Source organism: Opisthocomus hoazin, chromosome 5 (genome assembly GCF_030867145.1).
Source record: "Opisthocomus hoazin isolate bOpiHoa1 chromosome 5, bOpiHoa1.hap1, whole genome shotgun sequence".
Taxonomy (NCBI): domain Eukaryota; kingdom Metazoa; phylum Chordata; class Aves; order Opisthocomiformes; family Opisthocomidae; genus Opisthocomus; species Opisthocomus hoazin.
In genome coordinates this window covers 43,081,056-43,657,771 of record NC_134418.1, presented here as the reverse complement: position 1 = coordinate 43,657,771, position 576,716 = coordinate 43,081,056, and the positions used below count along the sequence as shown (strand labels likewise).

Sequence of the window (576,716 nt, the reverse complement as noted above, 5' to 3'; positions counted from 1 at the left end):
AAGTTTGAGGTGGCAAGACAAGCAAGCAGCCCCAGTCTCTGTGCCTCTGTGCGAGCGGTGCCATGGACAGATGAGGCTGAGCAACAGCTTTCCAGGCTAGCTCTTTCTGGCTGTGAGCTATCTGCAGACGTTTGCATTTTCAGAGCAGGGCTGCTGGAGGCCCCCTTGACAGACCGCCAAATCTATGTTTGAAGTTTGACGGGGGCAAGACAAGCAAGCAGCCCCAGTCTCTATGCCTCTGTACGAGCAGTGCCATGGGCAGATGAGGCTGAGAAACAGCTTTCCAGGCTAGCCCTTTGTGCCTGCAATCTTTCTGCAACGTTTGCATTTTGCGAGCAGGGCTGTCGGTGGCGCCCGGCACGGACCACCTAAGCTACGTTTGAAGTTTGACGGGGGCAAGACAAGCAATCAGCCCCAGTCTCTATGCCTCTGTGCGAGCAGTGCCTTGGGCAGATGAGGCTGAGCAACAGCTTTCCAGGCTAGCTCTTTCTGCCTGCGAGCTATCTGCAGACGTTCGCATTTTCAGAGCAAGGCTTCCGCAGCACCCCGGCATGGAGCACCTAAGCTACTTTTGAAGTTTGAAGTTGCAAGACAAGCAAGCAGCCCCAGTCTCTGTGCCTCTGTGCGAGTAGGGCCATGGGCAGATGAGGCTGAGCAACAGCTTTCCAGGCTAGCCCTTTCTGCCTGCGAGCTATCTGCAGACGTTCGCATTTTCGCAGCAGGGCTGCCAGAAGCAACCTGCACAGACCCACAAAGCTACATTTGAAGTTTGAGGGTGTAAGACAAGCAAGAAGCCCCAGTCTCTGTGCCTCTGTGCGAGCAGTGCCATGGGCAGATGAGGCTGAGCAACAGCTTTCCAGGCTAGCTCTTTCTGGCTGCGAGCTATCTGCAGACGTTCGACTTTTCAGAGCAGGGCTGCTGGAGGCCCACTGCACAGACCGCCAAATCTATGTTTGAAGTTTGACGGGGGAAAGACAAGCAAGCAGCCCCAGTCTCTGTGCCTCTGTGCGAGCAGTGCCATGGGCAGATGAGGCTGAGCAACAGCTTTCCAGGATAGCTCTTTCTGGCTGTGATCTATCTGCAGACGTTTGCATTTTCGGAGCAGGTCTGCCGGAGGCGCCGTGCACACACCGCCAAATCTATGTTTGAAGTTTGACGGGGGCAAGACAAGCAAGCAGCCCCATTCTCTGTGCTTTGGTGCGAGCAGTGCTATGGCCAGATGAGGCTGAGCAACAGCTTTCCAGGCTAGCTCTTTCTGCCTGCGAGCTATCTGCAGACGTTCGCATTTTCAGAGCAGTGCTGTCGGAGGCGCCCGTCATGGACCACCGAAGCTACGTTTGAAGTTTGACGGCTTCAAGACAAGCAAGCAGCCCCAGTCTCTGTGCCTCTGTGCGAGCAGTGCCATGGGCAGATGAGGCTGAGCAACAGCTTTCCAGGCTAGCACTTTCTGCCTGGGAGCTATCTGCAGACGTTCTCATTTTGGGAGCAGGGCTGTCTGTGGGGCCCGGGACGGACCACCTAAGCTACGTTTGAAGTTTGAGGGGGGCAAGACAAGCAAGCAGCCCCAGTCTCTGTGCCTCTCTGCGAACAGTGCCATGGGCAGATGAGGCTGAGCAACAGCTTTCCAGGCTAGCTCCTTCTGCCTGCGATCTATCTGCAGACTTTCGCATTTTCAGAGCAGGGCTGTCGGAGGCGCCCGGCACGGACCACCGAAGCTACGTTTGAAGTTTGAGGTGGCAAGACAAGCAAGCAGCCCCAGTCTCTGTGCCTCTGTGCGAGCAGTGCCATGGGCAGATTAGGCTGAGCAACAGCTGTCCAGGCTAGCTCTTTCTGTCTGCGAGCTATCTGCAGACATTCGCATTTTGGGAGCAGGGCTGCAGGAACCAACCGACAAAGACCCCCAAAGCTACGTTTGAAGTTTGAGGCTGTAAGAAGAGCAAGCAGCCCCAGTCTCTGTGCCTCTCTGCGAGCAGTGCCATGGGCAGATGACGCTGACCAACAGCTTTCCAGGCTAGCTCTTTCTGCCTGCGAGCTATCTGCAGACGTTCGTATTTTCAGAGCAGGGCTGAGGGAAGCAATCTGAACAGACCCCTCAAAGGTAGGTTTGAAGTTTGAAGTTGCAAGACAAGCAAGCAGCCCCAGTCTCTGTGCCTCTGTGCGAGCAGTGCCATGGGCAGATGAGGCTGAGCAACAGCTTTCCAGGCTAGCCCTTTCTGCCTGCGAGCTATCTGCAGACGTTTGCATTTTCAGTGCAGGGCTGTCGGAGGCGCCCGGCACGGACCACCGAAGCTACGTTTGGAGTTTGAGATGGCAAGACATGCAAGCAGCCCCAGTCTCTGTGTCTCTGTGCTAGCAGTGCCATGGGCAGATGAGGCTGAGCAACACATTTCCAGGCTAGCTCTTTCTGCCTGCGAGCTATCTGCAGACATTTGCATTTTGGGAGCAGGGCTGCCGGTACCAACTGGCACAAACTCCCCAAATGTAAGTTTGAAGTTTGAGGTGGCAAGACAAGCAAGCAGCCCCAGTCTCTGTGCCTCTGTGCGAGCGGTGCCATGGACAGATGAGGCTGAGCAACAGCTTTCCAGGCTAGCTCTTTCTGGCTGTGAGCTATCTGCACACGTTTGCATTTTCAGAGCAGGGCTGCTGGAGGCCCCCTTGACAGACCGCCAAATCTATGTTTGAAGTTTGACGGGGGCAAGACAAGCAAGCAGCCCCAGTCTCTGTGCCTCTGTGCGAGCAGTGCCATGGGCAGATGAGGCTGAGCAACAGCTTTCCAGGCTAGCTCTTTCTGCCTGCGAGCTATCTGCAGACTTTCGCATTTTCAGAGCAGGGCTGTCGGAGGTGCCCGGCACGAACCACCGAAGCAAAGTTTTAAGTTTGAGAGGAGCAAGACAAGCAAGCAGCCCCAGTCTCTATGCCTCTGTACGAGCAGTGCCATGGGCAGATGAGGCTGAGCAACAGCTTTCCAGGCTAGCCCTTTGTGCCTGCGATCTTTCTGCAGACGTTTACATTTTGGGAGCAGGGCTGTCGGTGGCGCCCGGCACGGACCACCTAAGCTACGTTTGAAGTTTGACGGGGGCAAGACAAGCAATCAGCCCCAGTCTCTATGCCTCTGTGCGAGCAGTGCCTTGGGCAGATGAGGCTGAGCAACAGCTTTCCAGGCTAGCTCTTTCTGCCTGCGATCTATCTGCAGACGTTCGCATTTTCAGAGCAAGGCTTCCGCAGCACCCCGGCATGGAGCACCTAAGCTACTTTTGAAGTTTGAAGTTGCAAGACAAGCAAGCAGCTCCAGTCTCTTTCCCTCTGTGCGAGTAGGGCCATGGGCAGATGAGTCTGAGCAACAGCTTTCCAGGCTAGCCCTTTCTGCCTGCGAGCTATCTGCAGACGTTCGCATTTTCGCAGCAGGGCTGCCAGAAGCAACCTGCACAGACCCCCAAAGCTACATTTGAAGTTTGAGGGTGTAAGACAAGCAAGAAGCCCCAGTCTCTGTGCCTCTGTGCGAGCAGTGCCATGGGCTGATGAGGCTGAGCAACAGCTTTCCAGGCTAGCTCTTTCTGGCTGTGAGCTATCTGCAGACGTTCGACTTTTCAGAGCAGGGCTGCTGGAGGCCCACTGCACAGACCGCCAAATCTATGTTTGAAGTTTGACGGGGGAAAGACAAGCAAGCAGCCCCAGTCTCTGTGCCTCTGTGCGAGCAGTGCCATGGGCAGATGAGGCTGAGCAACAGCTTTCCAGGATAGCTCTTTCTGGCTTCGAGCTATCTGCAGACGTTCGCATTTTCAGAGCAGGGCTGCCGGAGGCGCCCGTCATGGACCACAGAAGCTACTTTTGAAGTTGTAGGTGGCAAGACAAGCAAGCAGCCCCAATCTCTGTGCCTCTGTGCGAGCAATGCCATGGGCAGATGGCGCTGAGCAACAGCTTACCAGGCTAGCTTTTTCTGGCTGTGAGCTATCTGCAGACGTTTGCATTTTTGGAGTAGGGCTGCCGGAGGCCCCCTGAACAGACCGCCAATCTATGTTTGAAGTTTGAGGTGGCAAGACAAGCAAGCAGCCCCAGTCTCTGTGCCTCTGAGCGAGCAGTTCCATGGGCAGATGATGTTGAGCAACCGCTTTCCAGGCTAGTTCCTTCTGCCTGCGATCTATCTGCAGACTTTCGCATTTTCAGAGCAGGGCTGTCGGAGGCGCCCGGCACGGACCACCGAAGATACTTTTGAAGTTTGAGGTGGCAAGACAAGCAAGCAGTCCCAGTCTCTGTGCCTCTGTGCGAGCAGTGCCATGGGCAGATGAGGCTGAGCAACAGCTTTCCAGGCTAGCTCTTTCTGCCTGCGCGCTATCTGCAGACGTTCGCAATTTCAGAGCAGGGCTGACGGAAGCAACCTGCACAGACCCCCCCCAAAGGCAAGTTTGAAGTTTGAAGTTGCAAGACAAGCAAACAGCCCCAGTCTCTGTGCCTCTGTGCGAGCAGTACCATGGGCAGATGAGGCTGAGCAACAGCTTTCCAGGCAAGCACTTTCTGCCTGCGAGCTATCTGCAGACGTTCGCATTTTCAGAGCAGTGCTGCCGGAGGCGCCCGTCATGGACCACCGAAGCTACGTTTGAAGTTTGAGGTGACAAGACAAGCAAGCAGCCCCAGTCTCTGTGCCTCTGTGCGAGCAATGCCATGGGCAGATGACGCTGAGCAACAGCTTTCCAGGCTAGCTCTTTCTGGCTGTGAGCTATCTGCAGACGTTCGCATTTTTGGAGCAGGGCTGCCAGAGGCCCCCTGCTCAGACAGCCAAATCTATGTTTGAAGTTTGAGGGGGCAAGACAAGCAAGCAGCACCAGTCTCTGTGTCTCTGTGCAAGCAGTGCCATGGGCAGATGAGGCTGAGCAACAGCTTTCCAGGCTCGCTCTTTCTGCCTGCGAGCTATCTGCAGACGTTCGCATTTTCAGAGCAGGGCTGTCGGAGGAGCACGGCACGGACCACTTAAGCTACGTTTGAAGATTGAGGGGGCAAGACAAGCAAGCAGCCCCAGTCTCTGTGCCTCTGTGCGAGCAGTGCCATGGGCAGATGAGGCTGAGCAACAGCTTTCCAGGCTAGTTCTTTCTGCCTGAGATCTATCTGCAGACGTTCGCATTTTGGGAGCAGGGCTGCAGGAACCAACCGACACAGACCCCCAAAGCTACATTTGAAGTTTGAGGCTGTAAGAAGAGCAAGCAGCCCCAGTCTCTGTGCCTCTGTGCGAGCAGTGCCATGGGCAGATGAGGCTGAGCAACAGCTTTCCAGGCTAGCTCTTTCTGGCTGCGAGCTATCTGCAGACGTTTGCATTTTCGGAGCAGGGCTGACGGAGGCGCCGTGCACACACCGCCAAATCTATGTTTGAAGTTTGACGGGGGCAAGACAAGCAAGCAGTCCCATTCTCTGTGCTTTGGTGCGAGCAGTGCCTTGTACAGATGAGGCTGAGCAACAGCTTTCCAGGCTAGCTCTTTGTGCCTGCGAGCTATCTGCAGACGTTCGCATTTTCAGAGCAGGGCTGTCGGAGGCGCCCGTCATGGACCACCGAAGCTACGTTTGAAGTTTCACGGCGGCAAGACAAGCAAGCAGCCCTAGTCTCTGTGCCTCTATGCGAGCAGTGCCATGGGCAGATGAGGCTGAGCAACAGCTTTCCAGGCTAGCTCTTTCTGCCTGCGAGCTATCTGCAGACGTTCGCATTTTGGGAGCAGGGCTGTCGGAGGCGCCCGGCACGGACCACCGAAGCTACGTTTGAAGTTTGAGGTGGCAAGACAAGCAAGCAGCCCCAGTCTCTGTGCCTCTGTGCGAGCAGTGCCATGGGCAGATGAGGCTGAGCAACAGCTTTCCAGGCTAGACCTTTCTGCCTGCGAGCTATCTGCAGACGTTCGCATTTTCAGAGCAGGGCTGTCGGAGGCGCCCGGCACGAACCACCGAAGCTACGTTTGAAGTTTGACGGGGGCAAGACAAGCAAGCAGCACCAGTCTCTATGCATCTTTGCGAGCAGTGCCATGTGCAGATGAGGCTGAGCAACAGCTTTCCAGGCTAGCTCTTTGTGCCTCCGATCTATCTGCAGACTTTCGCATTTTCAGAGCAGGGCTGTCGGAGGCGCCCGGCACGGACCACCGAATCTACGTTTGAAGTTTGAAGTTGCAAGACAAGCAAGCAGCCCCAGTCTCTGTGCCTCTGTGCGAGCAGTGCCATGGGCAGATGAGGCTGAGCAACAGCTTTCCAGGCTAGCTCTTTCTGCCTGCGAGCTATCTGCAGACGTTCGCATTTTCAGAGCAGGGCTTCCGCAGCACCCCGGCATGGAGCACCGAAGCTACGTTTGAAGTTTGAAGTTGCAAGACAAGCAAGCAGCCCCAGTCTCTTTGCCTCTGTGCGAGCAGTGCCATGGGCAGATGAGGCTGAGCAACAGCTTTCCAGGATAGCTCTTTCTGGCTGCGAGCTATCTGCAGACGTTCGCTTTTGAGAGCAGGGCTGCTGGAGGTGCCCGTCATGGTCCACCTAAGCTACGTTTGAAGTTGTAGGTGGCAAGACAAGCAAGCAGTCCCAGTCTCTGTGCCTCTGTGCGAGCAGTGCCATGGGCAGATGATGTTGAGCAACAGCTTTCCAAGTTAGTTCCTTCTGCCTGCGATCTATCTGCAGAAGTTGGCATTTTCAGAGCAGGGCTGAAGGAAGCAACCTGCACAGACCCCACCAAAGGTAAGTTCGAAGTTTGAAGATGCAAGACAAGCAAGCAGCCCCAGTCTCTGTGCCTCTGTGCGAGCACTGCCATGGGCAGATGAGGCTGAGCAAGAGTTTTCCAGGCTAGCTCTTTCTGGCTGCGAGCTATCTGCAGTCGTTCGCATTTTCGCAGCAGGGCTGCCGGAGGCACCTGGCACGGACCACACGAAGATACGTTTGAAGTTTGAGTGGGTAAGACAAGCAAGCAGCCCCAGTCTCTGTGCCTCTGTGCGAGCAGTGCCATGGGCAGATGAGGCTGAGCAACAGCTTGCCAGGCTAGCTCTTTCTGGCTGCGAGCTATCTGCAGACTTTCGCATTTTCAGAGCAGGGCTGTCGGAGGTGCCCGGCACAGACCACCGAAGCTACGTTTGAAGTTTGAGGTGGGAAGACAAGCAAGCAGCCCCAGTCTCTGTGCCTCTGTGCGAGCAGTGCCATGGGCAGATGAGGCTGAGCAACAGCTTTCCAGGCTAGCAATTTCTGGCTGTAAGCTATCTGCAGAATTTCGCATTATCAGAGCAGGGCTGTCGGAGGTGCCCGGCACGAACCACCGAAGCAAAGTTTTAAGTTTGAGAGGAGCAAGACAAGCAAGCAGCCCCAGTCTCTATGCCTCTGTACGAGCAGTGCCATGGGCAGATGAGGCTGAGCAACAGCTTTCCAGGCTAGCCCTTTGTGCCTGCGATCTTTCTGCAGACGTTTACATTTTGGGAGCAGGGCTGTCGGTGGCGCCCGGCACGGACCACCTAAGCTACGTTTGAAGTTTGACGGGGGCAAGACAAGCAATCAGCCCCAGTCTCTATGCCTCTGTGCGAGCAGTGCCTTGGGCAGATGAGGCTGAGCAACAGCTTTCCAGGCTAGCTCTTTCTGCCTGCGATCTATCTGCAGACGTTCGCATTTTCAGAGCAAGGCTTCCGCAGCACCCCGGCATGGAGCACCTAAGCTACTTTTGAAGTTTGAAGTTGCAAGACAAGCAAGCAGCTCCAGTCTCTTTCCCTCTGTGCGAGTAGGGCCATGGGCAGATGAGTCTGAGCAACAGCTTTCCAGGCTAGCCCTTTCTGCCTGCGAGCTATCTGCAGACGTTCGCATTTTCGCAGCAGGGCTGCCAGAAGCAACCTGCACAGACCCCCAAAGCTACATTTGAAGTTTGAGGGTGTAAGACAAGCAAGAAGCCCCAGTCTCTGTGCCTCTGTGCGAGCAGTGCCATGGGCTGATGAGGCTGAGCAACAGCTTTCCAGGCTAGCTCTTTCTGGCTGTGAGCTATCTGCAGACGTTCGACTTTTCAGAGCAGGGCTGCTGGAGGCCCACTGCACAGACCGCCAAATCTATGTTTGAAGTTTGACGGGGGAAAGACAAGCAAGCAGCCCCAGTCTCTGTGCCTCTGTGCGAGCAGTGCCATGGGCAGATGAGGCTGAGCAACAGCTTTCCAGGATAGCTCTTTCTGGCTTCGAGCTATCTGCAGACGTTCGCATTTTCAGAGCAGGGCTGCCGGAGGCGCCCGTCATGGACCACAGAAGCTACTTTTGAAGTTGTAGGTGGCAAGACAAGCAAGCAGCCCCAATCTCTGTGCCTCTGTGCGAGCAATGCCATGGGCAGATGGCGCTGAGCAACAGCTTACCAGGCTAGCTTTTTCTGGCTGTGAGCTATCTGCAGACGTTTGCATTTTTGGAGTAGGGCTGCCGGAGGCCCCCTGAACAGACCGCCAATCTATGTTTGAAGTTTGAGGTGGCAAGACAAGCAAGCAGCCCCAGTCTCTGTGCCTCTGAGCGAGCAGTTCCATGGGCAGATGATGTTGAGCAACCGCTTTCCAGGCTAGTTCCTTCTGCCTGCGATCTATCTGCAGACTTTCGCATTTTCAGAGCAGGGCTGTCGGAGGCGCCCGGCACGGACCACCGAAGATACTTTTGAAGTTTGAGGTGGCAAGACAAGCAAGCAGTCCCAGTCTCTGTGCCTCTGTGCGAGCAGTGCCATGGGCAGATGAGGCTGAGCAACAGCTTTCCAGGCTAGCTCTTTCTGCCTGCGCGCTATCTGCAGACGTTCGCAATTTCAGAGCAGGGCTGACGGAAGCAACCTGCACAGACCCCCCCCAAAGGCAAGTTTGAAGTTTGAAGTTGCAAGACAAGCAAACAGCCCCAGTCTCTGTGCCTCTGTGCGAGCAGTACCATGGGCAGATGAGGCTGAGCAACAGCTTTCCAGGCAAGCACTTTCTGCCTGCGAGCTATCTGCAGACGTTCGCATTTTCAGAGCAGTGCTGCCGGAGGCGCCCGTCATGGACCACCGAAGCTACGTTTGAAGTTTGAGGTGACAAGACAAGCAAGCAGCCCCAGTCTCTGTGCCTCTGTGCGAGCAATGCCATGGGCAGATGACGCTGAGCAACAGCTTTCCAGGCTAGCTCTTTCTGGCTGTGAGCTATCTGCAGACGTTCGCATTTTTGGAGCAGGGCTGCCAGAGGCCCCCTGCTCAGACAGCCAAATCTATGTTTGAAGTTTGAGGGGGCAAGACAAGCAAGCAGCACCAGTCTCTGTGTCTCTGTGCAAGCAGTGCCATGGGCAGATGAGGCTGAGCAACAGCTTTCCAGGCTCGCTCTTTCTGCCTGCGAGCTATCTGCAGACGTTCGCATTTTCAGAGCAGGGCTGTCGGAGGAGCACGGCACGGACCACTTAAGCTACGTTTGAAGATTGAGGGGGCAAGACAAGCAAGCAGCCCCAGTCTCTGTGCCTCTGTGCGAGCAGTGCCATGGGCAGATGAGGCTGAGCAACAGCTTTCCAGGCTAGTTCTTTCTGCCTGAGATCTATCTGCAGACGTTCGCATTTTGGGAGCAGGGCTGCAGGAACCAACCGACACAGACCCCCAAAGCTACATTTGAAGTTTGAGGCTGTAAGAAGAGCAAGCAGCCCCAGTCTCTGTGCCTCTGTGCGAGCAGTGCCATGGGCAGATGAGGCTGAGCAACAGCTTTCCAGGCTAGCTCTTTCTGGCTGCGAGCTATCTGCAGACGTTTGCATTTTCGGAGCAGGGCTGACGGAGGCGCCGTGCACACACCGCCAAATCTATGTTTGAAGTTTGACGGGGGCAAGACAAGCAAGCAGTCCCATTCTCTGTGCTTTGGTGCGAGCAGTGCCTTGTACAGATGAGGCTGAGCAACAGCTTTCCAGGCTAGCTCTTTGTGCCTGCGAGCTATCTGCAGACGTTCGCATTTTCAGAGCAGGGCTGTCGGAGGCGCCCGTCATGGACCACCGAAGCTACGTTTGAAGTTTCACGGCGGCAAGACAAGCAAGCAGCCCTAGTCTCTGTGCCTCTATGCGAGCAGTGCCATGGGCAGATGAGGCTGAGCAACAGCTTTCCAGGCTAGCTCTTTCTGCCTGCGAGCTATCTGCAGACGTTCGCATTTTGGGAGCAGGGCTGTCGGAGGCGCCCGGCACGGACCACCGAAGCTACGTTTGAAGTTTGAGGTGGCAAGACAAGCAAGCAGCCCCAGTCTCTGTGCCTCTGTGCGAGCAGTGCCATGGGCAGATGAGGCTGAGCAACAGCTTTCCAGGCTAGACCTTTCTGCCTGCGAGCTATCTGCAGACGTTCGCATTTTCAGAGCAGGGCTGTCGGAGGCGCCCGGCACGAACCACCGAAGCTACGTTTGAAGTTTGACGGGGGCAAGACAAGCAAGCAGCACCAGTCTCTATGCATCTTTGCGAGCAGTGCCATGTGCAGATGAGGCTGAGCAACAGCTTTCCAGGCTAGCTCTTTGTGCCTCCGATCTATCTGCAGACTTTCGCATTTTCAGAGCAGGGCTGTCGGAGGCGCCCGGCACGGACCACCGAATCTACGTTTGAAGTTTGAAGTTGCAAGACAAGCAAGCAGCCCCAGTCTCTGTGCCTCTGTGCGAGCAGTGCCATGGGCAGATGAGGCTGAGCAACAGCTTTCCAGGCTAGCTCTTTCTGCCTGCGAGCTATCTGCAGACGTTCGCATTTTCAGAGCAGGGCTTCCGCAGCACCCCGGCATGGAGCACCGAAGCTACGTTTGAAGTTTGAAGTTGCAAGACAAGCAAGCAGCCCCAGTCTCTTTGCCTCTGTGCGAGCAGTGCCATGGGCAGATGAGGCTGAGCAACAGCTTTCCAGGATAGCTCTTTCTGGCTGCGAGCTATCTGCAGACGTTCGCTTTTGAGAGCAGGGCTGCTGGAGGTGCCCGTCATGGTCCACCTAAGCTACGTTTGAAGTTGTAGGTGGCAAGACAAGCAAGCAGTCCCAGTCTCTGTGCCTCTGTGCGAGCAGTGCCATGGGCAGATGATGTTGAGCAACAGCTTTCCAAGTTAGTTCCTTCTGCCTGCGATCTATCTGCAGAAGTTGGCATTTTCAGAGCAGGGCTGAAGGAAGCAACCTGCACAGACCCCACCAAAGGTAAGTTCGAAGTTTGAAGATGCAAGACAAGCAAGCAGCCCCAGTCTCTGTGCCTCTGTGCGAGCACTGCCATGGGCAGATGAGGCTGAGCAAGAGTTTTCCAGGCTAGCTCTTTCTGGCTGCGAGCTATCTGCAGTCGTTCGCATTTTCGCAGCAGGGCTGCCGGAGGCACCTGGCACGGACCACACGAAGATACGTTTGAAGTTTGAGTGGGTAAGACAAGCAAGCAGCCCCAGTCTCTGTGCCTCTGTGCGAGCAGTGCCATGGGCAGATGAGGCTGAGCAACAGCTTGCCAGGCTAGCTCTTTCTGGCTGCGAGCTATCTGCAGACTTTCGCATTTTCAGAGCAGGGCTGTCGGAGGTGCCCGGCACAGACCACCGAAGCTACGTTTGAAGTTTGAGGTGGGAAGACAAGCAAGCAGCCCCAGTCTCTGTGCCTCTGTGCGAGCAGTGCCATGGGCAGATGAGGCTGAGCAACAGCTTTCCAGGCTAGCAATTTCTGGCTGTAAGCTATCTGCAGAATTTCGCATTATCAGAGCAGGGCTGTCCGAGGAGCCTGGCACGAACCACCGAAGCTACGTTTGAAGTTTGACGGCGGCAAGACAAGCAAGCAGCCCCAGTCTCTATGCCTCTGTGCGAGCAGTGCCATGGGCAGATGAGGCTGAGAAACAGCTTTCAAGGCTAGACCTTTGTGCCTGCGAGCTATCTGCAGACGTTTGCATTTTTTGAGCAGGGCTGTCGGTGGAGCCCGGCACGGACCACCGAAGCTACTTTTGAAGTCTGACGGGGGAAGACAAGCAAGGAGCCCCAGTCTCTGTGCCTCTGTGCGAGCAGTGCCTTGGGCAGATGAGGCTGAGCAACAGCTTTCCAGGCTAGCTCTTTCTGCCTGCGAGCTATCCGAAGACGTTCGCATTTTGGGAGCAGGGCTGCTGGAGGCGCCCGTCATGGACCACCGAAGCTACTTTTGAATTTTGAGGTGGCAAGACAAGCAAGCAGCCCCAGTCTCTGCGCCTCTGTGCGAGCAGTGCCATGGGCAGATGAGGCTGAGCAAAAGCTTTCCAGGCTAACTCTTTCTGGATGCGAGCTATCTGCAGACGTTCGCATTTTTGGAGCAGGGCTGCCGTAGGCCCCCTGCGCAGACAGCCAAATCTATGTTTGAAGTTTGAGGGGGCAAGACAAGCCAGCAGTCCCAGTCTCTGTGCCTCTTTGCGAGCAGTGCCATGGGCAGATGAGGCCAAGCAACATCATTCCAGGCTAGCTCTTTGTGCCTGCGAGCTATCTGCAGACGTTCGCATTTTCAAAGAAGGGCTGCAGGAGGCCCCTTGCACAGTCCGCCAAATCTATGTATAGAAGTTTGAGGGGGCAAGACAAGCAAGCAGCCCCAGTCTCTGTGCCTCTGTGCGAGCAGTGCCATGGCCAGATGAGGCTGAGCAACAGCTTTCCAGGCTAGCTCTTTCTGGCTGTGAGCTATCTGCCGACGTTCGCATTTTCAGAGCAGGGCTGCCAGAAGCAACCTGCACAGACCCCCAAAGACACGTTTGAAGTTTGAGGGTGTAAGACAAGCAAGCAGCCCCAGTCTCTGTGCCTCTGTGCGAGCAGTGCCATGGGCAGATGAGGCTGAGCAACAGCTTTCCAGGCTAGCTCTTTCTGCCTGCGCGCTATCTGCAGACGTTCGCAATTTCAGAGCAGGGCTGACGAAAGCAACCTGCACAGACCCACCTCAAAGGTAAGTTTGAAGTTTGAAGTTGCAAGACAAGCAAGCAGCCCCAGTCTCTGTGCCTCTGTGCGAGCAGTGCCATGGGCAGATGACGCTGAGTAACAGCTTTCCAGGATAGCTCTTTCTTGCTGCGAGCTATCTGCAGACGTTCGCATTTTGGGAGCAGGGCTGCCGGAGGCGCCTGGAATGGACCACAGAAGCTACGTTTGAAGTTGTAGGTGGCAAGACAAGCAAGCAGCCCCAGTCTCTGTGCCTCTGTGCGAGCAATGCCATGGGCAGATGAGGCTGAGCAACAGCTTTCCAGGCTAGCTCTTTCTGGCTGCGAGCTATCTGCAGACGTTCGCATTTTCAGAGCAGGGCTTCCGCAGCACCCCGGCATGGAGCACCGAAGCTACGTTTGAAGTTTGAAGTTGCAAGACAAGCAAGCAGCCCCAGTCTCTTTGCCTCTGTGCGAGCAGTGCCATGGGCAGATGAGGCTGAGCAACAGCTTTCCAGGCTAGCTCTTTCTGGCTGCGAGCTATCTGCAGACGTTCGCTTTTGGGAGCAGGGCTGCTGGAGGTGCCCGTCATGGTCCACCTAAGCTACGTTTGAAGTTGTAGGTGGCAAGACAAGCAAGCAGTCCCAGTGTCTGTGCCTCTGTGCGAGCAGTGCCATGGGCAGATGATGTTGAGCAACAGCTTTCCAGGCTAGTTCCTTCTGCCTGCGATCTATCTGCAGAAGTTGGCATTTTCAGAGCAGGGCTTAAGGAAGCAACCTGCACAGACCCCACCAAAGGTAAGTTCGAAGTTTGAAGTTGCAAGACAAGCAAGCAGCCCCAGTCTCTGTGCCTCTGTGCGAGCACTGCCATGGGCAGATGAGGCTGAGCAAGAGTTTTCCAGGCTAGCTCTTTCTGCCTGCGAGCTATCTGCAGACGTTCGCATTTTCGCAGCAGGGCTGCCGGAGGCACCTGGCACGGACCACCGAAGATACGTTTGAAGTTTGAGTGGGTAAGACAAGCAAGCAGCCCCAGTCTCTGTGCCTCTGTGCGAGAAGTGCCATGGGCAGATGAGGCTGAGCAACAGCTTTCCAGGCTAGCTCTTTCTGGCTGCGAGCTATCTGCAGACTTTCGCATTTTCAGAGCAGGGCTGTCGGAGGCGCCCGGCACAGACCACCGAAGCTACGTTTGAAGTTTGAGGTGGGAAGACAAGCAAGCAGCCCCAGTCTCTGTGCCTCTGTGCGAGCAGTGCCATGGGCAGATGAGGCTGAGCAACAGCTTTCCAGGCTAGCCATTTCTGGCTGTAAGCTATCTGCAGAATTTCGCATTATCAGAGCAGGGCTGTCGGAGGAGCGCGGCACGAACCACCGAAGCTACGTTTGAAGTTTGACGGGGGCAAGACAAGCAAGTAGCCCCAGTATCTATGCCTCTGTGCGAGCAGTGCCATGGGCAGATGAGGCTGAGAAACAGCTTTCCAGGCTAGCCCTTTGTGCCTGCGAGCTATCTGCAGACGTTTGCATTTTTTGAGCAGGGCTGTCGGTGGAGCCCGGCACGGACCACCGAAGCTACTTTTGAAGTCTGACGGGGGAAGACAAGCAAGGAGCCCCAGTCTCTGTGCCTCTGTGCGAGCAGTGCCTTGGGCAGATGAGGCTGAGCAACAGCTTTCCAGGCTAGCTCTTTCTGCCTGCGAGCTATCCGCAGACGTTCGCATTTTGGGAGCAGGGTGCTGGAGGCGCCCGTCATGGACCACCGAAGCTACTTTTGAAGTTTGAGGTGGCAAGACAAGCAAGCAGCCCCAGTCTCTGTGCCTCTGTGCGAGCAGTGCCATGGGCAGATGAGGCTGAGCAAAAGCTTTCCAGGCTAACTCTTTCTGGATGTGAGCTATCTGCAGACGTTTGCATTTTTGGAGCAGGGCTGCCGTAGGCCCCCTGCGCAGACAGCCAAATCTATGTTTGAAGTTTGAGGGGGCAAGACAAACCAGCAGCCCCAGTCTCTGTGCCTCTTTGCGAGCAGTGCCATGGGCAGATGAGGCCAAGCAACATCATTCCAGGCTAGCTCTTTGTGCCTGCGAGCTATCTGCAGACGTTCGCATTTTCAAAGAAGGGCTGCAGGAGGCCCCTTGCACAGTCCGCCAAATCTATGTATAGAAGTTTGAGGGGGCAAGACAAGCAAGCAGCCCCAGTCTCTGTGCCTCTGTGCGAGCAGTGCCATGGCCAGATGAGGCTGAGCAACAGCTTTCCAGGCTAGCTCTTTCTGGCTGCGAGCTATCTGCCGACGTTCGCATTTTCAGAGCAGGGCTGCCAGAAGCAACCTGCACAGACCCCCAAAGACACGTTTGAAGTTTGAGGGTGTAAGACAAGCAAGCAGCCCCAGTCTCTGTGCCTCTGTGCGAGCAGTGCCATGGGCAGATGAGGCTGAGCAACAGCTTTCCAGGCTAGCTCTTTCTGCCTGCACGCTATCTGCAGACGTTCGCAATTTCAGAGCAGGGCTGACGGAAGCAACCTGCACAGACCCACCCCAAAGGTAAGTTTGAAGTTTGAAGTTGCAAGACAAGCAAGCAGCCCCAGTCTCTGTGCCTCTGTGCGAGCAGTGCCATGGGCAGATGAGGCTGAACAACAGCTTTCCAGGCTAGCTCTTTCTGCCTGCGATCTATCTGCAGACATTCTCATTTTCAGAGCAGGGCTGAAGGAAGCAACCTGCACAGACCACCCCAAAGGTAAGTTTGAAGTTTGAAGTTGCAAGACAAGCAAGCAGCCCCAGTCTCTGTGCCTCTGTGCGAGCAGTGCCATGGGCAGATGAGGCTGAGCAACAGCTTTCCAGGCTAGCTCTTTCTGGCTGCGAGCTATCTGCAGACATTAACAATTTGGGAGGAAGGTTACTGGAGGCGCCCGGCACGGACCACCTAAGCTACGTTTGAAGTTTGAAATTGCAAGACAATCAAGCAGCCCCAGTCTCTGTGCCTCTGTGCGAGCAGTGCCATGGGCAGATGAGGCTGAGCAACAGCTTTCCAGGATAGCTCTTTCTTGCTGCGAGCTATCTGCAGACGTTCGCATTTTGGGAGCAGGGCTGCTGGAGGCGCCCGTCATGGACCACCTAAGCTACGTTTGAAGTTGGAGGTGGCAAGACAAGCAAGCAACCCCAGTCTCTGTGCCTTTGTGCGAGCAATGCCATGGGCAGATGACGCTGAGCAACAGCTTTCCAGGCTAGCTCTTTCTGTCTGTGAGCTATCTGCAGACGTTCGCATTTTCAAAGCAGGGCTGCCGGAGGCCCCCTGCAGAGACCGCAAAACCTTTGTTTGAAGTTTGTTGGGGGCAAGACAAGCAAGCAGCCCCAGTCTCTGTGCCTCTGTGCGAGCAGTGCCATGGGCAGATGAGGCTGAGCAACAGCTTTCCAGGCTAGCTCTTTCTGGCTGCGAGCTATCTGCAGACGTTCGCATTTTGGGAGCAGGGCTGTTGGAGGCGCCCGTCATGGTCCACCTAAGCTACGTTTGAAGTTGTAGGAGGCAAGACAAGCAAGCAGCCCCAGTCTCTGTGCCTCTGTGCGAGCAGTGCCATGGTCAGATGATGTTGAGCAACAGCTTTCCAGGCTAGTTCCTTCTGCCTGCGATCTATCTGCAGAAGTTCGCATTTTCAGAGCAGGGCTGAAGGAAGCAACCTACACAGACCCCACCAAAGGTAAGTTCGAAGTTTGAAGTTACAAGACAAGCAAGCAGCCCCAGTCTCTGTGCCTCTGTGTGAGCACTGCCATGGGCAGATGAGGCTGAGCAAGAGTTTTCCAGGCTAGCTCTTTCTGGCTGCGAGCTATCTGCAGACGTTCGCATTTTCAGTGCTGGGCTACCGGAGGCCTACTGCACAGACCGCCAAATAAATGTTTGAAGTTTGAGGTGGCAAGACAAGCAAGCAGCCCCAGTCTCTGTGCCTCTGTGCGAGCAGTGCCATGGGCAGATGATGTTGAGCAACAGCTTTCCAGGCTAGTTCCTTCTGCCTGCGATCTATCTGCAGACGTTCGCATTTTCGCAGCAGGGCTGCCGGAGGCACATGGCACGGACCACCGAAGCTACGTTTGAAGTTTGAGTGGGTAAGACAAGCAAGCAGCCCCAGTCTCTGTGCCTCTGTGCGAGCAGTGCCATGGGCAGATGAGGCTGAGCAACAGCTTTCCAGGCTAGATCTTTCTGGCTGCGAGCTAGCTGCAGACTTTCGCATTTTCAGAGCAGGGCTGTCGGAGGTGCCCGGCACAGACCACCGAAGCTACGTTTGAAGTTTGAGGTGGCAAGACAAGCAAGCAGCCCCAGTCTCTGTGCCTCTGTGCGAGCAGTGCCATGGGCAGATGAGGCTGAGAAACAGCTTTCCAGGCTAGCCCTTTCTGGCTGTAAGCTATCTGCAGAATTTCGCATTATCAGAGCAGGGCTGTCGGAGGAGCCCGGCACGAACCACCGAAGCTACGTTTGAAGTTTGACGGAGGCAAGACAAGCAAGCAGCCCCAGTCTATATGCCTCTGTGCGAGCAGTGCCATGGGCAGATGAGGCTGAGAAACAGCTTTCCAGGCTAGCCCTTTGTGCCTGCGAGCTATCTGCAGACGATTGCATTTTTTGAGCAGGGCTGTCGGTGGAGCCCGGCACGGACCACCGAAGCTACTTTTGAAGTTTGAGGTGGCAAGACAAGCAAGCAGCCCCAGTCTCTGTGCCTCTGTGCGAGCAGTGCCATGGGCAGATGAGGCTGAGCAACAGCTTTCCAGGATAGCTCTTTCTTGCTGCGAGCTATCTGCAGACATTCGCATTTTCGGAGCAGGGCTTCCGCAGCACCCCGGCATGAAGCACCTAAGCTACGTTTGAAGTTTGAAGTTGCAAGACAAGCAAGCAGCCCCAGTCTCTGTGCCTCTGTGCGAGCAGTGCCATGGGCAGATGGGGCTGAGCAACAGCTTTCCAGGCTAGCTGTTTCTGGCTGCGAGCTATCTGCAGACATTCGCTTTTTCAAAGCAGGGCTGCAGGAGACCCGTTGCACAGTCCGCCAAATCAATGTTTGAAGTTTGACGGGGGCAAGACAAGCAAGCAGCCCCAGTCTCTTTGCCTCTGTGTGAGCAGTGCCATCGGCAGATGAGGCCAAGCAACATCATTCCAGGCTAGCTCTTCCTGGCTGCGAGCTACCTGCAGACGTTTGCATTTTCGGAGCAAGGGTGCCGGAGGCCCGCTGCACAGACCACCTAAGCTACTTTTGAAGTTTGAGGGTGTAAGACAAGCAAGCACGCCCAGTCTCTGTGCCTCTGTGCGCGCAGTGCCATGGGAAAATGATGCTGAGCAACAGCTTTCCAGGCTAGCTCTTTCTGGGTGCGAGCTAGCTGCAGACGTTCGCATTTTCAGAGCAGGGCTGCCAGAAGCAACCGCACAGACCCCCAAAGCTACGTTTGAAGTTTGAGGGTATAAGACAAGCAAGCAGCCCCAGTCTCTGTGCCTCTGTGCGAGCAATGCCATGGGCAGATGATGTTGAGCAACAGCTTTCCAGGCTAGCTCTTTCTGGCTGCGAGCTAGCTGCAGACGTTCGCATTTTCAGAGCAGGGCTGCCAGAAGCAACCGCAGAGACCCCCAAAGCTACGTTTGAAGTTGAAGGTGGCAAGACAAGCAAGCAGCCCCAGTCTCTGTCCCTCTGTGAGAGCAATGCCATGGGCAGATAAGTTTGAGCAACACCTTTCTAGGCTTGCTCTCTCTGGCTGCGAGCTATCTGTAGACGTTGGCATTTTTGAAGCAGTGCTGTCGGAGGCAACCTGCACAGACAGACAAATATATGTTTGAAGTTTGAGGGGGCAAGACAAGCAAGCAGCCCCAGTCTCTGTGCCTCTGTGCGAGCAGTGCCATGGGCAGATGAGGCTGAGCAACAGCTTTCCAGGCTAGCTCTTTCTGCCTGCGAGCTATCTGCAGACGTTCGCATTTTCAGAGCAGGGCTGTCAAAGGAGCCCGGCACGTACCACCTAAGCTACGTTTGAAGTTTGAGGTGGCAAGACAAGCAAGCAGCCCCAGTCTCTGTGCCTCTGTGCGAGCAGTGCCATGGGCAGATGACTCTGAGCAACAGCTTTCCAGGCTAGCTCTTTCTGGCTGCGAGCTATCTGCAGACGTTCGAATTTTGGGAGCAGGGCTGACGGAAGCAACCTGCACAGACCCCCAAAAAGGTAAGTTTGCAGTTTGAAGTTGCAAGACAAGCAAGCAGCACCAGTCTCTGTGTCTCTGTGCGAGCAGTGCCATGGGCAGATGAGGCTGAGCAACAGCTTTCCAGGCTAGCTCTTTCTGGCTGCAAGCTATTTGCAGACGTTCGCATTTTCAGAGCAGGGCTGCCGGTACCAAACGGCACAGACCCCCACAGTTACGTTTGAAGTTTGAGGGTGTAAGAAGAGCAAGCAGCCCCAGTCTCTGTGCCTCTGTGCGAGCAGTGCCATGGGCAGATGAGGCTGAGCAACAGCTTTCCAGGCTAGATATTTCTGGCTGCGAGCTAGCTGCAGACATTAGAATATTCAGAGCAGGACCGCCGGAGGCGCCTGGCACGGACCAGCTAATCTACGTTTGAAGTTGGAGGTGGCAAGACAAGCAAGCAGCCCCAGTCTCTGTGCCTCTGTGCGAGCAGTGCCATGGGCAGATGAGGCTGAGCAACACCTTTCCAGGCTAGCTCGTTCTGCCTGCGAGCTATCTGCAAACTTTCGCATTATCAGAGCAGGGCTGTCGGAGGAGCCAGGCACGAACCACCGAAGCTACTTTTGAAGTTTGACGGGGGCAAGACAAGCAAGCAGCCCCAGTCTCTATGCTTCCGTGCGAGCAGTGCCATGGGCAGATGAGGCTGAGAAACAGCTTTCCAGGCTAGCCCTTTGTGCATGCGAGCTATCTGAAGACGTTTGCATTTTTTGAGCAGGGCTGTCGGTGGCGCCCGGCACGGACCACCGAAGCTACGTTTGAAGTTTGACGGGGGCAAGACAAGCAAGCAGCCCCAGTCTCTGTGCCTCTGTGCGAGCAGTGCCATGGGCAGATGAGGCTGAGCAACAGCTTTCCAGGCTAGCTCTTTCTGCCTGCGAGCTATCTGCAGACGTTCGCATTTTCAGAGCAGGGCTTCCGCAGCACCCCGGCATGGAGCACCTAAGCTACGTTTGAAGTTTGAAGTTGCAAGACAAGCAAGCAGCCCCAGTCTCTGTGCCTCTGTGCGAGCAGTGCCATGGGCAGATGAGGCTGAGCAACAGCTTTCCAGGCTAGCTCTTTCTGGGTGCGAGCTAGCTGCAGACGTTCGCATTTTTGGAGCATAGCTGACGGAGGCGCCCTGCGCAGACAGCCAAATCTATGTTTGAAGTTTGAGGGGGAAAGACAAGCAAGCAGCCCCAGTCTCTGTGCCTCTTTGCGAGCAGTGCCATGGGCAGATGAGGCCAAGCAACTGCTTTCCAGGCTAGCTCTTGCTGGCTGTGAGCTATCTGCAGACGTTCGCATTTTCAAAGCAGGGCTGCAGGAGGCCCCTTGCACAGTCCGCCAAATCTATGTTAGAAGTTTGAGGGGGCAAGACAAGCAAGCAGCCCCAGTCTCTGTGCCTCTGTGCGAGCAGTGCCATGGGCAGATGAGGCTGAGCAACAGCTTTCCAGGCTAGCTCTTTCTGGCTGCGAGCTATCTGCAGACGTTCGCATTTTCAGAGCAGGGCTGCCAGAAGCAACCTGCACAGACCACCTAAGCTACGTTTGAAGTTTGAGGGTGTAAGACAAGCAAGCAGCCCCAGTCTCTGTGCCTCTGTGCGAGCAATGCCAGGGGCAGATGTCGCTGAGCAACAGCTTTCCAGGCTAGCTCTTTCTGGCTGTGAGCTATCTGCAGACGTTCGCATTTTTGGAGTAGGGCTGCCGGAGGCCCCCTGCACAGACCGCCAAATCTATGTTTGAAGTTTGAGGGGGCAAGACAAGCAAGCAGCCCCAGTCTCTGTGCCTCTGTGCGAGCAGTGCCATGGGCAGATGAGGCTGAGCAACAGCTTTCCAGGCTAGCTCTTTCTGCCTCCGATCTATCTGCAGACATTCGCATTTTCGGAGCAGGGCTGCTGGAGGCGCCCGTCATGGACCACCGAAGCTACGTTTGAAGTTTGAGGTGGCAAGACAAGCAAGCAGCCCCAGTCTCTGTGCCTCTGTGCGAGCAGTGCCATGGGCAGATGGGGCTGAGCAACAGCTTTCCAGGCTAGCCCTTTCTGCCTGTGAGCTATCTGCAGACGTTCGCATATTTGGAGCAGGGGTGCCGGAGGCGCCCTGCGCAGACAGCCAAATCTATGTTTGAAGTTAGAGGGGGCAAGACAATCAAGCAGTCCCAGTCTCTGTGCCTCTGTGCGAGCAGTGCCATGGGCAGATGAGGCCAAGCAACATCATTCCAGGCTAGCTCTTTCTGGCTGCGAGCTATCTGCAGACGTTCGCATTTTCAAAGCAGGGCTGCAGGAGGCCCCTTGCACAGTCCGCCAAATCTATGTTAGAAGTTTGAGGGGGCAAGACAAGCAAGCAGCCCCAGTCTGTGTGCCTCTCTGCGAGCAGTGCCATGGGCAGATGAGGCTGAGCAACAGCTTTCCAGGCTAGCTCTTTCTGCCTGCGCGCTAGCTGCAGACGTTCGCATTTTCAGAGCAGGGCTGTCGGAGGCGCCCGGCACGGACCACCGAAAATACGTTTTAAGTTTGAGGTGGCAAGACAAGCAAGCAGCCCCAGTCTCTGTGCCTCTGTGCGAGCAGTGCCATGGGCAGATGAGGCTGAGCAACAGCTTTCCAGGCTAGCTCTTTCTGCCTGCGCCCTATCTGCAGACTTTCGCAATTTCAGAGCAGGGCTGACGGAAGCAACCTGCACAGACCCACCCCAAAGGTAAGTCTGAAGTTTGAAGTTGCAAGACAAGCAAGCAGCCCCAGTCTCTGTGCCTCTGTGCGAGCAGTGCCATGGGCAGAAGAGGCAGAGCAACAGCTTTCCAGGCTAGCTACTTCTGCCTGCGAGCTATCTGGAGACGTTCGCATTTTCAGAGCAGGGCTTTCGCAGCACGCTGGCATGGAGCCCCTAAGCTACGTTTGAAGTTTGAAGTTGCAAAACAAGCAAGCAGCCCCAGGCTCTGTGCCTCTGTGCGAGCAGTGCCATGGGCAGATGATGTAGAGCAAAGGCTTTCCAGGCTAGTTCCTTCTGTCTGCGATCTATCTGCAGACGTTCGCATTTTCAGAGCAGGGCTGAAGGACGCAACCTGCACAGACCCCACCAAAGGTAAGTTTGAAGTTTGAAGTTCCAAGACAAGCAAGCAGTCCCAGTCTCTGTGCCTCTGTGCGAGCAATGACATGGGCAGATGTGGCTGAGCAAGAGTTTTCCAGGCTAGCTCTTTCTGGCTGCGAGCTATCTGCAGACGTTCGCATTTTCAGAGCAGTGCTGCCGGAGGCGCCCGTCATGGACCACCGAAGCTACGTTTGAAGTTTGAGGTGACAAGACAAGCAAGCAGCCCCAGTCTCTGTGCCTCTGTGCGAGCAGTGCCATGGGCAGATGAGGCTGAGCAACAGCATTCCAGGCTAGTTCCTTCTGCCTGCGATCTATCTGCAGACGTTCGCATTTTCGCAGCAGGGCTGTCGGAGGCGCCCGGCACGGACCACCGAAGCTACGTTTGGAGTTTGAGTGGGTAAGACAAGCAAGCAGCCCCAGTCTCTGTGCCTCTGTGCGAGCAGTGCCATGGGCAGATGAGGCTGAGCAACAGCTTTACAGGCTAGCTCTTTCTGCCTGCGCGCTATCTGCAGACGTTCGCAATTTCAGAGCAGGGCTGACGGAAGCAACCTGCAGAGACCCCCCTCAAAGGTAAGTTTGAAGTTTGCAGTTGCAAGACAAGCAAGCAGCCACAGTCTCTGTGCCTCTGTGCGAGCAGTGCCATGAACAGATGAGGGTGAGCAACAGCTTTCCAGGCTAGCTCTTTCTGTCTGCGAGCTATCTGGAGACGTTCGCATTTTCAGAGCAGGACTTCCGGAGGCCCACTGCACAGACCGCCAAGTCTACGTTTGAAGTTCGACGGGGGCAAGACAAGAAAGCAGCCCCAGTCTCTGTGCCTCTGTGCGAGCAGTGCCATGGGCAGATGAGGCCAAGCAACATCATTCCAGGCTAGCTCTTTCTGGCTGCGAGCTATCTGCAGACGTTCGCATTTTCAAAGCAGGACTGCAGGAGGCCCCTTGCAGAGTCCGCCAAATCTATGTTAGAAGTTTGAGGGGGCAAGACAAGCAAGCAGCTCCAGTCTGTGTGCCTCTCTGCGAGCAGTGCCATGGGCAGATGAGGCTGAGCAACAGCTTTCCAGGCTAGCTCTTTCTGCCTGCGCGCTATCTGCAGACGTTCGCATTTTCAGAGCAGGGCTGTCGGAGGCGCCCGGCACGGACCACCGAAACTACGTTTGAAGTTTGAGGTGGCAAGACAAGCAAGCAGCCCCAGTCTCTGTGCCTCTGTGCGAGCAGTGCCATGGGCAGATGAGGCTGAGCAACAGCTTTCCAGGCTAGCTCTTTCTGCCTGCGGCCTATCTGCAGACGTTCGCAATTTCAGAGCAGGGCTGACGGAAGCAACCTGCACAGACATACCCCAAAGGTAAGTCTGAAGTTTGAAGTTGCAAGACAAGCAAGCAGCCCCAGTCTCTGTGCCTCTGTGCGAGCAGTGCCATGGGCAGAAGAGGCTGAGCAACAGCTTTCCAGGCTAGCTCCTTCTGCCTGCGAGCTATCTGGAGACGTTCGCATTTTCAGAGCAGGGCTTTCGCAGCACGCTGGCATGGAGCCCCTAAGCTACGTTTGAAGTTTGAAGTTGCAAGACAAGCAAGCAGCCCCAGTCTCTGTGCCTCTGTGCGAGCAGTGCCATGGGCAGATGATGTAGAGCAACAGCTTTCCAGGCTAGTTCCTTCTGTCTGCGATCTATCTGCAGACGTTCGCATTTTCAGAGCAGGGCTGAAGTAAGCAACCTGCACAGACCCCACTGAAGGTAAGTTTGAAGTTTGAAGTTGCAAGACAAGCAAGCAGCCCCAGTCTCTGTGCCTCTGTGCGAGCAATGCCATGGGCAGATGAGGCTGAGCAACAGCTTTCCAGGCTAGCTCTTTCTGGCTGCGAGCTATCTGCAGACGTTCGCATTTTCAGTGCTGGGCTGCCGCAGGCCTACTGCACAGACCGCCAAATCAATGTTTGAAGTTTGAGGTGCCAAGACAAGCAAGCAGTCCCAGTCTCTGTGCCTCTGTGCGAGCAGTGCCATGGGCAGATGAGGCTGAGCAACAGCATTCCAAGCTAGTTCCTTCTGCCTGCGAGTTATCTGCAGACTTTCGCATTTTGGGAGCAGGGCTGCCGGAGGCGCCCGGCATGGACCACCGAAGCTACGTTTGGAGTTTGAGTGGGTAAGACAAGCAAGCAGCACCAGTCTCTGTGCCTCTGTGCGAGCAGTGCCATGGGCAGATGAGGCTGAGCAACAGCTTTACAGGCTAGCTCTTTCTGCCTGCGCGCTATCTGCAGACGTTCGCAATTTCAGAGCAGGGCTGACGGAAGCAACCTGCAGAGACCCCCCTCAAAGGTAAGTTTGAAGTTTGCAGTTGCAAGACAAGCAAGCAGCCCCAGTCTCTGTGCCTCTGTGCGACCAGTGCCATGAACAGATGAGGGTGAGCAACAGCTTTCCAGGCTAGCTCTTTCTGTCTGCGAGCTATCTGGAGACGTTCGCATTTTCAGAGCAGGACTTCCGGAGGCCCACTGCACAGACCGCCAAATCTACGTTTGAAGTTTGACGGGGGCAAGACAAGAAAGCAGCCCCAGTCTCTGTGCCTCTGTGCGAGCAGTGCCATGGGCAGATGATGTTGAGCAACAGCTTTCCAGGCTAGTTCCTTCTGCCTGCGAGCTATCTGCAGACTTTCGCATTTTGGGAGCAGGGCTGCCGGAGGCGCGCGGCACGGACCACCGAAGCTACGTTTGAAGTTTGAGGTGGCAAGACAAGCAAGCAGCCCCAGTCTCTGTGCCTCTGTGCAAGCAGTGCCATGGGCAGATGAGGCTGAGCAACAGCTTTCCAGGCTAGCTCTTTCTGCCTGCGATCTATCTCCAGACGTTCGCATTTTCAGAGCAGGGCTGAAGGACGCAACCTGCACAGACCAGGCGGCCGGCACGGACCACCGAAGCTACGTTTGAAGTTTGAGGTGGCAAGACAAGCAAGCAGCCCCAGTCTCTGTGCCTCTGTGCGAGCAGTGCCATGGGCAGATGTGGCTGAGCAAGAGTTTTCCAGGCTAGCTCTTTCTGGCTGCGAGCTATCTGCAGACGTTCGCATTTTCAGAGCAGTGCTACCGGAGGCGCCCGTCATGGACCACCGAAGCTACGTTTGAAGTTTGAGGTGACAAGACAAGCAAGCAGCCCCAGTCTCTGTGCCTCTGTGCGAGCAGTGCCATGGGCAGATGAGGCTGAGCAACAGCATTCCAGGCTAGTTCCTTCTGCCTGCGATCTATCTGCAGACGTTCGCATTTTCGCAGCAGGGCTGTCGGAGGCGCCCGGCACGGACCACCGAAGCTACGTTTGGAGTTTGAGTGGGTAAGACAAGCAAGCAGCCCCAGTCTCTGTGCCTCTGTGCGAGCAGTGCCATGGGCAGATGAGGCTGAGCAACAGCTTTACAGGCTAGCTCTTTCTGCCTGCGCGCTATCTGCAGACGTTCGCAATTTCAGAGCAGGGCTGACGGAAGCAACCTGCAGAGACCCCCCTCAAAGGTAAGTTTGAAGTTTGCAGTTGCAAGACAAGCAAGCAGCCACAGTCTCTGTGCCTCTGTGCGAGCAGTGCCATGAACAGATGAGGGTGAGCAACAGCTTTCCAGGCTAGCTCTTTCTGTCTGCGAGCTATTTGGAGACGTTCGCATTTTCAGAGCAGGACTTCCGGAGGCCCACTGCACAGACCGCCAAGTCTACGTTTGAAGTTCGACGGGGGCAAGACAAGAAAGCAGCCCCAGTCTCTGTGCCTCTGTGCGAGCAGTGCCATGGGCAGATGAGGCCAAGCAACATCATTCCAGGCTAGCTCTTTCTGGCTGCGAGCTATCTGCAGACGTTCGCATTTTCAAAGCAGGACTGCAGGAGGCCCCTTGCAGAGTCCGCCAAATCTATGTTAGAAGTTTGAGGGGGCAAGACAAGCAAGCAGCCCCAGTCTGTGTGCCTCTCTGCGAGCAGTGCCATGGGCAGATGAGGCTGAGCAACAGCTTGCCAGGCTAGCTCTTTCTGCCTGCGCGCTATCTGCAGACGTTCGCATTTTGAGAGCAGGGCTGTCGGAGGCGCCCGGCACGGACCACCAAAACTACGTTTGAAGTTTGAGGTGGCAAGACAAGCAAGCAGCCCCAGTCTCTGTGCCTCTGTGCGAGCAGTGCCATGGGCAGATGAGGCTGAGCAACAGCTTTCCAGGCTAGCTCTTTCTGCCTGCGGCCTATCTGCAGACGTTCGCAATTTCAGAGCAGGGCTGACGGAAGCAACCTGCACAGACATACCCCAAAGGTAAGTCTGAAGTTTGAAGTTGCAAGACAAGCAAGCAGCCCCAGTCTCTGTGCCTCTGTGCGAGCAGTGCCATGGGCAGAAGAGGCTGAGCAACAGCTTTCCAGGCTAGCTCCTTCTGCCTGCGAGCTATCTGGAGACGTTCGCATTTTCAGAGCAGGGCTTTCGCAGCACGCTGGCATGGAGCCCCTAAGCTACGTTTGAAGTTTGAAGTTGCAAGACAAGCAAGCACCCCCAGGCTCTGTGCCTCTGTGCGAGCAGTGCCATGGGCAGATGATGTAGAGCAACAGCTTTCCAGGCTAGTTCCTTCTGTCTGCGATCTATCTGCAGACGTTCGCATTTTCAGAGCAGGGCTGAAGTAAGCAACCTGCACAGACCCCACTGAAGGTAAGTTTGAAGTTTGAAGTTGCAAGACAAGCAAGCAGCCCCAGTCTCTGTGCCTCTGTGCGAGCAATGCCATGGGCAGATGAGGCTGAGCAACAGCTTTCCAGGCTAGCTCTTTCTGGCTGCGAGCTATCTGCAGACGTTCGCATTTTCAGTGCTGGGCTGCCGCAGGCCTACTGCACAGACCGCCAAATCAATGTTTGAAGTTTGAGGTGCCAAGACAAGCAAGCAGTCCCAGTCTCTGTGCCTCTGTGCGAGCAGTGCCATGGGCAGATGAGGCTGAGCAACAGCATTCCAAGCTAGTTCCTTCTGCCTGCGAGCTATCTGCAGACTTTCGCATTTTGGGAGCAGGGCTGCCGGAGGCGCCCGGCATGGACCACCGAAGCTACGTTTGGAGTTTGAGTGGGTAAGACAAGCAAGCAGCCCCAGTCTCTGTGCCTCTGTGCGAGCAGTGCCATGGGCAGATGAGGCTGAGCAACAGCTTTACAGGCTAGCTCTTTCTGCCTGCGCGCTATCTGCAGACGTTCGCAATTTCAGAGCAGGGCTGACGGAAGCAACCTGCAGAGACCCCCCTCAAAGGTAAGTTTGAAGTTTGCAGTTGCAAGACAAGCAAGCAGCCCCAGTCTCTGTGCCTCTGTGCGACCAGTGCCATGAACAGATGAGGGTGAGCAACAGCTTTCCAGGCTAGCTCTTTCTGTCTGCGAGCTATCTGGAGACGTTCGCATTTTCAGAGCAGGACTTCCGGAGGCCCACTGCACAGACCGCCAAATCTACGTTTGAAGTTTGACGGGGGCAAGACAAGAAAGCAGCCCCAGTCTCTGTGCCTCTGTGCGAGCAGTGCCATGGGCAGATGATGTTGAGCAACAGCTTTCCAGGCTAGTTCCTTCTGCCTGCGAGCTATCTGCAGACTTTCGCATTTTGGGAGCAGGGCTGCCGGAGGCGCGCGGCACGGACCACCGAAGCTACGTTTGAAGTTTGAGGTGGCAAGACAAGCAAGCAGCCCCAGTCTCTGTGCCTCTGTGCAAGCAGTGCCATGGGCAGATGAGGCTGAGCAACAGCTTTCCAGGCTAGCTCTTTCTGCCTGCGATCTATCTCCAGACGTTCGCATTTTCAGAGCAGGGCTGAAGGACGCAACCTGCACAGACCAGGCGGCCGGCACGGACCACCGAAGCTACGTTTGAAGTTTGAGGTGGCAAGACAAGCAAGCAGCCCCAGTCTCTGTGCCTCTGTGCGAGCAGTGCCATGGGCAGATGAGGCTGAGCAGCAGCTTTCCAGGCTAGCTTTTTCTGGCTGCGAGCTATCTGCAGACATTCGCATTTTCGGAGCAGGGCTGCCGGAGGCCCCCTGCACGAACCCCCAAAGATACGTTTGAAGTTTGAAGTTGCAAGACAAGCAAGCAGCCCCAGTCTCTGTGCCTCTGTGCGAGCAGTGCCATGGGCAGATGAGGCTGAGCAACAGCTTTCCAGGCTAGCTCTTTCTGCCTGCGAGCTATCTGCAGACGTTCGCATTTTGGGAGCAGGGCTGCCGGAAGCAACCGGCACATACCCCCAAAGGTATGTTTGAAGTTTGAGGGTGTAAGAAGAGCAAGAAGCCCCAGTCTCTGTGCCTCTGTGCGAGCAGTGCCATGGGCAGATGAGGCTGAGCAACAGCTTTCCAGGCTAGCTCTTTCTGCCTGTGAGCTATCTGCAGACTTTCGCATTTTCTGAGCAGTGCTGCCGGAAAGAAACCGGCATATACCCCCAAAGCTACGTTCGAAATTTGAGGGTGTAAGAAGAGCAAGCAGCCCCAGTCTCTGTGCCTCTGTGCGAGCAGTGCCATGGGCAGATGAGGCTGAGCAACAGCTTTCCAGGCTAGCTCTTTCTGGCTGTGAGCTATCTGCAGATGTTTGCATTTTCGGAGCAGGGCTGCCAGAGGCCCCCTGCACGAACCCCCAAAAGTTCTTTTCAAGTTTGAGGTGACAAGACAAGCAAGCAGCCCCAGTCTCTGTGCCTCTATGCGAGCAGTGCTATGGGCAGATGAGGTTGAGCAACAGCTTTCCAGGCTACCCCTTTCTGCCTGTGAGCTATCTGCAGACGTTCGCATTTTGGGAGCAGGGCTTCCGGAGGCGCCGGGCACGGACCACCAAAACTACGTTTGAAGTTTGACGTGGGCAAGACAAGCAAGCAGCCCCAGTCTCTGTACCTCTGTGCGAGCAGTGCCATGGGCAGATGAGGCTGAGCAACAGCTTTCCAGGCTAGCTCTTTCTGCCTGCGAGCTATCTGCAGACATTTGCATTTTCGGAGCAGGACTGCCGGAGGCCCCCTGCACAGACCGCCAAATGTATGTTTCAAGTTTGACGGGGCAAGACAAGCAAGCAGCCCCAGTCTCTGTGCCTCTGTGCAAGCAGTGCCATGGGCAGATGAGGCCGAGCAACATCTTTCCAGGATAGCTCTTTCTGCCTGCGAGCTATCTGCAGACGTTCACATTTTCAGAGCAGGGCTGCCGGAGGACCCCCGTCATGGACCACCGAAGCTACGTTTGAAGTTTGACGGGGGCAAGACAAGCAAGCAGCCCCAGTCTCTGTGCCTCTGTGCGAGCAGTGCCATGGGCAGATGAGGCTGAGCAACAGCTTTCCGGGCTAGCTCTTTCTGGCTGCGAGCTATCTGCAGACGTTCGAATATTCACAGCAGGGCTGCCGGAGGACCCCCGGCATGGACCACCAAAGCTACGTTTGAAGTTTGAGGTGGCAAGACAAGCAAGCACCCCCAGTCTCTGTGCCTCTATGCGAGCAGTGCCATGGGCAGATGAGGCTGAGCAACAGCTTTCCAGGCTAGCTCTTTCTGAGTGCGAGATATCTGCAGACGTTTGCATTTTCGTAGTAGGGCTGCCAGAGGCCCCCTGCACGAACCCCCAAAGGTTCGTTTCAAGTCTGAGGTGAAAAGACAAGCAAGCAGCCCCAGTCTCTGTGCCTCTATGCGAGCAGTGCCATGGGCAGATGAGGCTGAGCAACAGCTTTCTAGGCTAGCACTTTCTGCCTGCGAGCTATCTGCAGACGTTCGCATTTTCAGAGCAAGGCTGCCGGAAGCAACCTGCACAGAACCTCCAAAGCTACGTTTGAAGTTTGAAGTTGCAAGACAAGCAAGTTCCCCCAGTCTCTTCGCCTCTGTGCGAGCAGTGCCATGGGCAGATGAGGCTGAGCAACAGCTTTCCAGGCTAGCTCTTTCTGCCTGCGAGATATCTGCAGACGTTTGCATTTTTGAAGCAGGGCTGCCGGACGCCCCCTGCACAGACCGCCAAATCTACGTTTGAAGTTTGAGGGGGCAAGACAAGCAAGCAGCCCCAGTCTCTGTGCCTCTGTGCGAGCAGTGCCATGGGCAGATGAGGCTGAGCAACAGCTTTCCAGGCTAGCTCTTTCTGCCTGCGAACTATCTGCAGACGTTCGCATTTTCGGAGCAGGGCTGCTGGAGGCCCCCTGCACGAACCCCCAAAGATACGTTTGAAGTTTGAAGTCGCAAGACAAGCAAGCAGCCCCAGTCTCTGTGCCTCTGTGCGAGCAGTGCCATGGGCAGATGAGGCTGAGCAACAGCTTTCCAGGCTAGCTCTTTCTGGCTGCGAGCTATCTGCAGACGTTCGCATTTTGGGAGCAGGGCTGTCGGAAGCAACCGGCACATACCCCCAAAGGTACGTTTGAAGTTTGAGGGTGTAAGAAGAGCAAGCAGCCCCAGTCTCTGTGCCTCTGTGCGAGCAGTGCCATGGGCAGATGAGGCTGAGCAACAGCTTTCCAGGCTAGCTCTTTGTGCCTGCGAGCTATCTGCAGACTTTCACATTTTCAGAGCAGGGCTGCCGGAAAGAAACCGGCATATACCCCCAAAGCTACGTTCGAAGTTTGAGGGTGTAAGAAGAGCAAGCAGCCCCAGTCTCTGTGCCTCTGTGCGAGCAGTGCCATGGGCAGATGAGGCTGAGCAACAGCTTTCCAGGCTAGCTCTTTCTGGCTGTGAGCTATCTGCAGACATTCGCATTTTCGGAGCAGGGCTGCCAGAGGCCCCCTGCACGAACCCCCAAAGGTTCTTTTCAAGTTTGAGGTGACAAGACAAGCAAGCAGCCCCAGTCTCTGTGCCTCTATGCGAGCAGTGCTATGGGCAGATGAGGTTGAGCAACAGCTTTCCAGGCTAGCCCTTTCTGCCTGCGAGCTATCTGCAGACGTTCGCATTTTGGGAGCAGGGCTTCCGGAGGCGCCCGGCACGGACCACCGAAACTACGTTTGAAGTTTGACGTGGGCAAGACAAGCAAGCAGCCCCAGTCTCTGTACCTCTGTGCGAGCAGTGCCATGGGCAGATGAGGCTGAGCAACAGCTTTTCAGGCTAGCTCTTTCTGCCTGCGAGCTATCTGCAGACGTTTGCATTTTCACAGCAGGGCTGCCGGCGGAGTCCGGCACGGACCACCTAAGCTATATTTGAAGTTTGAGGGTGCAAGACAAGCAAGCAGCCCCAGTCTCTGTGCCTCTATGCGAGCAGTGCCATGGGCAGATGAGGCTGAGCAACAGCTTTCCAGGCTAGCTCTTTCTGCCTGCGAGCTATCTGCAGACATTTGCATTTTCGGAGCAGTGCTGCCGGAGGCCCCCTGCAGAGAATGCCAAATGTATGTTTCAAGTTTGAGGGGGCAAGACAAGCAAGCAGCCCAAGTGTCTGTGCCTCTGTGCAAGCAGTGCCATGGGCAGATGAGGCCGAGCAACATCTTTCCAGGATAGCTCTTTCTGGCTGCGAGCTATCTGCAGACGTTCACATTTTCAGAGCAGGGCTGCCGGAGGCGCCCGTCACGGACCACCTAAGCTACGTTTGAAGTTTGAGGGGGCAAGAAAAGCAAGCAGCCCCAGTCTCTGTGCCTCTGTGCGAGCAGTGCCATGTGCAGATGAGGCTGAGCAACAGCTTTCCAGGCTAATTATTTCTGCCTGCGAGCTATCTGCAGACGTTCGAATATTCACAGCAGGGCTGCCGGAGGACCCCCGGCATGGACCACCGAATCTACGTTTGAAGTTTGAGGTGGCAAGACAAGCAAGAACCCCCAGTCTCTGTGCCTCTATGCGAGCAGTGGCATGGGCAGATGAGGCTGAGCAACAGCTTTCCAGGCTAGCTCTTTCTGGCTGCGAGATATCTGCAGACGTTTGCATTTTCGTAGCAGGGCTGCCAGAGGCCCCCTGCACGAACCCCCAAAGGTTCGTTTCAAGTCTGAGGTGAAAAGACAAGCAAGCAGCCCCAGTCTCTGTGCCTCTGTGCGAGCAGTGCCATGGGCAGATGAGGCTGAACAACAGCTTTCTAGGCTAGCACTTTCTGCCTGCGAGCTATCTGCAGACATTCGCATTTTCAGAGCAAGGCTGCCGGAAGCAACCTGCACAGACCCTCCAAAGCTACTTTTGAAGTTTGAAGTTGCAAGACAAGCAAGTTCCCCCAGTCTCTGTGCCTCTGTGCGAGCAGTGCCATGGGCAGATGAGGCTGAGCAACAGCTTTCCAGGCTAGCTCTTTCTGCCTGCGAGCTATCTGCAGACGTTTGCATTTTTGAAGCAGGGCTGCCGGACGCCCCCTGCACAGACCGCCAAATCTACGTTTGAAGTTTGAGGGGGCAAGACAAGCAAGCAGCCCCAGTCTCTGTGCCTCTGTGCGAGCAGTGCCATGGGCAGATCAGGCTGAGCAACAGCTTTCCAGGATAGCTCTTTCTGGCTGCGAGCTATCTGCAGACGTTCGCATTTTGGGAGCAGGGCTGCCGGAGGCTCCCTGCACGAACACCCAACTGTACGTTTGAAGTTTGAGGTGACAAGACAAGCAAGCAGCCCCAGTCTCTGTGCCTCTGTGCGAGCAGTGCCATGCGCAGATGAGGCTGAGCAACAGCTTTCCAGGCTAGCTCTTTCTGCCTGCGAGCTATCTGCAGACGTTCGCATATTCAGAGCAGGGCTGCCTGAAGCAACCTGCACAGACCGTCCAACGCTACGTTTGAAGTTTGAAGTTGCAAGACAAGCAAGCACCCCCAGTCTCTGTGCCTCTGTGCGAGCAGTGCCATGGGCAGATGAGGCTGAGCAACAGCTTTCCAGGCTAGCTCTTTCTGCCTCCGATCTATCTGCAGACATTCACATTTTCAGAGCAGGGCTGCCGGAGGCGCCCGTCACGGACCACCTAAGCTACGTCTGAAGTTTGAGGGGGCAAGACAAGCAAGCAGCCCCAGCCTCTGTGCCTCTGTGCGAGCAGTGCCATGGGCAGATGAGGCTGAGCAACAGCTTTCCACGCTAGCTCTTTCTGACTGTGAGCTATTTGCAGACGTTTGCATTTTCGGAGCATGTTGCCACAGGCCCCTGCACAGACCGCCAAATCTATGTTTGAGGTTTGAGTGGGCAAGACAAGAAAGCAGCACCAGTCTCTGTACCTCTGTGCGAGCAGTGCCATGGGCAGATGAGGCTGAGCAACAGCTTTCCAGGCTAGCTCTTTCTGCCTGCGAGCTATCTGCAGACGTTCGCATTTTCACAGCACGGCTGCCGGAGGCATCCGGCATTGACCACCTAAGCTACGTTTGAAGTTGGAGAGGGCAAGACAATCAAGCAGTCCCAGTCTCTGTGCCTCTGTGCGAGCAGTGCCATGGGCAGATGAGGTTTTGCAACAGCTTTCCAGGCTAGCTCTTTCTGGCTGCGAGCTATCTGCAGACGTTCGCATTTTCAGAGCAGGGCTGCCGGAGGCCCCGTGCACAGACCTCTAAATCTATGTTTGAAGTTTGTGGGGGCAAGACAAGCAAGCAGCCTCAGTTTCTGTGCCTCTGTGCGAGCAGTGCCATGGGCAGATGAGGCTGAGCAACAGCTTTCCAGGCCAGCTCTTTCTGCCTGCGAGCTATCTGCAGACGTTCGCATATTCACAGCAGGGCTGCCGGAGGACCCCCGGCATGGACCACCGAAGCTACGTTTGAAGTTGGAGGGTGCAAGACAAGCAAGCAGCCCCAGTCTCTGTGCCTCTATGCGAGCAGTGCCATGGGCAGATGAGGCTGAGCAACAGCTTTCCAGGCTAGCTCTTTCTGCCTGCGAGCTATCTGCAGACGTTCGCATTTTGGGAGCAGGGCTGCCGGAGGCCCCTTGCAAGAACCCCCAAAGATTCTTTTGAAGTTTGAGGTGACAAGACAAGCAAGCAGCCCCAGTCTCTGTACCTCTGTGCGAGCAGTGCCATGGGCAGATGAGGCTGAGCAACAGCTTTCCAGGCTAGCTCTTTCTGCCTGCGAGCTATCTGCAGACGTTCGCATTTTGGGAGCAGGGCTGCCGGAGGCCCCCTGCAAGAACCCCCAAAGGTTCGTTTGAAGTTTGAGGTGACAAGACAAGCAAGCAGCCCCAGTCTCTGTGCCTCTATGCGAGCAGTGCCATGGGCAGATGAGGCTGAGCAACAGCTTTCCAGGCTAGCTCTTTCTGAGTGCGAGATATCTGCAGACGTTTGCATTTTCGTAGTAGGGCTGCCAGAGGCCCCCTGCACGAACCCCCAAAGGTTCGTTTCAAGTCTGAGGTGAAAAGACAAGCAAGCAGCCCCAGTCTCTGTGCCTCTATGCGAGCAGTGCCATGGGCAGATGAGGCTGAGCAACAGCTTTCTAGGCTAGCACTTTCTGCCTGCGAGCTATCTGCAGACGTTCGCATTTTCAGAGCAAGGCTGCCGGAAGCAACCTGCACAGAACCTCCAAAGCTACGTTTGAAGTTTGAAGTTGCAAGACAAGCAAGTTCCCCCAGTCTCTTCGCCTCTGTGCGAGCAGTGCCATGGGCAGATGAGGCTGAACAACAGCTTTCTAGGCTAGCACTTTCTGCCTGCGAGCTATCTGCAGACATTCGCATTTTCAGAGCAAGGCTGCCGGAAGCAACCTGCACAGACCCTCCAAAGCTACTTTTGAAGTTTGAAGTTGCAAGACAAGCAAGTTCCCCCAGTCTCTGTGCCTCTGTGCGAGCGGTGCCATGGGCAGATGAGGCTGAGCAACAGCTTTCCAGGCTAGCTCTTTCTGCCTGCGAGCTATCTGCAGACGTTTGCATTTTTGAAGCAGGGCTGCCGGACGCCCCCTGCACAGACCGCCAAATCTACGTTTGAAGTTTGAGGGGGCAAGACAAGCAAGCAGCCCCAGTCTCTGTGCCTCTGTGCGAGCAGTGCCATGGGCAGATCAGGCTGAGCAACAGCTTTCCAGGATAGCTCTTTCTGGCTGCGAGCTATCTGCAGACGTTCGCATTTTGGGAGCAGGGCTGCCGGAGGCTCCCTGCACGAACACCCAACTGTACGTTTGAAGTTTGAGGTGACAAGACAAGCAAGCAGCCCCAGTCTCTGTGCCTCTGTGCGAGCAGTGCCATGCGCAGATGAGGCTGAGCAACAGCTTTCCAGGCTAGCTCTTTCTGCCTGCGAGCTATCTGCAGACGTTCGCATATTCAGAGCAGGGCTGCCTGAAGCAACCTGCACAGACCGTCCAACGCTACGTTTGAAGTTTGAAGTTGCAAGACAAGCAAGCACCCCCAGTCTCTGTGCCTCTGTGCGAGCAGTGCCATGGGCAGATGAGGCTGAGCAACAGCTTTCCAGGCTAGCTCTTTCTGCCTCCGATCTATCTGCAGACATTCACATTTTCAGAGCAGGGCTGCCGGAGGCGCCCGTCACGGACCACCTAAGCTACGTCTGAAGTTTGAGGGGGCAAGACAAGCAAGCAGCCCCAGCCTCTGTGCCTCTGTGCGAGCAGTGCCATGGGCAGATGAGGCTGAGCAACAGCTTTCCACGCTAGCTCTTTCTGACTGTGAGCTATTTGCAGACGTTTGCATTTTCGGAGCATGTTGCCACAGGCCCCTGCACAGACCGCCAAATCTATGTTTGAGGTTTGAGTGGGCAAGACAAGAAAGCAGCACCAGTCTCTGTACCTCTGTGCGAGCAGTGCCATGGGCAGATGAGGCTGAGCAACAGCTTTCCAGGCTAGCTCTTTCTGCCTGCGAGCTATCTGCAGACGTTCGCATTTTCACAGCACGGCTGCCGGAGGCATCCGGCATTGACCACCTAAGCTACGTTTGAAGTTGGAGAGCGCAAGACAATCAAGCAGTCCCAGTCTCTGTGCCTCTGTGCGAGCAGTGCCATGGGCAGATGAGGTTTTGCAACAGCTTTCCAGGCTAGCTCTTTCTGGCTGCGAGCTATCTGCAGACGTTCGCATTTTCAGAGCAGGGCTGCCGGAGGCCCCGTGCACAGACCTCTAAATCTATGTTTGAAGTTTGTGGGGGCAAGACAAGCAAGCAGCCTCAGTTTCTGTGCCTCTGTGCGAGCAGTGCCATGGGCAGATGAGGCTGAGCAACAGCTTTCCAGGCCAGCTCTTTCTGCCTGCGAGCTATCTGCAGACGTTCGCATATTCACAGCAGGGCTGCCGGAGGACCCCCGGCATGGACCACCGAAGCTACGTTTGAAGTTGGAGGGTGCAAGACAAGCAAGCAGCCCCAGTCTCTGTGCCTCTATGCGAGCAGTGCCATGGGCAGATGAGGCTGAGCAACAGCTTTCCAGGCTAGCTCTTTCTGCCTGCGAGCTATCTGCAGACGTTCGCATTTTGGGAGCAGGGCTGCCGGAGGCCCCTTGCAAGAACCCCCAAAGATTCTTTTGAAGTTTGAGGTGACAAGACAAGCAAGCAGCCCCAGTCTCTGTACCTCTGTGCGAGCAGTGCCATGGGCAGATGAGGCTGAGCAACAGCTTTCCAGGCTAGCTCTTTCTGCCTGCGAGCTATCTGCAGACGTTCGCATTTTGGGAGCAGGGCTGCCGGAGGCCCCCTGCAAGAACCCCCAAAGGTTCGTTTGAAGTTTGAGGTGACAAGACAAGCAAGCAGCCCCAGTCTCTGTGCCTCTATGCGAGCAGTGCCATGGGCAGATGAGGCTGAGCAACAGCTTTCCAGGCTAGCTCTTTCTGAGTGCGAGATATCTGCAGACGTTTGCATTTTCGTAGTAGGGCTGCCAGAGGCCCCCTGCACGAACCCCCAAAGGTTCGTTTCAAGTCTGAGGTGAAAAGACAAGCAAGCAGCCCCAGTCTCTGTGCCTCTATGCGAGCAGTGCCATGGGCAGATGAGGCTGAGCAACAGCTTTCTAGGCTAGCACTTTCTGCCTGCGAGCTATCTGCAGACGTTCGCATTTTCAGAGCAAGGCTGCCGGAAGCAACCTGCACAGAACCTCCAAAGCTACGTTTGAAGTTTGAAGTTGCAAGACAAGCAAGTTCCCCCAGTCTCTTCGCCTCTGTGCGAGCAGTGCCATGGGCAGATGAGGCTGAGCAACAGCTTTCCAGGCTAGCTCTTTCTGCCTGCGAGCTATCTGCAGACATTCGCTTTTTCAAAGCAGGGCTGCAGGAGACCCGTTGCACAGTCCGCCAAATCAATGTTTGAAGTTTGACGGGGGCAAGACAAGCAAGCAGCCCCAGTCTCTTTGCCTCTGTGTGAGCAGTGCCATCGGCAGATGAGGCCAAGCAACATCATTCCAGGCTAGCTCTTCCTGGCTGCGAGCTACCTGCAGACGTTTGCATTTTCGGAGCAAGGGTGCCGGAGGCCCGCTGCACAGACCACCTAAGCTACTTTTGAAGTTTGAGGGTGTAAGACAAGCAAGCACGCCCAGTCTCTGTGCCTCTGTGCGCGCAGTGCCATGGGAAAATGATGCTGAGCAACAGCTTTCCAGGCTAGCTCTTTCTGGGTGCGAGCTAGCTGCAGACGTTCGCATTTTCAGAGCAGGGCTGCCAGAAGCAACCGCACAGACCCCCAAAGCTACGTTTGAAGTTTGAGGGTATAAGACAAGCAAGCAGCCCCAGTCTCTGTGCCTCTGTGCGAGCAATGCCATGGGCAGATGATGTTGAGCAACAGCTTTCCAGGCTAGCTCTTTCTGGCTGCGAGCTAGCTGCAGACGTTCGCATTTTCAGAGCAGGGCTGCCAGAAGCAACCGCAGAGACCCCCAAAGCTACGTTTGAAGTTGAAGGTGGCAAGACAAGCAAGCAGCCCCAGTCTCTGTCCCTCTGTGAGAGCAACGCCATGGGCAGATAAGTTTGAGCAACACCTTTCTAGGCTTGCTCTCTCTGGCTGCGAGCTATCTGTAGACGTTGGCATTTTTGAAGCAGTGCTGTCGGAGGCAACCTGCACAGACAGACAAATATATGTTTGAAGTTTGAGGGGGCAAGACAAGCAAGCAGCCCCAGTCTCTGTGCCTCTGTGCGAGCAGTGCCATGGGCAGATGAGGCTGAGCAACAGCTTTCCAGGCTAGCTCTTTCTGCCTGCGAGCTATCTGCAGACGTTCGCATTTTCAGAGCAGGGCTGTCAAAGGAGCCCGGCACGTACCACCTAAGCTACGTTTGAAGTTTGAGGTGGCAAGACAAGCAAGCAGCCCCAGTCTCTGTGCCTCTGTGCGAGCAGTGCCATGGGCAGATGACTCTGAGCAACAGCTTTCCAGGCTAGCTCTTTCTGGCTGCGAGCTATCTGCAGACGTTCGAATTTTGGGAGCAGGGCTGACGGAAGCAACCTGCACAGACCCCCAAAAAGGTAAGTTTGCAGTTTGAAGTTGCAAGACAAGCAAGCAGCACCAGTCTCTGTGTCTCTGTGCGAGCAGTGCCATGGGCAGATGAGGCTGAGCAACAGCTTTCCAGGCTAGCTCTTTCTGGCTGCAAGCTATTTGCAGACGTTCGCATTTTCAGAGCAGGGCTGCCGGTACCAAACGGCACAGACCCCCACAGTTACGTTTGAAGTTTGAGGGTGTAAGAAGAGCAAGCAGCCCCAGTCTCTGTGCCTCTGTGCGAGCAGTGCCATGGGCAGATGAGGCTGAGCAACAGCTTTCCAGGCTAGATATTTCTGGCTGCGAGCTAGCTGCAGACATTAGAATATTCAGAGCAGGACCGCCGGAGGCGCCTGGCACGGACCAGCTAATCTACGTTTGAAGTTGGAGGTGGCAAGACAAGCAAGCAGCCCCAGTCTCTGTGCCTCTGTGCGAGCAGTGCCATGGGCAGATGAGGCTGAGCAACACCTTTCCAGGCTAGCTCGTTCTGCCTGCGAGCTATCTGCAAACTTTCGCATTATCAGAGCAGGGCTGTCGGAGGAGCCAGGCACGAACCACCGAAGCTACTTTTGAAGTTTGACGGGGGCAAGACAAGCAAGCAGCCCCAGTCTCTATGCTTCCGTGCGAGCAGTGCCATGGGCAGATGAGGCTGAGAAACAGCTTTCCAGGCTAGCCCTTTGTGCATGCGAGCTATCTGAAGACGTTTGCATTTTTTGAGCAGGGCTGTCGGTGGCGCCCGGCACGGACCACCGAAGCTACGTTTGAAGTTTGACGGGGGCAAGACAAGCAAGCAGCCCCAGTCTCTGTGCCTCTGTGCGAGCAGTGCCATGGGCAGATGAGGCTGAGCAACAGCTTTCCAGGCTAGCTCTTTCTGCCTGCGAGCTATCTGCAGACGTTCGCATTTTCAGAGCAGGGCTTCCGCAGCACCCCGGCATGGAGCACCTAAGCTACGTTTGAAGTTTGAAGTTGCAAGACAAGCAAGCAGCCCCAGTCTCTGTGCCTCTGTGCGAGCAGTGCCATGGGCAGATGAGGCTGAGCAACAGCTTTCCAGGCTAGCTCTTTCTGGGTGCGAGCTAGCTGCAGACGTTCGCATTTTTGGAGCATAGCTGACGGAGGCGCCCTGCGCAGACAGCCAAATCTATGTTTGAAGTTTGAGGGGGAAAGACAAGCAAGCAGCCCCAGTCTCTGTGCCTCTTTGCGAGCAGTGCCATGGGCAGATGAGGCCAAGCAACTGCTTTCCAGGCTAGCTCTTGCTGGCTGTGAGCTATCTGCAGACGTTCGCATTTTCAAAGCAGGGCTGCAGGAGGCCCCTTGCACAGTCCGCCAAATCTATGTTAGAAGTTTGAGGGGGCAAGACAAGCAAGCAGCCCCAGTCTCTGTGCCTCTGTGCGAGCAGTGCCATGGGCAGATGAGGCTGAGCAACAGCTTTCCAGGCTAGCTCTTTCTGGCTGCGAGCTATCTGCAGACGTTCGCATTTTCAGAGCAGGGCTGCCAGAAGCAACCTGCACAGACCACCTAAGCTACGTTTGAAGTTTGAGGGTGTAAGACAAGCAAGCAGCCCCAGTCTCTGTGCCTCTGTGCGAGCAATGCCAGGGGCAGATGTCGCTGAGCAACAGCTTTCCAGGCTAGCTCTTTCTGGCTGTGAGCTATCTGCAGACGTTCGCATTTTTGGAGTAGGGCTGCCGGAGGCCCCCTGCACAGACCGCCAAATCTATGTTTGAAGTTTGAGGGGGCAAGACAAGCAAGCAGCCCCAGTCTCTGTGCCTCTGTGCGAGCAGTGCCATGGGCAGATGAGGCTGAGCAACAGCTTTCCAGGCTAGCTCTTTCTGCCTCCGATCTATCTGCAGACATTCGCATTTTCGGAGCAGGGCTGCTGGAGGCGCCCGTCATGGACCACCGAAGCTACGTTTGAAGTTTGAGGTGGCAAGACAAGCAAGCAGCCCCAGTCTCTGTGCCTCTGTGCGAGCAGTGCCATGGGCAGATGGGGCTGAGCAACAGCTTTCCAGGCTAGCCCTTTCTGCCTGTGAGCTATCTGCAGACGTTCGCATATTTGGAGCAGGGGTGCCGGAGGCGCCCTGCGCAGACAGCCAAATCTATGTTTGAAGTTAGAGGGGGCAAGACAATCAAGCAGTCCCAGTCTCTGTGCCTCTGTGCGAGCAGTGCCATGGGCAGATGAGGCCAAGCAACATCATTCCAGGCTAGCTCTTTCTGGCTGCGAGCTATCTGCAGACGTTCGCATTTTCAAAGCAGGGCTGCAGGAGGCCCCTTGCACAGTCCGCCAAATCTATGTTAGAAGTTTGAGGGGGCAAGACAAGCAAGCAGCCCCAGTCTGTGTGCCTCTCTGCGAGCAGTGCCATGGGCAGATGAGGCTGAGCAACAGCTTTCCAGGCTAGCTCTTTCTGCCTGCGCGCTAGCTGCAGACGTTCGCATTTTCAGAGCAGGGCTGTCGGAGGCGCCCGGCACGGACCACCGAAAATACGTTTTAAGTTTGAGGTGGCAAGACAAGCAAGCAGCCCCAGTCTCTGTGCCTCTGTGCGAGCAGTGCCATGGGCAGATGAGGCTGAGCAACAGCTTTCCAGGCTAGCTCTTTCTGCCTGCGCCCTATCTGCAGACTTTCGCAATTTCAGAGCAGGGCTGACGGAAGCAACCTGCACAGACCCACCCCAAAGGTAAGTCTGAAGTTTGAAGTTGCAAGACAAGCAAGCAGCCCCAGTCTCTGTGCCTCTGTGCGAGCAGTGCCATGGGCAGAAGAGGCAGAGCAACAGCTTTCCAGGCTAGCTACTTCTGCCTGCGAGCTATCTGGAGACGTTCGCATTTTCAGAGCAGGGCTTTCGCAGCACGCTGGCATGGAGCCCCTAAGCTACGTTTGAAGTTTGAAGTTGCAAAACAAGCAAGCAGCCCCAGGCTCTGTGCCTCTGTGCGAGCAGTGCCATGGGCAGATGATGTAGAGCAAAGGCTTTCCAGGCTAGTTCCTTCTGTCTGCGATCTATCTGCAGACGTTCGCATTTTCAGAGCAGGGCTGAAGGACGCAACCTGCACAGACCCCACCAAAGGTAAGTTTGAAGTTTGAAGTTCCAAGACAAGCAAGCAGTCCCAGTCTCTGTGCCTCTGTGCGAGCAATGACATGGGCAGATGTGGCTGAGCAAGAGTTTTCCAGGCTAGCTCTTTCTGGCTGCGAGCTATCTGCAGACGTTCGCATTTTCAGAGCAGTGCTGCCGGAGGCGCCCGTCATGGACCACCGAAGCTACGTTTGAAGTTTGAGGTGACAAGACAAGCAAGCAGCCCCAGTCTCTGTGCCTCTGTGCGAGCAGTGCCATGGGCAGATGAGGCTGAGCAACAGCATTCCAGGCTAGTTCCTTCTGCCTGCGATCTATCTGCAGACGTTCGCATTTTCGCAGCAGGGCTGTCGGAGGCGCCCGGCACGGACCACCGAAGCTACGTTTGGAGTTTGAGTGGGTAAGACAAGCAAGCAGCCCCAGTCTCTGTGCCTCTGTGCGAGCAGTGCCATGGGCAGATGAGGCTGAGCAACAGCTTTACAGGCTAGCTCTTTCTGCCTGCGCGCTATCTGCAGACGTTCGCAATTTCAGAGCAGGGCTGACGGAAGCAACCTGCAGAGACCCCCCTCAAAGGTAAGTTTGAAGTTTGCAGTTGCAAGACAAGCAAGCAGCCACAGTCTCTGTGCCTCTGTGCGAGCAGTGCCATGAACAGATGAGGGTGAGCAACAGCTTTCCAGGCTAGCTCTTTCTGTCTGCGAGCTATCTGGAGACGTTCGCATTTTCAGAGCAGGACTTCCGGAGGCCCACTGCACAGACCGCCAAGTCTACGTTTGAAGTTCGACGGGGGCAAGACAAGAAAGCAGCCCCAGTCTCTGTGCCTCTGTGCGAGCAGTGCCATGGGCAGATGAGGCCAAGCAACATCATTCCAGGCTAGCTCTTTCTGGCTGCGAGCTATCTGCAGACGTTCGCATTTTCAAAGCAGGACTGCAGGAGGCCCCTTGCAGAGTCCGCCAAATCTATGTTAGAAGTTTGAGGGGGCAAGACAAGCAAGCAGCTCCAGTCTGTGTGCCTCTCTGCGAGCAGTGCCATGGGCAGATGAGGCTGAGCAACAGCTTTCCAGGCTAGCTCTTTCTGCCTGCGCGCTATCTGCAGACGTTCGCATTTTCAGAGCAGGGCTGTCGGAGGCGCCCGGCACGGACCACCGAAACTACGTTTGAAGTTTGAGGTGGCAAGACAAGCAAGCAGCCCCAGTCTCTGTGCCTCTGTGCGAGCAGTGCCATGGGCAGATGAGGCTGAGCAACAGCTTTCCAGGCTAGCTCTTTCTACCTGCGGCCTATCTGCAGACGTTCGCAATTTCAGAGCAGGGCTGACGGAAGCAACCTGCACAGACATACCCCAAAGGTAAGTCTGAAGTTTGAAGTTGCAAGACAAGCAAGCAGCCCCAGTCTCTGTGCCTCTGTGCGAGCAGTGCCATGGGCAGAAGAGGCTGAGCAACAGCTTTCCAGGCTAGCTCCTTCTGCCTGCGAGCTATCTGGAGACGTTCGCATTTTCAGAGCAGGGCTTTCGCAGCACGCTGGCATGGAGCCCCTAAGCTACGTTTGAAGTTTGAAGTTGCAAGACAAGCAAGCAGCCCCAGTCTCTGTGCCTCTGTGCGAGCAGTGCCATGGGCAGATGATGTAGAGCAACAGCTTTCCAGGCTAGTTCCTTCTGTCTGCGATCTATCTGCAGACGTTCGCATTTTCAGAGCAGGGCTGAAGTAAGCAACCTGCACAGACCCCACTGAAGGTAAGTTTGAAGTTTGAAGTTGCAAGACAAGCAAGCAGCCCCAGTCTCTGTGCCTCTGTGCGAGCAATGCCATGGGCAGATGAGGCTGAGCAACAGCTTTCCAGGCTAGCTCTTTCTGGCTGCGAGCTATCTGCAGACGTTCGCATTTTCAGTGCTGGGCTGCCGCAGGCCTACTGCACAGACCGCCAAATCAATGTTTGAAGTTTGAGGTGCCAAGACAAGCAAGCAGTCCCAGTCTCTGTGCCTCTGTGCGAGCAGTGCCATGGGCAGATGAGGCTGAGCAACAGCATTCCAAGCTAGTTCCTTCTGCCTGCGAGTTATCTGCAGACTTTCGCATTTTGGGAGCAGGGCTGCCGGAGGCGCCCGGCATGGACCACCGAAGCTACGTTTGGAGTTTGAGTGGGTAAGACAAGCAAGCAGCACCAGTCTCTGTGCCTCTGTGCGAGCAGTGCCATGGGCAGATGAGGCTGAGCAACAGCTTTACAGGCTAGCTCTTTCTGCCTGCGCGCTATCTGCAGACGTTCGCAATTTCAGAGCAGGGCTGACGGAAGCAACCTGCAGAGACCCCCCTCAAAGGTAAGTTTGAAGTTTGCAGTTGCAAGACAAGCAAGCAGCCCCAGTCTCTGTGCCTCTGTGCGACCAGTGCCATGAACAGATGAGGGTGAGCAACAGCTTTCCAGGCTAGCTCTTTCTGTCTGCGAGCTATCTGGAGACGTTCGCATTTTCAGAGCAGGACTTCCGGAGGCCCACTGCACAGACCGCCAAATCTACGTTTGAAGTTTGACGGGGGCAAGACAAGAAAGCAGCCCCAGTCTCTGTGCCTCTGTGCGAGCAGTGCCATGGGCAGATGATGTTGAGCAACAGCTTTCCAGGCTAGTTCCTTCTGCCTGCGAGCTATCTGCAGACTTTCGCATTTTGGGAGCAGGGCTGCCGGAGGCGCGCGGCACGGACCACCGAAGCTACGTTTGAAGTTTGAGGTGGCAAGACAAGCAAGCAGCCCCAGTCTCTGTGCCTCTGTGCAAGCAGTGCCATGGGCAGATGAGGCTGAGCAACAGCTTTCCAGGCTAGCTCTTTCTGCCTGCGATCTATCTCCAGACGTTCGCATTTTCAGAGCAGGGCTGAAGGACGCAACCTGCACAGACCAGGCGGCCGGCACGGACCACCGAAGCTACGTTTGAAGTTTGAGGTGGCAAGACAAGCAAGCAGCCCCAGTCTCTGTGCCTCTGTGCGAGCAGTGCCATGGGCAGATGTGGCTGAGCAAGAGTTTTCCAGGCTAGCTCTTTCTGGCTGCGAGCTATCTGCAGACGTTCGCATTTTCAGAGCAGTGCTACCGGAGGCGCCCGTCATGGACCACCGAAGCTACGTTTGAAGTTTGAGGTGACAAGACAAGCAAGCAGCCCCAGTCTCTGTGCCTCTGTGCGAGCAGTGCCATGGGCAGATGAGGCTGAGCAACAGCATTCCAGGCTAGTTCCTTCTGCCTGCGATCTATCTGCAGACGTTCGCATTTTCGCAGCAGGGCTGTCGGAGGCGCCCGGCACGGACCACCGAAGCTACGTTTGGAGTTTGAGTGGGTAAGACAAGCAAGCAGCCCCAGTCTCTGTGCCTCTGTGCGAGCAGTGCCATGGGCAGATGAGGCTGAGCAACAGCTTTACAGGCTAGCTCTTTCTGCCTGCGCGCTATCTGCAGACGTTCGCAATTTCAGAGCAGGGCTGACGGAAGCAACCTGCAGAGACCCCCCTCAAAGGTAAGTTTGAAGTTTGCAGTTGCAAGACAAGCAAGCAGCCACAGTCTCTGTGCCTCTGTGCGAGCAGTGCCATGAACAGATGAGGGTGAGCAACAGCTTTCCAGGCTAGCTCTTTCTGTCTGCGAGCTATCTGGAGACGTTCGCATTTTCAGAGCAGGACTTCCGGAGGCCCACTGCACAGACCGCCAAGTCTACGTTTGAAGTTCGACGGGGGCAAGACAAGAAAGCAGCCCCAGTCTCTGTGCCTCTGTGCGAGCAGTGCCATGGGCAGATGAGGCCAAGCAACATCATTCCAGGCTAGCTCTTTCTGGCTGCGAGCTATCTGCAGACGTTCGCATTTTCAAAGCAGGACTGCAGGAGGCCCCTTGCAGAGTCCGCCAAATCTATGTTAGAAGTTTGAGGGGGCAAGACAAGCAAGCAGCCCCAGTCTGTGTGCCTCTCTGCGAGCAGTGCCATGGGCAGATGAGGCTGAGCAACAGCTTGCCAGGCTAGCTCTTTCTGCCTGCGCGCTATCTGCAGACGTTCGCATTTTCAGAGCAGGGCTGTCGGAGGCGCCCGGCACGGACCACCAAAACTACGTTTGAAGTTTGAGGTGGCAAGACAAGCAAGCAGCCCCAGTCTCTGTGCCTCTGTGCGAGCAGTGCCATGGGCAGATGAGGCTGAGCAACAGCTTTCCAGGCTAGCTCTTTCTGCCTGCGGCCTATCTGCAGACGTTCGCAATTTCAGAGCAGGGCTGACGGAAGCAACCTGCACAGACATACCCCAAAGGTAAGTCTGAAGTTTGAAGTTGCAAGACAAGCAAGCAGCCCCAGTCTCTGTGCCTCTGTGCGAGCAGTGCCATGGGCAGAAGAGGCTGAGCAACAGCTTTCCAGGCTAGCTCCTTCTGCCTGCGAGCTATCTGGAGACGTTCGCATTTTCAGAGCAGGGCTTTCGCAGCACGCTGGCATGGAGCCCCTAAGCTACGTTTGAAGTTTGAAGTTGCAAGACAAGCAAGCACCCCCAGGCTCTGTGCCTCTGTGCGAGCAGTGCCATGGGCAGATGATGTAGAGCAACAGCTTTCCAGGCTAGTTCCTTCTGTCTGCGATCTATCTGCAGACGTTCGCATTTTCAGAGCAGGGCTGAAGTAAGCAACCTGCACAGACCCCACTGAAGGTAAGTTTGAAGTTTGAAGTTGCAAGACAAGCAAGCAGCCCCAGTCTCTGTGCCTCTGTGCGAGCAATGCCATGGGCAGATGAGGCTGAGCAACAGCTTTCCAGGCTAGCTCTTTCTGGCTGCGAGCTATCTGCAGACGTTCGCATTTTCAGTGCTGGGCTGCCGCAGGCCTACTGCACAGACCGCCAAATCAATGTTTGAAGTTTGAGGTGCCAAGACAAGCAAGCAGTCCCAGTCTCTGTGCCTCTGTGCGAGCAGTGCCATGGGCAGATGAGGCTGAGCAACAGCATTCCAAGCTAGTTCCTTCTGCCTGCGAGCTATCTGCAGACTTTCGCATTTTGGGAGCAGGGCTGCCGGAGGCGCCCGGCATGGACCACCGAAGCTACGTTTGGAGTTTGAGTGGGTAAGACAAGCAAGCAGCCCCAGTCTCTGTGCCTCTGTGCGAGCAGTGCCATGGGCAGATGAGGCTGAGCAACAGCTTTACAGGCTAGCTCTTTCTGCCTGCGCGCTATCTGCAGACGTTCGCAATTTCAGAGCAGGGCTGACGGAAGCAACCTGCAGAGACCCCCCTCAAAGGTAAGTTTGAAGTTTGCAGTTGCAAGACAAGCAAGCAGCCCCAGTCTCTGTGCCTCTGTGCGACCAGTGCCATGAACAGATGAGGGTGAGCAACAGCTTTCCAGGCTAGCTCTTTCTGTCTGCGAGCTATCTGGAGACGTTCGCATTTTCAGAGCAGGACTTCCGGAGGCCCACTGCACAGACCGCCAAATCTACGTTTGAAGTTTGACGGGGGCAAGACAAGAAAGCAGCCCCAGTCTCTGTGCCTCTGTGCGAGCAGTGCCATGGGCAGATGATGTTGAGCAACAGCTTTCCAGGCTAGTTCCTTCTGCCTGCGAGCTATCTGCAGACTTTCGCATTTTGGGAGCAGGGCTGCCGGAGGCGCGCGGCACGGACCACCGAAGCTACGTTTGAAGTTTGAGGTGGCAAGACAAGCAAGCAGCCCCAGTCTCTGTGCCTCTGTGCAAGCAGTGCCATGGGCAGATGAGGCTGAGCAACAGCTTTCCAGGCTAGCTCTTTCTGCCTGCGATCTATCTCCAGACGTTCGCATTTTCAGAGCAGGGCTGAAGGACGCAACCTGCACAGACCAGGCGGCCGGCACGGACCACCGAAGCTACGTTTGAAGTTTGAGGTGGCAAGACAAGCAAGCAGCCCCAGTCTCTGTGCCTCTGTGCGAGCAGTGCCATGGGCAGATGAGGCTGAGCAACAGCTTTCCAGGCTAGCTTTTTCTGGCTGCGAGCTATCTGCAGACATTCGCATTTTCGGAGCAGGGCTGCCGGAGGCCCCCTGCACGAACCCCCAAAGATACGTTTGAAGTTTGAAGTTGCAAGACAAGCAAGCAGCCCCAGTCTCTGTGCCTCTGTGCGAGCAGTGCCATGGGCAGATGAGGCTGAGCAACAGCTTTCCAGGCTAGCTCTTTCTGCCTGCGAGCTATCTGCAGACGTTCGCATTTTGGGAGCAGGGCTGCCGGAAGCAACCGGCACATACCCCCAAAGGTATGTTTGAAGTTTGAGGGTGTAAGAAGAGCAAGAAGCCCCAGTCTCTGTGCCTCTGTGCGAGCAGTGCCATGGGCAGATGAGGCTGAGCAACAGCTTTCCAGGCTAGCTCTTTCTGCCTGTGAGCTATCTGCAGACTTTCGCATTTTCTGAGCAGTGCTGCCGGAAAGAAACCGGCATATACCCCCAAAGCTACGTTCGAAATTTGAGGGTGTAAGAAGAGCAAGCAGCCCCAGTCTCTGTGCCTCTGTGCGAGCAGTGCCATGGGCAGATGAGGCTGAGCAACAGCTTTCCAGGCTAGCTCTTTCTGGCTGTGAGCTATCTGCAGATGTTCGCATTTTCGGAGCAGGGCTGCCAGAGGCCCCCTGCACGAACCCCCAAAAGTTCTTTTCAAGTTTGAGGTGACAAGACAAGCAAGCAGCCCCAGTCTCTGTGCCTCTATGCGAGCAGTGCTATGGGCAGATGAGGTTGAGCAACAGCTTTCCAGGCTACCCCTTTCTGCCTGTGAGCTATCTGCAGACGTTCGCATTTTGGGAGCAGGGCTTCCGGAGGCGCCGGGCACGGACCACCAAAACTACGTTTGAAGTTTGACGTGGGCAAGACAAGCAAGCAGCCCCAGTCTCTGTACCTCTGTGCGAGCAGTGCCATGGGCAGATGAGGCTGAGCAACAGCTTTCCAGGCTAGCTCTTTCTGCCTGCGAGCTATCTGCAGACATTTGCATTTTCGGAGCAGGACTGCCGGAGGCCCCCTGCACAGACCGCCAAATGTATGTTTCAAGTTTGACGGGGCAAGACAAGCAAGCAGCCCCAGTCTCTGTGCCTCTGTGCAAGCAGTGCCATGGGCAGATGAGGCCGAGCAACATCTTTCCAGGATAGCTCTTTCTGTCTGCGAGCTATCTGCAGACGTTCACATTTTCAGAGCAGGGCTGCCGGAGGACCCCCGTCATGGACCACCGAAGCTACGTTTGAAGTTTGACGGGGGCAAGACAAGCAAGCAGCCCCAGTCTCTGTGCCTCTGTGCGAGCAGTGCCATGGGCAGATGAGGCTGAGCAACAGCTTTCCGGGCTAGCTCTTTCTGGCTGCGAGCTATCTGCAGACGTTCGAATATTCACAGCAGGGCTGCCGGAGGACCCCCGGCATGGACCACCAAAGCTACGTTTGAAGTTTGAGGTGGCAAGACAAGCAAGCACCCCCAGTCTCTGTGCCTCTATGCGAGCAGTGCCATGGGCAGATGAGGCTGAGCAACAGCTTTCCAGGCTAGCTCTTTCTGAGTGCGAGATATCTGCAGACGTTTGCATTTTCGTAGTAGGGCTGCCAGAGGCCCCCTGCACGAACCCCCAAAGGTTCGTTTCAAGTCTGAGGTGAAAAGACAAGCAAGCAGCCCCAGTCTCTGTGCCTCTATGCGAGCAGTGCCATGGGCAGATGAGGCTGAGCAACAGCTTTCTAGGCTAGCACTTTCTGCCTGCGAGCTATCTGCAGACGTTCGCATTTTCAGAGCAAGGCTGCCGGAAGCAACCTGCACAGAACCTCCAAAGCTACGTTTGAAGTTTGAAGTTGCAAGACAAGCAAGTTCCCCCAGTCTCTTCGCCTCTGTGCGAGCAGTGCCATGGGCAGATGAGGCTGAGCAACAGCTTTCCAGGCTAGCTCTTTCTGCCTGCGAGCTATCTGCAGACGTTTGCATTTTTGAAGCAGGGCTGCCGGACGCCCCCTGCACAGACCGCCAAATCTACGTTTGAAGTTTGAGGGGGCAAGACAAGCAAGCAGCCCCAGTCTCTGTGCCTCTGTGCGAGCAGTGCCATGGGCAGATGAGGCTGAGCAACAGCTTTCCAGGCTAGCTCTTTCTGCCTGCGAACTATCTGCAGACGTTCGCATTTTCGGAGCAGGGCTGCTGGAGGCCCCCTGCACGAACCCCCAAAGATACGTTTGAAGTTTGAAGTCGCAAGACAAGCAAGCAGCCCCAGTCTCTGTGCCTCTGTGCGAGCAGTGCCATGGGCAGATGAGGCTGAGCAACAGCTTTCCAGGCTAGCTCTTTCTGGCTGCGAGCTATCTGCAGACGTTCGCATTTTGGGAGCAGGGCTGTCGGAAGCAACCGGCACATACCCCCAAAGGTACGTTTGAAGTTTGAGGGTGTAAGAAGAGCAAGCAGCCCCAGTCTCTGTGCCTCTGTGCGAGCAGTGCCATGGGCAGATGAGGCTGAGCAACAGCTTTCCAGGCTAGCTCTTTGTGCCTGCGAGCTATCTGCAGACTTTCACATTTTCAGAGCAGGGCTGCCGGAAAGAAACCGGCATATACCCCCAAAGCTACGTTCGAAGTTTGAGGGTGTAAGAAGAGCAAGCAGCCCCAGTCTCTGTGCCTCTGTGCGAGCAGTGCCATGGGCAGATGAGGCTGAGCAACAGCTTTCCAGGCTAGCTCTTTCTGGCTGTGAGCTATCTGCAGACATTCGCATTTTCGGAGCAGGGCTGCCAGAGGCCCCCTGCACGAACCCCCAAAGGTTCTTTTCAAGTTTGAGGTGACAAGACAAGCAAGCAGCCCCAGTCTCTGTGCCTCTATGCGAGCAGTGCTATGGGCAGATGAGGTTGAGCAACAGCTTTCCAGGCTAGCCCTTTCTGCCTGCGAGCTATCTGCAGACGTTCGCATTTTGGGAGCAGGGCTTCCGGAGGCGCCCGGCACGGACCACCGAAACTACGTTTGAAGTTTGACGTGGGCAAGACAAGCAAGCAGCCCCAGTCTCTGTACCTCTGTGCGAGCAGTGCCATGGGCAGATGAGGCTGAGCAACAGCTTTTCAGGCTAGCTCTTTCTGCCTGCGAGCTATCTGCAGACGTTTGCATTTTCACAGCAGGGCTGCCGGCGGAGTCCGGCACGGACCACCTAAGCTATATTTGAAGTTTGAGGGTGCAAGACAAGCAAGCAGCCCCAGTCTCTGTGCCTCTATGCGAGCAGTGCCATGGGCAGATGAGGCTGAGCAACAGCTTTCCAGGCTAGCTCTTTCTGCCTGCGAGCTATCTGCAGACATTTGCATTTTCGGAGCAGTGCTGCCGGAGGCCCCCTGCAGAGAATGCCAAATGTATGTTTCAAGTTTGAGGGGGCAAGACAAGCAAGCAGCCCAAGTGTCTGTGCCTCTGTGCAAGCAGTGCCATGGGCAGATGAGGCCGAGCAACATCTTTCCAGGATAGCTCTTTCTGGCTGCGAGCTATCTGCAGACGTTCACATTTTCAGAGCAGGGCTGCCGGAGGCGCCCGTCACGGACCACCTAAGCTACGTTTGAAGTTTGAGGGGGCAAGAAAAGCAAGCAGCCCCAGTCTCTGTGCCTCTGTGCGAGCAGTGCCATGTGCAGATGAGGCTGAGCAACAGCTTTCCAGGCTAATTATTTCTGCCTGCGAGCTATCTGCAGACGTTCGAATATTCACAGCAGGGCTGCCGGAGGACCCCCGGCATGGACCACCGAATCTACGTTTGAAGTTTGAGGTGGCAAGACAAGCAAGAACCCCCAGTCTCTGTGCCTCTATGCGAGCAGTGGCATGGGCAGATGAGGCTGAGCAACAGCTTTCCAGGCTAGCTCTTTCTGGCTGCGAGATATCTGCAGACGTTTGCATTTTCGTAGCAGGGCTGCCAGAGGCCCCCTGCACGAACCCCCAAAGGTTCGTTTCAAGTCTGAGGTGAAAAGACAAGCAAGCAGCCCCAGTCTCTGTGCCTCTGTGCGAGCAGTGCCATGGGCAGATGAGGCTGAACAACAGCTTTCTAGGCTAGCACTTTCTGCCTGCGAGCTATCTGCAGACATTCGCATTTTCAGAGCAAGGCTGCCGGAAGCAACCTGCACAGACCCTCCAAAGCTACTTTTGAAGTTTGAAGTTGCAAGACAAGCAAGTTCCCCCAGTCTCTGTGCCTCTGTGCGAGCAGTGCCATGGGCAGATGAGGCTGAGCAACAGCTTTCCAGGCTAGCTCTTTCTGCCTGCGAGCTATCTGCAGACGTTTGCATTTTTGAAGCAGGGCTGCCGGACGCCCCCTGCACAGACCGCCAAATCTACGTTTGAAGTTTGAGGGGGCAAGACAAGCAAGCAGCCCCAGTCTCTGTGCCTCTGTGCGAGCAGTGCCATGGGCAGATCAGGCTGAGCAACAGCTTTCCAGGATAGCTCTTTCTGGCTGCGAGCTATCTGCAGACGTTCGCATTTTGGGAGCAGGGCTGCCGGAGGCTCCCTGCACGAACACCCAACTGTACGTTTGAAGTTTGAGGTGACAAGACAAGCAAGCAGCCCCAGTCTCTGTGCCTCTGTGCGAGCAGTGCCATGCGCAGATGAGGCTGAGCAACAGCTTTCCAGGCTAGCTCTTTCTGCCTGCGAGCTATCTGCAGACGTTCGCATATTCAGAGCAGGGCTGCCTGAAGCAACCTGCACAGACCGTCCAACGCTACGTTTGAAGTTTGAAGTTGCAAGACAAGCAAGCACCCCCAGTCTCTGTGCCTCTGTGCGAGCAGTGCCATGGGCAGATGAGGCTGAGCAACAGCTTTCCAGGCTAGCTCTTTCTGCCTCCGATCTATCTGCAGACATTCACATTTTCAGAGCAGGGCTGCCGGAGGCGCCCGTCACGGACCACCTAAGCTACGTCTGAAGTTTGAGGGGGCAAGACAAGCAAGCAGCCCCAGCCTCTGTGCCTCTGTGCGAGCAGTGCCATGGGCAGATGAGGCTGAGCAACAGCTTTCCACGCTAGCTCTTTCTGACTGTGAGCTATTTGCAGACGTTTGCATTTTCGGAGCATGTTGCCACAGGCCCCTGCACAGACCGCCAAATCTATGTTTGAGGTTTGAGTGGGCAAGACAAGAAAGCAGCACCAGTCTCTGTACCTCTGTGCGAGCAGTGCCATGGGCAGATGAGGCTGAGCAACAGCTTTCCAGGCTAGCTCTTTCTGCCTGCGAGCTATCTGCAGACGTTCGCATTTTCACAGCACGGCTGCCGGAGGCATCCGGCATTGACCACCTAAGCTACGTTTGAAGTTGGAGAGGGCAAGACAATCAAGCAGTCCCAGTCTCTGTGCCTCTGTGCGAGCAGTGCCATGGGCAGATGAGGTTTTGCAACAGCTTTCCAGGCTAGCTCTTTCTGGCTGCGAGCTATCTGCAGACGTTCGCATTTTCAGAGCAGGGCTGCCGGAGGCCCCGTGCACAGACCTCTAAATCTATGTTTGAAGTTTGTGGGGGCAAGACAAGCAAGCAGCCTCAGTTTCTGTGCCTCTGTGCGAGCAGTGCCATGGGCAGATGAGGCTGAGCAACAGCTTTCCAGGCCAGCTCTTTCTGCCTGCGAGCTATCTGCAGACGTTCGCATATTCACAGCAGGGCTGCCGGAGGACCCCCGGCATGGACCACCGAAGCTACGTTTGAAGTTGGAGGGTGCAAGACAAGCAAGCAGCCCCAGTCTCTGTGCCTCTATGCGAGCAGTGCCATGGGCAGATGAGGCTGAGCAACAGCTTTCCAGGCTAGCTCTTTCTGCCTGCGAGCTATCTGCAGACGTTCGCATTTTGGGAGCAGGGCTGCCGGAGGCCCCTTGCAAGAACCCCCAAAGATTCTTTTGAAGTTTGAGGTGACAAGACAAGCAAGCAGCCCCAGTCTCTGTACCTCTGTGCGAGCAGTGCCATGGGCAGATGAGGCTGAGCAACAGCTTTCCAGGCTAGCTCTTTCTGCCTGCGAGCTATCTGCAGACGTTCGCATTTTGGGAGCAGGGCTGCCGGAGGCCCCCTGCAAGAACCCCCAAAGGTTCGTTTGAAGTTTGAGGTGACAAGACAAGCAAGCAGCCCCAGTCTCTGTGCCTCTATGCGAGCAGTGCCATGGGCAGATGAGGCTGAGCAACAGCTTTCCAGGCTAGCTCTTTCTGCCTGCGAGCTATCTGCAGACGTTCGCATTTTCACAGCACGGCTGCCGGAGGCGTCCGGCACGGACCACCTAAGCTACGTTTGAAGTTGGAGAGGGCAAGACAATCAAGCAGTCCCAGTCTCTGTGCCTCTGTGCGAGCAGTGCCATGGGCAGATGAGGTTTTGCAACAGCTTTCCAGGCTAGCTCTTTCTGGCTGCGAGCTATCTGCAGACGTTCGCATTTTCAGAGCAGGGCTGCCGGAGGCCCCGTGCACAGACCTCTTAATCTATGTTTGAAGTTTGAGGGGGCAAGACAAGCAAGCAGCCCCAGTCTCTGTGCCTCTGTGCGAGCAGTGTCATGGGCAGATGAGGCTGAGCAACAGCTCTCCAGGCTAGCTCTTTCTGGCTGCGAGCTATCTGCAGACGTTCGCATTTTGGGAGCAGGGCTGCCGGAGGCGCCCGGCATGGACCACCGAAGTTACGTTTGAAGTTTGACGGGGGCAAGACAAGCAAGCAGCCCCAGTCTCTGTACCTCTGTGCGAGCAGTGCCATGGGCAGATGAGGCTGAGCAACAGCTTTCCAGGCTAGCTTTTTCTGCCTGCGAGCTATCTGCAGACGTTCGCAATTTCACAGCAGGGCTGCCGGAGGCGTCCGGCACGGACCACCGAAGCTACGTTTGAAGTTGGAGGGTGCAAGACAAGCAAGCAGCCCCAGTCTCTGTGCCTCTGTGCGAGCAGTGCCATGGGCAGATGAGGCTGAGCAACAGCTTTCCAGGCTAGCTCTTTCTGCCTGCGAGCTATCTGCAGACGTTCGCATTTTGGGAGCAGGGCTGCCGGAGGCCCCCTGCAAGAACCCCCAAAGGTTCGTTTGAAGTTTGAGGTGACAAGACAAGCAAGCAGCCCCAGTCTCTGTGCCTCTATGCGAGCAGTGCCATGGGCAGATGAGGCTGAGCAACAGCTTTTCAGACTAGCTTTTTCTGGCTGCGAGCTATCTGCAGACGTTCGCATTTTCACAGCAGGGCTGCCGGCGGAGTCCGGCACGGACCACCGAAGCTATATTTGAAGTTTGAGGTGGCAAGACAAGCAAGCAGCCCCAGTCTCTGTGCCTCTATGCGAGCAGTGCCATGGGCAGATGAGGCTGAGCAACAGCTTTCCAGGCTAGCTCTTTCTGCCTGCGAGCTATCTGCAGACGTTCGCATTTTCACAGCACGGCTAAAGGAAGCGTCCGGCACGGACCACCTAAGCTACGTTTGAAGTTGGAGAGGGCAAGACAATCAAGCAGTCCCAGTCTCTGTGCCTCTGTGCGAGCAGTGCCATGGGCAGATGAGGTTTTGCAACAGCTTTCCAGGCTAGCTCTTTCTGGCTGCGAGCTATCTGCAGACGTTCGCATTTTCAGAGCAGGGCTGCCGGAGGCCCCGTGCACAGACCTCTAAATCTATGTTTGAAGTTTGTGGAGGCAAGACAAGCAAGCAGCCTCAGTTTCTGTGCCTCTGTGCGAGCAGTGCCATGGGCAGATGAGGCTGAGCAACAGCTTTCCAGGCTAGCTCTTTCTGGCTGTGAGCTATCTGCAGACGTTTGCATATTCACAGCAGGGCTGCCGGAGGACCCCCGGCATGGACCACCGAAGATAAGTTTGAAGTTTGAGGGGGCCAGACAAGCAAGCAGCCCCAGTCTCTGTGCCTCTATGCGAGCAGTGGCATGGGCAGATGAGGCTGAGCAACAGCTTTCCAGGCTAGCTCTTTCTGGCTGCGAGCTATCTGCAGACGTTCTCATTTTCACAGCAGGGCTGACGGAGGCGCCCTGCACAAACCCCCAAAGGTACGTTTGAAGTTTGACGGGGGCAAGACAAGCAAGCAGCCCCAGTCTCTGTGCCTCTGTGCGAGCAGTGCCATGGGCAGATGAGGCTGAGCAACAGCTTTCCAGGCTAGCTCTTTCTGCCTGCGAGCTATCTGAAGACGTTCGCATATTCACAGCAGGGCTGCCGGAGGACCCCCGGCATGGACCACCGAAGATAAGTTTGAAGTTTGAGGGGGCCAGACAAGCAAGCAGCCCCAGTCTCTGTGCCTCTGTGCGAGCAGTGCCATGGGCAGATGAGGCTGAGCAACAGCTTTCCAGGCTAGTCCCTTATGGCTGTGAGCTATCTGCAGACGTTCGCATTTTCGGAGCAGGGCTGCCAGAGGCCCCCTGCACGAACCCCCAAAGGTTCTTTTCAAGTTTGAGGTGACAAGACAAGCAAGCAGCCCCAGTCTCTGTGCCTCTATGCGAGCAGTGCTATGGGCAGATGAGGCTGAGCAACAGCTTTCCAGGCTAATTCTTTCTGCCTGCGAGCTATCTGCAGACGTTCGCATTTTCACAGCAGGGCTGCCAGAGGCGCCCTGCACAAACCCCCAAAGGTACGTTTGAAGTTTGAGGTGACAAGACAAGCAAGCAGTCCCAGTCTCTGTGCCTCTGTGCGAGCAGTGCCATGGGCAGATGAGGCTGAGCAACAGCTTTCCAGGCTAGCTCTTTCTGCCTGCGAGCTATCTGAAGACGTTCGCATATTCACAGCAGGGCTGCCGGAGGACCCCCGGCATGGACCACCGAAGATAAGTTTGAAGTTTGAGGGGGCCAGACAAGCAAGCAGCCCCAGTCTCTGTGCCTCTGTGCGAGCAGTGCCATGGGCAGATGAGGCTGAGCAACAGCTTTCCAGGCTAGTCCCTTATGGCTGTGAGCTATCTGCAGACGTTCGCATTTTCGGAGCAGGGCTGCCAGAGGCCCCCTGCACGAACCACCAAAGGTTCTTTTCAAGTTTGAGGTGACAAGACAAGCAAGCAGCCCCAGTCTCTGTGCCTCTATGCGAGCAGTGCTATGGGCAGATGAGGTTGAGCAACAGATTTCCAGGCTAGCTCTTTCTGCCTGCGAGCTATCTGCAGACGTTCGCATTTTGAGAGCAGGGCTTCCGGAGGCGCTTGGCACTGACCACGGAAACTACGTTTGAAGTTTGACGTGGGCAAGACAAGCAAGCAGCCCCAGTCTCTGTACCTCTGTGCGAGCAGTGCCATGGGCAGATGAGGCTGAGCAACAGCTTTTCAGGCTAGCTCTTTCTACCTGCGAGCTATCTGCAGACGTTCGCATTTTCACAGCAGGGCTGCCGGCGGAGTCCGGCACGGACCACCTAAGCTATATTTGAAGTTTGAGAGGGGAAGACAAGCAAGCAGCCCCAGTCTCTGTGCCTCTATGCGAGCAGTGCCATGGGCAGATGAGGCTGAGAAACAGCTTTCCAGGCTAGCTCTTTCTGCCTGCGAGCTATCTGCAGACGTTCACATTTTCAGAGCAGGGCTGCCGGAGGCGCCCGTCACGGACCACCTAAGCTACGTCTGAAGTTTGAGGGGGCAAGACAAGCAAGCAGCCCCAGCCTCTGTGCCTCTGTGCGAGCAGTGCCATGGGCAGATGAGGCTGAGCAACAGCTTTCCAGGCTAGCTCTTTCTGCCTGCGAGCTATCTGCAGACGTTCGCATTTTCGGAGCAGGGCTGCCGGAGGCCCCCTGCAAGAACCCCGAAAGGTTCGTTTGAAGTTTGAGGTGACAAGACAAGCAAGCAGCCCCAGTCTCTGTGCCTCTATGCGAGCAGTGCCATGGGCAGATGAGGCTGAGCAACAGCTTTCCAGGCTAGCTCTTTCTGCCTGCGAGCTATCTGCAGACGTTCTCATTTTGGGAGCAGGGCTGCCGGAGGCGCCCGGCATGGACCACCGAAGTTACGTTTGAAGTTTGACGGGGGCAAGACAAGCAAGCAGCCCCAGTCTCTGTACCTCTGTGCGAGCAGTGCCATGGGCAGATGAGGCTGAGCAACAGCTTTCCAGGCTTGCTTTTTCTGGCTGCGAGCTATCTGCAGACGTTCGCAATTTCACAGTAGGGCTGCCGGAGGCGTCCGGCACGGACCACCGAAGCTACGTTTGAAGTTGGAGGGTGCAAGACAAGCAAGCAGCCCCAGTGTCTGTGCCTCTATGCGAGCAGTGCCATGGGCAGATGAGGCTGAGCAACAGCTTTCCAGGCTAGCTCTTTCTGCCTGCGAGCTATCTGCAGACGTTCACATTTTCAGAGCAGGGCTGCCGGAGGCGCCCGTCACGGACCACCTAAGCTACGTCTGAAGTTTGAGGGAGCTAGACAAGCCAGCAGCCCCAGCCTCTGTGCCTCTGTGCGAGCAGTGCCATGGGCAGATGAGGCTGAGCAACAGCTTTCCAGGCTAGCCCCTTATGGCTGTGAGCTATCTGCAGACGTTCGCATTTTCGGAGCAGGGCTGCCAGAGGCCCCCTGCACGAACCCCCAAAGGTTCTTTTCAAGTTTGAGGTGACAAGACAAGCAAGCAGCCCCAGTCTCTGTGCCTCTATGCGAGCAGTGCTATGGCCAGATGAGGTTGAGCAACAGCTTTCCAGGCTAGCTCTTTCTGCCTGCGAGCTATCTGCAGACGTTCGCATTTTGGGAGTAGGGCTTCCGGAGGCGCCCGGCACGGACCACGGAAACTACGTTTGAAGTTTGACGTGGGCAAGACAAGCAAGCAGCCCCAGTCTCTGTACCTCTGTGCGAGCAGTGCCATGGGCAGATGAGGCTGAGCAACAGCTTTCCAGGCTAGCTCTTTCTGCCTGCGAGCTATCTGCAGACGTTCACATTTTCAGAGCAGGGCTGCCGGAGGCGCCCGTCACGGACCACCTAAGCTACGTCTGAAGTTTGAGGGGGCAAGACAAGCAAGCAGCCCCAGTCTCTGTGCCTCTATGCGAGCAGGGCCATGGGCAGATGAGGCTGAGCAACAGCTTTCCAGGCTAGCTCTTTCTGGCTGCGAGCTATCTGCAGACGTTTGCATTTTCGGAGCAGGTGTGCCAGAGGCCCCTGCACAGACCGCCAAATCTATGTTTGAGGTTTGAGTGGGCAAGACAAGAAAGCAGCACCAGTCTCTGTACCTCTGTGCGAGCAGTGCCATGGGCAGATGAGGCTGAGCAACAGCTTTCCAGGCTAGCTCTTTCTGCCTGCGAGCTATCTGCAGACGTTCGCATTTTGGGAGCAGGGCTGCCGGAGGCCCCCTGCAAGAACCCCCAAAGGTTCGTTTGAAGTTTGAGGTGACAATACAAGCAAGCAGCCCCAGTCTCTGTGCCTCTATGCGAGCAGTGCCATGGGCAGATGAGGCTGAGCAACAGCTTTTCAGACTAGCTTTTTCTGGCTGCGAGCTATCTGCAGACGTTCGCATTTTCAGAGCAGGGTTGCCGGCGGAGTCCGGCACGGACCACCGAAGCTATATTTGAAGTTTGAGGTGGCAAGACAAGCAAGCAGCCCCAGTCTCTGTGCCTCTATGCGAGCAGTGCCATGGGCAGATGAGGCTGAGCAACAGCTTTCCAGGCTAGCTCTTTCTTTCTGCGAGCTATCTGCAGACGTTCACATTTTCAGAGCAGGGCTGCCGGAGGCGCCCGTCATGGACCACCTAAGCTACGTCTGAAGTTTGAGGGGGCAAGAGAAGCAAGCAGCCCCGGTCTGTGTGCCTCTGTGCGAGCAGTGCCATGGGCAGATGAGGCTGAGCAACAGCTTTCCAGGCTAGCTCTTTCTGACTGTGAGCTATCTGCAGACGTTTGCATTTTCGGAGCATGTTGCCAGAGGCCCCTGCACAGACCGCCAAATCTATTTTTGAGGTTTGAGTGGGCAAGACAAGCAAGCAGCCCCGGTCTGTGTGCCTCTGTGCGAGCAGTGCCATGGGCAGATGAGGCTGAGCAACAGCTTTCCAGGCTAGCTCTTTCTGGCTGCGAGCTGTCTGCAGACGTTCGCATTTTCAGACCAGGGCTTCCGCAGCACGCCGGTCATGGACCACCTAAGCTACGTTTGAAGTTTGAAGTTGCAAGACAAGAAAGCAGCCCCAGGCTCTGTGCCTCTGTGCGAGCAGTGCCATGGGCAGATGATGTAGAGCAACAGCTTTCCAGGCTAGTTCCTTCTGTCTGCGATCTATCTGCAGACGTTCGCATTTTCAGAGCAGGGCTGAAGTAAGTAACCTGCACAGACCCCACCAAAGGTAAGTTTGAAGTTTGAAGTTGCAAGACAAGCAAGCAGCCCCAGTCTCTGTGCCTCTGTGCGAGCACTGCCATGGGCAGATGAGGCTGAGCAAGAGTTTTCCAGGCTAGCTCTTTCTGGCTGCGAGCTATCTGCAGACGTTCGCATTTTCAGTGCTGGGCTGCCGGAGGCCTATTGCACAGACCGCCAAATCAATGTTTGAAGTTTGAGGTGCCAAGACAAGCAAGCAGCCCCAGTCTCTGTGCCTCTGTGCGAACAGTGCCATGGGCAGATGAGGCTGAGCAACAGCTTTACAGGCTAGCTCTTTCTGCCTGCGCGCTATCTGCAGACGTTCGCAATTTCAGAGCAGGACTTCCGGAGGCCCACTGCACAGACCGCCAAATCTACGTTTGAAGTTTGACGGGGGCAAGACAAGAAAGCAGTCCCAGTCTCTGTGCCTCTGTGCGAGCAGTGCCATGGGCAGATGATGTTGAGCAACAGCTTTCCAGGCTAGTTCCTTCTGCCTGCGAGCTATCTGCAGACTTTCGCATTTTGGGAGCAGGGCTGCCGGAGGCGCGCGGCACGGACCACCGAAGCTACGTTTGAAGTTTGAGGTGGCAAGACAAGCAAGCAGCCCCAGTCTCTGTGCCTCTGTGCAAGCAGTGCCATGGGCAGATGAGGCTGAGCAACAGCTTTCCAGGCTAGCTCTTTCTGCCTGCGATCTATCTCCAGACGTTCGCATTTTCAGAGCAGGGCTGAAGGAAGCAACCTGCACAGACCAGGCGCCCGGCACGGACCACCTAAGCTACGTTTGAAGTTTGAGGTGGCAAGACAAGCAAGCAGCCCCAGTCTCTGTGCCTCTGTGCAAGCAGTGCCATGGGCAGATGAGGCTGAGCAACAGCTTTCCAGGATAGCTCTTTCTTGCTGCGAGCTATCTGCAGACATTCGCATTTTCGGAGCAGGGCTTCCGCAGCACCCCGGCATGGAGCACCTAAGCTACGTTTGAAGTTTGAAGTTGCAAGACAAGCAAGCAGCCCCAGTCTCTGTGCCTCTATGCGAGCAGTGCCATGGGCAGATGAGGCTGAGCAACAGCTTTCCAGGCTAGCTCTTTCTGCCTGCGAGCTATCTGCAGACGTTCGCAATTTCACAGCAGGGCTGCCGGAGGCGCCCGGCACGGACCACCGAAGCTACGTTTGAAGTTGGAGGGTGCAAGACAAGCAAGCAGCCCCAGTCTCTGTGCCTCTATGCGAGCAGTGCCATGGGCAGATGAGGCTGAGAAACAGCTTTCCAGGCTAGCTCTTTCTGCCTGCGAGCTATCTGCAGACGTTCACATTTTCAGAGCAGGGCTGCCGGAGGCGCCCGTCACGGACCACCTAAGCTATGTCTGAAGTTTGAGGGGGCAAGACAAGCAAGCAGCCCCAGCCTCTGTGCCTCTGTGCGAGCAGTGCCATGGGCAGATGAGGCTGAGCAACAGCTTTCCAGGCTAGCTCTTTCTGGCTGCGAGCTATCTGCAGACGTTCGCATTTTGGGAGCAGGGCTGCCGGAGGCCCCCTGCAAGAACCCCGAAAGGTTCGTTTGAAGTTTGAGGTGACAAGACAAGCAAGCAGCCCCAGTCTCTGTGCCTCTATGCGAGCAGTGCCATGGGCAGATGAGGCTGAGCAACAGCTTTCCAGGCTAGCTCTTTCTGCCTGCGAGCTATCTGCAGACGTTCTCATTTTGGGAGCAGGGCTGCCGGAGGCGCCCAGCATGGACCACCGAAGTTACGTTTGAAGTTTGACGGGGGCAAGACAAGCAAGCAGCCCCAGTCTCTGTACCTCTGTGCGAGCAGTGCCATGGGCAGATGAGGCTGAGCAACAGCTTTCCAGGCTTGCTTTTTCTGGCTGCGAGCTATCTGCAGACGTTCGCAATTTCACAGCAGGGCTGCCGGAGGCGTCCGGCACGGACCACCGAAGCTACGTTTGAAGTTGGAGGGTGCAAGACAAGCAAGCAGCCCCAGTGTCTGTGCCTCTATGCGAGCAGTGCCATGGGCAGATGAGGCTGAGCAACAGCTTTCCAGGCTAGCTCTTTCTGCCTGCGAGCTATCTGCAGACGTTCACATTTTCAGAGCAGGGCTGCCGGAGGCGCCCGTCACGGACCACCTAAGCTACGTCTGAAGTTTGAGGGAGCTAGACAAGCAAGCAGCCCCAGCCTCTGTGCCTCTGTGCGAGCAGTGCCATGGGCAGATGAGGCTGAGCAACAGCTTTCCAGGCTAGCCCCTTATGGCTGTGAGCTATCTGCAGACGTTCGCATTTTCGGAGCAGGGCTGCCAGAGGCCCCCTGCACGAACCCCCAAAGGTTCTTTTCAAGTTTGAGGTGACAAGACAAGCAAGCAGCCCCAGTCTCTGTGCCTCTATGCGAGCAGTGCTATGGCCAGATGAGGTTGAGCAACAGCTTTCCAGGCTAGCCATTTCTGCCTGCGAGCTATCTGCAGACGTTCGCATTTTGGGAGTAGGGCTTCCGGAGGCGCCCGGCACGGACCACGGAAACTACGTTTGAAGTTTGACGTGGGCAAGACAAGCAAGCAGCCCCAGTCTCTGTACCTCTGTGCGAGCAGTGCCATGGGCAGATGAGGCTGAGCAACAGCTTTCCAGGCTAGCTCTTTCTGCCTGCGAGCTATCTGCAGACGTTCACATTTTCAGAGCAGGGCTGCCGGAGGCGCCCGTCACGGACCACCTAAGCTACGTCTGAAGTTTGAGGGGGCAAGACAAGCAAGCAGCCCCAGTCTCTGTGCCTCTATGCGAGCAGGGCCATGGGCAGATGAGGCTGAGCAACAGCTTTCCAGGCTAGCTCTTTCTGGCTGCGAGCTATCTGCAGACGTTTGCATTTTCGGAGCAGGTGTGCCAGAGGCCCCTGCACAGACCGCCAAATCTATGTTTGAGGTTTGAGTGGGCAAGACAAGAAAGCAGCACCAGTCTCTGTACCTCTGTGCGAGCAGTGCCATGGGCAGATGAGGCTGAGCAACAGCTTTCCAGGCTAGCTCTTTCTGCCTGCGAGCTATCTGCAGACGTTCGCATTTTGGGAGCAGGGCTGCCGGAGGCCCCCTGCAAGAACCCCCAAAGGTTCGTTTGAAGTTTGAGGTGACAATACAAGCAAGCAGCCCCAGTCTCTGTGCCTCTATGCGAGCAGTGCCATGGGCAGATGAGGCTGAGCAACAGCTTTTCAGACTAGCTTTTTCTGGCTGCGAGCTATCTGCAGACGTTCGCATTTTCAGAGCAGGGTTGCCGGCGGAGTCCGGCACGGACCACCGAAGCTATATTTGAAGTTTGAGGTGGCAAGACAAGCAAGCAGCCCCAGTCTCTGTGCCTCTATGCGAGCAGTGCCATGGGCAGATGAGGCTGAGCAACAGCTTTCCAGGCTAGCTCTTTCTGGCTGCGAGCTATCTGCAGACGTTCACATTTTCAGAGCAGGGCTGCCGGAGGCGCCCGTCATGGACCACCTAAGCTACGTCTGAAGTTTGAGGGGGAAAGAGAAGCAAGCAGCCCCGGTCTGTGTGCCTCTGTGCGAGCAGTGCCATGGGCAGATGAGGCTGAGCAACAGCTTTCCAGGCTAGCTCTTTCTGACTGTGAGCTATCTGCAGACGTTTGCATTTTCGGAGCATGTTGCCAGAGGCCCCTGCAGAGACCGCCAAATCTATTTTTGAGGTTTGAGTGGGCAAGACAAGCAAGCAGCCCCGGTCTGTGTGCCTCTGTGCGAGCAGTGCCATGGGCAGATGAGGCTGAGCAACAGCTTTCCAGGCTAGCTCTTTCTGGCTGCGAGCTATCTGCAGACGTTCGCATTTTCAGACCAGGGCTTCCGCAGCACGCCGGTCATGGACCACCTAAGCTACGTTTGAAGTTTGAAGTTGCAAGACAAGAAAGCAGCCCCAGGCTCTGTGCCTCTGTGCGAGCAGTGCCATGGGCAGATGATGTAGAGCAACAGCTTTCCAGGCTAGTTCCTTCTGTCTGCGATCTATCTGCAGACGTTCGCATTTTCAGAGCAGGGCTGAAGTAAGTAACCTGCACAGACCCCACCAAAGGTAAGTTTGAAGTTTGAAGTTGCAAGACAAGCAAGCAGCCCCAGTCTCTGTGCCTCTGTGCGAGCACTGCCATGGGCAGATGAGGCTGAGCAAGAGTTTTCCAGGCTAGCTCTTTCTGGCTGCGAGCTATCTGCAGACGTTCGCATTTTCAGTGCTGGGCTGCCGGAGGCCTATTGCACAGACCGCCAAATCAATGTTTGAAGTTTGAGGTGCCAAGACAAGCAAGCAGCCCCAGTCTCTGTGCCTCTGTGCGAACAGTGCCATGGGCAGATGAGGCTGAGCAACAGCTTTACAGGCTAGCTCTTTCTGCCTGCGCGCTATCTGCAGACGTTCGCAATTTCAGAGCAGGACTTCCGGAGGCCCACTGCACAGACCGCCAAATCTACGTTTGAAGTTTGACGGGGGCAAGACAAGAAAGCAGTCCCAGTCTCTGTGCCTCTGTGCGAGCAGTGCCATGGGCAGATGATGTTGAGCAACAGCTTTCCAGGCTAGTTCCTTCTGCCTGCGAGCTATCTGCAGACTTTCGCATTTTGGGAGCACGGCTGCCGGAGGCGCGCGGCACGGACCACCGAAGCTACGTTTGAAGTTTGAGGTGGCAAGACAAGCAAGCAGCCCCAGTCTCTGTGCCTCTGTGCAAGCAGTGCCATGGGCAGATGAGGCTGAGCAACAGCTTTCCAGGCTAGCTCTTTCTGCCTGCGATCTATCTCCAGACGTTCGCATTTTCAGAGCAGGGCTGAAGGAAGCAACCTGCACAGACCAGGCGCCCGGCACGGACCACCTAAGCTACGTTTGAAGTTTGAGGTGGCAAGACAAGCAAGCAGCCCCAGTCTCTGTGCCTCTGTGCAAGCAGTGCCATGGGCAGATGAGGCTGAGCAACAGCTTTCCAGGATAGCTCTTTCTTGCTGCGAGCTATCTGCAGACATTCGCATTTTCGGAGCAGGGCTTCCGCAGCACCCCGGCATGGAGCACCTAAGCTACGTTTGAAGTTTGAAGTTGCAAGACAAGCAAGCAGCCCCAGTCTCTGTGCCTCTATGCGAGCAGTGCCATGGGCAGATGAGGCTGAGCAACAGCTTTCCAGGCTAGCTCTTTCTGCCTGCGAGCTATCTGCAGACGTTCGCAATTTCACAGCAGGGCTGCCGGAGGCGCCCGGCACGGACCACCGAAGCTACGTTTGAAGTTGGAGGGTGCAAGACAAGCAAGCAGCCCCAGTGTCTGTGCCTCTATGCGAGCAGTGCCATGGGCAGATGAGGCTGAGCAACAGCTTTCCAGGCTAGCTCTTTCTGCCTGCGAGCTATCTGCAGACGTTCACATTTTCAGAGCAGGGCTGCCGGAGGCGCCCGTCACGGACCACCTAAGCTACGTCTGAAGTTTGAGGGAGCTAGACAAGCAAGCAGCCCCAGCCTCTGTGCCTCTGTGCGAGCAGTGCCATGGGCAGATGAGGCTGAGCAACAGCTTTCCAGGCTAGCCCCTTATGGCTGTGAGCTATCTGCAGACGTTCGCATTTTCGGAGCAGGGCTGCCAGAGGCCCCCTGCACGAACCCCCAAAGGTTCTTTTCAAGTTTGAGGTGACAAGACAAGCAAGCAGCCCCAGTCTCTGTGCCTCTATGCGAGCAGTGCTATGGCCAGATGAGGTTGAGCAACAGCTTTCCAGGCTAGCCCTTTCTGCCTGCGAGCTATCTGCAGACGTTCGCATTTTGGGAGCAGGGCTTCCGGAGGCGCCCGGCACGGACCACGGAAACTACGTTTGAAGTTTGACGTGGGTAAGACAAGCAAGCAGCCCCAGTCTCTGTACCTCTGTGCGAGCAGTGCCATGGGCAGATGAGGCTGAGCAACAGCTTTCCAGGCTAGATCTTTCTGCCTGCGAGCTATCTGCAGACGTTCACATTTTCAGAGCAGGGCTGCCGGAGGCGCCCGTCACGGACCACCTAAGCTACGTCTGAAGTTTGAGGGGGCAAGACAAGCAAGCAGCCCCAGTCTCTGTGCCTCTATGCGAGCAGTGCCATGGGCAGATGAGGCTGAGCAACAGCTTTCCAGGCTAGCTCTTTCTGGCTGCGAGCTATCTGCAGACGTTTGCATTTTCGGAGCAGGTGTGCCAGAGGCCCCTGCACAGACCGCCAAATCTATGTTTGAGGTTTGAGTGGGCAAGACAAGAAAGCAGCACCAGTCTCTGTACCTCTGTGCAAGCAGTGCCATGGGCAGATGAGGCTGAGCAACAGCTTTCCAGGCTAGCTCTTTCTGCCTGCGAGCTATCTGCAGACGTTCGCATTTTGGGAGCAGGGCTGCCGGAGGCCCCCTGCAAGAACCCCCAAAGGTTCGTTTGAAGTTTGAGGTGACAAGACAAGCAAGCAGCCCCAGTCTCTGTGCCTCTATGCGAGCAGTGCCATGGGCAGATGAGGCTGAGCAACAGCTTTTCAGACTAGCTTTTTCTGGCTGCGAGCTATCTGCAGACGTTCGCATTTTCAGAGCAGGATTGCCGGCGGAGTCCGGCACGGACCACCGAAGCTATATTTGAAGTTTGAGGTGGCAAGACAAGCAAGCAGCCCCAGTCTCTGTGCCTCTATGCGAGCAGTGCCATGGGCAGATGAGGCTGAGCAACAGCTTTCCAGGCTAGCTCTTTCTGGCTGCGAGCTATCTGCAGACGTTCACATTTTCAGAGCAGGGCTGCCGGAGGCGCCCGTCATGGACCACCTAAGCTACGTCTGAAGTTTGAGGGGGCAAGAGAAGCAAGCAGCCCCGGTCTGTGTGCCTCTGTGCGAGCAGTGCCATGGGCAGATGAGGCTGAGCAACAGCTTTCCAGGCTAGCTCTTTCTGCCTGCGAGCTATCTGCAGACGTTTGCATTTTCGGAGCATGTTGCCAGAGGCCCCTGCACAGACCGCCAAATCTATGTTTGAGGTTTGAGTGGGCAAGACAAGCAAGCAGCCCCGGTCTGTGTGCCTCTGTGCGAGCAGTGCCATGGGCAGATGAGGCTGAGCAACAGCTTTCCAGGCTAGCTCTTTCTGGCTGCGAGCTATCTGCAGACGTTCGCATTTTCAGACCAGGGCTTCCGCAGCACGCCGGTCATGGACCACCTAAGCTACGTTTGAAGTTTGAAGTTGCAAGACAAGAAAGCAGCCCCAGGCTCTGTGCCTCTGTGCGAGCAGTGCCATGGGCAGATGATGTAGAGCAACAGCTTTCCAGGCTAGTTCCTTCTGTCTGCGATCTATCTGCAGACGTTCGCATTTTCAGAGCAGGGCTGAAGTAAGTAACCTGCACAGACCCCACCAAAGGTAAGTTTGAAGTTTGAAGTTGCAAGACAAGCAAGCAGCCCCAGTCTCTGTGCCTCTGTGCGAGCACTGCCATGGGCAGATGAGGCTGAGCAAGAGTTTTCCAGGCTAGCTCTTTCTGGCTGCGAGCTATCTGCAGACGTTCGCATTTTCAGTGCTGGGCTGCCGGAGGCCTATTACACAGACCGCCAAATCAATGTTTGAAGTTTGAGGTGCCAAGACAAGCAAGCAGCCCCAGTCTCTGTGCCTCTGTGCGAACAGTGCCATGGGCAGATGAGGCTGAGCAACAGCTTTACAGGCTAGCTCTTTCTGCCTGCGCGCTATCTGCAGACGTTCGCAATTTCAGAGCAGGGCTGACGGAAGCAACCTGCAGAGACCCCCCTCAAAGGTAAGTTTGAAGTTTGCAGTTGCAAGACAAGCAAGCAGCCCCAGTCTCTGTGCCTCTGTGCGAGCAGTGCCATGAACAGATGAGGGTGAGCAACAGCTTTCCAGGCTAGCTCTTTCTGGCTGCGAGCTATCTGGAGACGTTCGCATTTTCAGAGCAGGACTTCCGGAGGCCCACTGCACAGACCGCCAAATCTACGTTTGAAGTTTGACGGGGGCAAGACAAGAAAGCAGTCCCAGTCTCTGTGCCTCTGTGCGAGCAGTGCCATGGGCAGATGATGTTGAGCAACAGCTTTCCAGGCTAGTTCCTTCTGCCTGCGAGCTATCTGCAGACTTTCGCATTTTGGGAGCAGGGCTGCCGGAGGCGCGCGGCACGGACCACCGAAGCTACGTTTGAAGTTTGAGGTGGCAAGACAAGCAAGCAGCCCCAGTCTCTGTGCCTCTGTGCAAGCAGTGCCATGGGCAGATGAGGCTGAGCAACAGCTTTCCAGGCTAGCTCTTTCTTCCTGCGATCTATCTCCAGACGTTCGCATTTTCAGAGCAGGGCTGAAGGAAGCAACCTGCACAGACCAGGCGCCCGGCACGGACCACCTAAGCTACGTTTGAAGTTTGAGGTGGCAAGACAAGCAAGCAGCCCCAGTCTCTGTGCCTCTGTGCAAGCAGTGCCATGGGCAGATGAGGCTGAGCAACTGCTTTCCAGGCTAGCTTTTTCTGGCTGCGAGCTATCTGCAGACTTTCGCATTTTCAGAGCAGGGCTGCCGGAAAGAAACCGGCACATACCCCCAAAGCTACGTTCGAAGTTTGAGGGTGTAAGAAGAGCAAGCAGCCCCAGTCTCTGTGCCTCTGTGCGAGCAGTGCCATGGGCAGATGAGGCTGAGCAACAGCTTTCCAGGCTAGCTCTTTCTGGCTGTGAGCTATCTGCAGACGTTCACATTTTCGGAGCAGGGCTACCAGAGGCCCCCTGCACGAACCCCCAAAAGTTCTTTTCAAGTTTGAGGTGACAAGACAAGCAAGCAGCCCCAGTCTCTGTGCCTCTATGCGAGCAGTGCCATGGGCAGATGAGGCTGAGGAACAGCTTTCCAGGCTAGCCCTTTCTGCCTGCGAGCTATCTGCAGACGTTCGCATTTTGGGAGCAGGGCTTCCGGAGGCGCACGGCACGGACCACCGAAACTACGTTTGAAGTTTGACGGGGGCAAGACAAGCAAGCAGCCCCAGTCTCTGTACCTCTGTGCGAGCAGTGCCATGGGCAGCTGAGGCTGAGCAACAGCTTTTCAGGCTAGCTCTTTCTGCCTGCGAGCTATCTGCAGACGTTTGCATTTTCACAGCAGGGCTGCCGGCGGAGTCCGGCACGGACCACCGAAGCTACGTTTGAAGTTTGAGGTGGCAAGACAAGCAAGCAGCCCCAGTCTCTGTGCCTCTGTGCGAGCAGTGCCATGGGCAGATGAGGCTGAGCAACAGCTTTCCAGGCTAGCTCTTTCTGCCTGCGATCTATCTCCAGACGTTCGCATTTTCAGAGCAGGGCTGAAGGAAGCAACCTGCACAGACCAGGCGCCCGGCACGGACCACCTAAGCTACGTTTGAAGTTTGAGGTGGCAAGACAAGCAAGCAGCCCCAGTCTCTGTGCTTCTGTGCGAGCAGTGCCATGGGCAGATGAGGCTGAGCAATAGCTTTCCAGGCTAGCTTTTTCTGGCTGCGAGCTATCTGCAGACTTTCGCATTTTCAGAGCAGGGCTGCCAGAAAGAAACCGGCACATACCCCCAAAGCTACGTTCGAAGTTTGAGGGTGTAAGAAGAGCAAGCAGCCCCAGTCTCTGTGCCTCTGTGCGAGCAGTGCCATGGGCAGATGAGGCTGAGCAACAGCTTTCCAGGCTAGCTCTTTCTGGCTGTGAGCTATCTGCAGACGTTCGCATTTTCGAAGCAGGGCTACCAGAGGCCCCCTGCACGAACCCCCAAAAGTTCTTTTCAAGTTTGAGGTGACAAGACAAGCAAGCAGCCCCAGTCTCTGTGCCTCTATGCGAGCAGTGCCATGGGCAGATGAGGCTGAGGAACAGCTTTCCAGGCTAGACCTTTCTGCCTGCGAGCTATCTGCAGACGTTCGCATTTTGGGAGCAGGGCTTCCGGAGGCGCAAGGCAGGGACCACCGAAACTACGTTTGAAGTTTGACGTGGGCAAGACAAGCAAGCAGCCCCAGTCTCTGTACCTCTGTGCGAGCAGTGCCATGGGCAGATGAGGCTGAGCAACAGCTTTTCAGGCTAGCCCTTTCTGCCTGCGAGCTATCTGCAGACGTTTGCATTTTCACAGCAGGGCTGCCGGCGGAGTCCGGCACGGATCACCTAAGCTATATTTGAAGTTTGAGGGTGCAAGACAAGCAAGCAGCCCCAGTCTCTGTGCCTCTACGCGAGCAGTGCCATGGGCAGATGAGGCTGAGCAACAGTTTTCCATGCTAGCTCTTTCTGGCTGCGAGCTATCTGCAGACATTTGCATTTTCGGAGCAGGGCTGCCGGAGGCCCCCTGCACAGACCGCCAAATGTGTGTTTCAAGTTTGAGGGAGCAAGACAAGCAAGCAGCCCAAGTGTCTGTGCCTCTATGCGAGCAGTGCCATGGGCAGATGAGGCTGAGCAACAGCTTTCCAGGCTAGCTCTTTCTGCCTGCGAGCTATCTGCAGACCTTCACATTTTCAGAGCAGGGCTGCCGGAGGCGCCCGTCACGGACCACCTAAGCTACGTCTGAAGTTTGAGGGTGCAAGACAAGCAAGCAGCCCCAGCCTCTGTGCCTCTGTGCGAGCAGTGCCATGGGCAGATGAGGCTGAGCAACAGCTCTCCAGGCTAGCTCTTTCTGACTGTGAGCTATCTGCAGACGTTTGCATTTTCGGAGCAGGTGTGCCAGAGGCCCCTGCACAGACCGCCAAATATATGTTTGAGGTTTGAGTGGGCAAGACAAGAAAGCAGCCCCAGTCTCTGTACCTCTGTGCGAGCACTGCCATGGGCAGATGAGGCTGAGCAACAGCTTTCCAGGCTAGCTCTTTCTGCCTGCGATCTATATCCAGACGTTCGCATTTTCAGAGCAGGGCTGAAGGAAGCAACCTGCACAGACCAGGCGCCCGGCACGGACCACCTAAGCTACGTTTGAAGTTTGAGGTGGCAAGACAAGCAAGCAGCCCCAGTCTCTGTGCCTCTGTGCGAGCAGTGCCATGGGCAGATGAGGCTGAGCAACAGCTTTCCAGGCTAGCTTTTCCGGCTGTGAGCTATCTGCAGACTTTCGCATTTTCAGAGCAGGACTGCCGGAAAGAAACCGGCACATACCCCCAAAGCTACGTTCGAAGTTTGAGGGTGTAAGAAGAGCAAGCATCCCCAGTCTCTGTGCCTCTGTGCGAGCAGTGCCATGGGCAGATGAGGCTGAGCAACAGCTTTCCAGGCTAGCTCTTTCTGGCTGTGAGCTATCTGCAGACGTTCACATTTTCGGAGCAGGGCTACCAGAGGCCCCCTGCACGAACCCCCAAAAGTTCTTTTCAAGTTTGAGGTGACAAGACAAGCAAGCAGCCCCAGTCTCTGTGCCTCTATGCGAGCAGTGCCATGGGCAGATGAGGCTGAGGAACAGCTTTCCAGGCTAGACCTTTCTGCCTGCGAGCTATCTGCAGACGTTCGCATTTTGGGAGCAGGGCTTCCGGAGGCGCACGGCACGGACCACCGAAACTACGTTTGAAGTTTGACGGGGGCAAGACAAGCAAGCAGCCCCAGTCTCTGTACCTCTGTGCGAGCAGTGCCATGGGCAGATGAGGCTGAGCAACAGCTTTTCAGGCTAGCCCTTTCTGCCTGCGAGCTATCTGCAGACGTTTGCATTTTCACAGCAGGGCTGCCGGCGGAGTCCGGCACGGACCACCTAAGCTATATTTGAAGTTTGAGGGTGCAAGACAAGCAAGCAGCCCCAGTCTCTGTGCCTCTATGCGAGCAGTGCCATGGGCAGATGAGGCTGAGCAACAGTTTTCCATGCTAGCTCTTTCTGGCTGCGAGCTATCTGCAGACATTTGCATTTTCGGAGCAGGGCTGCCGGAGGCCCCCTGCACAGACCGCCAAATGTATGTTTCAAGTTTGAGGGGGCAAGACAAGCAAGCAGCCCAAGTGTCTGTGCCTCTGTGCAAGCAGTGCCATGGGCAGATGAGGCCGAGCAACATCTTTCCAGGATAGCTCTTTCTGGCTGCGAGCTATCTGCAGACGTTCACATTTTCAGAGCAGGGCTGCCGGAGGCGCCCGTCACGGACCACCTAAGCTACGTTTGAAGTTTGAGGGGGCAAGACAAGCAAGCAGCCCCAGTCTCTGTGCCTCTGTGCGAGCAGTGCCATGTGCAGATGAGGCTGAGCAACAGCTTTCCAGGCTAATTCTTTCTGCCTGCGAGCTATCTGCAGACGTTCGCATATTCACAGCAGGGCTGCCGGAGGACCCCCGGCATGGACCACCGAAGCTACGTTTAAAGTTTGAGGTGGCAAGACAAGCAAGCAGCCCCAGTCTCTGTGCCTCTGTGCGAGCAGTGCCATGGGCAGATGAGGCTGAGCAACAGCTTTCCAGGCTAGCTCTTTCTGGCTGCGAGCTATCTGCAGACGTTTGCATTTTTGAAGCAGGGCTGCCGGACGCCCCCTGCACAGACCGCCAAATCTACGTTTGAAGTTTGAGGGGGCAAGACAAGCAAGCAGCCCCAGTCTCTGTGCCTCTGTGCGAGCAGTGCCATGGGCAGATGATGTTGAGCAACAGCTTTCCAGGCTAGTTCCTTCTGCCTGCGAGCTATCTGCAGACTTTCGCATTTTGGGAGCAGGGCTGCCGGAGGCGCGCGGCACGGACCACCGAAGCTACGTTTGAAGTTTGAGGTGGCAAGACAAGCAAGCAGCCCCAGTCTCTGTGCCTCTGTGCAAGCAGTGCCATGGGCAGATGAGGCTGAGCAACAGCTTTCCAGGCTAGCTCTTTCTTCCTGCGATCTATCTCCAGACGTTCGCATTTTTAGAGCAGGGCTGAAGGAAGCAACCTGCACAGACCAGGCGCCCGGCACGGACCACCTAAGCTACGTTTGAAGTTTGAGGTGGCAAGACAAGCAAGCAGCCCCAGTCTCTGTGCCTCTGTGCAAGCAGTGCCATGGGCAGATGAGGCTGAGCAACTGCTTTCCAGGCTAGCTTTTTCTGGCTGCGAGCTATCTGCAGACTTTCGCATTTTCAGAGCAGGGTTGCCGGAAAGAAACCGGCACATACCCCCAAAGCTACGTTCGAAGTTTGAGGGTGTAAGAAGAGCAAGCAGCCCCAGTCTCTGTGCCTCTGTGCGAGCAGTGCCATGGGCAGATGAGGCTGAGCAACAGCTTTCCAGGCTAGCTCTTTCTGGCTGTGAGCTATCTGCAGACGTTCACATTTTCGGAGCAGGGCTACCAGAGGCCCCCTGCACGAACCCCCAAAAGTTCTTTTCAAGTTTGAGGTGACAAGACAAGCAAGCAGCCCCAGTCTCTGTGCCTCTATGCGAGCAGTGCCATGGGCAGATGAGGCTGAGGAACAGCTTTCCAGGCTAGCCCTTTCTGCCTGCGAGCTATCTGCAGACGTTCGCATTTTGGGAGCAGGGCTTCCGGAGGCGCACGGCACGGACCACCGAAACTACGTTTGAAGTTTGACGGGGGCAAGACAAGCAAGCAGCCCCAGTCTCTGTACCTCTGTGCGAGCAGTGCCATGGGCAGCTGAGGCTGAGCAACAGCTTTTCAGGCTAGCTCTTTCTGCCTGCGAGCTATCTGCAGACGTTTGCATTTTCACAGCAGGGCTGCCGGCGGAGTCCGGCACGGACCACCTAAGCTATATTTGAAGTTTGAGGGTGCAAGACAAGCAAGCAGCCCCAGTCTCTGTGCCTCTATGCGAGCAGTGCCATGGGCAGATGAGGCTGAGCAACAGCTTTCCAGGCTAGCTCTTTCTGCCTGCGAGCTATCTGGAGACGTTCGCATTTTCAGAGCAGGACTTCCGGAGGCCCACTGCACAGACCGCCAAATCTACGTTTGAAGTTTGACGGGGGCAAGACAAGAAAGCATTCCCAGTCTCTGTGCCTCTGTGCGAGCAGTGCCATGGGCAGATGAGGCTGAGCAACAGCTTTCCAGGCTAGTTCCTTCTGCCTGCGAGCTATCTGCAGACTTTCGCATTTTGGGAGCAGGGCTGCCGGAGGCGCGCGGCACGGACCACCGAAGCTACGTTTGAAGTTTGAGGTGGCAAGACAAGCAAGCAGCCCCAGTCTCTGTGCCTCTGTGCGAGCAGTGCCATGGGCAGATGAGGCTGAGCAACAGCTCTCCAGGCTAGCTCTTTCTGACTGTGAGCTATCTGCAGACGTTTGCATTTTCGGAGCAGGTGTGCCAGAGGCCCCTGCACAGACCGCCAAATATATGTTTGAGGTTTGAGTGGGCAAGACAAGAAAGCAGCCCCAGTCTCTGTACCTCTGTGCGAGCACTGCCATGGGCAGATGAGGCTGAGCAACAGCTTTCCAGGCTAGCTCTTTCTGCCTGCGATCTATATCCAGACGTTCGCATTTTCAGAGCAGGGCTGAAGGAAGCAACCTGCACAGACCAGGCGCCCGGCACGGACCACCTAAGCTACGTTTGAAGTTTGAGGTGGCAAGACAAGCAAGCAGCCCCAGTCTCTGTGCCTCTGTGCGAGCAGTGCCATGGGCAGATGAGGCTGAGCAACAGCTTTCCAGGCTAGCTTTTCCGGCTGTGAGCTATCTGCAGACTTTCGCATTTTCAGAGCAGGACTGCCGGAAAGAAACCGGCACATACCCCCAAAGCTACGTTCGAAGTTTGAGGGTGTAAGAAGAGCAAGCATCCCCAGTCTCTGTGCCTCTGTGCGAGCAGTGCCATGGGCAGATGAGGCTGAGCAACAGCTTTCCAGGCTAGCTCTTTCTGGCTGTGAGCTATCTGCAGACGTTCACATTTTCGGAGCAGGGCTACCAGAGGCCCCCTGCACGAACCCCCAAAAGTTCTTTTCAAGTTTGAGGTGACAAGACAAGCAAGCAGCCCCAGTCTCTGTGCCTCTATGCGAGCAGTGCCATGGGCAGATGAGGCTGAGGAACAGCTTTCCAGGCTAGACCTTTCTGCCTGCGAGCTATCTGCAGACGTTCGCATTTTGGGAGCAGGGCTTCCGGAGGCGCACAGCACGGACCACCGAAACTACGTTTGAAGTTTGACGTGGGCAAGACAAGCAAGCAGCCCCAGTCTCTGTACCTCTGTGCGAGCAGTGCCATGGGCAGATGAGGCTGAGCAACAGCTTTTCAGGCTAGCCCTTTCTGCCTGCGAGCTATCTGCAGACGTTTGCATTTTCACAGCAGGGCTGCCGGCGGAGTCCGGCACGGACCACCTAAGCTATATTTGAAGTTTGAGGGTGCAAGACAAGCAAGCAGCCCCAGTCTCTGTGCCTCTATGCGAGCAGTGCCATGGGCAGATGAGGCTGAGCAACAGTTTTCCATGCTAGCTCTTTCTGGCTGCGAGCTATCTGCAGACATTTGCATTTTCGGAGCAGGGCTGCCGGAGGCCCCCTGCACAGACCGCCAAATGTATGTTTCAAGTTTGAGGGGGCAAGACAAGCAAGCAGCCCAAGTGTCTGTGCCTCTGTGCAAGCAGTGCCATGGGCAGATGAGGCCGAGCAACATCTTTCCAGGATAGCTCTTTCTGGCTGCGAGCTATCTGCAGACGTTCACATTTTCAGAGCAGGGCTGCCGGAGGCGCCCGTCACGGACCACCTAAGCTACGTTTGAAGTTTGAGGGGGCAAGACAAGCAAGCAGCCCCAGTCTCTGTGCCTCTGTGCGAGCAGTGCCATGTGCAGATGAGGCTGAGCAACAGCTTTCCAGGCTAATTCTTTCTGCCTGCGAGCTATCTGCAGACGTTCGCATATTCACAGCAGGGCTGCCGGAGGACCCCCGGCATGGACCACCGAAGCTACGTTTAAAGTTTGAGGTGGCAAGACAAGCAAGCAGCCCCAGTCTCTGTGCCTCTGTGCGAGCAGTGCCATGGGCAGATGAGGCTGAGCAACAGCTTTCCAGGCTAGCTCTTTCTGGCTGCGAGCTATCTGCAGACGTTTGCATTTTTGAAGCAGGGCTGCCGGACGCCCCCTGCACAGACCGCCAAATCTACGTTTGAAGTTTGAGGGGGCAAGACAAGCAAGCAGCCCCAGTCTCTGTGCCTCTGTGCGAGCAGTGCCATGGGCAGATGATGTTGAGCAACAGCTTTCCAGGCTAGTTCCTTCTGCCTGCGAGCTATCTGCAGACTTTCGCATTTTGGGAGCAGGGCTGCCGGAGGCGCGCGGCACGGACCACCGAAGCTACGTTTGAAGTTTGAGGTGGCAAGACAAGCAAGCAGCCCCAGTCTCTGTGCCTCTGTGCGAGCAGTGCCATGGGCAGATGAGGCTGAGCAATAGCTTTCCAGGCTAGCTTTTTCTGGCTGCGAGCTATCTTCAGACTTTCGCATTTTCAGAGCAGGGCTGCCGGAAAGAAACCGGCACATACCCCCAAAGCTACGTTCAAAGTTTGAGGGTGTAAGAAGAGCAAGCAGCCCCAGTCTCTGTGCCTCTGTGCGAGCAGTGCCATGGGCAGATGAGGCTGAGCAACAGCTTTCCAGGCTAGCTCTTTCTGGCTGTGAGCTATCTGCAGACGTTCGCATTTTCAGAGCAGGGCTACCAGAGGCCCCCTGCACGAACCCCCAAAAGTTCTTTTCAAGTTTGAGGTGACAAGACAAGCAAGCAGCCCCAGTCTCTGTGCCTCTATGCGAGCAGTGCCATGGGCAGATGAGGCTGAGGAACAGCTTTCCAGGCTAGACCTTTCTGCCTGCGTGCTATCTGCAGACGTTCGCATTTTGGGAGCAGGGCTTCCGGAGGCGCAAGGCAGGGACCACCGAAACTACGTTTGAAGTTTGACGTGGGCAAGACAAGCAAGCAGCCCCAGTCTCTGTACCTCTGTGCGAGCAGTGCCATGGGCAGATGAGGCTGAGCAACAGCTTTTCAGGCTAGCCCTTTCTGCCTGCGAGCTATCTGCAGACGTTTGCATTTTCACAGCAGGGCTGCCGGCGGAGTCCGGCACGGATCACCTAAGCTATATTTGAAGTTTGAGGGTGCAAGACAAGCAAGCAGCCCCAGTCTCTGTGCCTCTATGCGAGCAGTGCCATGGGCAGATGAGGCTGAGCAACAGTTTTCCATGCTAGCTCTTTCTGGCTGCGAGCTATCTGCAGACATTTGCATTTTCGGAGCAGGGCTGCCGGAGGCCCCCTGCACAGACCGCCAAATGTGTGTTTCAAGTTTGAGGGAGCAAGACAAGCAAGCAGCCCAAGTGTCTGTGCCTCTATGCGAGCAGTGCCATGGGCAGATGAGGCTGAGCAACAGCTTTCCAGGCTAGCTCTTTCTGCCTGCGAGCTATCTGCAGACCTTCACATTTTCAGAGCAGGGCTGCCGGAGGCGCCCGTCACGGACCACCTAAGCTACGTCTGAAGTTTGAGGGTGCAAGACAAGCAAGCAGCCCCAGCCTCTGTGCCTCTGTGCGAGCAGTGCCATGTGCAGATGAGGCTGAGCAACAGCTCTCCAGGCTAGCTCTTTCTGACTGTGAGCTATCTGCAGACGTTTGCATTTTCGGAGCAGGTGTGCCAGAGGCCCCTGCACAGACCGCCAAATATATGTTTGAGGTTTGAGTGGGCAAGACAAGAAAGCAGCCCCAGTCTCTGTACCTCTGTGCGAGCACTGCCATGGGCAGATGAGGCTGAGCAACAGCTTTCCAGGCTAGCTCTTTCTGCCTGCGATCTATATCCAGACGTTCGCATTTTCAGAGCAGGGCTGAAGGAAGCAACCTGCACAGACCAGGCGCCCGGCACGGACCACCTAAGCTACGTTTGAAGTTTGAGGTGGCAAGACAAGCAAGCAGCCCCAGTCTCTGTGCCTCTGTGCGAGCAGTGCCATGGGCAGATGAGGCTGAGCAACAGCTTTCCAGGCTAGCTTTTCCGGCTGTGAGCTATCTGCAGACTTTCGCATTTTCAGAGCAGGACTGCCGGAAAGAAACCGGCACATACCCCCAAAGCTACGTTCGAAGTTTGAGGGTGTAAGAAGAACAAGCATCCCCAGTCTCTGTGCCTCTGTGCGAGCAGTGCCATGGGCAGATGAGGCTGAGCAACAGCTTTCCAGGCTAGCTTTTCCGGCTGTGAGCTATCTGCAGACTTTCGCATTTTCAGAGCAGGACTGCCGGAAAGAAACCGGCACATACCCCCAAAGCTACGTTCGAAGTTTGAGGGTGTAAGAAGAACAAGCATCCCCAGTCTCTGTGCCTCTGTGCGAGCAGTGCCATGGGCAGATGAGGCTGAGCAACAGCTTTCCAGGCTAGCTCTTTCTGGCTGTGAGCTATCTGCAGACGTTCACATTTTCGGAGCAGGGCTACCAGAGGCCCCCTGCACGAACCCCCAAAAGTTCTTTTCAAGTTTGAGGTGACAAGACAAGCAAGCAGCCCCAGTCTCTGTGCCTCTATGCGAGCAGTGCCATGGGCAGATGAGGCTGAGCAACAGTTTTCCATGCTAGCTCTTTCTGGCTGCGAGCTATCTGCAGACATTTGCATTTTCGGAGCAGGGCTGCCGGAGGCCCCCTGCACAGACCGCCAAATGTATGTTTCAAGTTTGAGGGGGCAAGACAAGCAAGCAGCCCAAGTGTCTGTGCCTCTGTGCGAGCAGTGCCATGGGCAGATGAGGCTGAGCAACAGCTTTTCAGGCTAATTCTTTCTGCCTGCGAGCTATCTGCAGACGTTCGCATATTCACAGCAGGGCTGCCGGAGGACCCCCGGCATGGACCACCGAAGCTACGTTTAAAGTTTGAGGGTGCAAGACAAGCAAGCAGCCCCAGTCTCTGTGCCTCTATGCGAGCAGTGCCATGGGCAGATGAGGCTGAGCAACAGCTTTCCAGGCTAGCTCTTTCTGGCTGCGAGCTATCTGCAGACGTTTGCATTTTTGAAGCAGGGCTGCCGGACGCCCCCTGCACAGACCGCCAAATCTACGTTTGAAGTTTGAGGGGGCAAGACAAGCAAGCAGCCCCAGTCTCTGTGCCTCTGTGCGAGCAGTGCCATGGGCAGATGATGTTGAGCAACAGCTTTCCAGGCTAGTTCCTTCTGCCTGCGAGCTATCTGCAGACTTTCGCATTTTGGGAGCAGGGCTGCCGGAGGCGCGCGGCACGGACCACCGAAGCTACGTTTGAAGTTTGAGGTGGCAAGACAAGCAAGCAGCCCCAGTCTCTGTGCCTCTGTGCGAGCAGTGCCATGGGCAGATGAGGCTGAGCAATAGCTTTCCAGGCTAGCTTTTTCTGGCTGCGAGCTATCTTCAGACTTTCGCATTTTCAGAGCAGGACTGCCGGAAAGAAACCGGCACATACCCCCAAAGCTACGTTCAAAGTTTGAGGGTGTAAGAAGAGCAAGCAGCCCCAGTCTCTGTGCCTCTGTGCGAGCAGTGCCATGGGCAGATGAGGCTGAGCAACAGCTTTCCAGGCTAGCTCTTTCTGGCTGTGAGCTATCTGCAGACGTTCGCATTTTCGGAGCAGGGCTACCAGAGGCCCCCTGCACGAACCCCCAAAAGTTCTTTTCAAGTTTGAGGTGACAAGACAAGCAAGCAGCCCCAGTCTCTGTGCCTCTATGCGAGCAGTGCCATGGGCAGATGAGGCTGAGGAACAGCTTTCCAGGCTAGACCTTTCTGCCTGCGTGCTATCTGCAGACGTTCGCATTTTGGGAGCAGGGCTTCCGGAGGCGCACAGCACGGACCACCGAAACTACGTTTGAAGTTTGACGTGGGCAAGACAAGCAAGCAGCCCCAGTCTCTGTACCTCTGTGCGAGCAGTGCCATGGGCAGATGAGGCTGAGCAACAGCTTTTCAGGCTAGCCCTTTCTGCCTGCGAGCTATCTGCAGACGTTTGCATTTTCACAGCAGGGCTGCCGGCGGAGTCCGGCACGGATCACCTAAGCTATATTTGAAGTTTGAGGGTGCAAGACAAGCAAGCAGCCCCAGTCTCTGTGCCTCTATGCGAGCAGTGCCATGGGCAGATGAGGCTGAGCAACAGTTTTCCATGCTAGCTCTTTCTGGCTGCGAGCTATCTGCAGACATTTGCATTTTCGGAGCAGGGCTGCCGGAGGCCCCCTGCACAGACCGCCAAATGTATGTTTCAAGTTTGAGGGAGCAAGACAAGCAAGCAGCCCAAGTGTCTGTGCCTCTATGCGAGCAGTGCCATGGGCAGATGAGGCTGAGCAACAGCTTTCCAGGCTAGCTCTTTCTGGCTGCGAGCTATCTGCAGACGTTCACATTTTCAGAGCAGGGCTGCCGGAGGCGCCCGTCACGGACCACCTAAGCTACGTCTGAAGTTTGAGGGTGCAAGACAAGCAAGCAGCCCCAGCCTCTGTGCCTCTGTGCGAGCAGTGCCATGTGCAGATGAGGCTGAGCAACAGCTCTCCAGGCTAGCTCTTTCTGACTGTGAGCTATCTGCAGACGTTTGCATTTTCGGAGCAGGTGTGCCAGAGGCCCCTGCACAGACCGCCAAATATATGTTTGAGGTTTGAGTGGGCAAGACAAGAAAGCAGCCCCAGTCTCTGTACCTCTGTGCGAGCACTGCCATGGGCAGATGAGGCTGAGCAACAGCTTTCCAGGCTAGCTCTTTCTGCCTGCGATCTATATCCAGACGTTCGCATTTTCAGAGCAGGGCTGAAGGAAGCAACCTGCACAGACCAGGCGCCCGGCACGGACCACCTAAGCTACGTTTGAAGTTTGAGGTGGCAAGACAAGCAAGCAGCCCCAGTCTCTGTGCCTCTGTGCGAGCAGTGCCATGGGCAGATGAGGCTGAGCAACAGCTTTCCAGGCTAGCTTTTCCGGCTGTGAGCTATCTGCAGACTTTCGCATTTTCAGAGCAGGACTGCCGGAAAGAAACCGGCACATACCCCCAAAGCTACGTTCGAAGTTTGAGGGTGTAAGAAGAACAAGCATCCCCAGTCTCTGTGCCTCTGTGCGAGCAGTGCCATGGGCAGATGAGGCTGAGCAACAGCTTTCCAGGCTAGCTTTTCCGGCTGTGAGCTATCTGCAGACTTTCGCATTTTCAGAGCAGGACTGCCGGAAAGAAACCGGCACATACCCCCAAAGCTACGTTCGAAGTTTGAGGGTGTAAGAAGAACAAGCATCCCCAGTCTCTGTGCCTCTGTGCGAGCAGTGCCATGGGCAGATGAGGCTGAGCAACAGCTTTCCAGGCTAGCTCTTTCTGGCTGTGAGCTATCTGCAGACGTTCACATTTTCGGAGCAGGGCTACCAGAGGCCCCCTGCACGAACCCCCAAAAGTTCTTTTCAAGTTTGAGGTGACAAGACAAGCAAGCAGCCCCAGTCTCTGTGCCTCTATGCGAGCAGTGCCATGGGCAGATGAGGCTGAGGAACAGCTTTCCAGGCTAGACCTTTCTGCCTGCGAGCTATCTGCAGACGTTTGCATTTTCGGAGCAGGTGTGCCAGAGGCCCCTGCACAGACCGCCAAATATATGTTTGAGGTTTGAGTGGGCAAGACAAGAAAGCAGCCCCAGTCTCTGTACCTCTGTGCGAGCACTGCCATGGGCAGATGAGGCTGAGCAACAGCTTTCCAGGCTAGCTCTTTCTGCCTGCGATCTATATCCAGACGTTCGCATTTTCAGAGCAGGGCTGAAGGAAGCAACCTGCACAGACCAGGCGCCCGGCACGGACCACCTAAGCTACGTTTGAAGTTTGAGGTGGCAAGACAAGCAAGCAGCCCCAGTCTCTGTGCCTCTGTGCGAGCAGTGCCATGGGCAGATGAGGCTGAGCAACAGCTTTCCAGGCTAGCTTTTCCGGCTGTGAGCTATCTGCAGACTTTCGCATTTTCAGAGCAGGACTGCCGGAAAGAAACCGGCACATACCCCCAAAGCTACGTTCGAAGTTTGAGGGTGTAAGAAGAACAAGCATCCCCAGTCTCTGTGCCTCTGTGCGAGCAGTGCCATGGGCAGATGAGGCTGAGCAACAGCTTTCCAGGCTAGCTTTTCCGGCTGTGAGCTATCTGCAGACTTTCGCATTTTCAGAGCAGGACTGCCGGAAAGAAACCGGCACATACCCCCAAAGCTACGTTCGAAGTTTGAGGGTGTAAGAAGAACAAGCATCCCCAGTCTCTGTGCCTCTGTGCGAGCAGTGCCATGGGCAGATGAGGCTGAGCAACAGCTTTCCAGGCTAGCTCTTTCTGGCTGTGAGCTATCTGCAGACGTTCACATTTTCGGAGCAGGGCTACCAGAGGCCCCCTGCACGAACCCCCAAAAGTTCTTTTCAAGTTTGAGGTGACAAGACAAGCAAGCAGCCCCAGTCTCTGTGCCTCTATGCGAGCAGTGCCATGGGCAGATGAGGCTGAGGAACAGCTTTCCAGGCTAGACCTTTCTGCCTGCGAGCTATCTGCAGACGTTCGCATTTTGGGAGCAGGGCTTCCGGAGGCGCACAGCACGGACCACCGAAACTACGTTTGAAGTTTGACGTGGGCAAGACAAGCAAGCAGCCCCAGTCTCTGTACCTCTGTGCGAGCAGTGCCATGGGCAGATGAGGCTGAGCAACAGCTTTTCAGGCTAGCCCTTTCTGCCTGCGAGCTATCTGCAGACGTTTGCATTTTCACAGCAGGGCTGCCGGCGGAGTCCGGCACGGACCACCTAAGCTATATTTGAAGTTTGAGGGTGCAAGACAAGCAAGCAGCCCCAGTCTCTGTGCCTCTATGCGAGCAGTGCCATGGGCAGATGAGGCTGAGCAACAGTTTTGCATGCTAGCTCTTTCTGGCTGCGAGCTATCTGCAGACATTTGCATTTTCGGAGCAGGGCTGCCGGAGGCCCCCTGCACAGACCGCCAAATGTATGTTTCAAGTTTGAGGGGGCAAGACAAGCAAGCAGCCCAAGTGTCTGTGCCTCTGTGCAAGCAGTGCCATGGGCAGATGAGGCCGAGCAACATCTTTCCAGGATAGCTCTTTCTGGCTGCGAGCTATCTGCAGACGTTCACATTTTCAGAGCAGGGCTGCCGGAGGCGCCCGTCACGGACCACCTAAGCTACGTTTGAAGTTTGAGGGGGCAAGACAAGCAAGCAGCCCCAGTCTCTGTGCCTCTGTGCGAGCAGTGCCATGTGCAGATGAGGCTGAGCAACAGCTTTCCAGGCTAATTCTTTCTACCTGCGAGCTATCTGCAGACGTTCGCATATTCACAGCAGGGCTGCCGGAGGACCCCCGGCACGGACCACCGAAGCTACGTTTAAAGTTTGAGGTGGCAAGACAAGCAAGCAGCCCCAGTCTCTGTGCCTCTGTGCGAGCAGTGCCATGGGCAGATGAGGCTGAGCAACAGCTTTCCAGGCTAGCTCTTTCTGGCTGCGAGCTATCTGCAGACGTTCGCATTTTGGGAGCAGGGCTGCCGGAGGCCCCCTGCACAGACCACCAAATTTATGTTTGAAGTTTGAGGAGGCCAGACAAGCAAGCAGCCCCAGTCTCTGTGCCTCTGTGCGAGCAGTGCCATGGGCAGATGAGGCTGAGCAACAGCTTTCCAGGCTAGCCCCTTATGGCTGTGAGCTATCTGCAGACGTTCGCATTTTGGGAGCAGGGCTGCCAGAGGCCCCCTGCACGAACCCCCAAAGGTTCTTTTCAAGTTTGAGGTGACAAGACAAGCAAGCAGCCCCAGTCTCTGTGCCTCTATGCGAGCAGTGCTATGGGCAGATGAGGTTGAGCAACAGCTTTCCAGGCTAGCCCTTTCTGCCTGCGAGCTATCTGCAGACGTTCGCATTTTGGGAGCAGGGCTTCCGGAGGCGCCCGGCACGGACCACGGAAACTACGTTTGAAGTTTGACGTGGGCAAGACAAGCAAGCAGCCCCAGTCTCTGTACCTCTGTGCGAGCAGTGCCATGGGCAGATGAGGCTGAGCAACAGCTTTTCAGGCTAGCTCTTTCTGCCTGCGAGCTATCTGCAGACGTTCGCATTTTCACAGCAGGGCTGCCGGCGGAGTCCGGCACGGACCACCTAAGCTATATTTGAAGTTTGAGGGTGCAAGACAAGCAAGCAGCCCCAGTCTCTGTGCCTCTATGCGAGCAGTGCCATGGGCAGATGAGGCTGAGCAACAGCTTTCCAGGCTAGCTCTTTCTGCCTGCGAGCTATCTGGAGACGTTCGCATTTTCAGAGCAGGACTTCCGGAGGCCCACTGCACAGACCGCCAAATCTACGTTTGAAGTTTGACGGGGGCAAGACAAGAAAGCATTCCCAGTCTCTGTGCCTCTGTGCGAGCAGTGCCATGGGCAGATGAGGCTGAGCAACAGCTTTCCAGGCTAGTTCCTTCTGCCTGCGAGCTATCTGCAGACTTTCGCATTTTGGGAGCAGGGCTGCCGGAGGCGCGCGGCACGGACCACCGAAGCTACGTTTGAAGTTTGAGGTGGCAAGACAAGCAAGCAGCCCCAGCCTCTGTGCCTCTGTGCGAGCAGTGCCATGGGCAGATGAGGCTGAGCAACAGCTTTCCAGGCTAGCTCTTTCTGCCTGCGATCTATCTCCAGACGTTCGCATTTTCAGAGCAGGGCTGAAGGAAGCAACCTGCACAGACCAGGCGCCCGGCACGGACCACCTAAGCTACGTTTGAAGTTTGAGGTGGCAAGACAAGCAAGCAGCCCCAGTCTCTGTGCTTCTGTGCGAGCAGTGCCATGGGCAGATGAGGCTGAGCAATAGCTTTCCAGGCTAGCTTTTTCTGGCTGCGAGCTATCTGCAGACTTTCGCATTTTCAGAGCAGGGCTGCCGGAAAGAAACCGGCACATACCCCCAAAGCTACGTTCAAAGTTTGAGGGTGTAAGAAGAGCAAGCAGCCCCAGTCTCTGTGCCTCTGTGCGAGCAGTGCCATGGGCAGATGAGGCTGAGCAACAGCTTTCCAGGCTAGCTCTTTCTGGCTGTGAGCTATATGCAGACGTTCGCATTTTCAGAGCAGGGCTACCAGAGGCCCCCTGCACGAACCCCCAAAAGTTCTTTTCAAGTTTGAGGTGACAAGACAAGCAAGCAGCCCCAGTCTCTGTGCCTCTATGCGAGCAGTGCCATGGGCAGATGAGGCTGAGGAACAGCTTTCCAGGCTAGACCTTTCTGCCTGCGAGCTATCTGCAGACGTTCGCATTTTGGGAGCAGGGCTTCCGGAGGCGCAAGGCAGGGACCACCGAAACTACGTTTGAAGTTTGACGTGGGCAAGACAAGCAAGCAGCCCCAGTCTCTGTACCTCTGTGCGAGCAGTGCCATGGGCAGATGAGGCTGAGCAACAGCTTTTCAGGCTAGCCCTTTCTGCCTGCGAGCTATCTGCAGACGTTTGCATTTTCACAGCAGGGCTGCCGGCGGAGTCCGGCACGGATCACCTAAGCTATATTTGAAGTTTGAGGGTGCAAGACAAGCAAGCAGCCCCAGTCTCTGTGCCTCTATGCGAGCAGTGCCATGGGCAGATGAGGCTGAGCAACAGTTTTCCATGCTAGCTCTTTCTGGCTGCGAGCTATCTGCAGACATTTGCATTTTCGGAGCAGGGCTGCCGGAGGCCCCCTGCACAGACCGCCAAATGTGTGTTTCAAGTTTGAGGGAGCAAGACAAGCAAGCAGCCCAAGTGTCTGTGCCTCTATGCGAGCAGTGCCATGGGCAGATGAGGCTGAGCAACAGCTTTCCAGGCTAGCTCTTTCTGCCTGCGAGCTATCTGCAGACCTTCACATTTTCAGAGCAGGGCTGCCGGAGGCGCCCGTCACGGACCACCTAAGCTACGTCTGAAGTTTGAGGGTGCAAGACAAGCAAGCAGCCCCAGCCTCTGTGCCTCTGTGCGAGCAGTGCCATGTGCAGATGAGGCTGAGCAACAGCTCTCCAGGCTAGCTCTTTCTGACTGTGAGCTATCTGCAGACGTTTGCATTTTCGGAGCAGGTGTGCCAGAGGCCCCTGCACAGACCGCCAAATATATGTTTGAGGTTTGAGTGGGCAAGACAAGAAAGCAGCCCCAGTCTCTGTACCTCTGTGCGAGCACTGCCATGGGCAGATGAGGCTGAGCAACAGCTTTCCAGGCTAGCTCTTTCTGCCTGCGATCTATATCCAGACGTTCGCATTTTCAGAGCAGGGCTGAAGGAAGCAACCTGCACAGACCAGGCGCCCGGCACGGACCACCTAAGCTACGTTTGAAGTTTGAGGTGGCAAGACAAGCAAGCAGCCCCAGTCTCTGTGCCTCTGTGCGAGCAGTGCCATGGGCAGATGAGGCTGAGCAACAGCTTTCCAGGCTAGCTTTTCCGGCTGTGAGCTATCTGCAGACTTTCGCATTTTCAGAGCAGGACTGCCGGAAAGAAACCGGCACATACCCCCAAAGCTACGTTCGAAGTTTGAGGGTGTAAGAAGAACAAGCATCCCCAGTCTCTGTGCCTCTGTGCGAGCAGTGCCATGGGCAGATGAGGCTGAGCAACAGCTTTCCAGGCTAGCTCTTTCTGGCTGTGAGCTATCTGCAGACGTTCACATTTTCGGAGCAGGGCTACCAGAGGCCCCCTGCACGAACCCCCAAAAGTTCTTTTCAAGTTTGAGGTGACAAGACAAGCAAGCAGCCCCAGTCTCTGTGCCTCTATGCGAGCAGTGCCATGGGCAGATGAGGCTGAGGAACAGCTTTCCAGGCTAGACCTTTCTGCCTGCGAGCTATCTGCAGACGTTCGCATTTTGGGAGCAGGGCTTCCGGAGGCGCACAGCACGGACCACCGAAACTACGTTTGAAGTTTGACGTGGGCAAGACAAGCAAGCAGCCCCAGTCTCTGTACCTCTGTGCGAGCAGTGCCATGGGCAGATGAGGCTGAGCAACAGCTTTTCAGGCTAGCTCTTTCTGCCTGCGAGCTATCTGCAGACGTTCGCATTTTCACAGCAGGGCTGCCGGCGGAGTCCGGCACGGACCACCTAAGCTATATTTGAAGTTTGAGAGGGGAAGACAAGCAAGCAGCCCCAGTCTCTGTGCCTCTATGCGAGCAGTGCCATGGGCAGATGAGGCTGAGCAACAGCTTTCCAGGCTAGCTCTTTCTGCCTGCGAGCTATCTGCAGACGTTCACATTTTCAGAGCAGGGCTGCCGGAGGCGCCCGTCACGGACCACCTAAGCTACGTCTGAAGTTTGAGGGTGCAAGACAAGCAAGCAGCCCCAGCCTCTGTGCCTCTGTGCGAGCAGTGCCATGGGCAGATGAGGCTGAGCAACAGCTCTCCAGGCTAGCTCTTTCTGACTGTGAGCTATCTGCAGACGTTTGCATTTTCGGAGCAGGTGTGCCAGAGGCCCCTGCACAGACCGCCAAATATATGTTTGAGGTTTGAGTGGGCAAGACAAGAAAGCAGCCCCAGTCTGTGTGCCTCTGTGCGAGCAGTGCCATGGGCAGATGAGGCTGAGCAACAGCTTTCCAGGCTAGCTCTTTCTGCCTGCGATCTATATCCAGACGTTCGCATTTTCAGAGCAGGGCTGAAGGAAGCAACCTGCACAGACCAGGCGCCCGGCACGGACCACCTAAGCTACGTTTGAAGTTTGAGGTGGCAAGACAAGCAAGCAGCCCCAGTCTCTGTGCCTCTGTGCGAGCAGTGCCATGGGCAGATGAGGCTGAGCAACAGCTTTCCAGGCTAGCTTTTTCTGGCTGCGAGCTATCTGCAGACTTTCGCATTTTCAGAGCAGGACTGCCGGAAAGAAACCGGCACATACCCCCAAAGCTACGTTCGAAGTTTGAGGGTGTAAGAAGAGCAAGCATCCCCAGTCTCTGTGCCTCTGTGCGAGCAGTGCCATGGGCAGATGAGGCTGAGCAACAGCTTTCCAGGCTAGCTCTTTCTGGCTGCGAGCTATCTGAAGACGTTCACATTTTCGGAGCAGGGCTACCAGAGGCCCCCTGCACGAACCCCCAAAAGTTCTTTTCAAGTTTGAGGTGACAAGACAAGCAAGCAGCCCCAGTCTCTGTGCCTCTATGCGAGCAGTGCCATGGGCAGATGAGGCTGAGGAACAGCTTTCCAGGCTAGACCTTTCTGCCTGCGAGCTATCTGCAGACGTTCGCATTTTGGGAGCAGGGTTTCCGGAGGCGCACAGCACGGACCACCGAAACTACGTTTGAAGTTTGACGTGGGCAAGACAAGCAAGCAGCCCCAGTCTCTGTACCTCTGTGCGAGCAGTGCCATGGGCAGATGAGGCTGAGCAACAGCTTTTCAGGCTAGCCCTTTCTGCCTGCGAGCTATCTGCAGACGTTTGCATTTTCACAGCAGGGCTGCCGGCGGAGTCCGGCACGGACCACCTAAGCTATATTTGAAGTTTGAGGGTGCAAGACAAGCAAGCAGCCCCAGTCTCTGTGCCTCTATGCGAGCAGTGCCATGGGCAGATGAGGCTGAGCAACAGTTTTCCATGCTAGCTCTTTCTGGCTGCGAGCTATCTGCAGACATTTGCATTTTCGGAGCAGGGCTGCCGGAGGCCCCCTGCACAGACCGCCAAATGTATGTTTCAAGTTTGAGGGGGCAAGACAAGCAAGCAGCCCAAGTGTCTGTGCCTCTGTGCAAGCAGTGCCATGGGCAGATGAGGCCGAGCAACATCTTTCCAGGATAGCTCTTTCTGGCTGCGAGCTATCTGCAGACGTTCGCATTTTCAGAGCAGGGCTGCCGGAGGCGCCCGTCACGGACCACCTAAGCTACGTTTGAAGTTTGAGGGGGCAAGACAAGCAAGCAGCCCCAGTCTCTGTGTCTCTGTGCGAGCAGTGCCATGTGCAGATGAGGCTGAGCAACAGCTTTCCAGGCTAATTCTTTCTGCCTGCGAGCTATCTGCAGACGTTCGCATATTCACAGCAGGGCTGCCGGAGGACCCCCGGCATGGACCACCGAAGCTACGTTTGAAGTTTGAGGTGGCAAGACAAGCAAGCAGCCCCAGTCTCTGTACCTCTGTGCGAGCAGTGCCATGGGCAGATGAGGCTGAGCAACAGCTTTCCAGGCTAGCTCTTTCTGGCTGCGAGCTATCTGCAGACGTTTGCATTTTTGAAGCAGGGCTGCCGGACGCCCCCTGCACAGACCGCCAAATCTACGTTTGAAGTTTGAGGGGGCAAGACAAGCAAGCAGCCCCAGTCTCTGTGCCTCTGTGCGAGCAGTGCCATGGGCAGATCAGGCCGAGCAACATCTTTCCAGGCTAGCTCTTTCTGCCTGCGAGCTATCTGCAGACGTTCGCATTTTGGGAGCAGGACTGCCGGAGGCTCCCTGCACGAACACCCAACTGTACGTTTGAAGTTTGAGGTGACAAGACAAGCAAGCAGCCCCAGTCTCTGTGCCTCTGTGCGAGCAGTGCCATGGGCAGATGAGGCTGAGAAACATCTTTCCAGGATAGCTCTTTCTGCCTGCGAGCTATCTGCAGACGTTCACATTTTCAGAGCAGGGCTGCCGGAGGCGCCCGTCACGGACCACCTAAGCTACGTCTGAAGTTTGAGGGGGCAAGACAAGCAAGCAGCCCCAGCCTCTGTGCCTCTGTGCGAGCAGTGCCATGGGCAGATGAGGCTGAGCAACAGCTTTCCAGGCTAGCTCTTTCTGACTGTGAGCTATCTGCAGACGTTTGCATTTTCGGAGCAGGTGTGTCAGAGGCCCCTGCACAGACTGCCAAATCTATGTTTGAGGTTTGAGTGGGCAAGACAAGAAAGCAGCACCAGTCTCTGTACCTCTGTGCGAGCAGTGCCATGGGCAGATGAGGCTGAGCAACAGCTTTCCAGGCTACCTCTTTCTGGCTGCGAGCTATCTGGAGACGTTCGCATTTTGGGAGCAGGGCTGCCGGAGGCCCCCTGCAAGAACCCCCAAAGGTTCGTTTGAAGTTTGAGGTGACAAGACAAGCAAGCAGCCCCAGTCTCTGTGCCTCTATGCGAGCAGTGCCATGGGCAGATGAGGCTGAGCAACAGCTTTTCAGACTAGCTTTTTCTGGCTGCGAGCTATCTGCAGACGTTCGCATTTTCACAGCAGGGCTGCCGGCGGAGTCCGGCACGGACCACCGAAGCTATATTTGAAGTTTGAGGTGGCAAGACAAGCAAGCAGCCCCAGTCTCTGTGCCTCTATGCGAGCAGTGCCATGGGCAGATGAGGCTGAGCAACAGCTTTCCAGGCTAGCTCTTTCTGCCTGCGAGCTATCTGCAGACGTTCACATTTTCAGAGCAGGGCTGCCGGAGGCGCCCGTCACGGACCACCGAAGCTACGTTTGAAGTTGGAGGGTGCAAGACAAGCAAGCAGCCCCAGTCTCTGTGCCTCTATGCGAGCAGTGCCATGGGCAGATGAGGCTGAGCAACAGCTTTCCAGGCTAGCTTTTTCTGCCTGCGAGCTATCTGCAGACGTTCGCAATTTCACAGCAGGGCTGCCGGAGGCGTCCGGCACGGACCACCGAAGCTACGTTTGAAGTTGGAGGGTGCAAGACAAGCAAGCAGCCCCAGTCTCTGTGCCTCTATGCGAGCAGTGCCATGGGCAGATGAGGCTGAGCAACAGCTTTCCAGGCTAGCTCTTTCTGGCTGCGAGCTATCTGCAGACATTCGCATTTTGGGAGCAGGGCTGCCGGAGGCCCCCTGCACAGACCGCCAAATTTATGTTTGAAGTTTGAGGAGGCCAGACAAGCAAGCAGCCCCAGTCTCTGTGCCTCTGTGCGAGCAGTGCCATGGGCAGATGAGGCTGAGCAACAGCTTTCCAGGCTAGCCCCTTATGGCTGTGAGCTATCTGCAGACGTTCGCATTTTCGGAGCAGGGCTGCCAGAGGACCCCTGCACGAACCCCCAAAGGATCTTTTCAAGCTGGAGGTGACAAGACAAGCAAGCAGCCCCAGTCTCTGTGCCTCTATGCGAGCAGTGCTATGGGCAGATGAGGTTGAGCAACAGCTTTCCAGGCTAGCCCTTTCTGCCTGCGAGCTATCTGCAGACGTTCGCATTTTGGGAGCAGGGCTTCCGGAGGCGCCCGGCACGGACCACGGAAACTACGTTTGAAGTTTGACGTGGGCAAGACAAGCAAGCAGCCCCAGTCTCTGTACCTCTGTGCGAGCAGTGCCATGGGCAGATGAGGCTGAGCAACAGCTTTTCAGGCTAGCCCTTTCTGCCTGCGAGCTATCTGCAGACGTTCGCATTTTCACAGCAGGGCTGCCGGCGGAGTCCGGCACGGACCACCTAAGCTATATTTGAAGTTTGAGAGGGGAAGACAAGCAAGCAGCCCCAGTCTCTGTGCCTCTATGCGAGCAGTGCCATGGGCAGATGAGGCTGAGCAACAGCTTTCCAGGCTAGCTCTTTCTGCCTGCGAGCTATCTGCAGACGTTCACATTTTCAGAGCAGGGCTGCCGGAGGCGCCCGTCACGGACCACCTAAGCTACGTCTGAAGTTTGAGGGTGCAAGACAAGCAAGCAGCCCCTGCCTCTGTGCCTCTGTGCGAGCAGTGCCATGGGCAGATGAGGCTGAGCAACAGCTCTCCAGGCTAGCTCTTTCTGACTGTGAGCTATCTGCAGACGTTTGCATTTTCGGAGCAGGTGTGCCAGAGGCCCCTGCACAGACCGCCAAATCTATGTTTGAGGTTTGAGTGGGCAAGACAAGAAAGCAGCACCAGTCTCTGTACCTCTGTGCGAGCAGTGCCATGGGCAGATGAGGCTGAGCAACAGCTTTCCAGGCTAGCTCTTTCTGCCTGCGAGCTATCTGCAGACGTTCGCATTTTGGGAGCAGGGCTGCCGGAGGCCCCCTGCAAGAACCCCCAAAGGTTCGTTTGAAGTTTGAGGTGACAAGACAAGCAAGCAGCCCCAGTCTCTGTACCTCTATGCGAGCAGTGCCATGGGCAGATGAGGCTGAGCAACAGCTTTTCAGACTAGCTTTTTCTGGCTGCGAGCTATCTGCAGACGTTCGCATATTCACAGCAGGGCTGCCGGCGGAGTCCGGCACAGACCACCGAAGGTATATTTGAAGTTTGAGGTGACAAGACAAGCAAGCAGCCCCAGTCTCTGTGCCTCTATGCGAGCAGTGCCATGGGCAGATGAGGCTGAGCAACAGCTTTCCAGGCTAGGTCTTTCTGGATGCGAGCTATCTGCAGACGTTCACATTTTCAGAGCAGGGCTGCCGGAGGCGCCCGTCATGGACCACCTAAGCTACGTCTGAAGTTTGAGGGGGCAAGACAAGCAAGCAGCCCGGGTCTGTGTGCCTCTGTGCGAGCAGTGCCATGGGCAGATGAGGCTGAGCAACAGCTTTCCAGGCTAGCTCTTTCTGACTGTGAGCTATCTGCAGACGTTTGCATTTTCGGAGCATGTTGCCAGAGGCCCCTGCACAGACCGCCAAATCTATGTTTGAGGTTTGAGTGGGCAAGACAAGAAAGCAGCACCAGTCTCTGTACCTCTGTGCGAGCAGTGCCATGGGCAGATGAGGCTGAGCAACAGCTTTCCAGGCTAGCTCTTTCTGGCTGCGAGCTATCTGGAGACGTTCGCATTTTGGGAGCAGGGCTGCCGGAGGCCCCCTGCAAGAACCCCCAAAGGTTCGTTTGAAGTTTGAGGTGACAAGACAAGCAAGCAGCCCCAGTCTCTGTGCCTCTGTGCGAGCAGTGCCATGGGCAGATGAGGCTGAGCAACAGCTTTCCAGGCTAGCTCTTTCTGGCTGCGAGCTATCTGCAGACGTTCACATTTTCAGAGCAGGGCTGCCGGAGGCGCCCGTCACGGACCACCGAAGCTACGTCTGAAGTTTGAGGGGGCAAGACAAGCAAGCAGCCCCGGTCTGTGTGCCTCTGTGCGAGCAGTGCCATGGGCAGATGAGGCTGAGCAACAGCTTTCCAGGCTAGCTCTTTCTGACTGTGAGCTATCTGCAGACGTTTGCATTTTCGGAGCATGTTGCCAGAGGCCCCTGCACAGACCGCCAAATCTATGTTTGAGGTTTGAGTGGGCAAGACAAGAAAGCAGCACCAGTCTCTGTACCTCTGTGCGAGCAGTGCCATGGGCAGATGAGGCTGAGCAACAGCTTTCCAGGCTAGCTCTTTCTGGCTGCGAGCTATCTGCAGACGTTCGCATTTTCACAGCACGGCTGCCGGAGGCGTCTGGCACGGACCACCTAAGCTACGTTTGAAGTTGGAGAGGGCAAGACAATCAAGCAGTCCCAGTCTCTGTGCCTCTGTGCGAGCAGTGCCATGGGCAGATGAGGTTTTGCAACAGCTTTCCAGGCTAGCTCTTTCTGGCTGCGAGCTATCTGCAGACGTTCGCATTTTCATAGCAGTTCTGCCGGAGGCCCCGTGCACAGACCTCTAAATCTATGTTTGAAGTTTGTGGGGGCAAGACAAGCAAGCAGCCTCAGTTTCTGTGCCTCTGTGCGAGCAGTGCCATGGGCAGACGAGGCTGAGCAGCAGCTTTCCAGGCTAGCTCTTTCTGCCTGCGATCTATCTGCAGACGTTCGCATATTCACAGCAGGGCTGCCGGAGAACCAACGGCATGGACCACCGAAGATAAGTTTGAAGTTTGAGGTGACAAGACAAGGAAGTAGCCCCAGTCTCTGTGCCTCTATGCGAGCAGTGCCATGGGCAGATGAGGCTGAGCAACAGCTTTCCAGGCTAGCTCTTTCTGGCTGCGAGCTATCTGCAGACGTTCGCATTTTCACAGCAGGGTTGCAGGAGGCGCCCTGCACAAACCCCCAAAGGTACGTTTGAAGTTTGAGGTGACAAGACAAGACAGCAGTCCCAGTCTCTGTGCCTCTGTGCGAGCAGTGCCATGGGCAGATGAGGCTGAGCAACAGCTTTCCAGGCTAGCTCTTTCTGCCTGCGAGCTATCTGAAGACGTTCGCATATTCACAGCAGGGCTGCCGGAGGACCCCCGGCATGGACCACCTAAGATAAGTTTGAAGTTTGAGGGGGCAAGACAAGCAAGCAGCCCCAGTCTCTGTGCCTCTATGCGAGCAGTGCCATGGGCAGATGAGGCTGAGCAACAGCTTTCCAGGCTAGCTCTTTCTGCCTGCGAGCTATCTGCAGACGTTCGCATTTTGGGAGCAGGGCTGCCGGAGGCGCCCGGCATGGACCACGGAATTTACGTTTGAAGTTTGACGGGGGCAAGACAAGCAAGCAGCCCCAGTCTCTGTACCTCTGTGCGAGCAGTGCCATGGGCAGATGAGGCTGAGCAACAGCTTTCCAGGCTAGCTTTTTCTGCCTGCGAGCTATCTGCAGACGTTCGCAATTTCACAGCAGGGCTGCCGGAGGCGTCCGGCACGGACCACCGAAGCTACGTTTGAAGTTGGAGGGTGCAAGACAAGCAAGCAGCCCCAGTCTCTGTGCCTCTATGCGAGCAGTGCCATGGGCAGATGAGGCTGAGCAACAGCTTTCCAGGCTAGCTCTTTCTGGCTGCGAGCTATCTGCAGACGTTCGCATTTTGGGAGCAGGGCTGCCGGAGGCCCCCTGCACAGACCGCCAAATTTATGTTTGAAGTTTGAGGAGGCCAGACAAGCAAGCAGCCCCAGTCTCTGTGCCTCTGTGCGAGCAGTGCCATGGGCAGATGAGGCTGAGCAACAGCTTTCCAGGCTAGCCCCTTATGGCTGTGAGCTATCTGCAGACGTTCGCATTTTCGGAGCAGGGCTGCCAGAGGACCCCTGCACGAACCCCCAAAAGTTCTTTTCAAGTTTGAGGTGACAAGACAAGCAAGCAGCCCCAGTCTCTGTGCCTCTATGCGAGCAGTGCTATGGGCAGATGAGGTTGAGCAACAGCTTTCCAGGCTAGCCCTTTCTGCCTGCGAGCTATCTGCAGACGTTCGCATTTTGGGAGCAGGGCTTCCGGAGGCGCCCGGCACGGACCACGGAAACTACGTTTGAAGTTTGACGTGGGCAAGACAAGCAAGCAGCCCCAGTCTCTGTACCTCTGTGCGAGCAGTGCCATGGGCAGATGAGGCTGAGCAACAGCTTTTCAGGCTAGCCCTTTCTGCCTGCGAGCTATCTGCAGACGTTTGCATTTTCACAGCAGGGCTGCCGGCGGAGTCCGGCACGGACCACCTAAGCTATATTTGAAGTTTGAGAGGGGAAGACAAGCAAGCAGCCCCAGTCTCTGTGCCTCTATGCGAGCAGTGCCATGGGCAGATGAGGCTGAGCAACAGCTTTCCAGGCTAGCTCTTTCTGCCTGCGAGCTATCTGCAGACGTTCACATTTTCAGAGCAGGGCTGCCGGAGGCGCCCGTCACGGACCACCTAAGCTACGTCTGAAGTTTGAGGGGGCAAGACAAGCAAGCAGCCCCAGCCTCTGTGCCTCTGTGCGAGCAGTGCCATGGGCAGATGAGGCTGAGCAACAGCTCTCCAGGCTAGCTCTTTCTGACTGTGAGCTATCTGCAGACGTTTGCATTTTCGGAGCAGGTGTGCCAGAGGCCCCTGCACAGACCGCCAAATCTATGTTTGAGGTTTGAGTGGGCAAGACAAGAAAGCAGCACCAGTCTCTGTACCTCTGTGCGAGCAGTGCCATGGGCAGATGAGGCTGAGCAACAGCTTTCCAGGCTAGCTCTTTCTGCCTGCGAGCTATCTGGAGACGTTCGCATTTTGGGAGCAGGGCTGCCGGAGGCCCCCTGCAAGAACCCCCAAAGGTTCGTTTGAAGTTTGAGGTGACAAGACAAGCAAGCAGCCCCAGTCTCTGTGCCTCTGTGCGAGCAGTGCCATGGGCAGACGAGGCTGAGCAACAGCTTTTCAGACTAGCTTTTTCTGGCTGCGAGCTATCTGCAGACGTTCGCATATTCACAGCAGGGCTGCCGGCGGAGTCCGGCACGGACCACCGAAGCTATATTTGAAGTTTGAGGTGACAAGACAAGCAAGCAGCCCCAGTCTCTGTGCCTCTATGCGAGCAGTGCCATGGGCAGATGAGGCTGAGCAACAGCTTTCCAGGCTAGGTCTTTCTGGATGCGAGCTATCTGCAGACGTTCGCATTTTGGGAGCAGGGCTGCCGGAGGCGCCCGTCATGGACCACCTAAGCTACGTCTGAAGTTTGAGGGGGCAAGACAAGCAAGCAGCCCCGGTCTGTGTGCCTCTGTGCGAGCAGTGCCATGGGCAGATGAGGCTGAGCAACAGCTTTCCAGGCTAGCTCTTTCTGGCTGCGAGCTATCTGCAGACGTTCGCATTTTGGGAGCAGGGCTGCCAGAGGACCCCTGCACGAACCCCCAAAGGTTCTTTTCAAGTTTGAGGTGACAAGACAAGCAAGCAGCCCCAGTCTCTGTGCCTCTATGCGAGCAGTGCTATGGGCAGATGAGGTTGAGCAACAGCTTTCCAGGCTAGCCCTTTCTGCCTGCGAGCTATCTGCAGACGTTCGCATTTTGAGAGCAGGGCTTCCGGAGGCACCCGGCACGGACCACGGAAACTACGTTTGAAGTTTGACGTGGGCAAGACAAGCAAGCAGCCCCAGTCTCTGTACCTCTCTGCGAGCAGTGCCATGGGCAGATGAGGCTGAGCAACAGCTTTTCAGGCTAGCCCTTTCTGCCTGCGAGCTATCTGCAGACGTTCGCATTTTCACAGCAGGGCTGCCGGCGGAGTGCGGCACGGACCACCTAAGCTATATTTGAAGTTTGAGAGGGGAAGACAAGCAAGCAGCCCCAGTCTCTGTGCCTCTATGCGAGCAGTGCCATGGGCAGATGAGGCTGAGCAACAGCTTTCCAGGCTAGCTCTTTCTGCCTGCGAGCTATCTGCAGACGTTCACATTTTCAGAGCAGGGCTGCCGGAGGCGCCCGTCACGGACCACCTAAGCTACGTCTGAAGTTTGAGGGGGCAAGACAAGCAAGCAGCCCCAGCCTCTGTGCCTCTGTGCGAGCAGTGCCATGGGCAGATGAGGCTGAGCAACAGCTCTCCAGGCTAGCTCTTTCTGACTGTGAGCTATCTGCAGACGTTTGCATTTTCGGAGCATGTTGCCAGAGGCCCCTGCACAGACGGCCAAATCTATGTTTGAGGTATGAGTGGGCAAGACAAGAAAGCAGCACCAGTCTCTGTACCTCTGTGCGAGCAGTGCCATGGGCAGATGAGGCTGAGCAACAGCTTTCCAGGCTAGCTCTTTCTGCCTGCGAGCTATCTGGAGACGTTCGCATTTTGGGAGCAGGGCTGCCGGAGGCCCCCTGCAAGAACCCCCAAAGGTTCGTTTGAAGTTTGAGGTGACAAGACAAGCAAGCAGCCCCAGTCTCTGTACCTCTGTGCGAGCAGTGCCATGGGCAGATGAGGCTGAGCAACAGCTTTCCAGGCTAGCTCTTTCTGCCTGCGAGCTATCTGCAGACTTTCGCATTTTGGGAGCAGGGCTGCCGGAGGCCCCCTGCAAGAACCCCCAAAGGTTCGTTTGAAGTTTGAGGTGACAAGACAAGCAAGCAGCCCCAGTCTCTGTGCCTCTATGCGAGCAGTGCCATGGGCAGATGAGGCTGAGCAACAGCTTTCCAGGCTAGCTCTTTCTGGCTGCGAGCTATCTGCAGACGTTCGCATTTTCACAGCACGGCTGCCGGAGGCGTCCGGCACGGACCACCTAAGCTACGTTTGAAGTTGGAGAAGGCAAGACAATCAAGCAGTCCCAGTCTCTGTGCCTCTGTGCGAGCAGTGCCATGGGCAGATGAGGTTTTGCAACAGCTTTCCAGGCTAGCTCTTTCTGGCTGCGAGCTATCTGCAGACGTTCGCATTTTCAGAGCAGGGCTGCCGGAGGCCCCGTGCACAGACCTCTAAATCTATGTTTGAAGTTTGAGGGGGCAAGACAAGCAAGCAGCCTCAGTTTCTGTGCCTCTGTGCGAGCAGTGCCATGGGCAGATGAGGCTGAGCAACAGCTTTCCAGGCTAGCTCTTTCTGCCTGCGAGCTATCTGCAGACGTTCGCATATTCACAGCAGGGCTGCCGGAGGACCCCCGGCATGGACCACCGAAGGTACGTTTGAAGTTTGAGGTGACAAGACAAGCAAGCAGTCCCAGTCTCTGTGCCTCTATGCGAGCAGTGCCATGGGCAGATGAGGCTGAGCAACAGCTTTCCAGGCTAGCTCTTTCTGGCTGCGAGCTATCTGCAGACGTTTGCATTTTGGGAGCAGGGCTGCCGGAGGCGCCCGGCATGGACCACCGAAGATAAGTTTGAAGTTTGAGGGGGCAAGACAAGCAAGCAGCCCCAGTCTCTGTGCCTCTATGCGAGCAGTGCCATGGGCAGATGAGGCTGAGCAACAGCTTTCAATGCTAGCCCCTTCTGGCCGCGAGCTATCTGGAGACGTTCGCGTTGTCAGAGTAAGTCTACTGGAGGACACCGGCAGGTACCACCCATTCCCGGGTTATGTTTGAGCAACACAAGCAAGCAGCCCCAGTCTCTCTACCTCTGTGCAATCAGTGCCATGGGCAGATAAGGCTCAGCAACAGCTTTCCAGGCTAGCCCCTTCTGGCTGCGAGCTATTTCGAGACGTTCGCATTTTCTGAGCAGGGCTGCGAAAGGAGCCCGGCAGGGACTCCCATCCCCTGGATACGTTTGAATTTTGAGGTGGTAAGACAAGCAAGCAGCCCCAGTCTCTGTGCCTCTGTGCAAGCATTGCCATGGGCAGACGAGGCTGAGCAACAGCTTTCCAGGCTAGCCCCTTCTGGCTGCGAGATATATGGAGACGTTCGCATTTTTGGATCGGGCCTACTAGAGGATGTCGTCAGGGAACCCATTCCGCGGGCTACGTTTGAAGTTTGAGGTGGCAAGACAAGCAAGCAGCCCCACTCTCTGTGCCTCTGTGCAAGCATTGCCATGGGCAGACGAGGCTGAGCAACAGCTTTCCAGGATAGCCACTTCTGGCTGCGAGCTATCAGCAGACGTTTGCATTTTCGGAGCACGGCTGCGAAACGAGACCGGCAACATCCCTCCATCCCCGAGGTATATTTGAAGTTTAAGGTGGCAAGATAAGCAAGCATCATAAGTGTCCGTGCCTCTGTGCGAGCAGTGCCATGGGCAGATATGGCGAAGCAACAGCTTTCCAGGCTAGCCGCTTCTGGCTGCGAGCTATGTGTAGACGTTCGCATTTTCGGCGCAGGGCTGCTAGAGGCGCCCGACAGGGTCCCCATCCCCTGAAAACGTTTGAAGTTTGAGGTGCCAAGAGAAGCCAAAAGCCCCAGTCTCTGTGCCTCTGTACGAGCAGTGCCATGGGCAGATGAGGCTGAGCAACAACTTTCCATGTTAGCCCCTTCTGGCTGCGAGTTATCTGCAGACGTTCGCATTGTTGGATCAGGGATATGAAACGAGCCGGGCAAGGACCATTCATCCCCTGGGTATATTTGAAGTTTGAGGTGGCAAGACAAGCAAGCAGCCTGAGTCTCTGTGCCTCTGTGCGAGCAGTGCCATGTGCAGATGAGGCGGAGCAACAGCTTTCCTGGCTAGCCCTTTCTGGCTGCAAGATATCTAGAGACCTTCGCATTTTCGGAGCAGGGCTACTAGAGGAAACCGACAGGGTTTCCCATCCCCTAGCTATGTTTGAAGTTTGAGGTGGCAAGACAAGCAAGCAGCCTGAGTCTCTGTGCCTCTGTGCGAGCAGTGCCATGTGCAGATGAGGCGGAGCAAGAGCTTTCCTGGCTAGCCCTTTCTGGCTGCAAGATATCTAGAGACCTTCGCATTTTCGGAGCAGGGCTGCTAGAGGAAACCGACAGGGTTTCCCATCCCCTAGCTATGTTTGAAGTTTGAGGTGGCAAGACAAGCAAGCAGCCCCAGTCTCTGTGTCTCTGTGCAAGCAGTGCCATGGGCACATGAGGCTGAGCAACAGCTTTCCATGCTAGCCCCTTCTGGCTGTGAGTTACCTCGAGACGTTCGCATTTTTCGAGCAGGGTTGCGAAAGAAGCCCGGCAGGGATTCCCATCCCCTGGATAGGTATGAATTTTGACCTGGCAAGACAACCAAGAAGCCCCAGTCTCTGTGCCTCTGTGCAAGCAGTTCCATGGACAGAGGAGGCTGAGCAACAGCTTTCCAGGCTAGCCACTTCTGCCTGCGAGATATCTCGAGACATTCGCATTTTCAGAGCAGGACTGCGAAAGGAGCGCAGCAGAGACTCTCCATCCACGAGCTACATTTGAAGTTTGAGGTGGCAAGACAAGCAAGCAGCCCCAGTCTCTGTGCCTCTGTGCAAGCAGTGCCATGGGCAGATGAGGCGGAGCAACAGCTTTACAGGCTAGCCACATCTGGCCACGAGCTATCTGCACACGTTCGCATTTTCGATGCAGGGCTGTGAAAGGAGCCCGGCAGAGAACGCCATGCCCTGGTTACATTTGAAGTTTGAGGTGGCAAGACAACCAAGAAGCCCCAGTCTCTGTGCCACTGTGCGAGCAGTGCCATGGGCAGATGAGGATGAGCAACAGCTTTCCAGGCTAGCCCCTTCTGGCTTTGAGATATCTGCAGACATTCGCATTTTCGGAGCAGGGCTGCTAGAGGCACCCGACAGGGTCTCCCATCGCCTTGCTATGTTTGAAGTTTGAGATGGCAAGACAAGCAAGCAGCCCCAGTCTCTGTGCCTCTGTGCGAGCAGTGCTATGGGCAGATGAGGCTGAGCAACATCTTTCCAGGATAGCTCTTTCTGCCTGCGAGCTATCTGCAGACGTTCACATTTTCAGAGCAGGGCTGCCGGAGGCGCCCGTCACGGACCACCTAAGCTACGTCTGAAGTTTGAGGGGGCAAGACAAGCAAGCAGCCCCAGCCTCTGTGCCTCTGTGCGAGCAGTGCCATGGGCAGATGAGGCTGAGCAACAGCTTTCCAGGCTAGCTCTTTCTGACTGTGAGCTATCTGCAGACGTTTGCATTTTCGGAGCAGGTGTGTCAGAGGCCCCTGCACAGACTGACAAATCTATGTTTGAGGTTTGAGTGGGCAAGACAAGAAAGCAGCACCAGTCTCTGTACCTCTGTGCGAGCAGTGCCATGGGCAGATGAGGCTGAGCAACAGCTTTCCAGGCTAGCTCTTTCTGGCTGCGAGCTATCTGGAGACGTTCGCATTTTGGGAGCAGGGCTGCCGGAGGCCCCCTGCAAGAACCCCCAAAGGTTCGTTTGAAGTTTGAGGTGACAAGACAAGCAAGCAGCCCCAGTCTCTGTGCCTCTATGCGAGCAGTGCCATGGGCAGATGAGGCTGAGCAACAGCTTTTCAGACTAGCTTTTTCTGGCTGCGAGCTATCTGCAGACGTTCGCATTTTCACAGCAGGGCTGCCGGCGGAGTCCGGCACGGACCACCGAAGCTATATTTGAAGTTTGAGGTGGCAAGACAAGCAAGCAGCCCCAGTCTCTGTGCCTCTATGCGAGCAGTGCCATGGGCAGATGAGGCTGAGCAACAGCTTTCCAGGCTAGCTCTTTCTGGCTGCGAGCTATCTGCAGACGTTCACATTTTCAGAGCAGGGCTGCCGGAGGCGCCCGTCACGGACCACCGAAGCTACGTTTGAAGTTGGAGGGTGCAAGACAAGCAAGCAGCCCCAGTCTCTGTGCCTCTATGTGAGCAGTGCCATGGGCAGATGAGGCTGAGCAACAGCTTTCCAGGCTAGCTTTTTCTGCCTGCGAGCTATCTGCAGACGTTCGCAATTTCACAGCAGGGCTGCCGGAGGCGTCCGGCACGGACCACCGAAGCTACGTTTGAAGTTGGAGGGTGCAAGACAAGAGGCAAGCCCCAGTCTCTGTGCCTCTATGCGAGCAGTGCCATGGGCAGATGAGGCTGAGCAACAGCTTTCCAGGCTAGCTCTTTCTGGCTGCGAGCTATCTGCAGACGTTCGCATTTTGGGAGCAGGGCTGCCGGAGGCCCCCTGCACAGACCACCAAATTTATGTTTGAAGTTTGAGGAGGCCAGACAAGCAAGCAGCCCCAGTCTCTGTGCCTCTGTGCGAGCAGTGCCATGGGCAGATGAGGCTGAGCAACAGCTTTCCAGGCTAGCCCCTTATGGCTGTGAGCTATCTGCAGACGTTCGCATTTTGGGAGCAGGGCTGCCAGAGGCCCCCTGCACGAACCCCCAAAGGTTCTTTTCAAGTTTGAGGTGACAAGACAAGCAAGCAGCCCCAGTCTCTGTGCCTCTATGCGAGCAGTGCTATGGGCAGATGAGGTTGAGCAACAGCTTTCCAGGCTAGCCCTTTCTGCCTGCGAGCTATCTGCAGACGTTCGCATTTTGGGAGCAGGGCTTCCGGAGGCGCCCGGCACGGACCACGGAAACTACGTTTGAAGTTTGACGTGGGCAAGACAAGCAAGCAGCCCCAGTCTCTGTACCTCTGTGCGAGCAGTGCCATGGGCAGATGAGGCTGAGCAACAGCTTTTCAGGCTAGCTCTTTCTGCCTGCGAGCTATCTGCAGACGTTCGCATTTTCACAGCAGGGCTGCCGGCGGAGTCCGGCACGGACCACCTAAGCTATATTTGAAGTTTGAGAGGGGAAGACAAGCAAGCAGCCCCAGTCTCTGTGCCTCTATGCGAGCAGTGCCATGGGCAGATGAGGCTGAGCAACAGCTTTCCAGGCTAGCTCTTTCTGCCTGCGAGCTATCTGCAGACCTTCACATTTTCAGAGCAGGGCTGCCGGAGGCGCCCGTCACGGACCACCTAAGCTACGTCTGAAGTTTGAGGGTGCAAGACAAGCAAGCAGCCCCAGCCTCTGTGCCTCTGTGCGAGCAGTGCCATGGGCAGATGAGGCTGAGCAACAGCTCTCCAGGCTAGCTCTTTCTGACTGTGAGCTATCTGCAGACGTTTGCATTTTCGGAGCAGGTGTGCCAGAGGCCCCTGCACAGACCGCCAAATCTATGTTTGAGGTTTGAGTGGGCAAGACAAGAAAGCAGCCCCAGTCTGTGTGCCTCTGTGCGAGCAGTGCCATGGGCAGATGAGGCTGAGCAACAGCTTTCCAGGCTAGCTCTTTCTGCCTGCGATCTATATCCAGACGTTCGCATTTTCAGAGCAGGGCTGAAGGAAGCAACCTGCACAGACCAGGCGCCCGGCACGGATCACCTAAGCTACGTTTGAAGTTTGAGGTGGCAAGACAAGCAAGCAGCCCCAGTCTCTGTGCCTCTGTGCGAGCAGTGCCATGGGCAGATGAGGCTGAGCAACAGCTTTCCAGGCTAGCTTTTTCTGGCTGCGAGCTATCTGCAGACTTTCGCATTTTCAGAGCAGGACTGCCGGAAAGAAACCGGCACATACCCCCAAAGCTACGTTCGAAGTTTGAGGGTGTAAGAAGAGCAAGCATCCCCAGTCTCTGTGCCTCTGTGCGAGCAGTGCCATGGGCAGATGAGGCTGAGCAACAGCTTTCCAGGCTAGCTCTTTCTGGCTGCGAGCTATCTGCAGACGTTCACATTTTCGGAGCAGGGCTACCAGAGGCCCCCTGCACGAACCCCCAAAAGTTCTTTTCAAGTTTGAGGTGACAAGACAAGCAAGCAGCCCCAGTCTCTGTGCCTCTATGCGAGCAGTGCCATGGGCAGATGAGGCTGAGGAACAGCTTTCCAGGCTAGACCTTTCTGCCTGCGAGCTATCTGCAGACGTTCGCATTTTGGGAGCAGGGTTTCCGGAGGCGCACAGCACGGACCACCGAAACTACGTTTGAAGTTTGACGTGGGCAAGACAAGCAAGCAGCCCCAGTCTCTGTACCTCTGTGCGAGCAGTGCCATGGGCAGATGAGGCTGAGCAACAGCTTTTCAGGCTAGCCCTTTCTGCCTGCGAGCTATCTGCAGACGTTTGCATTTTCACAGCAGGGCTGCCGGCGGAGTCCGGCACGGACCACCTAAGCTATATTTGAAGTTTGAGGGTGCAAGACAAGCAAGCAGCCCCAGTCTCTGTGCCTCTATGCGAGCAGTGCCATGGGCAGATGAGGCTGAGCAACAGTTTTCCATGCTAGCTCTTTCTGGCTGCGAGCTATCTGCAGACATTTGCATTTTCGGAGCAGGGCTGCCGGAGGCCCCCTGCACAGACCGCCAAATGTATGTTTCAAGTTTGAGGGGGCAAGACAAGCAAGCAGCCCAAGTGTCTGTGCCTCTGTGCAAGCAGTGCCATGGGCAGATGAGGCCGAGCAACATCTTTCCAGGATAGCTCTTTCTGGCTGCGAGCTATCTGCAGACGTTCACAATTTCAGAGCAGGGCTGCCGGAGGCGCCCGTCACGGACCACCTAAGCTACGTTTGAAGTTTGAGGGGGCAAGACAAGCAAGCAGCCCCAGTCTCTGTGTCTCTGTGCGAGCAGTGCCATGTGCAGATGAGGCTGAGCAACAGCTTTCCAGGCTAATTCTTTCTGCCTGCGAGCTATCTGCAGACGTTCGCATATTCACAGCAGGGCTGCCGGAGGACCCCCGGCATGGACCACCGAAGCTACGTTTGAAGTTTGAGGTGGCAAGACAAGCAAGCAGCCCCAGTCTCTGTGCCTCTGTGCGAGCAGTGCCATGGGCAGATGAGGCTGAGCAACAGCTTTCCAGGCTAGCTCTTTCTGGCTGCGAGCTATCTGCAGACGTTTGCATTTTTGAAGCAGGGCTGCCGGACGCCCCCTGCACAGACCGCCAAATCTACGTTTGAAGTTTGAGGGGGCAAGACAAGCAAGCAGCCCCAGTCTCTGTGCCTCTGTGCGAGCAGTGCCATGGGCAGATCAGGCCGAGCAACATCTTTCCAGGCTAGCTCTTTCTGCCTGCGAGCTATCTGCAGACGTTCGCATTTTGGGAGCAGGACTGCCGGAGGCTCCCTGCACGAACACCCAACTGTACGTTTGAAGTTTGAGGTGACAAGACAAGCAAGCAGCCCCAGTCTCTGTGCCTCTGTGCGAGCAGTGCTATGGGCAGATGAGGCTGAGCAACATCTTTCCAGGATAGCTCTTTCTGCCTGCGAGCTATCTGCAGACGTTCACATTTTCAGAGCAGGGCTGCCGGAGGCGCCCGTCACGGACCACCTAAGCTACGTCTGAAGTTTGAGGGGGCAAGACAAGCAAGCAGCCCCAGCCTCTGTGCCTCTGTGCGAGCAGTGCCATGGGCAGATGAGGCTGAGCAACAGCTCTCCAGGCTAGCTCTTTCTGACTGTGAGCTATCTGCAGACGTTTGCATTTTCGGAGCAGGTGTGTCAGAGGCCCCTGCACAGACTGCCAAATCTATGTTTGAGGTTTGAGTGGGCAAGACAAGAAAGCAGCACCAGTCTCTGTACCTCTGTGCGAGCAGTGCCATGGGCAGATGAGGCTGAGCAACAGCTTTCCAGGCTAGCTCTTTCTGGCTGCGAGCTATCTGGAGACGTTCGCATTTTGGGAGCAGGGCTGCCGGAGGCCCCCTGCAAGAACCCCCAAAGGTTCGTTTGAAGTTTGAGGTGACAAGACAAGCAAGCAGCCCCAGTCTCTGTGCCTCTATGCGAGCAGTGCCATGGGCAGATGAGGCTGAGCGACAGCTTTTCAGGCTAGCCCTTTCTGACTGCGAGCTATCTGCAGACGTTCGCATTTTCACAGCAGGGCTGCCGGCGGAGTCCGGCACGGACCACCGAAGCTATATTTGAAGTTTGAGGTGGCAAGACAAGCAAGCAGCCCCAGTCTCTGTGCCTCTATGCGAGCAGTGCCATGGGCAGATGAGGCTGAGCAACAGCTTTCCAGGCTAGCTCTTTCTGGCTGCGAGCTATCTGCAGACGTTCACATTTTCAGAGCAGGGATGCCGGAGGCGCCCGTCATGGACCACCGAAGCTACGTTTGAAGTTGGAGGGTGCAAGACAAGCAAGCAGCCCCAGTCTCTGTGCCTCTATGCGAGCAGTGCCATGGGCAGATGAGGCTGAGCAACAGCTTTCCAGGCTAGCTCTTTCTGGCTGCGAGCTATCTGCAGACGTTCGCATTTTGGGAGCAGGGCTGCCGGAGGCCCCCTGCACAGACCGCCAAATTTATGTTTGAAGCTTGAGGAGGCCAGACAAGCAAGCAGCCCCAGTCTCTGTGCCTCTGTGCGAGCAGTGCCATGGGCAGATGAGGCTGAGCAACAGCTTTCCAGGCTAGCCTGTTATGGCTGTGAGCTATCTGCAGACGTTCGCATTTTCGGAGCAGGGCTGCCAGAGGACCCCTGCACGAACCCCCAAAGGATCTTTTCAAGTTTGAGGTGACAAGACAAGCAAGCAGCCCCAGTCTCTGTGCCTCTATGCGAGCAGTGCTATGGGCAGATGAGGTTGAGCAACAGCTTTCCAGGCTAGCCCTTTCTGCCTGCGAGCTATCTGCAGACGTTCGCATTTTGGGAGCAGGGCTTCCGGAGGCGCCCGGCACGGACCACGGAAACTACGTTTGAAGTTTGACGTGGGCAAGACAAGCAAGCAGCCCCAGTCTCTGTACCTCTGTGCGAGCAGTGCCATGGGCAGATGAGGCTGAGCAACAGCTTTTCAGGCTAGCCCTTTCTGCCTGCGAGCTATCTGCAGACGTTCGCATTTTCACAGCAGGGCTGCCGGCGGAGTGCGGCACGGACCACCTAAGCTATATTTGAAGTTTGAGAGGGGAAGACAAGCAAGCAGCCCCAGTCTCTGTGCCTCTATGCGAGCAGTGCCATGGGCAGATGAGGCTGAGCAACAGCTTTCCAGGCTAGCTCTTTCTGCCTGCGAGCTATCTGCAGACGTTCACATTTTCAGAGCAGGGCTGCCGGAGGCGCCCGTCACGGACCACCTAAGCTACGTCTGAAGTTTGAGGGGGCAAGACAAGCAAGCAGCCCCAGCCTCTGTGCCTCTGTGCGAGCAGTGCCATGGGCAGATGAGGCTGAGCAACAGCTCTCCAGGCTAGCTCTTTCTGACTGTGAGCTATCTGCAGACGTTTGCATTTTTGGAGCAGGTGTGCCAGAGGCCCCTGCACAGACCGCCAAATCTATGTTTGAGGTTTGAGTGGGCAAGACAAGAAAGCAGCCTCAGTTTCTGTACCTCTGTGCGAGCAGTGCCATGGGCAGATGAGGCTGAGCAACAGCTTTCCAGGCTAGCTCTTTCTGCCTGCGAGCTATCTGCAGACGTTCGCATTTTGGGAGCAGGGCTGCCGGAGGCCCCCTGCAAGAACCCCCAAAGGTTCGTTTGAAGTTTGAGGTGACAAGACAAGCAAGCAGCCCCAGTCTCTGTACCTCTATGCGAGCAGTGCCATGGGCAGATGAGGCTGAGCAACAGCTTTTCAGACTAGCTTTTTCTGGCTGCGAGCTATCTGCAGACGTTCGCATATTCACAGCAGGGCTGCCGGCGGAGTCCGGCACAGACCACCGAAGGTATATTTGAAGTTTGAGGTGACAAGACAAGCAAGCAGCCCCAGTCTCTGTGCCTCTATGCGAGCAGTGCCATGGGCAGATGAGGCTGAGCAACAGCTTTCCAGGCTAGGTCTTTCTGGATGCGAGCTATCTGCAGACGTTCACATTTTCAGAGCAGGGCTGCCGGAGGCGCCCGTCATGGACCACCTAAGCTACGTCTGAAGTTTGAGGGGGCAAGACAAGCAAGCAGCCCGGGTCTGTGTGCCTCTGTGCGAGCAGTGCCATGGGCAGATGAGGCTGAGCAACAGCTTTCCAGGCTAGCTCTTTCTGACTGTGAGCTATCTGCAGACGTTTGCATTTTCGGAGCATGTTGCCAGAGGCCCCTGCACAGACCGCCAAATCTATGTTTGAGGTTTGAGTGGGCAAGACAAGAAAGCAGCCCCAGTCTCTGTGCCTCTATGCGAGCAGTGCCATGGGCAGATGAGGCTGAGCGACAGCTTTTCAGGCTAGCCCTTTCTGACTGCGAGCTATCTGCAGACGTTCGCATTTTCACAGCAGGGCTGCCGGCGGAGTCCGGCACGGACCACCGAAGCTATATTTGAAGTTTGAGGTGGCAAGACAAGCAAGCAGCCCCAGTCTCTGTGCCTCTATGCGAGCAGTGCCATGGGCAGATGAGGCTGAGCAACAGCTTTCCAGGCTAGCTCTTTCTGGCTGCGAGCTATCTGCAGACGTTCACATTTTCAGAGCAGGGATGCCGGAGGCGCCCGTCATGGACCACCGAAGCTACGTTTGAAGTTGGAGGGTGCAAGACAAGCAAGCAGCCCCAGTCTCTGTGCCTCTATGCGAGCAGTGCCATGGGCAGATGAGGCTGAGCAACAGCTTTCCAGGCTAGCTCTTTCTGGCTGCGAGCTATCTGCAGACGTTCGCATTTTGGGAGCAGGGCTGCCGGAGGCCCCCTGCACAGACCGCCAAATTTATGTTTGAAGCTTGAGGAGGCCAGACAAGCAAGCAGCCCCAGTCTCTGTGCCTCTGTGCGAGCAGTGCCATGGGCAGATGAGGCTGAGCAACAGCTTTCCAGGCTAGCCTGTTATGGCTGTGAGCTATCTGCAGACGTTCGCATTTTCGGAGCAGGGCTGCCAGAGGACCCCTGCACGAACCCCCAAAGGATCTTTTCAAGTTTGAGGTGACAAGACAAGCAAGCAGCCCCAGTCTCTGTGCCTCTATGCGAGCAGTGCTATGGGCAGATGAGGTTGAGCAACAGCTTTCCAGGCTAGCCCTTTCTGCCTGCGAGCTATCTGCAGACGTTCGCATTTTGGGAGCAGGGCTTCCGGAGGCGCCCGGCACGGACCACGGAAACTACGTTTGAAGTTTGACGTGGGCAAGACAAGCAAGCAGCCCCAGTCTCTGTACCTCTGTGCGAGCAGTGCCATGGGCAGATGAGGCTGAGCAACAGCTTTTCAGGCTAGCCCTTTCTGCCTGCGAGCTATCTGCAGACGTTCGCATTTTCACAGCAGGGCTGCCGGCGGAGTGCGGCACGGACCACCTAAGCTATATTTGAAGTTTGAGAGGGGAAGACAAGCAAGCAGCCCCAGTCTCTGTGCCTCTATGCGAGCAGTGCCATGGGCAGATGAGGCTGAGCAACAGCTTTCCAGGCTAGCTCTTTCTGCCTGCGAGCTATCTGCAGACGTTCACATTTTCAGAGCAGGGCTGCCGGAGGCGCCCGTCACGGACCACCTAAGCTACGTCTGAAGTTTGAGGGGGCAAGACAAGCAAGCAGCCCCAGCCTCTGTGCCTCTGTGCGAGCAGTGCCATGGGCAGATGAGGCTGAGCAACAGCTCTCCAGGCTAGCTCTTTCTGACTGTGAGCTATCTGCAGACGTTTGCATTTTTGGAGCAGGTGTGCCAGAGGCCCCAACACAGACCGCCAAATCTATGTTTGAGGTTTGAGTGGGCAAGACAAGAAAGCAGCCTCAGTTTCTGTACCTCTGTGCGAGCAGTGCCATGGGCAGATGAGGCTGAGCAACAGCTTTCCAGGCTAGCTCTTTCTGCCTGCGAGCTATCTGCAGACGTTCGCATTTTGGGAGCAGGGCTGCCGGAGGCCCCCTGCAAGAACCCCCAAAGGTTCGTTTGAAGTTTGAGGTGACAAGACAAGCAAGCAGCCCCAGTCTCTGTACCTCTATGCGAGCAGTGCCATGGGCAGATGAGGCTGAGCAACAGCTTTTCAGACTAGCTTTTTCTGGCTGCGAGCTATCTGCAGACGTTCGCATATTCACAGCAGGGCTGCCGGCGGAGTCCGGCACAGACCACCGAAGGTATATTTGAAGTTTGAGGTGACAAGACAAGCAAGCAGCCCCAGTCTCTGTGCCTCTATGCGAGCAGTGCCATGGGCAGATGAGGCTGAGCAACAGCTTTCCAGGCTAGGTCTTTCTGGATGCGAGCTATCTGCAGACGTTCACATTTTCAGAGCAGGGCTGCCGGAGGCGCCCGTCATGGACCACCTAAGCTACGTCTGAAGTTTGAGGGGGCAAGACAAGCAAGCAGCCCGGGTCTGTGTGCCTCTGTGCGAGCAGTGCCATGGGCAGATGAGGCTGAGCAACAGCTTTCCAGGCTAGCTCTTTCTGACTGTGAGCTATCTGCAGACGTTTGCATTTTCGGAGCATGTTGCCAGAGGCCCCTGCACAGACCGCCAAATCTATGTTTGAGGTTTGAGTGGGCAAGACAAGAAAGCAGCACCAGTCTCTGTACCTCTGTGCGAGCAGTGCCATGGGCAGATGAGGCTGAGCAACAGCTTTCCAGGCTAGCTCTTTCTGGCTGCGAGCTATCTGCAGACTTTCGCATTTTGGGAGCAGGGCTGCCGGAGGCCCCCTGCAAGAACCCCCAAAGGTTCGTTTGAAGTTTGAGGTGACAAGACAAGCAAGCAGCCCCAGTCTCTGTGCCTCTGTGCGAGCAGTGCCATGGGCAGATGAGGCTGAGCAACAGCTTTCCAGACTAGCTTTTTCTGGCTGCGAGCTATCTGCAGACGTTCGCATTTTCACAGCACGGCTGCCGGAGGCGTCTGGCACGGACCACCTAAGCTACGTTTGAAGTTGGAGAGGGCAAGACAATCAAGCAGTCCCAGTCTCTGTGCCTCTTTGCGAGCAGTGCCATGGGCAGATGAGGTTTTGCAACAGCTTTCCAGGCTAGCTCTTTCTGGCTGCGAGCTATCTGCAGACGTTCGCATTTTCATAGCAGTTCTGCCGGAGGCCCCGTGCACAGACCTCTAAATCTATGTTTGAAGTTTGTGGGGGCAAGACAAGCAAGCAGCCTCAGTTTCTGTGCCTCTGTGCGAGCAGTGCCATGGGCAGACGAGGCTGAGCAGCAGCTTTCCAGGCTAGCTGTTTCTGCCTGCGATCTATCTGCAGACGTTCGCATATTCACAGCAGGGCTGCCGGAGGACCAACGGCATGGACCACCGAAGACAAGTTTGAAGTTTGAGGGGGCAAGACAAGGAAGTAGCCCCAGTCTCTGTGCCTCTATGCGAGCAGTGCCATGGGCAGATGAGGCTGAGCAACAGCTTTCCAGGCTAGCTCTTTCTGGCTGCGAGCTATCTGCAGACGTTCGCATTTTCACAGCAGGGTTGCAGGAGGCGCCCTGCACAAACCCCCAAATGTACGTTTGAAGTTTGAGGTGACAAGACAAGACAGCAGTCCCAGTCTCTGTGCCTCTGTGCGAGCAGTGCCATGGGCAGATGAGGCTGAGCAACAGCTTTCCAGGCTAGCTCTTTCTGCCTGCGAGCTATCTGAAGACGTTCGCATATTCACAGCAGGGCTGCCGGAGGACCCCCGGCATGGACCACCTAAGATAAGTTTGAAGTTTGAGGGGGCAAGACAAGCAAGCAGCCCCAGTCTCTGTGCCTCTATGCGAGCAGTGCCATGGGCAGATGAGGCTGAGCAACAGCTTTCCAGGCTAGCTCTTTCTGGCTGCGAGCTATCTGCAGACGTTCGCATTTTGGGAGCAGGGCTGCCGGAGGCGCCCGGCATGGACCACCGAATTTACGTTTGAAGTTTGACGGGGGCAAGACAAGCAAGCAGCCCCAGTCTCTGTACCTCTGTGCGAGCAGTGCCATGGGCAGATGAGGCTGAGCAACAGCTTTCCAGGCTAGCTTTTTCTGCCTGCGAGCTATCTGCAGACGTTCGCAATTTCACAGCAGGGCTGCCGGAGGCGTCCGGCACGGACCACCGAAGCTACGTTTGAAGTTGGAGGGTGCAAGACAAGCAAGCAGCCCCAGTCTCTGTGCCTCTATGCGAGCAGTGCCATGGGCAGATGAGGCTGAGCAACAGCTTTCCAGGCTAGCTCTTTCTGGCTGCGAGCTATCTGCAGACGTTCGCATTTTGGGAGCAGGGCTGCCGGAGGAGCACGGCACAGACCGCCAAATTTATGTTTGAAGTTTGAGGAGGCCAGACAAGCAAGCAGCCCCAGTCTCTGTGCCTCTGTGCGAGCAGTGCCATGGGCAGATGAGGCTGAGCAACAGCTTTCCAGGCTAGCCCCTTATGGCTGTGAGCTATCTGCAGACGTTCGCATTTTGGGAGCAGGGCTGCCAGAGGACCCCTGCACGAACCCCCAAAGGTTCTTTTCAAGTTTGAGGTGACAAGACAAGCAAGCAGCCCCAGTCTCTGTGCCTCTATGCGAGCAGTGCTATGGGCAGATGAGGTTGAGCAACAGCTTTCCAGGCTAGCCCTTTCTGCCTGCGAGCTATCTGCAGACGTTCGCATTTTGGGAGCAGGGCTTCCGGAGGCGCCCGGCACGGACCACGGAAACTACGTTTGAAGTTTGACGTGGGCAAGACAAGCAAGCAGCCCCAGTCTCTGTACCTCTGTGCGAGCAGTGCCATGGGCAGATGAGGCTGAGCAACAGCTTTTCAGGCTAGCCCTTTCTGCCTGCGAGCTATCTGCAGACGTTTGCATTTTCACAGCAGGGCTGCCGGCGGAGTCCGGCACGGACCACCTAAGCTATATTTGAAGTTTGAGAGGGGAAGACAAGCAAGCAGCCCCAGTCTCTGTGCCTCTATGCGAGCAGTACCATGGGCAGATGAGGCTGAGCAACAGCTTTCCAGGCTAGCTCTTTCTGCCTGCGAGCTATCTGCAGACGTTCACATTTTCAGAGCAGGGCTGCCGGAGGCGCCCGTCACGGACCACCTAAGCTACGTCTGAAGTTTGACGGGGGCAAGACAAGCAAGCAGCCCCAGCCTCTGTGCCTCTGTGCGAGCAGTGCCATGGGCAGATGAGGCTGAGCAACAGCTCTCCAGGCTAGCTCTTTCTGACTGTGAGCTATCTGCAGACGTTTGCATTTTCGGAGCAGGTGTGCCAGAGGCCCCTGCACAGACCGCCAAATCTATGTTTGAGGTTTGAGTGGGCAAGACAAGAAAGCAGCACCAGTCTCTGTACCTCTGTGCGAGCAGTGCCATGGGCAGATGAGGCTGAGCAACAGCTTTCCAGGCTAGCTCTTTCTGCCTGCGAGCTATCTGGAGACGTTCGCATTTTGGGAGCAGGGCTGCCGGAGGCCCCCTGCAAGAACCCCCAAAGGTTCGTTTGAAGTTTGAGGTGACAAGACAAGCAAGCAGCCCCAGTCTCTGTGCCTCTGTGCGAGCAGTGCCATGGGCAGACGAGGCTGAGCAACAGCTTTCCAGGCTAGCCCCTTCTGGCTGCGAGCTATCTCGAGACTTTCGCATTTTCGGAGCAGGGCTTCGAAAGGAGCCCGGCACGCAATCCCATCCCCTCGTTACGTATGAAGTTTGAGGTGGCAAGACAAGCAAGCAGCCTCAGTCTCTGTGTCTCCGTGCGAGCAGTGCCATGGGCAGATGAGGCTGAGCAATAACTTTCAAGGTTAGCCCCTTCTGGCTGCGAGCTATGTGGAGACGTTCTCATTTTCGGAGCAGGGCTGCTAGAGGTGCTTGACAGGGATCACCAACCCCTGCCTACATTTGAATTTTCAGTTGGGAAGACAAGCAAGCAGCCCCAGTCTCTGTGTTTCTGTGCGAGCAGTGCCATGGACAGATGACGCTGAGCAAGAGTTTTCCAGGCTAGCCCCTTCTGGCTGCCAACTATCTCGAGATGTTCGCATTTTCAGAGCAGGGCTGCTGGAGGAGCTCTTCAGGGAATCCCTTCCCTGGGCTACGTTTGAAGTTTGAGGTGGCGAGACAAGCAAGCAGCCCCACTCTCTGTGCCTCTGTGCAAGCAGTGCCATGTGCAGATGAGGCTGAGCAACAGCTTTAAAGGCTAGCCCCTTCTGGCTGCGAGGTATCTGGAGACATTCGCATATTAGGATCAGCACTGCTGGACAAGCCCGGCAGGGATCCCATCGCCTGGACAAGTTTGAAGTTTGAGGTGGCAAGACAAACAAGCAGCCCCAGTCTTTGTGCTTTTGTGCTGCAGTGCCAGGGGCTGATGACGTGGAGCAACAGCTTTCTAGGCTAGCTCCTTCTGACTGCGAGATATCTGGAGACTTTCGCATTTTCGGAGCAGTGTCGCTGGAGGCGCCCGACAGGATCTCCCATCCCCTGGCTACGTTTGAAGTTTGAGGTGCCAAGAGAAGCCAAAAGCCCCAGTCTCTGTGCCTCTGTGCGAGCAGTGCCATGGGAAGATGAGGCTGAGCAACAGCTTTCCAGGCTAGCCCCTTCTGGCTGCGAGCTATCTTGAGACGTTCGCATTTTTGGAGTAGGGCTGCTGCACCAGCTCGTCAGGGAAACCCTTCCCCAGGTTACGTTTGAAGTTTGAGGTGGCAAGACAAGCAAGCAGCCCCAGTCTCTGTGCCTGTGTGCGTGCAGTGCCATGGGCAGATGAGGCGCAGAAAGACCTTTCCAGGCTAGTCCATTCTGGCTGTGAACTATCTCGAGACGTTCGCATTTTCCAGAGCAGGGCTGCTGTAGGAGCTCGTCAAAGAACCACTTCCCCGGGCTAACTTTGAACTTTCACGTGGCAAGACAAGCAAGCAGCCCCAGTCTCTGTACCTCTGTGCGACCAGTGCCATGGGCAGATGAGGCAGAGAAACAGCTTTCCAGGCTAGCCCCTTCTGTCTGCGAGATATCTGGAGACTTCCGCATTTTCAGAGCAGGACTGCTATAGGTGTCCGACAGGGTCCCCCATCCCCTGGATACGTTTGAAATTTGAGGTGGCAAGACAAGCAAGCAGCCCCAGTCTCTGTGCGTCTGTGCGCGTAGTGCCATGGGAAGATGAGGCTGAGCAACAGCTTTCCAGACTAGCCCCTTCTGACTGCCAGGTATCTGGAGACGTTCGCATTTTCGGAGCAGGGCTGCGAAACGAGCCCGGCAGGGATCATCCATCCCCTGGCTACATTTGAAGTTTGAGGTGGCAAGACAAGCAAGGAGCCCCAGTCTCTGTGCCTCTGTGCGTGCAGTGCCTTGGACAGATGAGGCTGAGCAACAGCTTTCCAGGCTAGCCCCTTCTGGCTGCGAGCTATCTGGAGACGTTTGCATTTTCGGAGCAGGGCTGTGAAATGAGCCCAGCAAGGACCCTTCATCCCCCGGGTAATGTTGGAAGTTTGAGGTGGCAAGACAAGGAAGCAGCCCCAGTCTCTGTGCCTCTGTGTGAGCAGTGCCATGGGCAGATGAGGCGGAGCAACAGCTTTCCAGGCTAGCCCCTTCTGGCTGCGAGCTATGTGGAGAAGTTGGCATTTTCGGAGCAGGGCTGATGGAGGCGCCCGACAGGGTCCCCCATCAACTGGCTACATTTGAAATTTGAGGTGGCAAGACAAGCAAGCAGGCCCAGTCTCTCTGCCTCTGTGCGAGCAGTGCCATGGGCAGATGAGGCGGAGCAACAGCTTTCCAGGCTAGCCCCTTCTGGCTGCGAGATATCTCGAGACGTTTGCATTTTCAGAGCAGGACTGCAAAAGGAGCCCGGCAGGGACTCCCGTCCCCTGGTTACGTTTGAAGTTTGAGGTGGCAAGACAAGCAAGCAGCCCTAGTCTCTGTGCCTCTGTGCGACCAGTGCCTTGGACAGATGAGGCTGAGCAACAGCTTTCCTGGCTATCCCCTTCTGGCTGCGAACTATCTCGAGACGTTCGCATTTTTGAGATTAGGGCTGCTGTAGGAACTCGTCAGGGAACCACTTGCCCGGGCTACCTTTGAAGTTTCACGTGGCAAGACAAGCAAGCAGTCCCAGTCTCTGTACCTCTGTGCGACCAGTGCCATGGGCAGATGAGGCAGAGCAACAGCTTTCCAGGCTAGCCCCTTCTCGCTGCCAGCTATCTGGAGACTTTCGCATTTTCGGAGCAGTGCTGCTAGAGGCGCCCGACAGGATCTCCCATCCCCTGGCTACGTTTGAAGTTTGGGGTGCCAAGAGAAGCCAAAAGCCCCAGTCTCTGTGCCTCTGTGCGAGCAGTGCCATGGGCAGATAAGGCTGAGCAACAGCTTTCCAGGCTAGCCCCTTCTGGCTGCGAGCTATCTTGAGACGTTCGCATTTTTGGAGTAGGGCTGCTGCACCAGCTCGTCAGGGAAACCCTTCCCCAGGTTACGTTTGAAGTTTGAGGTGGCAAGACAAGCAAGCAGCCCCAGTCTCTGTGCCTCTGTGCGAGCAGTGCCATGGGCAGATGAGGCTGAGCAACAGCTTTCCAGGCTAGCCCCTTCTGGCTGCGAGCTATGTGGAGACGTTTGCATTTTCGGAGCAGGGCTGTGAAATGAGCCCGGCAAGGACCCTCCATCCCCCGGGTAATGTTGGAAGTTTGAGGTGGCAAGACAAGCAAGCAGCCCCAGTCTCTGTGCCTCTGTGTGAGCAGTGCCATGGGCAGATGAGGCGGAGCAACACCTTTCCAGGCTAGCCCCTTCTGGCTGCGAGCTATGTGGAGAAGTTGGCATTTTCGGAGCAGGGCTGATGGAGGCGCCCGACAGGGTCCCCCATCAACTGGCTACATTTGAAATTTGAGGTGGCAAGACACGCAAGCAGGCCCAGTCTCTCTGCCTCTGTGCGAGCAGTGCCATGGGCAGATGAGGCGGAGCAACAGCTTTCCAGGCTAGCCCCTTCTGGCTGCGAGATATTTCGAGACGTTTGCATTTTCAGAGCAGGACTGCAAAAGGAGCCCGGCAGGGACTCCCATCCCCTAGTTACGTTTGAAGTTTGAGGTGGCAAGACAAGCAAGCAGCCCTAGTCTCTGTGCCTCTGTGCGACCAGTGCCTTGGACAGATGAGGCTGAGCAACAGCTTTCCTGGCTATCCCCTTCTGGCTGCGAACTATCTCGAGACGTTCGCATTTTTGAGATTAGGGCTGCTGTAGGAACTCGTCAGGGAACCACTTGCCCGGGCTACCTTTGAAGTTTCACGTGGCAAGACAAGCAAGCAGCCCCAGTCTCTGTACCTCTGTGCGACCAGTGCCATGGGCAGATGACGTGGAGCAACAGCTTTCCAGTCTAGCCCCTTCTCGCTGCCAGCTATCTGGAGACTTTCGCATTTTCCCAGCAGTGTCGCTAGAGGCGCCCGACAGGATCTCCCATCCCCTGGCTACGTTTGAAGTTTGAGGTGCCAAGAGAAGCCAAAAGCTCCAGTCTCTGTGCCTCTGTGCGAGCAGTGCCATGGGAAGATGAGGCTGAGCAACAGCTTTCCAGACTAGCCCCTTCTGGCTGCGAGCTATCTGGAGACGTTCGCATTTTTGGAGTAGGGCTGCTGCACCAGCTCGTCAGGGAAACCCTTCCCCAGGTTACATTTGAAGTTTGAGGTGGCAAGACAAGCAAGCAGCCCCAGTCTCTGTGCCTCTGTGCGAGCAGTGCCATGGGCTGATCAGGCGGAGCAACAGCTTTCTAGGCTAGCCCCTTCTTTCTGCGAGCTATCTTGAGACGTTCGCATTTTTCGAGTACGGCTGCTGCACCAGCTCGTCAGGGAAACCCTTCCCCAGGATACATTTGGAGTTTGAGGTGGCAAGACAAGCAAGCAGCCCCAGTCTCTGTGCTTCTGTGCGAGCAGTGCCATGGGCACATGTGGCCGAGAAAAAAATTTCCAGGCTAGTCTCTTGTGGCTGTGAGCTATCTGTAGACATTTGCATTTTTTACAGGGCTGCTGAAGACTCCCGTCAGGGACCCCATCCCCGGGAGAGGTTTGAAGTTTCTGGTGGCAAGACAACCAAGCAGCCTCAGTCTCTGTGCCTCTACGCGAGCAGTGCCATGAGCAGATGAGGCTGAGCAACAGCTTTCCATGTTAGCCACTTCTGGCTGCGAGTTATCTGCAGACGTTCGCATTGTTGGATCAGGGATATGAAACGAGCCGGGGAAGGACCATTCATCCCCTGGGTATACTTGAAGTTTGAGGTGGCAAGACAAGCAAGCAGCCTGAGTCTCTGTGCCTCTGTGTGAGCAGTGCCATGGGCAGATGAGGCGGAGCAACAGCTTTCCTGGCTAGCCCTTTCTGGCTGCAAGATATCTAGAGACGTTCGCATTTTTGGAGCAGGGCTGCGAAAGAAGCCCGGCAGGGATTCCCATCCCCTGGATACGTATGAATTTTGAGCTGGCAAGACAACCAAGAAGCCCCAGTCTCTGTGACTCTGTGCCAGCAGTGCCATGGGCAGAGGAGGATGAGCAACAGCTTTCCAGGCTAGCCACTTCTGGCTGCGAGATATCTCGAGACATTCGCATTTTCAGAGCAGGGCTGTGAAAGGAGCCCGGCAGAGAACCCCATCCCCTGGCTACGTTTGAAGTTTGAGGTGGTAAGACAAGTAAGAAGCCCCAGTCTCTGTGCCACTGTGCGAGCAGGGCCATGGGCAGATGAGGATGAGCAACAGCTTTCCAGGCTAGCCACTTCTGGCTGCGAGATATCTCGAGACTTTCGCATTTTCGGAGCAGGGCTTCGAAAGGAGCCCATCACGCAATCCCATCCCCTGGTTACGTTTGAAGTTTGAGGTGGCAAGACAAGCAAGGAGCCCCAGTCTCTGTGCCTCTGTGCGTGCAGTGCCATGGGCAGATGAGGCGGAGAAAAAACTTCCTAGGCTAGTCCCTTCCCGCTGTGAGCTCTCTGTAGACTTTTGCATTCTCGGACAGGGCTGCTGGAGGTTTCCGTACGGGAGTTCATTCCCGCGCTACGTTTGAAGTTTGAGGTCGCAAGACAAACAAGAACCCCCAGTCTCTGTGCCTCTGTGCAAGCAGTGCCATGAGCAGATGAGGCTGAGAAACAGCTTTCCAGGTTAGCCTCTTCTGGCTGCCAGCTGTCTGGAGACATTCGCATTTTCAGGGCAGGGCTGTGAAAGGAGCCCGGTAGGGTCTCCCATCGCCGGGATGCGTTTGAAGTTTGAGGTGGCAAGACAAGCAAGCAGCCCCAATCTCTGTGCCTCAGTGCGAGCAGTGCCATGAGCAGATGAATCTGAGCAACAGCTTTCCAGGCTAGCCCCTTCTGGCTGCGAGCTATCTGGAGACGTTCGCACTTTTGAAGCAGGGATGCTGGACGAGCCCGGCAGGGACCCCTTCCCCGGGCTACCTTTGAAGTTTGCGGTTGCAAGACAAGCAAGCAGCCCCAGTCTCTGTGCCTCTGTGTGAGCAGTGCCATGGGCAGATGAGGCTGAGCAACAGCTTTCCAGGCTAGCCCCTTCTGGCTGCGAGCTATCTGGAGACGTTTGCATTTTCGGAGCAGGGCTGTGAAATGAGCCCGGCAAGGACCCTCCATCCCCCGGGTAATGTTGGAAGTTTGAGGTGGCAAGACAAGCAAGCAGCCTCAGTCTCTGTGTCTCCGTGCGAGCAGTGCCATGGGCAGATGAGGCTGAGCAATAGCTTTCCATGCTAGCCGCTTCTGGCTGCGAAATATCTCGAGACTTTCGCATTTTCAGAGGAGGGCTGATGCAGGAGCTCGTCAGGGAATCCCTTCCCCTGGCTACAATTGAAGTCTGAGGTGGCAAGACAGGCAAGCAGCCCCAGTCTCTGCCTCTGTGCAAGCAGTGCCATGGGCAGATGACGCTGAGCAACAGCTTTCCAGGCTAGCCCCTTCTGGTCGCGAGCTATCTGCACACGTTCGCATTTTCGGAGCAGGGCTGTGAAAAGAGCCCGGCAAGGACCCTCCATCCCCGGCGTAAGTTTGAACTTTGAGTTGGCAAGGCAAGCATGCAGCCTCAGTCTCTGTGCCTCCGTGCGAACAGTGCCTTGGTCAGATGAGGCTGAGCAACAGCTTTCCAGGCTGGCCCCTTCTGGCTTCGAGATATTAGCAGACTTTCGCATTTTCAGAGCAGGGCTGCGCAAGAAGCCTGGCAGGGAACCCAGGCTAGCCCTTTCTGGCTGCGACCTATCTGGAGACGTTCGCATTTTTGGAGAGGGGCTGTGAAAGAAGCCCGGCAGTCTCTCGAGACGTTCTCATTTTCAGAGCAAGGCTTCTGCAGGAGCTCGTCAGGAAACCCCTTCCCCGCGCTACGTTTGAAGTTTGAGTTGGTAAGACAGGCAAGCAGCCTAAGTCTCTGTGCCTCTGTGCAAGCAGTTCCATGGACAGAGGAGGCTGAGCAACAGCTTTACAGGCTAGACCTTTCTGGCTGTGAGCTATCTCGAGACGTTCGCATTTTCAGAGCAGGACTGCGAAAGGAGCGCAGCAGAGACTCTCCATCCACGAGCTACATTTGAAGTTTGAGGTGGCAAGACAAGCAAGCAGCCCCAGTCTCTGTGCCTCCGTGCGAGCGGTGCCATGGGCAGATGAGGCGGAGCAACAGCTTTCCTGGCTAGCCCTTTCTGGCTGCAAGATATCTAGAGACGTTCGCATTTTTGGAGCAGGGCTGCGAAAGAAGCCAGGCAGGGATTCCCATCCCCTGGATACGTATGAATTTTGAGCTGGCAAGACAACCAAGAAGCCCCAGTCTCTGTGACTCTGTGCCAGCAGTGCCATGGGCAGAGGAGGATGAGCAACAGCTTTCCAGGCTAGCCACTTCTGGCTGCGAGATATCTTGAGACTTTCGCATTTTCGGAGCAGGGCTTCGAAAGGAGCCCATCACGCAATCCCATCCCCTGGTTACGTTTGAAGTTTGAGGTGGCAAGACAAGCAAGGAGCCCCAGTCTCTGTGCCTCTGTGCGTGCAGTGCCATGGGCAGATGAGGCGGAGAAAAAACTTCCTAGGCTAGTCCCTTCCCGCTGTGAGCTCTCTATAGACTTTTGCATTCTCGGACAGGGCTGATGGAGGTTTCCGTACGGGAGTTCATTCCCGCGCTACGTTTGAAGTTTGAGGTCGCAAGACAAACAAGAACCCCCAGTCTCTGTGCCTCTGTGCAAGCAGTGCCATGAGCAGATGAGGCTGAGAAACAGCTTTCCAGGTTAGCCTCTTCTGGCTGCCAGCTGTCTGGAGACATTCGCATTTTCAGGGCAGGGCTGTGAAAGGAGCCCGGTAGGGTCTCCCATCGCCGGGATGCGTTTGAAGTTTGAGGTGGCAAGACAAGCAAGCAGCCCCAATCTCTGTGCCTCAGTGCGAGCAGTGCCATGAGCAGATGAATCTGAGCAACAGCTTTCCAGGCTAGCCCCTTCTGGCTGCGAGCTATCTGGAGACGTTCGCACTTTTGAAGCAGGGATGCTGGACGAGCCCGGCAGGGACCCCTTCCCCGGGCTACCTTTGAAGTTTGCGGTTGCAAGACAAGCAAGCAGCCCCAGTCTCTGTGCCTCTGTGTGAGCAGTGCCATGGGCAGATGAGGCTGAGCAACAGCTTTCCAGGCTAGCCCCTTCTGGCTGCGAGCTATGTGGAGACGTTTGCATTTTCGGAGCAGGGCTGTGAAATGAGCCCGGCAAGGACCCTCCATCCCCCGGGTAATGTTGGAAGTTTGAGGTGGCAAGACAAGCAAGCAGCCTCAGTCTCTGTGTCTCCGTGCGAGCAGTGCCATGGGCAGATGAGGCTGAGCAATAGCTTTCCATGCTAGCCGCTTCTGGCTGCGAAATATCTCGAGACTTTCGCATTTTCAGAGGAGGGCTGATGCAGGAGCTCGTCAGGGAATCCCTTCCCCTGGCTACAATTGAAGTCTGAGGTGGCAAGACAGGCAAGCAGCCCCAGTCTCTGCCTCTGTGCAAGCAGTGCCATGGGCAGATGACGCTGAGCAACAGCTTTCCAGGCTAGCCCCTTCTGGTCGCGAGCTATCTGCACACGTTCGCATTTTCGGAGCAGGGCTGTGAAAAGAGCCCGGCAAGGACCCTCCATCCCCGGCGTAAGTTTGAACTTTGAGTTGGCAAGGCAAGCATGCAGCCTCAGTCTCTGTGCCTCCGTGCGAACAGTGCCTTGGGCAGATGAGGCTGAGCAACAGCTTTCCAGGCTGGCCCCTTCTGGCTTCGAGATATTAGCAGACTTTCGCATTTTCAGAGCAGGGCTGCGCAAGAAGCCTGGCAGGGAACCCAGGCTAGCCCTTTCTGGCTGCGACCTATCTGGAGACGTTCGCATTTTTGGAGAGGGGCTGTGAAAGAAGCCCGGCAGTCTCTCGAGACGTTCTCATTTTCAGAGCAAGGCTTCTGCAGGAGCTCGTCAGGAAACCCCTTCCCCGCGCTACGTTTGAAGTTTGAGTTGGTAAGACAGGCAAGCAGCCTAAGTCTCTGTGCCTCTGTGCAAGCAGTGCCATGGCCAAATGAGGCTAAGCAACAGCTTCACAGGCTAGACCTTTCTGGCTGTGAGCTATCTCGAGACGTTCGCATTTTCAGAGCAGCACTGCGAAAGGAGCCCGGCAGGAACCGCCTTCCTGGCTACGTTTGAAGTTTGAGGTGGCAAGACAAGCAAGCAGCCCCAGTCTCTGTGCCTCCGTGCGAGCGGTGCTATGGGCAGATGAGGCCGTGCAACAGCTTTCCAGGCTAGCCTCTTCTGGCTGCGAACTATCTCAAGAGGTTCTCATTTTCCAAGCAGGGCTTCTGCAGGAGCTTGTCAGGGAACCCCTTCCCCTGGCTACGTCTGAAGTTTGAGGGGGCAAGACAAGCAAGCAGCCCCAATATCTGTGCCTCTGTGCGAGCAGTGCCATGGGCAGATGAGGCTGAGCAACACCTTTCCAGGCTAGCTTTTTTTGGCTGCGAGCTATCTGCAGACGTTCGCAATTTCACAGCAGGACTGCAGGAGGCGCCTGGCACGGACCACGTAAGCTACGTTTGAAGTTGAAGGGGGCAAGACAAGCAAGCAGCCCCAGTCTCTGTGCCTCTGTGCAAGCAGTGCCATGGGCAGATGAGGTGGAGCAACAGCCTTCAAGGCTAGCCCCTTCTGGCTGCGAGCTATCTGGAGACGTTCGCGTTGTCAGAGTAAGTCTACTGGAGGACACCGGCAGGTACCACCCATTCCCGGGTTATGTTTGAGCAACACAAGCAAGCAGCCCCAGTCTCTCTGCCTCTGTGCAAGCTGTGCCATGGGCAGATAAGGCTGAGCAACAGCTTTCCAGGCTAGCCCCTTCTGGCTGCGAGCTATTTCGAGACGTTCGCATTTTCTGAGCAGGGCTGCGAAAGGAGCCCAGCAGGGACTCCCATCTCCTGGCTACGTTTGAAGTTTGAGGTGGCAAGACAAGCAAGCAGCCTGAGTCTCTGTGCCTCTGTGCGAGCAGTGCCATGTGCAGATGAGGCGGAGCAACAGCTTTCCGGGCTAGCCCCTTCTGGCTGCGAGATATCTGGAGACGTTCGCATTTTTGGAGCGGGCCTACTAGAGGAAACCGACAGGGTTTCCCATCCCCTAGCTATGTTTGAAGTTTGAGGTGGCAAGACAAGCAAGCAGCCCCAGTCTCTGTGCCTCTGTGCAAGCAGTGCCATGGGCACATGAGGCTGAGCAACAGCTTTCCATGCTAGCCCCTTCTGGCTGTGAGTTACCTCGAGACGTTCGCATTTTTCGAGCAGGGCTGCGAAAGAAGCCCGGCAGGGATTCCCATCCCCTGGATAGGTATGAATTTTGACATGGCAAGACAACCAAGAAGCCCCAGTCTCTGTGCCTCTGTGCAAGCAGTTCCATGGACAGAGGAGGCTGAGCAACAGCTTTCCAGGCTAGCCACTTCTGCCTGCGAGATATCTCGAGACATTCGCATTTTCAGAGCAGGACTGCGAAAGGAGCGCAGCAGAGACTCTCCATCCACGAGCTACATTTGAAGTTTGAGGTGGCAAGACAAGCAAGCAGCCCCAGTCTCTGTGCCTCTGTGCAAGCAGTGCCATGGGCAGATGATGTTCAGAAAGAGCTTTACAGGCTACCCACATCTGGCCACGAGCTATCTGCACACGTTCGCATTTTCGAGGCAGGGCTGTGAAAGGAGCCCGGCAGAGAACGCCATCCCCTGGCTACGTTTGAAGTTTGAGGTGGCAAGACAACCAAGAAGCCCCAGTCTCTGTGCCACTGTGCGAGCAGTGCCATGGGCAGATGAGGCTGAGCAACAGCTTTCCAGGCTGGCCCCTTCTGGCTTCGAGATATTAGCAGACTTTCGCATTTTCAGAGCAGGGCTGCGCAAGAAGCCTGGCAGGGAACCCAGGCTAGCCCTTTCTGGCTGCGACCTATCTGGAGACGTTCGCATTTTTGGAGAGGGGCTGTGAAAGAAGCCCGGCAGTCTCTCGAGACGTTCTCATTTTCAGAGCAAGGCTTCTGCAGGAGCTCGTCAGGAAACCCCTTCCTCGCGCTACGTTTGAAGTTTGAGTTGGTAAGACAAGCAAGCAGCCTAAGTCTCTGTGCCTCTGTGCAAGCAGTGCCATGGCCAAATGAGGCTAAGCAACAGCTTCACAGGCTAGACCTTTCTGGCTGTGAGCTATCTCGAGACGTTCGCATTTTCAGAGCAGCACTGCGAAAGGAGCCCGGCAGGAACCGCCTTCCTGGCTACGTTTGAAGTTTGAGGTGGCAAGACAAGCAAGCAGCCCCAGTCTCTGTGCCTCCGTGCGAGCGGTGCTATGGGCAGATGAGGCCGTGCAACAGCTTTCCAGGCTAGCCTCTTCTGGCTGCGAACTATCTCAAGAGGTTCTCATTTTCCAAGCAGGGCTTCTGCAGGAGCTTGTCAGGGAACCCCTTCCCCTGACTACGTCTGAAGTTTGAGGGGGCAAGACAAGCAAGCAGCCCCAATCTCTGTGCCTCTGTGCGAGCAGTGCCATGGGAAGGTGAGGCGGAGCAACAGCTTTCCAGTCTAGCCCCTTCTGCCTGCGAGCTATGTGGAGACGATCGCATTTTCAGAGCAGGGCTGTGAAATGAGCACACCAAGGACACTACATCCATGGGATACGTTTGAAGTTTGAGGTGGCAAGACAAGCAAGCAGCCCCACTCTCTGTGCCTCTGTGCGAGCAGTGCCATGGGCAGAAGAGGCTGAGCAACAGCTTTCCAGGCTACCCTCTTCTGGCTGCGAGATATCTGGAGACATTCGCATTTTCATACTAGCACTGCTGGCCAAGCCCAGCAGGGATCCCATCGCATGGACAAGTTTGAGGTTTGAGGTGGCAAGACAAATAAGCAGCCCCAATCTCTGTGCCTCTGTGAGAGCAGTGCCATGTGCAGATTAGGCGGAGAAAAAAATTTCCAGGCAAGTCCCTTCTGGCTGCGAGCTATCTGTAGATATTTGCATTTTTAGACAGGGGTGCTGGAGAAGCTCGTCAGGGAACCCATGCCCTCGCTACGTTTGAAGTTTGAGGTGGCAAGGCAAGCAAGCAGCCCCAGTCTCTGTGCCTCTGTGCGAGCAGTGCCATGGGCACATGAGGCTGAGCAACAGCTTTCAAGGCTAGCCCCTTCTGGCTGCGAGCTATGTGGAGACGTTCTCATTTTCGGAGCAGGGCTGCTAGAGGTGCTTGACAGGGATCACCATCCCCTGCCTACATTTGAATTTTCAGTTGGGAAGACAAGCATGCAGCCCCAGTCTCTGTGTTTCTGTGCGAGCAGTGCCATGGACAGATGACGCCGAGCAAGAGTTTTCCAGGCTAGCCCCTTCTGGCTGCCAACTATCTCGAGATGTTCGCATTTTCAGAGCAGGGCTGCTGGAGGAGCTCTTCAGGGAATCCCTTCCCTGGGCTACGTTTGAAGTTTGAGGTGGCGAGACAAGCAAGCAGCCCCACTCTCTGTGCCTCTGTGCAAGCAGTGCCATGTGCAGATGAGGCTGAGCAACAGCTTTAAAGGCTAGCCCCTTCTGGCTGCGAGTTATCTGCAGACGTTCGCATTGTTGGATCAGGGATATGAAACGAGCCGGGCAAGGACCATTCATCCCCTGGGTATATTTGAAGTTTGAGGGGGCAAGACAAGCAAGCAGCCTGAGTCTCTGTGCCTCTGTGCGAGCAGTGCCATGTGCAGATGAGGCGGAGCAACAGCTTTCCTGGCTAGCCCTTTCTGGCTGCAAGATATCTAGAGACGTTCGCATTTTCGGAGCAGGGCTGCTAGAGGCACCCGACAGGGTTTCCCATCCCCTAGCTATGTTTGAAGTTTGAGGTGGCAAGACAAGCAAGCAGCCCCAGTCTCTGTGCCTCTGTGCAAGCAGTGCCATGGGCACATGAGGCTGAGCAACAGCTTTCCATGCTAGCCCCTTCTGGCTGTGAGTTACCTCGAGACGTTCGCGTTTTTGGAGCAGGGCTGCGAAAGAAGCCCGGCAGGGATTCCCATCCCCTGGATAGGTATGAATTTTGACATGGCAAGACAACCAAGAAGCCCCAGTCTCTGTGCCTCTGTGCAAGCAGTTCCATGGACAGAGGAGGCTGAGCAACAGCTTTACAGGCTAGACCTTTCTGGCTGTGAGCTATCTCGAGACATTCGCATTTTCAGAGCAGCACTGCGAAAGGAGCGCAGCAGAGACTCTCCATCCACGAGCTACATTTGAAGTTTGAGGTGGCAAGACAAGCAAGCAGCCCCAGTCTCTGTGCCTCCGTGCGAGCGGTGCCATGGGAAGATGAGGCCGTGCAACAGCTTTCCAGGCTAGCCTCTTCTGGCTGCGAACTATCTCAAGAGGTTCTCATTTTCCAAGCAGGGCTTCTGCAGGAGCTTGTCAGGGAACCCCTTCCCCTGGCTACGTCTGAAGTTTGAGGGGGCAAGACAAGCAAGCAGCCCCAATCTCTGTGCCTCTGTGCGAGCAGTGCCATGGGAAGGTGAGGCTGAGCAACAGCTTTCCAGTCTAGCCCCTTCTGCCTGCGAGCTATGTGGAGACGATCGCATTTTCAGAGCAGGGCTGTGAAATGAGCACGCCAAGGACACTACATCCATGGGATACGTTTGAAGTTTGAGGTGGCAAGACAAGCAAGCAGCCCCAGTCTCTGTGCCTCTGTGCAAGCAGTGCCATGGGCAGATGAGGCGGAGCAACAGCTTTACAGGCTAGCCACATCTGGCCACGAGCTATCTGCACACGTTCGCATTTTCGAGGCAGGGCTGTGAAAGGAGCCCGGCAGAGAACGCCATCCCCTGGCTACATTTGAAGTTTGAGGTGGCAAGACAAGCAAGCAGCCCCAGTCTCTGTGCCTCTGTGCAAGCAGTTCCATGGACAGAGGAGGCTGAGCAACAGCTTTCCAGGCTAGCCACTTCTGGCTGCGAGATATCTCGAGACATTCGCATTTTCAGAGCAGGACTGCGAAAGGAGCGCAGCAGACACTCTCCATCCACGAGCTACGTTTGAAGTTTGAGGTGGCAAGACAACCAAGAAGCCCCAGTCTCTGTGCCACTATGCGAGCAGTGCCATGGGCAGATGAGGATGAGCAACAGCTTTCCAGGCTAGTCCCTTCTGGCTTTGAGATATCTGGAGACATTCGCATTTTCGGAGCAGGGCTGCTAGAGGCACCCGACAGGGTCTCCCATCCCCTTGCTATGTTTGAAGTTTGAGATGGCAAGACAAGCAAGCAGCCCCAGTCTCTGTCCCTCTGTGCAAGGAGTGCCATGGGCAGATGAGGCTGAGCAACAGCTTTCCAGGCTAGCCCCTTCTGGCTGCGAGCTATCTCGAGACTTTCGCATTTTCGGAGCAGGGCTTCGAAAGGAGCCCGTCACGCAATCCCATCCCCTGGTTACGTTTGAAGTTTGAGGTGGCAAGACAAGCAAGCAGCCTCAGTCTCTGTGTCTCCGTGCGAGCAGTGCCATGGGCAGATCAGTCTGAGCAATAGCTTTCCATGTTAGCCGCTTCTGGCTGCGAAATATCTCGAGACTTTCGCATTTTCAGAGGAGGGCTGATGCAGGAGCTCGTCAGGGAATCCCTTCCCCTGGCTACAACTGAAGTCTGAGGTTGCAAGACAGGCAAGCAGCCCCAGTCTCTGTGCCTCTGTGCAAGCAGTGCCATGGGCAGAGGACGCTGAGCAACAGCTTTCCAGGCTAGCCCCTTCTGGCTGCGAGCTATCTGGAGACGATCTCACTTTTGAAGCAGGGATGCTGGATGAGCCCGGCAGGGACCCCCTATCCCTGGGGTACCTTTGAAGTTTGAGGTTGCAAGACAAGCAAGCAGCCACAGACTCTGTGCCTCTGTGCGAGCAGTGCCATGGGCAGATGAGGCTGAGCACCAGCTTTCCAGGCTAGACCCTTTTGAATGCGAGCCATCTGAACACGTTCGCATTCTCAGAGCACGGCTGTGAAACGAGCATGGAAGGGAATACCCGGGCTACGTTTGAAGTTTGAGGTGGCAAGACAAGCAAGCAGGCCCCGTCTCTGTGCCTCTGTGCGAGCAGTAACATGGGCTGATGAGGCTGAGCAACACCTTTCCAGGATCGCCCCTTGTAGATGCGAGCTATCATCAGATGTTCACATTTTCAGAGCAGGGCTGCGAAACGACCTCAGCAAGGACAACCCATCCCCTGGCTACGTTTCAAGTTTGAGGTGGCAAGACAAACAAGCAGCCCCACTCCCTGTGCCTCTGTGCGAGCAGTGCTATGGGCAGATGAGGCTGAGCAACACCTTTCCAGGCTAGCCCCTTCTCGCTGCGAGCTATCTGGAGAAGTTTTCATTTATTGAGAAGGGGTTCTGGAGGCGCTGGGCAGGGACACCCCATCCCCGGGCTACGTTTGAAGTTTGAGGTGGCAAGACAAGCAAGCAGCCCCAGTCTCTGTGCCTCTGTGCGAGCAGTGCCATGGGCAGATGAGGCTGAGTGACAGCTTTCCAGGCTAGCTCCTTCTGGCTGCGAGTTATCTGAACATATTCGCATTCTCAGAGCACGGCTGCGAAGCGAGCTCTCCAGGGACCCCTAAGCCCTGCCTATGTTTGAAGTTTGAGGTGGCAAGACAAGCAAGCAGCCACAGTCCCTGTGCCTCTTTGTGAGCAGTGCCACGGGCAGATGAGGCTGAGCATCAGCTTTCCAGGATAGCCCCTTCTGGCTGCGAGCTGTCTGAACACGTTCGTATTCTCAGAGCACGGCCGTGAAACGATCATGGAAGGGCATCCTCAGGATACGCTGGAAGATTGAGGCGGCAAGACAAGCAAGCAGGTCCCGTCTCTGTGCCTCTGTGCGAGCAGTAACATGGGCTGATGAGACTGAGCAACAGCTTTCCAGGCTAGCCCCTTCTGGCTGCCAGATATCTGGAGACATTCGCATTTTCGGAGAGGGGGTGCGAGGCGAGCCCGCCAGCGAAAACTCATCCCCGAGCTATGTTTAAACTTTTTGGTGGCAAGACAAGCAAGTATACCCAGTCTCTGTGCCTCTGTGCGAGCAGTGCCATGGGGAGATGAGGCTGAGCAACAGTTTTCCCGGCTAGCACCTTCTAGCTGCCAGCTATCTGGGGACGTTTGCATTTTCGGAGCAGGGCTGAGGAAGAAGCCCATCAGGGACCCCTGATCCCCGGTCTACGTTTGAAGTTTGAGGTGGCAAGACAAGAAGGCAGCCCCACTCTCTGTGCCTCAGTGCGAGCAGTGCCATGGGCAGATGAGGCTGAGCAACAGCTTTCCATGCTAGTCCCTTCTGACTGCGAGCTATCTGCAGACGTTCACATTCTCAGAGCAGGGATGTGAAACGATCATGGATGGGAATCCCCAGGCTATGTTTGAAGTTTGAGGTGGCAAGACAAGCAAGCAGCCCCAGTCTCTGTGCCTCTGTGCGAAGAAAGCCATGGACAGATGAGGCTGAGCAACAGCTTTCCAAACTAGTCGCTTCTGGATGCGAGCTATATGGAGACATTCACATTTTCGAAGAAGGGGTGCGAAGGGAGCCTGCCAGGGAACCCCGATCCTCGGTATACGTTTGAAGTTTGAGGTGGCAAGACAAGCAAGCAGCCACAGTCTCTGTGCCTCTGTGCGAGCAGTGCCATGGGCAGATGAGGCAGAGCAACAGCTTTCCACGCTAGACCCTTTTGGATGCGAGCTATCTGAACACGTTCGCATTCTCAGAGCACGGCTGTGAAACAAACATGCAAGGGAAACCCCGGGCTACGTTTGAAGTTTGAGGTGGCAAGACAAGAAAGCAGGTCCCGTCTCTGTGCCTCTCTGCGAGCAGTGCCATGCGCAGATGAGGCTGAGCAACAGCTTTCCAGGATAGACCCTTCTGGCTACTTGCTATCTGCAGACGTTAGCATTTTCGGAGCAGGGCTGTGAAACGAGCCCATCAGGGACCCCACATCTCTGGGTTACTGTTGAAGTTTGAGGTGGCAAGACAAGCAAGCAGCCCCACTCTCTGTGCCTCTGTGCCAGCAGTGCCATGGGCAGATCAGGCGGAGCAACAGCTTACCAGGCTAGCCCCTTCAAACTGCGAGCTGTCGGGAGACGTTCGGATTTTCACTATACGGCTGCAAGATGAGCCTGGCAGGAACCCCCATCCTGGGAATACGTTAGAAATTTGAGGTAGCAAGACAAGCAAGCAGCCCCAGTCTCCGTGCCTCTGTGCGAGCAGTGCCATGTGCTGATGAGGCGGAGCAACAACTTTCCAGGTTAGCCTCTTCTGGCTGTGAGCTATCTGGACACCTTCAGATTTTTGAATCAGGGGTGCAAAATTTGCCCAGCAGGGACCCACCATCCCCGGGCTACGTTTGAAGTTAAAGGTGGCAAGACAAGCAAGCAGCCCCAGTCTCTGTGCCTCTGTGTGAGCAGTGCTATGGGCAGATGACGCTGAGCAACAGCTTTCCATGCCAGCCCCTTCTGGATGCCATCTATCTGGAGACGTTCGCATTTTCGGAGCAGGGCTGCGAAACGAGTCCAGCACGGACCCCCTGTCTCTGGGTTACGTTTGAAGTTCGAGGTGGCAAAACAAGCAAGCAGCCCCAGTGTCTGTGCCTCTGTGCGAGCAGTGCCATGGGCAGATGATGGTCAGGAACAGCTTTCCAGGCTGGACCCTTCTAGATGCGAGCTATCATCAAATGTTCACGTTTTCAGAGCAGGGCTGCGAAACGACCTAGGCACAGACAACCCATCCCCTGGCTATGTTTCAAGTTTGAGGTGGCAAGACAAGCAAGCAGCCCCACTCTCTGTGCCTCTGTGCAAGGAGTGCCATGGGCAGATGAGGCTGAGCAACACCTTTCCAGGCTAGCTTTTGTGCATGCGAGCTATCATCAGACAACCGCATTTTTGAAGAAGGGCTGAGAAAGGAGCTCGGCAGGGACACCCCATTCTCAGGTTACATTTGAAGTTTAAGGTGGCAAGACAAGCAAGTAGCCCCAGTCTCTGTGCCTCCGTGCGAGCAGTGCCATGAGCACATGAGGCTGAGCAACTGCTTTCCATGCCAGCCCCTTCTGGCTGCGAGCTATCTGCAGACGTTCGCATTTTGGGAGCAGGGCTGCAGGAACCAACTGGCACAGACCCCCAAATCTACGTTTGAAGTTTGAGGGTGTAAGAAGAGCAAGCAGCCCCAGTCTCTGTGCCTCTGTGCGAGCAGCGCCATGGGCAGATGAGGCTGAGCAACAGCTTTCCAGGCTAGCCCCTTCTGGCTTCAGGCTATCATCAGACGTTTGCATTTTTGAAGCAGGGATGCGAAACGAGCTCGGCAGGGATACCCCATTCCCTGGATACGTTTAAAGTTTGAGGTAGCAAGACAAGAAGGCAGCCCCACTCTCTGTGCCTCTGTACAAGCAGTGCTATGGGCAGATGAGGCTGAGCAACAGCTTTCCATGCTAGTCCCTTCTGGCTGCGAGCTATCTGCAAACTTTTGCATTTTCGGAGAAGGGGTTTTGGAGGCGCCCGGCAGGGACCCCCCATCCCCGGGCTACGTTTGAAGTTTGAGTTGGCAAGACAAGCAAGCAGCCCCAGTCTCTGCGCCTCTGTGTGAGCAGAGCCATGGACAGAATATGCGCAGAAACAGCTTTCCAGGCTAGCCCCTTCTGGCTGCCAACTATCTGGAGACGTTCTCATTTTCCGAGTAGGCTTGCAAAAGGAGCTCGGAAGGGACCACCCATCCCCGGTGTATGTTTGACGTTTGAGGTGGCAAGACCAGCAAGCAGCCCCAGTCTCTCTGCCTCTGTGCGACCAGTGCCATGGGCAGATAAGGCTGAGCAACAGCTTTCCAGGCTAGGCCCTTCTGGCTGCGAGCTATCTGCAGACGTTCACATTCTCAGAGCAGGGATGTGAAACGATCATGGATGGGAATCCCCAGGCTATGTTTGAAGTTTGAGGTGGCAAGACAAGCAAGCAGCCCCAGTCTCTGGGCCTCTGTGCGAAGAAAGCCATGGACAGATGAGGCTGAGAAACAGCTTTCCAAACTAGTCGCTTCTGGATGCGAGCTATATGGAGACATTCACATTTTCGAAGAAGGGGTGCGAAGGGAGCCTGCCAGGGAACCCCGATCCCCGGTCTACGTTTGAAGTTTGAGGTGGCAAGACAAGCAAGCAGCCACAGACTCTGTGCCTCTGTGCGAGCAGTGCCATGGGCAGATGAGGCTGAGCACCAGCTTTCCAGGCTAGACCCTTTTGAATGCGAGCTATCTGAACACGTTCGCATTCTCAGAGCACGGCTGTGAAACGAGCATGGAAGGGAATACCCGGGCTACGTTTGAAGTTTGAGGTGGCAAGACAAGCAAGCAGGCCCCGTCTCTGTGCCTCTGTGCGAGCAGTAACATGGGCTGATGAGGCTGAGCAACACCTTTCCAGGATCGCCCCTTGTAGATGCGAGCTATCATCAGATGTTCACATTTTCAGAGCAGGGCTGCGAAATGACCTCAGCAAGGACAACCCATCCCCTGGCTACGTTTCAAGTTTGAGGTGGCAAGACAAACAAGCAGCCCCACTCTCTGTGCCTCTGTGCGAGCAGTGCTATGGGCAGATGAGGCTGAGCAACACCTTTCCAGGCTAGCCCCTTCTCGCTGCGAGCTATCTGGAGAAGTTTTCATTTATTGAGAAGGGGTTCTGGAGGCGCTGGGCAGGGACACCCCATCCCCGGGCTACGTTTGAAGTTTGAGGTGGCAAGACAAGCAAGCAGCCCCAGTCTCTGTGCCTCTGTGCGAGCAGTGCTATGTGCAGATGAGGCTGAGCAACACCTTTCCAGGCTAGCCCCTTCTCGCTGCGAGCTATCTGGAGAAGTTTTCATTTATTGAGAAGGGGTTCTGGAGGCGCTGGGCAGGGACACCCCATCCCCGGCTACGTTTGAAGTTTGAGGTGGCAAGACAAGCAAGCAGCCCCACTCTCTGTGCCTCTGTGTGAGCAGTGCCATGGGCACATAAGGCTGAGCAAGAGCTTTCCAGGCTAGCCTCTTCTGGCTGCGAGCTATCTGCAAACGTTCGCATTTTTGATGCAGGGCTGCTGGAGGCGCCCGGCAGGGACTCCCCATCCCTGGTTTACCTTTGAAGTTTGAGGTGGCAAGACAAGTAAGCAGCCCCACTCTCTGTGCCTCTGTGTGAGCAGTGCCATGGGCAGATGATGTTCAGAAACAGCTTTCCAGTCTAGCCCATTTGGGCTGCCAACTCTCTGGAGACGTTCGCATTTTCCGAGTAGGAGTGCGAAAGGAGCCCGGCAGGGACCCCCCATCCCCGGTCTACGTTTGAAGTTTCACGTGGCAGGAAAAGCAAGCAACCCCAGTCTCTGTGCCTCTGTGCCAGCAGTGCCATGGGCAGATGAGGCTGAGCAACAGCTTTCCAGGCTAGCACCTTCTGGCTGCGAGCTGTCTGAACACGTTCGCATTCTCAGAGCAGGGATGTGAAACGAGCATGGATGGGAATTCCCAGTCTACGTTTGAAGTTTGAGGTGAGAAGACAAGCAAGCAGCCACAGTCTCTGTGCCTCTGTGCGAGCAGTGCCATGGGCAGATGAGGCTGAGCAACAGCTTTACAGGCTATCCCCTTCTGGCTGCGAGCTATCATCAGACGTTCACATTTTCGGAGCACGGCTGAGAATCGAGCTCGGCAGGCACACCCCATTCCCTGACTACGTTTGAAGTTTGACGTGGCAAGACAAGCAAGCAGCCCCAGTCTGTGCCTCTGTGCAAGCAGTGCCATGGGCAGATGAGGCTGAGTGACAGCTTTCCAGGCTAGCTCCTTCTGGCTGCGAGTTATCTGAACATATTCGCATTCTCAGAGCACGGCTGCGAAGCGAGCTCTCCAGGGACCCCTAAGCCCTGCCTATGTTTGAAGTTTGAGGTGGCAAGACAAGCAAGCAGCCACAGTCCCTGTGCCTCTTTGTGAGCAGTGCCACGGGCAGATGAGGCTGAGCATCAGCTTTCCAGGATAGCCCCTTCTGGCTGCGAGCTGTCTGAACACGTTCGTATTCTCAGAGCACGGCCGTGAAACGATCATGGAAGGGCATCCTCAGGATACGCTGGAAGATTGAGGCGGCAAGACAAGCAAGCAGGTCCCGTCTCTGTGCCTCTGTGCGAGCAGTAACATGGGCTGATGAGACTGAGCAACAGCTTTCCAGGCTAGCCCCTTCTGGCTGCCAGATATCTGGAGACATTCGCATTTTCAGAGACGGGGTGCGAGGCGAGCCCGCCAGCGAAAACTCATCCCCGAGCTATGTTTAAACTTTTTGGTGGCAAGACAAGCAAGTATACCCAGTCTCTGTGCCTCTGTGCGAGCAGTGCCATGGGGAGATGAGGCTGAGCAACAGTTTTCCCGGCTAGCACCTTCTAGCTGCCAGCTATCTGGGGACGTTTGCATTTTTGGAGCAGGGCTGAGGAAGAAGCCCATCAGGGACCCCTGATCCCCGGTCTACGTTTGAAGTTTGAGGTGGCAAGACAAGAAGGCAGCCCCACTCTCTGTGCCTCAGTGCGAGCAGTGCCATGGGCAGATGAGGCTGAGCAACAGCTTTCCAGGGTAGTCACTTCTGGATGCGAGCTATCATCAGACGTTCACATTTTCAGAGCAGGGCTGAGAAAAGATCCTGGGAGGGACACCCTATTGTCGGGTTACGTCTGAAGTCTGAGGTGGCAAGACAAACTAGCAGCCCTACTCTGTGCCTCTGTGCAAGCAGTGCTATGGGCAGATGAGGCTGAGCAACAGCTTTCCAGGCTAGCTCCTTCTGGCTGCGAGCTATCTGGAGACGTTCGCATTTTTGAAGCTGGGCTGCTGGAGGCTCCCGGCAGGGACCCCCCATATCCGGTGTACCTTTGAAGTTTGAGGTGGTAAGACAAGCAAGCAGCCCCAGTCTCTCTGCCTCTGTGCGACCAGTGCCATGGGCAGATGAGGCTGAGCAACAGTTTTCCCGGCTAGCCCCTTCTGGCTGCCGTCTATCTGGAAAAGTTTGCATTTTCGGAGCGGGGTTGCAAAGGGAGCCCGGCAGGGAACCATCATCCCCGGGCTGCGTTTGAAGTTTGAGGTGGCAAGACAAGCAAGCAGCCCCAGTCTCTGTGCCTCTGTGCGAGCAGTGCCATGGGCAGATGAGGCTGAGCAACAGCTTTCCAGGCTAGCTCTTTCTGCCTGCGAGCTATCTGCAGACGTTTGCATTTTCGGAGCAGGGCTGCCGGAGGCCCCCTGCACAGACCGCCAAATCTATGTTTGAAGTTTGACGGGGGCAAGACAAGCAAGCAGCCCCAGTCTCTGTGCCTCTGTGCGAGCAGTGCCATGGGCTGATGAGGCTGAGCAGAAGCTTTCCAGGCTAGCCCCTTCTGGCTGCAAGCTATCTGGAGACTTTCGCATTTTCGGAGAGGGGGTGCGAAGGGAGCCCGCCGGGAACCTCTTCCCTGGGCTATGTTTGGAGTTTGAGGTGGTAAGACGAGCATGCAGCCCCACTCTCTGTGCCTCTGTGCGAGCAATGCCATGGACAGATGAGGCTGAGCAACAGCTTTCCAGGCTAGCCCCTTCTGGATGGGAGCTATCTGAACACTTTCGCATTCTCAAAGCACGGCTGTGAAACGAGCATGGAAGTGAATCCCTGGGATACGTTTGAAGTTTCAGTTTGCAAGACAAGCAAGCAGCCTCAGTCTCTGTGCCTCTTCGAGTGCAGTGCCATGGGCAGATGAGGCTGAGCAACAGCTTTCCAGGCTAGCCCCTTCTGGCTGCGAGCTATCAGGAAACGTTCACGTTTTCGGATCAGGGCTGCGAAGGGAGCTCTCCAGGGACTCCCATCCCCTGCCTACGTTTCAAGTTTGAGGTGGCAAGACAAGCAAGCAGCCCCAGTCTCTGTGCCTCTGTGCGAGCAGTGCCATGGGCTGATGAGGTTGAGCAACACCTTTCCAGGCTAGCCCTTTCTGCCTGCGAGCTATCTGGAGACGTTCTCTTTTTCGGAGCGGGAGTGCGAAGGGAGACCGGCAGGGACCTTCATCCCCAGGCTATGTTTGAATTTTATGTTGCAACACATGCAAGCAGCCCCAGTCTCTGTGCCTCTGTGCGAGCAGTGCCATGGGCAGATGAGGCTGAGCAACAGCTTTCCAGCCTAGCCCCTTCTGACTGCCATCTATCTGGAGACGTTTGCATTTTCGGAGCAGGGCTGCGGAAGGAGACCATAAGGGACCCCCCATCCCCGAACTACGTTTAAGTTTGAGGTGGCAAGACAAGCAAGCAGCCCCAGTCTCTGTGCCTCTGTGTGAGAAGTGCCATGGGCAGATGAGGCTGAGCAACAGATTTCCAGGCTAGCCCCTTCTGGCTGCGAGCTATCTGGAGACGTTCACATTTTTGGAGCAGGGGTGCTGGACTCACCTGGCAGGGGCCCCCTAAGACATATTTGAAGTTTGAGGTGGCAAGTCAAGCAAGCAGCCACAGTCTCTGTCCCTCTGTGCGAGCAGTGCCATGGGCAGATGAGGCTGAGCAACAGCTTTCCAGGCTAGCCCCTTCGGGCTGCCATCTATCTGGAGACGTTCGCATTTTCAGATTAGGGCTGCTGTTGGTAACTGCAGGGACCCCCTAAGATAGATTTCAAGTTTGTGGTTGCAAAACAAGCAAGCAGCCCCAGTCTCTGTGCCTCTGTGCGAGCAGTGCCATGGGCAGATGAGGCCGAGCAACAGCTTTCCAGGCTAGCCCCTTCTGGCTGCGAGCTATCTGGAGACGTTTGCTTTTTTGAAGCAGGGCTGCTGGAGGCACCCGGCAGGTACCCCCCAGGCAACAGTTAGAGTCTCATATACTTGGGGAATAATATTTGAGGAGCTATACTGAAAACTTTATGAGAGGAGAGCCAAATGAATTTTGAACCCAATCTTGTCTTGTTTTGTCCTTCAGTTAAGGCCTCTACATAAGGGTATTTTTCCACAAGAAACTCACAGGTAGGGAGAAAGCAGAGATTGCAGTAAAAAGAAAGAAGAATGTATTAAGAGGTAATTAAATATATGGATAAAATAACAATCTTTTCCCTTTGAACCTTCCACCAAATCCTCTGATCTGTTTTTGGTGTTGTGGTCTCTCTGCTGCAGAAGATGAAGCAATGTCCCTTACAGATCTTTGAAGAGGTATATGTTGCTTGATTTACTTATACTAGACAGCCAAATTCATGATCTCTTTTTTCTCTGTCAGTATACTATACCTGGGGAGGAAGGGATAGACTAGCAGTCATTATTCTCATACAGCTTGATTAGCGTATGAAACCAAAGCTCTAACTCAAAAGCATCCTATCATTTTGACAGTTCGCCCAGTTCCTGTAATGAAATCTTTTTTTCTGCTTTACGTCATGATGTTAAAAATATTGTCAATTGCTTAGATTTCAGCTCAGGATTACGTTTTCATTCCTATTTATGTGATAGCTCTTAAACAATGTTATGAGATTTTACAAGGACCAAATCCTCCACACGAGTAACCTCACTGAGCTGGATTTCAGCTCAGTAATACAGGGATAAATGCAGATCAGCTCCTTCAAAGGCAACAGAATAAATCCAGATTTATGGTGGTGTAACCAGGTCACTAACATTATTATGACTATTTCGGGCGGGGGGGGGGGGGGGCGGCGAAGGCAACCAGACATATGCTTATACTCTCCTGAGACAGTCTGGAAGAAATTTTGTTCGGGTTTTTAGACGTGATGGTTCAGGAGGTACAAAAAATTAACTGCGAAGGTTTTGAACCAAAAGTTAATAATGAAGCAAAATTTCCAGAGCCCCCAAGGGAGTCTGGTGAAGAGTGAAGAATCTCAGTACTGTACATAGGTCTGTTGTCAGAACACTAACAGAGTAATTGCACAGGGAAACAGCGTGACTGCTGTGAGAAAATTCACAAATTGTTTAGGAGAAAGAGTACACTTAATAGGTAGGAAACGCTGACTTTAAAGCACTGTTTTTAACGTTGCATTTTAAGTTAGTTTACAACCCAGCCTAGCACTTAGATCACAACATACTAGCCTGAGAAACTACTGCCTGGGAAGACAGCCAAAAACTAAGAAAATTAGCGAAGAGAGAAAACGTGTTCTGTAAATGTTGAGCTTCAAAGAAGGTATGCTCTAGCCTGATATTTTTACAGTTTCCTTGGGACTGATATTCATATCTTTAAAGCAATATGCTTTTATGTGAACAACAGTTACCTCTTTTTGATGAGAAGTGAAAGGTTTTGCACCTCTGGTTCCTTTTGCTTTATTTCCTCCTGTGCTCACTTCTCCTCTCCCCATCCCAGTAACAGGTTATTGCCAACTGTTTTACAGCAGTCTAAGACTACTGAATTCAAGTAAAAGTGACAAGTCCTTCCTTCTATTTCGTCACTGACTGCGCCTTTAAATAGGAAATGTAGACTTGGTAGTCTGCAGTACTGTTTATTACTAAGCTATTCTCTAATTGCAGAGAATACCATACAATTAGCTTAGCAATAAACAGAACTGTAGTCCACTAAATGCTGTAAAATTAAAAAAATCTAGAAGGTTTTAGTTCTGCACCTTATTAGCCCACCAAGATGAATAGTTATATGCATTTTTAAAATAACAGCACGTGCCATTACAAGAGTAGAGCTTGGAAAGAAAAAAATCCCTTCAACTATATTGCATAAAAATGACTCAGAAGGGTGTAGTGTCCTCTGAAGATGCAATGCTGTATTTCACGGAGCTTATGCGGATGGCTACAGGAGAATTCCACTTTGGATAGCAAATATATTTTTAGGAGTGGAGTTACAGGAGAAAGCATAGGGCTGCTAATGCTTTGCATTGTCTAGTATCTTGTAATAAAGTAGGGGAAATAAAGTGGAATAACATAGTTGATCTGATTTCAACGTACTGCCCAGAGATGTTCATAGATCGTTTCTGTAATGTAAATCAAATAATGCTGTAAATCAAGGACTATGAAAGGTGAGTAAAAGGAGCCTAGGTCACACATCAGTGTTTTGTGAAGTGTGTGAGCTCCAAGTAGCTTCTTGAAGAGAAACATCTGAAATACTACCTCAGTTGAATTAATTGAAAGTCTCTCTAATGCAGTGTAGCATTAAATCTGTTTTTACTTTCCTAAATTGTGTGTTTTGTGCATTTTTACATTTGAGGACATCCCAAGAGTTCGGCCAATGAAGTAGTCCTGAGGTATTAGGAAACTGAGATATTTTACAGCCAAAGGAAGGTGTATGCAAAATGCCTGAAACTTCAGAATGTAAAAGGGAAGGGATAACTCTCACAAACTCACCAGAACTGGCAAATTACTTTACCAATGGCACTGAAAGATTGTGCTAGTATGACCACTGATGAGTAAAGCTTTCTGAAATTGAAAATAATAAAACCTATTCCCATTCCTGCATGGGTCGCAAGAAGTTGAATGCATTAGATGCTTAAACACAGCAGAAAGTTGTCTTTTCTGAAATGGTAAATTGCTTTGCAGCAAAGAAACCTCACACAGAGTAATTTTATGCTCCTATTTTCTATAAAATATGTGATTGGTCTTATGATCATTTTACTTTATTTTATTGCTTTCATATGGCTTCTTGTAATAAATTTTCAGCATTATTTTTACCAGTAGAGTAGTAAAAAACGGTAATAGAGTTATATAGATGCTGAAATTATTTATGTTTGCATATGTATAAATATTATGTATTTTGTCACTCAAAATCATTATTAATGTATTACTTTAGATAGAAGCTGGCTGAAACAATAAGTAGAAACCCTATCTGAATGGCTTTAGCAATTTTTAAAAAGCCCTGAACACAAAAATTACCCATCAAGGACATTTACAGAAACATACTCTTTCTCCAATAAGAACAATTTAAAAAAATAAGAAAATATTACAATTATAATACAATTACTGTAAAGAGATAACTGTAATAATTACTATAATAATTATATTTTTATATAAATGCTAACAACAATAGTATAAGAAAATGCATCTGGAAAAGTAGACAGCACTGTTTTTTCTGGCTGACTGTCATTCATTCTGTCCACAGGACTAGTTTCAGGCATAAAACAGAAACAATTCTGCTCATATCTGATGCTAGTGCCATCCTCCTGGTATGCAGCACAGCCCCATCCCACTTTTCCCTGCCTTCGGTACAGATATTGTGCTGTAGGTAAGCCACAGTACCTTTATGCCTACTGGAGGCTGCCTGTGGTGAGATTCTTCTCTGGAGAAGTTGGTCCATTTTTCAGCGTCTGTTCTTTGCAGGAGCCCAAAGGGGAGAGAGCAGGCCAGAGTCTGGATTATAATGTCGGACACTTCAGTAAGAAAGAGGTGCATAAAGTCCTGCTACGATATACAGCAGTGATCCCAGATTTAATTGGCCAGATGTTTTGACAGCTGTGATAAGGTTACAATTAAAACCTGGTTCTTTTACCTATGCACCACCTCAGGAGCCAGAGACAAGGGAAGAGCTTTCCCCACATGTGAAACCTTGCTGTGCAGTTAGGCGGGCACCTTTCCCAGAGCTTCTCCGCTGCCTGTGGTGGGCTCTGACCCTCCACCCTGACCACACACTTCTGAGGAACAACCTGGTTTTGCACGTGCTGTTAGAAACATAGCCCTGTACTGACCACCCACCTAAGGTTTTCTTCTGATTGGTTGTCTTATGCACCAAACCCATGGGAAAAAAACCAAGGCTTGGGTATAGAGGCTGGCTATATATGTCCAGTGGTGTCATTTTAGTGGACTAGGGGACACAGCTGTGGCAAAGGAGCCTCTGTTCTCAGTCTCTCCCCATTCCCTAGCAATCTCTGTGGCCAGCTGCCTTTTATCTAGCTTAGATGCAAACGTTGTTGGCTTGTAGCACAATGTCTGCAGGAAAGAAGTGTTACTATGAAAGTGATATTCCATTACATTACACAAGCTACCATTTTTCTTCTTCTTCTTTGCTATATCCCACAGGGGAAACCATCTACTACGAATTTGTTACAGAATTCAAAATCTTATTCCTAACCAGAATCCTGGCTTATTGTGTAGGAATGAGAGCAGAGAGGAACCGGTTGCAAACCACTGTCAGGGATGGGGTGTCTATTTTTGCCGGTTTTGGCCAACATACCATGCATATTTGACATGTTACCAGTCACATTTGACATGACAATCTTCTTCAGATAAATCTCTCTTTCCTACACAGGAAGGTTTTTTGTACCTTCAGACATGAAGGTTTTTTGTCCTTCACAGAAGACATTTAAGAATTCACAGCTTCAGGTAATGGCATAAGAGTCTACCCTAAGAGTCTAGTAGATATTAAGATGCGTGCCCTTTGCCTTCAACCACTTTTTTCTACATTAAAATGAAAACTGTATTACTACTGTGTGCTCTTGTAATTCTTTTTTTTTTTTTTTTTTTTTTTAATATGCTGTGCATTTTCCAGTCTCTGTAATATTCATTGTACCTTGCAGAGCCCAGAAAATCAGCTGTTTCATGCTCAGGTAATCACTTCTGTGGTAGAGGTAGATCTAAATAAAGACTTATACCTGATTTACACACACTTATACTGTCTTCTTCTTGCATACTGGTCAAATTTGATTGCATTTTAACTTAGTTGCTGATGACTGTTGTCAGAATGGGCAAAACAAACCCTCTGGCACCTGACTTGCTCTGCTGCACTGGCTGGAGGAACCTGTGCTCTCTTACAGTAACTGAACTCCAGCGAGGGGAAAGCCATTCGCTATAGAGAAGTGTAGAAAGCCCCCCTTGTCATCATTGGTCCTTTGCACCTCAAAAGCTCAAGCCTGAAAGGATACTTTTTTCTTTTCTTAGAAACTGAGCCCAGTACAAGACAAGCACCTGATTGTTTGGAAAGTACGCCAGCTGTGCAGGTATCTGGCACTAATGTGTGTGTCAGAACTTGTTAAACAGTTCACCCACTTAATACAGAAAGAAAATCCCCTAAGGAAAATGTCTTAGTTTTTACCTGTGATTTGAATTACTGTTGAGTTCAGTCCTATTGTCTTTTCCTTCTTTGCTGAGGAGAAACTCATGTTTAATTCCCACTTAATTTGATGGGCATTTGATCTGTTTAATCAATCTGAATAAGCAAGGCAGGATTTGGTCCAGTGACTTTAAAGGATAAAAGACTCCTAAAATCTGTAAGCAATTTTGGAAACCAATTCCCCCTAGATCTTAGAATAGACCAACAAGTATGATACTTTGTTTCAACTTTTAGGTATCAGTGAGTTTTCTTACTTTGTGAAAGTAAGGGTTAGAGCATCTGAAGTAAAATGGTGCAAAGTAGCAGTGCTGTTCTTCATAGCCACAGTACAACTATTGCATTAGCAAACTTTCCAATTAACCTACGACCACAGCTTGATGATGGAGTGATCACTCAAAGCTGTTGCAGCTGTCCCAGAGGAATCTAAAGTGTCTAAAGTGTTAGATGCATTTATCACAGAGTCTACTTTCTACCATGCCAGATACTGCCGTAAGTTCATTCTCCATCTGCATTAATGGCTGGTTTAACTAAAATACATGCTCAGGCTGAGTGGCCTCTGGAAAATCTGACAATAAGTGAAGACAGCCTCTGTGGTGTGGGGTGCAAATGCACACATCGTAGCCGCTTTAGTTCAGAAATAGCTCAGGCAGGAATCAGTGTAAAGTGAGGCAGCAGGTAGGTGTCAGACAAGATGAATAATCTTGTTCACCTGCCTATACCTCAACCCAAAATCACTAACACACTTGGCTGCCAATCTTGCATCTGTTTTTAAAAGATTTTGATGCATCATTAAGCAAACCTCATGTGTGAGCTACCAGCTTAAACCAGCCTTTGCTTAGACAAAAACAGGCTGCTAGGCTCCATTTAGGCATTTTTGTACTCCAGAGACTGCAGCGAACACGGGTAAACCCCAAAATTTGTGTCTTGAATCCTAGGTTGCTCTTAAAGGAAGCACAGGATGAATGATGAACAGCACAGGAAAACGAGATGCTCCCATTTGGCGCTGCTGGGCCGGGTCGGGAGCAGAGGCAGCCCACAGTAGCCCTCTTCTATCTGTAACTGCTGCCGACGGCCAGCCGGCGTGATGGCAGGGTAGAGCAACCAGCCCCTGTTGCACCCACCAGTGTCTCAGACAGAGCTGAAGCAGTGCTGGGTGTGCGGGGTCCCCATCCACCAAATGATGGCAGGGACAGGTTTGTGCCCACAAGCAAGCAGCCCAGCTTCTCAGTTTTAGCTGAGAAGCCACCTAGTGCCCTCGAGTGAAACAAAGGAAACACTTCTAGACCAGATAGTCTCTGACACTGGATAACAGACAAGCAGTAATATACAACTTCAATAAAGAAATAAGCTGATTTTTTTTTTCTAAAATCCTTAGCAGTGTAACAGTATATCAGATCTGGGATGTTCTGTTCTCCTTAAATTTTTGTTTAAACCTTACCTTCTGTCTAAACCATTGGAATAAAACCAGAAAAATTTGAAATATTCAGGATTAACATCCTTTTTTTTTTTTTTTTTTGGTGGTAAAGCAGACACAGTCAGTCATTACCATGTTAAAAACTGCTGTTTCTCTAATATTTCGTAATCAATCCTTGAATCATCTGATCTGCCCATGAAAATTCCAGTATTTAAAATCTAACATTGCAAATGTATCAGGTCACAAAGATAACAGCCATCCTAACTGGAAATCACCTTTTATATTAATTTTTTTAGTAGGGCTCAGATTATATCAGCTTCTTCATAAGAAATTTAAGGAGTATTATTCTCAGACCGGCAAGTTGCACATTGAGTAACATTTATAAATAATTTTACCTTGTTCCCTTTTTGAAATTGAATTCCACTGTTCAGAAGTACCAGGCACATTTTTTTAATAGGTCTAGCCTTATGCAGTGTTTTTTAGAATTAAGAACCTAGAAACTGCAGAATACTATGAGCCCAGTTATCCCTGATGCAATTCAACTGAAGTAATCAGAACTACACTGGAGATTAACTTGGAGTTTGTTTTTACATTACATATTTCTGCAACAAAAGGTAACCTATTTGGATATTTTTAAATTACTGAGGTTACTATAAAGCATGTGTTAAAGATGATTTTTCTTTTTGTTATTATATTCTTTGTACAAATGCTATAAGTACTGTTGTTTTCTTACTAACACTTATAGCATACAAGGAAGTCGTATTCACTGTGAAACTGCATTGGGTGAATTTTGGACCTTAAAGACAGAACTTTGAAAACATAATGTAGTTGAGCAATTCTATGATACTAAAGACTTGAACTTTGAAGACTTAAAGCTAAAATAGCAATATGTGATGATGCATTCTTAATTCTCCCCAAGAACACCAGCCACTTTTTGCCTTCTTGAAATTCAGCATCTTTTTGTCAAAGAAGCTAAGAGGAGAAACTAACCAAATATCTTGGAATTCATTGAGTATTTTAAAGTCCTTCAGGTTTTCTCCAGAAAAAAATATTTCCTTACTTCACTGGAGAGTTTACAAGCAGCTAAAAGGTAAGTCTTTTTGAGTTCAATGTCAAAGCTCATAAGACACTACAGAGAACAGAGAAACATCTATTAAATTGTGAAAAAAATTAGTTTGCCTTTTCTGTTTTGAATATGATGACATAGTAGAAACAGCTATAAACTAGAAGTTGTGAGGTGAGCATGGACGTCATAGGAGCATGGACAAGGTACTGAGACCCTTGTAGCTCTGGTCAGTGTCTGTTCCATTAATTCTCATACAATAATTTGTCATTTAGTTTTAAAGCAACACTTCTTCTGTCTAGATGCCTAGATCTAACAAATAGGACAAAGCTCATGAGTGAGCTAGGAGATTACATAAATGTAGGGTATACTTGTAAAGTATAACTGCCCTCCATTAAATAATTTCATTGTTCTTAACTGATAAGTTGTGTGCTCCTCTCTGGAAGCCCCTGTGTGGCATGGAGGAAGGAGATGAAGTAGGATCCAAGGTGAGAACAGTGACTTCTCTGAGCACTGAAAATAATGAAGTCTGGTTTTCAATTGTAATTGGTTGATTTTAGCATAGATTTTAGGTGTAAATTTAATGGGGTGTTTTCCCCACTGTAGTGTCTTTTGAAGTATCTCTGTCTCTGTCCCCCACGTAGATTCTTCAGGGTCTAATAATTGAGCAAGCACATGTTTTTTCCCTTCCCTCAGTCCAGGCTCTGAGTAGGGTTTCTTTTCTACTTGGCTCCCTATATTAACAAAACTTGTAGAAAACAAATTATTTGGGGGATTCCTTACTCAGATTAAATGTAGCCAGGATATGAAAACAGTGTTGAAGGAAGGGAATGAAAAATACACACAGAAGTACATACACAGAGCTTGAGCTTCAAGGCTAGTTTCCACATAAACCAGTGTGACATACAAACAATGTAAATAAAATATAAGTTTCAGCCTATGGGTTGCGTAGAGTGGAGGGTACAAGGAAGCAAGAAAGAGTAATGTCCATAGTTCGTGCACCACAGGGCGTCTGCACAGACTACAGCCAAAACCTGGTACGTGTGGTGGGATCTTGTGATACAAACTTCAGCTTTATCAAGACTGCGAGAATTATGCACATTGAGAACTCCCGATGGCTTGCCTAAATGAGGGATGTAGCTAAAGTCTAACAGTTCTAACAGTTCTTGTCTTTGGAGCAGGTGCCTAAGTTTCATTCCCCAAAACGCTGGACACAACAAGGGATCTAGGGCTGAATGGAGCCACAGCCCAACAAAGAGGAATCAGGAAGTGGCTGGGGCATGGAGGCACATCCAAATCCTCAGCTTAGACATAGTTTAGCAGCACATTTTCCCTGTAAAAATGGAACAATCGCAAAAGGAACACATACATCACAGTAGGATAGGAAACCAATCGCATGTTTTTTTGTATTATGAAAAATACATAAAAGTTGCCAGACTACTGTAAGTTGAACTTTAGCTGCTGTTGGCTTACTAAAAACTCTTTTTGGCCTGACTTGGAAAGAGATCTCCAGCTTGCTTTTTTACATTTTAAAGCAATAGTGGGTTTGGGTTTTTTTTGAGCTAGTTATTTTACAGTCTAAGTTAATGATGATTCATTCAGTTTGCATTTCTAGAGCATTTTGTGCTGAAACTATCAGCAAGGCAATTAAATGTTTGTTATCTGGCAATAATAAAACAGAATAACCTCTAGCAATTATGGAGGCCTTAGAACTCGAAGTTGAGATCAGCTAGGAAAATAAAAGGTTCACTTTAAAGAGCAACATATTTTCTTGAAATACATTCTTGCCTCTATGCCCTATTTTAGTAATTACGTTTTCACTAAAACTTCTTTTTCATGACAGCAATATTGTCAATATTTTTAGGTTGAGTCTCTTTACTATAAATTTAATAACTTATTTAATATTCCAGCTTCGCTACATTTGAATTGTTTTATTGTATATTGTATTGCAAGCTTTAGAGAGATTTCTGTGGCTGTTATGATAGATCTGCTTTAAAAGATCAATGATTCTTCTACGATTCTACAGAAAGCACAATGTTCCATGTTTATGCTTTGCCAAATATTTCTATCCATTTAAAGAATGAATCCTCTTAACAGATGGTATGTACAGTATATACAAGAAATTTTGAAGTATTATATTTACATAAAATTTAATTCTAAATAATTGTGTTAACTATATATACTATATATAGTTTTACATGTTACATATAGTATATACTGTATATAAAGACAGAATATATAGTATACTATAACATACGAGAAGATACTATAAATGGTGTGTGTATATACATACACTATATAACTACCTAAATAGTTAACAGAAGTATCTACAATTGAAAGTTAGTATATCTTTTAGTACGCATGTTAATTTGAATTGGAACTGAATTTTTCTTGTCAAAGGGAGCACTGGCAGACAAGCATGTTTTCATATGATGTTCCCAATTTTTTAGTAAAAATTTAGTAAGTTTAGTAAATGGGAAAAATTGAGAGTATGTTAGATAACTGGGTAATATATTTCCTTCAGGGCAACCAGGTGGATTTCAGCAAAAGATTGGATACAATTCGGGATGATGCAATGTTTTGCTGGTCCTACCTGAAGGCCAGCAAGTGCTGACAGAGTCTTGCTTCTGGACTGCGGTGAAAGGGGGCATCTGCCTGTGTGCTCAAACTGACTTAGTCCACCACCAACTCATTTAGGCTGTGCTGAGAGCTAAAAGGTCTATCTTTTGAACTGGGCCTCCACTGATGGCAATCTGTTCAACCTTTCAGTATACGCTGGATGCATATTTGGCAAGGATGAGAGCATATAGGATCTTTCCTAAACAACAGGCTGGTTCTGCTGCTGCTGGCAAAGGGAGGTGGTGGTCTGTCTCAGCACCAGAGACACCTGAGGTGCCTCTCAAGGAAGTCCCTGAGCTTTAAGTCCCTCCAGACTGCCCCGGGGCCCTCCCGACACAGGCTGCCGTAGTGATCGACTGTCTCCTGTCCACACCCAGTCCCACCAGCACTAACCTCGGCACTGCACCTTCTGCCACAGGCAGCGAGCAGCACCAGTTAATGTCGCAGTTCTCATGGTAAAGGTGCAGCTAAGGCTGAAGTTGTTCTGGTTCGTATTTGACTGCAGTTTGACTCAGAAACTGGTTCCGACTCGTTCCGATTTTGAGGCAAAAAAAGACTGTCCACAGCATTTTGAGGCTTGGGCTTCATTCAATTCCCTTATCAGAGACTCTCCAACAGTTTCTGCCATCTCCAAGTAGGGAATGAATCTGATCTAATTTCTCTGGCATTGCTGTATCAACATCTGATCCTCTGCTGGGAAAAATTGAAGCCCATGGAGCTATGACACTTTGCATTAGCAGGTAATCTTAATTCTTCTCCTTCAGCTACAAGGAAGGAGGTGGAAAACCCCATAGTGAAAAAGGGAGACTGAACCAATTCATTTGTGGGGCTTGGCATATGGTTGGGAGAAGGACTGCTGGGGACGCTGGGAAGATACTGATTTCAGATGCCTTGCTCAGCCCCCTCTGCATGCCAGCAGCAATTGAAGGGCTACTTTGGACTAATCTAAACTTCTGGGTTTTTTTCACCGTGTAATGGATATTTTCTTCCAGTCAGGAGTCCTACTTCTCACAAGGGCCCTAGCTGCAGAGACCACATTTCACACCGCCTGCCTGCTGTGTACTCCAGCAGAAAGCCCTTGCCCCTGCCCCTGCCTGCGCAGACAGGCTGCTCCCTCCCAGCAGTCCCCGTTCCCGTGGCCTGCGGCACTGCAGTGTGAGTGCTGGCGGATCCAGGAGAAAGCCCCCATAACAGCCCCTCTCAAGCATGAACTGCAACAACTCTTACTCTTCAAAGTCAGTGTGACTCCCGTAATTTATTCATCCCAAGATGTATTCATCCATCCATTATTTATTTGCATTTGTTTTACTACTATCATTACAATTTCATAATTGTAATGCTCAGAGACAGGGATGGGAAGCTAAAGACAGAGGTAGCCGCTGGACAAAGGCCCTGGGCTTGCTTGTTCCCAGCTGCTGACTGCTTCCAGGTTTTGTGTAAAGGCATAGCAGAGAACAAGCAAAACTCCTCTCTCCGTTCCCTTTGCTAGGTCGGTGGAAATCCTCTGTTCCACCTAGATTCCTCTCCATAGTCGTTTATATTCTGTTAGTGTGATGAGGAAACTGAAGTGCACCAAAGTGGTGCTGAATGCTGCCATGTGCAAAGGCCGAGAGGAAGGCAGGGGTAGATGAGGAAAGGGAGTCGATGCTGCAGGTCCACTGTCTCCTCTTCTTGGTGCATTCTGGGGGTGCAGATTTCTGTGAGCAGGAGGAATGAACTCGTTTAAGGTCTGCTTGTAGAGTGAATAGATTTAGATTTACTGTTTCCAGCTGCGATCTGGTGTGGGGATTACAAGGGAAATGGGAGATGATTGTCTTGAAAGGAATGGGAGACAAATACTGTGCAGAATGTCACCTCCCCAGCATCCTTCCTCCACAGGCTCGATTGCCTGTGCTGTGGAGAGATGATTCGGAGTTATCGGTTTCCCCTGGCTCAGCCGTGGCAGTTGACTGTCCCTACATGTTCCTCACTAATCAAATGCAAGGTAATAAGTCTTGGCTTAAACCGCCTTCATGATTACGGTGTGCAGAAAGATGTTCAAATATCAGGTGCATTAAGGCACAAGATTGAAGGCCACTGGGTTTCCCATTAGGGAACTCAAGCCGTTCTGTAGTACAGGGCTTTTTGCAATGTGTTATTGACTTTATAAAAGCCACAGCAGCTTTGTTGTGAGTACTGCCCTCTAGACCTCCTTCTTTCAAACAATATACAGCTCTATTGTAAATCAATGTCCAAAACCACTGCAGCAATATTACTTTAATCTGGAGGGACCATTTGGTAGAAAAGAGACGTTTCTTTAAAAAAAAAAGAAAAGTATACAGAATTTCCTAAGGAATCATTTTGAGCCTTTTCAATCATCCAGATTATTCACTTCACAGTACAAAAACACAGATTTGTTATTCAATTTAAAAAAAAAAAAAAAAAAAGGAAAGAAAAAGATTGATACTTTACTCCTATATAGAAGGAAAAATAAATTACCACAGACTTAGATGGTGGCATATAAATCTTTTATGTAAATCAGGAGAAGAAGTTAAGTAGTTGTAAAAAGGCCGTTAGCCCTGGGAAGCATGAAAAGTGGACTGTTTCAGATTGTATGTGCTCTGGATTTTTAGAAGGACAATTTACCTGTAGCTTTGTTTGAAACATCTAGGGGTTTTGAAATACATGAAAACAGCAAAATGAAATAAGGGTCTTAGAGATGAAAATTAATTCAGGGAACAAAAACCCTAAATAATACATGGAAATGTCATGGATATTTGAACATTTTTTTGAACAACATGCGGTGCATAGGGCTGTTTCTTACAACACAAAAAGGTTGTATTCTGGGGTTTTTTTCTGAGCATAAGCACAGATGAGAAGAACAGCTGTGAGATGGAGGAGCAGAATTTAGAATCCCCTTTTCTCCCCTCAGTAACTGTAGAAACCGTGTTTTGCTGATTGTCCTTGCTGGGCATGAATGAACACATAAGCTCTAGGTCCAGCAGATCTGGGGCATGGTCTGTGTATTTGAATGTGTAAGCAATGAACAAAAGGAGTTTTTAGACACTATTCTCTTACTAATATCATTTTCACTAGATTTGAAGGGGTCTCTGGCTAGCTCTGACTGCAATAATCAGCTTATTTCCCCATTATTTTCAAACAAAAATGTTAAAAACATCTCTCAAGTTGAGCTAAAAGCTATGGCCAAGGATGTATCATTAGATAGCAAGACTAGCAAGTGTCAACAGTTTCCTTATTTTTGTACTTGGAGGATGCAGAAGAAATGTACACATTTGCCATTTGGTTTAGAAATGTTGTCCCGAAATAATGTTCTCTCTGGGTATTACGCATGTATTGGAACTGTACAGTATTTGTTAAGCACTGCATCACATAATTATTCATTAAAACAGTGTAAATTTGGGTCAGTTTCACTCGCACATACATCATAACACAGACTGTAGAGTGACTTAAAATATTTATAGTACTGTGCTGTATGATATCTTACTGAAATCCCTGCATTTACATTTCATTTAGCTGATATCCTGCCCTTAGGGAAATCTCTTTTGCCCAAGAATGTACACTCTCAGTAACAAACAGGATCAGAAAAAATTGAACAGTGATAATATTTCTAGAAGGAGGAAATATCTGTCAGATCACCACTGTCAAGAATGTTGACCTAGAGAAGCATTTTCACACCCAATTAAAACAGTTACTAAGCACTTAGATTCTGCATACGGTACCAAAACTTTTAAGGAAAAATGAACAGAATAGCTATTACACAGTGTGATCCATTGTTGAAACTTTCTACAAATCAAAGGTCTATAACAACATTGCAAGGCACCTGATCCCCTGTGGTTTAGATCCCCATTACAAGTTCTCTGATCATCTCCTGTGCAGAAACACTCAAACGGTTAAGGGAATCCAGACCATTTTATGATTCTTCACTAACCTCAGAAGGTGAATCGTAGTTTCCGGTGGTCTAGAAAAAACAAACCAAAATAAACTCTAGGGAAATCAGTGTTTCTTATAGACTCGCTGTTAAAAATGAGGGGAAATATTGTCCAAAATTGAAGTTCAGCAGAAACTCCAAGCCACGTGACTTAAAGGCAATTCAAAGGTGGAAGAATAGTCTTTTGATCAAGGCACTGACCTGAGAGCAAGCACAGGTTCATGTCTTTGCTCTGCCACAGACCTCCTCCCGCCTTTATGTGTGCTATCTCTGTGCTGTGCGCTGTTTTCTGCGTACTGAGACTGACAACATCTAAACCGCACGCTGCTTGGGATGGGGCTGTCTTTGTCTTCTGCAGAGAAGTGCCTCGTTCAGCGAAGGCTCGACCCTGTGGTATTGTGGCACAATGGTAACACTGCGCAGGTCGACAGGAGCACATCTCAAGCAGAATGTTTCTGAATTCGGCATGTCATTACAACGGTGAGCCACAGTTCCACTGCACAATACAACTGCTCAGAAGTTTTTCAGACAAAGATTTCTCCATTGGAAAGAGATGACTGAACTCAATTGAAACATTTCAGGAGAATATATCAGCCTCATCACACTCTTTAAAGTGCTTTACGAAAACATTTTGCTGCGGGAGGGACAAAAGGATTTTCTTCAAATTTACCGTTTACTCTTTTGCACCCTTAAAAAGAATTTTGAGCCTTATCAGCTCTAAAAGTATTTTATAATATGTTGATTCATGAAAAATTGGGAGTTTTTTGAAATCTTGCCTTGACTTGCAATTAAAAAAAATGTAAAAAATCTTTAAATTTCCTCTCCAACATATGTCCTACTTTTCAACCAGCTCTACTGCATAGTGTCCACCGAGATCTCCATTTTAATAAAAATGCCTTCAAAGTATTAATTCCACTGTTATTAATTCAAAAAACTCTCAGAAGTTCAGTATTCATAAAAGAAAAGTCTTCTTTGGCTCACCATTATATAAATGTAATCCTTCTAATAAGGCAGAACTGAATAAGGAGCCAAAAGCTACAGATCTAATTACTGGGCTTCGCTGGCTCAACAGTCATAAAAACCTTGACTCTGGATAAACAACCCAGTCTTCTATTATTAAAGTATAACAATTACTTTTTGTAGCAAACAAGCCCTGTATCTTCTTATGATAAAGAAATGCATCTTTATGAAAAGATTAAATCATCTGATTATGTAACAGCATATTTATGGCCTAAATATGTCCAACCAGCACCAGTCCTGCTATCACTAACCTTTACGCTGAATTCTAATCAGGGTGTGGTAATGAGAAAAGCAGAAGAGAGCTGTCCCTCAATGCAGCTGGAGAGACAGGGCTCACTGATTTTCCTCCAGGGAAAGGAAATTTCTGAAATTTTAAGCCCAGGTCCACCACTTTATGTCTGAGAGGAAGATGGGCAGGGCAGTGTTTCCAAAAGTGCTCATCAGCTGGCTGGTTTTAGTAGGGGCAGACTCAGCTCGTTCAGTGGGAACTGAGCTGTGACACTCACAAGAGCTTTCTGAAGTCCTTCCCTCCCCTGCTGTCTGTGGACCAAATCAGTCCTTCCCATGGCAGAATGAAAAACGAAACTGTTACAGGAAGAAAATCTCTAGATCGCTCCTTTGCATTGGTTGTTTTTTTCGTTTTTGTTGTTTTCCCAGCTGTAACATTCAGGAAAAGAGTTTGCATCATTGACCTAAGGAGCCAATGACTGAAGTTGTGTTTTCACTCAAAACCAGTGGTGGAGATGGGTGAGTAGGGTGAAAGCACAGACCAAAAGTGGAGCATGTTGAAGGCTTACCATTGCCCTGGGGACCCTTGTTCAAGTGCCTGGCACCACAGCTGGCCTTGGAGCTCTCTAAAGGGGTTTCCTAGCCTCCAAGGAGCACCACAGGCGAGGTAAAGGGCATTTGATCTTACTAGTTTTTCTGGTCCTCTCTGTTCCTAGGCAGCTTCCTTTTTCCGAATGCATTCCTGGATTTTCACAAAGCCTAACATTGATTAATGAGAAGATAGCAAGACAACTATGGGAATAGCTTCCCTTGAGGTGGTGCACAGAGCAACAGCTTTCCGTGCCTGCACACTGTTACGCACATTTGTTTGAGGGGCTTGAGCAGGTTCTGTGTAAATCCTTAGACTTCTGTCGTGTGAAATCAGATGAACACCTTTTACCTGTTTCTCAAAGAGAAAGCTGATTTCATAATTATGGAGATCTCTGTCACTGAAATATTAAAAAAAAAGGAAATAAACCTACTAAAAATGAGAGTAGTCATTTCCAGGCTCTCTCTTGTTTGAGAATTTATGAACATTGGGTCCGTGCAGAAGAAATACCAGTTGTAATACAAACACAGGCACACTGGAATCAGAAGACTGTAGACATCAGAAGAACAGAGAGTCAGGATTGCAGCATGTGCTGATTTAAGTGTTGTAGAAGAGAACAGTCAAGTAGGTATGGATGTGGCGAGACAGGATTTCAGATGAATGAGGCTATGCATCAGGACTGCAGGAGATAAAACATAAGGAGTGAGTAAGTTAGATACACCTAAAGTTAACGCTGTTTTCCATTCAGATTGAATGAACCCACTAGTAGTTGCACAAAGCGATAAAAATTATAATCAAAACATATAAAGAGCACTCAGCCTTTGTGATAATATGAGGCAAAAATGAATTTGGTCCTTTGTATATCAAATCTGGTGGCTAAGATTGCCTTTACTTCAATGGTGTTGAATTCAGCCCAACATGAACAACAGGCTGAAGTTATGGCAGGATATTCAAAGCACCCTAATCTTGTAAGCACGTCTGAATAACCTACCATTACAGCAGAGGAGACTTAAAGAAGAAATAGGCAATAGAAGACTAATAATTAAAATGTAGCCATTCCATTGTATTTGTAATGCGAAAAATTTAAACCTTCCAGTCTGGATTTGAGGACCTAGTGACTAGTGGGGAGCTGTAAGAGAAATGGTGGAGAAAGATAGTACCCTGGTGAGGAGCTGAATCCCTCTTGTAAGGAGAAGCCATGTCTCACAAGCCTGTTGGAGTTGTCTAAACATTCAGTTTAGGGTGACTGAGTTGATGTAGTCCACCTGGATTTCCAGAAGGTTTCTAATGAAACCTTACAACAATGGCATAAGGGCAAAGCTCTCTGAGCAGATTAAAAAATATTAAATGACTGTTATCAGAGGATAGGAGTAAGTGAACGGTTTGGCAGTGGAGAGAGACAGTGGGGAGTTCTGCAGGATCAATGCTAGTATCTATGCTGTGCAATATATTCATAAACAATCTGGGGAAGCTGATGAGCAGTGAGATGAAAAACTTTGCTGATAATACTAACTGATGTGGGAGACTAAAAAAAGCCTAGTTAAGAAATACTGACGAAAGATGCCATGATATTAATGATAACACAACGGCAATTTAATGTAACTCAAGTGTGAAAGGGAAAAAAAACCCCTTAGTTTACATGAACTAGCAACACTAGAGAGGCAGATCTGGAGTTTATAACAGTTCATCCTGGTTTTGGCTGGGATGGAGTTAATTTTCCTCCCAGTACCTTCTGTGTTTTGGATTTAGTAAGAGAAGAATGTTGACAATACTGATGTTTTCAGTTGCTGCTAAGAAATCAAGGAGTTTCTTCAGTTTCCTGTGTTTGGCTAATGAGCAGGTGTGCAGGAGCTGGAAGGGAGCACAGCCAGGCAGCTAGCCCCAGCTGGTCGATGGAAATATTCCATACCATTGACGTCATGCTCGGTTTATGAATGGTGGTTGGTCAAGGGGCAGAAACTCTCTTCTCTGTGAGTTGGACCCTCTTCCCATGAGTTCAGACTTTTCTGTAAGTTCGGTCTTTTTCCGTGAGTTTGGCAAATTCTGTGAAATTCACGAGTTTGGTGAAATCTGTGAAATCCATAAGTTCCATGAAATCCATGAGTTCCACAATCGCTGCTTGGGAACTGGCTACGCAATTGGTTGGCAAGTGGTGAGAAAAATTGTATTCTGTATAGCTCATTTTGCATATTCTTTTTCATTGCTGTTACTATTACTATTACTATTACTATTACTATTACTATTACTATTACTATTACTATTACTATTACTATTATTCCTTTCTTTGTTATCTTAGTAAACTATTTTCATCTCAACCCACAAGTGTTACTTTTTGTCCATTCTCCTCCCTATACCATTGCCGGGGAGAGGAGCAAATGAGAGTCTGCACAGTCCTAGTCACCAGCTGCCAGGTTAAACCACAACACAGTTTCATGAATGTTTCTGATCAGTGTCCAACTGGAGTCAAAAAGAAGTTAATCTACCATTAGAAATTGTGAGGAAAATGACAGACGACACAACAAAGAACCAATTCCCATCTCTGAATACTGCACACTGTTCTGGTCACTGCATTTTAAGGAATGTAGGAGAACTGGAAAGGTTCAGAAAACGGTAACAGGCTCGTCAAAATTGTTGGAACTGGCTGCAGTTGAAGGCAGGACTAAATAGATAGGAATCCTTCAGACTGGAAAAAGAGATGCCTGAGGGATGTAAACCAATCAGTGACATGGCAGAGTGGATAGCTATTGATTGTTCACAGTTTCTTCCACTACAAAAACAAAAAAACATCAAATAGAGCTAAGTGAAGCCAAATTCAAAATAAAGGAGATGGTTTTCATGCAATCGATAACAGACCTGATGAAAGCCTTGCCACAGTTTGTTGTGAGCATTGATGGTTTACAGGCATTTCAGTGAAGATGGCATCAACTTACGTAAGGGAAACCTGTGGAAGGTTGCTCCATGCCCAGAAACCAAGTCTGGTTCAGGAATCCCCTCAAATACAAAAGGCTGAAGGGTGGGAGAGACTCAGGGGAGGACCACGTATGTTCATCCTATTCTTCAGGCATCTGCCTTTGACCATTAGTGGAAACAGAATACTAGGTTAACTGGATCTTTTGTCCAATCCTGTATGGTTTGCTTATGTTCTTCTGGAACATTCTATCAGTAACAGGGCAAAGCAATTTCTAGTTGCAGGCCATGCTATGTTTGGGGGTTCAAGGTAAACCTATATTGAGAACAATATCAATCTCAAAGTCTTTGTGAAGATCCTCTGGCTAAAATATATATCCAGAGCAGTTCACAGAGAAATCCTTGTCTAGCAAACAAAGCAAATAAACCCTGGCATCTCATCTTGTGCCCTGGAGAGTTGTCTGACAGACCGACACTGAATAAAACGTAAATTGGTCTTAGAGTAGTGAGCAGCAGGCTGTTGTAGTTTAAATCTGCCTTTTTTTGAGAGATAGTCCCTGCCCATTTTACTTCAGGCAGGAAAAAAGTGTGAGGGAAATGGTAGGAGAATAAACTTGTCACTGATGTGGCCCATAAATGCATGCTGCAGAGCTAGTTCCTTGATTTTAGGTGACAAAGAAGAACAAGTTGAAACAAATGACACAGAAAAAAGTTCTTTACTTTTGAGCTATTTCAACAATAATTTGTTGTCCATCAGACTCATGAGGCTTAACTAATGCTTTGTGAGCTATATCAACTAGGATATCCTTTTTCTTCAAATAACTTTTCCAGTTGATTAGCCTGTAACTAAAATGTCTGTTGGGTAAGCTACAAATTCTAGAAGCCCTAATAAACTGACTAACCAGTTATCTGTTCCCACTGCCATGCTGCTTTCACTTTTGTAATCTGAGGGGGTTACTCCTGTCAGTATAATTTTTCTATAAAAAGAGTTGATTATTCCCCACCAGCTCTGTATCTGACCTCACCCTTCCTGATGCAAATTTTAAAATTAGTGTGGTACTACATGTATCAGCTGAATTCTTCCTTTAAAGCCAGGCCTCCCCTTTTAATGACTCCACCAGGCCAGCACTGTAGAGGAAACCAGTAAAGTTGCTTTTTACAGATTTTGACTGGTTTTAATTTTTAGATATATGTTGTTAAAATATATCCATTAGCTGAGAAATATAAAAACATCTTTTTTGCTATGACATAGGCATGCAGTACCATTTTTTTGTGGGCTTGTGGGAAAGCAAATATCAAGAACTCGCCTCTAACTACACTAGACTATCAACATAAAAATGAAGCTTTGCCTTAGCAGCTCTTCATCCTAGCATGGTGTGCAACAATAGACAAAGCTTTTAGTCTGCAGAGATGAAGGGGGAAGTAATTCTAATATATAAGACACAGGCACTTTCATTATCATTAGCAAGCATGCTGGATTATTCATGAAAGCCCCACTTACAGATATAAGGAGGCATTTACATAATTCCTTAGTGTAATTTAACTCAACACATCACTTTTCATGTTAACCTTGTGGAAGGTATTTTGATCTTAATTGGGTTTTTTATTAACACATTACTAAAACCCCGTATCCATTTGCACCTACCCATCTAGCGCTGAGTTGCAGAGCCATCCATCAGGGACAGTATATCTGCCTGTGTTATGGCAAATCTGGAAAGGATTACCTAAAGGAGGAGTCTGGATTAGCTGGAAGTGTGTTGGGAGGACAGGCTCTATAGGACCACCCCCCTTCAGCAGAATGTAGGGAGACCGTGACACCCAGCTTGCAAACGTTGCTCCAGACATAAGAGCTGAACTGGCTGAAAAAGAGTGTTTCATAGGAAAGGAAGTGTTGCTGTCAGACTCCATTCCTTCCCAGGCTCCACCTTCCACAGAGCTCCTCTCCCTTCTTCCTTGGGACTCCTCAGGAAGTCGCAGAGCAGAAGAGCTGTGTCCTGCCACTGCTGCTCCTGGTCACTGCTCCTCTGTACCATGCCACTGATCCCCTGCACGTCCAGGGCAGGATGAGCAAGGTGAGGCGTCACTTATCATGGCAAAGGATGGCAAAATGTTCCTGTCCGTGCTGTGATCTCATCTCCAAAGACAAGGTTGAACAAACTGGTCTCTATGTAGTCATTTATATGTTTTTGATTAGGCATGCAACATATTGGTATGTGTTTAGCTGAAGAACAAATAAAGGTAGTACTTCATAGCAAACATACCTTGTTTATTTGGATGGGACCAGGAAGGAACAGAGATATTAGAGGAAAATGATTTGCCTAGTTTTTTATGCTAAAGAGGCAAAAATATATTTACATACGGCTACTTCTTCAAATTATGGCCAGTGAGGTACTGGTAAAATGAAGTGTTGTCTATACTTGAAATCTGGTGTTTTATGGTAGGGCAAGCAGAAGTGGGTAATTTCTACTTTGCCAAATTAGTGGAAGGCTAACTCCATTGACTTGCATTTTTCCTTGACTACACAACTGCGTGTAGTTATATGTCTGTTTTTTTCATAGTCATAACATGTAACGGTATCTCAAATCGAACAAAATGCACTAAAAAGTTTACACTATTAAAGTGATAACAATCAACTAAAAATGGTCTGCTTAGCACTGGTCTACTCAGCACCTTAAACAGGTATATACTTCAAGATGGTTGACTATATTTTTTTCAGTTTTATTTCTTCATTACTGAAAAATAACTTCATTTCTAAAGAAATTAATTAAAATGCCCTAGAAATTGCTCTAACAAAACATTTATTCCCACAAAGAAGTAATGTTATTTCTATGAGATTTTTGACTTGAACTATACACTACAATTCTCTATTAAACTGTAAAGTATATATAAAAATAACACCCATGGGAAGTTTTTAACAGTTTATTATTCCATGGACCTTTTCCATAAAATGCTTCATTTTTCACACACTTCCTCTCACCTCTCCTCTGCTTGATTGTTCTGCTTACTCCCGTATCTCTTCACTATGCTAGTAAACGACAGTCATATCAAAAAGCCAGATAAATCAATGAAATCATCGATTTAGAGCAGAACGAAAAATGGTGCTGTAGAAATACCCCTCAAAAGGCAGTGGAGGTTTGACTAGGTTGTTGCAAAGGAAAAAGCAGCTTCTTGGAGGTGGATCTTCATCTGTTAACTAGAACGATCTCTGTATAATAGCCTGATTTTCTTCAGTTCCTACTCTTCCTTGTCTTGGCTCCTACGCTGGAACAGTTATTGTGGCAATAACAGACATTTATGCTGTTTATACTATCATCCAATTGTGCAACATGATTACCATGCTTGCAACATGACAATATTACAATGTTTTTTATGGCAAGTACTGGCTGGGAAAGTGTGTAAGAGGGAGGGACACCCCACACTACACTGCAGCTCACACTGAAGCTGAATAAGCTGCTGTGTTCCTCCTTCATGGGGAACAGAAGATCAGTCGCTTTCTCTCTCAGCTTGTAAGTCTCTGAGCTTCTTTTTGGATTTTGTTCGAAAATCCAGTGAGGAGAAAATAAGAACAGTTGAAGTGGCATATATAATCTCTGCATTTCATCTGAAAATGGTAAATTCTGCCTGCTTAACTGTGAAGCAATAACTAGGCCCAGGCTGAACATTTTGATAGACCCTCATCACACAGTGATGAAGGGAAACCAAGACAAGTTTCACGTTATTTCAGATTTTCGAAAGGAATTATAGATATTTCCTACATCCGTTATTCTATCATTTTATATGGGCCCACACTGGGCCATCATCAAATGTAGCATTTCTGCTCAGTTATGGGTATTTTAAATACCTGCCAATATTTCTGCACACCCACAAATATAATTAAAGTATGCATTTCAGTCCAGCCACCAGGTGCAGGAGATGACAATTGTGTTTTTCCTAAATCCTCCATTCTCAAAAATGACAAAAAATTGTCTTTCTTTACAAGCTGGTCTTGCTTTTACACTGCCTATCAGAGATTTCAGCCTACTGCTCTGTCTGGAGATGGTCTGGTTTTCTTTCATTTTTAGGAGTTTTGCTTGATCAGTAAATACAGGGACTTCAGGAATGTATTTATTTTACTGAAATGTACACACAGAGATTTGAGTCCCTGTATGTATTGCACAGAACGCAATAAATATTTTTCATATGCATACTACCTGATCTCACAGACTGCAAAATGGCATAACAAAACGTCAGGTGAGAAAAATGCTGGACTCTGTGTACCCGATCAGCAACTACAGATTTAACTTTAAAGAAACATTTTGACATATTTCCTGACATTTGAACCCTTTTACTATTTCACTATTACCTTTGTTCACAGCACTGTAGTGGCGTGTGGATTTATCCGAGTACCATTTCCAAACAGCAGACTTGTTTACTGCTCCGGTATACACCACTTCTTCTAGAAATCTCAAAGTAAGGGGAATAAATGCCTCAGTGCTGATCAGAGTAGATTACACCTGTGTAGAAATGCGTAAACTTGGTATCTAAATCAACACTACCCCGTTTTGATAGCATTTCATGTTACGATAGCTTTTTGTGTTCTCTTTTCCAACAATCATATTCACAGAAATTGTACGCGGAGCTTTAAAGAATTCTGTTACATTTTCTACAAAGTATAACAGCACAGTAGCTATCAGCCTATAGTCTGAGGGAGGAATTCCTTGATAGGACCATGGTCATTGATTTAATCTTGCATCTCCTTTGTTTATAACAAGTTTTGTCACAAGGAAAACACCATGCACCAGAATGCATCTGGCAAGAAAGTGAAGATACTATTGCCAATAGCTGTTGAGGTAATTAATGTCAGTGCTACATGAAGGACTGCAACACGTTGAAGAGCATCAGATCTTATTGTGCTTCTCAGTCCTTGCTCAGATTTTGGCTGGATTATCTCTGTAGTCATATCACTTTCCCAAATTGTGATGATTGTCTTAATGTCAGTTATATAAAGAAAGGTTTCAATGTACAAGAAAAATAAACATCTGAACAGTGAATGGCAAGATGCCCCGACATAATTCTACCTTTCTTCGTGAAATCTGTTGTCTTATACTTCAGCTCCCCTTGCTTTCTAAGATTTAATATGAAAATGAGTATGAAAAGAAATCCATTTCTGCGGGTGTGATCAAGAGAGATTGCATTTGGCAATTTCTTCAGAAAGTAAAGTGCTAGTGAAAGCACTCTATAGACTGAAGTTCTTGGAGGCTCATTACCAGTAGCAATTTCACAGGCTTTTTGCTTGAACGCTGCCATCCTACTCTCACCTCTAATTGTGAAATGCCTGTTCATTCTCCATGTTTTAACCCCTGCCCTCATTAAGGAGAGGAAAATGAATGGCTAACTTAGAAGCAGTGTTGTGACATAAACCTTATCCAGTATGTATGCTTCCTCTCCAGCCAGTTTCACATGCAGGTTATTTTTGTTCTTCAAGCCACAAGGAACATATGTTCACCCTGTCTTTTGCAGGCAAGATGGAGCTCATTCTGCATATCCTCAGAGCACAACAGAGGTGAACCAAGACTCAAGGACTCTGTTTAATCTATACTCATTACTTCTTACATCCAACAAATGTTTGGAAAAACCTTCTCCTCTGGGGGGATTATTTCTCCCGAAAAGAGAATTTGTCTCCAAAAAGGTAATATACAAACCCAGAATTCCATAGTTCCTGCACAGTTTTTTATTTGCCATTGTTTCTTCTCTGTTTGTTTTTTTTTTTCTTTCTTCATGTAAACTAAATTGCAAGCAACGTCCTCAGACAGACCACTATTTAGACACAAAAGGCAGGAAAGGTAAAACATATGTATAATCTGGAATGAGATTTTTGGAAAAATCCCAAAGAAAATTAGTATTTGCCCCAATATACATTGCAATAGGAATATAACATTTCTACGAGAACCTGAATTTCTTCCCACAGCAGAATGAAATGTCCCTCAGATTCCCTTGCAAATGTTGCTGGACAATAACCCTGTGGAAGCCAGCATTTGTTTCACCTCTTCTACACTCACCTTTCATTCCTCACAAAACATTTTGACTTTGGTTTGAAGGACTATTCTCCTTCCACAAAACAGCCCCTGGGCCACGTACAGCACAGGCTTTTCTCCTCCCTTGTCCCAACTTCCTAGCAACATCAAAACCTCTAATGGTGGCTGCTCGTATGAGCTCCGAGTAACACTAGAGAAAAGACAAGGTAGCCTCAATGCATGTCATCGCACCGGCCCGAGGGTAGAGAAGCGTCAAAGTGCAACTGAAGCATTTGCCTCTGACTTACGGTCCACCCCCATCCTTCCTCCTCAGCTCATCTCTCGCTCTCTCCACAGCCCACACCACAGTGAGGCCACTTGGTTCATGTTTTCTAAGGTGCTGCTCTGTAATTTTAACAAGAAATGTTTCAGGTGCAAGGTAAATCCTACCTGCGGTTGATTGGCAGGCAGTCACATACACAGCTCTTCTAAAGCGGGTGAATCCAGTTCCGAGTCAGATGCTGTTCAGCTGGATTCAACAGAATTTCTCCGAATTTGTCACAGAAAAGAAAAAGCAAACAGACTCTGACCCAATATATGAAAGGTAGATAACTTAAAACTTCTATAAGAAGCTGTATTTTGTATTTCTTTTCTTGCTTGACTTACAAGCAATATATGTGTACACCAGTTGATCTCACTTTGTCCCTAAAAAGAACAGGGAGGAAGTGGTTACAGAGTAGTTTTACATATTAACACCTGTTGGCGTGGGTTACGGATCCGTTGTAACTATGTGACCCCAATACGAGTATGATCGTTCACCTTTATTAGTCAGCAAAAACAAGGTTTATATAGCAAAACTGTTACAGCATCTGAATGGTTAAACCCCCAATCCATATATAGGCAAAACTACTGCAACTCGTTGCGATTGGTGCAGAGCTGCATCTCAAAGTGAAAACAGTACGGTGGCAGGAAACAACAACGTGGCAGGAAGGAAGTGACAGTGTGGCAGGAAACGGTGACGTTCCCCCTGCTCCAGTGTCCCAAGCTCGTCGCTCTGCCTTCCCAGCAGGGTTCCGTGTCAGCCGCTCCCAAGGCTCACTTCCGGATCGGAACCTGGGTTGCTCAACACACCAAACTATGTCCCCTCTCGTCCAGCCAGGACTCCACAACCAACCATCTACACTTGCTAAAATATTTTTCCCTGAACATGTGTTTTTATAACTCTGAAGTTAACATCTGCTTAGCAACTAATGTTAGTTAACTAGTAAAAGAGACAAAAAAAAGCATGAATGCAAACATATTGTAATGGATTTATACTTTGAATGTGGAAGTAAGTTACCTTTTATTAAGTAGTCTTCACAAAAATAGTGGCAGTCACATAGGTTAATTAACCCTGAAACAGCTGAAATATTAGTATTTACTTTGAAGACATTATCTATAGACAGTCAACCAAGCAAATTAACACACTCTGGAGTTACTGCTACAAACCTATCAAATATATATTTTTTTGAGAATGAACAAAAAAAAATGTTTCTCTCTAACTAGATGTGCTATAGTTATATAGCTATCTGCTCTATGTGGTTCTGCTCCAGGACACAGAATCTTTTATATTTTTCATGATAGCAGCAAGATATTAGAATATTTGCAGACAAATATGTAAAATATAGAGCCAAATATTCTTACTGTTGAGCTGCAGAAAGAGGCCCTAAAGCTTCATGAGAGTAACTCTGCTGAATTCAGTGGAATATTTGCATGTATCAGGATGACCTAGATAAAATCCAGGAAGGAGCAGGGGATAGCTCTTGAAACCAATCTACTGCTAACCAGAGAAGCTGAGAGATATTAATTCCTGATAAAAATGGGCTTGACTTCTCATATGACCTGACACATGACTTAAATTACTTTAAATATGTTCCTCTTAAAATGAATAATACTACTTTGCTCTTGTGTAGTCTGTTGGTTGAGGATTTTAACTTGTGTTAAATGCCTCAATTAATTAAAGGCCAGTCTGTCCTAGACATGGAAAGTGAAGCAGGAAATAGTCCGACAAAGACTCAAAGAAAACATGGTTCCTTCCTAAGCTCTGTGACCCTTTTTAGGCCAACATTTTCATATAATTCCACTTTTTCCCAAGCTTTTTGAGGCAATCTACTGCCATGTGGCACACAAAAGAAGGAGTTTTCCCTCACGCTTCTCCAAAAAAGTAATGAATTTTTCTTGGTCAAAATAAGGCACATAAGGCAAAATTCTTTTTTACACCCTGAATGGCACACAAGGGCTGAAAGGCCAGTTATAGCCAGGGCCCAAAGCTAACAGGATATTATGAGGTCAGTGAGGGAGATTATAGCTATTTTACAAGTGGGTCAGATCCATTCAAAGTAAGTGAAACTCTCAAAATTATGCAACTGGTCAGTGACAAAGCTGGAACTAAAGCCCACTGTCCTCACCATCAATCCTCACGTACTAATTATTTCCATTTATTTCATTTACTTTACAATGCAAGGCAGATACTCTTTCTAAACACAGCGGAAGAAACAGACCTCGGGCAGCAGAACGTACAGCCCACTTCAAGCAGTGAACATCATTAGCTCTTAGCTAGTCGATTCATGTTACATACAAGTTTCTACAGGACAGACAGGGTCAAAATTAAAAATATATCAAAGATCAGGAGATGAGAAGTGAGTGACATAATCAGCTAGGCATATATCGAACTCTCCAAAATATTCTTTGTATTACTGTTTTAAATTGCTGTACAGGGAAAAGAATACACCATTAAGTGGTGATGATTTTAGACTAAGCATTTACCCTAAGACAGGCTGCAATATCATGGACAAGAGACTGCTATTTTTGAATGGCATGAAATTTTGAATTGAAGCACAGTAGGTAGGAGAATGCTGCAAAGGGTTTTGAAAGTGATTGCTCATCTGTGTAGGAAAATATATCCTTTTTAAAGCCCTGCTGTGACCAGTATAAAAAGATTAGGGGTGCGAGTCTGCATGTGGTCTGCCGACACGTAGGAAACAGAAGGAAAAGCATCGTCCAACATAGGCCTGGGTACCTGACAGGTACATGAATAAGCCGATACAAAATGGTGATAGAAAGTTATCCCACAAGTAAAACTTCTCTGAAATCAAGGCAGCTGTGATTTAAAGTGTTAGCTGATTAGAACAGAGGTTAGCAGATTTTCAAACGAGCGGTGCCAGAACTGTATTTTTCTGTCTTAAATTAGAGGAAAGGTGTGACAGCAGGAGCTCAGCAGAACTTCAGTAAGAGCAAGAAGAAGTTTCCCTTTCATGAGATGAGATGTTGGCAATTAGCTGACTGGTGGCATCTTACCTCTGTGGCAGGCAGACAGGAGCTTTCTGCTTCTGCTGCTTCTGGTGTTGGCATGAAGCTGTGAGCCAGCGGCTCCCTCAGACATCTCCTGTGAGGTGCTGTACCTGCAACAGCCCACCACCGGCTATTCAGACCTGCTTGCTAGCTGACTAGAGCACTGGCTGTATCTGACGTGGTTAATCTACTTCTGTTGTCGAGGACATTCCCTCTGATGCATGGATGAAATAAGGTGAGAGAAAAATGCATGCGGAAGTTTTACGTTAGCTTATCTGAGTGCGTTCCCAGTGGTTACTCTGCAGGGACATCAGCGGGTTGGAGCGTCACGGCACAGGGCACCAGGTTTGTCCCCAGCTCTAAGGTTTCCTTAGCGTACATGTTCAGAAATCTACCAGCGGCTGTGAAATCTGCTCTCAACAGAGTAATGGACTTGCACAAAGCACTCCCTGAATTACCAGCTCTACCTGTCACACAGGCCTGGACCCTCTTCCAGTGCAAGAGGGATTGTCCAGTAAATGGAAGAAAATGCAACTTCTAAACATTCTTTTTCTATTTGTATTCACACCATATTTCTGAACATTCTTTTCAAGCTCTAAAAACCTACATTTATATGGAAGAGAGTATCTGTTAAAGCTTCAGCTTAAATTATTTTCTTTAGTTTTGAAGTGTTTAGTTTTCTTCAGACAAGTGTGGTATCTTGTTGGGCTCCTCCTGCTATGAATTCTCAGGGTATGCATTAGAGGATATATGTATGCAGCTGTAAAAAGAAATACATATTAATGAGAATTGACTTCACATAATCATTTTATCAAGCTACCAATGATACGGGATCCTATCATCTTGCTACTTCAATCTAGAAGGCATTTGTGAATTTTCAATTTTTTAGATGTTGCTCATCTTCAACCAGCTGCCACAAATGGAACCAAAATCTATTTCAAAGGAGGGTGTGAACTACTGTGTGAACTACTCCACCAAAAGCACTGGAAAGCGCTGAGGTCTTGGTTTTCTCTTGCCTCAAACATTTTAATTTTCACCATGCAAAGTAAAAAATTAAAAAAAAAATAAAAAGGCCATCATGGTTTGAGAGAAAGTTGTCTTCAATATAATGTGATATAAATAATTACACCAGTGGAGGGCAATGCAAATTCTTTCTGCCAGTTCGTCCCTTTGGAACATGAGAGAATCAGGAATAGGTGGCCATTGGCAGGGACGCTCTTTTCGTAGGCATTGCTATCCGAGGGGACAGTTTTGTCTCTGAATGGTGAGGCAAAGGGAACATGGGATTAAATTTAGGACAAAACCAGATTCTCTTGAGTTTTTTGCAGAGTTTCAAAGGGAGAAGATTAATAATATTCTTTTTGTAAGTAGGGAATGGTTACAGTTCTAACTTCTGAGAATGAAACTGGAAATCTGAACTCTAATTGGACGGGGTGGTTGTGGGGGAATAAAAAGTGCCATGAAACTGCACTTAAAGCTGTAAGAATGGGGTTGGATTTTGGTTTTTGAGTTTGAGGTTTTTTTGAGACATTTACTGGACAGTTTTTGTTTGTTGGTTTTTTTTTTTTTCTGGTGGACATAAACACAACACTTTAAAACAGGTCTGTTCTGGCATCGTACAAACCTTCCTTGAAATTCAGCCTAAATAGGGAATGTCAAAAAAGCAATGGCAAGATCTTGTCAGAAGGTAAGGAATCATGTATTTCTTCCATTTTAGCTTGTCTGATGACTTTATTGTTTTAGACAGTAAACTGGCTGCTGGCTTGGCCTTTCACCTTCTGTCCCAAACAATTATTGCCAAAAGATAGTGAAGTACTTTTGCCTTCTGATATAAAATAGAGCAGTGTGATTTTTTTGGCAGAGGTGAAGTGTCCAACATCCAGAAACAGGGCATTTGGCATACAATACTAGTAGACCTTATAAAAACCATGGCTTCTACCCTCTGAAAAGGTCAGTAAAAAGACCCCTAAAGTCTACAGAGTTGTACTAATGGAACTGGACCAGTAATTTAATCACTGATCTTGATTCTTTAAAGCCTTGCATGCTGTATAAGTCTTTTATGCTGGTGCAAAGTGAGCAGAAAATGAAATTAAAACTCTGTCTCTTTTTTTTTTGTCCCCAAGGCTGCAGCCCCAACAGTCTTTAATACAAGATCTGCATGTGTCTGTCCTGCCTGTCAAATCTAATCCAGATTAGGCCTGGTCATACACTGCAGTATTGTCAAAGTGGCCAAAGCACATGATACAGTGGTTATGCAAGCTTCATGAGAGGCTACCTGATATAGAGGCTATTACAATAAAGTCACTCCATTATGATGTTTTGAACAGTAGAACAGGCTTATGCTGTTCAGCATTTGGTGTCACATGAATATGATATTTCCAAGGTCTTATTAGTGATAAAATCACATTTGCTGTCCTTCAGAATTTTGCTTGTTGTTCTTTGGTTTTATACAAAACTTTGCACAGCAACAAACGACAAAACTCAGAGAAACTGCTATTGAAAAAGAGAACAATAATAGTGCAAGAGTCCCTGGTCTGGGATTTCTAAGACTGACTTTTTTCTGGCAGTGGGACAAGAAGTGAAATTACTGCTCAGACTGGTGGCGATGATAAATATTTGCACGATGTATCCAATTCCCAGAAAAACATTTGAGTTGGTCACTTTGTTACAATCATTCCCTACTTGTACAACAAACACAATGAATATTGCCAAAGTGTGAAGGAAGCATATCTATCTGTCTTTCAGCAGGAGGTGCAATCTACTCAGGACAGACTTCATTTTGGTTTGTTTTTTTTTACTATTTGCACCACCACCCATCTCTCATTCGGTACACAGTATGATACTATCTCTGCAGTTTTCTCCAGCAGTTCTGTATTGGTTTTCCTCATCGTCTTCTGATGAAAAGTCTGTGATCATTTCCGATAGCTGAGGAAATATTTCCCTTTGACGTTGCTTTCTTCGATCTTCTGCAGTATGGTACTTTGTCTCAATTTCAGTTTCACCTCCGTTACATTAGTCACACAGCTCTTCCTCTGGTGGGTGTTGATCCTGCAAGTTGTTTTATGTTGGCAGTGGCCTGCACAGGCCTCACTGGAGCCATGGCACAATCGATCGCCCGCGCAGAACAACCTGTAAAGCCAAGACCTTGATTTGTTTGGTAACGTGTGGTTTTCAGTTCCCTTGAAGAACCTAGTTCACCATCCTCGTGCTTCTTTTGCATCATTCTGGAGCTGCACTGTAATTTGTATATTGGGTATAAATCGTGATTAGATTAGCAGGGTAACTTTTTGCACACCTTCATCGTTAGTGTAAGTAACAAGGTGTGAGGCACTGTGATCCAAACTGTAGTTCACGGTCACCAATTCTGTTTGTTAAGAGCCTGACATAGTTCACAGACTTCAATTTTGTGCAGTAATCTATAGTGACACTGTTATGCAGGAAGCTGTACCAGTCAAGTTCAGTCCTGCTTAGGATGTGTTTTTGCTGATTTTCGTTTGGTGCTTCAGGTTGTGGCTCAGTGCCAAAGCATCGTGTGCTTTCAGGCAGGGTTGTGGTTCCACCATGAGCAGCACAGTGGCTTTCAGGTGCAGGAGTGATCAGCCATTGATACAGGAATGGTTTATGCTTCCATTAGGGTTTAATTTTGGATTCCCTAGTTCTTTGCTGTTAAAAAGCAGGTATACATTCAATATTCTTTGCTGTATTGTGGTTAGTATGGAGAAGCAATGCCATTATGCTATTCAGTCGTTCTTACTAACTGTCCTGAGAACAAGCAGCCCTGGATCTTTACCCTCACTGTGCCTTCAAAGATGTTTCAGTGCTCAGGAACACAGAATGCTTTAGGTTCTCTTCAGTCCCCCTTTGATACTGAGCCTAAATTGAACTACTCTGGCTGACACAGCCCTGCTTCTAACAAGGTTAGCATGACAGACCCAATTGTGTTTGGTGTACATTAACTCCTTTCCCTTGGTAAACTCTTATACAGAACACTGATCAAAGATAACACAACAAGAGTCTCACAAAAACAAACCATTTTTATCCATTGAAATGTACTCTGAGCAAAGGCCTGTAACAATAAAGATTTGCATTTCCTCTTGCTTAGACCTTTGCCCTTCCTTGAAAGTTTAGTAAATTCCTATCAACGCTGTTATTTCTCCCTGTGCCCCGGGAGACTCGGATTGCTTGCTAGAGCTTCTCTAGCAGAGAGGCTCTGCTCCAGCTGCTGACAGGCCATTAAATCCTACTTCTTTTTCTCATCCTGAAGTTCTTTAACGATTTAATGTTCTCTTTGGTCTTGGCCTGGAAACAGTAAACCTTGCTAGCAGATTGGATCTGGCTACCAGAGCAGGGAGATTTTCCGTTAGCTCCATGTGCTGTTCCTTTAGGAAGTCTTAAGTCAGTTGCAGTTTTATTTCTTGTTTGCTCCCTCCCTTACCTACTTATCCTCACGTTTTTCACTATGTAAGAGACTCTCGATTTGACTCGACGGTCAAGCAGAATAGTATCAGACCAGCAAGCTTAGATATACTTAATATTTATCAGGTAGAACAAATATAGGAGGTCATATACGGGAGTTGCGGAGATAGCAGAAAGGGAGACATTAAAGAAAGAAACATGTTGATTTGGAAAATGTTGGGAAAACCAGTAAGTAAGTAACAAGAAAGAACTGCCCCAGTAGGTGTTTCATTTTAATTTTTCTCCTGCTACTACAGTTGTCTGTTAAAGCTTGGGCTTCAGATGCTATACTTTCCATATACCAGAATGAGTTGAACTCTACAGCCAAGTACTTTGTCAGGTTGGTGTCTCATCTTCTAACGGCTCAAGTCTGCACTGCTTTTCTGAGAATGCTTTTATAGCTTGTCTGAAGCTTTCTGATACATTTATTATGAAGCACAGGTATATGTAGGCTAAAATTTTCAAGACTGAGTGGATACAGTTAGACACCCTAAATCCATATCTAGGCACTTAAATAAATGTGATTTTCAGAGGTAGGGAGCATTGAAACACATTTGAAATAATTTTTGAGCTCAGTTGACATTTTTTATGCTTAAGTGTAATTTCAAGCTCTGAAAATTTTGGCTGTGTGATGAAAGAGAGTTTTAGACTATATATCCATTTTAAAACATTTCAGAGGGGGATAAAACTCTGATTATCTTATCTTTTTTCCATACTAAAAATATGACAGGTTTCTGAACAGGCATCCTCCAGTAACATCTTGCATCTTAACATAAAAGTAATCTAAATATCAGTCTTTTTCCTTCCTGTGGTCTGCAGTACAACTGGCTGTACAACAAAGCCTTGCCCAAGAAAAAGTGTACTTCATACTTTTGGTAACTGCTCCTTGTATGTTCAGTGCTGTATGTATTTAAGGTTTATTCATTTTCGTTACTGAAATACACAAGCAGGCCTCTCATAGCAATTCCTTCCAAATCTAATGGGACATCGATTTTATAGACTTTATCCTCGGTCCTAAGCACATCTAAGAACTTGGGATTGCTTCCATTTGAAAAGTACCCGCAGACTAAACCTGAGTAGTGGTCAGTTCTTATGGGAGCACAGAGACAGGAACAGCCTAGGCCGCTGAATTACACCTCGCTAAGTTTTGCAGGTTTCCTGTTCACAAGCGGCATTTTCATGGGTGGCACTCGGAGTCTGCTGGTATCGATTACTGTGCTGGCAGGATCTTCTCTGCTGTGTGTTATGCGATGGAACAGTAAAAATTGAACACAAAGGAAGATTATGAAGAAATTCATAACAGTGAGAAGCATAACATTGTTCGTGAGAGATACTCGAGAGACTCATCTAGGAATTTAAAAGGCAGTTTCAGTTCGTTGCAATGGTTTGTTCAATATGAGCCTGATTCTGCAAACATTTATGCATGAGTAGCTTTACACAAATGGGCAGTTCCATCAAGCCAGGTTTTTGTGTACTACTTACGTTTAAGTGTTTGGAGAAGGCCAAATCTCTCTCTCTCTCTGGTGCCTTCTCAAGGTTTTCCTTTCAATTTTTATGTAGCTTATAATGCAAGTATTTGGTTAGCCACTGCCCGCCACTTTGTCTCTCTGTATAGTGTTTTTTTGACTTCTAGCTCTTGAAGCTAAATCAATCTTGCTTTGCACAACTCGTTGTCGGGCTTTCTCCTGGTACCTCGTAGATGATGGCAGCTATTACAACACAGGAAACCCTAAAATCCAACCCTGTAACAAATGCTATTGAGCAGGCTAAAGTAGCTATCTAATCTGCGTCAACTCCAGTTGTTTCGTGTATGATGGTGTAGGAGTTGGTTACGCAGCTCAAATCCCAGGCGGTGCCCTGCTACAACGCACAAGAGGTCTCAACAGGATTAAGTGAAGTTTGAAATACCGGAATTTATCTAACTAGAAGAGAAATAAAAAAACCCTGGATCATATGACGACCATTACCAACTGAGTAAGATGCGTTAGAAATTACTTTCCTTAATTCCTCTGTTGCCTTAGATGCTAAACCAGGGATTTTTTGGCTTTACGGCGGCCATCAGCGCTTTCTGGAGCGGGAGGCTAGGTGAAGCCCTCCCACCCCCCTCGCTGGCAGGAAGGGGCTTCCCTCATCGCCCACCCCCCAAACTTCTGAAGCTCGAAGGAAGCCGGCCCGGCGGCCCACGGAAGTCTCTCGCTTGCCTCCGAGGGAGTCCCCACGTCCAGCTCCGAGAGGGGGAAGGGACTGACGTTTCCCCCCGGTCACGCTGCGCTCCCCTGAGTGACCGTATCCCGGGCAGGAGCTTGTCAGCCCGGGCCCAGCGCTGGCGGGAGGAACCCCCGCCTCAACCGACCGTCCCCTCGGGCCGGGCGGGCTCCCGCCACCGCCTCTCAGCCCGCCGGCACTCGGCAGAGGCGGCCGCGGAGGCCGGGCTCCCTCTGGGCGGCGGGAAGTGAACGGCAAGCGGCGGCTTCTCCCTCCCACACCCCAGTGTCGGTCTCGCCTCCTCCAGCAGCAGCGGCGGCGGCAGCGGGTCACCTCTGCGCGGCTGAGCCGCGCCGCGCCGGCCGCAGGGCTGCGAGCCAGGCGGGGGGAGGCAGCTCGCGGCCCCGCCTGGTCGCCGCGGGGCGCTACCTGCGGGGCCGCCGCCGAGCCGGGGAGCCGCCGCCGGGCCGCGGTGACATTGGGAGGAGACTCGCCCGAGGGCGGCGCCGGGGGCAGGAGCGCCCGTGCCCGCGGCAGCGCCAGCCGCAGCTCGCCCTCCCGGTGGCGGCGGCGCTGAGAGGGGCCGCGGGCGGACTTGGCTCCGGCTGCCCGGCTCCGGCTGCCGGGGCGCTCAGCCCTTCATTTCCTCTCGCCGTCGCGCCGCTGGAGGCTCCGGACTATAAATAGCAGGCTCGCCGGCCGCCCAGCCGCACACGCACGCACGCACCGGAGGAAAGTGCCGCGCCGGTCGCCCCGCCGCCAGCCAGGTAACGGCCGCCCGGGGCGCGGCGGGGCGCGGGGGCTCGTTCCGCTGGCGAGGGTTCTGTTTCCTTGTGTCCCCGCTGGCTCCGGCGCGTCAGGAGAGATCAAAAGCCGGGGATCGGCTCCGCCGAAGTCCCTCCCTTTGATTCCCTGATCAAGTTTCTTAAGGTTGCAGCCCGCGAGGCGTGCGCGGCCCCGGCGGAAGGGAAAGGCGCTCCCGTCGGGGGCCGCCGCAGCAGCCCGGCGGGGCGGCGATCCGGCCGGGGGTGCGCCGAGGGCGGCTGCCGCTCTCCCACCTCCGGGGCGGCCGCCGCGTCCCCGTCCCGTCCCCCGCCTCCCCCAGGGCCGGGGCTGAAGGAAGGGAGGCGGCCCGGCCGCCCCGGGGACCCCCGCCTGGCCCGCCGCTGCCGCTCTCCGGGGATAACCGCGGGCGCGGAGGGGCCCCGGCTGCCGGGGCAACTTGCAGCCGAACTCCGCTGGGGATTCCTCCTGCTCTCTCCCGCCGGCGGCGTTGCCTGCCGGGGAGCGCCGGGGACGCGGCGCGGTGCCTGGCCCCCCCCCGCGCAGCCGCCGCCGCGGCCCTTCCGAAGGGGCGCTGGGGAGGGGGGGGGGACGACTTTGTCTGCAAGGGTTTTCTGTCGGGTGTGGAAGCTGGGGGTGCTTGGGCGGTGGGGCGGGTGGCAGGCTCCGTCGGTGCCGCTGAGGGGGTGGGCTCGGTGGAGGGGCTGAGCTGTAGGACACCCGTCCCCATCTTGCAGATGACAGCGTCTGCGGGCAATGTGATGGAAACCACAAGAAAGGTATTCCGTGCAGAGAAGTTGAGCGGAGTTGCAACTTGAAATTGTATCAGCCAGGAAAGGGGGGGATGGGCAATGAGATTTAATTTCTGAACTGTGACCCAGTGGAGCTCTGCTTTCTTTCCCCCGGAATGACATACAGATTTTGAAGCATGGATGGCAGAGCTCGTGCTGTCTGCTTGCCTGCTCCCCAAAGCTCGCCCGGTCCTTACCCGAAATAAAAAGAAGGTGAAGTCTTTGCGGAGCTATGTTTTCATCCGATGTGCAATTATGTTTCCATTTCTCTTCCTCCCCAGAAGAAATTTACTTGTTTATTTACCCGTTAACGATGTGTTAAAATAGATACACTAAAATCAGGCCATATATATGCATTTAAATCTGGCTTTGAATCTCAAGAACGAAACTGATTTTCAGTCTCCACTGGTTTACAGGCACCTTCTGTCTATATTTAAAGGATGTCTACATGGCAAGAATGATGGGGGAAAATGTCTGTTTCTCGGTCTGTATCAAAGCGAGAGCTCACATAAATAATTGGTTACTAACAAAACTTACATTCAGATAAGTATTTACAAGTGTGATAGCACTCTTTAAAAAGGCAGTGTACCAGTCATTTGATTTTTTTTTAATGTTATTTTTATTTTACGTGATTAAATTTGAACTAGCTTTAAAGCCCTGCAATATCTTAGGTTTTTTTGTCCTGTGAACATGTATATTGGATGGGGTTTGTGCGCATAAGTCCTCGTTACTGTAACTATCCATGCAGGACTGAACGCTGTTTACTTCACACATTTTGATAATTCCACTAAAATTAAGGTACAATTCACAAAATTAATACAACCAGAAACTAGTCGTGTGAGATTTTTGCAGCCCTGATGACATTAGAGGGAGCATGTGGCAGTGTTATTACTTCAGAGCCGTATTTTTGCTTTTTTTTTTCTTCTACTTTCTGCCAGAGTTTCTATAGTCCTCAAGATAAGATTAAATCTTTCTTTAAAAATAAAACTTTTCTTTTACTGGCTTTCTCGGACTACTTAAAGCTTCAAGTTCCAGTTTCCATGGGTTCCTCAAACCTTGCAAGTGCTGCTGATCTCTCTTTTGCTCTGGTTTCTTTGGAGAGAGTTATCTGTGAGGCTGCCTGAGTTCCTTTTGATCAAAGAATTCTGTCTTCCTCAGGCTAAGGTATATCACTTTGAGCAGGTGTACCCAGGTGCCTCCTACAGATCCTCCTTTATGACTACCTCCTTATCTTCTGATCTGACCTGAAGATTTCACAACCTTAGGTGAAGGTTTTGTGAATCAAAATGCATGATTAATGCTGTGCTTAATACCTGGAAGTCTATAGCACTGCAAGAAGACCAAAAAGCAAATAAACAAAACCCAAGAAAAAAAAGCTCAGGAGCAGAAGTTCTGCCTGGAGCATCGAAGTCAGCCTGTGGAGGACAGTGCTGCTAGCTGACAGGAAAGAGTGGAGGCTGTGAGACAGTCTGCAGGTGAAGCAATTGTTCAAATAGGCCTAGGCTTAAATTCACTATGAATTTTGAGGAAAAGTAGTGGGATTGATATCAGTCTGCTGAATTATTTAGCTTGTTACAGATATATCTTTTCTGCAGAGAAATATGATAACAGTATTTTCTGGATTTATGTAACATTTACAGGAGAAAGTGAGATAGTTTGCTAAGAGAGGCAAACTGAAAGGCGGACAATTACTCCCAATGCTAACGTTTCTTCAAAATTTATGATAACTTGAACTAGCATTCTTACACACTTGGGCAGTTAGCTACGTTTCTCTCCCTAATTTATATTTTCGTAACCTTTCCTGTATGCCAAATACTCTGACTGATGGAAATTTTTAGGAAGAGGTAGTTTTGTTTGACTTATTAAATCTTTTGTATTACATTAATATTTTATTGTTACCATTGATGAATGGTGAATGTTATTTATCACACTTTTGAGGAAGCATTCCTTCTTCCAAAGTAATCTGCACTGATACGAATCAAATTCTATGAAATACTTTTCCTTGGCTTTTTAAAATAACTTGGAAATCTAACTTCACATGTCAAAAGGCGAGGTGGATGGAAGGCAGAATTGTGATTTGGGAAGAGCTGGCAGTCCTGGCCTCACCAAGCCTTCAGTCTTGCCTACTATTTACCCTGGCTTTAGGAGCCCTCCCCACACTGCTTGACTTCACCAGCAAACCTGTCAGTCTCCCTACAGCTTTGTCCTAGGTTCTACATCTTGTTCTTTAGGAGCAGTCACAGTTGATTTTGCTCTTGCAGCCCTTAAGATTTTTTTTTTTTCCCTAAATGAATGCAAATTTCTTCCTTGACTCTGCCAGATAAGGATCTGGTCAGTTAGCTTAACAGGCTCTCCTGTGGTGGACAGCTGATCTGTTACGGAAAACCTGAGACAAACTTGGAAAGGCCGTCTGGATTGCACAAGGTTAGAGTACGGTGCTGGACTTTAGCTCATAGATGTCTTCACCGTGATAGAGGATTTTAATTAAAAAGACTGTCTCATCTTGATGCAAAATCCACACTGGCAATTCTAAAAAGGAGTTTGTGAATTTCTGTTTCCTGCTGTTTGGAAGACTGTGTTAACTGCTTGCCAGCTGAATATTAAGAAGAGATAAAACTATATATTAATTACGGAGGATTCTTTAGTTTATTTTCCCTATAACCTGCAAAGGTAGATTGGGTTGATTTGTCCAGGTCAGCAGCAAATCTTTTCAGGGAAGAGGTTTTTTTCCCATTTCTTCTGTCATCAGAAGTTGACTAAAGAGGGTCAGAATCTCGAACAGCGAATCAGATTTATATGATGCATTCTACTACGAAAATTGCTGTTAGGAGACTAGATACATTGTCTGTCTTACAAGTCTTGTGTACCTTTTGGGCAAGGTATACTCTCCTACTGGAGAGAGTCCAGCAGAGGGCTGCAAGGATGGTGAGGGGACTGGAACATCTCCCCTACGAGGAGAGGCTGAGGGAGCTGGGCTTGTTCAGCCTGAAGAAGAGAAGGCTGCGAGGGGACCTAGTATATACTTACAAATATCTGAAGGGTGGGTGTCAGGAGGATGGGGCCAGACTCTTTTCAGTGGTGCCCAGTGACAGGGCAAGGGGCAATGGACACAAACTGAAGCATAGGAAGTTCCGTCTGAACATGAGGAAGATCTTCTTCCCTCTGAGGGTGACAGTGCACTGGAACAGGCTGCCCAGGGAGGTTGTGGAGTCTCCTTCTCTGGAGATATTCAAGACCTGCCTGGACAAGGTCCTGTGCAGCCTGCTGTACGTGACCCTGCTTCGGCAGGAGGGTTGGACTAGATGACCCACAGAGGTCCCTTCCAACCCCTACCGCTCTGTGATTCTGTGATTCTGTGATACTGAGATAACGTACTGAAAAGTGAAGTGTCCATCTTACACTGTACAAAGTACATTTGTTAATCTGTCTTTTAAGAGGAGATGAGTAGAACGAATTGTATTCGCGTAGTCGGTAAATTTTTCAAGTTTACAATGATGAACTTTGCTTACATGTTTCAGCAATGGGCTTTAAAATTGTTTGATGTCAGTATCTTTAGTGGGACTATTTAAAAACTTAGAATTATTTCTGCTTCTAAGAGGTTTAGATCCAAATTTTACAGAATTTACCACCCTTCTGAGGGTACCCTTGAGACCAGGCAGGACAGTTCTGTTTACAATAGTTTCAACTCTGTAGCTGCACGGGAGGTTTAATACAGATTTCCATAGGTTAGGATGCTAATAGGCTTTTTGCCTCAGCCTGACAAACTAAGCCACCTCTTTCTGTTTGTCAGTGAATTTGCTCCATAGGTTCCTTTAGATTGTTTTTAATGTTGAAGAAGACTGTGTGTAATGAAAATACAGAAGACAACACAAGATAAAGGTGCTTAGTTGACATAGTACGGTGTCAAAGTTGTTTAGTGTGATGGTGTTTATCAAGTTCATTTCTTTGTCAGGCTGAGTTTGTGGTCTGTTACTATGTGCTGTGGCATTAAAAATCAAATCCATCTGTGTTTTTTTAGTGGATGTTTTTTGTTTTGTTGTATATCCTGTTTCTATGAAATTTCACCCTATGCTGTGACCTCAGTGAAAATTCATCCTGAGTGCAGTAGTAAAGTCAATCTGGGCTAAGTCTGTCTGGGGAGCATTTTCTCTTAAATTTACCACATATACGTAACTTTCATTTGTGTCAATTTCTTTAATTCTGTTAGCTGTACGTTTGTCAATAGGAGTTTCTTGCTTGCTGCAAAAACACTAATTTGGCAAATAGAGTGATATCTCTTAATATGAGGCACTAAAAAGACTCCGTTTTTTATGGTAATTGTAAGAGGTGGATGTGTAATAGACAATTAAGAAGGAGAAAGTCTTGTGGGAAATAAGCTTCTATTGTATCTTGAGAGTTTTTCATGTACCATCAGGTTTTTGTATTGTTTGTTTATTTATAAACTATGGTCTTAGCATATTATAGCAAGGCTAGTAAGATGCACTGAACTTATAGTGCATATTTTTATTACGAAAATGACTCAAAAATGTGAAAATGGCTATAAAAGTCTAGGCGCTAAATGTGACTAGGTACCTTGTGTATTTACTGCTGTGTAAATGGAGCGTTAAGCAGAACGCATCAACACTTGGGTATTGTACGGTGTTTCTATTACAGCAGTATCATCGCTGCTCTGCCTGGATTTTGTTTGCTTTGTATATGTGTAAATGGCTAAAGAAGATGGGTATCAGTAGAACTGAGTTTTGTAGGATGAAATTATTTTCTCTGCTGTAGCGACATAATTTTGGAATAAATCCCTTTAATGGGTTATTCCAGTTTATACTGTAAATGAGAACAGAATTTGGTACACAGAGTAGGAGATACTGCATTTGACGTTCAGAATAACGTCAGTCTGCTATTTTTATAGTTTTAAAAATATACTTTGAGTTGATGAGAAAGTCTTTAATTTTTCAAATTAATAATCTAAAAATTGAAGTATGCATTAAAAGTGCTTTTTTGCTTTAGCCAAGTAAGCGTGTGGGTTGAGTTTTCCCTTCCCCCCCCCCCCCCCCAAAGGCAGCTACAAAGCTACACTATATCTGGAATTTCTGTGTTACTGTCTATCATGACAATTCGTATGGCTTTTGTAGAACGGCCATGTGGCGTAGTCTCTCTGTGGTAGCTGGAAATGATAACGATGGCAATGTTGCCTCTCGGGGGGAAGTTGGTCATAAAGCAAACTTTCCTGCAGACCTGCACAACAGCTCTTTCCACAGGAGCAGAGGGATCAGGCTCAGTAGGCGTTGACTTAGTGATTAAACCTTGGAATAAAGATAGAGCATGTGTAAATGATGAAGAAACACCTGGTTTAAAAATAAATACATTGAAATAAGCATTCTCAGTTTAGGCTTGCTATTGAGAAATACTGTTTAATTTGATCTGGAGTTTCTATCCAAGCACAGATGCTTCACCTGCATTAATTAAGTTTTCCCTTGGTGAATCGACATTAAACATTTTTCCAAATGACTCATATTTGATGATTGTTTAACCACCGAGTTAAAAATGTATGTATATCATTCTCAATTGTTGTATGTCTAGGAATTTTTTTTGGCTTTCCTACTGGCAGTATCAGATAGCTTGAAGTTTTGTTGTTTTGTTTCAGCTGGCTGGTGTAGTCTCTTCCTTCTAGGAGTTGATAGTTTCCAAGTAATACAAACAACAGCAGTGGCTGCTGTTTTTATGGAAGTTTTTTTCGTTTTGGATACCTCAGGTGGTGGTAGTTGGACGCTCGAACATCTGAATATAGCCTACACTAGATGGCAGTGTAAAATATGAAGAAGCCTTGAGACATTCGGCATTCTTAACAAACCCAGTAGCGGCTGCCACACTTATGGCTCAGTTCGTAGATAAGCATATTTTTACTGCATGTACTCCTGTTAAATATGACGTCAGTCGTTTTTCATGGTCAAAATTTGTCTTGAATTTACCTTGTTTGAGTAAGAAGATATGTTTGGGCAGTTACTGTAAGATAGCTGGCATACTGTAAATTCAGTGTACAGTTTAATCTTGGTTAGCTTGCTTGTGTTTGTAGTTATTTATTGGTTAGGAAAACCACATGTATTTTTGAAACTGTTATTTGAGATATGTATTTTAAAACTGTAGGAAAAAAGCTATCAACTGATAAAACAATGATGAATGAGACTTCATTTTAATATTTTGTAGCTGTATTATGGCCATTTATCATTTACCTAGGATGATCTGGTATGTATGTGTAGTTTTTTTTAAAATAAAATAAATCAAATTGTACATAATCTCCAGGGAAAATTTCTGATGTCAAATTGCATGTCCTGTTACATTTTGTTGTCTTTCCCTTACAGAAAGTGTCTGTGTGTGTGAAGCGATATATACAAAAGCAGTTGCTGTGATGTCAGTCTTCTTAAAAATGGTATGATATATGAGCCTCAGAAAGTCCAGATGCATCTCAGTATCACTCAAGCATTGCAAGGGGGCTTCAGTTACAATGGGAGTTAGGACAGTTGTTCGTGAGCAAAGTACATCCTTTGTTAGCGTACCTTGGACTGCTTTCAAAGTTTTCCTTTAGTAGTGTCTGATTACACACAAATTCTGATCAAGGCAGAGAAAATAACATTTACAAGAAACCTTTAAATCAGTTTCTGTACCATCAAGATGTGATAGCCTAGAGATAGATTTCCCTCCTAAAATCATAAAAGCAAGAGGGATTAGAGGACTCAGCCTATAAAGGTTGTGTGCGTAGTTGTTGAACTGCTTTGTAATATATTTGCAAGTGAAATTAGAAAGCATTTTGATGTAACACCATGAAAGCTTTACATTTTTATAAATTGTATTTTTTTTCTCTGACAAAAATGAAAAGCTGGTCACAATAGCTTCTTTGGAACTGTGTATCGGAGAAAGCAAAGCTATCCACATGCTGGGATTATCAAATGTACGCAGGCTGTCAAAATATACATGTAAATATTTGTAGTACTTTGCACTAAAATTGATCAGTAGTCAATCTGGTGGTAAATTAGGAAGACTGTGCATGCTTAAGATATGTCATGACATGCTGAACGTGTTTGAGGAAAGAATATTGTATAAAATCCCAACTTCTGATAATGACTCCTTTTAAGTAGAAGATAGAAAAGTAGTAGAAAACAGTAGGAGTGTTTAGTGAGGAAATAACACTCCCCTTTCCTGCTTTTCTTCTACTACTATATTAGTTTTCACAGAAGAAAATGTTAGCTACCATTGCTACCTGTAATATCAGTATTTTGAAGATAATGTGAGAGATTTGCCAGCAGAAAGATGTAGATGTTCCAGTAAACATGTACTTGGAGACATACTGCATGTGTGTATAGGGGTGTTTGAGGGACACAAACCTAAGTTTCCCTCTGCATTTAAGTAGCAATTTGAAAATTCAGCTTTAACTTTTATCATTCATAGACTGCAGCAAATGAAACCTTGTGTAAATTCTTCTTGACAGCTCAGAATCTTAGTTGTTACTTGAACTTCAAGTGTAAATTGAGATACCACGTCTCAGTTTGGATTTTTTTGGCTTGGCATTTACAGATAATTTTTTTGTTTGCTTGTTTTGTTTAGCGTTCTTATTGAATGGCAAACTGTGGTAACCTTGCACAAAAGAAAAAGCATGTTAAACACCAGTTTATTCCAAAACAAGGCTGTGGATATCCATATTAATGTGAATAGGAGTTGTCCTACAATTTGCAGCTGAAGACTGAGCTAAAGATGTGTGGGAACCGGACAGAGCAGATCCCTGACAAAAGCGTACTGTGAGAAGTCACCAACTGACTCACAGGCTGAAAGGAATACAGACACTGAAGGAAGATTAAATGGCAGTTTATTTTAGACCTGTATAAAAAGTATTCTAGAAATAAACTGTCTGATCTGGTGTCCAATGCTCTCACCTCCAACCATGATCATGGCAAAACTGAAATCCTTTTATCCAGTTTGGGACTGTGTTTCATAAAGGCCGAGGAGGCTTGATCTGTACAGGTGTGATGGTATCGGTCGTGTGTGTGTGTGTTGTGTCCATGCCGTGTCCAATGTCCTTGCATTTTTGTTCTGGGCTAGCACTTGGCTATCATTTGAAGTCCACCAGCTTGTTCTCTAAAACTTTACTCCTGAGAATGGGTCTCGTGGCTGTCTAAGTGTTTGGGATGTTCCTGAGTGTATCATGGCCGTGGCATGCTGTGTGATCAAAGATGCATTAGACTACCAAAGTAAACCTCTAAGCTTACTGTTCTTGGTAATATGATGTTACAAGGAAGGTAAAAACTTTTTATTTTACTTTTTTTTGCGTGTGTAGGAGAAAATTCCTCTGTTTCTGTTACCAGAGTTGGTTCAGTCACCAGTTGCAGACAGAGCTTTCTTGTCTGTTACCTGTGGTCATGGATGCAAGTTGGAGGAATTACTGACGCTTATCTTGGAAATAAGGGGATGCGTCCCAGATTAAGGAAAGCAAGCAGAGCCTCTAGAGTTCCTGGGAACAAGTCACTTCTTACCTGAGCAGTGGGGACAAAGGGAGGCTAACTCTTCTGGAGTCATCCATATATTTTTCTGGTACAGCCAAACCCCGCAGTCTTCTTCCAGGTGGTAGCATTTGTTGGCTATCATGTTTAAATAAATCTGATGTTCCACTAAGAAACATGCTACAGTTGTTTCCATATTACTATGAGAAGATACATTTATAATAATTATTTACAGTACTTAATACAGCACTTGGTCAACTTGTTGAACAGCTTGCTAATGAGGTGTCCTAGGGTTACCTATGAATATTTATTAAGATTTATATCAACAAGACAACATAGAAAAACTACTCTTTTTCAGACAAGAAGTTATGGTTACTCATTTTCAGTGTGTTGAAATTACCTTAACAATCAATTTTGCTATGTTACAATAGAATGACATACTTGGGCATTTTGCCTGAAGCAGTGATCTATTTTTTTTTTCTTCTCTGACTGATCTAGTTCATCAAAACAACACAGTGCAGGTAAAGTGGAATTTTACCTGAGGTTTGCATCTACCTCTCTTTGTAAATACAAAAATAATTAATAGCTTTGTTGTCATGAACTGTTCCAGTTGGGGAAAACAAATAAACCAAAACACCCAAAAACATAAGCACCATTGTGCCTATTTTAAATAAAATATCAATGAAGATCTAGCCCACATCTGTGGGAACTTGTGTTCTTGTCAGATGCTTCCTAAGTTCTGAAAAACATCAGCTTTGAGAATCTATTTTTGTGTTCTGAAAGAGCGATGTCTCCCACTGTAGTTTGAAGGTTAAGGTAGAAATATTTTCATGAAAATTGAATTATGACGTGCAAGAATACTGGAAACATAGCAGAAGATGTATTTTAAAGCAATTTTAAAAGACAATACCAGCCTGTCAATTACGACCCTAGCTTTTATTTTCTGTATTTGGAGCAGTGTTGCAGCTTTACATCCAGATGATTTGTTAGTTCTGCTGTAGTAAATAATTCAAATGAGCCTTTGTCGTATAGTCAGCAATGTCACGTATCTCTCACCTACCCTAAGTGTTGGGAGAAGATTCTGACCCCATTCGCAGTGCTGTAAGTTTACTGAAGCTCAAGGAAGTACTCTGTAAGTTCTTGGCTTTTGGTTTTTATTTTCTAAAAAAATTTGCTTAGCTTAATTTAAAAATTTAATTTTAAAAATTGTTAGTGCTATAGCCCCTCTTGTGTTGATTCTAGAAATGTACAGAAGGGACAGGATATTTGGAGAGACACAGAAGTGCTGCTATCTTGGGGGGAAGTATAGGTCCCTTCTTGAAAACACTCATTGGGCTGAGGCTCAGACTCGCATTTCAGTCAAGTGCACTGATACCTTGAACAGGCAGGGTCAGATGTGCCTCTGTTAAAATGGCAGTGAGAAACTGGAGGAGAGCTAGTGTCTGCAGAGGCAACCTCTGGGGAGTGGTAAAAACATCAGGGCTAGTAGAAATTTTCCTACCAGGTGGGAAATGAAGGGATATGCCACGAGCAGTCTCAGTGTTGCAGGTTTCCTGAATCCTTAACAACAAAGTTAAGTCTTTGTGTGCTTGGCTACTTTCCATCTTACCTTGTTGTCCCTGTTTGTGTTTAAATAACTTCTGTGTATATGAGGAGATGATGAGCTGGCTGCCTCCTTCATGTTCACGTGTGAGGCTGATTATGAGGCGGAAATTCAACAGGGTGCATTTGGGTCATGGAGAGCATCAGAATCTTCAGTGTCTTTAATTTGGATTTGTGAGTATCTTGATGAAACTTTTCTGGTTCTCTTTTACTATTTGTTAGCATGATAATGTGTCCTGTTCTTTGGTTTTTGTGTTGTTCATACAATGCGAAGAACAGAAATCAGATTTTCCTATCTATTTCCTGGTTTCCTTTTCTTTTGCCTGCCTGGCATGATGTCCTGGCCTCTCAAGGTCTCTAATGCCTCCTTTCTGGACACCCTGTGGTCAGCTTTTACCATCCAGAGGGACCTTGTCAGGCTTGAGAAAAGTGGGCCAGTGTGAATCTCATGGAGTTCAAAAAGACCAACTGCAGGATCCTGCACCTGAGTCAGGGCAATCACCAATGTCAGTACAGACTGGGTGATGAGCAGATTGAGAGCAGCCCTGCAGAGAAGAACATGGGGGTACTGGTGGATGAAAAATTAGATATGAGCTGGGGATGAGTGCTTGCATCCCAGAAAGCAGACTGTATTCTGGTCCATATAAAAAGAAGCATGGCCAGCAGGTCAAGGGAGGTGATTCTCTCTACTCCACTCTCATGAGACCTGACCTGGAGTCCTGCATCCAGTTCTGGGGTCCCCAGTACAAGAAGGGCATAGACCTGTTAGAGCAGGTGCAGAGGATCACAAAAATGATCAGAGGGCTGGAACACCTCCTCTGTGAATAAAGGCTGAGAGTGTTGGCGTTGTTCAGCCTGGAGAAGGCTCCAAGGAGACTGTATTGTGGCCTTTCAATACTTATAAGAAGGGGGCTTATGATGAAGATGGAGAAAGACTTTTTACCAGAGCCTGTAGTGACAGGACAAGGAGTAATGGTTTTAAACTGAAAGAGGGTAGATTTAGATTAGACACAAGGAAGAAATTATTTACAATGAGGGTGGTGAGACATTGGGACAGGTTGCCCAGAGAAATTGTCTGGATGCCTCATCACTGAAGTGTTCAAGATCAGGTTGGACAGGACTTTGAGCAACCTGATCTAGTGAAATGTTGTCCCTGCCCATGGCTAGGGGTTAGGAATTAGATGAGCTTTCAAGGTCCCTTCCAACCCAAACCATTTGGTAATTCAGTGATCAAGATTTGCCTTTCAAATTTTCCAATAGTTTTAGTCTTGGTAGTTATTTGGGAGATAAGAAGATTTTAATTTGTTCTAATTTGTTTTTAGTAACAAGTTTAGTTTGTTTCAATTCTTAATGAAGATGTAATTTAAGTTTTATATGTAGAACTATTGTTGATCAAGCAGACCTGGAGCTAAAGTAAATTGTATTCTCACATACTGTTAAGCAGTCAGTTTTTTATTTGTTTGTTTTTGTTTAATTGAAAGTTGCATATAGTTATTTTTTTGACACTTAATAAGAAGTGCTCAGTATGCCTGTGTTCATTACTAAAGAAAACTTGTAAATGTAAAGTCTCTGACATACTACAGTTAACTTGTCCCCTTATGACAGTCAGCAATACTGTTTTTTGCTCTTTCTTCATATGTGGTTATCTTTCAGCTTGCTCTATTTCTGTCCAAATAGCGTTGTTCCCATCCTAGTCCAGTGAAGGATATTCATAGCTTTCAGACCTAGTTCTTGTCATATCCAGACTACTAACAGAATCAGACAGTGGGAGTCAGGACCTAGTCTAGTGTTGAGGTGGGAGATGCATGTAGCTTGTCATGCTCTTCTCAGTAGAATTTTCTGCATCTGACAGATGATGCAACCAAACGAGTAAACAAAATTCAAATCTGGCAATACCTGTAGGTAGCAGGTGTCCGTATAGACCATGGACTGCAGTGGCTCAGGTAACTGAAAATAAGTAAAATAATTTATACTAGTTTTAAAATAAACACTGCGTTAGTCCATCAGCTTAAAAGTCATCATATGTGAAGAAGGGAACACAAAGTGTAAGTAAGGTTGTGAGATTGAACAGAGACAGACAGACAGGTAATTCTTTGTTTGCTATGCCACACACAAAAAAAAGAAATGCCTTAGAAGAATTATCAGGCAAGGAGGAGATAATTAAACCGTCAAACACAGGGAATTTCATGGCCACTGTGGGTAAACAACTTTGGCTGCTTCAGGCAAGGAACCAGCTTAATTAAAAAAAAAAAGCCTAATTCAGTTAACCCATTTATCAAAGAAATATGTTGGAAAACCTTTAGTCTTTCTACAGACATTAACACTTTGCCTAGAAGTGCAACATTTTAGAAATAGAACTTTCTGAACTTTCTTTGGCATTACTTTTAAAACGTACCAACAGCGTGGTGCACCAAAGTTGTGGGGTTTTTTATGCTAACTACCAGATACATAATTCATTTTTTTGTCACAAAATATTTAATTTTCTTTGTCTAAATGAGGGGAAAGCTGAGATCTGTAGCAGGAATTGAATTTTCTGCTGTTTATTGGAAGATAAATACCTTATGTCCTTTTTATTAGTATTTACTGTATTCCACAGATATAAAACTACTTCTTCGTTGGTCTTGATGATACATAGCTAATTAAAGTTTGTTTTTGCTAACTTCTACCAATGAGTCTGATAAGGCTTTTTCTTCAAGAAAAATGTATTTTATCTCATTTATGAAGAATGGTAGTTTTAATGAGATAGTAACTGTTAGAAAATATGCTTGGGTATTTAAAAATTAAGGAAAAAAAAATCCAAGACAAAACTATTTTGTATTAATTTTTTTATCTAGTTACAGCGGGTAGCGTAGACTTTTTAATAATTTTTTAATTGGGCTAGGAAAGAATGAATAATAAACAAGCTGACATACAGTCTGGAAAAGTATTAAGGAAAAAAAAAAGTATTGGTCCATGGTAACAATATAAATAACTTTACTATTGACAAGAGTAAGGGCAGACAGACATTTGAGAATCACCACGTTAACTTATATTAGCATATCAGAGAACAAATTCCAAATCACACAGAAAATGCGTTGTTGTTCAGGAAGCATTACATAAGCTGCATCGCCGTGTTGGAGTAGGGCATGGATTTAGACAACCATGAGGCCAACAATTTTGAAACTTGAAGAAGCCTTGGTCTCTATTCCATGTGATTTGGAATGAATGGCTCTTCAGTATTGGGCAATGTGAGAAGGAAAAGGCCAATTATTTTTTGAAGGGAGGAAAAGTAGAAAGTTTTTTTAAATCCACAGTACAAAAATCTGAGAATATTTTTTGCCACATTTCCCTTCAGTTACTGTGTTGAGACTTCTTGCTCCCAAAGGCAAAAGTGTTACAAAATAAAGATGAATCCATTTTTTTTCCACTAACTCCTCTGGTATCTGGTCTCATCAAAACTTTGCTAGCAATAGCAGTTTTAATCGGCAGACAAGTTAACCTGGACAGCATTACTGTGATTTTTATTCCACAGTTTATCCAGGGATTTGGCTAGGGGATTCTGAATGGTCTGTTAGGTATCTGTCATCCCTGTCCTTACCAGTTTGCATGTCATAAACAGGTAAAATAATACTATATGTTGTTGGGGTAATAGTATCAAGCCAGACATCCTCCTCCCGTAGTTCAATATTCAACATAAGTAAGGCTGCGGAACAAGAAGTGAGTGGATGAGAGCATCAGCTGGGAAATTTGCTGCTCATGTGTTTTTTAAGGGCAGGAAAGAAGATCAGGGAGAAGAGGCAGGTGAGATCTCGAAGCTCTGTATACAGATTATAGTGTTAGTAGATGTGATTCCAGGTCCAGGAATTCAATGTTTTCTAAATATTCAAAGAAATTAATAAAAACCTATTTAAAATAGTGTTTTGGTCTGGCCAGTCATCACTTGTCTCTGAGTGAGCTTGAGCAGTACATCATCTGTGCCATCAAGCACACACTGTTTGCACGCTGTTATGCAGCTTGTGGTGGTGTGGATGCCGTCTTGGCCTGCAAGCCTTGTCTTGTCTGTCCGTGCACCGTTGTGGCTACAGCATTACCAGCTGACCAAACTCATTAGCAGATGGGAAGTGTGTGGAAATAGTAATGGCTGGATTGCCCAGGGAAGCACTCAATTGCTCAAGTAAAGATGAGTGTGTGTGTGAGCCTGAGGCTGGACTGTAACTACAGCTGCCAAATCTAAAACTTAAAAATCACCATTAGTCTAAAAATCAGAATGAACCAATGTAATACTTTCAGCCTTCAGTTGAGATAACATTTTCACTTGTACTTGGTTTCCTAAATTGTTATAGAATATGTGATGTGGTATTGGCAAATAGCAGCATTACTTCATAAATTACTGGCATTCTTACTCTCACTGACTGTTTTGCTGTAGTTGGACAAAAAGCTAGAACTGAGTGCTGATGTATAAATGAGCAATGCTCCGTGTCACAAGGGCAGCAAGGGAGAAAACAGGCATGCCGGAGGTACCTGTGAAGCCAAAAGGAAGAAATCAGAATTCTCATAAGAAGCTTGTGCTACTGTACTTACACTGAATTAATAGTATGTAACAGATTTTCCTGTTGTGTCTAGTTGTGCTTCACTGACGTAATTTTGGAAATTTTTTGAGTCAGAGCATGTGCGTGTGTATCTCTGCTAGCTCAGCGGGGCAGTGATTCTTGGTAATAGCAACTAGGTTCAACTTCAAATTCATGTTATTACAGGACATAGTTATCAAACACATTTTTTACAAGTAATTTTCCAATCTTTTAATTGTGGATTTAATATTTTAAATGTGAGGATTCTTAATATTAAGGGAAATATTAAGGAACATTAATATTTAATTCAGTGTCATAAGAAATAGCTTGCAGTCATTTTGGAACTAAATAAACACTAAATTTGAAGGAATTTAGATGAAGATCCGTATTTGTAGATTTTTAAATTACTTTAATCCTGAAAAACAGAGCTGAAAGTTCTCATCTGTGTCAGCACTACAGTAAACTCTGGGCTGGCACAGTTCATGCTTCTGTGCTGCTCTGTCCCTGGCACTTGATATTTTACAGCTCTGTTCTTCATTCACGTAAGCGCATAAGTGGAAGTAGGATGTAGTGGAAAAGTTGTCTCCTTGGATGTATGCTCGTAAGAATTTCACTCTGTAGGGCAGTTTGCTGGTCATAGTTGATGACTTACTGGAACAGAAGGTTCAGATCAGACCAGGAAATTAACCTTGATTAAGGTCTTCTGTTTTAAACTTATATCCTTATTAAATCCAGAACACACTGATGGTTTTATTAAATGTCTTGCTGTGAGTTATGGTTTGAATATTGTTTTTGAAGATTTTTTTGCAAGTTTTATTCTGGTTCCCCTGTGCCTCTGCCCCCTGAGGTGCAGGGGCACTTTTGTTTGTGCTCTTAGCTGCTTACCAGCCCAGTTTCCTATTCTTCAGCTTAGTTGTAACACAATAACATTAAGAATTGTTTAATGATCTGGTTAGAACTATGTATTACTGTATACTGAAATGATATGTTCAACATTTCTTCTCTTTGTTCTTTGTGTCTTTAGAAGTGGTAGTTTTCTTTCTTAATCTAAAATTTAACGTTATTCTTCACACTGAATGCAGGAGGTTTAATTCTTTTCAACACAAAAGTATAGAGTCTCTGGATGGAAAATGTCTTTTTTTAGTGGAATACATAAAGCTGTTCAAGAGCATTTTAGGTACAGACTTGTAGAGAATTTCTGCCTCTATATGAAAAAAACCTGGCATATTTATCTGGGAAAGATTTGGCTTATGTTGGAAATGGTGGAAATCTAACTTTGTGGGAAGAAAGACTTGGTAGTTCCTTTAGTGAGAGTCAGGGATAATTGAAGCAAGAGCTCAGTATGAAGGATCAGGATAAGAACATTTTAGTAAAGATGAAAAGGATGGGCACTAGTAGCCTGGAAAGCTGGAGGTGAAGTGACAGTCCCTTTGTTCATTTTGCTGTCTTCATTGCTTTCTTCCTCAGTTTTTGAGGCTGTTTTCCTGACAAGTTCTATTAATTCAGTGATGAGAGAAAGAAGGTGAAAGTTTGAAGTGTTGTTGCATGTGTTGTTTTAGACTAAGGAAATCAAATTAGAAGTAACAAAGTTTAGATAAACTGTCTCATTATGTGTCTTGTCTCCCTGTTTTGGTGGTGATAGCAAGGCAGCTGCAAATAAGTTAATTGCACAAACCTTTGGGCAGTTTGAGAAACTCTTTGACCAGAAAAATGAGAAATGACAGAAATGCTGGAAGAACAAGTGGAAAAATGATATTTCTGTATTTCTCCTAGTTCCTGCCTTTGTTTTTCTTTATAAAACTTAAGTGCAGTTTACTTCATGGTACGACAGATAGCTGTTGACTTTTCTTTTTCTAGAAAAAAAGAAAAGCCCCCCAAAAAACCCTCTCAATCGTATGTCAAAAGTAGTCCTTTGTTTTCAAATTACATTCCTATGCCTATGTAGATATGACACTCAAATGTAAAATAAAACTTTAAAAAATTTTAATATAGTTTATCAAATAAATAATTTTGGATAGTTTACAAATAAATTGCCGTGGGACTATAAAAAATCTTGTGCAAGCCACAATCAAAATGCTAATTAAAACGAAAAAAATCCAGTCACCCTTTTCCATTTGAAGAGAAAGAGGAATGATTGTAAATTTTTGATCCAACACAGGAATAAGTAATTTTACTTATGAAATATTAATCTGTAAAATAAAGCCTGATTTCTTATCCTACTGGGACAGGATGACTGGTTACAAGGTACGTGGATAGTAGTAACATTTAGTAGTATATAATTTGTTGGATGGAGAGAAAGCTTTATTCTACGAACAGCTGAAAATTTGATTGTGAGAGAATATCAGAAGACTTGGAAATGTATGTTGTAGATAGGCATGAAATAAAAAATAATCTAATGGTAGTCACTAGCTTGCACTTTTTTTACTGAAGTTAGTGTCTTCTTAAATGAAGGTTGGTTGCTGTGTTTTCCCCTACTCTAGGTGGACCATACTGGAAGGTGTACTATACTGGATCCACCTAGTCTGGGTCCAGTACTGCATGGCATGAGAAGGCGATAAAAGTTTTTATCTGTAATAGTTACTCTTCTTTTGTCACTTCTTACCACTGACAGAAGGACAGAAGAGCATGCAAAGCTTCTCCAGGTAGTATTGAGTTCTACCATACAAAATAAGAGTGACAGGAGTATTCTGTAATCAGTTGATACAGGACAGCAGTGTATTTATTCTACTGGATGACTTGTTGCTCAATAAAGTTTCCTGAATGCTGTAACTGAAATGCATTATTTAGTAAAAAAAAAGTTAATTTTGTATCAAGTGCAGTGCTGAGTTGGAGTCTGTATGTGTCTGCCAGCAGGCGCTAGTGGTGTGGTACTCTTTACTCACTGCAGCATTATTTAGCAGACCCAACGAAGGAAGAGGGCAGAATTTGTCCCGTGGAATTGAGTCCCCTGATGACATAAAAAGAGGCAAATTATACTTCTCTGGGCCAATAATCTAGGGACAAAAACTTACTGTTGTATTTTTTTTTTTTACTATTTTTTACTGTGGTTCTCTTCCTTTGGTTTTAATGTGCAAATTACAAGTGAGATCTATTAATTGTTTTATCAGCATCCATGGAAATGAAATGAAATGAAATGAAATGAAATGAAATGAAATGAAATGAAATGAAATGGGAGAGAATGCAGCTGTCAGTGGGAGCTGTGCTCATTTAATGATTGTAAAATTTGACCTCAAGCTATGCCTCCTTTTATTTCCTTTCCTGTGGATAAGGGATTTGATGGAAGCATTTTGGTATGAGAACATTTCAGAATTTTGACATGTATTTAAATAGATGCAGAGTGCATGCTTGAATCTGTACTTAGCTTTTCACTTAACCTGAAGACTTATAAATGCAAACAAAATAAATGAACAAAGCATTCAGTAAAATAATCTTGAGTGATGCCTGCCATGTAAGAAAACCAGCAAACTGCTTGCTGTAACTGTGGCAGACAGTATCAGACCTGCAGGAGACAACTTCAGCTCTGGCCAGATATGGCAAAGAGTTGTAGTAAAACATGCTTACTGCTAAGTAGGTATTAGGAGGAGAGCTATCCTTTCTGTATTTTTGTATTTTAAATGCTGTGGTTTAGAGTAAATAGACAGCATAAATGCTGCTGATATGTCTTAAGATGTATGAAAAGTCCTAAGAGAATGTTCCCCCACCTCTGACGTGTGGCAGCTGGTGACACAGCTGTCTTCTGTGACAAGGCAGTCTGGCAGTGCTGTCGGCAGTGCTGAGAAAACTGAGGTAGGTTTTGTTTCAGGGCTCTCTTTCTGTTAACTAGACCAATGTCCCAGCACTGATCATCATCTCCAGAGTGCCAGATCTGAAGTACAGTACTGGATTTTGGGACAGTGGAAGATTAAACTGTTACGTTTCTCTCTGCAGGGTCAATTGGGATTGCTCTAATTTATGTCAGTTTTGAGCTGATGTCTCGGCGTGTCTGTGCTGCTCAGATTAGCCCAAGCATAAGGTGCTTTGGGTAAATTGCTTCTCTCATGCTCAGATTAGCTTCCAGCACCTCTCTCCCTGGGATGAAGGGAGATGTAGGAGCATTTTGTTGCTGAAGAGATGAGGTTTTAGTTTACTACCAGCCACATTACAGCTTCTTTTAAGGATTAGCCCAGAATAGGGAAGTAAAATATTTAGTCTAGATGCTGCTCCCCTCTTTCTCCTTCTTCTCTTCAAAATGGTTCCAAACACTGTGCATCCAGATACTTGAAGTGTACGTGGGCAGGCATCAATTTTTCTGTTGCTGGATTTTTGCTTATTTATCATTACTGTGTTGGGGTGAAATGTGGCAGCCATTTAACAGAACTCAGTAGTCACCATTAAGGACAAAGGGAAGAATAGTATCTGTCTGACATTGCTTAGGAAATTCTAGGTATGTATCTTGGAGTTAGTCAGATTTTGCCCAGGATGCCGTAATTAATGCCCATAATGAAAGGCAAGTCTTCATTGCTTAGACTCTTAACACCAGCTGTCATATGTATGTGTATCCTGGTGTCACAGGGTGCTGTGCCACTATGTAACTATCAGTTTTTCATCTTTTCATTCAAGCTGTAGGTATTGAGAAGCCATTTCTGTCTTGGCACAGTGATGATTCCGTGAAAGCTCTTAGACTGCTCACATTGTGTGTGTGTATTTTAGCACTCAGTCTCCTTAGTGCTGAGAATACATAATACACAATTCAATACACTCCCCAGATTTTGCTGCAGCAGTGGAAGAATACTTCACTCACAATTGTAGTTTAAATTATTTTTTCAAATGTAAGAGAAATTGTAGCTCACCTCAGCATAAAGTATTCTGTTGAGAATGTGAATTTAACTAGGAAACTTTCTCAAAATTAAACTTCCAGTTTTTCTTTAGATGGAATCTTTTAGTAAAATTTGACTGATTCTCTACAGTGGTTTTTTTGTGTTCTCTATCAATAATACTTAGATATAAACTTGTTTTCTGAAGAAAATTTCAGCAAGTTGATCAGTTGTTGCTCCATTATCCATTCAGCTCAGCTTGATTTGTGTTGGTAGCAGCAATGGAATGTAAGGAGATGAAAAATAAATTGCTGGTTCTGCATGTCTCCTGACCAGAAGTGCTTGGTAGTTAGCTATTCCATTCTTCTTATCCTTCCAGTCAGAGCAGTCTGTACAGAAATTATCTTCTTCATCAAAGTGAGAGAACATATCACTTATAGTGCCATTTTCATTCTGGAAATGGAAAATTACTTTTTCTCTGGAAGGCACGAGCATTCAGAGGCATCTAATGTCGTTGCAACTCTTTAGGAAAATAAATAAATCAAGCCGTCAAGCCTGTAATCTCTGTCCAAGAACTCTGTGATTCTTCCAAGGCTCAACATGTAGAAACAGAATTTTGTCCCTTTGCAGTGAAAGTCCTGTGAGTAAGCAGAGGTCACTGTTTCACAATTCGTTAAGTATATCGTTGACCTTTCTAATATGTCTGAAATATTTTCTCCACAAATATACCATGCATTGGCTGATGGAGTGAGAAGACTGACGTAGGATTTAGGTTTTTTCTTTCTTTTCCGAGATAACCAAAATCTGTATGGTGGAAAACAATGGTGTCAGAGAAGCAAAAGTGGGTTGAGGTTGTACAGTCGTTGATCAAGTGATCAGTCACTGAAAGGCAAAACATTTGCAGGATCACAGCACTAACATCCATCTATGTGTGATTTCCAGGGCTTGTTTTATCTACCAAGGTTTTGAGGAATACAGAGCCACCTTGTAAACACTGCTGCTGAGGAACGAATTATTTTATTGCCAACAGGATGACACCAGTCTATAGTTAGCCATGTCTAGTCTGTAGTCAGACTCAGTGGGGCAGATTAGGAGCTTTCATAAAGGGAACATGACTGGAGAAGATTGGCAGCAGAAAACAACATATATACTGAAGCAACTGGGGACTTAGATAATCAGTACTCAACGTGGGCAGAGATTTGTTTGTTTCTGAATGATTTGCTTAAATTTTAGGCTAAGAAATAAAACTGTGCCATCCTCTAGACATAGCACTACATCCTTTTAGGTCTTAGGAAATTGTTTATTTGCATACATTTATCTGCTTGATTGTGTGGGGTTTTTATTTGCTTAATGGTGGTGATCAGCTATGCTATTACAAGAATTAATCCCATCAGGAGCGGTCTTGCAAGTATGGAAAACCATAACCTTCAGGGGTTATGATTCATGCATGTTTGAAAAGAACATTCAGGCATTAAACCCAAGTGTTTTTACTGAACATCCTGAGATCCCTGCCCCTTGGCTTAGTACAGGGGAATTGGAAAAAAAGAGTAGAAAGCAGGTGATGAGCTCTGTTGTGTCTTGCTGAAGTGTCTGGGGAAGTTACTGCCCTTTCTGGCTTGTTGTGTTGTAGTGCTGGGCAGCAGGAGCAAATGAGGTTCTGGCTTTTCAGCTGTCACTGGTCTCAGTCAGGTGCTCTAGTTTGTGTTGATACCAGTGCTCATTTGTATTGAATAGCAGGTGTTGAGGATTAGCATATCTTAATTTTTTGTTTCCCTTGCTAGGGGGGGTGTGGGTGGTGATGTCTTCTGTAAGTAGGGAGGAGTGGTAACCAGGACTACTACAATTCCCTGTTGCTGCCGAATTCAACAAAGCTTGTCTGAAAGGGAGAGAGTAAGCTTTGTAGAAAATAGAAGTCTCAGGGAAGAGGGGAAAAAGCAGAAGCCATCAGCACTAGTTTCTTGAAGTCCATGTCTTGACACACTAAGCCCAGGTAAAGTAGTTGGGTGTAATTGTTTTTCCTTTAGATGTAATTCTTGACTATAACATGTTGAGTCTTGCTACTGTTCTTTCTGTTTCTATGCTTGGGCTGGTCCTGGCTCATAAATGGGAAGCTTTGAGAGGTATCTAAAAGTGGTTTGGCCTTCTGGAGCAATCATCATTGGAATATAGGCTTTATATTATGCAGCAGCCTAAAGACAACTATGGAAAATAAGTGCTGTCTGCATCAGTGTGGCCTCCTATTGTATGAAAAATCTGCTAGTTTAGTTGAAGCTAGTTCTAAAAAGACTGTTAATAGTGTTAATGTTCATCAAGACAAATCCTGTGAAAATAACTGTAGGACTCTTTTGCAGCATAATGTTAGATTTATTTGTTAGGTGTTTCTGGTCAGTGCCTGGTAGCTTTCTGTTCTCCCCCTTCACACCCCTCACCCCCCCCTCTTTTTTTCCTTACTCTGCACAAAACAAAAAAGCTCAACGACAACAAACCCCACAATATGCAGGTTTTAGTCCTGCCTGCATCTACAGAGATCTGCTGTGAAGGAAATCTTGAGCTATCTGTACCTTACTTACGATGAGTCTTGTAAGTTAGAAAGTATGGATTTGTACTTTGTATATTTGTAAAAACACTGCTGTTATACCTTTTTTTATATATTTCCTAGAAGTTCTTTGGTTTTGTGTCCCTATGAGAGCACTGAATAAATATCTTTCCTTATCTCTTCTTTTATTTTGGGACTAGCTTGTCTTTTTCTTCTCTTCAACAGCAGAACTTGATGCCTTAGTATTTCCTGTCCTCTGAGTTTATACTATTCTCTTATCCTCTATAGCCTGTGGTAGAAATTGTTGTAATACATACAAAACCTGCTAAAGTGATTAGGAAGTCTAAAGGTTTTACCAGTAATCCTCATCAGTTTCCATTTAAGGATACACATCTAGACTCCAGACTTTCTCCCTTTGGCACAAGGGCCATTTGCAGTTGTTCAGTGTTTTTAAAAACTTATGGAATTCATAGTAAGCAAGTTGTGGGTTGGTGCAAGTTGTTTCTTATTGTGTCTGAGAAAATCCAGATGCAGTCAAGCATGCTGAGAGTTACCTGCTGTTTAATCCCAGGCTAAATCCGGAATGGTTTTTCAGTCATTCATCTAACACTACACACAAGTCCTATCAGTGGGTTGGTCTTTTAATCCCAGATAGATTAATTTAGGTATCACATGTGCTTATATATCCTGCTAATCCTTATATGATCAGTCCTACTTTAGGTTTTCAGTAAATCATTTTTCCTTTAACCCTATTAGTTCATGTATGCAGCTTCTTTACTGGCTGTCATTTGATTGTCTTGTACCTGCATGAGTGAACTAGGTCTGAGTAGGTAACAGTTCTGAACAGAGAACTGGTAGCAGTTTGAGCATAACACCTGGGTGGAGCTTTGGTCTTTTTATCATTTTTGTGAAGTACAGGCTGCGAAGTTTGTCTTCAAAGTAATCCCAAAGTTGCAACTAGATTAGAAAAAAAAAGTTAATTGAATATTAAAAAAAAAAAAGGAATCAATAATAAAGGAAAGATAGTCAAAGACAGACCGACCAGAAGTTGCTGACCTGTGTGTTACAAATGAAGCCAGTATGTGGGATATGAAGATGCATTTAAAATAATAAGATGCTTAAAACTGATAAGAAGCAAGGTTGCTAGCAAGATGTTAGGTAAGTATATATACATATGTGTTCAAGCAGATATGGTAAGTCTAACCAAGCTCTGTCATTTGCTGAAAAATATTTTGAAAAACAAATGTGAACTACTTACAGTAGAGTTGTTATTTAGCTTTAAATAAAGTTTAGTGTGTGTTAAAGCAGCTTTTCTTGTTTTACTAGACTTGTCTGATTATATGTTATAGGCAAGTTGTTCAGACTTTGTCAGGGTGAAGTACCTATGCCTTACATTCTGCCTGGAGTTAAATAACTGCTAGAAAAGTGAGGTCGAGTAGATGAGGAATAGGGTTAGGTTAATGCTTGCAGTTGGGGCCAGACTTCCTTGAAGGTGTGGGTTAATGGGCATGAAATGCCTTGGGAGAATTTATGTTGTACCATTTCAGCAGGTATGGTAGAAGCTGTGTTCCCTCTTGTGTTTCTAGCAGTTACTGCATTTCTGTGTTGCTGATGAGTGAAATGGTGACAGTTGCATTTCAAATTTATAAAGATGACTGTTTTTTTTCTTTGTCCTTCTGTAAAATGGATGAGACCCTGTTCTGTGAATAGATGGATAGCTCTTAGATGCTATGAAATAAGTGGAGATAATGGATGCTGTCACTTTCTTGTACTTCAAAAGATGGAATTGTAACTTTGGTTTCAGGATTTTAAGCTTCTGTAATAGTCTGGACCCAGAGAGCCGGCTCAGTAATTCAAATAACATGGATCAAAGCTTTTTGATAAAGTTGTCCACATATATTTAGCTTTCCAGTAAATATATGGGGCTTAATCTGGGGGAATGCTGAAGTAATTCAGTGTCCGTAAACTTTGGATTCAGTACCAAAATACACTTGGTATTGAATCCATGTAGTGTTTTGGTAGTGTTCCTGTTTGCATCTTTTCTGTATATAAATCCAAGTGCTGGTAAAGCAGACTTCTATTGTTGTGGTTACATGCAACTGCTTCTGCCTCTCCCATTTTTTTTTAACAAATCATATAATAGTAGAAAGAAGAAAAGTATACCAGCTGCTGCTCTGTTATTCCATGGTGATAATACAGTAAGGAGTTTAAGGGGAGAGATGCCATTTTTCTTGAAAAGTCATATATTGTTCTTACAAACTATGTTACTGAGATTGAGGCATGTAAAATGAGGAAAAACATTCATATTTAGTTCAAATATGTGTGAATAACATTTGTTCTTCCTAATGAAAATGTGAAAACCGACGATCTTCAGAAAATACATTCTAAAACTATTTGCTGTTCTTTTCATAGAAGAAAGTACTATGACTTCAGAAATACACCCAATAAAATTAGTGTTCCATCATAACTTTCTGAACTTTTAAAAAAGTCTTGTAAATAGTATAATCTCAAAGAATTTTGTTACATGGACTGGTTAGAAATCTGCGTTAAGGATGCAAAAGAGAGTTGTTATATTAACTTTTTCTGTTCTGTGCCAAGAGAAACTGGAACTTTTTGTCTTTGCTTATATTCTGCACATTTTTTCATTTCGTATTCTGTTTTAGTAAGTAGAGCTTGTTTTCCTCTCAATATCTCCTAGTGACAGAGTAGTGCTATCTGTTGTTTCTTATTCTAAACTGCTTCTGACTTCATTTTACATGTGGGCAGTGTGGAATTACATATTTGTGGCTGCTGCTTTCATGCGTTGTCATGATTTTCTTTATTGTTGCTTGAGACGTGACAAGCCATCATTTGAGATTCAGAGCTTTCTTACTATGGCAGGACCACTGCAGCTCTGTAAGTTAAGGCTCTTGCTGTGAATATAGTAACTCAAGTGTCTCATACTTTTCAGTGACTAAAGCTCACTTCCAGTTTGAATGTTTTCTGACTTGTTTCTAGTAGGATACTTGGATTTTTGATGTCTAGAGGAGTATGTTTCATAACTTTTTAAAGGAGAGACTATTTAGACATGAACCTGCTTTGTATTTTACTGTAAGACTTCCTCCCCCCATCCCCCCCCCCCCCCTTATTTATGGTTAGAAAATTAGTCATTAGAAGCTCCAGGTAACCCATGGCAGTGAAGGTAATAACTGATTTTACTTCAGGAGGTGGGGAAGGTGAAAGAACTGTTAAATTGCAATGAGCCTCTTTTCCAACCCTGCTAACCTGTTTTTGTTTAATGTGTTTCTTTGTCATGGGTAAGCCAAAAGCCTACAGGCTGGAGGTAACATAAGACTTTGACATATCAGAGGAATGGAGAGATGGGGGTAAGTACAAGTGTAAGTTTGCAGATGTGCTGGAGAAAATGGTAAGTCCACTTCAATATAACATGTCTATTTGGTATACCAGTAGAAGCTTGTGGCTCTAATTACCCTCTGTTAACCAGATTTCTCTTCACCCTTGTTTTTGAGTTGTGTATTTATGACTCTGCAGATAGTAGAAATATTGAAGGTTTCTTCTGGAAGAGTCCAGGGGGCTGTGGAGGCTGTGTGGAGGCTCATTTGATGCAGAATTCTCCCAGACCTTGGAAGAAAGAGATGTAGTAGGATAACAAAGTCATGGATTACTTAGACCTGGTTCTACAGAAGAGATTTGGAAATTTTGACCATTTAAAATGCATCTACTGGAAGAAGAGTCTTTTAAAAGATGAACTCAAACTGTAATCCCTGGAGAGGAAGCTTGCTGGCATTTTGAATTTGTGCTATTGCTGAAGAAGAACTTCAAACTGAGAAATGTGATAGATTTGCATAATGCCTATGATTTTTTTTTTTCTTTAAAGTATGCATGAAAAGAGGTAGGAAACTCAGGATAGCACAGCAGATAAAGCGGTGTAGCTGTACAGAACAGTGGACAATTATTAGAATAAAAGTTAGGTGCAATAAATATTTCTGAGAATAGTGGTTAGGTAGTAGAACTAGTGGTGATGACTATGCCAGCTTTGGCTGCAGTTAGGGTTGTATTAGCTGAAGTGCAAACAAAGCTGAAACACTTTCGTGCAAATACAAGGAGCATGGGGTATAAAATGGAATAATTTGAATTGCAGAATATTAAACTGGATATCACAGCCATAAGATAGTAGCTTGGCAGTCATGACAGAACATGAATATTGAAGGATACAACCTTTTCAGGAAAGCTAGAAACAGAGGTTATTGAATAGCACTATAATACTTGATGTCTTGCTCTAATAATTTAGAGACAATGTAAAATGAAACAGAAGCTGCCTAGATTGATGTCAGTTTAGTTAAAGGTGGTAAGAGACTCTGCTGGGGTGCTGGTAGATTTCTGAAGTAGATGCAGTGCTGGATCTGGAAACAGGTAATTGTAATGGTGTAAAGGTTAAAATTATTGGACACATTGTGAGAGACTACCTTCATGCACATCAACTGGAGAACAAATGTTTCTGATAATGGTAGGTAGGGCCAAGATAATGTGGTTGAGAAGTCTAACAATTGTTTTAATTTGAAAATAAATCGTGGGGCCAAGAACAGGTGAGGCTGGTGTTTTGAGTACTGTAGTTTCAGCTCAGACTTTGTGTAGCTTGAGTATTTATATGATTTTGGCCCTGTATGTTTTCCTGAGAGATGGATTCAGGGAAGGATTATGAGGACTGGTAAGCATTCCCTACAGGGGAAGAATTAAAAAAAAACCCAAAACTTGGCTTGTTTTAACACTTCCAGTAAGGGAAAGGTCAGTATTGGCATAATAATGTGGATAATTTGGACATTAAGTCATTTAATCTGGAAATTATAGAAGGTTCTTGCCATTAAACCAGACAGGTGCTGGAACAACATTCCTTTGGTGATATGGAGACAAAACGATGTAGCTGCTTTTTAGATTTGAGCTCAATAATATATGTTGTGAAAAGGATTAGATTCTGATTTTGCATGTAATGGTAGGTGTGATAATTCAGAGGTCTCTTTCTGTTCAATTTTTAATGCAGTTGGATTAATCCTGTGTGTCCAGTGTGTGCTTTCTGGGTCCCATTGACTGGTGTCTGGTAGAAACAGTAAGTAACTGGCTGTAGTCAGTTTGTCTCTTTGTATTATCTCTACACGTTTTAAAAGGAGTAACTTTTTTGTTACAGTCTCTTTTGAGGAATAAATCCAATTAAGTTGAAATGCCACTACAACACTTCCACAAAGAGTTACCCTAAACCTTTCATTTCCATGTCAAGAGAAATATTTTGTAGGACTTGAGGCTTTTACAACAGATGATGTAACCAACACATTTCTGATCCTTGGTAATTTTTTGTGCTTGAAAGGTAGTCATAGGAACAGTCTTCCATTCTTACACACTTCAAAAGCAGTAGCACAAAAAAAGGGAGACAACAATAATAACACCCCTCCTGTACCTGCTGCCCCTTCAGATTTCACACCTCTTCCATCCACCTGCAGAAAGAGTCTGACGTGACTGGTCTTGATGCTTGTGCTAATGGCAAGAGAATTGCCTGTGCACCTCCCTACATAGTTATTGTAAGTTAATGTTACAGTTTTTTGCTAGAGCAAAATACAGGTTGAATCTTAGTATTCTGGTGGAGCGGGACAAATCAGATGATGTATCCACAGGCTAATTAAATTTAGCAAAATGTGTTTTTGGGGAAGCAAATAAACAGTAAATGGCTTAAAAAAGGAGTCTTGTGGGTTTTTGTTACTGCTTGGGTAGGGGGGATAATATTTTAAAACCAGAGAGAAATGTTGGGCAGAAGTTAAAGCTTTGGTCATATTTACCTAGAATGTACAAAGAAAGTGCAAACTTAGTGGCATTCTAAACAAAATGCAAAATTTCAGTCTTCCTTATTTATTAAAATCTGTATGCTGGGAAGGAGACAGTTAAGTATGAGGAAACAACCAGAGAAATTTAGCACTGTGCGTAACCTCCAACTAACATATTCCTAATTGCCTGACTGCCTTGAGGAAATTAAGGAAGAGAGCAGTTTTTGAGTCATTGATGAATATGTTTGTCTCCCTTGTAAGGTACTGATACCCAATGAACCATAGTGAACTGGTGTGTATGTGGGGAACAGCAACAACCTATGCTGGATAAATTGGGTGGAACACTTTTGTAAAGTACAGTTTGTGTGCATGCTTGCAGTCTGCAATTTTAAGATGCTCTCAGGCAAAGACAACAGCTATTTACCAGCAGAATTTATGTTTCTTAAACTTCTTTGGCTAAACTCCTGCACAAGTTGCTTTTCTGCCTTGAAGCAAGGTGGACAAAATAGTTTAGACTGAAATCTGGAAATTAAAGAACAGGGGACAAAAAATCCTGAAGCCACTGATGTTCTATTTGAAATAACAGTTTTAAGGCTGTTATGCATCAGTTGTGGGAAGTACTCCCCTTCACCAGCTGCAGCAAAGCTGTTGGTCCACAGAGCAGCTGCCTTACCTGGCTTTGTTTAGAGAGTTGGAAGAAGCTGTGGGTGGTTTGTAACACTGACTCTTGCCGTGTGGACCCCGAGGTTTGAGTCTGCTGCCTTCTTACTTCTCTGTCACCCTTCTAGATCTGTCAGCAGCTCCCACGCGGGGCTCTCCTTCCACAGTCCTTCGCATACGTCCTATCCTTCCTGTGCCTACCAATGCCAATTACTCTGCCGAGGCCAGACCCAGGCACTATTTCAGCTCGGAACATCAATCCTAGTATTTCTCCTGCTTGTCACCTTTGAAGTGCGTTGGCATATTTGGTCCTTTCTTTCTCTGTCCCTAAACATAACTTCTTTCTGTGGTGTCCCAGTCTAGTTGTTGCTCTCTGGTGGCTTTTTCCATGAAGTCTGCAGTCTTGAAGCAGGTTTTGAGAAGTATGTACTTGAACTTCATTTCATAGGAAATGTTTTTGCCTCACTTTCTTGAGGAACATTGTTGTTTCATAAGTTACCTAATACTCCTGACTATTTAATAAAGAAGAAAGCATTCTTTCTGAAAGATTTGAAACTTAAGATGTTCATATCCATTAACATATACAGATAGAGTTAAGATCAAAATAACTTCGTCTGCAGTGATGCAATGCAATTGGAATGCTGCAGTGATGAGTGCTGAATTAATTGTGGTTATATAGTCGCTTTATCTGTATGGGTATGTTCTTCTCCAATATCTGGCTGTATGTCACTAGTAAGCGTTAACTGCTTCAGTGCTGACTGGGACTGGGTTTAGTCCAGCCGCTATTTTCACTTGGAAGGTATCTTCCTCAGACTGTGCTTATTGTGTGAAGTCCCTCTCCAAGGGCTGTGAGACCTTACTGCTGGATCAATGCCTGCTGCAAACATGTTGTCAAAAGCTTACTGTTACCCAGGTCCGGTGAGAGGAGCGTACTCAAAGCTCTGGCCAGGCTGTAGGTGTTTTGCTTTGCCTCTGTGATGGGATGACAGGAAAGCAAAGAATGCAAGTGTGACACAGGAACAGGCTGTTGGTAACCACCACTGCAGAGCTTTGCAAGCTGAAGCTCGGAGGGATATTTCTTTTTTTTATTTTTTAGCTCATGCAAAATCAGATTTTTTTTTCGTGCTTTGGGTTTGTTGGTCCCCTTCTAAGTTATGTTTCTCTGGTTCAGGCTGGTTTCCCTATTTATTCTTGCCCAGAGGGTCTTTTAGAAGTTGAGAATCCTTCAAAGTATATAGGTCTGATTAAAATGTAGATGATAATCCTTCAGCTGGATGTTGAACAGCTTTTCCAGGCTGGGCAGTCGGGTGCGGTTTTACTAGGGATGGAAAAGAGGCTGTTACCAACTGTTCACGTCCTGAGGCAAGCTCAGTTTCTGTGTCAAGGGGCTTGGCTTGTACTATTGTGCGCCTCTAGTTTTTATCATAGAAGCATCCAGCCCTGGAGTGCCTCTACATTTCATGTCTAATACAAAGCTATTCATGCAATTCAGACATACCTGTTTTGTAATAATTGTATCATATGATGGAAGTCATGGGCTCTTTACCCAAATAATTCTGTATCTAAGGAGCATGAAAATGTTATGAAACCAACTCTTGGATTTTATGTTTTGCATATAACTGCAACAGCCTTATTTTTCTTTAAGTTATTGCTGTGAACTTTTTATCTTTGCATGAGGTGTTTAATCTGAAAAACATGTGGTTTTGGTGGATTTTATGTAGCTGGGCTATTTGTCAGTTTCAACTTCTTAGACTAAGATTGTTTAAAAAAAAAAAAAAAGGTTTTGCAAAACGTTTGTCCGTGACTGCTTATAGCTGAAGAGACTAGGGTGTCGTATGTTATAGAGTAGATAACTGCATGCAAAAATCCAGTTAAATATATGGCTCTATTGCCTAATTAGTAATTTATGAAATAAGATTTATTTTCCAGATATTTTTATTCTCTCAGTGTTTCCAGCTAGTGTAAAGTTGCATATTACCGAAAACATGTAGTGTAATGATGGTTATTCAATAATAGGAAGTTTAAATTTACTAGAGTGAAGTGTTACACTTTCCAAATGGCCTGTCTGTGTGGGAAGGCGTTAGTAGGTTTTGACTTTCCACACATGGTGTCTGTGTTGCTTACAGGTTGTAATAGTGAGGAATTCTGCAGCCACAAAATCAGCAGTCACACAGGTCACTGTGGAATAAGCAAAGAGAGCTCTTGTACTTGCAAATATGCAGCTTGAGCAGTCCAAATCTTAATTGAAATAGTTATGTGGGTAGAGCTTGATGGTCATTTGTATCATCCTTTGGCCTTAGATTCAAGTTGTGGTTCTGAAGTATCACCACTGATTTTCTTCTAATCTTTTTTTCGCTTTGGATGAATTTAGGGAGATTTCATCAGCAGCTTGGTTTAAAAAAATTGTGAAGCTTGCAAGTCTTCTTGATATGTCATTCATTCTTTAAAATACGTAAAGTTCATTCCTGTCTGCTAACTGAGGATATGCTGTTGATCTTAAGGCAAAAGGTCAATAAATGAGTTGTTATTGCTGTAGCTGCCAGATCAGTATAAAAGCTGTAACATTTTCAGTGATATTCATGTTGAATGAGTTTTTGTATTTCTTTCTGCTGTAATTTTGTTTTACATCTATTGCTGAATAATCTCTTCCCCAGATAACATAATAGATTATGCTGAACTGAGACTCCCATTGCATATAGAAATTGAATCATTATTATGGAGACACAGTTAAAATGATTTATTGCTCTTCCTTAATATAACATCACCAAGTCACAATTTCCTTGATTTATTTGTTCAACAATTATGTTCTCAACAGTGATAGTAGCTTTTTAATTAGAAATGTAGGTAACCAGATACTTGTGAACTTTCAGGAGCAGTATATTTAAGTAGCATGTACTTCACAGAAAGATCCCTCCCTGGTATTTTGGTTGCCTTTTAATTATTTAAATTAAATATCATCGAATATTAACTCCCTTACTTTTCCATGCTTGCCTTCTGTCAGTTTAGTGCTAATTGAGGGAAATCCAGTAACCTCTTTCCCTTGGAAAGTGCCGGAGCAGGAGAGCTCATGATCTCTCCGTAACTGTGGGACAGTAAAATTGAAGCCTCTGCTGGGTTTTCACAGGTGTGTTAAAGAGTTCCTGTAAGCAAAAACACTTCTGTTATTTTCCTGAAGACTGTGTGGGGAAAAGACAGCCAAAGCAGAATTGATACTATTAAGAAAAGTGGGAGGGCCTCCCTCCTGTTAACACCAAAAGAAAAATGGTGGTGGACTCCAGTGCAGTCTGAAACTTAGCGAAGGGATTTTGGTCCAAATTTGCTGTTAGATTAATTTTAGTGTTTATAGCCACGGTAAACCTCAGATATCACAAATCTGCGGGGTGGGGAGAAATAGAGAGAAACTCACATCTCTCTGTTTTCTCAGAAATGTGTTAATTTTTTTTTTTTTCTGTCAATATAGATGCCAAGGCTGTCGAAGTTCTGTTTGGTTCTAGATTATGATGCAAAGCAAAAAATGTCAAGAAATTTAAAGTTGTTTAGGGACTGTGAGCTTTTCAAGATTAAAAAAAATCTGTATCTTACTGAGTACAAGCTGGAGTCTTAGTACAGTAATTTGTCTGTTATAGTAAAAATGACCAGTAAAATTGATGTCATAGCAATGTTGTATTTTAGGTTTGCATCTACCTTTTGCATCTTTATAGTTACTGGAAGAGAGCAGAAATAAGTCTTCTAGAGGCAAAAGTTCCAGTTATTGCCACTCAAATACTGTATCTTGCAGAATGGAGCATGCTGCTGTTTAATGTAGTGCAATATTTTTTTGAAACGGGTTACTGTGTCCTCCCCTCGTCCCTTTCTTACGGGATCAGTGGTCCCAGCACACTACCTCCTCCAGACTGGTTGGCCTACTCTCGGGTGTGAAGGAGCTACTAGTGATTTGAGCTATACTAAGGTTTGATTTGGGGTTTGGTTTTGTTGTATTTGAAAGGGCAGGTTACAAAAGGTTTGTGTGTTTGTATTCCTGGAGACTAGAGAAAGGAATCTGCTGCGTAAACAAAATTGTAACTACATAGTGACTGAAATGCTAATATTTAGCTGGACACCACCTGCTCTGAAGCCAGGGTGTTAAAATAGTGGCTGAACTCATATTAATAGTGTCATTTGTGTGTAGCTGATATCTTTGAAACATTAATTGATGCAGTCACCTTTGAATAGGGTTTTTGAAGACTAACCTCATCTTCTGGTACTTGTTTTTGAAGTGGATAGCTTCCATAATCAAGTGTTCTTGCTGGGAAAAAGCTGCAGAAGGTGCAGTTGTGCTCTTCGGGGGTGGCAGGGAGGCTGTGTGGCTGGGCAGGCACTCACCTCAGTGGGTGCTGGGGAGAGAGCAATTTGAGATAGTGTTGCTATAGAAAGTATAGTTGCAGATTTGAGAAAAGCTCATGGATTAATTTGGATTTGTCAGGAATCTTGTTGAGTAAGAACTGTGTTTGAAGTCCTTTATATGTGAATTTTGCCCTAAGGCTGCAGTTATCCCATCATACTAAGCTGACACATCTGTGGTCATCTGCAGAAAGATTACCTGTGGGAGCACATTTTTGTCCTCTGTGTTGGGCTGGCAGTGGCATTTCTGCAGCCAGGTAGCCAGCTGGATTAGGAAATAGCTTCATTAGGCTAGTTTTCACCGAAATGAGTTCCTTAAGCTGTCTGCGTGGCTACACCAGCACTAGTGCTGCCATGGGGAAGAAGCAGGGGTCCCTTTGCCTGAAAGCCTGCCCCTGAGTCAGGCTGGTGGCTGCTCATGCACAGCCCGAGGGAGGCTGCAGTGGGACGCTTTGAGTTGCGGTAGGGTGGCCGTGCCGGTGAAAGCGGCATTCCCGCTCGTGTTCAGTCCTCTGCCTTGCCTGCTGCGGCTCGTTAGGCTGTGAACCGCGTGGGGCACCTCCTGCAACCGGTAAGTGACTTATTTTTCCCAGAGCTGGTTTTCAGTTGGATCCTGATCAGTAGCTACAAGTACATCATTCATTGGGTGTGCCAGGTCATACCTCTTTGAAGTAAGGGTTTGTCTGTGTTATCATTTTTAGGGGAAGCGAAATGCCAGGATAACTTTTTTTTCTGAAAGGTCACATCGGAACTGTGAGAAACTACATGAATCATTTAGGAAGTTGCTTGACTGGGGAATCTGTCAGCTGAAGGGAAGACAAAGCTGTTCTGTGTGGTTCCTTTTTTTTCAGCTGAAGGGAATACCTTCAAGCCAATCCAGCATTTTATTTTTTCATTATGTCTCCAAACAGAATAGCTCACTTCTTGCAGCTTTTTTCGATAGGTACTTTGCTTTTAAAGTCATGTTAGTTTTAAGACTTTAGAAGGGACGTGCGGACAGTAGTGGTACTGGCACAAGGGTGCTGGGTGCCCTGTGTGACACTGCATTATGCCGTTATGCAGGGTCATGCCTCCCTTGGAAGAAGGCTGGCTCTGGTTAGGGAGAGTCTTGCTGGCTGGAGCTCCTGTCTTACTGTTTCAGGCACTGTGAGGAAAGGGTGACGGATCTGAGAACTTAGGATAAAGGCGTGGAAGTTATTACAATGTGCTCTGTGTGTGTTTCAGCATAAAATACAGCTGAAATGACCGCTGGTACTATTGGGAAAAACAGATAACTATTTAATGTTTCTGTCATCTTCCCTCTATACACTAAAAAACCCATTCAAAATTATTGTTCTTGTAAAAAACCCATTCAAAATTATTGTTCTTGGTTACTGTTGTTTTATGCAAACTAAGAAAGCTCGGTAAAGGCTGTCCTAGGAAGTGACATCACTTGCTAACTTTCTGAATATTGCAGGCCTCATGTTTTTTTTTTTATTATTCTAATTTTTTTTGAAAGGCCACAATGGCTGATAAATGGTAGGAAGTAACACTTGAACTAGTTCAAGGTGACAATCTGTTCAAATAAATTACAGTAGTACTGGCAGACTACCAAAGTATAAGTGAAAATTACAAACAATATATGATCAGCCTAGCTTTGATCTTGCTCGTAGGAAAGAAGATAGCCGGGAGACAAAAGTGAAGAGATCAAAAAGCTAGAAATAAACTGAAATTTTCCATGGGTGCAGTCTGCTAGCTTGACTGCATGCAGCCAACTGATAAGCATCTTTAGCTTCATGTAGGAAGAAATAACTTTGTATTGCTAATAGACGCTGTCTATAGGTAACTTAGCATTTAGTGATACTTGGTATATGGATCTTGCCTATCTTACCTCAGTGGGGGAAAAAGAATACTAAAAGGAGGATTCTATTATAAAACAAATGTTCCCCTACTGTTTTATCCCTCTGTATTAAGGTCGCCACCTGTAGATCCCCTGAAACCTTTGGAATAGTGTCTGAATTTGTGTACACCAGTACAGTTTTCTTCCCTAATCAGCTGATCACCTGTTAATGATTTTCAGTGTAAAATGTAAATACAGTTTAGATTTTCAAACTTCATTTAGATATAACAATATGTCTGCATAATTTGAAACTCCTATCATATGTTGATTCTTTTTGCTGACTCTGCATTCTACTCTTATTCCCTCAGTCCAAGACAGAAAATGGTGTTTTACTTGACTATGCAGGGATCAGTGATAGAATGGAGAATTTTAATGGAGGGGCATAATGTGTCTTATTTTATGGTGTAATAATTACTTTATGGATGAAATAGAGACATGCAGAACTAGCAAATAACTCTTTGCTTAAAAAGAATATCATTCTTGAAAACAAAATTGGGGACTAATTTTGCAGCTTTCCTTTTGAAGGCTGTTTCTTGCGCTGTGTGTGTTCCAAAGATTAAAGAAGTTCTGAATACAAAATGATGTGGACCAAAAATATTGTACCTTTTCAAAGGAAGTGAAAGGAAATTTAGAATATATTTTGCAGGGTCTCTGAGGACTGGCAGACATGAGTTCTAGTGGTTTTCTTTTTAGAAATTGCTGAACTAGTGAAATTGGGCAGCCGATTTTATTGACTTTGTTTTAGAGGTTTAGGAGATCGCACCATTGGAAAGCTTGAGTTTTAACACTTTACCAAAATATCTAGAATTAAATGCAGCACTAATGAAGGCTGCAAGGTAATATATGTTAATTGTTTTAACATTAAAACTGCATTTAAGATACATAAGAGAACGTGGACCCTAAAACAGTGCTGAAAGTGTTCTTTCAGGGAAGTGTATGCAGCCATGGTGGTGGCTACTCTTTCATATTGGCACTAGTGATCTCCTGCACTTAACTGCTGTGAACAGCTACAGCTTGGTGGTTATCTGAAACTAATAAAATACATCTTAGTAGCTGTCTAGCAGGGTGCAAGAGCTGGAGATTATTTCAACATGTAGCTAGTTTTATGGGCTGAAGTCAATTTTGTGCAGGCCTTGCATGATAAAACTTCTTTGTAACTTAAGAGTACTTGAATACGCTACTATTTTGGATTGACTTCTAACATTTATGTATAGGGTAAGAGATGGGTTTACATCTCTTCAGGTGATCAAAAATGTACGTTTCTCTCATTGGATAATCAAAAATGTACAACTATATGGCTGGTGCTTAACAGTTACAATACATCTCATCTCTTTGTCTGTATCATGTGAATCAAATAGATCAGATTGTTCCATGTCCATAGAAAGTGATCATAAAAACTATAATTGCAAATGCAGAGGGACAAGGGACATCCAACAGAGACTTTGTAAATTTTGTCGTCCATGAGCTGTCAAAACCGTCATCTGTTATAAAATTATTGCTTCCAAGTACGTAGACTCGTCCACCTCTTTTTCTCCTGGCCACTCACAAAGTAATAGACTGGTCTGGTTTCCTTATAAATTATGGTTGTGGTGATTGTGTGGGGAGAAATGTTGAGAGGGACTTTAGATTCAGCCTGCCTCTCTCTAACCGCGAGTATTAAATAATGCCTGTCTCTTGAACCACCAGTATTAAATAACTGAAGATAACATCTTTCCTATCTGAACTCATGCTAGGAAAGAGATTAGCTAGAAGAAACATTTAAAGGCACTGTATGACTAAGTAGTTTCCCTGAGTGACAGCTTTATTCCGAAATGTAGCCAGAAGGGAAGCTGATTATTGAGCTAAAAAGTCTTTCTGCTCCTTCAAGGAGACCCAGTGCTGCAGCTGAAGATAGACACTTCTATTGGGGTTTTTTTTGCCTTTAGTTTTATTGTTGTGTCAGCACTGGCTGTGATTGCCTTTGGATGGTCATCGAGTTTCTAAGTTAAACCCAAGTTTGAATCTCACAATCTTTTATGCCTTCTAAGTCTGAATAATATTCAGATGTTTTCAGATTAGTTTAGCTTCTCTGTCAAACTTCCAGGGAGCAAGCACCTTGATGGCCCAGCTGCCTTGCACTTCAAGACTGGTATTGGCTTATATGTACTGAAGCATGCTGTCTCCAGGGTTTTAACTGCCGTGTACCGCTCTTAATGTCCCACATGATTTGTGTGGTGTGGCTGATGTGGAGCAAGTGATGCACATATACGATAAAATTAATTTCTAGACCATTACCGCTTCACTGATAGATGAGTACAGGAAATATACCATCTCCCTTGGCGGGGGGGAATAACAAAATCAATATGCACATCTCCTGGAATTTCTTCATTCCTTTTAATAGCCTTGCCAGAAACCCCAAATGTTCTACTTACCTGGCTCTGTTTTTAACTTTGCTGGAAAGCAAAAGCTTTCTTAAATAGCAGTTTACAGCTTGTCTCATCCCCTGGTTGTCTGTGTTTTGCAGTTCTATGTGGAGTACAGATGTCCATGCATTACAGTAATTACTGCATTTAAACATAAGTAGAGTTTAGCCAGTAACTTTCATTGCTTTGACATAGTTTTTGTTCAGTTATTGATGGTTTTCAATGACTCTTCCATCTGGGACCAGACTCATAGGGCCTGACTTCCTCCATGCTGCTTGAAAAGATTGAAGCGATCTAAAGTAACTGTATGTAGCTGAAGATGCTGTTTAGGGTAGATTTATAAGGTGTTTATAAAATGGACTGCAACTGAATAGGTCACGAACCAATAACTAAGTAGGTTGCAGCTGAATTGCTAGAACTGTGTTCTCTGAAACAAGAAGGCTACCAGAGTGCTATGTGAAAGGTGTGCAAGATACCTGCCTGAGAGAGGACCAGCCTATAACAAAACAACGCACAGCTGGAGATCACAAAAATTATTTACCTTGCCAAGACAATGTTTGGTTTTTTTTTTAAAACAAATAGGTCTATTGCAAACACTGTGCTCTGTGACAAAACCAACAATTCATTCTACTCAGCATATAGAGGCTAGTAGGAATATATGCATTGCTAGTCCCAAAGTCCCTGTATGCCCTACTAAGCCTTTTGCAAGGTTCATTGTGGCTGGATTTCATACATCGTGTGGCCAAGCCAGCATCTTCCTCTGCCTACCCAATGGTTTTGGTTTTTGATGCTGAATATATTTGTAGTGTTAGATTATAGTCTATGATAAATATACTTTTTGTAAGTGCTGTATGAACTCATCTTTCCCCAGTTGTAGTCTGTCAGTTTATAAAACACAGGCAGCCAGCTGCACCTGTGTGGAGCCTCCTTGGAGTCAGCAGCTCATTTTGGGCACAGCAGCATCCTTATATGTTGTAAATTGCAGGTTAGACTATGTGATGACCGTAAGGTTATGAGGTTATAATTCAGCAGTGGAGTCAAAGGCATGAAGATGGGCTTAAGAAAAAGAAGTATAGCTACTGATGCAAAAGGGAAAATGAGAAAGAAGTTGTATGTGTGGGAATGAATGGAAAAGTTGAAGCTGCAACCTTCTACTGCTTAGATATGTGGTGGGAATGCTTGCACGTATTCTGTTTCTTGCTTGTGAGGGTATTTGATAGTGAGAGGGAACTTAAAAGAGCTTTTAGCTTTATGGCAGTTCTCCATAGAATTGTAGAACCTAATGAGGAGGAAAACATTGCTCAGATTTGTCTTCTGAACGTCGTATTTACAGCTTGTCCATATTTCATGTGTACAAAGTAGTAGTTAAGCTTGGTCTGCTCTCACTGTTGTAGTGCTATTGGAATTGGCTGTTTGGCGTTTGGAAATTAAAGGACACAGCAGCAGTCATTGATTTTAGGAATAAACTTGACCAAAGAAAGTGAATATAAAGAGAGGAGTGAAAAGGCTCACAGAAAGATGCAACTTGTCCTTCAGCTCAGCAGTTGAGAGGAACTCGATCGGAAATTGTTAAGCATTGTAGTTCTCCATCAGACAAAGATGCCAGTCCTGTCCTCTGAAGATCAACGGCTTCTGATCTGGAGACAGAAACTGGCTTCTGAGCCCCACGTGCTGTGGATTGGGTGCTTTTTTTTTAAGTTTATAGGGGTATTAAAAGCCATCTGACAAACTTCTGTTACTTGATTGTATAAGGGAGATATCAAGAATTCTTTTTTGAGCAAAGGCTTTACAAAAGGGTTGACTATGAAGAGCATAGAACATTTTGGGGATTAAAAGGAAGATCTTTTCAGAACTACTTTTCTGGCTGTGTTTCTTCTCCTTTGAAGCACTGTGAAATGGTGCTGTGTTTAGTGCAGTTTGGACAAAAGCATTTGTTTCCAAACTTCCACTGGTCAAAACTATAGCTACTGAACCTAATATTAAAATAATTTCAGATAAACAGAGGAGGAGTTCTGAGAGGAGAAACAAAGATCTCATATATGTGTCAAGTATAATTTTTCACTAAGTTAAGTAGATGTAGTTCTAATAAAAGAAAACTGTTTGTTTTTTTGGGGGGAGGACAACTTGTTTTCTGAAAATACAGAAGAAAACATTCCAGAAGAATTTAAAACTGTTAGAATATACCATGAACAAAAGGGAAGCACTCAGTGTCAGTATAGCAAAACATGAATACTTGAGTATGTGGTGAAATTTCATAGTTAACACTTTGTGTTTTATTAGTTAATGTTCCTGTGAAGGTGATGGAAGTACAGGGCAATCATCCCCTCTCCCCTTGCCCTGTAAATGCATATTTCAGCTTTCTAGTTATTTATATGCCTATAACAAAAACATATTTTTAGCAGTATTGATAAACTGTGGAAATACTGTATAAAGTTACAGCTTCTGCATGAGGTTATAGAGACACTGGAAAGCAAAACTACATTTTTCTTTCTTAAAACGTGTGTGGGGAGATGTCACCTATGTAACCTTGAGAGTTTTTTTCCCCCCCTCTTACACTGCTCCCATACTATAAATGAAAGTACAGTGTTTGGAATGCACAACAGAGTGGAAATCACAATAAACAGCAGCATCTCTTGTTTTCTCTTTTGTTCTGTTTTTAAGATTTCAGTTGATCTTCATATCTGCTGCCTAGATTTTGCTCAGCTTCAACAAGCTAACTGACATCATCATTGTTCTCCTCCATCTCTTACTCCTCTTCGTCCTCTTCCCTGGCAACACCATGAGATTCAATGTTAAAGATCTGGCTTCGCTGGCCAGGCGACCATCAGGTTGTTTTGACAAGGAAGGAAAACTGAAGATTTGCAGAGTGGTCAGGGATGAAAAATTGATAGGTAGAAATGACTTGTACTGACAACTACCTGTGGTTGATGCGCATGTTTTCTGCAGTTGTCAGCTTACAGTTTCGCTAATCACACACCTCAGAGTTTTCAGTTTTCTTCGTTACTGATGCTTGAGTGGTGCTAAATACCCTTCTAATTAAAGAAGTTTAAAGCCAACTCTTTAGTTTGCTCAAGTTTTCAAGTTTCCTTTGTCATATATCTGAGAAACAGTACTCGGTCCTTAACATTATTTTTTCCTCTGAAGAAAGATTGTTTTTTACTACTGGTGATTGCTGGTCACCAGTCATTAACTGCCATGTTTTAAAGCTCAGATGCCCAGTTCTTCAGGACCTCTATCGCCTTCAAAAACTGTGCTCTTTTATCATTATAGATTTTCCATGGCTTGCGTCCCACTTCCTTTTGCAGGCTTCTTCAGGCTTTTATGATCATATTTTAAATGTCTTTCAGTTTCCAGTAAACTTGAATAAATGTCTGTTCCCTTGGTAGTTGTTAGGAAATAGCTCCTGTTTAGCTGTGAAATCAGTCCTTATACAATAATTTCAGCAATGGCAGATGTTTTATTGTCACTTGTCTCAGCTGATCTTCATTGTGATTATATTTACTTTCATTAGGAAGAAAAACAAAACCCAAAGCCAGCACAGATTCAGTTATGGTAAGGGGGTGAGAAAATTTTGTGCTACATTTTCAGAATATCTTATACATTTTCTAATGAAAAATAGCCGGAGTTCCCTGTGGAGGATGCAGAAAACTTCATGGACAGAGTACTAGTGAGCATCCACTTCTGGCTGCTTTGGGGTTCCTCAATAGGATTCTCTCTCTGTGTTCTCATCGTAGGCGGCACATCAAGCCCCGTTCAGTGAATATCTGATGTTTATGATGATGTTTTGTATTTTTCTTCACTTAGGAATACACTGAGTGCTAATACTGCTGCTAAAAACCTTAGATTGACCAGAGACAGACCCAACATTCATCTGGCCCAGTATCATGGGCTATCTGTACTATGGTCAGTGGTGGTGGATTCTAGGAAAGTATTTAAGAAATTATGCATGTGTAGGATGTTCCTGTTGCCCAGTAAAACCTTCTGGCTCCCCGCAATCAGATTATGACCCCTTGAGAGAAGGGTCATTTCTCTCAAGGCATTTTGGTCACTGTATGTACTAACCACTGATAGAGCTGTCATTGTTAGTCTGACTAATTTTTGGACTTGATTATTTTTCACACTTACAAGGTAGTGACTTTCCCAATCCTATATAAACATATTTTTTATTAGAAAAAGCTGCAGTGTGAATGTGATAGCCTGCCTTCCTTCTGATGCCCACAGGTTTCTGGAGGACGGAATTTAGTTTCAGCAGAGTCCTGTACTTGTACTGTAAAACAACTCAGATCTGGTAACTGTTTAGGTTTTTAATTGGTAGATGCACGTCAATTTATATTACATTCCTTTCTGTATTTTTCTTGCACTTTAGTAGGTGTGGAAAGATCCAGGAACTTCCAATTCCTTTTCTAAAAAAAAAAAAAAAAAAGCATGCTATAACTGAACACAGTTATTGTAAGCCACAGTGCCTGTGAGTGTAAACCTTCCACCTTCTTGCAGGAGAAAAGCTATTCCGATTTTTCAAATGTTGCCTGCTGAAACATCTTAATTGAAATTATCAAGAGGGAAGGAGACTTTTATCTACTGTAACAAGACATTCCCCTGGTCAATATTATGTCTCTAGTGATGGCCAGCTTTGAGGGAAACACAAGTGTTCCACAGGGGCAGCTGTGGAGTAACGTGGCCTTAGGGTACAGATGTTCTTTCAGCTCCCTAGCAATCTGAGGCTGTCTGCTGTCTGGAGACGTGGGGTTTCAGGTGCCCTCTTAAAAATACACAAGATGTAGTCTTCTTTAAAAGTGTTCCTTCCTCTGTTAGGAAGTGATGTAGGGTTTGTCTAAAGACGTCACGTTTGTCTGTGATATCTGTATCTGTAATAGGTATATGTATCTATCTGTATGTATGGTTATATACACAAGTGCTTTTTTAAAAAAAGAAAAATGATGCAATTGAAAAAATGGCTAGTTTAGGAAGAATAACTTTTTAGAGTTTTCTGACCCACTTACCAGCCCTAAAGTTCTGAAACATTCCCTGTTCTTAAAAGTTTGATTGTGAGCTTGCATGTGTGTATAAACACAAATATGTTGTTATTCCCATCAGTTAAGCACTTTTAAAAAGTGTAATAAAATAGTAATAGTGAAGTGACTGTAAATACTTAGGTCTCATTTACTCAGTTTTTATTTTCTGGAAATTATAAGCTCAGATTGGCATGTTCTAATCTAAGTGGAATATTAAGTGGTTTGTGTCTTAACAAGGATTATATTTCATGTCTTGAAATGATGGAAGCAAAAGCTGTGCCGTGCTAAAGTGGCTGTTTCTGGTCCTGTATGAGGAAGAGAGGAAAGCAGAGAAAACACAGTTGAGTGTATGCCGCAGTCACCAATTCTCTCAGCTGCAAAGTAGAAGAAACCTTCTGGGAAGTTATTTGGCATTTAACGGCATGTTGTACGTTGGCAGCTGCTGAGTGAAGCTGGCTTTTTTTTGGTTTTTAATGATTTTCTTTTCTGACCTTTATAACTAATGCATCTTCTTTAAGAAGCATTTAATGTGTGAAGACAAAAGATTGTTTTGATTAATCTCTTGCCTCTTTGCATACAGAACCAAGAGAGAGATGGTGCGGACTGAAAGGAAATCTGCTTTTTCTAATGAAAAATAAGGTAATTCATTTTCCTACTGCTTTTCTTGATGTTTTAGTCTAATCTGTAAGAACTTGTGCTTTTCGGGGAAAAAAGTAAATCACTATTATTAGAATGGTAGAAATGAAGAAAATCTATTGTTTGCCTTCTAGAACACTAGGTATTCTTCATGATATCAACATCCTTTAGGTGAATCATAAATAGTCTGTGGCCAGGTTCTGCTCATGACATACTTGGGTCTAAATCCAGAATTATCCCACCAAATCCACTGGAATAATGAAAGCAAAATCTCAAAACTGAATGAGGTATTATGGTAATGTTCAAGATGCAATTTCAGATCTCTACAGTTTTTTTTAGTGTGGTTTTATAACTATATTTGTTATGAGGAGATGTTATTTTCTCTTGCTTTGTTGTAAAGAGCAATTATATGCCTAAAATGAAGGGCCTATTAAAATAGGGTCAGACCCTGACACACAACGGAAGTATTGCAAGAGCTGCTGAGTGCTCCCATTTGCCATTGGCTTTATTGGGAGTTGAGGCCACTCATCCTCTGGAAGGAACAAGCACTTAGTGTGGAATTGTTCTTTTTCTTACCATTTCTGTCTGATTTTATGAACACTGCTTCTGTAGTTGCCTGAAAATAGCACTGGATTGTAAAGACTTATGGAGTAGTAAGAAGCTCGAGATGCTTACCTGTTAACAGTAAGTATTTTATAATTGGCTCCTAGGATTTTTTCTTTATACTGTATGGGCCAGCAGTTGGATGGAAATGGTAGTACTGCTTGACAGATTGTATATTCTGTTTGAAAGATTTTTTCAACGTGATGTAGTGGCTTATTTTAATATAGTGATGAAGTGCACATATGGTGTACTTTTAAAGCAGTATTTGCTTTCAAAGCACTGTTCAGGAGCATGTGATAGATTTCTGTGTGTATGCAAACAAAATGAGACAGTATGATGTAAAGGTTTCTCTGGCCTGAGTTTCACATGGCTGCATTCCCCTGGGTGGTAAAAGGACCAACAAGTTTTACGAAGGTGAAAGCAAGCTCTTGGCCACCCCTTTGTTGCACCTTCATGCATTATCATTCTGCTGTATGACTTGCAGGAACTATTCTTAGTAAAGGGCTTTAAGTTTCAAACTGCTCTCTTCTACTCCATGTTCCTCCAAGCGTCCGATTTTCATGGGAGCCTCTGGCATTTTGTAAAACAGTTCCAGGAAATACTTTGATAAACTTTGCAGCTCTGGAGAGAGGAGTAGGAGAGTTTTGCTGCAATTAAATGTAGCTATCTCTTTTGCTCTGGACATTGAGAAGTAATGTTGCTATACTAGAGGGTTTAGTGTGGACTGGTATTCCGGTTCATATGGTGTGTTGGTGGTTTTCTTTTTTCTTTTTTTGGTGTGTTTTTGTTTTTTTTTAATGTGTAGATGAGGTGCACATGGATAGAGTGAGGCAATCTTGGTTGGACCAGCAGATAACCAACTCTCTAGGTCCACTCAGGCTGTTCAGAAGCAAAGCTGTATTTTGAGAAACTTGGAGCATGAGACACAAATTAATAGCTTTTTACTGAAATGATTGAGGCTTGCAGTAAATAAATGGGAATTCCCCTTAAAATGCTGTGGTTTGACTGAACCAGTTAAATAGGTGGATGATTTTTATCTCTATCTAGGTCAGTGCTAGAAATCTGCATCTCATTGTGGTTTGCTTGTTTAAAGTAGTTTTCAAAATTTGCAGAATTTATGGAAGGAACCGGGAGATCTGACAAGTTTTAGCTTATCAAAAAGTCTGATTTGATTAATGTAAAAGTGTTTTCAAAAGGGTTTTTTTATCAGGTATTTTCTTTGATTAGGGAGGTCACAATAAGACAAAAACTTGGAAGTTGAGGTTGGACAAATTCCAATGATTGCAGGATGATTGGCCACTGAAACCCATGTGGTGCAATATGGTGGGTGGTCAGTTTAAAATGTCACAACTTACCAGGCTCAGTACAGAGACTACTGACTGATTAAAGGGCTGTGTCTTACAATAGATCAAACTAAATGATGTAGCACTTCCCAGTCAGTTTATATCCTAGGAATTTGTGCAACAGTCATTTTCAGAGGCTTCATCTGTTGGGTACTGTGAAGGAAAGCATCTTTGACAAGGACAGATCTCTTTTCAGTCTCAAATCCCTGTTTCAAGGGATGCAATTTATAGGTGTGCTAAGCAAAACCAAAGCAATTTGTGTGCTGTGAGGACAGAAGGGAATATACCCTGTTATATACCCTGTTTTTCTGTTTGCTTCCCCCCCCTCCCCTTATCTCATGAAATGAACAGGCATCCCGTCTGAAGCAGATTCTTGACATAGGAAATCATAATCCGAATTTTGGGAGTGTAGTTCGCCAGTATAATAACCAAAAATAGTCTTATTGTAAAAGTTGTTAAGTATCTTAAATAAACATAGTTGCCAATTTTCTGCTTTTTGATATCCTACTGAAACCTTTGCTAATTCAAGTAATGTAGTGTGTGAAAGATGTGTCCAGAACAGCGCTGATGAAGCCATGTTCCTATTTTTGTTGCTGGAACCTGACTTGGCTTATAGCTTGACATGGAAGAAAAGTAACTGATTTTTTTTTTTTAGAAGCTCATCTGAATGCTGAACAGTTAACTGTCTTGAAAGGAAGACTTATCTGCTGCTATTCATTAATTGCTGTCAGTGTCACGTGCATGTCTGCATCTACAAATGCTTATAGTTTAATGACAGACTCTCATTCTATTTCAAATGTGCATAAATTATACTACTTGTATAAGAAGAATCTTCTCTATGAAATTGGAAAGGATGCTTCCCAACTTGTCTGTGCTGTAAATCTGAAGTAGTGTGGCAATACGTTTTCAGTGTAGGGAAGAAAAGTCATTTATTCCTCCACTTTGTCATTTTTGGATGCAGCAGAATAACCTGTTAGGCATCTTAAGGACACCTGTTTTCCTTGGTGTAGGAGTGGAGTTGGTTATTTTGGACTTTGAGTGGGCTAAGAGGTAGACCTACTTCTAGGCTTGAAGCACAGTCAAGCATGTGCTAGTGTTAGTGAAACTTTCTTCCATTGTAGACTTTAGTGTCGTGTGTGTGCTTTTGTGGGATGTGGGTAGTTGAGAGGGTTTGCGTTTTGGTGGGTTTTTTTGGGGGGTGGTTTTTTGTTTGGGGGTTTTTTCCTCCCCAGATTGGTTGTTGATGGCAAAGTTAGGGTAGTGAGGGGTCTGCAGAAGGGGCCTCTCTGAGAAAAGATCAGGGGCTCTGCAACAGACCCACTGCAGGACACGGCTGTGCCCATCAGCAAAGCAAGTGGTGCCTCTGGGAAAAGGTATTTAAGAAAGGGCACAATGCTGCACAGCAGTGAGGAAGTGGGAGAAACAGCCCTGCAAACACCAAGGTCAGAGACAAAGGACAGGAAGGGTCTGCTCCAGGTGCAGGAACAGACATTCCCTTGCAGCCTGTGGAGGAGACCATGCTGGCATACACGGATATGCCCTGAATGATCTGCAGCATGTGGCCGGCTCATGCTGGAGCAGGTCCTTCTGGAAGGAATAGTAGCCTGTGGAGATGACCCATGCTGGCGCACAGGAAAAGCGTGAGGAGGAAGGAGTGGCGGAGAGGAACTGTTACGGACTGACCACAGCCCCATTCCTCACCCCCCTGTGTCATTTGGGGGTGGGGAGGAGGAGGTAGAGGAGTTGAGAATGAAGGAGTGAAGTTGAGCCTTGGGAGAAAGGGGAGTGGGAGGAAGCTGCTTTGGTTCTTGTCTTTGTTTCACCATCCAGGTCTATTTTAACTGGCAATAAGAAAAATCACTTTTCCCTGGGTTGAGTCTGTTTTTTATATGATGGTAATTTCTAAGTGATGACTCTGTCTTCATCTTGACCCACAAGCTGTTAAATTTTATTTTCTCCACCAGTCCTGTTAAGAAGCGGGAGTGAGAGAGCAGCTGGGTGGGTGGCTGGCAGCCTCCCAAGGTCAACCAACCACAGATACAATTCGCTGTGGGAACTGTGTGTTAATACTTTCCTGTGTGAGGTCCTAAAACCTCGAGTTTATGCGTGTAGGCTTTCTGTCTGCTTCCTAGGGAGTGGCAGATGTGTGCATTTGCATCCTATGAAACCCAGTCAGTATACGATGCTTTTGAAGGCGGTAGTTTTGAAACTGTGCTCCCTAAAGCTATGGGTAGCAGTGTGACTGGGCTGGGGAACCTAGTGCATGACAGGGCTTCCAGAGAGAAGTTTGACATCATGCTAATCTTGGAGCAATTCTTATGGATTCTAGTCCTAAGTACTTAAATATAGTCTTATTAGATAGCGTTTTCAAAACAGTTAAGATTTGGAACTAGAAAGTGATATGTGCCTCGCCTAAAGTATGTGGTGTGTGGGTTATTTAGTTAGATTCTACCCAATTCCAGCCTGGGAGGTACTTTCTTCTAGAACACGTTTGAGTGGGAAACGGGGAGGAAGAGGAAGACTGCTGGCATTTAATACGCATTATACACTTACGTGCCTTTTTTCATTGGCATAGAAGGGGACTTCTGATTAGAAGTTGCAGATCTCTTTGGGGATTGCAATATTGTGTACTAGTTTTGTTTTTAATTCCAGATTGGAATTTATAGCAATGGTATTTTTTTTCTGAAGAACAGTACATTTTTTTTCATTTTAAATGTCGTGCTGTGTCATTTCCTTGCTGTTTTCTGTTCCTAGGTCCTTCAGAATAATTTTCTGTTTGTTTTCTTTTCCCCCACAAGAAGTAAACAGATTACTTTAACCTTTCTCAATCTCTTTTAATCCTCCTGCCGATTGAGGACTGGGTTTCTTCCCCCGCCCCGGGTGTGGCTGAAAAACCTAAACTATATCTGTGTGAATTTGGAGTGGTTGCTACTAAAGTAAAGAAAGCTACCTAACCCATCTATGGTTCATTTTCTTATATACTAATATTCCCAAATGGTAATGCTGATACTTAGCCATTTTTGTAAATTACTTTGCAGTCTACACATAAAAAGACATACTAAAAAGTACAATTCTGTTTTTGCATCTCGGTAATAGCTCCAGAGGGCCCATTATGTTCTAGTGAGTAAATATTTTGACATTCCAACTTATTTTTGAATATGTATTTAGGAATTTATTTTAAAAATGGATTTTTGGTCAGTAGTATGTAGTAGATTCTCTAGGAGACTCAGTGTCTATTGTGTAAATCTTTCGTAGTTTGTGGTTTAATGATCCTGTGGAGGTAACCATTCCAACCCATTAGGGCAGTTTGTCCATGCACTGGCTCAATAAGCTTGTACTAGTTTTGTGTGTGCAAAGTTACCTTTGAAGACTTTTATGATGTACTGATTTTTAAAAATTGTCGTGTAGAAGGAAAGAAGTTTAGTTATATGGATGACTGTATTTAAAATAAAAGCTGTTATGAATGCTGAAAGTAAATCTTAAATCAGCAGCTATATTTCACACATAAAATTATAAACCTGTCTGTTTTTCTCTAAACAATGTTGTGGCAGCAGACTTGTGTGGCATGTTCATACTGTAGTGAATCTATATACTTGTTTCCTAACCCCATAAAACTAAGGGATTTATATTGAAGAAATGACAAACTTAACTACACAGGTGTAAATTGGAGTGCTATAATACACCTAATGCCAGAGAGAATTAAGTAAAAGGTGGTGAATATTTTGAGACTACTTACCTTTCCTTAATCCAAACGCACTGCTGAGCTTAAGGTACTGCAGACAAGATTAATGAGCAAATCTAAATGGTTGTGCTGTCTATAATTGCAACCTTTCTTGCAGTGTTTGTGAAAGCTCAGCATGTTGTTACAGCATTTATCACAAGTGTAATGTATTATTAACTGTTGGCAGAAAAGCCTCAAAGTAAGTTTTCAGATTGACTCATAAATCAACAACCAGAGAACCACATGCAAGGCAGAAATAATAGAATAATAACATACTTCTGAGATTCTGATGTGAATTACATTGTAAGGCAGCTGTGAAAATGTTATTCAGTTTTTCATGGCATAGCTGTATGTAACTCCTACCATAAAAATGTAAGAATGTACCAGTGAATCTTCTCTGCAGTCAGGCAGGCGTACACAGTGTATTTTCAGCATAGCTGTATAGATTTCGTATTTTCCTTTCCAATTTGATATCTTTTAAATATTTTTACAGAGAGAGCTTGCTTTACTTGTATTGAAGCTGTGGAGCTTTTCTGGTCTGTTGGACTATGGGGTTTCCTCTGTGTGTATGCTTTAGCATTCTGTAAGTCAGTGATCTCTCCAGGGCATCTTGAAATAAAAATGTCTCTTCTGGCTAAGGATGTACTTGTTATAAACCATTTTTCAGCAACGATTTCAATTTTCTAGAGCATGCTCTGTATCGGTTTAAGTGTTAAGGTCTGAGCAGCCAGAATAAGTGATGCTGTCCTGGATAGCATTGCTCTGGGATTGAATGTCATTGCTGACTTTTTTGGCTAAATACTACATGTGTGATACTGGTTATGACCATGTTTTTCAATGTCTGTAAACTGAGAAGCAGATAAGTGAATCTGTCTAATATAATATCTGTTCAGTAAGTTTCAGTGCAATACATTGTTGCTGTGTTGGTAAGATTCTGATTTACAGTAGAAAGTGTGCTAAATAGAGAAGAAAGCAGAAAATGACGTAACTGTGGCATAGGCAGATCTGGAAGCTGTATCACCCCTTACATGGCTTGGAAGTCTTAGTGTGTTTCTGAGCATTCTCAGCCTCACTTGCGTGTATTTCTGTGTGTACTTAACTGAGATGTGGGTTGTCCACTTACTGTTTGAATGAAGTTTTTGTGTGTGTGTATATATATAAACAAGTATGTATTTTGTGTGTACATATATATAACTGCCTGATATTTAACTTATGTATATGCATATGTGTGTATACAGGCAGTTAAGAACTCAGATGAATTTGGTTGTGTTGAGAGAGGGGATGTTGCTATGTGGGCTTTTTAACTCGCTTTAGTAAGGTATTGTGTCCTGTTGCTGTAGTCATGCATTCAAGTCGGTGTGAGATCTTGTAGAAGTTTAATGTCCCTTACTTACGCTGGGCCTATTTTTAAATAACCAGTTGTGTTGCTCCTTGTGGTATACTATAAAGACATTTTAGAATGCTTATTTTTTTGCATACCTTATTTTAAATAGTAGACTTATTTTGAGATTTCTTGATGTTTTCTGCCATATTGGATTTGAAGAATGCTGTGCAGAGAACTCTATGCTAGTTGAGTGCTGTAACTCTGGCCTTAAAACCCCACTAAGCATGATGTACGTCATGCTAGTGTAGTGTTAGGAGGGAGGAGGCTGCTGTCTTCACACTGCTCGTGAAGAGATAACGTGGGGAGCATGCAGTTGTCTGGGATAGTTGGGGCTGAACAGTAAGTAGACAAGCATAACCCTGATTTCTTTAGTAGCCATTCCTCTGAAGCACTTGTATGGGTCTGGATCAGCACTACATTTCAGCAGTCCTGCAGAGCACTGCGAGCCCAGTAACACCAGAATGCAATGTCTCCTTGGGGTAGCAAGGGCACACTGAGCTTTTGTTACTGAGAATCTGTGTGATACCACTAAGGTATGTGTGCTGACTGTTGTTGCAGTCTACTTTCCAACAGTACTTGAAAATGCAATTTATAACCATGAAGAAATAAGATTAATTATTTGCTCCTATTTTTGCTATAAACTGAAAGGCTTCATATCTTTTTTTTTCTCCAGTTTAACAGGACCCTGGCAAGCCCTACTGCCTTTTTGCCATCTTTGAATGCCTCATTTATCTTGCTGCTTTTCCTTCCTGCCTCCAGATATTACTGACTTGATCTTCAGATAGTGAAGCCCTCTCTTCCCTTCCACCGCTGTTAGAAGCAGACCTTTATTATAACCTGTGCTTGCTTTGATAATTCCATTCCGTCTCCTGGTTTTCTTCTGTGTCTACTTTCACCTCTTGCTTAACTTGTTCCATAATGTCTTCCTTTCCTTTAGCTTTTTCATGGCACGTGCGTGCTTTATTTAATCCTTCCTTTCTCGTGCCTAGCTGTCCTTGACCTGCCTGCTTCCCCAGCCGTGCCCATTGCTCTTTGATATCTGAAGTCTATTACTTCTTTGCTTAGTGTCACCCATTGCATTTCCATCCCAGTATCTTCCCTAGTCCTGTTGCTATCCCTTGCACTCTACAGAACAGTATTTTACTAATCTCCTTTGAATAACCTCTTCCACATGAGAGCTGAGAAGCATCTCTCTTATTCATGCAACTGTCTGCCACTTCCAATGCTAGCTCACCTTGTGACTGTGACTCTATTTTCTCCTCGTCATTCTCAACTTCTTCTTTTGACTTTATTCTTTTGGGGAATTCATGATGTGCTGTACCTAGAGTTGAAGCCTAGATGAGAAAAATGTAACTTAAAACTGCATATTCCTCGGTACTAAATTGCATCTAGATCTGCCTCAGTAACTGTTTGTCCAAATTACGCTTTCATTTTGCCTTTCAGAGACCTCTTCCTGTGCATTTAGCCACAAATTCAATTTCAGTGGGAATCAAACAGCTGCTTAATCTTTTCTGTCAAGTTCTTCCTCCCATTGCTTTTGATGGCTGAAGCAAACATCACTTCTCTTCCTGTTACTTACACCATTTTTAGCATTGCTTTCAACAGGAATGTGTTTCTGAGTATTCATGTTCTGGCTATGTCTGTGTTTTGCAGATTCTTTTTAAGATAGACCACTCTTTCCATCTCTCTATCACCTAAAACTCTGGACTAGGATAATCTTATTTTGCATTTTCTTTTACTGAAATATCCTTCTCCTGATCTTGGGAAAGATGAGATTTGGTTATATCCGTTAGAGCTCTTGCAAAAATAATTATCCTAGGCTTTTTTTTTTACTGTTACTCTTTCCTTTGCATCTGACTCTTGCATCCTTCCTTTATAAGCTCTTTGTTTTCACTATGAAGACTTTTCCCAGTCTCTGGTACCCTACCTGTTCTTCTTTAAAGTTCTTCTGGTTCTGAGCTGTGTCCAGCACACAGTGCCTGCTTTCCTAGATCTGTGAAACCAACATGGAAGTACTAAAATGAGATGCTTGCTAGAAAGTCCAATCTTATTGTCTTCCTTCAAGTTCTGCCTTTACAAATCTTTTTTTGCGATGATGCTTACAAGAAGGTAACAATGAATATGCCTTTTTTTTTTTTTTAAATGTTCATTGACTCTCATGTAGTCTAACGCGGGCTTGCACGTCTGTGGAGTATAAACTCTGGCTTTCTTGTGGTTTAACACCGAAGTTCTATATCTATACAGTGAATGACGTCATAGGGTCCTGCAGTCCTTGATCTGCGTTTGTAAATGCTCTGGTGATATAGATAAACATTTAATCTGAACAAATCACTGAATTTGTAAGTTATCTCATGGAATTAACTAGGTTTTTTTTTATAATTGATTGTGTTCTCTATTTCTGCAGCAGTTGGTAAGTTATAGTTGCATAATATATGAATTGTATATGTTACGATTGCATAATGGCAGTAATCGAGCACCAGTTGTGTTTAGAATAGATAATTGTGTAAATAACAGTTTCTAACAAAAGGTTATAGAGTGTACTTGTGTGGTTCTGTCTTGGTTCACTGGCTCTTGCTGTATTTGGTGCTGCAATGAACCCTGTGTTGGTTCTCAGTGCGGGGTCTGGCAGATGTTTTCATTGGGCAGCTTCACACATGGCTGCAGAGTCAGTCCTGGGGACGAGCAGGCATTCACAATTTGAGATAGGTTTGCAAAATCAGTTGTCTGTTTGCTTCCATAGCTATTTTAGGAGACTTGGGTGACAGTTTTCTTGATGCAAGCTATGGTTTTTAGAGACGACTCTTACAGCTGCCTGGTTTTGGTGAGAGAAGACCTGAGAACTGTATTGGAAACAAAGGCTTTGAAACTCTGTGTGCAAGTGCTGAGCAGACACTGTGTAGCAGTCTCTAGCTGAGTAGACTGCAACTAAAATACTTGGCCATTGTGTCATTGAATATTAGCAATTAATGCATGAAAGAAACCTAGGGATAGAGGAAGACTAATAATACCAGTGGATTAATGTGCTACACCAAGAGACAACTCCTTCTGCAGTCTGTGAATCTGTACTGAAGGGAATCGTGGAAATGGTTTGTGTTTTGAAGTTGGTATCGACTGTAGCTGGAAGAGCTGCTTGGCCAATGAAACTGTTTCACTTCACAATGCATTCTAGTGAAGAGCCCCTTAGGAAGATAAAACCATATCAAACCAAGCACAGAATTGGCACTTTTGATTATGTAAATCTGAACTGGGTTATTCCTCCTAAGAGAAAATGTTGTGAAAGAAAAATTAATCTTTGAAGTAGTATACTTGCATTTCTTTAGTGCTAAGTGACTAGTATTCAAAGGAAGAACCCCCCCACCTCATCTTTAAAAGACAAAACAAGCAAAACAAACCCTCCCACCCCGAAACCCAATGGGTTGCATCACTTTTGTTCTGTATAAGGCAGTAAACCACTTTGTCAGGATACTGTTGCTAAACTCTTCCTTCGCTGAAAGGGGTCTGTGCCCGATATGAAGGATCGTTCGTGCTTCATTACCCTGTTCAATTGAGAATGTAGCCTGGCTGCCAATTTGTGCATGCTGGCTTTTCTATTGTATCAGTTTGTCTCATTTTAGAATATAACCTGTGTTTCAGTTGCTTTATATTTTGTTTATAATGGAAGTTGTCAGTAGATGGCAGCAGCTGTCTCTTCGGATAATAGTTTCAGATTACCAGCCAAATGAACATCTTGTGCTGATGTTAACTAATCCTAAGAAAAAACACCCTACTTAAGTTATTCAGTGAGGGCAAAATTTGCTTTTATTTTTGGCCTAGGGCAGCATTTTGAAGCCAGGGGCTGCTGATTAACCTCGGTTTAGATGTCTGTGAGCAGGAAGATAAGAGAAGAAGGGAAGCCAGAGGAATATATGTACAGTTAAGAGTCATCTTGCAGCTGCAAAGAGATTGATGCCAGCCAGCCGAAGAAATTTGTGGATAGAGCCCCTTGTACCATCAAAGATGATCTTCTGGCTAGTCTGTGCTTGCTCCACTATGTACTCATTAGTGAAGGCTGTCTTTAGTGGAAGGGAGGAGAGGAGCTGTGCATATGTGGGTTGGGGCAATCCCAAGCACAAATATGTGCTGGGGGAGTGGATTGAGAATAGCCCTGTTCATGAGAAGCTCAGCCTGAGCCGGCAATGTGTTGCTGCTGCCCAGAAAGCCAACTGTACCCTGGGCTGTATCAAAAGCAGCATGGGCAGCAGGTCGAGGGAGGTGATTCTGCCTCTCTGGGTCATGGGGGTGATTCTGCCCCACCTGGCATCCTGCATCCAGCTCTGGAGCCCTTGGCACAAGAAGGACATGGACCTGTTGGAGTGGGCCCAGAGCAGGGCTACAAAGATGATCCGAGGGATGGAACACCTCTCCTGTGAGGAAAGGCTGTGAGAGCTGGGGTTGTTCAGCCTGGAGAGGAGAAGGCTCTGGGGTGACCTTACAGCAGCCTTTCGGTGCTTAAAGGGGCCTGCAAGAAAGATGGAGAGGGACTTTTTACAAGGGTGTGGAGTGATAGGACAAGGAGTAATGGTTTTAAACTAAATTTACCCTCATTTAGATTAGATATAAGGAAGAAATTCTTTACAAGGAGGGTGGTGAGGCACTGGAATGGGTTGCCCAGAGCAGTTGTGTATGCCCCCTCCCTGGAAGTGTTCAAGGCAGGGTTGGATGGGGCTCTGAGCAATCTGGTCTAGTGGAAGGTGTCCCCTGGAACCAAATGATCTTTAAGGTCCCTTCCAACCCAAACCATTCTATGATTCTGTGATATGTATGTATCACACACACACACATCAGGTTGCTGCTCTTTAAATTGCATCCCAGGTGATCCTAACTAGCATTCCCCCCCCACCCCATTTGTTACTGCAGTGGCTCTCATTTTTGAGAGATGCCTGATTGATGCTGTATGCTCTCTCCCTTTAAGAAGTGAAGGATAAAGGGTTTTTCTGTTCTGCCCATATCCTTTCTTTTCTGCCCTTCTGAATGGGGTTGACATAGGAGGCTGTCATAGTTGCTAAGTGCTTCAGGGAGTGGCTGTACTCTTCTTGAGGGCCTGACTAACCCAGCTGCTGTGACTTGGTTGTGTTAGGGGTGAGGGGTAACTTCTGTGTGTCATAGTAGTATCAGCATGGGGATGAGCATGATGAGGACAAGGTCCTGGTCACACTGGGACCGGAAGGTGTTTGAAGATGGTGGTGGTAAGGGGAGGGAAAAAGGTCAGCTACATAGTGGTGAAGGGTAGCCGTGCTTCCACAGGTTCCTGGCTGTGCTAAGAAGAAATATGCTGGTTTTTATACCTGTCTCTCACTCTGAGATTTAATGAGATTTTCTTTTTCCCTGAATAAGTTGGGTGCCTCTGATTTATAAGAAAGGCTGTAGTGCTATTCTAGCCTCACATTTGGCTTGTCAGGAGCTGCTAGTCACTATTAAGGACAAAACAGTGCCTTCTTCAGTATTGTCACTCGGTGCTACCATTTACTACTCCCTTTCATTTTCTGACCAATCCTGAGAACTGTGCTGAATTCTCCACAGTGCCACCAGAACTTATTTGCTGAGTGATGAAAGCTAACTTTAAGTCCAGCATTCTAAAAGTGATTATGTGTTTTGCCAAATGTATACACTTTGCACTTAACAGCAGTGAATTTTATTTAATATTTTATCACTTGGTTGGTGAGGAAGATACTGAGAGTCTATAGCTTTGCCTTCAGCTTTAGTTTAGAGTCTCTTTTGTTGGCATTGGTAAACCACCTCAGCATGTACATCCTTGTTTCTGGGCATCCATTAATGCAAGCCATCTGCCCTTTATGGCTTTGCAGTGTAATTTTTCCAAGCAATTGGTGAAGGACCTTGTAAAACTTTTTTTAAAAGTTAATGTATGTTACGTTAATGCTTCTGATATCTAACGGGTTTGTGATACGTGACTTCTAAAAAAACCTGTTAACTCTTTACCTTCCTATTATTTTTTTATTTTTATAACTTTGTCATATTTTATTCTGCATTATAATTTCTACACATTGGTCCAGTACAGAGGAAGGACTTCTTCAACAGAAAGATTTGAAATCTGCTGTTACATCCTGATTGCAGAAGATTGGTAATACTGATCATAGGCAAGGATTGGCTAGGACATTAACCTAACTTTATTTTTTTAGTGTAAGTGAAACACTCTTTTTTTAAAACTGAAAATGTTGCATAGATTAATCAAAAACTTGTGCTTAATGATACTCTAAAGCTTTATGTAGTTTATACAAGTTCAGAGGAAGTGAAATCTGTAGCTGAAATCGTGCATACTCCATTTTCCTTTGTAGAAAGCAAGAAACAACGGCAGATCCAATAAATTAAAAAGAATTGCTAGGTTTGGGAGAATTTGGCTGTGTAGTTCTGTGGGTGGGGTGTTTTTTCTATTTTTTTTTTTCCTTAACTGAGATTTCTATGCAGCTGGCCTTTAGTTTGTTCTAGGTTCATTGAAGTTCTTACTTTGGCTCATCTTGACTGTTTGAAGAGTCTGCCCGATATTGAATGTATCTGTAGACTTTTACCGTTGACCTTGACTTTAGAGCAATATTTGTAAAGAATGAAACAGATGTGGAATGCAAAAGCTTGTGAAACAAAAATGGATATCTATGTACTGTTTCAGAAGGGCATAAAATCTTTCCTAATATAAGAACATTCTGAAATATTCCCATGAGAGAAGATAAGCCTCAGCATTACCAATGATGTCTCATTTTTATCGCAGCCTAACACACTAGTGCTAATGGATCAACTTTTTAGAGGATGACAGTTAATTCTATTTCTGTGAAGTGCATTGCAGATACTACTGCAGCATTGCACTTAAGTGACAAGCTCCGATGTCCTACCGGCTTCAGGTGGTTTGATTTCATTGGAGTACGGATTACAGGATGCAGCACTATGGCTGTGTTGAGCAGGTTTACTAGTGATTATGAAGAATCTGCAGCTGTTCACTTGGTCTGATTTTCGCAGGAGTTATTTTGATGATGGCAGCTTGTTGATGTGCTACAAAGCTGAGGTAGAAGGAAGAAAAAAATTTTTTCCTTTACAAAAAAAACTCAAATCCCTCCCTGCTCCGAAAACAGCGAGAAGCACACCACCATTTCAGAATCAGGAGGTGGAACTGCTTTTAGCTCACAGTCTTTGATTTTATGGATATCTCCTAGATACATAGGAAGGTTAAATAAACAGACTTAAACTCTAATGGGACATTTTGAGGATTAATGTCAATGTAGTCCAAGAGCATAATGGGATTCAGTAAGAGGCCAGCATGTTTAGTGTTTTAGAATGGATTATAGAGAAGTAAATACAGCATACAATCAATTTTTACTGATGAGATTTTCTGTGTTTGAGGAGCAAAATATTTTTAGCAATGGTCTGGTAAGTAATCAGTGTTACTTGGTCTGGGTTTTGTCAAAACTTTGATAGATTCCACTTTGCCCAAAATAATTTCAATTGCCATGTATGTCCGTATCAAGCAACTCCAAAGTTTATTAACAGGCTGATTAATTCTGAGACATATGCAGCAGTAAGGAAATATAATTTTTTTCTTTTCCTATAGTGAAAAAGGCTGAAAGGAGAGAATAAAATTGGGAAGAAGAAGCATTAGGATGGTATAGGTTTTCCTGGATGCATCCTTCCTCTTTTGACGTGTATTGAGCATTTTGTTCTTTTGGGAAAATTTTATAGAGACTTTAAGGAGTTGGGACTTATGTCTGGTATGCTGACACCTGGCAGTTGCGAGAAGCCAAGTTTTATTTTAGAATATTTTTTAGAATATTCCTCTGCGTTTCTCTTTAATGAATGTGACAACTTTTGTCAGGGTCATGGGAAGTACTTCTGTGTTCCCTGAGGTATTTTTCCTACCAGTTATTCATTTCTGATCCATGGTGTAGACATACATGGAGGCAACGTCTTCGAATTGATCCTGCAAATATCACTAAACACTTTGAAGACACATGTTTTAAAAATGGGTTTAAGGTATTGTTGCTTGCTGCATTTTGTTTTGGAATCTGTTTTTGCAGTTGCCAGTAATCATGGTATGGTTGTGTTAAAAAGGCAGGCAGGATCTGAGACTTTTTCTGATGTTAGCTGGAATAAGCTGTGCTGCACTTCTTCCTCTCAGTTTCAGTTAACTTGTATGTGGAAAAAAATAAACCATCTCCTTTCCATAAGTTAGAATATTAATGTTGTGAAGTAATTTTGGGGTTGAGAACTGTGCTGAGAAACTAGGACACAAACAGAATTCCTGTGGCAAAAAAAATTAACTCTCTAACAGTCACTATTAAAACTTAGGTGTTTACCTAGCCTATTCAAAAGATGTGAATTGAAGGAAAAAGAGTATGTGTTTGTATGCATTAACACTAAAAAAATTTAATTAATTAGCTGAAATGCTAAATAGTGGGTAGATTTGCAAGTGGGCAGTGATAGGATGAGAGCAAACAACCTCAAGTTGTGCCACGGAAGGTTTAGCCTGGATATTAGGAAAAACTTCTTCACCAAAAGGGCTATCAAGCGCTGGAACAGGCTGCCCAGGAGGTGGTTGACTCATCAGCCTTGGAGGTGTTTAAAGGACGTGTAGATGTGGCACTTGGGCATGTGGTTTAGTGGTGGATTTGGCAGTGTGAGGTTTATGGTTGGACTGAATGATCTTAAAGGTCTTTTCTAATCTAAATGATTCCATGATTGTATGTGTCAGCAAAAGCCTGAAAAACTGCAGCACTTTGTGCTGCAATCCAAAGGTACGTTGTCCAGCTTTGAATGTAAGCGTAGCTGGCTGGCTCAACGTGGTGGCAGCATAGCTGTCACAGCCTGATCTTCAGCTACCGGGTGTGCACCCAGAGTCCCGGGCAAGCTTGTGGGCTCGTGGTGGAAAGCCAGCTGAGCCCTCCGCCGGGACGGCTGCGTAGATGTGTCCTGTGTGGCACTGTATATTGATGCTACGAAAGGTAGGAGAGAAGAGCAACTGGGCAGGCTTCTGCCTCTCTGAGTCTGTGGAGGTGCAGGGCTTTGCTCTTTTTTGTGTGTGTAGGGGATCGGAGTTTGTTTTTTTAATTTTTGTTTGTTTTAGTGTTCATGGAGACAAATGGTAGAGCAAAAATCTTTATGAATCGCTGTCCTCTAATTTGCTAGGTGTCTGTCTGAGGCAGATTCCCTTCATGGCCTAGACTCCCATGACTGCAACCAGAGCTCATGGATTCACCTGGCAGTCTTTGATCCAGTCTGGGCAACACAATTGATATTGCTGTTTCTTCGTATAACAGACTTTCCTCTTGAGTTTCAGCCTGATGCTCATTCACACTTTGCATGCTCATAAACTTCACAGTAACTATTTTTAAAAAAAACAAATTACAGTTGAGCTCCTACTCTTCCATTGCTTTTAAAAAAACATATCCATCCTTTTTTTGGCAAACCATTAGCAGAACTAATAGCTTATTTTCTCGAATAAAAGAATAAAGATTTTCACTCCTAGTAGAGAAAAACTGGGGGAGAAAAAAAATCAGAGACGTTATTTATGCACACTTATCATAAAATGAATGCATGACTGTTTTAGGTATTCCAAAAACTTTAATAAAAACTATTGATTAGCTGATAGTGCCAGAAATGGCGAAAGGAAACATGTGAAATCTTGATCTGAATTTGGATTAAATTGTGTGTTTCTTGAAGACAGACACAAAAGCTTTGTATTTCACCTGAACAAATTTCCCTTGATGGTACAGGTAGCTACCAACCTGTTTGCTTGCCGTAGTCTATCACATACAGTGATGTAATGTTAAGCTTTAGAAAGACTGCATATAATAACTCTTAAAAAAAAAATATGCAGGGCTGGTTTTCCACAGCTTACGTTTTGTACGGTCTGGCTGCATTTGAGCCATGGAGCTGATTAAAGCTTTCTGGATACAGCAGTGAGCACCCAAACTGCATGTTTGTCCTGTAGGGGTGCATTTTAATTGCACCTGTTCCCATTCTGGTCCACTGGTGTATTGTATTTCTTTCCTTATTTATGGTTTCAGTCTGACTCATTTTCCGTTACATGGGGTCACATGTTGGTCTTTTAAGTAAGTTCACAGCTGAAGTGTTCTGAATTTCTCTGTTGGGAAGATCAGGTCTCTACATCATGTTGCCCTGTGCCCCTCCTGCCCCAATAAAATTGCTAGCAAAAAGGTAGAATGAGTTTTCATACCTTATTTAATAATGTGTCCTTGTTTATTCAGTTGTGTGCTATTTTGGTGTTCAGCCAGGTTGAATAAACACGAAAACCTCTTACTCTTACAGCAGCATGAGACCAGGAACAAGAGTGCCATGGACATGCACTATTTGCCTTTTTTTTTTTTCTTCATTGAAACTCTGATTTTTTTGTGTTTGTGCTTCCACATCCCCCTAATCCAAAGCAGATGCAAGTATTTTTTGTCTAAATGTGAGAACCGTCTATGCTTATAGCCTCTACATCACTATTTATGCATTTGAAAACTTAGTTCAGACTGCTGTTTGGAGACAAATATCTTCAGTTTCTTTCTGCTTGGTGCTGGAAATAAGTTGGATATGTGTCTGACCCGCTAATGCTAACAATTTTGTCATCTTCCAAAACTCAGAAGGATCTTGGAATATTTTTTAGAGTAATTTCTTTAGCTGACACTTAAATAACAGGGAATCATAGTTTTCTTTGCATATATGCAACTTAATTTGAATGTTTTCAGCCCCATTCCACAGTATTCTACACATGCTTTTCTGTTGAATGGAGGAATACTCTTCTAATTTTTTCCAAAAGAGGTTTTGAGTACACATTTTGATTTATACAAAGATAAATTGAGGATGAAGTGGGACTATAATTTGATTTCTTAATTGCTTAGTCTGTCTTTTGATTATATGCCTTATTCATCACCTTCCTTTTGGAAGGTGTTCATCTTTGAACGTCAAGCTCAAAGTTGAGTGAATATAGTGATCATTTCACTGCTCAGCTGTGTTCAGAAACCAGACATTTGTAGTCATACATCTTAAAACATTCTTCCCTGCTCACTGTGTAGAAAAACTTAGCCTGAAAGCAAGGTCTTACCTCTCATGAAGAAAGCAGCATGATTTGTGTGTAAAAATTACAGGGTAAAATAAGTTACCAACAGAAGTAAGCCTATGTATTCTAGAAATTCTTATTAAGGAAAAGTGAACTGTGCTTCCATGATATTCTGGTAGATGCTGCCTGGTATTTACTTCATCTCTTCCTGCTTATCATGAATCAGGATTGTGGAGATTACCCTGCTATAATGGGTTTATTGCTTCGCATGCCTCCATTGTCTCCCTGCCTCGTGGAAGAGGCCACTAAAGACGTGGCAGTTTTGCACCGATCTGCATTTCACCCCTTTAAGGTTGTTATTCCTACCCATGCCATTCTTGCTTCCCTGCAGCAAGGAGTTTCCGTTCCTGAAGGAAGGTTATAGGTTTAGTCCTGGTGCTAGATGATACCTAAATTGTGACTGCTATCTTCTAGGACAGTCCTGAGGATATATGCTGAAACTTGCCAACAAGATCAAAATATCTTTCTGGTGTAATGGTGGAATGATGGGATCTTGCTGATGACTAAAAGATGTCTAAATTTGACAAAAAAAAGACTAAGATGTCTGAATTTGACTGTCTACACCTCTTCCCATTTTTATGGGAAAGCTAAAATATCACCATCCACTCTTAAAATATGTTGAAACTTTGCCTGTTTAAAGATAGGAGCATATTCTGTTAAGGTTGGAAGTTATTTTTAGAGCTGTGCAGCTAAAAAAAAAAAGTCCTTGTATTGAGTCTTGTATGTGATCTTTGTTTATTGTTTAAAGTTTCCCCTGTGGAGGAGGAATCTCTAAATATTTAATGTTTTTCAAAAAAACAGGTGTGTGTTTTCCTCTCCTTACAACAACTAGTGAAATACGGAACAGTGTGAAATACCTCCTCAATGAAGTGTTGGTCTAAGATGTTGCTGGCTCCTTCTGCTTGCTTTCCAGTCATGCAGGAGTTCCAAAACCATAAATATTCAAATGTTCTACTTGTACAGGAATATATATATTTTCCTATCTGAAGTGAATAGAAGACTGTTGAAGGAAGCCAGCTCCTGCATATTAAGTAATGTTGTTGTGGCTTGTGAAATAGGAAAATGGAATATCTGAAACTGCAGCTTTCGTTTTGATGTATTGCTGGCTGTTATGCCTTTCAGAATTATAAAAGACATACTTAAGTGTGAATTGGAGAATAATGTCAAGGGAAAAAAAATGTTACTTTTTGGCGGTGGTCTAAAATAAATTAAACTTTAGAAATGTTCAGAGTCAGGTATTCCCGTTTTGATTCATTCCATTGCATTAATGTATCCCCAGCATTTTGTACCTTGAATGACCTTTTCCATTTCAAATTAAAAAAAAAAGACAGAAATTAGAAAGGCAAGGCTTTTTTTCCTTCTCCCATTCTGAAATAGGAACATTTTCTAGTCCAATAAGCAAGCAAACATCTACAAATGGAGAAGGAGTAGAATTTGAGTGAGATATTCTGTAAAACTGGAGTAAACAGAATTTTCAACTAACTGGTTACAGAAGGAAAAAACTGAATAGGTTGGGGTTTTGTGTGTGTGTGTTTTTGGGGGTGTTTATTTTTTTGTGTGGGTTTTTTTTTTTTTTTAAGATTCAGGGTTGTGTGTGTAGGTGGTGTTTGGTGTATATGTTTTGGGCTCTTGGTTGTTTTTCTGGCCAGCTCTTTCCACATTACTGCATGTTTTGTGCATTGTAAGATCTGAAGGCCTTAGATATTGCTGGCCTTCGGCCAGGCCACCTTTCAAGACCCATGGAAGCCATGGGTTCTAGCTAGAACTTGCCAGACTGTCTTCGTGAGGTGTTTTGCTTTCCCCAGATCAGCAGATTGTAACAAAGCCTTAGTTCTGTTTAGGTCTGCTGAAGAAACTTGTACATCTAGAGGGAGATTAAGGTAAACTGCTTTATAATAATTTCTGACCTCCTCAACCTACCAGTCTAAAAAGTGAGTGGTGTGATGGCCATTTCAGTGTGTATTTGTCTGCATCTGTGCAAACACACGTTAGAAATTGGAAGGAAGGTGGAGACAGACTGTTCTTTCAGCTTCTCTCACAACAGTTCTGTGTGATTTGACATCATGGTAGATTTGCATCTGGATTCCTCCATTTGATCATACGCATGTGTGTGTGCGCACACCCCCTCAACCCACAACAACCAAAGGAAAAAAAGAAGTCTAAACAGAGTCAGCCAGGGCGCAAAGCATGGGGTTGATACTATATACAGCAGGAATTAGTGAAGGTAATTACTGCATTTTTGAGAAGAGCTTTGGGCCTCAGATAAGTGGTTTCAGACCTGGTCATCTTTTATGGGGGAATGCTGTATGAATGCTGGTGTTTCTAGAGTAACAAGCTGATCAGAGGAGACTGCTGTTTCTAATTTCAGATGAAGGACGGTAGCGCTCATTCTGCAATGTTTCAGTATTTTGCATTGCTACTGAATATCAGTTTGTGATTGTGCAAAGTTGTATAAATAAACTTAATAAATATGATGGATATGATACATTAATCTTTAAAAAATATTACCACATTAAAAATATTACAAAATATACAAAATGTTATTAATCTTACTGTGTTATGATGAAAATAGAGTATTTCAGTTAGAAGGGACCTACAACAATTGTCTAGTCCAACTACCTGACTAATTCAGGGCTGACCAAATTAAAGCACATTATTAAGGACATTGTTCAAATGCTTCTTAAACACTGACAGGCTTGGTGTGTTGACCACCTCTCTGGGAAGCCTGTTCCAGTGTTTGACTGTCCTCTCTGTAAAGAAATACTTCCTAATGTCCAATCTAAACATCCCCTGGTGCAGCTTTGAACCATTCCCACACGTCTTGTCACTGGATCCCAGAGAGGAGAGATCTGCACCTCCGTCTCCATGTCCCCTCCTCAGGAAGATGCAGTAAGGTCACCCTTCAGCCTCCTTCTCTCCAGACTAGGCAAAACCAAAGTCCTTAGCACTCCTCACAGGCCATGCCTTCCAGCCCTTTCACCAGTTTTGTTGCCCTCCTCTGGATGCATTCAAGGACCTTCACATCCTTGTTAAATTGTTCTGCACACAGTACTCAAGGTGAGGCTGCACCAATGCTGAACATAGTGGGATAATCACCTTTTTTGACTGACTAGTTATGCTGTGTTTGCACCCCAGGATGCCATTTGCCCTCTTGGCTGTCAGGGCACACTGCTGATTCGTATTGAGCCTGCTGCCAACTACCACCACCAGATCCCTTTCTGTAGGGCTACTCTCCAGCCAGTCCTCCCTCAGTTTATACTTGTACCCAGTGTTACTCTGTCCTAGGTGCAGAATCTGGCATTTGGACTTGTTAAATTTCATCCAGGTAATCATTGCCCAGTGCTCTGGTCTATCTAGATCCCTCTGCAAGGTGTCTTGTCCCTCAGTAGAGTTAACAGCACTTCCCAGGTTGGTGTCATCAGCAAACTTCCTAATGGTGCGTTTAACTCCTGCGTCTAGGTTGTTGACAAATATATTGCACCAAAGTGGCCCTAGAATTGAATGCTGAGGAACAACGCTTGTGACTGGTCACCAGCAGGATATAGTTCCATTCACTGCAACCCTTTGAGCTCTGCCCTTCAGCATGTTCTTCACCCAGTGCACTATGAACCCACTCATCCTGCAGTTGGACAGCTTGTCCAGAAGGATGCAGTGAGGGACAGTATCAAAAGCCTTATTAAAATCCAGAAAAACTACATCTGCCATCTTCCCTTCATCCACTAGGTGGGTGACATTATCATAGAAGGATATCAAGTTTGTTAAACAGGACTTTTCCTTTGTGAACCCTTGTTAACTGGGTCTGATGATTGCATTATTCTTTAAATACCTTTCACTAGTAGCCACTATAATCTCCATAATTTTTGCAGGAACTGAGGTTAGACTAACAGGCCTAATGGAAGGGTAGAGGTGAAAATGTATATTGACTGCTTTTAAAGTAAGAATCAAGTATGTTAATTCCAGAAGTAAGTGTGGATTTTTTGTGAGTTTATCATATCTTGTGCAGGTGAAGGGGATATAAGAAGAGTAAGTGACAAGGTTGTGAAGAGAGGCAATGGTCCCCCCAACCTCATTCACGCTACATATTGCTTGACCTACAGCACTCTGAATGGAATATGGCTTGTCAAGTACTAGCTGGCCATGTAAATTACCTTTCTTATCTTAAATTTAGCAATTACCTTGAGTCCCCTACAACAGGACTGCAGTTCATGCCCTAGAGCAGACACCTCAGTAAACTTCATTAAACTCATTTGGGTTCTCAGCAAAAGAAGACAATGACATGTCCCTCCAATTCAATAATCAATATAATATTTTATTACCATGTTGATCTGGATGCCCCTAAAAGCTGGCTGAGAACAGTATTTGGAAACTTCCCTGTAACTGGTAAAACCCGTAGATGCTGAGAGTAGGTGGAGTGAGATTCAAAAGTCTATAGGTGCGAAGAAGAGAAATTCTTCAGTAGTAACTGACTGTTCTGTCAAAAAGTGTCCTTTGATATACTTCACGAGACTTATCTTTGAAAAAAAAATATGCACACGCATTTTTTATTTCTTATTTAAAGAATGAATATATTTTTGGGATTCTATAATACTGACTGTTTTGGTAGGCTGCATTATGCAAAAGGGTATAATATATTCTATATAGGTTAAGCAAACTATGAATTTTCCAAGTTTAGTTCTGTTTAACTTTCCATTAAGCAAGCACTTGTGTTTAAGAGGAGCTCCCCAAAGGCATGATTCAGGCATCTTTATCTTGCAATCAGTGTCAGTACACCTTTTTTCTTTGAAAATTTTGAAAGGAATCATTTATGTTAGTGTCATTCTTTCAAATTATAGATCTGAATGATAACCAAGTTCAGCAAATATAGCCCATGAACTTTATTTGCAACAGTGTATGGTACCAAAAATAACATTCCTTCACACTTTTATAGATGACTGTCACGTGCTTCAGACTATCTTGTCTTTTTTTTGTCCCTTTTGGTGACATTAGATTTTGTGGTTGGGATCTATATTAATGTGCAGTTATGTTTGCTTGTAGTCTTACTTGTTCAACTTGCTTTGTTAGTTAAAATTCTAGACCAAAGAAAATCTGTTGGTTTTGATTTAATAACTTGGTGTCAGCAATATGTCACTATATCACACTTTGTGTATAATTTTGTATTTGTCTACCAGTAAGAGAGGTTATAGTAAATGAGAGGCAGATAAAGTATAAGGCTCTCCAGACTATTCCCGTATGTTGTTCATTCTGACTTCAGTGAGAGTACTGTGCGCTAAAGGTTTTTAGGGTTACGCTCTTAGTGTATGAAACATTTGAGATGAGATAATTCAAATTTAAACTCAACATTGCTGTATAAGTGTTACATTAATTTCTTAGATGAGTGAGATGTGCACGTACCATATGTAGGCTAATAATGTTAAACATTCTCTCCAGTGGAAAAAATATCCAGATAGTACAAAACATGTTAAAATTATAGAATGAGCTAACTGGATGAAAGACAGTTTTCCACATGATTAAAACACTTGCTGTCAAATGTCATAAAACTGATAAAATAACGGAATTGAGGTTGTTTCTTCAAGGATAAGACTAAATTATAAAGTATTTGAAAATGGAAAAAGAAATACATGCTGAATATATTTATAAAGATTAAAAATATGTACTGAACAGAAAGATAAAATTCAATGTTCTTTATTACATTGAGTGTATCAAGGATAAATGAGAAAGATGGCTAAACAAAATAAGCCAAGAGGAGCATGAAATTTTTAAAGATTATTGAAAAGATGTTTTTGTGTCTTAAGCTAGGAATCTAGTATCTATGGCTGGATAGATTGGGAACATCTCAGAGGACTATTTATAAATTCTCAGGACAAGTTTTTAGGCTTATTAATGACACTCATGGTAAGTTCTGTTGTGTTTTTTTTGGTCCCCTTTTTTTGAGGGGAAAACTTATTTATGAAAGCACTGAAAATCTTACTTTACGACCTCACTAGCTTGAAAAATGATGTTTCATTGCAATCTACCAATAGCAAGGTGGAGTATCCTCTTTCAGGAGAAGGAATAACTGTAAAATAAAATAGAGCTACCTTTAGAATTGCATGGTTATGATGTTTGCAACAATACTACGTAAGTAAGATTTCAGATACTTGTTTCTGCGCAGCTATCAGTTGTGGATTAGTTAAGGATTATCACAGTACAGGAATGTGATGCTGTTCTGTACTAGGTCATGTTTTGTGCTTTGCAGACCTCAGGAAGGTGGTAACTTGATTGAGCCTTTTCAGGTCTTGAAATCACTTTGTTCTTTCTGTTCTTCCTTGTTACTAGTAGACTCAGCTGTACTATGCGTACTTTGCTGCTGCAACTGACTGAAAGCCAAACAACAGAAGTAGTATGTGGTTTGTTTGCCAGGAGCTGAATGCTGATAATTCATCCTTCTTCTTTGCTTTTCGTAGTGTGATACAGAGATGGTATCTGTCACAGTAGAAGCGGTTGATGAGAAAGTGCTCCTTAAGTGGCTGAGATTCCCAAATGAGGGATGAATACACTGTTAAATTGTGCTCCCATGATCACGACTGTTGGGTATCTTGGAAAATATTTTGGTTTGTGGGTATGAACATGGATGGAATACTGTTGATTAATGTAAAGTGTAGGCTAAGAGGATCGGTAAGGTTCAATGAAGAATGACAGCGAAAGAAGCAGCAACTTCAAAGATGATGAAGATAAAAGAAAATATCTAAATCCTTTTCATGGATTCTTTTCTTGTCCAGTTGGAATTTGGATATCTGCGGAATTATGTCTGAAAAGGTGCTTTTTCAAAATGTACAGTACATGCTTTACCTTCCGTAGTTCTTCCTTAGCAGTAGCAGGGCAGCCTGCTGTCTCTTGTAATAGCATTGCCCTCTGCATACTGACTTTTCTCAGTAGAAACAAGTGACCTTTCGTTCTTGAGGAACTGCAGAAATTCCAGTTGAGTCAGATTTGGTGAATAGGTCATACTCCCTGCACCAGTTTGATCCTGCTGTCCAGAATTTGATGATCAGACCTTCAGAGCAGTGACTGCTGTAATTAATTTTTCATTGTAGCATTCATTTAGGTCGCTCTTTCAAAACAAACAAAAAAAACCAACCCCATCAAGAAAACCCAAACATTATTTAGAATTGCAGCAGATATTGTATATTGTTGTGTCTCGGTTTCTTTCTGATTTCTAGAAGTGAGAGCTGGAAATGCAGTTTTCTGTGTGTGATCTGGCTTTCATTAAATAGACTGAGAGGAAGAGATGCTCATGAGGTGTCACAGTTCCAGACCCCTGTGTCCAAGGCGCTAAGCCTGAAGAGCCCCTAAAGAAGTGCATGTTCTGCGTGGCAAGCACTTGACCATATATGCTGTGTTGGACTGCTGGTCCTTTTTTTCCGATGCCAGGGTCGTTTCTTTCCTAAACACTTCAAACTGAATTTTTCTACCCTGGTGTATAAGCTATTGAGTCCCTTCTTTGGGCTTCATTCTTGCCAAATTGTTGCAGGGCTATTATCTGTTTCAGCTGTGCTTTTAGTCTAGTTGCCTCATCTAGGACTTGATGTAGTTTAGTCAGGTCATTTTGCTTCTTCATTTTTATTCGTTTCTTTTCTCTGTTGGCTTTCCCTCCCTGTTTCTCGAGGGAGAGGTTCTCCTTTCTTCCAGTTTTGTGTGAAATCTACAGTTCTCCATTGGTCTCCTAGCTGTATTTTCCCCTATGTTTTTTTTGTTCCACTGGTTTGTCTAGTTCCTCCATTTTCATCCCAATGTTCTTTTCTGGATTAGATATCACAGAATCACAGACTGGTAGGGGCTGGAAGGGACCTCTGTGGGTCATCTAGTCCAACCCACCTGCTGAAGCAGGGTCTTCTACAGCAGGCTGCACAGGACCTTTTCCAGGCGGGTCTTGAATATCTCCAGAGAAGGAGACTCCACAACCTCCCTGGGCAGCCTGTTCCAGTGCTCCATCACCTTCCGAGGGAAGTTGTTCTTCCTCATGTTCAGCTGGAACGTCCTATGCTGCAGTTTGTGCCCATTGCCCCTTATCCTGTCGCTGGGCACCACTGAAGAGAGTCTTCTGTTTCATTTTGTACTGGTGTTTTTTCTCATTTTTCATGTGATCCATGTTTCAGATGCTACATAATTTCAGTGTTACAAGGCTTATCAATATTGTGTTTCAATTTTTAAGAAGTCATTAAACTTGACATATTTTGTGACTCTTACTATTGTGTGTTATAATTATCCCTAACTATTAATCAAGATAGAAAGACTAGTAGCTAATATAATGAACTAATTCTTTGCCACATTATTAAAGTTATTATTTAATTTAGATGCGGAATATTTTAAGTATGTCAGAAAGAATGTTGTAAGGATGGGAAACATTAAAGTAGTTCAGTTAACAAAGCGTGATTGCTTTTTCCATCTACTGAAGAGTCTAGTTTTTCAAGAGGTTGAATGACTTCAACACCCACTCGTTCAGCATGCACTAAGAAATACTGTGCTTCCTAATCTGCTCCCAATTTAACACCCATTTGCCCTTTTGAGCCTAATTATTTTTCAGTAAACCAACTAAATCAGTAGCCTATCTTATAATGCCAGCTAATTTTCACCTCTAAGTAGAGCATTTCTTAATATTTGGAATTGAAGCTATGTTGGGCTACAACTGCAAGACTGCTGCACTTTTTCTTGTGGCTAAAAGAATACAAATTTGTCGCATATAATTCTATGTGTGTTGACAGTGACTTTGCTGCTAGAACTTGCTGTGACTTGTGTTGACTTATTGACAGCAAGCTCTTGTGTTTCCTTCAGTTTAAATAAAGCGTATGGAATTAAATCTGTATTTCTTAATAACTGAAAAGCTGATGGACCTCAAATTTAGTGGACTCCTAAATTTAATTTTCAGTAAAGGAAACTTGTTATTCAAAAATTTAAAGCTATTGCTATTCCAAAATGAATTACAGCATTGTGTTAGAATTCTGCTTGTGTTAGCCACAAAATTCAAGGTGTTGAAGTTTTCTGAAGTATAAATGCAGTTGCATTCTGCTTGTTCTCTGTTGTGCTAGTTTGTTTTACTTCTCAATTTTCACGCAGCATCTATAGAAGAGGGCTATAATTATGCTTTGTTTATGACCAGAAGGCAAGGACTGCAGAGAGAAAATGTGAGGGTTTTCTTTTTGGATTGTTGTTGATGTTGTGTGGCGGTTTGGGGTTTTTTTGTTTGTTTTGTTCCCCCATCCCGTCCCCCCCACCCCCCAGCTCCCCAAACTAAAAATTTGAAGATCTATGTAGTATCAGGCTTGCCCTTCTTATTTAATTAGTCCCATAATTTAAAGTTTGAGAAGAGTTACCAAAAAGGTCTTTTGGAACTAAGACTAAGCCTAAGCCAAGCAGGCAGTGCGGGAGGAGTGTTGTTGGGCTCTGGCTGTCTGGGAGGAAGGCAAATGTTTGCTTTAGGTCATCCCTTGAGCTGGATCATGCTCCGGTTGGCTCAAGTTCCCCTGGGGTGGGGCAGGGTTGAGGGTGTGTGAGGCAGACAGGAGGCCTCTGCCACACCAGCTCTCCACAGTGTCTTTGGAAGAGCTGCCCTTGCCCTTGCTCTGGAGCCTGGTGCTGTTTCCCTGAAGCAGGAATCCTAAGGAATAACAAAGTCTTAGTTACATGAAGGCTCCATGTTGACCTGTTAGTCAAAGGTTACAGTGGGACTAACTTGTCCTCCTCACAAGGGCTTATGTCCCTGCTGAAGCATGAGTTTATTTGTCTTGATCAGTTCTCTTTCAGTACTCTTTGAAATAAATACAGTAAATAAGTTTTTCTATTCAGCTAAACATTAGAAATATTATGATGCAAATCAGCTGTCATGTGAATACCTGTCAAAATAATAAATTGGTTACAAAACCCCTCCAACTGCTCAGAAAACCATGAATCAGTCATAAATTGATGTGTTTTGAGAACTGGTATGTTTAAGAATGCCTTTGGTGCTGCGGATGGGAATTTAAATGCAAAATAAATGGGAAGTAAGAGAAGGAAGTCATGGGGTCCAGGACTGCAGATTGTCGATGCCACACCCTGGCATATAGAGTGTAGTGATGGATGGCTGGGAAGGCAACAAGCCTCGATGTCCGCAGATGGGCTGTATGTTGCAGAAGAAAGTCTGTGAAAAACAAAACAAGAACAATTCACCCCAACAATTCTGTTGCTTAGGAATTGTGTACAAATTTAAGGAATGAAGAAATCCTGCTGCGTGGCTGTTACCCAACTTCCCCTTCTGTTTGTGGGTGGGGTTTTTTGTGTGGTGGTTTGTTTTTTTTTAAATCACCTTTCTGTATTTTGTCTTTGATCCATCTAGGACAGAAACATTAGTTGTTTGCAGTACAATTTGGCAACTGCTTTCATTAACAATTTCATAGCTTTAGGTCTTTTCAGCTGTACTTATTTTTGGTTCTGTTGTCTAATTTGATGTCCAAAGTAATTTGGGAATCTTCTGAGGGAAGCAAAATTCATGCTCTAATCTGGCCATGAATAAGTAGATGTTTGTTATCGGTAACTTTGTTACTGAGAAATAAAACAATCTTTAGTCATTAGTATGTAATTTATGAAAGTCTGGATGTGAAAGAATATAAAGATGGGAGGAAAACTGAATGAACAAAACACGTTGTTGTTTGTGAACACAGGAAAAACTCCTTACTTGGAGAGAAAAAAAAAAAAGATTTGGAATGGAAAACTGCATTTACTTAGGGTATTACATACAGAAAAATAATAGTGAAAGATTACAGCAAAAGGTCAACCCCTTGATTGCCAGCACTATTTTGTACAGTTGGTGAATTGAATAGCAGGTTTGGCACAGATACATTCAGGTGACAGGTGGAGTTTGTCTTGCGAAGGTCAGCTGCTAGACCAGGTGACAATTGCTTGCTTAGTCAGGTGGCACTACCGCTAGTATTTTTAACAAATGGGTTTATTTAATTTGCTGTGGTTTGTAGCAAAATTTTCTAATATCTTGAGCTTTAGTTTTGTTTTTGGTTTTACTGTTTTGTAGACTTAGCAGTAATGGAATGATGCCCTCCATCTTGTTGTTCTAAGCACCATCATCCAAAAGGCTTAAATGCTCAAAAAGTGTCAGGGGACAAAAAGGTAGCTGAACTTTGACTGGTTTTAAATGAGTTCAATTTGACTTCAGCCAGCAGATCCGCATCTAATAATACCACATGAGACTCTAGCATAATAGGCGAAGGCCACTGATGTTGTAACTGCAATATATAAGGTCTTCACAGACTGACGGGAAAGCGTATCAGCTTTCTCTCTCACTCATTGTAGTTCCTATTCTGTTGACAGCTTCCCCAGCTCTCCTCTTTGAAATCTGTCATTTACACATGTTTCTAATTCAGGCAGTTATACAAAAGAGAAGAAAAAATGTGAATTAATTTGGTGGTGATGGGGATAGGTGAAGTTGTTAATTTGTTTTCTTTGAGCGCTTTTTGAGCTGATAGTCTCAAGGTTTGGTAGACACGTGTTTTGTGTAGGATAGAGGTGGAAATGAAGATAGCTTTTTATGTTATCATTTGTAGTGTCCTTAGTATTGTGAGGAGGTCAATCTAACCTTACAGTTTCGTACAGTTTCTGTTCTGCTGTGTTGTACCTTCTAATTTATAGCCCTAAAGAGTTGCTCCAGATCTATCCTGTCTTTAGACTGTACTGTTGTTCCCCTCTGCTCCACTGCAGATCTCTACCTGCAAAGAAGCAGGATGTAGAGATTGAAAACATGGAAAAACTCTAGATATCTAATTAAGCCATGTTTTATGTCTTCAACTAATACTTCTTCATATAAACAAATTAATATAAATTTTATCTGCATGGTAACAGAATTTAAGAAGTGGAAAAATCAGTGTTATATGTCCCCAAAATCTGAAAAAAGTAATTCGGAGATTTTTCTCGGAACCCAGTTGTTTTGTTTTGAGAAATCTTTGTTTTAAGTTGAAATGGTGATTCGGGTATATACTGCTCTGGACGAGGTTTGTCTATTCTGCTGCAAGTACCACAGTAAATTTGTGCTCTAAGCAGCATGCTGATTATGTTAGAGAGAGAACCATTATCTTTGCTCTAAGTGATTTGAGATTATTTTCCCTAGATCAGCTAGTCAATGAGGTTCTGTAAGCGTGCAGCAGACTTTCTTCCCTTTATGTGCTAAATGGTTGCTTGGAAAAAAATAAACGTGGCATCTCAAAGTGTTGCTCTTTCAAGTCAGATATTTGAAATTTATGTGTGTATAGCAGTAAGGACATGATATGAGGGAAGCAATGATAAACACTTGAGAGGGAATCACAAATCGCACATTCAAACTTTCAAAATGATTATGAGTAAATCGTCTTGCTACAGGAGAACAATATGTGGTGCACAATACATAGCACAAAGTTGTTTCTATTCTTCTCTTAAGGTATGTGAGAAATGCCACGGAGTTCCCTGTTTACTGTTTTCCGTCAGAGTGACAGAGCTGGGATCCAGCGTGTGATCTCAAGGGATGATTGAAAAGCACGCTAGCCAAGCATGTATCTTATCCTATGCCAGCCAGTATTTGACTGTTTTTTCAAAACATGTTTGAAAAAGTAATTTGCTGGTTTTTTTTCTTTACTCCGAGTTCATAAATGGCTTAAAATAATCTGATTAAGGTCAAGGATGTTAACATGTGCTACAAGCTGTGAGCATTTTTGCAATCCAGCATGAATTTTTTAAAGTATATTTTGTTTACAGATTCCTCAGAGTGCTGTGCAGTTAAACTACAGTCACTGTAGCTTTCAGGGCATTGTGAAATAGGGGATTCTATTGTTTTGCTGAGGCTTCTAAAATTATGATAGCAAGTGCTGCTTAGAGACAGTTTTTGTAAAAAAAAAATCTATTATCTGTAATTGATTGAAGGCAGAGTAGTGACTTTTTTTTCTTTTAAAGCATTTTTAATTTTCCCTATTTCTTGGTGCATCCTCATAATTTACTGGCAAAGTTAGTTGCTTTGACCCTAAGAGTTATCCTACCTCTTTCTTCTTAGTTTACAGGAGAAAATATTAACTTTAAAATATACACTTAGCAGCATAAATTAGTACTGGCAGTTGACTGAAATTCTCTATCTGAAGTATTTATCGAAACAAAATACCTAAAGGCTTTGGGTCATGCTGAGTACCAGAGATGTACACTGTTAAAGTAATTGTTCATTTCTTGAAATGATGTGTAGTCCTTATTGTACTCTGCCATAAAATTCTTCTGGATATAAAGAAGTTCACTAGTCCTACAAAAAAAAAAAAAAATTAGCCTTTCCTCCTTCAGGTGATAACATCACGTACTGGGGAGTGAAGGAGTGATTTGTGTCGGGGTAGGGCTTTGCTTGGGTATGTCTCCCACCCACCCTCTGCCCATTCTGTATAGCAATGTGTAACTTTCTGTGAAGCTCAGTAGCTCAGCTCAAGAAGCAGCTGCCAGCTCTCTGCTATACAGACCTGATCAATGGAAAGTATAGTTCGCTTAGTGTTCATCTACACCTTTATGACCAAATACTTTCTGTGCTACACTGGCATGATATCAAGGTAACTTCTATGACTTCAATAAAGCTAATGAGTTTCACTTTAAAATATATGTATGTGATGATGGGGTCCTGTATTTTTTCAGTCATATGCTTTTTCTTACAGTAGAGTAGGTGAACAGAAGAGAACAATGTGTGTTGAAGGACTGAGGAGAGGTGGTTAAGGATTCTGCACATACATGTATGTATATGTATGTTTTCTGTAATGTTCGCTGGACTGTAAAATGGAAAAGTATTAGCCAAGAATTTTATAGTAGCTAGGGTATTTTGAAGCCTGGTAAATTTTACCATCAAAGATTTTTTTTTTTTTGCTGCTTCTTTTTGTTCTTCTGGAGGCAATCCGTTTTAGAATTGAAGGGAAATTCTAAAAATAACCAGATGAAAATGGAAGAATTGCCCAGGTAGCAGTTTCCCGAGCACATATCAGGTATTCTAGTCTGTTCTTAGGGGGATTATTCTCTGAACTTTCTGATAACACCAGAATATTAAAAGAATGACAGTCTGCTTACATTTGTTGTGGTCAATGTGCAAGCAGGCTTGTTTTCTTCAGGATGCTTTAAAAAGATATTGACTAATTACATGTGTGGGCTTTGCAAGTGAAAAATGGATGGATACATTTAAAAAAGAAATGGAGAACAGTTGCAGATTTAGCTAGGATGCAGTAAGATATTTTTTCTTAGTGAAGAGATGATAGAAATAATATAGCCAGTGTTAGGAATCAGCTCTCCACATGATTTGGCTGTCCCAATTCATAAGAATATTGCTATGCTAATAGACCTACACTGTAGTGAAGAAAGATGGTTTCTAATGGCCTTGACAATAGCTGGAAAATCACCCCTGGAAATCTACATATGCAAATCAAATAATACATTGTCACACGAAAATGAATTGCTGATCCCAGGGCCATTTCTTTCGGATTTAATAATAAGCCAGCAAAACCTGGTGCGGTGAAAAGACTGCTTACCAACTGTGTGCCCCAATGTGATAGCAGTCCTTCCTTCCCCTGCTGCGCTCCCCCTTTGGCACTCAGCTGAGCTGCGCCCCTTGTCTTCCTTTTGTGGACAAGTAAGACTAATAACTGTGAATGTAACGAAAACGTGTGGTAGCCCTAACTTCTGAGGTAAGTTCCAACTAAGTCACCGGTATATGCAGTAATTATGAAAGTTTTTACTGCCTATTACGTACTTGACGTTTTTAGTTAAGTCCTGAAAACCACCAAAATATCCTGTTCTTCTACTCGTCCAAGCCCCTGCTAAAGTGAGAGAACTAATGATTTGAGTAGAATGAAAGCTATACTCTCGTAGAAAAAACGCTGTTTCAAAATTACTTGTCCAGTGGTGGTGGGCTAAAGAAGAATATAGGTTTTTTGCCTTTGTTTCAAGTTAGTGCAGGCTATTGTTTTATCTTAAATTGCATCACAAGTTTTGCTTTCAAGGGCAAACTGCTGATCTGCCTTGCACTTGACAATCCTGCATTTGTTAACTGAGAACTCTCTAAAATCCGAAACTGTAACTTTGGAAAAAATTTTTTCCTCAGTTTGCATGTAAACGTGATAAGTGGGGCTGTGAGCTTTGAATAAGACTTTGTCCAATCTGAAAGAGTAGGGAAAGAACTATTGGAGCAGACCTGGAGCTAGACTGAGCAGAGCAAGTGGGAGGAATCACTTGCATTCTCTGACTACGCTAGCTGTCTAGGAGTCTGCAGCTGGAAGATGTCCTTCATTTTTGCTCTCGGATTGTACACGCTGGCCTGCCCTGTAAGGTTCTTCGCCACCAGTATCATCACCCTGGATAGTTTTGGTTGTACAACTGCCATTGTTGCTTGTTAGGTGAGGAACTTGGAGTTTCCCCTAATTTGTGCAAGTAATTTGCCGAAGAGTGCAAACTCTGCAGGCTGTCTTTGTATAGTGCATATTTATAATGTTTTCTTGTAGAATGATTATCAAAATTCATACGGTACATATGTTACTGAGTCTTGTCATTTAGGATAGTGTTGGTCTTGGAACTAGCAAGTGGAAACCTTAATCAATTTATTTGATCAAAGCAATTCAATTGAAACTCAGGTTTACATATTGAAGAGCAACAATTTGAAGAAAACGGTAATAATCTTCCTTCAGCACATGCAGAGTTGGTGCCTCAGGAGTAAAGAGTATCTCCAGAAGAGGGAAGGGTGAGCATGGCTGGAAGACAACCTGTTTCAGGCGAGTAGATGGAAGTGAGTTTTTATTTTTTTATTTTTCTCCTCTGTATGGAAGGAAAATTCAAAAGGTATTTTATTGCATTCAGCAATAAAAGGGGAGTCTAAATGAAACAAATGATATTTGGATCATTTTGTATAACTTCTGTGAATATGAAAATACTTTTTCACTGCATGCAGTCCCAAAATAGTGTTTTCCCTCTTGTCTTTGGACAAATGGAAACCATTACAGTGAGTCTGTTTAATTTTTCTGACCTGGGTCAGAGAAGTGTTTTCATCCATCTTGTGAGGAATTGTGAATGGCATAGATTTGTCTTTCAGAAATGATGAATTTCTCAGTTAGTTTGTGTGTGTACTTCCATCTTAAAGAAAGCATTCCCTTTTGTATAAAATACCATCTTTCTTTCTACTTCTGTTAGTGGAGAGTTCAAAAGAGTAACTCCAGAATAAAGAAGCTTTGATTGCTTCCTTATCTTTACAAATTCTGATATATTTATCATAGTGGTAAGTGGTGAAACTGAACTGTTATCTTTGGTTAGATGTCACTTCACATACATGTCCCCAGTCTCAGGGCTGAGAAGAACAGACTAGATGCTACTTTTGGTGGTGTTCTACACAAAACCCAATTTAACATCAGAAACAGAGGTGGAGCATTTCTAACTCATCTTGTAGTTGAGCTCTGAAAAATAGTTTGGGACACTGAGGCTTCTCATAAGGCTTGGTTGGAAGAAATTATATTTAAGTTAAGTTTTAACTTTGTCATGTGCATCGGATGTGCATCTATTGTGCATCTGAGTTAGAGGCTTGAAATAGTTTTGTGTCTTGAACGGTACACATGTGGCTTGCTACCAAGAACAGGAGCCACTAAAACTCTTCTGATCGTATTCAGGGGTCTCTAGTATGATTTGAACACCATTAACGTATTAGATTGTTGTCATAGACCTTTTTTTTTAAATTACATTAATTATTTTAAATTCTAGTTATTTTAAATTATTTGTTTTTAAGTCAATGTAGCACTTTGTAATTCTGAAGTCAGTTAGTATATGGAGTTGCTTACTGGAAGTTAGTCTCTGTTTTCAACCTCTGTTCCTGAATAAATACGTAGTTGCCTAATGTATTTTAAGTATTGCTTTTGGGAATGTAGATGTGACTGCCTGTGATCTAAACAGTACATCCCTGGTGCCAGACACTGATATTTGCTATTTCAGCTTTTCTGTAACACAATTCTGTGCAACACTTGAGAATTACGGTGGAAATGAAATAACAGAAATGGAAATTAGAATTGCTGTACAGAAGAGAGCAAAACATAAAGTACTTAGTAATGTCAACCTTCCTGTTATTAAAACCTATTAAAAAAATTCCTAAAAGCTCTTCAAAAACACATGCCAGATGACCGAGACTGTTATTCAAGAGTGTTTTTGTAGTCTATGGAGCTACATTTGTTATGATTGTGTTATTCCCCAGGTCAAAGTTACAAAATAGATGACTAAAAAGAAGAGCTTCAGCTGTCTGAGAGCTTTAAAAGACAGACAGACAGGCAGTCACTGCTTTTGAGAAATTTCATTCGTTAGACACAGTAGGAATATAATATCTGAAATGAGATAAGAAATGTAAATTATTTAATCGTGGCATAAAGCCAGATTGCTCATAGCTTTTTTGTATCGTGAGTGGTTTTAAAGGTATTACTGGTTGAATGCATTTCAGATTTTTGACTACAGCGAAGTTGCTAAGTCCTTTTGTTCTCCTGGGGCTGTCATTCTGAAGACGAACACCTTCAGTCAGGAGAGTCTTAAAGACTCTGAGCAAGGTTTCCATTGGCAGAGCAACTTGATTTAGCCCCTCTGTGTGTTTGTCTGCTCTGTTTTGAGCAAATCACCTGGCTTCAGTCTGCTGAGATGCACAAATATGCTGAAGTGTAGGTTTTGAGGAAGCTCCAGAACAGAATGTGGTGGGGGAGAAAAAGCTCGACTGTGCTGCCACGTGACTATGCAAAGCTGGAATTATGGGACATAGCAGACATATTCTTGATTCTGTGCCCCGCCAACAGTATGGGCATAACTAGGACAATATTTTCTTTGACTTTTCAGAGGTGGTAAGCTAATGAGAAGCAGAAGCTTGGAGACAAATTGTGGCTGTTGATTTAGACCAGATCTTCTTCCACTTTCCTCTGTCACCAGGAAATTCTTAAGGTCAGACTTCACATGAGCTAATCTAGTGCAAGATTAAATCATTAGAAGTAGTGGCAGAGGCTGTGAGAGAGAGAAGTCCTTGCTGTTTCTGTGTAAGCTCAAGTTGACTGTGAAATGCTACACAAGGACCTTGCTGATTGGAAAGAGGCGATACTGGTCAATAACCTGATCATTTGGCAGTAACTCTGGCATTCTGCTTGTCTGTCCTCAACTTTCACAGAGGCAGAAGCTGAATGACTTTGTTGAGTGCGAAGGAGTACCGTAATGGCCATTGAAATGCAGTATGTGTATTATCAGTGCATTCTTTGGAAATTGTTTTTCTGAAGCTGTTGATTCTGTTTTGATTGCAGATTCCTCTGCACAGTTGCCAACAACCCACATTCAAGTAGTATGTGCTTTGAACAGTATCTGTTTTAAAATCTTTAAATGAAAAACCCCACTTTTTGTACTATGTATTTGCTTAGGTATTAAAATTGAACTGCTTAACCTACAGGAGTTTTTAATTTTGCTCCTAACCCTTGAGTGATGGGTTGTGGGTTTTGTTGTTGACCATAACATGAATAATTAAGGTAAAATGGCCATAGAATTCACAATTATGTGGATTAAGAATTCCTGTAATGAGGAGATTAAAGTGGTTGTTGCCTGCATGTGTTGGGGTTAGCCAGCTGTTTAGTAGCTAATATAAACCATTCTTGCTGAAACATTCTAAAATACTGTTGTATATGTGAATGAATGAGAGATCTCCTTTAAAATAAAGAAGTTATTCAGAAAGACAAAAACAGTAGATCAGAGCCATATCAGTTGATTTTCTTAAAAAAAAAAATCCAGATATTTGGACTGTAATTAATATATTCTCATGCAAAACAGTGGGAATAGATTCCCAACTTTGAAAGAAAATATTGCCTACTAGAAAGCAGGACTTTTTTTTCCTCTTTACCTTTTTGGAAGGCATGGCATAAACTTGTGTCAAAATGTGAAATCTTGTAAGCTTCAGTTTTTCAAAACATTTGCATGTGTTTTTGTAATTTGGAGACTTGGCTCAGTCTACTACTACACTCTTTGGGTTAAGTGTATGCAAACCCCACAGATCTGCAACCAGCTTGGTGAACAGCATGTCTTTTTTGGTTTTAAAACGGTAAGTTTGCACTAAATGCAACATAGAGATACTTCTTGATCACCTTTCTCAATTCTGGGGAAGGTTTTAAAGCTAAGATGGATCCTTGGAATTTACAAATGTTTTATGTCAGCTAAGGTTAGCAGTTACCCTCCATGATTAGTCCGAGGTACCACAATTTGCCTCTCTAATGTGTGTGACCTACTGTGAGTGGTCACACTGATGAAGTATTAGTTGTTTGTGAAAGTTTTGGTGGATGAAAGCCTGGAGTTCTCCATGTGTGGGTAATTAAGTTCTTCACTGCCTGCTATTTGACTTCACTAAGGACTACAAAACATCTTCTCTTCATTGCTGCTGTTTTCTCAGATGATCTGGAAGTATCGCAAGGAATGAGTATCTGTTTTATATTTACTTGCTGCTCTCTGTTGTGGTATTTTTGTGGTTGGCTGTGGGAGTTAAAAATGGACTTCTATGTGGTGTTCGGAACTGGACACAGAAAATGTGGCAGGATGGAGACTGAAAACTGTGTGCTGAGGTAGGGTTGCTCAAATTCTTTTATCAGCATTTAAGCTTAGATTAGGAACAGGAAGCTTTCTTTTAGGGCAAGTCAATAAGATAGCCTTTTAGATTTGGCCACAGTTTTAAATGAGACTTGAGGATTTCAGATCCATTTTAAGACTTCCACCAAACAACCCCTACTGGAAAATTTGGTATTAGTGGAAATCCAGTCTTGAAACCGTGGTATTGTGACTTGGTTAAAATACCTTTTAAAAAATGTTCGACCAACACCCCCTAGCCACACAACAAAAAGTCTTCCCTGAAGCTTGTTGGTTGACTAACATTCTTCTTTTCAGCCAGTGGAAGTAGTTATCTTTATTATGGTGTCAGCTTGTACTGTGCTGTATTGTCACATTTCTGTAATGTTCTATTTAGATTTGAAGTCATAGCCAAAGGGAGCCTAAATTATGTAAATCTTGTCAGAACCGCTCTTCAAATCTCTAGAGGAATTACTGCTTGGTTCCTGTCCATAAATATGATTTAAAATGCAGTGCTTTCGAATGAACAGAGGAAATGCCTGTATAAGAACAATTTCTCTTTTTTTGCAGTTTTTCTTCTAGATAGTCTTAGGTCATAGAGACAGAAGTCTTGTTATGCCAAGTCTCAATTCAACTGTTCTTTTTCAGCTGTTTCTTTTCCTCTTTTTACCACAGTTTTTGATGCTTCTAAGAAAGCTCCTTTCTCCTGTTTTAATGCTAGAGATGAATATTATTTGACTATTTGAGGAAAATGGTGTTCTGTACTTAGTGACTTCATGTGTAAATTTAATTGGGTAGCGATTTTGTCTTGACAGGTAAAGCTAGACATTGCAGCCTTCTCCAGGGTAAGGAAGCAGAGGGTACGTAGGCCTGCTTTACGCAGGCTACTCATAACCATGGAGGTACAGAAATCGGATCCCGTATGTGGAAAGTACAAAACAACGATATGGACTTTATTTGATTCTGACATTATCAAGTTTTTTAGATTCAAATTAGCTTCCTTAGAATTTTGCAGCTGGGAAGATGCAAACATTGTGCTGATGTCTTGCTGGATGTGGGGTGACAGTAACCCTGTAATAAGGGATATATATTACAGGCAACTTACTGAGGTGGAGTAGTTTATTTTGATAGGTGGTGTACATTGCCTTAAAAAAGTTTACTGGCTTAGTTTTCAGCACTTAATGACTTCCATCTAAGCCTTCTAGAAATCCTTGTTGGCAAGAAGGCGCTCTATTAACAGGTACGCTTTTATATCAGCTGAAGTTCTAGAAGGAAGAAAATTGTTTTATGTATTGCAAAGTGTAGACTAGCTAACAGTATTATAAGATTATCTTGTCTTTCTGTCTCCATTCTGGAAGAATTTTTACAACAAAATAGCAGCCTGTGCTGTAACAGGGATTCTACTGCATGCACAGACTGTAACTTGATCCAGAACTTGAACTCTGAAATTGAATTAATTATTAATGTAATTCCTGAGTCCCTGAAGAATTTCAAGGGTTGTATTTGACCCACAAATGTTTGTATACTATGTACTGGTCTCTAGTGACAACAGCAAAAACGGAGTCATCAGCTGAAAAACCTGGCTAGGTTGAAGAACAAACTATAGTATTTCTCAGTATACCTTAAGGTTCTGTGCTTCTTAATGCACCCTCTTTGGATTTCTTTTTTTAAGGGTTTTCAAAGCTTGATGTCAGTGTAAAATTAGACCTAGTAGGCACTGTTTATCACTTCATCATTGGGTTTATATGCAGTATAACTATAAATACAGCTTTTAGTGCATAAGAGACACAATTTATATTCTTACGAAAATGTAGGCTAAATGCGTGTTTTGGAACAAGTCATTGCAGAAGTATTGAAATGAATTTTCTTCTTTTTTATTTCCCTTTTTCTTGTCTCTCTGAATGAAGCCTGCATGAAAGAGATGAAAAATGAATGTTTGATTTCCTATTTGTGTTAACTGCAACACGGTTGGATGGGAGTCCAGCCAATGTGTTTAAGTTAAGAAGCAGGCATGCAGATTTTCCAGAGTTAGAGTCATCTGGGAAGAAGATGTGAAATAACCATTTTGAACTTTCTCTTTTCAAGCTTGTTTCTCAAAGTAGCTTTGAAGCTTTTTAATGGGTATCATTTCAATGTAGTAAAATCAAAACCTGGGGATGGGGCAAGAAGATGCCATTCTAAGAAAACAAAGAAGATTTCAAGAGGTCTTATTTATCTGCAGTCACACCTCTCTAGCATTCGTAGTTTTCAAAGATTTTTTGCTCTTTTAAGTGATTTTCATTGCAAGGCTGGCTCTTGCATTACTATGTGATGACAGTGGCATGGCAGCAGGAATCTGAAGGTTTTTGGAACTGTACAGTCAACTGTACCTGCTGCTGGAGCAATTCTTTTTAGTACTTCACATGCAGAAATGTTTTTTTAAATGAGAGAATTGCAGAACTTCAGTCTACTAGTCAAATATGTTCTTTTCCTTTTAGTTCCTACTTCTTAATCTTTGGATTCTTTTGTATGTCTGCCAACCGTGTTTTAGTACAAGTACTTTACTTCTCATTGGCATTTTTTTTTAAGTGTCATGCTGTATATTTCAATGGGTCTGATTATTTTCCACTTTTGAAGGGGAAGGGAGGAAGCCTGCTCGCCCAGAACTTAGGGATGATTTTCCAATTATGTCTTCAGAAAAGAAAATTTCCTTGGTGTTGCAATAAATATTTAATGATACTGTGATGAAAGTGGAGGCTCATATAGTCCAATGTCACTAAATTTTGAGTACTTTTCACACTTAGGTTTTTTTCAAGATAAAAAGAGGGTCTTTAAATCCATACTGTAAGGTGGTGAATATATTCTTAATAGAACTTAAAAGACTGTATGAAAAAGGATGGAAAAAATTAGTTCAGTAGCTCAAGAATGTTTTAGATGGGATTTTCGGATAATTTCTGTATGGTTTCTATAGTAATTCAATGTAAAATAATTGAATGTAATTAAAAGACTTTTTTTTTCCCTAAGCTAAATATCTGGTCATAAAGTTCAGACACTTTAGAAAGATTGTAACTTCTCTTTCAAATTGTTTGAATTTGGCTTTTCTGTTTGATTATACTCCTGTGAGTCACTGGATAATCATCTATAGTTCATTCATGGGTGTTCTATTTACTTTTCCTTTATTGTTGTCTTATTGAAGGTCGTGATTGTTCCGCTAGTAATTCTAATCTCAGCTCTGATGGGCTGATAATCTTTTGAGAGAAAGCTTGTATCCCTTGAAAGAAAGAACAATATATTTTGAACCAGGAGAAGAGGGGCATAAAGAGAAAAAAGCCTGTTTTACAGTAGGAGGAGAGCAGTAAAATGAATAAAACTGAACATTTTATGAATGGTTGATAATTATTTCTCTAGGGCAAAGAACTTTTTTAAAGGGTGTGAGAGGAAACTTGTGCTCTTGTTACAGCCCCAAAGAGTGCTAGATGTTCCATTTACCTATCACACAAATCCTTCAGCTTCTATAATAGCGTTGTGTATTTAATACTTCTATTTGAATTTCGGTCATTCTTTATAATCTTTAAGCAATAGTTCTTACCAGCTATATACATATTTTGGGCTTTTTTTTCCCCCACAGGTGTGTTTTCCTATGTGTATTCAAGCTGGATTAAATTTTATTTCTGGTCTGTGCATATTATCCCTTTAATTTGCACTGAAATTTTGTTCTCAGTCTCTTTCTTATGGCAGCAATATTGCTCCCATCGGTATTCTGTATTGGGTCTCTTATAGGTAGGAATGAAATAAATATTTCTGTAAGGTCTGTCCAAGTTCATAGAATTATAGAATGGCAAGGGTTGGAAGGGACCTTAAAGATCATCTGGTTCCAACCCCCCTGCCATGAGCAGGGACATCTTCCACTAGTCCAGGTTGCTCAGAGCTCCATCCAACCTGGCCTTGAACACTGCCAGGGACAGGGCATCCACAGGTTCTCTGGGCAACCTGTTCCAGTGTTTCTCCACCCTCATCATAAAGAATTTCTTCCTAATATCTAATCTAAATCTGCCCTCTTTTAGTTTACAGCCATTCCCCCTTGTCCTGTCACTACACACCCTTGAGAAAAGTCCCTCTCCATCCTTCCTGTAGGCCTCCTTCAGGTACTGGAAGGCTGCTATAAGGTCACATCAGAGCCTTCTCTTCTCCAGGCTGAACAGCCCCAACTCTCTTAGCCTGTCCTCGTAGGACAGGTACTCCAGCCCTCGGATCATCTTCATGGCCGTCCTCTGGACCCGCTCCAAAACATCCATGTCCTGCTTATGTTGGGGGCTCCAGAGCTGGACGCAGTACTCCAGGTGGGGTCTCATGAGAGCGGAGTAAAGGGGCAGAATCACCTCCCTTGATATGCTGGCCACGCTTCTCTTGATGCAGCCCAGGATACGGTTGGCTTTCTGGGCTGCAAGCGCACATTGGTGGCTCATGTTGAGCTTCTCATCCACCAGTAGCCCCGAGTCCTTCTCCTCAGGGCTACTCTCAAGCCACTCTCTTCCCAGCCTGTACTTGTGTTTGGGATTGCCCCAACCCACGTGCAGGACCTTGCACTTGGCCTTGTTGAACTTCATGAGGTTCACGCAGGCCCAGCTCTGCAGCCTGTCAAGGTCCCTCTGGATGGCATCCCTTCCCTCCAGCGCGTCAACCACACCACACAGCTTGGTGTTGTCGGCAAACTTACTGAGGGTGCCCTCAGTCCCACTGTCCAAGTCGCCAACAAAGATATTGAACGGCACCGGCCCCAGTACCGACTCCTGAGGCACACCACTCATCACTGGTCTCCACCTGGACATCGAGCCATTGACTGCAACTCTTTCACTGCGTCCATCGAGCCAGTTCCTTATCCAACGAGTGGTCCATCTGTCAAATCCATGTCCTTCCAATTTAGAGACAAGGGCATCATGCGAAACAGTGTCGAATGCCTTGCACAAGTCCAGGTAGACGATGTCAGTCGCCTGCCCCTTGTCCACCAACGTTGTAAGCCCATCATAGAAGGATACCAAGTTGGTCAGGCACAATTTACCCTTGGTGAAGCCATATTGGCTGTCCCCAGTCACCTCCTTGTTATCCATGTGCCTTAGCATGGTTTCGAGGAGGATCTGCTCCATCATCTTGTCAGGCACAGAGGTGAGGCTGACTGGCCTGTAGTTGCCCGGGCCTTCCTTTTTTCCCTTTTTAAAAACAGGGGTGATGTAGTCTCTTCTCCAGTCAGTGGGGACCTCCCCAGACCACCACAAACTCTCAAATATGATGGAGAGTGATTTGGCAACTTCATCTGCCAGTTCCCTCAGGACCCGCGGGTGCATCTCATCAGGCCCCATGGACTTGTGCACCTTCAGGTTCCTTAGGCAGTCTTGAACCTGGTCTTCTCGTACAGTGGGCAGTTCTTCATTCTCCCAGTCCCTGCCTTTGCCTTCTGCAACTTGGGTGGTGTGGCTAGAGCACTTGCTGTTGAAGGCTGAGGCAGAAAAGTCATTAAGCACCTCAGCTTTCTCCACATCCCGGGTAACCAGATCTCCAGCTTCCTTCCAGAGCGGGCCCACATTTTCCCTAGTGTGCTTCCTATCACTGACATACCTCTAGAAGGCTTCCTTGTTCCATTTGACATCCCTGGCCAGATTTAATTCTGTCAGAGCTTTAGCTTTCCTGACTTGCTCCCTGGCTACTCGGATGATTTCTCTGTATTTTTCCCAAGCTATGTGTCCTTGTTTCCATCCTCTGTAGACCTCCTTTTTCTGCTCGAGTTTGGCCAGGAGCTCCTTGTTCATCCACGTAGCCCTCCTGGCGTTTCTGCCTGACTTCCTCTTGGTCAGGATGCATTGCTCCTGAGCTTGGAGAAGGTGATCCTTGAATACTGACCAGCTTTCTTGGGCCCCTCTTCTCTCTAGGGCTTTATCCCATGGCATTCTACCAAGCAGATCCCGGAGGAGGCCAAAGTCTGCTCTCCTGAAGTCCATGGTAGCGAGCTTGCTGCGCACCTACCTCGCTGCCCTAAGGTTCTTAAACTCCACCATTTCGTGGTCACTGCAGCCAAGGCTGCCGTTGACTTTCACATTCCCCACCAGCCCCTCTCCTCGTGGTCTCCTCTATCACTTGGAGGAGGAAGTTGTCCTCAAAGCATTCCAGGAACCTCCTGGGTTGTCTGTGCCCTGCTGTGTTGTCCCTCCAACAGATGTTAGGGTGGTTGAAGTGCTCCATGAGGAGCAGGGCTTTTGAACATGAGGCTTCTTCTATCTGCCTATAGAGGGCCTCATCCGCTCGCTCGTCCTGGTCAGGTGGCCTGTAGCAGACTCCCACTGTAATGTTGCCAGTCCCTGCCCTGCCTTTAATCTTGACCCATAAGCTCTCCGTGGGCTCCCCATCCAGTCCCAGGCAGAGCTCCATGCACTCCAGCTGATCTTTGACACAGAGGGTGACCCTGTCTCCCCTGTCTGTCTTGCCTAAAGAGCCTGTATCCTCCCATCCCAATACTCCAGTCATAGAAGCTGTCCCACCACGTCTCCGTGATGCCGATGATCTCACAGCCCCGCAGATGTGCGCACAACTCTAGCTCCTCTTGTTTATTCCCCATGCTATGTGCATTTGCATAAAGGCACTTGAGCTGAGCCCCCGATGAAGCTGCACCATTGCTGCTGCACAGCTCCCTGTTCCATACCTGTAGGCGTGGGTAACGGACCGTTGTAACGATGTGACCCCAATATGAGTATGATCGTACAGCTTTATTAGTCAGCAAAACAAGGTTTATATAGCAAAACTATTACAGCATCTGAATGGTTAAAACCCCAACCCATATATAGGCAAAACTACTGCAACCCGTTGTGATTGGTGCAGAGCTGCATCTCGAAGTGAAAACAGTACTGTGGCAGGAAACAGCAACGTGGCAGGAAGGAAGTGACAGTGTGGCAGGAAACGGTGATGTTCCCCCTGCTCCAGTGTCCCGAGCTCGTCGCTCTGCCTTCCCAGCAGGGTTCCGTGTCAGCCGCTCCCAAGGCTCACCTCCGGATCAGAACCTGGGTTGCTCAGCGCACCAAACTATGTCCCCTCTCGTCCAGCCAGGACTCCACATTTCCCCCTTTTTGTTTTTTGAGCAAGCCAGGTTTGCTTCATCATCTTGGAGAGAGCCTTTTTAAGACAGCTAAAGCAAATACATATTATAACTCCAACAGCAAGTAACACGATACATATGCGCAAAATTTCTATAATTAAACCGTTAAGCCAAGCGGGCAGATTACCAAAGAGCGAGGTGAGAAATCCATCAAAAAATCCCTGGCTTTGTTGTATTTGATTGGCGTGCTGTTCAAGCCATTATAATTGCTTGTGGATGGACTTACTATGATCGGACAAGTTCATACAGCACATACCTTCGAAATCCTCACAACCATGTCCCCGGGCCAGCAGTAGAAAATCAATTGCGGCTCTATTTTGCAATACTGCATGTCGTAGACTACTCTGATCTTCTAGCAGGGATTGCAAGACTTTTGTGGTAACACTGGCTTGCTTCTCTGCCCAGCGTTCCGTGTTCACCAATCTACTTCTGTAGCAGTGTTCCGTGTTTGCAACTTTCAAGGTCTGTCTCCATTACCAAGACTGGGTTGCTCAACAGCACCAAACTATGTCCCCTCTCGTCCAGCCAGGACTCCACAATTCCCCCTTTTTGTTTTTTGAGCAAGCCAGGTATAGTTGATGAGGTTGTTGATGATGATGAGAGCTGACATTAATTTTGGTCTTCAGCTTGCTACCACTCTTTCAGAGGCCCACACAAACTACAATACTAACAGTATAAGAACACAAATGCTAGTTGAAGACATAGAGATGTGAAGTGCATACCACAACCTGCTGGATATAAAGAAAGATTAAATTAACTTGAGAATGATACATACTGATGGTAAATCTGTTACCTAGCATATGGGTGTAGATTGATTTACTTGTATTCAATTTTCTTGCTGGATTTACTTGTATCCAATTTTCTTCCTGTGTGGATGGTGGGACTAAAGTACCGCTTGACCACAACATATCATTATTGTCAATGGGAGGGAATGCATCTCACCGCGTCAGGCATCGAAATAGCAGTGTATCAATAATATGAGCTCAGTAAATTTGCACTTGGGTTATAGGTATACTTATCATATATACAAACATGCATAACATTTAGTATTGGCTATCGATATTAATTACCTAGGTTAAGATCAATGTACCTAGAACTATGACTCATTAACTATATAGGCTAAAATTAATGTACATAAAAGCATAAAGCTGCAAACATCACCACATCTATTCCCTGCTGCATCAAATGCTTCCGAAGTTTTGATAAATCGGAGTCCAAATACAACAATCTAAAGTCAAAAAACAGAAATAGTCAATACCTGCAGAACTTACCAAACCAAAAGACACAAAACAGTTACTTAGTCCAGACAAATCCGTTAGATCACAGAAACCAAATAAATCCATCAGATCACAGAAATACAAACAGTGTAACATAAAACCACACGTTCATGGTCGCGACCACACACACACACAGAGGCACACCAAGTTTTTAGCGTAAATCCAAATATTGCAAAGACAGGACTTACAATAATATTCAACATTTAACAGACAAATTCCCAAGCTTCAGTTTCAGGAAGAGTACTCTCTTTTCAATTCAGGATTAGAAAGGACACTTTCCCTTCTCGTCAGGGATATAGCTCAATGCTGTGAAGCTTTTACTATGACTAACAAATAGGCAACAAGAAACAATACTGGAAGAATGCCTTTGCCTTATTAATGGTTCACGCTCAGAACTTTTTGGTCCAGTGATCAGAGGTTCTCCCCGAGAATCCCTCGGTGCCGGCTGGAGGTCCTGCAATCCCTCGGACCATTGAAGTTCAAGAGCAGCGTCCTACCTGGGTACCCAAAATCTGTTACTAGAAAGCAGCAAAATAATTAACTTCCTAAAACTTAATGTTGGAGTTCTAGAAAGCAGGCATTCTTTACTGCAGTACTGAACGCACAGGGAATAGTTCTACTCAAATGTGTGTACCGAAAAGACACTCTTACTAGATATTTATGCCATGTTAACATACATAATCATTACATTTCTGCAAAGTACTTATCATTCTCCATTTCTCCCCCCCCCCTTTTTTTTTTTTTTTTATATTAATGTCTTTTGTACATGCATATTGGCACCTCTAGGCAGTTGTCAGGAGCCCTCAGGTGAAGGTTTATACTTTTTCTCACGGTGTCTGCTAGTTGACCTTTGCTCTTGTGCAGACGCAGTTCTAAAATCGCGTATACCGTATCCTCCAAGACTGCTTCGTTATACAAAAGCTGCTGTGGGAGATAATTGCTGAATATGCAAGGAATGTATTAATTGGTGTGGGTGGTGCACCCACTGCAGTCATCAGAGTACTTGCGTTTGCTGTAATTTTTTCAGTGTTCCCTGTGTAATAGGATCATCCACAGTGGGTCTCTTCTGCTTCCATGTCAGAGGTTGCTCCCTGAGAGTGAGTGTGGTCACCTCTGGCATCGGATTCTGCGTTACTTTCTTTCAGCTCATGATATAGCTTCACATATTTTGCTGGTAACCATCAAGGGCCTGTTGAAAGAAGAACACACGCATACCCTCTTCCCCACGTTATTAGTTCTATAGGACTTGTCCATTGTGATTCCCCAAATTCTTTATACCATACTTTTGGTCGAACCACAAATGGAGGGACCCTCCCGAATTGACGGTCAGCTGCTATTGTAAATAATTGATCATCAGAACGATTTTAAAAATTAAGTACATTAACTGTTCCTGTGGGGTAACACTGCCCATAGGATTCCCCCTTTTTTGTTTATTTAGCATAGCTTTGAGGGTCCCGTGGACACTTTCGACAATGGCTTGTGCAGTAGAAGAATGTGGTATACCTGTAACATGTTGTATACTCCAGTCCTGTAGGAAAACAGAAATTGTCCGTGAAACGTTCCTTTTCTCCCGTATGTGCCGTGGCTACCAGAAATCCTGAGAAAGTATCCACATTAACATGTACACAATGCAGTCGACCAAATGTTGATATATGTGTAACATCACTTTGCCACAACTCATCAGCTCGTAAACCACGAGGGTTCCCTCCTGCACACGATGGTACGGGTGTAATACATTGACAATCAGGGCATGCATGAACATTTTTTGTGGCTTGCCCCTGGGGCAAAGCAAATTGTTTATGCAAGGAAGAAGCATTTTGATGAAAGAAGTCATGAGATAATCGGGCTTGCTTGAAACGGTGTGGCAGTACTGCTGCCATTGTCAATTGATCTGCTACAACTTTTTCTTCAGTTATTGGTTTTAGTAGAGTAGTATGTAACTATATATGCATTATAAAATATACACGTACACGATTTTCTAATTTCAATAACAATTGCATCTGCAATGCGTTGAACAATATTCACAACATGCAGAATCTGTGACAACATTGAGTGGTTCAGTCGAAAACAATTCAAAAAACGTGCAAGGCCGCTGATAGCTTAAAAATTTGTGTGGATCCTTCAACGACTAAAATAGATGATTGCTAATCTGATGAATTTGTTTGTTTCTGAAACACTGTTCATGCTCCTTTAATAGGAACAGAAACACGTTGGTTTTTTGGCTGCAATGAAATTTGAGAGAGGGAATGTAACAGCTTATGTTGTGGAAGGGTATAACGTATGTTATTTAAATAATCAGCTAGAGCGGCTTGCAGTGATAAGGATTCACTGTTTAAAGCCACAAAGTCATCTTTAGCCAGCAGCAGGCAAATAATATCAACTTGCTGACAGTGATTCCAACCTTGTGCTATTAAGGACACTATGATGTGTACCTTTGAAGTCAATGTTTTCATGGGCGTATGAGACAAAAAGATTCATTCCAGAGTCTTCAACTTCTGCGTGTTAACACACCACTGATCGAAAAGAGGGTAAGGCTGTAAAACAAAACCTTCATAAATGATATACAAATTTGTTGGCAATTCGACATTAATTCTGAAGGTAAAGGCAATTGCAATTCTATCTGAAATCTTTTGTAAAACAGTTTTTGCTTTTGGCATTGATCTTCGGGAAAATAATAAATCTGAGTCCTTTTTGACAAAGTAAATAGAGGGGACAGATCTTCAGCTGTAAAGTCAATATTTTCACTTTTCAGCAGAGTGAATAACATCATCTAGGTAGACTATCTGAACCTTGGAAAGATAATAAAGTCCAGCTGTTTGTTCACAAGGAATTCTACTGCAGTAATTGAATTGTATACATTTTTTGTAACCAAGTCCTTGAATGTTAGAAAAGATGGTTCTCGCCGCGCCACTTCTGGGCTGGCCGGAACGGGCCGGCGCGCTGGGATCGAGGGAAGGGGGGGGGGGGGGGAAAGGGGGGGGGGGGGGGGGGGAGGAACCGTGCCGCCGGTTGCCCGGGGGGAGCCATGTGCCCCACCAGGTGTAAGGTTTGCTGACCCATTCGATGCGGTGACTGCTGGCGCGGCGACTGTACAGCGTCTGAGGGACTGTGCAGTTTTATGTTGGAATTCACCTCGTTTTGATCTCAGGTCGGGTACGCCAATTGCTGTCGAGAGACCCTGCTGTACACTTTCGGGATGCCGGATTTTTACTCCCCACTTCCCGTTTCTCTGGATTCAAAGGATCGTCAGGTTTTGGCAGATTTACTTCCCGCACTTCTCATGTTCGGTAGGAATTTCGTCGTATGTAGGGTTAAATTTCAGCAGACTGCTGCTCTGTCCTTGCTTTTGAGATAAGGACAGAGCTATAGCAGCTGCTTCTGAGATAGTCTCTGTAAGTTTTAGAGCATTTAAAGCTGTATGCACTGATTTCCAAGTAATGATTTCCTCAGGTATTTTAAACTGCAAGACTTTGTTCTTTCAAACTTCACTGTAAAAAAATTCTTTAATGGAGCCTTCGCTCCTTTTCTCAGTGACTGTCCCATTCTCCAGCGAGCCGGGGTGGGGGGTGGGGAAAACAGACCTGATTCCTGCTCAGGGTCTGTTAGACCCAGCCCCTGCTCACGGCTTTCTTCACGTGGTAACTTAGTGGCCACTCCTCCGGCCAAACACCTGTACTTACGATTGTCATCCATTAACCTGTTCCACAGGACAGGCTGAGGCTTGTGTACCTCAGATAATGGTGGCAACGTTCCACTGTCCATCTAGGATGGCATCTCTTGTAACACCGCTCCAGAGGGTAGGTGTGATCCGTGCCAGAGGCCCAGCTAAACATCTCGGAGAAGAAGCCTCATTTTCCCGGTGGGGGGGTTGGTAACGATTGACATATGCTGGAACTGCGAGCTCTTGTCTTGAAGATGCTGCAAAACTGACTGCAACAGATCGCACGGTTTTTGTTTTTTTTTTTTTTTTTTTTTTTTTTTTTGAGTAATTCGTTCTGGCCGGCATCAGAGGGCGTCGGGAGTGGAGACGCCTCGCTGGAATGTGGCAGGGGTGGATAGAGAGGAGGGGCCGATGTTGCAGGCCGCGCCCCAGGAGGGGCCGATGTCGTAAGCCGCACCCCTTCCCCCTCCCCCTCTGGGGGTGGTACTAGCCGCTCCTCCCCTCTTCCGAAAGACAGTCGCAGTTCCGCGCCCGACTCCTCCCCGCTCCCTGGGGACGGTCGTACTACCGCGTCCGGCTGGCATTTCGAGTTGATGTCTCTGGCAGCAACTTCTGGTGGGCCACCCCCCTCTGCGCCGAGACCGGAACCGCACTCTGCACTCGCTCGAATCTCGGCAATTGTGTTACAAGTGATCCCAGTCATCCCTCTAACGGCAGGTAGCCCGAAAACCCGTGATAATGTCCCAGGCTTAGGCACGTGATCCTTCCCAGGCTCCGGAGCTAGCATCTGAGCTGCAGCACACGCCACCTCTCGTTCAGCTTTCATGGCTTTTAAAGTGTGTAATACTGTTCGCCAGAGCTCGCGGACGGCTTTTATCTCCTTTTCCTCCTTGTCCTCCCCCGTTATTGTCCTTTCCCACATCATCTCTCCTAACTCTTGCCATTCCGAGACGGAAATCAGTACCAGGGTATCCGCAAAGTGACCCCATCGTTGCCCCAGTTTAATCAACTTCATGAGTTGGTTTGCCGTTGTGTCTATTCCTCTCTTAGAGAGAATACCGACTAACAACGTTGCCGTGGCATCCACCTCCATGCCAGCGACCCCGGCCTCCACGTTAAAATTTAGCTGCGCCAGGCAGCCCCAGTGTGGCTCGAAAAATCCCTGGGAGTCGGCCGTCCATACCTGCCCTGCGCGTCCGCACCCAGGCAGGACCCTCCCAGCCGTTACTCCCACGCCCCCCTCTCTAACTGCTCACTGCAGACCGAGGGCCTCCTGCAGGGAAACCGTCCATCCTCTGCTACCAAATGTAGGCGTGGGTAACGGACCATTGTAACGATGTGACCCCAATATGAGTATGATCGTACAGCTTTATTAGTCAGCAAAACAAGGTTTATATAGCAAAACTATTACAGCATCTGAATGGTTAAAACCCCAACCCATATATAGGCAAAACTACTGCAACCCGTTGTGATTGGTGCAGAGCTGCATCTCGAAGTGAAAACAGTACTGTGGCAGGAAACAGCAACGTGGCAGGAAGGAAGTGACAGTGTGGCAGGAAACGGTGATGTTCCCCCTGCTCCAGTGTCCCGAGCTCGTCGCTCTGCCTTCCCAGCAGGGTTCCGTGTCAGCCGCTCCCAAGGCTCACCTCCGGATCAGAACCTGGGTTGCTCAGCGCACCAAACTATGTCCCCTCTCGTCCAGCCAGGACTCCACACATACCCTCACTGACTCAGCAGAGTGAAGGTTAATTCACTTCAGAGCTGAAAACTTTGCAAGTCCCATTATTATCTTTGTATCCCAAAGTAAGCTAATCTGCAAAGGTGAGATTTTAACCTGAAACGATAAAGAAATTTACAAGTCACGTGTTGACAATGGAGGAAAGTAAAGGGAGGAGGAGGTGGGACACAGTAAAAATGATGAAATGTGATGTCGCTGTTAAACACTTATGTTTTTCTTTATTAAGGGTAGTGGTATTTTGGGGGACTGTGGTGGCAGAAAAAGCCATTTGTGTGAGCACAAGATGTATCATTCTGAGATTATTTTGCACTTATTTTTTCCAGCTCTTTTCACCAGATGGTACCAACAGAGTATTAACAGTTTCTGGGCCTGTATCTTCATATACAAACAGCAGTCCTTTGCTTAGCAAATCTGTGTGACCTAGCACCGCAAGTCGAATACAGAATTTGGGCAACACTTTACAAAATAGCTGTAGCACTAACATAGCAACTTGGGTAGAATTGAATTGTCTGTTCTTCTGCCCTCCATGCAAGGGAACAATCTTCCTGCATCAGCCCAGGAGGAACAATAGCAGACCGGGGTTCCACTGTGGAGCAGAGCTCAGTAGAGCCTCCCCTGTAAATTAAATTTCAGGTTGAAGTTGCCTCTCTTAGCAATAGGGTTCATCACAGCAAATCCCCTAATACAATGATGATAGTAATGCAGTTCTGACATTTCTTTAGGTTGTAGAACTAGGGAAGGTGTCATTGCCCTGCCGTATGTTCACAATATCGGATAAACCTTTATTGCTGTAGTAGAGTGCAATGGTAACATTCATCTTGTCAAACCGTGTAGGAAGCTTGGTAGCCATGGTGTCACAGCAGGCTAGTGGCAGAATTAGGTCACGTTTTCAGTGTTTGGCTCTTCAGCGACTTCATACTCATGGTGTCCAGAACTTCTTTGGCTGACGGTGTAGGAAACAACAATTTTTAGTAAGAAAACACCACTTTTTCTTTATTTGTTGTTTGTTTTGTTTTTAAGATGAGCAACAGGATAGATTCACAGTTCACATACTTCATGTGTTCACCCATCATCTGATTCAGGAAGAAAGCCCTAGCACAATACTTCTAGTGTGTGTGGTGTCTCAGTTGTTTTCCTATTCAAGTCGAATGTGAATTAATTGGTAGGATATATTAATAGTTGCTTGCATAAGGAGTGAATCATTTTGATATGCTTTTAGAATGGATTTGCTAGCTATTTGTTGGATTAAATCTTTAGTATTTCATATGTTAATCTGTAACTGCTGTTGAGTATAGTCCTAGATCAGTACAGCTTCTCTGAATTGTAGGTCTGTCTAGAGATTATCCATTTCACAAAGCTATTGGTATTATTTTCATGTCTGTGCTATTCTTTGTCATATTCTCTTGCAATATGAGAAGGTTTGGCTAGGTATCACAGAAAAGTCTGTGAATTATATTATGTAAAATTAGTTGAACAGCTCTTCTACAACTCTTCACAAACCTGAAAAGCACTATGTTCTTTCATAGTGTCTTCATCTGAAAAAGGATCTGGAAGTGGTTTATAACAATGGATGAATAGCTTTTCATGTAGTTTTTTTTCATATGAGAGCGCTATAGTGAATTTCAAGTTACAATGCCCAAACAACGTAAACAGCATTTTATCTGATGAATCAGACAGTGAAAGGAAAAACAATTAAGAGTTAAGGTAGTATTATGAGATAACAGGAGCTATTGTTGCTATGATACAAGGCTAACTACTTTGTTCTAGATAAATGGGTATACTTATCCATTCCTTCTCATTATAGTTAAAATTTTTTTAATTGTTTGCGTCTTGGCTACTTTTCATCAGTTATGTCTGTGAAGAGGAGAAACTGAAGTCCTGTCTGGAAGGTGGAGTGTTGTAACGCAGAAGAGTGAATTCAAGTTGGCTAAACCTTCAGGACAGAATATTAGGCAGAGCAGACTTTAGGACTGAATGTCTGAAGGTGTTCTTTCACAGCCAGTTTGTTTTGGGATTAACTTCTCAATTTTGAATTGCAGAACTCAACTGTATTCATTCTTTTTTGGAAATGCCATGTTCATCTGAGAAAACTTATGCTTCCTGGAAGATAGAAATCAGATTGGCTAGCTTCACATGTTCTGTTCAGGATTATGGGATATACTTTAGAGAAGCTTCTCAGTTGATACTGTACTGAGCACAAAAGTATCTTACTGAGTTGTTAAGCTGGGACATTGGGAAACATTAGATATTTATTTACAAAAGTAGGTCACAGTTTCTTGTTTTTTCAAGCCCATTTTCAATGGTAGTTTGTTAGCATTGCCATCAGCTTCCATATGCTGTATGTTGGCTGAGGTCACACTGAATTTGGGAAAGGATTTTCTCTCTATTAGACTCATGGGCTATTTTTTTGCTATAGTTCACACAGGTATCAGCTTCATTCATTTGAAAGACTGAGATCAAGTATAAGAAAGGCAGGCAGCAGTGTTTTTTGTCCTTCCCCCCCCTCCTCTTTGCTTATCACAAGTGAGGTGAACTGTCCCGTGCACACTTCTCATTCAGGACTAGAATTGTCCTTAGTTTTGCACTTTCCTGCCTGAGGAGGATGAGAATATCCACAGTGGAGCTGAACTAAATATGTGAACTAACGAAACACCTGCAGTTGAATCAGTTTTGCTTTCCTGTGCACGTTTTGGGGGCTACTATTGGCTAGTATTGTTCAAATATTCCCTGTTTTGCAGTGCTGTCTTTATAGCTGTGCTCCATGAATTTTTGGAAGTGTGCTGTATTTGCAAAAAGCAATTAAATTCTCAGCCTAAACCTCAGTAGATTATGTGGAACCAGTAGTGACTTGTAGAGACATGAAACTTGCTCTTATGCGAAAAGCATGGCCCAGTTTGTGGGAAGATTAGGTGTCATTGTTTGGAGCTCAAGAGCAAAGCAGTTTATTCTTCTTTTAAAAGCACCAGCTGGATTTTTAAAATAAATCTTGCTTTTTGAAATCTAAAAAGAGATACTGTTTTTCTGAATACTACTTTCTTCTGTGAACTTCAGTTCTACATGGGAATTTTTCCCCACTTGTGAACCTATCAAAATAATAATTAAAAAGAAAAAAGAACCAGATCTATGTTTCGGTAGAGTAGTTGGATTTCTTTTTGTACACTGTAGGTCATTCTGAAATTTATATCTCAGCCTCAGACTAAGTGATTCATTGTGAATTGCTGATTTTTTTTTAGAAAATAAGTGCTTTTAAAAAGGAAGTTAACAACTGTAGTTCTTTTTGGCCTTTGACTCTAAGTCTGAAAATGTGCCATGCAGTTCAGTATGTTTACATTACACATCAAGTGAAGTATTATCTTTGTTTTGAAGAGTTCACAATGGTCATATAGCAAAGTAATGGTGCCACTTTAATGTATGGCCAAGTAGGGGTGGAACAAAGGAAAGTAGTTATTCATCAATATACATCAAGTGGCAGGACATACAGAGAAATTGATAGGAAGGCAAAGCACTTCAGTGATGGCAGGGCTGATAAGGGTGATGAGAATGTAATAGCAGACAAAGCAGGCTTAACTACTGTACCTCTTTTACTTGGAATAGCTATTTCATGTTACTTCTCTGCCTTTTTTTATAGGACTAATCTGACAGAATTTAGTCAATAAGATTGAAGGATACACTGTTTAACCTCAATTCGTGAATTAATGGAAAATGTCATGTCAGACTGTGGGGTTGGTCATTGGCTTGTTTGGGTTTTGTGTATTTGTTTTTTTACCTGTGTGGGTTTTTTTTAAGAAGTTACAGTTTTATTCAATAAAACTGCATAAGTTTTTGGGGGTTGTGCTTCAGTCCTCCTTTTGTCATAGAAAATATAGGACAGTCTTAAAGATTGAGGTGGATTGAGAAAGGGCTGAAGGGCAGAACTCAGAGGGCTGTCATCAGCGGTGCTGAGTCTAGTTGGAGGCCGGTAACTAGTGGTGTTCCCCAGGGGTCAGTACTCAGCCCGGTCTTGTTCAACTTATTCATCAATGACCTCAATGAAGGGACAACGTGTACCCTCAACAAGTTTGCTGATGACACAACACTGGGAGGAGTGCCTGACACACCGGAAGGCTGTGCTGCCATCCAGCGAGACCTGGGCAGGCTGGAGAGTTGGGAGCAGAGGAACCTGATGAGGTTCAACAAGGGCAAGCGCAGGGTCCTGCACCTGGGGAGGAACAACTCAATGCACCAGTGCAGGCTCGGGGTTGACCTGCTGGAGAGCAGATCTGTGGAGAGGGACCTGGGTGTGCTGGTGGATGACAAGTTGACCATGAGCCAGCAGTGTGCCCTGGTTGCCAAGAAGGCCACTGGGATCCTGGGGTGCACCAAGAGGAGTGTGGCCAGCAGGTTGAGGGAGGTTCTCCTCCCCCTCTACTCTGCCCTGGTGAGGCCCCATCTGCAGAACTGTGTCCAGTTCTGGGATCCCCAGTTCAAGCGAAGTGAGGAGCTACTGGAGAGGGTCCAGCAGAAGGCTACGAGGATGATGAGAGGGACTGGAGCATCTCTCCTAGGAGGAAAGGCTGAGGGAGCTGGGCTTGTTTAGCCTGGAGAAGGCTGAGAGGGGACCTTATAAAGGTGCCAAGAGGACGGGGCCAGACTCTTTTCAGTGGTGCCCAGTGACAGGACAAGGGGCAGTGGGCACAAACTGAAGCAGAGGAAGTTGCAGCTGAACATGAGGAAGAACTTCTTCACTTTGAGGGTGACAGAACACTGGAACAGGCTGCCCGGAGGGGTTGTGGATTCTCCTTCTGTGGAGATATTCCAGATCAGCCAGGACAAGGTCCTGTGCATCCTGCTTTAGATGACCCTGCTTCAGCAGGGGCATTGGACTAGATGATGCCCAGAGGTCCCTTTCACCCCCTACCATTCTGTGATTGTAGTAACCAAACCCCAAACTGAAACAAAAAAAACCAACAGATTTGAACATAAATGGGCTTAAAACAGCTGAAAGATACCTCTAAAAGCTGGTATCAGTTAAGCAATTGTAGAATGGAGATTTTTTTTTTTAATGGGATTCTGCAAGAATGAGGCTTAATAGTAATCAGTTTTTCTAGAAAGGTACTGCCATGCCTGCTTGATTGGATTTGAATTTGTGAAGTATGAACCTTGGTCAAGGGAGGATGTTCCCAGATGGAGTGCCTGATCTCAACTTCTCAAATAACAGATCCTGCCCCTGTGGTTTTCAAGTTCTTAAGGGTTTCAAAGGCATCCTTCAGATTTTAATCTATCTTTTATTTGTCCGAATCTCTCTAGGAGAGCTGCTCCCTTGCTCTTCAGGCCTATTGTGGGATATCACTTGGATCTCCATAGAAGTGGCAGTGATTCTGCTCTGATTTTGAACAAGCAGAAGGACTTTTTTAAACTCCTCTTATTCTTAGATAACAGTAGAAGTGTTTAAAGTTGTAGATAAAGCTTTCTTGGGCAGGGGAGGGGCAGGGGCGGGGGGGGGGGGGGAAGACAGGTGTTAATCTAGATGGAAAAATTAATGAGGTTTCAGGGATACTAAATGAATGTAGATACATAATGTCTCTGAGCTACTTGGGAGAAAGATTAGTAGTATGTCATGTCTATGTGACTGAAACCTGAAGAGTCTCTGATTTGATGACTTTATGGCAGCTGATTCCTGAAAGCCATGAGGTGTTTGATGAGCTTGCAGCTGGTTGGTGTTACGTAATTGCAGCATTATGGCAGTGTGCTTGTTAGGTGGGAATACCACATGGAAAAGAACTTTGTTGAAAATACTTGGAGACCTCTGTATTTTCAAACAGAGCTGGGTTCTGCTGCCCTCACGGCCTCACATGTGGCGGTGATTTCCCATACAGGGAAAAGTGGTTTGAATAAAACATCGTTGTAGCAGTAGCTGTGCTGAAACACTGCTGTCACTAGCTACTTATCTAACCTGAACTTTGATGATTCTGTTGTCTGTATTGATTGCTATCTCAAGGGCTTGAGTTGTGAGGTATGTGAGAAGAAAACCTTTAAGTATTGTGAAAATTAGCCAGCATCTCTAACTAGTTATCTAGTAAAGTGGAGCTTTATTGCTGAAGTAGTTAGAGCATGTACTTAACACCTTCTTAGACTCTGGAAAAGGTTGTTCATAATCACAATAGCTGTCCTCATAAAATAGTAGGATAGCCTGAATTATTTTTGTATTGGTTTGGGTAAGGACTCTGGTTTCTGTTTGCTGCGATTTTATGTTAAGCTGCCTCTTTATTGTTGGATATCATCAGTTGCGTGTGTGCAGTTCCAGAAGGCAATCTCTAAACTGAAAGGAGGTTGTCCTTACCAAGTGCATTCTTTGGAACTGAGCTTGGATTGGAATGCTCTCTATTGATTACACCATTCAAAGAGTTGCAGATTTTTTCGTTTGAACTTTCTGACATCTAAAGATTAAGAAAAATAAAATGTTGTGGTTTTGTATATAAAAATTAAAGATCTTTGAGTTCTACATTGTGGGGCATTTCTAAACAGGAGTAAAGCAGAGTTAGCCTTGGAGGGTCTGGAGAGTTGTTATTCCAAATGTTGCATGGAAAATTATTTTAAATTGCTAGAAAGATCAATTAATGCTACCTGCAGTGGTTAACCACTTTCAGTGTACTATCTAGTGTTTAGTCGTACTACTAAGAATGCCCTGTGATCTCTGTCTTTAATCACGCCTCTCTTTTTTTCATGTCTCAATCAAAGCCTTACCCCTGCAACATAGCGGAAGCATATAATTGCCAAGTTTAGCTTTGGAGTGTGTGTTCTCCAAAAGTTAATTGTTGTTTTATGCAAATGTTTTGGCAATTCGTAATGTTAATATGGTGATTATTTCCTGAAGAAAAACAGGTGAAGCCAAAAGCAGATTGCAAGCTCACATTACCTTAACACCAAAATGAAACTTTATATCTGTTCAGCTAGCAGTGAGGCAGATGTTCTTTGGATTGACAAGGACATCTCACAGCGACTGGGGTTAAGTAGTGCTTTTCTTTGCAAGGCCTCAGATATCACTGAAGCAGCTGAGTGCATTGTGTATTCAGAAACCACTGTCAGCTGTGGTGGAACAGAGGTAGTGCTTATTCCAGGCAGGAATACAAAGTGTTGGTCAAGGGTTTGTGTCTGTTACTGGGCTTCTGTTTTGTTTGTTGTCTCTCATTTATTATTACTATTATTATTTTAATTTTGTTTGCTCAGACTACTTCAAGGGCATTATTTAATTGATGGTGGTCTTTTGATAGGATGTTTTGGTCTTTACTGAACTTGAAATGCATCGCTTTAAAGCCTACCATATCGAAGTTGAAAAGACACATTTTACTGGAATGCCAAATTGAAGTTTAATAGGAAAGAAGCCAGGAAATAAAGAATTAAAGTTCTAATATGGATTAAATTGAGAGTCACATATGCTTTGTGTTTGTGCAGTGCTTTTCACTACGGAATCAACTTGATTCTTCTTTGCTGAAAAATTGTGTTCCTGAACTTGAGCTTTCATTTTAAAATAAATACATTTCCAATAGATGTGAGAAAACCATTGACGTACAAACAGAGAGTATAAGTGATTTTTTTTTTTTTTCCTAAGCCTATAGTAAGCTTGAAATAATACTGTTCAGATCATTTTAAATCTGTGAGTGAAACTGTGCAGCATAGGTGAGTGGATTATAGAAAGGTTTGGGTTGGAACCCAAAGGGACCTTAAAGATTACCTAGTTCCAACCCCCCTGCCATAGGCAGGGACATCTTCCACTAGACCAGGTTATTCTAAGCCCCATCCAACCTGGCTGGAACACTTCCAGGGAGGGGGTATCCACAACTGCTCTGGGCAACCTGTTCCAGTGCCTCACCACCCTCATCATAAAGAATTTCTTCCTTAAATCTAATCTAAAGGGGTAACAGCTTTAAACTAAAAGACGGTATATTGTCCTGTCACTGCAGGCCCTTGTGAAAAGTCCCCCTCCAGCTTTCCTGTAGGCGCTCTTTAGGTACTGGAAGGCCGCAATAAGGTCTCTTTGCAGCCTTCTCTTCTCCAGGCTGAACAGCACCAACTCTCTCAGCCTGTCTTTGTAGGAGAGGTGCTCCAGCCTTCGGATCATCTTTGTGGCCCTCCTCTGGACGTGCTCCAACACATCCATGTCCTTCTTATGTTGGGGGCTCCAGAGCTGGACGCAGTGCTCCAGGTGGGGTCTCAGGAGAGCAGAGCAGAGGGACAGAATGACCTCCCTCGACTGCTGGCCATGCTTCTTTTGATACAGCCCAGGATACGGTTGGCTCTCTGGGCTGCAAGCGCACATTGCCAGGTCATGCTGAGCTTTTTGTCAACTGGTACCCCCAAGTCCTTCTCCTCAGGGCTACTCTCAAGTCACTCTCTTCCCAGCCTGTACTTGTGTTTGGGATTGTCCCTACCCAGGTGCAGGACCTTGCACCTGGCCTTGTTGAACTTCATGATGTTCTCATGGGTGCACCTCTCCAGCCTGTCAAGGGTCCCTCTGGATGGCATCTCTTCCCTCCAGCATGTTGACAGCACCATACAGCTTGGTGTCATTAGCAAACTTGCTGAGGGTGCCCTCAGTCCCACTGTCCACATCACTGACAAAGATGTTAAATGTTAGCAGTGTGTTGCTGTTGATGGCAAGTCATCACACTCCATGGATTCTCGTTTGGTCCCAGTGGTACGGTTCTATGCCCACCACTGGTTTTCTTCTGATGGTTGTTGAATTGAGTCAGTTCACTAAACTAGCAGAAATTTTTTATGTTTGTTTGGCTGGGTTAGTTGTCTTCAGGCTAATACTTGATACTGCTTACAGGGACTCTGATAGAGCAAATATCAGAACAATCACAAGGAGCGTGTGGCAGTGAAGATGGCAGTACAAAGGGAGGAGCCTTCTATTTGTGAGGACAAGAAAAATTAGATACTGTGATACACCTGCATATGGGTGGTAATTAAACTGGCCCAACTATGTTGCTTCCTTCACTCTGAATTTTGTGATTTTGTGGCAGGCTGTTCCAAAACCCTTATTCCACAAAAATCTCTGACTTCCTTAGTTCAAGAGCCTGTGGGTCATGCTGGGGCTTCTTTTAGATGTTTGGCAGTGAGAGCTTTGAAGAAATGAAATGTGAAAATAGATCACATAATAGACAGTAAGTCACGTAATAGAGTAACCGAACTTGTTTGTAGTGGTGTTAATCACAATTTAACTGTATTTTTCTGTATTTCTGTTGTGTGCATGTGGTGTTTTTTTGGGGTGTCTGGGGGTTTTTTGGGTTTTGGTGTGGTTTTTCTTGTTTTGTTTTTAATTGGTCCTGGGCTACACTGGATGCTGTCAGATGAAGCTGGTCGTTTTGGCCCTCTTACAGGTATAGGCTGGAGTTTTGGCCCTGGAAGAGTTATGTAATGGTTACTTCTGGTACTGCAGTAAAATAATAAAAGAAAAGCGAAAAAGACTTGGTAAAAAAATAATAAGCTTTGAGAATGAAGGCTTTGAGGGTTGTTACCACTTTCTTTCAAAAAGTTGCCCAGTAATTGGAAAAACAAACCTGTAGGTAGTGTTGTATTATTGTGAAGTGTGTGTGTGTAAATGTTTGTTTCACAGAACTAGATGTGCTCTAGCTAAAGTTCTCTTTTTGCATCCTCCATGTTTGAACAGAATAATTTTTCTCCAGGCATCACATATGAGACATCAGCCCTCTTGCTCTCTGTATCAGTGTTTTGTTGTTCAGAGGGTTCTCATGAAGACCAAAGCAGTTTCCTCGTTTAATGATACGTGTTCCATGTTGGAAGAAATAATGGCCTATAATAAAAAGACAGATAAATGAACTTCCCTGTGCAATTTCATGGAGAATAATGCAGTAGAAGTTAAAAATGCAAAATGAACTTATTAGCTGCAGCAGAACTGGTAGACACTGTAGTGTTTAAGTCCCAAAAAACTTCTTACCCTTAGCATCTTATCTTCTGCACGCGGGAGGGCTGAGTGCGTGGGTTGGAAGACTGTCTCTGTATGGTCAGGCTATGTTCCTGACCCACACAGTTTGGGGATCAGGACCTCAGACTGTGTGCTTGCTGCTAAGTCTGAAGTCAGCCTCACAGAGAGAGCAGTCTGCCTAGTATGAGCTTTTATGGTGACATTGTCAAATTGCAAGTAGTTTAGGCTGGTCTGATCTGGGAAGTGCCCAAGGCTAAACTCCAGATCCTTGAGGACTTTTATTCCTGGGTATGTGTTCAAATGTTTCTGCATGAAGGAAATGTTACCTACAGGTTGGATGTTGGTCTTTAAAGCCTTCTCTTCCTGCTGTAGCCCATTTGCCCTGTAGAAAGGAGCAGAAGTGGGAATGAAAGCTTTATCCTAGAAATGTTTGTCGGTCACCACGCTGTGTTGAAACGTAGTGTGGCTGATTTCGTACTAATCTGAAAACCAGAGTGAGCTTATTTGTCAGTCTTATACTCAGAGAATTTATTTTTTCCCACAAAAATGGGTGTTTAGGAATTTGTGTTTAATGAGGCCAGAACTCGGTCAAAATTGACACCTAGAATGGAGGGAGCCTAAAGGCTTAACTGGAATTTGTACCCAGTGGTGCAGAAGCAGAGTCATCTCAAGATAAGAGCGCTTTATTATACTTGCCATGTCATGTCAGGTGGTTTAACCCAGACTGGAAATACCACGTGAGCCCTTTCACTTGTCTTCTCGTGTTTTTGGCATACTTGGTCTTTGTTAATTGCTTAGGAGCAGCAGATTCTGTCATACATCTTTGATTCAGGGGTCTTTATTCCTAAAAACCTTTTATTGGTATATAAAACTTGCAGAAAGTGATAATACACAATTGTCAGTCTGTTTTCTTACCACCTTCTTTTACTATAGTGTTACTTATAATAAATAAATTTTCAGAATGACACTGTCTTTTTATAGCATTTGCAGACTAGCAAACCTGTTTCAGTTATTATAGTCATGACAGTGAGGATAATTTTAGCAATTTAAGATTAAGTCTCTGTGTTTTGGGCACAGCTTATTTCATTTTATGTACTGAAGAAAAGTAATTCCACAATGCAATTACTCTGTAAAGCACACCATTTTTTTCCTGGCAAAATGAAAACATTATAATGTATCCATGTATTGAGTAACTTACAGTCATTATGCCAAAGTGCGGGGCTTAAGTAGGTCAGCATAGCTTTAGTTAAGGTTGAATTTCTGATACACCCAAAGAATTACCAATGAATGACCTCTTGAAGTTTAAATAGAGTTTGGCACCACTCTTAGGAGGGTTTATCAGCAATGGCATTTGTTCATAGCTGAGAGGGCAACTGGAAGGAGCCAAGCACAGCTGCCTGCAGTTGCTCAGGCTTGGTTGCGACAGCCCGTCTTCAGTTGTAGCACAATGTTCTGACCCTGTACTGAAAACCTGGGAAACTTAAAATATGTAGGCTATTTGAATTGGGGAGAATTGCAGACATTCAGTGCTGGCTAGTAATTGTAATAGAAAACAGGAGCCCATACACTTCCTGTTACATTCGACTGTCTGAAATGCTGCTGTGCTGCTCCAGAGCTTTATCACAGAATCGCAGAATGGTAGGGGTTGGAAGGGACCTCTGGGGATCACCTAGTCCAATGCCCCTGCCGAAGCAGGGTCATCCAGAGCAGGATGCACAGGACCTTGTCCTAGCTGATCTGGAATATCTCCATAGAAGGAGAATCCACAACCTCCCTGGGCAGCCTGTTCCAGTGCTCCGTCACCCTCAGAGTGAAGAAGTTCTTCCTCATGCTCAGCTGGAACTTCCTCTGCTTCAGTTTGTGCCCATTGCCCCTTATCCTGTCACTGGGCACCACTGAAAAGAGTCTGGCCGCCTCCTCTTGACATCCACCCTTATAGATATGTATAGGCATTTATAAGGTCCCCTCTCAGACTCTTGGTGCATGGGGTTATTTCTCCCCAGGTGCAGGACCCTGCACTTGCCCTTGTTGAACCTCATCAGGTTCCTCTGCTCCCAACTCTCCAGCCTGTCCAGGTCTTGCTGGATGGCAGCACAGCCTTCCGGTGTGTCAGGCACTCCTCCCAGTGTTGTGTCATCAGCAAACTTGTTGAGGGTACACGTTGTTCCTTCATCCAGGTCATTGATGAAGAAGTTAAACAAGACTGGGCCCAGTACTGACCCCTGGGGGACACCACTAGTTACCGGCCTCCAACTTGACTCAGCTCTGCTGATGACAACCCTCTGAGTTCTGCCATTCAGCCAGTTCTCCGTCCACCACTTTACTGTTCACTCAAGCCCACACTTCCTGACCTTCCCTAGGAGGATGTTATAGGAGACAGTGTCGAAAGCCTTGCTGAAGTCGAGGTAGACAACATCCACAGCTCTCCTCTCATCTACTCAGCCGGTCATACCATTGTAAAAAGCTATCAGATTGGTCAAGCATGATTTCCCCTTGGTGAATCCATATTGACTACTCCTGATAACCTTCTTTTCCTCTACTTGCTTAATGATGACATCCAGAATGAGCTGTTCCATCGGCTTTCTGGGGATGGAGGTGAGGCTGACCGGTCTGTACTTCCCTGGGTCTTCCTTCTTGCCCTCTTTGAACAATGGAGTGACATTGGCCTTCTGCCAGTCCTCGGACACTGTATGTGAAAGAAGATCCTAACTCAAGAAAGTACTAAAGCAATTTGTCTCGTGCTGTATTGTCTACCATTAAGGCCATTAAGGATGTGGCTCCATGTACTTGTTCCTCAGAAGTGTTGCTGCTCGTACGAATTCCTGCCCTTTGCTAGTGTTCACTGCCTCCTTAGTTCTACTGATGGTGCTGGTTGTAGGGCTAGCCTATGCTAAGTCTGATTAGCCACAAAGTTACCGTGAGGTGCTTGAGGGATTTTTTTTCCTTGTCACATAGAGTGACTTCAGCTGAGACTCTGGAGTATGTGCGCTTTCATTTGTGTTGGGACACATCCATAATGTGCTTCTTCTGTGCGGTTGTTTGTACTTGGACTTCTCCATGCCCTTTTGTCAGCTCACCTCTGACTGCTCTAGCACCCCTGCTCAGACACCGCTGCTTGAGATGCCGCTTTCTGCGGAGCGTAGGGTGTGCGTCGCGTGGCCACTGGTGTTCAGCAGGAGGGCTCCGCTGTTACTTCTGCTGTACTCAGAGGTGGAGGCAGGGTTTTCCCCTTCCTGGTCTTATGTGGTTCTGATGCTTTAGCACAGTACTGTGAAGCTCCTGTGGCTTTTGCAGTTACTCTTGCAAGTTATACTGTGGCTGCCTGTCATGAGAGATTCTTCAGCTATGTACAAAGAGTCTATTGTCCGCATTTAAAACATAAGTCTCACAAAGTAGCTCAGAGGTAAAACACCTGTCTCCAGCCTTCACTCTCTTATGCAAGAATAAGAGATTTTTTAATTTTAAATGTAAAATGTGGGTGGGTGTATGTTTTCGTGATGATCTTGTTACAGAAATCACATTTCACGTGTACTGTACTTTCAGTTATCAAGCTGACTTTTCAAGTAATTTTGATGCCTTCACAAATGGCAAGACGGTAAAATTTACGTTCTGCATTAAATACTTTACAGCAAAGCCAAATGGGGCAAGTAGTTACATAACTGTTCCCCGTGATTAATAAAGTGAGCCCAAATTAAATATTGTATAAATGAATGTGTAGGGTTTGGGATTGTTTTTCCAGCTTGCTGTTTCGGGAGGTTGTCTGGCTCGAATGAGGTGGCATTGACACTAAGCCAGGCGGTTACAGAGGCAGCCATTGCTGGGGAATATGGGAACCACCAGGCTTTCTGCTGCTTGCTGGCACTGAATGTGAGCCTGTGTTTGGTACCAGGCCAGGGAGAGGAGGATGCCACAACCTCTCTGCTTGTGCGAAGTGTTAGGAGGCACTGTGTCGTGTAGCAAGCTCATTCTCTTCTCTTGTAATTCCTTTCTCTGTGGCCTTTATGTGCATCTCTTTCAGTAGCTGATAGGCACTGAAATTGTGATAGGAGTTGAAAATGTCTGGGAGACTTCCTGGGTTGTCCACTGTCCTGCATGTACTCCTGTGTCCTTACCCCTTTGTGTTATCATCCAGTCATAGTATGAATAGGAGGGGTGGAAAAAAAAAAGAGAAAATCTTTCCAGATTTCTGTCTACTACAGCGTGCTTGCTGGGAAATCTAATTTAGTGATAATTGTAGTATAATTTAAATATATTCACTCTCTAATATGTATGCTTTTCCGAAGATGAAAATGCAAACAGGAAATTAAATAGAGCAAGACAGCTGAAGCTTGACTCTAGCCTTTATATCTTCATCATCTGGTATGGTATTGCATTAACATTACTTGATGTTAGTGATTCATATGTGTAGAAACAGCTATTTGTAAAATTTGTAGGCTTTCCTGGCAACCTTGAGTTAATGTGAATTAATCAATGTGAGAACATATGGCTGGAGGATCCCAGCATGCAAAGAGGCTGTTAACTTCATTGGCATTCTGGACTCAAGTTGGCCTTTACTGGTGTCTCTGACAGAGTTCGACCATTTAAGGTCTAAAAGATGTGATAGATAGTAGTCCCTAAAGCTAAAAAAACTATGTGTAACTCTTTTGCAGGGTGCTACATTGCAACAGAAAAAAGAAAATTTTTTAAAATTGAGTATGTTATTTTAGGAATTCCCTTAAAAAAAAAAATCCAGACCAAAAATACCTAAACAATAATGAGGTAAAGTAAAAATATAGTACTGTGTTTAATTGCATATAGTAGATATTCAGAATCTGATGCAAGAAGCTTCAAATTCATACAAGAAACATAATAATTTGGGATTAATATATTTGGGGTAATTAGTACAGCATAGCTAGCACATAGGAGCAAAACATACATTAAATGGTGTGTATGCAGGAAAATAATTTGGTTTGAGAGCTCAATTTAAAAAAAGCAGTCCACTACATTAATATAACTGTTGAAAAGTTTATTTACATATGCATTTTTTAGTTCTGGAAAATGAGAAACGTCTTAATGGGTACAAGTTCTAGCCTCCTGTAGCACTACGTCATCATTTCTGCTGTCTTTCTTGTAGAGTGGATGTACTCTGAGAGAAAGAGCTCAGCAGCTGTGGTGAAGAGAACACAGGGACTTTGTTGTAAAAACATTGCTTTTTCTTGTGAGAGCAAATTTCCAATTTTAAGTACTGTGACTAAAGAAAAAACGAAACAACCAAACATATCTTAAATGCCTATATATATAGCTCATGCAGGTAAGATATACACATATATCTTAAGCGTATATATATAAAAAAATATCACATGTGTTTCCAGTGGTTCTTTTTCAGTGTTGGGGTACTTACTGACAAAAGAGTTAACCTTGAAAATTTAGATTTAATTTTGTATACGTGTAAACTTATGGATATGATACTGCTGCTTATTATTCCTAGTCACTTGGCTGAATTAAACTCTAGCTGTGTTTTAAGAAAGTACTCTGTGACAGTTTAGAAGTAGCACAAGAGGTTAAATGTCAGCCTTAGTTCTCATCTTTAATATATGGCATTGGATAAGATGTTCTTGAAAGCTGATTCTCTTTTACTTAAGGACTTCTTGCTTGTGTGAGAAAATTATCTCAGATATGTTCTGTGGTAAAGAATTAACAAAGACTGATCATGCATGTCCCTGGCAATAGTGAGAAAGATTAGGTGGAATGAGCCTAATTTAATTCTTTTTTTTCTCAGAAATTACTGCAGTTATATTGGATCGTTAGAACAGAGTAATTATAGCCACAAGCTTAAAAATGCTTAAAATCCTAAATTTGGTTTCTCTTCTTTGGTTTATTGATACTTCTAGAAAAATGAAACAAAAAAGCCCTTCAGAAGTGCTTCATTGTCTCTGGAAGTTACACTTAGAGCCAGATCTTTTAAGTAATTTTCTGTCCTGTATAATTGAGTTCTGCACATAGGATTCTTCTATTATTCTTAAGGTACACATTTAGTAGTGATGTATTCAGATTGTATAGAGCAAAAAAGTAAGAAGCTAAACTGTTCTTTCACCCCGAGTTTCTTGATCTTATTCCGATTTTATACATAGTTTCATGTTTACCAGCTTGAAGGTTTTTTCTGAAGTACGCAGACTCATGTGGTTAGTGGTGAGCAGGCATGTGCAGGCGCCCTCTCCCTCCCTCCACGCCTGACTACAAATACTGCTACCAGCCGCAGCACCAGTGCTCAATTTTTAAGTACTTTACTGAGCTTTCTTCTTGTTGCTCTTATGTCCATTCCCTCCTCTACTCCAGTCACTTCATGAACATCTATCCCCAGGATCATTGTCTGTGGGTCTTGTATGTTGAGGGAGTCAAAATTTAGTCTGGTTGTGTGGTCGTATGACTTCGTCTTTCACAACACCTTTATATTGATTTATACTTGCTATGCATTTGTCCAGAGCGATGCTAAGCTTGTTTTATGCAAGAAGATAGGACTTGTGTGACTATCAAGTCTCTCTTTCTCTTGTTATGGGTAATATATAAATAAATAAAATGAAAGCACCCAAACAGAATTACAGATATCTTCCCCCACCCCCTTTTTTTTATTTCTAGAATTTTTTTATCAAAGTTATCAAATTATTTAGAGGTTTGGTTTGGATTTGAATTCATGGCAATGTGACAAGGACAAGAATCAGCTTAGTTAAAGCTGTTGCTTCCTACGCATTTTTTTTGATGGAGGACTTTATTGGCAAGGTTGATGTTACTCAGCTTTATCCACCCTTTTACCCCAGACTCTGCAAAGGTGCAGGCTGCAGAGGGGCCAGGACTCGTGGCCTGTGATGTATAGAAACAGGGCTCCAGACCTAATGTGCTCAGTGGGTAAGGAGAGACCTGGTGACTGCAGGCTTCACCCAAAACAGGAATTTGGAAGAGATCTGTAGAGGTTCCAGTAAAGGGAGAAAAGATGTTTGTTGGTTTTGGTGTTTGTTTTTTTTTTTTAATTCCTAAAAAGAAGCAAACAGTTTGTATTCCCACTCTGAGTGGAGCTCCAGGAAGGAATATCAGACCAGAGTTGGAGATCATATTCCTATGTTGCTCTGACATTACAGGCGTGAGAGCATTCATCTCGGGGTGCTGGCTGGTGGGGATATCATGTTGTTCGACCAAGAGAATGAAACATGCATGTGCAGCAGTGTTGCTGTGCCTACTGTATTATTTTACCAGGCTCTTTGCAAGCTCATAATATCTTAAAGTGTAGCTGAGGTAGACACAATGAAACAGTCTCATTAATTGTGTATATTCCATTTTAAAAGTTCAGCTGGTACGTTCTCCTCATTCTTGTCAAATGTGATGACAGCGTCTTTGTATGATAAACGTACATCTTCTATAACTTTGAAAAATCACTGTTAGTAGCTTTGACATTTAAATTAGTAGAAATAATGATGGACATACTGGGTATTGAAGTCAACGTTGTAAGTAGTTTTGCAGAGTTTCTATGCAACTGAGTAGAAACGTTGTACTAATTCTTTAAAGTGCTGTTATTTTATTATACCCGAGTTTGTTGATTCCCCTTTATGGTATGCCATTTTGATCAGTATCCTGGAAAATATCTAGTACTTCACTCAATGTTTAAGGCACAGCAGTTACAGTGAGATGGTATATGAAGCAATAAATGTTTTTTTAGGGTGGTTGAATGCCAAAGTAGTGATGAGGCTGTTAAATGAGAGAACTGTGTGTAAAAGTTGTTTGGGGAAACATTTTTCTGTTTGGTCTAGATAGAAGATAAACCTAGTAAGTGGAAACACGAAAAATAACATTGAACTTATTTTACATTGAGAGCATTTTACTTTGCTGCTTGCAAAGTGTCTCTAGTTTGCATGTAGGCTGCTGATGAAACTCTGTTTTGAAGGATTTAGTATCATGGCAAAGATGTGATGTTATTAAAACCACAAAGGGTCAAATGCATTGCTATGTGTTAGCATTGTATATGCATCTGTTTGCAGGTGCATCATTGAAATGTGTAGTTGCCTTATTTTGTGGACAGATTTTCTTGTGTTTGCACACAATCAAATGTATAAATAGATTGGAAACAGCTTTTTGAAATGGGATTACTGCTTATTTCAAGGTCTGTAAGGAAAAAGTATTGCATGTTTGTTTTTTTTTTTTTGGGTGGGGGTACTGTGGCTGAAATTGCACTTAGGCATTTATAATGTGCATTACAGAGTTTTTGGTTTGCTGTTTGAAATCACTGCTAAAAATGTCATCTACATTTTTTTTTTCGTTCCCCTTTTTGAGATCAAAAATTACAGGTTCAAATCAGAATGTGAAGACCAGATGAAGGTTGAACTTGCCTCTGAAAAGTGTTTCTAGGCTGGTATGTTGCAATAAGTATTGACATTTCCAGAACACTGTATAGCTTCATCATCTTCAATTCAGTGCTTTCAGCGGCACCTTTCTTTTAGTAACAGCCATGAATGTATTTTAATTTTGTTCTGAAAATACTTTGGGGAAAGTTAATTACTGTTATCTGTACTTGAGTATTTGAAATAATTGTTTCAGAAACTTGAAGCTTTTTATGACTGAAGGAGGAGGAAAATGCAGAAGGGCAAGATAAAGGCTGTTACGTCCCACACTTGCTCAGTGAGCATGCAGCAAAATCGTTGTTGGTTGCGTGAGCTTTTAGAATATTTTATGTAAAGTCTTGCAAGTGCAATATTGACCAACAAATTAAAAATAAAAAAAGGCAAATAAGTGAAAAACACCAACGGAAAGTTAATTTCTTCCTGTTTAGCAAGTCTCGGCTATGCTACAATGTCAAAATCGTTGCTTTGTTTCTTTTTCCCAGCAAATAAATGCTTATGTGATTAGACTTGAGAACTATTCTGATTTGTGGTGAGACAACTTAAACCTAATTCTGCATAGCATCTTGTCAAACTTACAAATATTTGTTTGTATATGGTTTTGTAAGCAAACTGTAGCTTCTTATTTGGCCTTTTCAATTGCACCGGCTCTTTTGAGACTGTGTATCAGTACACTGTAAATAAAGCTGGTTTTGCCCTGAGGGTGATCTGCTGTAAGGTCTGCTAGAATTGGTCTCTCCAAATGAGATTGTACAGCATTGCTTACCAAATGTGTCACAGGTTTAAAACATGTACTACAAATTAGGATAGGATTCTTGCAGTAATATGATTTGTGTTTTGTAGCCAACCTCAAATTTTCAGAGGTAAAATGAAAGGAATCTCTGTAGTTTCTTTGCAGGAACTCTTTAGTGATCTATATTATGCTTAATGAACACAAAAGAACATCCATGTTGTATGCTGTCTGCATACGTTCAAGTGTCTTCAAACTCAGTTTTACCGGGGATTGTATTTTTGTTTGATGGTTGTCATCAGGGTACAGCAATCTAGAAGAATGGCTTTTGTAGAAGGTTATTTAAAGTGAAATCAAAGGTAATGCCAGAAAAAAACTGAGCAAATTATAATAAAATGTATAAGTGGATATACTGGTAAATGTAATATGCTGAAGGAATTGATACAAATTCACCGAACACAACTACCTATTTGTTCAGATAAGTCCCTGGACAAGGTGGGTAGAAGCTTGGAGGTGTTTTACCAGAAGCATGACGATGTGCTTGCGTTGTTGTTAGAGTTCCCTATTTGCTTCTGTTCACTGTCATTGATGCATACTGTGCTAGATGGGCCTTTGCACATGCAACTATTATTGTGTAGCTGATTATTTAAGCATTTTTTAAATTTAATTTTCTGAGTTCTGTTGTGATGTAAATGTTGTTCTTTTTCTGTCAAAGTAATCTGGTTAGGAAATTAACAATGCATAACTGCGGTGATGAGCAATATTATTTCACTGGAAGACAGCTATAATTTCAAAATATTTCTATTCTTGTTTTCTTTACTAGGCAGCATTTTTAGTATAATATGTACACGATTTGAACAAATTTAGAAGTAAATTGAGACAATTAGTGATGGTAAAATCTGACATTCGTTTCATAATTAGTAGCCAAAGATAGCCTTGTGAAATAGTCTTACTTTTTTGCTCAAATCGCGTGGTGGAAGTTAAAGAACACAGGTGTTCGTGGCTTTTTTTTAATACGACTTGCAAAAAAGCCATGCCTACTTCAAAAGACTAAGCTTTTCTTTGTTTTTTGACTTTGTGTGAACTTTTACTTCTGTGACTCCTTACCATATTTCTTCCAGAAATTGTGGTGGGGAAGTTGGCCTATGTCAACTACTTTTATTAAAGAATGTTCTGTAGGAGTGGCCTTTAAACAGACTGATGAAAATGGACTAGAGAGAACACTGATGCTCTATTTTCACCTGTGTGCAGGACAGGCTATTCAGATCAGTTGTCCAACATGCATATAGCATACACAAGTATCAACAACATATCCCCGTTTCCCGTTTTTTCCTGTTTCCCTTTTTTCCCCTTTTTTCCCCTTTTTTCCCCTTTTTTCCCTTTTTCCCCCTTTTCCCCCTTTTTCCCCCTTTTTCCCCTTTTTCCCCCTTTTTCCCCCTTTTTCCCCTTTTTTCCCCTTTTTTCCCCTTTTTCCCCTTTTTTCCCCTTTTTTCCCCTTTTTTCCCCCTTTTCCCCCTTTTTTCCCCCTTCCCCCCTTTTTTCCCCCTTTTTTCCCCCTTTTTTCCCCCCTTTCCCCCCCTTCCCCCCCCTTCCCCCCCTTCCCCCCTTCCCCCCCTTCCCCCCCCTTCCCCCCCTTCCCCCCCCTTCCCCCCTTTTCCCCCCCTTTTCCCCCCCTTTTTCCCCCTTTTCCCCCCCTTCCCCTTTTTCCCCCCCTTTTTCCCCCCCTTTTCCCCCCCTTTTTCCCCCCCCTTTTTCACCCCCCCTTTTCCCCCCCCCTTTTTCTCCCCCCTTTCCCCCCCCCCTTTTTTCCCCCCCGCCTTTTTTCCCCCGCCTTTTTTCCCCTTTTTTTAAATTTTCATTAATAGCGTTTGCAGGAACATTCTGAACATCTTAAATTACACTTTCATTCAGAATACTAGCCTGGAAAGAAGTTGATCGTTTCTTGTTTCTAGCTGAAGGTTGAGCTAATTGATTAATGGATTTTCTGGAAGATCTTTCTTTATTTTACTATTCCAAAATAATTTTTTCTTTTTAGATTTGTTTAGTTTCACTAAAGTGTTGTGTGAGGTTTTTTGTTTGTGGTTCTGTTGAGTGGGCTTTTTTTGTTTGGGTTTTTTTTGTTTGTTTGTTTGTTTTAAATCCAGGTTTTGTTCTGTAGGAATCAATGTTTTCCCTAAAGACCATAACTCTGTATGTAATGTTAGTTTAGGAAATGCAATAGTTCTTTGCAGCTTTAAACTTAAATTTGTTGGTGTCACTACAAACTATAAGTTGGTGTGGGAACTGCTTCACAGCCTTGTAATGAAGTCATTTATAACACCACAAAGTTAAGTCATCTGTTAGAAGTAAAAGCACTAATCTTTTAGCTGTCTTTTCTCAATGAATATAAAAACGCAAATTACTTTAGTTAGTAGATTGTTTTGAACAAAGCCTCCATATTTAAAGTGGAATGCTTTAGGAAGGTGGATGTTGTCATTTATTTTTTTTAAGATTATGAATATCTGTGTGTTGAGTCAGCGGTTTTAATGTTTTTGTTATGATTCCATGAAGGATATTTGTTTTAAGGCATGTTAGAGCTTGTCTTGTCACTTACCTGTAACTTTAACAATTTTATGCTTGCTGTTTGTAGGCAGCACATGGTACTGTACACCTGAATTTCTACACTGTAGTGAGGCACATAAAACGTATTGAAGCAGTACTTAGATGTAAATAGAGAAATATTTAGGGCCTGTTGGTGCTGTAATCAATGGACAGTTTCTGGATAATTGCATTTGAGTAAAGTAACCTTATAATGCCTCTGTGCATTTTTGCTTCTGCTTTGTATGTAGAGCGTGACAATTAAATATTTGAGAATGTGGAAGACTGGTAGTAGCTTCTGCAGGTGGGCCTTTTTGTTTTTTGTGCTCTTGACTTCAAATAGTGGTTGCATAGCTGGAGTTTGCAGTCACAGACTGGCACTGAATTTTGTGGTTTTCTTTTTAAATAGCACTTTGATTTTTGTAAAGTGTGGAGAGAAAAGATTGTGTTTGCAGAGAGAAGATGGATAGGTCTAAGTACAGATAAAAGTTTGCTTTAATGTATTTACTGACCATTATTTAAAAAAGAATTTCTGGTAAACAGGTTAGAAACCCCAGTGCTACTCTTTCATGAGTATCTTTGAAAACTTTCTTTGCACTGTACATCAAACCACTAAATTTAGTTTGAATTTAAACGTGCTAGGATGAGTCCACTCAAACAGATAGATACGCTTCTTGCTCACAGTTGGTTATCTATTGATCTGTCTTTTCTAACTGTTAAAAATGTCGGTCTTTTGTGGGCTCGTTACTCCCGTTTTCTTCTTGTGCATGTTACTCTGAACAGTGATAGTCTTGGTGTATCTGTGATGCTCTGAGGACGTAATCAAGATCACTAGTTAGAGGCTGTGGAGTTTATTAGACCAAGTGACATGACTGAGAAGTGACAAGCTCTTGATCACAAGTACCTTTTGTTAAGGTCTGAAATCAAAACATCAGTATTCAAAGCTAAATAGGAGGTGAAGATAGTTGCTCAGAGTTCAATTAAATGTGGATGAATTTTACTGTCTTGGAAAGGAAAGGTAGCTCCTAGGAGGGGAGGCAGGAGAGGAGTAGTAAGCGTATTCTTGGTGGAGAGAAGAGATGAGAAAGCAGTTGCCTCCTAAGGAGGAAAGACAGGCAGTTTATAGCTGGTGGAATGTGAGGAGTTGACTGTGGAGGGAGAGATCATACTGAGCTCATAATTTTTGTTTTATGGTACATTAGATGTATTTGGTATCTAGCAGAGTTATGAATTTTAGCTGTTATGTCAGTTTAGTTGCCTGTAAAACTGCATTCTCTGTTCCAAAGCTTGTCTTTGAGAAGTGGTGGGTAGGTTTCCCTTGAGGATGGCCTGAGAGATTACAGATGAAGCAACTGTTTTATGAGAAGAGTCCTACTGATATCTGGCTGGTTTTGTCCCGATTCAGTTGTCTGCATGGATGTACTTTTTAAATGTTCGTTCGTGCTTAGTTACTGTTCTTACAAATATCCTAGGATAGGAATACATGATGTCCTGATAAAGTAAGAAACTTTTTTTTTGAGCCAAGGTATTTGGGGTTTTTTTTCAGAATTTATATACAAAATTTGCTTATTAAGAATAAAGTGCGATGGGCTTAATATTTGTGACATGTCACCATTTCCTTTGATACTTAACTGACTGAAAATGATTCTTGCTGCTTATTTTTTGTCTTCTGATTCCCAAGCATCTAACCTCTGCAGTTTGTCACATGAATATTTACTAGGTCCTGTATAGTGAGAGAGTTCCTGAGATGTAGTACTGAAGACCAGAAAGTCAGTACCATGTTTAAAATAAAATGTTTTTCATCAGTAGGGAAGAAAGGTGGTTTTCTGTTTTCTTTTTTAAATTGATGAGGTTTAGTAAGTCTCATTTGAAAGGGTATAATGTAAGCTTTCTAAATTGAGAGCTTATGAACTAGATGGTTTGTCTCTGGGTGCCCACACAAGAATTGCTCACTCTGCCTTTTATGTCCAGTGACTTACTGGCTGTAAGTGAAGATGAGAAGTTTCTCTCGGATCAAAAAACCCCTCATCTTTCTTTCCATGGTCGTAACAGGTTTGGGTTTCAATGTGGTGTGCTTTTTGTTTTGTTTAATTTTTCTTCAAACATAAAATACAGCAGATGTGTAGAATATCAAGGGCCTAGTTTTGCTGCTCTTCTAAAGAACACAGGTGTGCCCAGTCCTGGCATGGATGCCAGGGCATGTTAAAGGCGGAGCTGTACTCTGGCGTACCTTGTTACGCCCCTTTGAGCTTGAGAGTGGTCTGGACTTCCAAGAGGGCATGCAAAATGATTATATAAGCAACTATGTTTACTTTATATACATTAACACCCTTCATTTGCCTTTCAATGTAGTATTTTTCACCTGGTGGTACAAGCAGTGCGGATGGCTACATTGTAATAGGCGAGGGGAAATGCAGCATGAGTACCTAGTTGAGTAAAATACAAGGTCTAGGAGCTACAACTACTTGGCCAGTTCATGTAGTTCAGCGCATCAACAGGGACATGTGTCTAGGCTGGTACTGCCACGTGTGCATAAATGGTGAGGAGAAGGTGGTGAGCACCCTCCCATCCACCCAAGTGAGATCTGTAGAGAATTACAGTTGTGTGAAAAGATCAGATGGATGATCAGTTGTGGTCAAAAAGTAAATTGAATGCTAGTTGTTGGGAAAGGAGAGAACAAAGCACAGAACTCTGTGAAGATCCATCAGTTCAGTTCCCCTCAGCTTGCAAGATATAGAGGAGCTGGCAGAGTTTCAGAGAAGACCTGCTAAGAGTCATCAGGACAAGGAATGAGGAAGGTAAAACTATTCAGTCTGGAAAAGAGATGATAACTGAGTGAGTCTCTGGTAAGAATCTGCGAAATCTTGATTGGCTTGAAGGAGGTGGGTATTAACAGTTCATTGTCTTTTCTAGTGCAAGAGCTCAGGATGTTAAATAAAGCCAATAGGAATGGGGTTACAAACAAACAAAAAGTGTTTTTTCATGGAACAAGTAGTGGAAATACTGGAGTTGCTCACCATAAGATGGTGTGGATGCTAAAAATCAACGTGTATTTGAAGAAATGCTAGGCTCTCTTGAGAAAGAGGAGCAGCATTGAGAGTCAGTGAATAGAACACACATCTCAGGAAAAAACCCTGATGTGAAAACAGCTGGGGGCGGGGAGAGTACGGCACGTGGCTGCTCTGCTTTTCCTCTTCTTTGGGCACTTATTTGTGGCCCTTGTAGGTGGAATAACAAGTCTTTGGTCCGATACACCTGTTGTCTTGGAAATACTGCAAGTCGGTTTTATGTCAAGTATGCATGGGCTCAGACATACCAGAATTCACAGGATTACTGTGATCCATCTGGAGGCAAATCTGTGGTTGGGGCATGCTGACATTGAAAGCCAGAGGTGATAGATTTTTGGGGGTCTTTTCACAGCTGGTATCTATGTTCTAGTTAAAGTAATGGTAGAGAGGCTGTTAACTCTTTAATGGTAGAGAGGCTCTTAACTGTTAAATTTATTGACTTAGGTGTCAAATGGTGATGTGATATGCTGGTTAAAATACTGTTTTACTGGAATTCCAGTTTATTCTAAAATGTAAGTGTTCCGTCTGTTAAAATAAATAAAAAAAAATTATAAGTCAGATAACTCATGAAATCATTTAAACAATGAAATTGTTACAATATAAGAAATGTCCAGTTCTGGGCTTGATGCCCACTTCTGGGCTTCTCAGTACAAAAGAGACATGGACATGCTGGAGCTAGTCCAATGGATGGCCACAAAGGTTGAGGGACTGGAGCACCTTTCCTATGAGGAAAGGCTGAAAGAGCTGGGACTGTTCAGTCTGGAGAAGAGAAGAAGGCTCAAGAGGGATCTGAATGTGCGTAAATACCGGAATGAAGGGTGCAAAGAAGCCTGGGCCAGGCTCACTTAAGTGGTGCCCAGTGGCAGGACCAGAGGCAGTGGGCATACACTGAAACACAGAAGGTTCCCTCTGAACATCAGGAAACACTTTTTCACTGTGTAGGTGACTGAGCATTGACACAGGTTTTCCAGAAAGACCGTGGAGTCTGTATCCATGGAGATAAGCAGAAGCCATCTGCACATGATCTTGGGCAACCAGCTCTAGATGGCCCTGCTTGAGCAGGGAGATTAGAGCAGTTGCCCTCCAGAGATCCCTTCCAACCTCAACCATTCTGTGGGTGATTCTGTGAAAAACTTTATCCAATCATGAAACCATCTGTAATGGTTTGTAAGTATTAGGCTACATCCAGTTGTTTTGATTGGGTATTTCTAATTTGGTTTTCTGATTGGGACAGTCATTGTAATAGAAAATTATGATCTTTTATTTATCTTCAGTGATAAAGATACAAAGCTGTTACCAATTGCTTTGTTCAGAACTGTGTGTGTTTCTGTGCATTGGTGACACGCTATCTGTAAGTACGAAGCCTTCGTCAGAGCTGCTGATAGTTTAAGCCACTTACAATGTTATGTTCTCAGAAAGTTCTAGATAGCTTGGGCTTTTAAATTTATGTATTTTGACCATCAGTCAAAGACCAACAGAAGAAACGGTCTTGGTCTATGTCTTGAAATGTGAATTACGCCAAAGTGTTCTTATTGAAGGTTTACATTTCGTAATGACAGTTGGTAACACAGAGGTAAGAAAGTTTGGATGGAGTTTGTTGCGTACCTGCTATTTGTGTGGCCCAATTTCAGACTAAAGAGCAGTTAATAAAGCCACAAGAAACTACTGTTTTTGAATTAGTTAGGGAAATTTGTAACTAAATTATGGCAATTTAAGGACGATTGCTTTACAATGTGACATAGAAGTTACCAGATAAAATTACTCGAGTACATATTTCCCCTTCTCCTCCATTTCCTTTTTCTTTTCGTATATCAGTTTGGATCATGTCTTGTTTAAACACTTTCTGACAAATAGTACCATGTTTTGGATTTAAATAGGAATTAAACATCTAAACTGTGAAAAGATTTCAAATCTGTGAGGAAAACAAACTGGCTTAGCTAAAAGAAACTGTGATTTCCAGAACTTGTACTGTCCAAAATGGCACTTTCATGAACTTGTGTGGACCAGTGTAGGGTTTCTCCTAGCTTAAAATCATCTATCCCCAAGAGAGTTGAGAGGGGTCATAGTGCCCCATAATTTCTGAATTTCTTCATATCAGGATGCATTGCTCAGGCACACGGTGTAATTCTCTCCCCTTCCTGATACGGTTTAGTGGCAAACATCCTCTGGCTTTTCAGGAAGCAGTTTCAGAAACATGAAAACCTTATGCTACCCTTGTTTAGCTGGAGCTACCAAGGAGTCAAGGAAGTTGTTATAGGTGTGGGCTAAATGTATTACAGCCAGCACACACTCCTTTCCCTCCTCTCTTCCTTTCTTTTGAACTTTCTGTATCAGTCTTCTGTGCCTGCCATATTTTGGGGTTTGCCAACAGCAACCATTTCTGTTTGCTAGGAGTCTTTTTTTTAGACACTCTTATAGCTAAACTAATTTCGGTGTGGGTTTAGTAGCATGGGACTAAGTGCAACCCAGGCAATGTGTTTCTTTCTCATCTTCTTTATTGCAGAGGCGGCACGGCCCATGTTCAGACCTCCGTGTCGGGGAACCATTGCTCCCAGTTGTCCGCACAGCTCCTGGGGTTTTGTCCATTTCCTTCTTACTTGTGTACTGCAATATGTTCATATTCATGACAAAGGTCTTCCTGATGCCCCCCATCTCAAGCAGGGCTTTGTATTGCCAATTGGTCCCATTCCAGTGGTTCCCTGGTGCCCTCGTTCCAGAATCCTCTGTCGCATTTGTTCTTCTTGATACCAAGGGGGATATCATAACAACAGAGTGGGATGATTGTCATCATGCCCTGGTTCCTCAATCCTTTTGCAATAAGAGCTGATAAAATCTTGTGTGGCAGAGTTTGCCAGAGGAATAGCAGATCTATATGTATGTCCCCTTACCACTGAGATCAAGTTGGGCCTGGCAACTGAGGCTTGAAATGCTTCTATTTTTGCACTTTCTCACATGTTAGAACCAAATAGCCAGAACTGTCCTAGCATTAGATATAATGTTCCTTTTTACTGGGACCTGACAGCACAATATTGTTTGGGCTGAATTTGGTACTGAATAGAAATGTCCAAATAAAGCTTCACAGACTCACAGAATTGTAGGGGTTGGAAGGGACCTCTGGGCATCATCTAGTCCAATCCCCCTGCTGAAGCAGGGTCACCCAGAGCAGGTTGCACAGGACCTTGTCCAGGTGGGTCTTGAATATCTCCAGAGAAGGAGACTCCGCAACCTCCCTGGGCAGCCTGTTCCAGTGCTGCATCACCCTCAGAGTGAAGAGAAGTTCTTCCTCGTGTTGAGCTGGAACTTCCTGTGCTTCAGTTTGTGCCCATTGCCCCTTGTCCTGTCACTGGGCACCACTGAAAAGAGAAGCTTTTTAGCCATTCAGGTAGGACTTTTGCTCTCTGTAAGGAGAGGATCCCTTGATAGTTTGTTTGTTTTTTTTAATAGTCTACCTGCAACTGGAAATTGCTATTTTAAAGGAAATAATTACAGTATGGTCGCTACCAATAAATTTGTTTTGTGCATCCTAAGTATCAAAAGAAACTCGTCAACTGTACTAAGACCAGTAAAATGTTTGTTTTCTTGAACACCTCAGTGAAATCTCTTTCTATTCCTCTAGCAGAAAATAAAATTGCATTTTTCTGAAATTTTTCTGCAAGTTAGATGCTACCCTGCAGAGGTATGTATACCTCCCTGCATCAGTGAGACATAATGAAATTGGCAGATAGTTTGTTCCCAGGGAGTGACTGTGGTCTTCCCATCATACTCGCTCCTTGGGCTTCCTGAAGGAAGAGGGCAATTAATATAATCAGTTGTTTCATCTGAACCTTTTTTTAATGGGAAAGATGTAAGCTCTTGTGGCTCAAATTAACTTCAGCAAGGAAATTTTGGTTTTATCCATTTCACAAGTGTGATATTACCACCTTAAGATTTAAGAAGTTATGACCCTGAAAAATTAGGAGTTTGGCTTAAAAATCACACAAGTCTTTTAAAAAGCAATGAAAATCTTTGGGAACCTGACTTTGCTTGCTCTGGGTGTGTTTTTCTTTTTTCCCTATTTTTTTTCTTTTGAAAGATATGCCAGATGTTGAGAGACTGACAGTAAAATGGTAAAAATTGGCAGAATTCTTACCAGTGGAAAGAAACATCCTTCATTGTCTACCTTTGAAAAATTATCATCTCTGGGTATTTAAACACACAATACTAGTAGCAAGTAATGTTTTTGTATTCTGCCTTCCTTACTTCCCTGGTAATGCTGAAACTGGTAAAAGCTGTAATTAAGCAGTTGTACCTAATTTTAAAATACAGTTACCATTTAATTCTTATTTTAAGCTGTTTTTGAAGTAAAAGGCAATATATTGGGAACTGAGCCAGAGATTAGTAACAAAGGGGTTTTTAAAATGACAACCAAAAATTGTAGAACAAAGGGGCCAATTTTTTACAAATTTATTATCCAAGGTACGTGTTGTGATACAGCACTGGAGTCTTGCACCAGAATATGACTTTGACAAACTTAACTAGATATGAATTTGTTATAATTGACTTCTTGGGTAGGAAGAGTAATTTGAGATTGTTTCAAGCTGTGTGTAGGACGTAGAAAGTGTTTCATTTTAGTTTTTTAGTTAAGCTTGTGCATAATAAACTGAATGAATATGGAGTGTGATTTTAAGGGAATGTGTGTTTGTACATTACTATTGTTACTACTAATGCACATTGAAACTGAATATTGGTTAGGTATTCACATTTGTTAAGGTAATAGTCTACTAAAATACTTGTCTGTTCTGGGGGATTTGTTCAGTGGTGTAAGTCCACAACATTTTTCAGAGTGAAAGCAGATTAGCAGCAGTATATTGTCAGCATGGAGCTGGTATCTGGTAGCATTGCATGATGGATTAATCACAGTCAGTAGAGCATTTTTTGAAAAAGATGATCTGAGTATCTTTCAGTGAGCTGATAGTTTGTAAAGGTGGTTGCAATGAACTACCAGTTTACAGCCTGTCTTGAGTAATTGAAGCACCTCGTCAGATGCCCAGGAAGAGTAATCTTCCTTATCAAGCAGCTTGGGTCGTAGTCTTGGCAATACTTAATAGACACAGGGTAGGAATATTAATATGGCAGAAGAATATATAATATTAAAGGACATTTCAGATTGTTGAATACATTTAAAGGGGTGTTTTTAATTCTGCAAATTATATGCTTGCATATGTCATTTGTTAATATCTCAAAATTAGAACAGTGTATTGTGCTCTATTTGGTAATGGACATATTACTGTAGAAAGACATTGCTCCTGCCAACATTTTAAGACTATCAGCTTTTCTATTTGTGAATGAAATTACCTTGACAAATCCTTTCTCTTTTTTCTTGTTCATATATATAAAAAAGCTGTTCTGTAATGGAGGAGTAATGAACCTTATCTGTGCTAACTCTGAAGTAGTAGATGTAGGTGGTAATGCTTACAGAGTAGTCAAAAGCATGACCTGAGCACATACTTACATGACTGAGCTAGTAGCAGTCTAACTAGCTCATTCGCCAATACCAGTGGAGTTGTGAAATCTCAGGATTGTAGGCAAGTTGTACAGCTTGTGCCATTTTTAATGCCTTTAGGACTTTGCTGCTGTCCGTGTCAGACCTAGTTAAATGAGCACTAGACCATCATTAATACTGTTAGGTGTTGCATATGTGTTACAGACCTTGGGGTGCACTGTAGGCATGCCAAGAGTTAGCGGCCTTATCATCGTGCTATTCGCTGTCTGCTAGCAAAGAAGGAAAGCCAGCCTGCAGTAGGAGTCTGAGACCACCGAAGTTTGCTGTGCCAGGCTTGCAGAGTCAGGGTGTAGGTACATGGTGGAACTAGGGAAGAGTCCCTAGTGAGGAGTAGGTGCTCTCTCTGCTTTCCTTTCCTGCAAGTTAGCCTGTCAGTCACTGTAAGCAGCCTTGTAGGTACCCAAATACCTGGTCTTTCAGGTTTCCTCAGCCACCAACTTTTCCTGTAAGGCTTCCACTGAAGACATTAGATAAGCCTTCTAATAACTGGTGGACAGTGATGACTGCAGTTTGGGGAAGACATGATATTGTCACCAAAATCGAGAGTAAAATTTCTTAACGCCTATGTAGCATTAAAATACAGGCATTCTTTATTACAGCGCCAGATGCATGAGGGATCGCTCATCCTAACGTGAATGCTGTGTGTTGCATCACCCCAAGCTTATATCACCCTGTTACATGCATATGCATAAAGTTTCCCAGAATGTTCATATATGTTTATTCTATTTCCTGGAACTAGTTATCATATTTGCATAGTCATTACACAGGCGGCCTGGGTCTGTGGGGCTTCCATGGAGTCCTCGATGGTCTCTAGTGGTCCCTGGTGGCTGTAGAAGTGGTACTTCATAGTGTCCTTTCCATGAATTCTGAGTCTTTTCTCCAATGTATGGTCATGAATTGACTCACTGAGAAGTTTGTGGATTTCTCCGGATCTTGGTGTCTGCTGGTTTATCTGCAGTTCTTTAGGAAGTGCTTGTTACATGTCCTTTAGTACAACCTTGCCTGAGGCCTCTGATAGCGAGTCCTTTGTTTTCTGCTTAATTTTTGTGGAATTCCCTGTCACTGTTATGCATAACGTACCCCTCCTGTACATCACGTACCACCCCCCCCACCCCTGTACATCACATCAGGCACCCTGTTTTACAACCATGTGGGCTCAGAACAATTTGATAAATTTCACCTGTTGCTACCAGTCTTTGTATCGAAAATATTTTCTGTGATAGCAAGCACGAGCTGAAATGAATTCTCGGCATTTGCGTTTTGAAAGTATTTTGATTTCTTTTGTTGTTGTTCTGTAGCATAGTCTTCCATGTTACTTCTGTGGGACTATAATTTTGTCAATTTTAGTTATGTTTTGTTATCTTTCCATAAAATTTCTCTCTTTAACTTGGTTTTATCATAGGAATACATATAAATGCAGGCAGAAAATAGCTGATTTGAAAAGCTGAAGTGGATTGGTATACATAGCATCCCTACTCTATAAGGCTTTCAATTTAAGTATTTCAAATTTGCAAAAATAAGCTTTTAAAAAATAAACTTAAATTCTCACTCACACACACATGCACATACACACAAACCCCAGGCTGACTGTGGAGGCTTTTTATAATTTCTTCTTAGAAGAGTTCTTACTTTCGTGGTATTTTCCCACCCCCAATGCTATGGCTTTACTTTTCTACTTAATATTTTAACATGGAGGAGTTGCTTGGAATGTCACTTTTAATTTTAACTCTCAGTTTAGTTCTTGACTTGATATAGCTAACAGTAGATTATATCCCCACCCCCACCCCCCCCGCAAATCTCCTGTTGTAAAACCTTTTCATAACGACATACTTCCCACCCCCCTTCCCCCTCCGCAAAGGTACATCAAGTCAGATTTACAAGAACGCGAAAATATCTCAAACATGCCACTCTGACAGTTTTAAAAGTTTCTCAGCTTGTTAATTTTTTGGAAGCTTTTTTCCTCCCCAGTCCAAAGGAAAATGTCAGGCTGGAGTCTTCAATAATGTTGTTACAAATTTGAGTTACAATGTAAATTACAAATTTGGGGCAGGTAGTTAGAAACAGCTGAAAAGATGTACCAACGCAATTTCAAATACTGTGTGCTTCCCTCACTGCTGCAGAACTTGGTTTTGGTTTTCACACTTTCTAACTGCAAAAACGCTATGTTTATCAGAAAACTTCTCCAAGTGTGTGTCTTGCACTCAGTGCACCCAAACTTTAGATTGCTTGCGAGTCTGGGGCTAGGTACTTGAATGACATTTGCCAGCTTAATATCATGAACCTTCCTTTCCATTAGAAGGAGTTGTGTACAGTTATGTAGGTAGGAATACGCAGTTAGCAGACACCTGCTCATGTGTTTTGGTATGACTGTCTCTTATTTCAAGTTTAGGCATGGACTCCACAGAAACAGGGGTGTCTTCGCTGCTCTAGTTTGGAACTCGTGACAGTTACAGTAGACAGTAGTGGATTTGGTAGTGCAGTAGTATGGATTTACAACAGCATACTGATAGCAAAGCTCAGCCAATCATTTGGCGAAGTGAATTGAAAGGGTTTCTGCTAATTCTAGGTTTTGGGCACTCTTCTACTTTAGCAGTTTTACTAGGATATTAGTTAGATTTATGAATGATTTAATTTCCTCCTCAAATCAGTGTTTTAAAACAATTTCCTGATTTGGGGGGTAGTGGGGTGGGTTCTGCGGACTGTAGACTTTGCCAGTATTTTAAGAAAGTTGTAGTTGTTCAAGACGTAGTTGCTGTTTGGCATTTGGCTTGATCCAGTAAATTTTTTATAACAATTATCCAAAAATGCCAATGGTAGGAAGAGAAGAAACAATATATTGGATTGTAACACATTGCTACAGATCTGATCTTGATCCTATTTGCCATGCATAAAGAGGAGATCATTATAAGTTACGCTTTTATTAAAATCAAACCCAGAAAAATAACACAATAGCTAGTCCAAATAAGCCCATACTATGCACTTAAAGCAAGACAGAAATTTTGGATCTCCTCAGATACTGAAAAACAAAGCTGATCTCTATCAGATATGCATAATGGTTCCCTTTATTACAATTTTGTCATTTCATTTGTAAATAAATTTATTGTTAGGTTTTTGTGTGACAAATAGAGCATAGCTCATCTAAATGATGAAAAGTCTGCAATAATAGTAATTCTGAAGGTCTTTTTCTTCAGTTTTGTGTCAGAATGTGGGAGATGTTTCACAGCAACATGTGCTTTCTTTTCTGGCAGCCTTATGCTCTTTCATCTTCTTTCCTTGTTCCCCTGCTTGTTCCCCCTCGTATACAGAAAAAGTAGCTGCATATCCTCTGATCACTGTACTTGATTGTGTATCTTGGAAAAGCATTCACATTCATTTGAAATTGCACCATTGCTTCATTCCAACTTCCACTGATGTAGAGAGCTGAGTAACTTGTCTCTAAAGAGGCTCTTATTCTGTAGTAGCTGCTGTCTTAAAATGCAGAAGTACTTCAAAGTACTCTGAACCTTCCTCTTTTGTGTTTGTAGTTATTGTTGTATGCAACTGCATTGTGAGGCAAACACTACTCATACAAATTCTTGTTAATTACATGATAGCTATTTTTTGCTTGGCAATTTGTTTGTATTATATGTATGCTTTTCATATACAAATCCAAATATCGAGCCTTTAAGTTTTGGCAACTGTAGCAAACTGCATGGAAGCAGTGATTCTTCATTCCTGGCCTTTCTGAATATCTGACTTGTCTGAAAGCTGCACAACAGGGAGTGGCTTCTCTTTATGCGGTGACAGGCTTCCACTTGGTGCAGACACATGTTTTGGAGGAAATTTGAAGTCTAGGGAGTTGTCACGTTTGCATGTTTCATCTGTGGGGCATGAAGAGGGACCATTTTCTGTAGGGATGAAAAGGGGAAAAGTTGTTAAGGATCGGTTGACTGTTTTTTGGACAGAGACTGCATAGGACTCTTTCTTGTACTCACAGTTGACTATTAAATTGTCTCAGACCTTTGTTAACTTCTGAAATAAACCCCTTCTTTTGGTCATATCTTTCCTGAATAATTGTCAGCTCTTGAAGGAACTAGGCTGCATTACCCCCTTTTCAAATCAGGATTATCTGGGAGACTGTATCAGTGTTGATATCTTCCTTCAAAATCTAAAGAATTAAAACAGTTGTCAACATCATTGCAGTGCAGAGCTCTTCCTGATTAGTCTACAGTTTTGATTTTTGAAAGATTATTGTCTGTTTTCTGAAGCTATCTTTAGTCATTTCTCATAGACTTAACTGTATTTTGCTTTCCCTGGTAGAACCTCAAAGAATGTGTCACTCAGTAGCACTTGAGAATCGCGTGCGGGTCACCACATATGCTTGATTTGCTGCATTCAGTAAATCAAAAAGTTGCCAACACGACACTTGTTGTATTACCTCCTGAAACTCACTGCACTGTTTCACTGCTTCACCCTTTTTTCTTTTTTTTAGTACGATCCATTAGCTGTTTTCCAGTCCACAGGATAATACATCCCTTTTAGATCAGCCCAGCCTGAATAATATTTCAAAGAAGTCAGTGTAAAAGTGGTTTCTAGATAAGCTGGATCTCTTTTTCCTAGTCTGTTAAACCTACCTTCTTGACTTCTGGCATATTTCAGTATAACATCATGTGCTTTTTCCCTGCTCCTCTGTTTTATTTTAACCTTTTGTCACCTTTGGATATTGGTTTCTGCTTTGGTAACTGAGTTTGGAATATTAAATTAGTAAGTGGTAAAATATGGGAGGGAAAGAGGGAATAAATATAGACTTTCTCAAGTTAGTCCTTGTTAGACTTTCTGAATTGTTACCTGGTTGTTACTCATCAGTCTTGCTGTAGCCTTATAGTCTTAATGTATTACATTTTCACTTTTTTTCTTGTAAAAGACAATGGTGTTACTAGGTAAGTAAAGGGTCTTTTTGTGAGAAAATGCAGGATCAAGCCATCCATTTAAAAATGAATGTGAAACTCTTGGAAAAAAGTTTGAGTCTGATTCTGGCAGACCAGATAACACAGTATAAATGCATAGAAAGAGCTAGACAAGAAAACTTGTGTAGGTTAGGCAGGTGTTATAAACATGAACTTTTTAATGAAGTCATTCATGAAGTGTCAAAGTTCAGGCTTTTGGTAAAATTGGTCCACAATATTAAAAATGTTCTATGTTTAGGATCCCTTGGAATAAAGAAGTACCTAAGGAAGGAATGTTAAAACAAGAATTTACATTAATCACTGCAGAACCTCGCTGAAGTAGAGAATGAGCTCTGTAATGTTCATGTTGGGAACCTGCAATGAGGAAGTGTGTGAGTGCATGTTCTAAAGGGTTATTTGTTACCAGATGTTAGGGATAAAAAATGGATAATAGAAGTTCTAAGGGAAGAAAGATAATTTTGAGGGAGTGATTGATAGCTTCACTCTTCTCAAAAATGAGTCACACTTACTAAACTACAAGAAGAGTCTGCATCTTCTCTGCAGAGCACTCACAAAAAATCATAGTGGTAATTCTTATCATATTGCTCTCTGCAATAGGCCCCTATCACTTAGTGTCATTTGAATTGCATAGCCAGAGACAACATTCAAAGTTTCAAGTGATTATAAAGAAATCTCTTTTAAATGAAAATTGAAGAGAAATGCCTACTGTAAGATTGCATGTTATTTTGCTTGCTTGAAAATATGCTACTCTGAATAGAATTCAACATCTGATTCAGCCTTATTGGTAAATATGGAAGTTGGAATGAGCTGAGCTTGCCTGACTTGCTTAGGAATGAGGTGGCACCTAAACTTTTGAATATCTACAACATGAAAAAAATCTCGACTACTCAGTTGCTCTTTTCTTAGTTTCCTGTGTGATCTTTTCTAACAGATTATTCCTGTTATAGCTCATTGAGCTGAAGTAGGATGGCACAGATCAGTAATTAAAGAATGCCTGTATCCATCTGCCTAGTGACTATTGTGCTTTGTTGTCTTTACATCTGCATGTTGTGTTGGCTGTGAACAGCCAAACAGAAGGACTTCCCAGTCAGGTTCCAGATCCTAACGTTTTGTCATCTTTATCTCACAGAGTTCTGAAGCCTCTGAAGTGGTAATCCTGGAGCGCTGCTGGATTGTGGAGTTCAGGAGTAAAACAGATGTTTCAATAGTTCTCAGTAAGTAAGGAACAGCTCAGTATGTTCAGTGTGAATTTTTTATTTCTGTCAACAAAAATGACAACAAAAGAAATAACCACCCAGACATTGAAACTTTGCTAAAACCTTAGCTAAAATATATCCTGTTGTCTGTTAGATGCCTGCATCTAAATACTGCTTGTCTCTGAATTCATGCCTAAAAAGAAAATCCTAAAATTTATTGTTTTACTTTTTGTAAGATCAAGTGAAAGTTTTATGTCTTCTTCTTCCTCTGACAATAAATAGAAGTTTGATATTCTGGTTTGTTGGGCATTATGTACAATGTGGGATTTGTGTTGATGCATAGTCAATTCATCTCATTCTTGAATAATTAATTGTTGCCAACCTCCCTAGTAGTAGAAAAAAAATTACTTATTTCATAGAAATCAGAATCATTATTTTAGTGGAAAGATTTTATTTTGACAAAATGCTGACATGGAGTTTTGTCTGCAGGAAATAGCCGTTGCTTTAGAATTTTTTCATGATGTGGATTCTTTTTGATGCCACTACAGAGTTTTGAAGTCCTGAGATCAATGTGCTATTTTCTGTTAGCCGTAATGGTCTAAGAGCAGTTTTGGTAGGCTGCTAATACTAGCTACAGGGGATAAAACTTATACTACATTTGTGGGCTTGATGGCCAGTTACATTTAGTAGAAGTTCCTACCTTTTTTTATACTCACCAAAATCTTCAGTCCACTTCAAGGAAAATGTTGCATCAATTGTGCTAACTTTTGTCCTCACCTGCTGAAGTGATTCTTTGTGTTTGGTCACATGTGAGAAGGCAGTGGCTTAAGATGTATTCATTGTGGGTTTTATCCTTTTCTGGGTAGTATTCTGGGGAATAGCTCAAATCTAGCATCTTTAGTAGTAGAATTAAATCTTATGTCTTGTGCCTGGTGTTGAGGCACTGTATCAAAAAGGACTTCTTGCTGAATTTGGAAGCTTTGCTTTGTGTAAGTCTAACAGCTGAATGATTACCACTGACTCTCAAATAGAGACTTTTTTATTATGGCCTTAGTGATTCCAATTCATTGATTAGAGTTGTCAGCGTTATGAGGTGGTGATGTTACGGTTTGGGTATAAATACAGTCTTGTCGGTTCCCTTCTGGTACGTCTTTTACAATGTTTGAACATAAAGCTTCTGAACTGAACTAAGAATGCAGTTGTAATGGCTGACAAGATTCTTTCAATTAACTTTGAGGCCTGCAAAGAGGACTGTTCCTGTGGCAGTGAGGCTGACAGGTGTTAAGTCCAAAAGCTGGGGAGATGGATGATGATGAGTACTGAGTAAGCACTTGAGGCTGCCCATGGAGAGAAGGAGGCTGTGAGTATGTGTGGAGAAGAAACACACCTGCATAGTTAGGAACAGAAATTGCTACCTGAGAGACAGACTTTCTAAAACAAAGTTTGACGATCAGTAGTGTGGTTAGAGGCAAGGGTGGCATTCTGACCCACCTCTAAAAACATGTCAAAGTAGAAGAGGAAAGAGTACAGAAAACTCCTCGTGTGCAGAGCCAACAAATGGTGATGAGTGCCTGGGGTGCGACCAGAGGAATTCAACAGAAGATAGAGGAAGAGATAGACAGGTAGAGGAGAAATGGTTTTCAGCCTTGGCAATTTTCCTGTGCTGGAGAACAAAGACGAGAGCCTTGCTGATGATTTGTTGGGTGAGAAAAGAAAAAGAAAAAGAAAGATAGACTGTTATGAGATATTAGAACAAAACTGAAGAGAAATGAAGATGATATACTGTGTACTGAGTGAGGATAAAATACCAAAAGAAGTGAAATATTGTGTGTACTGTAGGAGAGAACAAAATTCAGAAGAGAAAAGGGGGGGAGAAAAACAAAACTCAAGAACTAAGAAGAGATGTCTTTGTCAATGGCAGATTTGATTATGAAAAGCTAACTACAGCGTCACAAGAATATATCCATTGGGAGCCAAAAAAAGCCAAAAATGTGTTTCTGGGACTTTGAAGGATTCAGGTGGAAGCAGGACAGGATGACCTAACTACTCACAATGTCCATTTCCTGGTAGAACAGACAGAGGAGAGCTGTGCCAAAACACAGCAGAAGTTCCAAGGAAGGAGGCAGGGTTGATCCGTGAGATTTAACTGGGTGTGTGGCTGGGAAGGGACACTTTCTACATCTTGCAAGATGAAGAAAATCAGCTGGGGGTTCAACTTGGAACCGGGGGGGGAGGGGGGGGGTTTGGAATGAGCTTTTGGCTGGTTGTGTCCATCTTTCTCTGAGTGAGTCGGCTGAATCCTAGATGTAAGAGTAACAAATGGAGACTAACTGGGATATCTAAGAAGAGAATGTAATAAAGGGCAGTGGAGTAAACATGGAGGGAAAAATAAGGACATTTTAATGCAACATCTAGTGATATTGTGGAGCTGATCATCGCCTCAGGGTGGTGTGGGCACTGAAACAGAAGGGGAGTACGGAAGAGGTCAGGCAGTCGCAGCAGATAATCCTGTTGATGCTGCAAGTGTAGTGCTCCCAAAGCAGCCTAGCTCAGAAGGTTTCTCAGTGGACCATGAAAGGGAACAGAAGGGTTTGTTAGGTGAACTATCATTCTGTGTGTGGCTGGTTGCTTGCATGCCCTCGTAACAAGAACCAGCTGCTATTAGCAGAACAGATCAGACACTGGGGGGAGATGGATCTGATTGAGTGCAGCAAGGAGAGCTTCAACCTGGAAACTGCTGCTGTGCAGTGAAATGTTTGAGCAATGCAGTGTTAATGGCTTTGCCTTGGCTGCTCCTCAGCAATAACCACTGTGTTTATGCCATCTAAGCTTGCGCCTTGTACAGTACAGGCAGACATCCTAGCCTCACCAGACACAGAAATATATAATCATGGCTATTCAGAGCATAGCTTTGTCTCTCTGGACCTTGGAAACCCTGTTAAAGGTGGTTACTTTGCTGGGTTTGCGTACCCTGGTGCTGGCGGTGGGGGCTGCATGGTGGCCTCTGTAAGGCGCTGAAGCAGGGGAGAAGTGTGAGGAGGCAGGGACGGCAGAGAGGAGCTGTTATGTACTGGTCATAACCACCCCAGCCCTCAAACCTCCATGTTGCTCGGGGTGTGGAGAAGACAGAGGAGTCGGGGGTGAAGTGGAGCCTGAGGAAAAGGGGAGAGTGGAGGGCGGGAAAGGTCTTTGCTTCTCCCTAGTCAGCACTATTTTGATTTGCAGTAAATTATTTTTCCGACAAGTCTGTTTTGCCCATGGTTGTAATTGGTAAGTGATCTCCCTGTCTTTATCTCAACCCATGAGTTTCTTCATCTTTTCTGCCCCAGCCTGCTGAGGGGGGGGGAGTGAGTGAGCAGCTGGGCGGGCGGCTGGCAGCCAGCCAAGGCCAACACACCACAGTTGATTTGCATCAGGCATTTGTTTTGTCCACTTCCAGATGTGTCAGTGTTTGAGCAGAAGATGTAAACAGATATGCAACCAGGAAGAAAAAGTTGCATTCACGTTGGTAGGTTTCGGTTGCTGTTCTGTTTCTCTGGCATAGGGCAGTTAGAGCTGTGTGGCTAGATGTTTGAACCTGTCCCAAGAGCAATCTGAAGTTGACCACTATGTTGTATAGAACCAGAAATCAGATGTGAGAGACAGCATTCAAGGTCTGTCATCTCTTGATCTGTTAATCTCTTCTGTTTTTCAGGATAAGAGATGCTTCTAAGATTGTGTCGACTGCATTACTGTGTGTGGTCCCTTAGTGAGAGCTAGGGAGGTAAGAGTTCTAACATCCAGGTAGGGCTGGTGAGGCAGGAGGAGGAAGGGAGGGAACAGGGGAAAAAGGCAGAGATTTTGATGCAAGGTCACAGTCTTCTAAAACACATTGCAGGGTATCGGGTGAAAAAAGAGCATGCGTATAGGAATACCCTTAAGATGGCAAGAATTCCCTTCTTCCGTTTGTGGTATGTAAGCCGCTTAACTTGGAGCTTTTCGTTTCCTTCAGTAGTAGTGCCTTGGGAAGGCAGGTCAGTATCAACTCCCTGTTCTAGAGATGGAATAACGGAGTCCTATGCTAAGGTTACTCTTGTGGACCTAGGCAGAAAATCAAGATCTCTGAATCCTGTCTGTTTTAAGGTAAACTGGTGGTCCAGCAAGCGATGTGATGTACTTCCTTTCAGCAAAAGCAGCCTACTGCTTTGCAAAGGCCTCACTTAGTACTTTTGGTGAGTGCTGCAGTATTTCTGTTCGGTGATCTTGAGATACCGTAGTGACATTCAAATATTTGTGTGGTCTGCCTTGCTTCCAGCATAGGTGTGATTTATTTAATGGAAGGGGAGAAGCAATGTGGCATGTGTGAAAGCCTGCAGGTATTAAAAGAAAGAAAGCATTGTACTGCAGTAGTCAACACGGGGTATCACGCTGTATTCGTTTCAAATACCTCGGGCTCTTTGTGAGCTTCTGTGGGGACTTAACTGGAGATTATAATGGAAACTTACATAAGTTTATTCCAGCATTGCAAAATAATAAAATAAAAACCAAACCAACCCCACTAACACTGAAGATAAGATTTTTAATTAAATTTTTTATCTTTGATTGAAAATTTAACTTCTGAAGGAAGATTAACGTAGCATCATGAGTAACCGTGGGATGATTTCATCACTACTAATTTGAACATGAAATGCATCAGCATATAGAATTTGGTCAGCTTTGTGAATTAAAAGCCTCTGATGTCTGTATTAGAAATATCCTGCGGATATAATTTACGTATCAAAGCTTACATTTTGCTTTTGTTGCAGCACATGGTGGTTAGCGGTGACATATTTTAGAGTGGCTCATTGATATTCTCAACCACTTTCCACTGCTGAGGTAGCAACTGAGAATTACTTTTTGCTTGTGTGTGTGAAAAGAGAGAGACGACCTTTAACCTTTTTGAACTCTCTTTACTTTGCATATTGGCATAGAAGGAAAAATAGTGATTCTCTAGAAAAGGAGAGGCTCTCATCCTGGACATTGACTATGTGCTTTGTACTTGTTTTTATTTAAATCCTGCCAGTAATTTCTTTTTTACCCTGTTCAGGATGATTTTATGCTTGTAACTCTTATTAATGAAAATAAAGCAAACCATATATTATCAGTCTCACTGTCACTTTCATATGCTTAGTAAAATAAAACAGTAAAGCCTTTGTAAGAAAAAAATGAAAATTAATAAGAAATGAAAAAGCTTTAAAACCAAAATGTTTTCTCCTACCCTTGAAAATGTGTATGTTTTACTTTATATTTTAAAAGCCTGTGCATTAAACTGCAGCCTTTTGAAAGGGTAAGGGTCAACTCCAGTAACTGCCTACACATTTTTTGGTGACTCGGTTCGTTATTTCTAGCTTCATAGAAACCCAGGTTTCTGTGTAAGAGATTATGATTAAAACTACAATCAGGTACGCTTTAAAAATTGAGGGACGTCATTAGGGCATTTTTAACAAGAAATTTGTTTTCATTTTTACACCAACTAAAATATCAAAGTACTTGCAGAGAAAAGAGGCAATTGCTGTTGTTAAACTGAAAAACTTGGGAATTTTAAATATTATTACAAAATAGTAGAAACAAAAAAAGTTACTTGAGGGTGATGGAACTAACACCAAAATGCACTTCTGATTTTAGACAGCTGGGTTATAGTAGAAAAGGCTTTCTAGCGCCACTGGGGATATCTCAGCTTCTCTTTGTGCTGTTTCCTTATTTGACAGCAGTCCTGTTTGAGTGGGGTGGTTGAATTCTTTATTTGAGCTTCAGAAGTCCTGTGGGACCACAACTCCCTATGCTGGCTTCTGTGGGAGAAAGTCTTACTGAAATCATAATTCAGTAAAAGAGTTGTTGGTGAACAGAGGCCTGATCGGGAAAGGCTGTAGGAACACGCGTGTTCGCTTTCCACTAGCTGTTTCCTCAGCTCTTGTCTCCAACTGAGGCTATGATAGTGAAATAAGGAAAAGAAACAACGTGGGCAAGCTTCTGGAAGGCTGGACCAAATTAGCTTTCTGTAATGCTGATGTAAGTGATGTCTACTTCTGCCCACTTTGTGTGTCAAGGGACAGGAAGTCAAGGGAACTTTGAATATGGTTATACACTGTGAAACTTGGGCAGTTTCTAGACTACAAAACTTGCATTCAAAATGTGTGTATAGCAGCACTACTGGCCAAATGCAGAAGAGTTTGTGTAGTCCCAAGTGCTCCATTCACCTGCTGTAGAGCAAACACTGAATGCTGTGCTGCAAGGATCTGTTCCCACAGATTTCACCAATGATGCCTCGGTTTTAGCTTGTTTTTGCTGCATTATCCAAGTGCCAGTTATGTTATCCGAGTGTCAGTGCTAACACTTAGAGACCACTCCATGCATTAGGATTGGTAATATTTGGTCTTCCCCCTGAGGCTGGTAGCTGTGACCATTAATTTATTTTCAACTGGACAGTTCAAAGCTGAACTAACAGTGTAGAGATATGAGAAGAAACATTTTGGTAGCTGGTTATTTATTGCAATTTCAGACTAGTGTTAAATGGGCAAGTATGAAGTGTATGTCTGACTTCACACATTTTCAGATTTGCTCTTTTAGTAGTGTAAGTAGACTATACTATTTTCAGTACTCTTGCTTCTAAGCACTCTACTACGTTCCAGGAAATGAATGAGATATCTTGGGAAAAGCTGAGGACAAAGCTTTGTGAAATACTGATTTAGACAGTGATTGCAACTAGATGTATACAAATCTACTGTCAGGACAAACACTGTCAGATTACTGTAGGTTACATTAATATCCCAGTGTCTGATCTCAGAATCTTTCCCTTTCTGTTTTTGAAGTTTATGCAAGCTATCAAAAGGTCCTACATTGGTTCTTGTAGCTACGTAGACCTTCAGTTCCAGAAGAAGAAGAGATAAAGACAGAACGATATACCATTTTGCTTTGAATTTAGGGCAAGTAACTTGAATGTTTTGCAAAGAAAACCGTTCAGTTTAACTGTGTGATTATCTTCCCTGGGTTTATGCCACTGAACTTGAAACCCCACCATGGATGTCCAGCATTAAAATGGAAATTACTGTTCTGCTATTGCAGATTCTCAAGTAGATAGAATTTTTTCTTAGTATTGTATGTTCTTAGATCTTACATGTCCTCTTATTCAAAAATTATATCATACCAGTAAAACTAGGAATGCATACCAAAGAACTGCTCTCACTGAAGTCAATAGTAAGTGTTCTCAAAAGGTCAAGATTTTTTTCCAAAAGTAACTCATGGTAACTCAGGTCAGCAGTGACAGAGCGTAACAGAGGATGCTTGTATTCTTGTATTTTCTACAGTAACTCCTTAATTGTAAAGTGTTTTGCCCACACATGAAGTACTCCTGCGTTGAAGATGTTTCAATACAAATATAACTCCGCTGAGAAGTCCACTGTTAATTTGAGGTATTCATTACATTTGCGAGTCTGTTAGTTTTATTTTCAGAAAGACTCATTTCAGTGAAGTTTTGTCTCCCTACTGAAACTTGCAATTGTCTGAGCTTGTTAGGGTTTATTGTATGCTTCTGGTTTAAAATAAGTCAGTATAACTATCTGGGAGAGAAAAGCAAAGTGACGATGATATTTATTATATAAATAAACCTGTGTGCTCCTTTATTGCAGCAGACATTTTTGCAAATGTGCATTTTGGACACTGTTTGCGTTTCTTCTAGTATGTGAACTTGTTGTACATAAACACTACATGCACTGAAACAGTATGGGTAATATAACTTGCCAACTGTTGGATCTGCAGAATAAAATTTTCTACGTTTGCAGTGATGAATGTTTTTCAGATATTTTCATATGCTTTTCAGAATTTAACTTAGCTGTCAGAGTACTCCAAAGGTCTAAATATAGCAGACTGTAGTGTTTTGAAGTGATAGTTCAGAATGAATTTCCAGATCTCAAAAGTGGCACCTGTTAGATCAGAATACAGTGAATTATGCTCACTCCTACTGCATTTCACTATCCATTTCTGGTTCCATGCATATTAAGGGTGATTCAGTATGCCTTTTGTGCTTGGCAGTCTGATTTCCACAGCTAAGAGGTATATATAAATAGCATGATTTCAATTGCAAAACATTGATTTCCTCCCAAAGCAGATGTGTTTTATCTAGCTAGTGGTAGGATATTTCGAGGCAAGATCACTGTTCCTATTTACATTTAAAAATACAGAGCAAAATGAAAAGAACACCTTGATATGTTTGTATTTTGGTTGTTCAGTGTTGGCTTGTTTGTCTGACAGTCTTTCTTTAGCTAAGTTGTCTTGGATATCCAAAGTGTTTCTGTTAAAATTGTTTGTGCTTTTAAAGGCTGAATGGTATAAGCAGGTGTTTTGCATGCCTGTAAATATTTTTTTTTCTTTTATTGGAAAGACTGCTGGTTAATTTTGGTCTTGATGCTGGTTGGCTACATGCCTCTTTTTTCCTTTCATTTTTCCACTGATAGTTCCAAAATACTGTGAAATAAAAACAAACTTCTGAATCACTGGGGTCAGTGACAGAAGGAAGTAGACAACTGTGCTGTTGCAGATCTTACTAGAGGAGCAGAAAAGTTATTAGCTCTTCTGATTACCAATCTTCTTAAAGGTTACTGCCCTCAAGGCTCAGACGCAGTAGCAGATCACACAAGATCTTACAACTGGAACTTGTATACCTCTAAATTAAACTTTGACGAACAGTAAAGCTCAGCTTGTTCAGGTTGGGTCACTTAAGATGATTATATGTATTTTGCGTGTAAACAAGAGTCTGATGAACATCTCCAGCTCCCTCAGATTTGGAATATATTTGTCTCAAGAACCGAATACCTTGTTTTCCAACTGAGCCAGGGCTAGAGGCAAGAGTTTGAATCCTTATTAGGACTTCTTATATTGCTTGTGAAGCCAGAAGGATGTTCCCTTGCTTTCTGCTCTTCTTCCCAGTCTTTCCTCATGAATTGTGTAGTCCTACTGGTATGTGAAATCTTATTCAGAATTCTTAGCAGCAGCTGCAGCCACACAGTTACATTTCCTTAGATCCACCCCCAGACAAAAAAAACTTGTCCTACTTCTACAGGAATTTGTGTCAGTATACTTTCAAGAGGCTTCCAGACTTGAGATTTGCATCTTTTGTTCCCCCCATAACAATAAAAGCAGAGTTAATTGTAAGTGGCAGATGCTCAGTTTATGAAGTGCAAACGGGTTTAGAATAACATATGTGTGTAAGCGCCCAAGGTTAAATACTCAAGTTAGTGATAGGGAATTTAAGTTCACTTTATATTGAAAAAACTTTTCTATGTTATTTGGATTTTCTAACTAAGTATGAAAACATGAAGTGTTCTGTTTCATGCAGTAGTATGATCTATGGCTTATTTAGGTCAAAGTGATTTTGATGTCCAACCAAATAGTTCAGTCCTTTTTAATACAATAGCGCAGGTGTTTTAGAGTTTTATGTTTCTAAATCAGTTGGTAACTTCTTTTAAAAAAGCATTGATTTTTCTTTCTTTCCCAGTTTGTTCTTCTCAGTGTGTGTCACATTGAATTTGTGACTCTGTGAAGCCATCTATACCACAGATTTTTAAAAGCCTAAGAGGTGTTTTTTCTTCCTGTGCTAATTTTAATCAAACAACTGACCCTTGCTACTTCCCAGGGTTCCTTGAGAGGTTCAGCTTTTTGTTTCTCCCCCCCTTTTTTTTTTGTTCTTGGATGATTTGATCATTAAACAATTAGACTTCAGGTGGAAGAGCAAACAACACGTGGATAGTAATGAGGTCAGAAGCTCCCTGTTGGGTCTTCACAGAGGAAGCTAGGTCATGCTAAATTATCTGCATGTGTTGGTGAGCAGTATTCTAGCAAAGATGAATGAGAGGCTGAGAATAAAGGAGAGCTTTAATAGGAGAAATGATGGACGCATTCGTTCTGGTGAATCCCACTATCTGTCAGAACCATGTCTCCTGCCCCTGCTAAATCATATTCTTTTTCAGGTTAGCAGCTCTGATAGCTACCTGCTAGGCTGCAGAATCTGTGTTAAAAAAGGATTTCCCATTTTGGTTTGATTCTGCCACCTAGTTTAGCAATATGTTAATTGCTTTTGGAACCACTCTGTGGATAGACTTAGTACTGCGCTGAGTATGAAGGAACAGGGGTTTGATTCAAGATGTTCATGGGATGCGTGGTTCTGTGACCATGAAAAGAAATGTGTGTGTGTTGGCTTTAATTGTGTGACATCAATATTTTCATGATCCGACTTTTGAATCAGAGTTCCTAAAAACTGTGTTTATGTTTTGAGTGCAGAGTTTCAGAGTGCAGAACCAGATCTTTACCTTGAAGCTGCATCAAAGCCATACTGCGTATCTTGGGCTGTGGCACTGGGAGAGGCAAACTCGGAAGGTTTGCAGAATAAAATTCAGCAGCTCCGGAGGCTGATCATGGAAATCAAAGAGGAGAGATCATCAGATGAAGCACGGCAGTTTCTCCCTTCATCCCAAATAGACAGTTTAGGAGAGCCACAGTTTACAAGTAAGTGCGTATACTCAATTTATGAAGTAGTACAATAAAAATGGCCTGCTACCTGTAGCAGTACAGATAGTGTCACAAACAGGGCACATAATGATATTTTACTTGTTGCTTGCCAAAGTACAGTTGTAGAGGAAGCAAACTGATGAAGATAATCTTTAAATATCATTACCTGATATGTTTTGATTTATGCAGATAACCTTCAGGGGAATAAATGTGTGATTACTGTGTATCTGACTTTCTCTCTAAACTATTTTCTTCATAAAACTTAGAAATTGTTTAGCTGGAAATATTCTTTTCCTCTTCTGTGTCCTAGATGAACATATGGACTATTGTTTAAAATATAGTCTGATAACTTTGATAAATGTATAAAGCTTATAAATCTTCAGCGATACTTAAATTAGTATCATAGAATCATAGAATCATAGAAAGTTTTGGGTTGGAAGGGACCCCTAGAGGTCATCTAGTCCAACCCCCCTGCAGCGAGCAGGGACACCACTAACTAGATCAGGATTTGTTCTTTGTGATCTAAAAGCACTCTGTGGATTTGAAGCACGTAGCCAGATGTTGAGCTGTGTTTGGTGCACTGGAGACTGGGCTACACTGTATTGCTATGCACTGTATTTCAGTTGCTCAGTTACTTAGTCAAGTGTGTATCCATCATATTCATAAAGGTGTTCCAGACCAATATGCTGACTCTACTAGTGGCAGAATTCAACTTGGAAATTTGCTATAACTCTGTTATAACAGATAAGTTTGGTTTTTTTTCTTACTGACCAATGCCATTCTAAGCTCCTCGGCTGTAATTTTTCTTGCACAGACTTGAATGTCTAGTTATAGTAATGAGGACAGTGTGAAACTACACCTATACAGCAACATGAAGTTTTCTCAGATCAAGAACAGCTATAAGTTTTGGTGGGGATTTTTGTGGTTGAGTTTTTGGTTTGGTTTGGGTTTTTTGTTGTTGTTTTGATTACTTCTTAACGAAATCTTGTGTTCCACTTCATATACCAACTTGATCCTTCCCAACTGACCAATTTCTTCAATACTGGCAAATACTTTCTTCAATACTTAATAATGTTCACTGGAGACAATACATAAATGTCAACAAGAGACAGTATAATTTCTACAAGGTTCATTGATACTTTAGTAGTAACAACTGTAGTTGTGATCCAGTTACTTCCTGCAGAGTGTGAACAACTCGGTGTTACTTAACTGTCCTTCCTATATTTCTCTTGTTGCATCTCTGTGTTTCACTCCTTTATCCTGGTGCAAGAAGAAGTTGCAGTAAAATGTGCACTAGAACATAATTCCACAATGGAGGGAATTAAAATGTTCTGACTCTCCTCAGTATATAGAATAGAATCATTTAGGTTGGAAAAGGTCCTTAAAGTCATCAAGTCCAACTATAAACCTAACACTGTTAAGTCCACCACTAAACCTTATCACTAAGTGCCACATCTACACATCTTTTAAATACCTCCAGGGTACCTCAACCACTTCCTGCACAGCCTGTTCCAGTGCTTGATAACCCTTTTGGTGAAGAAGTTTTTCCTAATATCCAATCTAAACCTCCCCTGGCACCACTTGAGGCCATTTCCTCTCATCCTATCACTTATGACTTGGGAAAAGAGACCGACACCCACCTCACTGCAACCTCCCTTCAGGTAGTTGTAGAAAGCAATGAGGTCTTCCCGGAGCCTTCTTTTCTCCAGACTGAACAAACCCAGTTCCTTCAGCCACTTCTCATAGGACTTGTTCTCTAGCCCCTTCACCAGCTTCGTCACTTTTCTCTGGACACGCTCCATCGCCTCGTTGTCTTTCTTGTAGTGAGGGGCCCCAAACTGAACTCAGTGTTTGAGGTGCGGCCTTACCAGTGCCAAGCGCAGGGGCACGATCACCTCCCTGCTCCTGCTGGCCACGCTATTGCTGATACAAGCCAGGATGCCGTTGGCCTTCTTGGCTACGCTGTCAACCGACACCCTCAGGTCCTTTTCTGCTGGGCAGCTTTCCAGCCACTCTTCCCCCAGCCTGCAGCATTGCATGGAGTGGTTGTGACCGAAGTGCAGGACCTGACGTTTAGCCTCATTGAATATGGTAAAAGGAATTCAAGTGCTATTTTCCAACAAACAGAAGTTGGTTTTGTTGCTTTACAATTTGTATGTAGGTCAATAACACAGTGATATATTTTACTGTATTAACCTGATTTATATACTTTCACAGAAGATGTTTTTTGTTTACATTTTTTAGTATGATGACATACCTACTTAAAAATGAGTCATAAAATTTAATATTTTTTCAACAGATATATAGTTAGTTGTTGTGATAGAAAATCTTACAAGTACTTATCCATGAAAGGTTGTGGGGTTTTTTTTCTTAGTTTCCTTTCCCAGCAACAGAAAGTTTCTGTTAAAAAGAAAGAAGTCTTCTTCAAAAGTAGTCTTTTTTTCAGGCAAGTATTTCATGCAAAGGTCTCTTTCACTATGACTTTGTAACATAAGCCATTACTCCGGTGGCAATGGCAGGTAGCTAGAGGTATGAATTAGGCACATGAAACTTTTACTATGTATTAAAAAAATAGACATTGAAATAAAAGGTTTTTTTGTTGTTTTTGTTTTTTCTTTTTGTTAACCTTAAAAGGTATTCAGAGAACTGCAGATCAGCCAAAGCTGGAGTTCAGTCTTGGTAAGATACAATTTTGACTTTTGCTTGGAATTGCACTGTCTTCTGTGTGTGAAGAATTTATATATACAGTGTTATACAATGTAGCTTGTTACCTGTTTTTGAAAAAGCAGAACAACCCTGGTTCCTTTAGGTGGTAGATACATGTGCATGTATTTGAAATGCTGACTTTAGATTCTGAATGGTTGAAATAGCTGAAGATCTTTTGAGTTCTCTAATGCTATGCTGTTCTACGAAGCTGAAAATCTGCCCAATAGCTTTGTAAATGTTGTTTAAGAAATAGTACTGATTTGGGGCAAGACATTTAGGATGAAGTTTTTTAAAAAGATATTTTATTCAGATAAAAGTAGTCCCTTTAGAACAAATGTTTTTTTAAAAGTGTTGGTTATTATTTCATAGAGAAAAGTCAATGTAGAAGTTCACCTGATTTTCTCTTTCTATACTTTATATAAGTAATTAGTATATGAGAACTATATATTAGTGTAGTGTGAGAGAACTTCATTTCAGGATGTGTTCTATCAGCTCAAGCCACCCTCTCTATTCAGAGGTATACAGCATGATTAAGATTGCTCAGTAAGCCAAGCAAGATAATTGAATTACCATGTATTTGTAATACAAGATAAAGATGCACACTATTTTCAGCCTAAACTGTGCTGTTTAGAAAGGAAAATTGTCAACTTTTTCATTTCTCTTTCAGAGCAAAACCTTTATATTTGAAGCTTTTGAAATAGTGAGTGAAATAATTTTCTATAGAAGCACTAATGCAATAATTCCATATCAGAAATCAGAATAATAACTAGATTTAGTTGATTAATGGTTGGACTTAATGATCTTAAGGGTCTTTCCAACCTAAATAATTCTATCAATATTCCCAGTTCATGTGGTTATGGTAAAATAACACAGTTGCAAATAATGTATCTTTTGAAATGTCATGATGCATACATTCTGAAATGACTAAAACCTGTCCGATTTGTTATGATTTTTGCATTCGTATAATCTGCTAATATGCATCTAATGTTGTATAGCTATACATTGAGAAACTTTTATTCAGTGCTATTCAATATCTGTTATATTTACTCTGATAGAAACACTTTAAAACATCTATTGCCAAAATGTGCGTGTGTGAGGGAGGAAGAGGAAAATAGAGACATTCGTAAGCAGGATATTATATGAAAATCAGTCAAACTCCACTGTTTTGAGAATTTGTGTTGTCTATAAACAACTGTCCACCAGAAACCCTCCAACACAGCAAACAAGATGGCATCATTGACATGCCTGCAGGGTCTCACCCTGCTCATTCCATCATGGTAGCTGGTTCCCTTGCCCTGTCCTTTGCGCTGGGTTGCACCTGGCTTGTGCGCTGCTGTAACTATGCTGATTTAAAAGCTGATACCCTAAAGCTGTGCCCTTTGGGGCAGATGCAGTTTGTGTCTGATACAATAATTTTTAGATTTGTTAACTATATCTGGGGAACTTTACCTGTATGCCTTTCAAAAACTAGACAGTTACAGTGTTACAAAAACTTTTTTGAGTGTTTTTTTTTTTTTCTGTAGGCATGATTTCTGCTGAAACTTTTAAATGTCTGCATGGAAGAAAGGACTAGTTGTCTGTTGGGGAATTACCATGCTGTAATAATTCAGACCTATTTTAACTTTCCAGTGCTTTTCTATATGCATTTTGTAGGTGATGTGACTGTAGTATTTGGGCATGGCTAGTAATTGCTGTGCTCCAGCAATAACAAACTCCCAGAAAGACTTTGGCGTGGCATAGAAGAGGGAGGAAGGTGCAACAGGCGGTAACTGCAAATTAGATTAGCCATACTTCAGGAGAAGCTGCTTTCAGTGATAAATGTGCCCCAGCAGGCAGAATTGTAAAAACGATGTAAAGCTATTTATTTGGGCTCGTGCTGGATGGAGCTCTGTTCACTCATGGTGTCAATACTTGTGTTTTGCATTTTGTTGTTTCTGGTAGGAATTTATGTTCTGTGGTTTCTTCTGCAGCGTTATTGATTGAGTCATTGCAGCTCTGTGAGTGATCTCATACATTTACTTCTGCTGCTGCTCAGGTAACAAATAAGAGTGACAGGGTAAACCTCTTGATTTTGACTGGTATTCTTGGCCAGTGCCATAAGTCAGGGATATTTGGCAGTGTAGGCAGCTATGTAAAGCTAATTTTTCATGTCTTGATCCTCAAACAGTGGTAAATATTTAAGCATAACACATGTGCATTAGGGGAGTTCATCTTTGGTGACTGAGTGGTCCGTGGAAGACTTCAGTTTTATTGTAATAGTTATCCTTCTTACGGGAACATCAACATACCCATGCCGACACTTCCTGGGTCCAGCCACCCCACTCACCACCACTATGCTGCTCCTACAGGTACAAACATACATGCGTGTGGCGGACACCTCTTCTTGACAAGTGAGACAAGGTCAATTTAGCTGGGAAGGATGCGTGTGCTGTTTGGCCTAACCAGCCAGTTAAAATACCTCTCTCAAGGGCAGCCAGTCAAGATGCCTTCTGTGCTGTTCACCTGGTTATTGGTGGGCCTGGAAGGGACTCTCACTCTGACAGCCTGGCCCAGGCACCTGGGAAACATGCACTGTGCTGCTGTGCCAGCTGAGCCAGATAGCTGCCCCTTGGCTGGTGGCAGGCCAAAGGCACCAGTTGGCTGATCTCACCTTTTAAAGGCTTGGTTTATGTCAAATTAAAGACTTGGCATTAGCTTTAGGTAATCAAGGACTTCCAAGACCTCTCTGTGAGGTCAACCAAAGCACGGTAAGCAAGGATGAGAGAGAGATTTGCTGCAAGCAAGCATGCTGCTACGATGAGTGCCTAACTTAGGTAACCAAATCTTAGGACTCTGTAGAGATGTTTCAACTTGATGAGGCTGGTCTTTGGCATTTAGAATTTGGAAGGCAAATCTGAGAGTTAATAACCCATTAAACTGGTCTCTAGCCCTGAAGGAATGGCTTATATCTATAATTTTGTTCATATGTATTATATAAACAATATTTTATTAGTTACTTAGCATATATATGCAAATAGACCTTTGCTTATATCAGTTAATATATACATGTTTTTGACTATATTTAAGAAATTGTCAGTTATCACATACTTCTATTTTGTAATTCTTCTGTTACTAGTTGGTCTATAACAGTTAGAAATGGAACTTTCCGGCAACTAATCCAGAATATAGTTTTTAATATTTGGGTGCTGCCTAATATGTTAGTTTTATCTAGGGACCAGTATATCTAAATACTGCTCTTCAACTTCTGAAGTTCTGATAATAAAATTTTGAAATGATGTTATTAAAAAGTCTTTTTAGGTGCTTGTGTTCTGTTGTGGTAGCTAACTTGCTGCATTCTGTATCCATAACACTGTAGAAAGTGTTTTCGTTATAAAATGTCCAAAATATTGCCTTCTTTTTATTTTAAAGTTCAGTAAAGTGTTGTTTGGTTGGGTTTTTTTCTGACATTAAAGCAAGCAATTAAACTCTTCTGAAGTATAGCTTTCCATTGCAATACACTCAAGAATTTTTTGGGAGCGTACCTGATCTTGTAACATTTCTTGTTCTGGAGTCAGAGCTTTCTTTAGACTAAGATTTTTGATTTTTGTATTCCTGAGGACTCTTTAGAAACATGGCTGGTTTTTGAACCTTGTAAACGGTTGGGAAGTTTTACTTTCAAACTTTATCTTGTGGTTTGGCTTTTCAAGTCATTCTGTTCTGCATGCTGTTTTGTGAAGCACTAGGAGGTAGCTCGTGTCAGTCTGTGCAGAGTAGAGAGGAGGAACAGAGCAAAAGGAATAAAAACAGATCCTGGGCCTAAATAACAAACCAATCTAACAAACTGTGAAGCTGATAAGAATCTTTCCCATAACTTCGAACTGCACAGGGTTAGTTCTTTTATAGATGTTAGTTTTAGACTTGCTGTTCTTGGTTGCTTCTTTAAAGTATCCCAGCCCTTGCATCCCACATCTAACTAAATATGGTGTAGGATCCTGAGTTCACATTGATTTCAGTGTAACTACTTTGTGATACATGAACTTAGCTGAAGTATTATGTAATATCTATGGGAAGTAAATTATATTATGTATATTGGTGAACACTACTGTGAAGTTTTTAAGAGCCTGCATCTCTGAGGCTGTTTGCGTTTCCTTGATAGTGAACTGATAAAGCAGCACAAGAAAACTCAATAATCAGAAAAATGAGGGAGCAGGGCAGAGAAGGCACAGTTGGTAGTCAAGTGCTCAAACATGAACTCAGTAATGAACATAATATTAATATGGAGAAACAAATTTGAAAAAATTGTCTAGAAGGAAAGCTTGTTACTCCCTTGGTGAGCAGTACAATTAATTTTGACACATTTCAGTGTTTTTGAAGTTGTCTCATTGATTAGAGTTGTGAAGAGAGAGCAAAGGATATTGCCGTTGTGGGTGTGGTATAATAATCTAGGTAACTGTATAGAAAGGAATGTCTCTGCACATGTAGGCATATTCAGGTACTAATTTCAATGAGAGCACCTGTCTAGCATCTCCAAAAGCTTTGTTTCTTGGGAAGTGTGTTATGGCAGCGAAGTCTGATGGACTCTCCTGTTGTTACATAACCTCTAGGTACTTTTCAAGGTATAGAGTAAGGTAAATCTCATGGTTATGTCCTTTTACAAGATCTCATTAAATAGTGCACAATTCATAGGAAACTTCAGCAAGTAGCTGAAAGAATTAAAAAATTAAAATTTTTAGGGTAATTTTTCATTTTACCAAGTAGTGGGTTGATACAAGAGCTGTCTACCTGTGAATGCAGAAGTTTTTATTCTTCACTGTCTTATTTTCCCAGAGTAATAATGTGATGGCATGCCTTGGAAAAGGTCTTGAAGCAGATTTTACTCTGCATACTGAACCTAAATGGTACATCAGTGCTGCTCAAAGACCATGACTGAATGATTTGTCCAATTCTGAAATATAATCTGGAGCTTTTTCAGCAGCAGCTGTTCCTAGAAGAGTGATAAGCAGAAATACTTTTTTTTATCCATAGCACAATTTGGAGTCAGAGTTCTGATTCTAGCAGAATTTTCCCATCCAACTTGGTTATCCTTCTGCTTCATCACGTTACAAGTCGATTAATAACTGATACTTTGCTGTGTTAGCCAAATTAAAAAAAAAAGTCATCACACTTTTGGGTAAATTTAAAAAGAAAAGTGAACATTTTTCTGTGAATCAAACAAAGTGTCTTTTTATGCTGAAGGGTTTTTATCCCTCAAAGACAGTTGTGTTGGCCACATTAGGAATGATATTAGCAAAAATATAAAAATGAAGGATGGGTTTATGTTTTTTTTAAATTTTATTTTGGTTTTACATTTCACCCTTTTTGTTGAAACAGTTTGCTGAATTTTACACTAATTTGTTCTGGTCCCACACAAATTTCATTTTCTACCAAACTGGCTAATCAGGTGTTTTTCCTGATTTTACTGATGTATATTAGATGGAAGTTAAACTGGACAAAAGAAATTAAAGAAGTATAAAAGGTATCATGATCGGAAATTATCCTCTTTTTTTTTCTCTGGGAACTACTTATTGGGCTTCTGCCTGTTTTGAGACTTTTGCATTGCAGCATAAGATTCTGTAAATGCATTTTATTCTTAGCTATTCAGTGTTGCTAGGAGGAACTTTTTTTTTGATAGAAAAGATCCTCCCGAAGAGGTAACAATTTCAAGCCTAGTCTGATAGACTGTGTTAGCATGTTTTGAGTGGTTTTGACTTAGGACTTGTCTTGTTTTTGATCTGCCTCTTAGAGGAGTTTCCTTTTTCCCCCACCTTATGCAGGTGAGCTTGAACCAACTTGCAGTCGTTTTCAGTACAGTTAAGGCAACAAGTGAAACTATCTTCCAAAAACATTCTAAGGTAATGAATGCCGATCACCTTTCATGTCATACTGTCATCTCTCTTTTGGCAGTGTTTGATGATGGAATAGGGTAATGCATATCGAGCAACTTGAGAAGTGGAATCACCTAGAGTTGAGTGATGTTGAATTATGGACCCCTGAGGAGAGCAAGCTCTCCTTTCCGTGCTTCTGCATTTTGTGGTGCTCATAGTAAACTTTATTATATGCAGACATTATGTGAACACTGCTGAACAGTGATTTGAGGATGGGTTTGCCAAGTCTCCATATCCTTCTTTATCCACCTCTTCCCCCACAGTACTTTGTTAGCTTTTGAGAAGGCTTTTGGGATTCTGTCATAGAGCTTGCCAAACTGAAAGTAACTGGTTTTTTTTTATGGACAGCTTTCTGAAGCTCCGTTCCTTCATCAATGTGCACATTTTTAAAGCATCGCTCCTGAATTTTGCATGCCACATACCTTGTCAGACACAAGGACTGTCTTTTTCAGTGGTATTGCCAAAACTGTCTGGATATTACCTTTATGACTTGTTAATTTTAAGCCATTTTGTTGTAATAATGCCACTACTGAAGTAACTAAAAATACAAAGGGAATGTATTAGTGTGTTTTCCCTTTAAAATCTTGCCTTCTTTTAGTCTTGCATGACTCTTCTGTTATGAGCATATTCAGCCTCCTTCTGGCGGCAGGTTGTCCCATTCCATTTGACAGCATCAGCCTGCATTTTGTATTTGACTTTCTGATTTCATTCATTATATTCTGGCTCACTTTATGCATAATGTCTTATTCCGTCACAGTTTGCTAACCTACAGTGTTTACTATATTAAACCCTCTTTTAAGAATGTTTTATGTATACAGGGAAAATATTTTGAAAAAACAAATCCTGACAATGGGGGGAAAACAGCAAAAAGCTCAAAACCAGAGTCCTTTCAACAATTCACATCCTTGTTCATTTTTTTCCCAGATATATTGGGTTTGAGCCCTAGAGAATTAGGCCAGACTTTCAAATCAGAGACTGGTAGGGATTGGAATGGACCTCTGGGGATTGTCTAGTCCAACCCCCCTGCTAAAGCAGGGTCATCTAGAACAGGCTGCACAGGACCACATTCAGGTGGGTTTTGAGCGTCTTCAGCAAAGGAGACACCACAACCCCTCTGGGCAGCCTGTTCCAGTGTTCCATACCCTCAAAGTGAAGAAGTTCTTCCTCATGTTCACGTGGAACTTCCTGTGCTTCAGTTTGTGCCCATTGCCCCTTGTCCTGTCGCTGGGCACCACTGAAAAGAGTCTGGCCTCATCTTCCTGAAACCCACCCGTAAGATATTTATAAGCTCCCTCAGTCTTTCCTTGTAAGAGAGATGACAAGAGTCCCTCCTACGTACATACCTAAACCTCCTGTTGTGCTTTTCATCATGACCCATTAAAACACACACCTGTAGTGCTTTATTTCACTGACTGACACTGACAAGGCCTCTTAAGTATCCAGTGCTTCGGGGGTGGGGATCAGGTCATTTTTCATGTATTCACTCGAATATCTGTGTCTGTAGGCACTACTGTAATTTCAGAAATCTATCCTGTAGTCCCTTTAGGGTAGGGATTGTCTTCATTTGCATTGCAGTTAGAGAAGCAGCATGCTGTCATGAACCTTAAATATTAATCTCTACTAATTGTATCACTGAATATGCAAGGACTCAAAATTCCCCAGTAATGAAAGTCTGGAAGATGTTCAGTCAGTGTTCTGCCGCCTTCTCACACATTGAGAGAATCTGAAAAATTCTCTCTATAATACAATGTACTTTACAGATGTAAAAACAGATTTCTTTGTAGCAAGTCTATATATCTGTATATAGAGCTACATAGATATGTATTCTATGTATATGGTTCATATATATGAAAATCTGTTTCGTTGCTCACAGCCCATTATATCTAGTATAGCATTACTCATTTTTGTTAACTCTGAGTTATCCACTTACTTTCTGTGTCAGTAAGAAGTAATTCTTGATGGAAGTAGTCACAGAAATATTTTCAACTTGTCGGCATCCATTGCTGCTTAATGATATTCATTAAACAGCTATGACTTGTGTAAATTCAATTTCTGTGTAGCTTATAGAGATTAAAATTCTACATCACATCGTGCTGTGTAGCAGTTAGTCAAACCAACCGGTTAGTTTATTTGCTCTGAAGTGGGTCAGAGCACATGATGAACCAGCATGAGGGAGCAGACCGTTACTGATTGAGCGTATTCCAGTATGGTGGAGTAGAGGAGTCCACTGACATACTGATGCAAGCAGTAAGCAGCGTGAGGATGATTTGGGGTATCAACATTAGTAAACCCAGGTGCAAGCTGGGCTTCAGGCAGTTATCTTCCATTCTGTTCTGTGATAAAATTTAAGTGTCTTCTGTTTCTGGAAGATTTTGCTTTTAAGAAAAAAATTCTTTGAAGTACCAGGAGAAAGTAGATGACAGCCTTGTAAATACAAATGTGTATAAACTGGGGCTGCAACTAAGGGAAACTTATAAATCTAATAGAATAAAGATTCTCACAGTGACTCTCATGTTTTGATATAAACACTTATCTAGAGATAAATTTTGAGGAGCTATGGCTAATCTGTTTAGAGAGGAGTTTGTAGATATCTGAATTTGAAAAGCTATTTAACAGCTGAAAGGTGGTTGTTTTTTTTTAATTTAACCCTTTTGAGAGACAGGGTTTTATCATCTTAGTTCTTGAGTGATGCAGCAGATAATAGGATTAAATTGTCAGTAATGTACAAGTTCTGAAATCTTGCCAGAGTTAGCAAACTGCTGCATTTACAAGGCCAGGGGAAAAGGAGGGTAAGACTAGGAAGGACCTTTCCTTTTCACATCTTAAATAAATAAAACTGGTAGGCTTCTTAGTAAAATCAGTTTCTTCTTGATATTGAAAATGATATTTTTGTGTCTCCTTCACATTTTGCTGTGGATTTTGTAGAAGTTGTGTCATGTTTGCAAAATTCCTTCTATGCAAACTTTCAAAGGGAGAAGGTTGTGTCTGTGCTCAAAACTGTTATGTTTTCTGTGAGGTTGGGTGCTAGTTCAGTGCCCCAGTAAGGCTGGGTACTGGAAGAAGATTAATTACAACAGCTCAGTCTTAGCATGGGTTCATCTACTTCATTCCTTACCTATAAGGGTACTCTTGCTGCTTTGCCTGAACTAATTCTAGTTTCTGAGGTAAAATACTCAAAGCAATCAGAAACCTTTATGATAACATGTAAGGCTTATTGAACGTTACTTGGCAAAAGCGTTCCAGAGTTACTAAAGAGTTTATAGAGGTAGGTAGAGATCTAACGCAATTCTGTCAAAATTGGGCTGTCTTATTAATTTTTTTCTCACACAGACATAAAAACAAACAAACAATCAACTCGGTAGGTACTGGAATTTGTCCTTTAGTATTTTTCCGAGCATAATGCTTGATTTTTGATATATGGTTGTTCTGGTGAATGTGACAGGCTTTTAAATTATTATGATGAAGCTGAAAACTTCTGTTTCTAGGGTATTTTTAAGCTAGTTCACAGGAAGGTAGAATTAAGGATTATGAAGTTAAAGAGAAGTTATTTTTGGCACATGCTGCTGCTCTCTTTTTTCCTCATTTTTCTCTTCCTGCTTTTCCCCAAAAATACACCTCCTACTGTGCATACTTTCTCCTGTTTGTCTTGCCAATCTATATACTCTTTCCAGTTTAATTTTTGAACTTCATTCTCTCAAACGAGTCTCTTCAGATTCCCTGGCATGCCTCCTGTATCGGTCTCCTAGATTACTGTGCAGCTTGGGGGCGAGGGGGATGCGTATGCAGGCACGCAGCCTGTTACAGCTTTAGTCTTCAGGGTGCCAGAGTGGTGGAATAGAGCGAGTGGCAGAGGTATGTGTGAGTTCAGTGGCTGAGCTGGGACAGGGAGAACAGGGCTTACCTAGCAGTTTTGTGCTATGGAAGGAGCTGTTATGGGCAACAGCTTCCTAGATGAGACTGGCACTGAGCCCACTCTCCCATTGCGTGATCAACATGTGCACAGGGTACAGCTCTTACATGACCTGATGGCTTTGTGCTTACCTGGTACATAAAGAGTCCATGACCAATTCCTCTGTGGATCCAGGAAACTGCTCTGAATGAAGAGGACTATTTAGATCCTTACTGAGAGTCAGTTCTCTTGCTGACATTTATACACGGAGAGCAACAAGGCAAATAAGCATGAGTTATTCCTTGGTTCTTATAGAAAGCTCTATAAGACTTCCTTACTTACAACAGAGATTTAGATGTCAGTCCTGGCACTGCTGCCTCCTTCCAACATTTCCCTACCTCCCAGGAAGCTGACATTTTAACTATTTAGGATGTAATTGATTTTTCTTATTTTTTTTTTTAATTCCTTAACCATGCTCTTGTCAGAGAGGCTTAGAAGGCATACAGTGTCTGCAGAACGTTCAGCAATAGAGGTTAATCTACTCTGCAACTTCATTATTAAGAATAAACTGTATTTTCATAAATTCTTTAAAACTACACTGCTTGTTCTGGTAGAAGGACTTTTTTTCATCAGACTGAAATGTCCATTTGTCCCCTCTACACCTGCTGCCAGTAAGTTTTCCTATTTATAAATCGAGGTGGGACAGCTTTGAGAGGAAGACTGGAGTGTCTACTTGTATGCACTTTCTTGTGTAATAATTGGCAGCTCTTTGTGGTTTGTACCTGCTATGTTAGAGGTGGGCAGAATGATAAACCTGTGGATCTGCCCTGTATCTGACCTCTTTCTGCTTCAGTGCTCTATTGAATTAAAAGGGGTACTGGCACCTTTTCTCCTTCAGCTGTCCTGCTGGGTCTGTTGTGAAGGAGATCAGCAGTGATGTTTTTGCAGAGCGTGGACTAGCAGCTATGCCCTGCCACTGCCTGCCAGCCAGAGACTGTCAAGATAGGTGTGTGGCTGGCAAATGCTGACAGGGCCAGAGCTGCTCAGCATTGTCAAGGCTGAGGCAATTGGGATGTGCCCAGAAGCCAACCTGCAGGCATGCAGGGACCTCTTACAGTTGAAAGCTTAAATACCTGGAGACTTTAAATACCTCCAAAGCTAGATAGCAGGTGTGTGGAGGCTTAGAGTATTCTCTTTAAAACCTACTCGTGGACATGTCTTCTGGTGAGTTTACGCTCGACTTTTTACTGTCACTTTTTGCAGTTGGTCTTTGCTAACCTTTAGCCCAGTCTGTAAAACATTTCATGAAGAATTGTCTGGACAGTTCCTCACATCTCTTTCCTTGCGCGTCTTTCTGCTTGAAGATAAAGTCACCTTATAATTGCAAAAGAGTATAGAACATTTGGGAGACAAAAAGCAAGCAAATTATTTACAGGTTACAGTAGTCCTGTAGTTCATGCTTCTTGTTGTACGGAATGGTAATGACAAAACAAGACATGAAACTTTTCTGTTTTGTTAGGCCGATAATATATAAAATGAAACACTTTAAAGTAATTCAAAGCATGATAGTTCTTGACTTTGACTCTAGTGGTACTGCACTGTGTTAACTGAACTTTTGTCTTTCAAATGGCAGTTGTTAAATACATCTCTAAATATGCCTGTAGAAATAATTGCAGTAATAAATTCATGTTATAAAACATTTCCCAATGGACTTTTTTTGTCCTTGTGTGGAAAGAGAAATTCCATAAAAAGCAAAACATCTAATTAATAGAAGACTGAAGTCATCCTCCTCTTTTGAACATGTTAGTTATAGATGTACTTATTTTTGAAAGTTTTCAAATGCACGTCCTGCAGTGAGATTTGACTTGAAAATGAGGTTCCCCTGTATGCCCTGAAAAAACTGGAATTCTAGTAAATACAGCACCACAAAATCCCATACAACATTGGATGCAGCATGACAAGCAGACCGACCCGAGATGCTTGGAAGGGCTTTGCTGAAAGCAAGCAAAATGCTTCAGAATGCTTTTCTTCATTGTTTTACCCCCACCTCCTGTGGATAATAAAGTTTCTAGTACAGTTATGGACACGTTAATTATTGTGATAAATCATATTTTTAGTGTGGCTTTTTCCTGTTATGTGGCATATGAAACTGAAGTGAAATAAATTGAACTAAATTTAAAAAATGCTGATCTTTTGAAATAGTTCAAATGTTCAAAACAAGTTAAAGCTGACAGTTTCGTCTGAAATACTGTTTCACTTAAGATTGATTTCTGAGGGATTGAATGAGTATAGAATTTCATTATGACGAGTTAAGAAGAATTTGGTCTTAGCATTCTTTGAAGAGCAGAATTCTTCACACCTAAGAAGCTGAGGATTGTTTGCTGTAGGATTGTACATGAACTGCTTTGAAAAATGAAGTGGGCCTAGCACTGTTTTCATCTTTGATATCTGAACATGCTCCCATTGAGATGAAAAGCAGCAATACCTAGGTCATTCTGGATTTAAATCTCAAAGACCCCCAGGGGGTCTTTCTGCAGAGACAAATGAAAGATTCCACCCACCCCCCCCTTTTAATCCTTAACTAACATTTCTCTGTGCAAAGGACTTGAAATTATTTCAAGTTATTTCTCTGGGAAGAAGTCAGCTGTGTCTTTACATGTGTCAACATATCATAACTAAGGCAGTTTCCAACACAGCATTGAAACGTGTAAATAACAGTTTTTCACCTTTGAAGAAACTCCTGCTGGAAATGGCAGTCTATTTATAGTATAAGGCTACAACTTTCTGGTTTAGCATGCAGTATGTTGGGCCCTACTGCCTAGTAGAAGTTATTAATGTCTCCCCCTTTTAGATCCGTCTCGGAATGCAAGCTGCAGACCTTTTGTAAGTCTGTGAGTGAACAGTTTAGAGTAATGATTATGGGCCAGTATCTATGAGGAGATGAACTCAATGCTGATTTTGAAGAAAGTGGAAACACAAATGTATATGACACTTTAAAAATGTTACTTTAAAATGACATCTAAATGTGTCAAAACAGCTACAGTCAGTGTGGTGTTTGTCACCCTGTACTTTTTTTAAAGGCCGTTTGTCTGTACGCACAGACTTCTCGTGGTTAAGACATACAGTTTGAAGAACTTAGGAGTAAAGGTTATTTCATCAGGATGTGTGAGTAAACGAATGCAAAATGCTCGTGGGAGATGGATTCCTTGAAATGTGTCCTCTGACATAACCCTTGATCTGTGAACTTTTATTATATCTGGATTCTCATTTATGTGAAAAGATACAGATATATATATTTTTTTTTAATTCCTTATAAAGGGGTTATACTTTGCTACCTCATTCAGGTCCCATGCTATTAAAGAAGTCTGAATTTATTTGTCAGAATGGCTGTTTCAAAATCGTCTGAGGAGTAAGGCATTGTCTCTTACTTGGATCTCTAATTTAGGTATTGATCCACAACTGCCACCTTTTCAGACAGGTCTTACTTATATTAGAATGTCTTCTCCTTTTAACTACAGCTTGCATGCAGATTACTTGGCATCTATCATGCGTTTCCTAAGTAGGAAGTTTAATAATTACAGGACTAAAAGTGATTGTTCTGGATTGCAGAAGTCTATTTTCTCCTTTGGTTAAAAGTGTGTCTGCTCTTCTTTGCTTTGACTTTGAAGTACACTTTAGTCTGGTTTCCTCTTAGACATGACAGAGCATGTTTTTTCTTTTGCTAGAAGATGACCTCTGGCATATTGGAGGGACTAGTGCTTTGTTTTCTGCTTTCTGTGGAGGACCCTCTTTTTAGGCAGAGACTCACTAGTGATTCTCAACATTTGACAGGCACCTATGAAACGACAATCAGTTGTGAATCAGGCTAGCATTTAGCATCCCAACAGAAGGGAGGGGGAGATAGCAAAAAAACTGGTGCAATCATACAGCTCAATAATACCCTGCCTTTTTTTTGAAGGCTGTGTTCTGCCTCTTTTGAGCACTACGCATGGAGAGTAAGAACATGGGTTAAACCTTTCTGCTGTACTCCCTTGGGTGTTGGGGTTTTTTTTAAGAAAGCTGATCAAAACTACATCACTTCCTTGCCCTTCACTGGAGGCTCCACCCTTGGTGTATGTAAAAGAAGGAACACAAATCTTGTCAGACAAATGAACCTGAAAGGCTGTTCAGTTAGACAGTTGAGCAATAACTTCGCTTGCAAGTCTAACTACTGTCAATCTTTTCTTTTGTGAGTTACTATTTTTAATATAAGCCTCTACTGCATCTTGTCCTGGCACCTTCATCATGACTGCCTTTAATGTGTAACTTTACTGTGTTACTGTGTAACATTTTCACTTACAGAAGAAATGAATAGGTTTATTCACTGGCAATGTCTCATGGGCAATAAGGTCATTTAGCTTATAATCAATTAGAGAGCTGGCTCCAGATAAGTTTATGTGAAAGAAATATCCTTATAACAGCCTCTAAAACTACATTATTGTTTACGTGTGCTCAGGTCAGTGTTAATGTCAGCTAGCTTGGGTGCTAATAGCAACATAGTTGTGGGACCCTGAAGACTTGTCCAGGCTGCACGACATGCTAAAAAAGCAGGGTTGATCAATCCCTGCTGAGGTCCGGGCTCCAGTAGCTGGACTTCTACCCAGAATCCATAGTAGCTCACTTACAGCTGCTCAAAACAGCTGTACTGCAGCGAAGAAGCACCCTAAAAGGTTTCAGGTTGTTTAGAGTTCTTTCTGAAGCTGGTTGTCAGCTGTAGTTGCTGGACTCTGGGTAGCTTGACTGCCTTCCTTTATTTTGCAAGGCAAGCTTCCTTCCTCACCAAACCTAAAAGCATGTTGTAAAGATGTATATGATGACATGGTTTTGGAGTAAGGCTAAGCAACAGCTGATTTTTCTTTACACATTAGAGAAAAAGACTGTCTCTACAGTGTTGTAAAGTAATACTGCCCACTGAGGATCAAAACCAAGTAATGCTTCACTTGACAACTGGTATAGTAGTGTATAAATGCTTATGTCAAAGGAAGCTATGTGTGCTGTTACAATAAAAACCGGTTTGGCAGACTGAAAACTTTGAGAGCGACTTCGCACTTCTGTTCATTATAATCTTTTTGTGGTATTGCGGGTATATTTTTGTACATTTATTTTATTTCTGAAGAGTTGGACAAAGTTGGGAACCAGCAGCATAGATTTTATTTATAAAATCTGAAAGAAGTTGTTACAGGTTCTATATGTTTGTTATGAGCTTGCAGTATAAAGAAACTCATAGTTAAAAGAAAGAGGGAAGTCTGTATACCATTTTCTATTCTTCAACTGGTACTTAAACTTGTAACCACTCCTATTTTCAGGATAGCGAGACATCTCTGAAAGAAATTACAGCAGGTTTACTTCTTTGTTAGATACCTGATATAACAATATTGGGGAAAGGTGGAGGGGAAAATGCTGTTTAGCTCTGTTTCCAGGAGATTTAAAGCCTTTTGTGGTATTCTAAAATACCAACAATACCAAAATAAATTGCAGCCTTGGAATAGCAGTATCAAAATCCATTTTGATATGAATATGTTCTAGAGTGTAGTAAGGTATAGCAAGTTTTTGTAAGACTTCAAACATCTTTTTTTTTTTTTCTCTTTTTCCTCATTTTTCTCACTAGAGAACTGAAGACACCTTGAGGTCAGAGCGCAAATACTATTAATAGGCAGTGCCATGAGCAGAACAGTTTTAGACAGAAGGTAAAGAGGATAACCTGAGAATCTAAAGCAACAGCAAGAGGTCTGCTTTGTTGTCTCTAGACTACTACAGCATCTCAGAAAAACAGAGTTTGCTGTGCGTTAGAGACACAGTGTGCTCAGTAAGGATATATACAGTCTTTTTTGGGAGAATTACACTTTTATAACTAAATATAGCACTGCTTAAAAATATTGATCAAGAGCAGTTTGTTTCATGACTTAAGGAGCCAGCTTTTCTCAGCAAAGCTAGAAATTCACATCTCTGACCTCCTTGCCATTGTGTAGCTGAAGTCTAGAGCACAGAGTTATCAGAAGTCAGACACAATTGTAAGTAAAGCTGGAGGAGCATGATCATTAGCAGTGAATGTGTAGACAGATAGTCTAATGTTAGTAATGGATTAATACACTACCAAAATGTAAATTGCTCTGAATGGATGGTTAACACATGTAACCATGCATTCACTTCTGCCGTGGAAATACGATGCCTATGAGCTGTACGTTGATCCAGTCAGCCACTTTCCTGAGTCCCTTGCATCTCTCAAACTCTATAAATAACTGGGGTTGTCCAGGCTGAATAGCGAAGCTGCAATATGAATTAGGCCTGTTCTAACATGTCAGAAGAATTGAAACCCACGCTCAGGAAATGGTTGTTATTGCTGCTGGTAATGGCAACGCAAAGTTACAGTCTAAGCCTTTGCATTTACTTTACCTTCCTGGAGAAAGCAGAAGGATGCAGTTTGAAAGTGCTCTACTTAATGCCCTAGTCCAGCATGAGGCTTTCAGTAAAACACAAAAGACACAAAACCTAAAATTTCTTTAGTACTGAAAAACCCAGGGTGGGCAGAACTTATTCTAAAATAGATCACTTCTGATTTTCACAGTAGTAATTCTAACTGGATTTCACTTCACATGCAAATAGGATGATGAGTGCAGCTGGCATCTAAACTCCTGGGCAAGACCACTTATCCCTACCCTCCATCAGTATACAGCATTTTCCCCCAGCAACACTCATGTGTATCTTAATTCAGTGCCTCCTAAATAATAGTGTTCTTTTAGCTGCAGATTAAGTGGTTAATGATTGATGTTTTTCTGGACAGTGTGTTAATCTATTACTTACAATTAGTACTGCTAGTATTGATGGTGGTTGTAGGCGGTTTTTTTCCCCAAACCTGGATTTGTAGAGATGTCATAGAGCTATCTTAATGTTTCATCTAATAAGGCTTCCCTGTCATCTCGTTCTCCTTGGACTGTTGGTAGAAATTTTCTTCCCGCTGTCAATTACAGACATCCCCTCAAGGATATTAATTGTGTTATGTATGTGCATTTCCTTGAGATATAACTAGGTTACTTTAGCAACCAGCTGTACGTTCCAGAGAACAGATATGTATTTTATTTTTATACAAGCCTCTCATCCCCAGAGACAGGAACAGTGATCTTGGACCTTTTCTTAGGTAAAAATCAGTGCATCTCTACTTGTTTGCATACATAGTCCAAATGTAGTCTTCTATTCCGTAGTGATTCTTTTCGTTGCAGAGATTGCCTAAGTCTGAACATCTGTTTTAGTCACTACTGTTACTGAGTTTCCCTCCTAATTCATACCTGTTTCATGACTATGTAACTGTGCCCTCATTTTGCTATAATGTGGATATTATAATTTCTGTGGCTGCATCCTTTGATATTTAGTGTTGTACGGTGAATTTTACTGGTAGTCTGCACTGCAGATTGTTGTGGGAGTAAATTCTGTGTTCTTTTGGCCCTTAGGTAGAGGTGTCCTTCACACACCAGAAAACTGAAGCATTCCTGCTGTCACACAAATGAGACAACTAATTAGTAGTATTTATGATAAACCAATTAATAATATTTATTATGGAGCATTAGCTTTAGGGCAGCTCGTTAACACCATTCTCACCAGCTGGAGGGCTGCTCATTAACACCAGTCCTCAAACATTTGGCTTTTTTTGCTTTCAGGCATGTTTTGCCATGTAGAGAACACATCGTTGTCTTGTTCTCATCCCTCTCTGTTGCTTTTGCGCTCCTAATTCAAAAGTATGGCCAAAGCTTTCCTGTATGTTCTGAAGTTGGATTATTCCTAAACCTCTGTGTGTGCCTGCCTGACGGTACTCTTTTCAGCAAGCTTGCTTAGTGCTGTGTGTTCAGCAGAGGCAGAAGCAGCAGTGATGTGCACTATCTTCTCTTACACCTCCCTACCCTCCTCAACACCCCCCAGGGTGGAGGAGAGAAAACTGTGTACTGTTTAGTGTTCTGCATGTAGCACAGGTCTGAATGTAGTGTTCTGTTATTTAATGTGTCCTTTTGCCTGCTAAGGAATAGCTACACCTCAGTAATTAGTCTAGCAAGACAGCTTGTACATTATTATTTATAAACTAAGTTGCTTTGGGATAATAATGCTGCTGCAATGCTAATGAAACGAAAAAAAATTTTAACGTTGTGTTCACATGTATATGTATGTGAGACACACAGGCTTCTCCCATGCCCCTTGTCTGCAGATACTACTAATTTTCTGTTCTGACAACATACAAAATAGTGTGCCCTGGAGACAGCAGGGCTATGGTGGTTAATTCCTGTCCCTTGCCAGCCCCTTGGAATCTGTTTTGGTTTGGAAAATAGGAAGGAATGAAGCTGTGGGAAATGGAGTTTCTGTCACTAGTTAGAGAAAAAGCTGTTTCTCAAACCGCCATGTAGTCTAATACACACATTGTGTGAATCCATAGTCTGGGAAGACATTCACCAATGTGCTGCAATTTCTCCCACTAATAAAAATAATCATTGCAATTTCAATGCCATTTCTCATTTTTTGGGCTAGTCTTTGGCTTCCTTCCCAAACAACGCTGAGCTGTAACGCAGTTCTTCCTTAAACATTTGTTGTATACTGATAGGCTTGGCAGAGGTGGGATCACCAGGGGAATGGATGACTCGGGCTTTTACACACTGAGTCAATAGTCACAATGAGTAGATTCATATATTTTTGGCATGTACGTACAAGTTGTTGCTTCAGTTCACTGAGTTTTGTTGATGAGTTTTTCCAGAATTAATTCAAGCAAGTGAAGTATTGAAAAGTAAAGTGGCCTATGTATATGGTCTGCTTGGGTATAGGTTATAATGGAAAGTGTACATGTGTTGTTACCTGCTTTTGCTGTGTTACATTTGCAGATAAGAAAACAGCTTTAACATGCCCTTCATGTTTGTATTTTCATCAAATTCTTTGAGTAGTATGTCAATAATGCCCAGCAGGTGTATTTTAAATGTATAACATATAGCTGGTATTTCACTTTCAAAGCCATGTAATGTTTCACTTTGTCCAAAGATTGTTGACTGTTCCTTTGGGAAGACTTAAGGTTTTCAGAGATACTGCTAGTAAAATAGTTCAAAGGGCAACAATGTAGTGTGGGACTGTGGAACTTTCCAGGCTGTGAATAGGATATAGCAAACTTCTGTTCTTTGGCATCAGCTTACAAGCAGTCCTTATGTGTTTTTAAATATTTCAGCTGGGCTGTTTTTAAGGAAAGTAATGCACTGTGGCTCAAACTGACAAATTCTGTGTCACACTAGATCTTCATTTCTCTGCCAGTGACAACCTTATTGAATATCCTCTCTGACCAAAAGGGTAGCTGTGAACAGCAGTAGCCCAATGTCGCAACAGAGACAAATAACTCTGTCGTTTAAGTAGACGCAGGTTTCGTTTTATTCCATTTATCCTTCCACATTGGGATCTCCCAAAGAGTTCTGGTACTTTGTGCTGATCCTTCCCATTGGACATATGCAGATTAATTATCTTTGTGTGAGCTCTACCTAGTGAGATTCAAAATCATGTTGCTAAGCTGCCTTTTTACAGGAAAATGATCAAATGACTGGATTGCCCTAGTGTCACAGAAATTGTCTCTTATGCTCAGATATCACCAAGGTGGTGACCACTTAGTGCAAATCTTCCTCCTATTGTTAAAGGTTTATCAATAGGATAACAACCTGTGGCTGTGCTCCTGGCTGCTACAAGAACAGATCACATCTAGTTAATGTATTTGAGACATCCCACAAGTAAATCAAACCGTTGTTTATGGGGGATTTGCCTCCATTCATCATGCACTAGTACTGTTTACAAGAATTCAGTTGTAGGGTTCCTGCCAGAGTCACTGGTGGGGTTTTGGGGGGATTTATTTCTGATTTTTGTAAGTTTCTGTCTCTTTCTACTTTTCCTTTCTGGTTTATTCCTGTCATCTTTGGAGGCTGAATTGAATTGTGAGCTGGCTAGTCTTCCTTTGTGGTGGGTGTAAAAATTTTCGCTATATCTTTCAGTGTTCCAGCTTCTCGTGGTGAACATGAGCTCTGTGCCATTCTTCTGAAACTGTGCTTTGGTGTGCTATATTCTAAAAAACATTATTATGGAGTAGAACATTCAGGGATTGGGTGGTGGTGGAAGATGAGGGTTTGCGGGGGGACATGCCTGTGTCTGGAAATTTCAATAATCTGATACTACATCTGTGGTCAGCCTTAGCGAGGATATAGTTCCAATAGGCAGATGTCTAGCTAACCTTTTGCGCTTTGCTGGCTGCTTTTCAGTAAATGGACTCATAATTCTTCAGATCATATCAAGTAGTGCTAATATTTAGAGTCATTTCAATAATGTGGTGGGCCTTAGTAGCAAGGAATTGCTGGCAACTTGCTATTTGAGTCTGGTGCTGTTATACCAGCTGTTTCATAAAGACTTCATCCTGCACAAACCTTTATTCTTATCCCACTTTATCACCAACTTATGATAGGGTCAGTTGGAGACTGTTTACCGAGAGGTTTCATTGGCAATTTGGGCTAAAGCAAAATCTTCAAAATGTTCTGTGAAGATCAGATGTAACTGTTTCCTTGTTCCATTTTAACTGTTACGGAAGTGTGGTAAAAAATATTCAGCCAATTTTCCTTTTATTTCCTCAAGCAGCAGGTCCAAGGAGAAATTAAAAAAAAAAAAAAAAGCGTAAACCAAGCTGAGTTGGCCTTTTATGTTTATCAGAGCTTTCCTTGCCTTCGCTTCTCATCAGACCAGGTTTGCTTGCTGTGAGGATAATCTGACTCACCTTTAAAAATGTTAAAGGTCGGCTGCACTTGAGGAAGCTCGCATTTGGCAGTGACTCCTAGAAAATGTCCTCAGCTCTTTCTTGACAGTTAGTCTCTCTGAAACCATAGGCTTTTCTTTTCTTCCCCCAGGCTGCTAAAATCCCAGTGTAGTTTGATGTACTGCAGAAACACTGGGTAGATCCTATCACAGTATTCACTGTTTCATATCCCTGTTTGAAGACTGTAAGGTGGATGAATTTTGCTTTTAAGCAAATGCATGCCCCATTACTCCACATCCCCTCTGCAGAGCAGCTAATGGTGCATTTGTTTCTTTCCTCCGCTTCTTTTTTCTTTGGTGCTTTCATCCTTTAGGTTAAAAGGCGTGAGGTGTGTTAGTCTAAAGAGCAAACTCAGTCTCCTGCATGACTGTAAGCCCAAGATAAAAATGAATCATTAAACAAGAACTGAATGTCTTGTCATTTATTAGATAAAATGAGTTTTAATAATTATGTCACATAGCCAGAATACAATTATTCTTCTCATTTATATGCCAGTCACTGACAAGAGAATTGGTTATTTTGCTGTCTGCTTTTAGGTATGTAGATTTTTATTCTATAAATTCTACTAAAAAGTTCTTAATGTAGACTATAAAAAGACTATATAATCTCACCTAATCACAGATGGCACTTAGCTGGTTTAGAATGTCTTTAAAATGGTGAAAATCATCACAAAAGAGATGATCGAGTTAGGCTGCTATGAGAGATTTTGTGGCAAATTTTGAGTGCTTATGTAAAATTACCTACTGTTGCAGTGTGTGGAAGTGTGTGTGTATGCGCACGCACATTCATATACTGGAGCTGTTGAGCCTCTGGCAGGGAGCTTTGCAGAAGCTGCAAGTATTTTTAGTGGAAACGAAATCTCAGTTCAGTTCTGCAGCATGTGACTTCCTATTTCTGTAAGTTACTTCCAAGGGACTTCCTCTGTTAAATCGGCTTGTCTCTAGAGATTTAGTCTGGAGCCGGAGTGTAGTGTGCTTTGTCCTGTGCCTGTGACAGCATTTTCCCAGAGTTTTCTTCTGAGTATTTTATTTTTATTTTGTACTGTCTCCAGCATGCAAGGATCTAGTAGCTGCTACCCGTGATCGGAAGCTGAATACCTTTATACAAGTCTCAGTGGTACATCCAGCACAGCACATTTTGACGAGGTATTCAAGCACTGAAATCGTGGAGGTGAGAGTCTTTCTTATACAATTAACATGTTGGTTAATGAATTGCTCATTTCTTCCATAGAAAGTGAATGAGAATTAAAACAAGTTAGTGCGTAGTCTTAGGTAAGACAAGTGCGCTCTGGCAGTTAGCAAAGCATACCTAAGAGCGTTCTGTAGTTCTTGGCATTTAACCAGGATAAACAGTTAGAAACAAACTTGGCTTCTCATGAAAGCTCTGTTGTTCCAAGTAGAGGCATGGAGAATACTCCGGTCTTCCAGACATAGGTCTAGAATGAAACAGGGAATAGTCGCTCTCATGAAAGGGCAAGGCAATGCAAAGTAAAACTAAATTAAGAATACAGTGTCTGTAAAGTATTTTTAAATTACAGAAGAACATATGTTTTATTATATGGTCTATTATCCTATAGTCTTTTTGTTCTGTTTTTTCCATGTGAAAGTCGATGCTTTTGCAATTTGAGAAATGTTAGCCTACTTCTATAATTAGGGAAAAGAGCATGTGTATGTAACATTGGTGACCTTATATAAAATAGTCACTTGCATCACCTATTACAACAGAAGTTGTGTGAGGCTGCTTTGCTAGGCTTTGCTTTGCCCCGTAAGCATCAGTCAGAAACAGCAAAAACGGTTCACAGAGAAAATTAAGTGTGAGCGTGCAATGTAGGTGTAGCTTGCTTAACTTACTGGAGGCACTCACTAATTACAGGGAAGTCTTATTGTAAACATACACATGATTTTACCAAAGGCTTGTTTTAGCTGTTAGATACCTTGAGAATATTTAATGAGCTATTTGTGTTATCAGTTTCAACAATCTGCTAGTTAAACTGTTATGGTTTCAGCCATCAACCATCCTGAAACTGCTTAATTCAAATATCCTGTATCTGATCAGGATGTTTCATTGCAGGCTGTTTGGAATGATGTCGTGCAGAATATGGAATAGATGTATATATGTATTTTTTTTTTTCTAGAAGTTGATGCATTTCCTAACACGATGTCCTAGGTCTGAATAAATCCCTGAATTTGTTGTGTCAAGGCTCTCAGCTTCATAGTTAAACTTTGGGGGAGGGGAAGGCAAAGGCACAGAAAAGTTATTTTCTTCAAAAGAAACTACACTTAGCATGTAAGATCCTTTATTGTAGTTCAGAAAAAATTTAAGGATACTAGCCTGGTAATCTTTGGAAATGAAGTATAATTAAACATTAAGAAATTATAAACAACACTTTATATGATTCATTTAATAGTTTGTGTATCTGAAGCTATGATATAGTTACTTCAGTGTACAGCCCTTAAATATAATCATAATGTTACAAAGCATAGGAATGGGTGTCTATAGCATGTCTATAGACATTTTATTGTGACTTAATGAAGATCTCTTTTGCATGTGTGTGTGTAAGATATATCTTTAGGTCATTTAATCTAGTAAAAAATTGCAGTACTTTCAAAAAGTATCATGGGAGAAGGAAAGGGGTTGTTTATTACAGGTTGTATTCCTGATACTGATAGCTGCTGGCTGGGCTGTTGAAAGGCATGTTGCTAGGCTCTGTTTCAGAAGCACTTAATATGTTTTCCACTTAAAGAACTTCCCAGAAAGTTTTCTGAAACTTTCCTGAGGATATTTTGAAGTTCTCTGGTTTTCTTGTGGACTGGATCATACTTAGGTGTTCACATCTCTCTGCTGTAGAAAGCTAACTTCTTTTAAAGAGCCCACAGTTTCTGTATCTCCATAGGGGCATACTACACACTGCACAGCTGTTACCTTACCGAGTTTTTACTCATGTTACACAGGGTACAAGAGATCCACTGTTTCTGACTGGTGTGACATTCCCACCGGAATACCCCATCTATGAGGAGACAAAAATAAAACTAACAGTCTATGATGTCAAGGATAAATCTCAAGACACGGTAAGTGTTTTGCTTTGTTTCTTGCATAAATCTTACTGAAGGTTAAGTTTCTTGCCTTGTTGTTCTTTCGCTCTCTTCAGCAAGTTTGCAAGTTGGGGAAAAAGGTTTATGTAGAAATTTTTTTTTTCTCTTATACCTAAAATATACTGGGTTTTTTGTTGTTATATTAGAGAATAGAGAAAGACAACCATGCACTTAAGATGGACCATTTGCAATTGTTTAATTGTTTACACAAATCAGCACAGGTATTCCTGGCAAATAAAAGATTACTTTTGATGGCAGAGAACATATGGAATAGAGTGAGATAACACCACGGTGAATAATTTTTCAGAAATGTTTCTGGTAGTATTTTACTTATATGCCTAAACCAGAATGATTATAATAGAGCCTCTAGCCTGATGTTTGAGATAATCATATTTTATTTTAATCTCTTGCATGGTGATACCCACAGCTCTCCAGTGGCTGCTGCTGTTATTGATTTGTAAGGGTCCAAAATCTTCTGTGACACTGTTAAAGGTGATTTATTTTGGGTTGTAGTGTTGTATGTTTTTGGTTACACTGTCAGCTTCTTACGCTGAGAAACAATTACTCACTTGAGATGGTATATGGAGGTCAATGGGACAATCTGAGTGATTTAAATGCCAAATATAGACCTTGAGTGCCATTTTATGTACTGCAGGTGATCTAAGACGTCCTTACAGAGCTAGAAGGTATCATGGGACCTGTGGGAGATCTGTGTTTTTCTTCTCTGGCAGCTGGAGTCCAGCTGATAGTTTTCTTTTGGGCATCAAAAATGGCCCTTGACACCAGTATTTAATTAGCTGAATTGCTCTTTACGTACCTGTAATTGGCCTGCAGTATGATTAAAGACCGTGCAAGCTCATGTTATGACTTTATATGCATTCATTATCTATAAGAAGGAAATTAAAGGCATAACTTAGAACTTCAGACTGTCTTTGAACTGCTTACATAGGTGAACTTATATGTTTAGAGGACTTCTAATTTTTTGCAGGTGGAAAATACTTGGTTTAAATTTTGGACCTTTGTGAGGAAACAGGTTGAATCTGTCTCCTTATTGTGTTCTTTAATGGGAATGTGTGGAGTATTTTAGACATAGAATCTGGATTTCTTTCAGTTTATAGACTGAGGGGTTTTTTTTCTGTATAAGAATAACTGGGGAAGGGGCACGTGTGCACATTCTCACAATGTGTATGTTTAAATTTTTGGTTATGGTTTAGACTACAGGGGCTTAAAATGGGATCTGCTCGATAGATACAATAGAGTTGTCACCAGTGGACGGATACAGCAATTGAGTGAAAGCAGTTTGACTTTGTCCCTTCCCTTCCAGTTTCTATTGTGACTGATAGAAGATGGAAAATAATATCCTATCAGTAAGTGAAAAAAAATGGACTTGATTCATAGAGCTACCCGTGTGCTACTATTCTTCTAGTTGCAGACCTCTATACTGCCTCTTATACAGGACAAGATCTAGCCTAGAGAATGAATATAATTTGATATGTTTATGCAACTTTTAAGAATTTTTTCTAACTGTTCCTTACAATTTTAGTACAGGACTAGAGTCTCTCCCAGGGAATCCCATTAACATAGCTCATAAGTCGGAAGAGAGAAGACCTTTCTATTTTGTCATAGCAGTTATGTAGTTCCTGTGTAAAACATTCTAGATCTATAGTTTATAGTACCTTCTTTGTAAGGGAAAATGTTAATCCCATCTCTGGTTTACATAAATTTAGGCTTTTTTAATATTCATCTGTTTTAAAAGTGGACGTAGGAAAGAAAAAATTAAATGAGCTGTAAAACTTAAATCAAGGTAGACTGCAGCATGCGTGAATGGCCCTGGGCCACACAGGTTGTTACTTCATTTGCAGCAATATTTGGACTTCTGTTTACATCCTAGAATATCAGCAATGATAAAACTAATGACTTTCTTTCCTGTAATTGGAATCTATTGCAACTTTTCTGTTAATTCAGATGATGTTTTTGAGTCTAGAGGTGTATATAGCTTCATAAAAGTCAGATTTAAATGAGGTATAGCTTGATACCATTACTGGCATAGCTGCAGCTGCGCAGACATCAGTGCTTGCTTCATGACACAAGAAGTAGGACGTGTCCCTTTGGAAGTAGGCCTGTTCAAAATGCTGTGGCTTCACAGTTCTGATTATCCAGGCTAGAATAAAGCTGGCTTTCTTGTTCCTCAAAAACTGCTGCCACAGCTTGTGGCTGCAACACGTAGCCCCACCATTCCTCCAGACAGACAGATACACACTTGGGGGTGGAGGGGAATCCAAGTCTGTTAGGTACGCTCTGCTATTCTAGGCCATGCTTCCAGACCAGCTCATACAAGTGAGCATTTATGGCAGAATAAACCTTGGATCTGACTGCAAAATATTTTGCAGAAATTGAGCAAAAAGCTACAGTAATAAGAATTCCCACAATGTCAGGGCTATACTGCTCTTGGTTACTTCAGTTAACCAGTTCAAATTAGCTAACATCCCTAGTCACAAACATGTTCTTTTCTTATTTCTCTTGTAATTAACATGAAACTAAGGAAGTTATTTCTGTGCATTGATTAAACTCTGCAGGATTTTACTGCCACAAAGAAAAGAGTGTAGAGAAAGTGGGGAAAGGGCAGTGGGTACATCACAGGGTAAAGCATTTTCTTGTTTTTTGCCTAAACCTGCTCTATACAAGAGAATTAGGTCTACTTTTCAAACCCACTGGATTTTTTCTGTATTACAAAGATAATTAGATACTGATCAGTTTGTGCACACAGATCATCATGCTAAAGTGAAATGGAATGCTCCACAGTGAGAGACAACCAGAATTTTTTTTGGTACTGCTGACATGCTACCTGTGCTGCTTTTTTTAAAAAAAGATTTTAAAATAACCCTTCAGTGGCTGCATTCCTGTACCAGAAAGCAGATAGTTAACTTCACTCTTGCATGTCATTTAACTTACATTATATAAGAAGTGTAGTTTAATTATATTAAAGTACTGTGCAGCTGGTATCACATTCACTGTGCTTGATATAGTGAATGTTCTAACTGCACTTTTCACTTTTGATGCATCTCTGTCTGATATTGGTCATAATTATATCTTGGCTGTGGCAGGCTTTCTGTAATTGAGGCTTTTTAATATAATGAAACACAATTTTTTTTGTTTTGGCTAGTCATCCTAAGTTAGGGTGATTGGTTACTGTAAATAGAAACTTTTAATAAAGACTACGCTATTCCTATTTTATATAGTTGGAATAAAGAAGTTAATAACGTGTGTTTATGAAATATAATTTAAATATATCCCGTGAAGCCATGCATACAAAGAAGTGGGTAATGCCATATTCTGAAAAATGTACAGTGACATCTGTTTCTACATCACAAAGATTTTCTTCCCATATTGCCGTTAGCAAAATTTGTTTCACTGGCTTCAGCTGCACTGTCTTTAAGATCTTAGATAGTTGCATTTTGTCATAATGCTGGGGCTGCACCTGTTCTTTAAGTCATTGTCCAAGAAAATCAGAACTAGAGGCTCATATGCTGTGAAGATATTACCTCTGTACCACTTTTGCACAGGCATGCTATTCTTATCTTCCCTATAAGCAAGCAGGTTTGCCCTGTTTGGTCTAGCAAGTTGTAAAGCAGAAGCTGGCTTCGTTCTGTTTGAAGCTACTGCTTAGCACAAGTTAGGTACCACCACCACATGACAAACCTGCAGAAAATACAGAATAGATGAAATTGTGTTAAATTAAGAGGCAGGAATGCCGAGTGACTAAGGGAGGCAGCAGTCTTTCTGTTCTTTGTTTAGAATATATATACTTGTGCCCTGCAGCAAGCGTTATGAACTTCATTGTGCAGAGCAAGAGTGGCTATGTTTTTAGTCAAGTACTGTAACATGTAGCTATGATGAGGCTTTTGTCTGCTTTTTTCCAAATTTGGTTCTTCTGTTGCCGCATCTACATCTAATTTGTGTTGGTTTAATGCAGTTACACCTGTAGCTTAAAGTCTTACTACACCGACTTTGTAAAGTGGATTTGGAAATGTTTGCATCTTGTATGATGGCATTGTGTTTGTATTAATGCAACAAGATCTTGAGGTTAACGCTGTTGTAATGTTCTGGTATGACATGTAGTGAGTTGGGCCACCTGCTTTTGATCCGTATATGGAGAAGTGCTGGAAGAAGAGAACAGGAGCAATGTTCTTTATCTGGTGTCTGCATCATCCCTTCACAGATTCCCCTTACCTTTAGGAGGAGATGGAAATCAGGAAGCTTGAGAAGAAGCTTCAAAGCAGAGACTTCGTGTACCAACTAGGGTTAGAGGCTTAACAAATGCTGTTGTTGTTAATCTTAACGACCAGCAGGTAGGCATAATTTTCTTTGGATGGACACATGTGATATTGAAGATATAAACAACCATTCTAATGCTGTTTCCTGAGAGCAAAGAGAAACTGGACATGCACAAAGCAGTTGAAATATTACACGTTCAACAGTCTGGTCTTGCATTTGTTACTTCCCAAATTTTCTCTTAATTAATGAGAATATAATTATATTAATTTTATAATTTTAAGAGTAGTAGAGATAGAAGTGCAGTTTTAGATATGGGAACATACATTATACAGTGACAATTCTAGATTATTTAGTCTTCAAATTACATGTCTTAACTGTTGAAGTTTGAATCTTCTATTAAACATGCTCACTATCAATGAAACTCTGCAAAAGGTTTTTCTTTGTGTGTTTCTTGATATTGCAAGTATCCTTGTTAAAACTGAATCACACTGGGTTGAGTAGGAAATGAAGACTGTCTGTCATGAAAGAGGTGTTTCAAGTTCAGTTATGAAGCCAAATCTGAAGTGACAGCATTCTGCATTCGCTCGTGGGCATCGATCTGTATCACAAAACCACCGCGCTGTTTAGTGTGGCTTGCCATCTCTGCTGAAGAGGCCCATGGCTTGAATATTAGGAATGGTGCAGAGAGTATGTGAAATGCATTAGCAGAGATAAATGTGAAAGCTTGCACATCACCTACCTGCACTCTGCCTGTACTGGAGGGCTCTTAGTCACTCACTCTTCTGAACACTGAAACTGCGGAAGCTGTTTTTCTTTAAAACTTGAAGCAGTGTTGAAAGTGCTCTACTTTGTTTAAAGAAAAAGCACTTCAAATTCTTCCTTTTCTCAGTTCTGTTCACTGTCATCTCTGCAGGATTTGTAGAGAAATATTGCCTTAAATTAGAAACTCTTATTATCTCGTACCTCTTAATAGAGCAGTACGGTACAGTACTGCTGTCCTACACGCAGAAATACCTGCAATAAAATTTGAGATGTTCCTACTTCTTTTCAAAATCATGTGGTTTTTTTCACAAATATATACTTGATGATAGATTTAGTTTTCCTGTTGCCTCAAACTATATATTCTTATTAAATGCCATTATTAGAGATATTGGGGGGGGGGAATGTTTTTATTCCTCTGGGCACGTGCATGTGGAATCCACCTAATGCATTATTGCCAAGTCTTTCTCAGTATTTTTTAAAAGTCTGGGTTTATATTGACATAAAATCTTTCTTTGAAGAGGCTGAGGGTATAATAAGGTTTGGTATATCTTAGTGTATCTATAAGAGAATTGAGGATAAATGTCAAGACCAGGAAAGTTACAGGTATAGACTTAAAGTCCATTTGTAGCCTTACTGCTTTTTGCACCTAGCCCTTGAAAATTCGATGGGAGGATTTGGCTTTGCAAAAATCTTTCTCTCTTTGTAAGCATCCTACTTTTTCTCCTACCCTTTTATTATTTTTTTCCTAATTGAGTCAAACTCCTCCCTATTGCTGTATCTTCAGGAAAAGTTGTAATCTACTGTTCATTAATTTTCCATTTTCTTTTCCTTTTCTACCTACTCTGTCAATCAAATGCTACTGCTGCCTCACATCAGACAAAGGTTTGCTCTAAGAGCTGACTTTTTGGAAAACCATTGTGAAACTGCATAGTGATGAGACCAATTGTGTTCTGTAAAAATATAAAGGGTTGCCTTAGAAATTTCTTAGAAATAAGGGAACCAAATGGTAAATGAGAAAGTTTTTCTGTAGATTTTATTTTAACCAGCTAAGGATTTCAATAGCAGGCATGATTGTTACAATCTGTGTAGCACTGTCCAAGAAGCTTGCAAATGCATGATTTTTTCCAGGAGTACTTTGTATATGCATATTCATAGATCTCCTTCATTGCTCCATCATGACCACATCGGAATAGTCAAACAAATGCAAGGTGGTTATTGCACTACCCTGTCATTTCTAATGGCAACTTTTAGGGTTGAAGGGGCACATACCTAGTATAGAAGGCCGGGGCGCTTTCCTCTGAAATACGCATGCTGCAGTGAATAGAGGAAGAAGAGCATGGCACCATGTTTCTTTAGCCAGTGAGGAGCAACCTAGCTATGAAAACATGACCTCAGGTTGAAGAATATGCTTCTGTCCTTTCAAAGGGTCGAGCTGCTTTCCCTCCCAGTGTCTTTGACCAGGCATCCCCTGCACAAGGCACCGGAGGAGCAGCTCGTCAGGAGGGGTGGCTGCTGCACCCGGCAGCCCGGGCACTGCAAGCGTGAAGGATTTCCTTGTACTAAATACAGCAACTTGGGAATGTTTGGGTGACTCAGAGGATAAGATTTGTCTGTTCTTGTTGGTGATTTCCGTTTTTTGTCAGGTGAATGATTGGTTAGTCACATCACACCAGCACAAACTCTAAAATGTACCAAAGGGGAACTGACACTCAAGAGAACAGTGATGTGTTTGCCTTCCACTGTAGCTACTTTATCATGATTATACACAGAATAGTTCATGTGTTTACCCATAGTTGATGGGTGGTTTAAAAGTGAGAGGCAGTTTCTGCAGATGAAAAAAAGCAGAAGACTTAAGAAGATGTTTTTTTCTAGTATGGAAAGCTCCATTTTTGCCTACTGGACTCATTTTTGATAGTTTCTTTATCTGGAAAATAATCCCCCAAATGGATGCCTCTCTTGTTGGTGCAGAAGTATTTCTAACTTTACGTAGATACACTGAACTTCTCAAAAAATCACAACAGTGAACTGCTTCTGTTTAATTTTTCATGTTTTGTGGGCTTTTGTCAAATAAGGCTTTAGAATACTCTTTCTATTACAAGTAATTGTCTTTATACTGCAGGAAAAATGTTCATGCCTCCTTCTTTACTTGCAGCCAAAATTATACATTAATAGAAATGAATTAACTGTAGAAACTGTATTAAATGTTGAAAAAAAGGAGAAAATCAAAGTTTATAGTGTAGTTTCTGCCTCTTAATCTCCACAAAGGTATTTCCATTTTTCTCAAAGCCCAGTTCAATACTAATGGGAATAATTCAGTGACTTCCTGAAATTATTTTTATTTCTATTTTTATAATATTTGTTATCTTAATTTTTTAGCATCTTGAAAATCAAACATGTCTATTCTCATATTCTCAACTGTCTCCCTTCATAGAAAGGCACTTACAAATATTGATGTAAAATAGAAGGTACGTTATATTTAAAATCTAGTCCTCCAGTGGCAAAAATATTGCTGCATCATATTTAATATATTTAGATTCATTAAGGATTGAAAGGATGGAAAGAAATGCATATGGAACAGTGGTAAGTCTGCTCTTTCTTTTGTGTTATGAAAGCAGGCACTTAAAAACAGTTTTGAAATGATTTTTCTTTTAAAATTTTGGTGTGTGTATTCTAGGAGATTGAAAATGGAACACTTTCAATGTATTGGAACAGATTTTTCTTCCTCTGTCATGTGTCTCACAGAAGTGTTCTTTACAGTTATGGATATGCTTGTACCAGTAAATGTCTGCGTTTGAAATTTTGTGCTTGTAAAGCTGAGCAAATAATTCTAATTAAAATCGAGTAAGAATCATATGCATTGGATGTAAAGTGGCGCTTTATCTTCTTCAGCAAGTTTTTGTTAGAAGAGCATAGTAAATTGCTCTCAGATAAACGAGTTAAATGTTTTCTATTATGCTGTATTTTAAATATTTGATGAATAAACATGAAAGGCTTGTGTAATCATTTAGGTATTCCAGTGCTGTTAGAAATGCATGTTTCATTGAATTTTTCAGTAATCAAAGCCTCCTTATGTAATCATTATACAGTATATTAAGAAACAAATTCCCACGTGGCTGAAATTCTCCGTGCTTGGCTTTCTTCGTGACAGAAATGACAATTTTGTTTTGATCTGTTCTTTGTTTTGTCCTGTTCACCATGGATTGTGTGATCATAGAGAGGAGGAAAAAACTGCTTTCTAACATGCAGTTTCTAAAGAAACTGTTTGTAGCTTTCGTAGTGATAGCTGGAAAGCCAGGATAACAAAGGACAAATACAGTCTGTAGCATGGTCAAAATTTAGTGCACTTGATTCTCTAAAAATCTCAACAGCATAGATGTGAATGAACATAGAATCACAGAATCACAGAATCACAGAATAGTAGGGGTTGGAAGGGACCTCTGTGGGTCATCTAGTCCAACCCCCCCGCCGAAGCAGGGTCACCTACAGCAGGCTGCACAGGACCTTGTCCAGGCGGGTCTTGAATATCTCCAGAGAAGGAGACTCCACAACCTCCCTGGGCAGCCTGTTCCAGTGCTCCGTCACCCTCAGAGAGAAGAAGTTCCTCCTCATGTTCAGACGGAACTTCCTGTGCCTCAGTTTGTGCCCATTACCCCTTGTCCTGTCACTGGGCACCACTGAAAAGAGCTTGGCCCCATCCTCCTGACACCCACCCTTCAGATATTTGTAGGCATTTATAAGGTCCCCTCGCAGCCTTCTCTTCTTCAGGCTGAACAAGCCCAGTTCCCTCAACCTCTCCTCGTAGTGGAGATGCTCCAGTCCCCTCACCATCCTTGTAGCCCTCCGCTGGACTCTCTCCAGTAGCTCTTCATCCTTCTTGAACTGGGGAGCCCAGAACTGGACACAGTACTCCAGATGAGGCCTCACCAGGGTAGTGTAGAGGGGAAGGAGAACCTCCCTTGTCCTGCTGGCCACACTCTTCTTGATGCACCCCAGGATCCCATTGGCCTTCTTGGCAGCCAGGGCACACTGCTGGCTCATAGTTAACCTGTCGTCCACCAGGACACCCAGGTCCCTCTCCGCAGAGCTGCTCTCCAGCAGGTCCACCCCAAGCCTGTACTGGTGCATGAGGTTGTTCCTCCCCAGGTGCAGGACCCTGCACTTGCCCTTGCTGAACCTCATCAGGTTCCTCTCTGCCCAGCTCTCCAGCCTATCCAGGTCACGCTGAATGGCAGCACAGCCTTCCGGTGTATCTACCACACCTCCCAGTTTGGTGTCGTCAGCAAACTTGCCGAGGGTACATTCTAACTCTTCATCCAGGTCGTTGATGAAGAAGTTAAACAAGACTGGGCCCAGTACTGACCCCTGAGGGACACCACTTGTCACCAGCCTCCACATCAACAACTGAACTCAAGGTTTCAGTGTACAAAGCAGTTAACGTACTGAACAGAGTATCAGCTGCTTTGGAGTGTTATGGCACTTTGTGGTATATGAGAGATTTCCTTTCACCGAGGAGTAAACTGACTTCCCTCACCTTGAGTTTTATTACTTCTTGATGAGATCATGGATCATTATTAAGGAGTTGCTGGCACAGTGACATTAGGTATTATTATATTTAGTCTTTTTGCTGGTTTATTTTTCATCATTCTGGGGTGTTGAGAATTTGGTGGTGTCATGTCCATCTGTCATGTCCCCCCCCAAGTTCTGTTCATCACAGTCATGGTATTTTTACAGCTAGGGTAGTTGAAGATTTTTATAGTACCATGAAGCTGCTGATGTTTATTCTCTTATTCTTATTATCCTTAAATCCTTTGTCCTGTATGCAGTCTCACTAATGTGAAAGGAAAAAGCTGCAAGTCACCATTATACAAATCACCTTAATATTTCCTTTTTGCTTTTCTTTTTTTCTCCAATTCAGAGTAGGGAACACTGTGGCTTTCTGTTTTATTGATAGTTCTTTCCCCTAGTTTTGGTTTTCTTCTCCAGCTTTCTCTACAAGCTTCAGCATTAGTTCAGTAAGGCACAGCATTTAAAACATAACCATTGTAATGGTTCGTAGAGCTATCAAGGTAAGCTGGTTTAGAGGGAAAAAAAAAGAAAGAAGATAACAATTAGCAGAGACTGTTCTTTCAGTTTTGACTGTAAAACTTGCACCTGAGCCATCTTCAAGTGAAATTCAGAGGGCTCTTACTGGAGTGGAATTAGAGAAATGCATTTTGTCTGCAAGTTGAGAAGCAAGCATGTTGCCATACACACCAAGGTGCAGTACACTTGCACCAATTCTAGTGTGTGTATTCATAAGAGATGAAACGAGAGTTTTTTGAAGATGTGTATATTACATTGATCTGACTTGATATGTACAGTCATTTCTGGTGGAGGCTGAAGTCTTCTTTCTTTGTGTGTTTTACTGTTACGTATGTTTGTCTACATTGCTCAGGGTTTTGGTTGTGTGGTAAGAGTATGGGCATTTGTTATTGAAGTGTTGTTAGGCGATACTGAAAATCACGGGATCTCTGTGGAGTAGAACTAAAAGTGGAGTGTACCACCTTACCGGATCTACTAGAACAAAATTATGCAGGTGTTACTGTCGAGCAAGTTTGTCTGTACTTCTTCCGCCAAAGTATGGGAGTGGAACCAAAGGCAGCATTAGAGCGCAGCTCCTCGGTTTTATGTTCCCTACTTTACCCTTCACAAGTTTTACTGGGAGTGTCAGAAGTGGTCAAGAGTATGAAACTGTTTTCTGTATGCTTTGAGAGATAAAAGCTAATTCCTTTGATTGCAATAGCATCTGCACCATTAGCAGTTGTGTGGATCCATTGTGTCTTAAAATGTAGATTAACAAGTTTGGGTTGTGGGAAAACTATTTCTCTGTTGAGATTACTTCAGACAGGATTGTCTGCTTCCTGACAGAAAATCTGTGTCACGTGGGACAAATGTGATGTATTTTCTGTGGAAGGCAGCAGTCAGTATGTCTTTGAGATGCTTGGAAGGCTTGTATTTTGACACACAGCTGCCTTAGTGAAATCGAGCATGGAGGTCCTTGATTTGTTATAGCTATAGATTCTCACTGCCTCTATTCCTGGGGAATAACTTGGCAGCTTTTCAAAAAGAAGTAATTGCAAGGTTCTTGCTCAAGAAATTATCTCTGAATGTAGAAGCTCTGGACAGTTACTGCCCAATTATTGCTACCCTGGTCTGAAATAACATCACCCTTGTGACAAGGAAGTTTCTGAATAATTAACTGTGCCCAAATGACTTTCTGGCTGGAGTATGACAGAAGAGAGACTGTCCTTGCAGTGTAAATTAAAGTATAGGTACATACACCCGGTTCCATTGAGAGGCTTCCTGAGACACTTTTTCTGTGTATGTACAATTCTGTGCAAGACTTCTGTTCAGAGTTTTGTTGTCCACTAAGACGACATTGGCCTTGTCAGTTAGCAGTCCTCTACTGGTGTATAAGTCTGTCTTGATTTAGAATTAGCCCTAGTACAGAGTATTTTGTAGTAGTACAGTGGTGAATTACTTTCCCCCCTGCTCCTTTCTTAATGTTCCTCGGGTAGTAGCTCACTGGCCCCAAGAACAAGCTCCTGTAGGAAGGACCACAGGGCTTAAAGTTTTCATGTCTCTTTTTAGCCATGTGAAACATCATAATCAGCAGTACCTTCAGTACAAAGAAGACAAAAAACCTGTTCACTCCAGTTGCATGAAACTCCACAGGAATATGATGCTGGCATTTTTAGCATCTATCTTAAATATTGTTCCTCCCAAACCCATGAGCTATTTGTTGAAGGAGTTAGAGAGACAGCAACAAGAAGTGAAGGGACATCATCTAGTTTGAAAAAGCAAACCATTATTTGCCTCAGTTTTGGTTTGTTTCCCCCCTCCTCCTGCCAGTTCACTTTTTTCCAAGATTTGCAGTTTGATTTTCTGTTAGGCATGCAGGCTGTTTTGTGTGCCTGAGCTGGACCATGCTGCTTTCTTAGTGTTTCTGAAACTCTTAGGTGAAGCTGTTTCTACAGTTACTTGCGCTTTTTTTTTCACTTTTAATTAGACATACTGGGCATATCCATTGAAAACCTATTGAATATGAGTATTCTGTCACACAGGAAAAACTGGAAATTCATGTTATTTACACAAAATGGTTCATAGCTCTTGTGATTTGAACACTTAGCTAAAGTAACAGAAGATCTTCTGAATTGTCAATCTTCTTTTTAAAAGAAATTGTAATAAAATTTGTATTTACTACATTTGTATCTGGGATACAATCATAGTGAATCTTATGAGACTGTATAGCTTAGACACTCCTTTTGCTTAAGTTAAAAGTGTTGATGTGTTTGAATTATTACCAACAGAAGGGGCAATAAATTCTTTGCTTCTTCAGCGAGTGGCTGTCATTTATAGAAGTTTATTGAGAACCTTTAAGTTAACCTGCATAGCATTGCACTTCATATTTGATTAAAATGGAAGTGGTTCGTTCTGACTTTGGGAGCTCAACATTGTAAATCCTGAATGTTAAGACCAGACATTTTGTATCCTGACTGATTGGGACTTGCCACAACGGAGGCTGCACTGTCTGAAATCAGATGCAATAGATACTTTATGCAGCAATGGCAACAAGTTTAGTAGGAGTGTAGGGATTGGGAACAAGATCTAGGTTTGAAACAAACTGTGTAGCTTTATTAGAGATAAAAATCAAAGCTTTGTAAAAGAAGGATTTCAGATGGTTTAAACATTTACTATGCATTCTAGTTGAGAGACGATAAAAGTAAGTGTATGTGGTTTGGGAGCGTGTAGATGTTTTTCTCTACCATTTTCCCCACCAAGTGACCAGAGCACAAAAATTTGACCTGGAAATGAGCAAACTTTGTTTTGAAAATGAGCTTCTGAGGCAACCTCTGGACTGTGGAGCAGATATGCTTTTCAGTAACAACCTGTAGTCCTTCTCCACTGATTCGCAGCCATGGAAACCTGGCAGAAGAGATGTGGTGAGTGTCTGGCTGATATCCCAACAGAAAGTGGATACTGGGAGGCATATGCTAGGAAGAATCTCGAGGTCTCTGTTTTAGATTTGTTCTAGAGGACCAATCTAGTACTTCGTAGCAAGGTAGTCCCATCATTGCTATCTTAGGTGACACACCACACTGAAGTCATGTGTTTGGCTGTTCTTTTTCACGGCTGCTGAAATTTAACTTGGGCACATGAGGGGTGGGAGGCGGGAAGCATCTGGCCAAGAAAAAAGATTAGTGGGGACGTGACAGGAGGGAAATGTCAGGGTGGGAGGGAGACTCGTGCAGAGGCAGACAGACTGAAGTAGAAAGCATGGCCAAACTTCGATACATTAAGAACTTAAATAGCCCCCCCCTTTCCATGTCAGGTTTGCATACAGTTAAAGGTGGATTTGTTTGTTTGCATGCAAATAGGATTGGATCCCTGAAGCGGGATCGAGATATTAGCTGTTGGAAAGAGTAATGACATGTAAGGCCGAGGAAGGAGTTATTGGTGAAAATAACTGTCAATACTATGAAGTGTCAAGATCTCAAGATGGTACATCTTTGTCTTCGAGTTTGTAGTGCAAAATACAGAATTGTGTATATGAATAATACAAAGACTAAAAAGCTGCACGATAGAAGTACGAAGCTCAGGTAAAATGAAGGAGGCCAGATGTTTCCCTGCAGTTGCTTTGCCAATCCAGAGTTCATGTAATTACACTGTATACCTGCACACTCTTGTTTTCTGTGCCAAAGGCTTTGGGGTTGAGTGGTGGTGTCATTGCTAATATAGTAACATTGCATATGTTGTAATGTTGTGTTGTAACATTGTAATGGTTTTTTTGTGAGATGTTGAATAGGAAAGTTGGGGGAGAGGGAACAAATTCAGTTTCAGCCTCTATAAACATGGAACTTGGAGCTTTAGTAACTAAAACAACTGTAAAGTGTATGTTTTATTTTTTACTGGTATTACTGGCAAATGCAATATGATGAGTTACGCAAGTGTATTTCTTACTATATTTAAAAAAGATACCATATTCAGAGAATAGTGAATTGTGTGTAGTTTTCTTACCTGCAGTGAATTAGTAATTTCAATTAACTTTATTTCATTTTTGTGGTTTCTCATTTACGTGATTTATTCGTAGATCATTCATTTAGACTTCAAACTATAAGAAAAAGCCTGTAAGACTTTATTAAAGACACTTTTTCAATTAAATATTTAAAATGCCTTTTTCAAAGAGGAAAACATTGTCATTACTATTGAATTAATGTAATGATACTACATTATTATTAGCACTTATTTTAAGCAGATAAACACTTTCTCACAAATTAGCCTGTGCTAATGCTGTAGGACCACTTATCTGTAATACCACCTCACCTTCCTGAAGTATATAGTGGTTCTGGGGGGACATTTGGTTTTGGCTCAAATTTGTAAAGTTAACTTATTTTCTTGTCTTCCATGAAATGAAACCTGTTTTAAGAGGTGATATTACACAAAGCAGCCTTTAAGTGTTTGACAAAAAGGCCCAAGAATCTTCACCTTGTATGTTTGATTTCTCGTGAATTGGTTTTGGTTTGTTTTAGTTTTGCTGGGGGGATGCTGTTAGGGGGAAAGAGTCTGTTTCTAGTAAGGTCCTGGGCCTGATGGTACTTGAAACTTGCCAGGTCTAGCTGACTAGGTGAGTCAAAAATTCCACGTGGCATAATTTCTGGAGCTTGGGCTGGCAGGGAGTCTGAGAGTGGGGTGCTGCTTGCAGCCTGGGATATAGGTTAGTTATCTGAGCAATAATAGCATTTGCAAGACAGAAGGCTGAAATTCTGAAAGGTGCATGTATTTACATGAAGTTTTTTCTATTCATTTTTAGAACAGGGCTTGAGTTGTGTCGTTTTAATCTCCTCCTCCTCCTCCTCCCAGTTTTCAGATCACTAAGAAGATCATGTGTGAAGTGGTTTATTTTATAAGCTGGGTGAAAAGATTGGAGTCTGTCCCCCATGGTGTAAAAGAGCAGTGTGTGCTGTTCAGTGCTCTGACCTTTTTCTATATGTTGTTTGTAGAGACAATGGTAAAAAATATCCTAAGGAAAATGAAAACGGTCTGTACTGAAATTCTGAATAGCATTGAAGGTCTACTACATGTTAATAAAACAGTTCCTATGGATACAGGAGAAACTTGTATACTTGTATTTACAGTCACACAATCTTTTAGAAAAGGTGCTACTTTTTGAGGTATAGTTTCTGCAGGATGTTTGAAGAAAAAAGCTGAAATGTAGGCTACCATATCAGGTATCTTTATTTGCTTATTTATTTGTTAGTGCTTTTTTCTCTCTCTAAATCTACATGGTCCTTGTAACCACTAATTAAGTTAACTGTCTGTTCTTAACCTTTCCATATTTAGAGAGGAAAATTGAAGAAGTAGGGCTTTTATTGTTACATTTGGTTAGCTTCAGATCCAGAGTTGGAATTTTACAAATTCTGTTAATCCTTTTCTCTAATGTCTGTATCTGAAAGTGGAGGTGATGGGTGACTGCAGTATTTCTTTGGTGGTATTAGTTCAAACACAGAGTTGTTTTCAGTACCTACTGAGTGCTCCCACTTGTCTCTTCTGGGGTTCTATGAAAGTGTTAGTATGTTCAGAATATTATGATACTGAATATTAACTTGCAGTAATTTATTGACTGGAAAGTATTTGTGCAGGAAAGGACAGTCTGAACAAATCCACATGCATATCCTCCCTTTTTTAAAATAAAAGCCTCGTTGCAGCAGGTAATTATTTTGATGTTGAAGATGTAACCAAATGTTAGTTATCTGTAATTGTGGTTGTTCTTAGGACATTGTATCTTGTGCGTGGCACCATTGGAAATGCGTGGTCTCCGTGCGTGCCTCTTGATGGCAAGCTTTCTGTACTCACTTTTGCATAAATCCTTATATATATTGTGTAGGCTGGAAGAGATTGAAATGTCTTTGGAGTAAGCTGGAGGATGCTGAACCTGTGATCCACATGGCCTTTTGGCTCCTGCCCACGTTGCTTCTAGCAGCCAAGCTCTAACTCGGGCTCAAAGCATTAGTGCTGCACAGAAGTTACTCAGTGTGTGAGAGTGTCTGGAGAAAAGTCCATAGTGTTTTCCCCTTCAGAGTCGATCTGTTCTGACAGCTTCAGAGCTTGGACAAGCCTGTCTGTAGTATGGATTAGTCTGCTTACGCTGTGGAAAGCGGGTGAGTCTGTTAGAATTTCTGTCGAAGAGACCTAGCCACATCTGTACATGTGTCAGTAAATTAGATTTATGTGCAGTGCTTGTTATTTTTAGGAAAACTCAGAAGTACTTTGAAAACTGAGGCATTGCCTTTGGTATGCTGTCAGACCTCCAGCAGAAGGTGCATCTGCACGGCAGTATTGCGCCAGGGAAAGAGAGACCCTCTTGTCATGAGAGAGAGAGGTACACTTAAAATGAAGTTAAACGTACTCTTCTCTGGAGTTTGCCATGGTTTGACAAAGAGAACACAACACTACACACTGCTTGAAGATAAGAGCTGAAGTCATACCTTACTGAAGGTACTGGGAGGCTTTTGACTGGCAGGTATAGCTATTTGAATCAAGAATGTGTCCGGAACACATGGGACTGGACTTCTGTTTTGAGAGTAAACCCTTATGTTGAGCAAGAGTGTATTGAAGTAAAAAGAATTCCCGAATGAGCAATGACATTCTATTCTATTTATTCTGTTGAATTCTGGCAGTCTTGAAGATAATAGTAATCACAGTAGCTTTTAATGTGGAAGATGACGTTTGCAGTATGTTAGTACAAGCTGCATTTCCTCCCCTCCAGAGCTGTTAGTATTTGATTTATTTATTTATTTATTATTATTTGAACTCTGGATGTAATTTAACTCTGAAAATTTCTTCTTCATGAAAGTTTCATGTGTTGCAAACATATATGAAAATTTACCTAATTACCTAACACTTGAATCCAGTATTTTCAGGAATAACAGGGTACCTAGTCAGCAGTCTGTCCTTATTGGGAACTGAAAGGGAATTTGTTGAAAAAAGCAAAGAGAAAAAGGAAGGATGGACACTTCGCTGATCTTCATGGAAATTGTTGAATTCCCTATGAACTTTTGATATGCTCGTGTTGCTTGCTGTTGGAGTTCCTGATTTTCAGTTCCAGAAACTTGCAGTGCTAGTTCAATAGTGAATCAAACCTGATTTGCCATGGCCTCACCGGCACCTTCTGGTGGTGTAGGGGCCCCATTTGACAAGTGCAGCTTGCACTGGGGCAGCCAGCATGGCAGGAAGCCGACGGTGCAGAAGCAGCAGCTCTGAAGACTTGACAGAGGAGCTAAAAACTTCACAAAAGGATTTCAGTCAGCTTTGGTCTGCTGGCAAACATCTAGATTTCTGAGAAGTGCTTTAAAAATAAGTTTCTTTTCAGCAGCTTTATAGTTTGTGGCAGCCTGTGTTTCATGGTCCTGTCTTGTTAAGTCGTCTTTTAAAACACAGGACACATTACCCTTGAACAAGAGAGACCTTTTTGGCATGGATTTCACTGAATATTTTTTTGAGTTGATTCTTATATAATTCTTGTTCACCTTTAGAGTTAGATTTATGTAATTTGTGACAGGCTCTGTCTCATATCACTTTATCTGTTATTTTTTGTGTTTTAGCATGGACATACCACATCAGTGCAAAAAGAAAAAGACAATGTTTCTGATATGACAAAGTTATTCCCCTATAAAATAGAAAATGCAACTAACCTACTTAGACTCTTGCTACTCGTATGCTATAGTAGTCATTGAGGAAATCATAGTTTATATGCTAGACTGGAAAAAAACCCTGGAAGGTCTGGATTGTCTAAGGTGCTTTTAAGGAATTAAATATAATTTTATTTGCATGGTTTTTTCCTCCATATTAGAACTTTCACTGCAGCTGAAGATTATGTTGAGGCTTATGGGTTGAATTTGCAAAGATATTCAGACTGGAGATATTTATACACCTGAAGATGTCAGTGGGCTGCTGTATGGATTCTAATCAAGTTAGACATCCAATTTTCGATTTTTTAGCTACTTGAGGTACTTCTAGTCTCCCTGTACCTACATAGGCACTTTTAGAGCTGACTGAAGAAATCTGTCATCACTGTCTTCAGACTCTGCACATTTGACAAATGTGACTAACTTCTCCAGATTGGTGTCCACTATAGCAGCTCTGTTAGAGTACAGATGTCCACATGCCAACACAAAAGCAAGATGCTCCATAAACTTTAAAGAGGGAGTTCAAGTACCTTTTCAAGAGTTCATTGACCAGTGGTCTGAATGGAACACGTTCCTGGCCATCAAACCCACTTCTAGCAGTTGTTTTTAGTGCGAAAATGGGTTACAACTCTTCTCCAGTCAGGTGGGGGATGCCTTGGCCTACACAATGATACGTGTTTTCAGGGAATCTGTGGGCATACTGGGAAAGAGAGGTGTCTCAGTGTCCAGCCCTTGCCTGGGTGATTATTTTACAAAATCAAGTTGAAGAATTTCAGTTATGTGCTTGATAGGTCCTGAAAAAAGCAAGGGAGAGGAACCCAGTGAGACAAATACGGTGAGGACTGAAGATCAGGTAGGAGCACCTTTGAAATATACAACCTGGAAAATGAAGTCTGGCAGGTATATAGACAACAACAACATGGCATCAAGAAAAATTATTTTCAAAAAAAAGCTGCCATGTAGCATAATGAAGTAGTAATTCAGCAGAACAGACTGTTTCCACTGAAATATTTTGGAATGAATTCCAAAATATTACTAATGTGATATGCAGCTTCCCTCACATTTATGTTGGGAGGCTGAGTAGGTATCACTGCATCTAGTCTCAGTTGTTGTGAAATTCTCTTTGCCTTTCTGTGTACTTGAACACACAGATGGTTACTAGGACAAAATTTTGCCTTATATGTCTGGAGAGAAGTATATTGTTGAATTTGGTTCTGGTTTCACAATTAAAAATTACATGATGTCTTCTGTACTTTGGAAATGGACTGTTCAGTTCAAAAGCTTGCTTTTTTACTTTACTGTGTAAAATTTGTGTATTCATGCCGTGTTTGGTTTTGTTTTCGAGAGGGGGTGAAGATTTATGTTGATTAGTTCAGTGCGTTAAAACAATCCTGAAACTGAAGTTGAACTGACCATTCAGAACAGCGAGAACAGGTGCACTGAACCTGAATGACTTTTCAGTCTTGGAAAAAGAATGAAAAATTTTGTTTTGAAAGAGCTGAAGCCATAGTAATTATGTGACAAAGGGGAATTTTAATAAATAAAACGGTTAAAGACAATTAGTAAATTTAGATTCAAACTGTGCCTTTGTTTTTTGATGAACAACTTAGCAGTTAAACTTTTGAATTGAGATATAAATAATGTCATCATTACTCTTGTTCTTAGTCACACGAAAGTCTGTGTAGGCTGTGATCCTTTGCTTCTAAATCTGTTGTACAGGACCATTGGAAAGGAAATTAAATGTTTAATACAGCAGTGAGAATACATTTATGAAAGCTCAGCTCTGTCAGCATGTCCTTTCTAAAGTCCTCTCCTCTGAGTTTTGTTGGGCATAAAAACTGGCTTCAGGCTAAATATATAAAAATTTAAGGCTAAACTCTTACAAGTATATGGAGATTTTGGTGCAAGAATCTCTTATTATAGCAGTGTGAATATATGTCCTAATGCTTTTTTTTTTTTAAATGAATTTTAAAAATAGGTAGTCATTTTTAGATGCTCCAGAGTGATAGTTTGGTTTTGTGTGGAGTTCTTGGGGGATGTTGTTCTTTTTTTCTTTTTTTAACTTTCTATTTACAGTAATTAGAAAGGGAGAGTAGGCTGATAAGAACAAGTGTGGAAAATTATGGGGGGGATTGAATACTGATCCTCTGCTCATATGGATGCCTGTAATTAGCACATCAATGCTTTCTTTGTTTCAAACAGGACAGTACTCATACTTATTCATGCACCTCAGGGTGAAACTGGAGTTTGGATTTGTCTGAATTTGTCCCACTGAATATTGGATGTACACAGGCTAGGTGCTTGAAAATGATGCAGGCTTCATAGCAGGGTGTCTCTGCTCTGCTCCAGAACAGCAATCGTAGCCCTCAGGGCAATGCAAGCATAATGGCAGTCAAGCAGTGCCTGAAGGAATTCAAGAGGAGTAAAGCTCAAAGGGGACTTACAATTTGTCGATTACATTCAAAAACACGGTCTTTCAGAGGGGGTTGTTCACTTAAGTTGAAAATTAATCCTTTTCTGAAAGAGAATTATATTGAGTCACAAGGTGATCTATTGTTGAATGGTTTTGATATTATCCAGCGTCCAGTGTATGCTAAGAATGTCTTTTGTGTCAAATATAAGTGGAAACATGAAATTGCAAGATCCATTGCCCTTCTGTATGTAATTCGCAACAGCCCTGGTTTTAAAGTCTGGGGAATACTGCTTTAGTTTAAATAGCTCTTCTTCCTTTGGTGTTAATGCACAGTTGCATTCATTTAGAATAATCATACCTCCTCTTAGCTCTTGTTCTCTGATGATAAATAAATTTGAACTATTTTAGTCTTCTTACCTAAAACTGGTTCTTCATTCTTACCAGCATCCTTAATCCCATTGCTTGAATATGAATGACAATTGTACACAGTGTTGCTGGTAAAGTGGAAATACCTTTCCTGATATATCTGAAAAGCATATTTGCTTTTTTCAAAGTTGTTGATGCTTCCTACCCAGCCTGCTTATTAATGGTACGCTTAAGTCTTCCTGCCGCTGTGTTTTCTGAACTAAGATGCTTCTGGCGTGTAGAGGAAGTTACTGTTATGTTTCTGTTACTCAGATCTTCCATGTGTAATTCTTTCTGTGTCCCATTGTGGTTTTACTTGTTATAGACTCTGCCTCCTAAATTTCATTAGAAAGCTTCTATAATTTTTGCTGTAGTGTTCGGTGAAAATCTGAAATAAAATGAGCCCTGCCACTGAGTCTCAAGGAACTCACATTACTGTTTCAACCCTACCATTTCCTGATTAGCCAGTCTGTTAATCTCTGTAATTGCTTTCCAACTGACTAATAATTTTTGAGAAGGCACTGTATCAAGTGCTTTATTGAAGTCCAAAATGTAAGAGCTACTGCATTTTCTTTGTCTAGACAATCAGTTATCTTATTGAATCAGTCTGCTTGATCTTTGTTTAATGAACACATGTATTTTTCTAATAAGAATATATATATGTATGTATAAATATTGTGACAATCATCAGTGATGCAGTCACTGAAGTCAGTGGGAATGCATAATGATGACTAAATCTTAAATTACTGGAAAGGTCTAGAATGACTTGCAGCTTTTAGTAAGATGCCAACTAGACTATCAGCTATCCTTGTCATCTTACTGATGTTGGACAAGTCTGACTACGAAGAACATGAAATCCTGTGAACTGATGGGACTTGAGGAAAAAGGAGATCCAGAAAAGGTCTGAATCATAATTTATGTGGTTCTGGAGTGGTGGGTGGGTGGTGGTTGTTTTTTTTTTTTTCTTTTCTCTTTTAGCACATTTGAGAGGCTTGACATTGGTGAGATCTTTCTGAAATGTGAAGTTATGTTTTTAATCTTGAGGAACTTTCATGGTTAGCTTCTGGTTTCATTATTTTGTATTAATTGGTGGTGTATTTTCCCAAATACTTTTCAGGTTAAAAGTGTCACTAATTGTTTTGGTTTTCTTTTTACACTGGGCAGCATAGCTATATTTCCCTTTAGTACCTACGACAGTTTATTTGCAAAATGTTCCTGACAGCAACTTTAAATCTGTTTTAAAGATTTAAACAGCCTGTTTGTGCAGATGACAGCAGGTGGTTCTAGAAGGCTCACAGCTGATCAAAACCATGAGGTGGTTTTATAGCTACTGCTACTACATACCAGTGTTCTTCAGTCTTAAGCTTTTTCCCCTTCTCAGTTTTATTGTTCTTTAGGCAGCCTTGGTGTTTACACTGAGCTAGAGTAACATATCAGAAGGTAATGCAGATTACTTTAAAGCACAGAATTGCATTCATTTTACTGGAAGTCTAGTCAAGTAGTAGCAAATCTCCTTTGGACAGTCCTAACTTTAAGTTGTCTTCATGAAATAATGAAACTATAATGAAATGGTTTATGTACATTTGAAACACTGTTCTCTCATAAGCACTTTAATCTTGGGCAACAACAAATTTTTTAATAAGCTCAGGAAAGTACATCAATATCCACAGAAAAATGCATTTTATGGGGTCTCAGTTCATTGCAAAATTTTCTCTTGGTTAACAAGTAATTGTTTTTCTGTGGAGAAATTAGGATTTTCAAGTTTTAGTTAGATTTCTGGTGTGAAGCATTTCTCGTTCGCAGTTTTGGAGTTCTTAAAGACAAAGATTCTGCTCTTGTATTTAAAGGAAAGAATGGATCAATTTTGCACAGAAGTAAACCCATCTGTTAAGAAAACACTCCTAAATTTTCATCACAGGTCCTGAGAATATGTCCTCCCCTTTGTCTGCTTAGTGAATCTTTTTCATGTAAGAAACAGCATTGAAGTAACAAAACTCTTAAGAGGAGGTTGAAAACACCGGCTGACAATTCATTGTATTAATTTCTGTCACGATTTGGCATTGTACACTTAATCTGCAGCAGGTATACTGGATGTTGCAATAAAATTCAGTTTCCCCAATTTTATTAAGCCATATTAAACCATGTAAATACCACATTTTTCAGCTGTTAAAATAAAAATTCACTATTTGTTTAATTTCAACAAACTTCCTTTTTAACATTAGATTCTCTTTTATGGACTTGAAGCAGCTGATTTTGTAGTGGGGTTACTTCAGTGACCTGGGTTTGCTTCTAACTCATATTGACACAGCTAGGAGCTGCCCTTAATAGTTGTGAACAGTATCGATTTTACAAAAAGCATGAGTTATTTATATTCATGTTTGGCAAATACCTGTTAAACAGCATATTTTTCATTATACTTATTGACTCTTTCCCTGTCAAGAATAATTTTTGTTTAGACTGTGATTTCCTTACTAAATTGCTGCCGTCCAGCATTTAGCTGAATCCATTTTCCCGTGACGTAGCTTCATGAAAGGGCTGTTCTGATTAAGTGTATCATAGTTAATTAAAATGATACTGTAATTTTGATCTTTTTGTTATGGTCTGGAAATTCTGGAGTTTCAACATCAATTTCTTGTCTCTTTTTGTACTTTTTTCTCTTGTTTTGCCGGCTTTGAAGAAAATGACCTCTAGCAGCTTCGACATCTTTAGGGCAGAAATTATGCCAGTATATTGATGCTACTGCAATGGAAACCAGTGCAGAAACCATGCCTGTAACCTTAGCAATAAAGTAACTGCAGTTGCGCAGTTTGTTTCAATGACACTGATATTACTGCATGGTTTGGTGTTTGGTATTGAGTTTAGGCAAGTGGGAGGTGGAAGTGAAATTAAGAGTGAAGATGCTCGATGTAGTGTGGGGATGTCAAAAGGAGGCATTATTATAAAGAAACATCAAAAAGAGCCTTGTTAAAGACCAGGAATTAAGACATTTTTTACTACTTGAAATGTTGACATTTTATTTCCTGCTTCTTTGAGTGGAGAACAGAAATGAAGTATGTAGCTAGTGCAAAAATTTTTATTGACACCAAAAAGCATGGGACCCAGCTTTCAAATCCCAAAATTTTGAACTGAGTGGAAAAAATATTGGTTTTGCCCTCCTTAGAAACATTTCTACTCTACAATCTGAATGAAAAAAATTTGTACAAAATAATGATTTCTGTCACTGAATCTAACTTCAATGTTCTTGTTTTCCAAATTAATTTTAAATCTGTCATTTAAAAAAATCCCTAGACTACTGGTTTAGTAGCAAAACGGTTAAGTAACTGGTTTTAGTGTATTAACAAGACCTTATAGAAGAAAGATGGTTAAGCAGCCATGGCTTTTAAAATAACTTCATATGCAGTCTGTCTTCTGTCCGAAGTCAGCACCCAAATTCTTCTTCCTCAGAAGAAGATGCTCATAGCTGTGAGAGGCCCAGTGGGTTTTGCTAACCATGTTTCTAAATCCTCTGAGGAGATGAATCACTTGAATAGCCTGCTGGATGAGAGACAATATGGGAGTTATAAATCAGAAATCTCTGAATAGCCTGGCTTTTAATGTAGCTCTGCCCAGCTGGATTGTATGGCTGAGATGCATGGTTTTTTTGGGATGGTTTCAATTAGTTGTTGGGCTTTGAAGAGGTATTAAAATAGTACAGTGGTTGGAATACATAAATGTGTTTGTTAGGGGGATACCCCCAGCTGTGAACGGAGGAAGGAAGCTGAGTAATCCCATGGAATGGGAGACAAGAACCTATGTTCTTAACTTTTAACCACGCTTACTATGTTATCACAGGCAAGTCACAAATATTTTATTTCTATTCTGCAAAGGCTTTGATTTTTATGGAATTACCCCCAGTGCATGAGATTAAATGTCTGTGTACATTGCTAGAATCAGCATGTCAAGTAAACAAGCCTAGTGCCTGAAGATGCTAAGCAGTGGTGTAGTGGCTAGGTAAACAGGAGCTTCTGCTTCAATAAAATGGGGGAAATACCTAGGTGTTTTAGAGAGAAATGTATGCAATGTTATATAGTTAACTTTCCCTTTTAACAGAAGAAACCGTAAAAAATGCCAGACTTCCTCCATCTGTGTACCCTTTTTCATTTTCTAACAGTACTTGGTTGCAAGGAAGCTCTCGTCTAACAAAATTCTGTTGTTTTTATTGTCACTAATAATTTTAAACAGAGGAATGCTGAGAAGCTTAGAACACTTTGGACTCTTTAATACACTACTCCTTGCCTTGTTTGGTCTTTCCCACATGCAGCTGTTGCATGAAGTCAGAGATGTTTCAAAAGCTTCAACTGGAGTCCTTTGTTCTTGGTTAGAGGATAATCCCTGATTCCAGATCATGCCGATAGTTACTCTGATATCAAAGATCTGCATTCTAACTGAGTGGAAAAATTAAGTGTTTCTTCTTTCTTTCTCAGGATGCCAGTGGGCTACCAGTGGAATTAGAATTGAGTTCTCATCCTGGTGCAACAAATTCTTTACACTTGGCTGGGTATATGCTATATTCACCTCATCCTAAACACAGTGTGCATACGACTGCCAGAAGTCAGCTTTCTGACTGCATTCACCAGTGAGAAGTTTTGCAATGACACTGTTCATGTTCCTTCTAAAAGTGCCAGTCAGAGAAGAATGTTTTTGGCTTTCTGTAGCTAAATTCCCCGTAAGTAATTTGTTGTGTCTCTGGCAGTCTTGGAGTGTGTGGAGAAGGGAAAGTTACTGATTTTTCTCCCACCGCTTCTATGTACAGACTGCTGACCAGGATGGAGCAAGAGTGCAGTCATTTAAAAACAGTTTCTCATCAGCTAAGCCAAATAGCAGGACTGTAATGTTTCTTTTTCTTCCTCAAAGGTTGAAAAGCGTGGAGTAATAAAAGCAGTAGAAGCAGAATTTTTCTTTTAATGGCTTTGTGGCTAGAGTTCATCTGTCTACCTGAGATAAATCTGTCGCAGAGGATTGGTACCCGAAGCATTGCTGTAGCTTCTGGGTTTATTAACCCTTTTGTTGCAGGAAGGGGTGTATTGGAGTGGGAGTTCCAACAGATTATTACTATGAAGGATGAAGAGGAACACAATTTGAGCTGGCATTTAATTTAGCTACTTAATTGAGCTACCTTTAATTTAAAAGTTGCTTTGTGTAGTCTTCACTGAAATATTTTGTGTTATCCTACTTTGTTACAAGTTAGCTTCTGGGGACTTCGCCTTGATTATTTACCACAGTTTGCTCTCATTTCTTTTGAGTGTGGTGGTGTTGCTCATTTTAATATGCAAACATGTGGAGATGATCTTTTTATTACTACTTTTTTAAAATTTGAAATGTGTGTGTCAGACTCTTCTGATCTATCGTACAGGAATTCCTGTAATTTGCTGGATCACAAAGCCATTTGTGAGAAAATTTTTTTCATACATTGCGAGAACAGATCTTATTCTCTGTAACTAAAAAGCAGGAAAGTCCGGACTAGATTACAGAACAATCACTTAGACTGGGGGGTGTGTGTGTGTTTTAATGGAAAATTACATATATAGTAGAAGTACAGCAATTAAATATTTCTACAACAAAGACATTTTTTGGAACCCTATTAAAAATGTTGGTATGTAACATCCAAGAATATGTTTGGCCACATGCTGTGGTGAGTATTAAAAGAAAGCTGAAAGTCATAGTTGTGAACTTTCATCATTTTGAATTTGGAACTCTGCAGATCCAGTTTACAAAGGCTTTAATAGAAAAAGGCTGCGAATGTGGAAAAGCAGAGAGGACTTTCTGCTGTGAGGTGAACTTGATGACCACGAACTGGCTGTTGTAAGTCAAGCACAGAACCTAGTTCAATTTCTGGTTACTGAAAAAAAAAAAAAAAAAGTTATGCAGAAAGGAGTAGAGCTCTTTTCTGAGAAGGGGTTCAGTGTACCCATGCTGACTCCTAGTGTCTCAAGAGCCAGTATGTGTGCTGTATTGACCCTGTGTCACAGGGCAACCTTTAGCTGTGCCCTGCACACAAAGGAGTTATTTTGCCAGATGATTCATGGGTTGCCAGCCGAGCAGGATTTATAAAGAATGTATTGGGACTGTTTGTTATCAGTGAAGGATGTGGGACATTTAGGGGAGAAAAAGGTGAGAGGAAAAAATATTGCTTTTAATACAATTGAACTGCGTAACTGGAAGCAGCTTTTGTTGTTGCTCTGCTATATGGAGGCACTGCTGGAAACAAACTGAGCCTCTGCTCAGGAAGTGTGGTTTGCTTAAATGGTATTCATTACGTACTGGTGCTTAGCTTTGCAGAGAAGTGCTTTCAAGACAATAGGATGGTCAGTCCGCAGATTTTCTTTCTTGGAAAGAATAGTTTACTGAGATGACACTGTCTGTATTTCTCGTATGAAATGAAACAAGAATAGTAGCTCTGCTCTTGAGAGATCTTTAGCATCTGTAACACAGTAGACTAAAAAAGGTTAAAAACATCAATAATTCTCTGTCACTTTAAAGAGCAGTTGTTAGCAGGAAAAAAAGATAATCTGCCAGACTTGACTTTTTGAACTGTTTTTTCTGAAGTTTATTTTACTTGGTTGTTGATGGTAGCTGTAGTACTGGTAGGAGATCTCTCGAGTGCAGGCACTTCTCGAGTGAAGTACATGATTCTAAAAGGATCTTCAGTCCACACAGAAACACAGAAGGATTAATAGGAGATCTTTGGCGACAGTACTAATGATGCTGATGGTGATGTTGACACTTCCAACTGCTGCTTCTTAACATCGTCTTTGGAATAACTAAGTTTGTTTGAATATAAATGATGGAGTGCTAACATTTTTAAGTAGAAACTGAAGTTAGAAGTAAAATAGACTCTGTCATTTGGATAATCCATGGAAGTAACAAACTGAACTACAAAGAGTAGTCCTGATGCATGTCCTTCAGCAGCAGTGGGTCTTTTCTAAAGGCTTCTAACAGCTGTGTTTACAAATAAAACCACAAAAGGGGAAATAGTAATATTTTTTTATAAAGGGATTTCTTTAATACGTTTCCTTTTTATGCCTATAATATAAGATAGGGTAATACAGTTTAAGTTTGTTTTCCACATCAGTTATAAAACTTCATAATAAATTATGTAAAAAGAGACCTTCTGCAGCAAATGTCAGTGTTAAGTTCTTGGTAGTGAAGAATGGAAAACAGTGGAAGTTTGGCATACTGGCTCAGGAAACTTTGTGTTCAAGGGAGTGCACAAATCCTGGAAAATGGCTTCTGATGTATGATCCTTACTAGTACTGTCAAGGCTGAGATGTAAAGATCAACTTCCCTTTGCAGGGACTTGCAGCTCTCTGCGTTCATCTCATTGTTGAGAGAAGGAAAGTCATTCTCTATTCTAGCAGAAAAAGACCACAGGAAGTAGATAAACTGCATTAGGCCTATGAGTTTTGAAGAACAGCAAGGTCTGAGTGTTTTCCGGGTATCATGGAATCTGAATTGATTCGTTCTGACAGAGCCTGAAAATACCATTCTTTGTGTCTTCTTGTGAGCGATGGTGAGATATTAAGCGAGGTGCTATTTCAGGAACTGCGTGTTTCACTGTGTCAGCATTTCCTGTACACAGTTGTCATACGAAGAAATTTGTATGTGCTAAGAAGAAAGCTGCAATGTAGGAAAATAAATTAACAGATGAATTAAATTGTGATGGTAGAAACAATAATTATCGTGACAGAAAGGAAAGGATATGGGGAGCAGAGTTATTGTCATCCAGGACTTACAGTATGGACTCCAGTAGCCTAGGCCCTCAATTCTGGAGGGCAGAGGTATTTTGTTTTAGATAGGTGTTAGATGGCTTTCCAGAGATGAATGGAGATCAGAAAAGAATTTCCATGAGGTCACAGATGAAAGGCTTCTAGATTTTATGTACTTGCAGTTTTGTGCAACAAGTGGGCTTCCCCTCTCCCTGCAGAGGTCTGGAATTTTGTGTTTGCGAATTTCTCGTGTTTGCAAAACATTCTTCATTAATGTCATTCCAAGGGGTCTTGGTTTCTTCTCTCATGTACAAGGAAGAAGGCAAGTATTGTTAACTCAGAGCAGCCTTGAGATTTCTTAGTATTTTGGGGGACCTTCATATGCCCTTAAACTGTCCCTCTTGAGATATATGTAGTTGCGGATTGCTCACAGGTTTGTGGAGCAATGATGGTGTAGAGTGTGGTGTATAATTCACTGCCTTTCTGTGCCGTGATCTCTGTGTAGGAAGATGAGCATTTTAAGCTGCAGTGTTTAAATCAGACCTGTCATGCACATTTTGTTAATCCAAATATTATCTTGAGCTGAAGCCTTACGTGCAATTTAAATCAATCCTGGGCTTTCCTTTCAGAAGGATATTCAACTATTATTTTCAGATGAGGACTTTCAGATCCAAGTGTGTTTTACTTTTTGCAGGGAGTGATGTCCTGAAGATCATTAGTGCTGGTTTTATTCCACTCTGATCTTTTCAAAAACAAGAGATATGGAATTTAATAAAATGCTTTATATTAGCTGCTCTGTGATGATGCTTATACTGACAAGTTTGGAGTTAAGGTTCTTGCAACAGTATTAAATTAGATGTTATTTTAAGATCTTTAATGCTTAAAGCTGAGAAGAGTGACTTCATGAAATCACAGAATGCAATAGAAAGAAATTAGCCTCTTTTACACTGTGTCCACTGAAGTTGTGTAAATAAATAATTTGTATACTTTGGTTTAACCTCTCATTTTTATTCTTGTACCTCTGAGTAAAGACGATTTCTTATGATGCTTATTTTTATGTGTAAATAGAAGAAATTGTAGTAAATTCTAGCAGATACGTATGGGAATATTTCTTTTGATTTTGCAGCTTATTTTTTTCAGCAAAATTCTTAACCTGTTGGATTGTAAAAATATTTTCCGTTAATAAAGGTTTGTTAGTCAAAATACTGAAAAACATTTTGACCCCTTTTATTCTTCCTTTTCAGAAATTAACTGTGTATAAATGATAGAATAAATGTAGGCATGCTTTGAGAGTTTTTAAGGGGGGACGAGTTTCAGTATTCATTTCAAACAAATTCTGATGATACTAGTACTGTGCAAAATAATTACTGAGTTGGGGAATACATGTGAAGATGCAATTTTTCAGTCTGCAGAAAGATGTAATAACCTGTTATATAGGCAGTTTCAAATCATGTTTATAAAATCTCTTTCACCCCTTGAGTTATACTCTCTTACCACTATATTATATATATTCTCATACAGTGTCATTGATCATTAAGCAAGTTTTTTCAATCACATAAATCCATTGCCTGTAAAAATGAAAAATTCCTTTCTTATTATTTTTGTTTTAAATTCCTTTGCTTTCATTTGGGATAGCGTTGGTGTTTAGAGAGCTGCTGAAATGATACCTTAAAATGTAGTACTGTCCTGAATCAGTACCTTTCTTTCCTCTCTGCCTTATCCCATTTCTCATGTTCCTCAACTTTAATTTGGAATACAAATAGCTTTTTGTCACCTGTTTCTCTGGTAATTCTACCTATCCTATATCCAGATTTCTTTGTGGTCTTTGGTTAAAAAATGGTTTTAGGAACTGTTGGGAAAAAGCCACTGACTAAGACAACACTTAACACAACCCATAATACAATGTGATTAACGATTTGTTGTTGCATTTTATTAGTAATTTAAAATGATCTGACATGAAAGCAATAAACAAAATGGAGTATAACTCAAATACCATATCACTTGGTGAGACTTACTAAATTTGTAGTATCAGCGTAAGCTAGTCCCATGCATACATGTACATTTCAAGTAGTTGATGCTGGAAAGCACATAAGACACATGTCTTGTAACTACTCTAACATGACTCATTCTGAAGTTATTTCTCTATGTATCCACTTTCTTGTTAGCTGTTTTAGCCTCATCTCATTTATTCCAGTCATAGGTGGAATAAATTACAGAAGTTGAGTTCATCCCAATACCTCTGGTATTCATTGCCCTCATTGTGTTCTCATGTTCTTTTTTTGTCGTTTTTAAATGTGGCTGTTATTGTTCTAGATAAGCATTCTGACTGCTTCCCTGTAGCATAAGAAATAAATTCCTAAATGTGTGTGTGTGTGTTTGTGATTGGCTTTGATTTGAGCTTCTGGGGTTTTACTTTTGTGGTTTTCTTCTGAATAAAATTGTACAATTCGGCTGCTGGATGTGGCTTTTTTAACATTGGAAACTGCATGGATTTTATTAGAAGACTAGGCAGATGAGCCTTGACATTCATGCTAAATTAGTTCATGTCTTGAAATGCTTGGTGGAATTAGTTAGATAAAGATTCATGCATTTTATCCAGTGGGGTTTGTGTTGCTTCTAATTTTTGTTTAAAGGGCCTGAGTTCAGGCAACTACTGTAATAATCACATTGGATGCAGAGGGTCTGTAATCAGTTATACAGAATTTATTGTATGAGTTGGAAGATGCTCTATGAATACAGCATTATTTCACGTGTAAGCTGTTCTTTGCTGCATATATCTTTTTCACTTTTAGATATGAGTTGTGGAAAAGAAACTTCTAAACATTACTTTTCTAGAACTACCACCATCACATCAGCATATAGGATGCTGTGCAGTTCAGGGCACTATATCACAACCTGTCCTCAAGATGAAGGGATTACCATATTTTTACATGTATAACTACTATTCATATAATTAATCTTGTGTTAAAATGCTTTCATTTTATAAATAATTATCCCTGTGTCAGGGAAAAGATTCTACTGAGTGTTGTGGGAAGGAGTGAGAAGAAATTGTAGGTTGCTCTGTACTTGGATAAAGTGAAAATGAATACTACTTCACTATGCTAAAGCCTGTATTTACCAAGCTTTGCTGTATTACTTGTGCTTGAGTGAAACTAGTGCCATTCCTGTGAAGTTGATGAATAAAAATTATTTTGATACATAAGGCTACTAACACATTTTTGGAAGTATAGCCTGTGTGCTGTTTATTAAGTGGATAGAATCTCCTACTTGTTTTCAAAAGTCCTTCTCAAGGCATTGCAAAATCTGTAGGCAGACACTAAAAGTTACACAGATTTTACATCATCTGTGGCAAGATATATCTGTTCCTTTGGTGTATTTAGACAGAAGTAAAATCTGTGTCATCTAAAGTACATGACGCACAAGCATTCCTGCTAAAATGTGCACGTGCTTTATTTTTAATCCCTACTCTTGTTGTACGCTCACACTCTAGTGAATTTCTAATATTAATGTTGATTTCTCTGAGAACTGTTAACCATTTAAAATGCAGGCTTCTTCCATAAGCTAGTTTACCTAGACCTGGACCCAAATGGAATAGGATGTCATGCACTTCCCCAAACCAACTCGAGTTTTAATGAGTTAACTGGTTTTGGAAGACGACAAGCTATGGGTGTTTACTGACAGAGTATTTTTTAAAACTGGAGTTTCTGTTCAGTGGCAATGAAATACATGCCTTTTTAAAATTTCCAATTCCCATTCCTAGTGTCAATTTGTATGTATCCTGAGATACGAGACTGACTTTAAATCTCTGCACCCTACAGTATTTCACATCATTTACTGAGGAAGTAAAGGGTGAGTCAGCAAGCGCTGTCATCTTTGGAGAGCACCGTTGGAAGCAACAAAGGATGTGATAGTGAAAAATTGTGCTGGGCTTCAGAAGTGAAATAGCAGTGTGTGAAATATGAAAGGGGGCAAAGCTGTCAGTGGAGTTTGTGCTGTAACTTTCCTGTCTCCTGGTTGTTGCAGCTTCATTTAATAAGCTGTAGTGTTGTGCCTGACATTTGGAGATCTCACAGAAAATATGCCTGGTAGGCTAGAATGGAGATGGCTTGAGTTTGAAACATCAGATAAGATCCTAGAGAGACTGTCTGTATTCTTATGTAGCTTATGGCAATTTGGGGGTGGTCTAAGGGTTTGTAGGAGTAGGTAGCCTTTTGTTAGACAAGCAGATATGATGGAGGAAATAAGTAAGTTTCCAGGAGCACGAGCTTTCTTGAGTTCCTGAAGGAGACTTCACGTGCCGAAAAATGTTGTCCGTTTCTTTCCATCTCATATCAGCTTATCTAATAAGGGATACCATCTTTCCAAGAAAACATTATCTTGCTGAATTTCCAAGCAAGAAGTTGCAAGATAAAAGCAAGAAAGAATCTATAACTGACTTCTAGAAATAAAAACATGGTCAAATTTCAGACCTAAACATCTTTGCTAAGAATGCTGTTCCTAGTATTTTCTGTTTATTTGCTGATAAAGCATGATTGAAACAGTCCTGGCAAATTACCACTTGTCAGTTTTAGAAAAAAATTAATCTATTTTAAGTAGGGAAATTTTTAAAATATATTTGATGTTTACTCTGAGCTTTAGTATCTTGTTGCATCATCAGTATAGAAATTCTGAATAATATTTACTTGGTGTCTGTATTAGCAATTTGTGATTCGTAAGAATCACAGTGTAATTACTTACCATGACTGTCAGTTTTCCTGACCCTACTTATCATTCTGAAAGTAGGGTGCTCATAGGTTATTCAGTTATAACTAAGACTTCTGAAAGAGATTGATTATGCTCATACAAGAGGATTACCATGTCTTGCAGATTGAAGTTATGCTTTAAAAAAGAAAAAAATTAACAAAGTAGCAGGGGAAAAAAAGGTTTATCTTAGTATGGCAATTAAGTGACAGTGACACATGCTCGCGTGAGGAAAAACAGTCTTTCTGTAAAATGGTTTTGAGATCAAAAATCATGTGCGTTCTATATGGAAGTGACTGAATATAATTTCACTGATCATACAATGGAATACTCTTAATATAAACTTTTCTCTGTTACAACTTTGTATTGAGAAGTAAAGGCATGATGTGATGTCTGCTTTTTGCCTTGTCTTGTAGGTACAAAACTATGTTTAGGTTGCTGCAGAGTGAAATAGGCCCACAGTGACACCTGCTTCCAGTGATACCTACTTCTTGCCTTTAAAGTAGAAACTAATTTAGATTGTGAGAGATGAAACCTCTATCTTGAAATCACTGCTGAAACCAGCAGTGAATTTATTTAATAAATAAATAAACCCCTTTCAGTTTCTCATCTCAGAAGAGAGAGAGGTCGTGCACAGGTCAGAGCATCAAAGATTGTCTGTTTGTTTAAGGATGGCTGACCAGTAGGTTGTTTGTTTGAGTATTTATATACTTAAGAATGTAATTCCAGTTATGGAGGTTTAACTGTTTTAGTCCAAGAACAAAATGCTTTCTCAAATGAAAAAAATGAGTTTGTACATCTTTTGTTTGTAAATGTTTATATTTGAATAGTTGGGAATGTTTATTTTCCCAGGAACTTCTGGATGTTCCTGTGGGAACATTCCTTGCTCCACTCAAGCATGGATTGTTAGCAATGCAGATGAAGCATGTGGGAGCCCTGGACGCAATAGTCGTTCTCGTGAAAGTGCTGCAAGTTCTGTAGGTCAGAAGGGCGATTATCTAGGGAAGTACAGCCATAAGCTTGCTAAAATGAACTTTTATTAATAGATAGATCCTGTCTACTAGGGCAAAAGAAATAGAGCTCATAGCAAGCCTGGAAAAAAATTTATGTACTCTCTCTCCTCTGTCTAACCTATATTTATGCCTTCTACCACAGTCAGTCTGATGAGCAATTTTACGCAGAGTTCTCCAAATCAGAAGTGAGTTACCATCCATTAGGTGATACAGCCACCAGACCTTAGCCTCCACTATTTTTTAAACATTATTGCAAGTTGTCATAAGAACAAAAGAAAAATCCTTATTGATAAATCATAATTTCAAGCTTCCACTTTTTGGAGAAAAATTTGGTGTGTGAGATAACTCCCGGTCCCCTAAGGGAAAAGGGGTTGCTGGCTGAGAGAACTCTTTACCCATGGAGCTGCTTCAAGGCACTCACTCTGGAATAATAGAAATTGGATGAAAAACCATAGTCTCTTTAAGTATATGGCCCTATATTTTCTACTAATGTGAACTTTTTGGACTGAACTAAGACTTCATGCATTGGAAACAAATTAAATGATGGACAATACAGGTAAATTAGTTGATCAAAGCATAACTGAGCAGCAGATCTAATGCAGCAGATGCAAACAGGATTCTCAGATGAATCCATGGAACTGTGTTCAATATACAGAAGTTAGGCGTTTTCTGGAAAGCCCTCAGTAATGTCCTTATTCATGTCCGAGAACGATGAGTTAGGACTGGAACAGATATGATTGGGGAATGGAGAACCTATTGTATGATGGTGTATTGGAAAAGCTTGGCTTATTATCCTAACAAAGTGAAGTACTAGAGGGCATATGATTCCATTCTTTTGAATACATCAGGAGACCAGTATGAGGAACAGAAAATAATTACTTAGCTAAAAGAGCAAATGTGTATAAGCTCTCCATGAACAATGCTGGTCTGCAAATTAGAAAATTACTCTGAACTATTATAGCAATCATTTTTTGGAATGACATGCCGCCTTCTGACTAGAAGGAGGGGAGAAGAAATTCAAAGAATTGCAAGGTGTAGTTCAAAAATATATGAAGGGGGTTTTATTATGTGGTGTCTGTGACGGCAGAATATCAAAACAAACTATCTGAAGGTTCTTACAGCCCTGTGTTGCTAATACTTCGTTTTCGTAAAATATCAAGCTCTTGACTGCTTTTCAAACGTTTATGACTGCTTTTGAGGGTAGTGGGATTAGTCAGAAAAAAGTGTACTCTGTGCTTAATATTTCATACAGTAGAGCAGAAACAGCTTTCTCTGCTTCTCTCAACATCTGCTATGGGTGTTCAGAATACTGATGGACGGGCACTGCTTGCAGACATGGCACAGACTTTAGGAAATGATGTTGCTTGTTTTAAGTCTTCACAGAAGTTCTTTCTGGTGGTGCTGCTGCTGCAGCTGTGTGTAGCAGTAACTGCAGGGAAAATCCACTGCTGGAATTCCCTGAGACAGGTGCCTACTGGGAAATGAAGAAGGTGGAGACTGACTGGCTGAGCAGAATTACTCTAAAGTGTTCACTTTAAAATTTAAAAACTTGTATTAGGAAGTTACCTTAAAACAAGAGAAGGGGCATAAAATCTTAAACGTTCTTTTGGGGTAATCTTATGACAGTTTTCTGCTTCTGTGGGAGCTGATAGTTATTTAGTTCTGTACCTCACATAAAAATAGCTCTCAAAATACTGAACTTAAGGCCCTCAGCAGCCAATGCACTCAGGTGGGAACTCAGAGGGAACTTCGGTGTATGGTGTGTACTGGGGACACAACTGCTGCAGCTGTGGAGGGGTTTATAAATTCTGAGTTCTTGATTTCAGCTGCTCCCATGACACAGAAGACTAAGGGATATTTTGTACAGAATAGTGAAAGGTGTGGACATGTTTAAGGCAACAAGACTTTTTTCTGCATTTAATGTGTGGATAACCTTCTTCCATTTGAGTAAATGTTGCAATCTGTTGAAGAACTGGGAGTGTTGGAAATACCTATACTAGATGCAAATACAAACTTTCTTTCTGGTAAGTAACTGGCTTATCAGTGTAAATGGTGTCATGTTTAATTTATAGTAAGATTTCTGAAGAACTTCGTGTGATATTTATGGCAATAGATACAAATTATGAAATGCAGACTTTAGCATGCTCAGAAATAGACTGTTCAATAAAGAGGAATGGGAATTTACATTCATTTTGTCAAGATATTCAGAGTTGTAGTGCAATTTTTACTCAAGTTTTGGGGCAGAAGACTGTGTTCTGGTAATTTTATATTGCCGTTGAGCTCATCATCGGATCAGTCCAGCAATATTTGTCTTAATTTATGTAGTGCATTGTATACTGAAGTGGGACTTTGTGGACTGGCTGTTCATCAAACAACTGTATGTGCTTTTCACCACCCTTGGCTTGTATCCTCTCAAGTGTCCCCTGAAATAAGTGGCTACGATACAAGTTCTTTCCTTGGCTTCTCTAGCATCGTTTTTTGGCACAAGTTCTCTGATACTCATATGGAAATGAGTTGAGTTTTTTTTTTTCTATCCGGCTACCTCAGGCCCTGTGAGCAGTGCTGAATACTCTCATTCTGGGAAGGCATTTTTCCCTGAAATTCCAGCTTGAACACTTGGGTTATAGTCTGCTGCTTCAGGGGAGCAAGATGCTGAAACAGACGGATTGAGAGATTGCCAGATCAGTCATATTTTGCTCAAGAAATATGAACAGCTAGATACGGGGGTGGTGGTGGGGAGAAAAAGTGTGAGAGAAAAGCCTATATATGTATTTCTACATCCTATTTTCTTAATCATTCTGGAGTGAGTATTCTTTGGGATGTAATTTGTCAGAACCTCTGTGTTTCCCTGGCTGCAGTTAACTGCTGCTTTCTTTTGGATTGTGGAGTCTGTCTCGGTGATCTTGGGATAGTGGAATTATAATAACCAGCCTGAGGTATTTGGATTTGAGCAAGTAACAGCTCCCTGTTGGCTGGCCCATATAAACGAATGGGCAAAAAAGCCTAGGAATGCTCCATCAGTAGCTTGCTGACAGAAGCTAGAATTTGCCTTCTGTGACTTTTATTTCACAGTGAAAGCAAGCAGGGAAAAGCAGGCATCACAAGCACTTTGAAGGGAGTTTTTACTCTTCAGATTTTGCGGATTGTTCCCAGTATGCAACAGATTTTAAAGGGGTGGTTCCCGGAAGTTATGGTGGGCGGGGGTGAAGAGCAACTGGCCTACTGGCTGATTGTAATGACTAAAGACTTGAAACGTGATGTTATATTACATTATATCAAAATTATAACTGAGGAAATGTGTAGAATGTTCAGTACCTATAGAAGACTACCGAAGGTTTCTTCACATGGTTGGGCTGTGTTTCCAAAGAACTGAAAGATGGAGGAAAAAGCCTGTATTTCATTATTTTGCTGCCAGTGGTCATTTTAATTATTGAAATATTTGATCTTTTTTGAAAATAAAAAGGTTGACTGATAAGCAACCAACCAAACCGCAGCGCGATGCTGCTTCTGGCAGCCAGCACCTATCGCTGTGGGGGTCTCTGAGCGGTGAGTGCTGGGTTGCTTCCCTGTCATGGCTGGATGCTTTGTGGCTGAGAATGGATGGTGTTTCACACCCCTACAATGCTTGAGCCATCACTTGTAGGTGTTTCTTGATGGGTTCAAACTATGTGCACCGAAACCACAGTGCAAAGGTTGCGTTTTGCTGACAGCTGTTCTCGAGGGGAGTGGTGATCTCATCATGCACAAGAATGCTTTGCAGCATAGGTCTGCATTAACTCTTAGCTGAGAGTTAACTGCGTGCAGCAATCAATGGCTTTTCCTTCTCCCTGAAAAGCAATGTACTGCAGCAACTGATACTAGTAGAGTATCTGTACCCCAAGTTTCAATAAAGAGCAAATTAATTACTAGTAGCATAAGTGCATCTATTTTTAACAATACTAAGACTCAAATGTTAATTATCTCTGATTTATAAAGACCATTTTTCTTTGTGACTTTTAATCTCATATAACCTTACAGTTGACAGATCTTTATCAGTGGGAAAAAAAAAAAGCTGTTTCAAATAGGTTAAAAAAATTACATCTAATGCTCATGCTGTGTACCACGTTAACAAGGTAAATAAACAGTTTCTTCCTTCCATTTTTTCACTGGATATACTAAAAACATATTAAAGATTATTTAGATTTATACGGATAGATTTCACAGCTTTTTCATATTAACGTTGACTCCAAGAGATAAATCAAACTTAGGACTTTGCCTTCAAGGATTAGCTATGTATCATATGAATAGCTGTGGAAGAGAATAAGCCTAGATATAGGGTGGTTGTTATGACTGTGTTTCAAATGTGTGATTTTCAGCTTTGCGTATTTCAGTTTTGGGGAAGAAGCTCTGTGTATGATTCTAGTGCTTTGTGTGAGAAAGAGCATTAGCAGGACTGCCTTTTTCTCCTTCCTAGCACATCTTCAGTGAAGTCAGTTCTTAGTTGTGTTTGGTAATCTGCAGCCAGAGTATCAGCAGCTGAAGTTGTGAGCCGTGCTGAATTGGGCCCTCTAGCCAAGCTCCAATCTCCTCCTGGAAGATGAGCTGCCGTGGGCCAGTGTGTGAATACAGTTGGTGTGGTTTTGTCCAGAGGCACTGTGCAAGGTAGCACAGCTCTGGTACAGCTGGCAGTTACATTGAGTTGATAAGCCTTGGTGGATCTGATCTGACTCTCTGTAGCGTGTCCTGAAGCACTCATTACGCATAGTTTTTTCTGTCGCTTGGTCTAGTCCAGCTTCCATTTGGATGTTGCAGAGGTGGCATGTTTTTTGTGATGCACTCAATAATACAGTCCCTGAGTAATCTGTTGTTTCTGAATTGTGGATTTTAGGTTTTTTGAAGGCAATTAGGATCATATGCCCAAGCTTTAAAAATAAACTGTGTTTGTAAGCAAATACTCAAGGCATTTGTGTTTTTCTGCTCATTATTCATACACCTAGTTATGCACCTACACAAACTGTTAAATTCTGTTAACCTCAGTCTTTGCTCGGAGGGATCTCATAATGCTTATCTTGTACTCTTCTCTACAAAGCATACAAAGATGCAGTCTACACAGAGAAGAGAAAGATACTCTGTTGTAGAGAAGTTGGAAAGAAAAGCAGTTTATGACGATTCTTGGAGACCAAGACGTTCGTGTTTTCTGTTATCCTCATATTACTTCTTGAAAAGTGTGCCTGCAGGTAGTACATAGTCTCAGTGTTGCACAAATGAATGATTCCAACTCCATACTCTGCACGAGAGTCATGATCAAACACTGCCTGTAATAAGTATCCAACCCTACACAGATATGCCTGCCCTTCTATTTGACCCTTTCAGATAACTAAACAGCTGAAACTGTCACTTGGTATACACCAAATAATAGGGGCATACATATAGTAAGGAAAGTCTCACTTCCCCTACTATATATAGTAGGGAAATATAAAAATTACAAAATATTATATATATTTTATTAATATATGATGTAATAAACATAATACATGTTACACCACTGCAAAAGTGTTGCAGTAAAGTTGATAAAACTTATGCTCCTTGTACTTGTTTTCATCTTCAACATTTGTTAGTGTCTGTGCATAGCAGCTTTTCCACTGGAACTGTAAACCCTGCAATACCACATGTATGACTGCTGGGAAAAGATTTTCTTTTTTGCTTTATATGGGCTCCTAGAAATAATTATGTACTAAAGTTGGAAAATTACTGTATTCACATTGTCCTTCATCCAATAAACAGGTATCCAACAAAGTAATGATGGAAGTGTTTTACGTTGCTGACTGCGCTGTGTTGATTGAACTATTTAGCAAATTGTTAGTCTATATTGAGAAAATAAATAGCTAGTAAATGTACAGCGTCTCATGGATATCTTCTTTTAAAAATGAATTTGCTGCATGTACTGGAATGGGATTTGTCCTGTCTAAGCTGATCGATATTGTTGCAGAACCTAGTAACAATTTCAGAATTTTCAGCTCATCCAGCACATGTACATGAAGCTACAACTTCTTTGACTGCAGAGTTATAAGAAAGACAGTTGCTCCCTGACTCTGGTGGGTGGTGCCGCGTGGCTGGCAGGCAGTCGGTGGTGGTGAGGGTGGGGACAACTGTCTGTCGCAGCTGTCTGTGGAGTTGTGGTGGTTGTATTAGCAGAGTTCAGTGCTCGCCTTCTGTGCAAAAGGGCCTGTGGGAGAAAGAAAGGTGCAGATGGTTACTGTCCCAGAGCACCTCCGGGTAACATAAAGGTAAAATTGCACGTGTTGTGTTCTTATGCCACTGCCAGAGTTATACTGAGGGACTGAAATTGTGAATGCCGTCCTGGAAGGTGGTGTACTGAAAGAGTGTAAGTCAATTTTTCAGCGACTACTTTCGGTAGTTGTTCTTACCCTATGCTTTGCCTGATCTGATCTGTACCTAGTTATTATGAGATGCCGGGAGCGTGTAACAGTGGTGGCAGAATAGTGCATTTGAGCAGGCAACAGCAGTAAGTACTGGGAAGTCATTGGAAGCCACTGATAGTGATTGAGAAAAGGATCTAGCATTATTTCTTCGTAAAACTTAAGTGCCTTCCGAACATGACCTTTCATCATAAACTGAAGTGCAAAGGCTTTGATTAAGGGTCAGCACAAAAGTTTCGGTAATGATAAAGATTCAGTCTTCTGAACTTTGACAGTGTGTGTGGATGTGGCTTAGACTGCCACGAATGACTGAAAGAATTTTTTTTTTAAATCATATAAAGCTGCATTATACTAAAGGACAGTTAATTAAAGCTGAATTTAGCATTTATGCTGAGAGAAATTTGACGTTTAGATATGTCTGTGATAAATGCACTAGAAAGTATAAAGATAGCTACTCATTGCATATTGTTCTATATGAGACTTAAAGAAAATGAAATTAGTATCCACTCCACTGCACTACTGTGCTTCCTAGTACAGCAAGCTGTGGTGTTTACAAAGTAGCTGTATTATTTTACAAACCAAATCACTGGAATAAATACTTGTCATAAACTTTTTGCATTTGATCTAGGTTACAAGCTGTCTTTCTTGCTTACTTTTTTGATCTCTTCATACATCTCTTGTCTGGGAAGGTAAGGCTGTAATGAGTGTTATTCCAAGGAAGCTCAGTCTTACCCCAATTCTGAATAAACGAACTGTTCAGAGGTTTGCATTTTGTTCAGGAAAGCCTAGAGCAAATAATGATAAAACAGGAATTCTAACAGAATAATGGATGTCTGAGATTAAAATCTGCCTTTTTGTCTGTATATGTATTTTGTAGTTATTTTAGAATACTAAAGAGGACATTAGGGAAAAGTTGGTTTGTGACAAGGTTTTAAAAAGTACAGCAGTTTGTTTAATCAGTAATGTACTGGAAGAATATTTGCTCTTTCAAATCCTTTGTATTTCTTTTTTTTCTCTGTCATTTTGTGAATTGGGACTAGAGATGAGTTGTTTCTTATGTTTTATATTTGGTTGCGAATTGTCTGATTTTGTGTTTGTAATGATGTTTTCCTGGGCCTGCGTGGAAGTCTTGTAATGGGACTCTGGTAATTACAGTAATCTGAGAGTATGTTTGGGAACTCAACCGACAGACAACACGAAAGGGACCAGACTATATCTCCTATATATGTATTTACATACACATATATGACTTCTCTTTTTAAGAAATATTTTAAAACTCTTTCCAAAAAAAAAAAATTTGCAGAGTTGGATGAAAAAATCCAGTTTCCTTTCAAACAAAATACAAAATATAATTCAGAGAGGAGAAGCACAGTCTAATGCCAGTCCTACCAAACATAGTATTTATATGCATTTGTCTGTGTGACCACTGATTATAAAGTGATTAAAATGAAATGAAAACAAACAAACAAACAAAAAAACTTGTAGCTGAACTGAAAAGTATTTTAGAACTGAAAATTGAAGTTCTTGGATACTTTTTCTACTCCTTTCATTATGACACTAGAGAAATTGATCTTGGAACTGCAAACAAGCACCAGAAAATTTTTCCTGTATTTGGAATTACAAAATGTGCTTTTGTTATACGGAAGGCTTATACTGTAGGTTTGTCAGGTTTTGATATCCCTTTCCACTTCTCTGCTGGGTCAGAAATATAGAAATAAGTTCTCATGAATGGAGACTTTATCCAGGAAAAGGAGGAATGAATATTTTACAGTTCTAAGTGTATGTTTGATTCCATTGATTTCAATAAGCATAAAATATACTTGGGCTTCATCTTGCTTAAAGCACACCGTGGTATCATGCAAAAACAATTACACATTTTAAAATATTTGCTAAACTGCTTCTGGGTTGCAAATGCGTCTTCCTATAAATCAGTGATGAAGAAGGTTCATTCTTAAAATATTTGTTTGTGTTTCTGGAATAAATATCCATAATAAATAGAAAATGGAAATACCTTGCTTCCATGTTGGATGAGATATTACCTGTTTGACCCTGACATATAGAACAACTTTTTAGCATCTTAAGATGGTGTAGAGTTTTGGGCCTGGCATTGATACCCTGTATTTCTATTTTTAAGAAACAAATCTGCTGTAAGTTATTTCCCCAGCCCCCCAAAAGGGTAAGATGGGCATCACCGACAAGGAAATATCAGTAATTTTATTTTCATTGGTGACTTGAAGTATTTACAGGTAAATTTTAGGTATTAATTTTGTATTGAAAATTTTATACTAGCGTTGTGTAGAAAGGCAAATGCCTCAGAGTTGCTAATATTGTATTGTGGAAAAAATCCAAATGTAGATTGCATCCAAATGAGGACTCCTACAGATTTCTAAAATATGCTGGTCATCATTAAATTAATTATAGCATTTCTTTACTATCTTCAGGCTTTTGTGGGGAAAAAAATTGTTCTTATGGTAGAGGATCAAGGAATAAGAGCTGACTGAGAAAAGCTATGGTTCTACTTTGTCACGTCTCTGTGGTAGATTTTTGGTTGGCCCTTTCTAACAACATGTTGTATTTAGGATAACAGACAAGTAAAATTATCTTTCTTTTAAAGGAAGCTTTTCTTTTTGTATAGTAAGTTGCAGCTAGAATAAAAGAATTGAGGAACACATTTGGAGCCATGGGACAAAGTGAGTCCTTTACTGACAGATTTGCAAGATGAGTTTGAGTTTTACTTTGAAATCAAGCCAAAAATTTGTCCTTGGGGGGCTGTGCTGTAAATGGATATCTGTTATTTAGGCTAGGTAATGGAACAGATGTGGATGCTCAGTACATGCCTCCCTTGTGTGTTACTGAAGCTGGCATCCTTTTACCAGCAAGCTAATCCAATTGGCTGTTTTGGCTCAGGCAGGCCATGTTAGAGGGATGTCACAGACGTTTTCTTACACTTTTTCTGTCTCATTTTTGCTGTTTAATCAGTTCTCTGTTCTCAACCAACATTCAAGAATAAAATTGTATAGACACTAAACCCACCCCCTCAAAACCTGTACTGTATTTTGGGAAATACAGAAGTAAGAGGAAGTCAAGTTGTCCCATACTTTTTCTTGTGGAATGAAAGTAGTTGTGTTCAACGGCAGCTTCGCCCTGCAGAAAATGCAGGCACAACTGGAGGTCCCATGTAGGGGGGAATATAGGGACTTTCCTTTTAGGAGGGCCTACAAATGTCTGTCACCTCAGAGGTGCTCTGGAAGGGGTAGGAGGAGATGGCACTGCACATTGTGTGAGACTGGGGATCAGGACGTCTGTTGCAGATCAGCCTGCAAAGGCAAGTACTTGTTTGGAGAAAATACATTGTAAGGTACTGTGTTGTTTCATTTATGGTTGAAAATTTTGGTTCTGGGTAACAACTCTAGATGAAGAATTCTGGCATTAAAGTTAAAGCCAAAGAGTCTGGTTTTAGGAAAGGAACAACTGAGCACAGTCTTTCTCCCTTTAAAGAAGCAGGGAAGTTCAGAAAGATAAATGAGTGGTGGTGAGAGACTTTCTTCACAGGAGCTAGAAGATATTGTGCTTAAATAATGAATTAATTGTTATTAAATTATACATACGTATGTACCTCCCTTTAGTCTCCAAAGTGTAGAAAGTGTGAGGAAAAAATGCATGAGCACTTATCTCATTCTTATTGGAGAGTAACAACAAAAAAATAATGTTTCATTCACCTTGGGTTTTTTTTTTCTGCCTCTCTCAGGTCCGCACCAGTGTCCTCCTACCTGATCACAAGGAGCCAAGAGCAGATGTTGGAGTAAGCAATTTTTTTTCATTAATCGTTTTTTTTTAACCTCATCAGCAGACACAGACACCTAATGAAGAGAAATGGTGTTCTGCCTAACTGCTAAACAGGAGCTGGCAAGCTTTTTTAGTAGCAGAAGTTGGGTTAAATGAATAAAAAAATCAAGGCAGGAGTAATAGTCTCAGTGATTAATAATAGTCTCAGAGATAGTCTCAGTAATAGTTTCAGAGATAGTCTCTACAACTACCTGAAAGGAGGTTGTAGTGAGGCAGGTGTTGGTGGCTGCTCCCAAGTAACTAGCTATAGGAAGAGAGGCCTCAGGTTGCGTCAGGGGAGATTTAGATTGGATATTAGGAAAAATTTCTTTACTGAAAGAGTGGTCAGACATTGGAATAGGCTGCCCAGGGAGGTGGCTGAGTCATCGTCCCTGGAGGTGTTCAATAAACGTGTAGATGTGGCACTTTGGGATATAGTTTAGTAGGCGTGGTGGTGTTGGGGGGACGGTTGGACTTGAATTTAGAGGTCTATTCCAACCTGTGATTCTGTGATTGATGCAAACCCATTCACATATTTCTTGAAAATCCTTTTCGACTGAAATTATCCTGAGGCAGGCACAACTATCTAGACTTCCTGCTGCCATACAAGCAATCTGGATGAGACTGAGTGCTTGGAGTTGCATTGAGCCTGGCCTATCCCTTTCTAGTTTTTATGCATAGCGTATAAAAAGTTCGGCTGTAGGAGTTGCCTTTGGGTTCATTTTGAGAAATTGCACTGGCGACATGTGGAGGATGTTTTCTGTGTAGGTCTGTAACATTTTTGGCAAAGGTATTGGGATGTCATTTCTGTGTCTCAGAGAAGGCTAGAACCTCCCAGATAATATAGACACCTCATGGAAGTGGGAAATGTTGGTCCTGATAGAGCTGAGTAAAAGACCAAACACTATCTGGTGCAGGTATAGGACCTATGTCTGCAAACATTTAAAATAACTGGATTTTTAAATTTTTAACCTAAGGTGTTGACTTTCCTGCGTTACCAGGGCTTCCTTGGCACAGTTTCCAGGACTTCAGCTAGTGTTTGAAAAATCTGTAGCTTGGCAGCAATTTCAGTCTTAGTGAAATAATCAATGTGTTTCAACATTTCATATAGCTATTATAGAGACTTTTCTCTTTGGCTAGCTGAGATTATTCATCAAACTACTCAAAACACATATCTTAAGATTTATCATCGTTAAGTACCCCACTAGCAAAATTACAGAGGGACATTACTCTGTAATTAGCATTACAGCAGCAGTTCTGTTTAAAGCCTACTTTTCAAGTCTCTCGAAGTCACATGTGCAAGTTAGTTTGATTTGTAGACTGCCAGTTCAGGCCTCAGGGTAGACTATTGGTATCTAAATAAGTATGGAAAAAATATTCTCCAGCATTGTTTGAAATTGGACCCCTTGAACATTAGCGTAACTCTCTTCGTTTGAGTCATGGGATCTTTCAGAAGTTTATTTAATTTTGCAAATAACACCTAATTGCATTGTCAGGCAAAGAAAATTTTTTTTCTAAATAAGCATAAAAATATGAAACAGGAGATGGTTAGAGGGTACAATGACCAAAGCTCCTAGCTTGTGACAGAGAGCAGTGTAGTTGCTGCTTAGCCCTGATCATATGAGGGCTCTGATTTAGGGTTCTTAAATGGATTTATAGTTCTGCTGTGCTGGAGAAAGAAGCCCCAGATGACCCAGCCTGTATCAGTTTCATTTCAAATATTGCTTTCCCTCTTTCCAAATGGTAAGCTTGCAAATACAAGCACTCGAGTGGCCTGAAGTGCCAGAATAAAGGCTGCTATATAGACACTGTGCTGCAGAATGTGTTCTTATTGTACTAAGAGGGACGTGCGCTTGTAAGAAGGTAACTAATCTGAGCTAACTGTGCCACCACAGAGTTTTAGTGAAGAAACACTGTCATGTTGACTGATCTAAAGGAAGACAGAACTATCTGTGTGTTCACTCTAGCAAGGCTGTGCATCACCACGTGTCACACCTGGATGTATTTCTTGGAGAAGTACGTGTTTCATTTTGGCAGTGAAGACTAACCATGATCTTTGCTTGCAGGGCTGTGGTATTTTTCTCTGCATATATTTCCTATAGGCCTTTTTTCTTCCTTAATTTCCTGTTCAGCACTTCCCAAATCCACTGTTTTCCCCGCCTTCCCTAGACTTTCAGCTTCCATCTTTTTTCCTTTGCTGTTTAAGTATGAACAAAAATACAGAAAATCTAATCCTGTGTCATTGATAGGAATGAGCCATAACTGATGACTTAGTTTACCAAACTGGAGGCAAATGTTGGTGCTTACCGAAAGCGAGAGTTGTACTTTGAACTGTACGTTTGATATCCAAGTAAACCTGTCTTAGTGTAGAGCTTTATTGTTAGCATTCAAACACTCAGTATCAGCTGGTCTTCCTGAAAGAAAGCAGGAAAGCAGGCTGCAGGGTTTTTTTTACCAGAGGAAGTTACGCTTCTCAGTAGCAACAAATTCTCTTCTCCTTTTCCCTGAAAGGGAAAGTTGTCCTCTGCATGCAGCCTGTGTTGACTCAAAGCAACTTGATTCTTCTTGAATTTGTATATCCAAGAGCATCTTGAATTTGTATATCTAAAAGCATATATAATTTACCCTGGGATTTTACATTGCTATTCCAACAGTAGAGTAAAATTAGTATAATGTAATAAAAGCCAACTTTGTGTGCTTCTTACTGTTTTCTTGCTAAAATTTAACATAATCTTATTATAATTTATTCAGAGCAAGTGATATAAGTTGTACATTTGAAAGATAAATGGGTAGAAGATGACTGTATATTGTTATTTTCTTTCCCATTGTTCCCAGGGCAAGAATACTTCTGTTGGCCAAGTTAACCAAATGAGATCTTAGCAATGTGCAACAGGATGTGAGCAGAGGTTAAAATATAACCAAAAAGCAAAAGATGATGCAGGGGTTTTTTCCTCTTTCCGATATTTTCTTAATGATGTGCGAAGGTGATTTTGATAGAAAGAAAAGATGTGGTCGTATACCTTAATTTAACTTTAGGCATTCTAGTTTCATTAGCATGTTTCTCTGCACTTGTACTGCAATGAGTAGGTCCACCGTAAAGGAAACAAGTACTTACAATCACTGCCATAAACTAGAGGAATATAACATTTCTATTAATAAACTTGCGCTGAACTCAATGTAAAAATTCCTTCTTTGCAAATACAGTCATATTTGGAATACATAGGTGGTAGTGCCTAAGGCTTGAGGAAAAACCATAGCAAGAACAACTTTGATTAAACACTGAAAACTTAGCATTTCTTGTAATCTAGAAATTAGAAATATAGGAAGAAGAAGGTGCAAAATTTTCTTAATGAAAAAGAGAGAGGTTCCTGCCCATAAAACCAGAGTTTAACGAATTACTGATAATCATGCTACAGGCACATGAAAAATTTCTACCTGATAGTGCGTCAAACTAGTATATTGGAGTGTAATATTTTTCTAGTACCAAAGAAGGATTTCCAAGTGAGACTAAAAAAAGTAACAGTCAGAAAAGATAGCATCTCTGTTAATTTTTGAAGTTTTTTCTGTTTTGTTTTGTAGCGAAGCTTCCTGGGTTGTACAACTTTTACAGTAGGAGACTTGGTAAAGTCAAAGGAACAACAGTTGACCCTTACCCTCAGGTAAGTGTTTTCCTCTGTTGTAAACCATGTTGAATTAAAAACCCATGGTGTTTGATGGTTGCTACTTGACTGTGTTTAAAGCTCCATATTACTTCAGGTATATTATATGTCAGTTTGAAGTGCTTCTATTTCTACTATACACAAAGTCAAAATTAAATACCAATTCTTTAAGATAGAGCTTGCCATGTGTCAGATTAGAAAAGGTTAGTATTTTTTGGTATTACAACCTATGGAAGAATAGCAGGGAACTTGAAGTAGGGGATGTTCTTTCAAAGCTTCCTTTAGAAAGGAGCACAAGCTTCTCAGTTTCATTTGATGTGTGTGGTTTAAAGAATTAACACTGTACAGTTTGCTGGTTTGTTTACTAGACACATTTAAAGATGATGGACCTAATGACTCGAGGCTTCTCTCATGAAATTTTTTGCAGTCTCCTAAACTCATTGTTACATGCAGCCAAACTCAAATGGCAGTAGGGGGGTGCTGTACAACTCTAATTAGTGACACAGGGTACAAAGCTGCAGGAAAGTCAGAGACAGTGTTCAAGAACTAGGGCTGAGCTGAACAGGTGTTTCTTAAAGCTCTGCACTGAAGGAAAAAATTCAGCTTTCACCCCTGATACTGACTTGCATGGCTTAAGCTGAATGAAGATACAAATCAAAACCTTTAGAGGGTTAGGGGAAACCTTGTAGGCAGCGGTTTTCAGAACAATTTTGTTGGATTTCGTATAGTGCAAGGATTTTGTTGAGCTGATTTTCGCAAACACAGTGGAGGCTTATTTGATATTACTGGGTAGGTACAGGTGAGCTTCACAGAGCAACTGCCCAAACTCACTGTGTTTCTACATAGGGAAAATTTTGGGAGGAAGGAAGCTGTGACTACGAAAACTGAGATGCTGGTCTATGTGTTGCCTGTGATATTGTGCATAGGTGCTGTAGAAAAGTTGTGTTCCATTCTTTATACTGCACAAGTGAAGCCAGCCTTGATTTGGCTAAAGGCCCAAATTGCAACCCATTCAGTGATGTTGTGGTACTGTCACTATGTCAAGGATACTGTATTTTTTTGAAATGGAAACTTCTTGAAGTATTTTGGTTTTATTACTGCACCTGCCTTCCTATTATAACAATAGTAGCTGCACAGGTGTGTGTAGTTTACAGGACAAAGTTATCAAAATGCTTTGTTTTTGATTTCTCTCAAACACAGGAAATGCCGTGCCTAACAAGCAGATAACTTTTGTTTTCTAACAAACAATACCAATCAGATCAAACATGAACAGACTGTTGTCTATGGAAAGGTGTGTCTAGATAAACAAATGCCAACTTGGTGTTTGTGAGAGTCTGTTCTTTCAGAATTTCAAGTTGTCTTGAGTACTTTGGGACAAACTTTGCCTCTCTGATTGACATATTGATCTGAAAGAATCTATTGCCCTAAGAACATAAAGTTTCAGGACACTATGAAAAGAGTAAGTATTTTGTATCTAACCTGTCTAATTTGTAAACAAAAACTTCAGATGGATAACTAATATGCAATAGATGACAGATTGTCAATTTAGTTTCAGCTGAACCTCTAAGCCTTTTCAGATTTGCTTTTAATTAATGTTTTTAGTGTTGTATGTCCTCTTTGTGCAGCAAAGAGTAGAAGACAAATATTATACCAATTCAAATTAATTTGCATATATATTAGATAGTAGGTTTTAGTTGGCTGGATTTTTTTTTTAAGAAAAAAAATCCTAACCTTTTAAATATGGGATTGTTTCCTGATTATGGCTGTTCAGCAGCACAAAATCAGTAGAAATTATCGACATTTCTTCAATGGCAGTTTAAGCAGAGCAGTCTAGTAATCTAAACTTGCTTTCCTCTAATTGCCCTATTGTGTTAGTACCACTCTGGAGTCTCAGGGATATACCAAGGACCTTGTCAGAGCATGCAATTCTATTTAATTCTTGTTGATATACTTTGGATGGGAGTTTACCAGGGAGTGCCTGTGATACAGAGATACTCCTTTGTTAGATCTGAAGTAGAGATTTAAGGATCTGGGAATAGCTCTGTGATGTGCTTTGTGAATACTGTCGTAATTATGGAATCTGGTTACATTTTTCACTGTTTTTTTCAGTTATGTCTTGCAGTAGTCTTTCTGAGCTACAATGTAATATTATAAAAGTGTTTTTAAAGGAATATTCTTGTATTTTTCTCTGTTATTTTGTGGAGGGCTGGCATACATCTACAATTCCTTACAGTTGACAAACTGTGCTCTGCTTTTTCCCTCTCCCCACCATGATACCTTAATAGTGATTAGGAACACAAGTTACAAACCTCTGCAAATGAAGTTTTGATTTTGATTGTCCTTTTTTCTCTATAAAGGTGCCCGAAACTGGTGACTGTGTGTTTTTTGTAGATGTCTGTACCTATAGATATAGGCAATCATCAAAACTTGAACAGGTCAATTTGTAGAATTACCTCAGTGCTGACAATGTACACAAGTGATGTTGGCAGAGGAATTTAGAGACTTGAGGCTGCAGTTTCCAATATGAAATTTATAAAAATGAAATGTCTTCTATAGATGCAGATGTTTTATTTTGCAATGGTAATGCAATGCCACTTGCTTCCAGCTTTCTCATAGGGTTGTGATGATGGACAGGATAAAATGGGCTATTGAATAAAACAAAAGCCATATTCAATAGCAGAACATTTCTTAATATTGACTATATGTTTCAGTGTATCCAATTGAAAAAAGAAAGCCAGCATGCATCCGTTTTTCTTTGCAAAGGAGAGTTAGGTATACTGGTTGTTATTTCAGGAATTAATACCAATATTTATTTTTTTTCAGCTGATTTACATTTTAAGTTCATTTTGGAGGATTTTTTGCCATGCCTGTCTTTTAAGAACACTGTAATGTGTTTTTTAGCTTGTTTGAGGTCTATGGCCTTTTGTTCAGGGCTAGCAATTAGTACTTCCATTAGCTGTTTCCCCTGTGGTGATAGTTTGCTCTTTTTCCAGGAAGGTCCTCCTTAGCTTAGGTGATTTTGATACGATTTCCAGTAAGTTTCATGTAAGAAGCAGCAAAGGAGAAAGATAATAGTGCTCTTTTATGCTCACTGTAAAAATAAGGTCCATCTGTCTGAGATGCTTTGCTTAGTAGACATTACAAAAAGTGTAAGTAGGCTGCTTCAGTATGAAACTAGGGTAATATCAATAGCACTCGGATCCTTTGGCCCCTTTAAGCAGGAACTTTATAGCAATGGAACTGACTATACAAAGACAAGAACTAGGATGGCGTGCGTGAATTATGCAGATTATCTGAGAGAATGTGCATGTGGATGTCTGTCAATCATGTATTCTACAGACTTTCTTTAAACGTGGCTGTACTTGATCTCTTGGTATCTCTCAGAAAATATCTGTTTTTCTATCAATCTGCTTTTTTTAGCACGCTTATTTTCATTAATCTTGGGCAGGACTGAACCTACTTCCCTTAAATAAAGGCGATAAATCATAGTTATTTTTGGAAAGTTCAAAGAAACAACTCCAAAACTTGATTAAAGAAAGTCCCCCCAACTTCCCTCCCTCCTAACACTGTCCCCCAAGCACCTTGTAGTTCGGTGGGCCAGAAGACATGTAACTGCACTGCAGTAGTAGGTACAGTTGCAATGTTTAACTAAGGAGACAGAATTTGAAAGCAGCACACTAATTTTTGCAGTCATTTATATACATGTAACATATATCGTTAGCAAGTTATAACTATAAAATACCATATATTTAGTTGCTTTTCCCTATTAAGATTCAGTAGAAGTCTGCCTACAACTCGTTTTGCTCAGTCTCTATCCTGAAATTGTTTCTTGGCTGCTTCATGTCATGTCATCCACCACAGGAAGCAGGTAAATAACAGCTTGGCTTTAGAAGCCAGGCAAATCTCCCATAGAGTTGAGGTGAAACGTGTTTTGACACGAAGCTTAATCAACGGCAACTTGAAATCATGAAAACTGAGAAGGAATTGAACAGCACAAAACTTTGTTTATTTACCTTAGAATGCAACGGAATGTTATTTACCAGTGGACTTGTTTAAAAATGGTATTGATTGCAATAGACTCCATTGTGAATTCACAGAATAAACATTTCTATGCAAGTACAATAGGTTTGTGCTTGCATATTTCAAAATATATTGCATCAGCAGAGAAAATTATTTTGTGACAATCTGTATGTTAGTTTGTACTAACTGCATTTGTTGCGTATTATGCATTTATTGCGTATTATGCATTGGAGAACGGGGCTGCCTGCTAGACTGAAAGTCATGCAGTTTGCTTCTCAGGCAGTCACTCACTTTGTCATTTATAATTAACATAGCTATGCAACTGTACAGTCTGCTTCTCTTTTTATTTTTTGTTCTTGAGCCTTTTTTTTTTTTGGAAGAAAGGTAAGGCCATGGGAACCAATTAACAGGCCTAAATTTGCATATTCAACATGCAGCAATGAGACTTAATGAGAACAGCATTGGAGGCAAACGGCTGCTATCCACGGTCCATCTAGCTCACTTGCTTTTCCAACGCCAGCTTTTTACCTGCTTTCCCTCTGGATGCCTGGGTCAACCTTTTATCGCCAGAAGAATAAAGATGGGCACATACTCCTGCTGCTCGTGGTGGTGCTGGCTAGCTTTTAAAGTTCAAAACATACTGTTTCACTCAGAATCACCTTCACAATGTTCATCAGAAGAGGGATCCTTGGTTGACTCTGTCTTAGATGAGTGCGGACTGTCACAGGATTATGGCTATGGTAGGTGGAGTGAGCACTGCAGTATAGAGTCATGCTGGACTGAGCTGTTAGGGATAGACCGAAACATTGCCAGCTTTGCTGCCAAAGCCTGCATCCTATGAAACTAGATTCTAAATCTGGTTTAGAAATCACTCTTCTAACACTTTGTCTCCTTTTCATTGGTCGTATTCCAACTGAAGATGCAGTGAACAGATATCAGGTAATTGGTGCTCCTTGTCCCAGGCTGTTCAAAAAAATCAGCAATTATCCAACTCCGTAAGCCAGCTAGAATTTGAGCCATATACGGGCTTCTTCACACTGATACATGGTTTGTTTTTGGTTTTGTGTTCTAATTTTTATTGCTGTATTCCCCATCCCCACTGTCCCTACGAAGATTTGTCAAGGTGCAATCCTTTGACTGTAAGCAATTTGGTGCAGGGACAGTCTTCACTGCATCGTAAGAGTGCAGAGTGCACTTTTCAGCTTTATTAAACTACAGCAAATAAGCTGATTCTATCCCAATGCATTATGAAGCATTCTAAAACCAGTTAATTATTCTCCTGATGCTCCACTGAACAGTGTCTATGTGTGAGTTTGTGTGCCCAGGCAAATGGTGTGAAGTGTATACATCTATGTGTGTCTGCGCACCATACTGTTTCTGTAAGTGTAAAATAAAATGATACAGATTTTTATCTTATGGAAGTGTGATCACTAGGCTTTTTTATTTTACCCACTGCATCATTTCTGTTTCTCTCTGTCAATTTTTTTCAAGCAAAATTTTATTCTTATGATGTTGCATGTGAGTTTTATATGCACAATGTGTCTGTTGTTTGAAGGCTCTCGTGCACCTGTGGTATTTTAAATTTGCAGCGTCTGACACAGCTAATGATGGTTTCTCCCTGGACATTTATAGAGCCTTTTGTTGATTTGTGTGCCTGTAGCATTCAAAAGAAACTTTGTGGTTTTTGTTTTTTAAATGGCGTTTTCACATTTCCATGTGGAAAGAGAAGAGAATGGAGGAAGGAGTACAACTACAATACAACTACTGTGTAGTTTTACCCTGTTGTATGACGTTCTCTTGCAGATACTGCATGCTTCAGATTGTAATATTACATATGTATTAGACCAGAACAGGAGTGATTTTTGAGAAGCAAATCATTGAAAAAAATTAATTTAAAGTGAAATTAGATGAATATTTTTACCTTGCTCGTGCAGGCAAGCAACACAGTGTTCACTGCCGTACTGAGGCGAAGCCTCTTGTAACAGCAGCAAGGGGGAATATTTAGTGTTCCAAAGAAAGGGAGACAAGGACTGAGAAAGTGTACCTGGCATTTCCGTTTTTATTTTGTTTTGCTTGAGCAACATGCCTCGTTGGCTGGTATTAGTTCATTTGCAACTTGAGCCCCGTTTTGCCCAACATTTGTTTATCCTCTTAATTTACCCTGATGCGATTTTCAGTCGGATCTGTTTTATGTAGGTCAGTCTCAGACTTGTGGATCTCTTTGGCCTTTGAAAAATGTGTTCCCTGAAAAAAGGGTGGGTAGGATTTTACCCCCGGAAGTCAAATGAATGCAACTTTTTCCTTTCAGACCAAGATAACAGCAAAGTGCTATAGCATATTTAAGTCAGCCTGGTAATGAGGTCATCCACTTGATACTTTGATCGGAATACATTAAGTTGCTGAAAAAATTTCAGTCTTATAGCCACACGTTTACTCTGATTTTTAAAGGTATATGTGATTTGCTAACATCTGTTGTATTCCCTTTCTCCTTGGAAATGCTGTAGTCCATTTGCTGAGGGAGCCTAGTATGCACGCTGGTTTGACTTGGGAAGGAGAAAACAGATGAAGTCAAACCACTGAGCTGTAGCAACTCAGAGGAATGTTCTTCATTCAGAAGACATTTAAGCTGTTCTCTGGCATTTCAGAATTACTATGTTTTTTTGCCCATAAACACCCTTTGGACATTGAACCCTTCTTTCTCGTTACTTTTCTTTTGTATACTTTGTTAATTAACGTAGGCTTCTTTGGTTGCAAGGCTATCTGGAATTGGTTCATTTTTAATTGTTCCTTTATTTTATTGTCAGTAATGAATTTGGCTTAGAGCAAATGAAGTAGTGGCACATGTAAAATATGGAGAATTATGTGTATTTTGGAAGGTTTTATGTAAGAACATATTTAATTTGTATAGTTGCAAGATGAGTGCATTCTGCTGAGTCGCATATTAAAGCATAATGGCTTGCAGTTGAAATAATTATTTAGATTTGAAGCTTGAGGGTAGCTATATTTTGAGACTTTACTGTAAAAAAGGGAAGTTTTGATTTAGCATGCTAAAGAAGTATCCATGCCTGAAAAGACTAACATATGTGCTTAACTTCAGTCAGTGTAATGACTTAATGAAGGCCTTACACTGCATGCAGAAATGCAGGTTGTCTAAAACTCTGGGAGCAGAGCTCCGCGCAGAGACAGGGTCCCCCGCGCCTGGGGCATGAGCAAGTGCTGTGGGAGGGAGAGCCTGTGCCTGGCAGCAGGCAGCAGGGCAAAGCCGAGCCGGGGGCTCTCTGCGCCGGAGGGGCAGCGGCCGTTGGCCAGCAGGGCCGCGCTGCGCCAGCTGGGTGCCGCCGCCTGGTACCGCGCCCTGCACGCGGGGGTACCAGCGGGCCGGCGCTGGCACGGCCGTCTTTCTCTGGGCTGGTGAAATGAGGACAATGGCGTTTTGGGGATTTTTCCTTCCTTTACTAATATAATGTGAGGGCTGTCCGTTGAGGTTCTGGAAGGGTGTCTGTGCTGAAGGGGATTTTGTTTTCCTGCAGTGAGGATTGCCCTAGGAACATGGCAGGCTTTAATGGAAACACTTTTTTCTAATATTACTATTTGTGAAAGTAATTTTTTCTCTTTTCTTTTTTTTTGTTGCCGGCCCTCTAGTCCCTCTTCTATGTATTCATTTGTCCTGCTTTGTCACTTTCTGAGGTTATACGCAGTATTGCCCCAAACCCGTTAGTTTTCATTCTTCTGCTCTGTGCTTTTGCAGTTCTGCTAAATTATTCCCTTTGTTTCCTTTTGCCAATTTTTACTTGGTGGCTTTTGTTATACTTTTCTTGTTATTACTAAATGATCTGTTACTCTGCTTTCCTTCCTTTCCTGAAATCCAGCTGTTCAGAATAAGCCAGGGGAGACAGATTGTGCTATTAATCTTGATGTTTTTCTACCAGTGAAAGTGGAAAAAGCATTCGGTATCTTTAGGAGTTTAAACCCTTGTTTCTTCCAAAAGGCAGTGAGCAATACTTTTTGTTTGGAGATGTAAATCTGAATGGCTGTGTATTTTTGCCTGATTGAAAGTAAACTATTTGCTGAGACGATAATAATGGAGTACAACTGGAATTATATTATGTTCTCCCATATAGTTAAAGAAATGGGACGGATTCTGAGTAATTACTTTGTGGAGCAACTACAAAAGGAAGAGTGATATTCAGATTAGTTTCATTGTTTTTGTTTAGGAGGAGGTTTAGTAAGATACTGAGCATGCCCTTTTTTTGCAGATTATGCTAGGAAACAAAGCGGTGTACTGTGCAGTGAGTTTGCAGGTCAGAAGTGGGGTGTTGGTGCAATATGTTACACCCCTTTCTCTGATGGTTCACAGGCACAATAATGTCTAGAATGAAAACTTGGCAACGTTTGTGGATTCTTCCACCAGTTCTACCACTTACCTATCCTCAGTTTCATGATGAGAAATTTCATTGCTGTAAAGTATTTGGAGAAAATACAATATCCCTCATTGTTAACATTTGCTTTATGATGGTAAATAGAGTTAAATACAGGTAGCTGCAGCTATACAGAATGGAGAGGGGACGAAATGTTTACTGACAATATTTTTACAGAAGGAATGCGATGCTGCAGGTGACCCAATGTCATGGTTTTTTGGTTTTTTTTTTTACCAGGACTTCTGATGGTGGAAAGACAGTTGGTACCATTGAAGTCAATCTTGTGAAGATGGGAGAGCTAGAGGATGGAGAAACGGACCACATCACAGCAGAAGCCCAGGATCAAAAGGTAGAGATGGAGTTCATTGCACAAAGTTAATTAGAATGATCAGCGGTACCAAATGCCTAAATCACTAATTCCAAATGGTGTTAAGGACTTAACAAAAAATTTCTGGAATAAAGTACTATGTACATTTAATCCCCCTAAACTAAAAACAGTTTTTTGTGAAACTGTACAGAGTAATACTCTATCCTCAGTTTCCTAGTCCCTCCCTTCTTTAGGAAAAAAAGAGCTGATTTTGACCTCAACTGACCATATTTGATCACTGCTGATCAAAAAACTGTCCACAGAGACACCATAAATCTGACTTCTTTTTCCCTTGGACAGTTCCTCTGCCTTTGAAGTCCTGTTCATGTGGATTTTTATGTGCAACCTGTGCCCACAATACTGAAAACCTGGAAAGAATGACAGACAGGCAAGCCAAAGAAGAGGTGATTCCCCTTGCAAAGGGACAAGTTCAGCTGCATTTTGTGGGAGCGCAGAGTGGTTGGGAAAATCAGTGTGAGGGATGGTGCAGCAATGATGCCTCAGAGTGCTAGCATAGGACAGTGTTGACCGGAGGGTGTAGGTAGGGATTCTGGGTTGAGGTGCTCATGGTGTGGAACAAGAGGGAGGACAGAAAGGTTTGGAATGAGTGAAAATTCTCTTAGGTAGGGAGGTTGTTGCAGGCGAAAGCCATGGAGATGGAGGTGATACGAGGGGAGTGAATTTGAGAGGAATGGAGAACCAAAGGAGGGAGGGTGAAATGGATGGTCTATCTCTATGATGACAGGAGGTTTGGGCTTGGGAGAGATTCAGAAATGACTGCTTAGAATGAGGAAATTGGGGTTTGAATGACTTGCGTTAAAAGGTCTCTTTAACTGGGTCCCTGACTGATGGTAACTGACATACCTACACAGAGCTGCTGCCTCCTGGTATCTCTGCAGCCCTGTTCTCACTAGATTTTTTGCAGCCCTAATAATATGGTGTACTGCTATACACTGTGATGTATTCTGCTTTTCATGAAAAAAACAACTTTAAATAAAGCTACAGGTAATGTAAAATTAAGGACTGCATTTTTTTTTTTTGATTGGAAGTAACATATAAGAATTTGTTTTTGGAGAAAAGGATGTTATTCTGAATATGTTTTCTGCTCAGCCAAAACAGCCTGCTTTTGGGCCAAACTCTGAGGATAGATTTTACGCTTCTGTTTTCACCAGTCTTCTGAAAGGACCTCAACACCCTTTTAAAACAGTGGACCAGTGGGACCAGTTCCAAAGAAGCCAACAAATGCTGTCAAATCTTTCTGGTTTATTACTATAAAACTTCCACAAGATACACAATAGCAACTGTTTTTTCAGCCTTCTCTTTCATTTTGCTGTTATTCAATTTCAAAATGTGGAACAAGACTTCTCACAATTATCTGAGGTGTAATCAGTGAAGTATGTCTAGCTTGAGGGAGTCTGAAGGCGTTAATAGCATCTTCCTAGGGGGTTCTGATACTTGTCAAGAAAGACCATCCTTATGGCAGCTGTATTTTCTGTGGTCTTTAAAGGAGTCCTTGGTTTTTATGGATTAGTTGCATCATGGTGTTGCGTCACGGTGTCTTAGCTCATACCTTCATAGTGAGGATGCAATTGTCAGAATGTAGAGTTATTGAATTACTTCAGATAAAGAAGTTCTGAATTCGGTTTGCTAACTCATTAGGTAAACTATGTGCAGGGAATTCCTTATGGAATAGTAAGGTGATAGTTAAATTCAATCTGATAGCTATCAACTGGTAGAGAGTACATCATGTCTTGCCCTCTGGTTCAAGCTCTGCAACAGAACACCTATAAACCGGGGAAGCCCTGAGAACAGAGCTCCCTATCACCTTTAAAGGCTATCTCTTTTTTTTTTTTCTGACTGGAGGGACGAGGAGCATTAAAAATATACGTTCTGGTACACTTAACGTAGGTTTACACCAGTTGGTTTTTCCATAAACTTTTTGTACTTTTATTTGATACACTAGTCTTATCAAGGAAATCTTCCAATTCAGTCATATAACAAATGACTTCAATCACAAACCGCAAGCACATTTTAAAGATTTTTTGTGGTTCCTGCTTTTCCCTTGTTTAATAATTCATGGAGTGCTTTCTGACACTGTGCACGTGAAAACTGTCTTGTCAAAAAAAAAAACCTCTCTGGAAGCAGAGAACTTGTCAAAAATTAATTTAACCTCTGGCATTGTATTGGTAGGACACCTGTTTTATTATGGAATAGCTGATCACATTTTGCCATTTTCTCTGCTGTATTTCTGATTGTGTTACAATATATTGGAACAGAAATATGAAGATTAAAAAGTAAATGATAATAAAGGGTTGGAAGGTTATATTATCAGTGATGTTCTTCAGTCTGCCATTCATAAACTGCTATGAATTTCCTTGTAACACATGAATGTATTACATCTGCAGTTGCATTTCTTTTGTAGTGTGCATTGGTTCGTGAATGTACAGCCACAGAAGGCGTAAGTGGTAAAGACAACTTGCCTTCATTAAATGCAGGTAAGTACTGTAACATCCATAAAATATGACTGTTGCAATGCTGTATCAGATCCTGAAGAAATTGTGAAGATTTGGGGTAGAGCTCTTAAAAGGCTCTTCAAGTGATGAACAGTTTCTTAAGTTTAATATTTTAAAGTTTCATACATATCTGACAGCATCATTTTACTGAGAAACATGAGGAAAACTTTCAGAAACATCAGTTATGCTTTCTGAAACACTACTAAAATCTCCCACTCCCACATCTTTGCTCTTCAATGATTTTCCAGACTGTCAGTGACTTAAATGGGCATAGAAATTAACCTCATAAGTTTTTGTCATGTCATTGCATGACATTCTGTTAAAGTGATTATGCGTTATTTGCAACTGAGTACCCTGGAGAATTAATCTCTCTCATAGCTGATGAAGTGGCCATTTCAGTTTGATCTGGAAGCTATATGTCCTAGAATGAAGGAAGCTGTTGGCAAGGCATTCTTGATTCTAGGTCAGCTCTGGTCTCGAGTGTACAGTGTTGGATAGATCTATTTCTCTTTCATTGTACTGAGAAATATTACATGCTGATACTCTGCACTGTAAAAGTTTTATTAGCCTGAGTTTATGAATCTCCATTACTCTGCTGTAACAATGTCACAAATAAGTTATATGGGTCATCTGAAACCACAGTGCTGTCAAGAATTCTGTGCGTTTGCTGCATGCAGTTGAAGAGAAATGTTACTGAAGTTTTGAAACCTTTTAAAACCTTTACTGAAACTTTTTCATATGACTTCACTGATAGGACAGGCGACTTATTAGACTAGCTCCTCAGTCTGAGGGAAGCCCTAGAAACCTCCAAAAAACCATGTTTTTCCTTGTATGTTGCTATATTTTTTTTCCTGTGATTTGTTGAGACTAGTTCAGAAGCAGGGAAAACACTTCTTCAGAACTGCCATTTCTTTTCATTTTTTTGGTGCGAGACTAGGTATGTTTGTGGAAAAGATATTCATTGAGAATTACTGAATGCAGGGGAACTACATCTGGCTCCAGAAATTCCTGAACTGAAAATAGCTGGAGGCAGGGAGAGTATCTTGCATCTCTAGGTATCTATTTATGGTTCTTCGTGGAGACAAGATACAGAGCCAATTGAACGATTTGGTCTAACTCGGTGCAGCCACTCTTTGATTCTGATTCTGTATGTCATCCAGATAAGTGGGTCTTGAAGAAATGACATTTCTGTTCACAGGAAATGTTACTGATTCACAACTGATTTTTTTCAATTTGCTGCATCTGTTGGGTGGATTTGATTGGGGGTTTTTTTGTTGGGTTTTTCTGTATGGGGAAATGCTATAGTCTGGCAAATGTACTTCATTGGAACTGTTGAAGCTTCCAAGGTAGATACCAGTTTTATGAATAATGATGTTTAAATCACTTTTGTCATGAGCATTTGGATGTGATTCTACGGTGTATCTGGACAGCGCTTAACATTTCTATATTTATTGCCATCATATACAAACACACAGCATAACCCCTAAACCCCCACCCCACCCAGCACTGCTGGGGTGTGTAAAGTCAAGCATACCATGGAGGTTTTTTGTCATTTTCTGTTTTTGAAAAGAGTTGAGGGAAAAGAGCAGAACTGCAGATGCATATACAAGAAATGACAGCAGGCAGGATACTGAAAAGAGTTTTCAGTCACAGGAAGTCTGTTCTAATAAAGAGTTATTCTTCAGTCTGTTTCCTGTACTTGTGACTTCCTCTTCTCACCCCAGCATTGCCTCCACTTCCCTGCTGACACCTGGCACCAGTTGCGGGTTTTGTCAGTCCCACTCTTTTTATTGAATTCCCAATTTCTTTGCTTAGAAAGTTTTAGCTCTCCTTTTATACTCTCAGCTTCTTAGCCCAACCAGTCAGACTGCTTCATCAGCGTGCCTCCATGACTGGGCTTCAAGTGGATCAAAGCTCTCTGTGTTGCCCAGAGATTGGCTTTCTCACATGGGTGCCAGTGCTGCACTTAAGCGTGTTGTGACACGCACTAGCTCTGCCCCAAAATGTATTCATTCACCCTGTGTTAACAACGCCTGCACAGTTTTGTTGGTATCAGAAGCTGGGAAAGATGCAAGAATTTTCAGTAAAGGTAGACTCTTGGTGCATATATGAGGTGTTAAGTTCAAGTTTTGAGTTTTTTATGTACTTGGATTCCTTTCACAAGGCTTATGTCGTTGTCAGATCTGAGTGGGTTGCCACAGACCTGGTAAAATGCACATGTCTGTAAAAGACTGTCAGAATTCAAGTTTATAAAGCACAGAACCTTCAGTTGCAGATTTCGGGCCTTATTCAGTGCAGCTGGACTATCTTAACTGAAAATCTTTAAAATAATCCATGTAAGCCAAACAGATTTCAGTGTGGCAAAATTGGAGGCAACCTGAAAACAAGGACTGAAGGGAAAGGAACAATATCGGTAGTGTGGTAGAGGTATATTGCAGGCAACCTGAAAACATCAGCATTGCCTGCACTACTTTCCCTGCTGTGTATATCAAGAACTATCTGTGCTACAATGTATATTCCAGATACATATATATTTAGTGCATGTGTATACTGTTGTAAAGATTTCTGGTTCTTTCTGTCTCACGTTGTTCATCAGGCCTTCAAAACTACGAAACTGAAAAAATACCCCTACATGAGTCTTTAAGCCTGTAGGCGTAGATGCGCATTGCCATTCTTCTGAAATTTAAATCTTAATAGAAGGAACTCGCATCCCTCAAGTGAGTTATGAGACACTTATTGAGTGAGTGGGAATGAGTATCATATTTCAGAGAGGCTTATCACTGTTCCATTTATACCCTAAGAGATTGAATTTATATGTCTCAAAATTCAGTTATTTATAACACTGGAGAGTTTGCCAATTTTTTGCATGTAAACATACTGTGCTTTACAATGAAAAAGAGAATAAAAGTAATTGGAATTAAGAAAAAATTAAGAATGTTGAAATTATTCTTCCTGAGATGATATGCATAATACAGCTATGCTGCAAAGGAAGAATAGAAAGAAGAATAGAAACACTATTAGTAAATTAGTATATGGCAGTGGTATGCTTTGATCTATGTTCAATTGGGAACAAAAACGAAATCAGAGTGTTCAATCTTTTATTAATTTTTTTATTTTACTTTCAGGGGAAGCAGTGTGAAGGATAGTGCATGGAATAAAAAGCACAAAGGTCTTTAAATTTAAAAATGAGAATGTCCAAAAATGTGGATGGTTAAATGTATGGCATTGGCTTTTAGGTTTCATGTTATAGAAAAAAAAGCTTTTAAAATGCTTTTTCCTCTTTTTAACCACTGCAGTTCATCTGGATTTTTTTAGTGCCCTTCATGATCACTGTCTAATACAGGAAGGATTACTTTTATGAAACTTTCCTTCATTTTAAAAACTACTTCTTATAAAAGGCAGTAATTCTTGCCATTCTTACTGTTTGGGTGGTTTTTTTCTTTTTTTAGGCAACTTGTTGAAATTAGAAAGCAATTATTGTTGTAATTGGAAAGGAAAATACATCTGAGATTTTTCTGGAATTGCATGACTTCAGTAGTTATGTTTATAAGAGAAACATAAAATATTGTGGAGCTCTTGCTGACAATCTCAAGCTTTAGCAATACTGCAAATGGAAATTATTTTGATTCCTTGTGAAAACAAAATTCCCAGGCTTTTTTATGAGTTTTTATACGAAATTTTCTTCATAAACCCATGGAGAAATGTCTTGGACGATTTTTAAAACTTGCAACACACTTGAGATTATCCCCATCAAAAATTCAGGTAGTGGAGGTAGTACCTGAAGAGTAGTGTAATAATTCTGACACAGATAAAAGCCACAGATTTGGCTCCACATTTTCAAAGTGATTCCTTGCTCCCTGGCTGTCATGCTGCAGTCCTGTTGGGTTTTTTTGTTTGGTTTTGTTTTTTTCCCCATGATGGTGGTGGCGATAGTGGGGAGATGGGACGAAAGAGATTGTGGAGCTACATATGTGCATTAGGTTCTCATAGACAAATATGAATTTTTGAGTGTAATAGATTCTGAGTGCAAATTTAAGGGCTATTGTTGGAATAAACATCCTTTGATAACTTCTGAGGAAGTAGATGTAAAAAGGTACAATAGAGAAAAGAACCTTTTGTGTCTGAGGCATCAGACATCACTTGAAATGCCCTGGTGAAAAGGATCAGCCTGCTTCCTAGTGAACAGGTGGCATGACACAAAAAAAATCAGAACAAAAAAACAAACAAAAACCCCCCTAAACCCCAAACAAGGAAAAACCCACAACTCAAAATTATCATCTGTTTTGGCAGGATTCTGTGTAAAGGCAGACCTGAATTAGCCTCTAGTTTCTTGAGCTCTCCTTGATATCTGAAGATTGTCAATCCTCGTCTCGTTAATGGAAGGCGATCAGTGCCATATATCTACTTTGTGGACTGGTAGAGACTGTCAATATTATTGATAAAACTGAGTTTGTTAATTAGAAGAATCTCAGCAAAAGAGGGGGAAAATAGGAAACCATTACAGCAGATTCTCATCAAGTAATGTTATAAAGCCCAGACACTGGCTGTAAGTTGATCATAGGGACAGGACATGGAGATGCTTTTTTTTTTGTAGTGGACAATAAGTTAAGTGTGTGTGGTGAAGCTGTAAAATGTGTGTAAAAATGCTAGAATATTGAGGTATTTTGCATGTTAGTGCTAAACAAAAAAATTGCTGGTATTCATATGCCATGACTATCAAGTATCTATTAGGCTTATTTTGTAACAGTAAGTGAGAATAAGTCAATGGGCAAGTTTGCTTTAATGTAGATGCACACCATCTGTTTGTGTTAATGATTTCTGTGTGTGCATATCACGGAGAAGATGCATCAGATACAGCTGAACTCTGAGGCATGCTTCACTTGCCCTGTTCAATTTATTAGCAATGTGGGTGATTCTAGGAGATGGTAAGTGATGGCGTTGACTATAGGCGAGTTTGTTGTTTATTTGTGCATTCCGTTTTTCCTAACTGTATCTTTAGTGAGAGAGACTAGAGAGCAAAATTTACATTCTCACTACACTGAAATGCTACATTCATAGGACACCTACTGTGCGGGTAAAATGTGATTTGTCTGCTGTACTAGTAATACTTTGTCCTCCACATGCTGCTGTAATAAATTAAATAAAAGTTTTAATGTTTTTAATGAAATTTTAATGGTTTCAAAATTAATTCTGGAAGCAAAGGGGGAAATAACGTATTATTTTTGGATGAAATTGTTGTCATAAATTTTCAGAGAGTTATGTAATCACAGTAAAGCAATGATTTAATTTTTCCTCTCTGCAGTGTTAAAAAACCCGATCTGTAAGCTATATAGATTCCCTACTTCTGACAACAAGTGGATGCGGATCCGGGAACAGATGGCTGAGACCACCCTCTCTTTCCATGTTCCTAAAGAACTGATCAATTTGCACATAAAGGAGGATATGAGAAGGTAAGGAAGGAGAAGTAGCAGTAATAAATAGTAAATTTTATTTTCCTGAGTTGGAATAAGCTAGAAATATTAATTTGTAGCATGAAATGGGCAAAATACAGAGATCTTTTTGACCAGTAAGAATTTACAGCTGTAACTAAACAACAGAATTGATAAGATTTTTTAGGACTCCAGTGACTTCAGAAGTTCAAAGCAATGAACTGTGCTAGAAATGCAGTTGTGATTTTAAATGTGTAAGCATCAACATTTGGTTAACATTATAAATATTCTGAAAAGCTGTATTTATAAAGAAATAATACATGACAAAGGCGTGAACTACATTGGTAGTGTGTTTGGCTTCGTGTCTGGGTAGTGTTGATATCGCAGACAAACATTATTCAAGCACTGGAAAATGACATGTTTGTCATCAATAAAGAAGCAATGTAAATACAGATCACATTGCTCTAACGAATGTAAAGCAGTTGGCATAAGAAAAGGATACCAAAGTAACAGAAGTTTGAAACCTTTGTCCATGTTTGATCTTGTAACCAGGAGGGACATCTGAGGATCATTACAATATGTACTGCCTGGGAAAAAGGAGAATAGGGAGCACAACTGCCCCAGAATTCTTTGTATGTCCAAATTCCCAGTGCAACGACTAAAATGACACCCTGTCCTGGAATACTTGTAAACTGTGTTGATACAACTGCAGAGAAAAGCAATCTTTTAAGCAGGGCTTTCCTGAAAGCATACCTTCTTTTTCTAATGATAATGAGTGGTGTAGAAGAAGATATTGCCTCTTTCCCTGTGAAAGTTGCCTCACACTTAGGTGGGCAGCTGTTCTCATGTATAAGAGCCACACTGAGCTAGTGTGCATCCCAAAGCGATTCTGTGCACTTCCATGCAACTCCTTCCATCAGAGGGGGTTGCCTGTGGTTGTTTACAGTGGGTTGTTTGTCCTGCAATAGGAGATTCTTTTCTTTTTTTATTCACCCCATCTGCTGCTTCTGTATGATCTTTTTATGCCAATAGAACAGCATGTGGGAGAACAGAATCTTGCTTTTAATAAAGTCAATGGACTGATACATACTTATGCATGGTGATGAAGGGTTATAAAAATCATATGAATTGTTATAATACTTTATTTTATTCATTTAATACTGTGTTTAGGCATTTATGGCCTGATCTTGTTTGAGAATACTAATGTGTGAGGCTTTTTTAGTAAGCAATAAAAATAGATTGTGCTGACTTGCACAGTTCATCCACTTCCCAGATTTTCATTTGCCCCATGGGTAAATGCCTTTTAAATGTTAGGGGATTACTTTAACCACTTTTACTACTACTGCGTTGCTCTCTTCAAAGGCATAATGCAAGTAATAGCGCTTGCTGTTATTTCATAATACAGCATTCACCTCCTTGGATAAAACCATAGCAAAGAATCGCCGTGGTTTGTTTTTTTTAATGATTATCCAGTACTTACCAAAATAAAGAAAAGCTATGAGAAAGAAACATAAGTAAAAGTTCCTCAAAGATTGAGTCAAGTCGTTCTGATTTTCCTGACTGGCAAAGTGTTTAGCTGTTCAAGCCTAGTACAAAATGTGGGTGTAAGAGAGAGACAGACAAAATGGTTGTATCAATCTGGTGGAGGAGGTAAGACCAACCAAGAAAAGCAACACCTTGTGACAGAATACTAGCAGATGGTGGGAATAGGGGCATCTGTGTCACCCATCATGGTATAAGCATGTAGGTTGGAGCTTCAGCTTGGTGTAGGCCTTGCTTTTTGAAATAATTGCAAAGATATGTGCTCTTGTGGACTCCTTACATTTATAAAGTAGTAAAACGATGTTAGGAGGATATTGTTATGTTAGTTTTTGAACTCATACAAAACTTACACTGTACCATTTTGAGGCTGTTCTCCTCTGGAAGTAATCTTCTCTGCATCTTTTTTCCCCAGTTAGTATTAAAAAAAATATATATTTTTGTCTCAGAGACCACTTCTTATCATCCTCAGCCTGTTTCTTTTTATTCCTATTGTGGCTTAAATATAGTCAGGTCTGAAGCAATTACCTATTAACAATATCCAAGTGAAGTGTTAATCCCATTTAATATTGGATTTTGAATTGTAATTTAAATTCCCTTTTCTCATAGCTCTTAAGATTGTTTATCTCTTGATAAAACTACAGTGTTCATTGTTAACCAAACTTTTTCATTTACTGATGTGATACTATGAAATATGTAACCTCTAAGTATATTTCACTTTGTTTTTCAGCATGGAATAATGTTTTTAAAGATATGCGTGCATGAAAGATTTTATCCTTCAAACCTTCCTGGAAGGATTTTTAATAGGAGCTATGTGGTCATTTTTATTGTCCTAATAAGGGTCATACAGTCTGCTTTGCTGGGTTTTATTAAGAAATTATTTCTGTTTCCTCCTCGAGGTTTTCCATGGAGTCCTTTCCCCTGTTTTTAATATATCTTTACACAAATCTTGTCCAGATATTTTACATCTATTGTGCAAGATTAATCAAGTAGTTCTTCGAATGTAATGATTATAAAAAAGACTTAGTAGTTTACAGTAATTGTTCAGAAAGTTGGTTGTCCCATGTAATCTAAGTTTGCAGTTGTAGATGTAACTTTCGTCACACTAGATCAGCACAGCAAGAGAATTAGGAGACTGTAGTAGAAGTAGCAGTACACGTGTCTTTCAGATTTGCCACTGAAGCTCTATTGAGTCTCTTGGAACCAAACTCAGCTTTGGCTGAAAGGAAATTCCACTTACTTACAGCTGAATTTGGACCATGGCATTTATGGTCACAACCCATGAACAGATTTCAAGGAGAAACTGCTGAACTTTCCTTGAACCCTCTCCCCAGAGTACAAAGCACACTCGGGCTTCCTTTCTGCATGAGGAATGGCTGTGCTGTCCCAACTCTAGTAGCCTTTTCTTGTGCAAATCTATGCTGTTTGTCTGTTTTCTGATTTCTTTCTTGTAACATTACAGAATGAGAACAAAGTACAGACTGTCTGAAAGATGTATGATCTTCTACTATCTTTTAATACACAACTTGTATAGAGAAGTGGAGACCCGGGCAGAAATGCCATATATTGGGAGCAGGCATTGAATATTATTTTTTACATGACAGATTTTTGAGCAATTGCACTGCAAAATCACTGTATTGATTAGAGGTAATAGTGTAAAAAAAGTTATTCTGAGTAAACTTACCATGACTTTTGAAGCTGTTTGAACTAACCACATTTAGACAGGCACTGTTAATATGCTGTTCACTTAAGGACTTTCAAAACCTTACTTCAAGTCACTATCTAGCACAAATGTTCAAAGAAGTAATGTTTTCAAGACTTAAATAATCCCCAAACATGTCAGTAAAACATAGCTCAAATACATGCATATGCCGTATTTACCCCATTATGCATCAAAAAGGATACAAAACCTTTCTTTTCATAGTCTTCATCAGTTATTGCACAGAGAAATGCAAGTATATGAATGTAAGTGTAACCTGAATTTTTGTCAGTAGTGTTTAGACAATTGCCCTCCTTCAAACATGATCAGCTTAAAAAACATTAGTTTATAAACTAAAGGATAAAATACATTCTAATGTATGTCCTCTTGATTTCGCTATTCATAACGAATTTTGGAAAAGATGGCTTCTGAAAATCAAACAGGAGTTGTCGTATCAGACTTAACGAAGTACAGTTTGCTGGGCTTTACTTGATATTGGATGTTTGCAGTTGTAGTGCGTTGGAATGGAGTAACATTACCTGATTTGTTTTGTGGTAGTAACCACTACGTAACATTACCTATTATTCAGCAGTGCTGAAAACTAGAAAACAGTAACTTAAGTGCTGACTGTCCTGTCAGTGAGGGGTTTTTTGTTGTTTTCGGCAAAATCCACCAAAGTTTTGAGACTCTAGAAAAATCATTCTGTACCAGTCAGCAATGCTTCTCAGAGACTGGCTGCTTAAATTTACAGGTGTTACGTTTGTGCACAGCACGCCCCGGTCTTAAGGAAGTCCATACTAAGCAAATGATGTAACTTGGAGGTTTTATTAGAGCCTTCCAAGTTAAAGTGAAGGACAATACCAAACCAAAGCAAAGAATAATCTTTTTCTCAAGATTATAGTTATTTTAACACACTCAAATTCTCTCATCAAAAATGCATTTGGATATTTACATTCTTAACTACAGATTTTGCACTTACCAGTACTTACCTGTGGTTCTAATAACAGTAAGTCGGGTGTAGTTTTGTCAGTTCATGTCAGTGGGGATGCAGAGAATATAAATTAGAGGTGGTAAGGCATTAAGGTGATTAAAAAAAGCTTGGTACAGTTTTATTATGTTGCTCGTCATAAAGATCCTCACTATTTCATTTGAGTGAGGCACTGATTAATAAATTGGGGAAAACAGAAAACAGAAACCCACAAAACTTTTTAAATGCTTGAGTAATTGTGCAATTAATAATGTGAATAATCTTGCCACATATATAATTCCAAGCCAAAAGCAAGAAATGAAGTTATAAACTATGAAAGTAAAATGTTTTAGATTTATCATAGAGCTGAACCAACATTGTCTTAGGCTGATTCCAGTGTTTCCTGATGAAACAGTAAAATTTAAAAAAAAGCTAACAGAAAAACATGTAAAACAATTCTATACACTATTGCTAGTTACTAAAATATAATTTAGGATTAAAGTGTAAAATCCACAGATGCCATTCTGAGTATTACTGGCTTTGGAACTCTTTGCAGTCATGATGCGGGAGAATTATCCGCTGCTATTAAATGAGAATCATAGAATCAACCTCAAATGATCATGCTGCTTGAAGACCTTTAGTCTTTCAGAGATAAACTCAGATAATAAAATATCCAAGAAAGAGAAAGAGTTTTAAGGCAGGAAGGAAGACATGGGTTTAATCTAGCTTGTATATTGTCTACACTTTTGGATAATAAAAAGGGGATAGTGGTGGATAGAAATGCAAAAGGAACTTAAAAACTGCAACTCTTACGAACAGTATAAAATATTCTTAAGCCTTTTCAAATTCTGGTCTCTGCTCCACATATACATAGAAGAAACAGTTTTTAAAATATTTTTTAATGTGTTTGGTGGCTTGGTTTTGGGGGATGTTGTGTTTGATTTGGTTTGTTTGTTTTTTTGTTAAATGTTTAAAGCATTCAAAAGGTAGGCGCAACTTACATTTTAGTTTTTAATTACCTGTCAGGTCAGGTTTACTAGAACCTGAAGCAGTTTCAGGAAATTCTGTAAGAAGAGAAAAACAGCAACTGTTTTCAAGAGTTTCTAAATGAAAACTATTAGGAAAGAAAGAAAAATGTCCTTTTATTCATATTTGTGGTAGCTTCCCCTGAAGGAATTGAATGCTCCTTAGTAATTATTTGTCTATTTTAGAAACAATATCGTAAAAAGGCTGTGATTCTTTTATTTCTGGAGAGAATGTTATATTGTTTTAATGAGTTATTGCCTGCATATCGCAGGACCATAACTAGTGTTAAAGAGAAATGAGAGCAATTTTATCTGCTTCTATTCTACAAAAAAAAGATGAAATGGTTATCCATAAACATGTACAGTTTAAAGTAAAATTTGTTAGGAAAAATAATTCCTGTGCTCCTTTCCTTAGAAGGAAGCTGAGTTATTGAGTCATGCCCTAAAGCTTATGGTGTGTGTTTACTCCAAAGCTCCTGTTTGATAAATATCCAGAACTTTTTCACCTTTCTAATATTATAACACTTCTGCAAATATAATCTGCAGAAATACCTCATCTTGTTTTGAATCCTGCTAGGCAGTTTGCTTCTGATGTTTAGTGAAAGTGGATTTCAGAAGCTAATTTTACTTGGTGGAGGCAAAAATCGCTTCCCTTTTTCAGTGTTTTGTCATGTTTGCTTCACTGGGAAATGCATCACGGGATTTTTGAAGCTGAATTAATCAAATATTATTACTTTCTCTTCATACAGCATTTGTGGTTTATGTGTTTTTATCATATGTCCTCTTAATTATCTCCTCTTCATATAATTACACTGATCTTTTCAACTTCTTCTTTCTGTTTGTGAAGATTTGAGCTGTGTCTATAATGATGCAAACGGCTATTCCTGCTTTTCCCTTTTCTGAGACAGAATAATCAAATCTAAAAAAATTCTTTGAGGGAATGCTCCCTTCTCACTCATCTTGCTCATCTTAATATCTTGCTGCTGTTTTTTTCTTTGTTTTGATCTTATTGTCACTGACCAGAGGTTTTCACTGTGCTTTCCACAATGGTGTCTGGACTGTTGACGCTAGTGGTAGTTTTGCAAAAGCAAGTTTGTTGGGGACATGATTTCAGCATTAGGACTTTCTTCAAAGAATTTCTGAACATGATGCATACCACTCATTCAAAGTACTACTTACAGAATTCAGTGTTTTGCATTTTCATCACTGAATATATTTCCTTTGGACTTCTAAACTGTTCCTATATCCTCATACCCAAAGTGATGACAAAGAGACTTTTTCTGTTACTACGGTCATTAGTGTGCATACCACAAAGCAGAGACTCTTTAAGTAGAAATTATCAGCATGCGTAATACAGGAAATACTTTGTGCCTCTTCCAGGTACTTTTAGTAATTTACTACGTCATGCAGCTAAGGTGTTCTTAAGAATAAAAAAAAAAAAAATAAAAGCACTAGTTGATAAATCAAAAGGTGGCATATTCATTTGAGCTTCATTGAACATTTTCATGGAACAAAAAAAAAAAATGCATGTACTTTTACTTCAAGTCTAATGGCAACAGTATTTAATTGCTAGTAATCTCAGAAATGTATCCAGTCATGTAGTGTTTACAGATCACTGGTTGCCCTGATGTAGTTATTCGAAAAGAAAAGCACAGATACTTCAGTCTAGACACAGGCCCTCCCAAACCATCCTGCCTGTCACCAACAGCTTGCACAATGACTGTGCTTTCCATCAGCAGGGGAAGGCTGGGTAAAGCTCAAGTCCCCTAAAAGGCCAAGTGCCCATGAATTGCAGCTGTGTAAAATCTGTAAGTCATTCCGGGCAAAAGAAGTTGTTGGTTTTTAAATAGAAGCCTGAAATGAAGGTTCATGACATCTCCAAAGGTGCTGTGGGATCCTGAGAAGTCTCAAGTTTTATTCTTAGAATTTTTCACCTCTTTAAAATTGTGTTGTGTTAGCACCAATGATCATTAATCTTTATACTAACCATCAGTGCTGTATATAGTGCTTTCAGCAGATCAGGATCCAGTACTGAATTTTTCTGCCATAGTGGCAGAAAAGAGTTTTGAGGAAAGGGTAACAAGTAGATTTTAATTTTTCTAGTGGGGAACTGCTTCCAACCATAATGGGAAGTTCTCAGTGAAAGCTGACATCTGTTTGTTTACTTTCATGAGAGGCCCTGCACAAAAATTATAATAAAGCTTGGTACTATGGAATATTGTTGATGGAGCTTAGCTATAGGAAAGATGATTGTGTTTTCAGCCATAACTCAGAGTTATACTGAGTCATCAACAGCAGTGACAAATCGTAGGAAGTCACAAGACACAAATAATATTGAAATCCTGTGTCTCACATGTTTACATCTGAAAAAATATATAAAATGTACAAGAGGCTATTTTTGGAGGAATAGTGTCTATGACATATAATCCTGTTATCCCATGGTTTTGATTTTACTGTATATTTAAATGAAAATAAATTTAGAAAAGGTAGTAAAGTTTCCGTTCTATATATGCTCTGGACTACTATAAAACTGCATGCTAACTTTATTAAAATATTGCAGATAAGATGTGTCTTTTTATGGCATACTAGTGGCTGTATTTTGACTTCAGTGGTGCATACATGTTTCTGAGATGAAACAAATACAAGCCTTGTCAACAACAATAGGAGCAGGATTTGACATTCCTTGAGAACATGTTAATGTGGTAGGATTTGAGTTTTCCCTTCCTGTTGCTGTTGGTGTCAATGGAGTTAAGTCATAGTCAGCCGGTTAAACCAGTTTTGGTTTTTGGTTGGATATTTTAGTCTGAGATAAGGGGTTTCTACTCCTGCTGTTGCTTGGCTTGAGCATGGGGCCAGCAGCTCCAGGAGTGGTCTTAGGGGTGGAAGAGCAGAGCCCCAACGGTGGGTTTTCTGTGGGATAGAGGGCTCTGAATGTGGCATATTGATATGCCCACCTCTCACTGTGTAGTATTTCTCCGGTCTCTGCAGAGTACTGTATTCCTGTATAGCAGGAGCAGTAAAGTTCTGGAGCTCAGCCAGGTCCAAACATTGTTCCTAAAACTATTAACAAAGACAACATAAATATTAAGGGTCAAAATATCTTCACTGCAAATAAATAAAATCGTATACCCTGCCAAATCTTACAAGCTTTTCTTAGGAGGAAGCCCTGAGATTTTAATTTAATGGGATGTCTCATTTGTAAGCTGCTAAAAATTTGCAAGGAAGATGGTGGTTGAAAATGGTGGTTTTGTCTGCTTACTGCTGACGATTCTTATGCTACAGCATTGCCAGTTTGCATCGATGGAGGGAGGTTGAACAGGTTGACCTGTGCAGCAGTCGCATTGGTCTTTTTCTCCCCCTTTCTGTCCCCTCTCCTCCTGTTTTTCCTTTTTGTTCAGTGATTTTTCTGTATGCAAGAACTGTCCTCTGGAAAGTCTTTCCTGACACTTCCAAAAATTGCAGTGAAACAGTCTGCTTGCTAGTTTGAGGCAAATAAGGAAAACTAGTTTGTCATGTTGCACAAGTTTTCTCCAAGTGTTTGAAAACTCGAGATCTTTCATTTTCTCTTTCTTTAAAAACAGGTCGTCCAGAGTGGCTCTGGGATAGATGTAGGACGAGCTTACTTTGCAAGCGGGGAAAACAAACAGAAAGCCCAGTCTTGTTTGTGTAGGAAATGAAAGTGATCTCTATTTCACTCAGGTCAGCTCTCAAGAGTGTACAGGAAAATTGATAATTTGCTAAAGGATTTCCTTTTGGATTTTCAGTGACATGTTTGGTTACCATAGCACTGCTGTTTTGACCTGATGAACACAGCTGTAAGGCTGAAGATTAAGTTTTAGGGGACCGATGGGTTTTTTTGGTTTGTGTGTTTTATTTTGTCTTTAACACCAAAGAAATGTGGTGAGGGCTGGTGTGTTGGTTAAACTGACATTTGTAGAAACACTGCTAGAACTGTTTGTGATGTGTATGAAAGTATCCAAAGAGTAGAGTGTATCAAAACAGCTATTCTGCAAGCATTGGAAAAGGAGCAAACTTTGTGTTCTTTACAAAGGTGTTTAATATTTCTGCACAAAAAGTTACTTGCTGTGAACACAGCTCTCTGGAGCTTGGAAGCCTGCTTACCTCCAGGCAAGAAATAGTATTTGAGTTTGCAGGCTTTTGTTAGTGAAACTGAAATAGTATTTGAGTTTACATTTGTACCAAATCAGTTTTGAACACAAATTACTGTATTAGTCACTGATTTGACATTCTTTATTGTGTAGCTGAAAAACAGAGCTGAAACCAGCAGATTTTACAAGCGTCATGAGAATTAATGTTATTTCAATTAGGAAGTGCTTTTGATGATTTTTAACAAACTGGGTTTAGATTAATTGGATCAATTTGGATGAATGTTAATGCATTAATGAGTTAATTAGTGCTTTCTCTTTTTGCCTTTTGATACAGGAATCAGGAACTTAAAGACTTGGGAGAACTTGCTCCTCACTGGGACAACATGCGCAAAAGTGTTATTGCTCACTGTGATCAGATGTTGAGCATGTACCAGGATACTCTTGCAGAGCTTGGGAAGCATACAGGTGTGAATCTATGATGCTATGCAAGTAGCCCCTCCTCTTCTGGAGCAGTTAAGAATTAATTAGATTGATTGTTATTAAATACTGGCTTACTCAACAGAAATAAACCACATAAAAATGGAATATTTGCAATTGTTGTATTTCTGAGATACTCACAGATACCCTATTTCCTCATCTAGTTTTTTTTTTCATGTAGTCTAGCAGTTTTTCACAGTTAACATGGTATGTGGTTACACAGCAGCAATAAAAAAAAAATTGGAGAAATGGATGTGTGTGTTTTAATTGCACATTCCTTTCAATGTGCTGCTGTGCTTGTATTGAATACCATCTGCCAACTGAAACTAGCCTTAGAGGTAGTTTTGTCAGTTTTTCTTGAAACCTGACTTACATTACACTGTAACAGTCTACAGGAGAACAGCAACATCTAGCTATGCTTTGCATATCCTTAGTGCAGTGGTTGTCATTGCCCACGTTGTGCCAGAAAAGCGCATAATTAATATGGGATGGGCAGTCTGTCCTCAGTCCAGAAAGAGCAGTATGTGTTGTCTGTTTGTTCATATAGAGACAGTGGTCTTATATTCTAACGAGCACTGGGTGCTTGTTCAGTTAATATCTGCTGGAGTCCTGTGGTCAGGGACTGTAACGTATCGTAGCGTCTGTGTGCCAGTTGAATAAGACAGCATCAGTGACAAATGTGCAGAAAAGGCAGCTAGCTGGTCTCTTCCTCCTGTAGTCATTCTTACTCATAAAAACAAAACACTGCAGAACAAATTATTTCTTCTTTTGAATTTCAATTGTTCACAAATCATTCAAGGAACTTATGATAATTCTTTCCTGTTTTGTGACGCTACTGGATTTATTTCCTGAAGAACACTGTGTTTTGAGCAAACAAAGATTTCTGTCTGTTTATAGCAAGCCTTTCTGCCTCTTCCTGCCAGTGTGTGCACCTTCCCCCCTCCTGCCCCAGGTTTTGAGGTGTTCTGGAAGGAAACGGGCACAGTTGTTCTGTATTATTGCAAAGGCCTTGTTGTCTCTGCTGCTTTCTTGCTGATGTCAGATTTCTAACACCAGTCGTCACGATCGCCATCTCAAATACGTGTTTTCGATGACCATGCTGCAGTTATTGCTTGCATATGCTGTTTTGCTCTATATTCTGAACATTCCCATTGTGGCCTTACTCGCACAGTTGTGTGTGTGTAGGCATAGCAGTGCATGCCAACACTCAGGTACATACCTATATCTCATTTCTTCAGCAACACTTTTTTCCCCCCCTTACTAACATGGTGCCGGTAAGATACATGTTTATACTTGGAAAACCCCTGATTTTACAACCTGTGTGAAAAGTTGCTTTAATATTCAAAAACTTGCTTTATGATCAGTGGGAGATGTGCACATTCTAAAGCCAAATAATAGCACAGTCCTCCTAATGAAGACGGTATGTACTTTTAACCCTGCACTATCGTATTTTCATTCTTATTGAATCACAAATTAAATTACATGATAAATCCTCCAAGTAGCGAACATCCCTTTAAACTTGTTCCACAGAGATCTAACATTTTTTAATGATAAATATAAGGGGGGGGGGGGAGGTGCTGTGTATATGTATGTACAGCTAGGCTAAAACCTTAAATCTGTGTTTTGATCCTGTAGGCAGTGTAGGATTTGGCTGTCCAAAAGTAAAACAAAATCTAGAACAGATTCTTATGTGCTTCTGCTACCCATTACTTGCCTTTAACCAGATTTTTTTTTTTTCCTAGAGCATGTGCAACAGGTAATTGCAGTTCTCTGTGAAGCAGAGATTAACCTCCCTTGCTACAGCTTTCAGAAGTTTGTCCTTACTGATTTTTTTTCCACAAAGGAATACGATGGATGTGGATAACATTCATTGCATCTTTTAACATGTCCCTGTTCCTTTTCCATTCCCATTTGAGACGGTTCTTCTCTATAAACAGTACACATTGTAACTTTAAAAAACAAGATTATAGTGTTTGATAAGAAAGCAAGACAGGCATAGACTTGACTTGATGCTGTAGATGTGCAAAAAATAATGTTGAGAGAACATTGTAGAGACTGGAAATTGTAAGCAGTCACAAGGCAGAAAATGCTAAGATTAGAGATATGAGTATAACTTGAATTCAGATGTTTCAGGTCAACATATTTCAACACAGTCTTTACTTTCCCATTGTCAGAGATTCATGCCAAGAAAGATTTTGCTTTACAGTTCAGCCTGTGTAGGCCTTTTACTTTACCTTGGTTAGCACATTGCCCGAGTTTGGGTTGAGGTGATTCTCTCCATTTTGAAACAACTTAAAAATTACAGTGCTCTGAAGTACCTGTGCATCTGCACTGGAGATCCGGATCTGCTTGGAAACAGGCACCCATCCATGGAAACAAGGATACGTAGCTTGGCAAAAATACAGATAAATAGTCCAAGTAGCCAGGGAGCAAGTCAGGAAAGCTAAAGCTCTGAGAGAATTAAATCTGGCCAGGGATGTCAAAGGGAACAAGGAAGCCTTCTATAGGTATGTCAGTGATAGAAGGCAGACTAGGGAAAATGTGGGCCCTCTCCGGAAGGAAGCTGGAGATATGGTTACCCGGGATGTGAAGAAAGCTGAGGTGCTTAACAACTTTTTTGCCTCAGTCTTCAACAACAAGTTGCAGAAGGCAAAGGCCGGGACTGGGAGAATGAAGAACTGCCCACTGTAGGAGAAGACCAGGTTCGAGACTGCCTAAGGAACCTGAAGGTGCACAAGTCCATGGGGCCTGATGAGATGCACCCGCGGGTCCTGAGGGAACTGGCAGACGAAGTTGCCAGATCACTCTCCATCATATATGAGAGTTTGTGGTGGTCTGGGGAGGTCCCCATTGACTGGAGAAGGGGCAACATCACCCCCATTTTTAAAAAGGGAAAAAAGGAAAACCCAGGCAACTACAGGCCAGTCAGCCTCACCTCTGTGCCTGACAAGATGATGGAGCAGATCCTCCTTGAAACCATGCTAAGGCACGTGGATAACAAGGAGGTTACTGGGGACAGCCAACATGGCTTCACCAAGGGCAAATCGTGCCTGACCAACTTGGTATCCTTCTATGATGGGGTTACAGCGTTGGTGGACAAAGGGCAGGCAACTGACATCGTCTTCCTGGACTTGTGCAAGGCATTCAATACTGTCACGCATGATGCCCTTGTCTCTAAATTGGAAGGACATGGATTTGACAGATGGACCACTCGTTGGATAAGGAACTGGCTCGATGGACGCAGTGAAAGAGTTGCAGTCAATGGCTCGATGTCCAGGTGGAGACCAGTGGAGGGAAGGGATGCCATTCAGAGGGAACTTTACAGGCTGGAGAGCTGGGCCTGCGTGAACCGCATGAAGTTCAACAAGGCCAAGTGCAAGGTCCTGCGTCTGGGTTGGGGCAACCCGCACTATCAATACAGGCTGGGGGATGAGGGGATATAGAGGAGCTCTGCTGAGAATTACTTGGAATGAAAAGCTTGACATGAGCCAGCAATGTGCACTTGCAGCCCAGAAAGCCAACCGTGTCCTAGGCTGCATCAATAGAAGCGTGGCCAGCAGGTCGAGGAAGGTGATTCTGCCCTTCTGCTCTGGTGAGGCCCCACCTGGAGTCCTGCGTCCAGCTCTGGAGCCCCCAACTTAAGAAGGACAAGGATGTGTTGGAGCAGGTCCAGAGGAGGGCCATGAAGGTGATCAGAGGGCTGGAGCACCTCTCCTATGAGGACAGGCTAAGAGAGTTTGGGCTGTTCAGCCTGGAGAAGAGTAGGCTCTAGGGAGACCATATAGCAGCCTTCCAGTAAACTTAAGGGGAGCCTATAGGAAAGATGGGGAAAATATTTTCAGCAGGGCTTATTGCAGTAGGACAGGGAGCATTGGCTTTAAACTAAGGGAGGGTAGACTTAGACTAGATATAAGGAAGACATTTTTTACCATGAGGGTGGTGAAATACGGGAACAGGTTTCCCAGAGAAGTAGTGGAGGCCCCATCCCTGCAAAAATTCAAGGCCAGGTTGGTTTGGGCTCTGTCTAGTTGAAGATGTCCCTGCTTGCTGCAGGGGGGTTTGGCTAGATGACCTCTAAAGGTCCCTTCCTTCCAACCCAAAGCATTCTGTGATTCTATGATTTATTTTTTTTTCCCTTCCCTGATTTTTTTTCCCCTATTTCAGTCATCAGACTGAATATTCTGTTATTCATTCAACCCTAGAAGTAGATGAAAAGACAATTGAGATTAAGCAATTGAATGTTTTTCTGGAGAACTGGACACCATCGCTGCCTCTGTCACAGAGTTTCTGTGTAACACTAGGCAAGTTGGACTTCAGAAGCGGTTAGTATGTGGTGGTGTTTTTTGGCTCAGTGAGAACTGTGCTTCCAAAATGGAATGTGATCTTCCATTATAATACGTATTCTGCAGCATGAGATCTGCCATATCTCATACTGATGCCTTGTTTCGTAAGTGCTTTGACCTTAAGTTATTCTTTGCCATTAGAATGGATAAAATTATAACCTTTTACTCAGCCAGTAAAATTTATTCTGTAAGTATCGGTAAAACCCTTAGAAACTGTAGTGATGAATACAGTAGCCAGGTTTGAGGAAATGAATGATCCTGTCTTTGTGGGAGGCTTGAGCAATATATTTCAATCCAGATACTGAATTAAAAGTTGGAAACAAAATATTGAATCACTGCTTCTAAAGTGAGCTGCAAAGACCCTAAACATTTAATGAGCTGGAAAAAGCTATTATGTGATATATCGTCAAAGTGTGTTTCACAGTTCTTCAGGTGGATGTCAGATGAAGGTTGCATCTATATTCTGGTATTTCCTAACTTTGAAGAGTTTAATCTTACAACAATAATAACAATTATTTTAGTAGAGGGAATGTAGTTTTCTTGGCCCTTAAATACTTGGCAATGCTGCGTGGGTTCTACTCCAGCTCAGGATAGAAGTATACTCTAGGAAGAGCAGGCTTTACTTCTATTCTCACTTCCACTCTTCTTTTGCCTGTCTCTTTTAATCTGCTGTCATCTTATCCTATTTTTAGCCTGCCGGTGTTTCCTTGTCTCTGATCCAGTTATCATTCCTTAATCTTTGATCTTGGTCTCAGTTGAATTCTCATACATAATCTGTCCCCTTTCTGTTTTCTTTCCTAATGATTTACAGTCTCCTTACCTGCACTATTACCATTTATTTTCAGATACAATTTGAGTTCCCTTCACTTCTCCCATAATTTTGCCTTTCTGCACTTTCCTGATGCAGATTTCCCACTGCCATTCCTCATCATCAATGACTCTGAGTTTCAGCTTGCATCACCAGGGTTCCTATCCAATCTGAATCTTTGACTCCTGTCAGTTGGTTTTTTTGCTACCTTTGCTCTTCATATTTGATAAATCATTCTTTTAAGTTACTAAGCTTAGGTAGCAGCCTAAGCAGGGTTGGCTGGTCTGGAGCATCACTGGTACCCTCTGGCCATGTGATCTGCATTGGGAGGCTCGATGCTTAGTCCTGTAGGAATCTGTGGCAGGTTCAACCTCTAGCAAATCTTGATTGATTGATTGATTTAAAAAGAATTTCAAATATTTCCTTTATCTTGTGGGTTGTTTTTTTTTATTCACTGGAATATAAGATTGAACCTTTCCAAAGATCTTTTTGTTTGTTTTTTAAATCCTACCTGAAAAAAAGGTCTAAGTAAATGTTGGGCTACGTGAGTGAGAAAATAGGACCACCTCTCTTTCCTAATTGTTTTGGTTTGGCCTGGATAAATGCCAGGTGCCCACCAAAACTGCTCTATCACCCCCAATCCTCAGCTGCACAGGGGAGAGGAAATATGATGAAAGGCTCGAGGGTCAAGACAAGGACAGGGAGAGATCACTCACCAATTACCATCACTGACAAAACAGACTGAACCTGGGGAGAAAAGGGAGTTTAATTCATCACCAATCAAATCAGAGTAGGATAGTGAGAAATAAGACCAGACCTTTAAACACCTTCCCCCCACCCTTCCCTTCTTCCCAGGCTCAACTTCACTCCCATTTCTGTCCCTCCTCCCCGTGAGTGGCGCAGGAGGATGGGGAATTGGGGTTGCAGTCAGTTCATTACACGCTGTCTCTGCTGCTCCTTGTCCCTCAAGGGGAGGATTCCTCACACTCTTCCCCTGCTCCAGCGTGAGGTCCCTCTCATGGGAGACAGTTCTCCACAAACTTCTCCAATGTGAGTCCTGCCCACAGGCTGCAGCTCTTCACGAACTGCCCCAGCGTGGGTCCTTCCCACGGGGTGCAGTCCTTCAGGCACAGGCTGCTGCAGCGTGGGTCCCCCACAGGGTCACAAGTCCTGCCAGCAAACCTGCTCCAGCATGGGCTCCTCTCTCCACGGGTCCACAGGTCCTGCCAGGAGCCTGCTCCAGTGCGAGCTCCCCACGGGGTAACAACCTCCTTCAGGCACCCACCTGCGCTGGCGTGGAGTCCATTTCATGGGCTACAAGTGGATATCTGCTCCACCATGGGCCTCCATGGACCGCAGGGGGTCAACCTGCCTCACCATGGTCATCGTCACGAGCTGCAAGGGAAGACTCTCTGCTCCAGTGTCTCAAGCACCTCCTCCCCTCTCCTTCTTCACTGACCTTGGTGTCTGCAGAGGTGTTTCTCTCACATCGTCTCCCTCCTCTCTCTTCACTGCCATTTCACTGCTGTTTTTTTCTTCCCCTTCTTAAACATGTTATCCCAGAGGCACTACCACCGTCACCGATTGGCTTGGCCTTGGCCAGTGGCAGGTCCGTCTTAGAGCTGGCTGGCACTAGCTTTATCAGACATGGGGAAAGCTTCTATCAGAAGCCACCCCTATAGCCCCCTGGCTACCGAAACCTTGCCACACAAACCCGTAACACCAATCTACACCCTTTTATTTTGTATATATGATGTATGAAATATCCCCAGGTAAATTACATTTTCATACAGTCAGACTTTAATTACATTCCTTTGTACCACCATGGAGTTACTCATAATCTCATACTTTTGAAGTATACCACCAGATTTATTTTTTTTTTTCCAGAGCATTGTGCTTCTTGTGATTCTGGCTTTTTAGAAAGAAAATAAATTTATAGCTTTTCTTAAGCTAGTTTATGTTTCTTTATTTGAACTTTCTAGGAATAATGCATAGCCTAGTCAATGTAATACCTTGGTTTGAAGAAAAAAATGTTGCTTAGTGAAAATGTAGTACCATCATAGCTCTGTACCCCTGTGTTTTTAGCACAGAATAAACCTAATGCACATTAACTGTGATGCTATTTCCAGCAGACTGCAGACCAATTGCAGTCAGCAGGAAAAAATGTCTATCACCTAGAATAAAAAATTAGATTGTTTTGTGAATTAAAAGCTGTTTTGTTGCTTCCAGTATGGATACATGCTGAGACTCGGTTAGTGAACCATTCTTCTCCTAATATGCAATTACACATTAAAAGTAAATTAAAGAGGATTCCTAACATACAAGTGTTGTCCCCGCATTATAAAGACAACAGAGCATCTGCTGGGTGCTTGAGATAATGATTCTTTAAACTTATGTTTTTCAGGTTCTTCCTTCAAATCAAGCTGTAGCAAAGGAGAAAAAACATTAGAATTCATCCCAATAAATCTTCATCTGCAAAGAATGCACGTGCATAGTCCTCGATTGAAAGGTAGAGTATATTCTGCAGAGAGATTCTGTAAGTAGGACAGAGTATGCTTTGAAGTATGATTAAACTTGCAAGTGAGAGGTATAGTTTCCATTTTAGCCCTGGTTAAGATGTAAGTGTCTTAATTTATGTGTCCAGTTTCAAGGATGAACCTTAGGTGGACATGCTTTCAGATGAAACCTTAAAACCTCAATAGAACTGAAAGGTATGCCATTTAGAGATTTGAATCTTGGTCATTTTGAATTTTTCGCTTAATGGTAGGATACTGGCAACAATCTTGTTAAACTTCGTAGGTGGGACGTAAAGATGCTACAGATGAAAAGCATGGAAAGTATTAAATTGATCTTTTTTTTTTGGTAAATTTATGTGCAGTTTGGACTTACATGGATTTGGTAGAACACTAAGGAGAAAAGAATATCAGCAGAAATACAGTGACTTGTAAAGAAAATTCTGGAATTCATTTCATGTTGCATATGGTTTGCCAATCAGTGAAATTTGTACGGTATTAGCTTGTTTGTAAGATTTGTGCGGTGTGGCTTAATAGAGAAGGTTTCGTGTATGACTAGGCTGTTGCTTGGATTTTTTTTTTTTTGGTTTGGTGGTTGTTTTGTTTTCTTAATATAATCAAAATCAAGCTTTCAAGTTAATTATTTAAATATCTTTCCTGCTGTACAGGCTTCAAATTTTTAATTTTTCACTTTGTTTAATGAGCTCTAGAAACCTTCTGTGTAGTAATTTCTGGCCTTTTTTTTGTGTACATACCTAGAACCTGTCTGTCTTCCGAAAGGGTTTGATTTCTTTCTCTCAGGCCTATCCATCTGCTTCTAAAACCCAACCTTTTGGTTTTGGATGTTGTTTGGAGTATTTCTAGAGCAACTGAGTGTGTGCTGTCCGTAGAGTACCACACTGAAGTAAATCATGAGATCGAAGAAGTGACCAGCTTGCACATCCTTCACATTCCTCTACAAATTCTGAAACCTGCACCCAGACATACTGCCCCTGAGATTAAGCAGAAGTCCTGAGTCTGTGCTGAAACTTAGGAATCAGGTCCAAAATTAGAGCTATGCAAGGGATTTCTTTGCCTCATCTGCTGAAGCCACAAGTTTTGGATACTGACTAAAGATCCTGAAAAACTAAGGAGTGGTTAATTAAATTTCTTTTAAGTTCTTTTTTTAAAAATAAATTCCATGGGTGTTGGGCTCATTTTGTTTCTATGACGCTTCAAACGAATAAGTAAATGCAGAATATATGTTTACTGAAATGTATTGGTAACCTACGTGTGGTTAAAAATATTCTGTTGTAGCAGTGCAAAAGTAATACTGTCCTGATTCATACTGACACACTGCAGAATGTTCAGTAAGATGCATGTCCTTCAGGGGCATTGGTGTAGTTTTTCATTGTGATCCATGATGTCAATGTAGTGTAAAAGCTAGTCTTACCTGTCTTGTTTCTAAGGTGGGTTTTTTCCCCCACTGTCCCACCACAGATCGTGGTAGAGCACAATACATTTCCTATCAAGAGATTGCCAGGATGAACTTGCCTGCCTAGGTGATGCGAGCTGCGTGGCTGTATTAAGCACAGTCTTACTTCTAGACTTAATATATCCTGTTTCCTAGGAAGTGTTAATGACCCCCGGTGCCGCTTGTGCCTAAATCATCTTATTCAGTGCTACCCTGTCCCATGTAAGCATTTGCTTAGTGTTAAGTGAAAATGTCTTACTGGTTGTGCTGAAAATACTTCTAATATCTTCTGGAAAGGGAGATAATTTTCTGTAATGTCTTCTGTGATTCTGTTTAATACACAATTCCGTTGCTGCTGCTTGTATAGTTTTAGCAGCATCCTTTACAGACAAAAGAATGTATTGTTACATATACATGAGCAAATCATAGAACAGTGAACAATTTGTTGATAAATTAAGATCTATTAAGTTTGCTGCTTTGTAGAAATGTGGAAGTTACACTCTGGAAGGGTTTTGCCTTATAAATACACTGCATCTAAGCAGATTGTAAAATAGTAAGTACAAACAGTAATTATCGGAGAATTCTACTGTGTATTGCTGATGTTCATCCACTTCTGAGTTGGAACATGGGGATTGCTCGTTGTCTGTTAGATACTGTACTGGTTCAATATTTAGTTATTTCTTTTACTAAAGAATGGCGCCTTCAAACATTTTAACAGGATGGGGGTTTATAGTGATAGAATGTAACAGCACAAACTTCAGTTTAGCTAATGTTTTTAAGTTTGTTAATTAACTCAAAAGCATTTTTAGATTTGTAATGGCTACAGGTGGCTAGAACCTTAATTTTATGTCTTTTCAAGAAAACCTCTCTGGGAACAGGGCGTTGTATGTTTATTTGCCAAATAAAATAGTGGAAGGAAATATGCTACTTTCTTAATCACCCACAGTTTTTACACTACTTGAATTTTGGTTTTGTTTTTAATGAATTTTCTCCTTTCTCCTCCAAAAGCACTTTACTTGTGGCATATGGTTAATCCATAATTGAAGAGGGTATAGAAAGAGATAAATGTTAGAATCATCTTCTAAATTTATAACTTTGTTTAAATGATAAAACTCTCGCTTTTTTCTCCAGCTAATGTTCACTCCACTGACACGAGAATTAGATAACACTGTTCTTGTTACATTGAAGTTTAGAGAGTGCAGAATCTTAGTAAAGAGGAGAATTTGTGTTAAAATCGGAGAATTTCTGCTGACACATTTTTTTTGGAAGACTGACAATCGTAGTTATGGGAAACTATTTTTCTGAGTTCATAATGGGATCCTCAGTATCTTTAGGATATTTTGGTGGCACTGTAGTATAAATGTAACTAAAAGTAATTGAAGATTGTTACTATATTTGCCTTTGGATAAATGATTTCTGTATCTGTTATATAGTCAGTGTCCCATCTGTTTCGTTTACTGAAAGAAGTTTCATTATACGAACCCTCGGGCTGTCTCTTGTGTCAGATGTATACACCTTGAACAGTTTGTATTGGTTGTTAATCATTGTGGAGTAGGCAGCACTTTGACATCAGGCTGATCTTTCTCACCTTGTGCTTTGCTTGGCATATATCAAAGGGTACCTGGAATATAACCAGGAGACTGAGAGAAAGAAGAAAGAAGAAGAAGAAGGGAGGGGAAAAAAAAAAAAAAAAAGGAAGCATGTAAACATTCACAGAGGTGGTGATTAAAAAGCTCAAGGCCATAAAGCTGTCATTAACCCTTGCACTCTCAGATATCTTAATTTTCAGAATGCAAGATAGATTTTAATCCCATCTATCATTTGTATGCACGTGAATATATGCTTTTTTGTTCTTTGTGTTCAATAACAAGTTTACTTTTTACTGAACTTTGATTCTGGTTGTTCTTGGGTACTGACATGGAATAGAAAATACCTCCGTGTTTAAACTTCCAGTAGTAACAGCTTTGAGAAAAATGCTATTTCATTACTGGATAACTGTATCTCTATCCATTTGATAAACCCCACATTTTGATCTGTTCCTTCTAATACAGAAGTTAAATTTATAAATTGTCATAGCTTTGCTTTTCTCCGTGTTTATGCATGAAGCGTGCTAGTTTTCAATAAATTCGATGGACTGAAGAGATTTCATTTTCCTTCTGGCCAGTGTGAGACACTGACTGCCTCCTGTGAAGGCAAGCAGGTTGCTTCAAATTCGAGATTGAGCTATGCTTGACATCAAAATCCCTCAACTCTTTAAATTGGGCTGATAAAGCTCAGGTTTATGGAACTTCTACTATGTTACTGTCATTGTCACAATGTTGCAAAAACTCGGCATTTTATTTGGGAAGGAGTGATGAGCAGGTAGTTCATATTTCTGCATGGTGAAGGAATTGTATTTTAGCAAGTGTGTAACTGGTGTTAGTGGTTTGCTTTTACAAGTAGGAGATGAGTGTATCTTTGAGTCAGAATAGTTAGTAGGAAATGATGATTGATTTAAAGCTCAGTTTCCTTGCGCTCTAATTGTGCACATTTTCTTTCTTCAAATTCTGAAGTAAGTATTTGAGGAAAGGTTGAGGGTTTTTTTAACATCTATTAATTAATAATTTTGGGGAGCACACTGACATTCCTCCTGATTCTTGCAGCACTTCCCAGTGTATTGTGCTCTGGAAAGTGGGAGTGAGACTGCCCTATACCCATCACCAGGGTGGTAGCCATTTCTCACACTCTCTCATGTTTGCTTGCATGGGGTAGGTACTCAGTTGCTCTGGGTGCATTTGTGTCTCAAACAGCTGCTCCTTGACCACGCTGAGAAGAGGCCACAGGCTGAATGAAAGCTTCCTTCTTAGTAAATAGCTATAAGCAGGGTCACTATTTATTTTTAAATCAGAGTTGGGAAAAGCACCAAGATTTAGTCTTTTAAATGTTTTCCTGTAGTCTCATGAGTTATCTGTAAACGTATTCAGAAGCCATTATTCAGTTAACCTGATGGGTTCATTTCTTACTTTAGTTCCAAGCCACCATTTTTTTAAGCAATGGAACTACTTTTTGTCAAGCACCAATGGAGCTCTAATAGCCCATGATTATGTATTATGGATAAATCTCTATGAAGACCTGAAAGAATAGGCTATTTAAGAATCGTGAAGCTCACCTGAGGCTAATGAAATTATGTCACATCTTCTTTTAAGTGGAAATTGAAGAGTCACTAATTCATTAGTGTTCAAATCAATTTGAATGAATGTGCTTTGAGATTCAGCTCAGGAGGTAAAACATAGTTCATTAGCTGTGAACCATTTGTACAGTGTTCTTGCTTCTAGGGATATTTATCATCAGAATGCAAGAAAAGTTCTATTTTAGGAGAGGATTAGATGTTAATTTACATTTTGATGAATAAAGTAATTCACATGAAAAAAAATCCTCCAATGTTTCCTGTAGGAATACATTTTAAGAATGAGGCATTCTGACCTGTATTTATACACCTCCAGTGAGCTTGGGCACAAACCAGGTACTGCTTGGTGCAAATGTAAATTTAAACTTTAAAGGAGTAATTACTGTTGTTTGAGATGCAATTAAATCTTTGTCTCTGCACTGACAATCAATCACAGGCACAAAACGAGGGGCTGTTTTTAATAAGATGTTCCGTCTCCAGTTTTGGAAGCATATATCCGTAGAAAAAGTTCATCTCGTATGTCACAAGACACCAGGTACATACAGAGAGTAACAACTGGTTCTTCTCTCAGCAACAATTTCAATAGTGTATAGTTTATTTCTCATTCTAGTAGCTTTTCAGCTGAAAACTGACTTGCTCCGTGTTTATAAGCATGTATAAAAATAAGTGTATGTCATAGAACAGGGCTTTTCAATTTAGTATTAAAACAGGTAATTACATCTGAAAGGGGAAGCTACACAAATTCAAACTAGAAGTAGAGGTTTTTACTACTGAGATTGATAGATTAATCATTGGAGCAACTTCTCTGGGAATGCAATGAAATCATTGTCACTTGAAGTCTTTAAATCAAGATTAACTGTCTTTTTTTTTTTTTTTTTAAATGCCTCCACTCAACCAGAAGCTTGATGCAAGAATCATTAGCTGTAATTTTGTAGCCTGTATTATTCAGACAGTCAGACTATTCCATCATAATGGTCTCTTTTGACTCTAAAATGCATGAATCTGTGCATCTCAACATGATTACAAGTTAAATAATGGAAGGGGTAATAAAGTGAAATACACAAAGGGCCAATTTACTTGGCAGCTTTGTAAACTGCAGAGCTCGAATATTGTTCTACACTGTGGCATATAATTTAGATCTAGCAATAAATCAGATAAACTTTCTAACATGTGCAGGTGGCTGTATGGAAGGATTGATTAGCTCTTGAGCCTCCTTGAGACACAGATTCTTGTTTATTCCTTGGAAATAATATAGACTTGTCCATATGTCTTGTAGAGTAGATATCATAGTGTTGCCATAGCTTGGACACAGGCACGTGAAAACCTCTGTGCTTGTCTGTTCCCGTTCCAGATGCTCTATATGATGTCATCACCGTGGGAGCCCCGGCAGCACATTTCCAAGGATTTAAGAATGGTGGTCTCCGAAAACTGCTGAGTAAATTTGAGGCAGAAAGACGAAAGTAAGTGTTTTTGTAAGTAGCTAGGAAAACATCGTTAATGTTGCATTAAAATGTTACGAGCACACCAAGTAGCATAACAGTTTACCGTGCTGAATTCATGGAAGACTAAAATCTAGTACGACTGGACAAAGATTAATAAAATATTTCCTTCATCTTCCCTGCTATCCTGGACTGCAAAACTGAAGCAGAGTTTACTTTTAATGTCAAGACTTATTTTGACCACAAACTCAAAATTGTGAAATTTTCCTGTATTTTAGGAAGCTTGAGGAATATCAGTGCTTGAAAACATGCTGTTCAGAGTGAGAAATCTCTTTGGTAATTCTTGTGCTAAGTGGAAAGTAGCTACAGATGGTTTTTCAAAAAAGAAACAGTAGCTTAAGGTAGCATCTTCATTTCTAACAGCCCTGGGCATATGCGAACAAAAAATATTTCTAGCATACCTGTGAAGTAAATAAGAAAATATTCTTTTTCTTGTTCTTCAGAAAGCCAAAATGAAATAAAGCAAAGATAAAGGCTTTAACTGGGGTTTTAGTTTATTGCTGTACTCAAATGCTTTGTTAACCACTGGAAGTGTACAGAAGTGTTAGTTGCATATTTTGCTAACTAAGAATTGGACATGTTTGTGTTTGTTGCTATGGCTGTTAAGAAACTCTGAGCAGCCACAGCTGCCACTGTAGCTCATAGCTGAGACTACGTGACACTTGGACTAATTGTGCCAACTCCATGCAATCAGTAGCACAGCATTTGAAAGGGAATGCAGGAAGTACTGTGTATGCTGATCTAAATCATCCTGACTCTTCATAGAAAATGAATTTCATTGTATTCAATGCTCAAAAAAGTTTCATAGGTACAATATCATAAAGAATAAAAGGAGCAATTATAAAAACCTACTATTGACTGCCAGGTTGACTAGACATTGGCATAAATGCTAACACCAAGAGAAAACTAGCAGAGAACTTTTGCTTTGAAAACTGTATTATTATTTTTTCTGTTTGCACTGCATGACATAGAAACCCTGTTAAATCTTCTAAAATCTTTCATTTCACTGTCCACCTCTGGTGAGAAATCTTGCCAGTGAAACACGGATATCACTGATCACATGAGACCCGTGAATGGACTTTGTGTTAGAAGTAGGTACCTATTCTGTTGTCAGCAGACTGCTATAGGCAGCCTTATCCCCATGACACGGAGGCCTACGAAGTATCTGCTTCTTCATGAAGAAAATGTCTAAAGACATTTCTTAAAGTATCTGCTACTTAACTATCTGATTAATATAGTTGCAATAGTATTTAGTGGGGTTTTTATTATGTTTCATAAGAACAAATTAAAGACATAAGTGGTGTGAAGAGCTTTTCTGTTCCAGCCATCACAGTGTTCAGCGTTCAGAAAATGAATCGTTTCTCATTTGCACGGTCCTGCAGCAGCATATCCATGTTGTCAGAATGTGATTTCCCAAAATGAAGGATAGCGGATAGCTGTGAGGCAAACTTGAAATTATTATCTGTGATTTCTGTTCATTGGAAAGAAAAAAGGGAAAATGCCTTCTAGGTAAGAGACCTAGTATTTCTTGAGTTCTTCCTGGGAGAATACATATTGTAGTATGTCACAGGAATGAATAGACAATGTCCTTGTTTCTTAGTTGCCCGTAACAGGGGAGAGGAGAAGACGGGCTAGACTCCATTCTTTGGATCCTGTGCAATGTTAGATGTCAAAAGGCTAAGATGGCAAAGGATACTCAGTGCAGCACAGCTTCTGCTCATTTTCATTCACCTTTATTTCACTGACTCAACCACGTAGACCTCGGAGTTGATAGAGGATTGTGATCAGGAGCAGTGGGTAGAGCTTTGTGAAGGTTTTATCAAGGCATTTCATGCCTATTTCAAAGTGCCTACTGTTTCAGTTTAGCCTGGATAAATGCCAAGTGCCCACCAAAACCACTCTATCAATCCCACTCCTCAACTGGACAGGGGAGAGGAAATATGATGAAAAGTCAAGGTAAGGACAGGGAGAGAACACTGCTGTCAAGAACAAAATAGATTGAACTTGGGGAGAACAAAAAGTTCGATTTATGACCAATCAAATCAGAGTAGCATAATGAGTAAAAAACCTAAATCTTAAAACACCTTGCCCCGACCCCTCCCTTCTTCCCGGGCTTAACTTTACTCCCTGCGCATCACCTTATATTTGCCCTGCTTCTTAGACTTTTCTGCATCCCTCAGAGCCACCTGTGTTTTGGTGACTTTCAAGGACAGGATACTGGACCTTTACTCTGACAGTGCAGTTTTCTTCGCGTTTCTTTGTCTCCCTAAAAGAACAAAAGTCTGTCTTTGGGATGATATAACTAGGGTAACTATGTTACTCTCTTGTCAGACTGTTCCTATAAGAAGAGCCTGAGTCAGGCTAACAAACTCAAGTTTGAGCACTGAAAACAGGGGACTGCAGGTCTTAGCAAATCACTAACAGACCTGAAGAAACGGTTGCTTAGTGTACGAATTCCTGTGAAGTAGACAGGTGAAAACCTCCAAATTTCATCTTCCCTTCTGTCTTTGAGGGCAGCTCAGAGAAAACTCAATGTTTGTTTTGTTTTTTTTTCTTCAACTACAAGAATTTGTGTGAGTCGAAAGACAGGAGAAAGCAAGCTCTGAATATGATCTCACTTATGTGAATATTCAAGAGTGGGTCTGCTTTAAATAGATACATGAAAGGACTGTTCTCATTCTTACCACGGAGAAATTTCTTTCACTGTGGCGATGACAGCTTTATTTTGTATGCACCTGTTTCTTTAACTGCGTGAGGATGCTTTGAGCACACATGGCATTTCCAGGGGCAGCTTTTACAATTTAAATTTTCTGTTTTACAATGGGCGCAGCTTTTCTGAAGATTTGGTTGAAGGAAGAAGTGACACCTTGGTGTATCAGCAGAATGTAAAATGAACAAAAAAAATGCAGATTTAGCAGCCATTTCCTCTAGGCTAACTGAGCTGGAGACCTAAAGGAAGACTGGAGAAGAGGTTATTTCTCAAGCCAATCCTGGTAGCTTTCAAGACATTGTTGGTGCGCATGACAGAATGCCTTGTGTGCCTTTGACCTTCAGGCTGATTATTAAAACAGTTTATTGAAATATTCAACAGAGTCAGCATATCACAAAGTATTCCTGACTCAAACCTATGCTTGTGGAATTAACAGACAGAGGAACTGTTAACTGGTAGCAAGGTTACATCCCGCTTTGCAAGAGCGAAATTGCATTTGCAATTGCTGAACCAAAACAAGAGTGAAACATACATTTCACGAAAGTTTATCAAACAGAAGAATGTGAAAAATGTGTATCTGAAGATAGGTCTGGCATATTTTCTGTTACATGGAATATACATTTTTGTGCAGGCAAAAAAGGGGAAGATATTGTATAATTATTTTTTTGTTAAAAATGCAGTATTTTTGCAATTCTTCTTATTTGTTACTACCAAGCAAGTAATATTAAAAGACAAAAAAAAAGGTAAATTTCTAAAAATGCGATCTCAAATAAGAGGGAGAAAAGGTTTTCTCTGAAGCGAAAAACAAGACTTAGAGGTATGTGATCTGAAGCCAGGTCCATTGCTTCATAACCCATTCACAGCCTGTACTGTTCTTTATCTGCAACAAAGAGACAGATGAAAGGCTTTACCACTACGGACATCAGGCATGTCTATAAGGCATAACTCTAGTATGTCTGTCCCTTTAGTAGCTAGTAATGAACTTCATAAGACTGGTAAGAACAAGGGATTTTTTTTTTTAAATCTTGTTTAGGCATGGTAGTGTTGAAATTCAAACAATTGAAGTGTGGTGATTAAGATATGCTAACTCATTGCAGAGTATTAATTATCTCTGTATGATACACATTTATTTTAATTTTTTTTGCATGATGCTGTATTGGTTTGTTCTTTTATTTTTTTCTTTCCTTATTCCTAGCTGAAAGAGAAAGCCAGTCACTTGTTCAGTCTTCTGTTGGCCTGCTCATGTAGATTATTTCTCCTTCCAGCAAATTGAAGGGCTTGTCTTCTCATCAGTCTAGATGGAACAGCAAATTATTGTTGTTAGAGCTCAGTTGTGCAGGAACATTTAAGGCAGACCTTCTGTAAGTTATACCCATATAATGCCTCACTGCTTAAAATGTTCATAACTCACTTTCAGGGTACACCAAGGACTTATTTTCTTATTCAAAAGCTAATTTGATGATCTGTGCTTTAGCCAAAACACATAGACTTATGATTAAAATTTTTTAGTGCCCCATTACTAACCATCAAGAAAAATAGGTGTCCCACAAGCTGCATTAGGTGCTATGATTCACTATGATTTTGCACACTATTGCTAGCAAGTTCTTTAGAAATTATCCTGCTTTAATTTAGCACAGGCTTAAACCTGGAATAGTCCTGAAAAGGATTTTATGTTTATGTTGTTTTATTTTTTTAAAGACATAGTAGTTTAATTTGCCTTTGAGTTGTCTAAAAAGATTTTTTCATTTGATGAGGCCTAGATTTTTTGTCAAGGGGTGAGGTGTGCTCTTTCACTAGCATACTTGTCACCAGATATTTTATTAATGCGGAAATCTTCAGGATTCCTGTTACCTAAGTTTTATAACCTTCAGCTTAAGTCCATTCTCTGAGGAACCTGAAACGGTACCCTTTCACTGAACATCCCAGAGATGTTGAAATAATAATAGTTTTTGTTTGATCTAATTATAACTTTTATTCTCAAAGGGAAACCACAGCCTGTCGTGCGTAGCACTTTTCACAGAGATGTTATTGTTTGCTCACTTTCCCCGTTTTTTGTGCACACGCGTGTGTGTGTACGTGTGTATCTACATGTGTATGAGAGAGATTAGACTTCATGGAGATGAACATTTTTTCATGGACCATAAAATCAATGTATTAAGGTTACTGGAAATTTTGCTGAGAAACTGCCGAAGTTTGTGCTAGTCATTTGAGACAGAAAAAGCTTATCACAGTATTTTCCAACTCTAGGCTCTCTGGACTTAATTACCTGTAGCATCTCCTTATGCAGGCATACAAGAAGGGACTGGGGCTGGAAAAAGAAGGGAAGGAGAAATTGGGGGAGCTTTGCATGCAAAGGTTGGACAGGATCATATGTTTTGGAGAGCAAGAAACTGTTCTGTATGCATGGACTCTTGTAGTGGCAGGAGCAGAGTGGATCTATGACTTTGCCATCATTTCTTTTAACACATACTCCAGCAGGCTGCCAGGAAAAGGCTCCACTGAAAGGCACCGTTTAGCCTCAGGCTTGGATTGAGGCACAATGCCTTTTTTTTTTTTTTCCTGACAAGAACAATACTCAGTTACCCTACATAAGATTCTTTCTTACGTTGAAGCCGACTTGCATCTTTCCACCAATGTAAAGATACTCTGACATTAATTTGAAGAACTGTGGAAGGCTTTCCCTGGGCATTCAGCTTCCCTGGACTGAGTCGTCCCAGGAAGATTCACTATGAGATTCACCTATGCCACTCTGGCATCTGTCCCACTTAGGTGTGTAGAAGGCTGATGAAGGGCATCTTCATTTTTCTTTTCGCTGAAACTGATGTCCCATTACCAGTTGAAGGCATTGCTGTAGAGTTATTCCAAGATTCAGTTAGGAATGAAGAGGAAACAGAAGAGCAGCAAGAGAAGCTCTGTGCAAACAGACTTAGCCATTGCTTCAAGATAAGGGTTCAGGAGATTTGGACTTCAAAAGTAAAGATAGATTAGACAGAAATAATAACATAATTTCATTTTCTTCAGTATTCAGAGTCGAAATTTCCAAGTTTTCAAGGGAATCTTAAGGAAATAAAAATAATTAATTCCAACTTCTGAACTCTCTCGGGCCTGTTTTCAAAACCTCAGCATGATCATATGGTTTAGATTTATTTCCTAAGGCAGTGAATTGTCCTGGGTTTTTTATGTAATCAGTTTATTTTTAATCATAATTTCCCTCTTCAGACAGAATACTTCACACATAAATAAGCCACTGAGTTGGTCTCTTTAATGACGTACATAAGCTTGAGGTTATCTGGGAAAAGATATTCTTGCTGTGTATGCCCTAACTGTATTCTTGATGTTAATGTCTGCGGTTTTGACCGTGAAAAACGCGAGATCAAATGTTCTTTGTTGAAAGAGTTTAACCCAGTCCCAGAAGGTGACAATTTAACTCAGCCACCCAAATTACTCGGTTAACAGCAGGAGTGGAGTTACTTGGAGTGTCATTAAAAATTAGACATTTAGCATATTGCTGTATTCATTCTCAGGCTAAACCTTTGTTAATTTAGAGTTAAAATTGCAGATGTAGCCAATGTAATCTTTACTCAAATTACATGACAATGTCATTAAAGCAATTTTAAAACTGAAGTGACCACTGACAGTCATGTGTATGTAGTTAACGATGATGCCAATATATGGAAATGATTGTGTGATTTTTATATCCCTAGTGAGAGCTTTGAAACTTAACCCAGAAGACATTGTTACAGAGTTTTTCAAAAGGTACATGACTAATAATGTATTTTACATATCAAAGGTTCGTTTTCATACCGCTGCTGATTTCCCACACTGGCCCTACCCCTGTGGCCTTTGCCCTAATGCAAATGTTTCTTCTTAGTTGTAATTCCCTTCATCTAGTTTCTGCATTAGGACATCTGTAAAAAGTTTCTCTGTATGTTCTATTGGTAGCTGCTTCTTTATATACCGTGACTATATGCAGCAGCAAGCTCTAAAAATATTTATAAGGAAACTAATTCAGTTAATTGGCAGTAGTAACGTCTTTTCATGAACAGTAAGGCTACAGAAAATTCCAGGCTAGTCTTAGACGCAACAGTGTCAAGACACAACAATTAGAAACTTCAGATACTCCTAAACATCTTGTTTATGAAAAAGAATTACTCAATTTCTTGAGGGGACAGAGGAAGTTGCCCTCAAATTCTGAAAGAAACTGAATATTTGGAGTCATCTCATGCTTTCTGGGGTTCTGGAAATGTTAAAATTAAACAAATAATGAGGACTGAAAGAGCCCTTCATTCTGAAGAAAAAGTCGTTCTCTCTCCACTATTTCCTTTATTTAAAAAGCTATGATTTACTTTATTAGAGTGAGACCTACCCACAGGTTTAGTATCTTTCTTCCCTCTTTCTTTAATTGTAGCATTGTCTGTAGCTTTTCTGCTGCAGTATTCACTGAAGCTTAGAGCTGTGAGAGATCAGTGAAAATGATCTGGGGATTAAAGGCTGAGGGGAACCCCAGAAAGGAGTATGTGCATGGTGAGCTTGATAACAGCATTAGCAAGATTCAGACTGCAAAAAGGCTGTTTGATAAAGGAAGGGAGAAGCATGAAGGGGAATTAGAGAAGATTATTCAGCGCTGTGGAGTATCAAGATTTTTAAGACTATGTCTTCGCTACAATTAACATAGACTATTACTCTTTGTCCCTACCTTGTCTACTGACTCTGACAGTTTAAGAGTTGCAGTGAATGTAGAGATAGATCTGACTTTGGAAGTTCGTTTCACTAACAGTGTTGCCACCTTGAAGGCAGAGCTGTGGCGGTTTCCTCATTTCTCAGAGGGACGGGGATTTTTTTGCCGAATTCATTAGGAGAGACAGTTTATACGATTCCTTTTGTGGAAATATCCAGAAATCTGACCTCTGCACTCAGCAGTTTAGCAACTCATATAGTGGACTGCAAACTGGAGACACGTAGTAATTTTGATGTGGCTAGTAGCATGACTGATCATGACAAAGTTTCGCTGAGTCAGATGCCATTCATCCTGACTGCCTCTAACAAAGAATTGTATCTAGAAACGAAGACATTGGTGAAAGACAGAAAGATTAGGAGGGCGTATTGTGGAATCTGGGACTGTAACTCAGCAAAATGTCTAAGCAAGAGGCTTAATTTTAAGACTGCTTGAATCTATCCCTACTTGCCAAAAGACTTAAGCCTTCTAAGTTTTATGGAAGTGGACTTAATTTGGACTTCTGAAGGTGTGTTGTGTATGTCCTATATTGAGTAAAATTTAATTTCTTATTTGTAGAAAACTAATGAGGAGGAACTAGAAGGGACACTAGGTGACACACAGGGGAAATGGGGGAGTGAAGAGATCTGGAAAAAGACTGAAATGAAAAGCAAAGTTCCAAAGATTACACGAGTGTCAAAATTCAGGTCTTGATATGTGAAATCAAGAAATAAATCAGTGGGGGAAGGATGGAAGAGACTGAAGGATGTATGATGAAAAGACACAAGAGGGAAGAAGGGAGATAGATACAGAACCAAATGGGGAGTAGTACCTACGTTGTTCTGGCATTAGTAATGTTCTAGGAGTTGCTTCATTACGTTTTGTCCTGTGTTAGAGTTATAGGTTAAGCTGCAAAAGATTTTGGTTGGTTTCTCTGAAAGACTGAAGCAAGGCTTTCTAAAGGGAAGGATTACACACAAGAGTTTTAGGTGGGGAGATGTATACTACAGCCAAGAACCAGCAGGTGTGTGCACGCTGTCTGAAATGGTATTTGGGACTAATGGTATAAAAGGGTATTGAGTAATTAGTAAAGTGTTGTGGGGGAAAAGCAGTAACACAAAAGAATTGCAATAGTTTGTGAACAGTTAAATGGAAAGTAGGGAGTTTACAGTATGCATTTCTGTGTTTTTGTAGTAGATAACTCCCACACTCCATTTCTGCATCTTTTCTTGCAAGTTAGACATATGGTTTTTGTTGGAGATAACTCTGGTTATCACCACTTCCTGGACATCACTGATGCTAATCAAAACGTAGTGCGGGCCACTGATCAGTTAAACACTAATGGCTCGTTTTGAAAGACTTAGTGAGGTAGTTAATAATGTGATGGGGAGTTCAGCTGGAAAAATAAGGAGCCTTATGCTCTTTGTGATTATTGGTCAAACCTTCTGTTTCTCCAGAATTACATTTTTTAAAAAAAAAATAAATATCTTTTTTTCTTGTGTTAAGATCAATCACTCATAGGGCTGATTAGGTTGAACAGTACTACTTGGAGTGTTTGGTGGTGGGCAGTCTGTTGTACTCCACTGTTCAAGCAAGGAGTTGTTTTTGCGCTTAAAGGAAGGAGCATGTCAATGGTATCAGCGAAGTTTGGGTATCTGTCATTTTTTGCAAAACTAGTGGTAAGATTTTCAGCACATTAAGCATTGTTAACAACAGCAGAAATTATTTTGACATTATGTGACTCTTTCTCTGTTATTACAGTACTGGATACCAGTGTATTTACTATTCACCTGAAAACACAGCCAAGGCAAAAGAAGTTCTCAGCAACATCAATCATCTACAACCTCTCATATCAAGCCATGCAGACCTGCTGCTTAATTCTGCAAGCCAGCATTCTCCAGACAGCTTGAAGAATTCTTTAAAGATGCTTTCAGAAAAAGTAAGATTCTAATCTTCACTGCAATGGAAAATGGAATAACCATGTCTCTAACTGTTGGGGTTTTTTTCTGCATAAATTGACTTTCATAGCATCAGGAAATGTTAAACAAGCTCTGCTAAAATAGCTTCAAAATGTTGCTATCAGAAAAAGAATATTATTTAGCATTTCCATGTAGAAAATTAATGAAGTCTATAAAGATCGTTTTTATTTTAAAGTAGAATTAATTTGATTTCATGTGTCTTTGTTTTCCTCTAGTGGCCACATACTGCAGTTTATCAAAAATAGTTTATTGTAAATAATTCTGTGGTATGATAAATGGTTATTTTATTTCTTTTTCTGTGATACTTGTGGGAGGTAGTCCAAGCCAGGTTTGTGCGTGAGGTTTAGAATAATAGCATGATCAGAAATGGTGATGCAGTGTGGAAGGAAAGGCTAAGAAGTTGGCACCAGGAGGTCTCAAATTTTAATCCTCTTTCTCCTTTTGCATTCCTCTGTTGCTGTAGGCTCTTCCTCCTCTTAGTTTCTTTAACTATAAATTAAGGAAGATAAAATTTTCCACCTGTCTCACAGAGTGATATTGGAGATTAGCTGAAGTCTGAAGCACTTTTAAGCATATGTTATCCTATAAAAATATTAAGCACTATAGCTGTGACCAGAGGGGTTGAAAAAAAGTTTCCTGTCACTTCACGGGCCATACCTTCTGTAATGTGATCTCAATATGGCTTAATAACACTATCAATAACCATTTCAATATATCTTCAGCTATTGGGAAGTGGCAACCCCTGTGGTCTGTTGAGCACTATTATCCCAGCAGTATGTCGTTCAATGGGAGTTTCAAATCTGAATATTGAGCTCAGCCACATGCTGTGAAAGCATTGCATTGGAGCCACGGGGGAGAGAAGCGTTGCTCTCGGTTACAGATGTGTAAATCCACAGTAACTCTGAGAACATAGGAGTCACTGTAAATGTCAAGGATAATAGAGCAAAGCAGAATTCACCTGGAAATGAAAAGGAGGAATGGGGGGGGGGAGGGAAGGGTGTTTGGCAATGATAGCATACCTTTCCATGTACTACTGAAGGAGGCCATTTTTAGCTGCACATAGAAAATGCGGAGCTGCTCTGTTAGTGGTTAGTTCAAAGAAATATGCATGCACAAATAAAGCACATGAAACAAAGAAGTGTGTTGCAAAGATTCAAAAATTAGATCCTTCATGGTTAATGCAAAGCATCATCTTGATAACCAAAGATATCCAAAGATAACCTGTCTGTATAATCTGGTACAGTGTGGGAGAGCCAAGACTAATGGAGTGTCCCTTGTTACGTTGAAGCTAGGTTGGCATGCTCTTCTGAATAGAATTACATGATGCCTACCTGCATTCTTGAGGCAGGAGAGGTGCTTCTGCTCTCCCATCATTTGTATACTTTTTATATGGAAAAAGTGTTCTCTTACAGTTTAATTTGATAGAAATTTAGAAATTAAACAGCTGTTTGAAGAAGTTGTACAAATTATTTGCCTGGTGATTACATTCCTCCAGTTTATTAAAAAGCATAGCACTTTTTATTTTAAGATAATGTTAAGCGTGATATATATAATAATTCTTTCTAAAAACATTAGGTATCAGGGAGTATAGTTGAGCTGTCAATAATGTGAATTACAGTGAAGTATTTGTGTTAGAAATGGAGGGTCTGGCTGCATGCACTGAAAGTGGAAAATTAAATCAAATAATTCCACTGCTGCTTCTTAAATTCACCTTATTTTTTCATATTAAGCATGGTTTTCCTTCTCCATATATGATTTGCAATTTAGTGTAGTGTTTTCCTGAGAGTAACCTTTTATCAATACTTCCTGTTAATTCATTAAGGAAGCCTTTAGCTGTCGACAAGTGTATCAGCATTTGCAGCTTGCAGAAGGCTTGATAAATTCATTTTCCAGCTATGCCTATCTTTGTTTGAAGAATATTCTTTAGTCAACTATCTAAAAGAATTTGCAAAGTTTTGATTTCTTTTGTGTAGACCTGTTTTGTGATTTCAATACCTTTTTATAAATAGTGATGTTCTGCAAATTTAGCTGTACTAAGCAGTAAGGAAATGCTGTTAAAATGTAGACTATTATTAAACCAATGGAATCCCTGAATGGAATTTAATTACAGAAGCTTTTTAGTCTATGTATGAAAAAATAGAGATATACTTCCATGCCAGTTTGTTTTTTAAAGTGAATTTTCCTTATGAAATATTTATATTAAATTACTTAAGCTTTTCAGGTATTTACCTAATATATGTTGCAGTCATAGTGGGCATTCCTTACTTCAAGTTGTCTAATACATTCAATTTTCTGAAATTTAAAGCCTTTTTTGAGTCTACCGTGCCTGATGCAGAGACCTGAAATGATCTCAAGCAGACTTTGAGGGGGAGGGGAGGTACAAAACCTCAGCAAAACTGTGGTGTTGTCCTTTCTAAGGACAGACAAGTGAAGTACTTTGAACTCTCTTGACACGGAACTGTGGAACGGCCTTGAAGAGGAGCTCTGCTGTTACCATGGAAGAAGACACCTCCACAAGTCTCAATTTGTATCTTCTTTATAGAAGATTGGTGGGAATTGTTAGAAATATTCCCCAAACACTGTGTATTCTCGGAGCATGTACCATGTAGAGGCTGGAAAAGTAGAAAACTGAAATCATCGTGTAGTGCAGTTCAGGACTACCATGAGGCAGTCCTGAAGGGCTACATATAAGTAAACTGTCTCTAAGTACCCTTTCCCTCAGGCACCAAGTTAGTAAGGAGGAGCACTATCGAAAAGGGATGGGAGAAGAATCAAAGTACAAAGTGCAGAACCAGGGAGAAAGATTTCCAGGGACACAGTTGCGGACACTTGAAACCTGTTTGGTTTGGGGGGTTTTGCCACTTCTCCAAGTTTTGCATAAGAAGCGTGAAAGGGCAGAATGAAGCTTGGCTGGGCAACCTTTATTTCTGGCATTTCCTAGCTTGGTGTGACTGCTTGTTCAGGCTGGTTGGTCTGACTTTTATCTACATGCTTTTCCACATGCCTGTTTAATTAAGATTGTGTGCACAAAAGCAGATCAGCATCAGAATCTGCACATGACAATCCACTATGTTCTGGATAAATAGGAAGGCAACGAAATGCCACTGACCTGGGATAAATAAATTCAGGTAATTGTGCTGTGAAAGAAATGCAAAAGAGTGTTTCATCATCACCTGTGAACCAGGGCCTCAGACTGGGGAGAGGAGCTCTGCTAGCCTAGGTGGGATGTGGCGGCTGTCATTGCAGCAGCAGCAGGGTGCGTGCTCTCCCCACTCTAATAGATGAACCCTGTTGTATGTTGTGGAAGTAACCAAAATTGTGACTCTCCCCAGCTGTTTGTCACTGTGGCTTTGCTAGTGGTTACCACCCTGTAGTATCTGGGTTGATAACCTGTAGGTACCAAAAGTTATCCCTGGAAACACTGCTTTTGCAGATACTGCAATCTCAGCAGAGTGGTGTGTTTTTATTTAAGAAGATCCTTAAAGTTTTTAATCACACTTTATCTGACACTTACTTGGAAATTACTGAGCAGTGGTTGGTTACTCTTTGAACTGGCTCTTACAGAAGCTCGTCTCTGCAGGTGAAATTTGGAACTTGAAGAAAATAGGATTGTGTGAAAAGGACAGATACTGTACTTTTGCGTTAACCCTTAGAACACTGGCACTGTAGAATGTGATGATGTCCCCAAAACCCTGGAATTGTTCCTCGTTGTTTGTTGGTCTGTTTTGTTTTCTGCCTCTCAGGCCAGCCTGAAATAAATATCCACTCTGCCTAAGAGTAATTCTGTGTTATAATAGGTATGTTGCAGTATTGCATTATTTGATCTAAGCTTTTCATTCATTTATTTTTTTTTGTAGACAGAGTTATTTGTGCATACATTTAAGGATCAGCTGGTCCGAAGTGCCCTTTTAGCGCTGTACACAGCCCGGCCTGGCTGTGTCCTCAAGAAACCAGCTGTGCCTAGAAACAGTGCAGAAGAGGGGGCTGATTTACAGCATCAGGATCATCCTTCTCAAATTAAAAGACAGGACTCTATACCCCATCACTCTGAGTATGATGAGGAAGAGTGGGTAAGTAGTCAGTATCTCTTGGTTGGTATTTAATCCTAAAGCCTACAATTCAACATTAAACAAATGAAAGTCCTAAGTGTCCTTGTCACATGTTACTGGGGCGAAGGGGGAGTGCAGAACCTTGAAATAATATTTTTCAGATGCACAGTGTATTTTGATACTATCTTGAAATAATTTTCTGAAGTACAGTGTGCTTCTGTGTGACTGCTTGATTGTGCATATAACAGTGAGGGTGATGAGTATCTGCTTGCCCAGACAGGAAAATAGTCTGTCTTTGCTCTTACTTGAGTTGTTTTTGCTAGTTAGACATATATAAGGAGACTGGAATGACGTACGCTGTCATGAGGAAAATCGGGGGGCATGGGGAGCGTGGGCGTCGTTCCCCCCCCAAACTGAGTATTAAGTAGTTTAAATGCATATGAACTAACCCTCAGAAAAACAGAGCTGTTTTCCCTTAAACTCTGTTCTTAAAACAATGTCTGAAATTAACATTCTTAGCGTATCTTTCAAAATTTGTATCATTTATACAGCTGAGCTTTTGTAAATTAGTTATTTTGGTGGATATGTTCATAATAGATCTGCTTCTTTGTAACGTACACTCTGAACTCAAGCTATTTTTATTCGGTTCAAACTCATACTTTCAATTCATCAGTCTGTTGTCATAAATGTAGAGGATGCCAGCATATTAATCTCTATTGTAAATAATTAATAACTTGTGTGAGCTACAGTACTTACATCTGAACTATAATTTTTATCCATACCACAAATAAGGGAAGAAAAATATATTTCTTCTAGGGAAAAGACAATTATCTCCAATCCGATGCATTACGTAGTCATGAGATTTAGACAATAAACAACTCATTCTTTTATTTGTCTTCTGGTTTTATAGCCTTGAATTCACTTTTTCATGTTTTCTCAACAACCTAAGGGGCCAGACTGGTTCTTCTTTCCTCGAAATGAAAGCCAAAATGTTTGTTTCCAGCTACTGAAACATTCAGAAAAATAAATATCGCCATAGTTTTGATTAAAAGGGAGAAATTTTGCATTGGAAAAATAGAATTTATGTGCAAGTTGTATTTAAATCTAGTACTTCTACCTCTATCAAGAAGCTACCTTTACTGTGTTTCATTATTGATTTTCTTAAAAATTTATTTCTTCCAGGTGCTTGGTCCTCATCTATTAAAACATACAAGCACATTAGTTTAAAGCGTGTCTATTTTTTCTGCTGAACTAGCAAGGTTACCTGCTGGATGAAAATGAAGTGTATTTTTAAGTGTTCTCTGAGTTAAACTGAGTCAGAGTCACTGTCAAACCTGAGACAGTATAAATCGTAGAGACATTTTGGTTTTTTTCTAAATGTGAAAGATTAGGCTTCCATTATTGGAAGAACTCCCAATTTCTTAACTGTGCACGGTGCCCTTTCACTGAGTGACGAGAGTTTTCCAAAAAGCCTTCTTCTCAATAGCGATACTGTGTTGCTACAATGCTGTCTCTTCTTTGTACCTGGTATCTTCTTTGATACCAGATACAAATATTCATCCCAGAATAGCTGAAAGGAGTATGGATTGAGCTATTTATATTGGTGCACTACACTTAGGCAATAGTAAAACTTTACTGTTGAAGGAAATATTTGACTGGAGAGTTCCAGATTGCCTTTGGGTAGATACTCTCTTCTCTTGCCAGCTGCGTCTGCTATCCTAGAACCTCTCTGCAGGAGGGAACAGAGCATATTGTCGTATATAATACAATAAAAGGTGGGCCTGTTGCCACTTGGAGCTGTTTCTGCTCTACGCTTCTGACTACTTAATGTATTTGGAGGTACAGAGAACAGACAAAATGGCATTTCCAATAAGTTGTGTACAAATACTGATGCGGTACTCGGATACGGGTCTGAAATACTGACCTGTGTGTGATACATCCCACTCCAAAGCACTGTCACATCACAAGAGGGTGTTAATCATGCACATTAGTCAAGATACTTGCTTTATCTGTGAGCATACCTCAAAAGGACCTGAAGGTAATACGTGGCTGTCAACCGACATGAAGGAGACACAGTGTCTCCAGAGCACTGAGGAGTGCAGTTGCTGTGTCATACCTGGCACAAGTAAAGCATGCAACTTCAGTGATGTATATGGAAGGACAAGAGATGACTGAGGAGCTCTGTAGAGAGTGTGGGAAGCCTGAGAATCCTTTAAAAAACATAAGACAGCACTCTGGGTCTCCACTGGGCAGCAGTGCTTAGGAAAAAGACATCCAGTCAGGTGCAATGACAGGAAAATAGTTTCCACTCCTGCTTTCTGAAAGGAGGAAGTTGAATTGCCTTTTAATGATACTTTCAGAGCAGATGGAAATTAATTGCATTTTTTGGATTGGGTAGATGAAAGAAAATTATTTTCCAGGTTCATTTTTAAATGTCCTAAGAATGCCCAGCTTTCAGTGGTTCCAAGGCCTGGCTTTCCACAGAGATCGTTATGAGTATGCATGCATGCCTACCGGTGCCACAGCAGAGGTGGCAAGAAAAATGCAACTATGGCCGTTTCTAACCGATAACACCTAACCACAAGTTGCCTTGACTCCTTAACGTCCCAAATGGCTTATGAAATTTGGGAGAAGTATATGTCAATGTGCCATTGCCTTGTCCCAGTCTGCTTTGTCCCAGGAGGGTCAAGCCCTGTTACAGGTTTCTGCTTTCCCTGTCAATGGCTTGACTTCTGAGCTTAAAGAAACAGTAATGAGAGGGAGTCAGAGACCTTGTTTCCCTTGTTCTTTCACACCTCAGTAGTAAATTTACCATCCAGTTAGCTCCATAGCAACTGGTGGGAAAATTGGTATCGGGGAGAAGCAACCTGCTTAGGAGTCTAGGCCCTCAGTAGTTCAGTGTATGAAGAAATAAGACTTATTTTCTTCTGATCCCTCATGTCACACAGAGGGCCTATAAGAATGCTTACTTGAGAGGATGGGGGTGTATTTTGTGCTTTAACCTGAGACATGCTGCAAAATGATCAGTTGTGAGGTAGTTCTTAGGCAAACTGAAAATTGACCACTTAAGAAGGTGAAAGGTGGTTGGAAAGTGCACTAGGCTACAGGAAAACATGGGTATAGTAAGGGCTGACAAAGAATGACAATGTCACAATGGATGGATTTCTTCTCAGGGAGAATAGTAGGGAGTCACTTGATTTTCATTGATTGAAAACTGCATTTTTACTTCAGAATTGCACTTACCAAATTGCAGGATTCCAGCATCCCTCCTGGAAAAAGTGTGCCCATTTTTGGTGCAGACAGAAAAACGTTGCAATAAACAGTAGAACAATGAACAGTAGTTTTTCTGTCTGCCTATGATGATAGCTTCTATTCCTAGGAACCTCCTGTGTGGAAAAAAAGAGCTGTGGGACAGGCCCACACTCCATCTTACTTGTAAAAAAACAGATATATGATAATAAGTGAGCTTTCTGTCAACAGATCTTCATGAATTTTGCTTCTAAATCCTCAAGGAATGTTTGTGTGAATATTGTATAGACATCATCTCAAAGCTGGGTTAATAGTTGGTTTGAAGAGAGAAATGTGTTCTTTCCAAAATGGAACAAAGGCTTATATTTGCATTGCTTCTGCAACAACTCCAGATGCTTATTAAGAGCTTGCCACTCTTCGTTTTTGTGATTCAACTCCCCCAGCAGTGAGAGGAAAGGGAAATTACGTTGCTGCAGCCGCACTGAGCAACCTGAGTTCATATACCTAAGCAGCTTCAGTGACTAGAAAGCCTTAAGTTCCCCACTGCTCTCTGGTAAAACTTGCAGCTATTTGGGGGCAGAATTCTTGCTGTCTGCGGTGTTTTATTGCTTTTCATAGAATCCTTCTCCCAGAAATAATGCTTGTGGGTGGTAGAAATCAATCATTTCACACACATTTTAAATGTTTTTCAGGAATGCTTGAGGTACATATGGGATTAAACTTTTCGAGGAATCTATACCTGTCCTCTATCTTTGGCTTTAAATTCTATCTATGCATGTGAATATCAGATAGTCATGTGTCTAAAGGTTTGTTTCATGCGTACAAGAGATTTCCACTTATTGCATTGTACATGCAGTACTTGGAAAAAAAAAAAAGTGGGTTAAATGCAGTTCTGGATGAGTGACCTGCTTCTTGCCTCTTGTAAATCAGTACCTTTCTCATAATATGGCTAAGGCATAGATTTATCTAGGGGGAGGATCAAACCATACTTATCTGCAGTTTCTACATCTGCCTGTAACACTAGATGATCACTTGCCCTTAAGGCAGCCTTGCAAGATCTTTCCAGGAATTGGGTTTGGGGAGCTGGAGGAGAGGATCTGTGTTGCTGTACAGATTCAGCAAGTACATGCTTCTTTCTGCAGGCCTGTGCCACATCCCTCAGGGCAGGGTATCCGCTTGTCACAAAGTGTGGCCTCAAGCAGAGGGAACAGGGAAAGATCAGATACCTCTAGTCAGGATAATGGCCTAAAAAGTGTGTCAAGTAATTAAAAAATCTTAGATTAAATGTTTGCCTTAGTAGTAGTTCTAGCTGTGCCTTCACCCAACTTCCAAGTGTTACCATTTGTATCGAACTGTGGCTATTCTCTGAGTTTTCAGTTTTCTTTGACCTTCTCTCATTGTCTTTTGTAACTCCATTTCTGCGCCTCAAGGCCTGACGTATACGTAATGCTTCTGGCTATTGTACCATAAAGTAGAAAGAAGACCGGTAATATTATCTTCCCATTTTTAACCCTTAAGCAAACTCTGGTTGCTCTGTACTATTTTCAGCATGATCCAAAGTTAAAACATGTATATGGGGTTTTTTGTGAGTTTGTTCTGTTTTGTTTTTAGTCTAATTGCTAGCCTTGTGGACAGCCTCATTTCTTGTACGGCTTGTTCTTTTCCATTTTCTTATTCAGCCCCATGGAAGTAGGTGCAAGCGCTCTGATTTCTGCAGCATCCAGCACCTGAAGGAGACTTCCTGTATTTAAAAAACCCAAACTGTTCCATAACAGCTCCTTCTTTCACTCCACGTTATCTCTTTTGTTCTCTGCTTGTACAGAATTTTTTCTACCACTCTATTACTTCTGTAATTCTCATATTTATTATAAACTCAGTTAAGTACGGTGGTTGCAGTTTGTGTTGAGGGCAAAATTGAAATTTTGTTACCTAATAAACATGTCATGACAGCAAGTTTCTAATTCTAGTCCTTTAATTTGGCATTTGCTTTAACTGAGTAACTGATGTGATTAAAATAGAGGGTATGTTAAATTATCAAATAGAGGTTGTCAAGTACTATGGCAAAACTGACAGTTGCACACAAGATTTGATTTGGCAAGGCTTTGAATGTCTACGCTCTTACTGTATTACTTCAAATAGAGAAAATTAATAATATGCTGACACTTAATACTTCTAGTAATATTTCTAGTAACTTGCACATCTCTGTCTCCACTTGAAGGTGTTAATAAGAGGTTAGTATTGTCTCTGTTTTCTTCTTCCGTAATGTGCAGTGATAATTATGGTCTTTTCAGGACAGGGTGTGGGCCAATGTGGGAAAGAGTTTAAACTGTGTTATTGCCATGGTGGACAGACTGCTTGAAAAAGACAACATCAGCAACACTAAAGAGGGTGAAAATGACCATTCCGCAGCAGATCGCAAGGTGTTGCATACAGGTGGTAAGCAACATTTTTTTTTAATCATTGATGAGAATAAATAAAAATTGAAAAAGTCACAGAAAAATTATATAGAGATGAGTCAATAGTATCTCTGATGAGAGTGCTGATAGCAAGGTTTTGAACAGCTGTAGCCTTGAATGATGGAAAGCTATTCGTCAAATTACAGCTCCTTTGTGTGCTCAAACTGCTTGTTGTGCTCAATTTTTTCTGCTGCAATGAAAACCTTTTGAAACCACAATGTTTTCCTTTGAAAGTTGATGTACTTTATTTTAGATTTCACTTGACTGTACCATTTTGAGGAAAAAAAAATTGGAGCATGTCTTACCCCATAGGAAACTTGTAAAAAAAGGTGAACATTCTGTTTCAGTGTCATTCTTCTGTAAAGCCTTCCACTTTTCTGAAGTGTTATACTGATTTTTGTTTTCTGATTTGCTAAAATTCATTTTTCCCTGAATGAAGGTGTCAGTCTGTGTCAATACTGGAGGCTACGTAGAGTGATTCCCTGAGATGATGCAAACAAAACTTTGTCCACAGCAGGTCCTTGTCACCAAATCTTCTGATCTGCTCCTATGGCTAGATTCCTTGTTGCTTTCTCTAAGCATAGATTAGATCTGCTTCATAAGTCTGACAAGACTTTCTGATGTGCAACTGCGTTGCAACAAATGAAACAGCTCCTTAGACATAATGGTCATAGTCCAAATTTAAGGAAATCGGAACCAACTCTTGTGCCACTCTTCAGTTAAAAAAATAAACATACAGATGAAAAAAACCCTAAAACAACAAAAACTCCTCAAACACTTTATTTTATGGAACTTTGTAGTTTTGGAGCTCTTTTAAAGTTGTGTATTTTATCCTGTGTTTTCCTTTACATGTTTCCCCCCCCTCCCCAATTTTAACGGCATAATTTATATCAAGGGTTTTGAAGTAATTAGAACTTACTTTTAATTTCTTTCTTATGTAGCAAAAATTTAAACTATTTTTTTCAGCTGTGTATCATTTGTGTAGTACTGGTGAGTTTCATGCAACAGATTTTGGTTGTAGTATTGATTTTTAATGCAGCTGCAATGTCAGCGTTTTTACCAGTGTGAGATTTGTGCTGGCATCCTGGAATTCTTGTTTTCAATGCCAGATGTGTTGGACTTCCTCCCTCCTTCCACTTGTGGGCAGTGATGCTGGAAGGAACAGATGGGCCCAGTCTATTAATACATGTCTCTGTGGCTGGTGTCACCGTCACAGCTTTGCGTTTTTTGACAATGGGATGGTCTACACGGCACCAGGATTACTGGCATCAAATGAGAGCCACCTTTCTCAAAGGGGAAAGAGGGTCTTTGCTCAGGAGCTTGCGGGACCCATTGACAGAGCTTTAAACTAGATGTGAAGGAGGAGGGAGAACATATCAGGCTTGCCAGTGACAAGCGGTGGGATGATACACAATGGTTAGAGGGATGGGGTGCTAGTACAGGCCCTCAGCCTGTTGCCCAGAGGCATGCTGGGGACACTGCAGCACAATCGAAGTCTTGCAGAGATAAGCTGGTGGCTCCTGAGGTAGTAGGAGCCAACAAGAAAACTTCCGTGAAACACCTTAAAGGAAATAAGGGCTGTTCCTCTATGAAGGTGATAAGGCCAGCAGCCCAGATGAAGTGCCTCTACATGAATGCGCACAGCACGGGCAACAAACAGGAGGAGTTGGAAGCTACCATGCTGCTAGAAAGTTATGATGTGATTGCCATTACTGAAACTTGGTGGGAGGAATCCCGTGACTGGAATGTGGCTATTGCTGGCGACAGGCAGGGAAGGAAGGGTGGAGGGGTTGTCCTCAACATCAAGAAATGGATAGAGTGTGAAGAGCTGTCTCTGAAGAATAGCCACAAGCAGGTCAAAAGCTTATGGGTAAGAATCAGAGACTGAGGCAATAAAGGGAACCTTGTAGCTGGTGTCTACTACAGGCCTCCTGATCAAGGGGAGCCTACTGATGAAGCCTTCTTCTTCCAGATGCAGGATGCAGCATGCTTGCAGGCTCTCATCCTGTTGGGGGACTTCAACCACCCCAGCGTCTGCCAAAGAAGTAGCATGGTGAGCTGTAGGCAATCCAGCAGACTCCTGGAGCACATTGAGAATAACTTAAGCCTGGTAATAGATAGCCTGACCCGAGGAGATGCAATACTGGACCTGATGGTCACCAATGCAAGTGAGGTCATCAGTGACATCAAGATTGGAGGCAGCATGGGCTACAGTGATCATGCGCTGGTGGAGTTCACAGTCCTGAGGGATATGGGAAAGGCAAGGAGTATAGTCAAGATCCTCAGTTTTAGAACAAACTTCCAGGTCTTCAGGGAGTTAGTCAGTAGGACCCCCTTGGAAATGGTCCTCAGGGACAAGGGAGCAGAACAGAGCTGGCAGGTCTTTAAGGAATCTTTCTGTAGAGGTTGAGTTCTCAGTCCCCAGGTGTAAGAAGTCAGGCAAGGAAGGGAACAGACCAGCATGGCTGAGTTGAGACATGCTGGTCAAAATAAAGAGCAAGAGGGAACTGCACAGGCAGTTGGAAGCAGGGACAGGATACCTGGGAAGAGTATATGGATGCTGCCCAGCTGCATAGGGATGGGTTCAGGAGGCCCAAGGCACGGCTGGAGCTGAATTTGGCAAGGGATGCAAAGAAGAACAAGAAGGGCTTCTACAGGTATGTCAGCCAGAAAAGGAAGGATAAAGAAAGTGTACCCCCCGGATGAGCAAGACTGGCAACCTCGTATCAACAGATGAGGAGAAGGCTGAGGTACTCAACAACTTTTTTGCTCTAGTCTTCACTGGCAACCTCTCTCCTCAACCCTCCCGAGTCAATGGACCACAAGATGGGGACCAGAGGGATAGAGTCCGTCCTACTGTAAGAGAAGACCAGGTTTGTGACCAGCTGAGGAACCTGAACATACGTAAATCTATGGGACCTGATGAGATGCATCCCAGAGTCCCGAGGGAACTGGCTGATTCAGTTGCAAAGCAACTCTCCATGATATTTTGAAAGTCATGGCAGTCAGACAAAGTCCGTGGTGCCTGGAAGAAGGGAAGCGTTGTGCCCCTTTTCAAAAAGGGTAGGAAGGATGACGCTGGGAACTACCGATGTGTCAGCCCCACCTCCGTGCCTGGGAAGATCATGGAGCACATCCTCCTAGAAGCTATGCTAAAGCATGTGGAGGACAGGGAGGTGATTCGAGACAGCCAGCATGGCTTCGCCAAGGGCAAGTCCTGCCTGACCAACCTAGTGGCTTTCTATGATGGAGTGACTGCATCAGTCAACAAGTGAAGAGCAATGGATGTCCCCTACCTGGACTTCTGTAAAGCCTTTGACACAGTCCCCCACAACATCCTTCTCTATAAATTGGAGAGATACGGATTTGATGGGTGGACTGTTCAGTGGATGAGGAACTTGTTGGAAGGTCACAGCCAGAGGGTACTGGTCAATGGCTCGATGTTCAAATAGACACCAGTGACAAGTGGTGTCCTTCAGGGGTCCGTTCTGGGACTGGTGCTGTTTAGCATTTTCATCAATGACTTAGCAAGATTGAGTGCACCCTCAGCAAGTTTGCAGATGACACCAAGCTGAGTGGTGAAGGTTACACACCAGAAGGACGGGATGCCATCCAGAGGGACCTGGACAAATTGAAGAAGTGGGCCTGTGTGAACCTTATGAGGTTCAACAAGGCCAAGGGCAAGGTACTGCTTCTGGGTTGGGGCAACTGCTGGCATCAGTACAGGCTGGGGGATGAAGAGACTGAGAGCAGCTCTGCGGAGGATGACTTGGGGGTACTGGTGGATGTAAAGCTTGACATGAGCTAGCAATGTGCACTTGCAGCCCAGAAGGCCAACCGTATCCTGGGCTGTATCAAGACAAGCATGGCCAAGCAGGTCGAAGGAGGTGATTCTGCCCCTCTGCTCTGCTCTGGTGAGGCCCCATCTGGAGTCCTGCGTCCAGCTCTGGAGCCCCCAGCAAAAGAAGGACATGGAGCTGTTGGAGCGGGTCCAGAGGAGGGCCACAAAGATGATCTGAGGGTTGGAGCACCTCTCCTATGAGGAAAGGCTGAGAGAGTTGGGCTTGTTCAGCCTGGAGAAGGGAAGACTCTGGGGAGACCTTACAGCAGCCTCTAAGTACCTGAAGGGAGCCTATAGGAAAGATGGGGAAAATATTTTCAGCAGGGCTTGTTGCAATAGAACAGGGAGCGTTGGCTTTAAACTAAGGGAGAGTAGACTTAGACTAGATATAAGGAAGACATTTTTTACCCTGAGGGTGGTGAAACACTGGAACAGGTTTCCCAGAGAAGTAGTGGAGGCCCCATCCCTGCAAACATTCAAGGCCAGGTTGGTTGGGGCTCTGTCTAGTTGAAGATGTTCCTGCTTGCTGCAGGGGGGTTTGGCTAGATGACCTCTAAAGGTCCCTTCCAACCCAAAGCATTCTATGATTCTGTGACTTGGTTTTCTATGAATAGTCCAGAGACCAGAGTATTTCTTATCTGTTTGCTTTTCTGAGTTTCTGTCTACCGGGCAAGTAGCCTTACAATACTAGAGAGGTAGATGATATCATCTTTGTTCTCTAGTGAAGACTTGCAGGTGCAAAGTATCAATACTGTTAGCTTTCTATGTTTTTCAGACTTTTTTCAGATAAGAAGGTACACATATCAGTGAGGTAGATGTAGTTGTCGACTTGAAAGAAGCTTTAGAAAGTGAACACAAGCATACTGATTTTGATTAAAAGAACAAAACTGAATATGTTCTTGTGCCTAACTCCCTTCTCTTCCCCCTGGTGTGAACAAGATTTTCTGCTATTATTAACAGAAATCCAGTATGTCTATTGGAAATGTTTTGCAGGTAAAGTAGTAGTACACTTTGACCCAAACTTCCCCCAAGTTACTGCAGTGCGTTTGTGGGTGTATACGTAGACGTGCATGTACTGTCTTTTATCTGTATTCCATAGTTATGGAACAAAACTTCAGATTTACCCCTCCCTCTCCGGTCTGAAATAAGTCATAATTTAGGATAATTCTTTTTGGATGCTTTCTGACATGCTTAGCAACGCGAATGTTTACAGATTTTCCTTCACTCTCTCTCCCCTCTGAACATGTCCTCTGTTATTCTGTATAAATCATGAAATGTGTTTAAGCAGTCCATTTTAGTCTTTCATTGTAGTCATAAAAAGTATGCTCTTAGCTTTGGTTCAGGCTCACATCCTACACAGGCAAATTAAATACTGGTAAGCTTTTAGCTCACAAAGGCAAAAAAAACTTAAAAGTTACTTCCTTTTAAGTACTATGATAAGCAGTCATCAACTAGAATGAAAGGTACCTCACGCTAAGCAATAATGGTAATTGTAACAGAAAATTATAGATGTGTTTCATTCAGCTGAGGAGTTGTCTTCTGGAGCTGACAGGCCAAGGACACAAAAAATATCAAGATGTTATGGCCCTTGAATAAATTCTTCTCTTCTTCCCTCATTTTAGGGCCTTCCTTATCTCTCTTGAATCAGTACAAGTGGCCTTCTGTGAGAGCAGAGTCAGTGCTTCTGTTGAGTTGTGCTGAGTGTTCTGCAATACTCTATCAGATGGAAACTGCAGGAGATTTGCAGGGCAGGTCGCTTTGTTTTCATGTTCTAGTTTTTGAGGAATTCATAATTTCCTAATGATGTTTTCATGAGAGCATCATGTAGTGCCTTGAAAGTCCTATAAGCTGTCAAAGGTCCTGTAGAAATGGAGACATTTTTAAATTGCTTTCTTTTATAGGAATAACTTAAAAGATTGAGCTTTCTGAAGAACCATTCAGGTGTGTGCCAAAGTTGGTTGCCTAGTGGTTTTCAAAACCATTGCCTTTGGGGCCAGAATTTTTCATGCTTGACTTCCCTGTGGGAATGTGGGTTTACATGTTTGTTTTTCTCTGCATCTCCCTCTCTGAAGTTTGACATCAAGCCCTCAGGACGCACGATGAAGCGCCTACATAGAGGTTGAGATTTTAAGTTTAGGGTTATAAGTACTGCCTTAATTCTGCTCCATTTTACATTTGAAGCTTGGTTGTATGGGTTCATTACTTTTTCCTAGAAATAAAATCATACTCTGTTTACACCCATAGATACATTCTAAAATTACAGAATTCTATGCTACATACAATTCACAAACATTACATACATGAAGAGCTTGCCATATCTTGCAGTGATGTATTATACCATTAATTTGAGCATAACATATTTCATTAACACTGCAAATTATGGGCATGGATAGATCTTTGCATCTGAAACTGCTTCAGCGCTGAAGTTGATTCTAAGAAAACTTGTACTGCTGTTTGTAAGAAAAATGGGGAATGCCCAGGGTTTTGACCAAAATATTGGAAAGTATGCCTTAAAATATGGGATGAAATGTTTGTTTATATTAGTGTACCTGACTGTTTTAATACAATTTTTTTTCTAGCATGTAACAATGGAAAAGATGTCAAAGAATGCATGCATCTTGATTTTGAATTGTAGAAAATTTTACGACAATAATTTGATGGCTTTGAGCAATAGCATATTCCTATAACTATAGACATCATAACATATATTCAGAGCTTCCTAAAATAGATTTATATTTGCAGTCTCAGTGTTGATACTGTGTGTCTTATTTTTTTTTCCCCAACATGCTTATATTTATTGTATGGAATCTTTGTAATCAGAAATGTTGGTGGCGCTTTTCTCTTGTACTTACCTTTCAACATGAATTATACCTTCCTCAGCCTAACTTTTGATGCAATCTGACCTTTGAGTGTATTCTTAAGACTGAATTTGAGTTATCAGTTACCAAGGTAACATGCTATGGTTTCATCAGTTGCAGGATTATGATTTCTCTGCAGGATAAGTCAGGAAGAGTAGATGGATTTTAAAGGAGAGGGGTGGATTTTTTTATTCTTTTAACTCTAGGCTGGTTTGCCTTGGAGAACTACTTGACAACATTAAATTCATTTTATTTTTGCCTTTCCATTTTCCATGGGAGTCAGAATGTGAAAGCCTGTCCTGCAGCATTAGAGGTGCCAGTGAAACACAGTACTTTGCTGCTATGCTTACACAGCCCCTGACAGATCTCCATGTTTAGCTGTGCTGCTGTAAGAGGCTGTTGTTTACATCTGCTCCTTGTACCCCACCATCACAACTATCACCCAGCCATTCCTCCGCTGGCTCTATGTGAGTACTCCCTAATTTGCTACATGCAAAATCCACCACATTGTCTCAAACAATTTGATCTGGCAGTGTGATTGCAGCTGGATTTTGCCTGAAGTGAATTATGGAATCATAAACTCTGCTACTGGGCAGATGGATTGGCCAATAGTAACCTTCAGCACAGGTAGGACAGAGTACCTGGGCAATGGTGCCATATTTTCTAGCTGAAGTGAAGGAAAATATCTGTTCATGGCCCCATCGCTACAGGCTTAGGTGGGTTAATTTTTCTTGAATAATTTGATACCTGATGGGGGATTTTGTAAGTCTAGATTTAATCTTTCTGTCTTTCAGTGCCCTAGGGATGGGCACTGCATCCTTTCAGTGCATCTCTCCCAAGGCAATGCTGGTAGAAATGTGAAATAAAACTGTGTTCTGGTTTTGTTTCCATCTTCAGAAGAACTTTTACAGTAAGATATCATTTAATCAGGAAGATGAAAAATTCTCCCGTGGTCTTTGTTCAGTGGAGTAGCAAACATTATTTATTTTGAGGAAAAAAAAACGCTTCTGAAAATCTTTCTCTTCCCATCCTTTTCCTCACATTTTTCTTTCCTGTTCTCTTAAGCTTGTCTTTGCCTCAACTCTATTTCTGCACTAGTTTTTTTTTTTATTTTCCCTCTCACTTTTGTATCGTCCTTCTCTTTTTGATAGGGACCTTAACTGGGTACATGTAGCCCATCATAGAAGGCAACACATTCAGCAGTATTTTCTCCAAGTACTTCAGCTATTGGTGGAAGCTTAAAAATGCATAAGGGAAAGGAATACTCTTCAGCTGAATCAACGAACTGTTTTTTTAAACAAGACATCAGAATATTTAATTGCACAATGCTTCTAGAGCAAGGTTTATCCATTAGTCCTATGTTCCAAGTATATTATATTTCTTTAGCTTTATGTCTGTTATTGTCATTGCCTTATTTTTCTGTTTTCATTGTGACTAAAGCTGCTGAGACATTTCTATATGTATGATTAGGTGGTTTCCATTTTCACTGTTAATCCATGTGACAGTATAGAAAATGTTGGATGATTACAATGGAATAATAATTCCCCAAGAATTAAAAATTGTTCTTTTGGATACCCAAGCTGTGCAAAGTAGACTGACATTCTAACAACTGCAGAAATACCAGGAAGACTTATGCAGGTTTTTGGTGTTCCTGTGAGAAATACTGCAGAATTGTGAGCATATAACCTCATTCTTTCTCAAAAAGCTTAGTCTCATACTGGAGTTAACCTGAGCTCCAAGAGCTGAATGGCACAATGAAGTCGGAAGCTGAGGTTTTTGTGGTGCAGGGTTGAATACGCGGACTCTACTAAGTTGGTTTTTAAACCTCTCTTAAAAAAAAATTAAAAGAATGTTCCTATCCTAAGTGAGTAAATTCAGACTTACTATTTCATGCTGTTTGCACTATCTGTTTTTGAGGGATTCACTACTGGTTTGTGTTTGTTGGTTTGTTTTGCTTGCCTTTCACGTTAAAACAGACTTTGTCTAGTGTTCAATTTGTGATAACAAGAGAAGTCATTTACAAAATTGGGAGGAGTGGCTGATACACCAGAAGGCTGTGCTGCCATCCAGTGAAACCTGGACAGTCTGGAGAGTTGGGCAGAGAGGAACCTGATAAAGTTCAACAAGGGCAAGTGCAGGGTCCTGCACCTGGGAAGGAATAACCCTGTGCATCAGTACAGGCTCGGGGCGAACCTGCTGGAGAGCAGCTCTGTGGAGAGGGACCTGGGTGTGCTGGTGGATGACAAGTTGACCACGAGCCAGCAGTGTCGCCTGGTTGCCAAGAAGGACAATGGTATCCTGGGGTGCCTTAAGAAGAGTGTGGCCAGCAGGTTGAGGGAGGTTCTCCTCCCTCTCCACTCTGCCCTGGTGAGGCCTCATCTGGAGTACTCTGTCCAGTTCTGGCCTCCCCAGTTCAAGAAAGATGAGGAGCTACTGGAGAGAGTGCAACGGAGGGCTACAAGGATGATGAGGGGACTGGAACATCTCTCCTATGAGGAGAGGCTGAGGGAGCTGGGCTTGTTTAGCCTGAAGAAGAGAAGGCTGCGAGGGGACCTAATAAATGCTTATAAATATCTGAAGGGTGGGTGTCAGGAGGATGGGGCCAGACTCTTTTCAGTGGTGCCCAGTGACAGGACAAGGGGCAATGGGCACAAACTGAAGCAGAGGAAGTTCCATCTGAACATGAGGAAGAACTTCTTCCCTCTGGGGGTGATGGAGCACTGGAACAGGTTGCCCAGGGAGGTCGTGGAGTCTCCTTCTCTGGAGATACTGAAGACCCGCCTGGACAAGGTCCTGTGCAGCCTGCTGTAGGTGACCCTGCTTCAGCAGGGGGGTTGGACTAGATGACCCACAGACGTCCCTTCCAACCCCTACTATTCTGTGATTGTTTGACCTCTGTTATTTCAATCCTGTTGTGGATTATTTGTATGTTCAGGTAGTAAGGTAAGGGAATAAGTGATTAGCTGCAGTGAAAAGTTAAGTCGTGGGTAGCTGCTGTTGCGTTCATTACCATCCGTCTGTAGGGCCCTCTGTTCCTTTAAGAGTATGACGTTATGTTCTCTTCTGCTTTTAATTCCATGTTTAGTTTTTAACTTCATACCATTTAAATTTTGAGGTGACTTGAAGCTGTCAAAGATTTCCACTGATTTTTAGGTGATGCGGATAGAAGTGACACAACGGGCTTTTTTTTCTCTCTTGCCAGGGCAAAAGGAGATAGGGGTGGATTCCAAAGCCTTAGGGCTTTTGCTGTTTGATTACCATCACCTTATATTAAGCACTTCAATGGACCTGACTTTGAAAATAGCAGGAGCTTGCTTTTCTGCCAAACTTTATCAAATTTAACATGCAGTTTGATTTATTATTGCAATTTGAATATTAGCATGTAGAAATGACTAGTTGGGCACAAAGCAAGTTATCTGCTTGTGCAGGCATGCTGGTTAAGAGAACATGGGACTGAAGGGTATTTTCCAGCAACCAAAGGGCAAATCCTGTCATAAATTGAACTTCCACAACTCTGTTAGCAATGCAAGTGGAGTATCTACTCAGTGCTTTGCTGCACTTACTCGTTTGTTTTAAGCTTACACTAAATGCATAGTGGTGATGCTACTTCTGATTTCATCCTTCCATTTTTCATTTTAATGTGTTTGGCTTCTATGCCTTGTTTTAGTTTTCCTTCCAAGGGCTGACTAGCACAGTTTTTGAACTGAGTTTCCTTGCTTCATCAGTATGCTTTGACTCTTTCGTTTGGATGCTAAATATTCATAGAATCATAGAATGGTTTGGGTTGGAGAGGACCTTAAAGATCATCTAGTTCCAGCCCCCCTGTCATGGACAGGGACACCTTCCACTACACCAGGTTGCTCAAAGCCCCATCCAACCTGGCCTTGAACACTGGAGGGAGCATCCACAACTGCTCTGGGCAATCTCTTTCAGTGCCTCACCACCCTCATCGTAAAGAATTTCTTCCATATCTAATCTGAATCTACCCTACTCAGTTTAAAGCCATTCCCCCTTGTCCTGTCATTCCATGCCCTTGTAAAAAGTCCCTCTCCGGCTTTCCTATAGGCCCCCTTCAGGTACTGGCAAACAGGACAGGCTGCCCTTGTCATTTTAGTGACCTGATAGTCATCCTGTAGTCTCCTTGTTGCTTCTGTTCTTGCTCCTAACATCTTTTTTTTTCTTTCCAGATATTAGTCATTCAGTTTATTCATCAGTCTTTTTCAATGGATTTTCCACTGTGATGAGGATGTAAATCTTGCAATTTTAACTTGAAATTGGACACCTAAAGTGTCAACACGTGTGTAAGTCGTTGAATGCGTTAAACACAAAAGTGGTTATTTGTACTGTTGCCTTCCCTAAGAGATTCTACAAAGCTATCACCAGTCTCTGTAGGAGTAAAGGTACTCGAGCCATGGTTGGCCCCCTGCATCTTCTTCACAGCAACAACTAATTCTGAGCTGACTGGCAGTTTTCTCACGAAGGAGGAGTTGTAGGGCATCTTGCACCTCTCCAAACTCTTTTAGACCTGTAAGCAGTAGCTCATAGCCAAGCAGTATCCTCGCATATCAACAATGTTGTGGCAAGTTAGATCAGGATAATCTAAACCTGAATTTAGACCAGGATTTTAAAGCTCCCTTTACGAATAATATATCTTTATTAATTTTATTAATATTCCATATTTATCACTTGCACACAAGACAATTTTATTTTCCAAATTCTGCTGAATGTACTTGTTAACTTCAAAATACAAACTTTTCTTCATTTCATAAACTTCAGTTTCACAGTGTTTCTCGGTTTCAAGGAACAACTTAACAGCTGCAGTATTTGTTATAATTAAGTGCTTCTGATGGATATTTGGAGCTTTGTGCATTGTTAATGAATGACCCTGATTTATATTCTTGCATGTTTGCAACAGGATATCCTGCATAACAAGTGATATATGGCAATTTTAACAGACCAAAGACTGAGCAGCTACATACTTTTATTTTTCTAGATTTGTTTTTACTGAGACCTCTGTGTGAAGCATCTCTTATTTTGGTCTTAACACACTAAACTTGCTTTGAAATAAAGGGACAAACATGAGGATATACTGGTCCATTCATAGACACTCTGTTTTCAAGAGACAAGGCAGTCCCGCTCTTAGATTTGCTAACTAGCTCCACCTTCTGGGGGATTGGTCATCCTTACTAATTGTGAGCAAGAATTCGCAGTGTGAGCAACGACTAGATGATTGTTACGGATAACTTAATCACGTGAAGGTATAGTTTTATCTTCTTTTGGCAAGTACAATTCTATTTATAGTCCATAATAAATTAATTTATCTTTCCTCAGTCATTAGGGTAAGGTTTCCTACAAACTTAGAATTTTCATTGTTTTATGTAAAGCAAAATATATACATGTAAGTAAAATTCTGTATTCTTTGGGACATAAATACTCGGTAGGATTTATTTTTAATACATTTAGCATAAGTCCTTTAATGAAAAAATGGCCTTAAGAATATCAAATCTCTGAATTCCTTCCTAATGCAACTATTACTGACAAAAATTACTTATGTTAAGAAGTTAGTATTCCAAACATGTAGTCTCCCCCAAAAAATCCTTGTGAGAAAATGATGTTGAAGCTACTTCAAGGTATGTACAAAATAATTTGGAACATCATAATAGGAGGTAGCTATCAGTTGTTTACTGCCAACTTGGAAGGCTGCATGAAGTAGAATCCACTTACATTTGTTCTGGGTCCAGTATTATTCAGTATTTTAATTACTGACTTGGCTTATGAAATATGGATGATGCTCATAAAATTTGCAGATGCTTTAAGCTAGGAGAGGCTTTAAGCACCGTGGGAGCAGGATTAGAATGGATCTTGATGAAATGGAGCACTGAAATACCAGGATACAGTTCAGTAAAGACAAGTACAAAGTTATGTTCCTAAAGAAGCAGAAATACACAGTGCAGATTGACTGGTTAAGTGGCTACTCAGTAGAAACAGATATAAGTGTTACATGACTTGTGGCCAGTAAATGAACCCCCTCTTCTATGAAGAAGAATGTCAGTAAAGCTCTTTAGCCCTATCCACGTAACCTGAAATGGTAATAGAAGGTTCACAAAGTGTGGCAAGTTCTATAAATTCAGCTATTTCTCTCTTGCCCTGGCTGTCGGTGTACTTGCAAGATCCTTGGCTGTATCTGCATTCAGCTCTGCTTTCCTGTGGAAGTGGAACAGATGTTTATTAGTTGTACCTTCAGTTCTAATTTAAAGCAGCCAGGTATGATCTTTTTCATTATTTGCTCAAGTCAGAAGCAGACAACAAACTCTCTTCTTATCACATACAGTCCTGTTGGTGGTTCACTATGCATTATGTGTTCTGATCTTATTCTGCTGCAGTTGCTTTCCTTGGCATTTATTTACTGAATCATTTAATAAATTACTATCATTAAAGATTTGAAAGGAGTGTTTAGATTGTCTGGCCTGTCTAGTCTGACTTCCAGTATGTCATGCCTTGTTGTCTACCTTATTTCCAATTTTGACTGTGTCTTACAGCAGCCTCCGGCCATTGTTTGTTCTTTTGCTTTTATTCACTACAATCAACATCCTGGTTAGTACTTGTTATTTTCTCCTCATGAAGAGGGGAAATCAAGTTGCTGCTCAGCCTTTTTCATAGGCTTAAGGAGATTAAATCTTGGTAGCTTTCCTCTGCAAGCTCTCCATTTGTTTCAGTGGTCTCTAAAATGTGTACACCAGACCTTGAGATGCAGTGTATCAGTGCTCTCTTAGCCAATGGCGTGTATAAAATCGCCTCTTTTTGCTGGATCATGAAACTGGGGGTGGCTTATGTTCTGTTTGGTTCATGATGGCTCTAACTTCATAACTGCTGTTTTCCAGGGAATGGTTCTTCAGTCTGTATTGCTTACGCTTAAATATGTATGACTGTGTTCTGACCACAAAGACATTGTTTGCAAAGGAACCCAAGTTGTTCTCTGTGACTGCTCTGTCCTTGCTCCTGTTTCCTCTTTCCTGCACCTTATTTTTTCACAGTTTCTACTGGCTTTCAAAGTTGTCTCCAGTCTTCTTGGCTACAGTTTTATTCATTTACATATTTTTCTGGAGCACAGCCAAATTGACTTTGCAACAGGCAGCTATGTCTTCCTGCCTAAAGAACTGCTTCAGTGACTAATGAGTCTTTCATTGGCCTGACTCAGAATGTTACCTGATTCCTTCCACCTAATTACAATTTAAATGGAAGAGGTTTTAATTATCATTGATTCTTAATTGCACTAATCTACAGAAGATATGAGTCAGTGATGGACTGCATAAAGACAGTTACTCCCTATTTTTATATGGTTTCTTTTGGAATGTTGATTTCTCTTTCAATTTAAACTATAACAATGAAACTGAGATGTAAATTCTGAAGCAGGGTGATTTTATTATTGTTGTTGTTATTGTTATTATTATTAGCTCAACTTAGAGGCATAGTCAAAACCATACACAACTACAATGCAGGTGTGATTTTATTAAATTGTGAAAAATTCAGGAACAGCTTGTGTGCTTGGGCAAGTTTGAGTAAGCTGTTCCATTCCTAGTTATCACTTCATTTCATTTGCAATGTATTGAGGAGTCCCGTTTTTCAATCATTTCACTAACTTATTTTTTATGATATTGTCAGCAGATATTTTAACAGAGCAAAACATATTAGAAAATAGTTCTAAATTTCTCTGCTCAAAGTAGCTAAAAAGAGTTCAATATTTATAAATATTTAAAGAGAACAATATAGAAAAAAGCTAAAAGAAGATGGAATGTGACCTGAAGTTTAGTATTTTTCCAGCCTATATATTAAACAGATAGTATCCTTCCAGAAACTTATTTGTTCTTCTGTTTTGCCTTCCAGCATCCACTTTTTCTTAAACATAGGTTCTTCCTCCCTTTTTTTAAATGGTACTTCATTTGTTTCGATAGCAAGTTGTCAGTGCTGTAAAGAACAGATCTTCATCTCCACTGTATTCATCTTGTGCTAAATGAGTTTTCACATGTATCCCTGTATGCTCTGTTTATGACACTTTAATACAAGTTTTACAGAGAAGCTAGGTCTGTTAAAAAGTCATTTTTTCAGGATATAGTTGGATTCAGGCCAGGGATTTAGCCCCAGTCTTGGTGGTAAGCTGGAGTCCTACCTCTAAGCATATTCTCCGGTGGCGTTTGCTGCACCACAAAGGTTAGGATAGAGCTGCGGGGTCATTTTAAGTTGTGGTATGATTACGCAGCCACCGCAGACCTCCTTCCACTCCAAAAAGGATTTTCACTGCAAGTTTTCTGTTTTGGAACAGATGGTCTGTCTTGTTCTAGGTGACTGGTATGAACAGCTTTATCCCCTGGTGATTACACTGAAGGACTGCATGGGAGAGGTGGTGACCAGGGCGAAGCAATCGATGGCGTTTGTTCTGCTCCAGGAACTTGCCTGTGGTTTGCCACAGTGTTTGATGCTGACCCTAAGAAGAGACATCGTCTTTAGTCAAGCAGTAGGTTGTCTTGTGTCACTTGTCTCCTACTGTTGCTATAATTAAGCATACCATTAATGCCAGTGTTTGTGTTTTTTGGTGGTGTTGGGTTTTTTCTTTTTCCAATTTAACACCACTTTTTCATATATTTTCCGTTACATACACCTAAATATTTTATAATGCGATAGAGAAGTTAATAGTAAATGGAAATCCACAGTAACTGTATCTTCGAGTCAGAGAAGTAGGTCTGCAATGGACTGGAAAAGATTACCGCGTCTCCCTTTTGCACAAAGAAGGATCCATAAAGCTCTGTTTAGTCTTACTAGATTATATGAGATTCTGAAGTCTAGCCTTGTATATTCCTTGCTGCTATCCAAGCTAGATATTTTTTTCTCCTGCCTGTCTTGGAAATGAAGAATAGATTATTTGTTTTTGGTTAGTAGCAGTATTTTATGTGTTTGAAGAGTATTAGCATGTCTCTTCTCAGGCTTGTCTTCTAGTGGTAAGTAACTGAAGTTCATTTTATCTTCTCCTATAGATGATGTTTTCCAAACAGATGTTTCTCTAAATGATTTGTCTAATTTTTCCCTTAAGTTATTGTTTTTTTGCTAATATAATTAAGGAGTTAGGGTGTGATTGGTAAGGTGACTCAGTTGCATTAGGTGCCTAACTACTTTCAAATGCATCATAATTCATAGCCTTATGTGTTTATAGCCTGCCAGTGGAAGTTCTGGTCTCACTTGTGTCAGCATAAATAACACACAACCCCACAAAACAAATGAAGTTTATCTAATGTAAAATAATAATTTCACTGCTTTCTACACCAAAAAATGCCTCAATAATAATATGAAATTATGTATGTAGTTACTAAACAGAAATACCTATGCTGTTTTCTCAAATATCTAAATATTACTTCTGTTGCATATAATGATAGCAAACCTCATTTTAACTATGTTATAACAGTGCATGTGTTAATGCTGCATTTTTTATTGTCTTTATAGCTCACTGGATTGGTCTGTGGCTTTATAATCAAATTGCACACAGGTTTACACGATCAAGGATTTTTACAACAGCTTCATACTGTTGGATTGCTTGTGCAATATGAAGGACTTCTTAGTACGTATAGTAAGTATTGTTATTGGACAAAGTTCCTTACGCACCCAGACCCAGGAGGTTCTTATTTTAATGTCTGTTCTGCTTCCAGTAATTTGGCTTATTGAATCAACAAATACTATACTTAGGAGACAGTATGCTTCAATTCTTCATCAAGAATTACTCATTTATTTTGTTCTCAATTCCTCTGAGAGTACTAGTTGCTAATTGTTCCATGCAGAGTGCTGAGCTACATTGTCTTAAAATACAGGAGACTCCTTCCTCAGTACAGTTAGTGGAACTGCTCATTTTAATAAAAGCTCTCTCCATTTGTATAGGCATTGGCCTGACCTAAAATAGCAGGTTTATAAAGCTAACCCAAACAGCAGATTTAAACAGTTACTGACTCTCAGCCTCTTCCCTGACCACACCAATAATGATGATGTGAAGACGGCTTGAAACTGTTTAATTCCTAGCTGGTTACAGATGCCATCATTTGATAGGTACTAAAAAGGACATTTGGAGGGAGAAACTGCCTTCTGTTTCAAAATGCTTTGAACTAGATGTATTGGAATCCTTCCCCAAACTGGAGACTTTAACCAAAGTAGAGGGATTTAGCATTTTCGCAGCTGTTTAAGGCACAGGCAATTGCAGATCCTCACTTGGAGATTGCTTCCAGGCTCCCTTTTGCATGATACTCGTTGTTATTCTCAAAACCTTTGTCCTCCATCAGCAGGACAGTCTTTAAAAATGCTTTCAGAATAGACAAAAATGGCTTTTCTGAGATTATTCTATGCACTTATAGAGCAGGCTGATTTTCAGAGGTGCTTAATACTCATTTAGGCCACAAAGAATCGTCAGCAGTTCTAAAAATCAGTCTGCTTTTATGTAGGTTACTTTAATGTGGATTTAGGGCTGTGATTTTTAGATGCACAGAGTGGAAAATATAATCCCTGTATTACTTTACTATAACCTATTCAGTGAGTGATCTGTCTACTCTGTTAATAACCTCTGTAATATTTCCATATAGGTGAAGAAGCAGGGATGCTAGAAGACATGGCTGTGGGAATTTCAGATTTGCAGAAAGTGATGTTTAAAGTTATTGAAGCCAAATCAGAAGATTTTTTGCCTATTATAACTGGAAGGCGGTAAGAACTTTGTTTCCTGGAGCCCATGGAATGTAGTTTTAATCTGTAGCACATGAAAAGCCACATAATGGTTTTCTTGTTGCTGAATTCTGTTATATGGAAAGTGCAGTAGTTTTACTTTGTGTGAGGTGAAGGGAGATGTAATGAGGTAGTAGGGATTTGTAAAGCTAGTAGTAATATGGGCTCTGGGTTACTTTCCTGATGAAAAGCAAAAAGTTCCAACTATTAATACAAACTAATCAAAACAGCATCGGGGTTGTGCAGAGTTTCTGTTGTGTTTTTTGTGTATAAATACTGAATCAGAGAAATGTGACAAGGTCAATATTTACAAAAGTGGCCTCTAACTGAAGAAATCTTGGTGTTGAGGTGTCCACAACTTGTATTTCAGTGTGACAAATGAAATTGCATTTCTAAGAGTTAGGCCTTGATTGTCTTAAGATGGAAACTGAAAAAGTTGGATGCTGAAATGTAGTGGTCACTTTTGAAAAATGAAGCCTATCTTAGTTGCTGAAGTTCACACAGGACACATGCAACCTCAGAAATCCTTGCATAAAGCCACTAATACGTTATGCATCTCACATAAGCACTGCTGAATATCAAGACATAGACAGAAATACTTCCTTAATTGTGGCTATAAGAGGGTTAACAAGATTGTTACACAGGAAGAATGGGTTTTTCATCTTCATTATTATTCTGTTCTGAAGCTCCAAATGTTTTTACTTTTGCAGAAATCACTTTCTTAATAGTATCATTATTCTTAAGATGACTGTAAATTAAATTCAGCTAAAAGCAGCAACTTTTTGAAAAGATTTGTTTCCTCTGAAGGGGGCTTTCACCACTGATTTACTTAATTATTCTGGATGATTCACTCTCATCCTATGGGCTTTCCGAGAAAGGATTGAAATAAATAGCAGGAAGGCCGGAGTATGATAGGCAACACATTGGGAATAATTAAGAATAATTATGGTGTGTAGATAAAACAGAAGAAAGACATCCTTTGTAAATCACAGCAGTGAAAAATTTTGAAAAACCCAACAGCTACATTTACTCGCTTACTGCTATTACTGCGGTACACTGAACTGTCACGCTAGGAGGTCCTGGGTTTGAAAGATACTCGAGCTTTAAGCTGCGTCAGGCATTCTGGATTGATGGAGTAGCCAGTCTTTAGGAAGAGGAGCTTCTGCCTGTGGTAGCTGCACAGTACTTACTGGCAAGTATTCACTGGATGGTATTGGTATCAGACAAAAAAAAAATCTTTAAGGCTTATGTGGAGGAGTCCTATTCCTGTTAGAGCTGTGATGAGAGAGCACCTATCAGACAGCACTGGAAGTCAACCATAAAAAGAGAAGGCAGTGGAAAACCTAGTTATTTTCTAATAAGTGTTTAAAAATCCCACAATTTTTAGATCATTTCAGTTGTTATATGGTGTGGCTTGATAGAATGAGACTAAAAAACTGTAGAAATGGAAGACAGAAGGTTAAGCTACAATTTCTTATCTTGCAGAGTCGGAGTATTCACTTGTAATTGTTTTTCTAGGGAAGTGCTTAAGACTGAGGTTCTGTGTACACAAACAAATCAATCCAAAGAGCATGGCATTGACTAGCAGTATGCTAACCTGCTGATGTCAGTGCCTGACCCCGACCATCCAGGGGAAGTGACGTTCTGTTCAGGCACTGAGGTTCTTTTCTTATAGGCAAAAGTAGTTAACGCTTACTTTTATAAATTCTTTGATAGAAAGTATTTGATTGTGCACATATCAAACAGGGTTTGATACCATGTTTTCAGTGAAGCCCACGATTGGACTAGCACTTACAGCCACATTGAAGTGATCTAAAAATTTGTCACTTAGCTCAAAGAAGAGCTGGGTAAAGCGCCTTCCAGCTGAGGTGCGTGACTGACTGACCCTGTGTGCTTTTTTTTTATCTGTTACAAAGCAAAGCAAAGGTGCATGTAAATGACTTGGTTTGCGTTTATTGCAATGAACTGAATGTGTGCAATTTCCGCCAATTGCAAGTAGTTGCATGGTCTGTAGCCCACAGCTGTGTGGGGGTAATTTTTAGGAGCCTTCCACAAGGACTGCAAGTGTTTGTCTGTCTTCATATGTGATGATAACAAATATTAGAGAATAAGGCAAATAAAGTCAAAGAAAGGGATATTCTTAAGCAGTCCTGTTTTAGTGAAATCATGTATGTTTAAATATTTAATACCTAAATTTGTACAATTCATTCTGTAAGAGAATAAGTTGTATTATTTAGTCTCTTAAACATGCTGGATTTCTCCACCCTGTTTTCCTGAGAGATCATGAAATGTTAAAAATGGTGTACTGATTTTTTCTTCTCATTGGAAAATGTAGTAGCCACCTTAACCATCTCATGCCAAAATCACCTGGTAGCTATGCACTGAGTCTAGCAGTAAAAGAGAGAAAAGATATGGCAATAAAATTCACTGCTGTTATTACTGTTTCTTGCTTAAGTAGAAGCATAGGACCTGTAAGATTTTTGGTAAATTAATGTCGGACAAGTCCTCTAGATTTCACTACTTTGAATTATTTTTCTTTTTTTTTTCCCCACCTGACTTCAGTACCATTCCTGGATTTTCTAGACAGCTTGATAGCCTTCTCCTTACATGATTAGAAGTGGGTTGTTTTAATTGTGCAATTGGTTACAGGTTTTTAAAAGTTACCAAAGATTATCTCTGAGACCTCAAAAAATGTTATGAAAAAGAAAAAAAGTAACAGACAAGAGGAAGCTCTCCAATGGTACTGATGTTAATTTATCATGTCTAAAAGTCAGCATTTCTTAACGTTCTTTCACACACTGAAAGTTTTGTAGTGATTTTGGGGGTGTGACGTGTAGCAATGCAGTGATTTGGTGGAATTTTGGTTCTGTAGCATATGCTCTTTGAATTAGACTAAACCAACATTTCTTCTCAACCTCGTGAAAGCACTCCATCACAGAAAAATGTTCTGGTAGCACTTGACAGCAGCTAGGATTACTCGCATGCAGGCTGAGACTGAATGCTGCTATGCAAAGGTCATTTGTACAGGCTTCTTTACTGTCATCCTTGCTAACTCTCCATTTCCTTCACATGGGTGAATTAATTAAACAAAACACAAACCAAATAGACTTATCTGGGGAGTAGAACTATTTCACTTTTTTCACTTATTTTTTTTTTCTTCCCTGTGTATCCTCCATTCAAAACTGATAACCCCCCCTCAATAGGGAGCATCTGGCATTTGCTCAGAGATTACACACCAGTTCTAGGCCGTACCAAAACAAAGCATGTGCTGTTGCCCTAGCTGAATGTAATTACTTTTCAGTCACAAGTCAGTACTGGATCTGTTTTATTTTGTTCTCAAATATATGGGCAGGATAGAGGTTCAAACACGACTGCTAGCTCTGCTAAGCTGGAGCTGTGTATCCAAACACCTACTCTGAGATAGTGCTGCTCATCCCTCCAGCTTGCCAGGGGTGTCAGAGCTACTGCAGGAACTGCCCTTTTTCTTCAAGGTTTTCTGCCTTTTCGCCCCAAGCTCTACACATGGGTAATCCAGATCGTATTTTAATTCTTTAGCAAGCACATGACTGATCAAAATGAGGATTGGAGGGACTTCATAATAGATTATTTTGATAGGTGCAAACAGTTTTCCACCTTAAATTTACATGTAAAAGTTGTGTGACTTCCGAGGCTTGGTTTCTGTAGGTAAAATACAGATCCTCCTTCTCTCCTGTTGCTGCAATACTCTTCCTTCTTGGTGGTACAACAAATGTGCTCTGCAGGAGAGAAAATTTCAGTCTTCATTATCAGTTGGCCCTCTTTGAATGACTGATATGCCAAATCCTGGAGACAAATGGATTTGCTTCTAGTCTGTTCTTTTTTTATTAGACTGATTGCTCTAATAACAGAAAAAAAAGCTAATAAAAACTAAGCTAACAGCCTGCCATTGTTTCTGTTGTGGGGTCAGGCATCAATCCTTAAAGACAGGAGAAATTCAACTTGAGAGTTCCACATGATCAGATTTTGAGCTGGCAGCCACAGTAACATGTTTTCTCATAAAGTCAGACTGAACACAAATATAAAACCAGAACTGCTATATATCATAACCCTTCTCCTAAACCAGGATTCATGTTTGTGTAATGAGCCTTCAATTATTATCTTCACAGAGTCAATTTTGTTATTGATGGTGCTTTCTATCCCCAATGAGAAAATTCAGCCACTGAGGAAAATGGGAATTTTGCTTTGGGTTTTTGTGTATGATTTTTGTTCATATCACATTTAGAGTGGATACAGGATCAACTTGTGATTTCTGAAAGGAAGTTAGTTGTTCTTGTTATTCAGCAAGATGCATTTTAAGGGTTGTGTTCTCATTGATTTTTTGGTAGCAGAAGAGTTTTTTCACTGCTTTCATCTTTAGTCCTATTTTCACTTCAGTAAAGAAGTCAGTATCAAGAGTGTATAATTATACATATCTGTCTTTTTCCATGTAGCTTGGTTATGCTCTTAAAATAAGCAAGCTGAATCATCTCATTTTATGGTTCGGTACAATTAAGGGGACAAGGGGGGAACTGATTTACAAGTCTACATGTTCTCTGTAATTTAGGGATGTTATAATTTCAAGTAAACCAATCAATATTCATATCCTTATTCTTTTTATTTTTCCTAGTGAACATTACGTTATAGAGGTCCAGCTTCCAGCAAAGATGTTTGAGTTGCTGCCACAAGAGATTAAAGAAGGAAAGCTACTTCGCATGTATCCAGTGCTCTTTAATGTTGGAATCAATGAACAGCAAACACTTGCAGAGAGGTCAGAAAAAATCATGTTTCATTTTCTGTCCAAGTATGCTATGCTAGTACAGGATATCTCTCAGGATTAAAAATAAATCTTGTTATTTGCTTTTGGTCCACCTTACATTGACGAGGTGTGTATTTTAAAAAGTATTAAAGGAAATAAGCTCAAGCTGTGAAGCAGGGCAGAATAATTTAGAAGTCCAAGTGAAGATATGACCATATGCAGGACTTTATTTCAACACCAATTTTCCTTTGGATACAGATAAAACATGGATTTCTGTTTTGTGCATGTAGATATTTGTTCGCACACAGTACTTTAGCCATCTCAAACATGAGTTTGAAAATTTGAAATTATTATCTTAAAGGTTGGGTTGAAGATGCTGGAGAAGTCATAAACTAGAAAGAGATCATTTTTCTCAGCTTTTTAGGGCTTTTTTCCAGGGCTGAGGAGTGGCAGTTAGTAATAGGGAACATGTTAGTAATACGTTGGCAGAAACAGGAAGGCTGATGTTAAGGTTCTGGTGTGTTAATATTAATCCTCTGAAATGAGTGCTGGAAACTAATTAGTTAGTACAATAATAGTCAAGGTTTCACCAGCCTATTAATTTTCTCTTCCAAAAGAAAGGTGTCTGTCGGTCGTGTTAAATCACCAAGTTTGTGCAGGGCTAAAACTGCAAGGTAGACAGCAACAATGAGACAGCTACTTTTTTTTTACTGGTTTTATTATCGGAGCATCCAAGAGATGTAATACAGATCTCTACCTTCGCTACAAACTCAAAACCAAAAGCAAAAGTATAGCTGGAGAGACAGAGAGACAATGAAAAACTGTTAACCTGGACAATAGCCAAGATGTTAAGCACAACAGGAGTTTCGTGTCCTGTTGTTTGTAGACAGCAGAGTAAAGGGAGTCTTTTAAGGAAGACTTCTAAGACATGCTGTCAGGTAGCTTTATGGGTGTTTATGGGAGACTTCTCCAAGTTGTGAGTGGTGATGTGTGAGAAAATTAAGGTAAAAAATTGAAATGGGAGAGACAGGCTGAATCAGAAGACAATAAAAACTGGCATTTTACTAGTGAAGGAGTTGAGTAGTTGGTTAGAGAACCTGAAACATTCTTGAAAATGAAAATAGCTAGTTCTTAATGCCATAAAGAAAGGAAAAGTGATGCTGTGAGAGAGGTGACATGACCAGAGGGATAGCATACAAAACCAACAAAATCAGTCATGACAATTGTAACTAGGACACATCACGTTTTTCCAAAATCAGAGAAAAAGAGTATGCAGTAACCAAAAAGCAAGTTTGTGAGAGCTTACATGGGTGGGATAGGAAGGAAGAACTATAAGTTACAAACGTTCTGAAGAAAGATTTGACAAGATTTAGAAATAGCCTGGATGTATGGGGACTTGTAGAGGAGTCAGTGTGAAAAGCTGTCTGGCTTGCATTGGAGCAGCAGGAAGAATGGTGACATTGTTCACAGGGGTGATTTTACATTGTGCACAAAGCAAGCCATGAATGAAAAACTAATGTATGTATATTTGTAAATATAGTTATATATTAACATCTCTATCAAGCAAATCATGTTCAATTATTCCATGCAGAAACAGCTTGTCCACATGGACTTACAGGTATAAACATTAGACAATTCAAATATATTGCTTAACTCCTAAAGCAGCACACTTGTCTGTGAGATTGGAAACACTGCACATGCTTTTTGGTAAAAAGCATTTTTTTGTGGGAAAATGAATATGAGAATACAAATAAGGTTTTGTGATAAATATCTGGCTCTTCTTTCAATAAAGCACAGAATATATCTGGTTTAAAAGATATATTCTCATGTGACTGCAGCAGTGGCTACTGAGGAAGTAGGAGAGTCTTTTCCCTCTTTGGACTATTTAAATATTTGATGCCCTTCTGCATGATGTATCAGTACATGTAGTACTTCTGATTTGTGTCCCCTTTTGTCTACCTGAATTTCTCACTTAACCTGTCCGTGCCTCTCTGTACTCCTCCATTTACTTTCCTGTCTTCGTTTCCTTCATTTCAAGGCTATTCTAGAGAGGAGTTGCAAAAACTTGGCCTTAACTACCTAAGGGTCGTTCCTGTCTTTACATTCATTCGTAACTCTCACAGTAGAGGTACCAGGAGAGGGGTTTGAGGAATTTTTTTAGCCCATGTGTAGCTTGTGTGGAACTTGACTGTTGTAGAAATCTTGGCCTCGGAGAGAAAGTTCTTTTCCCATATAGCTATACTCACTTCATGGATAAGCATAATGACATCCTGATGTTGTCTGGGTTTTCTGTGAGGTGCAGGATAGTGAGGAATTGGGTGATGTGTTCCCAGCAGACTTGACTGCTGCAAGAAACCGCAGGCCGTGCTCCTGAGCCAGCTGCAGCACTGTGGAGCGACTGCTGAAGTCTGTGTGCAGCAGCAAGCTTAAATGCAGGCGACTGAAGCCAGCCAGCCTGTGAAGCTTAATGGTGAAATCACTGCTCAATAGGAGAGAAATGATTCTCTCATTAGCTTTAGATACAAGAACCCAAGATAACTAACAGGTCAGGAGCAATGTAGGGCAGAAAGGGTCCAGAGAAGTAATCCATTTGACTATTTATGGCAAATATTCTAAGACCAGAGCAGAAATCAGTTCCTCAGAAGGTTTTCCACCTGGTAATTCCGTTTACTCCATCTTGTGTGGCTTCAATATTGTCCAGCTCTGGTAGAAATTAATATACGTAAGCAACAGCAGCAGTAGGAGAGGTAGGAGTTGGTGTTCTCTGCCTGTGGTGCCATTTGAAATTCCCACTAAGAGCTGTTGCATTTATTCAGGATTGGTGAAGGGAAAGAGAACGTGTGCATTATTGAATGTTTGTCTGTAAATTAATTACTTTGTCCATAGGTTCTTGGAAAAATTATCCATGAATGATGATCTTGTTCCCTAATACTAGTTCCAAAGTGCATGAGAGATTAACAACTGTACATTTGACAAAATCTAGTACATTCAACACTAGGAAAAAAATCAAAATTACTTCTTTATGCAAAGAAATAATTCTAAAGGTTAATTTAGCACTGGGTTTTTTTTCATCATTTTACTGTGCTTTTTTATAGGTTTGGAGATACCACTTTGCAGGAAAACATTAACCAGGAAAACTTAGAACTTCTAAAGGAATATTACAAGCTGTTTACAGAAAAAATGCCTCCTGATTGTGAGTACAAAATAATGAAATATCCAAATGGCTTTGAAAAGGTTCGACAAGTGAAATATTATAATTTAGTAATATTAGCATAATATCAGGATGCAACTTTTAGATTGAGGCCTCAGTCCTGTAAGTTGTTCCATAAAGTTAAACACTTTGTGCCTGTATACAGCCCTGCTGAAGTCAGTAGTGATTGAAGGCCCAAGGCCATAGCAGAAACTACAGGGAGAGTGAAACACAGTAATGATGAACTAAACAGCTCTTCTAAATTATTAATATAATATGCTTTTAAATATTTCAAGTAGAGGACAGTCTGTACCTACTATATTTGTACAGAAATACTCAGTGGGATTTTTCATCAGTTTCAGTCTTTCCCACCATTCTTACTTTGCATATGTATTAGGGTATGGCAAACCACAGAGAAAACTGCAGATGCAAATACAAGCAATGAGCCACATCATAATGTCACTGATATGAATAACACGGTTCCACTAGAATAGGCCCTATAATCCAATTTTACAGAAATTTGTTGTCATAAACATTACTATTCTGTTACTCTGTTGAAAGCAAACACTGAAAAGACCATTTATATCAATCTAATCCTGTTAAAGTAGTCTTAATGCCTAAAATATATTCCCAAATGTTTTAGATTTTACAGCCTGATTTTAAATAGCTTGCATTGAGATCTATGCCCCTTCCCCTTGGGTAAGGTTTGGGTGAATCTTTTGAATCTAAAGATCTGTCATCCTGCAGGATGTGTGTAACTCAGGGTGAATACTGCTGGTTAGAATCCTGTGCAAAGCTTCCGTTCTCTTACAGAACATCTTGTGTTGATTATTTTTGCAAATTACCCATTTCATGTATGTGCTTGAAGTTGTATCTGAAGTGTAACTGTATGTGTGTACATGTTTATTTTTTGTATCAGGATGATTTTCATTTGTTAATAATTTTGACAGAAGTGAAAGCTCTGTTCCTAAATGGTGGGCAGCAGTCCCATCCATCCACCCACATCTCTAGTATTTCTAGGATGTCTACAGAGAAACTCATACAAGAAGTTAGGAATTAATTTAGGGGAATCCTGCCAAGAAAGCATCCTGAAAAACTAACCTCATCTGAGGTTAGGTCTAAGGTAGATCTGCTACCTCATAAATGGATCTCATTACACAAAAGCAAAAATTTGTATGCAGATAGTATCGGCTGCTTTTCATTAACAGAAACTAACCTTGTACTGTCTTCCTGCAGAAGGATTATTAGTGAGCCACACAGTATTCCTGGAATTCTTCCAGACTGTGCAGGCTTTTGAGAACTACACTTGTCTAATTAAGCATGTCTTTTCTGGTTATTATTACCTTCTTACTTTTTTTCCTACCTCTAAGATCTGAGTCCGTTCTTTGTCCAAATTTTTACAAAACACAAAGTACCTCTGGTTCCCTTGCCCTTCCCAGTAGCTCCCTGCCATTATACGGAATTACTCTTTTGGCTTCGAGGAATGTGCCTTTTAAACCGGCTCTCTGGAAACAAGCAAAGCTCGCCAAGTTGTTTAGTGGGAGGAGAACTTCAGTTCTTTCCCTGTTCCTTCACCTCTGTGCTCAAGTTCTTAGGAAGATAAACCTCCATCCAAACTGGCAGCAGCCCTGGTGTTGTAGCCAAGTGGGAGTCATTCAGTATTGATGGCTCATTGATGGTTTTGTCACACCTTTCCAGGTAGTTTCCTCTAGTGCCAGATCGGTGCTACAAAATAATAGCAGGAGCTGGTTGACAAAGCTGTTAGTTACAAATAGTGCTCCTAAAGCCAGACAGAATTTGAGGACTCACAGCCCTATCGGCCATGCTGTTGCATACGCCGTCCATAGGCAGCCTCACTTGCCTGTGGCTTCATTTGTACATTCCATTTCAAAGATTTCAATTTTCCACTCCCATAAAGGTATTACCACCTTTGCTGTTAGTTTTCCTCTCATCTCTGTAATTCCTTTTTCCAATAATATTCTAGCTTTCTCTCTACTCCCAATTATTAGAAGTCTTCAGCTGCGTGTAACTGCATATGCTGAACACTGACTTTCTGTCTTCTTTTAGATGAATATGCACTCTGTCACTCTCCTGTTTCTTAGTCTCTTTAATTCTTTAATAGGAAACTCTGAAAACAATAAATAACAATGCGCTCCCTGAAAGTTTCCTACCAAAAATACCAATCAAATGTATTTCTGGTTTAGGCACCAAAATAGCACTGTGTTTATAGAATAGCTAATAATAGTAAGGTACAACAATGTATGATTGTTGTTTAGTAGTACATAATTAATTGAAAAGGATGGCTTAGAACTCAATTTAAACAGCTGAAAGCATAAAATCGGAGAAACCTATGTCGTGACTGATATTTGGTGTTGCTGTTTTGATACCCAACACCCACAGCAACATCAGTGTTGCAATGTGTTGTCCCATGTGAGAAGAGGGATGCAGGCAAGGTTTAGAAATCCTGCAAGCAAATATTTTCTTCCATAGCATCATAACGCATGTAGCGGTACATGCATTTTCAACATAAAGTCGGTGAGTCTGTTTTGTGCTTCCAGACTTCTCCCACTTATAGTCTACGAGAATGATTTGAGAGTTTGATACTGCTTTGTGACACAAGGAATTTAAGCCATCAATCACAGCCAGTCAGGATGCAGCTCATTTGGCAATATTATAAATTAGGAGAATCTTGCTTTACCTATGGTGAAGTCATCGCTCTGAGGTGATGCATTTTCTGCTGTGAACCAAAGGAAAATCACTTTGAAGCACTAAGATGTTTACCTAGTGATACACTCTCATAATTTGGAGGCATCTTTCTAGAGTACTCATTGTATATTATGTGTTTTAAAGAAACAGCTGCAGTGTAATAGTAATAGAGATGTATTTTTATATGCTCTGCATTATCTAATTGTATTATCAGGAATTGTAGTACACATAAAACAATCGTCATGAAGATTATTACAAAACTAGTTTCAATGTACTTTTTCAGCTTTTTTTTTCTTTTTGACAGCGCAGTATGGATAAGGCAACATAGACATTTTTAGAATAGTTCTTTCTGAGTATATCTGAATTACTTCTTACTATGAATCATGGATAAGGGAAGCTATTGAATTCATTAGAGATAAAAGGCAAAAGCCTGTTGATAAGAGGGATCATTCCAGCTGTGATCAGGTTAGGAGAATGGATTTTGACCTGCATTAGTAGTTGCCTCCTTTTCACTCTTCGAATTGAATATTAGTCTTTGGTTTTGGGTCTGGGGCTTGGGTTGTTTTTTTCTGCTTCATTGGATGGAACATCCTGCTTTTTCTTTAAAAAAAAGAAATATGTCAATTTATCAATTTGATTTAATTTTGTTTCAGCTGGTTTTGAGCCTTTCTTTGGTGATAAGCATTATCAAATTTCTTTTTACTTCACTATCATAAGAAGAAATCATTTTGAGAAACAGATTTTGGTTGTTTCTACTGATTTTCAAAATTAATGAAGATATAGGTAGCATTAGGAAAAAAACCCCTCCTATACATACACACAAAACAGAAAAGCAAATTACATTTCCTACTCCTGAATTCCTTCTAGACATCTATGATTAATAAAACTTCAGCTCAGCTGCCATACCTAAGGCAAGTAGGTAAAATTTTGGATTTAAAGTAAACCTGAATTTATTTTCTATTCCAAAATTAAAGTCCCGTTTAATTTCAGACTGAGAAATATCCTTTGTGTTGGGGTTGATGTAGCTTGAGAGTTAGCACAACTAGGCCGCTTAAGCAAAACAGTTAGCATAACTGAACAGGTCGCTGGAAAAGACAGCTAAGAATAGCCATTGAGAAAGTTCTGATAGTGCACATGATGTGGGTTAGCAAAAACAAGATGTGTTCAAGGACGTGGAAGCTGTCTGTTGCTATTGGCGTTAGTGCATAGTTACCAATCATAAGGGAATGTGGGGCGTGTGAACAGTGTGTAATTTATGTCTATAGCCTTATCCGAATAAGCGTAATTGCGTGTACAGATATGAAAAATGAATATAACCGCACAAGCGGAATAATAAAGGGAACCGACTGTGCATCGCATCAATGTGTGTGAGAGTCGTTCCTGTCCTTGCACGGATGCTGAAACTCGGCACCTTTGTTAGATTTTAGGGGGAAGGGAGGGGTTATTTAGTGCCATTTAACCCTCCTGTTATGTTACATTAGGAATGAAAGCATTATTTTAAAACAAAAATCAGATGTTCCATTTTGAAAACAAAAGCAAAATATTTTGGCTTAAAAATTAAAGAATCATCCCATTGAAGCAGGTTTTAATGCAGTGTTATTTCTCTACTTACACTGAATGTCTATAATCATAGGTAACAGAGCTACAGCAAAGATTTGAATGTTTTCACCACCTGTTTAGAAGATAAAATTTGAAGACACTTTAATTTTCCATGGTGAAGATCTTAGGGAGTACAACCTAATAGTTTGAAAGAAAGGAGGTCTGCTTATTCTCTAAATATTTAGCTCTTGCTTTTCATCCTGTGTTTCCAAAGGCGGCTGTAAATAATAGATCTGTTCTTTAATATGGGCATTCTTTAGTCAGCAAACCATATCATCAACCTTATCATAATGAGGAACGTTATAACCCTTTTTTTTCTAGGTCTACCACATTTTCAAGAACAGAATGATTTAAAGGGATTGCTAGAAAATCTCCATCAAAATATCCAGGCCAAAAAGAGAAAAAATGTAGAAATCATGTGGCTGGCTGCGATGGTAAGCTTTCTTGTTTCAAATACGTTCAGATGATGAACTAATTTTCACATGCCTGCTGATATTGTAAGTGAATTGATTTTGAGTATATGATTGGAAAACTCAATGATTAAAGTAGGTAGCTATGCTGAAATGGCTCTTTAACATTTCCATTCTGATGGTCTCTCCTCCCACTCATGAATATATTTCTTCTTCCTACACTTAAATTACAGGTACTTTCTTTTTCTCACTTCCTTAACTGGTAGAACTGGCTAGAATTCAAAGCAGGAGATGGTGCTGGTCGCTTTGTTGTCCCCTACACCCTCCACTCACTTTTCTGCAGAGCCTGTGCTGCTGCTTGGGGTTGTTTTGTCCCTGATGCAGGATTTTTCATTTATCTCATTGACTTATGTAACAGCGTACAAGAGGTTTGCTTTTTGTTTGGGGCATGTTTTTTCTTTAACTTACAGAGCCTATTTTTAGGCAGAGGTATCCCTTCATCCCCAGTATGGGCAGAATCAACTCCTTGGATTATCGTGCATAGCTGTAAATATATCACCTTATATGAGAGAGACAATACAGTATTCAGTTACAGTATCTAATTTTTTTTTTTATTTAAAATCATATCCATCCTGTGGTAATACAAAAATTGATTACTCAAAATACCACTGACAGCAACACAAATAAGCTAAATATGCAAAGGGCAGCTATTCAGACACAGTGAGAACACAAAGGAAAATGTTTATCAAACAATGGATAATACTTACTTTGCTTTATTCACAATACTTACTCTGCTGTTCTTTCCCAGTTCTGTGGGTTTTGCACATACATGTTAGAAAAAGACCGAACAAAACCATCCTTAGATGTTTATAAAGAGCTCAAAGTTTTCAAGAATGTGACATTCAACCAGATAATTGTCTCAGATTTAGAAAAGTACCGTTGGTGTGTCTGCCCACTTATACAAGCAGAGACTTTAGTCTTTGGTATTTACTGAAATTTGAAGCAAGACCTTGTGTTTTGGGGAACTTTCAATTGCATATACCCTTCAAGGCAAATAAATATTTGGTACAAAATATTAATAAAATTTTCCATGGCTTTTCATTAACACTAGGAATAAGAAAATATTAACTACATCTTTGTATTAATAACACTGCTGTAACTTTTTTTATATTGCTAATAACGTTTTGCATTGTGGTTAGTGAATATTATCACATGCTATTGCAGTATAAATCTGTTGACAGTAAAAATATAAGCTTTTCTTGCAGTACTAGCTCTGAAATTACTATGAAACATTGCTTTTTAAAGAAGCACAAGATAAAGCAGTATAGGATAGTGTAAAATGAGCTACAAAGAGTACGACAGAATTTACTTGATCTTTGGATATAGAAAGTTGTCTTCAACCATCTATTCAGGATTCCCTGAAAATAATTTCATGGATATAAAGCATTCTTTGGACATACAAACTGTTTCAGATTTTTCCTTCACTGTATTCTATTTCTCTTGATGTTACCTTACTGTAACCTTCTGAAATGAGTAATTCTGGACCCATCTGCACACTGTTATACAATGTTACATTTACTTATTGGAAAGGCATGATTCCCTGCTGTAGGGAGATCACTTTGTTATTGCAGTAGATGTATGAGATTCTACACGGGTATGCATCTGCATGTAATCCCTGTTGTAATGGGACTGTGAGAATACATCTGCATTTTAAACATCAGCTTTTGCAAACTGGTATCACAAATGTTTCTTATTCTAAATATAACTGGACAGAGATTTAAATGTTATATATTTTTATTTCCTAAGCTGCACCCTTCATTTTCTGTCTTATATCAGGAGAAACAATCACAGTATTGATTCATCCTTGGTTTAGTCTTCATGGTCTTATATGTTTTTATTGTCCCCTCTTTAAGTTTAATCACAATCCTAATCATTTAAATCTGTATTCCTAAGGGAGACTTTCTAAAGCTCTAATCAATGTTAAGTCTATTTCTCCTTCTCCTGTATCTTCAATATATATGGGGAAGAAGTGAGTAAAGTTCAGTATAAAATTCAGGCTGGACACTAAACTGTGTGTTCTGATATCATGATATTACCATATATTTGGCATCGTCCCTTATTAGATTTCTAGAGTGTCAGAGCATTGTGTTTTCCCATTTTAATGATTTAAAATGTTTAACTGCTGCTGTTTAGTGAACAGTCATTCTGAGCATTTATCTGGGTCAGCCTGTCAGGTTAACCTACCTTTCTCCTTAAATCATAATCCAAGGGGTTTTTAATTTGTTTATTTAAATTAACCCACGGTTTTCTATTTAATCCACTTTAAAATGATTGAGACATTTGTGCTGAACTTCAGTGCAAAATAAGCTTGTGGTTATGGGCGTTTGCCTGCTGTGCATAGAATGTTACTCAGTTCAAAACTGACTTGCACTAGCCAGCACTTTATGTGTATGCTGTCAGCCCAGATTTGGGATCTAGTTTCCCCTCCTCGCATCAGAGGCCATCACTCATCCAGAATAATAACCTGGTTTATTTTCTTATGACTCATTCACTTCAAATAGTTACAGTGACTCATGGACTTCAGAAGAGACTAGTGTCAAGAGAATTAATCTCTTCAGTTAAGCAGTTAACTTCTTTCGCAGCATTATCAGCCCTGCTTTATACTTTCTTTAGAAAAAAGTCTTATAGTACTTTATTTAAATCCCAATGCAACTTTCAAAATTTTTAAACAGATTTAAGTTTTAAAATTTTGAATTATAGGAGGGAAGAAATACTCGCAGTTTCTCCTTTACTAGCCTGTACTTCTTTGGGTTCAAAGTTAAGATTCAATCAATTAATTCCCTGTATTTGACTTTTGAAATCGCCCTTACCACCATATCTCAAAGACCTTAAAGACTGTAAGTATTGTCTGGGCCATCCATTTTAATAGAATTTCTGAGAATGCAATGAATGGATATAAAAGTGCTTATCTGGTGGTGAAGTGAGGTTATGAGATCATGCTCTAGTTTCATCCTGAAAGATCCCAAGTAAACACTTGATAACCACGCTGAGACATTCCTGAGGATGAGCCCAAACTGCTGTAATTTACTGCCTTGCCCTATTCTGGTAAATATTTTCTTATTTTATACTGTTATAGCTATGATTGTCCAGGGATAGGACCAAGAAAAGCTGGGCCTTTTGTTAGGACAAAGTACCTCGGGGAAAGGTAGACCCATATTTGAGCACACCAGCTCTCCTTCAAATTTTTCTTTTTTCTAGTAAAATATTGTTTGAACCCAAAGTATAAACTAATGAGCTGATACAATGCCAAACTGATTCTTAAGGTGAGAAATTATCTCTAACAGTATGTCGTGGTTCCCTTATTCCTTATAATTTTGTCAAAATGTACAGTGAAAATGGGCGTTCCATGGCAGTCATTTGTGTTAAGCTTTAGTTGTCCTGGGTCACGCATTGAACAGTTCACTTGTTGAAAATAAGGACTATATTTAAATTCAGATGTGTCTGAATCCATACCCTCATGAGGAGTTAGTCCTCTAAGTTCCTGAGTCTGAGTTAAAAAAGACTTCTCAAAGTTTTTATTCATTTTTTCAACATTTGTTAGGTGTTCGGACAATTAAGCTTTAATTGAATAGGGTGGTTGTCACAGAAAGTGAGGAAAAGAATGAAGCCACTTTACCTTTCATAGTCTAGGCTAACTCAAATACTTTTTATGTGAAGTTCAGGAAATTGGATGCAGTGGTTTGGTAAGCTGTGGTACATGTAGACATTTTAGTGACTCACTTAAAATGCTTAGGACTAAGAACAGTAGATAGTTTTTGTTGAGTCCACCATCAGTTTCTTGCTTCACTTTTTGGGGGGTGTTTGAGTGGGCAGGAGAGAGACTTGATTTCAACTGCAGTACATGATTATGCGCATCTCTCTCCTAAAACCAATAAGGGCTGCTTTTTCCTCAGTGGGCAGGAGATTTGCAGGCTTGTCCTGCTAAGGAAAGCCCTGAAGGTCTGCTTTTAAAGTGTGTCATTTGGACAAATCGGAAACAGGCTATAGATCAGTAACTATAAGCTTTTAGTGCTGTTTTTATAGAGTGTTAATGCTGCTGATCTATAAACAAAAGATGAATTTACAGTTCTTTTCAGCACAACATTTTCACCTTTTGTGGCACTGTGTCAGGCCAGCATAGCCATAATCCTTAGAATATGAGAATACCCCAGCGCTAAGAACTGGTTTAACTGCAAAGACGCACGTCAGCAGCCGTATGATTCAGGCTGGAGTTACTACCTTTCAATAGCTGTTTTCTTGAGAAATACTGTAGTTCTCTGTATGCATTGTGATTGCAAAATTGTGACGGTTTCACAGTCTGCCTAGTGTGTAGAGAGCGCAAGGTGTGAAAAGGGCAATCATTTCACGTCTGCCGATGTTTCAGATTTGCCGCAAGCTGAATGGAGTCCGTTTCACCTGTTGCAAAAGTGCCAAAGACCGGACATCCATGTCAGTGACGCTGGAGCAGTGCTCCATCTTGAGGGACGAGCATCAGCTTCACAAAGACTTCTTTATTCGGGCGCTGGATTGTATGAGAAGGTATGTGGAGGTTATTGCATGTCCCTTGCGTTTTGGGCTAAGCCAGGAACTGCAGCACAGAGCCCTCTGAAGGTAGTTGCAAACGCGCGAGAGGCCCAGTCCTGCTTTCGCAGAGAACTGGCCAGCAGCGTGCCAGCGGGTAAGTCCCTTTGCGTGCGAGGTCTTTGCAGCTGCGTGTTTGGTCACTAATTACCAGTTTCTGAGATAGATATGTAAAACCTTGCGAGTGTCACTTCATCGACTGTAGAATTTGACCAAGGTAAATAACAGTTATTTTATCAACTTCTTAGGCTTTCATAAAGATGAAAATTTTAACCATATTCTATGACTGTGTCAAAGAAAAAGTTATTGTCTCTTTTAAGAAATTTTTTTAAATGTTTACACACTCAGTAAATCATTTGTATAAAATTTAGACAAATATTCTGAAAGCAGAATAATTATTTGTTACAGATGGCAATTCTTATTAGCTAGTGTTATTAAAAATAGAAGAAACAGCCAAGCAGGTTTGGACTCATGGCAGTTGCCACTAATATCTGACAAAATCTTTACTGTGCTAAATAAATAAATTAATGTTTCATTCTAAATTACAACTATGCAGAAATTGAGGCTGGTGTTATCAGGAATGTGTAATTAAAAGTTGTAAAGATTTCTGATTATCTGAATCTGAGAAATAAAAAAAAACATTGAGCAAACAAGTTTTGGTCGTAAAATGAATCCAGATGCGTTATTCTCTAAAGAGACTTTCATCATTTGCATTATTAAGTACTGCACTGTAGTTTCTATAAGAGTTTAAAAAATGTATCCACAACATTCAAATAATATGTACCAAAGATCAATGCAAAGCTAATAGAAAATATTCTGGCCAGCCTGCAAAGTAGGAACTGAATCGTATCTTGCACTTATGTGAAACACAAATTATTTGTATGTTGGATTTGCAAAGATAAGTAAACAATCATGTTTAAAGTCTGTAATTGAGAATTTTTGACCTTAGTATTTAGTATTGTTCGATTGTTTCATGTCTAGATTAATATTGTAGGTTTACACATGTAGGATCCTTTTGTCTTTTGGCAAAGATAGATATTCTAAAGGAAAAAAGTAATATTTACAAAGAGTAATTGAGCAGAGGACTGAGATGGCTTAGATGCAGGATTGGTTTTGCAAATTGCTAGAGTAGTGTGATGTATTAGGTGTGTTGTTTTGTATGTATCATTAGCTTGCATAAATCTCTTGGTCTCTGCAGTATTTCAGTGAGTGAATGACTCCTGTGCAGTCTTTCATAACTATGTGTTTTATCATGAAAAAGTTCTGAGTTTTCTGTGTTAAATTTCATTTGTGTTGGCATTTCAAACATGTTTTTTTCTTTTATGTCTCCAATAAATACAGAAGTGTGTAAGCTACAGTAAATTACTAGATACATGCAAACTAATTATGTAAAATCGTTATTATGTTAGAATAGCATTGAGTAGTACATTGGAAAAGTTTCACCGATGCAAACCTGATTTAAAAAAAAAAAAAGCCCTGATATTTAGACAAACTAACTTGTTAGTGTAAAGGTGTAGGAGGTTTTTTGTAGACTAAAACATAAGCAACTTTGAGTGCTTTCGTATCACATACCTGATCTGAAAGCTGAGAAGATTAACACATAAATACAACCGTATTTGAAGATAACAATAAATTGGAGTCACAAAAGAATGGTGAAAAGCCCAGAAAATCTGGAAAAAACATAAAAAATAAATGAGCAGATGGGTATATGAACTTCAAGCACCATCACAAAAATGTTAATTCTATGTTTTCGCTGTAGTTTTAGACAGAGAAAAGCTTTATCCTGCTAATATCCTGTAAATGAATTTGAAACAGCCTTGAACTGAAGTAGATGCTATGTTGGAAGGAAGGTAATCATTTTAACTTGGGTGGTAGGATTGTCTGGGACTTAAAGCAAAGGCCTCACAAGTAGTGGCAGTAGCATACAAAATAACCTGCACGATCAGGATAATAAATAAATAGATCTTTTACCTATGCCAGTTTCTGTCTGTATAACACTGTTCACACAACTGGAGGTTAAGAAAAAAAAAAAAAAAGAGCCGCCAACTTTTTTTCTCACAAGCTGGTGAATTAAAGCCCAATAATTCAGAACAGAATAATAAAAATGTCAAAGGGGGACACATAGTACTCCATGGTACTCTCATTCAGAGTTGGTTAGACAGTTTGAAGATCTGTCTTTGGGTGCCTGTTTTGGTATCTCTGGTACTACAGGCATTCAGCAGGGACTGTTTCTCCCTCCCTGCTGCCCATCTGTTGCTGGAGGTGCTGATGGAGTAGTGCTGGAAGCAGGGCAGACTTTCCTCCCTCTCCACCACTGACGAGGTAGCGTGGCAGGCACCCTCCAGCTGGGCTCTCTTCTTGTAGGCAGATGGAAAAGGTCAGTTGCAGAGAAAGGCAATTTGAGAGAGCAAACTGGGAAGGAAGGAGCAGCCAGGCAAAAGAAAGGGGGAAAAAAGCTGTAATTTCCACAGGAAGAGATATAATGGCGTTTCAACTAAATCTCCTGTATTTTACTGGAGGGAAGTTTGGCAGCTATGTTTTTGAGGTTTGTGTGAATGAGGTCAATGGACTTGTTTGGTAGTCATTGTGGTGCTTGCCCTTTTATCTTTTCTTTTTATTTGATTACTATTGAAGAATGTTATTTGAAAGATTATGGTGTGCATTTCTAAGCTTTTCATTGACTACCTGTACAAGCTTTTAGAATGATTTTCACATCTAAAAGAACCTATTTTGTTTTAAGAGCAGACAGAGAAAAACTGTTTGCCATTTAATTTACAATTTTAGCGATTTTTCCCTGATGAATCTTCTCTAGATCCCTTAGTTAAACTCTGTCAATCAAATCCCTTTATGCTGATTGCCACAAACCACTTTTAAGCCTTTCAAAAGAACAAGTAGACAAGAAAAATTCAATTTTAACACCCAGAATCCTAACAGACTGAATTGATCTTTGAAAGGCTTCTTTCAAGAGTTAACAGTAGGAGATAGAGAGTACTGTGAAACAAAGTGAATTGTAAAAGCAAGTGGCAATTCAAAAGCAGCCTTTATTGGAAATGCCATAATTTTGAAATACTAAAATCGTAAAGGTGCCTGTGAAGCTGTAAAGCTTTTTTTTTTCCTGCCAGTGCTGACACATCTTTGGTGGCTGTTGTAAAAGGGAAGCATGTGCTTACTTCTTGCCACCAAAAGTCTGGAGATGCTGGACCTCTGCACGCTGCTGCTTTTCAGCTTCTCTGGTGTCCTTAGAATTTTGAGCAAACCAGAGGCAATTTCAGATGTTTCGGTTTGTTTCTTCTATGTATGTTGCACAGCGCTGTTTTGCAAAATACTGCCAGTAGCTGTTATTTAATGACTTAGTTTGTAAGTGGAATAAGTGTCTTGTAGTGATAAACTATATGATGTTTAGCATATCTTAAAAAAAAAAAATACTTCCCTTAGTTGTCTATTTAGCTTATGGAAAATGTGGTGAAACAATGATAGGAATTCAACCTTTTTCACTTACAATATATAACATATGTTTTTGTCTTCTGAGTGTGACTCTAGCCATTATGATGCTGCAATTGATGTGTATGTGAAGCGGCTATTCCATAAATAATTCTACATATTATAGTTTCTTTGGTATATATGTATGTGATTTCCATGGATCTTAGTGATATACATAGTGCAGAATGAGGAAAATTTGTATATTATCCCCTCTGTATCAAGTGCTTGTAATTCACATCATACTAAAATCATATTTGTAATGTTGCTGCCACTTTCAAATCATCTTTTTTTGCAATCATAAATATTCTTTTTTTTTCATTCACCAATATATGAATATTTCCTGTCATTCAATGTTAGCTGTATTCCAAGAGACAGTATAGAGACAAAATGGATTCACCTGAGTTCATTGCAGAATCTGTCACACAATTCTACTTCTCATCGTTAGACCTGGCCACTGCTTAGAGGAAATTGGACCCTGGTAGGCAGCACTCTATGAATCAGTTCTGTAAAACCCAGCTGATTTTTTTTCTTACTCGTTTTTTTTTTTTTTTTTTCCTTTCTTTTATGAACTTATTTAATTTTAATGTTTTGGTGGTAGGACCCCTTTTAGAGTCCCTGGGTAGTAAGTAATCTCCAAATCTCCTGAGTTTTGAGCATGTTTCCAATAAAGCCACAAAAGTAAAAACAAGCGAAAGAAATGACAAATCTACTGTTTACGGTGAAGCCTCCAGGCTTCCAGCCTTATCATTTTTGGCAGGGCACAATACCTGTCAGATGTTTCTGACATTGAATACAAAATTTGACTCAATGCAGGATACACTCTTTTCACTGGAAACTGCAGTTAAGGATATTTCAGATTAGTTTAGAGAAATTGCCTGTCAATAATCTGATTGAAGCACAAATACAAAGAATGAATGATCTGGGCAGCAAGGTGTGGGCTTTTGGTGGCCCGATTATGAAGCAAATAGCTCCTTTTTAAAGAGCTGTTTGAGGGCATCTTTTCTTAAAGATCATCTTGAAGATGTGTGAGTTGAGAAGGAGGGATAGCTGTAATAGCTCTTTAATCAGAGACTTTCAGATGATCTGGGCAGAATCCATAGGTCCAGGTTGAGAAAGACCTTGGACGTGGAAGGGCCTATACCAAACAACACAGTGTTGTGATTGCTACGTGGGCTAGGAAGCAGGAGCAAAGGGACAAGATGAGAGACTGGGATCCACATGCAGATCTTCCTCTGCCTTTCTCCCATCTCCCTGCCCCTGCAAGCTTGTGGCAATAGATGCAGCATGCGAGGAGTCATACAAAAGGGAAAGCACGCGTTCTTCTCTTGCCTTATGTTTTCCAGCCCATCTGACCTTCCCCAGCTTTTTTTCTGAGAGTATTAGCACAGTGGAAGCAAAATTTACAAAGGGAGAGCCTGGCTTCCAACACAGATTTTTCCATCATTCTGTGATTCTTGAGAAACTTAACATTTATATCATTTATATTTTGAGGTACAAACTTTAAATTTACATTACCTAGTGTACTGAAAGAGGCCTGGCATTAAGGAACAGCAAGGTCCAATTTTGGTGCATTGAACCACTGTCATTTTTGTTTTCTAAAAATAAATTACTACTTTTTTTTTTTTTTTAAATAGCAACAGTGTGCCGAGGAAAAGAAAACAGAGTAGAGAGAGATGGTCACCAGAAGTAATAAGAATCAATGCAGTTGGCACCTTGGAGTGTTGTAGAATAAAGGTCTATTTCCTGAGCATCCTTCTGGAAGGAGGAGGAGAAATGCAGACAACCATTGCAGACAGTGTCAAACAATATCTTGAAAAAGGCCATGTTAAATCTATGGTTTGCTAACATAAATACTCTGTTTCACAAAGCTGATCTTTAGGTGTGTCCTTAAAGCAATTCACTCAGTTTTAAGACTGAAGCTCAAACACACTTTACTTGCACTATATCACGCTCAGGAAGGTCATTGGTGAGGTTCAAGCATCTACATGGGCAATTAAGCAAGTAAAATTGGCAGTTGTTTCATAATATAGTCTCACACATTTTTTCTGTCTCACTGGGGTCAGATATTCAAGTCCATGTTTTGCAGGGGAATGTTCTCTAGCTGACTACAGAAATTTCATTTCTCCTGTACGTCATTTCTCCAACTTCTTTCCAAATGCTAGTTTCAGACTTCTTTCTGATCTCCAGCCCAGTCAGAGTCCTGAGAACTCTCTCATGAGAACTTTTTCATCTTCCTCTTTTTCAGCAGACTATTGCTTGAATATTTCCCTCTGGTTGCTCCTTCCTCCTCTGCGATGCATGTGGCTGCCTCTGTCTTCTCTTCTTCAGAGCTTGGGCACTGGCCTCAGTACCAAAATGGAGAGAACAGCAGACGCAGTCCCCCTGCCTCACTGCTTTAGCTTCGTACTGCAGCGGTCATCATCTGCCAGAGAGAAGAACGACAAAGTCTTGTCTAATCTTCTGACCTGGCAGACGTTCAGCGTAGACTAAATCCTCAAAAGGGTGTACCTGCTGAATTTTAACAAGTCTTTGTTAAGAAGAGGTGATTTGAGATTCTTGCAGGAGCAGGCTCTTACAGTAGTTATCTCTCTCATACCTTCATTACTTTCGCGTAGAAGATCAAATCCTGCTCTTCAGCATGGAGGTACTAGTAATCATCTCAAAAAAAAAAAAAAGTATTTTTTTTCTTCTTGAGATGACATTGTAAGTTTGAATGTTACTATTCAAAATGAACTAACAATTGAAAGTACAATCTCAATGGAAGGCACTGTGTAACCTTAATTAAAGCGGTCCTTCCCCTGGAACATATAATAACATTCTTGGGCTAATCACTGGGGAGGAAGGGAGTGTTCGAGGGTAAACAGTAAAAACCCTTGCCACTTTGCAAGGAATATTTAGAGATATGACCCGTGTTGTCTCTAAATTTTGACACCAGTGCTAGGTGGGTGAGTCCTTGAAATGCACCTGCTTCTCCTTCATTGATTATGCAGGAAAGGTGGGTCCTGCAGGAGGACTCAGAACCTGACAGTAAATTTTCATTACCGAGTAGTAAAACACACCAATATATCAATTGTGGTGTAATACAGAAAAAAAAGTGTTCCTTTTCCATTGAAAAAGATAACATTTGGCTATGTTTGGGTTTTAGCTTTGTGACAGCAAGAAAGAAACCTTGATTCTCTGTGACCTTTTTGCTGAAGCGAGTCCTTGCCCTTTGACTTAGGGATGTATATGACAGAGTTCTCCAAAGGAATTCAATGGAATTAATGGAATTCCGATCAAAATCTCACCCTACTGTGAGTTCTTCTGCTCAGATTTGTACTTCTTTATTTCTCACTGAGATATGTACAGGGTAAATGATCTTTTAACTGGCCTGTATTAGTATTTGTGGTATCTTGACCCAAATGAGAGTATGGGGAATGGAGCTATGCCTTCTCTCTTAGTGAATGTTTTAGTTATTCAGTATAGACAGGGAGAAAGGTTTGTAATTAATTACCAGGCACACACTACGATCACTTAGTTTTCAAAACCAGCCAAATGAAAAAGCCTTATCCAATAAATTTGCTTTCTTATTTAGTACCACAGTCTGTGTTTGGATCCTTAATAGTGCAGCAGTGAATTTAAACACTGCATCTTGATTAATTAAAAAAAGGAAAAGGGAAGTGCTTTTACGCTATTTTCACTCCTGAAAAAGCTCTTCTAATGTAAAGTGTTTCTGTCACTTTTGTCGTACATAGATTGCAGGACCATAGTTTCCCTGGACTTCACCTGCCATGCCTAGGTAAATTTAGCATGCAAGCAGTCACATCATCTGAAAATATTATTTGGTGTTCAATTTTGAGATTCTTCCAGTCATTCATAGAAGACTCCATTGATTGCCTCATTCATTTTGTGCTTTAATGCTTATGCTATTGCTTATTCAGAACTTCCATGAAAGACTCGGTCTTACCTGAAATCAGCAACTAGTTAAGTTTGTAGTGAGTGGGTAATACTAGACTTCTTCCTATTATATTGCAATTCTTTTAAGGTTTTCTGAAAGAATGTATGGAAGAAGTCCTGTATGCATATTTATTATCTGTTAAAACTGCATATGCCACGGCTGAATTGCCATGGCTTTGACCATGTACAGCTAAATCTCTCAGGAAAAACAACACTGCAAAGCCTAAAGTTTAGATAAGAAAGGAGACGGAAATAAGGATAAGCGGGCAGTAATAGCATACAATAGCTGGTTAAGATTATCATGGATCCAATCTCTTTGAGAATTTGTCTGCTTCTAAAACTGTATTATTCTCAGAATAATATAACATGGGCAGGGAGAGTTGTAACTTCCTTCCTGCAGTTCCAGCCATGTACAGACTGTGTAGAAGTTGGGGGGAGCTGGGGGGGAGGGGGGGGCGGAAGGGGACACAGATAAGAGCAGTAACTAGCTGCTATTCCAGAAAGGTTTTGCTCCTATTTTAGACTCCCTTAATCCCTTCACCCAACTTAGTTTCTTTTGTAGGAATACTCCCTGCTCAGATAATCATCATCTGTTCTCATCCAGCATCCCTGTTACAGCTTTCTTCCATAAGCTCCCAGCCTTTTTTTTTTCTTTTTTTTTTTTTTTCATTCAGGCTGTTGCTCTATTTCCCCTTTCCAGTGAGCATTTCTCTGTTTCTTTCTCTCCTGCAGTACCACCTTCGTGTATGATATCTTGGAGAACTCCTTTGACAGTAGCCTTGCTCAGCTCAGTTTAGAAGTGAGTTTTAGTAGTGGTTTCTCACTGTTACTTTCTGTGGCAGCTCTGATCTGGTGAGAGACATTTTGTAAATGTGTCCGCATTGTTACAGCAACCACGGGCAGACTCACTGGCGTAGCTAGCAGCAGCAGGTTGCTCAGTGGTTCCTTGCAGTACAAGTCCTGGTAGCTGTTCGCAGTGGAGTGACCAAAGGAGTTTCCACTTAGACTATTATGTATTTATTACGGATTTCCTACTTCCATGATGTTATCTGTAGTTGGCTTGAACTACACTCAGTAACAGAGTCAGCAGCATTGTCTTGCCAGCCTTTTCTTAGGAACATTCAGAGAGAAATTTGGGAGATAATTTTGGGAACTTGCATTCCTAATAGCCTAAGCCTCTGCTATAATCTGTATGAATAGGAAGTGTGTGTTCGTAAGGAAGTTAATGGAAAGGAAAGGTCGCAGTCCTCCCAAATGCACAGCTGGGTCACTCCACAGTTGACTCCTACTGTTAAAATGGTGAAAGCGATTTCTGCAACCCTGGGACTTAGTGGTGCTGTAGTTGTATTGTGATTCTGAACATACCTAATGCCAAAATCACTGGGCACTGGTTTGGCTGTGCCTCTGCAGTGCTGTTTCTATGCCCTGCTGTGGATTTCCTTCCCTGGCATCACATCTTATCTTCTCTCCCCAGCCTGGATGATACCACGTGCGTATTGTCTTCCAGAAGTGGGAAAAGCACCTGGCTTTTCTTCTCCATTGGAGATGCTCCTAATGCCTCAGGAAGGTGCCAGAGCAGAGTTTCTACGTGTGCAGGGTCCTGGGATCACAGGCAAGGCTCAAGTCCCATAGACTGGGGGGAGGTTGGAGGGTGGGAAGGGAATCGCTGTTCCCTGTAACTTCTGTCATGGGGTGAAATATTTTGGGTATGTGACCCAGGCTTCTAGTTAGATTGCCAGTTAATGAGGCAGGAGATACCTCTGGCTGTGGTACTCAGAAGCCTCACTTACACTTGTGTAAAAGATTTCATAGTATTGTGGTATTAGGGATATCGTTGTTCTTTTTTTAATCAGTTGCTTGTGGCCTTTTTTTTTTTTAATTCCTTTAAGGAGAAAATAGAACTTTGGGGGGTGATTTGATAACTCTTCAAATATTCTGAACATCTGTAATTTTAACATAAACACTGTTATGCTAAAGCTTACCATACTGGTATAGTTAGCTCAGTGAAGGAGCTAACTATATTAGACCTATCATGGCTTATAGACTTTCTTGGGGAATGATTGTCTGAGGCCCAACTGAAGTTTTTCCGCAGTCAGACATTTATAAGAAATGTCCTTCTTTTTCTACTCCTCTCATTCATCATGCGGGTTTCCTGATGTATGAGCAGCTTCAGTTTCACGCTACAGCCTCCCCCTTTGACCATGTCTCTCTGCAGCTTGACTTGTGTATTTCCTTACACTGGCGATAACGTAATAGTCTTTGAGATTTCTTATCCCTCATTTGAATTTAGCTGAACTCGGTCAATGTGCCCAAAGTTTGCAAGAATACACAGATGGATCTTCCTTCCCCTCACACCAAGCACTAACATGTAACCTTTGCTGCTATAGGAAGACAGACTAGGAAGGCAGAAGCTGATTATTATCAGCAGTAGAGGAATGAGCTGCACCTTGCTTTCAAAAAAATAAATATTTTCTCCTTAGGCACAGACCCAACCCAGTCAACAATCAGCATTGTCAGATCTGAAGAGCTTGTTTAGATTAGGCACATGGAGGTCAGGGAGGTGATTCAAGACGGCCAGCATGGCTTCACCAAGGGCAAGTCCTGCCTCACCAACCTAGTGGCTTTCTATGATGGTGTAACAACAAGAGTGGACAAGGGAAAACCAATGGACGTCATCTATCTGGATTTTTGTAAAGCCTTTGACACGGTCCCCCACAACATCCTTCTCTCTAAATTGGAGAGCCATGGATTTGATGGGTGGACTGTTTGGTGGATAAGGAATTGGTTGGATGGTCGCAGCCAAAGGGTAGTGGTCAACGACTCAATGTCCGGATGGAGACCGGTGACGAGTGGAGTCCCTCAGGGGTCCGTACTGGGACCGGTGCTGTTCAATATATTTATCAATGACATGGACAGCAACATCGAGTGTACCCTCAGCCAGTTTGCAGAAGACGTCAAGCTGAGTGGTATGGTTGAGACACCAGAAGGACGGGATGCCATCCAGAGGGACCTGGACAAGCTGGAGAGGTGGGCCTGTGTGAACCTCATGAGGTTCAACAGAGCCAAGTGCAAGGTGCTACACCTGGGTCAGGGTAATCCCTGGTATCAATACAGGCTGGGGGATGAAAGGATCAAGAGCAGCTCTGCTGAGAGGGACTTGGGGGTACTGATAGACGAAAGGCTGGACATGAGCCGGCAATGTGCGCTGGCAGCCCAGAGGGCTAACCGTGTCCTGGGCTGCATCAAGAGAAGAGTGGCCAGCAGGTAGAGAGAGGTGATTCTGCCCCTCTACTCTGCTCTGGTAAGATCTCACCTGGAGTCCTGCGTCCACCTCTGGAGCCCTCAGCACAAGAAGGACATGGAACTGTCGGAGTGGGTCCAAAGGAGGGCTACAAGAATGATCCGAGGGCTGGAGCACCTCTCCTATGAGGACAGGCTGAGAGAGCTGGGCTTGTTCAGCCTGGAGAAGAGAAGGCTGCGGGGAGACCTGATTGCAGCCTTTCAGTACTTAAAGGGAGCCTATAGGAAAGATGGGGACAATCTTTTTAGTAGAGACAGCAGTGACAGGATGAGGGGTAATGGTTTTAAACTAAGACAGGGTAGATTTAGGCTAGATATAAGGAAGAAATTCTTTACAATGAGGGTGGTGAAACACTGGAACGGGTTGCCCAGAGAGGTAGTGGAGGCCCCATCCCTGGAAACATTCAAGACCAGGTTGGACAGGGCTCTGAGCAACCTGATCTAGTTAGTGGTGTCCCTGCTCTCTGCGGGGGGGTTGGACTAGATGACCTCTAAAGGTCCCTTCCAACCCAAAACTTTCTATGATTCTATTACTAAAAAAAAGAAAGGATTAAGGAGCAATCTGATCACGGTCACATATTTATAAGAAAGACCTTGCTCTAGGATCATCTGATTAACAGTTTGAAAATGATGAAAATATATCATTCCTGTCAAAATAATGTTGTTTTTTATATGCATTTTCCCAAAATCACTCCATACTGCTCGAAATTGTTGGGTTTTTTTGTTCAAATCCATTTATAACTCATTCAGAACAGTGGATAGTGGAATATCTACAGAATACAGAGTAATCAGCAACAGGAAGGTTTGCTGAGCAACTTCCAGCAAACTGCCTAGTGGTAGTGTGATAAGCAGAAGGTGGGAGTGTCCACAGTAGGTTATTGTGGAATTTTTTTCATAATACTTTTCAGCCAGGAAATGAGAATCAACAGCTTCAGTGTGGTTTGTTTTGAGGTTTTGTTTGGTTTTGTGGTTTTTTTTTTAGATCATTTAGTTTAACCAAGACTGGCATGATCTCTGTCCTAAGTTTACTTCAGCTAATAAAATGGCTGTTACATTGAATGCCTCAGGAAAACTCATAAAAATGGGTAAGCTGGCACTCTGTCAAAGTCGTTATTGACTGGTTTTGAAATGATCAAAGTAGCATCACAGTGCCTGTAAAATACAAGCAGTTACAATAATATCTTTCTCAAAGGTCCATAAATTGATTATAGAATTCCAGAAGAATGTGCTTTGATAATATTGGTTGTAACTGGTTAGAATATTTATTCATGAGTTTTCAAAATGTCTTTGACATGGTCAGCGTTAGCTCTTTCACCTTTTGTTGCCTTCAGTGTGCAGTTAGAATATGCTGTATCCTACTTATATGTTGCTACTAGTTTATGTTGCTAGATAGTTCTAAGATGTCCTATCTCCCATTTAAGATCTTATAATCAGAAAGGTGTGCCATGAGTTTGTTTCCTGAAGAAAACATGAAACTTTCTAATACCTTATCGCTTCTTATTTGTATTGTATTCTCCACTTTCTCACCCATGTAGCAACTGCTAACATGGTATGCTGCATATGTACTAAATGCCTTTCACTTAATAATCGCTAGTTAAATGTATTAGAAGTAGGTCAAGAACTGAGATTTGATCAGATGTGCAAACACTTCTTGATGTCAAATGTTCTCGACTTAAAAAACTCATAACTGACAAGCACAGGGCGAGATAAAGAAATGTGTTTGTATCTTTTTCACTTTTCAGTGGGAGAAAGATGATACAGAGATGTCAAGTCACTCATGACCACACAGTCCTTTCCTTTGTTGGAAGCTGAATTTGGATCTACTTTTTCTTAAACAGACACTCCTCTCATTGTCTGGTTTATTTTAAATAAAAGTTGTGTTGTTTTACTTGAATGTGCAATAGCAATGCTTAGAAGGTTCATTGCCATACTGATATTCACTGTTCTGCACATTAATAATTCTGTTCCACTCGTTTTTGCTACTTGGGTTCATGCTGACACAGCGCACGCAGCAGTACTGGCTGCACAGTTTAAGCCGGTTTCCGTCACGCATGCTGCCAAACTGGTGCGTACGCTGCCTGGGGGTTGGTGAACGGTCCTCCCTCAACATCAGACTGAATAAAGCCCTCTTTTGCTTTCTTACTGTTTTGCTGCCTAGGGGAGAAGGTTGCTCCTGATGTCCTCTTTCTCTGTAAAAATTTGCTGCTACAGTGATATTATCAGCAGATTTGTAGACAATTGCTTTAATTGTAGTTAGACATTTCTGTTGCATAGATAAACACCATTTGCCATGTGAAGATGCTGCTTGAATTCATTCTTAAAGTGTGCTAGTACCCGTCAGACCACTGCTCTGCTGTCTGTTTTCAGTCTTGTGCAGTGGAAGTGGCCCAAGAGGTGCTGCCAAGTAGAGGGCTATTCATAGGATTGTTTTTCCCCCCTTAAACTGCCTTGCTGTGTTCTGTAAGATACTCTTTTGTGTTCTCATTGCAGCTTACTTCCTTCTGCTCTTTCCTGAAGGGAAATTTATGTTGTTTCATGAAGCCCTGCGGGTGGATATGGCCTTAAGCTTCATGCTTACTTTGCTCTACAGAAGTATTAGAGTGTTTTTCTTGACCAAAGTTATTGTCTGTCTGGTTGTGATTTGTATAGTTTTAATCTGGTTGATTAACGGTCAGTAAAATTGACAAGGCAACATGGCATACAGCAAAGCTTTGCCTCGTAAGTATGTTGGTCTGTATGGTGTAGTGCCTGATGTGTACACACATGTAATTATAGCCAAAAATGCACTAAACACAGGAATTGGTGCATTCTGTCACATTGTTGTTTTATTGTGTGACTTAACTGAATTTTAAAAAATGACTTACAAACTCCACAAATTTTTTTACAACACAAGAAACAATTTTGGGAGTACTTTACTTCTGTATCTCTATGGTTTCCAATTGTTCTGCATGCTCTGACTGGCCATTAAAATTTATGTAAAAGACTTGAGGTCTTCATGTTCTGTCTTGCCTTGTAGCTTTACTATCTTCAGGTGAAGATACTTGTTTGTAGATGAAAATTTTACTGAGGTAGGAGCACTGGGAAAATTTGATCACTTCATATAATGTGATCGAGGTATTGTTCTTGCTGATTCAGGGAGGATAATGGAACTTGAGTGTACTAGCATTTATCAAATCATACACTTTCTCACTTTCAGACAACAAGTATTCACTGGTGAGAGGGTGCTGAGCAAACGCATAACACAGTAGTCTAGAAAGGTATTTGTAGTCTTAGCTGATTTTCTTTTAATTATTTTGTGCCAGAGGTATCTCAACTTCTATGTTTTCAGTCCCAAAGGCAATTGTTCTTCTGCTGTCACGAAGAATCTTTCTCCGTGCAGCACAATAGGAATAACAAAACTCATTTCAGTCTCAATTTGAGTTTAATTCCAAGGTAAAACTTGAAATGAGGTGGTAATGAACTTGAACTCACAGTTTTGATTATCTGCTGCATGCTTATACAAGTGCTGAGACACAGTACAGATATTTTCCAGCTATAGTTCTGTTCTGAGAGTGTTTGTCTCTTGAGCAGATTAAAACCTGAAATTTTCTGCTTTGCTTTCTGTTACAGCCAATATAGTGAGAACGTTTGGAATTCAGCTCTTAGGTTTGAATCAGAGACACCTAAACACATACCCAAAAGAACAAAAGAAAATCGTTGTGACTATCATGATGTGATAATTCTAGGAAATAATAAGTTAGTGAGACAGAGACTGATCGAACCAATTAAAACCCTTTGGAAAACAAACCTCGCAAAAGTGTTTCACCATCACAGCTGTGCAGTCCAGTGGGTACTGTGGTGGTAACAGCCGTGGTCTCCCTCAAAATCTCTGAATTTGGAGATCTGTGTCTTTTCTAAAATACTGGTTTGTGCCACATACATTTAATATATGCATTGACAAGCAGCCTTTGCCTGAAATCAAGCTGGAATAGTTCTAGCAAAGTCAAAGGAACTGCACCAATAAACACTAGTGAGAAATTTGCCATCGGAGGTCTCCAGTGGGTTCTGTCCCGTCCCCCATTCCAAGCAGCCACACCGACCCTATCGCAAGCACGGAAGGCAATGCAGATCTTTATGATGCTGTGATCGGCCCTTTCTGGCCAGTCCGTTCTACACTAACAGTCCACGCAATTAGTTAAATTGAAATGCATCCCCTCTCCATGCAATTGGCTTTTCTAGCCACAGATGAGGTAAAAAACTTTCCAAAATACAGTGCTCTCTAATGTGGACTTCACTGATCTCTATGATAATATATAACGAGATGGACTAATGAGCCCACACTGGGCTAGCAGAAGTCAAAAGACCTTTTCCCAGACAGGACCAACACCTGCTGTTGCGGTGGGCTGCTTTATGCAAATACTACCACTGCGTTATTACTGAATTACAAAATGCATTAGGCATCCAATTTCCTTTGTAAATGAAGCAATGTATTATCTCAATAGCTACTTCTGAAGATATCTGCAACTTAAAACACAGATGTTAAAACTAATGGAACTAAATGAACCCTCTCTGAATTGTAATCCTTGAATAGAGAAGTAGTTTTAGTAGGGTTTTCTTAATTATAAAGTTTATTAAATGAAATACATATTACAATGGAGAGGAAAAAGTCAAATGATATTTTACAGCAAAAATAAAAACTTTAAACTTGCTATCCATACTCCATTGGGTGTGAAATGCCAAAAGAGAAATAAAAAGACATTTAATCTTGTTGCAAAGCTTAATGTTCTGTACCACATTGTAACATAGCCCAAACCAGACAATTGCTTGCTCATAAATCTTTTTTTTTTCCTTTTAGTCATGTTACAGAGAAAAATCAAGACTGTCCTTTAAAAATAGTCTGTAGTCAAGTGAGCTTGAAAGTTTATGTTGTTAGCTGTCCTGTTCAACCATATTTATGGTGCTGGAAAGAAAATCTGAGGCTTGTGTGGTTCATTTTGTAAGTGATGTAGTGGTAGTGTAGGTATGGGCTGGAGTTCATAATGCTCTGTAAAAGATGAGGGGGGGGAAATATTGGGCAATTAACCATTGGAGAATTTTTTTCCAAAGCTCACTGAATTCAGTGCAACGCTTGTAGTCAAGCTGTTTCTGTCATAAAACTTCAGATATCTATTGTATGAATGTCTAGGTTAAGAATTCATGTTCCCTGTACACACCTTGGAGGATGGTTAACTGCCTGACTGAGGGGCTCTTAATCATCCTGTGGGTGTTCTGTAGACATTGGGAAGCCTGGGCGGTTAAATTTGGCACCTAGAGACTTGCCGCGCCGGGTTAGGGGGTGTACGACGTGGCCTTTTGAAGGATTTGGGTCAGAGCTTGGAATTGTATTTTGTAGGCAACCTAGTAAACAACTGAGGGTAAAATGAAGGTAGGAATGCAAAACTTAGCATGGGGGAGATTTTACTGGCATCAGCACACTCCCTGTTGTGTTTTAAACACAAATTTGTCACTAGACATCAATTTATTTGTTATCATGGGATCAGGGAAGCCAGAAGTTATATAAAAAAAAAAATTAAAAGAAGGTAAAAGTGCACTATTAAATTGCTGTTTAATCATCAGCCGTTAGGCTGCTTCCTTTGTTTAACTGCTTAGTTCATATGATAAAATAACTACTGCATGCCTTCATATTCTGGGGGTAAAAGTCCACTTTTGCTAGTTACCTTGCTTATATAGAGAGCAGTAGCCATTAAGCAGTGTACTTAAAGTGCCGTTATCCTAAATTGCTGTTTATGTATATTTCTACATATAAACTTTTTAATTGGATGGCTCTGCTGGACGCAGTTACTTTTGCCTGTGTAATTTTGGGAACACTGAATTCTGCAAATATTTAGCCATTTTAAGTAGATCGATATGTAAAAGTTGTTTTTTCAAAACCTTTTTCAGTGTTTCAGTACATGTTCTAATTTTTTTACTCTTGTGATTTGAGGTATTTATTTTTGAAAAAGAACTTATTTATAGCTAGTATTCCTTAGTAAAAATATGCAGCTAGTTATTTGAATAAATGGGAGGGAGAGGAAGCTTTATGAGTAAATATCTCCTCTTTAGGGAAGTGAATGTTTGGTAGATAACTCTTGCCTTGCCCTCAGGTTGTCTGTTACTTCTTCAGTTGTTAATTATTCTGAACTCCACAGAACATTATTGGGCCAATGTAAAACTGTTATTTTTCCGCTGAAATTTCCATTAGCTGTGAGTAATTCCAGTTTAGGATAGATTATCATGTTTTAAATTTTATACAGTGTTCTGCATGTATTTTCTTACTACATACCATACCTGGGAAAATGTCGTTTATTAATTCATACACCAAATATTCCATCTGCACTGATGTACATGCTCACCTGACAAGTGCAATTGCTGGCCTGCACTCACATGCCTTTAGCGTTGAATCTCATATCTGCCATCCTTAAGTATTCATGCAAAGAGCAAAACTGAACAGAAGTAGTTTAGAGCATTTCTGCTACTTGTTTGCTTTAACCATATTGTAAGAGAGAAGGAAGGCTATTATTAACCTAGTGGTACATGAAGAGTGCACAAGCCAACTCTGACCCCTATGGATATTAATGAGACAACAAGAGATGCCGGTAGCTTGGCAGTGTTAATTTTTAAAAAATACTTTTGCTGTTTAATTGCAGCTTTTGTGTTTTACTGATCTTATTTAAGCTGTCAGTAGCAGCACATTAATAGCACATTACAGAATTTATTTTTAACTAACACAGAATTAAATACTAATAAAATGAGACAAGCATGATTCCAGCATCCTTTCCATGTGTTGGCTGGGCTCCAGTGAGATGATGTGAAGCTAATTTAGTTTTTAGTAAAGGTTAATTGAGAGTAAAACTGTGAGAATGGTTGAGGTCTTTTAAAAAAGAACATTGTATACCTGTCCATGTATATTTATGTTGATGGCAGAGGATAGTCTAAGCAGTTTAGAAGTCTTGGTCTCTGCTGTGTTCTTACCAGTGCAGTAAATGTATGCTAAAAGGGGAAAATGGTTAGTTACTAGAAGCCTGTAAGTGCTGTCGAACAGCCACAGAAACACAGCATTCACCAAAAGACAAGGTGAGCAGCAGCCCCCGCGGACTAGAGCGGGTGGCTGCACTTTTTCCTACTTCACTGGCCGTGAGCAGGTGCTGAAGAGGACTGTGAATGCTGATGCATCTCACCGGGCCCGGCCCGGAAAGGCAGTATCGTTCACGGTGAGGTTAATGTGGGATGTGTTACAAATAATTGAAGGGTATTAGCATTTATTAGAAATTAAAAGGGAAGCAGAATTCGTAAGGCTGGCCATTGTAACAGGCATTTGGGGAGGATGAAGTGTTTCTGATTAACAACACATGTGCTTTTTGGCTGTGCTGTAGATCTTTCTTTTTGACCAGCTGGCCTCTGGCTCACAGTTACTCAAGCCAAACACTTTCAGCATGTGAATAAATGTTGCTGTTTTTCTTAGTGATTAAAGAAGAACATGACCAGAAACATGAGTAATACCAGGATTAATGTCTCTCAGACTTGACTGGGTTGAGAAATGCATTCTTATAAAGAGAGTGTAAAATAGGAGGTGCTGAAATTGCCCCCAGCACAATCTTATTCAGTGTTGTCTTCTAGGGACACTGAAGTTATTTCAAAAGATGGGTTTTCAGGAAAATTGGTGCGGTATTTATCTAAAGTGGGAGCATTGTGAGATGGTGTCTTACTGAAATGTTTCTTAAACTGTTTTACTTCCAGCATGTAAAATAACCAGCACACATAACAGAGTAGAAAAATGCACAGTAGACAGACATAACTCTCCACCATCTCAATGAGGGAAGATTTATACCTCCTGTTACCTTACGTGTCCCATTCTGGGGAGGAAAGGAAGGAAATACTCAAACATTGCTACTGGCTTTAGAAGAAAATAATAATAGATTATAGGTGGATGACTTTTCCATAAAATCTTGAGTGTTTCCAATTTTATGTTATCTTTTGAAATTTTCATAGTAATACACCCTCTTTTCCCCAGTTACAAGCATTTTTAAAGAGTGTACATTCTGCTTACTGGTAAGTGATGGCAATTAGCCTCATTAGTGGAAAGCCCCACTGCTGCACTCCTCTGTACTTCCACGTGCAGCTTGCTGCAGATGTGCTTGGGGACATTTGTTCTTTACATATCTCTATCCCAGAGACTCCAAAGTTACAAGAACTGGCAGATTTTGGTAGCTTTCTGCAAGCTGCAGGTCGCAGGGCATTGCAGTGATAATTCCGGTGAGAGAGTTTGTTCACTAGTGGTTGTGTGTTTAAGAGAATACAGTCTGCAGTACAGTATGCCTCTGGTAGTTCAATCCAGGTCAAGAAGTAAAGCGGAATTTTTTTGATCTGTCAGTGACTTACCTCATCATTAAGTCATACTGCCAATGTAGTGAACTCTTCATTTTCTGTGCAGAGGGTCCTGAAAGTAGTTCATAGAGCATATCCTGAGAGCTGCATCTTTGAGCTTTGCCAAACTGTGAATTACTGTCATTGCACTGAGCCAAACCATGTCCTTCATTTCTTTGTAGCAGTAAGGAAAATGTAGCGTTATTATAGACACGAAGATATTTACACCTGTGTTAGAATTTGTGTGTTTACTCCTTGCTGCTAGCATAGGCTTAGGGATGCAGGAGGTAAATACTCTGCTTATGGAATCTTTAGTCTATAGTGATGTCAAATCTTCAAAAGGTCATTTTTTCTAGAAATTGTAGGAGCCAAACTGTACGGGTTTTTATCTCTTCACTCCTCTGCATCAGTGCAGTGGTATTTTTGCTTAAAAAGTGATGTCTGTGCTAATATTCACTTTTTGAGATGTGATAAAGGGAGCTGGAAGAGTATGTCTGAAACTTCCTGAGAAACCCGCAGCAGCATTCAACATACCAATTTCCTTACAAATGTGAGTAGTAACAACAAAGAAAGAGAAAAAGCTCATAAAATATACAAATATGTTGTTTAAAAGATTTCAGCTTCAGTTGTCCTCCTTGCTACTTGGGGAAGAGAACTACTTCCTTCTGAGAACAGGCTCCAAAAAACTTTGGCCATCTTCTAAATAGATGCTAAAACGAAATAACTAAAGAAAAAACAGTCACATCCACTCTCTTAATTTTCTGTAGAAAGGGGTTGTTCTTCAAAGTCTCCACACGTTGCCAGAAAAGACAACAAATGCTTTCAAGGCACTTCATGAGAATTTCAGCCCGGCTCTGTCATTTGCTCTAAAGGAATTGGATGGAAAACGTAGTGCACTTGGGTTGAGACAGGATGTTGCTTGCATCTTATAGAACTCTCTTAGTTATGACTAAAATCACACTGCTAAAGAAAAGAGAGTGGGGTTTATTGGTAGGACTGTTGGGGTGCCTTCTCCAGACTGCTACAATCTGCATCCCAGCCTATGCATTTTTGGGTAGGTTGTTTTGGTTAGCCACCTACGTAGCCCACGAAGGGGAGCTTTCTTTGTTGCATTTAGTTCTCCTGGTACCAGCACTTGTGCACCAGCTAAAATCTGGTGTAGGTGTGTAGGTGCATTTTTCAAGTTCGGGGAATCTACAAGTGCGCTAATTCCCCTTGCATAAATACACCCAAGTACTGTGTGTGGTACCAGTGCTCAAAGAGTGGTCGGGGTCAGAACAGATCACATCTCAAACTCTTACTGTGTTTTAAAAAACAGTATCAGTATGTTGTTTGAAAGTACTTAATGAACTGGCATTATTTACTTGAAATGAAAGACCATATTTCAGATCTTTCCTCTGATTTATTTTATGACTCACACATGGGTTAATCCCATGAAGAGATTATGTGAATTGGTGTCATTAATCAGAAGCAGTCACGTTCCTGCTTTTGTGTATTTCAAACTGAAGTTGCAGGTGTAAAACACTGTTACAATATTCAGATTTATACTTATTGCTGTTCAAGACCCTCCTCACTTAAAATGACCTGAATTACAATTGCAACATAGATTGTGATCATTGTTTACACCAACAGTTCTTTCTGACCTTGATTTTGTCATCCTACCCATAGATTTGAACATCTAGAAGCTAATGTCAGCTCTTAAACATCGTTGTTCATGCATGACTGTTTAGTTGTACAGCCAGTCTTTTCTGCCTCTTAAATCAGCTTTGCCACTTGTCCTTGCCATGGGGAAAAAAGGCTAAAAAAAGCTTTGCCAAGAGAAAAGGGATGATTCATGAAGATTTTTCGTGGTCAACAGAAAGTATTTAAAACTTGATTAGATACATGGAAGAGAGAATTTGTCATGGGTTTACGTTTCACTGTGCTATGTGAGCTAAATGTATAATCACATCTGCGGTAAAAATCCCTCGCTGTGACGGAAACAGACTGGAAATAAGTTTGACTCACTAGCCAATTATATAAGTGCCATAACCTTATGGAAGGGAAATGTCTTATGTTCAGAACTTGAAGGATGTAGTTGTCATCATTTCACACATGCTTGGCTCACTAAGAAACCTGAGATTCGGCTTATGGGTTGCCTATGGGTTTTTTTTTGGTTGTTTTCCTGCGCAAAGACATAGATCACATTTGCTTTAGTATTAGTTTTACGTTAGATTGAATTTCAAACTTCACAAGAGAAGTTTGTCAGGAAAGTTTTTTGCAATTTTGTCCTGAGAATTTCCCATAAATGTAATCCAAATACTTTATAGAAGAGTGTCTGGGAAGATTATTAGAACCATATATTTTGATGCAAAGAGAAACCTTTGTAGAATTGATGTGTAGTACTGCACAGCAGTATTGGTAAATAGGAGAATGAAAGAGCAAATCCTTTGCTTGGAGTATAATAGAGGTGAAAATCATGTTTCAAAAACCACTCAGCTGTCTTGACAGGTGAAGAAGAATCTCTCCTGCAAACCCATCACTTTTCAGTTCTGAAGCTAATCTCTCACGCAGTTACCAGAATGACTTTGCAGGACTTGAAGCCTCTGCCTGTACTTGCAAATTAAAAACCACCAGGTAACTTTTCTAGAACATGATCTCAGTGATTTTTATACAGTGAAATTATTAAATGTTTCCTAGCGCAATTTGGGCTGATTTTAGCACTCTCCTAGATGGTTCCTGGGCAATCTTGGAGTTGGCATGACCAAGGGGCTGTTCCCACGTGGCAGCCTCTGGGCAGCAATCTCTTCTGGCACGTAAAGGGACATAGGCACGTAGCATGAACTTGGTTTTGCTGTCCGGCTGCAGCCTCAGGGAACTGCTGCGGCTGGGTTTAAACTGCTAATGTAGATGTCTTCAAAGCAGCAGTGAGGAAAATGGGTTATGATTTTAACCAGAATGTTTTGTTTATTTTTGTTATATTTTCATGGTATGAATGTTGTCAATCTTACTGTTTTACCACATAGTTACTCTAGAATGTTGGGGGGGAAACATTCTTGCAGGTGTACTGTATCAGTCACAGAGGAAAATATCATTTCTTCTACAATCAGTAGAGATTTCTGAAGTGCTGGGATTAACACTGATGGAGATGTATATTATCAAATAGCTTGAAGCTGCCCTTTCATCTATTCTTCGCAGTTAATGGTATGTTAAAAGTAAAGAGGGACAAACTGTAGGGGTTTTTTTCTTTGGTGAGCCAGCAATTTTGGGACAGAATGAACAAAGCTGGAAACTTCTGTTTTTCAGATCTATCTGAACAAACTAAAAATGTTTAACCTAGCATTTAATATCTCAGCGTTTTGTCTTTGACTAGTGTAGGACAATATTGACACAGAAGTTGCATTCATAAACAAGAAGTCAAAATATTTCTCTTAGACCTTCCCCCTTCTTGGGCTGAAAGTGTCAGATACGGTCTGATGTCGTGACTAGGTCTCAGTTAACCTGTGCTGTATTTTCAGGAAATTTATAATACGCCAAACAATAATCAAGCTCTAGCTATATTCTCTAATTTTGGTAAATAACAAACTACCTAACTTGGGAACTATTTTTGTTGTTTAACTGTAATCATGTGAATAAACAAATGGTGCTCTGATGTTTTATCATTGCGCACTAGTAAACAATAGATGAGCTCGTGCATTTGTGCAGGTTTTTTTTCAAGTACAGGTATTTACCTAAAATTTATCTCAGAATTAACTTGTCTTCCTCTTACTCTAGAGGAGACACAGGATCAGTTAATAAATTGTTAATTCCTGGTTCAAACTATAAGACTCCACAGCCTTCAGGAAGGATGGTGCAGAGCAGGATTGCAGGGAGGTGTTTCCATAGCCCAAAGCAGACAGGAGTTGTGTTTTATTCCCTGCAGGTGTGGGGCATACCTCTCTTTCACTTGCCCTGGGAAATTCAAAAACAGCTAAGCTGATAAAACTTGGTGGGAAATTTGGACATTTATAATTAGTTTGACTTTAATGAGAACATGTACACAGCAGAGGGAATGAGAGTAACTGTGTAAATTGAATTTTTACTTCACCATTCTTTCCAAAGTATCTGTGTCTGTCAGTGTGATCACATAAGACAACAGCGTTTTCCTGGATGTGGTTGTGTGAATGTAAGACCAAGTGTCTCCTTGCCTCTCATTAAGTACTGCTGCAAGATAGTGTGTTGATTAATCTGTTACTCTTTACTGAACCGTGACTTGTCCATAATGGTGTTTAAAAATTATACCATGGCCATAGCTGAGCCTCCAGTACTCTGCTGTTTCTGGCCAGCTCTTCAAAATGGAATCTTTTTCTCTGGATAGACTGAGAACCTATAGTAGCATGATAGAGTTTTGAGAGTACAAAAACTGAATTACTGGATATTAACTGTTTTTTCAAGATCTACATGCCATATCATCATGATTACATCATGAATCTCCTGCTTGGTCAAACTCAGTGGACAAGCCTCATGTTACATGATCCTTTTCATTTCCTAAATAACAGCATTGGAAAAGTAATGGGTTGTAGCCAAACGAGGGAGAGAGAAAAGGAGTGGCAAAATAGAGGATGCTGGCAAAAGCAAAAAGAATAGGGGGAAAAAGTTGCAGTACAAAAGATAAAACAAAGAGAGGAGGCGTTAGTGTGGTAATTTGATAAACATATTCCATTTTTTGTATTGTTGGTGTGTGTTTAAATAGGAGCTGTCTCAAATGCCTGACTGAATCCATCAGTATTCGTAGATCTGAGACTGCTCATCTGTTTCAGTAATACCAATTGTTTGTGATAAGCCAGAGTAGAGATTATGGGATCACATAAGCAGCAGAAATTGATTTCTAGCATCTTTAATACCATCTAGATTTGAGGAAAAATTTGTAAGTTATTGACAACAGTATGCATCAGAAAAATAATTATTGTGAAGATCATTGATACAGAAAATGTCTCTGATGGATCCCTTCCTATATCTTCCATTTTGAAACAATGCAGAAACGTTTTTTATTTTTTACAAATAGTTGGAGGTTTTATTGTATTAACTTTATCTTTCAACATAAAGGGTTGTTGCCCCATATTCCTTGATATGTTTTGTCTGAGTTCTGCTCTGATTCAGCAATCCTCCAGGACTAGGCTGATATCTATTTATTTCCTTCCGAATCACGTTTTATTCTTCCAGATGTTACAATGCAGCATCTTTGTAATGGCCAGGAGATGTTCACAAGGATCCCATCTTTCCCCTTTGAAAAAGTTAAGGCTGCCTTCTAGAACTGTAGTGCTGCATTTTGAAACAGTTGATTTTTCTCTGAAGCATCAGTGAGTCACAGTAATATGTATAATGTAGAAATTAAGCTGCTTTCACTCCAAAAACTTCTTAAAAAAAACCAAAAAAACTAAGCAGACAGTATTACTGTTTAAAATCTTTGAGAGGGACCAAAACATTCTTAAGAGAAATTGCTTCTTACAAGTTCTGGACTGTGATAGTCTTAAGTAAAAGGAATAGGTAAGTAAGCAAAATTATGTAAGATCAAGAGTTGTTAGCAATCCCTTCTATCTGAAGAAACGTCTGTCCTGCTGTTGTTGGATGGGATTAACAAGAAACATCTCACTTTTGCCATTTCCTGTGTCAGCACTGGAGTTTGACAAGAAAAACCCAGCAGGCCCAGAAACTGCTTGCTTGAGTCTGCCTGCAAAAAAGGAAAATTCCCCCAAAGCAAGCGTGTTGTAAGACATGAATTCAGGCTGAAGTCACTGCTAGCACATGGGATCCTTGTGTTGATAGAAAGCTGTCTATCTAGTCTACCTGAAGCACTGCTTTAGGACAATTTAGCATTTCCTTTATCATTAATAGCTGGAGCTGGAAAAGCTCGAACAAGAGAAGCATATATCCCAAAGTGTAAAATATGTCTCCTCCAAAAACCTTGCACAGGAAAGTCAGTGTGACTGAAAATCAGAAGCAGAGTGTGCCCTTGTACGTGTGCTTGACTTTGTAAGGACTCTTGAGAGGCTGCTTCTTTCCCCACGCTGTCTGCATTGTCTCTGCTCCACTGCTTAGAGGCTCAAACAATTTGTCATCTGAATTTAAAAGCAACAGAAAATACCCGCTGTTTTGCCTTTGTCTCATCTGGTAGGCATGCAGCATTATCCCAATAGGAGTTTAAGATGATAAAACACCAAGTGAGATAGAAGGCAGACTGAAATGTTATATCGTCATTAAACTTACAGCACCCTTGGCTGTTGTGATGCATTTCTGCTATGTCGTAATCCTCAAATGAACACTTTGAAAGTAAATGAATGAAAATAGTACTATAGGTTAGAGAGGTGTTCGTTACCGCGGATGTTACAGATTTAGAAGCTTTCATTATTCCCCTTAAAATTGTATGTGTGCGTGTAGTAAAAACTCACTGGATATTTTCAGTTGTCTTCCTTCCCTTCAGACTGTGTGACTTCAGAGCTGTTAGAGTACGGTTTGTGATGGAGAGAACATCCAAAACTAAGGCTGTACCTTCACACCATAATGGGGTCAGATATCGCTCCATTCTCATTGTGCTGAGTGTTAGTCAGAAGCCAAATAAATCCAGCTGTCACGGCACTAGCTGGATTCGTGCTGCTTGCAGTAAAACTTCTACAGATTTTGATGAGCCAGGGGAAGCGGTGTTGTCATGCTGCTGACAGTTGGATGTAGGGCCTCGCTTTGTTTAACTAGATACATTAGTCACTGTGGAGAACGCTTTAAGATGTGTTAGAAGACATTGTCACCTCAGTGCATTGAAAAGTATTAGCAGAGCTTAGCAAGGCATCTGACGGTGATCAAATATTCGTCTTAAATTAAAAGCATGTTTAGGTATTCCGCTCAGCCTGTTCTTAGGTAGCTAATAATGGAGTTGGGTCCTCTTGCTTTATTTTCAGGATGACTTACTGAATCATGCATAGAATGATGTGACTAATTTGTGGAACAGAAGTCCCTGTGCATCATCTGTTCACTGTGGTTTTCCTGGGGGGGAAGATAGGACTTCTTATGTTGAAAGACACTGATCATTCTTTTCAGCATATCAAAGAGCAAATGTACTGTAGGCTTCTCCATTGGAAAAAAATAATAGAACAAATGGCTTTTATCTGTATTTCTATCATTACATCTGCATAAATCTCACTGATGCTTATGGGACTCCTAGCAACATAGCTAAAAGGCAGTCACACTGTCGATGAGATATGGAGCAAACCAGAACAAGGCACGACGCAGAAGTATGAGGGTTCATCCCTGTAGGGGCAACCTGCTGAGTTACACGCTTGCCTGCTTAGAATAAGCTATTGGCATGCAAAGCTAAGGCTCTCCAAAGTGAAGTACCTGACAGCAGCTGATGCAGTGGCTGTGCAGACTTACTGAGCTTTCTTGCTGCCCAGATGGATCTTTCCAGAGAAAAAATAGTTTGGTCTCTTCATCCTCCCTGCCATAGGTGCACATATGAAGTCTGTGGTGGAAGACACCCAGAAGGACAGTCCAAAATCCCCCGGGCTCTGTGACTGGGAAGGAATAGATGGGACTATGAGGGTTGGTCTAGAACTCTCAATTGTGGGCATAATGGGGTAAGCTGAAACCAGCGGGCTCACCTCAAAGAGTAGAAAAGAGGTGAGGGGACAGTGCAAAAGGGTCAGAAGCAGACTTGTAGGATCCTGTGGAGATTAAGAACGGAAAAGGAAAAACAGCAAGCAGCATGTTTTTAAAAGTATGTAGAAATACATGATAAAGGAGAAAAATAACAAAGAGCAATACAGTTAGTCTGCGCAACTGATCACAAATGGTAACATTATCGCTGTGAGCAGAAGAGGAAGGAAGTTTTAGGGGTGGACTCTAGGACAAAGGCGTTAACTGGAGTGGTCTGATACAGAACACAGGATTATTTATTCCAGTGTAAGCCATGGTGTTGACAAAGTCAGCATAGCATTCAGTTAGCTTTGTTCCTTGACAGTTTGAGATGATTTTGTCTAAAATACTGTTTGAGTTCTGCCCGAAGTTCTGTCCACAGACACTTGAAAACTGTAGACTAAAAACAGCAGACACACTGACACCAGTAATTGCTTTGACCTGTATTCAAATCTTAGGGGTTTTATTTTTTATCTTCTATTTTGCTACTTAAAATAGTATGGGTGTCCTCTTGATTAGTGTAACATACAGATTGTATGTTCAAAGTAAATAAAGAAATTAAGAACTTGTTCTGCAAGGGTACTTTAAAAGAAAAATTTTGCAAGGAATGGTTTTCATCAGCCCCTTTCCTAGGATTCCACCTGTAAATGCAGTTCTTGGACCCCTCTTGCTATCCAAGCTCAAGAAACTCAACATTGCCTTTTAAGACATAAGTCAGAAAGGCAGGCTTTCTGTAACATGAAGTGACTGCTGCTGTCTTTGATGTACCCTTCTTATTTTACCTGGGGCTGTGTGATACTACCTTTACTGTCCTACAGCCTCTTTAAGGTCTGCCAGCACGTTCTTTCTTGGGGAAAAAAAGCATATTGGGACATGTGCTTCTGAAAAAGCACTGTCTTGTAGTGTGATGTACTTGGATATTCTGAAGTCCACAGAGAAAAATAGCAAGTTGTCTTTTCATCCCAGAATATTCATAGTAAATAGAAAAATAAAAATCTTACTCCCCAAAGAATCCTTACTCCCCAGAGAAGTTCCTAAACAGGACTCCTGAGTGTATGCAAATAAAGATAAGTTCAGAGGGGTTCAGAGGGGTTGAAGAGGTATAGTTGAAGTATGCATAATTCTGCTTGTAGAGAAGCTGCCGAGACTACAGTAGAGAAGACTGGCAGTGATCTGAAAGTATCCCTGCTTCTCTGGTAGGAAAGTGACCACGCAACCTATGGTGATTCAGTAGAACTTTGCCATAAGCAGATTAGCTCCTAGCTGAGTTGACTGAACAAGGTAGAAGCTAATTTCCTTGCAGGAATGTAGGTGTGAGTCTTTAAATAAAAAGAACTGCTTTTGACTTCAAAACTGAGTCACCAGCAGTGATTAATTTTTGAAGAAGTCAATTTATCATAATTTAAAACTGTTTTGGAATAGTTGTTAATTCTTTCAAAAAGAGTATGTGCCCTTTCTATTTCTGCCTATATATTTCCTAATAGATAGTGAAACAGGGCTGAAAAGCCTATGAACACCATGGAGACTATTTCGTCAGCGTTGCATTGTGACACATTTGTGATCTTTTTTTTCTTTGCTTCCTTAACTTTTTTTTAACTTTCTTATTTCATTTCTGTTCAGCATGTGTGTTCATTTTAGTGACAATATAGTTCACCTTGTAAGTTTTTTAATGTTAACTTGCGAATACTACTCCGAGGCGCCTAACAGGCCTAATAACATATTAGCCACGTAGTCATCGTGCTTCCCACGTCAGCTGTAGAACACAGTAAATCTGTTGGAAGTACTTAGCATAAATCTGTTTCATTGAAATGACTATATAGTTTCACTTTGTCAAAATACCTACATGTTGGCTTTCTTTGCTGTTTAAATGCTGTTCTATTTGTTCCTAACTTCCCCTGTTTAACAGCAGACAGACCCAGGGAGCACTGAATGAATCGGATGATCCCGAAACAGGCTGTCTAACTGATAACAAGCCAACTTCTCGACACTTCTATCCTGTCGCCTTGCTGCTTGTCAGCTCACACTTGCTGGTTGTGTGGCTTATTTTAAGTCTTGCTTTGCTATTAGCCAAATATCAATGAACTTCACTTGTGTTCCTTTCTTTTCTACAAACAGCAACAAACTAACTTTAGAAAAAGGAATTATGCTGTAATATTTCTACAGTCTCAGACCCCAAGGATTCGTCTTTAAGATACAAATGTCTGAAATGTACTGTTTTTGTTACTTTTTTTCTGAACTTCTAAGATGTACACTATGCATTGAGTGAATTGATTTGCTCTTTCTGTTCATGGTGAAGCTTTCCCACTGTAATTAGCTCAAAGAAAGCCCGCTTACAATGCTGTCACTGTATAGAAGATGATGTGGAATCCTGAATGCTTGAACCCCTCTTTCCAAAGTAATTAGTCTGACAAAAAACGATTAAAAATGAATTTGCACAACACAAACTAACCCCTAGTCAAATATTACAGAGCGGTGGTTTGTGAGACTCAACTTTCATTGTGTTATTTCCATTGTTACTAGTTGATCGGATCTTTTTTGTTTAACAAATAATTATTACTTTGCTACAGCTAACCCTTTTTTGTCAAGTAACTAAATGGAATAGAGTATGTTCTGTTTTGTAATGAAATTAACCTGTTTGTAACTGTTGCTTTAGTTGCTTTTGCTTTCAAGACACTTTTATATTCTTTTTAACAAAGTCTTGTTTATGTCTTGATGCACCACTTTGGCACTTGTGACTTTTGTACTGTATGTGAACAAATCCTTCCTTTATAAAGTAGAGAGTTGGATTGGGTTGTTTGAAAAGCCATTCTCTCTTTTTTTTCATTGCAAAGCTGAAGACACAGGAAATGCAGCAGAGGTGAAACTTTTCATCACAAATCTTTAGGGCCAGACTTAATAAAATGCCTTATTCCTAGAATTTTTAGGGCAACATGTACTCTCGCGCATATAGCAAACAATTTGAAAAAAAGTATGAGACGATCTAAAAGGCAGATATATTTCTGGAATTAGAACAAAGTGTATCATTAAAGTATTTAAATTTTTTTTACTAAACTTGAAACCTCAAGGGCAAATATATTGGGGGGGGGAATCTTTATCACCTATTTCTGAGGGCAATAACTGTACTGGGCCTGGCCTTGGATTTAATTTTGTAAGATGTATCATCACTTGTGGAAAACAAAAATGTAGAACTGAATCTTTGTTATTTTTACTTCAACTGTTGCTGAAACTCTGCAATGAACAAATAAAGCATATTTATTTATTCTGTGTTTCATGAAGTTGTACTTTTTCCCCCCTTTCACTAGAGAAGGATGCCGCATAGAGAATGTACTGAAGAATGTCAAATGCAGAAAGTATGCATTCAACATGATACAGCTGATGGCTTTCCCAAAGTACTACAGACCTCCAGAAGGGACATATGGAAAAGCTGACACCTAAGCTTAACAAAAACGTAATCAGGAATATACATCATGCTAATTAGTGAAGATAAAAATCACTGTGTATGACTTATTAATTGGGAATGTGTAACCAGTTGAGGTGTTATTTTTATCAGGTTTTATCATTTTACATTAAAATAACTCCAGTTAGTCACTATGAAATAAAATATCATGAAAAACCAATGGATTGAATATTCTCAAAACCAAATATATTCAACTTTTCTTTGTGAAGTTGAAGCTTAGTATGATTCATAAGCCAGCTGGAATTAGTTTTTTGGATTGTTTGATTGAAGATTAGAAAGGGATATGTCAACTGCTGTAGGAACTGAGGTTAGCAGTCTGGAAGGTGGTATTCCGACTCTGAATCAAAACCTGAGATTTGATTTAGGGGGTCTCTTACTGCTGGAAATGGTGTTTTCTGGAACCAGTGTAGCACCAAGGTCTTGATCACTAATGATTAAATGCTTCAGAGAAGTGTTTATGAAAGATCCTAATGCTAATACCTGGGCTAAATATAATTTTGGTAATTACGTTTAGCTTCTTTACTTAAGCATGGTAACTTCATAATATGTTTTTAGTAATTACAGCATGTAATTTCAGTAATTCCGTTCTGATTCCTTGCAGTTCATTTGGATGTATCATTCTTGGCTTTCTGTGCCACAGCCAAATACCACTTATTTCACTTTCACATAAATCACATTGAAATCAGGTGGATTAATTCTTCAAGTAAGGTGACCTGAATTTGACCTGTCATATTCCCATTTACTGTAAACCCTTAAAACTAAATTTTCTTTAGTGGTAGGGAAAGTGAGTTGTATATACGGGAGCTGATGTATCTTTAGGCTATAAAAACATGTATATTTTTACACAGCCTAAGATAAATGTTATAATTATGAGTAACCTGCTGTACTAGGACTAGTTAGCCACTGCAGCTGATTTATATCAAATTTGTAATGCTGCATGTAGACACTCTAGAATGAAGAACTATCAGCTATAAAAATGAATGTCAGTGCTTCTGCCAGCTTGTGTTAGTCCTGAAATTTGTCTTGCAAAGAACATTTGTGTTTTCTAATTGTATCTATTTATTGCCTCCTTGTGCCTCCGAGAGAAACACAATTAAAAAACCCCAAGTATTCACTGGTTACTGACCTTTATGTAATGCATTCATTTTAAGAAAAAAATATCTGCAGTAGAAGTGTGAGAATTTTATCCTAATGAAACAGCACTAGGAATGTAAGCATCTGTAGGAAATTATAATTGTGATGGATAAAGAAGTTAATGTTTGCCTGCTCCTATGGAAGTCAAAGAAATCTTGATGCACCGTGAGTTATAATTTGTTCTTTTTAATCCTTTAATGCCCATTACTGAATATAAATCTGTAATTATATTAGCAAAAATATATATTTAAAAGCCTGATTCTGCAAACTCTAACTGGGTGATTACATGGAAATGATCCATTGTGTGAATAACATTAAAGCCATCTTATATATTTGCAAGATAAGGCTTTGGGGCTCATAGGAGAACATCAGGGAGAGATTCTCGTTCCAATATTCATTGACTTCAGTGAAGCCAGGAATTCACTTATGCAATATATTTACCCAACTAATTAGAACTTTTTTCCAAAGTAGGTCATTTAAATAGTATTTTGATGCATTTGTGGTTTATTTCTATTATGTAATGTGGTTTCACAAATGACTTCTTTGTTGTTCTGGAATGTATTACTTCCGCAATAGATGTCAGAAGGGTTGGCATTGCATCATAGATAAGCTCAAGCAGATGGAAATATAATGCCTTGATTTTTTCTGTCGTGTACCAGTAGAAGTGGGCACTGCTCATTGGGTGGGTGGACGTGTGCACAAATTTGTGTTTGAGTCTCTAAGTATAACATAGCTGATCTGTACAAAACTTTTTTTGTGGATTTATGGAACGTAAATCTTACTAAAAAAGTAATGTTTTGTTCTGTCAGACTGCCACACTAGCCCTCATGCCATGTTTATTGTTAGCTTAAAAATACCCTAAGTGTGCAGTTTAGAAATAGTAATAAATTCCTCATGCACCTCTGAAATAATCCCACAGAAGTATAAAAGAGAATGCTGGCCTTCCTACAGTGATTCGTGGTGGGCCCTATAGATTCCTATAGTTCTTTATCTTAGTCCCATGGGTATTCTGTCAAGTTCAAAATATGAAATTCTATAGATTTACTTCTTATCAGGAAAATCTTTCAAGATCTCACCTCAGCATCTTAATCCCACTTGGGTTCTAAATTGCGGTTGTGACTATCATGTTACTTTTGTATTTAAGATGTTTTCCACATTGAAGCCATGTTTTTGGAGGAGGGGGAGAAGAAACAATGGCATTAGATTACTGTCCTTTTTGTTTACACAGCCACTCCCAATATGTTCTTGTGAAATTAAATAATTTGTTACTTGTTAAAGATAATTCAGAAAAACCCCAAAACCCACATCAGGGTGCTGCAGTGAAACTTCATTGGGCTTGAGCCATTATAGAAGAGTACTCTGGGTTTTGTGCTAAATAAGGCTGAACTTTTTCAAGCCAATTTTTTGATTGGAACATCTTTTTGTAGGTCATGAGAACCTTGTAAAATCCAGTGATATGGTTCCAAGTCTAGTGGAAGAGCCTTGTTGATTCAGTACTGAAACAGGCTCAAATTTTTCCTTCTTTTGGTCATTGCCTACTGTGCATTACGGCAGCCCATATATGCAAAGGCTATGTCATTAAAACGGGGTTGTCAGCTAAGCATGGATTCAAAACTAGTGTTTTTTCTGGTTTGCCTTGTATGAAGAAACAAAGGGGGTTTTGCTGCAGGTTGATGGCTACGTTACCTGGAGTGCATTTACTCTTTGTAGAAGCTGCTTCAAGCCTTGTGCATTGTTTGAATTCCTAACAGAGAAGTTAAATGATCCCTGAGGTCTTGTACATATCCTTGTAGTTCACTGTTAATATCAGAGGAGTAGAATTACACAAATGAATTTTTATGAGCAAGCTACGCCCTTTGTTTTGCAAAGTGTTAAGGGAAACATACTGACCTTGGTGGTGGATTCACAGAAGATGTTCCATATCTGCTCTCTTAAAATTTCTGTAAGGTACAAAATTTGCTTTGAGGGGAGAGCAATTCTGAAGGGCTAGAAGATAAACATTCAAAAATATAGCTGGCATCTAAAGCCAAATCCTGTCGTACTCATAGAAGATATTATTTGTAGAAATAAAGTCATCAGGATCTGCCTTGAGGAATCCTGAAATAAAGGCTTCTAGCTTTGAATATTTGTACAATGTGTTATATGCTTATATGGTGGTTTTGTATCACAGACTAGTATCTAAATGGAGAGCTAGTATAAAATGTCTAAAAATATAAGGAAAGGAAAGTTAAAGTAATTTTTTCCTCAGAGATTATTTTAATACTGCTATACTACATGACACGCATAGGCCTGACATTATTAAGCAGGCAGGTCTGTTTTTCTGAAGTCTTCTTTTAGGATATTTAAAGTATGTTCTTGTCAGTGTTTAAACTTTGGCTTTTATGGAGCAATTAGGAAACAGAAATTTTTAATTACGTTATCAGATTTTTGTCTGTGTGAATCTGTGTATTTTGAGGGAATGCTAGCAATGTGTGTGTTATAAAGAAAAAATAAGTTCAGAGGACAGCTGAAGCAAAATATTAACTGAGAAAGAGCCTTAATGAAGTCCTTTGCAATGTTAATTTTTGTACTGTCTGAATTTTGGGATTACGTAAGTGAAATAAGGAAATTAACGAACATTTTCTGTGTCTAAATCAATCAGTCCTGATGAAAATTCACTTATTTGCAATGAAATAAAATGTAATGGTATTCTAAATTATCACTACTCATTTAGGTGTAAAGAAGTGCAACATATAATTTTGAAGCCCAATGTACAATATGCCTATCATGATCTTCAGAACATAAGCTTATTCTTATTTATAGTTTAAACACAAGTTCCAGGAAATCCTATGGTCCACTTATAAAAAGCAGAAAATGCACTGAACTTCAACTGGTGTAATAAATAAAGAAATTGCATTAAAAACTATGCAGCAAAATTACTTGCTTGAATTAATGCATGTAATCAGTTAACAGTCTTAAACGTATATTGTGTCAGTTGGCTATGTTGTAAACTTGAAACCATTAATATCTATATTTATGCTTTTTTATTGTAAATAAGTGTACTGTAAAGGCAATGCCATGAGACATGAATTTGCATCTTGCTTTTCAATTATTTGCAGCTTAAAAGCAGGTGTGTACAGTCAAAGTGCTTTAAAATAATTTACCGTCTTTCGAAACACAAGCTTGCCTTGTAAACTGCATGTTTTAAACAAAAAAATCACACAAGTATTTTTTTAAAGCAAAAAGGGAAAAAAAAAGAAAATTCCCAGACTTCAGTCTCTTGAACATTGCTTTTTTTCCTTAGTCACGCAACACATTGAACTGTTGTATTGCCAGAGCATTCAGCTTACCCTCTGCAGCACTCAAACATTTATTTTCTCTTTCTGTCATAGCATCTACCAAATAAGTGATAAGACGATTAATTTCAACATGATACTCATCATCCAAGATTAAAAACTTGCATTTGCTCAAATAAACATGAAACCTAATACTTCAGAATAATTAAAATAGAGGACACTTGTGAACCATTCCAAAGAGCTGAAACATAAAGCGTGGGGTTTGTGTGCTGACAGGGAGAGTTATGGTAGAAATCTGGCTGTGATAACAGAGCGCTCTGGACCTGTGGGGTTTGGTGAGATTTGGACCATACTGCTCTTACTTAGATCTCCAGCTATTGGCAGTGGTGTTTTGTGTTCTTTCCATGCATGCAAAGTACTTTAACAATTTTCAGCACTTCTGTTTTGTTTACAAATGGTCTGACTTCAAAATTTCTAAAATCCCAAGTTACTTTGGTACTTGTTTTCATTTTGTGTAGCTGTTCCTTGTAATGTTCCTGTCTCTCACGCTGGAGCACACGGGGCTATGTCTAAGTGACATTAACAGGACTTCAGTCCTTAGTGTGTGTTTGTTCAGAAAAATGAAGCACAACTATAGCAATTCAACTCTCTTTATATTTCAGGATTTAGCTTTTTTGTTTCATTGCTGTCTGTAAGCCATGTCCATTGTACACTGTGTGTATGGTTTTATTTAAATAAATGTGATGTCTATTTTTTATGTTTCTGACTTTTTTGTTTGTTATTCATTTTTCATTTTTCATTATGGTGGCCTTGCCCAGAGGGCAGATTGTGCATGATGCCGAGAGTGGGTTCCCTCCTGAGGAGGTGGTGGAAGCCCACCCACGGGTCTCGTCACTGCTAGGAGCAAGTATTTAAGAAAAGCTGCGATACAACAGTAAAAAGTCTGCAATGCCCATAAATTAATTGTTCCTACTGTTCCTAGTCTTAATACAGCTTTCATTTCAGAACCAGGTGGGTCCCTTTTCACATAACTGTTGATCTGTAGAGAGTTATTCAGTGTAACAGAGGAGAATCAATATCTTTCAGAATGAAGACTATTAAAAAGGTGACGTGGCAGGCTGTGGCTGCTATTTTGTCTCTGCCATCTTGCTGGATGCTAGACCTTGGGAAGTAAATAAGGGTTGCTTCTGTGCTTTTATTTTTATGTTGTTGTTGATAACTAGATTTATTATATGATCCATTATCACAGTGAAAGGTAAGTTCTCCATGGTTGGCTGAAATGTAGTAAATACACCTTCTTTTTCGGTATATGAAAAAATGTGGCTCATCTTCTGTATTATTAGTACTACGATTAAAAGCTTGTTGTGTCATTTACTTTGTATATTAGTATGTTTAGCTGTTCTACTGTGATATATTCAGTGAGATGTTAATCATCTGCAAGGTTCTTGATAACCTTTAGAAAGCACCAGGAACTAAGGGTTATTATGATAGTAAGTTAACAAGCTGTTAGCAGTCAGCCTAGAAATTTTGTCTCTTAGTAATAAAAGGGACAGTCTTTAAAAAATACTTTGTCTCCTTTTGCATGCTTACGGATTTTATCTTCTGTGTCACCTGGGAACCACCTTTTCTCGTGACAATGTAAGACAGAAAAGCAGAAAGAACCTACAGCTGTAATGAGATGATAGAGTAGTATGATAGTAAAAATATGTTTTCACCAATTCCCGTTCCAAAAGGGAATACAGTCCTAACCCAGTATATGAATGAGCAGTACACTTGCTCTGCTGCAGGGAAAATTTGGTGCATTGTTAGTGGAGAGGGGAGGAAAAGGGGGAAGGAAGGGACGAATTCTGTGCCAGTGGCAATCAGTTTCCCGGGCTACAGGTGCAAGGCTGTGAGAATAACAGCAGAAGAACAAGGGAAGAATACTGCTGTGTTCGGTTTATCTTTCACCAGCAAAGTCCATGTGGACATTCATTTTTTTATGCAAGAATAATTTGTGACTGCTGTAATTTACAGGACAAAGCAGTTTAAACTGCTGACTTGAACAAAATTAGAACAACTGTCATACATAAGGACTGATTGCCACAGCAGAATTTGCCCCTTGGGTGATACTACATGGAGATTTTCTTTCAGTGTAAAGCTTAACATATTTTGAAACAGAAGAGTTTAAGGTCTGACCCTGAAGTCATTATTCACAAATGAAGGATCAGAAAGGGGGCAGTCAGGTTGGAAACTAACTCCAAGGACCAGATTTTGAGAGAGGATTCAGAAGCATTCACATTCCTGGACTTTGATTCAGAACTGTGAATGGCAAAAACATTCTGTTTGTACAACGCCCCACACAAGAAGAGCTTGTTCATGTTTGTGGTCCGTGAATACTCTTTTAGTACACATAAAAGCTGATGGTAGTTTGCTGTAAATGGTTATAATGAATAGCTAACTCTCTAATGAACTAGTATGCAGAATCTAAAGTATGCCTTTAACACGGTCTCCTTAGAAGGAAAATGGGCAGTAAAATATTAAAAAGCGTCTGAATGGGGTCTGGTTTTGTTAGTAAGACGTAAGTTTTCAGCTTGTCTGGGAACTTACAAAAGAAAAAATACATCGCATAAATAACAGCTTAATTCTATTTTCCCTGGTGCTGCTTAAATCAAGGTAGTTTCTCAACACTTTCTATGTGAATTTAGTTTCTCTCTGGTCTGGCAGATAGTAAGGGAAAGGCTAGACAAGGCCTAGTTAATGAAATATCATAGTCTGGCTCTTAGTATTTTTCAGACAAGACCAGAATATCAGGTAATAGTGACAAGGATGTGTCAGAAGGATGTTCATATATTGGGTCGTCTGACTTGTTGACTTGTTTCTGTTTTGAGATGGAGACTTAAAGTCTTTGTGACAAAGATGAGACTGATGTTATTGTGTGACGCACACAGGACTGGTTTCCAGCAGCCAAATTCTGCTGCCTGCTCTGTAATAAGTGCTCTCAACCAGGCTCAAGTGGGGCTTGGTAATCAAAAAAAACACAACTTCTCAATGAATCACAGCCTTCTTGCCATTCAGTTCCATGCACAATATTTCAGTGTTGGGGAGCAAAGGGCAAGCACAACTGCCCCCACCCCAATAGTGCACCGTGGCACCTGGGTTCTCATTAAGTACAGCAGTTTTATGGCTAGGTGGTTATGTGATGGAACTCCGTTAAGTTTATGGGATGTATATCAAACACCCAGCACACTTCTGCTCATCCTGGTGGCAGAGCTCAAAGAGGAGGTAGAAAGGTTAAGGAGCATCAGGGAGTGCAACAGGGAAATAGACTGGTGGAGCCATGCCCTGCCATCTCCGAAACAAGTGCAGAGGATGGACGTTCCACAAGAAGCAGTAGATCCCCTGCCCTCTCACCACCAGGCAGAAGGAGAGGACCTGAGAGAGGGGGGAATGGTAACGGGTCCCTGCTCGAGGTGGCAGGTGAATCCCCTCCCGGCCTCCCTCTCCATCCCAGGTGCCCCTACGCAATAGGTATGAAGCTCTGGAACCGGAGGGCCAGGCAATTGGTGAGGCGGACGAAGGCCCACGCACGGGGTTGCCCAGAACTAGGCAGTCAGCCCCATGCATCATGAGTGCCTCCACGAAGAAAAAAAGAAGGATAATTGTCATAGGTGATTCCCTTCTTAGAGGAACAGAGGGTCCGATATGCCGACCGGACCCATCCCACGGAGAAGTTTGCTGCCTCCCTGGGGCCCGGGTGAGAGATATCACTAGGAAACTCCCTGGTCTGGTACGGCCTTCTGATTATTACCCGCTCTTAGTTGTTCAGGTTGGCAGTGATGAGGTTAGGACAAAAAGCGTACAGGAAATCAAAAGGGACTTCAGGGCTCTGGGGCAACAGGTGAAGGGATCAGGAGCACAAGTAGTGTTCTCCTCTATCCCTCCAACTGCAGGGAAAGATGAGGGAAGAAACAGGAAGAGTCAACAGATCAATACCTGGCTCCAAGCCTGGTGTCAAAGGCAAAATTTGGGGTTCTTTGATCATGGCTCCGTTTACATGGCAGCAGGCATGCTGGCAACAGATGGGGTACGCCTGTCACAAAAGGGGAAGAGGATCCTAGCTCAGTATTTAGCACGGCTCATTGATAGGGCTTTAAACTAGATTTGAAGTGGGGAGGGGATAAAACCAGTTGCCTGGGGGTGGCAACTCAGCTGCTAGTGGACGGTGTGTGGTGTGAGGCTATGGAACAGGGGGCTGTGCAGCAGCAACGGTGCAGCTTCATGGGGGGCTCAGCTCAAGTGCCTTTATGCAAATGAACGTAACATGGGGAATAAACAAGAGGAGCTAGAGATGTGCGCACATCTGCAGGGCTGTGAGATCATCGGCATCACGGAGACGTGGTGGGACAGCTCCTATGACTGGAGTATTGGGATGGGAGGATACAGGCTCTTTAGGCAAGACAGACAGGGGAGACGAGGAGGAGGTGTCACCCTCTGTGTCAAAGATCAGCTGGAGTGCATGGAGCTCCGACTAGGGATGAGGAGCCCACGGAGAGCTTATGGGTCAAGATCAAAGGCAGAGCAGGGACTGGCAACATTACAGTGGGAGTCTGCTGCAGGCCACCTGACCAGGACGAGCGAGCGGATGAGGCCCTCTATAGGCAGATAGAAGAAGCCTCATGTTCAAAAGCCCTGCTCCTCATGGGGGACTTCAACCACCCTAACATCTGTTGGAGGGACAACACAGCAGGGCACAGACAACCCAGGAGGTTCCTGGAATGCGTTGAGGACAACTTCCTCCTCCAAGTGATAGAGGAGACCACGAGGAGAGGTGCGATGTTGGACGTTGTTCTCACTGACAAGGACGGGCTGGTGGGGAATGTGAAAGTCAACGGCAGCCTTGGCTGCAGTGACCACGAAATGGTGGAGTTTAAGAACCTTAGGGCAGCGAGTTAGGTGTGCAGCAAGCTTACTACCATGGACTTTAGGAGAGCAGACTTTGGTCTCCTCCGGGATCAAAGCCCTTGAGGGAAGAGGGGCCCAAGAAAGCTGGTCAGTATTCAAGGATCACCTTCTCCAAGCTCAGGAGCAATGCATCCTGACCAAGAGGAAGTCAGGCAGAAACGCCAGGAGGCCTACGTGGATGAACAAGGAGCTCCTGGCCAAACTCGAGCAGAAAAAGGAGGTCTACAGAGGATGGAAACAAGGACACATAGCTTGGGAGGAATATAGAGAAATTGTCTGAGTAGCCAGGGATCAAGTTAAGAAAGCTAAAGCTCTGAGAGAATTAAATCTGGCCAGGGATGTCGAAGGGAACAAGGAAGCCTTCTAGAGGTATGTCAGTGATAGGAGGCACACTAGGGAAAGTGTGGGCCCGCTCTGGAAGGAAGCTGGAGATCTGGTTACCCAGGATGTGAAGAAAGCTGAGGTGCTTAACAACTTTTTTGCCTCAGCCTTCAACAGCAAGTGCTCTAGCCACACCACCCATGTTGCAGAAGGCAAAGGCAGGGACTGGGAGAATGAAGAACTGCCCACTGTAGGAGAAGACCAGGTTCAAGACTGCCTAAGGAACCTGAAGATGCACAAGTCCATGGGGCCTGATGAGATGCACCCGCGGGTCCTGAGGGAACTGGCAGATGAAGTTGCCAAATCACTCTCCATCATATTTGAGAGTTTGTGGTGGTCTGGGGAGGTCCCCATTGACTGGAGAAGGGGCAACATCACCCCCATTTTTAAAAAGGGAAAAAAGGAAGGCCCGGATAACTACAGGCCAGTCAGCCTCACCTCTGTGCCTGACAAGATGATGGAGCAGATCCTCCTTGAAACCATGCTAATGCACGTGGATAACAAGGAGGTGACTGGGGACAGCCAATATGGCTTCACCAAGGGCAAATCGTGCCTGACCAACTTGGTATCCTTCTATGATGGGGTTACAGCGTTGGTGGACAAAGGGCAGGCAACTGACATCATCTTCATGGACTTGTGCAAGGCATTCGACGCTGTCCCGCATGATGTTCTGGTCTCTAAATTGGAAGGACATGGATTTGATAGATGAACCACTCATTACGTAAGGAACTGGCTCGATGGACGCAGTGAAAGAGTTGCAGTCAATGGCTCGATGTCCAGGTGAAGACCAGTGATGAGTGGTGTGCCTCAGGGGTCGGTACTGGGGCTGATGCTGTTCAATATCTTTGTCGGCAACATGGACAGTGGGACTGAGGGCACCCTCAGCAAGTTTGCCAACAACACCAAGCTGTGTAGTGTGGTTGACGCGCTGGAGGGAAGGAATGCCATTCAGAGGGACCTTGACAGGCTGCAGAGCTGGGCCTGCGTGAACCGCATGAAGTTCAACAAGGCCAAGTGCAAGGTCCTGCATCTGGGTTGGGGCAATCCCAAACACAAGTACAGGCTGGGCGGAGAGTGGCTTGAGAGCAGCCCTGAGGAGAAGGACTCGGGGGTACTGGTGAATGAAAAGCTCAGCATGAGCCACCAATGTGCACTTGCAGCCCAGAAAGCCAACCGTATCCTGGGCTGCATCAAGAGAAGTGTGGCCAGCAGGTCGAGGGAGGTGATTCTGCCCCTTTACTCCGCTTTCGTGAGACCCCACCTGGAGTACTGCATCCGGCTCTGGAGGCCCCAACATAGGAAGGACATGGATGTGTTGGAGCAGGTCCAGAGGAGGGCCACGAAGATGATCAGAGGGCTGGAGCACCTCTCCTATGAGGACAGGCTATGAGAGTTGGGGCTGTTCAGCCTGGAGAAGAGAAGGCTTCAGGGAGACCTCATAGCAGCCTTCCAGTACCTGGAGGGGGCCTACAGGAAGAATGGAGAAGGACTTTTCTCAAGGGTGTGTAGTGACAGGACAAGGGGGAATGGCTGTAAACTAAAAGAGGGCAGATTTAGATTAGATATTAGGAAGAAATTCTTCACCATGAGGGTGGTGAAACACTGGAACAGGTTGCCCAGAGAAGCTGTGCCTGCCCCCTCAAGGCCAGGTTGGATGAAGCTCTGAGCAACCTGGTCTAAGTGGAAGATGTCCCTGCTTATGGCAGGGGTTTGGAACCAGATGATCTTTAAGGTCCCTTCCAACCCTTACCATTCTATGATTCTATAAACTGATGTAATAAAATCAGGGAGCAGAGAGATCTCTGCCTAGTCAAGGACAGATAAGGAAGTCATGTCTTAACCTAAACGCTGCATTTTAGACTGCATTCAACTTTTGTCTTCACCTCAGATATTCCTGGAGTTCGAATACGTTGTTTCTTCATGACCGTGGTAGCGGATATGATGGAAATACACTACCAGTTTGTCAACATAAATATGAAAAATCTCCTTGAACAAATGACAGGATTGTTTAAGAGCTGTGGCTACTCAGCCAAGCAGGTATCATGCACATATATTCTCATACAGGAAAAATTATTTTGCAGAAAGATGGTCATACCACTTTGTACACTCTCACAGAAGAAAGGGACCAACAGAGTGCTTTACTGAGAAGGTAGGAAGTGAGTGCAAGAATGCATCAAGGCAATCTTTTTTATGATGATAAGCATTGTGTCTCTGGATTTCACATCCAAGGATTAAAAGAACTTTTAGAGGTTGATTACAAGACCTAATGTAAACAGAAAGTACTTGCTTGTTTAGAAAAGTTAAATATTTGCACTGTTCCATGGGAACTTTTGATCCAAACCAAGCTAATATTCACCCTGAAAAAACCCCAAACCCAAGACTCACAAAATATTGTTAGTAATATTAAACAGGACTTTTAACAGCTACCTTTACCTTCTTATGATGCACCACCTCCACACTTTGTTGAAACAACACTTTTGGTTATTAATTTTTTTTTTAAAATAAGGACTTTTTTCATACCGATATGGGAAAAAGAAGTGAGCATTTCATATGAGTGGAAAGAAACAGCTGTTAGCAGGTTTTTTTTGTGTGAATTCAGTTACTGTGCTTAGCTAGAAAATGCTGATAAGAGTTAGGACAAACAAGTGAAGCACACAGTTTATATTTATGTGTTCATGGCTATAGTTAATGGACATCGGCAGGGAAGGTGTGCTCCCACAACTTTTAAAAATCAACAAGAAAGCAGTGCATACAATGCAATTCCCTGTTTGCATTAAACCTGTTAAGTCAAATCAATTTTTACGAGCACATAGGCCAGAGCTCTGGCACTTAATTCTTTTTGATCTTCGGCCTGCTAAATTTCATTTCCCACTGTGCTATCACGCAGTTTATTTTTAACCGATAATTTTTTTGAGGATCATTAAAAAGAGACTACTACAACTTCTAGCAGTACTAAGACACTAAAATGCCTGTCAAGTTATTAATTCTCTGCATATACACATACACACAAGTAACCATTCGCACAGAGGGGAATTTTAGAGTTAAGAAAAATGCCCAATTGTTCTGTTCAAGAGCATGAGGCAGACTACATACCTGGTACTGACGTATGCAAAGCCAGCATCGCATGTAACTTCCAAGTGCAGCTTCCAGTTACTATGGCTGTTAAGTGTCTGGAGAAAGAGACTGCCATGAAGTGACAGGTTTTGAAGGGAAGCTCCTGTGACCAAGTCAATGGATTTTTCTTGTAATTGCAATGATGCTAACTCAAACTTATCCTTTACTATGATTAGTGCCCTGAAAGGCACATTTCCTAATTATGGATTATTTTTCCAGCCGACTACTGCTTAGAGTGCCTTCCATACAAATAATGCGTGTCTCTGGGACTAGGGTTTTCACACTGCTTAAATTCTTCTCTGATGAGAATCATAAAATGTTTAAAATATTTCAATTATTAATCATGCTGTGATTATACTTTCATAGATATTTTTTTTTCAAGTAGAAAACTAGTAGTTTAATGCTATTGAGTGATGGGCCTAAGGACAGATCTTTGTTCTCATGGGTGTGCTCCACTTGCAGCAGCCAGATCCACCTTTGGATCATTGCACCAGTTTGAGCACCAAGCATTTAAATACCCCCAAAGGATGATGGATTGCCCTTGATCACTGATGTCATGGAGCCTCAGCAGTGGCAGTAAATAAGAGCATGTGCTCAAACATTAATTAACTAATTGCTCTGCATGTCTCATTCAGGGAAGTAGGTCTGGGAGAAGGGTGGTGGCACATTAGCTGGGCCTGGAACTATGTGGATCCAATAATCTTCAAATATTTTTACGGTTTGTGATTGCACCTTCCTGGATTGTAAAAGCTGTAATAATCCTGTGGTCAGCTAAATATTCTGATGGTGTTGTCTTGCTCTACAACTTCTTGGCTTCTTCTTAAATAATGATTAATGATCTACTCAAGCAGATATGAGTTCATGTTCTCAGAAAAGATGGTATTATAAAAGATGACCAGATACATGAGAAGTGCCTTTTTTGAATAGATACTCTGGTGAGTCTGAATCTGAATCATCCCTCTTTCAGTAAAACCCAAGCAATATCAGCAATATCATGCCACTTGAATCTTTTTGTACCTAGTTTTCCTCTCTCAGATTTTTTTATGATCTAGCTTCCTGCTTTTGTTTCTTGTTTGTGTAATAACTTGGGAACCTGGATGGAGAACTAGGTTAGGAGAAGTGTTGTACAAGCTTTGCCCTTTGAGCACTTGCAGGACTGCTCAATAGAATACTCTTTAAAAATTAAGTAAATGCGGGCTTAGTAGTTATACACAAGTCATGCTACTAGATGACAGCTCCAAAGCGGGGACCATATTCACCAAGAGAAAATTCTGCGTGACAGCTTTACTTTTGATATGTCTAGCTAATTGCAAATATGGGGGACTTCAGTAAAATGTAGGTTCTGTGAATCAGTTCAGATTTTATTAGCCAGGGGGGATAGTACGGCAGATTAGTCTTTTCAGATGTAGGGTATGTTAAGTAGAACACCTGCTTCTCCAAGGCCTGAAAAATTCATGTTTTAAAATGAGTTTTCGTGAAACTTTGTTAAGAAGGCAAAGATATGATGTGGATTCCAGCAAGAGAATGAAAGCTTGGAACCTGTAACAAAATTATTCTAAACAGGAGCCAAAAAGATCAGAAACTGCCTACCTAATCTTCTGCAGGATAATCAAATGCAGTTCAGGAAATGTCACGTATTATTGCCACTTACCTTCTTCAAAATGCGCATTTGTTTTATTTATCAAGTATAGAGCACATTTTGTTCTGACTTTTGTTCCATTTCTTTAACTCGGGTTTACGTCTTGCATCCAAGTAAGGATGAACATAAATAAACTTCACATTTGTGGGTACACACTTCATTTACCCTTCAGTAGCAAATTATCTGGTCCTCCAATAAAGTTTTGAAGTAACACATGCTGTAAGAATAAAGTGTGCACCCACAAATATGAAGTTAATCTATGCTTATGGAACACAAATAGAACAATAAATATGACAACAAGAAAACAAAAATGTCCTTTTTAAATAACATTCTGACAATGATATTCGTAACACAACACAACCCAAGATTTTGGTGAATTCTTTATGTAAATTTTAAAATCAGTTAATCAAGACAATAATCGATTAATTGGAACACAAGGTATGTCACTCTTCAGTATTCTATTTTTGTCCCAAATTTCCTTTTATAGACAATGGTTGGTTTGGGAGGCGTTGCAGGTGGGGGACGACTGTTACGGTTATTCTGGTAGACTCCTTATTTGCAATTTGTGATAGAACCATAAGTAGTGGATAATTTATACCCAATGTACTTCTTATTTGGGAAAAAAACCACATTTCTCATTCTATCTCAAGTCAGATATTAAACAAATGAAAAAAACCATTGGGAAAATTAGCCAAATCTATCAGGAAAACTTTAAGTATCCTGGGTGTTGGCATTTTTGATCAGCAGGCTTAAAACTTTAGAACAGCAAGCTCAGCCCTCTTGCATGATAGTAAAGACTTTTTTTTTTCCACTTCAGCAGTTTCCTCAATCATTTTCTCCCAGTGCACTGCTCAGTACATGACCACGTTTGACAAGGAAATGTGTCATAATATCTGCTATTAATGTAATGTATTATTGAAACATCAAAATGAAGATGAATAGCAATAAAGGCAACTTAAATTCTAATTCAGCATAGAAGGTACGTAGAAGTGTGTTATATCTATTCCTATTTTAAGCAGCTGGATGTTAGTACTTACACACCTTTGCTTTCCTAAAGCATGTCACAGGAACTTGACCTTGGAATGCTGGCAGTATGTTAAACTCCTCTATTACTTTGTCCAGTATTTGCTACAGTTTTTGTTGACTGATAATTTTCATCCTCTTCCACTGTCTAGAAAAGGACATAAAACAAAAGGGCACAAAGTATAAGGGAATCAGTGTAGTGCACAGTAATATATATTTTTCTTCCTCAGTAATATATATTTTTCTTTCTACCTATGTGTATATATATCATGCACCAGTGGGAATACAGAGACATTACACTTTTTTTCTCTATGCCTTATTCTACAGCAAATTACCTTTTTTGTGATGATATATTCTTGAGGTTGAGACATCACCTCAGCAGTGAAAATACTACTGATTGCAGTTCTCCAGTTTGCTAACTGTATTGAGATTTTGCACATGATGTAAGTTCTAATACATTGCCATCGCAGTTCTGAGACTGCAATCTAAATCTAGTGCTACTTTATTTCATTTGATCAGCTGAAGGAATTGTGATAAATTCCACACATCCAATGTATGTTTTCCAAAAAACATTAGGTGTTTTCTTTTCTTTCATTGATAAATTAGATATCATTAAGACTATGAAATTTTAAAGTGATGTGGTTTGTGTAAGATAGACCTTTCTTTATTATACTTCCATATTTTATTAGTTACATTTGTAGGTAGTTGATAACTCATTCACTGTTTCTTTTGCCTGCAGAGAGTTTTGTAACTGTTTTTTTATATCTGAATTTACCACAACAAAGAGAACAAGACAAACAATAATCCAAATAGATGGATATGGGAAAAAAAGTTGTGCACTGGTTCTATGTCATGTCAGATCCTATCACAGCCAATGGAAGAACATAAATTAAAAGCAAAGGATTTAATTTTACATGTGTATCCATGTACCTTAGGCAAAACTGGCAGTTTCTTATTATGTCCATAAGTGGGGAAGGTCAAAGTAAGTACTTACAATCCAACCACACCTGTGTGGAAGGAGATAGTTGTTATAAAGCAATGATGAAATCAAGGAAGCATATTTGTGAAGGTATTCTACTGTTATAATTACACTAAACTGAAAACAATACCTTGATTAAACCACTATCACAATAACTTGTTTCTGAACTGAAGTTCAATCATAAAATTGAATCATTGAATTAATCATAATCTCCCTGGTCAGGTATCTGAGTACAAAATCCCATTCAAGAAAATCAACCTAATTCTATAGTTTGCTAGGGCCTGAGGCCAGAAGAAATTATGGGCTCCGCCATGCTTTATATTGTAAGGTACTTCTACTTTAAACCCAAATACTTTAGTTAGACTAAAGAACTTTACTCTTCAGAACCATAAAATTAATTGATCACAAAACCTAGCAATTATCTTAAGTGCATCAGGCCCTTGTTGTGGTATGTCATGGATCAGGTAAAATATGCAAAGATAATCCCATATAGTTGAGAGGAAGGAAAATCCCAAGGCCATGCCCATTTTTCTTAGGGAAATTTCCATCTGATCGTGAGTGAGACCTCATGCATGCATGAATGCTTACTAGTGGGACATCTAAAAAGCACCAGTGAGCTTTCCCACAGCATTGGTCTTGCATACTGTTCTTCACCAGCTGTGGTTATTTTATTCAGCGCTGTCTACTGAATCCAAATCACTTGTCGTGAGAAATACAAGCTGAAGCTTGACCATCTTTGAATAAAGCAAGTAGCACTGTGGAGCTTAGCTCAGATCCAGGTTCACGTGAGGTAATTCTTAGTTTTAGGACAGGCAATTCAAAACAGGCAAGTTGAAATATGTACTCAGGGTTTTTATGTTAAAGTGGAGACTGAGATACAGGTTTATGTTACCTAACTTCTGTTGTCTAATTTTAGTCTAGTTCACAGGACAGAAAAGGCCACAGCCAGAGAATCTTAAATACAACCTGTTTAGAAATGTGTGAACTGTCCTCTAAAGATGCTGACCTCTCTAGTTAGAAAGGGACTAGGTCAGGAGTTCTGAAAAATAGTCAAAGTTAGGGTGTCTGAATCCTAGCCATAGCAGCTGCCAGCTGTCAGTGTTGTTCATCAGTGGGGGGGGGGGGGAAGGGGGGAAGATCCTGTTAAAAAAACAAGGAGGAGTCTAAGTTGTATTAAAATAAGTATTTCCAAGAATCCTCAAGGTATGGAAAAGCAAGATTAAAACTTTTTTAAGGAAGTGAACAGGGGGTTGTCTGGATGTCTGCATTATGTTGCCAGTCTGCAAAAATTCAGTACTGAAAGTCCTTTTCTATAATTAGGAAGCACTTCTTGCATATAGCAGTAACAACATTCACTCTGAAGTGACATTCAAAATCAGTAATTTCTGGCTATAGTCCTTAATCCATCTGCAGACAAGACAGTAACATTGACAGTTGGCTATTGGTCAAACTGCTTATCTACTTAAAATTTTTAGTTGGTGAAAGGAAATTTCAGAATGGAAGGTAAATAAAATACGCATTTTTCAATTTCATGTAGGGACTTCATTGGCTCCTTCTCCATGTGCTAATTCAACAGCAAGCATGTGACGAGCTGTAATGGCAAGCATTTTAACCTGTAAAGGTTAAAAGTTGTCGTTGTTGAAAGCTACGTGAACAGCACAGCAGGTATGGCCATCAGTCGGGCACCTGCCAGGCCCATGACGCTGAGCAGCAGTGGCAGGGCATGCAAGACCACCATCTTAAAAGAAAGGACAAACATCCACATTGCTTTAAACATCTGGGTTGTGAGATTAAGCTGTCAAATAAAGCAGCAACAAGAATACTGTATACTGACTTCCTTTTCTCAGGGACCTAGCTAGAGTCTCAAGGAAGTGCAAGAAGTTGCCTAGATTTGCAGTGAAATTGCAGAATATTTACAGCAATGCCAACAAGAAATTTGTTGGCAGTTTTCACATCTGCATGGCCATAAAAAGCAATGGCATTCAAATATACAGCAGCAGGTTGGCTGCCCTGAATCTCCCCTGGCCTGTGCCCTGCCAAAATGGCTTCCTTTCCTATTGAAGGAAGAAAGATAAATGAGGAGATTCACTCTTCAGAGGCTGCTGCCAGTCAGTGAAGTAGTAAATATTCAGCACTTCTGAGAAACCTCTTCTAATGACTTCTACTTCTCAGTCATTTAAATGCCAAGAGCTGCAACAGCGGTGGAACAGCTACTTAAACGGAGGGTTTTAGCAGCCATCCCAAACAAAATTAATTTCTCCTGGGAATATTAAGCCTCCTGGGGTTGACCACAGAAGGTTTGTTTTCTGTTGGGCTGGGGTATTTGTTTTGGTTTCTCAGCCCTTCCAGATATGTTTCAAATGTAATGACTAATGAAAGCAGCCTTGAGCTTAACCCCTCTGATGGCAAGCGGAGCCGGGCACGGGGGGTCTGGTGCCAGAGGAAGCAGCACAGCAGTCAGTCCGGGCGCTTTCTTCAGTGCCTCGCGGAGAGCTGCTTCGTTGTAGGCAGGCAGGAACGTTGTTAATCCCTGGAGAACTGCTGTCTTTCGGATATCCCTTGGTAAGTTAATTCGTAGCCTGAGAGGTGGTCAGATACCCAGAGAGAAAAAGCTCCCAGCGAAAGCCAACGTCTCACCTTCCTCTGCAACGCCATCACGCAGCGTGCGGCTGCCGTGGCCTAGGGAGCTCTCTGACCCGCCTGCCTCGACAACAGACTCTCCGCGTGCTAGGGACGGACTGAGGGGGTTTTTTGAATACCCCTCTCTCGCTCGTCTTCGCTGGGGGGGCACCCCGTGGGCAGGCGCGGCTGGCTGTGACTTTCCTGCTGATGCTCCTTGGGGCTGTTTCCCTGCAGGGGCTGGAGAACCTTCCAGAAGAGGCGTAGGGAGGAGCGGCGGGAACCTCCGGGAAGGCAGACGAGGGGAGCAGGGGAAGGAAGCTCTGCAGCACGTGTTGTGTGTGGATGGAGGTCAGAGACTTTGCTGGGTCAGCGGGAGGGCTGGAGGCACGCAGCCAGAGCCTCGGAGGCCGTGACAGAAACAAGGCTTCTCCCTGGAGGGGCCTGGAGGGCTGTGTGGTGTTCCCGCCCGGGAAACCGCCACCCGTTGGTGAGTTGAGAAGAACCCTGAAGGAAAGGCTCCATCTTGTGAGGACGGAGTCCATTGTCGATAGTGTTTCCTCCTTTTGCCTTTAAAATCGGAGCGCTAAGTGCTGTTTAAAAAAAAATATCAGCCATTTCTAGAGCGACTTTGTGGCACAAGGTCTTTCTGCTGTTGCTGTGGTGTGTTTGTTGAGAGGGAAGGCGCAGAGGGGGTCCCCTTCAGAGCCCTGGTGGGGTCGGGGGGCTCGTTGTAGGGTGGGGGGTGCCGGCGCAGCTCTTCCCAGAGGGACGATGCCTTCCCCATGTCCCGTTTTTGCAGACACTTAGCACTTCCAAGGGGGGACCACATCAAACCTGTTCGTGCAGCACAGACACAGATAGCAAAACTGGGAGGAAAACTTAGGAGCTTCACAAATTCAGAGACACTCATTTTGTAACTTAATGACATGTCAAAATGAGTACCTTTGGTTCTCTTTCGTTTTCTAAAACCCTTTTACAAAATGAAAAAGAACAGCCGAGAACAACCTGGCTGCGATAGATTGAAGGATAGCTCGGTAGATACTTGTTCTGGCTACAAACCCAGCAGCACTTGCTGAGTTCCTTGAAGTGCTGAAATACCGCCTGTGCAGGTTTGCAGGCTTTGCTGGCTCTTGCAGCAGATCCTTTCAGCTCAGTTTGTTCTTCTGGGGTCCGCGGGCTCTTTTCCTGCAAATACACTGCATCAGGAAGTAAAATCTGAAAATGTTGCATCCTCAGCATTGTCTACACCCTGTTTTTTAAACATTCGCCTTACCCAATAAATAATAGATAAAAAATGGCAAAGGAAACTGTTGTTAAGAATTAATGGATGCTTACAAAATTATGGGTTCATAACTTTTTTTTCCACTCTGATTTCATATTCTTGGAGTTTCTACAGTTCACAGGAGTGCTTATTGTGGGTGTTAACTGGATGAATCAGTTTTTCTTTGAGCATAGTGGTCTGGGTTCACTTAGCATTTGCACGCCAAGGCAAACATGGGGCAAAGACTTTTCTGGATCAGTGTTGTGTATTTTCTTGCTGTTTGTAACCACTTGTTCTGTAGCTTAACAACAGGGCATCATGTTTCAGCAAGCACTGTAGAGGACAATGTTACCTTATTGCCACTTTCCTGATACCTCTTTGTCAGGAACAACATCAGGGCCCTTTGGCCTGTGGGATTTAAATAGTGGTATCTGTCTCTTCAGACAGTTGTGGTCCTCAGATTTCAGTTCCTTCTAAGCCTGGTTACAGAATTAATGATGCCTGACAAGTTATGTGGGTTTTGAACACTATTATGCTGGTTTTTCACATTTCCTGGACATGCTGCCTCAGGTGAATACACGTGATGTATCAAATGTAAAGCTTTATATAAAATGTTTGTGTAGGTGCCGGAGTTTAGTAAATTCTTACCTCTGTGTAGCAGTGCCTTTTCTTTCACATACACAAATGAGATGAACTTTGCCAGGGCTGGAGGCCAGAGTTTGTATTCTAGTACACAATATAGCAATACATTGAAAGTTTCTTATGCTGGCTATTGATTCTTGTTATTCACAGGCCATGAGACATGACTGCATAACGGCAAATAATTCATTTCAGTTAAACAGCACTTACCATACAAGTTAAGCATCCTCACAAGGTATGATTCTTGTGTTTCAAATCATTATTGGACTATATGATAAAAATTAATTTGCAATGTGATGATATATTTAACAGAATGGTGCTACCTATCCTTTGCTTCTCCCTTGAAATCGCTGTAAACTCTGGCTTATCTAGAAGCAACCTTGTCTTAATTTTGTACCAAGGACTTTGATGTAATGAAGGCTTTGGGTACACCTTGGTGGTAGCAGTTGAGGAATCTGAGGCCACAGAAAAGGACAGAAGCGCTTGAAAATCTACTGCTCTGCAGCTAGCTAGGATTGATCAATGTATGACACAACTTTTGGCCCAAGGTTCTGGAGCGGCTTTTAGTTTATATAGACTACTGGGGCGCCAGTAATGTCACCAGAGTTCACCAGAGAATGAGAGGATTGCTCAGGAGCCCTGCGTCTGGGGACTCCGTGTTACACCATGACTTTTCATGGGAACGAAATAGTCCCATAATGCCACCAGGCTTATAATGCCAGAGCTAAGGCATTTTGGAGTTAGAATTTGCCAATGATTTTCTCCTTTTGACCACACTGTGACATGCTTATTCAACCTATCAGATAAAGCAATTTTATTACATATGTGCAACAAAGACAGTATGTGCTGAAAGCGTGTGACTTACTGCACATGCCTGTACTTATATAGTGCAAGTGAGCTGTAGACAGTCTGGTCTTTAAAGTGTATAAAGTCTTGATGCTGTGTCCAACATGAATAGTCACATGCACAATTACTGTACAGCACAGGCACTATCGCATCAGGATTTTTGATTGAGGATAGAGCAGTCTCAGGTCCAGAGAAACAAACCAAACACAGAAATTTACAATGGACAACATTTTCAAGTGGAAATACAGACTTGTTGGGAAAAGAGGAAGTGCATGTTAACTTTATCTGTGCGCTGAATTCCAGAAGCGACCTCTGTAACTTTGCTTCCACAAAATATATTGTACATGTTGGTGCAGCCTCGGTTTCGTGAACACTCCGTGCACAGAACAGCTTGAGACTGCACAGCTAGAAATTCATGGAGCCTATGCAGAGATCTGTTAAAACATCCGATTGAGTCTAGCAGTGCAAGAGTATTTTCTGAAGCTGCAATGTGTCCTGAGGGACCTTTAAAAATCTTTTCTGCTTTTCTCAGAAGAGTTCTTGGTTCAACTTATCTGTACAAACAAAGCATAATTGACTCTTGTTTAGTTCCGTTATGGATCAGTATGTGTTGCTGTACTTAATAGACAATAGTGTGGAGATGCTTGTTTCAATTATCAAGTACAAGTAATGAAGAATTTGCCCTTAACCATGGAGGAAAGGGAAATTAAGAAGCAGTCACATAAGCTATGACATTTAACTATTAGATAGTATAAAAAGGCAGTGAAAAATGGGAAAAAATCCACTGTAAGAATAGACAGGTCTGTTTGCTGAGGAAAACAACTGGCAAAAACTTGGTTGCAATTCTTCAAAAGGTGTAGGTAGTGACACATATGGGACAATTAAGCAAATAATTGACACATAGTGTAGTTTGATATTGACTGTTCCTACTTAGAGTGAGCTATTGTTAAGGCAGTGATTTTCCTGCCTGCAGTTTTCACATACAGAGGTGGACATGTTGTTAGCAGTTACAATCATTATATTTTTTGCTCCCTCTAACTTGAAATTTTCTATCACCTGGTGCTATGGAGTTTATATCCTTGATCACTTCATATGAGAGACAATTAATTTTGTCTCGAACTTTTACTTTCTCCTTTGTTCCATGCCTGCAGTCTAACAGCCAATTTCACACTAAGGACCTAATTACTTTACCTTTCCTGGCTTTTCTCCTCTACCTTCATAAAGATTGTGTAACTGTTTCTGAAGTCCTCATTAGAGTGGAGAAAAACTTGAGTGGCAAAGAAATACTTTAAGAAATAAATATGTGTGTATTTTAAATGCTATTGAGCTTTTTAGCCTAGTAAAATTGTATAGCGCTATTTTAAAACAGAAAAACTGTTGCCAGTGTTGTGTCATACACTTCTGTAGTGCTGAAGCAGAAGTGGGCATAATTAATGTCAGACCAATAGTGTCCTCCACTTCCTAGTTGTCTCTCTGTTAGCTGACATTTCTTTATATTGAAAAAAATATTTCATGGAGATGTCACTATTTAAAGGTATGTCTATCATTTTGTATATTTCAGTGTCTTTCCAATTGTTTCAACCAAGAACAAAGTCTAGAGCCTCTTAAAGTCTGAGCCTGGAATCTTTACTCCAGTAAAGTCAGGTTTTTCGTGTCAGTTGCCTGCTTCACACACCCCTCTCCCCCCATTTCAGTGAACATTCTAATGTTGTATAAACTAAGCAAATTTCTTCTAGGAAACCAGTAGAGCATTGATATTCTGCCACTGCATAAAGTACGGCAACTCTAAGCAATGTGCAATGGCACTTGCAGCCAGTGTTACCGGGATATCCATGTCTCATCCCTGCGTTTCACTGCCTGCCTCTTCCTTGACCACTTACTGCTTAGAGGAGGGCAGTGGTGCTCATTGTTTTGGTTTAACTCAGCACTCGCACAATCCTCTGTTTCCCCCCCAGCAGGATGGGAAAGAGAAATGGACAAAAGGGAAAACTCAAGGGTTGAGATAAAGACAGTTTAATAAGACAACAAATGAAATACTAATATTACTACTAGTAGCAGTACTAATAATCATAATAATAATTATAATAATGAATATACAAAACAAACTATATAGAATATAGTTGACTGATTCGCAGTCAGTCCCTAAGCAGCAGTCGTGGAACCCTGAAATCACAGATTTTTTGAGAATTTTACAGAACTCCTGAAAAAGACCGAACTCCTGGCAAAGTTTGAACTCCCAAACCAGAGAGGATTTGAATTCACAGAAGCAAAAAAGAGATATTCCTGTCCCCTGGCCAAAGCCCATTCATAAAGGGAGCATGACGTCTCACTTGGAATATTTCCATTGGCCAGCTGGGGCTAGCTGCCTGGCTATGGTCCCTCCCAGCTCCTGCACACCTGCTCGTTAGCTGAACATGAGGAACTGGAGAAAGTCCTTGATTTCATAGCAACAACTTCAAGCATCAGTGTTATCAACATTCTTCTCGTACTAAATCCAAAACACAGCAGGTACTGGGAGGAAAATTAACTCTATTCCAGCTGAAACCAAGATACTTGTATGTCTTCTCCACTTCAACAGATGATTCATAAAGGGGCTTCTGATGGGTTGTGCTCCATCTTTGTTCTTCTGCCGTCTGAAAACACCCCCCCCCACCACTCTTTCCACAAAGTGCTGGAGCAGAACAGAAGTGCACAGAGTGTGTCTGTGTGTGGCAGAGAGGGAGTGGGGTGGGAGACAGAATTTTTTTATTATTTTTTCCCCCGCCTATGACTGCTTACTGTATGACCTTATGCTACTGTGTCCGGCAGAAGTTCTAGGGAGACAACTCCAGCCTTCCAGTAAGATCCAAATAATGTGGAGAGTAAACAGCAGTGGGAGGAGGTAAAAATAAACTTCTTCTTGCTTTTCCTGACCAGCTGGCTGACATGACACTGAACCCTTGTCCTGTGTCTTAATAATAGCAAAAGACTTGGTGACACTCTGATACTTTGGGCAGTATCAATGTTGTGGAAGAAGCAAATGGAGCTGGTCAGCACAAGACGCAGATGAGCATTCAAGTATAATACAAATATTGTAAAGTTGAATTTAAGTGCTAAAATATGTGTTAAAACTTCAAAAGGATGGAAGACAAGAAAATCTTCCTATGTGATTTTTTTCCTCTTTCTCCTACTCATAATCGGATCTCAGCTAGTGCGGCATACCCAAACTGAGTCAAACTCTTCCATCTTTCAGTTCCAAATGATTCTATATCAAAAGGTAGATAAGAATCTGTTTGAAGTAAACCCACAATCTAAAGCATGCCAAAATAGCTCACTTCTTCACATATTTATAATTGTCAGCTAAAAAAACTGTAACAGTTATTTCTTTATATGTTTTGCAGGTGCTAGACTATGTAGGTTACTGCAGCTTCTCTGTCTTTTAGAAGTGCACATAATGTGGACAAAAATAAGGCTTTTCACTCAGATTTTAGGTGCATTCACTCCCTTCAAAACAAAGTTGTGGATACCAGTCTGACTATGTCAGTGGCATATTTCTCCATCTGACATAAAAACAAGAAATCAGAACAAGAGATGTCTATTAATGTCAAAATACACTGACAGTCAATTTTCAGAATAGTGTCAGCTTCACTCACGTACTGTAAGTATGAATCCACCTGGGTGATTTTGTTTTGGCATTAGAGTGATGAGTTCTGTACAACTCCAAATTCAGGACTGAATGCTGAGTTGATGTAATCTGAGACAAAGATGATTTGGAAAGTCAGGTGTCTTCTGATGAGGAAATACTTTATCTGAAACCATGATATGATCTGTCTCCCAAATATGATAAAGTTCAAATCCAAAATGTTTGATTCCCCCTCAAAAGAGGTGCTGCAAAAACATATATGTTTTTTATTTCTCTGTAGGTTATTAAGCATAGGTTACCAACTTTATGTTGCTAATGATAAATATACAATTAAAGTATACTCATGGTTAAGGTACTGGCAGTTAAACTATGTGCCTTATGCATGCCTTTTTTTATTTAAAGAAAATTCATCTTGTTGATATGCAGGGTACTTGTGACCTATGGTTTTGTTTAAAAATTTCTTCTTTCCCTTGCAAGCAAATAGGTTTTACGTTTCCTCGTCCTAACATCAGCATTGAAAGATTTGGAACCTTCTGTCCCGCTGATTGCTAATAAATCTTTATTAAAAAATACAACAGTTAGATAAGATTTATTTTTCTTTTGTATTTAGTAAGAGTGCTTAGAATTTGTTTTATACTCCCCAACAGTTTTCATTTAAGTGAAGAGTACAACTTTAAATAAGCATATTTTGCACTGTTTTTCTTCATTCTAGAGTGTGTTAAATTAATCAGCTGGGTTTACAGGCAAAGCAGGGGCTGAAATATGAAAGTAATTATTGCTTGATAATCTCAGCTTTATGAATAAACCAGCATAGAGTTTGTAGCCTTGTCAGAACAGAGCCCTCATCATCCTTGACTGTATTTCATAGTCAGCTGGGGTAACTAAGCTTGGGATAGAGTTTACAGATACCAGCTTCTTGCTCTCACACTGGATTCCAGTCATCATGTGTACTTTGAGCATCCTTTCACATTGTAATGGCAGAAATCCAGCAAGAATAGACCAGGGACCTTGTCCGGTTATAGGTGTGAGTTTTGCCATTTTGGCTGTTGCATTTAATTTCTTGGACTGACAGCAGTTGAGGGCCCTTCGGTAGTAGTACAGTTTATCCAGCCACCTTCAGCCTCTCTGTCCAGTAATGTTCAGATGTTTTGCTTGGCACTGCCTTGGAGCCCACCGATGTGAGTGCACAATATTATATTTGTCTGTTATGGAGGAAGCATTCTTGAAAAATATTTCATCATGCAGATTGTGTTTTCTTGCTTCTAAATTATTATTTAGCACACTTAGGGGGGAGGAGTCAGCAGTATTAGAATAAAATTTCTTCCGCTATTGGATGAGGTTTCACTTGAAGAGCCTCTGTGAGGCCAGTTAAGACATGGCTATACTTGATTTTTTGCAGAACAAGGTGAATTATGGGCTTCCCCAAACAGTGGAGTTCTGCCTAACATTTTTCCTGGCACACAGTTCCCTTATGAAGAGATTGTGGAGCACATGAGGGAGTGCATTGCTTGTAGTCTCTTAAAGAATATTCCTGGAAATGTGAGAAAGAATCCAGTACTTCTGAAGATGTATTTGAAGCCTCTGCCAACAAGATCATCTTAAAAATTAGATGATTTACTTAGTCATTAGTAAAACAGATTTATTTAGTCATTTTGCATCCAGTGTTCCTGACTTTCCTAAGCAAGAGACTGATAGTAAACTAATTCAAGAATGGCAGGAAAATGCCCATGGTGCAGAAATAAGAACAAAGTGTAGCAAATTTGTTTCAGCTGCCTGCTGAAGTCTCTGCAAAGACAAGTTGCAGCATCCTGTGAAGAAGACTGCTTGCAGGTAAAAGGCTGTTTTGGGCATAGATTTTCCTCAGGAGAACAATAGTGACTTGTCTCAGCAACAGCCCATAAATGGAGCGGGGCTGATGAGAGCTCTGCATCTAGCTGTCTGCCCTGTCTGTGGCCTCAGCTCTCCATGACCGGGCTGTCTTAACTGTGTGTGATGCAGCTGAACCTCTGTAGCTCAGTGTATTAAAGGTAAAATTGCACTGGTATTAGGCTGCTTCGGGATATTGAATTAAACTTGTTTATACCATAGAATAGTCTCCACAGGAAAAAAAAGACAATGCAGAGGACAGGGTGTGCCAGGCTTTAGTACTCCTTTGCTTGTGAGTCAACATTTCTCATGTCAGCGGCGTTTTAGATTTCCTGGTGTAAGAAACCTTTTAACTTCAACAGAGACCAGAAGCTTCTTTTTCTTCTTCATCTTTTTCTTAATCCTGAGTTGCCAACAGCCCATGTAGAAATAAAAAATTCCGTCTGGTTCTACAGATGAATGCCAGACTTCTAATTAACCCAGTGAACATGTATAGTTCAAATTTGCTGTATCCATTCATCTGTACTTGAATTAAGAAAAGGGACGTGTTCAGTGCTGTAATGTAGTAAAGTTTATTTTTTATTAACTGGATTTACACTTGTAAGTTAAAGCTAATTTGTACAGCTCATTCACTAGGGCCACTGGGGATAGTTTAGTTTTCTACCTACTTGATTCTAGGCCATAAAATTATGTCCATTACCTGCAACTTTCAAGTTTTTCATTGAATTGATATTAGTATTTGCAGGGCTTAATATTATATAACAACACAGTTTTATTCGGACTATGTCCCCGAATCCAGATTTCTGAATCTTTGTCCACTTTAGCTTTTGCAGTACGTAAATTCTGCATATGAGTTTTGCACATTGGGCCTATTTTTATTCTTCCTAAGCAGCTGTGAATCGTCCTTGAATAACTTCTCCTTTTGATCGGACAGCATATTGAAGCATGGAAAACTGGGGCTTATAGAGCCAGTCTCCCTCCCTGTTTCACTCCTGAATGACGTTTAACTTGCTGTCAGTCACTGCATACCATTGAGCTTCCAGAAGGAAGAAAAAACAATACACCCTCCCTGCCCACTCCCCTCAAAAAAATCCAGGCAAATTTATCTCAGTGACATCCTATCTTTAATTTTGGAAATATTTTCCTGATGTCCACCTGAATCTCTGTAGAATGCTGCAGGTAGTGAATCTTTCAGGAAACAAACGAGCTGCAGCCGTAATGGCCTGAGAAGGGTGTTCAGAGGGAGAACGCAGCACAGGAGGTTGTATACTATGTTGCAGCTCAGCTGCCACAAGCTAAAACAAATATGGTACAAGAAAGTTCACTCTAGTTTCAGGGGTATTAGAAGGTGAGAAGACTGGGACAGGATGCATTCTGAGCTTACTGGTTCCTTTAAAGGAATAAATAATGGCAACTAAAATACCCCAGATATTCTATAGCTTCGGTCAAGTGGAGCTGGTTAAAAGATACTTGCTAATGGTGTATATAATTGTTTTCTTTCCTGACAGCTTTTCCTGTATAAAGAATTTCAGTTGGATTTCTTTGCACTAACTAAAATGCTCTAAATGTGGTCCAGCATTATCGTGTGTATACTTTTATTACTTCTCAGTGCATAAGCCCTAATCACCAGTTACTGGTAACTTTTCCTTGTGAAACATGACTTCTTGCATGGGAGCACCTGATCATCTCACACTGCTCACCTATGCTAAGGGAGATTGATGCACAGACTTCTTAGCATGGCACAAAGCAATCAAGTAATTTTTAGGACTAGAAAAATGGTAGGTCTGACATAAAAATCACTTTCCAGGATAGGACAAAATAGGAGCCTACCAGACAGTCAGAGGAGTGGTGAGTTGGTGGAACTAAACCTCTTTCCCAAGTCATGTTGTTGTTGTTTTCAGTGTGGGCTTAAACATGCTCACAGATGGAACCAGGCAGGTTCCTGGTGTTGCTGAAATTGTGCAGCCAATATGTTTTTTCCCTCTGGCACGGCATTCACCTTCAAATAGCGCATTTCCTGAACAGGCGCTACAGGCCCTCCTGAGCGTCTGTTCCTGCACAGATTATATTGCTCAACGTGAGCTGTGCTTTAACCGATACAGGTAAGCCTTCACAAAGGCTGTGTGGACTCTCTTTCATTTTAAGCCACACTTATTTTTGTTTCAGATCAGTAAGTAAAAACAGGTAGGGGCAAAATTAGAATGGTTTTCAGCGAAGCAGGAGTTTCTACACAGCAATTCCTCAGTTTTACTTAATTCTTTCAGATTTTTTTCTTCTGCACATATGTATAGGTGTCTTTCTTGAATAAAAATTTACTGAGCGCATCTGGATTTGACCTTTTAAAGCTGAAATGTAAATTTATTGTGGCTTTTATTGGGCTATCTTGTGAGTAAGGATGTAAAGATTTGACTAGCAGAGACAGAACCTCACAATAATCTAAGCTATTAAACATTATTTTTAGTTAAGAACAAACACTATCTTTGAAAGTTCCCAATGCTTTGATAGTCAAGAGTTTTAATGGTCTGTATGAGATGGGTAGCATTAGCAAAGACTTTGTGGAGAAATTGTAAGCAGACAGCCTTTTAGAATGGGAATACATTACACTGTGTTTAGCACAGTAGAACCATTGTATACGTATATTGCAGTGCTGCCATTATTGGAACAAAGAGAAACTTTCTTTTACATAAAAATTCTCCAAGGGTAAAAAAGAACGGTAAGAACACATACGACTAGTACATTGTCTTGACTACTTTATTTCTGCTTTCTTACCCCCTTGATGATTTAGCAGAGTTCTAGTAGGAGGGAGGGGGGAGACTAGGGGGGAAAAAAGGAAATTGGAATAGAAAGCTGTCCTTAAGAGATGCTAATGTGTTCTTCGGGAAGTCACCTGTCAACAGAGAAAGTTACTCACTTTAGCAACTACTGTCTTTGTGAAGTAGTGAAGTGTAGTGAAGCTGCCGAGTTTTGACAGTTTGTAATGTTAGCACTATCTTTGGGTCCTTTTACTCCATTTTGTCTCCCAGAGTCTCTAGTATTCTGTATCAACTGCTGCTTCCATTCAGGGCAGCATTTTCTGATAGTCTATTCTTAACTGTAAAGCTGGGTCTTCATTTCCCATATAGAATTTTGTCTTTAATTTTTTTTGTGGAACTAGGATTTTTATGTACTGTGTGACATAATTTCTCAGGAGCCAAATATGTAAATTCAGAATTCCCAGAACCCATAGATGTAGAGGTTCTGCTATGTAATATAATATAATATAAGCCATAACCATATAAAACCTCTAGAGCTGCGTAGATGTTAAACTGGCTACATGACAGCCAGCTAAGTCTGATATAAGTGTCTGTTGAATCCACATAAAGAGACTATAAAATGACTTATTAAAAAAGCCCTCTATTTGTATCCATGTCAGAGCAGTATCCAGTTGAACATTCTTGGGTTCTGAGTTTCAGATGTGCCAGCATTAAATAAAAGATAATTGAATCCTCAAGTGAACTCCAGAGGAATATGCCACCATTCTTCCCCCAAGATAATTCAGCTGCTTTTATTTGTATTGTGGTAATCCCTACTGACCCTGCTCAGAAATTAAGCTCATTCTTTACCCACCACTTTAAACTTATGTATAATGAAGAGACAGCCCTTGTACCAACAAGCCTACAGAAATGATGCTAAAACAAACTAGATTGTGAGGCCAGGTTCTCAGTGACGTGAGTGGTCATAGTGTCCAACACTAGGATGAAGTTTTCCTCTTGCTCAGTCTATGTTGATATTTTACAATAGAAGCAAATACTGTAATTCTTTGGTAAATTTTTGTTTTTGAGGCATTTATTTTGAAACTGATACATAAAATTTTTAATGTCTAAAAAATACTTCCCTAATTCTGAGTTGTTGAAGGCATTGTTTTTTTATAACCATACACTTGATATTGAATAAGATAAAAACGCATCACCCTGCCTGCATATGACTTTCTCTTTAGCCGTAAACCAGACTAAATAGCAGTGGTTTCATGGCACTTTTTTGGTATTACAGTTCTCTCCACTTCCTTTTTGAAGCATTTGGAGGGTGGATTTCCATGGTGAAGAGACTGAACAGATACAATAACACCCAGAAGGAGTGTCACTAAACCAAAAAAATAAGATGTCTGAAATTCTGCCTCCCCTTCCCCCCAAAAAAACGTAAAAAAGTGAAGGATCAGGGAAAGCTGAAAGGAGCATCTTACCTAGAAGTGGTGTGATGCAAATACAAGTACTGAATTCAGGAATTCTTTAATCAAAGTGCTATGATGACTTTTCTTTTCCTTACAGCAAAGTATGTTTGTAGGACAATTTGAGACTTTCTCCATTAAAGAGCATGACACTGCATAGAACAGGTATGGTCTGCGGGCTGTTGCGCACGGTTCTGCTAACCTGGCTTTCCTTCTATATTTAAGGTGCCTTTTTTTTTTTTAATACTGGGCATGATGAGTTCTGGTAATTTAGCATGAATTGTGTCATAGTTAGTGCTTTTCTGTCAAACACTGGTTGCACAGTTTCTCAGCATTCGTGAAAGTTTGTATTCACTTCCTCTCAGATTGTATTACAATAGAAGAAAGAAATCACCATATGCCGTAAAATAGAGCATTCAAAGGGTACATAGAAGAATTTAACATGGAAAAATATGTTGTTCTAAAATTGATATACTCATTTAAAAGTTAGGAAAAGAAAGGGTGAAAAGTTCATATAGCTGTAGGCTTTTACAAAATGTCTTGTAGCGTTTTCCAGAAACTTTCATGAGAATTTACAGGATACATATGGATTATTGATTAATAAATATACATTGTGCTGAATTTGCAGACTTTTGAGTACCTTTTCAGTACTTCAGTGTAAGGGAGTATGAGGGTGATATTTGAATTTTATAGATAGCGAGGGTTTTTTTCACAAGTCCTGAATTTTAACTGGAATGGAAGAGAGTAAACTGTTAATCTCATGAAATGCATCAGTGAATGTCTTATGAACTTTGGTTTCGTAAGACCATTTTCTCATCTCAAACTACTTGGCTATGTTTCATAACCAGGCTTGTATTGTGCTTAGTGGTGGAAGGCAGCAGATCAGACTGCATTCCTCTAGCCCTGTGCCAGTAAATCCACAGCTGTCAGATGTAATTTGCACCAACTATAATATCCAGACTGAGAATAATGTACTTATAATTTAACCCTGTAACCAGTTTCCCTGGTGCTAATGTATGTTGGAGAGTCTAGAAAAGAATCCCCAAATTTAATAATTGCTAGTATCATGCTGGTTTATGCTCTGACATAAACCAAATTTGTATCATGTCCTCCCAATAGTATATGTATTTACTATTATTGTGTTATTTGTTTATTGTGGTATTGTCTGGACTTTCGAGATGGAGACTTAATAAAAATAATTAAATAGTGCTGTCCATAACAGCAACAATAGTAATAAAGAATCAGATTAATCCACAAACAGAAACTCAACATACTGAAAAGGAAGATTATCTAAGGGTTAATCACAATGTTAATACTAATACAAAGTTAATCCTCTCAAAATAATAAGCTTACACAAACCCCAGCACTGGCCATGAAACCTCAGTGCCTAAGTACAGCTTGAGACCCTTCTTGAGATCTGAGGAGCAAGTGCAGAGATTACAGGCTTTGAGAATGTCAGAGAGCAAATTTTGTGGGGCTGGACATTGCCTCATTTCTAGCTCACAGTAAATTGTGTCAGAGCTGGCCTACTCTACTGCCCTTCCACAGAGGTTATAAAATGACGATTGCTTTTCCTTTGCATGAATGACGCCAGAGGACAGAAAGGACTCGGTGGTTTATCAAAATATCGTGCTTAACTTCCAGCTCAGGCTATTTCTGTATTTGAAAGAAGTTCAAAGGTGAACGTGGATTTAAGAATTTTGTAAAACAGCTGAATGCTTGCATGGGACTGCTTAATTGACCCCTCTCTCAACTGCTCTGCGGAGTCAGTTGTGCTTTAAAAGGTGGGAGTATCACGAGAAATTTCAAAAGAATCACTTGCAAGCCATAATGTATGAATGACAGCAGTGAGTGAGTCCATGGATTGTTTATTATTCACCGGTGTAAATCGGCAGCTGTTTCCCTGAAGTCTGGTATTTGGAAATGCTGAGCAACTTCAATCTAGCTCTACCTTCATAGACTGAACATTTTCTGAGAACAGAAGAAAGAAGCCATGCCTCTGATGCTGGTCAAGGCAAATTTTGTGCATTTGGTATGATAATGCTGGACATGGACTGGATTTGTTCCAAACTTTTATTGAGATGTTTGGAATGTTTCCCTTATTTTGTATGCTTTGTTCCCCCATTGGAAGCTGCTCCATGATGCGTAACTCTACTATTTCAGCTCTTGCTGTTGTGGCATTTAAAATATATTTTCCAAAACCTGCTCAGGTAAACAAATATTCCTGGGATGATGTGTTCCATCTTCTTGACAAAGTCGGACTGGCAGTAGATTAATTTTTTACCTAATCACAGAGTTGTAAAAGCAGCAGTCTTATCTTCTTTGCATTACTGGGAAAAGCAACAGTCTCTCTTCTTTCCAGCAGTGGGAATTATTTTTCTAATGAGTTAAATGGGCAGAAGTCTTTCAAGGGCTTGCTCTGCATCTCAGAAACTCTTTAGTACCATAATACTCTGTTTGACATGCAAACATTCTGCCATCTTAACAAGAACCAGCTGAGAAGCTATCTCCTTGAAGATCTGCATAACCATCTTGAAAGCCCATCTGTGGAACTCCTCATGTAGTTTCCTCCATCTCTACCCAGCCTATCCAAACTGAAAGGAAAGAAGAGCTTCAAAGTGGAAAGAATAGAAAAGGTGGAATTTTCCTTATGAGAAATGTAGCTCTTTGGACTTCCTGGCTGGCACCTCTGTGTAACATAATAAGCCAAGGTTAATATGATTACAAAGTGTTTTCTCGAAATGAAATACCTGGAGAGATTCAGTGTTGGTCAGGCTGTGTTTAAGTCAGTTCCTTACAACTTTCTGACATTGTCATTCCCTCGGGCAAACTGATTTTGTCAGCAGTGTCCACTCTGCAGTTTATCCTCTTTACAGCTGGTAGCTGGTCCGTAGGAAAGCTCTTGTTCCTTGTTGGACCCTTATGATGAGAAACAACATAACAGCAGGTGCAATTATATCTGTTTTGCTTTACTTGGCTCAATGAAAAATCTGTGGAGAGAGTGATAAGGAAGGAGGCTGGAATGTCTGAGCAGCAGCTGTCCATTGCAGGTAATTAATGCATGGAACTGGCATACCCAAGAGCTTTATAAGAGATCTGACATATGTCAGGATACAGCTGACTGCTTTCCCTGAAGCTCCTTTTCTGTCATGCACACTTACCTTTGAAGTATCTATAACTACCACTGGGTCCAGAGGTCTCAAAGTAGGAGGCAGATAGCTCTTTCCTTCATCTATGGTGAGAAGGATGAGAAAGGATGTAATGTTCTTCAGGTGAATAGTTAGCTTTTTCCTCCCATTTATGCTTGAGCATGGTTTGATCCAAATGACATCCCCAAAATGAGTAGGAATTTTCCAGGTTTCTGCCACTGTTAAATTTCTTACAGATTTCGCAACAGATTAATCGGGATGTATGTTTGCAAGTATCCCTGGAGATGTTGCTTGAGAAAGCAATAATGTTTGTGCTTGTGGTAGGCTTTCTGCACAGCAAGTCTTGAACAAACTCTTATGCTATTTTCTGGTTGGAATAACACTTCTGTGACTTAAATGTAAAGCAGGGAATCCCTTACCAATTCTGAAAATTGAAGTGTCTTCAAAGATGCTAATAAGTGCATTTTTCAGTGGTCTGAGTTTCAAGATTAATTTCTTTTGGAGCTTTTCAGAATGACAGCCCTTCCCTTCCACAGTTGTAGAGTCTAGAACCTCTGTTCTCGGGAGCTGCCTATATCACTGACATGCTTATCTTAGTTGCTTAATGTTTGAAACTGTATTTTCAATTACGGGCTTCAAATATTCTATGGACAACCTTTGAGAAGACAGCCTTTCTCAGTGCAGGCTGGAGAACTTGGGCATGCAATGTCACTGGTAATTTTTTTTTTTTGGATCCTACTGCTTTGATTGCCATTTTTCCAAGTAACCCGTTATCAAATAGTTTAATATAGGATCATCTTTCTCAGTGGCTGACCTGTCAATTTGCAACTGTATTTCTTATAGTAGCCTATAGTTCTTGATCTCAGAAATCTACTCTGGAATATGACCAGCCACCAAAATTACTTCTGGAATTACTGGAATTTTGGAATTCCTCAAATTGGCCAAATAACAACTAGCTCTGATTTTCCCGTCTGCAGCACAAACACATGCAGTCAGGAGGAACAGAATTTACATTGTATTTTCTGTTGTGTGTGCTACTTCTGCCTACCAAGTCTTTGCTCACAAATGATCAATTTTTGTCAAGTATTGTGTGACAACATTCAACTTCTTAACATTACAAAACAAAATTCTGGTTGATTTAATCTAATTTTCAGGCTTTTCTTCTCTTCGGGAAACAGGTGTTCAACAAATCATCTCATACTTTTAAGACTAATTATTTTCTGTCTTTTTTTTAACATTTTCGTTTTTATTTAACTGAAGCAATTGCCTAGTAAATGCTTTTCAGTTTAAAAACTGACAGGTTGTCCACTTTACTGAGACAGAATACTTTGTGAAATGGAATTATGATTTCTAGTATAAACTATTTTGATGCTTTCAGTTAGAAGTGATTGTACTGAAAACACGTATTCTGCTTATATCTGCAAGGATCAAAATGACTATAAGAAGACTCCTTTTCAGATCAGGTTTTGAAGTTTTTCTCTTGTCTGGCGATGTGAGGTACTCAGAGTGCCCTAACTCCCCACCTTTCACATCCATTTGTCTTTTAGAGGATGGCATGCTAAGAGATCTGTCTCTGCCTCCTTCCTGGGAACTTCCTAATGTGTGCACTGATGCTGATAGGGAGTGCTATATTGGAGGATTCGGCAGCTGAGGGTAATTGGCCCATAGTTACTTCAACTGTGCACAATTTAACAATGCCATTCGGTCTCCCTAGGGTAATCCAGTATAGCTGGAAAGCACCGTGGCGTGTCAGAGCAAGTAGGCAGCTGGCAGCCAGGAGGTTCCAAATTCTCGTTTTGCTTCCGCTGTCTACTCTGTCTCATCACTTTCCAGCCTTAGTTCAACACCTGCACTGCATCCCTTCACAATGAGAGTAATGTTCATTTAACCACTAGCATCACACAGCCATTTTGAGTACTAACTTGTTAAAGCCTAACTCATTGCCCTCAGTGCATGTGTTATTATAAAAACATACAGACAAAATCCAGCACGAAATACAGCAGAGGAAGCAATTAGGGAAGAAAGTACACAACTAATGAGCAAAGAGCATTCCTGAGGAAGTAAAAATTTCTCCAACATTGTACAAACTGCAGAGAAACAAAAGAATTTGGTCCACCAAAGCTGATGCTGGGAAGCTGATGCTCAACGGACTAGATGAGATAGGAAGGAAATCCAGATCACAGAATCACAGAATCACAGAATAGTAGGGGTTGGAAGGGACCTCTGTGGGTCATCTAGTCCAACCCTTCTGCCGAAGCAGGATCACCTACAGTAGGCTGCACAGGACCGCGTCCAGGCAGGTCTTGAATATCTCCAGAGAAGGAGACTCCAGAACCTCCCTGGGCAGCCTGTTCCAGTGCTCCGTCAACCTCAGAGCGAAGAAGTTCTTCCTCATGTTCAGACAGAACTTCCTGTGCCTCAGTTTGTGCCCATTGCCCCTTGTCCTGTCACTGGGCACAACTGAAAAGAGCTTGGCCCCATCCTCCTGACACCCACCCTTCAGATATTTATAAGCATTTATAAGGTCCCCTCGCAGCCTTCTCTTCTTCAGGCTGAACAAGCCCAGCTCCCTCAGCCTCTCCTCACAGGAGAGATGTTCCAGTCCCCTCATCATCCTCGTAGCCCTCCGCTGGACTCTCTCCAGTAGCTCTTCATCTTTCTTGAACTGGGGAGCCCAGAACTGGACAGGGTACTCCAGATGAGGCCTCACCAGGACAGTGTAGAGGGGAAGGAGAACCTCCCTCGTCCTGCTGGCCACACTCTTCTTGATGCACCCCAGGATCCATTTCTTGGCAGCCAGGGCACACTGCTGGCTCATGGTTAACCTGTCGTCCACCAGGACACCCAGGTCCCTCTCCGCAGAGCTGCTCTCCAGCAGGTCCACCCCAAGCCTGTACTGATGCGTGGGGTTGTTCCTCCCCAGGTGCAGGACCCTGCACTTGCCTTTGTTGAACCTCATCAGGTTCCTCTCTGCCCAACTTTCCAGCCTGTCCAGGTCATGCTGAATGGCCGCACAGCCTTCCGGTGTGTCTACCACACCTCCCAGTTTGGTGTCATCAGCAAACTTGCTGAGGGTACATTCTAACTCTTCATCCAGGTCATTGGTGAAGAAGTTAAACAAGACTGGGCCCAGTACTGACCCCTGGGGGACACCACTTGTTACCAGCCTCCAACTAGACTCAGCGCCGCTGATGACAACCCTCTGAGTTCTGCCATTCAGCCAGTTCTCAATCCACTTCACCGACCACTCATCCAGCCCACACTTCCTCAGCTTCCCTAGGAGGATATTATGGGAGACTGTGTCGAAAGCCTTGCTGAAGTCTAGGTAGACATCATCCACTGCTCTCACCTCATCTACCCAGCCAGTCATGCCATTTTAGAAAGCTATCAGATTGGTCAGGCATGATTTCCCCTTGGTGAATCCATGCTGACTACTCCTGATAACCTTCTTTTCTTCCACTTGCTTCATGATGGCCTCCAGGATAAGCTGCTCCATCACCTTTCCCGGGATGGAGGTGAGGCTGACCGTCTGTAGTTCCCTGGGTCCTCCTTCTTGCCCTTTTTGAAGATTGGAGTGACACTGGCCTTTCTCCAGTCCTCGGGCACCTCTCCTGTCCTCCAGGCCCTCTCAAAGATGATGGAGAGTGGCTCAGCAATGACATCTGCCTGCTCTCTCAGCACTCGTGGGTGCATTCCATCGGGGCCCATGGATTTGTGGACATCCAGATCGCTTAAGGAATCCCTCACACAGTCCTCCTCGATCAAGGGAAAGTCGTCCTCTTTGTAGGCTTCTTTTCTTACCTCCGGGGCCCAGGATTCCTGAGGGCCAGTCTTAGCACTGAAGACTGAAGCAAAGGCGGCATTCAGATCTTAAAACATTATACGAAAAGCCAGACTGCATACACACATTTGCTAGTCAGTAATGCAAATGGTTAAGTCTTCCTATGAATACTAAAGGAGTTGCTATTTTGACAAGAAGCAAGATTTTTCCGTAAGGTCAAGACGAATTACTGCTGTGCAGCTAAATGAACAGAGCAGCCTGTGCACAGAACAGCTGTCGATACTGCTCTGCTACCAGAAGAAAGAACTGAAAGAACAAGGGAGAAGTTAAAAACAAGGCAAGAACACAATAGATGAATTGTTAAAAGTCAGTTAGATGAACATTAGCAAAGCATTGGATCGTATGTACCTGCTTGTGTATTTGTTTTTAATCCTTCTCCTCAAAACCCAGTGCTTCCTGTGAGAAAACCAGAAGCCCAAATTATCTCCACCTAATAGAGGCTGATGAATCTTTTAACACAGGAATGGAACCTCAGTACTAGAGTAAAGGGAACATAACACCTTTGGAAAAAAATTATAAAGGATTCAGGCAATAAAAAAGTTAAAGATCAAGAAGTAGTAGGGGGTGGCTAGACAAAGGCAACATTTGTACTAACTGTGTGGGAAGTGTTTCTGTCGAGGCAAATTATACAGGTGTCTATACTTCAGTATTAATACTGTAAAAAAAGCTATGAAAGTTATTATCAAGGAGTTGTGACTGGTTTTATGGAGGGGGCAGGTGTGAGACTCTGCAGCATCATGATTTGACCTGTGAATGGGATTAAAAGTTAGAATGAAGATTAAGGTGTTTGCTGTCTTCAGTGTTTCTCTGCATGCATGTCAAGTCAAGAAGGGTGTGTTATAGAAATAACAAAGCAATAATGTGTTTTCTGCATAAGATCACCTCTGCTGTAAGAAACTATAAGAAAAAACTGCAGGAGCACCAGAATCACAATGGGGAAAATCAGTTAACAGCTGAAAAGTTTGGTGTGGTACGATGCTATCTGATGGGGTATTAGGACCTGGATTTTCACTGTACCCTTCAAGTACATAGAGAGAAAAGCAGGCAAGTTAGCGAATGTGACGCTGGATAAGCTAATAGGGAAACCTTAAACTCAGATTGCATAAATATTATTTCCACTGGGAACAGCAGCAGCTGTTGTTTCTTCTAGTTATCAGGCATGTGTACTGCCTCATTTTCTAAAACAAAAAAGGTATCTCTGTAATGTGTCATGTTCTCACCCCCGCACTGCATGAAATCCCTCCATCAGCTGGGAACTCGGCTTATATTCTCCTCCCTGTCTAGCCTTCTGCTTTAGTTATCAAAGTTGGACAATCCCTGAATACAACTGGAAGAAACATTTAATTGATTGTGATAATTCTTATAAAACTGGATTCAACTTGGACAGTAAATCTATGTAGTGGCATGACTATACTTACTTTATGTGTCAAGAAGATCAAGTGGTTGCAACTAGGAAAGAAATACAGAATCTTGAAATTCCTCAGCCAGGAAATAACAGAATAAGAAAGCCCCATGGAGTCACCCAGGGGGCTTGATAAGCTCTGATGGTTAAGCCAACACTGAGATTAGAGAGAAATACCTCTTAAATGTTAACTGCTGCAGAGAAATTGACAAAATTACAGTATAATAAAAAATTGCATTTGATATCAAAGTGAAGCTTTGTCCAGACAGTCCACTAATAATATTGCTCTCTAGAGTGGAAGATGATGCATGAAATAAAACGGGCATGAGAAGGCTGTAGGCAATGCAGGTGAGAATTCTTCAAAAGATGGCAAACGCCAAGTGGAATGTTTTAAAATCAAACATGGGTGTCAGAAAAAAATTCAGGTCTGAAATCATGGGACAGGAATAGCTACAGAGAGATTAGGAACACGCCTATAAAAAATAAAGAGCAGGCCAGCCCCAGAATAATGACTGAAAAGGAGGGCAGGAAGCCATATGAGAAACATGCCCACAATTCCCCAAATGGTGCAGTAAGTCCTAGCCAAGCACAAATGGATACACTGTACTGACACACTGAGACAAAAAAGTTTACAGTACGCTTCCCAGGTGACAATCCCATATTAGCAGCAGTCATCTGAGTGCAAGAAGGCATCCCTGTGCCCTTGAGTCCATTAACCTCTGCTTGATTTTTCATGGCTGTGACTCTGGCTGCTTACCTGGTTCAGACCTATGTTTGCTGGAAGAAAGGTGAAAGACGACAACTTTCATGTCTAAAATTTAAGGCATCAGATATGATAACTTTATACAAAAGTTATGAATACTCCTAACTATTCCTTATACACCACAGCACTTGTAATTTAAGAGTATGCTGTCAAACTGAGATGTCACAAAATATATACAATAAATACTCTGGTATAAAACTGAATTTGCATCAATTACATCTGACAAAGAATGGAATGAACAATGTATTTTTGGCAGGCAAGCAATTAGTGAGAAGTGGTTTTGACAAAAGGACTGTTTTACAGCTCAGACAATTATACTATTCAGTGTTGCTTTAACTGAGCTGAAAGGAACAATCTTTTCCCATGTCTTGCCTCCAAAGCTGTAAGAAATCTGCAGCAGAGCAGTATTACCCTCTGTACACAAGTCCTTAGCCCATACATATGGAGTGCTGCTGTACAAACTGTTTCTTGATTTTCATGGTTTGTTGTCCCTGCACTGTGGCCCCAACACAAGTGTTAGGTTTAAATTCTTTGTTCCTGTTTGCAAGTTTGTGCCAGGTGCAGCCTTTTCTGTGCCAGTGTTCCTATTAGCATGACTCTTCTGTTTCGCCCAGAGGGATTTTAAGCTGAAAGCTCTTGGGGTGGGGACCTCTTAGATACTGACAAAATGAATGATATGTAAATAGCTGGGATATATTCCAAACCAAAGAAATGCAAGTTAGGAAAATACTACAAACTTTTCAGGTATAAATGTGAAATCTTTAGCACTTTCCCCCTTTTTACCACTAAATGCCAACATGAAGTACTTACCATCTTTTCCATTCATTTCAGTTCAATACGTTGTCTTCTTGAAAGCACGCATCCTAGAAACAGACGAACTTCAGTATGACACATAGCAAAATAAAGTTCAGATTCTCCAATGCAGTGGGACTTTGACTCTGGTAGGCGCTTTAAAGATCATGGCGTTCCATAACTGAAAATCAGGTATCTTGACTTGGAGGGACGCCTGGTGATAAAGAATTGATTGATGCTGGTAGGCATGCTGTGTGCAGGTTTGAATCTTGCTTCAGTTTATTATTTACTTATCGTGACTTGTATTATTCTGAAGTCATGGACTTGAGAAGGGCTTGTCTGAATAAGAATGCGCTACGTGAATTGCTTGAAACAGCTTATAAACCTGTAGTGTTAAACTGTGCAAAAAAGAGTGTGGAAACACTTGGTTTGTTTTTTTGTTTTGCTTTGTTTTTTTTAACACGTTGTAGGTAATCACCTCAACGTTTGCTTTCAGTGCAGTGTTATGGGAAAAGATCAGTTGCCATCCTGGAGTGAACACATAAGAAATTTTTAGGTAGAAACAGTGGAATTGCATTGCCCGTATGTACAGCATATGCTTGCCTCTAAAATACAGTTCTTAGTTCTGGAGTCTGTGTAAAATGGAAATTAGTAGATAGGAGGGTTCAAACAACAGGCTACATAGATTAGGCAGAGGGCAAGCTAAGTGAATTTTATAGAATTAAATGTGCTTTTTTTCCTCAATAGGTCTATCAAAAATGCTGAATAGAGTTTTATTATAGGTGGATGTCTTTGGATATGGAGATATGAGATATGTTACAGTAGGGCAAAGGATAAGTATTGGCTTTTTAATCTCAGCAGGAATCTAGCAGTATCCTGGTGCTGCAGAGTGATGTAATGGTCTTGCTGGCTATTGGAATCTCCTAGACAAGTTTATTCCGCTTGTTGGAAAGAGGGTAAGATGGTTCTTCTTGCATTGGTATATATGGAGGATCTGAGTAGCTGTGTTCACTCCCTTTCTTCACAGGTTCTGAACATGGATGAAACTCTTCTGTCTCCACATTGAAATAATGACTGCAATTAATTGTCATGTGTCAGGACTTCAGTCAGGTGCCTGAAGCAATCCTTCTGCTTCTCATGCTTAAATTGGTTTCTGGCCTTTTTATTTTTATTTTTCTGAAATATCCAAGATAACTTGGAGTTGCAGGTAGCATACTGAATGTGGTAAGCAAGTTGGGAGATGGTACAGAGGTTCGTCTCAAATGCCTTGCCAGTATGACCTACTAATATGTTCAAGGTGATATTGAATGCCTGAGTTAGGCTTCTTCGCACAGGTCAGACTGCTAGGCAACCTTTAGAAATGTTTTAATCCACTTTCCTAAGAAAACAAGGTTTATGTAGTCATATCTGGTTTTGGCTTCCAATAAGCTCAGAAGTTGTTGGCTGATTTTAGTGAAATGACAGGAAAATCATAATGTCAGAGACATTAAGCCTCTAAGGTTTTGGGCAACTGAGTTAATGCAGTGGCCAAAGCTGTGTTTACCAGTAAGAGCTTTCTCTGGGACAGACATTGTAGCAGACACCAAGGAATCCATCCAAGAGATACATATCACTAAAAATATTAAGAGCTGTGATCCATGGAGCTACTCATTTGCTCTTGGCTTTTTACATGGTAGGTTTTCTGGGATTTTTTTGGTATATCTCAAGTAAATTCCTAATCTTGCAAGGCTTTCAGATCTCATCTTTCCTGTTCTTTCCTTTCCTGACAAACAGCATGGCCAATCCTTCTTTTTAAGGACTAACGTTCTTGCTTTACCTGGAAGCTTTAGACATGTTATAGGTCATTTCTGTAATATGTAATTCACTGGCATGTGAAGGAGTCGAGTCTGATGATCTCGCATTGTCCTCAGGCTTTATTTAATCTGAAGCAAGAGCTCTCCTGTGCAGTTTACCCTGTCTCTGGACCATTGGTTATATAGTGTAACTTTCTCACGTAGTTATCAAAGCTTATTCTTAGAGTAATACAGATCTTGTGATCCTGAAGTACAATAAACATAAAAATCTATTTTTCTTATGAAAATGGAGGTCTAGATTGATTAGGATTTATCTTTTCAAATGGAAATTTCTCTGTCATGTCTCAAAGGTTGTAGCACTTCACAGAAGAATGCACTTTATTCTAGAAAGGTTTGGATCTCTTAAGGCAAATTCCCTGATGGTAGCTAAAAACATCACTTAGTACCATGTCTGCAACTGAGGGTACAAAATAATTGTGATAGTCATACAAGGTGCTGCTTTCAATCAAAAAATGAAAATTAATCAGCCGAGGAGCTCTGATCTTTATGTGCAAAATCATAAAAGAAGAAGCTTCACATAAATTCTCTTTGTCCTATTCACTGACTGTGAGTCTTTCACTATCATTTCAGTCCAGTTTACAAATTTACTCCCTAATCCTGTTTTATTTAAAACACGTTAATATCACTCATTCATCTTTTTTGCTGGAGCAAACTCTATGATGGCAGTTTTAGTTATTTGAATGGCTATTTAAAAAATTATATATTATGTTAATTGCTATATGAATGCTGCCCTTAATATTCCTGGATGAAATTAATCTGGTTATTGTGGCTTGCTAGATTGATATCTTTTGAATCTCATGGCAAAAATATATGTTTTCACAAAAAGTGCTAAACTGATGCAGAACATCTGATTTTCATTATTTAGGAAACATTATTTTCTTTTTAGAAAAGAATATAGGTGAGAAAATGTCAGTAAATGTGTTCCAGAAAAGCATCACCTAACGTGTTACATCAAATCTTCTTTGGATCCTAGTAAAACTAGCAAGTTGTTCAACCTTGGTTCACTGACAGAACAAATCATTTACACATTCATTTACAAATTCATTTACACATTATCTTCAAAATCAGTGCAATTAAATGTCGTACCAAACTGATTATATATATTCTCAGGAGAAAATCAATATAACAGGCTACAAAAACTACTAATGTAATAGAAAAAAGAGTACATGATCCTATCATTATAGAAACCTTGGTAACAATTTTTAATAACAAATATCTAAAAAATGCTGTATTTCTTCTTACTAATTAACAAGAACTCAAAGTGGAGTAACAGTCAGAAAAAAGTGTTTCATCTTTTCTCAACTTGCTAGCCCTGGGACTCCATTTTGATATTAAATCTGTGCAACTAAATCTGTGTATTTCTCCAACACCTCACTGGTTTTAGAAAGCATTCCGTGTAGACGGTGTAAAAATCTGTCTTCATTTATCTATGGCAATACAGAAAATATTTTTATTTTATGGGTAGACTTTTTTCCCTACATGATTTTACAAAAGATTTCCAAGAGTAGGTATGACTGACCAGCGCACAAAAATTTCTGCTGATGGCCCCTCAGAGTAAAATGAGAACTGTCTAAATGGGGTTAATAGATACGTTTGGCAAGCAATAAAGGAATAACGAAGAAAACATTTTCCTTTCAAGTTGTAGTATGTATTTCAGGGTGTAGCATGTGTTTTCAGGGTTTGGGTTTTTTCAGTTTCATGTAACATTCTCATATGGAAACTAGAATTACAGAGAAAAGGAATATTTCAGTACAAACACCTTATTGAAAGCACTGACAAATAGTTTTGGATTTTCCCTAAGTCCAATGAATATTCTAAAAGAAATATAAATTCTTGAAAAGCATTAAAGCAAAGAGGGCTGCCCATATCTCCCACAAATGTACAGCCTGTTCTTCTTCTGTATATGGTACTGCCTCTGACGCATGAGAAGCTGACAACCGGAAAAGGAGTGTCACACAAATAACTTTATCAGAAAAGATGCACTAGCATTCCTTTCAAGTTGTGTGCCTGTCAAAAAGTGAAAAGGTTCAATGAAGATTCATTTCAGTTTTTTGTAACTGTCAACAGACCTGCTATTCCCTGTCATCTTAGGCATACCTGATTCTGAGAAGGGATGGCTGAATGAGGTCTTACCCTATATTCTTTTTAACTGTAGGTGCCAGCAGGTCATCAAGCAAGGATTTTCAGTTAAGGTAAGCAAATGTGAAAAACAATTCACCACAGAGGTTGTTTCCAGGTCTGCATGATGTACACCTTTGCTTCTGCAAAACACTAACACCATGTGAAGTGGTAACACCAATAATTCCTTTACGAGAACTGACACAGACATCTCAAAGCATTCAGCTGTGCCTTTGTGCTATCTCCACAGGTTTTGTATGTAGGTCACCGTGTAATGTTTTATTGGCTCCACGGACCACTTTATGTCAGAAAGTGACAATGACTGCTCCAGCTAGAATTTTAAATGGGGAGGTAGGAAGTTAGAAGTTGAGACCAGCCGAAAGAGAAGAGACTTCCTAGAAATTATAGGAAAATGGTAGTAGGCTAGTAGCTATGTGTTGGAGGTGAAGATTTTCTTAGAATTTGCTGACAGGATGGGACAGGATGTTGTCAGTTTGCACGTTGCAGCTCCATTAGTGTCTGCTTAATTTGTAAATAAAGAGAGTGGGAAAAGACTCACAAAGCTTGGTCTTCTCTGGAAGCCTAACACAGCCAGCCGTAATATAAATTAATTAGCAGGTGATTCTTACTGAGGTTTTTTTGTAATGAAACAATACCACAGTGCCGATATCCCTTTTATATGAATGGAGCTTCTGATATATGACAGATACTTAACTTTTTTATTCTTAGATCCCTCTGCCATCTAGGTAGGAAAGCAATCCCACAGTGCTTCCAGCAGGGTCTTAAGGAGACTTTAATTACAGCTCATAGCGTTGTAGTTAACACTCAGAATTGGGAGTTTGCCTTTAACTTGATTCTGCCTTTAGCTGGCAGATTAAGCTGTTAAATTTCTTTCCTAGGTTCTAGAGCTCAGAAGAATTTTCTGCAAGTACAAAAGGAGATCTCTGGTGCAAATTCAGACTTTTCCAGCTTCCCGCTCTTGTCCACACAGCTCCTGAAACTGTAAGAAATTTTGAAAAAAAAAAAACCACAACTTCGGGACGAGAGAGGAATAGATACCGGGTATCTTTTAGATAGGCTGCTCCTTGCCTTCTGAAATTTCAAGGAATGAATGGAAATACTTCCTTCCAAGGACAACTAGCAGAGGTGTTCCCAGGTCCTCCTTCTGCATGGAACGCGGGCAGCCTTCTTAGCTTCAGTGCTCTTCAGGAATGTGTGTGTGTTCCTTTTTAAAATCTTCACCAGCCGTGGGGACTACCCCACGAAAGCAGCAGAAAGCAGATTGCTTTAATATGTTGTTGTGGGGTACCAGCTCTATTTCATGTTAGATCAAGCAGGTCAGGGAAACAACAGATAAGAGTAAAATAATCCCGAGCTGGGTGGGTGGTGAGGAAGCAGGCAGCATGTACTATTGAAATATTTTCCCTTTGCATTCCCAGCTGAGTATTTTAGAGATGGGGTGACTGATGTTAACTGGCTGTATGGGTCACAGTACTGAGACAGTATCTAGCAGCTGAGAATGGCAAGGACAAAGCACACCTAGCCTAAGTACTTCTTGTTTCCTGTAAAGAATAGTCACAGCTCAGGTTAGAAAAGGCATTACTGCACTTGGAAGAATACATTGAAGGAAAAAAAAACAAACACCAAAACCAACCAGGATTCCTGTTAAGAGGTGTAACATCTGTTCCTTCTAGTAAAAGAAAAAGAATTTCTCACTAGAGGTCAAAAAAATTGATCAACACAATTATTCTTTTTGTCATGTCTTCACATGGGAGATTTGTGAATCTCATGTTTAATTCTAAAAGAAAAACAACCTTGGTTAGCATTTATAATACCTATGTGGTGATTATGTTAGGAAAGGATCTGAGCAGCATAGATTAAAACTGAGTTTCTTTAAAGAATGACTTGAAGCAGGGTTTATGCTATTCTGCTTGAGGGCTCCTGAGAGTGAAACTCCAAGAGTTTTCATGTCCTCAAGGTATCACAGTTTTTACTTTTCTGAAAAGTAAAAGAAAAGATAGTTTGGAAAGCATTTGATCAGGTTTCTGAAGGGCAGTTCTGGTACAGTATCTGTCTTGCTGAGATCTATATACTTGTTATACTGATTCTATTAATTAAGCTCTGAAAACATGCTTATCTATTTGAAGCAAATGCTGCAACACAGACTTTTGTGAAAAAATTTGTCTCATAGAAGACAAAACACAACAGGACTCTGAAACTCACAGGAAGGAGTAATTCTGACAGCAGGGAATGAAGAGGGAAGTGTAAGAATCTGAAGACCTGCACTAAGATGGTAAAAATTAAAATTACTCCAGTGGAAATCAGCGTGCCCTTTTAACCTTCCTTTTTAAAGACTCCCATCACTTTCATGAAAATAGTCTGTTTTTCCACAGGCTTAAACTTAAACTTTCATCATTAAATGATTTTTCTTAAATATACAACAGAAATACAGTTCAAAGCCAATAGTGTTGTGTTCAGTAGACTGTGTCAGCATTACATCTGTGTTTAAAACAGAAATGAAGAGAAATTGGTGTTATTCAAGAAATGTTCCCTATTTCTCTCACCTATTGTATTTTATGTGTATTAATTTTTAGAAGACAGCTCCAAGAGAACTATTTTCTTAAAAATAAAATCAGTGCATAAACTTGTGACCTTTGTCTTGACTGCTATCTAAACTCCTCTGAGGTTCTCACCAGATTGAACATATACTTTGCTATTAGCAAGAACTCAGTTGAACAAGAAAGAAAAAAAATATCCATGCCCAAAAAAGCATCTCTTTATAGGAAAATACATTAAGCAGTGAAATAACAGAGAAAATTACAGCTAATTTAGATTGACAGTGTTTTCCAACTAGGCAGAATAAAGTGAACTTTTTAGACAACATGAGGAAGAACTTCTTCGCTCTGAGGGTGACGGAACACTGGAACAGGTTGCCCAGGGAGGTTGTGGAGTCTCCTTCTCTGGAGATATTCAAGACCCGCCTGGACAAGGTCCTGTGCAGCCTGCTGTAGGTGACCCTGCTTCAGCAGGGGAGTTGGACTAGATGACCCACAGAGGTCCCTTCCAACCCCTACCATTCTGTGATTCTGTGACAAGATGTTGGGCTAGATCCTTAGAGGATGTAAATGAACATAACCGTTTTCTTCTTTATGAGATAAAGTCAGTAATGTTCTTTGTAAAGGCAATTAAAAGAGACAGGGCCTCAGATTCTCACACAGCTCCTGAAACTGTAAGAAATCAAAACAAAACCACACAACTTTGGGATGAGAGAGAAACAGATATCAGGTATCTTTTAGATAGGCTGCTCCTTGCCTTTGGAAATTTCAAGGAATGAATGTTTCCTTGCAAGTGGGATAGAGTGTTGGAGGTTGAGCAGACCCCACTCCTACTATCTTTTTCTTGGATGGCTGCAAAGGATAAAACTGGCCTGATTCAGATCACCTTAATTGTTCTAAGGCCTCTGGTTTCTGTGAGGGTTCTTGTCACTCATTCAGGGCCCATGAAAGTACATTATTTCTGGAATGTCATCACTCTTCTACTTGAAAGGTAGAACAGAATCAGTACAGTCATCATTAGAAGTGGGGAATATATTTGCAGTTCTTTTATGACCTGTAACAGTCCGCTGTGCAACATCAAACTTGTCTGTAATGTGGTATGCTTTCCAACTTCTGGACAAGGAAGAGTCAAAGGATTCACTATGAGTTTGAGAACATTAACCCAGAATACGCTGTGATCTTCATAAAGCATAAAGAACAGCAATTTCTGGGAGCAAAATGGGGAGTCCTCTAGACCCTGTATTCTGCTTTCTCCTTACTCAGACAGAACAGGCATTTCAATGAATATTGTAAGAGTAAGATGTTTCAAAGAATATTAGCCATCTGTGTAAAGAAGATTTAATGTAGTCTGTAAAGGTGATTTAATGTAGTCTGTGTAAACTGCTTTCTATGAATACAGAGTTGACTGAACTGACTATACTTCTTAGAGTATATTCATGAAAGCACATCACCCTTGAAAACATAGCTAGGGCAATACACATTTATAGAGAGCAGGAACATAGAGCAGTAATAGTGTTCACAGAGTGTCACTTGCCAAGATGTCTGAGCGTGTATACACTGTTGTGTCAATACAGTATTGTGTGTGAACTTACATGTCTAGCATCAGTCTGCCAGTGCTCAGTGCAAGATGATGTGGACCTTAAGTGTAGTTACAGGTTCTTCACAAGAACTTGCAGCATTCATATGCACTCCACCTGGCCCCTTCTTGTGTCCACGTGAAGGTCTCCTCTGGATAATTTGCAGCTGGCAGATGTTAGGTAGCTGTTTTCTACTGCTTATCGACAACTAGACATTGCTTCCTGGCAGAGATCTCTTGTCTGAAGGTCTTCACACCAAAGGATATTATAAGAAGGTAGTATCATTCACGTTCAGCTAGCCTCTCTGAATTTGCCCCAAAGAGAGCTATGACATCATTGTTCATAACGGTGGAAGATTGGTTTAACTGCTCCTCTAGTGAGTTACTGCTTCTCTCAGATTTGATACCTGACTGAAAATAGGGCTGGTCTTACCATTCAGTAACCTCTCAGATGTGGGTGCAAAACTTATATTTTAGCAGGTATCCAGTGAATGAACTTGATCAAGATCTCGGGCAGAGAGGCATGTAGACCCAAAGTCTGTGGGAACTTCAGAGATCAAATAGTCAGTGTTTCCAGCAGTATTTGGCAATAGCTCAGAGAAGCAATTACTGTATCACAGAAGAATGCAAGATAACTAAGTACACCTTTTTACTAGTGTATAATATGTTCTTTTGTAATTTCCTTAGGGACGGAAGACTTTGTCTTACTTCTTGTTTCATTTCAATAAAAAGAAGAGGAAGTACAGGATTAATGTAGTTTACAGTTTACTTTTTCAGACTACAGATATCTTCATGTGCAGTTGCAGCCAGGTAAGTATCACTACCACAAGAGAAACTACCAGTTGAGGGATAATGGGAGCCAAGTCAGCGCCCTCCTGCTCATATACTGATGCTTTTTTTTTTTTTTTTTTTAAAGCACAGCATCAGTGCAAGTCAGATTTGTTCTAGAAGCAGAGGAATTTGACCAAACTGACCAAACTGTTAGGAAAAATAATGTTAGGAAAAATAATGTTCAAATTTTTGATATTAAAAAATCTTGATTTGTCTCCATGGTATATAAATGCAATTCAAAAATTTCTGTTATTATTTTATTAATATCAATATAAATGAGTCAAAGAATTTGTAATTGTACCTACAAGGGCTCTGCTTTTAAAGTGTACAATGTATAAAAAGCAAAATGAGGACTTGTAGTCAGTCAAGCAACAAATTAAATTAGGCTATGCTTTAAGTTGTTCATGGCAGAAAATTAATTCTTTCTTGCATTTCAGAAAGAAAAATTTCAGATATTTTTATGTTAGAGCAACTAACACATCTCATAGTTCTTCAGTATATGAGATCTGGTGGAAGCTTCACTGAAATAGACTGGAACAGATCCACTACTTTCAACAAGTCTTGAAGCAGACTCTGTCACATTAAAGATTTGAGCAACCAAAAAATTGTTTTGAATGGAGTTAGGTGAAAAAATGCTAAATACTCATCTTGATTTCATTTAATGAATTCCAGCGATGTGTGCTCCTGACATGTATGTGTTCAGGTTTTCACTTAAAGCGTTTGAAGTTCAGTTGCATGATGTGATTGCATATATTGAAAGACTGTAAACAAGTTAAAAAAAACAACCCACAAAAACATTTTTTGGTGAAAAATATCAGTGTTAAATGTATTTTTGACAAAATAGGTTTTGTTTGACAATTTGACACAGATCTGAAGTTTCAAATGTCATCTTAAAAAATTCTCAAACTGACACTAGTCTGTGAACCTTCAGTTTGTTCTTGCTCAATCTATGACAAAAATGTTAAAAGAAACCAAGGGATACAAACATGCCTTTACATGCACTTCTTTGTCTGTGGTCATGTTTTTAATGTTCTAAATCATGAGGTGTGTCTATGACCTAGCTGCTATTTCTGTTACAAACAATTGCGGTAGCTTCTGATCTAAATCCTATTCTGGGCACTGAAATAAAAAAGGAAACACCAGCTGTTCTGGAAGCACAAACTTTGTCAGCATTATAACATCCACTAGAGATCCTAAGTGTTTGGAAGACCAGCTGAAGACAACTTTTGAGCATATGTCTTCTGCTGTAGCTGGGTTCTTGATGTTTTCTCCTTAGGAATGCTGGAAGTGATTTAAATCAGTTCTTGCTCCCTTAATCTCTACTTTTGCACTTGCTTACTTGATTGACCAATGACCCAATATTTAATCATAACATTATTTTGCCGTGATAAAATTTAATGTCAAAATTCCCAAGAAGATACTTTCCTGGTCCTTCAGCTTTATTCAACGGACTGCTTTTCCCGTTCAAATACTTTGCCTCTTTCCCCAACAGAAAGGGCATGGCATAAAAGGGCCTTTTACTGCTGAGTAAAAAATATACATTTACCTTCAACATGAAGTTTCTCACTTTTGTAATTAGGTCCATTCGACATTAATATGTTTTTGCTCCTCTTTTGTACCTCTCTTTTAGGGGTAGGACTCCAAGAAAAGCAAAGGTAAATTTATGGTCCAGAAAAAGCTGCCAGGCTAAGTTCAGAGCTGACCTGACACAGGTTGTCTAGTTAGGTCTGGATGTCGGTCCCAGAGGGGTTTTTGATAAGGTTATGGGTGCTGTTAGGACTGAGATTAGTGTTGATGCTAGTAGCTACTGGTAAATGCTGACTGGAGACAGAGAGAGGCCAGAAGAATCAACAGGTCCTGCCTAAACCTGGTGGTGTTATGATTCACTTTTCCAAGTCTGGGTCTGATAAGAACCTCTGGACAGAGAGGGTTATGATTAAAGTTAGGCCCTGCAAGGGTCAATGAGCTAAATTTATGGTAATTAGAAATATTTTTTGTCAGATTAAGTGGGTTAAGAGTTACTAACAATAGCTCTTTCACATTGGTTCAGTAACTTAAGCTTTTTAAAAATGAGAGTGGATTGCTAACTATGCTTTCTTTGAGCACATCATTAATTTTTGTAATTCCATTTTTTACTATTTTTAGGTATGTTCTTAGGACAGTGAGTTTTCTGGGAACATTTGAAGAAATAGGAGTCATCATGCAGTAAGTATTCTAATTTTTATGTGTTCTTGATGTGCAACCCATATGTAGGTCTTTTTGCATGTGTTAGATTTTTGCCTGTGATTTTGTGTTTTAAAAAGAGACATTCAGGCTTAAAGCCCAATATTTTAAAGCATTGCACTGATAAATGTGTTTTGCTATCTGTCTATCCACCCTACTATATATATGCATTACACAAACATACACACTACTATATATTACAGTTTGCAGGTTTTTATGCACATTATAATATGTATGTAGTAACATACAGACACACACAATTAATATACTTTATAGACCACTTTTTAAAACTCCATTCTTTAGAAACTTCTAACAGAAACTCAAACCATGACATACATGAGGTAGGAAATTATTTCTCTGAAAACCTACATTTGTTTTTTCTGGATTACAGAAGAGTGTTTATTAAGTATAGTCTTTCAAACATACAAGGCAGTATACTTTAATTAATTGATTTAGCTTGTTCATGACAGAAAAAAGTACCACTTCTGCTACAGCAACTAATACACATCAATAAATTGCTCTATGATTCAACACCATTTCATAGCATTTCCAGAAAATAACAATTTTTTTTTGCAAGATTGTTCTTTTAGAAGTTGTTCTATAAGATTTAATTAACGCATTTGGCAGTGGAGGAGAGAGAAGTTGTGGATTTTCCCTTATATTCCAATTTAAAACATTTTGTTTTGTTTGCCATCAAAATGTGACTGCATTGAAAATCATGGTAGCCTTTTGCTTCAGATGAGAACATTCCATATCAGATGAGTGTAATACGTTGTGTTTTGGCAATTTAATTTTTGCTTTTGACTATGTAACTTTCTCCCAGTTTATCTGGCTGAGAAATTTTAGGTTAAATTTAAGTTTTTCCATCCCCTAATTTTCTGACACTTTGCTTTTTCAAAAAGTATAATATAAAGATTTTATATTGGATTTCACCCAGCTGTGTTTGATGACATAAGTGAGGGCAGAGGCTAAGCCTGACTATGAAATTGGGACCTTTTAAAGATTTCAGCTGCGGGCACATGAAAAACAAAGCAATGCAGCTTATTCACAGAATCATTGCTCTTTTGAATTCGGTATCTTTGATATGATGACGATTTGCTATTAGTGAAATAGTCAAACATACTTTAAAATGAAGAAGGCAATTGAGGTTGAGAGACAAAACAGTACAAATTACAAAGTTTTCTTCTTTCACTTGTTTCACTAAATGCGTGGTGCCACAGAATGAGATAGGGATATTTGTTAATGGTTACCCTTAAAAGGTGACCAGGCTGTGTGTAGGTAACAGAAGCAGGTCAGTCAGCTACCAGTCAGAGGAAGAGAACCTTATTCCTCAGTAAAGACTTGGACTATCTGAGATAAAACAACATCTGTAGAAAATTAAATTTGATAATGAAATTCATAGAAAATTCTATTTTTAAAAGTCTAAAGGTTATTACTTTATTTTGGTTTCTACAGCAACTACTGAACTGGTGTGGTCAGTATTCAGTTCAAGAAGTGAGAAGAGCAATAACAGAGTGGGAGGATATCATCACCAACAGAAAACTCCTCAGAGACTAGGTTTGTAATTAAGTCATTACGGATGCTGACTTAGGAACTGAGGGAAAGCAATGTGTTGAGTTTGTACAGAGCATTTAAGGAGATAAGAGCAGATCCATTGGTGAGGACTGAAAAGCATCAGAAAGCACGTGTGCATTGGATTTGTTCCTACTGGGCTCACTAACATCAGTGGCAAAGTTCCCATTCACCCTAAAGTCGCATGCTTAGGCCCAATTGCTCACGTTGCTGTGTGCTTTTTGTTCATGAGGAAAACATTGAGATATGAAATGGGCCAAAAAATAGTTTCACTGGGGTAACTGTGATCTTCATGAAGTCTAACAACATTGTAATCTGCAGTGTTGGCTGTTTTCCTTTACACATGAGACACTGATTAAACTCCCTGTACAAAAAAATATCTCACAGAATCACAGAATGGTAGGGGTTGGAAAGGACCTCTGTGGGTCATCTAGTCCAACCCTCCTGCCGAAGCAGGGTCACTTACAGCAGGCTGCACAGGACCGCGTCCAGGCAGGTCTTGAATATCTCCAGAGAAGGAGACTCCACAACCTCCCTGGGCAGCCTGTTCCAGTGCTCCGTCACCCTCAGAGAGAAGAAGCTCTTCCTCATGTTCAGACGGAACTTCCTGTGCCTCAGTTTGTGCCCATTGCCCCTTGTCCTGTCACTGGGCACCACTGAAAAGAGTTTGGCCCCATCTTCCTGACATCCACGCTTCAGACATTTATAAGAATATATTTGGTCCCCTCGCAGCCTTCTCTTCTTCAGGCTGAACAAGCCCAGCTCCCTCAGCCTCTCCTCATAGGAGAGATGTTCCAGTCCCCTCATCATCCTCGTAGCCCTCCACTGGACACTCTCCAGCAGCTCCTCATCTTTCTTGAACTGGGGAGGCCAGAACTGGACAGAGTACTCCAGATGAGGCCTCACTAGGGCAGTGTAGAGGGGGAGGAGAACCTCCCTCGTCCTGCTGGCCACACTGCTCCTAATGCATCTCAGGATCCCGTTAGCTTTCTTGGCAGCCAGGGCACACTGCTGGCTCATGGTTAACCTGTCGTCCACCAGGACACCCTGGTCCCTCTCCACAGAGCTGCTCTCCAGCAGGTCTGCCCCAAACCTGTACTGATGCATGGGGTTGTTCCTCCCCAGGTGCAGGACCCTGCATTTGCCCTTGTTGAACCTCATCAGGTTCCTCTCTGCCCAACTTTCCAGCCTATCCAGGTCACGCTGAATGGCCGCACAGCCTTCTGGTGTATCTACCACTCCTCCCAGTTTGGTGTCATCAGCAGACTTGCTGAGGGTACATTCTAACTTTTCATCCAGGTCATTGATGAAGAAGTTGAACAAGACTGGGCCCAGTACTGACCCCTGAGGGACACCACTTGTTACCAGCCTCCAACTAGACTCAGCGCCGCTGATGACAACCCTCTGAGTTCTGCCATTCAGCCAGTTCTCAATCCACCTCACCGACCCCTCATCCAGCCCATATTTCCTGAGCTTCCCTAGGAGGATGTTATGGGAGACCGCGTCAAAAGCCTTGCTGAAGTCTAGGTAGACATCATCCACTGCTCTCCCCTCATCTACCCAGCCAGTCATGCCATTGTAGAAAGCTATCAGATTGGTCAGGTATGATTTCCCCTTGGTGAATCCATGTTTACTACTCTTGATAACCTTCTTTTCCTCCACTTGCTTGTTGATGATCTGCAGCATAAGCTGCTCCATCACCTTTCCCGGGATGGAGGTGAGGCTGACAGACCTGTAGTTTCCTGGGTCCTCCTTCTTGCCCTTTTTGAAGATTGGAGTGACACTGGCCTTTCTCCAGTCCTCGGGCACCTCTCCTGTCCTCCAGGCCCTCTCAAAGATGATGGAGAGTGGCTCAGCAATGACATCCACCAGCTCCCTCAGCACTCATGGGTGCATTCGATCAGGACCCATGGATTTGTGGGTGTTCAGATTGCTTAAGCGATTCCTCACGCAGTCCTCCTCGACCAAGGGAAAGTCATCCTCTCTGTGGGCTGCTTCTCTTACCGCTGGGGTCGGGTACGAGGGCCTGCCTTGGCACTGAAGACTGAAGAAAAGCAGGCATTCAGTAGCTCTGCCTTCTCTGCATCCTCTGTCACCAGGACACCTGCCTCATTCAGCAGCGGCCCCACATTGTCCCTAGCCTTCTTACACATCTAAGTGCATTGATGAGACTAGCAATGGTCCTTTTGGCTTAAGTTTGTCTCTCTTTAGGACATGAATATGTGAAATGGGCTATTAACTTCTTCATGTTGGGCCTCTCCTAGTCTGCTAAACATGAAAAACGTGAAATTTAACTGATGGTGTTAAACAAGTTATTTTTAGCACAGCTCCCAGGTATTCACCACGAAATAGAAGTTGGAAGGTACAGTAACCATTCTATATGAGAAACAGCATTTTTCCTAATAGGTGTTGACTGAGGCTTGAAGTTTAGGCTTTGTTGGAGTGCCCAAAGCTCTTTCCTTTGCATTAGTGATTTGAAGTATTTCTTCATCAATTAAAATAAGTTAGTTGAGATACATAATCATCCTGTATCAATAAATCCAGAAAGAGAGTCATAGTACTCCATGTTAATTACTCCCCAATGTTTGTAAATTATGGAGGCTGTAATCTCTTCATGGCAGTCACTGTCTACTACGTTGTGTTTGTACAATCCATAGCATAATGTGTTGCTACTTTTGGTTGTCTTCCTAGTGCTATCTCAATGCAAAATAAGTAACATCATTATGATACCATCATATTTCCTTTTAATCAGTTTTGTCACAATTCACAAAGTAACATCACCAAGACTCACTGCCTTAGCCATAATATGAGCACTAACAGCAACAAGAAGCACTGTTCTTTCTTCTGAAAGGGTGTCCCCTGATAAAAGTAAAATTTAAGACCCTTGAAAGGCCATTTACTAATTATAATTGATGTGGCTCTGTGGCAGGTAGTGCTGTCTTAAAATAGAGGAGAGTAATGTCTAATATTTATATCACTTAGGTGAGTAAAATGAGTTTTGGACATTAGCAGACCAGGTAATGAACAACGAGTTCTACTGATACTGAAGTTTAGAAGGTTTTTGTGGAAGCCTGGAAGCAGATATGTTTGAAATAAGCCTACTAGAACAAAGCAGATACATCATCACTATAGATTTTTAATTCTAAGTTAAAGAACATGCTTGCATAATTACAGCAGTAAGACCAGCAATAATAACAATAAATAATACATAATAATTATTAAGTAGGGGTACATTTATCTATTCAAGTAGTCTTGTTGGTACTGTGGTGAGGAAGTTCATAGGAGACTGAGATGAAATTGCAGTCTGAGACTTGGACCATGATTTGTAGACATTCAGACTTTGACTCCCAAATTTTAAGAACAGTCTGCAAACCATATTCCCATTACTTGTTCTTGTGCTTGTGATTTTTTGTAACCAACCTCACCAATGCATAATATTTTAAATATTCAAAGTACTGTAGAGGAATTAATATTACTTATGTCTCTCTTATTCCCCCACAAAAAGAAAAATTTCCTACTCCTCACTGTATTTTTTTTTCCTCTTCAGTGAAGCATTATATTCAGTGCTAAATATTGAGAACTTGCAGGAGTTCCATAGTTGGATTCCTGATTAAATCCTGCTTCAGATTTGATGAGATCTTTCCCTGCCTGTCCTGAAACTGTGCTTGGACAGACTGGAGAATGGCATGCTATGAAGCAGAGCTGTAAGTGCTGGAGACAGGAGGGCAAGACTCACAGCTGAACAGATGGGAAACAAGGTCTGAGAGAATTATGATTGAAAGTGTTAAACCTACACATCCTCCTGAAGCCAACTTCTCCAACTTCTCTGTTTATTGTCCTGCTATGTTGCAGTAATCTTTATCCTAATTAAACAGCAAACCAAAGAAATCTGAAATTGCCTTAACAGGGATCTGATACTTTCTTCACTTCTCATGAGGTGCTTTAGCAGCCACTCACACAGTATTTTCAAAATACTAAGAAAGAAGTTTGATATTGTCAAGTGCTTGGAAGTGAGAGAGGAAAACATCCAAACTTAGCTTTGAAGACTGTCCAGTGTGATATAGAAACGCCCCTGCTGAAGTGAATGATGTAGCTCCATCTTTCAGTCACTAGAGAAAAATCAAGTGCAGCAATACAGTTTGCATGAAAGGGACTTGATGTTGATGTTGAGGCAATGCTTCTGCTGTCATGGTCACATAGACTTGCATCTCAGGTCTCAGCCTCTTTGCCATTTCTGCTGTTTGCTTCTTAGCACCATCTCTAGCTCTAGTTTGGAATGAATCAGCAGATTCGTCAGGTGGGAAGACTTAGAAACAGGGCAAAAACTGACTCAGAGGTAGGCTTCACCTAGAGCGATTTGCAACTCTGACTTCAGGCTCAGACACACACCCAGCTATCAAAGGGGATAGCCAGGAAAATCCTGGGTGGAGGTCCTCAATAGCTATCAAAGCCAAGGGGATAACACAGATTGAACTTCAAGCCTTAAGAATCTGTTTGCCAAGGACACTTATCATGACCATATACAATTGTCTATGATTGTTAATGGTTTTTCATGTCCCTTATTTATTTCTGATGAAGCAAGTATGACCTCTGTCGATATCTGTCTTAAGAGTACTCTATGATAGCACACTCCTCTAATAAGAACCGCACTTGTACGCATGCTTGCCTTCAAGACCTGAAATGATACAGCTGCTATCAAATTTCCATGCACTACTGCTTTTCACCCGTCAGCCTCTTCCAAGATAAAACAAGAAGTTAAAAGTATCTCAGGATGAAAACAGCTTCTATATGTGTACAGCTTGCCCAAGCATGGATATATTATCATTTTTCTACAACGTGAGCCTGTAGGGTGCTGCAAACTGCCTGTTTATCTTGTGCCTGAGGTGGCAAAGCTGGATTGCTGTAGTCTGAACAATCCATCCTTACCCTATCTGCTGCTTAGGGGGCGTCAGCCTATGTGAGGATGAGGAAGAGAATGGCAGCCCATGTAAGTAGCCCTAACCCAAAGGCAGACATTGTTGCTGTCATGACATCTGCCTCAGGCCTGCCAGGACAGGGTCAGAAAGCTTCAATCTCTGGGATCTCCAGATCCTTTGGATTCTGTTTCTGGTCCTGTCTTGTCTTCAATCCATATTATCAAGAGTCTGTCGTCTTTGCCCTTCCTTTGTTAGGGAAGCTTCTGGGAAAGAAAAGTAGTTCATCTGAGGTAGGGAATGGGAGGTGGATGTTAAGGTAAGGAGATGTCTTTGGAGATGGGGAGGAGGGGGCAGTTCTGTGTCTTGGATAGGCTGGGAGGTATGGGTTGAGGTGGAGTGGAGGGAGAACATGCCAGAAGACGGGCAGGATGAAGAAGGGGGAAAGGAATAATCTCTGTCCCTCTCTGCACTTTTCAAAATGTCCATTAGGCACAAGACCTCAGCCCCCATTTTTACATATGGTCTTTCCCCATGTCTGACCATGTGCTCACAGACCTACTCAGTTACATCTGAGTACCCTCCTAATTCTCTTCTAACTTCTCCCAGTGTTTTCTCTCCCCCAGTTCACCATGCCATCTCTTCAGCCCCTGAAAAACACAATCCTTTTTCTGCCTCAGGACAGTAAAGTTCAATTTTGATTTTGTAGCTATGTAGCTTTGAGTCTTCTCTGCTATAAGGTAGTCCAGTAGTTTAGGTGGGTGTCGTGGTTTAGCCTGGCTGGATGCCAGATGCCCACCAAAGCCACTCTTATCACTCCCCCTCTTCAACTGGACAGAGGAGAAAAAGAACAATGAAAGGCTTGTGGGTCAAGATAAAGACAAGGAGAGATCACTCACCAATTACTATCATGTGCAAAACAGACTCAACTTGAGGAAATTAGTTTAATTTGTCACCAATCAAACTGGAGTAGGATAATGAGAAATCAAACCACATCTTAAGACACTTTTCCCCCACCTCTCCCTTCTTCCTGGGCTTGACTTCCCGATTTTCTCTATGTTCTCCCCCTGAGCGCCACAAGGGGACGGGGAATGGGGGTTGCAGTCAGTTCATCACATGTTTTCTCTGCTGCTCCTTCCTCCTCATACTCTTCCTCTGCTCCAGTGTGGGGTCCCGCCCACGGGAGACAGTTCTCCATGAACTTCTCCAGCTGGAGTCCTTCCCATGGGCTCCAGTTCTTCACAAACTACTCCAGCATGGCTCCTCCTGCCACAGGCCCACAGGTCCTGCCAGGGGCCTGCTCCAGCATGGGCTGTCCACGGGGTCACAGCCTTCTTTGGGCATCCACCTACTTTGGCATGAGGTCCTCCATGGACTGCAGGGGGACAGCCTGCCTCACCACGGTCTTCACAGGCTGCAGGGGAACCTCTGCTCTGGTGCCTGGAGCACCTCCTCCCCCTCCTTCTTCACTGACCTTGATGTCTGCAGAGTTGTTTCTATCACATATTCTCACTCTTCTCTCCTTCTGCAATTTTTTTTTCCCCCATCTTCTTAAATACATTATCACAGAGGTGCTACCAACATCACTGGTTGTCTCAGCCTTGGCAGGTGGCAGTTCTGTCTTGGAGCCAGCTTGCATTGGCTCCATCAGACACAGGGAAGCTTCTGGCAGCTTCTCACAGAAGCCATCCCTGTAGTCACCCCTGCTACCAAAACTTTGCCACACAAACCCAGTACAGTGGGGAATCATCATGTTGTTATTATGTATGATACTTCAAACACTCCGCAAATTTCTTTCCTACTATAAGAAACATTCTGACAGGAGGAAAGGAGGAGTTACAAAGTGACTTCAGGCTAGAAAATAATTATAGTCATAGTGAAAGTAACTAATTGATTTTAATGTTGAAATTCTAAATAGGGATCTTGAAAAAGTACTTTAATGCTGCATAGAGCTGCCCATTCCATCAGTATTCTTTAAATCGGGCTTCAGGGAAATAGAGTGCTAGCGAAGGGTGAAGGCTTTTCTTGTTTGCTCTGTGAGTCTTTGCTGAACAATAAACATTTTTTTATTCAGGTGTGACTGGAAAGTAATCTTATGATAAAATGTGCTTAAGTACTTTCAAGTACAGCTTCTTCAAAGGAAAGTACTTTAAAAAAGGGAGCGGTCTTATGTGTGATCCCAAAGGAAACTCTTTCCAGTGCCTAGCTAGAGGAACATGTGCCAAGGTGAAATATTCCATTATCAGATATAAAGTATCAATTGTTGGTTGGTTACATTCTAGTAATGAACCATCTTGAAATTACAGATCAATCTGTCTTTGATTCCTACACTGTGTTTTAATGCACAGTGAGCTATTTTCTATGTACTATTCCATTTTGCTTAATTGTCCATATTGTTGTTAAGTACCTGAAACAGTCAAGGGGTTTTGACTGAATCTGGAAAGACTACACTAAGCTATTAAATGGAGAATTTCTAATCTACCCTTACATTTTAAATGTTGCAATATTCCATAAAAATATTAATCCAGGTATGACCATTAAAATCCAAAATTTTTATACCAGCTTTTATTGACCATCGAACAGATGTGCAATCTAGTTAAAATGCATAGAATATTGTACAAAAAAAACTTAGTTCTCTTTAAAACCATTCCTTAAGATTGAGAACATGTATCATACACACGCACATACACACGCACACGCACACATATACTGTCATGTCCACAGTCCTAGTAATGTTGGCATATTGTTCTTAGCAGGCTAAGGTAAAAGACCACCATGAGTCAGAATGCTGTTTCCAGGAATCAGGACAAATTTTATACAAAGTATAACTATTTGTTTTCCTGTCCCACACGAAGAGAATCATTTCTTGGTGATTACCACGGAACAAAACCAGGACACCATCCACTAACAGCTGTAATTATTTCTTAGCTACAGTTAAAGGAAACTGATATTCATAAGCTGACTGAACATGGTTATGGGCAACCTCCTCTAGATGACTCTGGGTAGCGGGGTTGGACCAGACGACCTCCAGAGGTCCCTTCAACCTCAACCATTCTGTGATTCCTAATATGAAGCTAATGAAGTTGAAGTCTTTACCTAAATGGAATTCAAAGACAAATGTTAGTTACGCTTGAAGGTGAGCAGATAAACGTTTCATGGCTTTTTCAAACTCTTTACTGAAGATGTAAATCTTCCCTGTCCAATCCCGTGACAGTTATCTGCTTCCTTTGTGTACTTTATTATGCAGACAATATCTTTATATGCTTCTCTACAAACCAACAAAAAAATCTCAACTCTGTGTCTTACTTATAGCTACAGAACTATAACACTTTTACGTTGCTAAAGAACTATTGCAACTAAATTGCCTGCCCAATGCAAGTGAAAAAAAAAACCCTGTATTTTTATTAACTTTAATTACAATTTACTAGAAAAATATAGGTATAAAGTTCTTTATTCTCTTAAATGAGTTTTCATTAGAACTTTGAGCTAATAGTATTGTAATGAAACCTCTCAAGTATACTACTAAGTACAGCACTACATAAACCTTTGGGAATTCATCACCTATCGCACAGTATCTGAAGCATATGCTAAAAATGGGATAGTAGGAAAGGACAAAGGGTGGGAGCAGTGAAAGACAAGGGTTGTCTTTAGTCTTTGACTTGTAGGTGTAAGTTCAAAAAGAATTTTGATCCCTTTGTTGAAATCCAAAATAAGCGCTAAGACAGTTTACTCATCAGGCACTGATTCTGTGGGAAGATCCAGACATAGTCCTACTTCAGAAAATGACAATTCTTGTATGAGATCCTTATCTTAGGTCTACCCATTGTTGGAAAAGTTTAGTTTGATAAGCTTTAAGGGAAAGAGCCGATGTTTTTGAGATAATCATGTTAAAGAAAATGAAACTTTGTGCTGGAAAAGCTCTGATTTTTGTTTGCTGACTAACTGAATTATGTACGTAAAATGGGTTTTCAAGTGTATGTAACTATGGAACTGCCAATGCTGTCTCTGGTATAAGACAGACCTACTGGTGGTGATTGTGCCATTAATTTTCCCATTCGCCTGTCAGAAATTTCTTCAGACATATGTATCTTACATGTGGTGGTGGTGTTTGAAGAACATCTGCATCATTAGGAATCTGACCCTCCTGCACAGGAGAGAGGACTCAGTAGATCTGCATATGAAGAGTACTTGTTATAAAATACAATATTCCAGGAAAGTATTAGTCACTGTTTACAACTGAGCAATTATCTGGCTGATCCACATGTGGTTAAAACTGATTCCTAATGAAATTTTTTTCAAGACTTTTCAATCTTCAGGAGATAATACAAATCATGTGTTTGGCTTCTATGGTCATATTTTAGATATAGATTGTGGGATGCTTCAGAGTCTCAACATGTAGGAATTTTTTTATTTTCTGTTAGTATTTGTCCAGTTGCAATAATCTGTTTTCCTACACAAGTATGGCATATGCTCTGATATGCAAAGAGGGTGTTTTAAGGACTAAGGATTATTATTGGAATTATTTTCTTCAAGTTTGTTCTCTTGAGGTCTAGCCAAATTTAGATAGCAGCTTTTCAAGATTAGAAAACAAGAAGCTGCAAGACCATCAGATTTGATCTCTTTTTATACACAAAACTTCCACAGACATTTTTGCCTGTGCTCATCCATTTCCCCCCTTCTGATCAACAATACACCTCTGTCCAAATCAGCCTGGCACTTATGAGCTGGATATTTCCAGGCTCACTAGAAACAATACTTATGAAAGATAGATTTTTTTATTACTTGTTTCTTCAGTCCATCTTATGCCTAGATCAGGAAGCCAGTCATGTCATCTTGTTTATTTTTATCTTTTTCTCAGGTTTAAAGAGAGATACTGTTGTGATTTAAGCTAATAGTTATAATTCATCATCTGCAGCCTGTTCCATGAAAGATGTTGCACAACTGCATCTGTTGCAAGAAGGTTTTGTTAATAAATTTGGTATCACTTGAATACTTACAAGAAGATGTTATCTCAGTTCACTGAGCCAGGCTGTGATTCTGTTTACTGCTATTGCTATTTTGGTCTGTATCCTTTGATATCCTAGAAGTTGTTTGGGAAATCCTCCAGCACGAGAAGGGCCAGAATGTGGCACAGTATTTCACTGTTTGTTTTTTTAACAGTTCTAGTAAAATATTAAACTCTAATGTGCAACTTCTTAAGCCTTAAATACTGGTGAGAGCTGGAACAGACATATCTTTCAGTAATTTTTCTTTTGATAGTCAGAAGACATTCACAGTTGTAACTCATTTGTGTTTTCTTCTGTAGTACAGTTGTGGTTCTGTAGGTAGGAAAGGTCTGCACACATTTGTTCATTAACCCTGGTTCCCTGGCTATGGTAAGAAACCCTCTTTGGGACTGTGTGCACATAGAAATGGGGGCACAGAAGAATTCATATTCAGTTTTTCACCTAGTAGTAGAGCTTACAAATTACTTCTGGCTGTTAGCTTGGATTGCTATTTGAATGCATGCTTTGTCTGCATGGAACTGCAGCATTGCTTAATTGGTATTTTCCCCTTGGTTACTTGGTTGAAAAGTTCAGTTTGTCACAGCTAATCTTTAATCCGCAGCAACTCCCAAATGTATTTAGTGCAATGAAGAGACTGAGTAGTACATGTCAAGGCTGGAATAATAAATTAAAAGGTCATTTGTGTGTAGTGAAGTAGGATTACAGATCTCTGTAACTGGCATGCCTGTGAGCTCAGATAGCTACTGGCAACAGTTCTATACTGAAAATGCATAGCATGGGTATGGTGGATTAACCTCAGCTAAGGGCCAAACTCCACCTCATGTTGTCAATCCCACTCCTCAGCAGGGCAGGGACAGAAAATGATGGGAAAGATTGTGGGTCAA

At 43.2% G+C, this 576,716-nt stretch overlaps 1 protein-coding gene across 6 annotated transcripts; it reads left to right on the top strand.

Annotated features, from left to right (window-relative positions):
• Window positions 1–170,815: 170,815 nt before the first annotated feature.
• INPP4B (inositol polyphosphate-4-phosphatase type II B) lies at window positions 170,816–516,833 on the top strand. 6 transcript variants are annotated; one of them, XM_075421033.1, is made up of 25 exons: window positions 170,816–170,865; window positions 302,243–302,327; window positions 312,600–312,824; window positions 315,462–315,506; window positions 337,220–337,338; window positions 339,120–339,236; window positions 383,506–383,559; window positions 387,162–387,241; window positions 395,917–396,028; window positions 398,469–398,541; window positions 403,862–404,009; window positions 413,662–413,792; window positions 421,360–421,464; window positions 427,439–427,547; window positions 436,772–436,949; window positions 440,847–441,059; window positions 446,579–446,723; window positions 461,782–461,954; window positions 462,935–463,058; window positions 464,056–464,173; window positions 468,837–468,977; window positions 472,061–472,158; window positions 476,782–476,894; window positions 481,294–481,448; window positions 510,139–511,413. In XM_075421033.1, the coding sequence occupies exons 3-25, from the start codon at window positions 312,734–312,736 to the stop codon at window positions 510,311–510,313; spliced, it is 2,817 nt and encodes a 938-aa protein (XP_075277148.1). In that variant the 5' UTR covers window positions 170,816–170,865; window positions 302,243–302,327; window positions 312,600–312,733; the 3' UTR covers window positions 510,314–511,413. The 6 variants fall into 6 exon arrangements, with proteins under 6 accessions (XP_075277148.1, XP_075277146.1, XP_075277145.1 ...); XM_075421031.1 differs by lacking the exons at window positions 170,816–170,865; window positions 510,139–511,413 and adding exons at window positions 214,360–214,415; window positions 511,535–516,833; XM_075421030.1 differs by lacking the exon at window positions 170,816–170,865 and adding an exon at window positions 214,360–214,415 and having other exon boundaries at window positions 446,579–446,720.
• Window positions 516,834–576,716: the final 59,883 nt, after the last annotated feature.

Excerpts from the sequence above, each read along its gene's own strand:
- INPP4B (XM_075421028.1), top strand. Across the intron at positions 315,507-337,219 it reads AAAGCTGGAGTTCAGTCTTG|CATGCAAGGATCTAGTAGCT; the intron begins GTAAGATACAAT and ends TACTGTCTCCAG. Across the intron at positions 427,548-436,771 it reads TTTGAGGCAGAAAGACGAAA|TACTGGATACCAGTGTATTT; the intron begins GTAAGTGTTTTT and ends CTGTTATTACAG.